This window comes from Hemiscyllium ocellatum, chromosome 19 (assembly GCF_020745735.1).
Source record: "Hemiscyllium ocellatum isolate sHemOce1 chromosome 19, sHemOce1.pat.X.cur, whole genome shotgun sequence".
Lineage (NCBI taxonomy): Eukaryota > Metazoa > Chordata > Chondrichthyes > Orectolobiformes > Hemiscylliidae > Hemiscyllium > Hemiscyllium ocellatum.
This window is the reverse complement of record NC_083419.1, coordinates 69781226-70293636: the sequence shown is the minus strand read 5'-3', so window position 1 is coordinate 70293636 and position 512411 is coordinate 69781226. Positions and strand designations below refer to the sequence as shown.

Genomic DNA, 512411 nt, shown 5'->3' with positions numbered 1-512411 from the left:
ACACTGCCAAGAATCCTGCCTTTAACCCTGTAATCTACATTCAAATTAAACCTTTCAAAGTGAAGCACTTCACACTTTACCAAGTTGAACTCCATCTGCCACTTCTCAGCCCAGCTCTGCATCCTGTCAATGTTGCATTGCAACCTACAACAGCCTTCCACACTCTCCACAACTCCACCAACCTTCATGTCATCAGCAAACTTACTAACCCACCCTTCCATTGCCTCATCCAAGTCATTTATAAAAATCACAGAGACGTCCCAGAACAGATCTCTGCAGAATACTTCAGATCAGTAAGGCTTGTGAGGCATGACCTGCTCCTCACGAAGCTATGCCGACTATCTGTAATCAAGTTGTGCTTTTCCAAATAATCATAAATCCTGTCTCTCAGAATCTTCTCCAATAATTTGCACACCACCGACATACCGACTGGTTTGTAATTCCCAGGGTTATCCTTATTCCCTTCTTGAGCAACATTTGCCACACTCCAATCATGTGGTTCTACTCCAGTGTAGATTGAGGACGCAAAAATCGCCAAAAGTGCAGTAATCTTTTCCCTTACTTCCTGTAATAACATGGTATATCCTGTCTGGCCCGGGGACTTATCTATCCTCAAATTTTTCAAAATTGCCAGCACATCCTCCTCCTCAACATCAATCTGTTTGAGCATATCAGCCTGTTTCACGCTGTCCTCAGAAACGACAAGGTCCTTTTCACGAGTGAATACTGAAACAAAGCATTCATTATGGACCTCCCCTACCTCCCCGACTCCTGGCACAAGTTCCTCCACTATTCCTGATTGGCCCTACCCTCAGTCTGGCCATTCTCTTGTACCTGACATAAGTGTAGAACACTTTGGGGTTTTCCTTAATCCTACCAACCAATGTTTTTTCATGTCCCTTCTAGCTCTCCTTAGTCCATTGTTCAATTCCTTCCTGGCTACTATGAAACCCTCTGGAGTCCTGTCTGATCCTTGCTCCCTCAACCATAAGTAAGCTTCTTCCTCTTGACTACATGTTCCACATCTCTTGTCATCCAAGGTTCCTTCACCCTCCCATCCCTTCCTTACCTGAGTGGGACAAACCTGTCCAGCACTCGCAGCAAGTGCTCCCAAAACAACCTTCACATTTCTGTCATGCATTTCCCTGAGAATATCAGTTCCCAATTTATACTCAGGAATAGAGAATTCGACGTTTCGAGCATAAGCCCTTCATCAGGAATAAGAGAGAGAGAGCCAAGCCGGCTGAGATAAAAGGTAGGGAGGAGGGACTAGGGGTTCCCTCCAAGGCCCCAAGGGATCCTTCCATATCCGCCACAAGTTCACCTGTACCTCCACACACATCATCTATTGCATCCGCTGCACCCGATGTGGCCTCCTCTATATTGGTGAGACAGGCCGCTTACTTGTGGAACGCTTCAGAGAACACCTCTGGGCCGCCCGAACCAACCAACCCAATCACCCCGTGGCTCAACACTTTAACTCCCCCTCCCACTCCACCGAGGACATGCAGGTCCTTGGACTCCTCCACCGGCAGAACACAACTACACGACGGCTGGAGGAGGAGCGCCTCATCTTGCGCCTGGGAACCCTCCAACCACAAGGTATGAATTCAGATTTCTCCAGCTTCCTCATTTCCCCTCCCCCCACCTTGTCTCAGTCGGTTCCCTCAACTCAGCACCGCCCTCCTAACCTGCAATCCTCTTCCTGACCTCTCCGCCCCCACCCCACTCCGGCCTATCACCCTCACCTTGACCTCCTTCCACCTATCCCACCTCCATCGCCCCTCCCCCTAGTCCCTCCTCCCTACCTTTTATCTCAGCCGGCTTGGCTCTCTCTCTCTTATTCCTGATGAAGGGCTTATGCTCGAAACGTCGAATTCTCTATTCCTGAGATGCTGCCTAACCTGCTGTGCTTTGACCAGCAACACATTTGCAGCTGTGATCTCCAGCATCTGCAGACCTCATTTTTTACCCCAATTTATACTCCACAGTTCCTGCCTAAAAGCATTGTAATTCCTCCTCCCTCAATTAAATACCTTCCCATACTGTCATCATTCCCTGTCCATGATTATGGTAAAGTTCAAGGAGTTGTGATCATGATCACTGAAATCCTTTCCCACTAAGAAATCTGATACTTGACCTGGTTTGTTGCCAAGCACCAAATCTAATATGGCCTCCCCTCTAGTTGACCTATCTACATGTTGAGTCAGGAATCCTTCCTGGACACACCTGACAAAATCTGCTCCATCCAAACTATTTGCACTCAGGAGGTTCCAATCAATGTTAGGGTAAATTGAAGTCACCCATGACAACACCCCTGTTCCTTCTGCACTTTTCCAAAATCTGCCTCCCAATCTGCTCCTCTCTGTCTCTGCTGCTGTTGGAGGGACCTGTAGAAAACTCCCAATAAAGTGACTGCTCCTTTCCTGTTTCTGACTTTCATCCATACTGACTCAGTGGACAAACTCTCCTCGACGATCTCCCTTTCTGTAGCTGTGATACTATCCCTGATTAGCAATGCCATTCCCCCACCTCTTTTCCCTCTCTGTTGAATATCTAAACCCTGGAACATCCAAAAACCATTCCTCCCCGTGTGATATTCAAGTCCCTATAATGGCCACAACATTGTACTTCCAAGTGCTGATACACACACACATGCATACACTTTCTCACTCTCTCTCTCCCTCATATGCACGTGTATACATATACAATGCCATGGGGTGAATTTGCATTTGCAGAATTGTATTTGCAAATGTTTTCTATTTTGTTCAAAAAGCACACAAGTTGTAGGCAGTCAATTTTTTTATAATCCATGTGACATTTTATAAATTCCAACTTTGGAAATAGAACTAATCTGACTCAAGATTGGAATACATACAGACTCTAATCTCATTGTCTCAGCTGAGATGTCACCTTTTACTATTAAACTTTAAAGTTATCACAGGAAGGTGAGTTGAAAAAAGTTCTGGTATTTACATATTAATGAATCAAAACCTGCAATCCATTATAAAAGATGAAAGACTTCTAGGTTTGTTCAATATACTGTATTAGTGTATGACACTATGATCTTTTTCTCCAACTGCTGTGTCCTATGATCCTACTCCACTAGCTACCTGACAAAGGAGCAGGGCTCCAAAAGTTTGTACTTCCAAATAAACCTGTTGGACTATAACCTGGTATTGTGTGATTTTTAACTTTGTGTCCACACCAGTCCAACACTGGCACTTCCGTATCATGCATTACATAGAAATACTTCAACCCATCACACTGACTGCAAGTTTGCCCTATCAACTATATATCCTTCCTCACAGACTCTCTGAATACTGTATCTGCCTGTTCACCAGCTACCCCATCCTCTGATCCACAGCTCCTGTTTCCATCCCCCTGCCAAACTAGTTTAAACCCTTCCAAAGAGCTTGAGCAAACCTCCTACCCAGGATATGGCACCCCTCCACGTGTAACCCATCGTCCTTGTATAGGTCTCACCTTCCCCAGAATGTGTCCCAATGATCCACATATCTGATGCCCTCCCTCCTACACCAGTTCTGTAGCCATGTGTTCAGCTGCACTCGCTCTCTGACTAGCCCATGGCACCGGCAGAAATCTTGAAATTACTACTCTCCTCGTTCTGCCTTTTACCTTCCAACCTAAGTCCCTACATTCACTTTTCAGGTCATCATCCCTTTTCCTAGCTGTGTACAATACCAATGTGTACCACAACATCTGGCTGCTCATCCTCTCCCTTAAGAATCCTGTAGACTTGATCTGAGACACCCCTGACCCTGGCACCCGGAAGTCAACATACCATCAGGGAGTTTCATCCGTGACCATAGAATCTCCTGTTTGTTCCTCTGACCATTGAACTTTGTCGAACAACTTACTCAGTCTGAGACTTTTGAGTCTTGTTTCAAGAAGCTTTATCTGTGTTATCCGTTTTTTTTTCTTTCTCTTATTTGAATAATGTAAGAGACTTAATTATAAACTCTGGTTAGTTGTAGGTTAGATTAGTGGTTAGTTGAGTTTTGTTTTTTTTCTCGGTATTTTTCTTTTGTTAAATTTTGGTTATTAATTTTAAGATTTAATTGTATATCAATGTTTGTACTTGAGAGTTTTTTTTATTTTTGTAAACTTGTAAAAATGTTAAATTTCCAATAAAAATATCTATTAAGAAAAAAAGAAGCTTTATCTTTTGTGAATTCACGGAGAGGCTGCCACAGTCTCACTGTCCCACACCACTCCTCGTCAACCGATACTTACACAATGATACAAACAACTTTCCTTACATTCTGCACTTTACAATAATTCAAGATAAAGATAAACACAATGCAGCTATCGCCTTATTGCTCAAGGACAGAGAAGCTAACGAGCTCAGGAAGCAACCCCACAACGAGCTTATGATACACACCCTATATTTCATCAAATTATAATTACTCAACCTCAGTCTTTATCTACAACAGTATTTTCCCATTAAAGCAAGAGGCTGAGAGCCAAGCTAGTTTTTGCCCTGGTCAAGTATCCCATCATGCAGCAGTATGCCAAGTTCTCACTACTTCCACAATTCCCTCCTTGTTGATTTTACAGATCAACACCTAAGTTTAGGATACCAGCGCATCCAAAAACGGGACACATATTCTTCTGTTCATCGTAGGGGTCATCATGGGGTATGGTCTGGAAGATGATAACCCGTTTTTGGAGCGAAAAATGTAGTAGGAACACACTGCACAAAATCAGCCTGTAGCCCTCCATATGATACAAACTATCAGGAATACGGTAGTAAAGGTGATGAGCCCAGTGACTAAGGAGGATCCCCACTTACCCAGGTAAAAACAATGACTGCAGATGCTGGAAACCAGATTCTAGATTGGTGGTGCTGGAAGAGCACAGCAGTTCAGGCAGCATCTGAGGAGCAGTAAAATCGACGTTTCGGGCAAAAGCCCTTAATGATTCCTGATGAAGGGCTTTTGCCCAAAACATTGATTTTACTGCTCCTTGGATGCTGCCTGAACTGCTGTTGTCTTCCAGCACCACTAATCCAGAATCCCCACTTACCCAGCCAGGCGACGTCAAAGGAATGAGAAGGGGAACTCAATTTCTTGACTTCCAAGCGAATATGAGTCACCAAATCGACATTTTTTGAGTTATCTGGTATGTAGGTACAGCATTCCTGCCCAACAACAGCACACGTGCCACCCTCCTTTTGGATAATTTAAGTGGTTCTGAAGGGCTACTGTTGTAACTACGACGAGCTCAGCATTGATCTCAGTCTGGGCCTCAGCGGTATTATTGGTGACTGTTTCCAATTTTTAATTGGCTCAATGCTTGGGAATGCAGATAGATTCCAGCAGAAGGAGAAGACATCCCAACTCAGGTAGGAGTCCGGTGAGGTATCTCTTGGGCTTCAGGGGTGAAGGTAACCCATCCAAGACTCTAATGCGAGGTACTACATATCCCGTATAACAGGACCCTCTCTAATCTGAGGGAACCGTAAGACTGCAAATAAAGTAGGTACCGTTGTAGGAGGTTAATTTGGAATCTCCGCCCTTCCACAACTTGGGAGCCAAGTCTTTCCACGGGGAATCTGACGTCTTATTAAGGACACAAGACCAATTAAACAAAAAGTGACCTTGGCTCGTAAAATTTTGGATAGGTTTAATCCAGAGGATAATAAAAGATCCCAAATAAGTGCAGTAGAGACATTCCCATGTCGTGTGAAGCAAATGATGTTGCTAACAGTGTTGTTAAGGACAAGAAAAGGGTGCATGGGGGATCTGTTAAAGTCGGGTTGGTACCAGTTTCAGAATCGGGCCAGATTATACCTTGTTGACTTCCACTTCTGCACATTCTCAGAGTTTGCGGGTTTGCCTGAAGAGTTTCGGCGAAATAGCCATTCAGCAGCTTCAGGTCAGCCAAAGGGTACGGGCCACAAAGAGGATACCTTTGAATGTCACAGAGTCACACAAATGTACAGCACGAAAACAGACCCTTCAGTCTAACTCGTCCATGCCAATGAGATATCCCAACCCATGGGCACATATCCAATAGTCAGTTTCTTTTCCAGCTAAACAGTCACTTTGATAGGCGAGATACAAAAAAGTATTGTGGTGTATGGATCGTCTTAGTCACTTTATTCTCGTAACAGAGGGAAAGCTGCATTTCTAAGCTATACTCTTCAGCACCTGAGGCTTCTCTGAAAGAGAAGCAACAGTTCAAGGGGTTTCTTTCAGGGGTACGGCACATGGAAAATTACACTCTGCCTCCCCAACCCCTGTACTGACAAACCCGGTGTGTCACACGAGAATTGTTGGTGATCTCGGTATGGGATCGAGAGTTTATCTTTTCCAGCACAGTAGCCATGGCAGTAATGGCACAGAGGCAAGCTGGCAGGACACGATCCACCAGAGGTACCTGAGAGCAGGAATAGGCCACTGGGTGCTTCAGACCCCCATGGATTTGGACAAGGACTCTGGTGGTGAAACCCTCTCATTCATTAACAGAGAAGATGAAAGGCTTATGATAATCAGGTAAGCCCAAGGGTGGGCCTATGTCAGAGTAGTCCGGAGTTTCTAATATGCTCGCAGCCACTCAGGGGTCCAATCAATAGAATGACGCTGACCCTAAAGAATAACCTGATGCAAAATCACATCCATGCACTGATATTCAGGCACCCATTAGTTCAGAGAAAAGGCAGCATCGCCTGTTGTGTGGAGGGTTGCGGAGCATTGAGAATCACAGCAACATGAACAGGACCGTTCTCCAGGATGCAGCCTAGATATTTTATCAAGGACTGACATAATTGTAGCTTGGCTGCAGAAATGCGGTGCCCACAGGAGGCTCAGTGGATCAACAAGATCATAGAGTCCTGCTGACCGTCAATGTGGGACCGTGAGGTGACAAGGAGGTCATCATATTGCAACACAGAGCTGCCATAGGCAGAGAGAGCTGAGACAAATCCTTTCACACCACCACAGCATACACTGCTGGGTTTTCCATATAGCCCTGAGGAAGACGAGTCCAGGTGAATTGTTAGCTGCAGGTGAAGACAAAGAGATCTTGGATATCCTCATGCGGGAGAATATTGAAAATTGCTGAGCAGAGGTCTATGAAATGTAACAAGCCAAATCCGGATGTAGTGAGGAAAAGATGACATTGGTATCAGGGACAACCAGTGCCATGGGTTGATGACAAAACAATCTGATTTATGACGTGCAAATCCTGAACAAACTGCCACTCATTGTTCCTGCCAGGTTTGGGAACAGGTAAAATGGGTGTATTACAGGGACTTCGAGTAGGATGCAAGCGCCCCTGAGAGAGCAGAGCATCAATAACAGGCCAAATGCCTATTCCAGGGTTGGGGACGACCAATATTGACGGACGCTAAGGAGGACCGCATCAAGACAAACAGTAACACAGTACGATGGAGCAGAAAGCACCAATCCCATGTGATTTTTATGGAGTGCCCAAAGCGAAGAGAGGACAGATGCTAGGAGCGGTGGGGCATACAGTCGTCGGGCCAGGGTGGCTGATACCAGAGAAAAATTACTGACCAATAGGCAGATGGAAGCCAGACACAACTGACCTCATCAGAGAATACAGTAAGCCAAAAGTTCCCACAACGGGTCTCCCGTAGAGATTCACCGCAGGACAAGGATTGAATCATAGGACCAATTTTCTCAGGCCGATGCAGGTACTTCACAGAGACAATGACATGGACCACAGAGGTGGGACCCTTCATGAACATTGTGATTGTACAGTATCAAGCTGGACAGAAGCACCTAGACCATTAGGACTGAAATAAACTCACCCATTGAACTGCAGTGAACCAGACCCACCTAAACAAGGGGCTGTGAGGCTTGCATCAGTGTCAAAGACTGTATGGTGGGTAAAAAGGGCCATGAAATAGGTGGTTTTCGGAGAGCGGGATGTAAGGAGTAGGTGATAGAGAAAGTTTAAGCAGGGCTCAGTGCTTCCTTTTAGATCTGCTATATGGGGACACAAGAGAAGTCCAACAGGATTGTTTTGTAGTTGCCAAGAGTACAATACAGTCTGTGTCACAGGTTCAGACCACTGCATCAGCAAATTCAGGGCCTGCGCCACACAGTAATCAGGGAGCTCCAAGAACAGGTGCACCCAAGAACTCTGTGGGAAGCTAGAGAAGTGATTGCTGGGCCCCTTGCTGAGATATTTGTATCATCAATAGTCTCAGGTGAGGTGCCGGAAGACTGGAGGTTGACTAATGTGGTGCCACTGTTTAAGATGAGTGGTAAGGACATTCCTGAAGAAGGGCTTATGTCCGAAATGTAGATTCTCCTGCTCCTTGGATGCTGCCTGGCCTGCTGTGTTTTTCCAGCACCACACTTTTCAACTCTGGTCTCCAGCATCTGCAGTCCTCAATTTCTCCTGGTAAGGACAAGCTAGGGAACTATAGACCTGATGTCGGTGGTGGGCAAGTTGGAGGGAATCCTGAGGGACAGGATGTACGTGTATTTGGAAAGCCAAGGACTGATTAGGGATAGTCAGCACGACTTTGTGCATATAAAATCATGTCTCACAAACTTGATTGAGTTTTTTGAACAAGTAACAAAAAGAATTGATGAGGCCAGAGTAGTAGATGTGATCTATATGGACTTCAATAAAGCATTCGATCAGATTCCCCATGGGAGACTGGTTAGCAAGGTTAGATTTCACGGGAAAATTAGTCATTTGGATACAGAGCTGGCTGAAAGGTAGAAGACAGAGGGTGGTGGTGGAGGATTGTTTTTCAGACTGGAGACCTGTGACCATGGAATGCCACAAGGATCCTCTATTTTTTGTCATTTACATAAATGATTTGGATGTGAGCGTAAGAGGTATAGTTAGTAAGTTTGCACATGACACCAAAATTGGAGGTGTGGTGGACAGCAAAGAAGGTTACCTCAGATTACAACAGGATCTTGGCCCTGAATGGGCTGAGAAGTGGCAGATGGAGTTTAATTCAGATAAATGTGAGGTGCTGCATTTTGGGAAAGCAAATCTTAGCAGGACATATACACTTAATTAGATTAGATTACTTACAGTGTGGAAACAGGCCCTTCGGCCCAACAAGTCCACACCGACCCACAAACCACCCATACCCCTACATTAACCCCTTACCTAACACTACGGACAATTTAGCATGGCCAATTCACCTGACCCGCACATCTTTGGACTGTGGGAGGAAACCGGAGCACCCGGAGGAAACCCATGCAGACACGGGGAGAACGTGCAAACTCCACACAGTCAGTCGCCTGAGTCGGGAATTGAACCCGGGTCTCAGGCGCTGTGAGGCAGCAGTGCTAACCACTGTGCCACCGTGCCGCCCACTAATGGTAAGGTCCTCGGGAGTGTTGCTGAACAAAGAGACCTTGAAGTGCAGGTTCATAGTTCCTTGAAAGTGGAGTTGCAGGTAAATAGGATAGTGAAGAAGACATTTGGTATGCTTTCTTTATTGGTCAGAGTATTGAGTACAGAAGTTGGGAGGTCATGTTGCTGCTGTACAGGTCATTGGTTAGGCCAATGTTGGAATATTGCGTGCAATTCTGGTCTCCTTCCTATTGGAAAGATGTTGTGAAACTTGAAAGGGTTCAGGAAAGATTTGCTAGGATGTCACCAGGGTTGGAGGATTTGACCTATAAGGAGAGGCTGAACAGGCTGGGGCTGTTTTCCTTGGAGCGATGGAGGCTGAGGGGATGACTTTATAGAGGTTTATAAAATTTTAAGGGGCATGGATAGGATAAGTAGACAATCTTTTCTCTGGTCGCGAAGTCCAGAACTGAGGGCATAGGTTTAGTGTGAGAGGGGAAAGATATAAAAGAGACCTAAAGGCAGCTTTTTCACACAGAGGATGGTACGTGTATGGAATGAGCTGCCAGAGGAGGTGGTGGAAGCTGGTACAGTTACAACATTTAAAAGGCATTTGAATGGGTATATGAATAGGAAGGATTTGGAGGGATATGGGCCAGGTGATGGTCGGTGGGACTAGATTGGTTTGGGTTATCTGATCGGTGTGGACAGGTTGGACTGAAGGGTCTGTTTCCATGCTGTACATCTCTATGACTCTATGACTCTAACAGGCCCTGATCAGAACAGTGGATCAAAGCACTGAGTTTACACAGGGCTTGGCAACCCAACAGGAAAACAGGTGAATTCTTGGCAATCACAAATTACTCCTCCATCTAGAGCTGGCCTATCTGAATAGGAACAGGTTGGGAGGGTGATTCCACTCTGGGAATTTTGGCTATACCAATGGGGGAGACAGTTTCAGTTTCAGTGCCGATTGGAAGTTCCATGGAGGGGGGTACAGATGAAATAATCGTGCCAGAGTTGACCAAAACCTTAACACGCTTCCCTTGAACATCAGTTTCCAACATTCAGTCTTCAAGGAAGAAGGAGATAGCTGGGTCAAGGCAGGCTGTATCGATAACCCCTCATGGTGCCCCTATTGTGTAGTCTGGAAGGGGTCCATGAGTGTAAAAGTTGGGCCATGCACAGAGGCCATGCAGTTGCAGGAGGAGCACCCAACTGCACCGGCCAATCTCTGGCCCCATGACCCTTCAGACCACACCGATGGCAAATGTCTCCATACTTGGACCAAACCGGTCCCTGCCCCCCACCTAACCAAGGTGTGTAATATCTTCGTTTTTTTTTAATAGATATTTTTATTGGAAATTTAACAAGTACAAATATTGATATACAATTAAATCTTAAATAAATAATAACCAAAATTTAACAAAAGAAAAATACCGAGAGAAAAAAACAAAATTCAACTAACTACTAATCTAACCTATAACTAACCAAAGTGTATAATCAAGTCTCTTACATTATTCAAATAAGAGAAAGAGAAAAAAAAACAACAGATAACACAGAAATTGGGCAGTGAGATACATGCTCGGAATGTGTCAACATCAAATGTAACAAAACCTGTATTCATGCGGGATTCCTCTCCCAAGGGGCCCCGGACCAGCAAGGTTCATAATCTCAATGAAATAAAAGCCCTTGTTAGGATAGCCGAAATATCTGTATTTATATAATTCAAGAAGGGCTGCCATATTTTATGAAATAATTTGGTCTTTTGGTGCACCATATTTATAAGGAAGTCAAGGGGAATACATTCCATAATTAATTTGTGCTGAAAATGTGTTGCTGGAAAAGCGCAGCAGGTCAGGCAGCATCCAAGGAACAGGAAATTCAATGTGCCCGAAACATTGAATTTCCTGTTCCTTGGATGCTGCCTGACCTGCTGCGCTTTTCCAGCAACATATTTTCAGCTCTGATCTCCAGCATCTGCAGACATCACTTTTTCCTCATAATTAATTTGTGCCAATTTTTTTTTACCAAAATATCTTTCCTTGCACAGAAAGAGAGAATAGAAAATATCCAGAGAGGGTAAGTTAGAAAAGTCCAAAAGGAGAGATACAGGGAACTTGCTACTTTAGTCCAGTATCCACAGATCTTATGACAGGTCCATTGGCAATGTACATGAGTGCCCACCTCTATTTTACATTTGGGACACATTGGAGTTCTCCTGCCTTAAATTTTGCCAATCGATCTGGTGCTATATGGGCCCTATGAAGTATCTTCAGCTGGATAGCCTGAATTCTGTTGCAGATGGTGATTCTTCTGTCGTTTTCCCAAATGTCATTCCACGTTTCTATAGAGATTTCTAGTCCCAAATCCTGATCCCATGTTTTAAGCAGATTGTCCATATCTCCCGATACTTCATCATGCAGTGAATGATAAATAGTACTGACGGAAGATACCCCCATTGGCCGTAACACTCTACATTCTCTATCTGATTTATAAAGACTGTCTAGTAATGTAGTCTTCTTCTGCATATAATCTCAAATTTGGAAGTATCATTAGGTAATCCAAATTTCTGACGCAGCTGTTCAAAAGACATCAGGACCCCTTCTTTAAATAGGTCCCCTAAACATGAGATACCCCTGGATCTCCAGAGTTTAAAAGTGGCATCTGTAAACCCCGGTTGAAATCCCCATGCTCCCACTATCAGAGCATAGGGGGATGTTTTATGTGAGTTGCCCTCATTTTGCCACATTATATTCCAAACTTTAATTGTGTTTAGTATTATAGGGTTTTTACAGTGATCCGTAATGATTTTCCTCTTGTCTGAAAATAAAAGGTTAATAAGTGGGCATTTTACTTGAGAAGCCTCGATGGCCAGCCAGATTGATTGTGGATCAGACAAGACCCAATCAGTTATGTAACTTAATAGGGAACTTAACTGATATTTCCTAAAATCTGGGAAACCCAATCCTCCCCTTGCCTGTGGAAGCTGTAGCTTCTTCAGCTTAATGAGGGGCCATCTATGATTCCAGATAAAGGAACCAACCAGCCATATAATTTACATAGTGCCATCCTCGGCAGCATCACCGGAAGCATTCTCATAGGGTGTAGGAGACGGGGCAGGACATTCATTTTAATTAGTGCTATTCTACCCAGCCAGGAAATTGGAAGCTCTCCCCATTGCTGGAGGTCCTGCCTTATCCTTTCCAGTAAATGCACAAAGTTAGCCTTGTATAACTAACCAAATACTGGGGTAATAATAATGCCTAAATATAAGAAACCCTCCAGGGACCACCGAAAGGGAAAGTGGGATCCATCCACTAAGTGGTGTATCATAGCAAGGCCACCCATTGGCATAGCCTTCGATTTTGAGAAATTAATGTTATAGCCTGAGAATGGGGTAATATCTTCAGGGCCTTTTGTTTTAAGATTGATGGTATTGGACAAACTGGCCCTTGGGATCCTCAGACCTCTTTCTGAATAGACATTGTTGGTCCATATTAGTCAAGGAGATAACTACAGCTCCCTAATTCTGCTGTTGCCAGGTGAGATTGGTAAGCTTGAAAGCCTGAGCTATCTGGGACTTAACACAATTTAACAGTGTCTGTACCGCCAAATGATCATTTCTTTCCAGAGGCACTTCCACGGATGATTCCTACACTTCCTTAAAAAAGACGACGAAATTAACAAGGGGTTCCTCTTTCTTTTGAAGGCACCAAGTGTCCTCTTCAAAGTCACAATGCTGCCTGGACCCATTTGAGATGGCCTGCATAGCACGGTTCTGGAACCACTCATCCCTGGGGATATTTATCTGACCCCGCTGCTCCTCTGTGGGTTCCTCTATCCAATCCACATTTTTTTCCAGCTGGAACTGAAAAGGAATCCTTAACAGCCGTTCAGGAGGTGCCAATGCAACTTTGATAAGGAGAAGAACATCCCTGGGTAAGGGGTTATAAATTTGGCAGGTTTGGACCAGCCAGTTATGGAAGGGGATTAGCTTCTTTAATAGTTTAGGAGGCGCATTGATAATGCTTCTAACCACAGAGGGGGACTAAGGCTTCAGGACAGCTATATTGCCGACCATCAGTTGGGGCAGTTGAGTGACAGGTGGCGTGGAACTAGAAGTTTTATTTGCATCAGAGACGGCGGAGATGATCCAGATGCCAGATCCGGGTGACGCATTTTAGTCTGACTGTCAGTCTGTATGGTAGTGGGTTGATAGAATCAGGTGGGGCTGTAGGCAGGCCAGTAGTATGGACTACCTCCTGGTAATGTGGAGATTGAAGAGGTCGGGGCTGCTGTTGTCGCACAGATGTTGCCGGGATGATGTTCTCCGTAACTACATCCTCCTGAGATTCAATTCAGGGATATAGCCCCATCGAGGCACTTGAAGATCTGTGCACCAGCATCTTTCTTAGGTTTAGATTTGGGAGGTTGGTTACGCTTAGCAACCACTAACCATTTAACAAAATGCCGCATCATGTAACATTTGTCCTAAGTGAGATCACTACCTCCTTCCCGAGTAATTTCTTCCATTCCTTAATTTTACTTAAGGCAAAAGAGCCTCCGCAGGGCCAACAACTCTGGGACCATCCATAAAGATCACTGGAAAAAGGAATGACATACTGGAATCTTGATGTTTCATGGAGCACTATGTCCACCGGTGTTCCCAGTGGAACCTATTGTCATGATCTTATCACTTTACAATGTCTTTGTTTTGATCACATTTCCATCTTTGGGCCATCTTCTGGGTGGCTCGCAGAGAGGCTGCTGCCTTGATATCCCATTTCCGTAATCTACAAAGAGACATCACCTACCAAGAAAGGAAAAGAGAAAAAATTGTCACCACATGCACTTATCTACTATAAGTGCTCACTGGTGTTCGCTTCTGTCCCCAAGGTCTCAAAGTCGCCTATTTCAGTTGGGTAGGTACCATCTCTTAGTCTCTCTCACTGCCCTGTTACGTTTAGTCTTCTCTGCGATCGTGCCTCAATCTTTCGGTAGTCTTCGCTCAGCTGGAGTCACTGCCTGACCCCAGACAGTCTCTACACTTTCCCTCCATGAGGGGAGCATTAGGCCCAGTCCCTCTTTTTGCTAGGATTGTCCCTTGCACTATTTCCACTATTTCCTCCTTTACTTTTTTCGGATCCCATATTAATTGGGATCCTGCCCGACGCGCCGGATTCTGTCGAGAAAGTTACTTAGTTTGAGGTTTCGAGTCTTGTTTCAAGAAGCTTTATTTTTCAAGAATTCACAGAGAGGCTACCACACAGTCTCCACTGTGCCACAGCACTCTCTCGAGCTAAACAGTCAGCTGATACTTATACAATGATACAAACAACTTTGCTTACATTCCACATGTTACAATAATTCAAGATAAGGATAAGCACAGTGCAGCTTTCACTTTGTTGCTCAAGGACAGAGAAACTAGCAAGCTCAGGAAATACCCCCATTAACAAGCCAATGATATACTCGTTGAGTACGTTGAAGTTAGGGATGTTGAGGTTAGGGATAGACATTTGATTACTCCAGGTCAAATCAGCATAAGGAGGGAAGAAGTATTGGGTATTCTAATAGGCATTAAGTTGGACAAGATCTTAGTTCCGAATGGGATCTATCACAGGTTACTGGGGGAAGAGAGAGAGAAAATAGATAGGGCCTTAACAGATATCTTTCCAGTATCCTTGAACACGGGTAAGATCCCAGAGGACTGAAGAATTGCTTATGGTGTCCCCCTTGTTTAAGAAGGGTAGCAGGGATAATCCAGGTAATTATAGACCAGTGAGCCTGACGTCAGTGGTAGGGAAGCTGCTGGAGAAGATACTGAGGGATAGGATCTATTCCCATTTGGAAGAAAATGGTCTTGTTAGTGATTGGCAACATGGTTTTGTGCAGGGAAGGTCACGTCTTACCAATTTAATAGAATTCTTTGAGGAAATGACAAAGTTGATTGATGAGGTTAAGAGCTGTAGATGTCATATACGTGGATTTCAGTAAGGTATTTGATGAGGTTCTCCATGGTAGGCTGATGGAGAAGGTGAAGTCGCATGGGGTCCAGGTGTACTAGCTAGATGGATAAAGAACTGGCTGAGCAACAGGTGACAGAGAGGAGTAGTGGAAGGAAGTTTCTCAAAATGGAGACCTGTGACCCAAGGTCCCAATTAAGAGCATCCTCATGGGTCACGAACTTGGATCACGGATCAGCCTCTGCTCGGCCACTCTGTGATGTCCACCCTGGAGGACGGTCACCTGAAGATCCAAGGCCGAATGTCCCTGAACACTGAAGTGTTCCTCGACTGGGAGGGAACATCCCCGAAGATGGCCTCAACCAGGACCTTAGGTTCATGTCACACTACAGGTGACCCTATCACACTATACACTCTCTCATACACACGCACAGTCTTACGTACTCACACACTCATGCAGCCCCTGTCTCATCCACACGCTCTCTCTCATACACACACATACACCCCTCCACACTCACATCCACGCACACATCCTCTCACTGGCTTATACACCAGGACACTCACACACACACTTTACCGAGCATGCACACACACAAATGCACACTTTCTTACATGCATTCACGCTCACATGCACGTGCACACTCTCTCTCATGCAGGCACACACTCCATGGGGTGAATTTGCATTAGCGGAATTATATTTGCAGATACAGTACATTCTACTTTGCTCAAAAAACGCACAACCTGCAGGCAGTCAGTGCAGGCAGTCAATCCATGTAATATTTTATTAATTCCACTTTGGAAATAGAACCAGTTTGACACAATAATTGGATACAGACATACTCTAACCTCACACTTTTAATGCATTGTCTGAGCTGAGATGTCACCATTTTTAATAAAACCATAAGCTATCTCGAGAATGTGACTTATAAGAAGTTCTGGGATTTACATATTAATGAAGCAAAACCTGCAACCCATTCTAAAAGATGAAAGACCAACAGCATTCTAGGTTTGTTCAATATATCACTTCAGCTGCATGACACCGTAATGTTTTCCTATAAATTCGGTGTCTTATGATCCTGTTTCACAGCTACCTGATGAAGGAGCAGCGCTTCAAAAGCTAGTGCCTCCAAATAAACGTATTGGACTATAACCTGGTGTTGTGTGATTTTTAACTGTGCCCACCCTAGTTCAACACCAGCTCCTCCACATCATGTCTACCATAATGTTGACTACTTGCCCAGTTTCATTAATTAAAATTAGGCCCAGCATTGCCCCTGTTTTGTAGGAGTTTCAATGTGGTGGGTTAAAAAGCTCTCCTGGATATATTTAACAATTCTGTCCCCTCAGTGGCTTTCCCATTTCATCTATAATTAATGGAGGAAGTGCAACAAAGGTTTACCAGACTGATTTCTGGGATTACAGGATTGATGAGAATATCAGAGGCTGGGGGTGGTGAAAGTTTGTGAAGATTGACCAAATGGTTGACAGTGAGGAGGAAGGTGTTAAATTACAGGAGGATATCTACAAATTGGCTAGGTGGACAGGTCAGTGGCAGATGGAATTTAGTTTTATTGTGTGAGGTGATGCATTTTAAAAGAAGCAACAAGACAAAGGAATACTCAATAAATGGTAGGACACCAGGAATCTCGAAGGAATAAAGAGAACTTGGAGTACAGGTCATGAAGGTGGCTGTTCAGATTAATACGGTTGTTGAGAAGGTATACAAGAAATGTTCCTTTACCAGTTGAGGTATAGATTATAAGAGCAAGGAGGTTATGTTGCAGATGAAAGAGTGAGTTTCTCTCGCTCTTTCTGACTGGCTTTCTGACTGGCTGTGATTCTCTCTCTCCCTCTCTCTCTTTCTCTGAGTTTATCTTACTCTGACTGACTTCCTCTTTCTTTGACTCACTTTCTTCCTCTGATTAAGTTTCTCTCTCTGCCTCAGTCTCTCTCTCTCTCACACTCTCTCTCTCTCTGACTGAGTTTCTCTATTTTAAATTTTTTTTCTCTCCCTGATCTTCTGAGCAGTATCCTGTCTCTGCAACTGGTTTTCTGTCTGACTGAAATTCTCTGACTCTCTTGGACTTCGATTTTCTCTCTCTCTGATTGTGCTTTTCTCTTTCTCTCTGACTGGTTTTCTCTTTCTGCTCCTCTCTCCTGACTAGGTTTATCTTTCTCTCTCCCTCTGACTGAGCTTCTTCTCTCTCTCTGTCCCTCTGAAGGGTTTCTGTATCTCCATTTTTTCATCTCTCTTCAATGCGACTATGTTTTTCTCTGTCCTCTCTGTGTTTTTCTCTCTGTTTCTGACTGAAGTTCTCCCTCTCTCTCAGACTGTTTCTGTTTCTCTTTGATTGTGATTTTCTGTGTATTTTTTTCTCTCTCTGCACATATTTTTCTGTCTCTCTGACTGAAATTCTCTCTCCCGCTCAGACTCAGTTTCTGTCTCTCTTTGACCAAGATTTTCTCTCTGATTATTTTTGTCTCTCTCTGATTGCATTTCACTCTTGAAACATTTTTTCTCTCCCTCTCCCTCTGAATGGGATTCTCTCTTTGTGACTGAGTTTTTCTCTCTCTGACTCCCTTTTTCTAACTGGGTTTCTTTCTCTGTCTCTCTCAGTACCTTTTTCTCTCTTTCTGAATGAGTTTCCTTCCCCACCCTCCCAACCACACACACTTTCTCTCTCTCTCTCTCTCTACAGAGGGTTTTCAATCTCTTTCTGCATGTGTTTTTCTCTCTCTGCATGGGTTTATTCCATGCCGTACTAGCTTTCTCTTTCTCACTCCCTCCAACTGTGTTGGATTTTTTTCTCTCTCTCTCTCTCTCTGACCAGGATTCTCTCTGGACTGGTTTTCTCTCCCTCTCCTCTGAATGGGATTCTAGCTGTGTGACACAGCTTGTCTCTCCCTCTCTTTCTGACTGGCTTTCTCTTTCGAATTGCCATTCTCTCTATCTCTGAATTTTTTTTTCTCAATCGCATTTTTTTCTCTCTCTCCCTCTGCATGGGCTTTTCTCTGTCCCCCTGCACAGGTTTATTTTTCCTCTCTCTCAAACTAATTTCCCTGTTTCTTTTTCTAAATAATTTTCTGATACTCTCCCCATCTGTGACTTGGTTTCTTTCTCTCCCTCGCTCCCTCTGACTGAGCTTTTCTCTCTCTCTGACTGCGTTTGTCTCTCTGTAAATGGGTTTCTCTCCCTCTCTCTCTGAATAGGATTCTCTTTATGTGACTGCATTTTTCCCTCTCTCTGACTGAGTACCTTTCTTTCTGTGTCCTCTCTCCATCTCTCTCTGACTAGGTTTTTCACTCTTATCCTTGCACTCTTATCTTTTCTCTGTCTCTCTCTGCTTGAGACTATTTTCCTCTGTCTCTATCTGCATGGGTTTTTTTTCCTGTCTTTCTCTCTCTCTGACTGAATTCCCTCTTTCTGTGTCAGTCTGACTGGCTTTCTCTTTCTCTTCCTCGCTGAGTATCTTTCTCTCTCTGACTCAGTTTCCCTTTCTCTTTCCATCTTGACTTTTTTCTCTCTCTCTTTGTCCAGGATTCTCTCTTGAAACATGTTTCTCTCTGTCTGAATGGGATTCTCTCTTTGTGACTGGCTTTCTCTCTCTGACTTGAGTTTTTCTTTTTCTCTGACTGTGTTGCTCTCTATCTCTGACTGGGTTTTTCACTATTTGTCCCTGCATGGGTTTCTCTATGTCTGCCTAGGTTTTCTTTTCTCTCTCCCGCTGCATGGGATTTTTCTTCTGTCTCTCTCATTGACTAAGTTTCTCTGATTGAAATTCTCCCTCTCTCTCTAGTTTTCTGTGTCTCTGATATTCTCTCTGAGTGAGGTTTTCTTCCTCTCTTGGACTGAGTTTCTTTCTGACTCTCTCGCTCTCTAATTGTGGCGCGGTCGTTTGTGTTGTTGCCTCTCAGTGCCAGGTAACTGGGTTCAATTGTACCCTCAGGTGACTGCGTGGAGTTTGCACATTCTCCCAGTATCTGCATTGGTTTCCAGCAGGTACTCTGGTTTCCTCTCACGGTCCAAATGTGTGCAGGTTAGGTGAATTGTCAATAGTCAAGATTAGAATAGTGCTAGAAAAGCACAGCGGGTCAGGCAGCATCCCAGAAGCAGGAAGATTGACGTTTCCAACGAAAGCCCTTGATCAGGGCTCCTCAGATTCTGCCCGACCTGCTAAGCTTTTCCAGCACTACTCTGATCTTGACTCTAAATCTCCAGCATCTGCAGTACCCACTTTGGCCGAATCGTCAACACTGTCCGGTTATGTGTAGGTGAGGTGGATTAGCCATGGAACTGCAGGGTTACCAGGATAGGATAGATGGGTCTGGGTGGGATACACTTCAGAGGGTCGGTGTGAACCCCATGCTCCCATTGGCCTGCTCCCACATTGCAGGGATTCTAAGTGTGTGTGTCTCTCTCTCTGATTGGACCGTCTGATATTTCATTAACCAATCGGAGGTGAGCGTGGTCGGGGCGCCGATGTCAGTTGTTGTTGTTGTTGAAGGAGACCCGGATGGACGCTGGCGGCGCGCGCAGGAGCGGGTAAGTGGCGAGTGGAATTGTCCTCCGACATAGCCGCCTTCAACCTGAGGAATACCCTTCTCCAGCACCCCCCCCCCGGAGAGTGCCCAACTCCCCCCGGATCACTCCCTGTCACAGAATCTTCCACCTCTCATCGCCGACAGCACATCTCCCTGCCCGGGAATACCCCCCGCCTTTTCTATCCCCGTGACGGCGGGGAAATTATCCCCATCCCTCAGCTCAGCTCAGATTCAATAACCCCCCAGCCCGTAACTGGGGAAAATAATAATGCCAGAGTACAAATAAGCTCCTCCTTCAGCCACTGAGGCAGAAAGCCCCTTCTTCAGCCGGGGAGTGTGGCCATGTGGTAAATACTCCCCTCAGCCTCAGACCAGGGGACAGATCTCAAAGGGATGAACACCTAACCCCGCCCCATGCTGGGACCAGCAGTCAATACCCTGGGTCACTCTGGGTCAAGGAACAAAAAAACCCTACCTCTACTCCTAAACTGTGGGTAAATATCATCTCTCCAGAGGTGGGTGTTACTCCCTTGCCAAACTTGCCCAATAAGAGTAGACATGATGCCTTCAACCTTGGGCCACAGTTTTGATCAGCTTCTATGCTGTCCTTCACCAATATGCTTTGATTGTTATTGTTATGTTGTAGGGCTGAATATCATACTGTGGCAGCACAGCATACCTTCCCTACTAACTAACTACTTTGAACTGTTGTGAGCACATTTGCAATATGGTTAGTTAGCAAGAATCATTCTGAGAAATATTTTTTTTTGCCTTATAGGTCAGCAATGGGCCGTAATTCAGCTTACACAGGAAAACGACAAGATCCTAAAGCAGATGGTTCCCCACCGATTCCGTCAGTAAATGAGCGCCTCGCTTTCCTCCGTCCTTCCCGGGAGCTGCTTGAGTATTACCGTAAAAAGATTGCAGAGTTTGATGAAGAGCATGAAACCCTCTTAAAAAGACTAGAGAGCTATAAGGCCACATATGAAGAGCAGGTGGGTGTGCAAGGAGTAGGAGCAGCATTGTATCTGTCTAACTGCAAGATTTCTTCAATGCTGCCAGACAAATACTCTATATTTGTTCATCAAACACAGTGATTGGCTCCTCAATAGACAAGATTGCAAAGCACCTTCCATGGCAAATTTAAGTACAATATGCTAGATTTCATTCCCAGTGTAGTACATCTAGTAAAGGAATAAAGTCATTTTTGCTAAGGAGGCAACCATTCTAGCAGTGTAGACAGGAGATGAACATCAGGACCATGCTGAAATTTCAATACACCTGACTACACTGGAATAATCTGTCAAGTTTAAACTACCAAAGGGCAATCAGCTGGGATCTTTCCAAAAATGTCTCCAGAGATAAGTTGGAAACTTTGAGGGGTTACCAACATGCTGATCTGAACAGTTACCCAAAATGAAAGCAGGATTAAAATCAGCTCCAACTTTACCATTAAAACTGATATTCCACCTTCCAACACCCTCCCACTCACATGTGCTCAACACTGGCTGCAACACCTCTGTGACCCAACACAACCTAACCAACTCACCCCAATTTGCTGACCTGATTCCTGCCCAATACTATCCCATCTAGATGTCACTTTAACCACTTTTGCCCCCCACCCTCAATCACTAAGGATTGTTAAATAATGTTGAATATTTAAACAGTTAGAAATATTTAAAAGAAACAAAAGATGCTGAAACATTGAAGATGGTGATACTTGAAGATGGTGCAAATGTTTAATCAAACAGGGGTTGGCAATTTAAATCTCTGTTCTCTGCTGCTGTCCTATGCGTAAGATTACATCTGTGATTAATATCAATTTATTCAAGTCAATTTAACAGATTGGAACTCTGTTAGAGCAGCATTAGGGGGTTAGGTGGTAAGAATCCTAGTAACTAGTAATGAAATTGCAGCAGAGTTGGGAACAGTTACAATGTTTAAAATACACTTAGATAAGTACATGAAAAGGAAAAGTTTGGAGACATGGGCCAGAAGCAGGCAGGTGGGACCAGTTGAAATTGGGATTATGTTCAGCATGGACTGGTTGGACCAAAGCGTCTGTTTCTGTGCTGTATGACTCTATGACTCACATGTAGAACTGACAGGTAAGGAGGGTGGATTTACTTCCCAAAAGGACATTAGTGAAGCAGATGGGTTTTTACAACAATTGGTTACATGGTCACAAGTAATTTTTTTTTATTCCAGATTTTCTTTTCAAAATTAATTAACTTGGGGTACTGGATTACTCGTTTCAACTGATTCTTGGCTCAAGTTATTTAAATCAAATTGATTATTTATGTCACATTTTATAAGTGCAGAATCACTGCAATTAGAGACTAAGTGCATTTAATCTTCAAGTAAAGATGAATGAGAAATATATATGTGCCTGTACACCAGTTTAGTGCAAGGTACGGGTGCCAGGTTTCCAGAGAGTACAGCAGGGATTAAAGACTCCAGTTCTGTGAAGAGATTAGAGAAACAGCAGTTTTTCTGCTTGGAGAATAGGAACTGGAATATACCTTTCTGCTACTTGTACCAAATCTGCCATTCAGTGAAATCATAACTGATCTGTACTTTGACTGTGTCCACCTGCTTTGCATTGGTATACCTTCTTTGCACATGACAATCAAATCTATTGATCACAGAATTAGAATTTCATCAACTGATTTTTGTGGGTGAAAACTTCACACTTCTACCATCTTTGCATGAGGACAAAATCACATGACACCAGGTTATAGTCCAATAGGTTTATTTGAAAACATAAACTTTGAGTTTCACACCTCCTACAGGTACTAGAAGGAGCAAGGCTTTGAAAGCTTGTGTTTTCAAATAAACCTGTTGGACTATAACCTAGGTGTCGAGTGAATTTTGACCTTATCCAACCCAGTCCAACACCTGGACCTCCACACCTTTTGCATGAAAATGTGTTCGTTACCTGATGTAGAACTCCTTAAAGTTGGAAACAAATGTTTAGACAGGACGTGTAGATTTAGTCTGAGATAGACAAATGATAAGTGATTCATTTTATTAGGAAGAACGTGGAGAGATATAAAGTAAAGGCTGTAACTCAAACTGGGGATAATAGCATTGATACCCAGGTATATACACATACATTATTGATGGTAGCAAACAGGTTGTATAAAGCATGACTCTTAGACAATAGGTGCAGGAGTAGGCCGTTCTGCCCTTCGAGCCTGCACCACCATTCAATATGATCATGGCTGATCATTCTTAAGGCAGGAACAGGATACTGATTATCTCCATAACCCTTGATTCCACTATCCTTGAGAGCTCTATCCAACTCTTAAATGAATCCAGAGACTGGGCCTCCACTGCCCTCTGAGGCAGAGCATTCCACACAGCCACCACTCTTTGGGTGAAGAAGTTTCTCCTCATCTCTGTCCTAAATGGTCTACCCTGTATTTTTAAGCTGTGTCCTTTGGTTCGGCACTCACCCATCAGCGGAAACATGTTTCCTGCCTTCAGAGTGTCCAATCCTTTAATAATCTTTTATGTCTCAATCAGATCCCCTCTCAGTCTTCTAAACTCAAGGGTATACAAGCCCAGTCGCTCCAGTCTTTCAGCATAAGGTAGTCCAGCCATTCCAGGAATTGACCTCGTGAACCTACGCTGCACTCCCTCAATAGCCAGAATGTCTTTCCTCAAATTTGGAGACCAGAACTGCACACAGTACTCCAGGTGTGGTCTCACCAGCGCCCTGTACAGCTGCAGAAGAACCTCTTTGCTTCTATACTCAATCCCTCTTGCTATGAAGGCCAGCATGCTATTAGCCTTCTTCACTACCTGCTGTACCTGCATGCTTACCTTCATTGACTGGTGTACAAGAACACCCAGATCTCTTTATAATGCCCCTTTACCTAAATTGATTCCATTTAGGTAGTAATCTGCCTTCCTGTTCTTGTCGCCAAAGTGGATAACCATAATTTATCCACATTAAACTGCATCTGCCATGTATCTGACCTAACCTGTCCAGATCACCCTGTAATCTCCTAACATCCTCCTCATATTTCACCCTGCCACCCAGCTTAGTATCATCAGCAAATTTGCTAATGTTATTACTAATACCATCTTCTGCATCATTAATATATATTGTAAAAAGCTGCAGTCCCAGCACTGATCCCTGCAGCACCCCACTGGTCACTGCCTGCCGTTCCGAAATGGAGCCGTTTATCACTACTCTTCTTGTTTCCTGTTAGCCAACCAACTTTCAATTCAAGTTAGTAGTTTGCCCCCAGTACCATGCGCCCTAATTTTGCTCACTAATCTCCTATGTGGGACTTTATCAAAAGCGTTCTGAAAGTCCAGGTACACTATATCTACTGGATCTCCCTTGTCCATCTTCAGAGTTACATCCTCAAAAAATTCCAGAAGATTAGTCAAGCGTGATTCCCCCTTCAAAAACCCATGCTGACTCTGACCTATTCTGTTACTACTATGCAGATGTGTCGTAATTTCATCCTTTATAATAGACTCCAGCATCTTTCCCACCACTGAGGTCAGACTAACTGGTCTATAATTTCCTGCTTTCTCTCTTCCACCTTTCTTAAAAAGTGGTACAACATTAGCCACCCTCCAATCTGCAGGAACTGAGCCCGAATCTATTGAACTCAGGAAAATAATCACCAAAGCATCCACAATTTCCCGAGCCACCTCCTTCAGTACCCTGGGATGTAGACCATCAGGCCGCGGAGACTTATCAACCTTCAGACCTAACAGTCTCTCCAACACCAATTCATAGCAAATATAAATTCCCTTCAGTTCAGATCCTTCAGCCACTGCTACCTCAGGGAGATTGCTTGTGTCTTCCCCAGTGAACACAGATCTGAAGTACCAATTCAATTCATCTGCCATTTCTTGGTTCCCTGAAATATATTCCCCTGTTTCTGTCTTTAAGGGCCCAATTTTAGTCTTAACCATTTTTTGCCTTTCACATACCTAAAAAAAGCTTTTACTATCCTCCTTTATATTTTTGGCCAGTTTACCTTCGTACCTCTTTTTTTTTCTCTGCGCATTTCCTTCTTAGTAATCCTCTGTTGTTCTTTAAAAGCTTCCCAGCCCTCCGTTTTCCCACTTACCTTTGCTATGTTATAATTTTTCTCTTTTAACTTTATATGTTTCTTAACTTTCCTCGTCAGCCACGGCCACCCATGCCTCCTCCTAGGATCTTTCTTTCTTTTTGGAATGAACTGATCCTGCATCTTCTGCATTATACACAGAAATATCTGCCATTGTTCCTCCACTGTCATCCCTGCTAAGGTATTGCACCATTGAACTTTGGACATCTCCTCCCTCATAGCTCCATAGTTCCCGTTTTTCAACTGAAATATTGTCACTTCCGATTGTACCCTCTCCCTCTCAAATTGCAGATTGAAGCTTATTGTATTATGGTCACTACTTCCCAATGGCTCCTTCACTTCGAGGTCCCTGATCAATTCTGGTTCGTTGCACAATACCAGATCCAGAATTGCCTTCTCCCTGGTAGGCTCCAGCACCAGCTGTTTTTTTTTAGATTAGACTTACAGTGTGGAAACAGGCCCTTCGGCCCAACAAGTCCACACCGACCCGCCGAAGCGAAACCCACCCATACCCCTACATTACCCCTTACCTAACACTATGGGCAATTTAGCATGGCCAATTCACCTGACCCGCACATCTTTGGACTGTGGGAGGAAACCGGAGCACCCGGAGGAAACCCACGCAGACACGGGGAGAACGTGCAAACTCCACACAGTCAGTCGCCTGAGTCGGGAATTGAACCCGGGTCTTCAGGCGCTGTGAGGCAGCAGTGCTAACCACTGTGCCACCGTGCCGCCCACCTAAGAATTCTAAGAATTCATCTCGGAGGTACTCCACAAAGTCTCTTTCTTAAGGTCCAATACCATCCCGATTCTCCCAGTCCACCTGCATGTTGAAATCCCCCATAACAACTGTGGTAACATCTTTGCGATAGACCAATTTCAGCTCCTGATTCAACTTACATCCGACATCCAGACTACTGTTTGGGGCTCTGTAGATAACTCCCAAGAGAATCTTTTTACCTTTAGAATTTCTCAGCTCTATCCATACTGACTCTACATCCCCTGATTCTAGGTTCCCCGACGCAAGGGACTGAATATCATCCCTTACCAACATGGCCACCTCACCCCCTCTGTCCATCAGTCTGTCCTTAGGATAGCACGTGTAGCCTTGAATATTCATTTCCCAGGCCCTGTCCACTTGAAGCCACGTCTCCGTTATCCCCACAATATCGTGTCTGCCAATTTCCAAAAGAGCCTCAAGCTTATCCATCTTATTTCTAATGCTTCATGCATTCATATATAGTATTTTTAATTTGTTACTGTCTTCACACTTCCTATCAACTCCTATTTCACTCAACCTTACAGCATGATCCCTTTTTGGAGTTTTCCGCTTCATTGATAGTTGTCTTTCTTGAGTTGCCTTGTTCTAACTTTCCCTTCAATTTCCTTTTAAAACATCCAGTTTGTCCCCTCCCCGCTACTTAGTTTAAACGTAGCTATGTTGCAGTAGCAAACCTGCCTGCCAGAATACTGGTCCCCAACCTATTAAGGTGCAAACCGTCTCTCTTGTAAAATTTATGCTTACCACAAAACATACCTCAGTGATCCAAGAATTTAAATCCTTGCTTCCTGCACCAGTTCCCCAGCCACACGTTCAAGTCCATTATCTCCCTGTTTCTGGCCTCACCAGCCCGAGGAACTGGAAACAAACCGGAGAAAACCACCCTGGACGTCCTGCTTTTCAGCCTTCTTCCTAGTTCTCCGAAGTCCCCTGTAGTTTGTTCCTCCTCCTCTTCCTGACATCATTTGTGCTGACATGTACCACCACCTCTAGCTCTTCGCCTTCATCCTTGAGGATTTCCTGCACTCTGTCTGTGATGTCTTTAACCCTGGCACCAGGAAGGCAACACACCCTCCTTAAGTCCTGCCTGCTGCCACAAAAACCCCGGTCAGTTCCTCTCACTATGGAGTCCCCTATAACCATGGCTCTGCGATGTCCGCCTCTTCCGCTCTGCCTCCACGCCACCTTTTGATTGACAGACCTGGCTGCCTCGCAGACTGGCAGTGTCATCTGTGTCTACTGTTTCCAAAAGATTCAATTTGTTCCTGACAGGTACTCCCCCCCCCCCCCCCCCCCCCCCCCCCCCCGGGGTCTCTTGCACCTGTCTCCTCTCTGCCTTCCTCATCGCCTGCTCTCTTCTGGTATGGTCGGTGTGATAATCTCGCTGAAGGTCTCGTTTTTTTTTTAGGATGTTGTATGAATAGGAAAATACAGTACAAGGGCAAGGAGGTTCTGCTGAACTTGTATAAAACATTAGTTTGGTCTCAGCTGGAATATAATGTTTAGTTCTGGGCACCAGAATAGAGGAAGGATGTGAGTGGAGAGTGTAAAGAAAATAGAATTATACTGTATAGAGGAGGCCCCCTTGATTTGCGAAAAGTCTACAATGGTGAAAGCTACTCTGAATCTATACTAGTCCCAGCACTAGAAATGTAGTCAGAGTCATAGAGGGATAGAGATATACAGCATGGAAACAGACCCTTCGGTCCAACCCGTCCATGCCGACCAGATATCTCAACCCAATCTAGTCCCACCTGCCAGCGCCTGGCCCATATCCTCCAAACCCTTCTTATTCATATACCCAAACAAATGCCTTTTAAATGTTGCAATTGTACCAGCCTCCACCGCTTCCTCTGGCAGCTCATTCCATAAAAGTACTTTATCTGCGTGATAAAGTTGCCCCTTAGGTCTCTTTTATATCTTTCCTCTCTCACCCAAAACCTATGCCCTCTAGTTCTGGACTCCCTGACCTCCGGGAAAAGACTTTGTCTATTTATCTTATCCATACCCCTCATAATTTTGTAAATGTCTATAAGGCCTCTGACGCTCCAGGGAAAACAGTCCCAGCCTGTTCACCCTCTCCCTATAGCTCAAATCCTCCAACCCTGGTCACATCCTTGCAAATCTTTTCTGAACCCTTTCAAGTTTCACAACATCTTTCTGATAGGAAGGAGACCAGAATTGCACGCAATATTCCAACAGTGGCCTAACTGATGTCTGGTACAGCTGCAACATGACCTCCCAACTCCTGTACTCAATACTCTGATCAATAAAGGAAAGCATACCAAATGCCACCTTCACTAAGGATCTACCTGCGACTTCACTTTCAAGGAGCTATGAACCTGCACTCCAAGGTCTCTTTGTTCAGCAACACTCTCGAAGTCCTGCTAAGATTTGATTTCCCAAAATGCAGCACCTCGCATTTATCTGAATTAAACTCCATCTGCCACTTCTCAGCCCACTGGCCCATCTGGTCCAGATCCTGTTGTAATCTGAGGTAATCCTCTTCGCTGTCCACTATGCCTCCAATTTTGGTGTCATCTGCAAACTTACTAACTGTACCTCTTATGCTCGCATCCAAATCATTTATGTAAATGACAAAAAGTAGAGGATCCAGCAGCGATCCTTGTGGCACTCCACTGGTCACAGGCCTCCCTTCACCACCACCCTCAGCCAGTTCTGTATCCAAATGGCTAGTTCTCCCTGTATTCCATGAGATCTAAGCTTGCTAATCAGTCTCCCATGGGGAACCTTGTCGAATGCCGTACTGAAGTCCATATAGATCACATCAACTGCTCTGTCCTCATCAATCCTCATTGTTACTTCTTCAAAAAACTCAATCAAGTTTGTGAGACATGATATTCCACGCATAAAGCCATATTGACTATCCCTAATCAGTCCTTCCCTTTCCAAATACACGTACATCCTGTCCCTCAGGATTCCCTCCAACAACTTGCCCACCACCGAGGTCAGGCTCATCGGTCTGTAGTTCTCTGACTTGTCTTTACCGCCCTTCTTGAACAGTGACACCACGTTTGCCAACCTCCAGTCTTCCGGCACCTCACCTGTGACTATCGATGATGCAAATATCTCAGCAAGAGGCCCAGCAATCACTTCTCGAGCTTCCCACAGAGTTCATGGGTACATCTGATCAGGTCCTGGGGATTTATCCACCTTTACCTGTTTCAAGACATCCATCACCTCCCTCGTTTGTAATCTGGACATTTTGCAAGGTATCACCATCTATTTCCCTACAGTCTGTACCTTCCATATCCTTTTCCACAGTAAATACTGATGCAAAATATTCACTTAGTATCTCCCCCATTTTCTGTGGCTCCACAGAAAGGCCGCCTTGCTGATCTTTGAGGGGCCCTATTCTCTCCCTAGTTAACCTTTTGTCCTTAATATATTTGTAAAATCCCTTTGGATTCTCCTTAATTCTATTTGCCAAAGCTATCTCATGTCGCTTTCCTGATTTCCCTCTTAAAATATACTCCTACTTTCTTTATACTCTAAGGATTCACTCGATCTATCCTGTCTGTACCTGACATATGCTTCCTTCTTTTTCTTAACCAAACCCTCAATTTCTTTAGTTATCCAGCATTCCCTGTACCTACCAGCCTTTCCTTTCACCCTGACAGGAATATACTTTCTCTGGATTGTTGTTATCTCATTACTGAAGGCTTCCCATTTTCCAGCTGTCCCTTTACCTGCGAAGATCTGCCTCCGAAAGTTCTTGCCTAATACCATCAAAATTGGCCTTTCTCCAATTTAGAACTTCAACTTTTAGATCTGGTCTATCCTTTTCCATCACTATTTTAAAATAAATAGAATTATGATCGCTGGCCCCAAAGTGCTCCCCCACTAACACCTCAGTCACCTGCACTATCTTATTTCCTAAGAGTAGGTCAAGTTTTGCACTCTCTCTTGTAGGTACATCCACATACTGAATTAGAAAATTGTCTTGTGTATACTTAACAAATTCCTCTCCGTCTAAACCTTTAACACTGGCAGTCCCAGTCGATGTTTGGAAAGTTAAAATCCCCTCCCATAACTACCCTATTATTCTTACAGATACCTGAGATCTCCTTACAAGTTTGTTTCTAAATTTCCCTCTGACTATTAGGGGGTCTATAATATAATCCCAATAAGGTGATCATCCCTTTCTTATTTCTCAATTCCATCCAAATCAATTCCCTGGATGTATTTTCGGGAATATGCTCCTTCTGCACAGCTATAATGCTATCCCTTATCAAAAATGCCACTCCCCTTCCTCTTACCCTCCTTTTTATCTTAGTCTTGAATATTATGACACTTCAAGTGCTCATCCAATTATTCTTAAAGGATTTCGGGTTTGCTGCCTCAACTACCACCCAGGCCGTGCATTCCAGACCCCCATCACCCTCTGGCTTAAAAAAAACACTTGCCTCAAATTCCCGCCTGACTTCCTGCCTTAATGTCTGTGATTTGCCATTCATTGAGTACACCCTTACTTGGTACTTGTAATCATATAGTATGGAAGCAGACCCTTCAGTCTAACACGTCTATGCTGACCAAGTTTCCCCAAATTAAACCAGTCTCACTTGACTGCATTTGGCTCATGTCCCTCTAAACCTTTCCAATTGTACCTGTCTGAATGTCTTTTAAATGTTGTAACTGTACCTGCATTTACCACTTACTATGGCAATTTATTTCACAAAAGAACCATCCTCTGTGTGAAAGAATTGCCCCTCCAGTCTCTCTCTCTACATAAAAACGTTCGCCTCTCTCCTTAAAAATCTGCCCCGTAATTTGAATTCCTCCACCCTCGGGAAAAGGCCTTTGCTCTTCATCTTGTCTATGCCTGGATGTAGGTTTGCTCACTGAGTTGGAAAGTTCATTTCCAGACATTTTGTCACCATACTAGTTAACATCTTCAGTGGACCTTCAGGCAAAGCACTGTTGATAAGTCCTGCTTTCTGTTTATATGTCTGGGTTTTTTTTTGGGTCAGTGATGTCATATCTTGCGGTGACATCATTTCCTGTGGTGATGTCATTTCCTTTTTTCTCAGGAGGTCGTTGATGGGGTCTGAGGCGATGTGTTTGTTGATAGAGTTCTGGTTGGATTGCCATGCTTCTAGGAATTCTCGTGTGTGTCTCTGTTTGATTTGTCCTAGGATGGATGTGTTGAAGTGGTGTCCTTCCTTATCTGGATGTAAGGATGCTAGTGAGAGAGGGTCATGTCGTTTTGTGGCTAGTTGATGTTCATGTATCTGGTGGCAAGTTTTCTGCATGAGAAAAAGAACAGGAAATGACATCGCCACAGGTAACTAAACATCTGGAAATGAACCTTCCAGCTCAGCGAGCAAACGTACATCCAGAACCTCAACCTGAGCTACAAATCTTCTCAAAGCTTACTTATCTGTGCCTCTCATCATTTTATAAACTTTGCATCACCCCAGAGTTGTTTATCCAGGTCCAACCTCTTCCTCAGTGACAACCATCTGACTATTCGTTGTTTCATATGCAAACTGACTGTTTATCTGATCCACATATATATACATACATACATACATACATATCGTGAACAATAAGGAATCCACTATTGATCCTCATGGTTCACCATTGGACACTGGCCTTCAGTCACAGAAATATCATTCTACCACCACTGTTTGCCTTCTTTCACTAAGCCATTTTTTTGGATCCAAGTTGCCAAGTTACCCTTGATCTCTTGTGCTTTTACCTTTGTTATCAAAGGCTTTGCTAAAAATCCATATAAACTGCATCAATTGGACGACCCTCATCCAAACACTTGGTCACCCCCTTGAAAAGTTCTACCAGATTTGTCAGAAATGACCTTCCTCTGACAGTCGTACTGACTATCCCTGATCAAATCTTACTTCTCTAAATGGAGATGAATGCACCATTGGTTTCCTCACCACTGATGAGATTCCCTGTTCTGTAATTCCCTGGTTTAACTTAATCACCTTCCTTGAAAAGTAACCAACGTTAGCTGTCTCCCAGCTCCCTGGCACTTCTCCAGTGGCTTGGAGAGAACTTAAAATTGGGTCAGCACTCCTATATTTTCATTCCTTGTCACCCACAGCAGCCTGGGATATAACTCATCTGATCATGCAAGATTTGCAAGAATGTTTCCAGAGATGATACTAAGATATGTCTGAGAAGTTAAGACTGTCTTCCTCAACAAGGGAATAGCTTAGAGATTGTACTTAAAATCAAAAGGGTTTCAATAGTACATAGGAAGACATTTGCTGTATTCATCAAGGATCACAAAAACAAATGCACAGATTGAAAATAATTTGCCAAAGTGATTTTGTTTTCCACCCAATGAGTGTTTAGGGTCTGGAATGTACTGCCTGAGTGTGTGGTGGAGACAGGATCACTCAGGCTTTCAAAAGAGTATCAGACAAGAATGTGAAAAAGGAAAATGTGGAGTGTTAGAGGAAGGTGGGTGGATGATGCTAAGTGAAATAGTATTTGGAAACCTGGTGCATACATAATGTACCAAATGGCCTATTTTTACACTATAAAGACTTATAAACTATTCTGAATTAACAGACTCTTACTTTAAAATTATGTTGTCTTCTTCATGACCTCTTCCTCACAGGAAAAACATTCTGTCTTTTTATCCTGATAATTTCAAAATCTTGAAAACTTCAACCTAATAATTGCAGAGGCTTCTATATTCACAAGAATACAAACCTGGTTTGTTATTTCTGCTAATTTTTACCAATACTTCAAGGGTTAAACATTCTGCAGCATGATAATCCCACCTTCTCATTAAAAAGGCTACTATTCCATTGAAATATTTCTGATTTTCTTTTGCATCTGACTTAGTACACTTTAATGACCTTTGTATGGACTTCTACATCTCTAATCTCTCCACAGTTCTGGCTTAAATTCAAACTGTTTACATAGTACTTGGATAAATCCTGTACTGCACCAAAATGGTTGACTTCACAATTACCTGTGTTGATGTTCACCCACTCAGAATCACAGAATTTTTACAGTTCGATTGGAGACCGTTTGGCCCATATTGTCAGTACTGGCTCTCCTAATAAGCATGACTACTTTGTGCTGTTCTCCTTTTTTGTTTTCTTAATGTAGCACATTATTTAAACATAAATAATTATTCAGTGTTGTTTTGAATGTCCGAATTGGATCTTACTGCATCACATTTCCAGCAGTGCTTTTCGTACCCTAACTGTTTGTGGGTGAACATTTCCCAGATCACGTTTGCTTCTTTTGCAAATCATCTTAAATCTCTGCCTCTTCATACTTCATTTCTGTATGAGAGGAAATGTTTCTTCCTATTTACTCAGTCCAGATTGGTTGTCATTTTTACAAACTGCTTCAAATTTGCTCTGAGCCATTTCCTCTCCAAATTTAGCTTCATAACTAAAGTTTCCTATCTCTGGAACAATTCTTATAAACCTGCCCTACACTGTCTCCAATTTATTCACATATTTCCTGAAGTGTGGCAGTCAGAATCACATGCAAAACCCCAATTGAGTTTTAATTAGTGACATACAAATTCAGCACCACCTCTCTGCTCTTGTATTGATAAAGCCTGGCATGCTTTATTTACTGCATGTCCTGCCACTTTTAATGATTTATGCACATCCATATAGAGGTGTCTCTGCTCCTCTGGAGAAGGACGTAACAGACAATGTTCTGCCTACCAAGATGCATCATCTCTCACTTCATCCCATTGAATTTTATCTGCCACCTGTCCATCCAGTCGACCAACTTGTCAGTGTCCTTTGAAATCCCTGTCTTTAATGCTATCGATATTTGCTCTCCTACTGGAATTATGTCCTCAGAATTGAATTGATTTTGTTAGATTTGAGCCACCTTTTACAATTTCAGGGGGAATCTTAGCTTGAACTTGCAACTGCACAGCCACTCTCTCCTTAATTATAGAAACCTCAAATATGAGAACATGGCAAGCTTAACTAGATTATGTGGCACGACTTGTCATGCTGACAGAAAAATTTAGTTTAACTCCATTTTCCTGTCTTTAATCTCTAGTCCTGTAGATAACAGAAATTTGCCCATTCAATATATTACAGGTATTTACATTTTGAAAAATATTTTTCAGCAAGTTACTTAATATATGAATGTAGAAACTTAGGAATGTACAGTATTTCAGCTTATAATATTTTAATTATTTGTCTGATGAGAAGGTTCCAAAGAATCCAATTATGCATCCTTTCCCAGGCATACATGATTGTTTCTTGTGGATTTTCTGAAGTCATTGATTGAGTCCACCTTTTCAGCTCACTTTGAGGAAGTTTTGGTAGTTCTGTTTATGGCTGATAGGAAGTGAAGCAGGGAGCTTTTAAATCTTCATGCTATACTATCAAAAGTCAAAATCCTTCTCTCGGGGAGAAAAAAGGGTTTTCTTTAAAGAAAAGGCAGTTCAAATTCTCTAGCCATTCCCTCTGTTTGACCAGCCTGTTCTCAGGGTCTCACCTCATTCATTGCAAAACTTCTGCTATCTGGTGAGACATGTTGCTTTCCCCAGTATTGAAGAAGCTATGGAACATTTTGATCAAGAATTAACTTTCAGGCCTTGCCTAACAAACAAAACAGTAGCTTATATGTCCTTTTTGTTTCAAATACAAGCCCAAGCTGCTGCCTACAGTCCAAAGGTCGGCTCATCATTCGCAGTTCCAAACTAAAATTGACATGAGTGAAATAAAAATAATGAAAAATCAGCAAGGGTTTTAATCAGCTCCTCACCTTACATGATACCCAGGTCTGATAGGTTTAACATGAAAGTAAAGTGGAAATATCCAGGTGGAAGATGACATTAATGCAAAATAGCAGCAAAGCAAATGCATGATTCTAATTGCGAAGCAATTTTAAAGGGAAAAAAACAGCTTTGTGTGTGTTGATACATCTGATCAGTTGAAGGTATCAGTATGCCTGTGCTGTGGAGACTGACATGAAAATGAGATGATGGAATTTGGCAAGGTGTAAAATGGACCAAATTTAGAAGAAAACTGTTTCAGAGAGCTGGGAAGCCAGTCATAGAGGGAGAGAAGGAGAAAGTTGGTTGGAGAGACAGGGAGGCAGGAAGTCAGTGGAGGAGAGAGGTAGTGAGAGAGAGATTCAGGAAGAGCTCCCATTGCTCCTTGGCCAATCTTTGATCCAAGCGGAGACCAGGGACAGTCCGGCCAAATCAACAAATAGAGTCAGAGAGAGATTGGGTAATGAATCAAATTTTACTAGCCAATTCTGTTTTGAAAGTGTCTATGTAATTGAAAGGGCTCTGGAGAAAGTCTAGGGGTGTTGAACAAATTGGACACTTTTTTTTAGTAAGAATCAATTAAAATACTGATGGCTGTTTTTGTACTGTTATGGATTCTTCAGTCAGTAATGGGGAATTTCTTAGCGAATATGATAGCTTGCAACATTAAGCTCCAGGACAAAAATCAAAGATGTCACAATGCTTATGATGCATGAAATTGTTGACTTTTCATTTTTACCAACAGTTGCTTAACTAACTCTTGATTAGCGTTGCTGACCTTTGTCTCAATCTCAGAGCTGTTTTGTGCTTAAGTATTCTGATGTTTTGTGGTGTTTTTATTTTTCTCAGCATAAACTCCAATGGGAAATGCGGCAGAGGGAAGAGGAAATTGAGGAGCTGCAGAAAGCACTTAGCGACATGCAGGTTTATCTTTTTCAGGAACGTGAGCACGCACTGAGACTCTATGCTGAAAATGACCGGCTAAAAATCAGGTGAGAACAGGCTTTGAATAAATTGCTGTAATTGGATGGAGTAAAAGATCTATTAAAAAACAATACTGTAGTTAGAGGCAGATGTGAATGGAAGCGTCTATCAGAAGTTAGCCATATCCTACTGAAAATAGAACTGAATAATCTCAAAGCTCTTTGTTGTCGTGCTGACATTTTGTCAAATTTGGTAATTGCAGGGAGTTGGAAGATCGGAAAAAGATGCAACATCTCTTGGCACTTGTGGGCCCTGAAGCTGAAACAGTCACTTACTTTCACAGGGAGCCTCCACATAAGGTATGTAGTTCATCCAAAGTCTGAGTGAAGGAACAGCTCCTCTTCGTTCTTGTATTCAAAGCATCCAGTTGCAGAGGTATTCTGGAAGTAAATTTTTTGTAATCTTGCTTAGCAAAAACAATGCATAATACCTCAAAACTATGTGGGAAAGGGATTTAACTGAGGCATGGGTCCACTGCATGGATGGTCTGTGGTTCCGCAGTGGCCTTTATCCTTGGTTTATGCCCTGTTTGTAATTCTTTCCCTCTACCCCACACCAATCATTTTTGATCTCAAAATCTGACTAGCAGTATTACATTTGCTTCCTTCCAATCCAGCCACTCATAGTTTCATAGTAATAGAAGCAGGAGTAGGCCATTTGGCCCGTCGAGCCTATTCCACCATTCATTAAGATCACGGCTGATCTATCCATCGTCTCAGCTCCTCCTACCTGCGATATTCCCATAACCCTTAATTCCCCTACCCGTCCAACTATGTCTTGAATATGTATAGAGAGAGATAAAATTTTATCTAGGAAATTTTAGAAGGTCACAATCAGAATATTGGCTTTCTCTGCCCATCTCGTTTTGAGAATTTGGGTGTTTTTGAGATATTCGGCCTTCCGCTCCTTTAAGTTTTTTGCAAACTTTACTTTGCAAATATAAATTACTTGAAGTTTCTCACTTGGTTGTTCAATTAATGTTTTACCTGTTATGATATCAAGTTAATTTAAAGAAAGAACTGCCCATTCTGGAGATCTGAAACAGAAATTGCTGGAAAAGCCCAGCACATTTGGCAGCATCTGTGGTGAGAAAGTTTCATGCTCAGTGACCATTCTTTAGTTATCTCCAGTCCTGGCTTTGATGAACCAGTACTACTGCTGATGTTCCTTTCCCTTTCTCATATTCATAGAAGACATCTGAGTATATTTTGTATTTCTTGCTGATTTACTCTCTCGTTCCATTTTCTCCCTCTGTCCTTCTTTGCTGGTTTCATACATATCCCTGATTCTCAAGCTTACAACTCTAAGCAATATTCTAAACTTCTCTTATCTTAATACTTCTCTGAGTTTCTTTTTTCAAGCAGCAGATGGATTCCTTTTCCTGTGAAGTTTGATTTCTCATTTAAATGAGTGTTTGTATGTATACGTATATACCCTGTCTGATTGGCTCTTGATCACCACTATGCTCCTTTTCACTCCAACCACTAAATGGTCTCCTGTACTCGAGTAGAGCAGTCATACAGAATAGAAATGGGTCTTTGGCTCACCAGGTTTATGCTGACCAATAAATGCAAACTACACTAATTTCATTTACCTGCCTTTGGTCCATAGCCTACTATGTCCTGGCATTTTAAGTACTCGTGCAGATGCTTCTTAAATGTTGGGAGAGGTACCTGCTTCCACCAATCTCTCAGGCAGCAGGTTCCATATTTCTACCACTCTCTCATTTTTAAAAAAAATTCCGATCTCTTCTAAACTACTTGCTGTTCACCTTAAACTCATGTGGTCTGTTCACTATTTACTTTATCTAAGCCTGTCATAATTTTGTAAACCTGAATCAGATCCCTGTTCAGCTTCCTGGTCATGGAAAATAAACCCATCTCTCCAGCCTCTCCTCAAAACTGAGACTTTTCATCCAAGGCAAATCTCCTCCTCACCTTCTCCAGTGCAGTTGCATCCTTTCGATATTGTGGCAGCCAGAACCATCACCAATGCTCTTGAAGCTTGGACTGCTGATGGTGTCTGGTAAAAGTACATCTGCCATAAGTCCCAAAGCACCATAGGGCTGCTCCCTTATTAGAGAGAGATGACTGGTGGTGGTTTAGCCTGAGGATCAGGTGAGGGAGGAGGTTGAGAAGATTCATGGTTACCTCAGCCACTACTGGAATGATGGTAGTAATCGAAATTATTTTTGGCAGATATGATCAAGGAAAACCACAAAACATTTTACAAGTATATTAAGAGCAATAGGATTACGAGAGAAAGAGTGGGGCCTTTTACATACCAAGAGGACAACCTCTGCATGGAGCAGTAGAGATGGGTGAGGTCTTAAATAAATATTTCTCACTGTATTCCAAATTTTGATGAATCATGCTCCTCAGACATTTTTCCAGTAATTTCCCTACAACTGACCTAAGACTAAACCTGGCTTATCCTTTCTGCCCCCCTTGAACCAAGGAAATGTTAGCTATCCTCCAGTCATCTCATACTTCACTTGTGGCCAGCTAAGTACTAAATATCTCCACTAAGGCCCCAGCAGTCTCTCCTTTAGCCTTGGGTACATCTCATCAGACCCTGGGGATTTATGCACCTTTGTATATCCTCTTTACTAAGCAGGTTCTGGAACATCACCTTCTTGACTGAAATCCCCAGCTACAATGTCTTTCTCCTCTATGAATACAGTGAGAAATATTTATTTAAGACCTCACCTATCTCTACTGCTCCATGCAGAGGTTGTCCTCTTGGTATGTAAAAGGCCCCACTCTTTCTCTCGTAATCCTATTGCTCTTAATATACTTGTAAAATGTTTTGTGGTTTTCCTTGATCATATCTGCCAAAAATAATTTCGATTATTATCATTATTCAGTAGTGGCTGAGGTAACCATGAATCTTCTCAACCTCCTCCCTCACCTGATCCTCAGGCTAAACCACCACCAGTCATCTCTCTCTAATGAGGGAGCAGCCCTATGGTGCTTTGGGACTTATGGCAGATGTACTTTTACCAGACACCGTCAGCAGTCCAAGCCCACTGTTAACATCTTGGAGGTTAACGGACTGCTGTGGATTTTGAAATCAAGATGACCATTCAATGAAGTCTGACTTGGACTTTTAAGGCTTGTCCAAAAGATTGAATATAAGAACAGGAATAGGACACTCAAGCCCTTCAGCCATTCAATAAATCCCGACTCATCTATTTTAACCTCAATTAGACAATCTTGCATGGTACCGATAATCTTTCATTTCTTGGTAATCAAGAATCTGTCTATCTCTGCTTTTGCATTATTTGAAGATTCTGCATCCTTTGCCTTTTGAGACAATTGTATTCCTTTATTTCTGTCTTAAGAGGGCGACCTCTGATTTTATTTCTAGATTCTCCCACAAGAGGGAACATTCTTTCCACATCCACCTGTTCAAAGCCTATCAGGATTTTATATGTTTCAATTAAGTAATCTCTGACTCTTTAGAAGTAGTCTCTTCTAAACTCTGTAGGATGTGGCCTTCTTGCCTTGCCTTCTCAGGTAATCTGCTCATTCCAGCTATTATTCTAGTAAACTTTCATTGAACTGCACTTAATGCATTACTATCATTCCCTAAGTAAACTGTGCATGGTATTCCAGAAACTGCCTCACCAAGCCCTGTAAAACTGAAGCATAACTCTCTCGCATTCAATTCTCCTCACAATAAACTATCACATTATATTAACTTACCTCATTTCTCTTAGGAGAAATGATAGGCCAGTGATAATACCTAGGCTATCAATAGAGAAACTCATAGAACATAAACCATTTAAGGTAATCTTCTAAGGGTCAGGGTTTGAATCCCACCACAGCTGGTAGAATTTGGATTTTTTTAAAATTTGGAATTAAGAGTCTAATGATAAAGCAATAGAGACCTCCAGCACAGAGACAGGCCCTTTGTCCCAAACTGGTCCATGCTGACCAAAATGTCCATCCATTTCCCTACACTTGGCCCATATCATTCTAATCCTTTCCTATCTATGTATTTGTCCAAATGCCTTTTAAATGTTGTTAATGTACCTGCCTCAACCACTTCTGCCGGCTCATTCCATATATATACTATCCAAAAACTGGTCCCTCAGATTTCCTTTTATTCTTCGCCAGCTAACCTTAAACTGATGCCCTCTAGTTCTCAATTCCCAAATCCTGGGAAAAAGACTGAGTACATTCACCCTATCCATGCCTCTCATGATCTTATAGACTTCTATAAGATCCCCTCTCCGTCTCCTATGCTCTAAAGAAAAAGTCCTAGCTTGTCCAATGCAACATCATTGTAAATTTCTCCTGCTCTCATTCCAGTTTAATAAGATCCTTCCAAGAGCAAAGTGATCAAAACTGAACACGTACTCCTAAGTGCGGCCTCACCAATGCCCTGTACAACTGCAACATAACTTCTCAACTTCTATACTCAGTACCCTGTCTGATGAAGGCCAGTATGCCAAAAGCTGCCTTCACTACCCTGTCTACCAGTGACTCCACTTTCAGAGAACTGTGAACCTGAACTCCAAGGGCCTTCTGTTCCTCTGCACTCTTTAAGGTACTACTACTCAGTAGTCTCACTTTTGAGGAGTAGGCGATAGCTTTGAACGTTACGACACTTCAAGTATTCATCCAAATACATTTGAAAGGTCCTGAGGCAAATTGCCTCAAATACCCTCCCTGACAGTGGATTCAAGATACCTACTACTTTGGGTGAAATAAGTCCCTGTAAACCTCCTGCCTTTCATCTTAAAAATGTTGTTGATGCTTGTTATTGACCCTTCAACTAAGAAGAACATTTGCTTTCTATCTACCCGCTCCATGCCCCTTGTAATCTTATACATGACCATCAGGTCACAGGCTCACAGAGATGTACAGCACGGAAACAGACACTTTCATGCCACGTCCATGCCAACCAGATATCCTAACCTGATCTATTCCCATTTGCTAGAATCTGGCCCATGATCTCCTAAACCATTCATATTCATATACCTATTTAGATGCCTTTAAAAAAACTTCTTCTGGCAGCTCATTCCATGCACACACCACCCTCTGCACAAAAAAGGTTGCCCCTTAGGTTCCTTTTATATCTTTGCCCTCTCCCTCTCAACCTATGTTCTCTAGTTCTGGACTCTTCCCATCCCAGGGAAAAAAATGCCGCCTTCACTATTGAGAATGTGGTGCTGGAAAAGCACAGCAGGTCAGGAAGCATCCTAGGAGCAGGAGAATCGATGTTTTGGGCATAAGCCTTTCATCAGGGAAGAGGCTTATGGGTTGGGGCTGAGAGATAAATGGGAGGGGTGTGGTTGAGGGGAGGTAGCTGGGAATGCGATAGGTGGATGAAAGTGAGGGAGAGGGTGATAGGTCAGAGGGGGCAGTGATGGAGGGGTCAGAGGGTGGTGTGAAGTTGGAGGCTTGGGACCCTGCAACCGCACAGGATAAATGTGGATTTCAACAGCTTTCTCATTCCCCCCCCACATTATCCCAGTCCCAAGCCTCCAACTCAGCACTGCCCTCCAGACCCGTCCATCACTGCCCCCTCTGACCTATCACTTTCTTCCTTGCCTTCATCCACCTATCGCTTTCCCAGTTACCTCCCCCCAACCTCACCCCCTATTTATCTCTCAGTCCCGACCCACAAGCCTCATCCCTGATGAAGAGCTCGTGCCCAAAACATCGATTCTCCTGCTCCTTGGATGCTGTCTGACCTGCTGTGATTTTCCAGCACTACTCTCTCGACTCTGATCTCTAGCATCTGCAGTCCTCACTTTCTCCTAGCCTTCTTTACTATCCTTATCTATGTGTGACTCTACTTACAAGGAACTATGAGCCTGCACTCCAAGGTCACCATGTTCAGCAACACTCCCCAGGACCTTACCATTAAGTATATAGGTCCTGCTGATTTGCTTTTCCAAAATGCAGCATCTCGCATTTATATAAATCAGACTCCATCTGCCACTCCTCAGCCCACTGGCCCATCTGATCAAGATCCCATTGTACACTGAAGTAACCTTCTTTGCTGTCCACTACTCCCCTAATGTTGGTGTCATCTGCAAACTTACTAACTGTACCTCCTATGTTCACATCCAAATCACTTATATAAAATGACGAAAAGTTGTGAACCCAGCACTGATCCTTGTGGCACTCCACTGGTCACAGGCCTCCTGTCTGAAAAACAATCCTTCACCACCACCCTCTTTTTTTTTATCTTCGAGTCAGTTCTGTATCCAAATGGCTAGTTCTCCCTGTATTCCATAAGATCTAACCTTGCTAACCAGTGTCCCATGAGGAACCTTGTTGAACGCTTTACTGAAGTCCTTGTAGATTTGCTGTCATCAATCCTCTTTGTACTTCTTCAAAAAGCTCAAGCAACCTTGTGAGACATGATTTTGCATGCCAAAACCATGCTGTCTGTCCCTAATCGGCTTTTGCCTTTCCAAATACATGTAACTCCTGTCCCTCAGGATTCCCTCCAACAACTTGTCCATCTCCATTGTTAGGCTCACCAGTCTTTAGTTCCCTGGCTTTTCTTCACCCTTTCTTAAATAGTGGCACCACGTTAGCCAACCTCCAGTTTTCCAGCATCTCAGCTGTGACTGTCTCAGCAAGGGTCCCAGCAACCACTTCCTCAGCTTCCCATAGAGTCTTAGCGTACACCCGATCAGGTCTGGGGATTTATCGACTTTTGTGTGTTTCAAGATGTCCAGCACTACCACTTCTGTAATATGGGCATTTTTCATGATGTCACTATCTATTTCCCCACTCTCCTATATCTTCCACATCCTTCTCCACAGTAAACACTGATGCAAAATACTCGTTTAGAGTCTCCTCCATCACCTGTGGCTCCACACAAAGGCTGCCTTGCTGATCTTTGAGGGGTACTATTCTCTCCCTCGATACCCTCTTGCCCCTCATGTATTTGTAAAAACCTTTTGGTTTTTCCTTAACCCTATTTGCCAAAGCTATCTCACGTCCTGATTTTGTCCTCCTGATTTTCCTCTTAAGTATATTCTACTGCCATTATTCTCTTCTAAGGGTTCACTCTATCTCCCCTGTCTATACCTGATGTATGCTTCATTTTTTTTCTTAACCAAAATTTCAATTTCTGTAGTCACCCAGCATTCCCTACACTTAGCAGCCTCTCCTTTCACCCTAACAGGAATATACTGTCTCTGGACTCTGGTTATCTCATTTTTGAAGGCTTCCCATTTTCCAGCAGTCCTTTTACCTGGGAACATTGGCCTCCAATCAGCTTTTAAAGATTCTTGCGTAATACCTTCAAAATCGGCCTTCCTCCAATTTAGAACTTCAACTTTTAGATCTCGTCTATCCTTTTCCATCACTATTTTAAAACTAATAGAATTATGGTCGCTGGCCCCAAAGGGCTCCCCCACTGATATCTCAGTCATTTGCCCTGCCTCATTTCCCAATTATAGGTCAAGTTTTGTACCTTCTGTAGTGGGTACATCCACATACTGGATCAGAAAATTTTCTTGTACTGACTTAACAAATTGCTGTCCCTCTAAACCCTTAACACAATGGCAGTCCCAGTCTATGTTTGGAAAGTTAAAATCCCCTACCATAACCACCGAGATAACTGAAATTGTCTTACAAATTTGTTTTTCAATTTCCCGTTGACTGTTAGGGGTCTATAATACAATCCCAATAAAGTGATAATTCCTTTCTCATTCCTCAGTTCCACCTAAATAACTTCCCTGGATGTATTTCCAGGAATATCCTCACTTATCAAAAATGTCACTCCCCCTCCTATCTAACCCCCTTTCTATCCAGGAACATTAAGCTGCAAGTTCTGTCCATCCCTGAGTCATGTTTCTGTAATTACTATGATATCCCAGTCCCATGTTCCCAGCCATGCCCTGAGTTTATCTGCCTCGCCTTGCAATCTTTTCAGCTCCAAAAAAAACAGCTTGAGCTTATGGAGTTCCTCTTTGTAGCTAAGATGCTCCATCCCAGACAACATCCTGCAACATCTCAGGTGAAATCACATTCGTCCAGTAGTGCTGAACTGCACACAGTACTCCAGCTGTGGTCTAACCAAAGTCTTTTGCAACTCCAACATAGCCTCTCTCCTCTCATAATCTATGCCACGACTGATAAGGGTAAGTGTCCTGTATGCCGCTTTAACTATTCTATTAACTTGCTCTGCCACCTTCAGGGATCTGTGGATAAGAACCCTCAGGTCTCTTTGTTTCTCTGAGCTTCCTAGTGTCCTGGTATTCAATGGGTACTCCCTTGTCTTGTTACTTCCTCCAGACTGTATCACCTCTCACTTATGAGGGTTATGTTTTATCTGTCAGTGGTCTTCTCACCTGACCAATCTGTCCATACCCTTCTGTAACCTCAGATCTTCTTCCTCACTGTCAGGCATCTGGCCAGTTGTCTTATCATTTGCAAGCTTACTTACTATCGCCTCACATTGTCATCTACATCCATTATGTCATCCCTGTTGTACGCCAAGATGGAGGAAGTGAGGACTGCAGATTCTGGAGATAAGAGCCGACAGTGTAGTACTGGAAATGCACAGCTGGTCATGCAGCATCCGAGGAGTAGGAGAATTCACGTTTCTGGCATAAGCCCTTCATCAGGAATCTTCGTACGCTGATGGACGACAACCTACAGTCAAGCAACTGATGACCACCACCACCCTTTGCCTCCTGACAAGAAGCCAGTTTCTGATCCAACTTGCCAGATTACTCTGGATTCTTTGTGGGTTTTACCTTCTTGATCAGTCCCCCATGTGGGATCTTGTCAAAGGCCTTAACTGAATTTGATTAAAGCTACATTAACTGGACGGCCCTCATTTATGTGCTTGGTCACATCCTCACAAAGCACTTAAGATTTGTTTGACATGATCTAGGTCTGACAAACTCATACTGATTACCCCGATCAAACTTTGCTTTTCAAAATTGAGATTAATTGGCCACTTCAGAAATTTTTTGTATTTTACTCAAAGATAAATAAGGAGTGAAAAATAATTTTAAAAATATTCTGTCCAACATACTGTTCCCAAAATACAATTTGAGTATCTCTCGACAAATACTTACCTTTAGATTGCGGTATCCTAGGGACAGGTACCTGGTTCAAACTGGTGCTCAATCCTCAGTGGGAGACCTTATTGAATGAGATGCGTATTTGCTTAAAAACATTCTTGGGAAAATGGGTATTTCCTTCAGCCTTTATGAAATGAGTGAACATTTCTATGGTGCTATGAAAAATGGAGTGCTCAATGATTATCAGACATCAAAATGAACCATGTACTGGGTGTGGGGAACAGTATACTGCAATGGTTAAAGCCAACAGGATAAGGATGCAAGTGCCTAAAGCATACAAATATTTGATTTGGAGCAGCAAAATGCTCCAGCCCCTTAACCCTGCTCTAATACTTAATAAAATCATGACTGATCTGATTACTCCACATTCCTGCCAATCATGATTACATTTCTCCCCTTGCTTCCCAAGAGCCTATCCAAGTCTGCCTTACAAATGCTCAGACTCTGTTCCATTTCCTTTTGAAGGACTCATGACTGACTGCAAGAAAACATTTCTCCTCTTCCCTGTGTGACAATGCTGCCACTTTAAAAAGGTTACTTTGTCCTTGGTTTTTCAACAGACGTCATAAAAACTGAAGTGTCTAGTTTAACAATAGCAGGAGAGCGGCCAGTTTGCACAGTTCAGGTTTTTTCCAGTTTGTTTTAGCTGTAGAAGTCACAAGATGCTGAAGTCTAGAAAAAGGTTTCAAGCTTCAGATGATTCCTGACTGCTTTTCTTGCTGAAACTCTTTCGATGTTCTCTCCTGCCTGTAAGAATTTGTGTTTAAAATTTCCTTTTTTCCAAGGGGGTGTGTTTCTGGAATATTCCTAGATTGGAACAGTTCCTTAGTTAAGTTGCTGTGTCAGGTCGGTTAGGTTTTCCAATAGCTAAGTTATTCTAAATTCTGTTTTCTTTTGTTGATGTTTAATGTAGTGTTTAAATAAATTCTGTTTTACGTCACACTTGGAATGTCCACTTCGCATTTGCCTTTAAACTAAGAAAAAATTAGGGTCTAGCCTACCTTAACATATTTTTGAGGAGATTTGGCCTGGTCCAGAACACCTGTCTTAAATGAGTGACCCCTTGGAATTCTACAGTCATTCTCCATTTACGAAATGCTCTGCTTTTTCATTCTTCCTGTTAAAATGAACATTTTCCAGTTTCCAGATTGTTGCCCATTCATTCAACCTATCCATTTACCTCTGTAAACTCCTTGTGTTTTCTTCACAACATATTTCCTTACCCATCTTGCTGTCATCTATGAATCTAACTTTCACTCTCCTTTTCTACGTCATCAATGTCATTTGAAAAAAAATTGAGACAGCTCTTCTGTGTGTTATTTCCTAATATATTATTCCCTTATCATAAACTTTTACTTTATGCAATAACTTTTTGCTATGGGACCCTATCAAATGCTTTCTGGAAATCTAAGTCTGTCTCCAGATTCCCCTTTATCCACAGTGCATGCTGTTCCTTTAAAGAACTCAAATAAACTGGTTAAACACAGTTGCAGCTTGCTTAAAATTTTGAAAGAGGACTTGTTATGCCTGTCAGAAAGCATTGAACATGCTTGGAGCATTTTTTTGATAGGAGAGAAAATGGAGACAACTATTAGGAGAGTTTTAAGTTATGTAAAGCGTGTAGTAGGATAAATATAGAGGATGTTTCACATGTAAGACAAAAATGGCAATAGGTAATAGGCAGTAACTAATAAATCAAAATCCAGAATGGTGTTGAGTGTGGAGCTTATGACACATGAAATGCAAGCTGGAATAAACTTAAGGGTAAAGGAATGAGAGAGCAAGGAATGGATGGATTGTTCATGGAGTTAGATGAGGGAGGGTCAGAGGAGACTTGTGCTTCTGTTCACAATAGTATGGCACTTTTAGACTGGCCTCTGCCTGTGCTGTGATTATTTCATCGAAGAAGTCACATCCAATCTGTGCTGGCCCTTCCCATTTAACATATTCTCCAATTGAGAAATAACTTCAGGCCTAGACTAGTTTACTGTAATGACCACCGATTGGCCTGTATGGTATAGCCATCTCTCCTTTTCTGAACATATGACAGTGATCATCCAGTCACTTCATTTAATTGTTTTTCAGGTCACTGTTCCACAACGTACTGTACAACATGGCCACACTGAAGTTACGTCTTCAAAGAAGGGTAAATATTCCATTTTTCCATTTCCACTATCTTTGTGTGCCACAGTTTTGGGTCATTTAAATAATGTTTTTTTCACATTCCCCTGCACTACTTGTCCAGACCTTAAATATATGCCCAATAATCATTGCATTACCAGCTACTGGTGATAGCACTTTTCTGTCCTCTTTATCCAAACCTATGATACATTTGTTTGCTTCTGCTGATTCTTCCCTTGATCTCCTTTTGCTCCAAGGATAACAAGCCTAGTTTCCATACTCTAACCTTGTGACTAAAATTCTTTATCCTTGGAGCCATTCTAGCAAATTTTAAGGTCCTCTCAAGGACCCTTAAGTGTGGTGACGATAACTAGATGCAGCACTCAAAGTTGTGACGAAACCTGTTAGGTGAGCATTTATTGCACATTCCCTAAATGCCCAAGATTGGGAGTTGTAGTCTTGAAATACCGCTGTTTGGGATAGGTTTACCTACAATGCTGTTTGGAAGGGGATACCAGGAATTTGACTCAGCAACATGAAGAAATGGCAATACATTTCCAAATCCGAATGGTATGTAGCTTCTCAGTGTCAAAAATGCAGTTCCTTTTAAAGGTAAACCAGAATTGACCCAGAGTTGTATGGGAGTAGATTATGCTCATTGGATTTTCCATTTAGGCTGCCTTTGCTGACACACACGATCATGCAATGATAGCAACAACATTTCTGAATTGAATTGAAATAAAGCATGTTAAAAGTGTAGGAAACAAACATGAAAAAAGAGAAAAACAATTGTTCAGTTAGAATTTAATTTAAAAAGCTTTGTGTTGTGCAGACAGGAAATAAAGTAGGAGGTAATCTCTAATTCTGATCAAAGCAAATCTCCTGGTGGCTTTTTAAAGTGAAATGTGAGAGTCACAAATTATGAATGTCCACTTTTGTTTTCACAATTGGAACCGTATGACCTATGGAAAAATGAGCTGGCAATGTGAACTGACTTAGAACATAGAACTGTACAGGCCCTTCGGCCCTCAGTGTTGTGCCGACCTTTTATCCTACTCGAAAATCAAACTAACCCACATACTCTTCAACTATCATCCATGTGCCTATCCAAGAGTCACTTAAATGTCCCGAATGTATCTGACTCCACCACCACTGCTGGCAGTGCATTCTACACACCCACCACTCTCTGTGTAAAGAACTTACCTCTGACATCTCCCTAAATTTTCCTCCTACCACTTTAAAATTATGCCCCCTCATGTTAGCCATTTCCACTCTGGGAAAAAGTCTCTGGCTATTCACTCTATCTGTGCCTCTCATCATCATGTGCACCTCTATTATGTCACCTCTCATCCTTCTTCACTCCAATGAGAAAAGCCCTAGCTCCCTCAAACTTTCTTCATAAGACATGCCCTCCAGTCCAGGCAGCATCTTGGTAAATCTCCTCTGCACACTCTCTCTAAAGCTTCCACATTTTTCCTAAAATGAGGCAACCTGAACTGAACACAATATTCCAAGTGTGGTCTAACCAGGATTCTACAGAACTACAGCATAACCTCGCGGCTCTTAAACTCAATCCCGAGTTCTCAAAACAAGATGAAGCCAAGTGGTATTGTCATAAAAACGCAGCTAGCTGGAGAAACTCAACAGATCTGGCAAAGTCTGTGGTGAGAAAGAGTCAATATTTCAGGTCCAAAGATTGCTTAGAGGTCACATCAACAATTCTCAATGAATAGCTCATTTGCCGGTAAAAGGCCAGAGGGAGGTATGTAGGTGAAGGGAGAGCGTTGGAGGCAGGTGAGGACTTTTATCCAAACAAGTAGACACAGAAGCAAAAGCAATGAAAGAAGTGTTCAATGTCATGTTGTGCCTGAAATTCATTGAGATGGGCACACAGAGGGATAGAACTAAGACCCTTTCTGAATACAGAACATTCAGCAGGTGAGACCAGAAGGTCAGATGGATAGGAAATACTTGACGCGGTGGGGGCAAGGAGAATGGATGGAGACAGTGGAAAGAGGAGGAGAGGAAGGTTCCAGAGGAGCCTGGGTATCCCTGAGTTGTTGTAGCTTGTGTTCCCTAACACCTAAAAAGAAGAGGATAAGTTCTTTGTTAGAATGTCGAACCATCCCAAAAGTGAGGTGGAAGTGGCGGCATGGCAACTGTGGAACAAAGTGAAATGGCACTGATGGAGAGAGAGAGATGGAGAGTATGCATGTAGTGGTGCATGGCCCTGTGATAGGATGCATCAAGAACTGATGCATCTGAGGAGCATTGCATCATGGAGATACCCGTGATCCTGGGTGGATTCGAAACACAAAGGACGAAGCTTCAGCTGGAATTCATGTGGGATAAGTCTGGGCTAGAGGAATTATTGAGGGACATAAGGTAGCTGTGGAAGCGAATTTTGGCAAATACCTTGTCAAGCATCTTGTTCTGAAGCAGGATCACTGGACCCAATACGTTTTCTCTCCGTAGATGCTGCCAGACCTGATACATTTCTCCAGATATTTCTGCTTTTTGTTCAGATTTCCAGCTTCTGCAGTTCTTTTGATTTTTGTCAAGGTGATGAGGCTTTGGTTTTATCCTTACCAGGAAGAAGATGGATTACTGGGCTAATGGTAGGCTACTTGGTAGTGTGGATGAGCAGAGGGATCTTGGTGTCTATGTACACAGATCTCTGAAAGTTGCCACCCAGGTAAATAGTGCTGTGAGGAAGGCATATGGTGTACTGGGCTTTATTGGCAGAGGAATTGAGTTCCGGAGTCCTGAGGTCATGTTGCAGTTGTATAAGACTCTGGTGAGGCCTCATCTGGAGTATTGTGTGCAGTTTTGGTCGCCATACTATAGGAAGGATGTGGAAGCTTTAGAACGAGTGCAGAGGAGGTTTACCAGGATGTTGCCTGGAATGGTAGGAAAATCTTATGAGGAAAGGCTGAGGCACTTGGGGCTGTTCTCATTGGAGAAGAGAAGGTTTAGGGGAGATCTGATAGAAGTGTATAAGATGATTAGGGGTTTAGATAGGGTAGATACTAAGAACCTTTTACCGCTAATGGAGTCAGGTGTTACTAGGGGACATAGCTTTAAATTAAGGGGTGGTAGGTATAGGACAGATGTTAGGGGTAGATTCTTCACACAGCGGGTTGTGAGTTCATGGAATGCCCTGCCCGTATCAGTGGTGAACTCTCCTTCTTTATGTTCATTTAAGCGGGCATTGGATAGGCATTTGGAAGTTATTGGGCTAGTATAGGTTAGGTAGGACTCGGTCGGCGCAACATCGAGGACCGAAGGGCCTGTACTGCGCTGTATCCTTCTATGTTCTATGTTCTAAGAGATATTGAGAGTACAGTATTTATGGAACCAGATGTAACTGACCTGGATAGTGAAGAGGGTTTGGAGATTTTAACATGATTTGTGGGCAGAGTTGACGAGAAGGATGACTTTTGGAATCCTAATAAAGAATTGCAAATATTTGATAAGGTTAAGAATTTGGATTGTCAGTCCATCAAAGAATACATCTTGGATTTGAAATTTCTTTAATCTAATCTTTAATCTAATCTAATCTTTAGTGCTGGCATGCCAGCACTAGTTGTCAATCTCTTATTTGTCATTTAACTGAGTGGCTTATTAGGCCATTTTAAAGGATATTTAAGAATCCGTGATATTACTGCAGTATGGAACTGCATCTACACAAGATCAGGAAAGGGCTGCAGATTCCTTTCCCGAAAATACATTAATGAATCTGATGCAATTTTGCAAATCAATCATACTTTCTTAGTCACCATTGCTGAACCTGAATTTGTATGCCAAATTTATTAATTGAATTTAAACTTGACTAGATGCAATGGATGGATTTGAATGCATTTCCACAAAACATTAGCTTTTCTCTGCACTACTTTTTAAGTGTCATTATTCGAGTGGCAGCACTTTTAACCTGGAATCCTCCAACTTTTACAGTGACCATCTGCAATAAGATTTAGAATTAATTCCAGTCCCCTCTCAGCCAAAATGTTTCCTGTTAGTTATAGTATTTGAATCGATATGTGGAATTCCATTGTAGTGTGAACTTTGCTGAAAAGTGAGGGAAAAGGACTGTGCCAGAATTGTCTGGTACATTCAGGAAAATTACTGGTGAAGTTGATAATTACTGAGCAGGGGAAGAATCTCGAAGAGATAAGTTTTTCTCTGCTTTGAATTTTCCTTGAATTGAACCTTCTGAATTAAACTTTTTTTTTATTGGAGAGGGATGGCAGTGACATGATGGAATCGTTTTGGAGTAGTTTGGATAGCATGGACAAACGGAAAACATTTCTGTTTGCGGATGAGTGGAAAATTCAGAGCCATAATCCACAATAATCACTCATGAATCTCATATGGACTTTGGGAAAAATCTATTTATTCAGAGAGTTGAGAATGTCTAAAGTTCACAGCCTGAAGCAGGAAGTGTTTGTATTTGGGATTTATCAAACTATACCTTAATCCTTGTTTTTTTTTGTAAACCACTAATAGAGGAGAGTGAGGGTTTTTTTAATGTTTTACTGAATGTCTCTTGATTAAATTTTTTTAACATAAAACATAGGTAATAAATTATCCGAGAGCAGTATTTTTAGATGAGTAAATCTGTGCTACTTTCTGGGTCTATAGATTAAGGTCTTCGAGGAGCAAGTGAGGACTGCAGATGCTGGAGATCAGAGCTGAAAATGTGTTGCTGGAAAAGCGCAGCAGGTCAGGCAACATCCAAGGCGCAGGAGAATCAACGTTTCGGGCATGAGCCTTCCTGAAGAAGGGCTCATGCCCAAAACGTCGATTTTCCTCTGCTCCTTGGATGCTGCCTGACCTACTGTGCTTTTCCAGCAACACATTTTCAGCTAGATTAAGGTGCAGAAATAGCCTTTAGAATGATGTGCTCTTCCTGTTGGATGTGGGAGATTAGGGAGAAATTCGGTGTTCGTGATAATTATAACTGCAGGAAGTGTGTTTGGTTATGAATCTTACCAGATCGTATGCATCATTTAGCGACAATGAGGAAATTACAGGAGCGAAGGAGTGTGCTGAATAGCAGTTTCAGGCAGGTTGCAAAACCGCAGAAAGAGTCAGCTAGATGGGTTACTGCTTGAAAACATAGGAGAGGTAAGCAAATAGTGCAGGATTCTCCTGTGCCTATCCCCTTCTCAAGAAAGTATGCGGTTTTTGGAAATGAAAGGGGTGATGACTCTCAGGGGAATGTTTCTGTGGCTGACAGCAAGATATCAGAATGATGTGTTACTTCCCTGGTGCCGGGATCAATGGTGTCTCTGAGAGGGTGTAGAATATTCTCAAAGGGAAGAGTAACCAGCAGGGGGTCATTACACACATCAGTACCAACAATATAGGAAGAGAAAGGGACGAGCTTCTGAAGTGGGAGTAGAGAAAATTTAGTAGGAGGTTAAAAAGTCAGACTTCAAGGGTTGCTATATTTAGATTACTCCTGGTTCAACATGCTAGTGAGGGTCGGAGTAGGCGGATAGAGCAGATGAATGTATGGCTGAGGAGTTGGTGCAGGAGACACAGATTTGCATTTTTGGATCACTGGAATCTCATCTGAGGTAGAAGTGACCTGTTTGTGGGAGGAAGTGGGACCCAGACAGATAATGAGAAAAGAGATAAGTTGGAGACTGGAACAGTTGAGAGGAGGAGCAAGTCAATTACTCCAGGCAGGCAAGAGCAAGGAAGCCAATGAAGTAGGACTGATAAATTAAGTTACATTTATTTCAATGCAAGAGACCGGTCAGGTAAGGCAGATGAGCTGGATGTGGTTGGGAACATGGAACTAGGCAGTCGTTGCTATTCCAGAAACATGGCTGAGGGAAGGGCAGGACTGACAGCTTGATATTCCAGGGTATTGATGTTATAGGAAGTGTAGAAAGGGGGGCAAGAGAGGAGATGGAGTGATATTTTTGGTACAGCATAGCATTACAGCTGTGCTTCATAGAATCTCAGAATCCCTACAGTATGGAAATAGGCCATTCGGCCCAACAAGTCCGCGCTGACTCTGAAGAGCATCCTACCAAGAGTGACCCTACTATCTTATCCCTGCATTTCCTATGGCCAATTCACCGAACCAACATATCCCTGAATACTACGGGAAATCTAGCATGGCCAAACCATCTAAACTGCACATAGTCTTTGGACTATGGGAAGAAACTAGAGCACACGGAGGAAACCCACACACGCTGAGAATGTTGGCCCGGGCCTGAGAATTGAACCTGGGCCCCTGGCACTGTGAAGCGGTCATGTTAACCATTGAGCCAAGTGCTGCCCCCACTTTTGGTCATTTTTTTAATGTCCGTCACCCTGTCTCAATTATCTCTACCCCAAGCCCTATTTTCACACAGGGATCCTCTGCCTGATCGCTGTACTTGGGGAGGATATTCCTGGCAATGCATCTAGTGAAGGTGTTTGTGTGGAAGTGAGCAATTGGGATTGTACCATAACAGCTCCCCCCTCAAAAAAAATCAGCAGGAAATTGAGAACCAAATTTGTAAGGTGCTTTCTGTAAGAATGGTAGGGTTGTAAATAGTAGGGGATTTTTAACTTTCCCAACAGATTAGGACTGCCGTAGTGTTAAGGGTTTGGATGGAAAGGAATTTGTTAAGTGTGTACAAGAAAAGTTTCTAATTCAATATGCAGATTTACAACTAGAAAATGAACAAAACATGACCCTTTCTTGAGAAACAAGGCACAGCAAGTGACTGAGGTGTCAGTGGGGGAGCACTTTGGAGCCAATGATCATAATTCTATTAATCTTAAAATCGTTATGGAAAATAACCTTTCTTCCTCCTTTGCTCTAATGTGAAAAGCCCTAGTTCCCTCAAACTCTCTTCATCAGACATGCCCTTCATTCCTGGCAGCATCCTGGTAAACCTCTTCTGCACCCTCTCTGAAGCTTTCACATCCTTCCTATAATGAGGCAACCAAAACTGAAGACTCTGTGAAGTTGCAGCCAGACCTCACAGCTTTTAAAACTCAATCCCCCTGCTGATGAAAGCCAACACGATATATGCTTTCTTAACGACCCTATCAACTTGGCTGACAACTTTGAGGGATCTGTGAACATGGACCCCAAGAATCCTGCATTTAACCCTGTATTCTGCATTCGAATTCGACCTTCCAAAATGAATCAGCTTTCACTTTACCAGGTTGAACTCCATCTGCCACTTCTCAGCCCAGCTCTGCATCCTGTCATTGTCCTATTGGAACCTACAATAGCCCCCTACATTATCACAATTCCACCGCTCTTCGTGTCATCGGCAAACTTACTAACCCACCCTTCCATTTCCTCATCCAAGTCATGTATAAAAATCACAAAGAGCAGCAGTCTCAGAACCGATCTCTGCGAAACATCGCTGGTCACCAAGCTCCAAGCTGAATAGCTCCAGTTCTTCTGCCATTTCTTTGTTTCCATTGTAATTTCCACAGTTTTTAAACTATAAATGAACTACCAAAATTTGTCTTTATTAATATTCTGTTTCATATATTTATCAAACTTTTATGTTTAACATTGCAAGAATCAAAGATTTACTCTCAGACTTTATTTTCCCACACTAGATCAAACTTCTTGCCCTCTTTTGCTGAATTTTGAAATGTTCGTAATACTCTGACTTGCTACTTTTTCTGGCAATTTTATTTGTCTCCTCTTTGGATCTAATACTATCCCATATTTATTTTTAAGCCACATGGGTGGGCTGCATTTCCTATTTTTATTTTTGTGCCAGACAAGAATGAATAATTATTGTAATTCATGCATGCATTCTTGAAATATTAACCTTTGGCTATCCACTGTCAATGTTTTTAGTAAAGTTCCCCAATTTATGCCTCGTACCCTCATAGTTTCCTGTATTTACATTCAGGCCCTTGTTTGGATGCTACTACTTCACTCGCCGTCTTAATGAAGAATTCTATCATAATATGGTCACCCTTCCCCCGGGAAGGGACCCACACAACCACATTTGTTAATTAGTCCTTTCTCATATCACAGTACCCAGTCTTGGAACAATCTGAATAGTGCAGTGAGTAGAATGCATGGAGACCGAAAGGAACCATGCTGGGGAAGGAGAAAGAAAAGTTGAAACTCTCAGAAGAATTCTGCATCTGAACGAGTCAACTAGTAGCTGCCAATCTGGGTCATTAGTAAATAACTACATGTTCGGTTGTGTAACTGGTATGATTGGTTTAAGAACTCATTCTCCATCTTTCCTTTTCTCCAGAAATTGATATGTGCATTAGTTGGAATAATTCTTGAAATTGTTTGAACTATAATTGCAATTCTATTTTTAAAATTTCTTATTTCAGCATTATTAATTTGAGACATTACTTTCTTAGAAGCTAAATATATTATATCAATAGTCATGTTTTATGGCTACTGTGATTTTGAAAAATTTATAATGTGTTATGCCTTCAAAAAGGTCTTAAAAAAGTACCATCAAAAATGACCAGAGCTGTTAGTCCAACTATCCCAGACAACTATCAGAGAGATAATCAAACTCTGCTACTACAGGTACGTATAGTGCTGCCATACTGGTCCAAGCTTGGCAGCTGTACGTATGCATGGTACAGTGAGACCCAGACTGTGTTTTGTAGATTACTCTTGCATTTGTATCGAGATATTGCAGTGTGAGCCTAAATTCTGTTATTGTTTTTTAAAAAAAGCATGATAAAAATAAGTTCTATGATTAGTCTAATTTTATTGCTGCTTCACATTCTGCACACAAGCTCGGGCCACATCAGTGGCCATGCTACCACTAGAATAAGGAAAATCAGTTTTCAGTAACAAAAGCATTTCCAACTCCTAGCGAGTGAAATTTCACAATTTTGAAGTATTTAAAGTTCAAAGAATATGTACTGGAAAGATGATGTGGGGTAATTGTTGGTCCTTGAGATTGATAGTTTTGTGAACTGGTGCATCTTGACCTGACCCAGCCCGCACTCAGTATACAAACAGGATACTGGAAGAACACAGCAAGCTAGACAGCATCAAGAGGTGGAGGAGTCAATGTTTGGGCCAAGACCCTTCATCAGAATGGGAGGGAAGGGCGAGGGTGCTCAGAAATAAATATAGGGAGGGAGTGGGGCTGGGGGAAAGATAGGTGTGATAGCGATAGGTGGATGCAGGTGGAGGGGTTATTGTGATAGGTCAGTGGGATGGCTGGAGCGGATAGGAAGGAAGATTGTCAGGTAAGGTCAGATGAAGGAGGTAAGATGGATAGTAAGAGATGGATGTGGAATGAGATTGGGGTGGGGAGACAGTGAACCTAGTGAGGCAGGAGGTCAAATGGAAGGGAGGAGACGGGGCTGGAAGGGGAGCTAGGGAATAGGTGGAAAGGTTATTTGAAATTGGAGAACTCAATGTTAAGTTGTCTGGGTTGTTGGCTGCTCCGATGGAAGATGACGTGTTCTGCCTCTAATTTGCCGTCTGATTCGCTGCAGCAATGTTGGGGCAGTGGGAGAGGAAATTGAACTGGGCGGTGGCAGGGAGGTCAGGCTGGCCATTTAGGGTCCAGTGACGATGCTTTGTGAAATGGTCACCTCGTCTATGTTTAGTTTCACCCATCCAGCGGAGACCACATTTGGAGTGCCAGATGCAGTAGACTAGGTTGGAGATGATGTAGGTGAGCCTCTGTCTCATCTGTTTGGGGCCCTGAATGGAAATGAGGGAGGTGGTGTATGGGCAGGTGTTGCATCTTCTCTGGTTAGAGGGGAAGGTGTTGGCGTGCGGTTCTTCTCCAATCTCAGGTTCCCACTTTCTTGCTTTGCTGCTGCTCCATTTTCTAAGATTGTATCTGGAGAAGCGGCAAAAGCATGACTGAGGAAATCTGTAATTAGAGGAGCTGGAGCAAAATGTACAAGAGAAGCAACTCTGCCTTTTCCATGTACCAGGGTAGCGTGCATTTTCTTGAATTTTTTTGGTTCATCATTGAATTTTCAAGAGCTTTTGAGAAAAAATTTGTTCAGGCCACCTATGTGTTTTGAGCCCTATGCCCAACGTTTTCCATATATCGCATTGTGTATTTTTATTGTTGATCTACAGCTTCTTGTGGTAAGGACATTTCTTCTTACTGTTTGCTTTTATTGTTCTCTTCCCAACACCCAACTCTCCAAGGTTGAAGCCTTGCAGTCTCAGTTGCAGGAACAGACACAGTTGGCGAAAGAGCAAATTGATGCATTGTTGGAGGATCGAAGGATTCGTATGGAGGAGACACACGTGCAGCATGAACGGGATAAAGACAAAATCAAATCTCTGGCAGAGAAGTCAGTTAATGTAGAGTATAACAGTCAGTAATTGCTGTGAACCAGTGCTTAATTCCTACATGTTACTTAATCTGCTGCAGCTCTGTGACCAGGATAGGGTGCACTGTAGAAGAATGTTGAGTCACAAATGGGATGTCTCAAGTGGAATTTTCCTCGACTTTGTGAGTCATACTGAAAATATCACAGGATCCATTTGCTGGTGGTAGGCTAAGGCAGCATAATAGCTCAGTGGTTAGCACTGCTGCCTCACAGCATCAGGGATCCAGATTTGACTCCATTCTGGGTGTCAGTCTATTTGGAGTTTGTATATTCTCCCTCTCTGCATGGGTTTCCTCCCACAATCCAAAGATATGCAGGTTATGTGCATTGGTAAATTACAGTGTCAAGGAATGTGCCAGCTAAGTAGATTGGCCATGGGAAATGCAGGGATAGTGTAGAGGGAAAGTGTGGGTTAAATGGGCCAAATGGCCTGCTTCACCATGATAAAGGTTCTATGATTCTGTTGAGTGATATCGACTGAGACAATAGATCCAAAAGCTTGTATTTTTATAGCCCTTTATATTGCAAAATGTTTGGAGATACCTCAAGTATTATTGAACAAAATTTGCCCCAAGAATTTAGGGAACATTTTAAAATGGGAGCAGCAAGGAGGGAACTTTTTCGCAAGAGAATTCCACAGCTAGCCCTACTGAGCTAATTAAAATTGAAGTGGACAAGAGGGCAGAACTGAGTATACTAGGCGAAAATGAATACTGCAGTTGTAGAGATTAGAGTCAAGAGTGTGGTGCTGGAAAAGCACAGCAGGTCAGGCAGCATCTGAGGAGCAGAAAGATTGACACTTCAGGTAAAATCCCTTTATCAGGAATGAGGCTGGGAGCCTCTGGGTGGAGAGATAAGTTGGTTGGGGGGGGGTGGAAATGCACAGTATACTGTCCACATGGCTTGATGAGTTTAGTCCCAAGAATGCTCAAGAGGCTTGATCCCACTCATCACAAAGGAGTCAGCATTATTATCACCTCATTCACATGATAAACTTTCACTCACTCCACCACCAACACACAGTGCTGGCAGTGTGTTCCATGTAGAAGATGCTGTTCAGCAAGTCACAAAGCTTTCTTCAACAGCACTTTTCAAGCCTGCAACTCTACCACCTAGAAGAATGTAATTAGGAGACATTTGGGTACACAATTAGGAAGTTCCCCTTCAAGTTAAACACCACCTTGATGTAGCACTATATCACCCTTCATTCACTGTCACTCAGTACAAATTCTGGAACTCACTCCTATGTGTGTACCAATACCCCAAGGAATACCATGATTCAAGTAAAAAGTGAGGTCTGCAGATGCTGGAGATCAGAGCTGAAAATGTGTTGCTGGTTAAAGCACAGCAGGTCAGGCAGCATCCAAGGAACAGGAAATTTGACGTTTCGGGCCAGAGCCCTTCATCAGGAATGAGGAAAGTGTGTCCAGCAGGCTAAGATAAAAGGTAGGGAGGAGGGACTTGGGAGAGGGGCGATGGAGATGTGATAGGTGGAAGGAGGTCAAGGTGAGGGTGATAGGCCGGAGTGGGATGGGGGCGGAGAGGTCAGGAAGAAAATTGCAGGTTAGGAGGGCGGTGCTGAGTTCGAGGGAATCGACTGAGACAAGGTGGGGGGAGGGGAAATGAGGAAACTGGAGAAATCTGAGTTCATCCCTTGTGGTTGGAGGGTTCCCAGGAGGAAGATGAGGCGCTCTTCCTCCAATCGTCGTGTTGTTATGTTCTGGCGATGGAGGAGTCCAAGGACCTGCATGTCCTTGGTGGAGTGGGAGGGACAGTTAAAGTGTTGAGCCACGGGGTGGTTGGGTTGGTTGGTCCGGGCGTCCCAGAGGTGTTCCCTGAAGCGTTCCGCAAGTAGGCGGCCCGTCTCCCCAATATAGAGGAGGCCACATCGGGTGCAGCGGATGCAATAGATGATGTGTGTCGAGGTGCAGGTGAATTTGTGGCGGACATGGAAGGATCCCTTGGGGCCTTGGAGGGAAGTAAGGGAGGAGGTGTGGGCGCAAGTTTTGTATTTCCTGCGGTTGCAGGGGAAGGTGCCGGGAGTGGAGGTTAGGTTGGTGGGGGGTGTGGACCTGACGAGGGAGTGACGAAGGGAGTGGTCTTTGCGGAACGCTGATAGAGGAGGGGAGGGAAATATATCCCTGGTGGTGGGGTCCGTTTGGAGGTGGCGGAAATGACGGCGGATGATACGCTGTATACGGACGTTGGTGGGGTGGTAGGTGAGAACCAGGGGGGTTCTGTCCTGGTGGCGGTTGGAGGGGCGGGGCTCAAGGGCGGAGGAGCGGGAAGTGGAGGAGATGCGGTGGAGGGCATCGTCGATCACGTCTGCGGGGAATCTGCGGTCCTTGAAGAAGGAGGCCATCTGGGCTGTACGGTATTGAAACTGGTCCTCCTGGGATCAGATGTGGTGGAGACGAAGGAATTGGGAATATGGGATGGCGTGGGTGGGAGGGGTGGACAGGTTGAGTCGGTTAATGTCGCGGCGGCAGTTGGCTATAAATAGATTGAGGGCGGGTAAGAGGCCAGCACGGGGTGTCCACCCCTCTCACCCACTCCAACCTCTCACCCTCAGAACGTGCAGCCCTCCACTCCCTCCGCTCCAACCCCAACCTCACCATCAAACCGGCAGACAAGAGAGGCGTGTTAGTAGTTTGGCGCACCGACCTTTATACCGCTGAGGCCAAACGCCAGCTCGCGGACGCCTCCTCCGATTGCCCCCTTGACCGTGACCCCACCTCCCACCGCCAAACCATCATCTCCCAGACCATCCATAACCTCATCACCTCAGGAGATCTCTCATCCACCGCCTCCAACCTCATAGTCCCACAACCCCGCACCGCCCGTTTCTACCTCCTGCCCAAAATTCACAAACCTGACTGCCCCGGCCGACCCATTGTCTCAGCCTGCTCCTGCCCCACCGAACTCCTCTCCGCATACCTCGACAAGGTTCTGTCCCCTTTAGTCCAAGAACTCCCCACCTACGTGCGGGACACCACCCACGCCCTCCACCTCCTCCATGATTTTCGCTTCCCCGGTCCCCAACGCCTTATCTTCACAATGGACATCCAGTCCCTGTACACCTCCATCCCCATCACGAAGGACTCCAAGCCCTCTGCTTCTTCCTTTCCCGCCGCACCAACCAGTACCCTTCCACTGACACCCTCCTTCGAATGACTGAACTGGTCCTCACCCTGAATAACTTCCTCCCACTTCCTCCAAACTAAAGGAGTTGCCATGGGCACCCGCATGGGCCCCAACTATGCCTGTCTCTTCATAGGATATGTGGAACAGTCCATATCTGCAGTGACGGGGTCTGTGGCGTGAGGTCTGGCTCTGAGAATCAGAAGGGAAAGGGGGAGAGGAGGAGAGCGCTAGTTATAGGAGACTGTCTAGTTAGCGGGACGGACAGGCGGTTCTGTGGACATGGGCGAGACTCTCGGATGGTTTGTTGCCTCCCAGGTGCCAGGGTCCGAGACGTCTCGGACCGTGTCTTCGGAATCCTTAAGGGGGAGGGTGTGCAGCCAGAAGTCGTGGTACACATTGGCACCAACGACATAGGTAGGAAGAGGGGTGGGGAGGTCATTCAAGAGCTCAGGGAGTTAGGCTGAAAGCTAGGACAGACAGAGTCGTCATCTCTGGGTTGTTGCCGGTGCCACGTGACAGTGAGGCAAGGAATAGGGAGAGAGTGCAGTTGAACACGTGGCTGCAAGGATGGTGTAGGAGGGAGTGCTTCAGGTATTCGGACAATTGGACTGCATTCTGGCGAAGGTGGGACCTGTACAAACAGGACGGGTTGCACCTGAACCAGAAGGGCACCAATATCCTGGGGGGTAAGTTTGCTAGCACTCTTCGGGGGGGGTTTAAACTAATTTGGTAAGGGGATGGGATCCGGACTTGTAGTCCAGCAAGTAAGCTAGCTGTTTGTCAGGATGTCCAAGAATGTAGGGAGGCTGTGGAGAAGGTAGCACTGACAGGGAATACTTGCGGACACAGAGATGGGCTCAAGTGCGTATACTTCAACACAAGGAGTATCAGAAATAAGGTGGGTGAACTTAAGGCGTGGATCGGTACCTGGGACTACGATGTTGTGGCCATCACGGAAACATGGATAGATGAGGGACAGGAATGGCTGTTGGAGGTTCCTGGTTACAGATGTTTCAGTAAGATTCGGGAGGGTGGTAAAAAAGGAGGGGGTGGGGTGGCATTGCTAATTAGAAATGGTATAACGGCTGCAGAAAGGAAGTTTGAGGGGGATCTGCCTTTGGAGGTAGTATGGGCTGAAGTCAGGAATAGGAAAGGTGCAGTCACCTTGTTGGGTGTTTACTATAGGCCCCCCAATACCAGCAGAGATGTGGAGAAACAGATTGGGAAACAGATTTTGGAAAGGTGCAGAAGCCACAGGGTCGTAGTCATGGGCGACTTCAACTTCCCAAATATTGATTGGAAGCTCTTTAGATCAAGTAGATTGGATGGGGCGGTGTTTGTGCAGTGTGTCCAGGAAGCTTTTCTAACTCGGTATGTAGATTGTCCAACCAGAGGGGAGGCCATATTGGATTTGGTACCCGGTAATGAACCGGGACAAGTGATGGGCTTGTTAGTGGGTGAACATTTTGGTGATGGTGACCACAATTCTGTGACTTTCACCTTGGTTATGGAGAGAGATAGGTGCGCACAACAGGGTAGATTTTACAATTGGGGGAAGGGAAATTACGATGCTGTAAGACAGGATTTGAGGAGCATAAGTTGGGAGCATAGGCTGTCAGGGAGGGATGTGGTGGAAATGTGGAACTTTTTCAAGGAACAGATACAACGTGTCCTTGATATGTATGTACCTATCAGGCAGGAAAGAAATGGTCGTGTGAGGGAGTCTTGGTTGATGAGGGAGGTTGAATGTCAGTAAAGAGGAAGAAGGAGGCTTACATAAGGTTGAGGAAACAGGGTTCAGACAGAGCAGTGGAGGGATACAGGATAGCCAGAAGGGACCTGAAGAAAGGGATTAGGAGAGCTAAGAGAGGGCATGAAAAATCCTTGGCGGATAGGATCAAGGATAACCCCAAGGCATTTTATGCGTATGTGAGAAACATGAGAATGACTAGAACGAGGGTAGGTCCGATCAAGGACAGTAGTGGGAGATTGAACGAGTACTTTTCTTCAGTATTTACAAACGAGATGGACCGTATTGTTGAAGAGGAGAGTGTGAAACGGACTGGTAAGCTAGAAGAGATACTTGTTAGGAAGGAAGATGTGTTGGACATTTTGAACAACTTGAGGATAGACAAGTCCCCCGGGCCTGACAGGATATATCCTAGGATTATGTGAGAAGCAAGAGAAGAAATTGCAGTACCGTTGGCAATGATCTTTTCGTCTTCACTGTCAACGGGGGTGGTACCAGGGAACTGGAGAGTAGCGAATGTTGTGCCCCTGTTCAAAAAAGTGAATAGGGATAACCCTGGGAATTACAGGCCAGTTAGTCTTTCTTCTGTGGTAGGCAAAGTAATGGAAAGGGTACTGAGGGATAGGATTTATGAGTATCTGGAAAGACACTGCTTGATTCGGGACAGCCAGCACGGATTTGTGAAGGGTAGGTCTTGCCTTACAAGTCTTATTGAATTCTTTGAGGAGGTGACCAAGCATGTGGATGAGGGTCGAGCGGTGGATGTAGTGTACATGGATTTTAGTAAGGCATTTGATAAGGTTCCCCATGGTAGGCTTATGCGGAAAGTCAGGAGGCATGGGATAGAGGGAAATTTGGCCAATTGGATAGAAAACTGGCTAACCGGTCAAAGTCAGAGAGTGGTGGTAGATGGTAAATATTCAGCCTGGAGCCCAGTTACAAGTGGAGTTCCGCAGGGATCAGTTCTGGGTCCTCTGCTGTTTGTAATTTTTATTAATGACTTGGATGAGGGAGTCGAAGGGTGGGTCAGTAAATTTGCAGATGATACGAAGATTGGTGGAGTTGTGGACAGTGAGGAGGGCTGTTGTCGGCTGCAAAGGGACTTAGATATGATGCAGAGCTGGGCTGAGGAGTGGCAGATGGAGTTCAACCCTGCCAAGTGTGAGGTTGTCCATTTTGGAAGAACAAATAAGAATGCGGAATACAGGGTTAACGGTCGGGTTCTTAATCAGGTGGAGGAACAGAGGGATCTTGGGGTCTATGTACATAGATCTTTGAAAGTTGCCACTCAGGTGGATAGAGCTTGTAAGAAGGCCTATGGTGTATTAGCGTTCATTAGTAGAGGGATTGAATTCAAGAGTCGTGAAGTGATGTTGCAGCTGTACAGGACTTTGGTTAGGCCACATTTGGAGTACTGTGTGCAGTTCTGGTCGCCTCACTTTAGGAAAGATGTGGAAGCTTTGGAGAGGGTGCAGAGAAGATTTACCAGGATGTTGCCTGGAATGGAGAATAGGTCGTACGAGGATAGGTTGAGAGTTCTCGGCCTTTTCTCGTTGGAACGGCGAAGGATGAGGGGTGACTTGATAGAGGTTTATAAGATGATCAGAGGAATAGATAGAGTAGACAGTCAGAAACTTTTTCCCCGGGTACAACAGAGTGTTACAAGGGGACATAAATTTAAGGTGAAGGGTGGAAGGTATAGGGGAGATGTCAGGGGTGGGTTCTTTACACAGAGAGTGGTGGGGGCATGGAATGCGCTGCCCGTGGGAGTGGTAGAGTCAGAATCATTGGTGACCTTTAAGCGGCAATTGGATAGGTACATGGATGGGTGCTTAATCTAGGATAGATGTTCGGCACAACATCGTGGGCCGAAGGGCCTGTTCTGTGCAGTATTGTTCTATGAGCCCCGCCCCTCCAGCCGCCACCAGGACAGAACCCCACTGGTTCTCACCTACCACCCCACCAGCCTCCATATACAGCGTATCATCCGCCGTCATTTCCGCCACCTCCAAACGGACCCCACCACCAGGGATATATTTCCCTCCCCTCCCCTATCAGCGTTCCGCAAAGACCTCTCCCTTCGTGACTCCCTCGTCAGGTCCACACTCCCCACCAACCTAACCTCCACTCCCGGCACCTTCCCCTGCAACCGCAGGAAATGCAAAACTTGCGCCCACACCTCCCCCCTTACTTCTCTCCAAGGCCCCAAGGGATCTTTCCATATCCGCCACAAATTCACCTGCACCTCCATACACATCATCTATTGCATCCGCTGCACCCGATGTGGCCTCCTCTATATTGGGGAGACGGGCCGCCTACTTGCGGAACGCTTCAGGGAACACCTCTGGGACGCCCGGACCAACCAACCCAACCACCCCGTGGCTCAACACTTTAACTGTCCCTCCCACTCCACCAAGGACATGCAGGTCCTTGGACTCCTCCATCGCCAGAACATAACAACACGACGTTTGGAGGAAGAGCGCCTCATCTTCCTCCTGGGAACCCTCCAACCACAAGGGATGAACTCAGATTTCTCCAGTTTCCTCATTTCCCCTCCCCCCACCTTGTCTCAGTCGATTCCCTCGAACTCAGCACCGCCCTCCTAACCTGCAATTTTCTTCCTGACCTCTCCGCCCCTACCCCACTCCGGCCTATCACCCTCACCTTGACCTCCTTCCACCTATCACATCTCCCAAGTCCCTCCTCCCTACCTTTTATCTTAGCCTGCTGGACACACTTTCCTCATTCCTGATGAAGGGCTCTGGCCCGAAATGTCAAATTTCCTGTTCCTTGGATGCTGCCTGACCTGCTGTGCTTTAACCAGCAACACATTTCCAATACCATGGTTCACGAAGGCTACTAACCACTTTCTCCAGGGCAACTCTGGACCAGCCTGGATCAATTCTGGATGATCTAACCAACACACCCATATGAATGAGGAGGTTTTTGTTGGTCGGTTGATGGGATTAGGGAGCTACAGAGGGTGATGCTGGTGATCAAGTTACCCCTTTCTGTGATCTATTTCAATTAGCCTGTTTTCGATATCTAATCAAAATTGGTCAAATATGCATAAGATGTTAAACTGGGCAGAGTGGAGATAGCAACTCAGAATTGACCAAGTGATCCAGGTACAATGTGAACTAAATGATAAATAGTGGGTGGGGTTTACTCTCGGCTGGTTGGAAGTTTGATACATGGGACAAACCAGTGGACAACCACAGAAATACCCTAAATGATGTTGAACTAGCGAGTGAAATTAAAAAAGACTGCAGAAGTAGCAGGCTTAACATGGGAAACTAATGAAGGATAGTAATGTAATAGAGTACAGAGCTTTGATCACACCATAACAAGAACTGTCTGATTTTGGTAACTGAGTTTGTAGTGAAATATGGAGTTACTGTTGACAATGCTAAGTAGAGTCTTAGATCTATCTTCAGTTATCCTCAGTTGTGACAAAAGACAGCAAACATGGGCTTGTCAGCTTTGTAAGGAAAACTTTGAAGAATAAATTTAGCAGTGGTTAGTTCAAAATTAGTCACAAGGGAACTTTGAGCTGCCTGCTATCATAAGTGCTGCAGGATTGAAAGAAGAATCAGTTATTGCAGTGCTGATGGGGATGCAAAAACCTTTCACAGCAATCTATGGAAAACCTGTGTCAACTTGACGAATTTTGTTTATTCTCCTTGTGGTGGATGGCTGTTTTGATGCTGACCTGCATTACTGCTATGTTTGGCCAGGTAAGGACTTATCCCCAGGCTCCTTCTGACTTTGCATTATCATTTGTTCTGGAGAAAAACTTGGATCTCCCTGCACAGAGATCTGCTTGTGAGCATTACTTGGGGGAAGAGTCCTTTCTTTGAGAGGCCTTAAATGTGGAACTAATTTGTGAAGGGATCTGGTGCCGATTTGGTTAGGAGATTCTTGAACTGGAAATGGGAAGTGAATATTAAATGGAACTGGATATCTGGGGAATTTCATCGTATTTCAGTGACTGTAAGTGAACCACAGCTCAAGTACCTGAATTTAGGCAATTTGTTTGGATATGTTGACAATAGAGTAGAGGTAAATGAAACTGTAAGTGTCAAATGGTTTGCATTTCCCCCAGACTGCACAAAACTCAGAATCTACTTTATGAGAGTACCAAAGACTTCCTTCAGCTAAAATTTGAGGGTCGAGATGCCGAGAAAGTCTGGATGGCTGAGAAAGATCGTCTGTTACAGGAGCTGGACAGACACAATGAGCTGAGAAACGGAGGTGGTGATTCTGAAATGCAATTTCAACGAGAGTCACCAATGGAACATGAGATACAAAGGATACAGAGTGAAGAAATAAAGGTGTGTGAGGAGTGAAGATGGTTGCAAATGTACAACTTCCATGATAATTATCTTCGAGCATTTTTTAATCTGCTTTCTCAGATACATTCAAATGATTATATGTGTTACTTTAAAAGAAATATTTACTTTGGCACTTTATAATGTATTTCAAATTACTTATTTCACAAACAGTCAATTTATTTTCAAGTTCAGGGAATAAGTACAAATTGTGATGTGGTCACCATCACTGAAAGTTGGGAAAGCGAACTATAACCAGGTTGCAAGGTTTGTGAGCAGACACTTTGTTTTATTCAAATAGCAGTGAATTAACAATCTGTTTTTGGTTGTTTTGCTAGTGAAAGTTGGCTAAGAGAATGGAAAAAATGTTTGAGTTCCACAAATAACATTGCATTTCAAGCAAGGTGATTTTGTTTCTAATCAGCAAGACTATTTCACCACCTCTGCCATTTTCCCAATCTATAGTATAGACCTTATAATTTGGTTTTAGTTTCCTTTCCCAACCATGCTGTAGCTATGTCTCAGTGATGGTAACTATATAATAATCTCCGATTTGAATATCTGCCTACAGTTCATTTAACTTTTTCTTTATGCTCTGTGCATTTATATATTGAATGCCAATCAGACCGTATACTCTAACCTGTCCCTTAGCACTGATGTTTTATTCACCTGTTTAATATTTCTCTCTTGCAGTTTAGTCAGTGCACTTATAGTTTGTCATAGCCTGAAGTAGGATTTCAAAGTTTGGGAGAAGATTTGTAGCTCGGGTGCTCGTTGTTGTGGTTCTGTTCGCCGAGCTGGGAATTTGTGTTGCAGACGTTTCCTCCCCTGTCTAGGTGACATCCTCAGTGCTTGGGATCCTCCTGTGAAGCGTTTTTGTGATGTTTTCTCCGGCATTTATAGTGATTTGTACCTGCCGCTTCCGGTTGTCAGTTCCAGCTGTCAGCTGCAGTGGCCGGTATATTGGGTCCCAGGTCGATGTGCTTATTGATTGAATCTGTGGATGAGTGCCATGCCTCTAGGAATTCCCTGGCTGTTCTCTGTTTGGCTTGTCCTATAATAGTAGGGTTGCCCTGGTAGCTGATGCTTCCTTTACACTCTTTTCTGTTACTTGATTTTCACATTGTATTAATTTCACCTGGGCTGTCGCCAGCTCTCTGTCTCTCTCTTTCTCTGTCTTCAAAGGATTGTAGGGGGGAGTTACTCAAATTTTTCACTAGATACAGACTACCCACAGAGATACAATCGATCAAGGGTCGAACTTTATGCCAAAATTATTCAAGGAAGACTTGGATATTTTGGACGACTTAGGAATAAAACGCTACATTCCATCTAGAATCGCAAGGAGGGCTGGAAAGGTGGCATCAGACATTAAAGACCATGTTGAAGGCTTCTATTCCAGACTATCCAGATGTTTGAGATAAAGGAATTGTGTTTGTACTTCTTACCACTAAAGATGCACCAAATGAATCGACCAAATTCAGCCAACGTGAATTAGTTTTTGGGCATGAAGTGAGAGGACAGCTAAAATTGATTAAGGAGAAATTAGTAAATCATAATTCAGAGACCACATATTTGGACTATGTGTAAAATTTTAGGGACCGATTAAATAGGGGAGTTGGCTAGACAGCATTTAAAAGTATCATAACATGCAATGAAACAAGCCATGCAAGAAATCATGAACTCGCAATTTTGCTATCAGAGATAAACTGTTAGTGTTACTGCCAATGATAGGTGAACCTTTAAAAGGTTTAGTGGACTTTATCAAGTCAGAGGAGATTGAGTGAGGTGAACTATTTGATAAGGACTCCAGACAGAGAGAAATCTCGTGTGGCATGAGAATATGCTTAAAAGGTATTTTGACAGGGAAGGAAAGCAAAAGGAGAAGATATTATCAGTTGCAACACAGTGAAGAACTAAGTTCAGAGGTTCTGAATTGGACATTAATCAAATTAAATTGGACAATGAGGAAGTTGTCAAAAATTGTGATAAATTATTGAGTTACCTTCCAGAGGAAAATAACTGAAAGAGTTATTGCTATCGCATGGGGAGATATGTGGAAATAAGCTGGGAAGTGCTAACCCTAATTATGCGTGATATGGATATAGGAAATGCTGTTCCAATTAAGCCACAACCTTATAGGCTTAACCCTCTAAAGTTGACACAGGTTCAAAAGGATTTTGAGCCTATGCTCCAAGATGACATAATTGAAGTGATTTACAATGACTGGAGCTCACCAATAGTAATGGTGCCAAACCAGATGTTACCCAATGGTTATGTGTGTACTATCGCTAAGTTAATTCAGTAACAAAGACTGCAAATTCAATTCCACGTTTGGAAGACTGTATTGAAAAGTTGGGACAGCAACTTATATTTTGAAGTTGGCCTTACTCGGAGGATACTGGCAGGTACTTTTGTCCAAAAGAGCAAAAACAAATTCGGCATTCGTAACGCTGAATAGACTATATTCATTTCAAGTCATGCCATTTGGTATGAAAAATGCGCCAGCCACATTTCAAAGACTAACCAGTAGGATCATTTCTTGATTACCCAATTCTGTGGTTTATATTGATGACCTGGTGATTTTTAGTCACACACTGGAGAAACATTTGCACCATTTATCGGAGTAATTTGATCAACTTCAGGAGGCAGGCTTGGTGATAAAACTAGCTAAAAATGAATTTGCAAGACCTCCAGTCACGTTCCCAGGCCATGTCATTGGACGTGGACAAATGGCCCCACAGAATGCAAAAGCAAAGGTAACTGGGGAGTTTCTAATGTCATCAACAAAACGAATAATACTATGATTCCTGGAATTGAGTGGATTTATTGGAAATTCATACCAAATTTTAGCAGAGTGGCTGCTCCACTCACTGAATTACTAAGGAAAGGCAAGAAGTTTTAGTGAACAGCGGGCTGTCAGAAGGCATTTGACAGCCTGAAAACTGTATTAACTACTACCCCAGTATCAGCCATACCTAATTACACAAAGCCATTCAACGTGGCTATCAATGTGAGTGATGTGGGCTCATGCAGAAAGAGGACAAGAAGATAGAAAGAGCTATCGCATATTTCTCCAGGAAATTGAATATTCATCAGCAGAAATATTCAACAGTTGAAAAGAAAACTTTGAGCTTGGTGTTGACATCACAACATTTCAATGTTTATGTTACCAGTAATGTATCTGGCATGGTGGCACAGTGGTTAGCACTGCTGCCTCACAGCGCCAGAGACCTGGGTTCATCTCCCGCCTCAGGTGACTGACTGTGTGGAGTTTGCACATTCTCCCCGTGTCTGCGTGGGTTTCCTCCGGGTGCTCCGGTTCCCTCCCACAGTCCAAAAATGTGCAGGTTAGGTGAATTGGCCATGCTAAATTGCCCATAGTGTTAGGTGAAGGGGTAAATTAGGGGAATGGGTCTGGGTGGTTGCGCTTCAGCAGGTCGATGTGGACTTGTTGGGCCGAAGGGCCTGTTCCCATACTGTAAGTAATCTAATCTAAATCTAAATACAATCATTTACACTGATCATAGCCCATTACAGATTTTGGAGAAATTTAAGAGCAAAAATTCCAGGCTGTTTAGATGGAGCTTGTTGTTACAGCCATTCAATTTGAAAATTGTGCATGTGGCAGGATGGTAAAATGTGATTGCCGACACATTGTCAAGACTTGGATGAGGAACAGAGCTGTTTGGTGATAGGAGTATCTGGATCAGTGGTGCTGGAAGAGCACAGCAGTTCAGGCAGCATCCAACGAGCAGTGAAATCGACGTTTCGGGCAAAAGACCTTCATCAGAAATGGTGAAGGTCTTTTGCCCGAAACGTCGATTTCGCTGCTCGTTGGATACTGCCTGAACTGCTGTGCTCTTCCAGCATCACTGATCCAGAATCTGGCTTCCAGCATCTGCAGTCATTGTTTCTACCACCTTGGTGATAGGAGTAAACAGGCTGAAATACAATGTCAATGTTATAGTCATTGTCATATATATATGTCGTAGTGTACTAACAAGGTCAGATTGAGGGGTTTTAAAATGAAGCCATCTTTGGATATTGATGGTTCTTTTCTGTAAGGTGGGGGGGGGGGGGTGACGATGCTGGTCTTTTTAACAAGGTTATTCTGTCCTTGGTTTCTTTCAGAGAGGTCGTAAAGGCAGAGATTCTGATATATGTGGAAGTATATCTACTTGAAAATGTTTTTAAGGTTTTTTTTAATCACTTGTACAATAAAAGGTGAAGTGGTCAGTTCTCCCTATTCTGGCTTTCTACTGGGTTTGGTTTGGTTTGGTTTTTAGCAAGGAGTCTGTTTGAGGCTGCTGGTTAAAGAAACAGCTCCATGCTGCTTCTCCCTCTCACTCTCATCTTTCCTGTAAGAACCTGTGTTTGATTTTACTTTTTTGCCAAAGGGATGTTTATGGCAATGTTGCAGGCATTTGGAGCAGCATCATTAAGTTGTGGTAGAGTTGATTGGGTTTTCAGATAGGTTCCATTATTCTAAATTCTGTTTTCTTTTATCAGTGTTTCATTCAGTAGTCTTGTTATATCCACTGGACACCTGCTTAAAACACCAAGAAACGTTAGGGTCTGGGCTATCTTCTTAATGTTTTGAGGGGGTTTGGGCTGGTCCTTAACACAGTTTCTTGAACAAAGTTTGCTGTCTGTCGTCTTTGTATTGAGAGAATATTAACAGGCCCGTCCACTGGCCGCATCCCGCGTAGCAAGCTCGATTACAAGTCATCCCAACCAGACAATCTAATCAGCCCTCCAGTAGAGCAAATCAGATAAGCTGAGCACCTTTTCAACATGAGTTTTTGTGCTCTGACCTCCATTACTGAGAAAGATAGTGGCAGCTGATGCACGGGCACAGCCAGATGCCATCCTTGCTTGAAACTGTATTAACTACTCCCTCAATGTCACTGGCTCAGAATCCTGAAATATTTTCCTAATAATACTGTAGGTGTCCCTACCCCACATGGGCACAGTATTTAAAAAGGCAGCTTACCACCATCTTCTGGAGAGCAATTAGGGCTGGGCAATAAATGCTAACTTGTCTGGCCTTGGGCGACTGGCTGTGTGAAGTTTGGGCGGCACGGTGGCACAGTGGTTAGCATTGCTGTCTCACAGCGCCTGAGACCCGGGTTCAATTCCCGACTCAGGCGACTGACTGTGTGGAGTTTACACGTTCTCCCCGTGTCTGCGTGGGTTTCCTCCGGGTGCTCCGGTTTCCTCCCACAGTCCAAAGATGTGCAGGTTATGTGAATTGGCCATGCTAAATTGCCCGTAGTGTTAGGTAAGGGGTAAATGTAGGGGTATGGGTGAGTTGCGCTTCGGCGGGTTGGTGTGGACCTGTTGGGCCGAAGGGCCTGTTTCCACAGTGTAAGTAATCTAATCTAATCAGTGCCCATATCACATTCAAAAATGGAAAAATGTTCTGATTCTCAGCTTCTATCCGAAATGTTATCTCTACCATTCTCCAATTCTATTGATATTTTATATTCTGAGTAAATATTCATATAAAGTACTGAGTTTTCTAGTTTTGCCTTGCTCTTCTAACCATACATTACATCCTTCATCACTAGCTGTCTCATCCTGTGTCTGGAAGATAGTTTGGTTCCTTTCTGTTAACTGCTATTCAATTCTCAAATTCTGTCGTGGCCTTTCTTATTTCCATCTTCTCTTCTCTTCTCCTCTAACTTAGTGCTTTTCATTTGAAGGATGTACATGGTCTTTGAAATACGTTTCCTGTGATTCCTCATATTGTATTGTCCTCCAAGGATTTCTGCTGTTGGTTCTCTTGTCTATTACCCTTACCTCTATACCTAGCCTGTCCCAGGAACATCTTTTCCCTGAAGGTCACCTTGGTCATTTGAGGTTCTGAAGTCTGTTTGTAGTACAGCCTCTAACTGTAATCATCTTTTCTAGTCACTCGAGGAGCAAGTAAACCAAGCACATCGACTGGCAGATATGTATAGAGAGCAGTGTGTGACACTTGAGAACGATCTGGCACGAATTCGGGAAGAAGGGGACGTTGGCCGTCAACTGTTTAAGGTAAGACTGCAAATCACCTGAAATACTTCCAACATTCTTGAAATGGTTGGATGTTGTTTCTACTTCAAAAGGTGTTGACTAAGTACCACATAATTGATTTGTAGGTGAATTGGATCCCATGGAATTAAGTGTTGTGGGATGTAGATTACAGTAGATGCTGAGTGTAGGGGTGCATGACTGTGTTTTTCTGACTGAAGAGAGGCATACAATGCCACCCTCCAGGGGTTAGTATTTGGGCCATTGGTTGACATATTTATCTCCTGTGATTATGTAAATAGGATATAATTTTGAAATTTGCAGGGTTTTCAAATGTGAATTCAGAAATGAAGAATGAGTAAGAATCTCTCAAGTTTGGAGACAGACAACGAACATGCATGTCAGGTGAAATTTGATACCAATAAGTATGAAGTGATGGAATGTGGGAAGAAGGAAAAGGTGAGACAATAACAACGAAAGGGATAAATTTTAAGGTTGCAGTAGTAAATGTAGTAAAAGTGGCAGGACAAGTTGTTGAGAAATCGCAAACTTTAAAAATAGGGGTATTGATTATAAAAGCAGGTAAACTCCACCTCATCTTTCATAAAGCAGTAGCTAGCTATAGTATTGCAGACACTATGTATTAGAGAAGATGAAAAGGTCTTGGGGCCAGTATAGAGGAGTTTGATAAGAATGATACTCTATTCCAGTGGTGGAGAAATTACATGAGACTGGATGGAATTTGGGTTTGAACAGAGACAGTGTATGGGTGGGGGCAAGGAGGTAACGAATGAGATTATACAGCTTTGAAGAGACAGGAATGTTCGCAGGATTGTCAGGGACGTCGTCTCTTTCGATTTCCCTCCACAGATTCCCATCTTGCAGTCCCCCAAACCCATACAGCCCACTTATTCCCAAAATCCATAGACAGGGTTACCACGGCAAGTCCATCATGTCCCTGTTCCACAAGCTTATTTCTTCCTGCCTTGACTCTATTTTCTTCTCATCAGTCTCTTGCCGCTTATAATTCCCTAATGCTTTGTGTCGATTTCATAATTTCCAGTTTACTGATTTCAGTTGCTGCCCCTTCACAATGGATGTGCAATACTTCCACACATTCATTCCCCCAACAAGATGGTTTGAAGGCTCTGTTTCTTCCTTGTAAAGAATCTTGGGCAGTCCCCATCCACCACCACCCTCTGCCTTGCCTAGCCTATCTTTAGTTTGAAAATTTCTGTTTTAACTCATCCCATTTTCTCTAAGTCACAGGTGTGCCTGTGAATATGCAAAATGATCTCAGTTTACCTGTCTCTTTGTAAGGTATGTGGATCAGTCCTTGTTCCAGTCCCACTCATGGCTTTCTGTAATCTCTCTCTCTCTCTCTCTCACTCTCTCACACTCTCACACTCTCTCACTCTCTCACACTCTCACACTCTCTCACTCTCTCACTCACTCACTCACTCTCTCACTCTCTCACTCACTCTCTCACTCTCTCACTCACTCTCTCACTCTCTCACTCTCTCACTCTCTCACTCTCTTTCTCTCTTTCTCTCTCTCTCTCTCACACTCTCTCTCTTACACTCTCACTCTCTCTCTCTCTCACACTCTCTCTCTCTCTCTCTCTCTCTCTCTCTCTTTCACTCTCTCTCTCTCTCTCTCTCTCTTTCACACTCTCTCTCTCTCTCTCTCTCTCTCTTTCTCTCTCTCTCTCTCTCTCTCTCTTTCACACTCACACTCTCTCTCTCTCTCTTTCACACTCTCTCTCTCTCTCTTTCACACTCTCTCTCTCTCTCTCTTTCACACTCTCTCTCTCTCTCTCTCTCTTTCACTCTCTCTCTCTCTCTCTCTCTTTCACACACTCTCTCTCTCTCTTTCACACTCTCTCTCTCTCTCTCTCTCTCTCTTTCACACTCTCTCTCTCTCTCTCTTTCACACTCTCTCTCTCTCTCTCTCTTTCACACTCTCTCTCTCTCTTTCTCTCTCTTACACACTCTCTCTCTCTCTCTCTCTCTTTCACACTCTCTCTCTCTCTCTCTCTTTCACACTCTCTCTCTCTCTCTCTCTCTCTCTCTTTCACACTCTCTCTCTCTCTCTCTCTCTCTCTCTTTCACACTCTCTCTCTCTCTCTTTCACACTCTCTCTCTCTCTCTCTCTCCAACTTGAGTGATGTCATCAGTGTTGTTTCCTGTTCTCTTCCAGAATTGGAAATATAGTATTCATGCCAATTTACATCTTTCTCCCTAATTCATCTTAATCAGACACTTTCCTTCACCTCCTTGACTTTAGACGAGGTTAGATTCCCTACAATGTGGAAACAGGGCCTTCGGCCCAACACGTCCACGCTGACCCTCCAAAGAGTAACCCACCCAGACCCATTCCCCTACCCTGTATTTACGCCTGACTAATGCACCTAACACTATGGGCAATTTATCATGGCCAATTCACCTGACCTTTGGATTGTGGGAGGAAACCGGAGAAAACCCATGCAGACCACTGGGAGAATGTGAAAACTCCACACAGACCGTCGCCCGAGGAAGGAATCGAACTGGGGTCCCTGGCGCTGAGAGGCAGCAGTGCTAACCACTGAGCACTGTGCCCATGTCTGTTTCCATTTCTGGAGATAGGTTGTCCACCATAGGCCCTGCAAATGCACTGACTCACAGTTAGCTTAACTACACTTCCTCACATCTGTGAGGATTACATTCCTTCCCCCAGTTTTTCTGACCTTGCTGCATCTCTTCTAATGAAGGCACTTGTCGTAGGGATGCCTTTGACGTGTTGTCCTTAATCCTCAACCAAGGATTCCCTCCTCCCCTGTAGTTGAGAAGGCTCTTAGCCACCTTCCCCTTCTCAAAAAAGACAGGAGGATTCTCCTTGTCTTCACTTTCCACCTAACCCCCAATCTCTGCATTCAAAGGGATGATCCTCTGCCATTTCCAGCACCTCCAGCAGGATGTGACCACTAAGACACATCTTACCCCTTCCCTCCCTTGTCAGCATTCCTCTGGGATGCCCAAGTCCACTTCTCCGTTGCTACTAACACTTCATCTCATCAATACAAGCTCAGTTAAACTAATCTCTTCTCATGGGGCATATTGATTTCCAAATTGTTTGCTGCACCTGTCTGTCTATTTTCATTGTCTTCTGTGCAAGGACAACCAGATCAGTTTGTACATCTGATTTCCATAATACATTTCCATTTAAATGATAATCTGTTTTTCACACCAAAGTTTCATAAATATTCATTTTTACTGCATCTGTCCTTTGTTTGCCCACGCATCCATCTTGTCTACATCAGTCTGACGTCTCCTTGCATACTTCTCAAACATCTCAATCTCAGCTAGTTTTGTGTCATCAGCAAACTTGGAAATGTTATATTTGGTTTCCTCATCCAGGTTATTTATATATATTGTAAGTAGCTCGGACCCTACCACTGATTGCTATGGTATGCCACTGGACACAACCTACATCCATGAAAAGATCCATTTATTCCCACTCCCTGTATCAGGCTGTCAACCAATTCTCAATCCATGCCAATATCGTAAATCCAATTTGTGTGCTTTAATTTCTTTTCCATTGACTTCTTATGTGGGACCTTCTTGAAATCCAAATACTCCACATCCATTGGTTTAGATTAGATTAGATTACTTACAGTGTGGAAACAGGCCCTACGGCCCAACAAGTCCACACCGACCCCCCGAAGCGCAATCCACCCATACCCTTACATTTACCCCTTACCTAACACTATAGGCAATTTAGCATGGCCAATTCACCTGACCCGCACATCTTTGGACTGTGGGAGGAAACCGAAGCACCCGGAGGAAACCCACGCAGACACAGGGAGAACGTGCAAACTCCACACAGTCAGTCGCCTGAGTCGGGAATTGAACCCGGGTCTCAGGCGCTGTGAGGCAGCAGTGCCGCCCACTAAAGGTTCTTCCTTTTTGACTAGTTCCTTCCTCACAAAGACTCCAGTAGAATAGTAAAGTATGATTTCCCTTTCGTAAACCCATGCCAGCTTTGTCCATTCCCATTAATGCTTATGAGTGTTCAGATATTCACATCTTTTGTAATAGATTCTGGCATTTTCCCCACTTTTAGATGTACATATGATGTTTCCACTAGTGAGTGAACTTCAAGCTAGGGCCATAGTTGCAGAATAAAGGGACAATCATTTAAAACTGAGATATGAACTGAGGTTCATATATGCCCTGGAATTCTGTATCCCAGTGTGTTGTGAAAGATAGATCAACACAAGTCATTAAAGAGGAAGAAGGCAGATTTTTGAAACATCATGGAGTTGAGGACTAAATGAAGCTGGCACAAAAAGATTCTGGAGCAGATCAGCCACAAACTTACTGAGCGACAGGGCAGGTTGGAGGGGCAGAATAGATTTTCCGCTTCTCTTATATTCTAATGCTATCTGATTTCTAACTGTAGCTATTTAGGAATGTACACCATTTCACCATAATGTTTTAAAATTGTTTTCTACAATGAAGGGATCTGAAGTACTTAATGTTGCTTTTATGTTCAGTGATTTATTTTATTTTCCAAGTTATTTCAGCTATGAAAATGCAGAGCTGCATATGTACAGTACATCTGTATAATTTGTTTTTTGAGCAACAAATGACATCAGTATGTCACAGCCATTTTTCTTGGAATCCCTACAGTCTGGAAACAGGCCATTTGGCCCAACAAGTCCACACCGACCCTCTGAAGAGTAACCTATCCAGACCCATTCCCCAACTGTATCGATCTACATTTTACCCGCATGCACCTAACCTACCCATCCTTGAAAATTATGGGCAATTTAGCATGGCCAGGTCACCTAACCTGCACATCTTTGGAATGTGGGAGGAAACCAGAACACCAGAGGAAACCCACGCAGTCACAGGGATAATGTGCAAACTTGACACAGTCAGTCACCCAAGGCTAGAATTGAATCCGGGTACCTGGCGCTGTGAGGCAGCTGTGCTAACCATTGACTCACTGTATCCCTGCCGCACCCCCCCCCCGCCCGCCCGCCCTCCTCCATTTCTCAGTATGGAGACCTTATCATATAATTGCTGAAGTGTATTTACAACTGCAGTTCATTGAATGTGTTACCTATACTCATTTCTATAAACAACACTGAAGAAGGATCACGTGCCATAACCAGCCTTTCAGCTTTAATAACTTAGTTCCATTTGTTTTATTTCTCTCTCCAGTCCAGTTTCAATTAGAATCATAGAAACCCTGCAGTGTAGAAACAGACCATTTGCCTCACTGAGTCCACTTTGACCCTGCGAAGACTATCCCACCCTGTACCTGTAATTCTGCATTTCCCATGACTAATCCACCTTGCCTGCACATTTCTGGATACTGTGGATAGCTTAGCATGGCCACTCCACCTAATCTGCGTATCTTTGGACGATGGGATGAAACTGGAGCATCCAGAAGAAACCCATGTAGAAAAGGGGAGAACGTGCAAACTCCACACACAGTTACCAGTGAGTGGCATCAAACTCCACACACAGTTACCAGTGAGTGGCATCAAACTCTTTTGCTGTGAGGCAGCAGTACTAACCACTGAGCCACCATGCAGATGTTATTTTAAACTTTTTAGTTTCCCATTTAATTACAGTGCCTGAATAACAATTCCAGACTATTAGTCTCTTCTTTTTCCCGTTTTGCTTTAGAAATCTTTCTTCTTCTATAATTTCCACTTCTGCATTCACTTACTGAGGTTTTCACTCACTAAGGTTTTGTTAACTGCCACTCTCTCGTGCTGCCTTATGTTGATTTGGTACATTTTCCAACTTAATGGTACACAAGCCAAGGTACAGAAGGTTTGGTTTAATCGGTGTTAATCCCCCACCATTGTGAAGATGATTTTAAATTAGAATATGATTAAACTGGAGTACAGTAGTCAAGTCCTTAATAAATTTAGTCATGGAGGTCTACAGCATGAAAGCAGACCCTTTGACCCAACTTGCCCATGCAGCTCAATTTTCACAATTTAAACTAGTCCAATTTGCCTGCGTTTGGTCCATATTCCTCTAAACCTATCCCATCCATGTACCTATCTAAATATTTCTTAAATGATGAAAATGTGCTCGCTTCCACCACTACCTTTGATAGCCTGTTCCAGACTCTTATCATCCTCTATGTGAAAAAGTTTTCCCTCTGGACCCTTTTGTATCTTTTCCCTGTCATCTTAACCCTATGCCCTCTAGTTTTAGATACTCCTACCATGGGGAAAAGCTGTTTGCTACCTACCTTATGATTTTATAAGACTCTACAGGTTCACCTACAAGTCTCTCTGATCTGAGGGAAAATGGTCCCAACCGATCCAACCTCTCCTTGCAACTCAAACCCTCCAGTCAGGGTAAAGGTGTTTTGTTAAAAACAAACCTGCTAATATTCCAGTACCAAAAGATTCATTTTAAGTTTTGAAATATACTTGATGTCTGCAAATGGGTACTATCAGCCGAAACGCCACAGTCATTTAGCTCAACACTATCAGGATGAAGTTGTGTACTTGACTGACACCCAATTGACAATTTTCAACATGTATTCCATTCACCACTGAAGAACAGTGTCACTAGTGTATACTGTGTACAAAATTCAACACAGCTCTTCAAAAAAACATCCAAATCCTCAATTTCTACCACGAAAAACAACAAGAGCAGCAATTGAAATGGAATCTCATTAGTAGCAACCCCTACTGCCACCGTCACCAATAATATGCTGAGTTGCTACTCTTCCATGTTGTACAGCACCTGAAGGAAGGGCTAAGGGTGGCAAAAGTGCAGAATGTACTCTAAGTCATTGGGTCATCAGCTCAAAGCTCTGCAGCTTTGTTACAACAACTCATGAATGGCGGTGGACAATTAGATAACAGTGTTCTGGGGTGTGACTGTTAGGTGCATTAGTCAGGGAGATATGTAGAGTAATGGGGGAATGGGTCAGTGTTGACTTGCTGGGCCAAAGGGCCTGTTTCCACACTAGGGATTCTAATTCTAATTCTTAAAAAAAAGTACTGGAGGAGGAGGCTGCAGAAATACCCCAATCCTCAATGATGATTGAAGGCTGAAACATTCACAACGATCTCCAGTCAGAAGTGCTGAGTAGATGATCCAACTTCGCCTCATCCAGTGTTCCCAAATATCTCTCATACCAATCTTGAGCCAATGTGATTCACTTTAAATGATATCGAGAAATGGCTGGAGGCGCTGGATATTTAAAGTCAATGGGCCCTGACTACATTCAGTAATTGTCTGAAGACTTGGGCTACAGAACCCACTGTGCCCTAGTCAAGCAGTCCCTGTACATGACTGGCTTCTTCAATGACAATGTGGAAAATGGCCCAAGCATAGCTTGTATATGAATACAGAAACAAATCAAAACCTGCACCTTGAATCATCTGTTAAACAATGGAAGCTATCAAAGAACTCACCACTTGACTCCCCAAGGCAAAATCCAAAGTGTGATGGAAGACCCCTAATGTGGCTTGATGAAAGGAGCACAAACACTCAAGAAACTTGATAGCATCCTGGGAAAAGAAATCCACTTATCTGGTCCCACATTCACAAATATTCACTCCCTCCATCACTCCATACATAGGAACATCACCACCTGCAAGATCCCCTCCAAGCCACTCAGTATCTTGACTTGGAGAAATCTTGTTGTTACTTCAGTGTTGCTGAGCCAAAGTTCTGGAGCATCATCCCCAGCAGCACAACTGGTGTTGGAGGAAGTTTGGGGGGTGGGGCGGGGTGTAGAAAGAGGAAAGGCAAGGAATGGAGGGATAAGGCCCATGGGCAGGCAGAAGAGATTAATTTAATTTAGCGCCATGTTTGGCACAATATCGTGGCCCAAAGAATCTGTTCCTGCATTGTATTTTTTAAGCTCTAAGCTTACTTTTTTTCCATTTTTGAACAAAGGCTATAATGAAATCAGGAGCTGAGTGGCCCTTGTGGAACCCAAACTGGGTGTCGCTAAACAGGTGCTGCTTGATAGCACTGCCATCACTTTACTGACAATTGAGAGTAGACAGATGGGGTGGAAATTAGACAGGTTAAATTTTTCCTGCTTTTTGTGGTTTAGGATATACCGTATATACTCATGGATAGGTCAAGTTTTGAAGACATTTTTGGGCTGAAATTAGGGAGTCAACTTGGACACGAGGTATTGTTTTCAATGGGATGAAATTCATGCTTGGCATATGTCAAAAAATGGACAAACCAGAGCCAGATCTCTCTCTAAAATAATAAACAACAAAAGGAAAAAGAATTATGGCCATTATGAAATATTGATCTACAAAGTAACTGTCTCCATTCTGCCTGCTGTAGTAGTACTGTAAAGTGCATGTAGGTCTACACATGTACAAAAGTTAATAGGCATAACAGATGGTCAGGTCGTCTACTGCAGGTATTTGTACAACACATAGAACATTGCAGCACATTACAGACCCTTTAGCCCTTGGTATTGCGCCGACCTGAGAAACCAATCTGATGCCTATCCAGGAGGAGAAAGTGAGGTCTGCAGATGCTGGAGATCAGAGCTGAAAATGTGTTGCTGGAAAAGCGCAGCAGGTCAGGCAGCATCCAAGAAACAGGAGATTCGACGTTTCGGGCATAAGCCGATTCCTGAAGAAGGGCTAATGCCCGAAACGTCGAATCTCCTATTCCTTGGATGCTGCCTGACCTGCTGCGCTTTTCCAGCAACACATTTTCAGCAGTGATGCCCATCCATCCAAAACTATTCCATCTTCTTCAATACGTTTATCCAATGACCATTTAAGTACCCTTAAAGTTGTCTTATATCTATCACCCCTCAATTTAAAGCTATGTCCCCTCATGCTGGCCATCACCATCCGAGGAAAAAGGCTCTCACTGTCCACCCAGTCTAACCCTCTAATTATCTTGTATGTATCAGTTAAGTCACATATCAGTCTTCTGCTCTCTTAACGAAAACAGCCTCAAGTCCCTCAGCCTTTCCTCATAAGACCTTCCCTCCATAACAGGCAACATCCTAGCAAGTCTCTTTTGAATCCTTTCCAAAGCTTCCACATCATTCCTATAATGTGGTGAACAGAATTGCATGTAGTACTCCATATACAGTTGCAACAGAGTTTTGTACAGCTGTAACATGACCTCTTGGCTCCGAAACCCAATCCCCTTACCTATAAAAGCCAATACACCATACACCTTCTTAACAATCCTATCAGCCTGGACAGCAATTTTCGGGATCAATGCACATCGACACAGATCTCTCTGAACAACCACACTACCTGGAATCTTACCATTAGCCCAGTACACTGTATTCCTGTTGCTCCTTCCAAAGTGAATCATTTAACACTTCAAACTCTATTTGCCAACTCTCAGCCCAGCTCTGCAGCTTATCTATGTCCCTCCGTAACCTGCAACATCCTTCAGCACTATCCACAGTTCCACTAACCTTAGTGTTATCCACAAATTTACTAACCCATCCTCCTGTGCCCTCATCTAGGTAGTTTATAAAAATGGTAAACAGCAGTGGACCCAAAACAGATCCTTACAGTGCACCACTAGTGACTGAACTCCAGGATGAACATCTCCCATCAATCACCATCCTCTGTCTTCTTTCACCTAGCCAATTTCTGATCCAAACCACCAAATCACCCTCCATCCCATACGTCTGTATTTTGTGCAATAGCCTACCGTGGGGAACCTTATCAAATGCCTTACTGAAATCCATATACACCACATCTACCGCTTTACCCTCATCCACCTGTTTGGTCACCATCTCAAAGAACTCAGTAAGGTTTGTGAGGCGCTACCTACCTTCACAAAACAGTGCTGACTCTCCCTAATCAATGTATTCCTCACTCTATGATTATAAATCCTATACCTTCAACCTTTTCCAACACTCTACCCACAATTGCACTGGCCTATAATTACCAAGGTTGTCTCTACTCCTCCTCTTCAACAAGGGGAAACATTTGCTGTCCTCCAGTCACAATTCATGAAATAAAAACAGAGGAGCAGTAAAAACAACAAAAAAGTTTGATAGTATTTTATTTTAAGAAACCACATGAAACTGTTAACAATGTATGATAAACACGAGTCATAGAGATGTACAGCATGGAAACAGACCCTTCGGTCCAATCCGCCCATGCTGACCAGATATCTCAACCCAATCTAGTCCCACCTGCCAGCACCTGGCCTATATCCCTCCAAACCCTTCTTATTCATATACCCAAACAAATGCCTTTTAAATGTTGCAATTGCATCAGCCTCCACCGCTTCCTCTGGCAGCTCATTCCATACACGTACCACCCTCTGCGTGAAAAAGTTGCCCCTTAGGTCTCTTTTATATCTTTCCCCTCTCACCCTAAACTTATGCCCTCTAATTCTGGACTCCCTGACCCTAGGGAAAAGACTTTGCCTATTTAACCTATCCATGCCCCTCATAATTTTGTAAACATCTATAAGGTCACTCCTCAGCCTCCGACACTCCAGAGAAAACAACCCCAGCCTGTTCAGCCTCTCCCTATAACTCAAATCCTCCAGCCCTGGCAACATCCTTGTAAATCTTTTCTGAACCCTCTCAAGTTTCACAACATCTTTCCAATAGGAAGGAGACAATTACACGCAATATTCCAACAGTGGTCTAACAATGTCCTGTACACCCGCAACATGACCTCCCAACTCCTGTACTCAATACTCTGACCAATAAAGGAAAGCATTCGAAATGCCGCCTTCACTATCCTATCTACCTGTGACTCCACTTTCAAGGAGCTGTGAACCTGCATTTCCAAACCTACCAGCCTTTCCTGTCATCCTGAAAGGAATATACTTTCTCTGGATTCTCGTTATCTCATTTCTGAAGGCTTCCCATTTTCCAGCTGTCCCTTTATCTGCGAACATCTGCCTCCAATCAGCTTTCGAAAGTTCTTGCCTAATACCATCAAAATTGGCCTTTCTCCAATTTAGAACTTCAACATTTAGATCTGGTCTATCCTTTTCCATCACTATTTTAAAACTTCATCAAAAAACTGATATTCACAGCAAAATACTCTTCTCTCCCTACACCACAAATATTATAGAATAGTTGCTTAAAACAAACTGGTACATGCAGAAGTCCATTACAATACTTCAAATTCACTGTTGCACCGCTGAATAATTCATTCCAGTCGTCTGGAGCAAGCACATCATTGTATGGATCATCTTTATCTGAACTCTGAAGGGGAACATTATTTGATTTGTCATCACTTCCATCTGACCGTAAATTGTCATCCTCCGAACCATATAAAGCATTAGAAATTCCACGTTTTTTTTTAAGGCTTTCACAATAATTTCAGTTTTCATCTCCTTCCAGGACTCAACAATCCACTTACATACAGTTGCAAGTAATGGAGCACATATGTGAAGCTTTTTCTCCCCCCTTCTTGCATCCAAGATCCCATTTCTTCTGTGGAGAAAGTGAGGACTGCAGATGCTGGAGATCAGAGCTGAAAATGTGTTGCTGAAAAAGCGCAGCAGATCAGGCAGCATCCAAAGAACAGGAGAATCGATGCTTCGGGCTGAAGGGCTCATGCCCGAAACGTCGATTTTCCTGCTCTTTGGATGCTGCCTGACCTACTGCGCTTTTCCAGTAACACATTTTCAACCCATTTCTTCTGTACTGTCTTTAAAAGGTTTATAGATGCTAACATCCAGTGGCTGCACCATGCCCATAAAGCCTCCAGGAATCATTGCAATGTCAGTATTGTTAGCTTTAATTTCTGTGCTAACCAGGTGTTCCGTTTTTCTTTTTTTTTCATCCAAAGATGTGCAGGTTAGGTGGATTGGCTGTGCTAAATTGTCCTGTGTTGGGAGCATTAGTCAGAGGGAAATGGCCTGGGTGGGTTACTCTTTGGAGGGTTGGTGTGGACTGGTTGGGCTGAAGGCCTGTTTCCGCACTGAAGGGAATCTAATCTAAATCTAATCTAAGCACTTCCCTCTGTGTGATCTGAACATATCCCTAACCAGCAAGGTTTTTTCCTTTCTTAGTCCATCTGGTCGTATATTCCAGATCTTCCGAAGCCAAGTCTTGCAGCCACCTTAATCACTCCACCCTTTTTCATGGACAAGGACAACAAAGTCTTTAGGAAATTTCTGTTTGGGCAGAGTTTTGCACTTAAAAATCACCATAGGCTTTAACTTTGTTCCATCTGCCATGCAACCAACATTGAATCGACTCCTTTCTGGCCAGTAGTCTTAACTAAAACAGTTTTTGCTCCAATCTTGTTCACAGTTCTGTTCCCTGGCATATCAGAGTTCATTAGGGTTTTGTCGATGTTGCTGATGCATGAGAACCTCTACCCGTTTTTCTTTTGGCTTCTGATTTCAAAGCATTGGAACTCTATTGTCATTAAGTTCTGCTGGTAGATGTTGAGCAATCTTGGTTTTCTGTTTTAACACTAAATCGTACCTTTTCATAAACCTACTGCACCATCCAGCACTGGCTTTGAAATCACTGATTCCATCATTTTTTGCTTCATTTTTGGCAAGTATCCTTCTACATTGTCGAGTCACTGTGCTTCCATTCTGACAACACTGAATTACCCAGTCAGCAATCTTTTCTTCTAGTTGTTCAACTTTGCTTAGTTGGCATACTTCTGTTTTGGCAAAGACTTTAACTTGGTGGTTTTGTTGTTGTTCTTCTCTGCAACTTCAATAATGTTTAGTTTGAACTGTGCTGTATACTTGTTTCTTTGCGGTGCCATTTTGTCAGAAAAATGTGGGAGAGTTTTACAAAAGTTCAGAACACCTATGTGACACCTATTTCTGAGAAATTGAGGCAACAGTGGGAAGGCAAGGTTGAGGGCTGCCACAAGATACTGTAGATACCAGTATTTGCATGCACAGGTCAAATATATGTAAATATTACATAATTTTATATACACTATATGTACAGTATACATACAGTTATCAACAGTTTAATTATTTGAAAATTGTGTTGCGCAAATATATACTGTTGCGTATAACATGTGATGACGCAGTTATTGAATCAAAAATGTGTGTTTGAATCAACAATGTGCAAATCATGCCCTTTACGGCTGCATATATGGTCAGGAAGAGACCCTTGAAAAACTAGAGTCAACTTAAAAAGGTATATGAAAATACCAGAATTTTTGGCCAAGAACAAGCCTATACACAAGGTTGATCTGTACACAAGTATATGCAGTAGCTGTGCAATTTTCCACATTGTCAGATAGTTGCCAATCTTGCAGCTTTAATGGAACAGCTTGGCTAGGGGCACAGCAGGTTCTGGAGCACAAAGTTTTCAGTAACTGTTGCCAGAATGTTGTCAGAGACCATAGCCTTTACAGTATCCAGCGTCTCCAGCCATTTTTTGATATCACATGGAACAAATCTAATTGGCATCCAGCATGTGGAGGACCTAAAGCCATCAGACCATAACAAAAAGGAGCAGAATTAGGTCATTTGGATGATCAAGACTGTTCCACTATTTAATCATGCTGACATGCTTCTCAACTCCATTGTGCTGCCATCTCCCCAAAACATTGATTTCCCCTATTAATCAAGAAACTAACTCTCTCTGTCCTAACAACATTCAGTGACTTGGTCTCCACAACCTTCTGTAGAAATGAGTTCCACATCTTGACCACCTTCTGGCTGAAGAAATGCCCCCTCACCTCAGTTCTAAAGGGTTGTCCTTTCACTGTAAGGCTGTTCCCTGAGGTCCTAGTTTCTCCTATTTGTGGAGGCATCTTCTCCATGTCCGTTCGATCCAGGCCTCTCAGTATTACATACGTTGCAATCAGATCCCCACCACATCCTTCTGAACTCCATTGAGTGCAGACCCAGTGTCCTCAACCGCCCCTCACATGACAAACCTTTTATCCTTGGGATCATTCTTGTAAACCTTCTTTTGACCCAAGGCCAACACATCCTTTCTTAGATGCAGGGACAAAACCGTCCACAATATTCCAAACGCAGTCTGTGAATAGTCTTATACAGCCTCAGAAGTACATTTCTGCTCCTGTTTTCTAGCCGCCTTCAAATGAATGCTTACATTTCATTTGCCTCCTTCACTAACAACCTTAAGAAAAGGCTGAACAATGACTCCTAAGTCTTTTTATGCTTTAGATTTCTGAAGCCTTTTTTCCATTTAGAAAATAGTATGGAATTATATTTTTCCTACCAAATTGCATAACCTCACACTTTGCTGCATTGTATTTCATCTGTGACTTCTTTGCCCACTCTCCTCACCTGTTCATGTCCTTCTACAACTTCCCCACCTCCTTATGTCATCTGCATACTTAGCAACAATGCCCTTAGTTGTACTAACCATATCTTTAATGTATGACATGATTAGTTGTGGTCTCAACACTGACCCCTGTAAGCCTGTAAAAGACCCCTTTATCCTCTTTGCCTTCTGCCAGTCAGCCAATCCTCAGTTTATGCGAGTACCTTGCCTTGACCACCATTGACTGTTATTTCGTAGCCTCCTGTGCAGCACCTTGTCAAAGGCCTTCTGGAAATCCAAGTGGATCACATCCACTGGCTCCCTTTGTGTGACCTGCCCATTGTGCCTTCAAAGATTTGTAACAAGTTTGTCAGCACGACAAAGCTATGCTGATTCAGCTCTACTTTACTATGCACTTCCATGCACTCCCCATTCTCACACTTGATAGTGAACTGTATAATCTTATCAATGACCAAAATCAGGCCAACAGGTTTACATATTCCTGTCTTATGCCTCCCTCCTTTTTTAAACAGGTGGTGTTATATTGGCAAAAAGAAAGAGCATTTCTCAGTCCTTTATCCAGTGAATGGCAATTGAGTGAAGTAGGACTAGTTCACGTGACACCTCCTGGCTACCTCCACAGGACAAGCCAATCTTCAGCGAGCTAGCTTGGCCTACCCATAACTCAGTCCCCTCCCACACCGTTTTCACAAAGTCTGGCAAGTGTTCTGTCTCCAGGTGCTTCCCAATACTTTCTACATGATTATCATTTGCTGCACTGATTTTTGCACATTCTGCTGTAAGTTTTTGCCAATTAGAATGAATTGGTGTATTCTGGTTCACAATTCTTCCACTGTGAACACTCACTATGTTGAGCACCTTCATCAAATCTCCATTCAACTTTCCATTCTTGAAGGAAAACAGCCCCACCTTCTCCAATCTATCCACATAACTGAAGTCTTCCATCCCTAAAAACTGTTTTTGTGGATCCTTTTTGCACTCCTTCCCATGGTTTGACTTTTTTTTCTAAAGAGTTGGACATCAAGGCTAAACCAGCATATTTTGTGCAATATTAATAACTGTGATCAACATCTTTGGGATGGTCAAATCAAATATGCGACAAAGTGAGCTTGGGTGACAGTATTTACAATATAATGAACTTTTTGAAGCTGGAATTTTCTTTTTTAAAATTGCTAACCCACCCCTGATGAAGTGACTGTCATTGCTTTCCTTGAGATGTTCAAATAATTCAAAAGTTGCACTTTTGAACCTAAAATGAACCATGGAACTTCTATCTGCTGTGAAACAAAAAAGTTGACCAAAATAAGGCCAAATAAGTGACAGATCTGAAGTCACAGCTGATACAAGTCCTTTTGATGAAAACTGCAAATGTCAATGCAATTTGAATGAACTCTAGAATCCTCTGTTAATTAAGAGCCTCTGGAGGAGGCTAAGATGGATCATCCACTTGGCACTTCTGGCTGACAATTGTTTGAATCTCAGCCATCACTGAAGACAGATATTTGTGGAACCAACTCCTCCAGTGAGTTGTTTAATTGTCCACCACCATTCACGATTGAATGTGGCAGGACTGCAGAGTCATAGAGTTAGACTGCATGGAAGCAGACCCTTTGGTCCAAGTCACCTGCACTGACCACATATCCTAACTTGATCTAGTCCCATTTGCCAGCATTTGGCCTATGTCCCTTTAAACCCTTCCTATTAGGTTAGATTCCCTACAGTGTGGAAATAGGCCATTCTGAAGAATAACCCATCCAGACCCATTCCCTACATTTATCCCTAACTAATGCACCTACCGCTAAGGGCAATTTAGCATGGGCAGTTCACCTAAACTGCATATCTTTGGATTGTGGGAGGAAACCCAGAGGAAACCAACGTAGACACAGAGAGAATGTGTAAACTCCACACAGACAGTCGCCCAAGGCCGGAACTGAACCCAGGTCCCCGGTGCTGTGAGGCAGCAGTGCTAACCACTGAGCCACCATGTCACCCTCAAAGGCATCTGGATTGGTATATTCTTATCAATATTCTTTTAATTATACCTGCCTCTACTACCCGCTCTGGTGCCCCTCAAGTCCATTTTAAATCTTGCCCCTCTTATCTTAAAACTGCACTCTTTTAGCTTTGGACTCCCCTATCCTGGAAAAAAGAAGTTGGCTATTCATCCTATCCATGTCCCACATGACCTTATAAACCTCTATAAAACTCAGCCTCCAACGTTTCAGGGGAAAACAGTCCCAACCTATTCAAACTCTTCCTATAGCTCAACCCTCCAATCCATTAAATCTAACCTGTTGGTTGTGGAAATATTTGGCTTTCTATAATTCTGTTATCATTCTAAAATACTTGCAGGCTTCGGCAGATCTTGGATCTTGTTAGACCTTGTTTCCTGATGAAGGGCTTATGCCCGAAATGCCGATTCTCCTGCTCCTTGGACATTGCCTGGCCTGCTATGTTTTTTCCAACACCACATTCTCAACTCTTGTTAGATCTTGTCAACTTCTTTCCATATTCCTTACCTCTAAATGTATAACACTTTTTATCTCTTTTAAATTGCAATAGCTTACACTATTCACTCTATTATTATACTTATGCCATGTTAAAACAGTTGACATCATGCATTCCTATGTTAACATATCCAGGGAGGTCTACTGTGATTAGTTGTCTTTTATTACAAGAGAAGCAAGGAATCAAAACGTTCAACCGTTTCCAGGTTTTCTGGCTTAGTATGTGAGGGTCTGAAATTAATTCTGAAAGTGTTTTGCTTTGACCTTAGGAGCGTTCTGATAAAACAGTGAAGCGTCTTCAACTAATGACACAACGATATGAGGCCCTAGAGAAGCGACGAGGGATGGAAGTGGAAGGTTTTAAAAATGACATCAAACTGCTGCGACAGCGGCTGAAGGATGTGGAGAGGCAGCTGTTCAAGGTGAGCTGAAGCATTAACAACCCCCTTGATTACTTTGTATCCTTCCATTTTGACTCAAGATCCAACTTGATCATGATTTGCTCTGAAGTCACTGCCCATTTCACTGCTTTTAATATTACTCAGTGGATTTACCCATTTGGTCACCAGGTGATTTTGTTGGATAAAACACAATACTCATTTCAGGTGCTCAGACAAACCATGAGTCAGTAGTAATCCAGTCAGGGACTGGTGAATAGCAAGGTGCAAGATTCAAGAAGCATTCTGTCCGCAAGTTAGAGTGTGTGAGGGTACTGCAAGTAAGGGTGTTTTGGGGTAGAGGGCATGGTGTGCAGATTGGGTATGGGGGAGTGGTGGGAGATAGGATATCACTGGGCAGTGTATAGGTGGGGAAGAGGGAGCAGTGTTTTGTGACCCTTTTACTGTTCTTTGTATTTGTCAGGACTAATGTAATTGCAATTTAGTATACTTTTTTTTTCTTTTATACTGTATTATGGCAAGTCCAGTCCTTAAGATTTTTCCCAAGTTTGAAATAAAGTACCTTCTAAATGTAGACCTACAATTCTCAGTTTCAAGCTAAGTTTCAAGGTTTGCAGAGCTCATCACATTCCTGTTTTCGCTGAACACACTGAATTTGCATTTTGCAGACAGAGGATCATGAGGCTGGGTTTTGCTGTTCAGGCAGTGCCTGTATGGAATTGCGTAACAACAAACAAGAGTTCGCTTTATGTTCTTAAAAAAAAATTGCAATTCCCAAATCGCATGTAATAAATGCGCATTTTGGTGAACTACCTGTATCAAATATTTTATGTCCATATATGTTATTGATATCTTCTGATTTATGTCATTAGGGTGCATGAAGAGACTCCAAACTATCTATAGGTGGTTTACTATATGATTTAGCACTGTGTATTGATGGAATATAAGAGATTCAGCTGTGCATCACTGGGTTACACCAAGGGGTTCTGATTTGTGTTCAGATGAGGATCAGTGTCATTTTGATAAAATATTGGCTTGAGGACAGCAAACAGTGCAACAAGGTAAATGGTTACTTTTCAGACTGGAGAAGGGTAGACAGTGGAGTTTCAGAGTGTCAGTGCTGACACTGCTACATTTTTAAGATACATGAAAGACTTAGACTAAGGAGTAAAATTTCAAAATTTGCCAAGGATGCCATAGCAAACAGTGAAGGTATAAACAGACAAGTGGAAAATGGAATTTAATGGAGACAGGTATGAAGTGATGGCTTTTAGTGGATCAGGAAGAGGCAAGGTCATACAGATTACCTGGAAGTCAATGTGCTTAAATCTTTGAAGGTGGCATGACATATTGAGAAAGTAGTTAGCAAATCATAGGGAATCATGAGCTACACAAATAGAAGCATTTAGTACAAAAACAGAGAATGTACTCTAATTTTTTATAAAGCTTTAGTAAGGCCAATTTTGTTCACCACACTTTAGGAAGGATGCAACAGTCCTTGAGAGAATGCAGAGTACGTTGACGGCAATGTATCCAGTGATGATGGATTTTAGCTCCAGGGGTAGATTAGAAAAGCTAGGGATTTTCTCCTTGGAGCAAAGGGAATTGAGGAGAGATTAAACAGAAACATACAAGATTATGATAAGTGTAAATAAAATAAACAGAGGCTGTTCCCATAATTTTTTGTTTATTTCATTCAGGACTTTGTTACTATATATTGCCCAGCTCTAGTTGTCATTGAGAAGGTGGTGAGTTGCGTTCTCAAATCACTGCAGCCTTTTTGGTTTAGGGCACTCAATGCTGTAGGGAGGGAGTTCCAGGATTTTGATTGAGTGACAGTGAGGAAACAGCAATCTGTTTCCAACTTAGGTTGATGAGTGGATGGAGGAGAACTTGCAGCTGATAATGTTCTGGTGAATCTGCTGCCATTGTCCTTCTAGATGGTGAAAGTCATGAGTTTGGAAGATGCTTTCTAATCAGTCTTGGTGAATTTCCAGTGTGTGCTTTGTTTGATCAGTCAACATTAGCAGTGTTTGATTAAGTCAATGTTAAAGGTAGGGAATGGATACCAATCAAGTGGTTTGTTTTGGCATGGATGGTTTCAAACTTCTAGAATGTTGTTGCAACTATGCTTGTCCAGGAAAATGGGGAGTATTCCATCACTCTCCTGCCTTATGCCTTGAAGATGATGGAGCGAAGAGGTGAGTTACTGAATGCAAGACTCCTAGTCTCTGACCTCTTCTTCAGCCACTGCTTTTTTTTTGGTGAGTCCAGTTCTGTACCTAGTCACATAGTCCCCAAGATGTTGATTAAAGGGGATTCGGTGATGGTAATGTCATTGAATGTCAAGGGGCACAGAATTGAGGTTTTCAACTGTGACAAGAAGTACTGCAAGTTAGAACTGATGTACCCTCTTGAACAGGGACATGATTCTTATATACTGCTCAAATAGTTTCAAATATCAAAGCCTAAAAGTTAACTTTTACTGCATGATGAAGGGAAACTAAAGCTACAGAAAATAGATTGAGAAAAGCAAAGATTTGATTATCATCCAGGAATAGAGTCATAGAGAATGAATTAAATTTTCTGCTATCTCAATACTGGTTACTTGTATGTCTTTGCCAATCATACGAAACTTCTCCCTCAACTGAGAAGTAGAAAAGCTGATTTTTGTTCTTCCCCTGTTATTTCCAAGCTTCTGTAACTTTGATAATCTAACTCTCTCTCATTTCAGTGTGCATTTCTTATTCAGATGATTGATCCACGCTCTCCTCGACTCAGCATCATTGCTTTCTTTTCAGCTGAAGTATAGTTTATATTATATTTTTGCCTTCTCTCTGCAGGTAACACTTGGAATTGGGCCTGACCAGGATCTTGCTATCCTTCATGAGGTGCGTCGAACAGTCAGTCAGTCAAGGCAGATCCAAGGAGAGCTCAAGAATCTGAAGGCGAAGATTTATGGCTTAGAAAATCAGTTGCGATTTGGCTAACATTTTCTCATCGAGGGTTCACCACATTTGTTTAAATGTGGGGTCTGGCTGTGTCAGTAGCATTAACACAGCAGTAAAGTGATCCACCATAGGGTATGATTTATTTATCACCAAATAACATAATGTGGTTTTGCCAGGGTTGCTGCGAGGCAGACAGAGGATGCCATGTTCTACTTTGTTTCTTCAGAGTGAAGGATGGCTCACATTGAATGGTTAGTCAAGCTTGTTAAACTTCACTCAGTTTCTTTTTATTTCTTTTTTTTTGTCAATTCCTGTAAGAGTAGTGGGGATGGAAGCAATTTTTCAGGAATTTAATGAAGATACTTTGGTTTTCCCTGAACTATAAGTCTCTACAGGTCTAAAACAAAGGTCTGGCAGCATTTGGAGAGAGAAAGCAAGAGAGAGAAAAATCAATGTTAGCACTTCAAGTTCAATATGACATTCTGCAGGTTCTGGCCTGAAAATGGTAATTGTTTCCCTCCTTCCACAGATGCTGCCAGACTAGTTGAGACTTTCCAGCACCACTGTTTTTATTTCTGATTGCCATTATATGTAATATTTTGCATTTTTTGGAAGCACTCTTGCGCATTCAAAAGTGATGCTTGGTGTGATGATCTGTTTCAGCTTTTGTGTTTGTTAATTTGAATTTCTTTGATTTGCTTGATGGTTTTACAAGTTTAGTTTCAAGGCAGCTGACCTTAACACAATGTGGTACAGAGGCTTCAGACTCCTGGTGTATCAGCATCCTGTTCACATTGGATTGGAGCAGCCAGCTGTCTGTGCGTTGGGTTGGGGCGGCCAGCTGTCTGTGCGTGGGGTTGGGGCGGGCAGCTGTCTGTGCGTGGGGTTGGAGCGGGCAGCTGTCTGTGCGTGGGGTTGGAGCGGGCAGCTGTCTGTGCGTGGGGTTGGAGCGGGCAGCTGTCTGTGTGGAGGGTTGGGGTGGCCAGCTGTCTGTGCGTGGGGTTGGGGCGGGCAGCTGTCTGTGCGTGGGGTTGGGGCGGCCAGCTGTCTGTGCGTGGGGTTGCGGCGGGCAGCTGTCTGTGTGGAGGGTTGGCGCAGGCCTCCAGTTTCTATGACGACTAGTATGAGTTACCAGTTCCAGAATACTGAATATAGTTCAGTCGCTAACATGTTCCCGTTCTGATGAAGTAGTTCAGTCCAGATTGGAAATTGAGGTTATTCTTCAATATGTGTGACTTAACATCACACTGGAGTAAATGCATTCATCCACTGAATGAGAACGGTAATTGTCCATTGAACAAAAAGTATCACTTAAGAACCATTCAATTGTCAGGGCAGCATCTGTTTTGTAACAGAACTTGCTGATTGATTGGTGCGCAAACCTTCCATATTATGTTAGGAGCCGCACAAAGAAAGGGCTATCTCTGCATTGGAGTTTAAACAGGAGCACAGGCTTATAAGGCCTCAAGTGGCACTCTGAAGCATAGTCCAGAATGAAATACTATTCTGTGCCTATCAAATCTCCATATCAGTAAATTTTGAAGGATGATATTTTCTGATAAAGCGCACATGCTGGAAATTTCCATTTATTTGTGCAGGAAATTAACGGTGCTAATTTAATTGAAAGCCATTTTAGTATACAGAGGAACCTCGATCATGCAGCATTCGATTAACCAAATTTTGGATTATCTGAACAAGATCGCAAGGTCCCAATGCTTGGCTAACCATATTATCCAGCATTCGATTATCAGACATTCGATTAACTGAATAAAATATTCCCCACCAGTGTCCTTTGGATAATCGAGGGTCCTCTGTATATGATGATGGAAGCCACAGTTCACCTCAGAATTGTGTTGTCAGAATTTAATTGATTTCAGTTGAAATGTATGTAATAGACTGGATGCAGCTTTGTGATTGTGTTTGTAAATTTGAGGGAGCTGAATATCTATTTGGCAAGTGAAGCCGATTTGGGGGTAAAGTTTGGTGCATGCTCCAGAGTATGGACTTGACACAATGCCTTTCTTATCCCATATTACTGCTATGTTGTGAATTATGTGAACTTATGGTGTGATGGCATGGTCATTGTGGCCTAATTGTTGCTACTTCTCTCAGGACAAAGGTTTGTTGTTTGAGCTTATAGCCCTGGCTGATATTGCATTATTGAAGTTGTCCGCAAAAATGAGACCTTGAGTATGATCCCAATGTTTTTGTTCCGGTGGATGCAAAAAACTCCAGTGACACTACTCAAAAATAAATAGTCCTCCTGCTTTGGAAGTAAAAACCAACACACCAGCAATTGAAAAATTCATTCTTCGTTTTATTGCTATTTTCACAAATCTTTGGGTGCAAGTTCTATTTTCCAAGTTAATTTCAAAAGTAATTCATTTTGTGTTTTCTTTGGTTCATTGAAAGATACTGTATATAAATGTAACTTCATTCTTTATTTTAATATATAGTTTTAGAGTTTCAAATAAAGATTTTTTAAAGCTTATTTGTGATTTTAAAACTCATTTCAGGATTTTACATCTTACACTCAAGTCCCTATATCTTATTATATTTAATGCTTTTGTTATCTCAAAAATAAACTCACGACATTTCAGTTTGATTAGAATTGCAAGCCTGACACCCTTCAGCCTCTTTTGATACATTAAGGCCTTTAAAGTCTGCATTGGTCAACTGATCATCTACCTGAAACTTGTAGTGAATGAGGGAGCCATTCAGGACACATTCTAATTGCTGCCTAACCAAAGCCTTGCACATGCCTGTATACTTGATATTATATATCTTATTGGCTTAGAATTAGAAGCTAATGCACCAAATGCAGAGTAATTAATTCGTTCACTGGAAACAACAGATGCTAGAGATCATAGCCAGTCACGCAGCATCCGTGGAGGGAGAGCAAGCTAACATTTTGAGTCTAGTTGACTCGTTGTCAGAGCTGAAGTGAAGTGTGGAGGACACAGTATTTATGCTGTAGTTTTGTGGTGGTGGGGTTGGGGAGGGGAGATGCAGGTGGGTAAAGAGTACTGTTGGAAAAAACGATGTTGATAGTTCAAATGAAGTGATTGGAATGTGAGAATAGCAGAACAATGGTGTGTCTAACTTGAAAGGACAGATGGTCCCATTCGGATGGGGGAGGAGGAGAGAGGACGTTACAACAGAATGTAACAAATTAAAAGAAAGAGAGGAAATGGGAGTTGGTTCACAATTTGAAGGTGTGGAACTCAAGTTCAGAAGACTGTAAATGAGTTGTTGTTCCTCCAGTGAATCACAGTGCAAACTGGAGCATTGCAGCATGCCAAAGCAGGCATGTTGGCGTATGAGCAGGACACAGTGTTAAAATGACCAGCTAGGAAGGTCATGATTATGCTTTCAGACAGACTAAAGGTGTTTCTCAAAGTGATCATCCAGTCTGCGTTGGGTTTCTCAAACGTAGTGTAGGCCACACTGGGTGCAGTGAACACATTCCACAAGATTGAAGGTGGTACAGGTGAAATGCTTCACCTGAAAAGACTGTTTAGGCCCATGGATGGTGAGCAGGGAGGAGGTGAAGGGGCGGGTGTTGCACCTTCTGCGGTTACATGGGAAGGTGCTGTGGGAAGCGGGGTTGGTTTTGTTGAATGTGGAATGGATTTGGGTGTCCTGGAGGGAACGATCCCTGTGAAAGGCAGGTGGGGTGAGTAAGTGGTGGCATTGTGCTGGAATTGTCTGAAATCATGTTGAATGATCCTTTGAATGCGGAGGCAGGTGGGATGAAAAGTGAGGCCAAGAGGAACCTGCTCATGCTGTTGTGGGTGATTGGAACGGGACCAGGGCAGAAGCACAGGTGAAAGATCAGCCCTGTCAACCACAGTAGGTGGGAAACCACGGTCATGGAAGAAGCAAGCCATGTGAGCAGCACTGTTTTGGAAAGTGGCATCATCTGAACAGATGTGATGAAGGATATGGAAGAATGGGATGAAATCCTTGCAGGACGTGGGGTGTGGCGAGCTGTAGTGAAGGTAGCTATGGGAGTGGGTGGCTTTGTAGTGGATGGCAGTAGACAATTTATTTCCTGAAATGGAGACAGATCAAGGAAAATTGGAAATGGACGATGCGAAAATTATATTCGGGTGGAGGCAAAAGGTTCTGGCGTGGACACGAAACAGCAGCAAAGCAGTTATGGATATAGTGAAAAAACAAAGTTGTGGGAGGGGACCACTGTAAGACTGGAACATGGATCGTTCCACGTACCCCATAAAGAGGCAGGTATAAGTAGGACCCATGCCATTCCTTTGACTTGGCAGAGGTGAGATGAATTCAAGGAGAAATTGTTCAGTGAGAACAAGTTCAGCCAGGCAGAGCTCTGATGGTGAATGGAGAACTTTCAGACTTGGTTGAGGAAGAAGCTGAGAGCTCTCAGACCATCCTGATGGGGAATAGAGGGATTGGGCATCCATGGCCAACAGGAGGCAGTTCAGGCCAGGGAACTGGGAATTGTCAATGTGGTAGAGGGCATCAGAGGAATCACGGATTTAGGTGAGCAGGGTCTGGGCAAGTGGCAAGAGGAAGGAGTCAAGGTAGGAGGAAATTAGATCAGTGGGGCAGGAACAGGCCAATACAATGGGCCTACCGAGGCAGTCTGCTTTGTGGATTTTCAGAAAGAGGTAGAAATGGGCTGTCCGGGCTTGGGAGACAACCCAGTTGGAGTTAGGGTTGTTCCTGAGAGACTGAAGTGTGGCAATTTTGGAAGGGGACGGGGTAGAGGAGCAGCGAAATTGATGTCACATCAGCAGTTTTCAATGAAGAGATCGAGGGTAGGTAAGAGACCAGGGGAAGAGGCCCAAGTGGAGGATGAATACTAGAGGTAGGGGAAGGGATCAGTTGAACGTGGTGGGGTTGACGGGGGGTGTTGGTAGTGGTTGTCATCCTGCACAGACCTGGAGGTAGCAGAAAAACAGTTCAACATAATGACAAGCCAAAAATTCATTAAGGTGAAGGTATGAAGCTGAGTCCTTTGCTGAGGTTAGTACGTTAAGTCTCAGCGGGAAAATTCAGCAGGGGTGCTGAACGTGAAGCAAGGGTTGGGTTGGGGAGAGTGACTTCAGGGGATCAGAAAGTGATGGCACCTGAGGACTAGAAAGGGGTGGGTGCTAAGGAAAGGTCATTTATTAATTCATTCACTTGCCTTAATATTCACATGCTAGTCGTAACCCAAACCTACCTGGATATTAGAACTGTCTCTGTTAAAACATAGGATGTCAGACATGAACTCATTCACCCATCACATCTAGATGTGCACTATAGTCTTTGATCTCATTCTAATTCTTGTTTGCAGGTTATGAGACAATAAGAACATCTAGCTACTTTGGTGTGTGGAGCTTAAGTATAGAGGTGCTGTTGAAGCTTTTTGTCAGAAAAGCTTTTCACAAGCAAAATTCCAAATTTTGAAAGGAAAACAATTTACACTGCATAAGAAACAGGCTGCTGATTGGTTGGCAAGAGACTTCTTGCCAAAATGTTTCCACAGGGAATGCAGGAGAAAGATTAGCCCAAAACTTTTGTTTGAAGTCAAAATGATCGATAAATCCCAATCAGCATGCTGTCAGTCTTCTCGCCACAGTTGATCTAACCTGGATTTCGTTCTGGGGCATAATCTTGGTGTTTATCATCAAACCAAGGTACATGAACATTGAACATTACAACGCAGTACAGGCCCTTCGGCCCTCAATGTTGCGCCAACCAGTGGAACCAATCTGAATTGGTTCAGATTGGTTCCACATTCCATTTTCGTCCGTATGTTTATACAATAAACAGTTAAATGCCCTTAAAGTTGGCGAGTATACTATGCAGGCAGTGGGTTCCATGTCCCTACTACTTTCTGAGTAAAGAAACTACCTCTGACATCTGTCCTATATCTTTCACTTCTCAATTTAAAGCTATGTTCCCTCATGCCATCACCATCCAAGGAAAAAGACTTTCACTGTCCACCCTGTCTAACCCTCTGATTATCTTGAATGTCTCAATTAAGTCACCTCTCAACCTTCTCTCTGACGAAAACAGCCTCAAGTTCCTCAGCCTTTCCTCATAAGACCTTCCCTCCATACCAAGCAACATCCTAGTTAAATCTCCTTCTGATCCCTTTCCAAAGCTTCCACATCCTTTCTATAATGCAGTGATCAGAACTGTACACAATACTCCCAAGCCACATCAGAGTTTTGTACAGCTGCAGCATGACTTCGTGGCTCCGAAACTCAATCCCTCTACCAATAAAAACTAACACACCGTATATCGTCTTAACCCTATTGACCTAATTGGCAACTTTCAGGGATCAATGTACATGGACACCGAGATCTCTCTGCTTATCTACACCACCAAGAATCTTAGCATTAGCCCAGCACTCTTTATTCCTGTTGCTCCTTCCAAAATGAATCTCTCATTTCTGCATTAAACTCCATTTGCCACCTCTCAGCCCAGCTCTGCAGCTTATCTATGACCTTCTGTAACCTGCAACATTTTTCAGCACTACCCACAACTCCACCAACCTTAGTCTCATCTGCAAATTTACTAACCCATTCTTCTACATCCTCATCCAGGTCATTAATAAAAATAACAAACAGCAATGCACCCAAAACAGATCCTTGTAGTCCACCACTAGTAACTAAATTCCAGGATGAACATCTCCCATCAACTACCATCCTCTCTCTTCTTTCATCTAGCCAATTTCTGATCCAAACTGCTAAATCTCCCTCAATCCCATTCCTCCGTATCTTGTGCAGTAGCCTACAAGGGGAACCTTATCAAACACCTCACTGAAATCCATATGTACCACATCAACATCTGTTTGGTCACTGTCTCAAAGAACTCAATGAAGGTTTATGAGGCACGACCTACTCTTCACAAACCATTCAGAAATGAGGTTTCAAGGTCACAAGAGTTAACTGGCAAACAGGAAGATGGTTTGAAATGTGACTACATCAACGGCAGCAGCATTCAGATTAAGGTGGGTGAACTTGCAGCATGGATTAGTACCTGGAACTTAGATGTTGTGGCCATTTTGGAGACATTGATAAAGGAACAGGAATGGCTATTGCAGGTTCCAGTTGACTATCCCTAATCAACTTATTCCTTTCTAGGTGATCATAAATCCTAACTCTTATCCGTTTACAATACTTTACCCACAACCGAAGTAAGGCTCACTGGTCTATAGTTCCCAGAGTTGCCTCTATTTTGGTGCTGAAGCTGGATGAGTTTCAGATCATTTGGGAGGCGGAGGGGATTATTTTAAGAGGAGTTACACAGAGGTAGTCACACCTCAGGCACATGAAAACGGCTGAATGGGTTACAGTCAGGGGACGGAATGGGAACTGGCGGACAGTGCAGGGATTCCTTGTGGCCGTTCCCCTCAATAACAGTATATCATTTTGGATACTGTTTGGGGTTTGACTGACCTGAGGTAAGCCATGGGATACAGGTCTCTGGCACAGTGTCTGTCACTGTTGCTCAGGAGGGAAGGGGCAAGAGGAGCAGAGCATTAGTCATTGGGGAACTCTATAGGTTTAGTTTTGGATTTACATTAGATTAGATTCCTCACAGTGTGGAAACAGGCCCTTCGGCCCAACAAGTCCACACTGACCCTCCAAAGAGTAACCCATCCAGACCCATTTTCCTTTGACTAAGGCACCTAACGCTTTGGGCAATTTAGCATAGCCAATTTACCTGACCTGCACATCATTAGAGGAAACCTATGCAGACACGGGGAGAATGTGCAAACTCCACATAGTCACCCAATGCTGGAATCGAACCTGGGACCCTGGTGCTGTGAGGCAACAGTGCTAACCACTGAGCCACCGAGCAGCCCCAGGGACAGATAGGAGGTTCTGTGGGAACAAGGGAGACTCGGGGTTGGTTTGTTGGCCCCCAGGTGCCAGGGTTCGTGATGTCTCTGATCGTGGTATTTGGGATCCTTGAGGGGGAGCAGCCCCAAGTCGTTGTTCACATCGGCACCAAGGACATAGTTAGGAAAAGGGATGGGGATTTAAGGCAGAAATTCAGGGAGCTGGGTGGAAGCTTTGTGCTAGAACAAACAGTCATAACCTCTGTTTGTTGCCTGTGCCATGTGCTAGCGAGGCAAGGAATAGGGAGAGAGAGGAGTTGAACACGTGGCTACAGAGATGGTGCAGGAGGGAGAGTTTTGGATTCCTGGATAATTAGGGCTCAGTCTGTGGTAGGTCGAACCTCTATAAACAAGATGGTCTACACCTGAACCAGCTAGTACCAATATCCTCAGGGGGTGGGGGGAATTTGCTAATGCTCTTTGGGAGGGTTTAAATTAATGCAGCAGGGGAATGGGAACATAAATTGTAGTTCCAGTATCCAGGGGTTTGAGAGTAGTGAGGTCAGAAATGAGGTTTCAAGGTCTCAAGAGTTCATCGGCAAACAGGAAGGTGGTTTGAAGTGTGTTTACTTCAACGCCAGGAGCATTCAGAATAAGGGAGCTTGCAGTATGGGTTGGTACCTGAGACTTCGATGTTGTGGCCATTTCGGAGACGTTGATAGTGCAGGGACAGGAATGGTGTTGCACGTTCCAGGATTTAGATACTTCAGTAAAAACAGGGAAGATGGTAAAAGAGGGGGAGCTGTGGCATTATTCGTCAAGGATAGTACGATGGTAATAGGAAGGACATTTGAGGACTCGTCTACTCAGGTAGTATGGGCCGAGGTTAGAAACAGGAAAGGAAAGTTCACCCTGTTGGGAGTTTTCTATAGGCCTCCGAATAGTTTCAGAGATGTAGAGGAAAGAATTGCAAAGATAATTTTGGATAAGAGCGAGAATAACAGGGTAGTGGTTATGGGGGTCTTTAAACTTTCCAAATTTTGACTGGAAATAGTATAATTCAGTTGCTTTTAGATGGGTCAGTTTTTGTCCAATGTGTGCAGGATGACAGGCCTGTATGTAGACAAACCAACAAGGGGAAAACCCACATTGGATTTGGTATTGGGTAATGAACCTGGCCGGGTGTTAGATTTAGAGGTAGGTGAGCACTTTGGTGATAATGACCATGACTCAGTCGTTTAGCGATGTAATGGAATAGATATATACATACCACAGGGTGAGAGTTATAGCTGGGGAAAGGCAATTATGATGCAATTAGGCACGATTTAGGATGCATAGGATACGGAAGGACACTGAGGGGATGGGTACAGTTGAAATATGGAGCTTATTCAAGGTACAGTTACTGCGTGTCCTTGATAAGCATGTACCTGTCAGGCAGAGAGAAAGTTGGCAGGCGAGGGAGTTGTGGTTTACTAGACTAGTCGTGGGTAAAAGCTGAATCTCTTATCAAGAGGCAGAAGGAGGCAACTTATGTTAGGATAAGACATGAAGGCTCGCTTACAGTGCTTGAGAGTTACAGTAAGCCAGGAAAGACCTAATGAGAGAGCTAAGAAGAGCCAGGAGGGGATGTGAGAAGTCAGTGGCAGATAGGACCAAGGAAAACCCTAAACCTTTCTAATATGTATATCAGGAATAAAAGAAACACTAGAAAAAGATTAGGGCTAATCAAGCATCAGAGTGGGAAGTTGTGTGTGGAGTCCGAGCAGATGGGGAAGCGTTAAAGAATATTTTTCATCAATATTCACACTGGAAAAAGACAATGTTGTCAAGGAGAATACCGAGGTACAGTTTGAGGTTCACAAGGAGAAGGTGTTACCAATTCTAGAAAGTGTGAAAATAGATAAATCTCCTGGGCTGGATGGGATTTTTCCTCAGATTCTCTGGGAAGCCAGGGAGGAAATTGCAGAGCCTTTAGCTTTGATCTTTATGTCATCATTGTCTACAAGAATAATGCCAGAAAAACTTGTCAGTATCTTAGTGCTTTCAATAATGAATTTGCTGTTGCTGATTAGAGTCATCTTTATCACCTTTTATCTTCAGTCCCTTTTAGCTCCTCAAATATTCAACTGTCTGATGGACTATAAGTCACACCTGAGGAACAAGGCCTGCAGTTTTCTGGCATTAGTATCACACCCTGCATGGAAGCAGTTCTGAGCAAGACAATATAAATCATAGCCGAGGAGTAGCACCTGGAGTTACCTCGAAGCAGTATCAATACTAGACTCTAGGTGGGAGCAACAACTGAGGAGTGAGGCCTGCACTTACAGACTGGACTCTTATCTGAGCTGAAAAATGTGTTGCTGGAAAAGCGCAGCAGGTCAGGCAGCATCCAAGGAGCAGGAGAATAGATGTTTTGGGCATAACGTCGATTCTCCTGTTCCTTGGATGCTGCTTGACCTGCTGCGCTTTTCCAGCAACACATTTTTCAGCTCTGATCTCCAGCATCTGCAGACCTCACTTTCTCCTGGACTCTTCTCTGATCTTGGAAAACAGCTGTAGGATTGGTCACAGCAAGGATTTTTGCTTGATAAATCTGTGAGAATTCTTCAAGAATGTTACTCACAGAGTTGATGAGGTGGAAGCATTTGATGCATTTTATTTGCATTTTCACAAGGCTTTCACCCCAGAGAAGGCAAAAGCCCAGTGCTATTATTGCTAGACTGTTAACCCAGAGACCCAGCCTCTGGACACTTAGGGTCATGTCCCATACTGGAAGATAGTGGAACCTGAATTCAATAAAAAGGAAAATCTGGAAACAAGAGTTTAGTAATGACCATGAATCTATTGGCAATTAATGGAGAAAACCCCACCTGGTTCACTGGTGTCCTTTTGGGCACCCTAACCTGTCTGGGCAACATGTGACTCCAGATGCATACCATTGTGGTTGATGTTTAACTGCTTTCTGGGATGGGCAATAAATGCTGGTCTGGCCAGTAGCACCCTCATCCCATAAAAGATCTTTTTTAAAAAGTCCTGCATAAGAGATTAGTTTGATAAGATTAAAGTGCATGTGATTTGCTGGTAGTGTATTGAGATGGATAGAAAACTAGTTGGCTGATAGGAAAAGGAGGAGGAATTAACAATTTTCTGAATGACAGACAATGATTCATGGAGCATTGTTAGGACCCAAACTTTTCACCATTTTTTAATAACATTAAAGTTATTAATATATAAGAGCAGGGATGTTTCCTTGCAGTTTTACAGAGCCGTGGCAAGATCACACCTGGAATATTTTGAGTAGTTTTGGTCTCCTTGTCTGAGGAAGCCTGCTGTTTCTATAGAGGGAGGACAGCAAAGGTTTACTAGGTTGACTCCTGACATATGGGGAGAAGTCGAATTGGTTATGATCATATTCATTGGAATTTAGAAGAATGGACATCATCAAATATGAGTTCCCTGATCTGATCCAATCACGGAGCCCTGGCTGACATATAAAAAGTGGAGTGTCAGAGATGCTGACATGGTGGTAGCTGACTCTTGATTGAGGCAGTACTAAAGTCAAGAACTGTGACTTGGTGATGGATATTGGCCTCTGTGTGGCTATTTGAGGAGGATCTCAATGGAATGTACAAAATTGCAACAGGACTAGATAAGGTGAAGGCTTGCTAAGTGTGAGGTGATACATTTTCAAAGGTCTAATAAGGGAAAGATTTAGACAATGGTAGATCCCGAGGGAGAATCGAGGTGTATAAGTCGATAGATCCCTGAAGTTGTCAGCACAGGCAAGACATGATGGTGAAGGTAGCATACAACATGCTTGCCTTCATTAGCCAGAGCATACACATAGGAGCAAGGAAGTCTTGTTACAGCTTGATAAAACATTGGCCACAGATGGAATACTGTGTGCAGTTCTGGTTGCCACACCATCAGAGGGTAGTGATTGTGCTGGAGTGAGTACTGGAGAGGAGATTAACCAGGATTTTGCCTGGGATGAATAGTCTCAGTTATGAGAAGAGACTAGATAGGCTGGGTTGGTTTTCCTTGGAGCAGACCAGGCTGATTGGGATACACAAAATTATGAGAAGTATAGATAGGAGATCATGAGAATTTCTTCCCCATGGTGGACATGTCTAAGACCAGAGGGTACAAGTTTAAGATGGACAGTAAGTGGTTCAGAAGGAATCTGAGGACTTTTTTGTTCATCCAGAGGATGGTCTAAAAATGGAACATGTTGCCTAAGAGCATAGTAAAGGAAGGTACTCTAGCAACTTTAAGAAGCATCTGGGGGGGTTTCAAGATGGCGGTGACCCAGTAGGTCTGAGTATGCTGAGTTCTGCCCAGGACCCAGGCAAAGTGGGATATCCGCCCTCACCTCACTTTTTAAACAAGTAAAAATAGCTTTTCCCCAGCAGTTGCAGTTTGATACGAAAGGTAAAGGACCACAAAGTTCGCAACAGGCAAGGACCCCCCAATCCCAGCAGCAACAGATGCATCCATGGCCAACCGGGGGACTTACTGCAAAGACAAGCCTGATCTTGGGAGTTTGTTAAGCTCCAAGAGAAGATCGACAGGTCAATTGAAGAGACCCGGTCCGGGTGGGAATTGATTTCAGTCATGCTTCTGCAGCATGACCATGAGATCGAGTAAGTCGGGCAGCGTGTTGGAGGAGCTGAGCAATGGACCATGGCCTCCAAGATTGCTGTTGAATCCTCTCTGGGTCAGGTCCCGGCTCTGGAATGTTGTGTCTGGGTCTTAGAACAGCATATTGACGACCTCAAAAATTGAGGTCATCGGAAAAATATTCGGTTGCTGGGCCTTCCCGAATGGGAGGAAGAAGGCCAGCTTGTTGAGTTTTTGGAGCAGTGCCTCCCACAACTGCTGAGGCTGGAGTCGGGGCTGGGCCGTGTGCAAGTTGAGCGGACCCACTGGGTTGCTGTTCACAGGCCCAGGTCAGACCAGCACCCCCACCCGGTCCTAGTGTGACTCCAGCGCAACAGGGATAAGCAAATGCTACTAAGGCCTCCAGAGCTTTGGGGAAGGATCTCCAAGCTATGGTATATAAAGGATCCAAAATAATGCTATTCCAGGACTTCTCTCAGGTTGTGGTATGCAAGAAGACGGAGTTTGATGAGGTAAAGAAGCATCTGGAGGATTTAAATATTCAGTATTCCATGCAATACACGGCAACACTGCACTTCAGTCACAGAGAGTCTGTGTATAATTTCGGATCGCCGGAAAAGAATATCTGGATACTCTCAAATAGTCCGATGGACTTGAAATATATGGTCAATGACTTTATTTTACCTGCTTTTTTGCCTGCTCCCTCGCCCTTTCTCTTTCCCATCCTTCCTTGGCAGGGGGCGGGTTTCTTACTTTTAACTTTTACCTTTTTCTCACTTGGATTATCTGGTTGTTGGGGGATATTTATGAGATTTTTCTCCTTTAATATTTGCTGTGATTGTAATTTTATATACAATAGTGCCTCGACATACGAACGACCCCGTTCATGAACAAATCAGTTTACGAACAGGATTGTACATAAAATTTTGCTTCAACATACGTACAAAACTCAAGGTACAAAGGTACAAACGCAAAAAGCCCGTGTGGAACCACATGGTTTCATTGTTCTGCTTTGCTACGCGCTTGTTGAACGCAAAAGCTCTTGCGCCCCCGCGTGGTCTTTGGCGCGTGAGCAGTGAACAGCGTCCAAGCATTCCAAACAATGTGAAAAATTGATTCAGTCCGCAAACTTTTCCGTTCACAAACCGGGTCCCGGGACAGTTTAAGTTCATTAGTCGAGGCGCTACTGTATTTTATTTTATGGTGCTGTTTTGTTAAGAGTGCCTGGGTAATGATATGGAGGGGGCAGGTTGGTTGCCCACTTCTAATTCTTGTATTCTAAGACATTGTCATTTGTCTATCTTACTTTGTAATGTCAGGGCCAAGGGCATGGCTCTAGCTGGATGGTGTTATAGAGGGATGACTGGAAGGTATGTTTGTCCCCTATGGACAAGGGGGAAAATCTCCTTTGAATTATTATTTTTTTTTAGGAGTAGTTCTTAGTTGTTTTGATTTAGTTGTTTTAAAGGTTGTATTTTTAAATTTATATGAATTGTTTATGATCTTTACTCAATGCTTTTTGAGTGGGGTTCTTCCTCCTGTGGGGTCTTGGACTTTCCTGAACGATCATGGCTCATCATTCTTTAAATGATGCACCTGGAATGTCAAAGGGAGTTACTCGCCAATTAAAAGGAAAAAGATATTATCAAGTCTGTAAAAAGAGGGTTGATGTAGCCCTTTTACAGGACACACATCTACTTGATAAGGAACATTTGAAGCTGCAGCAGGGTGGATTTGGTTATCTTTTCATCTTTTAGCTCAAAAATTAGGGGAGTGGCCATTCTTATCCAGAAGAATCTTCCCTTCCAAATGCTAAGCCAGATAAAAGAAGAGTCTGGACGATATATATTAATTAAAGTCCTAACATATGGAGAGGAGAACAGGATTTTGAATGGTATTGTCCCCCGGCACATCCTTGTAAATTTGTAACAGATGCGCTCTCCAAGTTGATGGCTCTCAGGGTGCATCACACAATTATAGGGGGAGATTTTAATTGTATTATTGACCCCGAGGTAGACACGTTACCTAGGAGCATTGCGGGTATATCTCTGAGATCTAGGCAGTTGGATGATCTGAATAGGGAGTTGGGACTAGTAGATGTGTGGAAGTGTTTTCATCCTGAGGGGAGAGATTTTACTTTTTATTCTAGCCCACACAAGTGTCACACCAGAATCAATATGTTTTCATGACTTCAATATTGTCTTGTAAAATAGGGAATATAACTATTTCTGACCATGCAGCAGTATATATGAGGTCAAGACTAGTGGTGATGAGATGGGTTCCCGACATTGGCCTATGAACCCTTTCCTTCTGAAGGATAGTCAGTTCATAGAATATTTCTCGAAAGCATTTAAAACTTTCTGGGGTATCAATTCAGGCACGGCCAGCAACCCATCAGTGATGTGGGAGACTGCTAAGGTATATGCACGAGGCTTGGTTATCTCATATTCTGCGACCAGGAAAAGACAAAAGGGAGAACAACAGCATCTGCTCAAGGCTTATCTGAAGGCAGCTAAACTACAGCGGATTACAGCCCTCAGGGCAACTTTGAATACTGCACTTACTCAAACAGCAAAGAGGAAGATACTATTTCCGAAGCAGAGACTATTTGAGCACGGCGATAAGCCGGGCAGGTATCGAGCATACCTTGCCAGAAAGAAAAAGGCTCCCCAATCCATTACATCTATTAGAGAGGATGCTGGTACCCTGACTTGTGATCCTAAAAAGATCAATGCAACCTTTACAAAGTTCTACTTCGAGTTGTATAAGTCGGAGGGCTGTGAGGATAGAGTGAGGAAGACGAGTCATTTTTAAAAAAATTTGGCCCTTTTGGGCTTAACCTTGGCGCAGGAGTCGCCTTTGAACAGCCCCCTGACAACCCAGGAAGTGCAGGAGGTGGTGAGGCAGCTCCAAAGTGGTAAAGCGCCCAGACTAGATGGATTTCAGGCTGAGTTCTATAAAGAGTTTCTAGACGAGTTGGCTGGACCAGTTATAGATATGTATAATTATCCATATAGTCAGGGTAGCCTCCCGTGCTCCCTGCGAGAAACAAATATCTCTCTCATTCTTAAGAAAGGAAAAGCCCCAGATAACTATATTTCGTACAGACCTATATCCTTATTGAATATGGATTTTAAAATTCTCGCAAAAATGTTGGCATTAAGACTGGAGAAAGTTTTACCATTTATTATAAAAGAGGATCAGACGGGGTTTATTAAGGGTCGCAGATCTATTAATAATATCAGAAGAGTGTCAAATATGGTACAAGTCTGCCAGCAAAGAGCGATACTGGGATTAGTCATCTCCCGAGATGCTGAGAAGGCATTCGATCGGGTAGAATGGCCATATCTTTTTTATACTATGGAACGGTTTGATATTGGAGAGATCTTTACCAAGTGTGTCACAGTATTATATAACAATCCACTTGGTAAAGACCTCTCCAATACCAAACTGTTAATGATGGTATAAGATTGGATAGCTTTAGTGTTGGCAGAGATTGTCATCAAGGACGCCCTCTCTTGCCATTACTATTTACACTAGTGATTAAGGCACTGGTGGAAGCTGTCTCAACTGACCCTAATATAGTGGCCCCAGAGGTAGGATCGGGTAAGCATAAAATCACTCTTTATGCGGACGATGTCCTTCTTTTCTTAAATGACCCATCGATATCTGTGCCCCGCTTAATTCAAGTGGTTAACGTATTTGGTATGTTCTCAGGTTACAAAATTAACTTTACGTAATCAGAGGCCATGCCACTAGGGAGGTCTTACCAGCATATCCAATTTTCCAAATGGGTCCCATTTCCCCTTTTCGGTGGTCACTGGGAGGTTTTCTCTATTTAGGTATTTTTATTACCCTGCTATTTGGTCAGCTATACAAAGCTAATTATATGCATTTATTAGAGAAAATAAGGCAGGACCTTCAACGCTGAGAAGATTTTTAGATTAGATGTTAGATTACTTACAGTGTGGAAACAAGCCTTTCTGCCCAACAAGTCCATACCGACCCTCCGGTACATTTACCCCTTCACCTACATTTACCCCTTCACCTAACACTACGGGCAGTTTAGCATGGCCAATTCACCTAACCTGCACAGTTTTGGACTGTGGGAGGAAACCAGAACACCTGGAGGAATCCCACGCAGACATGGGGAGAATGTGCAAACTCCACACAGACAGTTGCCTGATCTCCCAATATTCTGGCTGGGAAGAATAGCTTTGATCAAGATGAATATTCTACCTCGCCTATTATACCCCATGAGAATGCTTCCTTTGATGTTGCTGAGGCAGACACTGCATAAGCTCCATGGTTGGCTTGGCTCCTTTATTTGGAATCATAGACGGTCCCTTATTAAATTAGATAAGTTGCAGCTCCCACAAGGGGAGGTCTGGATTTTCCAGATTTCAGGAGGTACCAACTGAGTTCTCTGTTATCATATGCGGCTGATTGAGTCTCTTGTGACCCACAATCAATTTGGTTGGATATTGAGCTTCCCAAACAAAATGTCCCCTTAGCAATCTATTATTTATGGATAAGGTGAGAATTATTACAGATCACTGTAAAAACCTAATTGTATTAAATACAATCAAAGCATGGAGGATGATGCGACAGGATGAGGATAATTTACAAAGAAACCTCCCCTTCTACTCTTCTAGTGGGAACATTGGAATTTTGGCCAGGCTTGACTGACATTGGATTTAAAATTTGGGAGTCCAGAGGCATCTCCTGTTTGGGAGATCTGTTCGATGGGGAGGTCATGATGTCCTTCGAACAGTTGCATCAGAGGTTCGGATTGCCTAGTATGGATCATCTTTGATATTTTCAAGTATGAAATTTCATACAAAAAATAGACCACTTTGATGACTAAACTGTACACGTCAGATATGGAAAGGAGAGTGCTTAGGCCGATGGGTGCACATTCGGTCAGTACTCTCCATCACTTGTTAAATAATAAGGTATCGAAGGACGTGGAACGGCAATATAAAACCTGGAATCAGGAATTAGGGATGGAAATCTCTTTAGAGATGCGGGAGGATATCTGCGAAAATGCCAGGAAGTTCTCTATTTATAATACAACACAGGTTATTCAATTGAAGATACTTCATCGGGCTCATATGGTACCAGAGCAGCTTGCAAAGTTTAAGGCAGAACATCCCCAATGTGCCCTATATGTAAAATAGAAGTTGGCACTCTCACTCACTGTTTGTGGAATACCATAAGATTTGTAGATATTGGGACAGTGTAGCAAATGTCTTGGCAAAGATTTTTGGAACAGAGATTCCTTCTCTGGATGCATACGGGAAGAAATTATTCACTATCTTTTCCTTTTGAGCGAGGAAAATCATTTTAGTAAGTTGGGTTTTGGAAAGTCCCCCAGGACTTTCAAATTGGCACAGGATAGTTATGTAATATATTCCCCTGGACTTCCTTACGAATATGGTGCATCAAAAAATTGAGTTATTTTATAGAACACGGTGACCCTTTTTGAACTACACCGATGTAGATGTATTGGCCATACTGACTAGAGCTTTTGTTTAGCCGTGAGGATGGTGTTTGTTGGTTTGGGAGCCCCTGGGAGGAAGAACCCCGTTTAAGTACAGGTTTTGTTATGACTTGATGTAATTTTATTTTGAATGTATATTTATTTATTTGTTTACCTTTTTTTCTGTTTTTTCGTTGTTAGTAATGTATGAAACTGTGATCTTTTATTTATATATAATCTTCTTTCTTATGTCTTATTTTGTGTTTTGGTAGTTTGTAGAGTAGATTAGTTGTTAGTTTTCTTAATTTTATGTTGGTGCCACTATTATACTGCAAAGTGGATACACTATTTTGTATTAATTTTTTAATTTTGTAAATAAAAGCTCGAAAAGCTTAAAAAAAAGCATCTGGTTGAGCACTTAAAATGCCAAGTCATATGGATCAAATGCAGGTAAATAGGCTTAGTATATTTTGGTGTTTGTTCGTTGGCATAGACATAGTCAGCTGAAGGGCCTGTTTCTGTGCTGTGTGACTCTGAGTTCATTCATCGCTCAGGTTGTATTACCAAACTAATTATCTCATTATTTTGAGGTTCTGATTTTCAATCCAGCTGTAGATGCTCATAGTCCTTCGGCAGAATCTTTCTTAGTTTTACCTCTATTGTCACTGTGTATCATAACCAATGTCTCTTACCCTGTCCCTCCACATTCCATTCCAGCTGGAGGAGATAGAAATTAAAAGCTGCTTCAACGTGCTCCAAAATATAATCTCAAACTCTCCTGACTGAGCTAACCAGGCCTTAATCTTAGTGCCGCGTAGGAGCATGGCCTTATGGGACTCATGCCCTTGACTGCAGTGAGCTATACCTATTCCCCTAACTGGTCCCTAACATTCCTTTTAACTCCCTGAGTGTGAGTGTTTCCATATACCATTGTTCCATGGCCTGTTTGCTCAAACTCCTACAGTCCTTGTTCTCATCCATATACTGCAAAAACATCAAACCTGTCAAACCTGTAAGGGCTGAGGCTTCTCCCTTGTTACTTCTTGCGCCCCTTTATAAACCTCATTTGCCTTCGCACTTTCCTGTTCCTGACAATAAATTAATCAGAAATACCTAGCCTAAGGGACTCTCTCCTGCGGCAAAGTGTAGAGATAACTTTCCCTCGTTGATGTTTCATAGTGTATGAAATTTAAGTGGACATCTTGAGTCAAACTGTAGTTACTTTCACTGATCTGTAACTGTGGAGCATTTGCTCACCAGTGCCAATATACAATAGCTGCAACACACCCCATGCCCTGTCATTCACACCTTACTTTACTTAGCTAAATTAAGTTTCAAATTTAAACATGTTATTCATCTCTTACCTGAGTAGTTATTTGATAGGTTAAGCTATATATGTAATGTAATATTTGCATCTCTCCAATACTGACTTAAACTGACATTCTTGATGAAGGGGATAAAATGGTAAAAACTCACCAAGCTATATTGTTAATACATGTACTTTATTTTTCTCAGCAGATACTAGAGACTGCAGTGAAATCTCAAGGTAGGTTTCATAAACAAAGAGAACAAAGCATAAAGAGAAGTACCATGCAGGAACAGGCCCTTTGGCCCACCAAGAATGTACTGACACGATGCCTTTCCTAACTAAAACCTTTTGCCACTATTCTATTCCCTGCCTTCTCGGATATCTTGCAAGATGCCTGTTAAACTTTGCTATTGTACACGCCTCCACCACCTCTTCTCGCAGAGCATTTCAGGCACTTACAACCTTCTGTATAAAAAACCTTGCCTCTCACATTGCCTTTCAACATTTTCCCTTTTACTTTAAACCTGTGTCTCCAAGTAATTGATGGTTCTACCCTGGGAAAAAGACTCTGACTTATCCATTGTATCCACGTCTCTCATAATTTTGTAAACTTTTGTGAGATTTTCCCCCATTCTTCGACATTCAAGTGAAAACATATCAAATTCGTCCAATCTCTCGTCATAGCTAATACCCTCCAAACCAGGCAACACTCTGTTAACCAGTTTCTGTACTCTCTCCAAAACCTCCACATCCTTCTGACAGTGTGGCAACCAGAACTGTACACAATATTCCAAATGTGACCTGACTAAAGTTCTATACAGCTGCTACGTGACAAGTCAATTTTTAGATTCTATACCCAACCAATGAAGGCAAGCATGACAAATGCCTTCTTGACCATCTCATCCACTTATATGGCCGCTTCCAGGGAGTTGTGGACCTGTACACTGACATCCCTCTTTACGTTGATGCTATTAAGGATTCTTCCATTTAGTTTATACTTTTGTCCCACATTAGATCTACAAATATGCATCATCTTACATTTGTCCGGATTAAACTCCATCTGCCATTGTTGTCTGTAAACTTAGAAATTAGGCCACCACCATTCTCCTCACGTCATTTACATATGTACTAAAATAGCAGGGGTCCCAGTGCAGATTCATGCAGAACACCACTGGTCACAGGTCTCAATCAGAAAAACACCCACTGCTACTGTCTGTTTTCCATGACTAAACCAGTTCTGTATCCAGCTTATCAGCTCACTGAGGATCCTATGTAACTTCACCTTTTGAATTTGCCTGCCATGAAGAACGTTATCAAAAGCCTTGTTAAAGTCCGTGTGGACAACTTCTACTGCCCTGCCATCATCAATTATCTTTGTCACTTCCTCAAAAAGCTGAAGCAAGTTTGTGAGACAAATCCATGCTGCTCATTGCTAATAAGTCTGTATTTTTCCAAAAGTTAGTAAATTCTGTCCCTCAGAATTGTCTCTAATAAATTCCCTAAGTAAGGTTCGCTGGCCCATAATTTCTAGGATGATCCCTGTTGCCCTTGCTAATTCATTTTTTCAAGAACAGTCTTTCTTTCTTTTTACTTTCTCACTTCTCTTTTTTCCTTCTTTTTCTTTTCTTTTTTTATAGATATTTTTATTGAAAATTTCACGTTTTTACAAACTTACAAAATAGTACACACAAATACAAACATTAATATACAATTAAATATTAAATAAATAATAACCAAAACCTAACAGACAAAAAGAAGAGATAAAGAAAAAAAACAGAAAACAAAACTCAACTAACTACTAATCTAACCTATAACTAACCAGAGCGTATAATAAAATATCTTACATTACTCAAGAGAAATAAAAAGGATAACATAATAATTAAATAGTAAAGTACATGCTCGGAACGAATTAACATCAAGTCATAATAAAACCCGTATTCATGCGGGATTCCTCCTCCCGGGGGCCCCCGGACCACCCAGAACCACTACTACAACTAGATGAAAGCCCTTGAATAAAATGGCCGAAAATATCTGTATCTATATAATTCAAGAAGGGCTGCCATATTTTATAGAATAATTCAGTTTTTGGTGCACCATATTTGTAAGGAAGTCAAGGGAATACATTCCATGATTAACCTGTGCCAATTCGAAAGTCCTGGAGGGCCCTCAGCTACCCAGTTTACTAAGATATTTTTCATTGCACAAAAGGAGAGAATGGAAAATAATTCCCTCCCTTGCATATCCAGGCAAGTTCGAAAAGAAGAAATTACTTACAGTGTGCAAACAGGCCCTTCAGCCCAAACCGACCCTCTGAAGAGTAATCCGCCCAGAACCATTTCCTTCTGACTAATGCACCTAACACTATGGGCAATTTAGCATGGCCAATTCACCTGGCCGGCACATCTTTGGACTGTGGGAGGAAACCGGAGCACCCGGAGGAAACCCACGCAGACATGGGGAGAATGTGCAAGCTCCACACAGTCAGTCACCTGAGGCTGGAATTGAACCTGGGACCCTGGTGCTGCGAGGCAGCAGTGCTCACCACTGAGCCACCATGCCACCTGAAGAGATACTGGATCTACTCTAATTTCACTCCCAAGATTTCTGTCAAAGCATTTGCTACTCTGACCCAGTATTTGCGGATCTTATGACATGTCCATAAAAAGTGTGTGAGAGTGCCCACCTCTATTTTACATTTGGGACACATTGGAGATGCTCCTACCCTAAATTTTGCCAAAAGTTCCAGTGCTATTTGAGTCCTATGGAGTATCTTTAACTGAATGACTTGGGTTCTATTACAGGTGGAGATCTGTCTGGCATTTTCCCAGATGTCACCCCATATTTCTGAGGATATTTCCAATCCCAATTCCTGATCCCATGTTCTAAGCAATTGTTCCATGTCTTCTGAAAATTCATTATGTAATAAATGTTAGAGAGTGCTGGCTGAGGGTAAACCCATTGGCCACAACACTCTTTGATCCATATCTGATTTATAAAGGCTGTCTAATAACGTAGTCTTCTTCTGTATGAAATCTCGAATTTGGAAGTATTGAAAGAGGTCTCCATGAGGTAGTCCAAATTTCTGGGCAGCTGTTCAAAGGACGTCATGACCCCCTCACCAAACAGCTCCCTGAAACAGGAGATACTCCTGGACCTCCAGGATTTAAATGTGGCATCTGTGAGCCCCAGTTGAAAACCCTATGCCCCCACTATAGGAGTATAGGGGGAGGTTTTATGTGAATTACCCTCGTTTTGCTGCATTATCTTCCAGGCTTTAATTGTGTTTAATACTATAGGGTTGTTACAATGGTCCATAATCTTATCTAAAAATAAGAGGTTAATAAGAGGACACTTTGCTTGAGAAGCCTTGATGTCCAGCCAGATTTTCAGGTGCACCATTTAATCGAATGACTAACCATAATCGTCCAGGCAAGTCTGAGATCTCCCGGGAGGAAGAATCCCATCCAAAACACCCCGAGCATAGACTATAGAAAATTCACAAAAATAGAGGTTCTTTAATACACTCATGCCAATATAGTAAAAAACTATTTCTAAATAAAAAAAATATAAAACATACGTAAAAGGAGATTTTCCCCCTTGCTTCCAGGGGACACAGGGGGCATCACTTTCTATCTGAAAACCCATCCTATCCTCTCCTAACCAGTGCCCCACCCTCAATCCAGGCACCCCATAATAAAATAGAAAAATTAAAATATACTATAAAGCTAAAGTTACCGGTGAGTACCCTACCCCCACCCCCCTCACCCATACCAACACCTACATACACTTAGTAGTAATAATACCACGTATAAACATATAAAAGTGTAAAGTTACAGTCTCAGCAGTTAATAACTAAGTACAATAACACAAAAAAGGGGAAAAAACCCTGCTCTAAAAGAAGGAAGGTAGGACAAAACAAACGGCCCCCAAACCCCCCCCCCCCACCTGAATCAACTAAACCTCCCGGCCTATAAAAATAGGAAATCGCATAGTGGAGAACAAATAAGCCCCCCTCCCTATCCCCCGGAGATGATATTAAACAATAAAGGAAACAAGGGAAAAAACGGTGATCCGAAGTTATAGACGGATCCTTCGTGGTTAAAACGCAGCATCACTGGGTAGCGTAAGGAGTACTGGATGTTTAAGTTCCTTAGACGCTTCTTCATTTCATCAAATGCCCTCTTCTCGCAGACCAAAGCTGGGGAGAAATCCTGAAACAGCATAATCCTAGATCCCTTATATGTCATGGCCTGGGGATCTTTCCCAAGGGTTCTGGAGGCTTCCAGGAGCATTTGCTTCTCCCTGTAATACCGAAGTGGGAACAGGACCGTGCGGGGCACTGATCCAACCCGGGCCTGCATATTGCAACTCGGTGGGCCCATTCTACCCTTACCTGGCCAGATCCAGCCTCCAGCTTCAACATCTGAGGGAGCCACTGCAAGCTGGCCTTCCTCTTCCTGTTTGGGAAGGCCTAGCAAACAAACTTTTTTCGACAACCCCGATTCTCAAGGTCGTCGATGTGATCTTCTAAGGCCCGGACTTGCTGTTCGAGAGTCTGGACCTGACCCACGGCCGATTCTGCAGCAGCCTCAGAGGTCGCAGCCTTTAGCTCTGCCCTCTGACTTGATGTTTGATTTTTTTCAATATCTCGGTCGTGCTTTTGCAGCGCAACCAAGAGCGATTCCCACCTGCTTCTGGACTCCTCTATGAAGATGTCGATCTTCTCTTCCAGCTTGGTAATTTCAGCAACAAGGCTTACCACTGTAGGTAAGTCCCCCAGGCGGCTGTGGAAGCCTCTGCTGCAGCTGGGGAGGTGGTTGGGGGAGGAGTTCCTGTGTGCTGTGAGCTGAGGGCATTCTTTCCCTTAGTCATTTTAACAAAGCACCAAACTGCTCAAGTTTGATGCAAAATGACTAACTGTATTGAATAAAAGTTATTTTGAATGTTTTGGAGGTGTGGTGGAGGGAGGCAGGTAGTCCACTTTGCCTGAGTCTTGGGCAGAGCACTACAGACTCAGACTTGCTGGGTCGCCGCCATCTTGTATCTCCCCATTTTCTTTTCTTTTAAGCCTCCGCCAACAAAGGCAGCAACACCTGGACAAGCCGGACACAGCTCCATCCTAGCCTGGTAAGTGAAGGACAGGTCCCAGGCTGACCCCTCAGCCCAGATTCACAGGCTATGTTGAGGTTCCAGCTAGGCCTGGCTGTCTGAAGGAGGAGAAAGGTGATCTTGGCCCAACATGGCAGTCTCACGGCATGCAGGTCTCATCCCTGTGTGGAGGTCTTCTGTGTCTTCGGCATCCAGGTATTCCAATGCCCTGGCAGGTGCTCTTGGCCCGGAATGGTGTTCTTTGGCATTGTATCCAGCAGCCCAGTGTATCTTGTCCCAGCTGTGTCTCCCAGATATGTTCTATTGTTCCTAAATCAGCTTTCCTGAAGTATAGGAATTGTTTACTGAACTATGATGAACTTTGTCTTAATTTTACTCTTTATTATTATGTATGATTTCTGTCATTGCTATCGGTGCTGTAGTGGGGCTGACGTTTCATTGTATCTTTCATGTAAAAGTACATGACAAACTTCTACTTTATTCTAAACAAAGGAATAAGATTGACCATTCTCCAGTCCTCTGTGAAACCTCTCCTGTGACTAAGGAGATTTCCTACAAGGCACCATCAGTTTCCTCAACTTCCTCCTCCAGCATTCTGAGATAGATCCCATCAGGTCCTGGGGACTTGTCCCTTTTCAAAGGACCTAAAGCCTTTTTTTTAATATTGACATGACCCAGAATATCAGCAGACTACTCCCAAGATTCACCATCCACCATATCCTTCTCCTTTGTGAGTACTGATGTATTTATTTGTTAAGGCCTCATACACTTCCGCTGATTCCATGCATAGATTCTGTCCTGTGTACTTCAATGGACCTACCCTTTCCCAAGCTACCTCTTGTTTCTTATATATGTATAAAAAGCCTTGGGATTTTCTTTAATCCTGTTTGCCAAATATATTTCATGGCCCTTTTAGCCCTCTTAGCCCCTTGTTTGAGTACTTCCCTGATATCTTCAAGGACTCTGTTTTCAGTTTCTTTAACCTTACGTATGCTTCTTTTTTCTTTTTGACTAAGCTCTCAATTTTTCTTATCACCTAACCTTTAACACAGTCCCACATACCAAAAGTAGATTTAACCTCAAATAGCCACCCCCAATCCACATTCCCAGTTCCTGCCTAATACAAAATAACCTAGGTTATCCAAACATCAATTATCTGAATTTCAGATTATCCGAACAAGCTCTCAACGTCCCGTAAAAGTTTTATTAAATTTACAAAAAGCACAGAGAGACCGGGCAGCCTGGGCTGTTGGCAGGAACAGGAACAGGGTCACCATGGGAACTCTGTTCCTGCTCTTGCCGTCGCCATGGAATCCCTGTTCCTGCTATTGTCGTCGCCTTGGAAACCCTGCTCTCCTATTGCCATTGCCACGGGAACCCTGCTCTCCTATTGCCATCGCCACGGGAACCCCGTTCTCCTATTGCCATCGTCACGGGAATCCTGTTTCTGCTATTGCCGTCACCATAGAAACCCTGCTCTCCTATTGCCATCGCCACGGGAATCCTGTTCCTGCTATTGCAGCTGCCACGGGAAACCTGTCCCTGCTATTGCCGTCACCACGGGAACCCTGACCCTGCTTTTGTTGTCACCACGGGAACCCTGTTCCTGCTATTGTCGTCACCACGGGAACCCTGACCCTGCTTTTGTTGTCACCACGGGAACCCTGTCCCTGCTATTGTCATCACCACGGGAACCCTGTTCCTGCTATTGCCGTCGCCACGGGAACCCTGTTCCTGTTATTGTCATCGCCACGGGAACCCTGTCCCTGCTATTGTCATTGCCACGGGAACCCTGTTCCTTCTATTGTCGTTGCCACGTGAACAATGATCAGATATCTGAACAAAATCCACCCACCCATTTCGTTCAGGTAATCAAAGTTCTGTATTGCAGTAAGTAGCATTTCTCCAATTTCGTGCTTTCCCCGGAGGACCATTCTTATCCTTATCCATAAGTAACTTAAAACTTACGGAATTATGGGCAATGTTCCCAAAATGTCCCCCACTGTAACTGTGATCACCTGTCAGGGCTCATTCCTGAATATCAGGTTCAGCATGGCCCCTTCCCTGATTGGACTATTTGCGTAATGTTTCAAAAATCCATCCTGGAGGCACCTCATAAACTCCTCCCCCCCCCCCTTCCAAGCCCCTGGCACTGAGCGAGTTCCAGTCAGTATAAGGGAATTTAAAAACACCCACCACAACAGTCCTGCTGGTTTTATGTTTTTTCCAGAATCTGTTCCTTTATCACCTGCTAGCTGTTGGGCGGCCTACAGTATAATCCCATCAAAATGATTACTTCCTATTCCTAAACTCTATCCATATGGTCTCGTTGAATGAGCTCTCCATCACATGAAACATCTAAATCCCAGAATGTTAAGCTGCCAGTCTTGACCATTTCTCAACCAACTTTCTGTAATAGTTTCATCATAGTTACATGTATTAATCCAAGGTCTAACTTCATCTGCCTTACCTGTCATACGCTTTGCAATAAAACAAATACACCTCACACCACCATTTCCACCGCATTTCAGTAACCTGTCTCTATCTGTCCTTCCTCTTAGTCTATTGACCTTGGTCTCTGACTGACTGCTCCCCAGTTATTTTACTTGCTGGCCAACTGCTGTGGTTCTCACAACCCCATCACACTTGTTTAAACCCACCCAAGTGGCTGTAGCAAACTTTCCTTCCAGGATATTGTTGCCCTTAGGTGTAACCCCTCCTTGTTGTACAGGTGCCACCTGCCCGGAATACACCCCCTTGATTTAACTGTCCTATCTTCCTATTTCTAGCCTCATGTCACACCATACAAGAAGTAATGCCAAAATACAATCCGAGACGTCCTGCTTTTCAACTTGCTATGAGGGGAATTGGCAGAGGCGAGTACAATTACAATATTTAAAAGACATTTGAATGGGTACATGGACAGGAAAAGCTGAGAGGGATAACACAGGCAAATGGGACTCGTTCAATTTAGGAAACCTGGTCAGCAGGGGTTGGTCCAAAGGGCCTGTTTCCATGTTCAATTACTTTTTGACCCCCTGAACTCATCTCTCTTTCTGCCTATGGGTGGCACAGTGGCTCAGTGGCTTCATAGCACCAGGGTCCCAGATTCAATTCCAGCCTCGGGCAACTGTCTGTGTGGTGTTTGCACATTCTCCCTGTTTCTCTCTAAGTGGGTTTCTCTCTGGGTGCTCTGGTTTCCTCCCACAATTCAATGATGTGCAGGTCAGGTGAATTGGCCATGCTAAATTGCCCACAGTGTTAGGTGCATTAGTCAGAGGGAAATGGATCTGGGTGGGTTACTCTTTGGAGGGTCAGTGTGGACTGGTTGGGCCGAAGGGCCTGTTTCTACACTGTAGGGAATATAACCTATGCAGTTAGTACCAATATGAATCACAACCTCTGGATGCTTACCCTCCCCTTTCAGAATATCCTCATTCCAGACTGCATTCAGCCCTTCTCATCTCCTCAGAATGGGGTTTGGGATCTGTAGACCCATCAAATTGTCACATCTTGCCCACTATGACATTGATTTGCCTGAAATGACTTTGCCCTCATTTTAATGCTGAAGGATTTTGGTGCAAGTGTGAGTAGTTTAGATTAGATTAGATTTAGATTAGATTACTTACAGTGTGGAAACAGGCCCTTTGGCCCAACAAGTCCACACTGACCCGCCAAAGAGCAACCCACCCAGATCCATTCTTCATCTAACACTACGGGCAATTTAGCATGGCCAATTCACCTAAACTGCACATCTTTGGATTGTGGGAGGAAACTGGAGCATCCAGAGGAAACCCACGCAGACAAAGGGAGAATGTGCAAACTCCACACAGACAGTTGCCTGAGGCAGGAATTGAACCCGGGTCTCTGGCACTGTGGGGCAGCATTGTGCTATCATATTATACAGTGTGGTGCAGAGAACCTATTTATCAGGACGAAATTATATGTTACTTCAATCTGCTGTTCTCTTATGTTGTTGTCACAGCCACTTTTCCTTTGTGCTTCTCTGTGATTTTCTGATCCAGTCGAAGAGAATACTGAAAATGTGTTGCTGGTTAAAGTGCAGCAGGTCAGGCGGCATCCAAGGAGCAGGAAATTCAACGTTTTGGGCATAAACCCTTCTTCAGGAATGAGGAAAGTGTGTCCAGCAGGCTAAGATAAAAGGTAGGGAGGAGGGACTTGGGGGAGGGGCGATAGAGATGTGATAGGTGGAAGGAGGTCAAGGTGAGGGTGATAGGTCGGAGTGGGGTGGGGGCGGAGAGGTCAGGAAGAAGATTGCAGGTTAGGAGGGCGGTGCTGAGTTCGAGGGAATCCACTGAGACAAGGTGGGGGGAGGGGAAATGAGGAAGCTGGAGAAATCTGAGTTCATCCCTTGAGGTTGGAGGGTTTTCCACCGATCACATCTCCATCATTTCTCCCCCAAGTCCCTCCTCCCTACCTTTTATCTTAGCCTACTGGACACACTTTCCTCATTTCTGATGAATTTCCTGCTCCTTGGATGCTGCCTAACCTGCTGCGCTTTAACCAGCAACACATTTTCAGCTCTGATCTCCAGCATCTGCAGACCTCACTTTTTACTCGAAGAGAATGCTGATCCAAATAGCAAGTATTCCCAAAATTAGTGGACAACCATTCCAGGTTCATGTGTTGCTTCTGACAAACTCTGGAAACTGCCTCTGGTAAACAAGAACACAGGAGTTGTCAGAGAAATGGACATTAATGTAAAGCCCCTTTCCATTGTTTCTGACAGGAGCTACTGGCTGATAATCCTGGCCCAGTGTTCTGTGACTTGTCTCTGTTAGTGTGGTAGGACTACCCTGTTGGAGTTGTTAGAGTTAATGGTTGTTGTCTTTTCCTTAGGATGGGGGCTTTCAAGACAAGGGCAGATTTTTAAGGTGAGAGGAGAGCGATTTTAAAAAGGCTTTTACATAGTGGGTGGTTCATGTGAGGAATTAACTTCCTGAGGAAGTGCTAGATGTGGGTACAATTACAACATTTAAAAGACATTTGGATACGGACAAAAATAGGAGAGGCTCGGAGAAAATATGGGCCAGGAGCAGGCAGGTGGGACTAGTTTAGTTTGGGATTATATTCAGCATGAACAGATTGGATTGAAGGGTCTACTTCCATGTTGCATGACTCTGACTCTCTGACTAAGTTCATCTCCTCCCACACAGACCCATTTAGACCCATCACCACACGTACATACCTCTGGAAATTGTCTGATCTGATTAAATAATGGAGCAAGCTGCATGGCGTCTGCCTTGTTTCTGTGACAACCCCACAGTGAGCTCTCAATCCTCAGCTTCCCTTATTGTTTAAAGAAACTCAATGTGAGCCTGAGGAACAGGACCTCACCCTACATTTTATAGCCTTCCAGACATTTCAAGTGCTCATCCAAATACGTTTTGAAGGACTTGAGGTTTCCCACCTCTGTTCCCCAGCCAAGCAGTGTATTCCAGGTCTCACCATCCTCTGCCTAAAAGATATTTGAAAATCTTTAGAACTCTTTGTCACAGAGAACTGTGGAGAGAAAGCCCTTGTGGGTATTTAAGCTCCAGATAGATTCTTGATCAGTCAGGGAATCAAGGCTTATGGGGAAAAGGCAGGAAAGTGCTTGTGAGGAATGTTCAATCAGCCGTGATCCTGTTGAATGGAGGAACAGGCTCAAGGGGCCAAATGGCCTTCTCCTCTTCCTATTTCTTATGGTCTTAGAACATCACCAACCTGAAATGTTCACTCTGTTTCCCTGCACAGATCCTCCCTGATTTGTATCCCACATTCTCTGCTTTTGTTTCTAATGTCCAATACCTGCAGAGGGCAGTTGAAGTTCAACCAAATTGCTGTAGGCCTGCATGAGAAGTCAGCCAGATCAGGTAACAACAAGTTTTACTTCTTAAAGCACTTTGATAAGCCAGATTTTGTTTTACAACAATCTGGTAGTTTCATGGTCACAATTAGATTACTTTTGTTTTAGGCTACTTACAGTGTGGAAACAGGCCCTTCAGCCCAGCAAATCCACACCGACCCGCCGAAGCGCAACCCACCCAGACCCATTCCCCTACATTTACCCCTTTATCTAACACTACGGGCAATTTAACATGGCCAATTCACCTAATCTGCACATTTAGGGAGGAAACCGGAGCACCCGGAGGAAACCCACGCAGACACGGGGAGAATGTGCAAACTCCACACAGTCAGTCGCCTGAGGCGGGAATTGAACCCAGGTCTCTGGCGCTGTGAGGCAGCAGTGCTAACTGCTGTGCCACCGTGCCACCCATAAGAGACCTTTTTTTAATTGTCTATGCCCTGTTCCCAGGTACAGTAGAATGAGTATTTTGGGATGCAATCAGTATTGCGGTTAAGAGTATGTTAATAGTTTGGTTAGGTTGAATATTATGGCCTGGGAGTTGCTATTATGAAATGTAACGTTGTGTATATATTGGAATACCCAAGCATACAGCAGGATGGGAAATGTGTCGCAACCTAACAAAAACTGGAGTTCCCTATCACAAAGTCTCTGGTTCTCAGACCCTGCTACTGCTTCATTCCCTAGCACTCTCACTACCCACCTCATTTCCTGCAAGCCACCTCTTCTCCCTCCTTAAAGTCCCTCAATCTCCACTCTTGGGCCCTGAAGTCCCTGAATCTCTGCTGATCAGCCCTGACATGTACCTATCCCAACTTGTCCCCATGCTCTGGCTCTTTCTCCTGCCTGTCATTTCCTGCACACTACCACTTTCTGACTTCCCATAATCTTCTTCAGCTTTAGACCCTTTGAGCTCTCAAAGCTCCTCTTGCTTCTTCTATCCTCTTGATCATCCCTGATTGTCATCATTAAACATTGGTGAGTTTACTTTCAGCTGCCAAAGTCCTAAACTCTGCAATTCCCTCCACACACCACACTGCCTCTCTTGCCTCCTTTATGATGCTTTTCGATAAAGTTTTGGTCTTTTGTCCCACTGTCTCCTGTGGCATTGTGTGATTTGTTTGTTAATACTACAATACCAACTGCCTTATAACAATCTTTTAATTATTAACCAATGTGGTTAGTTTCAGATCTGTAACAGCTGCTTCAGCCAAGATCAGGAAATGTGAAAGTGTGAAGGGCCCATATTATTGCCAAACAATAATCAAATTTGACATTACTGAACTGAAACTACAAAGAATTGCAGTTTCTATTTATTCTTTCCTTTGATGTGGATGTGGCTGCCAAAGCCAGAATGTGTTTCTGTCCCCAATTTCCTTGAATCAAGTGGCTTTCACAGCCCTTCCAGAGGTCAATTGAGTCAACCACACTCCTGTGGCTCTGGAGTCTCATGTACACCAGACCTAGAAAGGATGGCAGATTTCCTTCCCTAACGGGCACCGTGAACCAGATTGAATTGAATTGAATTGAATTTATTGTCACGTGTACTGAGGCACAGTGAAAAACTTTGTCTTGCAAGTAATACAGGCAGATCACAGAGTTAAATAGCATAGATAAGGAAATGATAGGTAAACAGTGGCAAAATACAGGTGTAGGCGAAAGCTAGGGGTTTGTGAGCCCATTCAGTATTCTAACAATAGTAGGGAGAAACTGTTTCGAAACTGGCTGATGCGTATGTTCAGGCTGATACAGATTGTAGAAAAGAATCGCCAGGGTGGGATGGATCGTTGAGAATGCTGGTGGCCTTTCCTTGACAGCAGGCCTGGGAGATGGATTCTACAGATGGGAGGTTGACCTTTGTGATTGTCCGGGCCGAGTTCACCACTTTCTGTAATCATCTCCGATCTTGAATGGTACAGTTGCCATACCAGGTAGTGATACATCCAGACAGAATGCTCTCGATGGCACACCTATAAAATTTGGCAAAGGTATTCACCATCATGCCAAATTTTCTCAGCTGTCTGAGGAAGAAGAGACGTTGTTGGGCCTTTGTAACCAGTGCATCTACATGAAGAGTCTAAGAAAGCTTGTTGTGGATGACCACTCCCAGGAGCTTGACACTCTCACTCATTCCACCTCTGTGCAGTTAATGTGTAGGGGATGGTAGTGGGGGGGGCATGAGTAACATCCCGCTGAAAGTCAATAATGAGTTCCTTGGTTTTGCCAACATTGAGAGCTAGGTTGTTCTCAGTGCATCAATTTTCCAGGTCTTCCATCTCCTGTCTGTAGTCTGTTTCAACACCATCTGAGATTCGACCGACTATGGTGGTGTCATCAGAAAATTTGTAAATGGCATTAGTCTGATATTTGGCGACGCAGTCATGGCTACACAGTGAGTAGGAAGGCGCTGAGTACGCACCCCTGGGGGCTCCAGTGTTGAGTATTAGTGAGGATGAAATATTGTCCCTGATCTCCACTGATTGTGGCCTGTGCGTCAAGAAACTGAGGATCCAGTTGCAGCGAGTGGGGCTTAGTCTGAGATCACTAAGTTTAGTAATCAGTCTCAGGGGGACAATAGTGTTGAAGGCTGAACTGCAGTCAATGAGTAGGATTCTTATGTAGCTGTTCTTGGTGTCAAGTTGTGTTAGGGAGGAGTGAAGGGCAAGTGATATGGCATCTGACGTGGATCTGTTGGTCTAATAGACAAATTGGAGTGGGTCAAGAGTAGTGGGGAGGCTGGAGCTGATTAATGCCATGACCAGCCTTTCAAGGCACTTCATGATCACTGAAGTTAGGGCCACTGGGCGGTAGTCATTGGGACATGCTGCGTGAGCCCCCTTGAATCAGGCAGGGACAGTGGCCTGCTGCAGGGAGAGGTTGAAGATGTCCGAGAAGACCCCTGGCAGTTCATCTGCCCGTGCTCTGAGTGCACAGCCTGGTATTCCGTCTGGTCCCATCACTTTCCTTGGATTCACCTGAAGGAAAACTGATCTGACCCCTGATGCAATGACTGTTGGAATAGGTTTGTCAGGAGTTGTCAGAAAGCTGCTACCTCTCCGCCAAAGTTCTGCTCAAAGCGAGCATAGAAGGCGTTGAGATGATCTGGGAGGGATGTGTTATCGTCTGCTATCTTGCACTGTCTCTTTTTAGAAACTGTGATGTCATTCAGTCCTTGTCATTGTCGCTGGGTGTCTGCCTGGGGTCTTAATGGCTCTGTGAAGGTCATACTTGGATTCTTTATATTTGAGTGGGTCTTCTGATCTGAAGGCCTTGGATTTTAGCAGGTTCTGTATGTCCTGCCAAGGGTGGGATGGGTTTTACAGTAATTGATTATAGTTTTGTGGTCAACATGACTGATATGAAATTTACCATTGCAGATATTTTAAATTTGAATTTGAATTCCATCAGCTGCAGTGATGTCCCCCACAGTATTAGGGTGAACCTCAAAACCAGCAATCCAGAGGTCCAGGCTAACACTGTGGGAGACATCATTGCAGCTGATGGAATTCAAATTCAATTAAAAAGAAATCTGGAATGGTAAAGCTAATATCAATGGGAGGGAAGGGAGCTGGGAAGGTGGTAGGTGGATGCAGGTGGGAGGGGGGTGATTGTGATAGTTCAGTGGGGAGGGTGGAGTGGGAGGGTGGAGTGGATAGGTCCACCTATCACCTTCCCAGCTCCCTTCCCCCACAGCCCCACCCTCTTTCAGCCCCCTCCACCCCATCGCATTCCTGATGAAGGGTTTGTACCCAAAACATTGACTCTCCTGCTCCTCAGATGCTGCCTGACATGCTGTGCCACATTTTCCAGTGCTACATTTTTCGACTTTGACTCTCCAGCATCTGCAGTCCTCACTTTTTCCTATTAAGCAGTTGAACGTGGTCCACCAGTACTTGGTAATTGAGGATATACAATAAGAGTCTTGCCAACAATCAAATCTTGCTTGTAGCTCTGAGATGGCATGTTGAGTTTCACTGTTCAGCATCATCCAGATAAGGTAAGATCAAGTGGCATGATGGCTCAGTGGTTAGCACTGCTGCCTCACAGCACCAGTGACCCAGTTCAATTCCAACCTCAGGTGACTGTGTGGCGTTTGCACATTCTCCCCGTGTCTGCATGGGTTTCCTCCAGGTACTCAGATTTCCACCCACAATCCAAAGATGTGCAGATTAGATGGATTGGCCATGCCAAATTGCCGCTCATGTACAGGTATGTGCAAGGGTAGGTAGATTCACCATGGGAAATGCAGGTTTAGGCTGGTGGGTCTGGGTGGGATGGCCTTCGGAGGGATGATGTGGACTTGATGGGCCAACTGGCCAGCTTCCACACTGTAGCGATTCTATTCTATTCTAAAGTGGGGAAAATTAACTCTAGCCTTCTCTTGGTAGCTTTTCACTATCAACACAAAATAAAGCTGGCCCCACATTGGCTACAACTCAATGCAGGACAAAGGGCCTATCTGCTTGTTCACATGCCTGCTCTAGTATCTCGTATTGCAATATCTTTCACAAATCAGTCCTTTTTGGATTATGTAAGACACTTTTTCTCCATTGTTGAGCAGGTTTATTCACAAAAAAAGAGCTGCCAGTATAATGTTCCTTACACTCAGGAGCCTGAAGTATTCCCAACAAACTGGTCTTACAACCTGATAATCATTCACACAAGAGACAGAGCAGCCTTGTTGCACAGCACTGTAACATCTGGATGACAAATAAACATCCAGCTAAAAATAGAGACTGTACACACCATGCAGGTATATTTATATCAGATTGTTTTGTCTCAACACTGTGACTGTGAGCAGAACTTGTACCCCTGGAAAAATTATGGTCTCAGATCTCAACGACAAATCCCCAAAAGGAAACCAGCAATCTTCATTTGCAGGATTGGCAAAGGCAACCTGCTCGTGTGACAAGAGAGGATTTACAAGATTATGCAGTAATTGGAAAAGTCCTGAGGAAAATTGTGTATAGAGAGATCTGGGTGTTTAGGTCCATTGTTCCCTGAAGATGGCAACGCAGGTCAAGAAGGTGTACGGCATGCTTTCCTTCTTCGGACGGAGTATTGAGTGCAAGAGTTGGTAGGTCATGTTACAGTTGGTTCAGCCGCATTTGGAATACTGCATACAGTTCTGGTCGCCACATTACCAAAAGGATGTGGATGCTTTGGAGAGAGTGCAGAGGAGGATCACCAAGATGTTGCCTGGCATGGAGGGTGGGAGCTTTGAGGAGAGGTTGAGTAGATTAGGATTATTTTCATTGGAAAGAAGGCGGTTGAGGGGGTACCTGATTGAGGTCAACAAGATCATCAGAGGTGGATAACAAGAAACTTTTTCCAGAGTGGAGGACTCAAATAGTAGGGATCATGGGTTCAAAGTGAGAAGGGAAAAGTTTTGGGGAGATAAATGTGGAAAGTTCTTTACACAGAGAGTGGTGGGTGCCTGGAACGCGTTGCCAGTGGAGGTGACAAGGGTGAGAACGATAGCATCATTTAAGATGTAACTAGACAGATACACGAATGGGCAGGGAGCAGAGAGATACAGATCCTTAGAAAATAGGCAGCTGGTTTAGATAGAGGAACTGGATCGGCACAGGCTTGGAGGGCTGAAGGGCCTGTTTTTGCACTGTAATGTTCTTTGTTCTTTATCTACAGGAAGAAATTCAGCTTGTCAGTCTTTTATTGAAAAAACATTTTAATCACATACAACCATGCTGAGTGGTCTGCAAACCAGATAAGAACACAGGATAGGGCATTTCTGTAGACTGACTTGACATAATTGGATAGCTTTAAATGTTTCACTTGCATTTGGCTTAGACTCCTGAAGGTTCCAGTATTCATCTACTGTTTCCGGAAGGTCACCATTAACTTAACAGAGGATTGATGAGGGCAGAGCGATGGATGTGATCTATATGGACTTCAGTGAGGTGTTCAACAAGATTCCCCATGGTAGACTGGTTAGGAAGGTTAGATCACGTGGAATATAGGGAGAACTAACCATTTGAGTACAGAACTGGCTCGAAGATAGAAGACAGAAGGTGGTGGTGGTGGAGGGTTGCTTTTCAGACTGGAGGCTTGTGACCAGTGGAGTGCCACAAGGATCTGGATCCACTGTTTTTTGTCATTTTATATAAATGAATTGGGTGTGAACATTGGAGATGTAGTTAGTAAGTTTGCAGATGCCTGCAGTAGGCACTCTCTGTCTCCTGAACTGCTGCCTCTCATGGGGCATTGCTCACCTGACTCATTCTCACTGATATAATTTCCCCGGTCCTGAATTTTTTCCATCATTAAGACCTCCTCATATCCAAGGTCACTGCATAAATGAGACTTTCTAATCTAGTTCCAACAATTAAGTCACCGTAGAACAGAAAGAGATCACTTGCCCCAATTGAGCCTATATTTACTCTGTAAAGTAATCCAATCAGTTCAGGACCCATTCAACTTATAAATGTTATTGCCAGGCAAGTCTGTTTCCCTTGTATCTGCCCCATGACTTCTTGAAATCATTCCTATCTTTTCCATTTCTACCACCCTTGTAGGCAATGACTTCCACATCGTTACCACTTGCTGCAAGAAAAACGTTCCTCCTTGCATTCCACTGTCTCACTTATGATCCCCATTCCTTATTCCATGTGTTTATTGGGCAGTTTTTTTGTCCCCCTTATCCAATCCTGCTGTAATCTGTTGTCCTTAAACAAATCTTCCCTCAGTCTTCTTTTGGTCCAAGCAAACAGCTTCACCTTCTTGAATCAAATCTTTGTAAAAAATATCTCTCATTCCTGGAACCATTATAGCAAATCTCCTCTGCCCCCTCACAAGAAGCCTCACATCCTTTCAAACATGATCTTCTTTTGATTGATTTATTCTGGCTCTTTCTGTTCAGCTGAACTTGTCCAGCAATTTCTCGTCAAATATTAGGCTAAATGGTCCATACTTTCCTGCTTTCCCTTTGTACATTTATGTGATATTAATTTCTAATTAATAATATGTTTCAAAGGTTAATGGAACTTTGGAAAATTATAACCAGGGCACCTGCAATGTTCTCAGCTACTTCCTTTAAAATGTTAGTATGGAAACCATTCAGTCCTGACATTATATTTATTCCTGTTGTATTTGTTCTGTGTGTACTGTGATTCCAGCCTGTGGTTCAGATCGTTTGCTGCCACCATCCTCCCTCCTTTATTGGATCTAAGGGATTGGTTGGTCACTAAAAAACATCCATGAGTTTTGCCAAGACGTGGTTCCTATCTTTAACAATATGTAGTTTTTTGGCTGTATAGCTCATGGCCCTAAATGGCTAGGCTCAAAACTAGAATGGGCAACACTTGAGCGTCCAGGCCCGATGGGACATTCAGGACAGATCAAGCACAAAACATCCACATAAGACAAAGGCAGACAAGGACTTGCCTTGGAAAATGAGACTGATTGTGTATTGGAGTACAGCAAGCAGACTCACTGGCATCCTGGGTTCTTGTCATGACCATATATGAAGAGGGAAACACGCTCTTGACACATCGGAGAATGGATGCCGAGGATAGCTCCGGCGTCTTCCGTGCATGACATCGGGAATCCCTTTGGACACTGACCTTGATCTGGAAAAGATCAATTTGGCTGTGGGTCAAACATTCTGGAAGGATGCAGCAGGGAGGAGGAAGAAAGGATACTGATGGTCTTTCCCTCACCAAATACTCAAACTGGCCCAGTGGTGGAGCTCTGGCCCCCTGGACGGAGAGAGAAAATGGCCACTTGTGAGGTGAAATTTCACCAAGTGGTTAGAGACTGGTTTTGCTCTGCGCAGCCTGGCTAAGTTTAATTGCCCAGGTACTACTGTAGCCAGCAGTAATTGAGAGAAGGGTTGCAACAAAACCTAACATTGCAATTGATGGGGTATTTAAAGTAAGAATTGGGAAACAGGTAATATTTAGCCAAAGAACCCCTTTGGTGTCTTATGTGTATTTTGAGTACAATTGCGTTGAATTGCAAGTTAACGCTGATCCCTATATTATTCTCACATGTAGCGTATTCAGGTAAGGTAAGTTAATGTAGAAGCTGGTAATTATGTCCAAAACACAGACATCAGTTGATAGAATGACGGCAATCAAGTCGCATTAGTAAGTTAATTTTGAAGCAAGTTCTGGAAAAGAGTCCTACCAGACTTTAACTCTGTTTCCTTCTCCATTGATACTGCCAGACCTGCTGAATTTCTCTAGGATTTTCTTTGTTTTAGCAAGTTAAGCATTGTTACTACAAGATCATAATATATAGGAGCAGAATTGGGGTGAGTGGCCCATTGAGTCTGTTCTGCCATTCGATATCTTTCTCAAACCCATTCTCCTGCCTTTTCCACGTAAGCATTGATCCCCTGTCAAATCAAAAACCTATTTTCCTGTCTTAAGTACACTCAATGACATGGCTTCTACAGCTTCCTACAGCAATGAGTTCCACAGATTAATCACTCTCTGGCTGAAGAAATTTCTCCTCATCTCAGTTCTAAAGGATTGCCCCTTCACTCTGAGGCTTTCTCCACATCCACTCTATTCAAGCCTCTCAATTTTCTGCAGGTTTCAATGTGGTCACCCACTCTTCCTCTAAACTCCATCAAAGACAGAACCAGAGTCCTCAACCATGCATCATATGACAAGCTCTTCATCCTCGGGATTTTTCTTGTAAATATCCTTGTGATCCCCCCTCCAAAACCAGCATATTTTTCCTTAGATGCAGGGCCCAAAACTGCTCACAGTATGCTAAATGCATTCTCACCAGAGCCTTATAGAGCCTCAGTAATACATCCCTGCTTCTCTATTCCAGCCACCTTCAAAGGAATGCCAACATCACATTTGCTTTGCTAAGTGCCACCTGCATGTTAAATTGAGAGAATCCTGAACCAGGACTCCAAGTTTTTTTCTACTTCAGACTTCCAAAGAGTTGTCCCATTTAGAAAATAGTGTATGTCTCTATTCTTCCTACCAAATACCTCACGTATTGTTTTCCATTTGCTACTGATTTCCTAATTCATCAACCATGTCCAAGTTATTTTGCAGCCTCCTGATTTCCTCAACGCATAGTATCATAAAATCCTTACAGTGTGGAAACAGGCCCTTCAGCCCAACATGTTCGATTCCAGCCTCGGGCAACTGTCTATGTAGAGTTTGCACATTCTCCTCGTGTCTGTGTGGGTTTCCTCCGGGTGCTCCGGTTTCCTCCCACAGCCCAAAGATGTGGATGCCAGGTGAATTGGCCATGATGAATTGCCCATCGTGTTAGGTGCATTAGTCAGAGGGAAGTGGGTCTGGGTAAGTTACTCTTCGGAGTGTCAGTATGGACTTGTTGGGCTGAAGGGCCTGTTTCCACACTGTAGGGAATCTAATCTAATGTAGGGAATCTAATGTCCTACTATTCTACATTTACCCCTGACTAATGCACCTGACCTACACATCTTTTGGATTGTGGGAAGAAACCAGAGCAGCCAGAGGAAACCCACACAGACACGGGGAGAACATCGAAATGCCACATAGATAGTCACCTGAGGCAGGAATCGAACCCAGGTTCCTGGTGCTGTGAGGCACAGTGCTAACCACTGAGCCACACTTGTTCCCCACACTTAAGTTTGTGTGATCAGCAAACTTACTAAAACTATTGGAAGATCTGTAGATAAATGTATTTCCCCTTCAAGATTCTAAAGTGTTCTGCCTTTCCCCATGCAAGAATTTATGACATCATAAGATCAGGAGGGCCAACATTTTCCCTTTCAGAATCATCATTACCTTATAGGACATCTTCTTCCTGCCTCTTTCTTAGCCAGTTTTTATCCCATGTTTAACATTTATATATTAATGTAAATAATTTTTAAAAATCTATGAATGCCTCATTTCCCTTCCAGTCTCTGACTTTACTAGTTCATGTGGTCTGAAGGCTGTGTAATTTATCAGACTGTGGTCTGTTCAGAATCTGAAGTGAGACACTGGTTTGAAGCCTGGAGACCTTAATTGTGTGCTTGACCCTTTGCAGTCTCTAAGGTCTCTTTGCACTGGAGATCCTATTATCTCTTGGATGTCATGCCTACTAGGCCATATAATTGGACAATTACCTGAAGAACACAAATTTCCTGAATTTCTTTTGCAGAAGAACTTTGACTTTGTGCGTGGGAAATCATCTCTCACAAACTTGATTGAGTTTTTTGAAGAAGTAACAAAGAAGATTGATGAGGGCAGAGCAGTAGATGTGATCAGTAAGGCGTTTGACAAGATTCTCCATGGGAGATGATTAGCAAGGTTAGATGTCATGGAACACAGAAAGAACTAGCCATTTGCATACAGAACTGGCTCAAAGGTAGAAGGAGGGGAAAGTGAGGTCTGCAGATGCTGGAGATCAGAGCTGAACAACTCACCCTGAACAACTTCTCTTTCCAATCCTCCCACTTCCTCCAAACTAAAGGAGTTGCCATGGGCACCAGTATGGGCCCCAGCTATGCCTGTCGCTTTGAGGGATATGTGAAACAGTCCATCTTCTGCAACTACACTAACGCCACCCCCCACCTTTTCCTCCGCTACATCGATGACTGTATCGGCGCTGCCTCGTGCTCCCACGAGGAGATTGAACAGTTCGTCCACTTTACCAACACCTTCCACCCCGACCTCAAATTCACCTGGACCATCTCAGACTCCTCCCTCCCCTTCCTAGACCTTTCCATTTCTATCTCGGGCGACCGAATCAACACAGACATCTACTATAAACCAACTGACTCCCACAGCTACTAGACTACACCTCCTCCCACCCTGCCCCCTGTAAAAATGCCATCCCATATTCCCAATTCCTTCATCTCCGCCGCATCTGCTCCCAGGAGGACCAGTTCAAATACTGTACAGCCCAGATGGCCTCCTTCTTCAAGGACCGCAGATTCCCTCCTGACGTGATCGACGATGGCCTCCAGTGCATCTCCTCCACTTCCCGCTCCTCCGCCCTTGAGCCCCGCCCCTCCAACCGCCACCAGGACAGAACCCCACAAGTTCTCACCTACCACCCCACCAAACTCCGTATACAGTGTATCATCCGCCGTCATTTCCGCCACCTCCAAACGGACCCCACCACCGGGGATATATTTCCCTCCCCTCCCCTATCAGCGTTCCGCAAAGACCACTCCCTTCGTGACTCCCTCGTCAGGTCCACACCCCCACCAACCCAACCTCCACTCCCGGCACCTTCCCCTGCAACCGCAAGAAATGCAAAACTTGCGCCCACACCTCCTCCCTTACTTCTCTCCAAGGCCCGAAGGGATCCTTCCACATCCGCCACAAATTCACCTGCACCTTCACACACATCATCTATTGCATCCGCTGCACTCGATGTGGCCTCTTCTATATTGGTGAGACAGGCTGCCTACTTGCGGAACGCTTCAGAGAACATCTATGGGACACCCGGACCAACCAACCCAACCACCCCGTGGCTCAACACTTTAACTCCCCCTCCCACTCCACCGAGGACATGCAGGTCCTTGGACTCCTCCATCGCCAGAATATAACAACACGACGGTTGGAGGAAGAGCGCCTCATCTTCCACCTGGGAACCCTCCAACCACAAGGGATGAACTCAGATTTCTCCAGTTTCCTCATTTCCCCTCCCCTCACCTTGTCTCAGTCGATTGCCTCGAACTCAGCACCGCCCTCCTAACCTGCAATCTTCTTCCTGACCTCTCCGCCCCCACCCCACTCCAGCCTATCACCCTCACCTTGACCTCCTTCCACCTATCACATCTCCATCGCCCCTCCCCCAAGTCCCTCCTCCCTACCTTTTATCTTAGCCTACTGGACACACTTTCCTCATTCCTGATGAAGGGCTTATGCCCGAAACGTTGAATTTCCTGTTCCTTAGATGCTGCCTGACCTGCTGCACTTTTCCAGCAACACATTTTCAGCTCAAAGGTAGAAGACAGAGGATGGTGGTGGAGGGTTGTTTTTGAGACTGGAGGCCTGTGACCAGTGGAGTGCCACAAGGATCGGTGCTGGGTCGTCTACTTTTTGTCATTTACAGAAACGATTTGGATGCGAGCATAAGAGGTACAGTTAGTAAGTTTGCAGATGACACCAAAATTGGAAGTGTAGTGGACAGCGAAGAGGGTTACCTCAGATTACAACAGGATCTGGATCAGATGGGCCAATGGGCTGAGAGGTGACAGATGGAGTTTAATACAGATAAATGCGACCTTATATAGGTTTATAAAATTATGAGGGGTGTGGATAGGATAAATAAACAAAGTCTTTTCGCTGGGGTCAGGGAGTCCAGAACTAGAGGGCATAGGTTTAGGATGAGAGGGGAAAGATATAAAAGAGACCTAAGGGGCAACTTTTTCACGCAGAGGATGGTACGTGTATGGAATGAGCTGCCAGAGGATATGGTGGAGGCTGGTACAATTGCAGTATTTAAGAGGCATTTGGATGGGTATATGAATAGGAAGGCTTTGGAGGGATATGGGCCAGGTGCTGGCAGGTGAGACTAGATTGGGTTAGGATATCTGGTCAGCATGGATGGGTTGGACTGAAGGATCTGTTTCCATGCTGTACATCTCTGTAATTCTATGACTCTTAGAACTCTTCTAAATCATCTCATGGACTTTTAATCTCTTTTTATATATATATAAAATCTATATATATATAAATATAGTCAGTCCAACCCATCCATGCTGACCAGATATCCTAACCCAATCTAGTCTCACCCCTGCCAGCACCTGGCCCATATCCCTCCAAAGCCTTCCTATTCCCTTCCTAAACCCTTCCAATATATATATATATATGACAGCTGGCTACTCTTTTAGGACAGGTATTTCCATGTTTGCAGTATCTTGGATTTCTGGACCAGTCAGTTTCTACTTGATCATGTCCTGAATATGTGGATGTTGGGTGCCTCCCCTCAGTGTTTAATTCGACCTGCTGAATTGAAGTAAGTAAGTTGTATATTTAAACATATAGATTGGGTTGAGCATCTTAATTTGCCCTCTGTGACTGTCTTACTAGTGAACCCAACAGGTTCACATCTTCAGTTAAAATATTTGAAAATTGCTACTGACTGATAATTGGTTTTAATAATTCTACTTTAGAATTGGAAGATGAGGAATTGAAATATTCCACTTGAATTTGTGTCATTTCATCTTCCGACAGGAATACTGTGTCCAGTTTAGGTCACCATGCCATAGGATGGATATGCTTGCACTGGAGGGGATTTGGAGAAGATTCACCAAGCTGATCTCTGAGATGGAGCATTTTAGCTATTAAGAGAGTTTGGATAGGCTTTAGTTGTATTCTTTTGAGCAGAGGAGGCTTGAGATTTTGGTTGGGGGGGGGGGGGCGGCATGGAATCTACTTAAAATTAGATTATGTGCCTAATATTATGAGGGGCATGGACAAGGTAGATAGAAGCAGCTATTCCCTTAGTTGAATGGTCAATAACAAAGGGGCATAATTTTAAGAGGTTCAGAGGGAGTTTAAGAACAATTTTCATCCAGGTGAGAATCTATAATGTCAGGGAGGATAGGAGAGATGGAAAACGTCACAACTTTTAAAAAGTACTTGGATGAGCACTTGAAATGTTATAACCTTCAAGGCTATGAGCCAAGTGCTGGAAAGTGACATTAGGTATGTCAACACAGATTTGATGGGCTGAAGGGCCTCTTCTATGCTGTATGATTCTATAACTCTGTACATCAAATTTGAATGTGCGATTGCAACTGGTTCACCAGGCTGTATAGGTGCCTGAACAATTTCAGTTAAAGATTAACCAGTGAACTCAAGTGTGTTGAACTACCCATTACTTTTCTCTTTGTCTTCATCTTGTTACAAATCATAGAAACATAGAATCCCTACAGTGTGGAAACAGACTATTTAGTCCAACGGGTTCATACCAACCCTCCAAAGAGTATCCCAACCAGACCCACCCTCCTACCCTATCCCCGTAATCCTGCATTTCCTATGGCTAACCTAACCTAACCTACACATCTCTTGACACTATTAGCAATTTAGCATGGCCAATCCACCTAACCTGCACGTTTGGACTGTGGGAGGAAACTGAAGCACTTGGAGGAAAAATGTTGCTGGTTTATGCCATCTGAACTTTCTTTACTGTTGATGGAAATGTTTTCCACACCTGGCAATCCCTTGTAATCACAGATTTCACAATGAGTTATGAGATCTTCAATCCCCCTTGAGATCTCTGGCCAGCAAATCACTGAACGAGCCCCATGTATCCCCAATGTATCTTTTACAGGAGACTTTTCCAGAAGGTAGCTGGAATATTTAGTGCTCTGTCATACACTAGTAAGTCATTTGTAATTCTGAAATGCTGTCAGTACTCAAAATATATTTCTTGGCCAGTTTGTTCGACTTTTGATCTGGCTGTCGTTCAATGTAATACTAGTGAATGGTAGCATGCACTTGTCAAATTTGCCTGAGCCTATTTTCACTTGCTGCCCACTGGTTCTTTTGCTGTATTAAACATATTTCTTCTGACATCAGGCTAATCTCAAGAGATTCTTTCATGTTTTTAGGTTCCAGCATAAGTCTAGAAAGCCCACTGAAATCTTCTACAGTTACTCCTTGACTAACTGTTCACCAACTGTTTGCTTCTGAACCTGTTGTTGTCTGACTGGCTTGTCTTTTGGCATAATTTGATCCCTCTTAGCATGTTAATTTTCATTGTAACTAGTTAAACTCCTTCTGCAACTTTATGAGGATTGAGGTCAAAACCTGCAAATATTTTCAAGAGTAAGGTTTCTTGATTATGAATTAATTAAGGGTGGCATGGTGGCACAGTGGTTAGCACTGCTGCCTCACAGCGCCTGAGACCCAGGTTCAATTCCCGACTCAGGCGACTGACTGTGTGGAGTTTGCACATTCTCCCCGTGTCTGCGTGGGTTTCCTCCGGGTGCTCCGGTTTCCTCCCACAGTCCAAAGATGAATTGGCCATGCTAAATTGTCCGTAGTGTTAGGTAAGGGGTAAATGTAGGGGTATGGGTGGGTTGCGCTTCAGTGGGTCGGTGTGGACTTGTTGGGCCGAAGGGCCTGTTTCCACACTGTAAGTAATCTAATCTAATCTAAACATTACTTAGAGTTTCTCGGCTATCGCATACCCTTTGTGCTGCAGATTTGCCTATGGAGTATATTTATTCTCAAGAGCTGTTTCACCTGGACATTGTTCAATCTCTGCTGACTAATATTTGTTTCTCCACTTGAAATCACATAATAAGACAGTGACACTCCCCCGATATCAAACCTAAATTTAACCGAAAGCTGATTGACATAAACAGCTTCTGTCTAACTCAAGTTGGTTGGAATGCCAAACTTCCTGTGGAATGCACCTGGTATCTGCTTATGCTGCATCAGATTAATATCTGAGTAACCATTTGACATTTTGCTGCTCTGTATCTGTATCCTATGTTTGGACATCTTTTGGAATTACCTATAGTTTTACAGAAAAGACATTTTTTATGAATAATCCAGGCACTATTTGTTCCCGTGAGGCCTCTATGTTCTACAGCCCTGGCACTGACTCTGCTGTCTGTCCTGCGTTTTGCACCTCATACACTGAATAGGTTTTATTCCTCTTCTGCAATAAATTACAAATTGTACAGCATTGGAATATGCCCATATTTGGCGGCACGGTGGCACAGTGGTTAGCACTGCTGCCTCACAGCGCCAGGGACCTGGGTTCAATTCCCGCCTCAGGCGACTGACTGTGTGGAGTTTGCACGTTTTCCCTGTGTCTGCGTGGGTTTCCTCCGGGTGCTCCGGTTTCCACCCACAGTCCAAAGATGTGCGGGTCAGGTGAATTGGCCATGCTAAATTGCCCGTAAGGGGTAAATGTAGGGGTATGGGTGGGTTGCGCTTCGGCGGGTCGGTGTGGACTTGTTGGGCCGAAGGGCCTATTTCCACACTGTAAGTAATCTAATCTAAAGTAATCTAATCTAAATATCTGTGCCAACGATGATGCCATTCTTCTTTTTATATATTTATTTTTATTAGATAAGATTTTTAGATTTTTACAAAATTATAAAAAATACAAACAAGAAAAACAATGTAACAACCTTATAACACAAAAATATTAACAGGAAACCACCTTCTACTCTATAGAACAAACCAAAACTATCACACAAAAAAAATCTCTCCATGTTGAAATTTAATAAGTAACTGTACTTAGTGAATTAGCTTAGGCTGATCCAGATTGTACTAGACCAACCGAATCCAATTTAGAATGAGTCAGACTCGATAAAATTGTCTTGAATTAGCTTAATACAAATTAAATTAAAATTAAACTAGACTAAATTAAATTAAACTAAATTAAATTACACCACTCGCCGCACCCCCTCTGAGGCTCCCATCTAGGGAGCATCGGTTATAATACCTGTATTTATCAAGCTTCCTCCCCCCCAGGGCCCCCAGACCTCCAAACCCTGTCCCCACAGCTTTATAAAGGTCCTGCTCAGTATTGCCGACAAGTCCGTATCGCTGTAATTTTAAAAAGGCAGCCACATCCGATAGAATGGTTCTGTTTTCAGGTGCACCGCATTTGTGAGATAATCTTAGGGGATGTGCTCCATCACTAGTTTGTGCCACCCCATGAGACCCGGGAGTTTTTCTGTGATCCAATTCATTAGAATGTTCTTCCTTGCACAGTGAGAATGTTAAATAATCTCTTCCCATGTTCATCCAGCCAGAGCAAATTCGGCAATCCCAAAGAAAGGGTATTGGATCTCCCTTAACCTTAATTCCCAGAATCCCGTCCAACAGACTTGCTATGATACCCCAGTATCGTCTAATCCTGTAACATGACCATGAACAATATGTAAGGGTGCCTACACTGATTTTATATTGAGGACATGCTGGACATGCTCCTTTCTTTAACTTTGCCAACTGTTATGGGCCCTGGGAAGAATCTTCAACTGCATAGCTTGCGTTTTATTGCATATCGAAACTTTCCTCACATTCTCCCATATGTCCTCCCATGTTTCAAACCAAATTTCTTCTTTTAGTTCCTGACTGCAGGCTCTATGGAGTCTTTCCATATCCTCCAGGTCACCCCCCCTCTGTAAATGTTGTAGGGTACTGATCGAGAGAGTGTGCCCGTACACTGGAGTACTCTTCTCTCTATATCAGAATTATAGGGCCGAGTGAAGAGCGTGGTCCTTCTCTGCATGTAGTCCCTAATCTGGAAATAATGGAAGAGGTCCCTACTAAGTAGCCCATAGTTGTGGGTTAATTGGTCAAAAGACATCAGGACCTCTCCCTCAAATAAATCTCCCAAACAGGAGACACCTTTGGCCTTCCTTACCTTAAAGCCGGAGTCCATTGATCCAGCCTAAATCTTGTGGCTCCAACTAACAGGGCGAACGGCAAGGTCTTATGTAAATTTCCCTTGGCTTGCCACATTATGCTCCATGATGACGTTCTAAACTAATCTCACCTGCCTTTTGTTCTTCTCCTTTGAGGATTTCTCTGTGGTTATTCCTGATTTCTGCTTCCTGCACTATCTGAATGGCTTTCTCCAAATGCAAGTTTTCTAAGGACTGTCGTAAATCTAAGAAGGCTAAGGTAAAGTTTAGCCAAAAGTGCCAACTAGATGCTGTAGGCCTGTTTCGGTGGACCCTAGCATTACAGATACCATTTTTCAGTCAATTCAGTTCACTCCATGTGATATCCAGAAATGGTCGCAGGCATTGGATACTGCAAAGGCTATGGGGCCCTGATAACATTCCAGCAATAGTACTGAAGATTTTTTTTTAGTAATTACATTACTTACAATGTGGAAACAGGCCCTTCGGCCAAACAAGTCCACACCGACCCACTGAAGCGCACCCATCCAGACCCATTCCCCTACATTTACCCCTTCACCTAACACTACGGGCAATTTAGCATGGCCAATTCACTTAACCTGCACATTCTTGGAATGTGGGAGGAAACCGGAGCACCCAGAGGAAATCCAAGGAGACACGAGGAGAATGTGCAAACTCCACACAGACAGTCGCTTGAGGCGGGAATTGAACCTGGGTCTCTGGTGCTGTGAGGCAGCAGTGCTAACTACTGTGCCACCATGCCACCCAGAACTTGTCATACCCTTAGCCCAGCTCTTCCAATTACAACAATGGCATCTATCTGACAATATGGAAAATTGCACAAAAATCAGAACAAGTGCAACCCAGACAATTACCCCATCAATTTACTCTCAATCATCAGGAAGGTGATGGAAGATGTCATCAACAGTGCTACCAAGCAGCACCTGCTCAGGAACAACCTGCTCAGTGATGCCCAGTTTGGGTTGTGCCAGGGCCACTCAGCTCCTGAACTCATTACAACCTTCTGCAAAAGTGGACAAGATAGCTGAATTCCTGAGGTGCGGTGAGAGTGACAGCCCTCAATATCAGTGCTGCAAAACTACAGTCAATGGTGTGACAGTGCTGCTCCTTTAATAAGGTATGTTGTTCGTGGTTTTTTTCAAGAGGGATTGTAAAAGGCAGAGGTATCAATTTGTCTTGACTTGGGATCTTTGCTAATGGCTAACAAATATAAATCCCAGAACATATTAATGAACCTAAGCATGCAATCCATTCTAAAAGATGAAAGACTTGACAGCAATTGCATAGGATTAATAGACAAAGTCTCTTCCCTGGGGTGGGAGTCCAGAACTAGAGGACATAGGTTTAGGGTGAGAGGAGAAAGATATGGAAGGCACCTAAGGGGCACATTTTTCACACAGAGGTTGGTACGTGTATGGAATGAGCTGCCAGAGGAAGTGGTGGAGGATGGTACAACTGCAACATTTCAAAGGCATCTGGATGGGGATATGAATAGGAAGGGTTTGGAGGGATATGGGCTGGATACTGGCAGGAGGGACTAGATTGGGTTGGGATAACTGGTTGGCATGGACGAGTTGGATCAAACAGTCTGTTTCCATGCTGTACATCTCTATGATTCTATGACTCTATATTGTTTTAATTGCATGACACTGTGCTGTTTTGCTATAAATTCTGTGATTCATGATCCTGCCTGACTAGTTACCTGATGGAGGAGCAGCACTCTGAAAGCTAGTACTTCCAAATAAACCTGTTGGACTATAACTTGGTGTTGTGTGATTTTTAACTTTGTCCACTCCAGTCCAACACCGGCACCTCCACATCCTATCTATAAGATGTATTGCAAAAAAATCACCAAAGATCCTGAGACAGCACCTTTCAGACTCATGAGCACTTTCATCGAGAAGGACAAAGGCAGCAGATACATGGGAAAACTGCCACATGCAAGTTCCCATCCAAGCCACTCACCATCCTGACTTGGAAATATATTGCCATTCCTTCATTGTCACTGGGTCAAAATCCTGGAATTCCCTCCCCAAGGACATCGTGAGTCAACCTATAGCACGTGACTGTAACGGTTCACAAAGGTAGCTCACCATCACCTTCTCAAGTGATGGACAATAAATCCTGGCCAGCTAGCATGTCCATGTCCTATGAGATTTTTTTTTAAAATCAGTAATTCCAACCTTTCCTCTCTTTCATGAATTCTGATTTCAAAGTTCAGTTGTTCAAGTCTTTCACTAATCTATTTACAATTATTAATGAAATTATCTAAAGATACTCCTGGATGCTGAACTGTAAAAACTTGCACTTTCAAGAATTTTATTTATTCTCAAATTCAATTAATTGTCCAAATCTTATATAGAACATCACCGGAAGCAACAATGCCTTCTTTATGTCTTGACAGTCACAACATTATCAGATTTTATTGAATACCACAGTGTATTTACTTGTTAAAGTTTGTGAATTGTTATCTTGTGTGGAGTAATTTTGCATCTTAAGAACTGTTTTCTCAAGTTATCTGATCCTGAGTCCTTTTTGGCCCATCTATGATCTTAAATCTGTCAGGCAGTATTATTTCTGCTGTCATTTCTTCCTAAAGTAATTATTTATTCTTCTTACTTGAAAGCTTTTTAATTCTGGAGTATCTTAATGTTGTTTTTATTCCTGTTATGTGTTTTTGTTCTTGCCAGTATACTGATGCCACTTTAAGCTCTTTCCATAAGTAGATTCTCACTTCAATATAGCAAAGCAATTTTCTATGTCTTCAATACATTTTAACACTATCAAATAGCAATATTGTTTCCAGTTATCTGCTGCCCTTGTCCTTCTAGATGGTAGATAGGTTTGAAAGGTGCTAACTGATGCATTTCTGCAGGATATTTTGCAGATTGTATTGTAGATAGTACACATTGACTCAATAAAACAACTGTCACTCACCACAATGATGAACTTTGTTACAAACGACATAGGTAGAAAGATGATGAGGTCCTGTGGAGTGAGTACAAGGAGTTAGGAAAGAGGCTGAAAAGCAGGACCTGGAAGTGGACCAGTGCCATTAGCTAATAAGGCAAGGAATAGAAAAATAGGACAGGAGCTGAAGGAATGTGGTTAAGGGATGTGGTTAAGAAGCTGAAGCAGGGTTTCAGGTTCTTGGGTCTTTAGAACCTCTTTAGGGTGACCTGTACAAGATGGACAATTAAACTGGAGGGGAACCAATATCCTTTGCAGGTAGGTTCATTAGTGCTACTCAGGAAGGTTTAAACTAGGATGGCGGGAGGATGGGAACCAGAGCAGCAGATCAGCAAGTGGAAGGGTTCAGGGAAAGGTAGATGCTGGACCAGTAAGTCTGAAAGGAAGAACAGACAGGGACAGGTAAATGAATATGATGGAACCAATGGGCTGAAGTTGCAAGGAGTACTATAGGTAAGGCAGATGAATTTAGAGCCTGGATCAGTAGATGGGATTATAATGTTGTGACCGTTACAGAGACCTGGTTGAGAGAGGAGCAGGACTGGCTGTTCAATGTTCCAGGGTTTCGTTGTTTTAGACGAGATAGAGAGGGAGGTAAAAGAAATGGAGGAGTTGCATTGCTAATCAGGGAGAATGTTACGTTTTCACTCAAACAGGACATACTGGAGGGCTCATTCACTGAGGCAATACAGCTCAAAAATAAGATGGAATTATACAGTCCCCCAACAGCCACTGAGATATTGAGGAACAAATATGTATGATTTGGAGGAGCCGGTCTGGGGTGTGCAAAGTTAAAAATCACACAACACCAGGTTATAGTCCAACAGGTTTAACTGGAAGCACTAGCTTTCAGAGCACTGCTCCTTCATCAGGTGGTTGTGGAGTTTAAGATCGTAAGACACAGAATTTATAGCAAAAGTTTATAGTGTGATGCAACTCAAAATTATATATTGAGAAAGACCTGGATTGTTTGTTAGGTCTCTTTTAGAATAACCACAGTGGTTTCGGTCCTTTCACATGTAAATCCCAGAAAATTTTTTAAAAGTTACATTCTCAAGTGAACTTTAACAATAGGTGCCATGTCAGCTCAGATAGTGTATTAGAGGTAAAGACAATGACTGCAGATGCTCGAAACCAGATTCTGGATCAGTGGTGCTGGAAGAGCACAGCAGTTCAGGCAGCTGATCCAGAATAATGTATTAAAGGTATGAGCTGTCCTCTGTGAGGCTGTCTGAGCGCCAATGTTCAGACTGATTCTATTTCTAAAAAAGGGATTTATAGAATCTTACATGGATTCATGCAGTTTTTGAGCAAAATAAAATGGAATTCCGCAAGTACAAATTCACCCCATAAACGTATATGTGTGCGTTCATCTGGGTGTGTGTGTGGTAGGGAGTATGAGTGTTTGTGAGAGAGTGTGTGTATGTGTCAGAGTGTGAATATAAAGGGGTATAAGTCTGTGAGAGGGTACATATATGGGTGAGAGTGTGGGTGTGTATGTGTGAGCATATGAAAGAGAGCTTGTGTATGAGAGAGGGTCTGCTTGAGTGTGTGTGTGTGTGTGTGTGTGGGAGAGTGTGTATTGCAGTGGGCATAAACCAAATCATCCGCCGACATTTCCGCCACCTCCAAAAAGATCCCACCACCAGGGATATATTTCCCTCCCCACCCCTTTCCGCCTTCCGCAAAGACCGTTCCCTCCGTGACTACCTGGTCAGGTCCACGCCCCCCTACGACCCACCCTCCCATCCTGGCACTTTCCCCTGCCACCGCAGGAACTGTAAAACCTGTGCCCATACCTCCTCCCTCACCTCTATCCAAGGCCCTAAAGGAGCCTTCCATATCCATCAAAGTTTTACCTGCACATCCACCAATATCATTTATTGTATCCATTGCTCCCGATGCGGTCTCCTCTACACTGGGGAGACTGGGCGCCTCCTAGCAGAGCGCTTTAAGGAACATCTCCGGGACACCCGCACCAATCAACCACACCGCCCCGTGGCCCAATATTTTAACTCCCCTTCCCACTCTGCTGAGGACATGAAGGTTCTGGGCCTCCTTCACCGCCGCTCCCTCACCACCAGACGCCTGGGGGAAGAACGCCTCATCTTCCGCCTGGGAACACTTCAACCCCAGGGCATCAATTGGACTTCAACAGCTTCCTCATTTCCCCTTCCCCCACCTCATCCTAGTTTCAAACTTCCAGCTCAGCACTGTCACCATGACTTGTCCAGACTTGTCCAACCTGCCTAGCTCCTTTTCCACCTATCCACTCCACCCTCTCCTCCCTGACCTATTACCTTCATCTCCTCCCCCACTCACCCATTGTACTCTGTGCTACTCTCTCCCCACCCCACCCTCCCATAGCTTATCTCTCCACGCTTTCAGGCTCATTGCCTTTATTCCTGATGAAGGGCTTTTGCCCGAAACGTTGATTTCGCTGCTCATTGGATGCTGCCTGAACTTCCAGCACCACTGATCCAGAATCTGGTTTCCAGCATCTGCAATCATTGTTTTTACCTCGTGTATTGCAGTGGGGTCACCTGTAGTGTGACATGAACCCAAAGTCTCAACTGAGGCCATTCCTGGTTGAGGCCAAGTTCGGTACCCATGGGGATGCACACAGCTACAGTACACATACTCCTACAGACCCATACACTCACGCAAACCATCTCTCATACACAAGCTCCCTTTCATACTCACACATACACTCCCACACTCAGACACACACCCTCTCACAGACTTATATCTCTTTACACTCACACTCACACACACATACACATACACACACACACTCTCACAGACACTCATAGCCCCTCTGTGGGTGCACACATACACAAATACATTTGTGGGGTGAATTTGGACTTGCAGAATTACTTTTTATTTTGCTCAAAAACTGCATGAAGATTCTGTAAATCCCTTTTTTAGAAATAGAATCAGTCTGAACATTGGGGCACAGACTGCCTCACACAGGGGACCTCATACCTCCAATGCATTATCTGAACTGACATGGTACCTATTGTTAAAGTTCACTTGAGAATGTACCTTTTAAAAAAAAGTTATTGGATTTACATATGAAAGAACTAAAACCAACGTGATCATTAAAGATGAGAAGCCTAACAAACAATCCAGATCTTTTTCAATATATAATTTTGAGTTGCATCACACTGTAAACTTTTGCAATAAATTCTGTGTCTTACAATCTGATACTCCACCACCACCTGATGAAGGAGCAGCACTCCGAAAGCTAGTGCTTCCAAATAAACCTCTTGGACTACAACCTGGTGTTGTGTGATTTTAAACAAGTATACAGGTAGATTATAGAAATACAACATAGAACATTACAGTGCAGTACAGGCCCTTCGGCCCTCGATGTTGTGCCAACTTGTGGAACCGATCTGAAACCCATCAATTGTACACTATTCCATTTTTATCCATATGTTTATCCAATGACCATTTAAATGCCCTTAAAGTTGGCGAGTCAATAATAGACAATAGACAATAGGTGCAGGAGTAGGCCATTCTGCCCTTCGAGCCTGCACCACCATTCAATATGATCATGGCTGATCATCCTTAATCAGTATCCTGTTCCTGCCTTATCTCCATAACCCTTGATTCCACTATCCTTGAGAGCTCTATCCAACTCTTTCTTAAATGAATCCAGAGACTAGGCCTCCACTGCCCTTTGGGGCAGAGCATTCCACACAGCCACCACTTTCTGGGTGAAGAAGTTTCTCCTCATCTCTGTCCTAAATGGTCTACCCCGTATTTTTAAGTTGTATCCTCTGGTTCGGCACTCACCCATCAGCGGAAACATGTTTCCTGCCTCCAGAGTGTCCAATCCTTCAATAATCTTATATGTCTCAATCAATCCCCTCTCAGTCTTCTAAACTCAAGGGTATACAAGCCCAGTCGCTCCAGTCTTTCAGTGTAAGGTGGTCCCGCCATTCCAGGAATTGACCACGTGAACCTACGCTGCACTCCCTCAATAGCCAGAATGTCTTTCCTCAAATTTGGAGACCAGAACTGCACACAATACTCCAGGTGTGGTCTCACCAGGGCCCTGTACAGCTGCAGAAGAACCTCTTGGATTCCACACTCAATCCCTCTTGTTATAAAGGCCCGCATGCTATTAGCCTTCTTCACTACCTGCTGTACCTGCATGCTTATCTTCATTGACTGGTGTACAAGAACACCCAGATCTCTCTGTACTGCCCCTTTACCTAAATTGATTCCATTTAGGTAGTAATCTGCCTTCCTGTTCTTGCCACCAAAGTGGATAACCATACATTTATCCACATTAAACTGCATCCGCCATGCATCTGACCACTCCTCTAACCTGTCTAGGTCACCCTGTAATCTCCTAACATTCTCCTCACATTTCACCCTGCCACCCAGCTTAGTATCATCAGCAAATTTGCTAATGTTATTACTAATACCATCTTCTATATCATTAATATATATTGTAAAAAGCTGCGGTCCCAGCACTGATCCCTGCGGTACCCCATTCCATTCCGAAATGGAGCCGTTTATCACTACTCTTTGTTTCCGTCAGCCAACCAACCTTCAATCCAAGTTAGTACTTTGCCCCCAATACCATGCGCCCTAATTTTACTCACTAACCTCCTATGTGGGACTTTATCAAAAGCTTTCTGAAAGTCCAGGTACACTACATCTACTGGATCTTCCTTGTCCACCTACAGAGTTACATCCTCAAAACATTCTTTCCAAAAGATTAGTCGAGCACAATTTCCCCTTCAGAGTCTACTATTGTTACAGACAAGGCATTCCACCCTTTACTACTCTGAGTAAGAAACTACCTCTGACATCTTGGGCAGCATGGTGCCTCATGTTAGCAATGCTGCCTCACAGCACCAGGGACCCAGGTTCGATTCCAGCCTTGGGCACCTGAGTGTGTGGAGTTTGCACCTTCTCCCCATGCCTGCGTGGGTTTCCTCCGGGTTTCCTCCCACAGTCCAAAAATGTGCAGGTCAGGTGAATTGGCCATTCTAAATTGCCCATAGTGGGAGGAGGTGAGAGAGGGGGTGGGGTGAGAGAGAGAGGGTGGGGTGCGAGAGAGAGCAGGGGCGAGAGAGAGAGGGAGGGGGCTTCCTTAGGCAAGATGCTTAGATGATGCAGAAATTGTTAGGGCTTTCTGACAGTTTTTTGAAACATTACATGGAGAATCCAACTAGAGGAGGGGCCAGACTGGGCCTTGTATTGGCTGTTGAGCCCGACCAAGTGACTGACCTTTCAGTGGGAGAGCATTTTGGAAACAGTGATCACAACTCCTTGGGTTTTCAGATACCTATGAAAAATGATAAATCAGGACATTATGGCTAGGTGCTAAATTGGAGAAGGGCAAATTACAACAGTATTAGGCAGGAGCTAGGCAGTGTTAATTGGGAGGAGCTATTATTGGGCAAGTTTGCATTTGATATGAGGGAGTTGTTCAAAGACCTGTTGATGAGAGTTTACGACTGATATGTTCCAGTAAGGAAGAAGATCAAAAATGTGAACTTAGTCAGAAAGTAAAAGACATATGTAAGGTTTAGGAAACTAACATCAGAGAGGACCCATGAGGAATATAAAGAAAGCAGGAAGGAATTCAAGCAGCGAATTAGGACAGCAAGAAGAAGCCATGAAATTATTGTGGCAAGTAGAGTTAAAGAGAATCCCAAGGCATTCTATACATACATTAAAAACAAGAGGATAACTAGGGAGAGGGTAGGACCATTCACAGATAAAGGAGGGAACTTATGCTTGGAGACAGAGGATGTGGGCGATATCCTAAATGAGTATTTTGCTTTGGTATTCACCAGGAGAAGGACATGGAGGATAGTGAGATTAGTATGGAGCATGCTAAAATGCTGGAGCATTTTGAGAACAAGAAAGAAGTAGTGCTGGGCCTTTAAAAGAGCATTACGGTGGATAGGTCCAATGATATCTACAGGAAGTAGATTAGGTATTGAGAGAGGCAAGAGAAGAGATTGCTGGGGCCTTGACCAAGATTTTTGTATGCTACCTAACCAACCAGGAGGTCCAAGAGCACTGGCGAGTAACTAATGCTGTTCCTCCATTCAAGAAGGGAAGGAGGGAAAATCCAGGAAACATACTGCTGCTGAGTCTCACATCATTAGTTGGGAAGCTATTGGAAAGAATTCTCAGGAATAGGATTTAGATGCATTTGGAAAGGCATGGCCTAATTAGGGACAGTCAGCATGGCTTTGTGTGGGGCAGGTCACCCCTTACTAACTTGATTGAACATTTTGAGAAAGTGACAAAGATATCGATGAGATTGGAGCAGTGGATGGATGTCTACATGGATTTTAATAAGGCTATTGATAAAGTCGCTCATGATAGCCTCATCCAAAAAATAAGATGCATGGGATCCACGGTGACTTGGTCACTTGGATTCAAAATTGGCTTGCCCATAGAAGGCAGAGGGTAATGATGGAAGGGTGTTTTTCTGGCTGGACGTCTGTGATTAGTGGTGTTCTGCAGGGATACGCAATGGGACCTCTACTGTTTGTGATATATATATGTATAAATTACTTGGATGAAAACACAGATGGGTGGGTTAGTAAGTTTGTAGATGACAAAGCATGATGGAGTTGTTGATAGTGTTGAAAGTTGTCAAAGGACACAGTGGGATATAGTTGCAAAAATGGGTGGAGAAGTGGCAGATGGAGTTTAATCTGGACAAATGTGAGGTGCAGCACTTTGGGGATCAAATATGAAGGAAAATTATACAGTTATTTGCAAGAACCTGAGCAGCATTGATATACAGAGGAACCTTGGAGTTTCAGGTCCATAATTCCCTGAAAGTGACATGCAAGTAGATAGTGTGATAAAGAAGGTGAATGGCATGTTTGCCTTTGTTGATTGGGGAATGGAGTACAAGAGTCAGGATGTCATGTTGCAGCTCTATAAGACTTTGATTCGGTCACACTGAAAATATTGTGTTCAATTGTGGTTGCCACATTACCAGAAGGATATGGAGGCTTTAGAGAGGTGCAGAAGCGGTTTACCAGGATGCTGCCTGGATTAGAAAAACTTGTTTTCGCTGGAGTGGTGGAGGCTGAGGGGTGACTTGATAGAAGTCTATAAAATTATGATCTGCCTCTTTCACCATCCCTGGTAGCATGTTCCAGACTCCTACCATTCTCGGTGTAAAAAGCCCTGCCCTTCATATCTTCTTTAAACTTTGTCCCTCTCACCTTAAATACATGCCCCCAAAATGAGACCTTTAACTCTGGGAAAAAGATTCTGACTGTCAACCCTATCATAGAGTCATACAGCTGTACAGCATGGAAACAGACCCTTCAGTCAAACTCATCCATGCAAACCAGATATCCTAAATTAATCTAGTCCCATTTGGCCCATATCCCTCTAATCCCTTCCTATGCATACACCCATCCAGATGCCTTTTAAATGATATATTTATCCTGATATCATGTCAGACTCTTATTTTTAGCATTTATTAAGTTTCATGGAGTCATACATCATGGAAACAGACCCTTCAGCTGAACCAGTCCATGCCGAACATAATCCCAAACTAAACTAGTCCTAACTGCTGATCTTGGTTTATATCCATCCAAACCTTTCCTATCATGTACTTATCCAAATGTCTTTTTAATGTTGTAATTGTACCCACATCCACTACTTCCTCAGGAAATTCATTTCATATGCAAACCACCCTTTGTGTGAAACATTTGCCCATGTCTTTTTTAAATCTCTCCCCTCTCACCTTAAAAATGTAACCTCTTGTCCTTAAATCCCCCATCCTACAACTACCATTAACTCTATCTATACCTCTCATTATTTTATAAACTTCTATAAGGTCGCCTTCCAACCTCCTACGCTCCATTGAAACACGCCCCACCCTGTCCAGCCTTTCTTTATAACTCAAACCTTCCACACTCGACAACATCCTTTAAATCTCTTCTGAACCTTCTTCAGCTTAATAATATCTTTCCTATAACGGGGCGAACAGAACAGAACGCTCCAAAAGAGGCCTCACCAAAGTCCTGCGCAACCTCAGCATGATTTTCATTCCTTAAAATTCTGTGATGTCAAACCTCTTGTATTTGAAGTTCTTCTAAATCTTAGTCTCCATTTATACTCATTGTTATATTTATTACATTTGCTTTTGTTTTTTTGATTTTATATTGCAGTCTGTTAAGTGCTCATTAAACAGCTGGTGTATGTAAGAGAGAGAGACTGTTTGCGTGTGAGGGAGTGAGAGAGAAAACCTTTGAACAAGAGCTGACCTCGTTACTGTGTGCTGATTTCACCCATTGGGCCAGCCCAGTAAGCAATCAGGAAGTGTAGGCAGACAGAAGGGCTATTATGATTTGATAAGTTCTGAACTTTGGCATGCAGGACAAAAGATAAAACTTTTCAATAATTGTTTTTGTCATGCAGACCTCAGGATTGTAGATAATGAAGAGGTCATTAAGAGACATTAGGAGGCCATGGATACACTGGGAACGTTGGCCGTTTAATACAGAGAACTGTCATATGATGCATTTTGGGAGGGAGGATGCATGGAGGCATGTTTATTTGTTTAGGATGAATTTCAAGAGGTGCTGGATCAGATAAACCTGGGTGCATACACACACAAAGAGACAAGTCGATCAAAATGTAAGAAACATACTGGATCCATAGCTTCCTAAAATGAAGCAAAGGATCAGATTCTCATGCCTCTGTAAATGTTGAGATGGAGGTGGGGAGATTTAAATGTGATTGTCAGGACTGCCTTCAGTTTTGTCAGAGTTCTGAGATAATGGGATGGGCAGTGAGCCTGCACACAGCAACTCTGTCCTGGCCCATTCCATTGCAGGTGAAGGAATTTCAAACTCTTTCAAATTAATTGGGAAAATTTGGTTCAGAATCTTGGTTCATGGCACTATGAACTGGGAGGGAAATCTCATTTGGAACAGATAAGACAACTGCCCATGTTTTTTATTATATATGCTAAACATCTAAAGTTCTAAATTGGAGCAAGGCCAATTTTGATGGTATGAGGCGAGAACTTTCAAACGTTGATTGGGGGTGGAAACTCATAGGTAAAGGACAGCTGGCAAGCGGGAGGCCTTTCAAAAGGAGATAACAAGTTCAGAGGCAGTTTGTTCCTGTTTGTGTGAAAGGCAAGGCTGGTAGGTGTAAGGAAAACTAGAGAAATTGAGGCGCTGGTCAAGATGGAAGCATATGTGTGGTATATTGAGTTAATCCTGAGAGGAGTATAAAGGCAGTAGGATTATACTCAAGAGGGAAATCAGGAGGGCAAAAAGGGGACATGAGATAGCTTTGGCAAATAGGGTTAAGAGAATCCAAAGGGTTTTTGTAAATACATTAAGGACAAAAGAGTAACAAGTGGGAGAATAGGGCCCCTTAAAGATCAACAAGGCCACCTGTATGTGGAACCACAGGAGATTGGTGAGATACTAAATGAATATTTTGTGTCAGTATTTACTGTGGAGATTATACAAGTTAGAGAACTTAGAGAAATAGTGATATTTGGAAATGTCCATATCACAGAGGAGGAGGTGCTGAAAGTCTTAAAACACATAAAGATGGATAAATCCCCCAGACCTGATCAGATGTATCCCAGAACTCGGTAGGAAGCTCTTCCAAGATTTCTGGGCCCCTTGCTGAGATATTTGGATCATCAATAGGTGAGGTGCCAGAAGACTGAAGGGTGGCTAATGTGGTGTCATTGTGGAAGAAAGATGGTAAGGAAAAGCCAGTCTGATGAGCCTGATGTTAGAGGTGGGTAGTTTTCAGTGTCATGGAGTCATACAGCACGGAAAGAGACACTTTGGTCCGACCAGTTCATGCTCACCTTAATCCCAAACTAAACAAGTCCCTCCTGCCTGAGTTTGGCTTATATCCCCCTAAACATTTCTTATTCACATACTTACCTAAATGTCTTTTAAACGTTGTAACTGTACTCACCGACTTCTTCCTCTGGAGTTTCATTCCACATACAAACCAGTCTATGTGAAAAAAAATACCCCTCAAGTCCTTTTAAATCTCTTTTTATCTCACCTTAAGAACCTACCCCCCCCCCGACTTGAAATCTCCCACCCGAGAGAAAAGACACCTGCCATTCACCTTATCTATACCACTCAATATTTTATAAGGTCACCTCTCAACCTCCTACACTTCAGTGAAAAAAAAATCCTAGCTTATCCGGCACCTCCTTATAACTCAAACTCTGCATTCCTGGTAAAAGAGCAACATGGTGGCTCAGTGGTTAGCACTGCTGCCTCACAGCACCAAGGACCTGGATTCAGTTCCAGCCTTGAGTGACTGTGTAGAGTTTGCACATTCTCTCTGTGCCTACGTGGGTTTCCTCCCACAGTCCAAAGATGTGCAGGTTAGGTGCATTGGTCATGCCAAATTGTCCATCGTGTTCAGGGTTTGCTACATTAGTCAGGAGAATGTGTCTAGGTGGGTACTCTTTGGAGGGTCAGTGTGAACTTGTTGGGCCAAATGGTCTGTTTCCACACGAGGGATTCTATGATAAAATCTTTTCTGAACCTTCTCCAGCTTAATATTATCCTTATTATTATGGAGCTACATGTAAGCCAGACCAGCTAAGAACTAAAGGACATTAGTGAATCAGATTGTATTTTCTCCAACAAACATTAAACTTTTAATTCATTTTACAGTTAAATTAAAATTTTACCATTTGCCATGGTAGGACCAGAACACAGGTCCGTAGTCCTTTACTTACGTATCTGGATTAATAGTCTCTGAACAATACCTTTGCTCATGCCAGACGGTCAGCTGAAAGGAGTTGGAGAGTTGGTAGGTAGTGAGGGAATGCTGCACTGTTGGAGAATGAGCACTGAGATAACTCTACACTGTCAGTGAAGCATGGCGTGAGAGAGTGCTGCATTGTTGGAGAGTCAATGCTGTCTGAAGGCAGTGCTGAGGGAACGTCGCAATGTCGAAGGGTCAGTGCTGAGGAAATGCTTCACTGTTGGAGGGTCATTCCTAAAGGAACACCACGCTGTCAGAGGATCAATGCTGAGGGAAGTTCCATACTGTCAGAAGGTCTGTGCCTAGGGAATGCCTCACTGTCAGAGGGTCAGTGCTCAGGGAGTGCTGCAGTGTCAGAGTTGATGTACTAAGATTTGCTGTGCATGTACCTCTGAGAATCTTCCACCTTGCATTTCTGGCAGCATGGATGAGGCAAGGAAACAAACAATGGCCTCCAATCTGGAAACATGACTTTATTTGAAGTTATTCCCCCCACCCATCCCCCGATTCCTGAGTCACATTCATGTGTAGTGGAATGTGAGCTGCTTTCTTAAGACTTGCATCTTACTTTCCAGAAGCTTTTCAGTAAAACTCCGAGAAATGTCTTGGGCTTTAATCAGATGCATTGTCTTGATAAAAGATAAAACATAGCTGACCAAATGCCGAAGGAGCAACTTTACAATGTTACTGTAGCTCCAGTTTTATCTGTAATCCCAACCATCAGCCCGAGTGCTGTTGGCTGCAGTTCTGCTCCAGCGGATGAAGCCGGCCATTCTGGATACTGTAACCCTGCAGAATCCAACCTGGGCTCCCACGTGAAGTCACTGCTGCTGCTCACCGTGGGGAGCAGGAGCAGGAGCTTCTTTCACTGGGCACGGTGGTGTTCAGAGGCCGGGAATCTAAGTGCAGTGTGCTTTGAGCATTCCCACTGGACAAGTTCAGGCCGTTCCTTGCCAGCAGCTCACGGGTCATCAGCAGAAAGGCTTCATCAACATTCTGCGCGTCTTTGGCCGACGTCTCCAGTACGGCCAATAGCCCAAACTTCTCGGCCACGTTACAGGCCTCCTCGAAGGGAACTTCACGTCTTTCCTTCAGGTCAGCTTTATTTCCTAACCGGGGGGCAGAAAGGAAACCAGGCTAAGTCCCAGATGAAATACAAACACTGAATGAAGCAGTTTAATATGAGGTCACTTGGATCAGCGTACTGGCATCGGTTCAAAGAGTGTCACTTCCCTGTATTTCCCCTACAGCCAAATATAACTAATCTGTGTATTTTTCTCTTTCCATGGTTTCTTCTGGATCTGCTCCACTGCCTTTTTTCCAGACTGTGCAGTCTACAGCAGAACTGAATGTTTGAAGAATCTCAACTCCAGCTGACTATTTGCCCAATCAACTTTGATCAGATTCCTGTGAATTCTGACTCCTACCACTGGAGATTATGCCTGAAACGTCGAATCTCCTGTTCCTTGGATGCTGCCTGACCTGCTGCGCTTTTCCAGCAACACATTTTCAGCACACCTCAAATCCAGGCAATGTCCTGTAAGGGAGATCTACCAGGACATTGCCTGGGCTGGAGAGTTTAAGTTATGAAGGGAGATTGGGGACATGATTGAGAGATATAAAATTATGAGGGGCATAGATAATGTAGACAAGTTAATAGACTTTTCCCCTTGATGGAAGGATCAATGACCAGGGCTGTAGATTTAAAGTAAGCGCAGCAAGTTTAGAAGGTCATGAGGAAAAGATTTTTTCACCCAGAGGGTAGTGGGAATCTGGAACTCTTTGCCTGTAAGGGTGGGAGAGTAGGAAACCCTCAGAACATTGAAGAAGTATTTCGATGTGCACTTATGATGCAAAGGCTATGGGCCAAGTTATGGAAAATGGAATTTGGATAGACAGGTGGTTGTTTTTAATCAGCACTGACTCATTGGGCTGAAGGACCTTTTATCTCTGTGACTTTCCATAACCCAATCCAACAAGTCCCAGCCCCACTGTAACCCTTCGGGTTTATTTCCCGAGTGCCTGTCTAATTTTGTTGTGACATCAATCATTGTCTTCACTTCCACCACCTTGTAGACAGAGTTTCCTGATATTGGCACTTGCTGTGTAGGAAAGATCTTCCTCACATCCCCTTCACTCCCCCTCCTCCTGTTTGAAATCTTCATCTCTAAACCCTCCTCCTTGTAACTGATAGGACAACTGATATTACCTTTATGATTCTGTATGAACTATAGACTTGGTCACCTCACTCAAAACTCTCCTCCATCTGCTTTATCCCAAAGAAAACAATCTCAGCATCTCCAATCTGATCCTGTAGCTAAAACCCCTCATCCTGAAACCATTTTGATAAATCTCCTCTGCACCTCCTGAAGGTCCCTCACGTCCTGCCTAAAGTGGAGGGACCAGAACTGGATGCAATGCTGTAGGTGTGACCTAGCCAGAGATTTATAAAGGTTCAGCATAGATTGGTGTCTTTTGGGTGCAGTGGTGCTGTGGGTGGCAGAGAGCATTACTGCCAGGCCTTCTTGGGTAAAAATTAAATTGAAATAAAAAGATAAAATATAAAGCAAACATCTAAAGGCCCTCTTGTGGGTACAGTTGTAGTGTCCCTCTCCCTGAACAAAAGATAAAGAAATAGAGGTTCAGCATAATGCTCCTCCTTCATAATGAAACCTCTGTTTATAAAGTCAAAGATCTCATATGCTTTGCTAATCACAGTCTCAGCATGTTGTCCCTACCTCAAATATCTCTACACCTGCACACCCTATGGAACTGTGTCATTTAGTCTTTATCACCTCTCCCTTCTGATAAAATGCTTCACATCATATTTCTCTGCACTGAATTCCAGCTGTCAGTTGTCAGCCCATTCTGCCTGCCTGCCTGCCTATGTCCTGTTTGTGAATTAGAACCATACTCACTGTTTTCCACAGCCCCCAGTCTGGTATTAGAGGCAATTTTTAAAATATTACTCTGTATTCCAATATTCATGTCATTTATACATAAACTGTTGTTTGACAATTGAGTATTGCTGAAAGAAAAAGACATTGTACAAAGTTTTTCATTTTGCAGGCATCAGGACAACAAGAATTTAAAAAAAAACGCAAAAGAATTGCAGAGGCTAGAAATCAGAAACAGAAATTGCTGGAAAAAAAAAATCAGCAGGTCCAACGGTATCTGTGGACAGAAATCAGAGTTAATGTTTCAGGTCCAATGTGACCCTTCCTCAGAATTCACATGAATACCAATTTAAGGGACAACTGAAATATACTACATGACAGGAGAGTGCTGATTGGTTGGTAAGTTGACTCTAGTTGAGAGAGACATTGCCAGAGAATGCACCCATTAATGCTTATTGACAGTTAATTGCTAGGCTTTCTTTAAATTTTAAACCAGGTAGTTTGACTCGGATTGATTCATTGCCCTAGAAATGAACCACTGAATAAATCGCCTGTAACTGTTATGTTGAGTTGGAAGGGGAGGTGTGTGTACACATGTTCTTTCTGTTCATAGAGCAGGGCATATGTACGTGCAAGTTCACCATCTTGCAAGGCCAACTCACAACTGGTGTTAATGTAATTAGAATCATCGAGTCATAGAGATGTAAATCTTTGGGAGAAAGTGAGGACTGCAGATGCTGGAGATCAGAATCGAGAGTGTAGTGCTGGAAAAGTACAGCAGGTCAGGCAACATCTGAGGAGCAGGAGCATCGAAGTTTTGGGCATAGGCCTTTCATCAGGAACCTCCTGCTCCTCAGATGCTGCCTGACCTGCTGTGCTTTTCCAGCACCATATTCTTGAACATAATTCTTTGCACAGATTTTGAGGAAGATTTATCACTCAGATGGTTGAAACTCTGTTTTGGAAGAGGGTGTAGACAGGGCTACTGAATATTTCTAAGACAGGTAGCTTTATTCCCTTTTCCAACAAAGATTTTTTGGGGGTAGACAGGGATGTGAAATTCAGAAGACAAAAATTAGTCATGTCCCTGCTGAATGGTTCAGTGGGCTTGAAAGGTCAATGGCCCACATCTGCTCGCGGTTCATATTCATTTAATTGAAATGCTTAAATTATGATAAATGGCACAAAACAAACTTAATGTTAGACACTGGAGTAGGTGTAGACACAGCAAAGTAGCTAAAATCAGACTTTCTTTTGATGCAGAAGGCGTCCAACTCAAACTTATGGGACAATTGGCTCTGAGACATCAATACAAATGAAAAAAATTCACAGAAAGCTCAGCCAATCCAAAAGCTATTCAGAAACCCTGGAGAGTTTAAAACAGCTGATCATTGCAATGAAACCAAATGCCAAACCAGTTGGGCTTGTTCATCCCCAAGGAAGGTTTCACACTCACTTTTAAAGAAAGTGAAACTAGAAATTGATTCAAAGCTGCTTCAGGAATTGATGACTCACCAGTGACAAAACTAACACATTGATTTTGGTATTGGAATCATACCTGAACATCAAACAGGTTGTTGCAAATCTGTGCTGATGTTTTTTAGATTATTTTCATTATTGTCATTTCACCATGATAGCTTTGCTGCAATACATTGCCGATCCCTAGTTGCCCTTGAGAGGTGGTAGTGAACTGCCTTCTTGAACAGCTGCAGCCCTTGGGATGTAGGTGAATCCATAGTTCTTTTCGCAAGTGTCTTTTAGGAAGGGAGTTCCAGGATATTGACCCAGTGACAATGTTGGAATGGTGATATAGTTCTAGTCTGGATAGTGTGCGAGAGAAGCCTCCAAGTAATGGTTTTCCTGGACATCTGCTGCTCTTGTCTTTCTCGGTGTTAGAGGTCATGGGTTTGGAAAGTGTGTTAGATGGGCCTTGGCGAGTTGCTGCAGTGCATCTTATAGATGGTACATACTGCTGCTACTCTTAAGAGTCGTAGATGTATATAGTAGAGAAAGGCCTTTCAGACCATCAAGTCTGTCTGCTTAAAAACAAGTACCTAACTGATTAGATTAGATTTCCTACCGAGTGGAACCAGGCCCTTCAGCCCAACAAGTCCACACCAACCCTCCGAAGAGTAACCCAACCAGACCCATTTCCCTCTGACTAATGCAACTAACACTATGGGCAATTTAGCATGGCCAATTCGCCTGACTTGCACATCTTTGTGACTGTGGGGGGAAACTGGAGCACCCGGAGGAAACCCACGCAGGCACAGGGAGAACGGACAAACTCTACACAGACAGTCACCCGTGGCTGGAATTGAACCTGGCACCCTGGTGCTGTGAGGTAGCATTGCTAAGCACTGTGCCACCCCTATTTTAGTCCCATTTTCGAATACTTGAACCTGTGCCTTGTATGCCTAAGCATTGCAAGTACACATCTTTTTAAAAATATATTCACAGAATGTGAATGTTGCTAGCTGGACCAGCATTTATCACCCACTTCTAATTGCCCAGTGGGCAGCTGAGTCAGGTAGTTAAGTTGGGGGGGGGGGGGGGGGGGTGTAGTTGATTCTGAAACAGAGGATCTCGAACTTCAGTAAAGGAAATTATGATGATATGAGGCATGAGTTAGCTATGATGGATTGGGAAAAGTTACCGAAAAGGAATGAAAATAGATATGCAATGGCAACATTCAAAGGCCAAAGGGGTGAACCACAAACATTATATATTCCTGTCTGACACAAGAGTGCAAAGACAATAGTGGCCAAACCATGGCTTCGGAGGGACATTAGAGTTATTATTAGATGCATAAAAGAGGCCTTCATGTTGGAAAAAAAATTTAGAAATCAGCAAAGGATAATTAAGAGATTAATTAAGAAGGGATCGGTATTAGGATCCCAGCTATTCACAATAATAATTCAAAATAAATATATGAGGTAACTGAATGTAAAGTACCAAAATTTGTAGAAGACATAAAGCTGGGTAGGGGCAGAGATGTGAAGGGGATGCAGAGATGTTTGCAGTGTGATTTGAACAGTCTGAGTGAGTGGACAAATGCATGAAAGATAAATGTGAGTTTTTCCACTGAGTTGGCAAAAATAAAAAGGTAGATTATTCTTTGACTGGCTGTAAATTGAGAGGGAATCGTTTAACGAGACTTAGGGTATCCTTATGCACCAGTTGTTGAAAGCAAGCTCACAGATGTAGCAGGCAGGAAAGAAAATTGAACTGTATACTGGCCTTCATAGCAAGAGGACTTGAATACAGTAAAAAGGATGTCTTACTGCAATCATGCAGGGCCCTGGTGAGGCTACACCTAGGATACTGTGTACAGTTTTGGTTTCCTTATGTGAGGAAGAATGTTCTTGCTCTAGAGGGAGTGCAGAGAACATAGAACATAGAAGGATACAGCGCAGTACAGGCCCTTCGGCCCTCGATGTTGCGCCGACCGAATCCTACCTAACCTATACTAGCCCAATAACTTCCAAATGCCTATCCAATGCCCGCTTAAATGACCATAAAGAAGGAGAGTTCACCACTGATACGGGCAGGGCATTCCATGAACTCACAACCCGCTGTGTGAAGAATCTACCCCTAACATCTGTCCTATACCTACCACCCCTTAATTTAAAGCTATGTCCCCTAGTAACACCTGACTCCATTAGCGGTAAAAGGTTCTTAGTATCTACCCTATCTAAACCCCTAATCATCTTATACACTTCTATCAGATCTCCCCTAAACCTTCTCTTCTCCAATGAGAACAGCCCCAAGTGCCTCAGCCTTTCCTCATAAGATTTTCCTACCATTCCAGGCAACATCCTGGTAAACCTCCTCTGCACTCGTTCCAAAGCTTCCACATCCTTCCTATAGTATGGCGACCAAAACTGCACACAATACTCCAGATGAGGCCTCACCAGAGTCTTATACAACTGCAACATGACCTCAGGACTCCGGAACTCAATTCCTCTGCCAATAAAGTCCAGTACACCATATGCCTTCCTCACAGCACTATTTACCTGGGTGGCAACTTTCAGAGATCTGTGTACATGGACACCAAGATCCCTCTGCTCATACACACTACCAAGTAGCCTACCATTAGCCCAGTAATCCATCATCTTGTTATTCCTACCAAAGTGAACAACTTCGCACTTAGCTACATTGAATTCCATTTGCCACATTTCCGCCCAGCTCTGCAACTTATCTATATCCCGCTGTAACCTACCACTTCCTTCCTCACTATCCACAACTCCACCGACTTTTGTGTCATCCGCAAACTTGCTTACCCAGCTTTCAAGTCCTTCCTCTAGATCATTTATAAAGATAACAAAAAGCAATGGTCCCAAAACAGATCCTTGTGGTACACCGCTAGTAACTGCGCTCCAAGATAAACATAATCCATCAACTACTACCCTCTGTCTCCTTCCAGCCAGCCAATTCCTAATCCAAACCTCTAATGTATCCTCAATGCCATACCTCCGAAGTTTTAACATTAGCCTACCATGGGGAACCTTATCGAACGCCTTACTAAAATCCATATACACAACATCTACTGCTTTACCCTCATCCACTTCCTTAGTCACCTTCTCAAAGAACTCAATAAGGTTTGTGAGGCACGACCTGCCCTTCACAAAACCATGCTGGCTATCCCTGATCACATTATTCCTACCCAGATGTTCATAAATCTTATCCCTTACCATTCTCTCTAAGACTTTGCCCACCACTGAAGTCAGACTCACTGGCCTATAGTTACTAGGGCTATCCCTACTCCCTTTCTTGAACAATGGGACCACATTCGCTATCCTCCAGTCCTCTGGTACTATTCCCGTTGACAACGACGACATAAAAATCCAGGCCAATGGCTCTGCTATCTCCTCCCTAGCTTCCCATAGGATCCTGGGGTAAATGCCATCAGGCCCAGGAGACTTATCTATATTCATCCTTTCCAATATTCCCAAAACCTCTTCCCTGCATATTTCCAGGGCATCCATTCTAATTATTTGTGATTCCATATTCACATCAGCAACAGTGTCCTGTTCCTGAGTGAATACTGATGAAAAGTACTGATTTAATGTCTCTCCAATCTCCTCCGCCTCCACACACAACTTCCCACTACTATCCTTGACTGGACCGATACCTACCCTAGTCATCCTTTTATTCTTGACATACCTATAGAAAGCCTTTGGGTTTTCCCTAATCCTACCAGCTAAAGACTTTTCATGTCCCCATCTCGCTTCTCTTAGCTCCCTCTTTAGCTCCTTCCTGGCTACCTTATAACTCTCAATCGCCCCTACTGAACCTTCACGCCTCATCTTTACATATGCCGCCTTCTTCCCTTTCACAAGGGACTCCAATTCCTTACTAAACCACGGCTGCCTCACAAGGCCCTTTACACCATGCCTGACTGGTACATACCTATCGAGGACACGCAGTAGCTGCTCCTTGAACAATCCCCACATCTCATTAGTGTTCTTCTCTTGAAGCCTGTTTTTCCAATCCACACATCCTAAGTCATGCCTCACAGCATCATAATTTCCCTGCCCCCAGCTATAGCTCTTGCCCTGCGGCGCACGATTATCCCTCTCCATCACTAAAGTAAAAGTCACCGAGTTGTGGTCACTGTCCCCGAAGTGCTCACCTACCTCCAAGTCTAACACCTGGCCTGGTTCATTACCTAGAACCAAATCCAATATAGCCTCCCCTCTTGTTGGCCTGTCGACATATTGTGTCAGGAAACCCTCCTGCACACATTGTACAAACACCGACCCATCTAATGAACTCGAGCTATAGCTCTCCCAGTCAATATCTGGGAAGTTAAAGTCCCCCATAACAACCACCCTGCTACCTTCACTCTTTTCCTGAATCATCCTCGCAATATTATCCTCTACTTCTCTAGGACTATTAGGAGGCCTGTAGAAAACACCTAACAGGGTGACCTCACCTTTCCTATTTCTAACCTCAGCCCAAACTACCTCAGATGGCAAGTCCTCTTCCATCGTCCATTCCACTGCTGTGATACTGTCTTTGACAAGTAATGCCACGCCTCCCCCTTTTTTACCCCCATGTCTGATCCTACTAAAACATTTGAACCCTGGAACGTGCAACAGCCATTCTTGTCCCTGTTCTACCCACGTCTCTGTAATGGCCACAACATCGAAGTCCCAGGTACCAACCCACGCTGCAAGTTCACCTACCTTATTCCTTATACTTCTGGCATTGAAGTATACACACTTCAATCCACCCTTCTGGTTACAGGCACCCTCCTTAGAGATCGCTGCATTATTCCTAACCTCCCTACACTCAAGGTCCTGTACCCTAAAGCTACAGTCCTGGTTCCCATGCCCCCGCGGAGTTAGTTTAAACCCTCCTGGTTTACCAAATTGGGATGGCAGGATATAGGAGGAGAGTTTGTGAACCAAATGGGCTTTTCCAGACAGATAATTGGCAATACTTTCATGGTCATTATTAGATTTTTTTTCTTACTTCTAGATTTTAATTCAAGTTTCACCATCTGCTATGATGGGATTCATAGCTCCCAGAACATTACCTGGATCTCTGGATGAATAATCTAGCAATCATACCACAAGGCCATCGCCTCCTCTTAATCTTCTTCCATGCTATGAGGTTTTGTGCCTGTATCATCTTTAAAGGCAGTGAGTTGCAGATTCCCACCACCCTCTGAATGAAAAGATTTTTCCTCACAACCCTCTAAACCTTCTGCCCTAACTTTAAATCGGTGCCACCAGGTCCTTGATCTGTCCATCAAAGGGAAAATGTTTCTTCCTGTCTACCCTATCTCTGTTCCTCATGGATTTTATACATCTCTATCTCCTCTGCTGTAAGGAAAACAATCCCATTCTGTTCAATCTCTCATCACTGAAACTCTCAAGCCCAGATAACATCCTGATAAATCTCCTCTTTCCCCTTTCCAGTGCTGTAACATTCTTCCAATAATGTGGAATCCAGATATGTACATCAGTGATGCAGGGAATGAATGTTGAAGGCAGTGGATGTAGTGCCAATCAAGCAGGCTGCTCTGTCCTGGATGCTGTCAAGCTTCTTGAGTGTTGCTGGAGCTGCCCTCATCGAGGGAAGTAGGGATTTACGTCCCTGACTTGAACCGTGTAGGTGGTTGATAGGCTTTTGGAGAGCCAGGAGAGGAGTTAGTCACTGCAGTAATCTCACCCTCTGTACATGGCTGGTTGTACACACAGTTTTTCATTGTTGGTAATGGATATAAACATTCCCTTAAAAACTGGATTTTCCCACTAGTTAGTTCAACAGCTATCAAAGTTATGAACTTTCTGAAATTCTCGCATGTGAAAATAAAAGGAAGAATTATGAGGAGCACAGAGGTCATGTTGAACGAACATCAGCAATTTATATAGCGTAAACTTCTACACTCCCTTTTCTCTTAACTATTTATTATCTGCCTCCAGCTCTATAACAATATGCTGTTCCAGTGAGACATTTACAAAGACTACATCAACTTAATTTCAAAATCACACAGCTGTTGTTGTCTTCTGTGTCTCTCATTTTCCGACTGAGGATCTCCCTGGGTAATCATCTTTCCTTTTTGCTGCAAGTATGTTTCCTTTGATATGGAAAGTCACCATTGATAGAAAGGGTTTCTTTGTAGTTCGAAGTTAGAATCCCTACAATGTGGAAACGGACCATTTTAGCCCAACAAGTCCAAGTGACTCTCTGAACAATAAGCCACCCTGACCCATTCCCCTACCCTATTACTTTCCTAATTTCTTGGAGAGGAAGATGTTAGCTTTCCCTGCATCTTTGACATTTGCTCTCTCTCTCTCTCTCTCTCTCTCTTACTTTCAAAAGGGTGACATTTTGAAAATAAAGTATTAGCTCTTAGTAAGGAAGGTAAACTAACCCTCAGATAAAAGTGGTTCATCTCTTGGGCAATGCCCTGACCAATTCTGCATCAGGAGTAGTTGTTCTATAGTTATTGGCCAAGGAGGTTTAGTTAGGTGCATGGACACAGTAGAGATGACCAGCCCCCAACAAAATGTCCATCAATAGGGACTGATGGGGAGAGGGATAGTGATGAACCCTGACAAGAGAGGAAACAGCAGGAGTGCCCCATATTAGCTTGAGTGAAGAACAGTGACAGCTGTGGGTACCAAAGACCACAATTCAAATAATAAGCCCGTCTTCTCGAATGTCTTAAATACAACCACTTCACGAAGTTCAAACAAAAAAAGTTACAAACAGAAATCTTCTTCCTTCTGTGATAAAGCAGAGGACAAGATCATGGAGATTAGTGAAACTATATCATTGATGTTAGGCAGAGATGAATACAGAGTGCGAAGAGCTAATACCTAAGATGTCAGTAGTGAGCTTAGGTCATCAGTGAAGGAAGAGATCACAGCGACTGTAATATTAATTTGTATTTCCCTCAATAGTATCAGATACATCTCATTTGGACTCAGCATCTTTACTGCTGTCCATAATTAACAGATTAGTCCCAGATTAACAGATGGTTGGTGGGGTGGATTGGTGAGGAGTGTGGAGTATTGACCTATGCTTCAAATCAGTGACTCCAGGCCCTCACTGATCGCTGTCTGGTGATTAACCTATGATCGTGCCTTTTGCTGATCTGCAGTCCCTGTCTACTGATTGGTGATTTGTGAGCTCAGCTGGTAGGTGGTGTTTACAGACAAGAGATTAGCAAATCAAAGCAAAACACTGGAAATACTGAACAAATTTGGCAGCATCTGTGGGGAGTGAACAGAAAAGTTTCAGCTCAACCTTATATTGGTGATTTTCAAACTTGATTTGCTGATCACACGCAGGGTCTGAAAGCAACCACCTGAGACTTACCAATTAACATCTGGACAACGTTTGCAGCACCGTATCTCTGGATCTCGTTCACCCAGTGGGGCACTGAGTTGAAGGAAGATTGCTTAGTGATGTCATAAGCAATCATGGCTCCATGTGCACTGCGGTAGTAACTCTGTGTAATGGTCCGGAATCGCTCTTGTCCAGCTGTGTCCCAAACCTGCACCTTCACAGCACAAACACACCAGCAAAAAAATCTCATGATCCCCAGGAATTGTGTATCCCGCCAACATAAACACTGAATCACACATAACAGAAGGAAGAAAAAAGGGAGTGAGGTAGTGGGGGAGTGAGAGTGAGAGGAATAGGGGTGGATTGGATTGGAGAGAAGGGCAAGGGAGAACGGAAGGACAGAGGGTCAAGAAGGAAGGAAGAGAGGCATGAGGGAAAGAGAAGGTAGAGGTAGAGGGAATGCATAAGGGAAGCAGACTGAGAGATAAGGGAGGGAGAATGGGAGAGAAAAGGGCTAAGGGGAACACGAAGGAAAGGAGGCAGTGCAGACAGGAGTGAGAGAATGTCAGAGCAGACAGAAGGTAAACAGGGCAGTGGGGTAGGGAGGGAGAAAGACAAGGGAAAGGGAATGAGGGGAGGAATTGAGAAAAATAGGAAGAAGAGAGAGGCAGGGAACAATAGAATTGGGAGAGAGGGCCAGCAATGAGAAAGGGACAAAGGGAATTGGGGGAAGAGAGGATTGGGGGGAAATGGGGGTTGGAGGGAGGGCAAGAGGAACATTTGGTGAGCAAGAGTGAGAGAGGGGCAAAGGAGAATGGGAGAGAGATAAGAGTGTAAGGTAACTGGAGGGAGAAAAAGGCAGAAGGTCCAGAGGGAAAGGGGCATTGGGGACTGGAAATTGTGTGGTGGGGAAAGAAGAAAAGGGGTGGGGGGGGGGGGGGGGGGGAAGGGGTGACAGGAATGAGGGAGGGGCAGGGAACGGGAGTGAGAAGCATGAAAGAAGTGTGAGTGGAGGGTCTTGGGGGGAAAAAAAAAGAGGGTTGGAAGGCAATGAGAATGTGCAGGGGAGGATCAGGTGAGAGAGGTAAGTGGGTAGGGAGGGAAGGGGTCAAGAAGTATGGGATTTGGAAAGAGGCAGGGTAGACAGGATGGGGAAGGGGACTGGGAGGAAGACAGGCAGACAGGGGCAGTGTCCAGGAGGGAGAAAACAGCAGAGCAGACAGAAGGGGAGGGGGCAAGTTGATGGGAGACAGGGAGACAGAACATGCAAGAGAAGCAGGGGGAACAAGACGTGCAGAAGGGACGGGAGAGAGAAAGAGAAGCAGAGGACTAAGGAAGGGAGAGAGATACAGGAAGAAAAGGAGGGGGGTAAGAAGAGTGAGAGAGGGGCAGGGATAATAGGTTGGGCAGGGGGGGTAAGGGGGGTGGAAAGAGGGGAGCAGGAGGATTAGGAGGGACAGGGAGACAAGGAGGAATGTGAGGGAGAGATAGAGAGGTAGTATAGGAAATTGGTGAAAGAGAGACAGGGGGATAGTAATGAGTAAGGGCCAGGAGTTGGAACAGGATTTTGTGTGAGATACAAGGGAAAGGAAATGAGAGGGTGGTTGGGGTGAAAATGGGAGCATGAGAGGGGTAGTAGAGGTGAAAGAAGGTGGATTCCTGTGGGTTGTTGTCACCTTTACTCGCTTGCCCTCGATATTCAACGTTTTGACGATGAAGTCGACACCAATAGTATTCTGTTGTTTCTCAATGAATAATCCAGATTTGAAACGGTGGACTACACATGTTTTACCAATATTGGAATCTCCGATCAGTACGATCTTAAAGAGGAAGTCAAAGGCATCATCTGCACCCGTCGCTGCTGTGTTCATGCTGGAGTTAAATCATACAGAATATAAATCTCACACAATGTAATAAACTCAAGGTATTGTTAAAAAATATATTCATTGTCGGATCACAAAATGTTTACACTACAGGAGAGCATTCAGCCTGTTGTGTTTGTACTCTCTGATAAAAGTGTGAGAGAGGAAAAAAAGGGTATGACAGACCAGTTAGCCTATTTTCTGTGGTGGGAGGATTGTTGGAGTTTATAACCAAGGATGGGTTAACTAAATACTGAAAATTTTCAGTTAATCAGGGAGAACCAGCACAGGTTCCTGATGGACCTCACTGAATTATTTTGAAGAAGTCAGATAGATAGTGGACCAGGGGAATGTTATTGGAGATTGTTTATAGTCCAAGTCTATGGTTATGGACTCACAGAAGGCATTTGATAAAGTCCCATATAAGAAAACGGTTACTACGTTAGAAGCCCACAGAACCGAGGACAAACTACTAACATGGCTGGGAAATTGGTTGAGTGGAAAGTGACAGAGTAGGAATAATGTGTAAGCACTCAAATTGGCAGGATGTGACCAGTAGTGTTTTACAACAATCTGCGTTACGGCCTCAATTATTCACATTATTTATTAACAACTTGATTAATGGCATAGAAAGTCATATATCCAAAATTGTGGATGACACAAAGTTAGGTGGAATTGTAGACAATTCGATGATAGCATACAATTACAAAGTGATATTGGCAGACGAGGTGAATGGCAGACCTGTTGTAGATGGAGATCAATGCAAGTATGAGGTTATCCATAATGGATAGATCATGGTACTTTCCAGATGGTCTGAAGTTAAATACAGTTGTACAAAACACCAGTTAGACCCCACTTGGAGTACTGCGAGCAGATTTGTGCTCCACACCTGACGATAGTTTGGCCATACATTTGCAAGGATGTTACTTGGACTTCAGGGATGAGGTTATGACAAGGGATGATACAAATTTAGGCAGTTGTTTTGGAGTGGTGTGTGTAATAATGTAAACTGATTTCTGTCTGACTATACCCAGCAGAGAAATGAATGGTGTAGACGTGTTTGGCACAGGGAGTGACAATAGACAATAGATGCAGGAGTAGGCCATTCTGCCCTACGAGCCTGCACCACCATTCAATATGATCATGGCTGATCATCCTTAATCAGTATCCTGTTCCTGCCTTATCTCCATAACCCTTGATTCCACTATCCTTAAGAGCTCTATCCAACTCGTTCCTAAATGAATCCAGAGACTGGGCCTCCACTGCATTCCACACAGCCACCACTCTCTGGGCGAAGATGTTTCTCCTCATCTCTGTCCTAAATGGTCTACCCTGTATTTTTAAGCTGTGTCCTCTGGTTCGGCACTCACCCATCAGCGGAAACATGTTTCCTGCCTCCAGAGTGTCCAGTCCTTTAATAATCTTATATGTCTCAATCAATCCCCTCTCAGTCTTCAAGGGTATACAAGCCCAGTCGCTCCAGTCTTTCAGTGTAAGGTAGTCCCGCCATTCCAGGAATTGACCTCGTGAACCTACGCTGCACTCCCTCAATAGTCAGAATGTCTTTCCTCAAATTTGGAGACCAGAACTGCACACAATACTCCAGGTGTGGTCTCACCAGGGCCCTGTACAGCTGCAGAAAAACCTCTTGGCTTCCACACTCAATCCCTCTTGTTATGAAGGCCAGCATGCTATTAGCCTTCTTCACTACCTGCTGTACCTGCATGCTTGCTTTCATTGACTGGAGTAGAAGAACGAGGAGAAAGTGAGGACTGCAGGTGCTGGAGGTCAGAGCAGAAAATGTGTTGCTGGAAAAGCGCAGCAAGTCAGGCAGCATCCAAGGAACAGGAGAATCGACGTTTCGGGCATAAGCCCTTCTCAGATTCCTGAAGAATGGCTTATGCCCGAAATGTCGAATCTCCTGTTCCTTGGATGCTGCCTGACCTGCTCTGCTTTTCCAGCAACACATTTTCAGCTCTGGTGTAGAAAAACACCCAGATCTCTCTGTACTGCCTCTTTACCTAAATTGATTCCATTTAGGTAGTAATCTGCCTTCCTGTTCTTGCCACCAAAGTGGATAACCATACATTTATCCACATTAAACTGCATCTGACCACTCCCCTAACCTGTCCAGGTCACCCTGAAATCTCCTAACCTCCTCCTCACATTTCACCCTGCCACCCAGCTTAATATCATCAGCAAATTTGCCAATGTTATGTTATTACTAATACCATCTTCTATATCATTAATATATATTGTAAAAAGCTGCAGTCCCAGTACTGATCTCTGCAGTACCCCACTGGTCACTGCCTGCCGTTCCGAAATGGAGCCGTTTATCACTACTCTTTGTTTCCTGTCAGCCAACCAACTTTCAACCCAAGTTAGTACTTTGCCCCCAGTACCATGCGCCCTAATTTTGCTCACTAACCTCCTATGTGGGACTTTATCAAAAGCTTTCTGAAAGTCCAGGTACACTACATCTACTGGATCTCCCTCGTCCATCTTCAGAGTTACATCCTCAAAAATTCCAGAAGATTAGTCAAGCATGATTCCCCCTTCAAAAACCCATGCTGACTCTGACCTATCCTGTTACTACTATCCAGATGTATCGTAATTTCATCCTTTATAATAAATTCCAGCATCTTTCCCACCACTGAGGTCACTGAGTGGTGACTGCTCGACCCAGAATACCACATGGATTTTGCAATACATCCGATCTAGCATCAAACATGCCAGTCTGGCAGCTTCTGCACTGAATAAGCTATTTTAAGGTAGGTGGTTGACAAGAAGGTGGGTACAGGAAGTAGACAGCTGGAACAGATGGCTGTGCCCACAGCCAGCCAGAGGGTCCCACTACCTATTTTGTTCTTCTTGGTATCTAATGTCTGACTGCTTCTTTATTCTTGCTGTCTGCTGAAACCCAGGCTCTGTCCAGTACCCTCATAATCCCCAAAAGTTCCCTGTAACAGGTCTCCTTTCTCACACTGGAGGTTTACAAAAAGGCTTTGTGAGGTTTGAGACAATGAATTCCTCATTTCTGTTCTGAAAAGATAATCACCTGAGTTTAAATGGAATCTAAATCAGTGTCTCCCCAGTGACAGCCACTGTCCATGTTTCATTCTGGGACTTACTGGGAATGTATTATCATTGCCTTTTCTACCTGCCTCTTCGTTCAGATTCTCCACAAACGTCCTCTACACAGCCCTGAACCATATTCCAAAGTTTGCTTCCCTGATGTTTGTATGACTCTATCAAACTTCTTCATTTCAAACTATTGTTTTAAATCGCCAGAAGAGCAAACCTTCATCCCATCATAAGGAGTTCTTTTGCTCTCCAACCCGGTTCAATGCCTGTCCACAGCAATGCTCCTCCCTAATCACCGTCATCCCTGTACAAAGTGAAACCAAGCGCAGTCTTTCAACAGCGACCACAGATTTCAACTGCAGAGACAGCTCGGCCCAAGTCAGCACTTTCCCGCAAGCGGGACACAAGGACTTGCAGGTCCACATCGGAACACCTGAACTTCAAAGCATGAAGAATTACAACAGAAGCTGCACAGTCTCCAGCTCAGGGCACACCAGCCACCCATCTGTACAGACACTTACTTTCCACCATTCGTCTGTTTGTTCCGGAGAAGCAGCGACCTAGAGGTTTCATGAAAACAAACAATTTCCTTTCACCTGCTGAACACACCTGCAGCTGCCGCTTCCGGGTAGTGGGGACTGCTGGGATTTATAGGAGAAATGTTCCAGTCTGCTGGGATGTGTAGGAGAGATGTTCCATGCTGCGGGGATTTGTAGGAGAAACATTCCAGGCTGCCGGGGGTTGCAGGAGAAATGTTGGGATTTGTATAATTACAAGAATGATAGCTGGACTTCAGGGGTTAGGTTTCAAAAACAGAATATACAAATTAGGTCTATTTTCCCTAAAATTTAGATGGTTAAAGAGCGATCTGATTGAATTATTCAAGATATTGACAGGAGCAGATAAAGATAAACTATTTCCATTGATTGCAGATTCCAGAACCGGGGGGATAATCTGAGAATTAGGGGCAAGACGGTTTGGGAGAGATGTTAGGAAGTTCTTTCCAAAGATAAGTATTTGGAGTTAGGTCACAGATCAGCCATGACGTCATAGAATGGTGGAACAGGCTGGAGAGACTAAATGGCCTATTCCTGTTGCTCTGTTCCAAAACGTACAAAGCTACATGACAAGACCTGGCAAATTGGATTGGAAGAGATGGATAACTGATAACCAGCACAGACTTCATGGAATGCAAGGTCTCTTTTTAGGTGCTGATAAAACTCAATATATCCCTTTTGAATTGATTTGGTTTATTACTGTCACATGTACCAAGGTACAGTAAAAAATGTTGTCTTAAGTGTTTGATAGGCAAATCATCCTGTACAAGTACATTATGGTAACAGGGAGGAGCTGAAAAATGTGTTGCTGGAAAAGCGCAGCAGGTCAGGCAGCATCCAAGGAGCAGGAGAATCGACGTTTCGGGCATAAGCCCTCCTTCAGGAATGAGGAGGGTGTGCCAAGCAGGCTAAGATAAAAGGTAGGGAGGAGGAACTTGGGGGAGGGTCGTTGGGAATGCGATAGGTGGAAGGAGGTTAAGGTGAGGGTGATAGGCCAGAGAGGGGGTAGGGGCGGAGAGGTCGGGAAGAAGATTGCAGGTCAAGAAGGCGGTGCTGAGTACGAGGGTTGGGACTGAGATAAGGAGGGGGATGGGGAAATGAGAAAGCTGGAGAAACCTGCATTCATCCCTTGTGGTTGGAGGGTTCCTAGGCGGAAGATGAGGTGCTCTTCCTCCAGGCATCGTGTTGCCATGGTCTGGCGATGGAGGAGGCCAAGGACCTGCATGTCCTTGGCGGAGTGGGAGGGGGAGTTAAAGTGTTCAGCCACAGGGCGGTTGGGTTGGTTGGTGTTTTCTGAAATGTTCCACAAGTAGGCGGCCTGTCTCCCCCATGTAGAGGAGGCCACATCGGGTGCAGCGAATGCAGTAAATGATGTGTGTGGAGGTGCAGGTGAATTTGTGACGGATATGGAAGGATCCCTTGGGGCCTTGGAGGGAAGTGAGGGGGGAGGTGCAGGCGCAAGTTTTGCATTTCTTGCAGTTGCATGGGAAGGTGCCAGGAGTGGAGGTTGGGTTGGTGAGGGGTGTGGACCTGACAAGGGAGTCGCGGAGGGAGTGGTCTTTCCGGAACGCTGATAGGGAAATATATCCTTGGTGGTGGGGTCTGTTTGGAGGTGGCGGAAATGACGATGGATGATACGATCTATGTGGAGGTTGGTGGGGTGGCAGGTGAGAACAAGTGGGGTTCTGTCCTGGTGGCGATTGGAGGGGCGGGGCTCAAGGGCAGAGGATCGCGAAGTGGAGGAGATGCGGTGGAGAGCATCGTCAACCACGTCTGAGGGGAAATTGCGGTCTTTGAAGAAGGAGGCCATCTGGGTTGTTCGGTATTGGAATTAGTCCTCCTGGGAGCAGATGCAGCGGAGGTGAAGGAATTGGGAATATGGGATGGCGTTTTTACAGGGGGCAGGGTGGGAGGAGGTGTAATCTAGGTAATCTACGGGAGTCAGTCGGTTTATAGTAAATGTCCGTGTTGAGTTGGTCGCCCAAGATAGAAATGGTAACAGAAGAGTGCAGAATACAATCTTAAAGCTGCCAAGAAGGTCCCCATACCTCATGAAAGATGTAGTGGCCCTGCAGCAGGTCCAGAGGAGATTCATGAGAATGATTCAAGGAATGAAACGCTTGACAAATGAGGAACGTTTTGAGGATCTGGGTCTATATTTGATAGGGTTTAAAAGGATAAGGAGAAATCTAATTGAATTTACAGATGCTGGATGGCCTGGACAGAGTGCAAGTTGGGAAGATGTTTCCATTGGAAGGAGAGACTAGTCCCCAGGGGCACAGCCTTAGAGTAAAGGGAAGACCCTTTAGAATGGCGAGAAGGAGAAATTTCTTCAGCCAGACAGTGATGAATCTATGGGATTCATTGCCACAGAAAGCAGTCTAGGCCAGGTCATTGCATAGCTTTAAGATAGAGATCGAGAAGTTCTTGATTGTCAAAAGGATCAAGGGTTACTGGGAGAAAGTGAGAGAGTGGGGTTGAAAACTTACAAGCCATGATTGTATGGTGGAATAGATTCAATGGGCCGAATGGCTTAATTTCTGCTCCTATGCCTTATGGCCAAGGTTTAGAGAGTGATCAACATTAAGTATGCGGTTTGTAATTGTTTATTCCCTCGGATGAGACTTAGGAAGAGGGAACGACATTATCATATGGAAAGGAAGAACGTGCAGGGCTAGCGGCACCAGGTCACCTCCTGCCTCAGAGGGGCAGCACAGGCAGGATGGGCAGATCAGGGTCTCACCACTCTAATCTAGACGCGGATGCTGCCTGACCTGCTGTGCTTTTCCAGCATCTGCAGCCCTTGTTTTCACCATGATGGGCAGGTGAGCCTTCTGCAGACATTCCACAATCGAGAGACAGAAACGGGGCTGGCACATGATGGGCTCTACGTCATTGACTGGTTGCTGGCTGTCTGTCCCGCAATCTTAGTGGACCCTTCCGACGTCATTCCTATGACCTCACCGGGTAGCACGTGCTTTTGTTATTCCCGCCCTTCCATTACGATTGGCTAATATGCCTCCCTCAGAGCCAATCACCAAGTAGACATCCGAACAGAGGGCGTGGTCCATCGTGCAGCAGACCAGTCAGCGCTGAAAACATCCTGTTAGGTGAGAGCTGATTTGTGATTTGATGAAGTGGGCGGGATTCCGTCAAAATGCAGGCTCATCATTGGCTGGGTAACACTGTTTAGGCCTTTGTGTAAGACCCGTAATAGAAGAGAAGTCAGACCAAAGCTTCACTCCCCTCAACCGATTGGTGCAATAGCCGTCAATCTGAGTGGAGTCGCGGCGGACCTTGCTAGCGGTTGGTCGTCGTTGTTGTCAGTCATATGAGGCCCGCCCATTTCCGGCAGGGGTGGGCGGTGCCGCTGGGTTTTTGTTCTGGGCCCAGTGTGTGGCTTAAAGTTTACAAGATGGCGGCGGTGCCGGTTTATTGCCAATGTCGGCAGCCGTACGATGCCGGGCGATTCATGATCGAGTGCGATGTCTGCAAGGACTGGTTCCATGGCAGGTAAACGGCTCCAAGCGCCGTTGGGCAAGTAGTGCGGAGATTCTGTACCTCACCAACGGGCAGAATCCAAGCACAAAGGGCCTGTTGGAGTTAGCGCCTGAGGCCTACTGCCGGGAGCGGGTTGTTTGGTGGGGAGGGAAGGGTAGGGTAAATGTGGGTGTATGGTGATAGGCTGTGGGGGTGTGGGGTTCAGGGTTGGGGCTCGGGGCTCGGTTCGGGGTGCGGAGGTGGAGTCTATGGCGGGGCGGGGGAGGGGAGGAGTCTGTGGAGGGGAGGGCGGAGTCTGTGGAGGGGAGGGGGCGGAGTGAGGGGAGGGGAGGAGTCTGTGGAGGGGAGGGGGCGGAGTGAGGGGAGGGGAGGAGTCTGTGGAGGGGAGGGGGCGGAGTGAGGGGAGGGGAGGAGTCTGTGGAGGGGAGGGGGCGGAGTGAGGGGAGGGGAGGAGTCTGTGGAGGGGAGGGGGCGGAGTGAGGGGAGGGGAGGAGTCTGTGGAGGGGAGGGGGCGGAGTGAGGGGAGGGGAGGAGTCTGTGGAGGGGAGGGGGCGGAGTGAGGGGAGGGGAGGAGTCTGTGGAGGGGAGGGGGCGGAGTGAGGGGAGGGGAGGAGTCTGTGGAGGGGAGGGGGCGGAGTGAGGGGAGGGGAGGAGTCTGTGGAGGGGAGGGGGCGGAGTGAGGGGAGGGGAGGAGTCTGTGGAGGGGAGGGGGCGGAGTGAGGGGAGGGGAGGAGTCTGTGGAGGGGAGGGGGCGGAGTGAGGGGAGGGGAGGAGTCTGTGGAGGGGAGGGGGCGGAGTGAGGGGAGGGGAGGAGTCTGTGGAGGGGAGGGGGCGGAGTGAGGGGAGGGGAGGAGTCTGTGGAGGGGAGGGGGCGGAGTGAGGGGAGGGGAGGAGTCTGTGGAGGGGAGGGGGCGGAGTGAGGGGAGGGGAGGAGTCTGTGGAGGGGAGGGGGCGGAGTGAGGGGAGGGGAGGAGTCTGTGGAGGGGAGGGGGCGGAGTGAGGGGAGGGGAGGAGTCTGTGGAGGGGAGGGGGCGGAGTGAGGGGAGGGGAGGAGTCTGTGGAGGGGAGGGGGCGGAGTGAGGGGAGGGGAGGAGTCTGTGGAGGGGAGGGGGCGGAGTGAGGGGAGGGGAGGAGTCTGTGGAGGGGAGGGGGCGGAGTGAGGGGAGGGGAGGAGTCTGTGGAGGGGAGGGGGCGGAGTGAGGGGAGGGGGCGGAGTCTGTGGAGGGGAGGGGGCGGAGTGAGGGGAGGGGGCGGAGTCTGGAGGGGAGGGGAGGGGGCGGAGTCTGGCTGCGGGCTGGATGAAAGCTGGCGGGGACTGATGGAGTGTTGTTTGGGTTGTGCAGGAAAGGAGGATGTGATGGGGTTGGGGAGGTTAGAGGTGGGATTTATCTTCAGGACAATGCGCTCAGGTTTTTAAATTCCATCTGATTTACATCGCAGATAAGGTGTGAGAGACAAAGGTCTCCTACCATCCGGTTACTCACTCTCCAGAGTTAAAAATCGCACAACACCAGGTTATTTAGTCCAATACGTTTATTTACAAGCATCAGCTTTCGGAGCGCTGCTCCTTCATCGGGTGGCTGTGGAGCAGGGTCATTAGACAGAAGTTGTCGCAAGATGATACAGTGTCATGCAGCTGAAATGACCTATTGAACAAACCTAGATTGCTGTTAAGTTCTAGATTAGATTAGATTACTTACAGTGTCGAAACAGGCCCTTCGGCCCAACAAGTCCACACCGACCCGCCGAAGCGCAACCCACCCATACCCCTACATTTACCCCTTACCTAACACTACGGGCAATTTAGCATGGCCAATTCACCTGACCTGCACATCTTTGGACTGTGGGAGGAAACCGGAGCACCCGGAGGAAACCCACGCAGACACGGGGAGAACGTGCAAACTCCACACAGTCAGTCGCCTGAGGCGGGAATCGAACCCAGGTCCCTGGCGCTGTGAGGCAGCAGTGCTAGCCACCGTGCCGCCCTTTCATCTTTTAGAATGGGTTGCAGTTCTGTAATGTGTAAATCCCAGAACTTCTTTGAAGTCATATTCTCGAGTTAACTTAAGGTTTTATAACAAAAAGTGACATCCCAGCTCAGACAGTGCACTAAACGTGTGAAGTTTGAGTCTGTCCGTATCCCAATCTTGAGTCAGACTGGTTGTATTTCCAAAGTGGCATTTATAAAATATCACCTGGATTAATTACCTGCAGATTGTGTGCTGTTTGAGTAAAGTAGATTATATCAAGGACGATAACCTGGTGTTGTGTGATTTTTAACTTTGTCCACCCCAGTCCATTACCGGCTCCTCCATATCATCTCTCCAGAATGTGATACACTTTACGTAGATGTGGTTACACCGTATTCAAGCTAGGACCTGAATGTTCAAGGATACTTGAACATTTGAAAGGACTGCAAGTTAGGAATAGTTGGTGTAGTAAACTTTCTTAATTAAAGATGATGTGGAGGTACCGGTGGTGGACTGGGGCGGACAAAGTTTAAAAACGATATAAGGACGTTGTAGTCAAGCAGGTGTGTTTGAAAGTACAAACTTTTGGAGCCCTGCTCCTCCTTGGGTAGCTAGTAGGGCAGGAGCATAGACCACAGAATTTATAATAAAAGATCAAAATGTCATACAACTGATGCAATGTATTGAACAAACCTAGATCGCTGTTAAGTCTTTAATCACTAAAAATGGGTATTCAGGTTTTGATTGATTCAGATGTAGATCTCTGCATTTCTTTCAAGTCACAGTGCTGAGATAACTTTAGGTTTTATCAGTATTTTTTTAAAAAAGTGACATCTCAGCTCAGACGATGAATTAAAGGTGTGAGGTTAGAGTCTGTTTCACAACCTTGAGTCAGACTGGTTTTATTCCCAAAATAGGAATTTATAAAAGGTTACTTCCTCTGGTAGCTCACTCCATACATGTGCCATCCTCTGCCTTAAAAAAAAAAATTGCCCCTTAGGTCTCTTTTATATCTTTTCCCTCTCACCCTAAACCTATGCCTCCAGTTCTGGACTCCCTCCACCCAAGGAAAACGACTGTCTATTTATCTTATCCATGTCCCTCATGATTTTCTGAACCTCTATCAGGTCACCCCTCAGCCTGTGGCAATCCAAGGAAACCAGCCCTATCCTATTCAACCTCTCCCTATAGTTCAAATCCTCCAACTCTGGCAACATCCATGTTAGTACTAATTTGGAATTGAAACCTTATCTCAGTGGTGACGCATGAGCCTGAAAAGATCACTGTCACATTTGGTAAGGACCTTCGGAGAAGGAAATCTGCTATCTTTACTTGCTTTGGTCATCTTATGGCTCCAGACACTGAAGTTCACTCTTTGAACAGGAAAAGAGTAGCTCAAGTGAGTGAACCTTAGAGGGTAAGACTGGAGAATAGTGAATACATTGAAGGTCCAGTTAGACAAAGCAAAAACCAAATTTGCTGAAGGAATTCAGGTTGGCCAGCATTTGTGGAGAGTCGACACTTTTGAGTCCAGTGACCCTTTTTCAGAACTGGAACTAAGAAAATATACTGAAGATGTGGAGTGGGGGTCAAAAGGAGAGAGCAGATAGGTGGAGATAAATCCAAGAGGGAGAGAGAATGTCAGTTCGGCAGACAAAGGAATGGATGATAGTATGCCAGAGGGAAGGTAAAGCTCATAATGAGGACTATAATTCGGTGAAAATAGGGTGGCTGTGCTGTTGGTTGATGTAGATGGATGGCTTTTGATTGACAAGGATGTTGAAGGTTTTCGGGGACAGGCAAGAAACTGGAGTTGAGGCTGAATTGCCCATTGCAAGCTCATTTTTCTCTTTCTGCACTACCTCCCATCAACCCCTCCCCTCCCAAAAAATGTAAAAATCGAGGTAGGGTGGGATAGCTGCCAGGCTTGAGCTCTCCTGCTGCACTCTGAGAGGGAACCAGCTCATGGTATTTGTAATTTGCCTTGTATGACATTTGTGTAACCATTTTTAGGTTGGGTGCACTAGTAAGGAGTAAATGTACCGTAGTCGGGGTATGGGTCTGGGTGGGTTACTGTTCGAAGGGTCGATGTGGACTTGTTGGGCTGAGTGGCCTGATTCCACATTTTTTGCATTCTGTGAATTAATTCTATAAATTTGTGAATTTTTCTGTATACATTAGAGGGGTGATGACAGGATGTTTACCAGAGCGTTGCCAGGAGTGGAGAATCAGGAGATTTAATTGAGGTCAAATCTGAGGACTTGAGTTAGAACAAATGAGAACAATCTATTTCTCTTTGCAGAGTGTTCATCAACCAAAAGACTTAGAGTGGAAGGATTGAAATGGTTTTGAAGAGAATTCTTCACCTGGAGATCTTGGAGGATTGTGTATAAGAGAGTCTTTTATCTTTCTGTTGGGGTTTTGGGTGGAGAATGTCTAATTTTTTTTTAAAAATGCATTTAAGTTCACTGGATACCAGACCACCAGTGGCTGTTGTAACCTAGAAGGGAAAAAAAATTCAATTTGGATGTCTTTGTCTTCAACCTGTATTAAATTTTTTAAAGGGGTTGCATATACGTTATTTCTTTTGTTACATTTCAATCTCCGGTTCCTGATCTATAGGTAACTTGTACTCAGCTGGGTCGGCTGGATTGTAGGCTCTCTTGAGGGACCACCTGGGCCAAGTCAAAACAGCCATCAACAGGTTAAGGGAGAGGTTTTTATAGCACTTTGCTGCCTTTTGTCGATGGTTTTTTGTGCACCCTGGTGAGGGATCGTGCAGAGTTTGCTGGCATGCTGGAGTTTAGTCATTCTGTGATAGATGGGCTTTGCAGTTCAGGGGTGCGGTATAGCCCGTGTTAATGATATCTGATTTAATTTTGATGTATTTCTGTTGACCTCTTAATTTTATTTGTTCTATGATGGAGCCCCACCAAGTGGGTCTAAACAATGCTTCTATATTTAAGAGTAGACAGTCGTGTAGATCTGGAGCTTGCCACCTTAAAGGGTGGTAGAGACTAAACTCTTTGAACATTTAAAATAAAAACAAACTTCATTACAGCAGCATTTCTGTATGACCTCAGGGCTACAGACACCGAACTGAACAATGGATAGAGCTTGTAAGAAGGCCTATGGTGTATTAGCGTTCATGAAGAGTCATGAGGTGATGTTGCAGCTGTACAGGACCTTGTTAAGGCCACATTTGGAGTACTGTGTGCAGTTCTGGTCGCCTCACTTTAGGAAAGATGTGGAAGCTTTGGAGAGGGTGCAGAGGAGATTTACCAGGATGTTGCCTGGAATGGAGAATAGGTCGTACGAGGATAGGTTGAGAGTGCTAGGCCTTTTCTCATTGGAATGGCGAAGGATGAGGGGTGACTTGATAGAGGTTTATAAAATGATCAGGGGAATAGATAGAGTAGACAGTCAGAGACTTTTTCCCCGGGTACAACAGAGTGTTAAAAGGGGACATAAATTTAAGGTGAAGGGTGGAAGGTATAGGGGGGATGTTAGGGGTAGGTTCTTTACCCAGAGAGTGGTGGGGGCATGGAATGCGCTACCTGTGGGAGTGGCAGAGTCAGAATCATTGGTGACCTTTAGGTGGCAATTGGGTAGGTACATGGATAGGTGCTTAAGCTAGGACAAATGTTCGGCACAACATCGTGGGCTGAAGGGCCTGTTCTGTGCTGTATTGTTCTATGTTCTAATGGTTTTAGAGTTGATATTGCATTCATCTGGCACAGATATGGTGGGTGTCCTGAGACCTCTTTTTGTTTTTGCTATCTTTTCTAACCATGCCACATTGTTGATACACCTATGTGCACTTAGCAAACTGTTAGGCTGTGCTGGGAAACTACCTACTGTTTTGACATTTGTTTATAGCCAGTTTAGGTTAATGTAGCTTCACCCACTGTGGAAACACCGATTGTGTACGCAGGCATCTTGTTCAATATTGGCTTGTGGTACTCTGCTGTGAATTTGCTCAAAGTATTATTGATGGAAATACCAGATGTCTGAATCTCCTTCAGTGACCCTGTGGAGTACAGCTGTTCTTTTCATAGGTGTCAAATTCAATGTCTGAAGGCTTGGGACTTGCCTGATGGCTTTTGAAACTATCTGAAGGGTGAACAGTGAATAGATTGTTTTTGGAAATGTAGCAGACACCTTCCCTCTCCCTTTGTGGTGACACGAATGGTTGTGAACATAAGGTTTGTAACCCGAGATTCTTTGCAAAACAAGAGACTAAGGAATGTGTTGACAATTGCTGGAAGTGCACATCTGGTGGATGTGCTCCCATGTTTGTACTTGTCAATTTTTAAAAGCCTATCCCAGACTTTGAAGTGGATTTAAAAAAAAAGTCTGTGCATTCTGCTGTTGTGGGAGAGCTTGATACTAAGAGGGAAGTGCTTAAACATGGCTCTAGAAATGCCATGTAGTGCTTGGAGGCAGGAGTGTGGAATTTTGAGAACATGTAGGACATAAAACAGTGCAGTACAGGCCCTTTGGCCCTCAATGTTGCGCCGCCCTGTGAAACCAATCTGAAGCCAATCTAACCTACACTATTCCATTCTCATCCATAAGTCTATCCAATGACCATTCAAATGCCTGTAAAGTTGGCGAGTCTACAACTGTTGTTGGCTGTGATTTCCATTCCCCTACTACTCTCTGACATCTGTCCTGTATCTATCACCCCTCAATTTAAAGCTATGCTCAAAGCAGTTCAGACTCCTTCGAGCTGAAATTGAACCAGGGACTTAAGAATGACAGATTTGCGACACATTACATTGCTCCGCCCTACCAGCTGAGCCTTCGAAACAGAGCCCCTATTGGAAAAGGGTCGATTTGTTCAGCTGCCAAATCATTGTGTCTTCTGCTTAATGTTGAGTTGGAAATCTTTTTGGAGTTTCGATTATGCTGTTTGGGCATTTGAGCTGTAACGCATTGTGGATTCATGACAGCGAGTTATAAACTTTGCCACCACTGTTTGCATATAGTTTATTTTAACTTAATTCCAAAAAGGCCTGCTTTATTGTTTGTGCTTTCTCGATCTGAACTCCCAGCCAGCAGGATTTAGGTAGATAGAGTAAGCAGTGGTAATGTCACTGGACTAGTAGTCCAGAACCCCAGATCAATATGATATTAATATAACTAATGGCAGTTGGCAGACCTGGCAGATTCTGTGGGAAGAAAGAGTTAACTTGTCAGGTCTGTACTCTTTCTTCACAACTGATTAATCTGTTGTCCTTCTATGTTAAACTTTGATCAAATCACCTCATAACCATTTAAATTCTGGTCATACAAGTTTGCGTAATCTTACCTCAGAATTAACTCTTCAGTGAAGGTATTTTGGTACATCTACACTGAGCTCCTAACTTTTTCCTCAGGGTGTCGTGCCCAGGACTGCTCACTGACTCTCGGTGTGTACCTGAGCATGCTTTCCAGCCCCTTGTAATGCAGTCCTCGATGTCAAGGCCAGCAATCTGGAGCCATTTTGATTTTTTGTCCTTCTGCCCCTACTCACAGTATTTAAGTTGATCTATATGCACCATTCCCAAGTATCTTCTAAACCTTCACTGTTTCTAGCTTTAGAATTAAAAAACTCTCACTTCTCTGTGTTGAAAACCATTTGCCAACGTCCATTCACTTAATCCTTATCTTACGATTTAATGCTTCCATCTGCACAGTTTATAATACTGCTGATCTTTGCATTGTTGACAAACATTATGCAACTGATTGCAAATCATTGCGACCCCAACACTGATCCTTGTAGGGCACCACTTTTCACAGCATCAGTAAGAATATCTGTATTCTGTCTCTTAATTCTCGCCTGCTTTCCTAATTGGGTCAGATATTTGCCTTAAGTTTTGTGAGCCTTCACTGAGGTTTTTTTTTATTAAGATGCATTGTCCCTTACCTGCTGGAAGTTGATTTAGATGTCATCCATAGACGTTCCCTATTACTTCAAAGTTTGATCTGTTCATCAAAAAGAAACTTAGAAAATAGGAAGGATAGACCATTTGACCCTTTTATCCTGCTCTGCCGTGACTGATCAACCAGCTCAATACTTTTTCCCCATACCTCGTGATCCCTTTAGACCTTAGAACTATAATTATCTCCTTCTTGAAAACATTTAATAAGACCATAAGAAATGGAAACAGAAGTAGGCCATTAAGCCCTTCAAGTTTGCTTCACCATTCAATAGGACCGTGGCTGATCTGACATTCTTAACATGCACTTTTCTGCCTTTTTCCCTGGAAACCTTGGTTGCTCTACTCGTCAAGAATCTGTCTATCTCAGCATTACATTTGCACAAAGACTCTGCTCCTACAGTTCTATGAGACAAGGACCCAGAGACACTCAACACTCTGACAGAAGAAATTTCTATTATCCCAGTCTTAAATTGGCACCCTTTTATTCTGCGACCATAGTGCTAGACTGCTCCCCCGAGGAGAAACATCCTCTCAGCGTCTACCCTGTCAAGACCGTTAAAATTCTATATATTTAAATGAATTATCTTTCATTCTTCTAAACTCCAATGAGTTGAGTACCAATTTGTTTAGTTTTTGCTCATAAGACATTCTCTCCATACCAGGGATTGTCCTTGTGGTCCTTCTCTGAACTGTCTTCCAAGACACTATATCTTTCCTCTGATAAAGGGCTCACAGCACTCCAGATGTGGTCTCACCAGCACCTTCTACAGTTGCAGTAAGATTTCCCTACTCTTATACTCCAAACCAGGGGAAACATTCCTGAAGAAGGGCTTATGCCCGAAACGTCAATTCTCCTGCTCCGTGGATGCTGCCTGACCTGCTGCACTTTTCCAGCAACACATTTTCAGCTCTGGTCTCCAGTATCTGCAGTCCTCACTTTCTCCTGAAACATTCCGATAGCCTGTTTATCTGCTGCCCCATGTGCTAGCTGCTGTGTTTGATGTACAAGTACCCCCAAGTGCCTTTGTGTTGCAGCTTTTCTCCATTTAAATAATGCTGTTCTTTTGTTCTCCCTTCCAAAATAAATAACTTCACCTTTTCATACATTTTGCTCCATGTGCTGACATTAGTGGGCGGCACGGTGGCACAGTGGTTAGCACTGCCGCCTCACAGCGCCTGAGACCCGGGTTCAATTCCCGACTCAGGCGACAGACTGTGTGGAGTTTGCACGTTCTCCCCGTGTCTGCGTGGGTTTCCTCCGGGTGCTCCGGTTTTCTCCCTAAATGTGCAGATTAGATGAATTGGCCATGTTAAATTGCCCGTAGTGTTAGGTAAGGGGTAAATGTAGGGGTATGGGTGGGTTGCGCTTCGGCGGGTCGGTGTGGACTTGTTGGGCCGAAGGGCCTGTTTCCACACTGTAAGTCTAATCTAATCTAATCTAATTTTGCCTGCTTGGTTAGCCTATCTCTATGAACTGTTTGTATCCTTGTCAAAGCTTGCCTTTCCTTTTTAATATTTTGGCCTCATCTGCTTTCTGTGGTAGAAATTCCACAGATTTAGTACTCTCTGGGTAAAGAAATTTATCTTCATCTTAGCCCTAATTGGCCTACTGCAAATCCTTACATTGTAACTCCTTGTTCTGGACTCCTTGCCTTTGGGAATGCCCTTCCTGCGTTTACCCTGTCTGCTCTTGTTCAAATTTTATAGGTTTCTGAGGTTTCCCTCTCATTTTTCCAGTAACATAGTCCTAACTGATCCAGTTTATGCATTGGTCCTGGTAAATCTTTGTTGCACGCCCTCATTAGCCAGCATTAGCCTTCCACAGTTGCACCCAGTACTCCGACTGTGGTCACACTAAAGCCCTGTACAATGGAGCAAGCCACCCTGCTCCTGTGCTTGAATTCTTTTTCTACAAAAGCCAACATCCCATTTGCCTTCACCACCACCCTTAATGTCAGTGGCTGTTGTACAAGGCCACCCAGGTCCCGTTGCAGTTCCTCCTTTCCCAATATATCACCATTCGGATAATAATCTGGCTTCCCGATTTTGCTGCTGCAATGAATAACCTCTCTCTTTTATGCACATTGTTCTTCACTTGGAGTGCATTTGCCCACTTACTGAACTTGTCCAAATCACGTTGAAGCATCTCTGTATCCTTAAATATCTAGCTTTGTCATCTGCAAATTTAGAGATGTAATTAGTTTGCTCATCTAACTCATAGGTTTGTGTATTACATATAATAATACATTAGCAAACAGAATGCACAGCAGTGCTTTTCACTATCATGTGACAAGAATAATACCCACTCGTCACTAGCTGCCATCCAGGGTAAAGACCTGTTATTCTTACTCCTTGATTTCTGGCAGTCAGTTCTCTATCAGCACACTATCCCAAATCTGATGTATTTTCATTTTACATGCTAATATCTTACATAGAATGTCTTGAGGAAAATAAATGTGAAAGTCCAAGTAAACTGCATCACATATTCTTTGCAGTTCCTTGCTGGCTCTTTGTGGTTCGCTGACACTTTCAACCACGCAAGATAAATTCTCTTGACTTCTGAGAAACTGTAGTTAAGTTGATGGCTCTATAGTTTCCTGACCTGCATCTGTCACCTTTCTGAAATTGTAGAATTGTGATATTCAATCTTTGATGTCCAAATCTTAACAGTATAATCTACAGAGCCTTGAGTTAACTGTCAATCCTGTAATACCTAGTTGATCATAATATTGGGTCCACATCGTGTAATACTCATTTAGTTGCAATGCTGTTGTAATTACAGACTTGTTGTAATATTGTGTCCCAATCCTCTAATAGTACTGTGTCAAAATTCTGTACTACTAGGTTCATTATAATAATGTGCAAATCCTGTAGTTTTCTGTACTATCATGTGAATTGAAAGTAATGTTTTTGCTTTAAGTGATGAGTGGCTTATGTGTGACGCACAGTGCAGCAAGAAATTGTAAACCTCAGTTTTTATGTTTCTTGATAGTTACTACTCAATATGGAACCAAGTGTGATCTGGTCAAGATGACTGCAAAATGTGAGCTGGCTAAGACTATTGTATTTCCCATGAGGTGCCAAGATAGTGTTTCTGATTTTTTTTCTCTCCACAGTTGAATGGGTCCTGAACCATCTTCACAATCCCATCAATACCTAGCTGACACCTAATGGAAATGATGCCCAGGGGCTACCAGTTGATGACAGGAGCAGAACACTGGGGTGTAAGCAGCCCATTAGTGAAATTGATGGCCTCCCAATGCAATAATTAGAATTGATTGTTCAGGTCAATTCACTTGAAAGGGGGCTTGATGTGGGTACAGTGTTTCCTGACCCTGACATAGAATTGTGTCAAGATTTAGCATCCACTCACCCTTTATCCCCATGCCCCTTGTAATGTGTGGATTTTGTTTTGTTCTATTTTTCAGCTGTGTGAAAGTGGAGGAGCATCAAGCTGTCGACATTGACTTGTACCATTGTCCAAACTGTGCCATATTGCATGGAGCCTCCCTGAGTAAGTATAAACCTGGGAAAATTTGCAAGAAAGCATCCAAACTCCCTAGGATGTTTCCGACCGGACTGGGAACTCTTTGTCTTTTTCCACAAATGCCAGTTCTGTTAAGTTATTTTTGAGGCAAGCAAAGTTGAAATTGTTGGAGATACTCAGCAGGTCTGGCAGCATCTGTGAACCGCAGAATCCCTACAGTACAGAAACGGGCCATTTGGCTCAACAAGTCCACACTGATGTTCCAAAGGGTATCCCACCCAGACCCATCCCCCATCCTATCATCCTATATTTCCCAAGGCCGATGCACTTAACCTACATTCAGCACACTATGAAAACTTAAAACAAGACCCAAGTATAAACATGGATATGGGCAATTTAGCATGGCAAGTCCACTGAACTTGCATATCTTTGGACCGTGAGAGGAAACTGGAGCACCCGGAGGAAACCCACGCAGACATGGGGAGAATATGCAAGCTCCAGGCACAGTCGCCAGCGGCTGGAATCGAACCTGGGTCCCTGGAGCTGTGAGACAACAATGTTAACCACTGAGCCACTGTGCTGCCCTGCTCTGTGAAGAGAAAGAGAAAGCCCATTTTGAGACTTGGGCCTCTTCAGCTGAAGTTAGTCTTTAGAAACTTTTAGATTGCAGAATGCTAATTTTCATTCTTTCAAACCCACTCCGAGAATTTCTAGTTTTTTTTAGATGTTTTAACAAGTTTACAAAAGAAAACTTAAAACAAGACCCAAGTATAAACATTGATATACAGTTGAATCTTAAATAAATGATAACCAAAATCCATCAAACAAGAAAAAAAATACCAAGAGGAAAAAAAAAGACAAAAGTCAACTAACTACTCATCTAACTTGCAACTATCCAGAGTGTATCATTAAAATTCTTACATTTTTCAAGAGAAAAAAAAAATCCAACGGATAACACATAAATTGAGCAGTGATGTAAATGCTCGGAATGTGTTAACAGCAGATCACAACAAAACCCATATTTATCCAAGACATCCCGAGTATAGAGCATATAAAATTCACAAAAATAAAAGCTCTTTAGTACATTCAGATCAGTATAATAAAAAAAACTATTTCTAAATAGTAAAAAAAAAGTATAAAACGTATTTAAATGGAGATCTTCCCCCTTATTCCCAGGGGGCATCACTTCCTTTCCAAAAGACCCCATCATAACCTCTCCCAACCAGTGCCCCACCCTTGACCCAGGCACCCCACGATAGGATAAAGAAAATTCAAGTATACAACTGAACCAGAACTAACAGTGAGTACCGTTCTTCACCCCCCCCCACCCCACAACACCTGGATATATTTGGTAATGTTAACTCCATATATGAACACATATGACTATAAAATTACAGTCTCAGCAAATAATAATTAAATATATTAATACAAAATAACAGGAAAAACAACCCCGCTCCCAAGGACAAAGATAAAATAAAATAAGGTAGCCACCTCCCCCCCCCCCCCCCCCCCCCCCCCACCATCTACATTAACTAAACCCCTTGCCTATGGGGGAAGGAAATTGCTAAGTAAAGGATGAATAAATGAACCCTCCTTCTCACACACACCCCCCCCCCCCCCCCCCCAGAGATAATATTAAAGAGTAAGATAATGAAAGGAAAAGAAAAGGGGGGATAAACCGGGGTGGGGGTAGGGCAAATCAACATCAATTACCTCTTATAATTTGTCTAAGAGAGTCCAAAAGTTCCTTGGGCTTCTACGGTGATCCGAAGTTATACACAGACCCTTCATGGCTAAAGCGTAGTATAGCTGGGTAGTGCAAGGTGTATTGAATGTTTAAATCCCTTCAACGCTTCTTTGCTTCATCAAACGCCATCCTCTTTCGGACCAAAGCTGGGGAAAAGTCCTGAAATAACATCATCATGGCTTGGGGATCTTTCTCAAGATTTCTGGAGGCTTCCAAGAGCATCTGCTTCAGGACCGGGCAGGGGCGCTGGTTTGAGCCGGGCCCACGTATTGCAACCCGGTAGGTCCATTCTACCCTTACCTGGCCTGATCCAGCCTCCAGATTCAATAACTGCGGAAGTCACTGTTCAAGGAACCTTGTAAGCTGGCCACCTCCTTCCAGTTTGAGAAGGTGCAGCAAACAAATATTTTTTTGACGACCTCGATTCTCGATGTCATCAATGTGGTTCTCTAAGGTCCGGACTTGCTGCTCAAGAGTCCGGACCCGATCCACGGCCGATTCTGCAACGGCCTCGGAGGTGGTGGCCTTTAGTTCCGCCCCTCCGACTCGGCATTCAATTTCTTTGATGTCTTCGCTTTTGTAGCGCGGCCGAGAATAAATTCCACAGATTTCAGGACTCTTTGAAAGCATTGATCTTTATGTTGAGTTTGGAGATTATTTCCGCGAGGCTCGCCACCGTAGGTAAGTCCCTGGGGCAGCTGCGGACGCCTCTGCTGCAGCTGGAGAGGGTAGGGGAGGGGCTCCTGCCTGCTGAGAACTGCAGGCTCCTTTCTCCCTAGTCATTTTTACAGGAGACTGAACTCTATAAATTTAGTACTAAACCACTAATTACATTAAGTAAAAACTATTTTTAATTGATTTGGTGAGTGTGGTGGGGGAGAGTGGCCCACTTTGCCTAGGTCTTAGCAGTTTAATGTGGATAAATATATGGTTATCCACTTTGGTGGCAAGAACAGGAAGGCAGATTACTACCTAAATGGAATCAATTTAGGTAAAGGGGCAGTACAGAGAGATCTGGGTGTTCTTGTACACCAGTCAATGAAGGTAAGCATGCAGATACAGCAGGTAGTGAAGAAGGCTAATCGCATACTGGCCTTCATAACAAGAGGGATTGAGTATGGGAGCAAAGAGGTTCTTCTGCAGCTGTTCAGGGCCCTGGTGAGACCACACCTGGAGTACTGTGTGCAGTTCTGGTCTCCAAATTTGAGGAAAGACAATCTGGCTACTGAGGGAGTGCAGCGTAGGTTCACGAGGTCAATTCCTGGAATGGCGGGATTACCTTGCGCTGAAAGTCTGGAGCGACTGGGCTTGTATACCCTTGAGTTTAGAAGACTGAGAGGGGATCTGATTGAGACATATAAGATTATTAAAGGACTGGACAATATGAAGGCAGGAAACATGTTTCCACTGATGGGTGAGTGCTGAACCAGAGGACACAGCTTACAAATACAGGGTAGACCATTTAGGACAGATGAGGAGAAACTTCTTCACCCAGAGAGTGGTGGCTGTGTGGAATGCTCTGGATTCATTTAAGAAAGAGTTGGATAGAGCTGTCCAGGATAGTGGAATCAAGGGTTATGGAGATAAGGCAGGAACAGGATACTGATTAAGGATGATCAGCCATGATCATATTGAATGGTGGTGCAGGCTCGAAGGGCAGAATGGCCTACTCCTGCCCTATTGTCTATTGTCTTGGGAGGAGCACTATAGACTCAGACTTGCTGGTTCGCTGCCATCTTGGATCTCTATTTTCTAGTTTTAAAAAGATTTTGCAGAATGCACTGGCACCCTAAACAAGCCAGCACCTTACAGTGGGCCTTGTCGTTTGAGTGTTGAGCCACTACCAGTTCCTGGGTCTTGTAGATGAGCTACAGGCAAAAGTAGCATTTGGTGATAATAGCTCATTAGTAAGGCATGGGAGATTAGAAGTTTCTTGTAGCTTGGCAGCTAAAAGGGACTTTGCATAGAAAAGAACCAAAATGTGTAGATTTATACTAATATTGGTGTTCAGTCAAGAGAGCTGTGGGGCACCTTGATCTCTGGATAGTGGCAATATTATGGATTGTCTTTGAAATAGGAAATTTTATGTACCAATTGGGAAAGCATGATGATTCTTTGGAGAGTGGAAGAGGAGGTTTGGCACCAAGTCACCAAATGTGTGAATGCTCCTAGCATTTATTTGAGGATCTGGCAGTATGAAACACATTGAAGATGACTCTTTTTGAAGTATTTTCTTGGGGAGAAAGATCCATGCTCTAATTTCTCCACTGCATGCACTCATGCACCCCCAAACCTTGGAACCATTCAACTTTTGGGCCATTGACACAAGGAAGGTCCCTGAGTAATAACAGTCGTGGTGTTAAAACTCAGATGTGTATTGATGCTCTGCAATCTGCTGTGATCAATGACAGAAATCACAAATAAATGCACCCCAAATTCTCCTTCCCTCTCACACCACAACATTTGTGTTGGGCCAGAGTGATAACTAGTTGTCCATGGCTCTGGTGCTGACGACGTTTGGCAGCTGGAGGTTCTGTGCACTGCTAATTCTGCAGCTCACAATGCTGATGGATGTTGTGGTAAAAATTACTGTTCCAGAAACACATTTTGATCTTGCTTTGTATTGGTTGGAAGCTACTTCTCTGCTTCGTGTTACTTCAATCATTTGAGCTTAATTGGAGAATGAATAACTGAGGTGAGGTGTGAAATCTGGATTTTACACAGATGGCACACATGGGAATGTTTCTCATATTGTACCCTTTCAAGCACCCTTTGTGACTCATGATTATTTGAGGTGATATGTGACAGATTAAAATCGAAGGTTATTGAAAGGGAAGAATGCTTAGATTTTATTTTTGAGATTTGAGAAAACACATTCAGCTTGGGCAACAGAGTTGACCAATACCAAATGATAGAATTGACTGCGAAGCCTATAATGGAGTTCACAAAAAAAAACAAAAGAACTGTTAATGCTGAAAATCAGGAACAAAAACTGAAATGGCTGGAAAAAACTCAGCTGGCATCATGTGTGAAAAGAACATTCTGAAGAAGGTTTACTGGACCTGAAACATTAACTCTGATTTCTCTCCACAAATGCTACTAGACCTGCTGAGTTTTTCCAGCAATTTCTGTTTTTGTGATAGTGAAATTTGTCATTTAAAACCTCCTGAGACCATGTTGCAAATGAATATACCAAGATATATCTCAGAATGATTGACAGTAGTCACTGTTCATTAAATATCATAATTTAAGGGCTGCTTTTTCCCTAGGAAGAGGAGTTGGTTCGTAAGGGTAAATTGCAGACTGAAGTTTATATTGAATTATGAATTGTGAATAGTTCTGGAAGACGGAGTAACTATGGGCAAGTTTAAAAACCTGAGAAAAGGTGACCTCCTCATTGGAGGGATGTTGGAGGAGGGAATCATTGGGTGTTGTTGATTGCTAGAAGTTAATAATTGACTGAATAAAGACAAATCTAAGGGTCCGTACTCTGATGTGGTAAAGTCCAGCCATCCCAACTGGATGTTAGGCACCCTGCTGCATTTTGGGGATGGATTTATTTTAGCAATTGGGCAGATTCTTAGTACATTGTTTAGATGCCACAGAATTCTGTTTTTTTTTAAAACACCTTGCTCTAATTTTGGGAACTCAATAGCTGTAATTCCTCAATGGACTTTCATTCTGCTGATCTGAATTATTACTGACAACATTTACTGAATCCATTTATTAGACTGTTCAGCAGGGAACTGGTCACTGGGGATCAATGGGAACTGTCCCAGATAAAATGTTAATTTTGCCCTGTGTTCAAAGCATACAGTGTGACATCTGGTCTAAGTGTGTCCATTGTACAGTTCTTGAACAGCATTGTGAATGCAAATACTTGAAAGAACTAAACTGGCTAAACTCCACTCTTGTTGAGTAGATGCTGCTAAATTCTAGATTGAATATTTGTTGAGTATTTCCACCGATGGATTGTTATTCATTCTGGAATGCAAGAGTAAGTTCTGAGTTTTTGTAGTTTGTCTTGATTTGGATTCAGCTGATATGAATCTTGTTGCTGACCGGGAATGATTTCCTGTGGATATTTTGAGTTGACTTCATCTGCTGTTTTGTTTTGTTTTTTATATCACAGTGAAGAAACGAAACAACTGGCACCGACATGACTACACTGAGACTGCAGACCCTGTTAAAAAGATACAGGCAGGGACGCCGGTTTTCATCAGGGAGCTCCGAGCACGACATTTTCCAAGGTATAGGCAACTGTTTGGTGTTGTTCTAATCCCCCTTGGTCCATCCCGTATTTCCACTATCAACCTGCTCCCCTGCCCCCCATTCTTTCCACCCTTGTGATAGTGAACTATTAATGTCACTGGACTCTCAATCCAATGGATCAGGCTAGTATTCTGGCCACTATGAAACTTACATTCGGTAAAAGAAAACTGATATGTAAAAAGTTGGTCTAATGCATCTGTGGTGTTGTCTTGTCAATTGTAAACCACTGTCAATTGTTGTAAGAATTCATTTGATTCATGAATCCTCTTTTTAGGGAGGGAAATCTGCCATCCTTACCTGGTCTGGTTGACATGTGACTCCAAACCCACAGCAATGTGGCTGTCAAGTGACTAGGAAGGTTGATGGACCGGGGGGTGGCTGTAGCCTATGTGGCTTTTGGTAAGGCCTTTGATAAGGTTCCACATGTAGGCTGCTCTGGAAGGTTCAATCCCAAGGAATCCAGGGGAAGCTGGCAAATTGGATACACAGTTGGCTTGATGGTAGGAAGCAGAGGGTAAGAGTGGAAGAATGCTTGTCAGACTGGAGGCCTGTGAGTAGTTGAGTGCCTTAGGGTCGGTGCTGAGCCAATTGCTGTTTGTTATCTATATCAATGATTTGGTTGAGAATGTACAAAGCACAATTAGGAAGTTTGCAGATGACACTAAAATAGGTGATATCGTGGACAGTGAGGAAGGTTATCAGAAATTGCAGCAGAACCTTGATCAGCTGGGGTAGTGGGCTGAAAAATGGCAAATGGAGTTTAATATAGATAAGTGTGAGGTCTTGCAATTTGAAAAGTCGAATCAAGGTAGGAGTTTCATGGTGAGTGGTAGGGCCTTAAGGAGTGTAGTGCAACAGAGGGATCTTGCAGTTCAGGTTCACGGTTCGCTGAAAGGGGAGTCACAGGTAGCCAAGGCGGTGAAAAAGGCTTTTGGCACACTGGCCTTCTATACTCAACGCCCTGATTGATGAAGTTGGGAAATTGTGTTGCAGTTGGAACAGGATGTTGGTGAGGCCACACTTGGAGTATTGTTCAGTTTTGGTCACCCTGCTATAGGAAAGTTGTTGCAGAAGAAATTTATAAAAATGTAGCCAGGACTCTAGTCTGAATTATAGAGAGAGAGCTTGGAGAAGCTGGGACTTTTTTTTTTCTTCAGAACATAGGAGACTGAGGGGAGAATCTTAGAAGTCTATAAGATGACGAGAGTTATGGATGGGGTGAATGCACTCAGTCATTTTCCCAGAGTTGGGGAATCGAGGACTAGAGGGTGTCCGTTTAAGGTTAGAGGGGTAAGAATTAAAGAGAACCTGAGGGGCAACTTTTTATAGAAGGTAGTACCCATGTGGAATGAGCTGCCAGCGGAAGTGGTTGAGGCAGGTTCATTAATAACATTTAACAGGCTTTTGGACAAATAAATGGAAAGGAAAGGTTTAGAAGGATATTGGCCAAGTGCAGGGAAATGGGGTTAGCATGGATGGACATTTTGGCCGGTGTGGACCAGTTTGGGCGGAAGGGCCGGTTTCCGTGCTGTAGGACTCTGACTCTATACCCTCTGGGCAATTAGCAAGAGCAATAGATTCTGACTGAACTAGCATTGCCTACATCCCTGAACGAAAAATGTCAGAAGTAATTATCAGATGTGTTGATAATTTCTCATTCCTTGTCACGGCAAGGACGATCTTGAGCTTGGGCTTGAAACCATACCTTGTACTGGAGCTGATAGACGAGGGAGCAGGATTTTTAACAATCAAAAAGAATCCTTGTATTTGAAAGGGAGTTTTGAACATTTGTGAGGGGCAGAGAAAGAAAGACTTGTTTTTAGACGCCACTTTTAGTAGTCATTAGATTTCACAAAACATACATTTTTTAAAGTACATTTTGAAGCTTCTAGTTTCATTTTAACAATATCTAAGTTCTATGCTACCATGCATTGATTTTTATACCAGGGTTTTAATGTTTGGAAATTCTCCAGGAGGGAAGGAGTTCAAGCAAAGAAATGGTGAGGAAATTGGATGAAAATAAGAGGTGCATAAAGTAGGAATGATTGAAACAAGCACTGAAAGTACTGGAGAAACTCTGAACTGACAGCATCTGTGCAGACTGAAACAGTTAATATTTTGAGCGTAGTTTGACTCTGCTTGTTTCAGATTTCCAGCGTCTCTGATATTTTGCCTTTTGTAGAAGTAGCTGAACCTGATTTTTTTTTTCTTTTGGAGTGTGAAAGGGAGAGGTTTGAAATTTGTTTGGGGGTTCAGTAGGTTCTTAAAAGGGGGAAAGTTGTCAGGTGAGGGATGATTCAGCAGACAAGTTTTAAAATAATTGTTTAGAAATGGCAAAGGCATTGATGAGGGCTTCAGCATCCAGACTGAGGGAGATGAAGTTGACAAAATTGTGACAGTGGCCTAAGTGATTTGATTTGGTTATGAGGCTTATAACTGCAAGTTGTGACACATGGGGATCCAGAATTGGCCTGGTCTGATTTTGTATTCATTGCTAGTGGGGAGAACTTTGCTTTCAACTGGATGCAAGTATAAAAATTGGCTGTAGATGCAATTTACCAATTCCAGTCTTTGAACACTATACCATGGATCCGAAAGAAGACATTTTACCAGCTGTCAATCCTTTGCTAATAAGATTGTAACTCATCAGTGGGGTGCAGAAGTCTGCCTATCTGTATTTGTCTTTGGTCAATACCTGCACTGAAACTTTATAATGGAGACCTTGTGAAGTCACAGTTCATCATCAGAATTGCATGACTGCAGTGTCTGTATTTGTAGTGTGGTGTTTCCTGTTGTCCTACAGTAGTTGCAACATGTTCATCTACTGGTGTCAATGAGCTCCATTTATTTTCATCTGTTCGTTCCTAACAGTGCCAGTGAAATCCTCATCAAGCTGCACGGTACCCAGCTGACGCACAAATACCTAGAAAAGCATGGGTTTGAATTTCCCATCATGGTGTCTAAAATAGATGGACTTGGAATTTCTCTCCCATCAAGCACCTTTTCTGTCAGGGATGTGCAAGAGTATGTGGGTAAGTGATGACTGCACCCAGTGTTAACACACGATACAGCCACAAGCAAAGTTTGCCAGTGCTGCATGTTTGCAGTGTAGCTCCCCTGTCCTGAATATTGGAGGGTGGGGGTGGGGAATAGATGGAACGTCACAGCATGTTCTATCTAGTGCAGTGGAGACCAACCAATGCAAAGTTTTTCCCCTTCAAATGCTTGTCTAGTTCTCATTTGGAAGCTTTTACTCAAACTGCTTCCTTTTTCATTCCAGATTGTCATAGCTCACTGGGTAATGAAACAAAATTTCAATTCTCCTCTGGTTCTTTTGCCAATCACCTTAAATCTGAGTCCTCTAGTTCTAACCTTTCGCCACTGCAACCAATTTCTTCTCTTTTTAGACTATCATAACCCATCATAATATGAAATACTTCTACTGTATTAAATTGCCCCTTAACCATTCTCTTCTCCAGGCAGAACTACCCTGTTTCTCTCAGCATCTCTAGTACCGATCATATAATCCATACTGTGTGGAAACAGGCCATTTGGCTCAATAGGTCCATACTGACCCTCCAAACAGCAGCCCACCCAGACCCATTTTCATAACCATTTGCTCTACATTTACCCAGACCAATGCACCCCTGAACACTATGGGCAATTTAGCATGGCCAGTTCACCTAACCTGCGCATCTTTGGATTGTGTGAGGAATCCAGAGCACCTGGAGGAAACCCACGCAAGTATGGGGAGAATGTGCAAACTCAACACACAGTCGCCTGAGGCTGGAATCAAACTGGAATCCCTGGTACTGTGAGGCAGCGGTGCTAACCACTGAGCCCCAGGATACCGTTCCAATAAACGTACTCTGTACCCTTTGCGACATTTTTGTGTGGTTTCCAGAATTGAATGCATAGTTTCAACTGAGATCTATTCAGTGATTTGTAAGTTTCCTCATTCAGCCTGTCCTTCAGTACTGTTTATTAACCTAATGATTCCAATGTTCTTATTTTAATCAGTCTTCTCAACTTGTGCTGCAACCTCCCTTTTTTCATAGAAAAGGATTGTGAACACTCTTTTTCTGGATCCCTCGTTTCCTGCACCCTCTTTAACCTTTTATTTCCTGGTTTTTGAGATTAGTTTTCGACCTCTCCTAATTATTGTTGACCATATTTCAGTCCCTGAAATATTATCTAAGCTTGGTGTATCTAGTTCTTCTCAGTCTTCCACTACACAAATTATATATTGATCACATTCTACCCTCCAACGAGCCAGCAGGCAACTTTGTGATCCAAGACCTTCAGCTTCCAACTCCTATCCGTCATTTACCCGAATTCTCAGGGCCACGTGTTCAGCCTCTTTCCCAATTCACTGATCAGTGTTTAATCACTTCCTCCCAATTCCTGTCATCAAACCCATGAATATTTTGTTGTACTACATGTACAATGTAGGCTGTTTATTTGAGCTGTTTCACAGCTGTAGTTGGGTGAAGGGTTATCCTTGTCTAAGTAACGTGGCTTCCAGATATATCTGAATATGAATTTTTAATCTCTCAAGGTGGTGAGAAGGTGATCGATGTGATCGATGTGGCTCGGCAAGCTGATTGTAAGATGAAACTGCAGGAGTTTGTAGACTATTACACTGCTCTCCATCGAACCAAAGTATTAAATGTCATTAGCTTGGAATTTTCTGATACAAAGTAAGTTGCTTGTGGCTGGATATTTGGAAATGTAGCTGTGCACAGTGTTGGCATTTGCAATACAAAGTAGCTTTAACTGTTTGTAGCATTGGCACAGAAAACATACACATGGGTCTTTATAAAAAGAAACTTTGACATTCTTGGGCCATCCGAAAGGGCTCAAGGGTGTTCTGAAATTCAGGCAATAAGATCCTACACACAGCACTGAGATCTTAGATTCATTGAATCCTTCCAGGGTGGCACCGGCCATTTGGCCCATTTGAGTCGACACCAACCCTCAGAAGTGTGGAGGATGAGGAGGGGGTGTACATGCACAAGGAGGGGGAGAAGAGAGGGGTTGTGTGTGCGTGTGAGGTAGGGGAGAGGGCGAGGGATAGGTGTTTGCTCAAGATTGGGGAGAAGAGGTGATGTGTGTGTGTGGCTGGCGAGGGGGACAGAGGGGAAGAGGAGGGGAGTGAGTGGGTGTGCGTGGTGTGCGCGCGAGGTGGTTGTGTGCCGGTGTGCATGCGCGAGTGAGGGGGGACCGTGTGGACATTTACGCGTGGGCATTTGCGTGAGGGGGGGCGAGCACGGAGGAGGCAATGGGGCTGGCAGAAGAGAGGGCACGCGTGCACTAGGATGGTGAGGGATTGTATGGAGCGGTGGGAGGGGTAGAGGAGTGGCATGAGGTGGTTGTGAGAGGAAGGCAGGAATTTGTGCATTCGCGTGAGATGGTGGGGAGGGGTAAGGGGGAGAAAAGATGTGGAGCACCATGCATGTGAGCGTGAGGTGGGGGCGAATGTGTGAGGAGAGAGGGAGGAAGGTGTGTGTGCGCACGAGGGAGAGGAGAGCGGGAGGAAAGCGTGCATGTGTGAGGTGGGGGTAAGGATGAGAGGAGAGAGGGAGAAAGGATTAGGAAGAAGAGGCGAGGGGGTGAAGATGCATGTGCACGAGGTGAGAAATAGGTGGAGGAGTGGAGAAAGATGCACGCATGAGCTGGGTTGGGGGTTGGAGAAGTAGGAGTGGAGTGGGGAGGAAGGTGCACAAGCAAGATGGGGAAGAGGCAGAAGCGTGAAGTGGGAGGAGTGGGGAGGTGATAGGAGAGGTGGTGGGAGGGGAGGGGGTGCCAGTGTATGTGCACACAAGGTTGGGGGAGAGGGAGAGCAAGGTGAGCGTGGGAGCTGGTGGAGGACGAGGTGGGGGGGGGGGGGGAAGGGGAAGGAAGGTGCGTGCATGATCGGGAGGAGGAGAGGGGAGCAAGGTGCCTGTGTGAGGTGGGAGGGAGGAGGAAGATGTGGGCGCAAGATGATGGGGAGGGAGATGTAGAAGAGATGTGAAGGGGAGGAATGTGCAAGGTGGGGGACGGGATGTTGGAAGGCATGCATGCGCATGAGGTGTGGGAGAGGACAGGAGAGGGGGAAGAAGCTGCACGTGTGCATGAGGTGGAGTACTGGTGAGGTAGGAAGGTGCACGTGTGCCTGAGGTTGGGGAGTGGAGAGGAGAGGCGGGAGGAAGACGAGCAAATCGGCAGAGAGAATATGAGGGGGAAGCATATGCGAGGTGGGGTGGGGGGGGGAGATATGCGCTCAAGATAGAGAGAAGATGTGAAGGGGGAGGAAGGGGTGTGAGGTGGGGAAGAAGAGAGGGGAAGGGAGGAAGGAGCACATGCGTGGGAGGATGGGGGAGGAAGTGTGAGGTGGACTTGCATGCTGAGTGGGGTTGCAGGAGAGGAGAGGGGGAGGAAGTTGTATGTGCGGGGTGACAGGAGGAAGATGAGGAATGGGGAGGAAGATGCACATGTGAGGTGAGGAGAGTGGAGGAAGGTATACATGAGCTGTCGTATGAAATGATGGAGAGGGGAGAGGATGCATGGAGGTGGAGGAGGAAGACAGGAGAGGGTGAGGAAAGATGCGTGTATAAGGTGATGGTGGAGGGGAGGAAGGTGTGCATGTGAGGTGGGCAGGGAAGAGGAGGAGAGGGGACAGAAGATGTGTGTGTGAAGTGCGGGGGAAGGAAGATGTGTGTGTGTGAGATGGGGTGGAGGAGGAGATGGGTGAAATGTGCATGTGTGAGGTGGTGGGGAAGAGGAGGGAAGAGAGTAAGGGAGAGGAGGTGAGGGGAAGAAGATATGTGCACGCATGCGCTTGAGGTGGGGGTGGGAAGAGAAGAGAGCTATGGAGAAGGGTATCACATGAGGTTGGGGGACAAGAGGAGAGGGAAAAGAGATGTGCGTGTGCAATGTTGGGGGGAAGAGGAGAGGGAGAGGAGGTGCACACGTGGGGGGGGGTGAGAGAGGGAGAGGAGGTGTGCGCACAGTGTGGGGAGAGGGGGAGGAGGTGCGTGCCCAAGATGGTGGGGAGGGAGGAGGTGCATGCCCAGGGAGAGGGGAGGGAGAGGAGGTGCGTGTCCAAGGGGAGGAGGGCGAGAAGGTGCGTGCCCAAGGTGGCGGGGAGGGGGAGGAGGTGCGAGCCCAGGGGAGGAGGTGCGAGCCCAGGGGAGGGGGAGGGGGAGGGGGAGGAGGTGCGAGCCCAGGGGAGAGGGGGAGGGAGGGGGAGGAGGTGCGAGCCCAGGGGAGAGGGGGAGGGAGGGGGAGGAGGTGCGAGCCCGGGGGAGGGAGGTGCGAGCCCAGGGGAGAGGGGGAGGGAGGGGGAGGAGGTGCGAGCCCGGGGGAGGGAGGGGGAGGAGGAGGAGGTGCAAGCCCAGGGGAGAGGGGGAGGGAGGGGGAGGAGGTGCGAGCCCGGGGGAGAGGGGGAGGAGGTGCGAGCCCGGGGGAGAGGGGGAGGAGGTGCGAGCCCGGGGGAGAGGGGGAGGAGGTGCGAGCCCGGGGGAGAGGGGGAGGAGGTGCGAGCCCGGGGGAGAGGGGGAGGAGGTGCGAGCCCGGGGGAAGAGGGGGAGGAGGTGCGAGCCCAGGGTAGGGGGAGGGGGAGGAGGTGCGAGCCCAGGGGAGGGGGAGGGGGAGGAGGAGGAGGTGCGAGCCCAGGGTAGGGGGAGGGGGAGGAGGTGCGAGCCCAGGGGAGGGGGAGGGGGAGGGGGAGGAGGTGCGAGCCCAGGGGAGGGGGAGGGGGAGGAGGAGGAGGTGCGAGCCCAGGGGAGGGGGAGGAGGAGGAGGAGGAGGTGCGAGCCCAGGGGAGGGGGAGGGGGAGGAGGAGGAGGTGCGAGCCCAGGGGAGGGGGAGGGGGAGGAGGAGGAGGTGCGAGCCCAGGGGAGGGGGAGGGGGAGGAGGAGGAGGAGGAGGTGCGAGCCCAGGGGAGGGGGAGGGGGAGGGGGAGGAGGAGGAGGTGCGAGCCCAGGGGAGGGGGAGGGGGAGGAGGAGGAGGAGGAGGTGCGAGCCCAGGGGAGGGGGAGGGGGAGGAGGAGGAGGTGCGAGCCCAGGGGAGGGGGAGGAGGAGGAGGTGCGAGCCCAGGGTAGGGGGAGGGGGAGGAGGTGCGAGCCCAGGGGAGGGGGAGGGGGAGGGAGGAGGAGGAGGAGGAGGAGGTGCGAGCCCAGGGGAGGGGGAGGGGGAGGAGGAGGAGGTGCGAGCCCAGGGGAGGGGGAGGAGGAGGAGGAGGAGGAGGTGCGAGCCCAGGGGAGGGGGAGGAGGAGGAGGAGGAGGTGCGAGCCCAGGGGAGGGGGAGGGGGAGGAGGTGCGAGCCCAGGGGAGGAGGAGGGGGAGGAGGTGCGAGCCCAGGGGAGGAGGAGGAGGAGGAGGTGCGAGCCCAGGGTAGGGGGAGGGGGAGGAGGTGCGAGCCCAGGGGAGGGGGAGGGGGAGGGGGAGGGGGAGGAGGAGGAGGTGCGAGCCCAGGGGAGGGGGAGGAGGAGGAGGTGCGAGCCCAGGGGAGGGGGAGGGGGAGGAGGAGGAGGAGGAGGTGCGAGCCCAGGGGAGGGGGAGGAGGAGGAGGAGGAGGTGCGAGCCCAGGGTAGGGGGAGGGGGAGGAGGTGCGAGCCCAGGGGAGGGGGAGGGGGAGGGGGAGGGGAGGAGGAGGAGGTGCGAGCCCAGGGGAGGGGGAGGGGGAGGGGGAGGAGGAGGAGGTGCGAGCCCAGGGGGAGGGGGAGGAGGAGGAGGAGGTGCGAGCCCAGGGGAGAGGGGGAGGGAGGGGGAGGAGGTGCGAGCCCAGGGTAGGGGGAGGGGGAGGAGGTGCGAGCCCAGGGTAGGGGGAGGGGGAGGAGGTGCGAGCCCAGGGGAGGGGGAGGGGGAGGAGGAGGAGGTGCGAGCCCAGGGGAGGGGGAGGGGGAGGAGGAGGAGGTGCGAGCCCAGGGGAGGGGGAGGGGGAGGAGGAGGAGGTGCGAGCCCAGGGGAGGGGGAGGTGCGAGCCCAGGGGAGGGGGGAGGAGGGAGGAGGAGGAGGAGGTGCCAGCCCAGGGGAGAGGGGGAGGGAGGGGGAAGAGGAGGAGGTGCCAGCCCAGGGGAGAGGGGGAGGGAGGGGGAGGAGGAGGAGGTGCGAGCCCAGGGGAGAGGGGGAGGGAGGGGGAGGAGGTGCGAGCCCAGGGGAGAGGGGGAGGGAGGGGGAGGAGGTGCGAGCCCGGGGGAGGGAGGTGCGAGCCCAGGGGAGAGGGGGAGGGAGGGGGAGGAGGTGCGAGCCCGGGGGAGGGAGGGGGAGGAGGAGGAGGTGCGAGCCCAGGGGAGAGGGGGAGGGAGGGGGAGGAGGTGCGAGCCCGGGGGAGAGGGGGAGGAGGTGCGAGCCCAGGGGAGAGGGGGAGGGAGGGGGAGGAGGTGCGAGCCCAGGGTAGGGGGAGGGGGAGGAGGTGCGTGCCCAGGCAGGGGGGGGAGGGGGGGGAGGGGGAGGAGGTGCGTGCCCAGGCAGGGGGGGGGGGGGGGAGGAGGTGCGTGCCCAGGCAGGGGGGGGAGGGGGAGGAGGTGCGAGCCCGGGGGAGAGGGGGAGGAGGTGCGAGCCCGGGGGAGAGGGAGAGGGGGAGGAGGTGCGAGCCCAGGGGAGAGGGGGAGGAGGTGCGAGCCCAGGGGAGGAGGTGCGAGCCCAGGGGAGGGGGAGGAGGAGGAGGTGCGCGCTCGGGGGAGGGGGAGGGGGAGGAGGTGCGCGCTCGGGGGAGGGGGAGGAGGTGCGCGCTCGGGGAAGGGGGAGGGGGAGGAGGTGCGCGCTCGGGGGAGGGGGTGCGCGCTCGGGGGAGGGGGAGGAGGTGCGTGCCCAGGGAGTGGGGAAGAGGGGGAGGAGGTGCGTGCCCAGGAAGGGGGGAGGAGGTTTGTGCGTGAGGTGTGAGGGAGAGGACGTGCGTGCCCAATGTTCGGGGAGAGGGGGGAAGGTGGTGCATGCCTAAGGTAGGGGGAGTGTTGGTGGGTGGAGAGGACAGGGTGTGGGTGCAAGTTGGGGTGTGGAGAGGAGAGGGGGTTGTTCACGTGAGGTGTTGGATTTGGTGAGGTGATGGGGGTGATTGGAGAGGATGTGGGTGTGGCGGGTGGCAAGGGGACGGGCAAGGACAGAGAGGAGAGTGGGTGTGCAACTGGTTGGGGCACGGTATGCAGGGTGGAGGAGGAGGTGGGGAAGGAGGGGGTTTGCCTGCGTGTGAGAGTGGGTAGGGAGGGAAAGACGGGGTGCTTGTGCACGGTTTTGGGGTGGGGAGGAGAGTGGGAATAGGAGAGAGGAGGTGGCATGCATGAGGTGAGTATGTGGGCGTGGGGGGAGAAGAGCAGAGGGAACCGCACATGAGGTGGGCGAGTCCTTGGGAAGTGGTGATTTGTTGAGACAGAAATGGAGGGGAGAGGAGAGGAGGGAGACATGTTCGAGAGGTTGGCAGGGTGGGGGAAGGAGGGGAGAGGTGAGGGGTCCCGTGCACAAGAGGCAGTAGAGGAGGGGTTGTGTGTGAGATGGAGGGGTTTGAAAGGGAAGGGATGCATGAAAGGTGTGAGGGAAGAGGCAAGGAGATCTGTGTGAGGTGGGGAGAAATGTACAGGGTGTGCACGTGAGGTGGGTGAGAGAGAATGATGTGGGTCTGAGAGAGAGTCTGAGAGAGAGTCTGAGAGGGTGAGAGAGAAATGAGGGGCTGTGAGAGGGACGGGGCAAAGGTCTGAGAGGGGTTCAGAGAGCATGAGGAGAGGCTGAGGGAAAGAGTGATGCGGGGAGAGATAGTGAAGAGGTGCACAAGAGACAGCGAGGTGTGAAAGAGCTGCCATTTCTGTGGCTAACTGTCTCCTGCCTCACTTGCTCTCGCCCTCGACGATACTCTATCTCGCCCTCACTAGCTCCACCTTGCCCTCAATGTGTCATGGTCAGGTGCTCATCCAGATGGGATATTTTATCTGGATTTGTGGCAGTCTGTAAATTTTTCACTCTGCAATGTGTGCTTTGGTTCTGCACAGTTTTCCTGCCTGGAAATGAGTTGGGGTCTGGTGTGATCATAGATCCTTGGTGTCTTCCTCAGGTCTGGGGAGGTGACTGTTTCAGGATGAGAGAGGATGGCACTGGGTGATAGGGAGGGGTATTCCAGAGTGGGCATGGGAAAGAAGTCTTCAGTGTCTCTGGCCTATGAAGGCCCTTGACCTTTTCCTGAAGCTGGCCCAGCTGCACCTCAGCTCTTAGGAATGATTCATGAACTGCCTTCCTCCTGTCGTCGGATTGACTCCCTTCCCCTTGGCTTGCCTCCAGACAATCCTGATTTGATGGGTGGAGGCATTTGGAGTCCCAGTCCTCTGCTACTCCACTTTAGGTGTGACTTTACTTCTCCTGTCATTGATGTAAGGGATATAGTGTGAAAGGTAATCCTGTTAGGATTGAATCTCTAGCTGTCGAGGTTAGACACTGATTGTTAGTAACTGATGCTGATATCTTTTGCGGTAGACTGATTGATTCGATGTCTGCTCCATGCATCAAGCCGCTGTTTTGTTTTTGTTTGTGTACAGGATGTCGGAGCTGGTGGAAGTTCCTGATATTGTTCAGAAGCTCTCCTGGGTAGAGAATTACTGGCCAGAGGATTCCTTTTTTCCCAAACCGTGCGTTCAGAAGTACTGCTTGATGGGAATGGAGGATAGTTATACTGACTTCCACATTGACTTTGGGGGGACCTCTGTCTGGTATCATGTACTGTGGGTAAGTAGCTCCAGCAGCAAATTTGGCTTATGGTAGAAGGCAAAAAGAACCCCTTTCTCCACATCCCCCATTTCACTTTAAAACTATGTCGTTAGCACTTCCATGGATTGGCACACAGCAAGTCAGCCTATTTAGGGATCGGTTTCAGAGAGGGAGAGTTTCCACAAGCTCCTTTGGGGGAGGAGACAGAGACAGAGACAGCCCATTCAAATGAGAGGAGAGAGAGTCAGTGAACACCTTTGCTGGAGAGGTTGGGCAATGTTGACAAGAGTTGGGGATAGTCCCAAGAGTCAACATTTACAGATGGAGAAGGAGTGAAAAAGACAGCAAGACTTAGAGAGACGGCGGGAGAGAAGGAAAGAATTTTCAGGGAAGGGTGGATTAGAGTGTTAGCCACTTAGAATAAAGGAGGCAGAGAGAGAAAATTAGCATTTTGGGTCAAGCGTGGGTTGGTGGAGGGAGTGAAAGAAAAAGTAAGAGATTTAGGGTGGGAAGAGTCGAGAAGGTAAAGGGTAGAGAGAGTTAACACCTTCGGGAGCCAGGGAGAGAGAAAGAGATGGTCAGCGTCCTGAAGGGTAGGCAATGAGTGTAGTCAGATGGGGCGGTTCCCTTTTATGTGACGTGATGCATGTTCTGATTTGGTAATCCCAATGTATTTCAGATAATCTTACAGCATCAAGCAATGCTCAAGTTCTCCAGATGGAGGAGCTTGGCTGTCCATCTCTTGCTTCCAGCAGTCTGAGGAGGCCTGGGCTCCCTGTCACTCCAGACCTGTGGAAAAGGAAGGCTCCTAAATCTGGAGTCCTGTCTAGTTCTTGGCACATTGACTGCTGAACATTTAAAAATCTTTGATAAATTCTGAAAGTTAAAATTTATTCCAGTGCAGCGTGGTTCCCTAATTGGACACAGTTGCCTAGGTGTAGAGATGAATCATGGGAGACTGGCTGGAGAGTGAGTGTGTTTGGATAACAGCCTCAAAGGTTGACGTGGTTTCCAGGGTCCAGGTGCTATCACCTCTGCCCACATCCTGGTCCACAACAAGCCCTCCCACAGCTAACCTTCAGTACATTGCATTCTTCCAGCCAGGTACCGCTTTGCTATTGCCACCACACACTCAAGTCTCTGATTTGAAACCTAGAATATATTAAAAGCACTGGTAAAAAATGTGTTGTGAAAAATGTAAGCAAAGCCTATTTGATTTGGAGCACTGGGAACAACAATGCATTGGCACCATGCTTTGGGTGGTGGCACATAGCGGCTCAGGGCACAGTGATCTTGAAACAAAATTTGGGAGTCTGAGTGATCTTTCTTTCACCTGTTGACCCAGTGGTTGACATTAAATCAGTTCTTGTTTTTTTCTCTCTCTTGCAGGGGGAAAAGCTGTTTTACTTGATAAAGCCAACTGATGCCAATCTTGCACTATATGAAAGTTGGAGTGGTTCTGTTAACCAGAGTGAAACGTTCTTTGGAGACCAGGTGGACAAATGCTATAAGTGCATCCTACAGCAGGGACAGACACTCTTCATTCCCACAGGTATGCTGAGAAACTGATGACAGCAGGGGTATTTCATCCTCCCCATGGGTGGAACACCAAGTTCTCTCTGATCACCAGGGCAAAACCAGAAATAACATGGGCAGAAGTGCGCAATGCATCAATGTTCACATTGGATTGGTGCTACCGTTGTAACAGATGGAAAGAGGACTGGCCTTTCTTTCTATTCTCTCTGTTTTGTCTTTCCTTTTGTTTGAACTGTGCTGTCCTGACCAAGGTTTAGCTGCTTTTGCCCATGTGTCTGCACATACATGTGCCTGTGTGACCGTACACCTGTATACCTACCAGCATGGTTTTGTGTGTGTATTGACTTTTTCAGAGTAACATTACATGTTTAAGCCTTGGCTATGTGGTAAATCTACACTCCCTCAGTCAGTCCACGCTCCACTCCTGGGACTTTGTTGTCTTTCAGTTGAGATTTTAAACTGAGGTTTGATTTGTCCTCTTGGCTGACACCTTGGGAAGCGAAGCATGTTTTTTTTTGTGTCCTGATTAATACTGATTTTAAGAGACAAAATGTTTATGGCTTGTTTTATTTCTGTTTGTGGGATCTCGCTCTTTGAAAATAGGCTTCTTTGTGTAACACCAGTGTGTCATGTCTGAAGTATTTCATTAGTGTGTCATGTTTTGGGATTTTCTGAAACTCTAGAAGGTGTTAAATAGACTTTATCACCAGTTTTCAGGTTTGCTTCTGAGTACATGGCATATTACCTGATACTGCCTGGACAACAATTGGACTCTGTTTACTTAGCGCTTCTGAGTCCAGAAGTAAAAATTCTCAACTGTGCCAAACCAGATGGCCAGCAGGTATTTTAGGCTGGTAAATGAGGCTGTGGGCATATTATTGAAGACAGATTGGCCATTTGCCAGTCGAGAATGGCTGTGATGAACTTCAAAGTGACAAATGATTCACAAGCTTATCCAATTCACAGTCACTTCTTCCATTTTTTTCATTCACTTGTGGAACTTCGGGGTTGCTGGCTGGCCATCCTTTATTGCCTGCCCCTAAATTGCTCTTGAGTTGATGGTAGTTGCCGCCTTGAACTATTGCAGTCCATGTGCTTTGGGTTGACCTACAATTCCTTTTAACGAGGGAATTCCATAATTTTGACTCAGTGACCGTGAAGCTATGGCAATATATTTCTCAGTCAGGATGGTGAGAGACTTGAAGAGGAACTTGCAGGTGGTGGTGTCCCTATGTTTCTGCTGTCCCTGTCCTTCTAGATGGACATGGTTGTGGGTTTGGAGTGTGGATGTTTTGGTGAATGCCCGCTGTGTATGTTGTAATGTGGGCATTGCTGCTACTGAGTGTTGGTATGGAGGGGATGGATGTTTGTGGATGTGGATGTGCTTCTTCCTGGATGATGTAGAGCTGCTTGAGTGTTGTAGGAGCTGCACTCTCACAGGCAAATGGTGAGCATTTTATCACACCCCTGACTTGTGCCTTGTAGATGATGACCAGGCTTTGGGGAGTCAGAAGGTAAGTTACTCACCATAGTATTCCTAGCCACTGACCCGCTCTTGCAGCCACCATGTTCATGTGGCAGGATCAGTTGTGTTTCTGGTCCGTGCTAGCCCCCAAGATATTGACAGTGGGGGGATTCACCATTGAATGTCAAGGGATGGTGATTAGATTGTCTCTTATTGGAGATGCGCATTGTTGACACGCTGTGGCAAAAATGTTACATGCCACTTGTCAGCCCAAACCTGGATGTTGTTCATATTTTGTTGCATTTGAACATGGACTGCTTCAGTACTCGAGGAATTGCGAATGGTGCTCAACACTGCAATCATTGGCAAACATCCCCACTTCAGACATCATGACTTCAGGAAGGGAAGTCATGAATGAAGCAACTGAAGATGTTTGGGCCCAGTTCATTTCCATGAGGACTGTGTGGTAGTCACTCTTATCAATACTGTCACGGACAGATGCATCTGTCATTCAGGCTACACCCCGTCATCTAAAATGATTTCAACTGCCACCATCACTTTTTCAATATGACATCTTGCTGTTTGTGCTTCGACCCCAGTTTGTCCTTTGCCCTTTTGTTCAGGCTCTGTTTTAAGCCAAGCTTGAAGAATAATTCTATCCTGATTTGCCCAGTTTTTATGGAGGTTTGTCCTCTTTCCCTAGGCTGGATTCATGCTGTCCTCACCTCCAAGGATTGCATGGCTTTCGGTGGAAACTTCTTGCACAACCTCAACATTGGCACACAACTCAGGTGGGTGGCTTTCCTCTATGTTCATTCACGTGTCCTCTTACTGCATACATAGAATAGTACAGCACAGGAACAGGCCCTGTGCTGACCATGATGCCCATTCAAAACTAATCCCCATCTGCCTATACATCCCTCTATTCTCTGTCTGTTCATGTTTCTGTCTAAATACCTCTTAAACTCTGCTATTATATCTGCTTCTACAACTTCCCCTGCTAGTGCATTCTAGGTACCTCTGGTGAAAAAACTAAATTCATATATCTCCGTTAAACTTTTCCCAGTTGCTTATACTCCCTAGTGTTTGACATTTCTACCCTGGGACAAAGTCTTCGATTATATGCCTGATCCACACCCCACATAATTTTATGTACTTCTATCAGGGCACTCCTCTGCTTCTGACCCGCTCACGAAAACAATCTAAGTCTCTTTATAGCTAACATGCTCAATTCATGCAAAATCTTGGTAAATCTCTTTTGCACCCTCTCCAACACCTCTACATTCTTCCTATAGTGCAGCAACCAGAACTAGGCACAGTACTCTAAATGTGGCCCGACGAGCGTCTGTAACTTGACTCACCACCTTTTACACTCAGTACCCCTACTGATGAAAGCAAGCATGCAGTATGCCTTTCTTTTTATCAGCTTATTTGTTTGTGTTGCCACTTTCAGGGAGCTAAGATCTTGGACCCCAAGATCTCTGTGTATTAGTGCTCTTAAGGTCATGTTATTTGTTGTATTTAGCCTTCCAAAATGCATCGCATCACACTTGTCCAGATTAAACTCCATCTGCCATTCACTGGCCAACTTCCTCACTATTCACAACTCCACCAGTTTTCGTCTGCAAACTTAATAATCAGACCACATATATTTTCATCCAAATCATATATAAAGGTCTCAGCACTGATCCTTGTAGAGCCCCACTGGTCACATACCTCCACTCAGAAAATCATTCCTCCAAAACTCTTCTGTCTCTGATGACTAAGCCAGTTTTGTATCCCAGTTATCAATTTACAAAATTGATCCTGTATGATTTAATCTTCTGAACCAGCCTACCATGAGGGACCAAGGTACAAATGCTTTAGTAAAATCCATGTAGACAATGTCCACAGCCCTATCCTCATCAATCATTGTGGTCATTTTCTGAAAAGAAAAACTGCTTAGTAAGTCCTGCCCCTAAGAATCCTCCCTATCACTGATTTCTCACTGTAACAGAACCTAACAAGAAGGCAGGACTGCAGCTCCACATTTGAAATGGCCTGATCCACAAATTCCTTGCTTGGGCAAAGTACTGAATACAAAAGCTGGAACTATACAAGTCACTGGTTAAGCCAAAGCTGGAATTGTACGACCAGTTCTAGTCATCACATTTGAGTAATTATTTCCTTCCTGTGATGACAGTACAAAGAAGATTTGCAACAATGTTGCCTGGGCGTGGAAATCACAGCAATGAGGACAGACTGAATAGGCCCGTTATTTTCCTTTAGAGCAGAAGAATCTGAGGAAAAATTTAATTGAGGTATACAATATAATGAGAGGCTTAGATAGAGGTGACCCAAATCCCCTACTGGAGAAATCAATAATCAAGAGACACAGTTATAAGGTGATTAGTGAACATAGACACAAGAGAAGGCCATTTGACCCCATCAGCCGGCTCCACCAGTCTGTCTGATCATCAGCTCACTACCCAAATTCCACTTTTCCATATCCTTTTGATTCCTTTAGCCACAAGAGCGATATCTGGCTCCTCTTTTGGCAATGATTTTGCCTCAACTGCTTTCTGTGGCAGTGAATTCCATAGGCGCATCACTCTTAGGGTGAATAAATGTCTCTTCCTCTCACTCCTCAAAGGTTTACCTCTTATTCTTAAACTATGATCCCAGGTCCTGGACTTGCCCACTATTAGGTTAGATTCAGGAAGAATGGTCCTATCTAAAGAGAAAGTGAGGACCGCTGGTGCTGGAGGTCAGTGTCAAGAGTGTGGTGCTGGAAAAACACAACCGGTCAGGCAGCAAAGAAGGAGCAGGAGAATCAACGTTTTGGGCATAAGCCCTTTCTGGTGCCCGCAACGTCAGTTTTTTTTCTCCCTGCTCCTCAGATACCTTTCTAGCACCACACTCTCCACTCTAACCTGTCTAATCCTGCTAGAATTTTATATATTTCTATAAGATCCCACCCCATTCTTCTAAACTCCATTGAAGACGATCCTTACCAAATCTATCAGCTTATCTTCAGAAAGAAGGGCACAATTAAGGTCCCAAAAATATTGGGGACATGAGGTCTAGTGAGAGGGGGGAACTAAAGGAAATCAGTACTAATAGGGAAATAGCATTGGAGAAACCAATAAAGGCCAATGAACCCTAGGGCCTTTATAATATGCATCCCCAGAGAGCTAAAGAATGTGGCTTTTGAAATAATGGATGCACTAGTCGTCATCTTCCAAGATTCTATTAACTCTGGAACCATTCCTATGGATTGGAGGGTTGCTAATGTAACGCCACTACTTCAAAAGGGAGGTAGGGATGAAAACAGGAATTACAGACCGGTTACCATGAAGCCGATCATGTAGAAAATGCTAGAGTCTATTATCAAGAGATTTAGTGGCAAATTACTTGGAAAACCTTGATAGAGTTAGACAGAAACAGCATGGATTTGTGAAAAGGCAATTATTTAACAAATCTCCTGCAATTTTTTGAGGATGTAGCTAGTTGAATCGATAAGAGGAGCTACTAGATGTGGCTTTCTCGGACTTTCAGAAGACATTCAATAAGGTTCCACATAAGAATGTAAGGCATGTAAAGTTAAAGCACATTGATTGGGGTAGTGTACTGATGTGGATAGAGAACGAGTCAGGAAACAGATGGAATAAACAGGTCTTTTTCCAAGTGGCAGGTGAGTGGGGTGTTTCAGGGATCAGTCCTTGGATCCTTGTTATTCAGATTTATGTTAATAGTTTAGATGAGGAAACTAGATGCTTTAAACATGATACAAAGCTGAATGGGAGGGTGAGCTCTGAGGTGGATGCAGAGATGCTTCAGTGAGATAAGAAGGGCTTATGTCTGAAACGTCGAATTTCCTGTTCCTTGGATGCTGCCTGATCTGCTGCGCTTTTCCAGCAACACATTTTCAGCTTCAGTGAGATATAGACAAGTTGAGCGAGTGGGCAGTGCATGCACATGCAGTATAATGTGGATAAATGTGAGATTATTTACTTTGCTGAAAATAGGAAAGCAGCTTATTGTTTGGCAATTGATTTGGAAAGTTAGTGGTGTTATGAAACCTGAGTGTCCTTGTATGCCAATTCCTGGAAATAAACATGCAGGTGCAGAACATGGTGAAGAAGGCAAATGGTGTGTTGACCTTCGCAGCAAAAAGATGCAAGTACAGGAGCAGCGATGTCTTGCTGCAGTTTTCAGGACCTTGATGAGACCACCTCGGGAATACTGTGTACAGTTTTGGTCTCCTTGTCTGAGGATGTTCTGGCTGTGGAGTGAGAGCAATGAAGGTTTCCTGGGATGACAGGATAAATGGTGCATAGAGGCTGGATCAGTTAGGACTGTTTTCACTGGCGTTCAGAAGGATAAGGTGGGGAGGGGGTGTGGGTATCTCAGAAACCCACACAATCCTAATAAGATTAAACAGGATAAATGCAAGAAGTATGTTCCCAAATATCTCTGAGTCCATAACCAAAGGTAACAGTCAAAGGTTACAGGGTCGACCATTTAGGACTGTGAGGGGAAATTCTTTCACTGATCAAGTGGTGAGCCTGTGGAATTCCCTGACACAGAAGCTGTTGAAGGCAAACCATTGAATGTTTTCAAGACAGAATTAGACATGCTTATTGGGGCTAACGGGACTAAAGAGTATGGCAGAGAAAGTAGGAACTGGGTATCGCGTTGGATGATCAGCTGTGATCATAATGAACGGTAGAGTAGACTTGCAGAGCTACTGCACCTATTTTATATATTTTTTTTAAGGTTTGAGAGTAGATCTGAGGATGAGAAAGATCAACTATGAAGATAATTTGGAACTGTTTTCCTTGGAGTAGAATATGCCATGAGAGAATTTGATTCAAGTTTTCAAAATCATGAGAAGGCTGGACGTTTGGGAGAAATGTGCTCAGAAGAAGAATCACCTCAGACTGAAGCATGAACTGTTTTTCTCTCTGAACAGATGCTGCCAGACCTGATGAGTTTCTCCAACATTTTTCTGTTCTTATTAGGGAACAACTGTTGCCCCTCAAAAGGATCAAGAATAGGCGCTTTCAGGTTTAGATTGAAATTAGGTGTAGATTTTTGATCGTCAAGTACAGGAGTCCAGTGAAAAATGTATAACGTTGCTATACATGGTGCCATCTTAGGTACATGTACCTAGGTGCAGAATTGTAAGAACAAGATAGAAAGAACAAAGTTAAAAGCTAAACATTACAGTACTTCTTAATGTTAAAGAAATAAAGCTAAAAGTCAAACATTACAGTCTTTCAAAAGTGTTTAGCCACATTGGGATTGCACTACCCTTAGGGCTTGATTATCTCCTCTTTGCCATGCTTTCCCTGCATAGTCAATTCCAGGATTCATTAGATTTGAAGTCATTTGCTGATGAAGTAAATTTGATGTGAGAAAAATGTTTTGCACAGCGTGTGGTTCAGTTCTGGAATGCAATGGTCAAAAGTATGTTGGAGAAAAGTTCAGTCAAAGCATTCAGGAGACCACTGGGTAATTACTTTGTTAAAAATCTTATGTGGTGTTGCTGGGAAAGGGCAGGGATGTGGCACCAAGTCATGATACTCAATGAGGGAGCCATTGCAGACATTTCTGCACCAGAGCAATTCAGTATGGCCTTTCCTCAGAGCTGAGAACCTTGTGTTCCTTAGTAGCATAATACAAATTTTATTATTTTGTAACAGTTTCACATCATGCCCATACTGCGCTGCAGTTTCGCAAGTCATCTTATAACTTGCCGATGACCAGGATGACAGAAGCTGGCAGTGAGCATTAGGAAGGCATCTGATGGTCAAAAGTTTAGTGCAGGTTTGTTCTGTGTTGGTGTAATTGAGTGACCAGATGGGTGGGGATTGGAAGAGTGCTCGAGCCACATAAATTGGCCAGTGCTTGATGGGAACAGTTGAAATCTGTGGCCGTTAAACTCTTGTCTTGCTGATCATTTGGGTGAAGCAAAAGACAGTGTGAACCACATTCAACCTCCACCCCCAACCATTACCTTGTCACAGGGAGTAAACTCGGAATGATTTGGAACTTAGGAAAGCTTTTTAGATTAGATCCCCTACAGTGTGGAAACAGGCCCTTTGTCAAGTCCACAGCGACCCTCCGAAGAGTAACCCACCTAGACCAATTTCTCTCTGATTAATGCACCTATTGTCAATTTAGCATGGCCAATTCACCTGACCTGCACATCTTTGGACTGAGAGGAAACCAGAGCACCAGGGGAAACCCACGCAGACAAAGGGAGAGTGTGCAAACTCCACACAGTCGCCTGAGGCTGGAATCAAACCCGGGACTGTGGTGCTGTGAGGCAGCAGTGCTAACCACTGAGCCACCGTGTTGCCCCAAGCTATAAATATATCTAGGTTCCCCTTAAATGCATTAATGCTATTCATCCATAGTCTGTGGTATCTTATCAGCTTTCTTTGCAAAAAACAGTTTGTTTGGAATTTGTCATTAGATTTTTTTTGGGTGATTTATATTTAGTTTACAGGCTCTTGTACTCTTTTATTAAGATAGAACATTCTCTTTTATATTCGCTAAAACTTTTCATAATTTTAAAAATTTGTTCTTGGACACCCCCTCAGTCTTCTATTTTCCTGAAATGTATCACCACACATTTCTGGGTTTTCCTTGTCCATTTTCTTTGTACCCTCTCCGCTGCCTTTGGATCTTTTTTTCAGTAATATGGCAGCTAGAACTACTGCCATATTCATGAGTGGTTTGAGCAAGGTTCAATACAAAGCTGCTTTTTGACTTTCATTCTTTAGAAATTAAACCTGTGCATGGTTTGCCTTTCTCAATGGCCTTGCTAACGTCATTCAGTTTTTAGATTGAAGATCTTTGTACCAGGTGTTTTTGTCTTTTCATCAGAACTGCCCCTGAAACATTGATTTTGTTTCTGTCCTCAGATGCTGCCAGTTATGCTGAAAGTTTGAGCCTTTTCAGCATTTTCTTTTTCCGGTTTACAGATTTTACTTTTTGTGAATGGATCTGGAGGTCTGTTTTCTTTAAGCCCCCCCACCACTTCCCCAAACTCCGTCAGGATCACTTCAGGTTGAAATTTATTTCTCATTGTCATTCTCACTCCCAGGGTATATGAGATGGAGAAGAGGCTAAAGACTCCGGAACTTTTCAAGTTTCCATATTTTGAGGCAATTTGTTGGTATGTGGCAAACAGTCTTCGGGAAACTCTAAAAGGTAAGGGATGTAAATGAGAAGGAAAATATGCTACTTGATTATTTCCTGTGTTGCACCAAATGGTAGGAGGAAACTTTCTAATCATGAATGTGAGGAATTTTACTCTGCTACAGCTGTCTCGTAACTCACCAAACAAATGGGGTGAATTTTGGAGAGGACGAGTTTGGCAACTGCAAGATACCTCTGCTTGAAGTTGACAATGTGAACACCTTTCTTCATTTATAATGTTAATCCCTTTATTTGAAACCTTTTATAGAGTGCCCTGTTTTATTTGCAGGATGATGAAGATTTGTTTGCTTACTGTTTAAATTTAATTGTTGGGGTTGTACAGGATTTTTAGATTCAAGCTTGAGGTAGAGAAATGTGAAGTGGTATGTTTTGCTGTGTTGAAAACTGAGATAATTACACAGCAGTGATGTATTAAAAGGAGCAGAGTGACTGAGTGGCTCAGGTACAGAGATTTTTAAAGGTAAGGCGACGTCGTGAGAACGGCTCTTCATGGGATCCTAAATTCAATAAATTATGACCAGACACCACAGCATGGAGGGAGTGCTAAATCCATATAAATTGAGTATTGTTGGAAAATACATCTTGTTGAAGCTTTTAGTCTTACACTCCAGACCACCATTGTGAAGAGGAGCAATATTTTGTAACGTGCAAGAAGATGCACTGATTTGTTTACAAGGAGCCTTTGATTGGTTGAGATATTACATAGAGCATAGAACATAGAAAAGTACAGCATAGAACAGGCCCATTGGCCCACAATGTTATGCCGAGGTTTAATCCTAATGTAAAATATAGTAATTTAACCTACGCACCCCTCGACTCACTGCTATCCATGTGCATGTCTAGCAGTCGCTTAAATTTCCCCAATGACTCTGCTTCTACCACCACAGCTGGTAACGTATTCCATGCATTCACTATTCTTTACGTAAAGAACCTTCCTCTGACTTCCCTTCGATACCATTCTCCTAATATCTTCAAACTATGACTCCTCGTACCAGTCAATCCTGGGGAAAAGTCTCTGGTTATTGACTCTACCTATTCCACTCATTATCTTGTACATCTCGATCAGGTCTCCTCTCTTCTTCCTTCTCTCCAGAGAGAAAAGTCTGAGCCTATTCAACCTCTCTTCATACGGCAAGCCCTGCAGTCCACGCAGCATCCTGGTAAATCTTCTCTGCATCCTCTCCAAAGCCTCTGTATCTTTCCTATAGTAGGCGACCAGAACTGGACACAATTAGATTACTTACATTGTGGAAACGGGCCCTTCGGCCCAACAAGTCCACACCGACCTGCCGAAACGCAACCCACCCAGACCCATTCCCCTACATTTATCCTTTCACCTAACACTATGGACAATTTAACATGGCCAATTCACCTAACCCGCACATTTTTGGACTGTGGGAGGAAACCGGAGCACCCAGAGGAAACCCACGCAGACACGGGGAGAATGTGCAAACTCCACACAGTCAGTCGCCTGAGGCGGGATTTGAACCCGGGTCTCTTGCGCTGTGAGGCAGCAGTGCTAACCACTGTGCCACTGTGTTGCCCACAATATTTCAAGTGTGGTCTCACCAGGGACTTGTAGACCTGTAGCAAAACCTCGCGGCTGTCAAACTCGATCCCCCTGTTAATGAAAGCCAAAACACCATATGCTTTCTTAACAACTCTATCCACTTGGGTGGCAACTTTGAGGGATCTGTGTACTTGCATACCCAGATCCCTCTGTTCCTCCACTCTGCCAAGAATCCTGTCTTTCATCCTATATTCAGCATTCGAGTTTGACTTTCAAAATGCATCACTTCGCATTTCTCCAGGTTGCAAAGTGATGCATGACCATGGAAAATACACTACTTAGAAGCTAACTAACAATTAACTGCCAAGCTCTGTTTAAATTTAAACATGGGCTGACTCCTTCAGGCAATGCCTTGACTGATGAACCAAAAATGGTCATTGTTTTTATAGTTGAAACTGCCACAATGTGTATTCTCTGCAAAGAACAAGACCCAGTGTTTTAATATCTGTAGCTTCCAGTACGAGCCAGACTGGTGGTCTTAAATTGGTTCTCAGCATAATGCCTGGCACACTTTGTTTTATTTAACAAATACTGTTGAATCATGAAAGCAGAACTGGTGATGGTCACTGGTTTTATTTGTTAAAACATGGGCTGGTTGAATGCAGTCAGTGCCTTGTTTGGTGCAAACAGCTGAAGATATGAAGTTTTTGATGTGATGTATAGTCTTTGGAATGTGCAGCCTAAATATCTAGCATCACATCAGCACTGAACTTTATATATCTCGTTACTAATTTGTGATCAACAGAACGTCATCTCAGTTTGTTACCACTTGTCAGCATTTTCCTAGTTCAATATGCCATGTTGATTCTCCTTGACTTTGGTCTTGTGAATGTCCTGGTGAGTGCAAAATAAAAAGCTTGATACAATATTTGTTTTTCCAGTTTTATTCACGTTCTGTGCTATCAAATGACCAAATCTGTATGAAACATTGGTTAGGTCACAGTTTTGGGCATGTTGGCTTTGTAAGGATATCAGTGCCATGTTATTTGCTGAGATAATACTGGGTGGATAAGCTTTAGTCTTGACAGTTATTAAAATAATTTTTCTAATGGAATGAAGGAGGTTGAATAAGAACCTGATCAAATGAAAATGGATTATATATGGATTAATGAAGGAATGTGTTTGGTTAGTTGGCTAGTGTGTGGGTACACCAACTTTCTTTTTACATTGATGTAATAGCAATAAATAAATAGCATTCTTGATTTATGGCTAAGAAAGTAAATTTCTCTTCTTTGGTTCTGTGTTCAGAAATGCGAGAGGACAGTTGCCAACCACAGGAATACCTCATAGAAGGAGTCAAGGCACTAATCCCCACACTTAAATGCTGGATTCAGAAAGAGGTACAGTTTTGATAAAAATATCAACTAACTAGACAAATAGGGCAAAATAATTCAGATATTGGATTTCCAGAAATATAAACAACAGCTGGGAATACTCAGCAAGTCAAATAGCAGCGTCTGCGGACAGAGAAATTGAATGAATGATGAACATAGAATAGGACTGCAGAACTGGTGATAAGTTGGTAATCTTTAAGATCTATGAGAGGTACCAAAGAACTGGAAAGTGAATAAAACACTCTTTTGGTCAAGCAAGGATTCAGGGGAATGCTGAACCACAGGATATCAGTTTTACATCTTTGGTGGGTAAGGCTTGAAAGCCTTCCAAGTAGGGTCAAAAGAAAATTTGAACAATTGAGGATAGAAAATAGCAAGTCAGGTTGGATGCACTTTCTGACTGGAGGCTGGAAGGCAGTGATGTTTCCCAGCTCAGACCCAGCACCTCCTAGGGTACATATTACTGTTCAAGCGTGAAGTAAAATTTCAAAATTTGCCTATGATACAAAATTTGGAAGTGAGGCTGATGCCCACTGACTCCAATTCAAGGATAAAATAGTGAAATGTACGAGCATATTGAATTTAACAAAGAAAGTGTAAAGTCATTCACTTCAGAAGGGTTTGGGAGAACCAAAAACATTTAGTTTCATGATTCTAAAGTATGCAGGGGCAACGGGTCACGTTGACTAATAACTCTGTCTGTCCCTAGCTCCCTTTTAAAACTATGAGCCGCTGTTTAAACTGACATCAGTATTTGTAGTCTGAGAGTTTGGGAAATTATTAGCAGAGCTTCTGTTATTTCTTTTCTTGCTTCCCTTAATAGCCTTGGATGTGTTTCATCTGGGGGTGGTTCTGGTCAACATGCTCTCGGTTATTCCTGTAAGGGTGGCACATTCATTTAAGAACACTTTTAAAATCCTCCTTTTTGTGTATGTTCTGACTATAGGGCTTGATTGACCGCCCATATGAAATCCCAGATCATATCAGACCAGGGCAGCTGATCAAAGAACTCAGCAAGGAAATTCGCTTTGTGGAGGTAAAAGCAGCAACAACTTAAGTTGACCTGTTGGAGCACTAATTGTGATGGTGTGAGTTTTGTTAGGCAGGAAGGACAGAAGGCAATGGTTCTCTGCAAAATCATTTTCTTTGTACACTGATGTAACTTGCCTCTCTAAACTTCAGGTAACATTGCAATTGAATTATAAGGTCAACCTTGTAAATCATTGCAAATAGTCTCTGATTGTCCTATTTTGTAAAAGGTAGAAGCATCGCGATAGATGAGATTCAAATTTTGAATTCAAAACCAAGTTCACTGAACTTGACTGTCAGAATCGTAAGAACAGGAACAGGCCAGTCAACCTGTTGTTCTGCACTGCCATTTAACATGGTCATGACTGACAGACCATTTCATGGCCTTTTACCCATATCCCCCTAATAACCCATTACACCATTGATAATCAAACATTCATCAATTTTGACTTTAAATAAATTCAAAGACTGAGCATTTTTAAAGCGTGGTGGGGTAGATAATTCCAAATGGTCACAATGTTCTTAATAAAGTAAGTCTCTTCATCTTGGTCTTAAATGCCATCCCCCTTATTTTTAAATTATGTCCCCTTGTTCTAAACTCCCCAGTGTGGGGAAGCCTCTATCCTGCCTAATCATTAAAGGTTTTTTTAAATAAGTTTCAATGAGGTACAGCTCCTATCTTGTACTTTTTTATCTGTCACCTTATTGAATGCCTTCTTGAAATCTAAATACACCACATCTGCAAGTTTCCCCTTATCAACTCTGCTTGTTGTATCTTCAAAGAGCTGCAGCAAATTTGGCAAACATTAAGCTCCATTTTTAAAAAGCACGTTGACTGTTTGATTGCTTCAGGCTTTTTAAAATATTATGCCATTTCTTCCTTAATAATGGACTGTAGCATTTTTCAATCAACAGATGTTGGATTACCTAGTTTTATGCTTTCTGTCTTCCTCCATCTTGAATAGAACTATCATATTAGCAGTTTTCCAATCCATTGGAATTCTCCCAGAATAAGACCATAAGACATACGAGCAAAAGAAAGCCGTTCAATGTTATCATGTTTGATCTGATAACCGTCACTCTACTTTCTTGCCTTTTCCCCGTAACACTCTTTCTTGGCTGATTAAAACTCTGCCTGTCTCAGTCTTGAATGTACTTAATGACTCCGCCTCAACAGCCCTCTGCGGTAACGAATACCACGGATTCACTATCCTCTGAGAGAAGAAATTCCTGCTCATTTCTGTTTTACATGTACGACTACTTAATTAGAGATAATGCCCTCTGGCTCAAGACTTTTCCACAAGGGGAAACATTCTTTCTTCTTCTACCCTGTCATGTCCCATAAGAATCTCCTATGTTTCAATAATGTCATGTTTCATTTTTCTAAACTCCAATGAGGTACAAGCCACATCTAATCAGCCTCTCCTCACAAAATAATCCTTTCATAACTGTTATCAGCCTAGTGAACCTTCTCTCCAGGGCCAGTATATCTTTCCTTAGGTCAGAGTCCAAAGCACTTCACAGTAGCCTGACTCATGCCTTGTATAATTATAGTAAAATCAGCGTACTTTTATTCTCCATTCCCTTGAAATGAAGGCTAACATTCTGTTTGCCTTCCCCACTATCTGCTAAACTTGGATACTAGTTTTTTGTGACTCACGGACACTCACATCTCATTGATCTTTAGTTTTCTGCAATTTTTCTACATTTAAGTAAAGTTCAACTCCTCTATTCCTCCTGCCAAAGTGCAAACTCTCCCATTCCTCCTTTTATGTTCTGTCTGCCAAATGTTTGCCTATTTGCTTAACCTGTCTGTATCTCTCTACAGACTCTTGTGACATCCTGGTCACATCCTTCCAATGTATTTTTATGTTGCCAGTTATGGAACATTTTGTCCTAACAATTCCACTATCTCTGTAAAAATGTCCTTTTAAAACTCTTGAATGCAGGCCATCAGGTCTTGACAACTGCTCTTCCTCCTGAGCATTTTGAAAGTTCTGCTTAAGTGTCTGTCACTGTGCATTCACTGACTTTCCCCTGGAATTTCTCTGGAATTTTCCAGAGTATAGATGACTACCAACTGTAATCAGTGTAGAGATTTATTTGGATGATCCTTGTGCCTTCACGTTCTCTGTATCGAGATCTCTCTTTTTTTGTATAAAACTTCTGCATTTGTTTCTGCAGGAGATGAACACAGGAAATAAACCCGTAAAGTCTCAGGGAATCACTGCCACAGTGCCAGCCACACGAGTCACTCAGGACAAAAGTTCTCCCTCCACTGTAAGCCCAGGCAAGCGGAAATGCAGGAGGCTGAGAGACCCCTCAAACAGGATACACTCGGACCTGGACATTCTGGAGCTCCACACTCGAGCTGTGTTGAAGAAAATGGAGATGGCCCAGTGGGGTGAGGTGGGTGGTGTACAACTCAGCACTTCATCTTTAACATAGTGTAACAAATTTCCCTACTAATGTATCTATGAATGTGTTTCATTAATAGGACAATATGTCTAGCTCCACATTGAGAGTAAAGATCAGCAAATCCTCATCACCATCTTCAGGAGCTGAGAAAGGCCCCAGTGACAATAACTTGCAATTGGTGCTTTCAAAAGGGAGGATTATTAGGTATGTGCCAAGATGTAGAATATTATAAGTATTAAAAGATCTTGCATTGAAAATAGTTCCACTCCTTCATCCATCTTCCTAGTTTGCCACTTCCTGTGGACCTCAGCAGCATATCCACGGAACATAACTGCGGGAGCATTGGAACCAAGGCACAGCACGTTGAGAGAGCTTTGTGTGTGAGAAGCACAGACAGACAATTTGGCCTTTTGTTTTATCTGTGCCAGCTCAATTCTTGATCGCTTCACCTTAAATTCACCAACTTCTCTTATTGTAATGTTGTATTTGACTCTGCTTCAAATCTTTGTCCATAACAGACATGGTGGTCTCCTACCTCAATCACTCTTTGTTGCACATATTCCAAACTACAAAACTGTGTTTAGGAAAGTTCACTTAGCCCCTCTCCCTCGCTCCTTACTTTGTGAAAATTGAAATTCCTTGTCACTGTTAGTCAATTGGCTACAAAATGCATTGCATTAAAAAGCTGAATTAAATCTCCTCTTGGGCTGATCAGTTCTAATATGCCATATCTCATTACCTTCCTGTTTGAATATTGAAAGAGGTTTGAAACACTTTTACCTGTTGCTTGGCCGTCCTGCGTCATGCATTGCCTGGCACAGCCAAATTTAGCTGGGCACTGATTTACGTACCCATAAATCTCAAGGGGAAGCCAAAACTGAGTCCCACTTAGCAGCAGCATGTCTATGGAACATAACCGCGGGAGCAATGGATGGTCTTTTTCCATCTTATGCTATATTTAGGAAATCTTCTCCTTTGCTTCTTTTGACCCCCATAAATGCATTCTGGTGTGTGTTCCCACTCACTGTTATAACCTGTTGAATTTTTTTTAAACCTTCAGTCATAACAGGGATGAGTTAGAATTCGATCAATGCAGCACAGACAGTGAAGCTGAAGAAGAGGACCAGTCAGATGACCGGTGTAATAAGCTACATGAAGCAGATAGCTCTGATTGTGAGGACGAGAAATTAGAATCTGAAAATCCATTGAACAGTAAGTCTGTGTACACATCCACTGGACTTGATTAAAGCAGTACCTTTGATTATGGCGTTTTTAACCTGCTCATGACATAAGACCATAAGATTGGAGTGGAAGTAAGGCCATTCGGCCCATCGAGTCCACTCCACCATTCAATCATGGCTGATGGGCATTTCAACTCCACTTACCAGCGTTCTCCTCGTAGCCCTTAATTCCTCGAGACAACAAGAATCTATCAATCTTTGCCTTGAAGACATTTAGCGTCCCGGCCTCCACTGCACTCTGTGGCAATGAATTCCACAGGCCCACCACTCTCTGGCTGAAGAAATGTCTCCGCGTTTCTGTTCTGAATTGACCCCCTCTAATTCTAAGGCAGTGTCCACGGGTCCTAGTCTCCTCGCCTAACGGAAACAATTTCCTAGCGTCCACCCTTTCCAAGCCATGTATTATCTTGTACGTCTCTATTAAGTCTCCCCTCAATCTTCTAAACTCCAACGAATACAATCCCAGGATCCTCAGCCGTTCCTCATATGTTAGACCTGCCATTCCAGGGATCATCCATGTGAATCTCCACTGGACACGTTCCAGTGCCAGTATGTCCTTCCTGAGGTGTGGGGACCAAAACTGGACACAGTACTCCAAATGGGGCCTAACCAGAGCTTTATAAAGTCTCAGTGGCATATCTCTGCTTTTATATTCCAACCCTCTTGAGATAAGAGACAACATTGCATTTGCTTTACATAGAAGAACATAGAAGGATACAGCGCAGTACAGGCCCTTTGGCCCTCGATGTTGCGCCGACCGAATCCTACCTAACCTATACTAGCCCAATAACTTCCAAATGCCTATCCAATGCCCGCTTAAATGACCATAAAGAAGGAGAGTTCACCACTGATACGGGCAGGGCATTCCATGAACTCACAACCCGCTGTGTGAAGAATCTACCCCTAACATCTGTCCTTATACCTACCACCCCTTAATTTAAAGCTATGTCCCCTAGTAACACCTGACTCCATTAGCGGTAAGAGGTTCTTAGTATCTACCCTATCTAAACCCCTAATCATCTTATACACTTCTATCAGATCTCCCCTAAACCTTCTCTTCTCCAATGAGAACAGCCCCAAGTGCCTCAGCCTTTCCTCATAAGATTTTCCTACCATTCCAGGCAACATCCTGGTAAACCTCCTCTGCACTCGTTCTAAAGCTTCCACATCCTTCCTATAGTATGGCGACCAAAACTGCACACAATACTCCAGATGAGGCCTCACCAGAGTCTTATACAACTGCAACATGACCTCAGGACTCCGGAACTCAATTCCTCTGCCAATAAAGCCCAGTACACCATATGCCATATGCTTTCTTAATCACGGACTCAATCTGCATGTTTACCTTTAGAGAATCCTCGACTAGCACTCCCAGATCCCTTCGTACTTTGGCTTTACTAATTTTCTCACCATTTAGAAAGTAGTCTATGCTTTTATTCTTTTTGCCAAAGTGCAAGACCTCGCACTTGCTCACGTTAAATTCCATCAGCCATTTCCTGGACCACTCTCCCAACCTGTCTAGATCCTTCTGTAGTCTCCCCACTTCCTCAGTACTACCTGCCTGTCCACCTAACTTCGTAAAGACATGACTGGCTAGGCTATCATTTATTGTACATCCCTAATTGTCCTGAAAAGGGGGTGGTCAGCTGCCTTCTTGAACTTTACAGCACCACAGTGCTGTTGGGGAGCTCTAGGATTTTGACCCAGCAACAGTGAAGGAATAGTGATTATTGTTCCAAGTGGGAATGATGTATGGCTTGAAGTGTTACTTGCAGGTTGTTATTTCATGCATCTTCTGCCCTTCTCAGTTGAAGAGGTTGTTTGTTTGGAGCATTTTGTAGGTGGATGCTTGCTAAGTTACTGTAGTGCATCTTGTTGAGAGTGGATGTGGTGCCAATCGAGCATACTTTGTCCTGGATGGCGTCAGGTATCTTCAGTGTTGTTGAAGCTGCACTTATCCAGGCAAGTGAAGGGTATTCCATCAACTTCTGACATTTGATGTGTAGATAATGGACAGCCAAGAAGTACTCACTGCAGAATTCCCAACTTTTGACCTTCTCTAGTCTATGGCTGAAACAGTTCAATTTCAAGTCACTCATAACCATGGGGAAGTTGAAAGTGGGAAATTCAGTTATTGTAATGCCATTCAATCTCAAGGTAAGATGTTGGATTGTTTCTTTGTTGAGATGGTCTTTACCTGGCTCTTCATTTAAACATGGATTGTTTCCATATCTGAGGAGTCATAAATGGTCCTGAACACTATAATTATTAGTGAACATCCTCGCTTCTGACCTTATGATGGAGGGAAAGTCATTGATAAAGAAGATGAAGATGGTTGCACCTCAGACCACTACCGTCAGGAATATGTTGGGTATTGTTTCACATTGCTGGGTAAATTCCAGCATAGAGTTGAACTGAAACAGCTTGACTAGGGGCATTCTGCTGTCATGAGCTTAAACAGACCAATGCTAACTAGAATACTTAGCTGACACTTTGTACCAGAAGTTACAAAACAATAGGATGCTGATAATGAATTGGTAGGAGTGGAAACGGAAAAGATTGTGGGTGAATGGGGTGAAAGTTGATTGAAAAGTTGACAAATATCCAGAATTGTGCTGATGAGTGGCAAATAACACTCGTGCCACACAAATGCCAGGCAATGGCCACCTCCAACCAGAAATGACCTTGACTCTCTATCAACATCCTGGGGGTTACCATTGAACAGAAACTCAATTGGACTTGCCCCGTAAACACAGTAGTTACAAGAGCAAGTCAGAAGCTAGGAATAATGCAGCAAGCAACTCTCCCCTGACTTTCCAAAGCCTGTCCACCATCTTTCAGGCACAAGTCAGAAGTGTGTTGGAATACTTCTCTCTTGCCTGGATGGGTGCAACTCCAACAACACTTAAGAAGATTGACACCATTCAGAACTAGACAGCCTGCTTGATTGGCACCACATCTACCATCTTCAACATTCAATTACAAATGGAGGGACTGCTGGGTGTGGAGTTGGGAGGGACTGCTGAGTGATGGTGGTTCGATAGAGCAATTGCAGATAAATCATGGAGGAGTGGGAAGTTGTTCCTCTTTATTACACCACTCTGGAATAAAAATCTTTTGGTTTTATCAGTGGTCAGGGAAGAAGCTGAGACTGCGAGTGTGGTTGGAAAGGAGACTGAAGGGTAGAAGTGCAGGAGCCTCAACTTTGCAATTGTCCCAATAGTTTTGAGGTTCTTTCATTTTGTCTGGATGAGAGTGAGGTCTGCAGGTGGTTGTTCTAAATGATCATTGCACTGTGGTATAGGAAGCTATTCGAGTAAGGGCAGTAAAAGACAGTCTTTTGTGGTCCATGCAGGTACCACCAACAGGGAAGAACGAGAGAAGCATTTCTGAATAGTCAGTGTAAAGTGAATAGAAACTAAGACTAAGTCATTTGTTCCTTCAAGCTTGCTCCTAAAAAAAAATCAACTTCATGTGATCACGGTTGATCCTCCAGCTCAATACCATATTTCCACTCTCTCCCCATAACCATTGATACCTTTAAAATCGAAATAAAGTCTGTCTCTTTCTATAATATGTTCAGTGACTTGGCCTCCACAACTTTCTGTGATTAGAGAATTTCATAGATTCACTACCCTTTGATTAAAGAAATCTTTCCTCCTCTTAGTCCTAAATGGCCTACCCCTGTCATGAGACTGTCTGCCCTGGTTCTGGACTCCATTGTCAGGGAGAACTTCTTCACTGTCCAGCTGTGTTAGAATTCTGTGCATTTCAGTCAGATTCCCTAAACTGCATTTCAATCAGATTGCAGGCCCGATTGAAAGAAACTCTTCAAGAACAATCCTGCCATTCCTAGAACTAGGCTAGTGAGCCTCCGCTGCACTCCCTTCCTTAGGTAGGGGGACTAAACCTGCAACAACCAATCCTGGGGAGTATTGCTGAACAAAAAGACCTTGGAGTGGAGGTTCATAGTTCTGTCAAAGTGAAATCACATGTAGATTAGATAGTGAAGAAGGCATTTAGTATGCCTTCCTTTATCGGTCAGAGCATTGAATGTAGGTGTTGGGAGGTCATGTTGCAGAAGTACAGTACATTGGTTGGGCTACTGTTGGAATATTGTGTACAATTCTGGTCTCCCTCCTATCAGAAGGATGTTGTGAAACTTGAAAGGGTAGAAAAGATGTACAAGGATAGGCTGGAGCTCTTTTCTCTGGAGTGTTGGAGGCTGAGGGGTGATCTTTATGGAGGTTTATAAAATCTTGAGGGGCATGGATAAGGTAAATAGATAAAGTCTTTTCCCTGAGATGGAGGGGGGGGGGGGGGTGGTGCTGGTGGTGAGGGGTGTCCAGAAATAGGTGGCATATGTTTATAGTGCGAGGGGAAAAATTTATAAGGGACCAAAGGGTCCCTCTGTTTCACACAGAGGGTGGTGTGTTTTTGGAATGAGCTGCCAGAGAAAGTGGTGGAGGTTGGTACAATTAGCACATTTAAATGGCATTTGGATAGGTATATGAATATAGGGTTTATAGGGATATGGCCAAGTGCTGGAAAATGGGACTAGATTAGGTTAGGATATCTGGTTGACATGGACGAGTTGAATCTAAGGGTTTGTCTCCATGCTGTACACCTCTATGGCTCTAATGCTATAGGTACATGGTTTGGAGGAGCTGGTGTTGAACTGGGGGGGATAAAATTAAACATTTCACAACACCAGGTTATAGTCCTAGCAGGTTTATTTGGAGACACCAGCTTTTGAAATTTTGCATCTTCATCAGGTGTTTCACAACCACCTGATGGAGTGCTTCGAAAGCCAGTGCCTCCAAATAAACCTGTTGAACTATAACCTGGTGTTGTGATTTTTAGCTATAGGTGCAGTCTCATCAAGTCCTTGTATAACTGCAGTAAGGTAGTTCTGAACTCACATCCTGTTGCAGTGAAGAGTAAAATACTATTAGCCTTCTTGATTGTTTGTTACATCTGTCTGTTTACTTTGAGTCTGGCATACAAGGGCACCCAGATCCCTTTGTATGTCCACACTTCCCAACATATAACAATTTATATAATACTCTGCCTTTTTGTTTTTCTCACAGAAATGTACAGCTTCACATTTGTCCATGTGTTACTCTATCTGCCATGTGCTTGCCCAAATCGCTTAGCCTCCTAGTCGCCGCCTCCTACATCTCAATCTTGCCAAGATTTGTGTCATCAAACTAGAAAATGTTGCATTTGGTTCCCTCATCCATGTTGTTTATAAAATATTTATTTGTAAAGCAGTGATTATTGCAATATCTTAGTAGTCACTACTTGCTACCCAGAAAAAGCCCCATTTATTCTCACTATGCATTCCCTGTCTGTTGACCAATTATCAATTTATGCCAATATATTAACCGCCATCCCATGTGCTTTAACTTTGCCCACTAATGTCTTACAAGGGACCTTATTAAAAGCCTTCCGAAAATTCAACAAATACACATGATGATAAATAAATCAAATTAAAAACCCTATCGTCCTGGTTGGCAACTTTGAGGGATCTATGGATATGAATCCCAAGATCCCTCTGTTCCTCCACACTGCCAAGGATCCTGCCTTTAACCCTGTATTCTAAATTCAAATTCGACCTTCCAAAGTGAATAACTTCATACTTTTCCAAGTTGAACTCCCCCTGCCACTTATCAGTCCAGGTCTACATCCTGTCAATGTCCTGTTGCAACCAACAATGGCCCTCCACACTATCCATAACTCCACCAACCTTCCTGTCATCAGCAAACCCACTCTTCCATTTCCTTAAGTAGTTCCAATACCGTACAGCCTAGATGGCCTCCTTCAAGGACCGCAGACTCCCCCCAGACGTGATCGACGATGCCCTCCACCGCATCTCCTCCACTTCCCACTCCTCCGCCCTTGAGGCCCGCCCCTCCAGCCACCACCAGGACAGAACCGCACTGGTTCTCACCTACCACCCCACCAACCTCCGTATACAGCGTATCATCCGCCGTCATTTCCGCCAACTCCAAACGGACCCCACCACCAGGGATATATTTACCTCCCTTCCCCTATCAGCGTTCCGCAAAGACCACTCCCTTCGTGACTCCCTCGTCAGGTCCACACCCCCCACCAACCCAACCTCCACTCCCAGCACCTTCCCCTGCAACCGCAGGAAATGCAAAACTTGCGCCCACACCTCCTCCCTTACCTCTCTCCAAGGCCCCAAGGGATCCTTCCATATCCGCCACAAATTCACCTGCACCTCCACACACATCATCTATTGCATCCGCTGCACCCGATGTGGCCTCCTCTATATTGGGGAGACAGGCCGCCTACTTGCGGAACACTTCAGGGAACACCTCTGGGACACCCGGACCAACCAACCCAACCACCCCGTGGCTCAACACTTTAACCCTCCCTCCCACTCCACCGAAGACATGCAGGTCCTTGGACTCCTCCATCGGCAGAACATAACAACACGACGGTTGGAGGAAGAGCGCCTCATCTTCCGCCTGGGAACCCTCTAACCACAAGGGATGAACTCAGATTTCTCCAGTTTCCTCATTTCCCCTCCCCCCACCTTGAACTCAGCACCGCCCTCCTAACCTGCAATCTTCTTTCTGACCTCTCCGCCCCCACCCCACTCTGGCCTATCACCCTCACCTTGACCTCCTTCCACCTATCACATCTCCATCGCCCCTCCCCCAAGTCCCTCCTCCCTACCTTTTATCTTAGCCTGCCTGGCACCCTCTCCTCATTCCTGATGAAGGGCTCTGGCCCGAAACGTCGAATTTCCTGTTCCTTGGATGCTGCCTGACCTGCTGTGCTTTAACCAGCAACACATTTTCAGCTCTTCCATTTCCTTATCCAAGTAATTTACAAAACTGAGCAGAGATCCCAGAACAGATCCCTGTAGAATACCACTGGTCACCAAGCTCCAGATTGAACACTTTACATTTACCACCACACTTTGTCTTCAATGAGCCAGCCAATTCTGTACCCAGACAGCCAAATTTCCCTGTAACCCATGCCTCCTTACTTTCTGAATGAGTCCACCATGGGGAGTCTGATCAAATGCCTTGCTAAAATCCATGTACACCACATCCACTGCTCTACCTTCATCAACATGTTTTGTCACATCCTCAAATAATTCAATCAGGTTTGTGAGGCATGTTGATTATCTCTAATCAAACTATGGTTTTCCAAGTATTCATAAATCCTGTCTCTCAGAATCCTTTCTAATGCTTTTGCCCACCACTGATCTAAGACTGACTAGTCAGTAATTCCCAGTAACAGAATTATCTCTGTTCCCTTTGTTGAACAAGGGAATAACATTTGCCATCCTCCAATCATCTAGTGGACAGTGAGGATGCAAAGATCATTGCCAAAGGCACAGCAATCTCTTCCCTCACTTCTTGTAGTAACCTAGATTATATCCTATCCTGCACAGGGGATTTATCTGTCTTTCTGTTTTTCAAAATTTTCAACACATCCTCCTTCCTGACATCAACCTGTTCTTGCATATTAGTCTGTTTCACGCTGTCATCTGAAATATCAAGGTCCCTCTTCGTAGTGAATACTGAAGCAAAGTATTCATTAAGGACCTTTGCTACATCTGATTTCAGGTGCAGGTTCCCTCTAGTATCCCTAATTGGCCCAACCCTCACTCTGGCCATTCTTTTGTTCCTCATGCATGTGTAGAATGCTTTAAAGTTTTCCTTAATTCTACCTGCTAAGACTTATTCATGCCCTCATCTAGCTTTCCAAAATCCATTCTTCAGTTCCTTCCTGGGCTAGCTTGTAACCCTTAAGTCCTATCTGATCTTTGCCGCCTCAACCTTGCGTAAGCTTCCTTCTTCCTCATGACTAGATGTTCCACATCCTTTGTCACCCAAGGTTCTTTCAATCTACCTATTCCTTCCTTGCCTCAGTGGGACAAACCTGTCCAGAACTATCAACAAGTGCTTCCTAAATAACCATCACATTTCTGTCTTACATTTCCCTGAGAGCATCTGTTCCAAATTTAGGCACTCTAGATCATGCCTAATAGCATTGTAATTCCCCTTCCTCTAGTTAAATACTTTCCCATACGGTCTGTTCCTATCTGTCTCCATGATTATAGTAAAGGTCATGGAGTTGTGATCACTGTCACCGAAATGCTTTCGCACAGAGAGATCTGACAACAGGCATGGTTGGTTGCGAAGCACTAAGTCAATATGGCCTCCCCTCTAGTTAGCTTATCTACATAATCCATCAGGAACCCTTTCTGGACACACCTGACAAAAACTGCTCCATCCAAGCTATTTGAACTAAGTAGGTTCCAATCAATATTAGGGAAGTTAAACTCACCCATGACAAAAACTCTGTTACTTCTGCACCTTTCTAAAGTCTGCCTCCAGATCTGCTCCTCTGTGTCTGTTGCTGATGGGGGCCTGTAGAAAACTCCCAATAAAGTAACTGCTGCTTTATTGTTTCTGACTTCTACCCATTCTGACTCCCTGTAGAGAAACACTCCTTGATGATTTCCTTTTGTGCAGCTGTGTTACTATCCCTGATTAGCAATGCCACACCTCCACCACCTTTATCTTCCCCCCCGACCCCATTCTTTTTGAAACGTCTAAACTCTGGAACATTCAACAACAATTTTACCCTGAGATATCTACGTCCAGTACCAGTAAGCACAGGCGGGATGAAGCATAAAGGAAGAACTAATGATAATGCATGGCAGAAATCATGGGAGATTTGAATTATTACTTAGGTTGGAATAATTAGATGGGAGAGGTTAACCTAGATGAGGAATATGAAGTTTCTGAGAAGAGCATCTATTCGATTCTTCCAGAATGGAGACTATACTAAGATTGATTTAATGATCAAAAAATGAAGGCAATCCTTGTGTTATGGACCAGACCAGACCTATTTTAAGAAGGTATCCTAGACCCTAACTTTTTCTTATTGTAAAGGCAAATGTAAAGTGATGTGTTCTAGATGCAATTCGACTAGTCAAACTACTTGATATTACGCAAAATATAATTTACTCAAACATAATATTTCAAATTCAAAAGAAAGAAGAACTTAGAATAACTTACCTCTATTGGCGAAACTTAACAGGTTAATAGACACAGTTACTAATACTAATTAACTGTTCCAATATAGGAACATTCTGTAAACACATCCCTTGGCAAAATTTAGAAAGTAAATTTGTCTCTCGGGTAACTCAAACCCATGAGGAAAGACATCAAGAGAAAATTCAGAGAGAGTAGCAGCCGGGAGACCTTTACTGCAGCTTCCAACCCTTTTCAGACTCCCAACAGCAGTTGCTTAAAAGTAAACCTGAAAAACTAGAAATCCTGGTCTGCGAGAGCTCGACTAGAAATCCTGCTCTGGCTGCGTCTATTGTTCCAACTTTTCAAAACAAACTTCAAGGCCTCACAAGCTGCTTATTACCACAGACTGCTCACAACCTCTTGTTCAATCTCTTTCTTTAAAAGAAATCAGGACAAAATACACCTCTTAAATATACTGTGACACTGGGGCGGCACAATGGCTCAGTGGTTAGCACTGCTGCCTCACAATGCCAGGGACCCAATTTGAGTCCCACCTCAGGTGACTGTCTGTGTGGAGTTTGCACATGCTCCCTGTGTCTGTGTGGGTTTCCTCCCACAATCCAAAGATGTGCAGGTCAAGTGACTTGGCCACACTAAATTGCCCATAGTGTTAGGTGCATTAGACAGGGGTAAATATAGGGTAGGGGAATGGGGCTGGGTGGGTTACGCTTTGGAGGGTCACTGTGGACTTGTTGGGCCGAAGGGCCTATTTCCATACTGTAGGGAATCTAATCTAATCTAAAGGCATAGCATTGTTGCATTTGGCAGCAGCAATCATAATGAATTTTAAATTGAGTCTGAGGAAGAGAAGGGTTGGTCCAGTACTATTAATTGGAACTCGAAGCCAGTTATGAAGGCATGAAAAGATAACTAGCTAAAGTGAACCAGCAAATTAGATTAAGGAATAGATCAATAAAGATGTAGTGGTAGATATTATAGGAAGATATGTCAGAATAAGCATGATTAGATGTGTTTCAATAAGAAAGAGAAATTATAAGGGGAGAACCAATCATCCATGCTTAGTTAAAGAAATTAAAAATAGTATCAAATGTGGGTGGCAGGTCAGAAGATTAAACAGAATATAGTAAGTGGATAGTGAGATAGTTAATGCTTTGTTTTAAATCTTCCTCCATTCTCTAGGTTTGGAGAATGTTCCATTAGATTGGAAAATAGCAAATGTTTGTTCAAAAATGTATGGAAACTGGAAACTATTGACCAATTAGTTTAACATCTGTTAGGGACAATTCCAGTTGTTACTAGAAAAAATTTAGCAGAGAACTTGGATAAGTTCAAGAAAATCAGGCACAATCGTTATGATTTTGTGAAAGGGAAATAATGTTTAACCAATTAATTGGAGTTCTTTAAGGAAATATGCTTTGAATTAAGTGGAATTGGTGGATCTGTTTTATGTAAATTTCAATAAGGCATGTAATCAGATGCTGCGTCCAAGGTTACTGTAGAAAATAAAGCTCATGGTGTAGGGGATAACATTTGCATGAATAGACAATAGCTAGCTATTAGGAAACATACAAGTGGCTCATTTTTTGATTGGTAAGATTGAACAGTACAGCACAGGAATAGGCCACCATGTCTCTGCCAACCATGATGTTGTTCTAAACTAATCCCATCTGGCTGGACATGCTCTGTATTCTTTTATTTCTTGACTGTTCATGTGTCTGTCTGTCTGAGTACCTCTTAAATTTTGCCTATTGTATCTGTTTCTATCACCTCCCTGGTAGCACACTTCAGGCACTTACCACTTTCTGCAGAAAGAACTTGCCTCGCATATTACCTTTAAACATTTCCCCTCTCACTTAATCCCATGCCCCTTAGTATTTGACATTTCCACCCTAGGAAAAGGATTCTGACTACCCACCCTATGCATCCCTCTCATAATTTTATATGCTGTGTCAGGTCTCCTCTCGGCCTCCTGTACTCTAGCAGAAACAATCTAACGTTGTCCAACCTTTTTTAAATTCGTTCATTGGACATGGATATTTCTGGCTGGCTAGCCTTTTATTGCCTGTCCCGAGTTGCCCTTGAAGGTTGCTTTGCACTGCTGCAGTCCTATACTTTCTCTCATCTGTATGGCCAAATTCACACTAACTCCATTTACAAATTTGCTGATGATGCCACTGTCGTCACATCTCAAAGATTAACAACTTAGAGTACAGGAAAAAGAGAGCTTCCTGGTATGGTGTAAAGACAACAATCTCTCCCTCAATATCAGCAAAATGAAGGAGCTGGTCATCAACTTCAGGATGTGGAGTGGAAGTGCTGAGGTAGAGGTAGTTGAGACCTTCAAGTTCCTAAGATTAAATATCACCAACAATCTGTCCTGGATCAGTGGTGCTGGAAGAGCACAGCAGTTCAGACAGCATCCAATGAGCAGCGAAATCGACGTTTCAGGCAAAAGCCCTTCATCAGGAATCAATCTGTCCTTGTCCATTCACATTGCTGCTACAGTCAAGAAAGCATACCAATGCATCTACTTCCTCAGTAGGCTAAGGAAGTTCAACAGATCCACTGTGACTCTCAGTGATCTTTATAGATGACCATAGGAAGCATTCTGTCTGGATGCATCACACCTTGGTATGGCAACTGCTCTTTCCAAGACTATAAGAAATTACAGAGAGCTGTGAATGCAGCCTTGTCCTTCTTGAAAACTAGCCTTCCTTCCATTGACTCTGTCTGTACTTCCTGCTGCCTCAGGAAAGTAGCCAACATAATCAAAAACCCCTCCCACCCCAGTTATACTCTCTCCCACCCTCTTCCATCAGGCAGAAGAAACAAAAGCTTGGAAACAGATTCAAGAACAGCTTCTTCCCCACTGCTATCAGACTTATGAATGGACCTCTCATAGTAGAGTTGATTTTTTTTTCTCTATAGCTGTGTTGCATTCTGATCTGTTTCTGTGTACCTATGTAAGGTATGATTTGGCTGGATGACATGCAAAACAATATTTGTCACTATGTTTTGGTATCTGCGAGAATAATAAATAAAATCAAATTCCAGTCCACTTGCTGTAGGTTGACCCACAATGCCCTGAGGAAGGGAATTCCAGGATCTTGACCCAGCAATAGTGAAGGAATAGTGAAGATATGTTTCCAACTCAGGATAGTGAGTGGCTTGGAGGGGAACTTGCAAATTGTGGTGTTTGTATGTATCTGTTGCCTTCTTATTTCTAGATGGAAGTGGTTGTGGATTTGGAATGTCCAGAGATCTTTGGTGAATTTCTGACCTGCATCTAGTAGGTAATGCACACTGCTGCTTTTGGAGTGGTGGTAGTGGAGGGAGTGGATGCCTGTGGATGTAATGCCAATTAAGCAGGCTGCTTTTTCCTGGCATTTTGGATGTTATTGGAGCTGTACTCATTCCAGGCAAGTGGGGAGTATTCCATCATGCTGTTGACTTGTGTCTTGCATATGGTGGACAGGCTTTCAGGAGTCAAGAGGCAAGTTACTCACTGCAGTATTACTAGCCAATGACCTAATTTTATAGCCAGTGTGTTGATGTAGTGAATTCATTTGAGTTTCTGGTCAATGGTAATCCCCAGAATGGTAGGAGTGGGGGACTCAGTGATGTAAAACCATTGAATGTCAGGGGTAGTGATTAGATTGACTGACTACAATTGAAGGTAGTCATTACCTAGCAATTGTTTAGCACAAATGTTACTTGCCACTTGTCAGCCCTTGCCTGGATATTGTTCAAATCTTGTTGCATTTGAACTGCTTTCGTATCTCTAGAGTTGCGACTGGTGCTGAACATTGTGCAATCACCTGCGAACATCCCCACTTCCTCCCTTATGAGGGAGGAACTTTAATAAAGTCTTTGATGAAGAAGCTGAAGATGGTTGGGCCGAGGATACCACCCTGAGGAACCCCTGCAAAGATGTCCTTAAATCTTTTCCACTCCAATCCAGCACTGTCTTAGTGAATTTCTTTTTTGCATCCTCTCCAAAGCATCTACATCCTTCCTGTTGTGTGGGACCAGAACTGCACTCAGTACTCCAAATGTGGTCTTATACGACATGATTTGCCAACTTTTAGACCTAATGCCATGACCGATGAAGACAATTATGCTGTACACCTTTTTTACCACTTTATTTACTTGTATTCCTACATTTAGGACTTTCACCCCAAGATCCCACTGAATATCAATGCTCCGAAGGGTCCTGCCATTTACAGTACTGTATGCTTTCCTCATGCAATTGACCTCCCAACAGCTCTATCAAAGTTCCTCAATGTTTCTGTGCTCCAGATAGAACAATCCTAACTTCTCTATTCTGTCCACATACCTGTAATCACTCATCCCGAGAGCTGTTCTGGTAAATTTCTGTCGTACTGTGTCTAGAGGTCTTCACACCTTTCCTAAAATGTGGTGCCCAGAATTAGACAAAACTAGTGTTTGAAAGAGGTTTAATATAATCTCCCAGTTTTTATATTGTAGTATCTCTATTTATAAAGCTTTATAAGTTGTTTTGTTAACTTGTCCCACCACTTTCAATAGTTTATGGCTCCTGCCCCAACTTTCTTCTTTTATATGCTTTAGTCTTGGGGTTTCCTTCCTTGGAAGGAAATGGGTGCGGAATGTTTAAATATTTTTAAAGCAGAGGTAGATTTAAAATTGCAGAGGGGATGAAAGGTTATCAGGTGTATGCAGAGTAGTAGAGTTGAGGTTAAAATGGGGTCAGCCACGAACCTATTGCATGGAGGAGCAGACATGAAGAGCTGATTGGCCTACTGTTTCCTTATTCATTTGTTCATATGCTAAATGGTCGCATTCTGTTGTTGTTCTCATTCTCCCCAACAAAACCACATCTGGTTATGTTGACTTTCATCTGCAATGTGTCTAGCTGTTTAACTAGCCAGTCTTCACCCTCCTAAGTTGATTATTCTGTCCTAATTGTTTAGTATGTATCCAGATTTCCTGCCATCTGCCAGTTTGAAAGTTGTCCTGTATCTGCAAGCTGTGAAAACAATAAGAATTATAGGCCTGTGGCAGAGCTTCAGGTTGACAGCATCTTCCAAACCTGCAAACTTTACGCTGAAAGAACAAGAGCAATATGTGCAAAACACCTCAAAGCTACACAGTGTTATCTTGGAACTATAATGTCAGTTATTTCATTGTCACTGGGTCAGAAGCTGGAACTCCCTCCCCAACAGCACATTGGATGCCCATATGCAATGTGGATTGCAGCAGTTCAAGAAGGCAGCTCACTACCATCTCCTTGAGGGCAATAACTGTTTGTCTTGCCATTAACATACTAAGCTCATGAACTAAAGTTAACACTGGATGTTGCAGCATGTGTGAGAATAAGAATGAATGAATGGTGTAATGAACCAAATAGAATTCTATCAGATCATCACTGAATAATACACCCAATTCACTTTTCTGACTTCAATCCATATCTTTTGATGTTCATACCCAGTAAAAGTTAATCCTTCTCAGTTAGTCTGCTTTTCTTTGCAGGGTTTTTCGAAAGTATGAAAACTGAACTTGGAGACGGAATGTCCAAATCCTCTGACCTTTCTGACTCTGATGTCGAGATGAAATACAGCCTGCAGGTATCTGCTCTAGTCCTCTGTCTGTTCAGGCACTGCTAGATTATGATCGAGAGAGACCGTGTCACTGTGTACCTAATCCTTTGCACTGGCAGTTTAGCCACTCCGCTGAGGTTCTCTGGTTTGGGAACTTGTCATGATGACTGTTGGTATTGGGTGGTTTGGGAATAGAGCGATATGCTTTACCACTGTCTACAGTAAAACAGGACATAGAATTAGACTGAATATATGGCATACAAACAGGTCCTCGGCTCAAACAGTCCATGTTACTGTTGACTATAGTCTCCTCTAATAATCAGCAACCCACTATTCTTCTTCTCTCAAATGCTTGTCTAGCTTCACTTAAATATTATTCACCTCAACTTCCTTCTGTGAGAGCAAATTTCATGTTCCCACCTAGCCTCTGGGGAAAGAAATTTCTGCCAATTCCACATTAGATTTCTTGGTACTTAACTTGCACTGAAATGTCCAGCTGTATTCTTCACACAAGTGGAAACATTCTCTTCTTTCAAATACCTCCAGTGCTTTGAAGGCATCCTTTAAATCGCAGCTTAGCAGTTTGTTGACGAAATTAAAAAGGACGCAGCCTTGCCATCCGTCCTTGGTAATTTTAAGTTTGCAGTTTGCTATCATCAGTGTCAATCTGTTCTGTACTTCTTCCAGTGCCTCTCTTCTATAATACGGTGACTAGAATTTCTTGCAGTGTGGCTTAAAATAAATTTACATAAGTTTAGCTGCTCTAACTTCTTAACCCTGTTCCTCTTTTTTAAAAAAAGAGTTTGCTTTGTTCTTGTTATGGCCTTATTACTCTTCATTATAACTTTGTGATGAGTGTATTTGTACACTTACACACTTCCCCTCCTCAACCCCATTTAGATTCTCATTTTCTAATTTAACATGTAATTTCCTTACACTTTGGTAGGAAAAGTAAAACCTAACACTTATCAACTCTTCAATACATTTAACACATACATGCCTAATCTTTTTAAATGTATTCATATCTTGTTGTCATGTATTGCACAGTTCTTCAGTGTTGACTCTGCCTCAATATTGTATCATTTGCAATTTTGGAAATGGTAGCTGCTGGAACTCAGCATTGTATTGTGAGTTCTCTCTTTTCGTCATGGCGGGAGACTGTGTGCTTTTGTTGAGGAGGGATTGGGCATCACTTCTGAGTAGTATTAAGCTATAGGCTTACTCGGGAGTGAACGAGGAGAACCTGGAGGCAGTCACCAGCATCTAAAAGAATGAGAGCAGGGAGGACCCCATTTCTCTGAAATGTGCAGCATCAGCAGCTTAATAGAGATGAGCAGACCTATGTGAGAACGGCAGTGAGAACAAAGAGCCCCTTCAATCTGTTTACTGTCAGAAAAGTGGATCGCTGATTAGTAAGTATTTATTCCATGGCTCAGCAGTTTAAATCAGGAGATGTTATTACAACTGAAGAGTACAGTTAAGAAATTTGCTTTTGAAATATTTAATATCCCGGCTAATTAAATAAAATAGATATGGCTGGGCAGGCAATGTGTTGCAGTTGTGGAAACTGTGGACACTGGTGTGAATCCTAGATGAAATGGTCCAACCAGGCAACATCTTGGTGAACCTCCTCTGCACTCTCCTGAGTGCAGTCTAATCCTTAATGCACTGTGGCAAGTAGAGCTATACACAGTGGGTAATTAAAGTCTCATCCAGCTCCATCATAATCTCCCTACTCCTGTATTCAATGGCTTGACTAATAAAGTCAAGTAGCCATCATGTAATCTTAAACACCTTATTCAAGGATTTGTGGACATGCAAACCAAGGTACACTTGTACCACCAAGGGTCCTATCATTCGTCATGTGCTCCCTTGCCTTGTGTAGTCTAAGGCTTTCCTCCTCATTATTTACCATGCCACCAATTTTCATGACATCTGTGAGTGTACGTTCATGTCGAGATCATTAATGTACACCACACACAGCAAGGGAAGCAGCACCAAACCCTATGGCATATCATTGGACACAGGCTTCATGTCACAAAAATAACCTCTCTGTGGAGAGAGAAACAGTCAACATTTTAGGTCTAGTGATCTTTCATCAGCTCTGACAAAGGGCCGTTGGACTCTCAACCTTCATTACATCTGTCTCTACAGATACTTCCAGAACCACTGAGTTATTCCCCATTTTGTTTTTGCTTCAGATTTCTAGCATCTGCAATTTGTTTTACTTTGACTGTCATTGTCTGCCTCTTGGCACAAAGCAATTTCGAATCCAATTTGCCAAATTATCCTCGATCCCATGGGATTTTCTTGGCCAGTCTGCCATGCAAGACTTTGTCAAAAGTCTTACTGAAGCCTAGTAGACTACATCTACTGAATAACCTACATCTAGTCACCTCTTCAGAAAACTCAACCAAACCTGCTGGGATGGCATGGTGGCTCAGTGGTTACACTGCTGCTTCACAGAGCCAATCCGTGATTATCTGTGAGGAGTTTGCATGTTCTCCCCATGACTGTGTAGGTTTCCTCCAGATGTTCTGTTTTCTTCTTCTTGTCCAAAAATGTGCAGTGTATAGGTGTATTGACCAGTGGAAAAGCAGGGTTATAGAGACAGGGTAAGGGTCTGAGTCTGGGTGGAATGCTTTTTGCAGGGTTAGTGTGGATGGGCCACATGGCCTGCTTCCACACTGGAGGGGATTCTATGATTCTCACCCTGTCAGACATAATCTTCCCCTGACAAAATAACACTGAACTATTCTCTATTGATCCTTGCCTAGCCAAGTGGAGATTAATTCTGTACGTCAGAATTATTTCCAATAGTTATCTGTCCACCCGTTCCCCCATTTGTGATTTGCTCAATTCGTGGGCGGCACGGTGGCACAGTGGTTAGCACTGCTGCCTCACAGCACCTGTAGACCCGGGTTCAATTCCCGACTCAGGCGACTGACTGTGTGGAGTTTGCACGTTCTCCCCGTGTCTGCGTGGGTTTCCTCCGGGTGCTCCGGTTTCCTCCCACAGTCACAAAGATGTGCGGGTCAGGTGAATTGGTCAAGCTAAATTGCCCGGTAAGGGGTAAATGTAGGAGTATGGGTGGGTTGCGCTTCGGCGGGTCGATGTGGGCTTGTTGGGCCAAGGGCCTGTTTCCACACTGTAAGTCTAATCTAAAAAAAAAGTATATCACAGTTCTCTTCCCTGATTTTCAGTTACATTTTGCCCATTTGGTTCCAAATCAGCCCTACTCTTCCCCCTGGTCATCTCTTCCACCAAATATATTTATAAAATGCCTTTGGATATTCCTTCGTTTTATCTATCAGCATGTTTTTTATGCATCCTTGCCTCCCATGGCAACCTGAGATACCTTCTCATCATGCCCTGGTGATTTATGTGCACTAATACATCTAACATCACCTAAAATGATAGAATCCTGGAAGTGCAGGCAGAGGCCATTTGGCCCATCAAGTCCACCCTGACTCTCTGAAGAACAACCCACCAAATATCCCGTAACCCCACATTTCCCATAGCTAATCCACCTATCCTACACATGTTTGGACTGTGGGAGGAAATCAGAAACCCACACAGACATAAAGAGAATGTGCACACACACACCTGGTGCTGTGAGACAGCACTGCTAGCCACTGTCACCATGCCTCCTTAATTAATCTTAACATGATCCCTGATCCTCACCATTCCGACTGAAATCTCCAGCTGTTTGTAAGTACAGATGTGAAATATTCATTTAAAGCCTCACCCTTGTCCTCTTGCACCATGCACCGATTGCCCCTTTGGTCTATAAGGTCTTTCCCTGGTAATCCTCTTGCTCTTAATATCCATATATAATGCTTCAGGATTTTCCTTAATTCTATGTGCCAAATGTAATTTGTGCCTCTCTTTGCCTTCCTAATTTTTTAAGCACTACCCCCCCCCCCCCCCCCCCCCCCCCCCATACTCTCTATACTCCTGAAGGGCCTCCCCTGTTCTTAATGCTCTCTATTTAACATACAGTTCCTACTCTTTATCAAAATCTCCCTTGACGTCCAGGGTTCCCGGGATTGGTTGCACTTGCCCTTCATTCTTAGAGGAACATGCTGGCCCTGAACTCTCACTGTACAACTCTTAAAAGGCTCCCACTTTCAAAATATAGACTTACCTGCAAGCTGCTGCTCCCAATCTGTCTCTGTACAGCACAGAGACAGGCCCTTTGGCCTAAACTGGTCCATGCTGATCAAAATATCTGTCTGTGTTAACCCCATTTCCCTGTAATTGGCCCATATCATTCAAATCCTTTCCTATCCATGTATTTATCCAAATGCCTTTTAAATATTGCTAATGTACCTGCCTCAACCACTTCCGCTGGCAGCTTATTCCATACTCATACCACCATCTGTGTAAAAAAAAAAGTTGCCCCTCAGGTTCCCTTTTATACTTTCCCTCTAACCTTAAACTGATGCCCTCTAGTCCTTGATTCCCCTACCTTGGGGAAAAAGACTTGAGTGCATTCACCTTATCCGTGCTTCTCCTGATCTTATACTGTTCTATCAGGTAGCTCCTCAGTCTCCACTGCTCTAAAGAAAAAAGTCCTGCCTTGTCTAATCTCTCCCTATGACTCAGTCCTTTGAGCCCAGGCAACATGCTTGTAAATTTCTTCTGCACTCTTTCTAGTTTAATAACATCTTTCCTATACAATGTGACCAAAACTGAACACAATACTTCCAAGTGGGGCCTCACCAATGTCCTGTATAAGTGCAACATAACTTTCCAACTTCTATACTCAGTGTCCTGACTGATGAAGGCCAGTGCGCCAAAAGCCATCTTCACTGCCCTATCTACCTGTGACTCTATTTGATCCCATCTAATAAGATTGAAATTGGTATTCCCCAAATTTAGGTATTTAACTTCTGCACAACCTTTATCCCTTTCAATAATGACTTTAAAACTTAGAGCTATGGTCACCATGCCCAAATGCTCACCAACTGAAACTTCAACCACTTGATTGACTTCTTTCCCTAGCATTAGGTCTACCACAGTCCAGTCTCTGATAGGACTAGCCATGTATTGGCACAAAATACTTCTACTGGATGCACTTTAAAAATTCCGTCCCGTCTAATCTTTCTACAATCAGGCAATCGCAGATAACATTAGCAAAGTTGAAATCCCCTACTACTGTAACCCTATTCCTCTCACACCTCTCTGATTTGTGTACTTATCTATCCCCCCTCCCTCCAACTGTTGAGAGACTTGTCTTCTAACCCCAGTTAAATGATCACTGTTATTTCAAAGCTCTTATTGAAGAACCTTCTAGGATGTTCTCCCTCATTATTGCAGTGGTGGTCTCTTTTATCAATAATGCAATGTCCCACCTCTCTATCAACCCCCTTCATCTATACCCTAGAATGTTGAACTGTCAGTGATTGTAACAATTATCATATTCCCATGTGCTCATCAATGCTCTGAGTTTATCCACCTTACAAGGCAGCACCTTCCAAACCCACGACCACTTCCATCTTAAAGGACAAGGGCAGCAGGTTCATGGGAACACCATGACCTGTAAGTTTCAGTCCAAGCAACTCACCATCCTGACTTGGAAGTATATTGCTGGTCCTTCACTGTTCTGAGTCACAATCCTGGAATTCCCTCCTCGAAGCAGGTGGACTGCAGCAGTTCAAGAAGGCAGCTCATTGCCACCTTGTCAAGAGAAACTAGGGATTGACAGTAAACACTGGCCAGTTTGCGATGCCCGTATCTGACGGATGAATAAAAGAAGTTCAGAAAGGTATCATGTGTCGGTGCAGGCTTGGTGGGTCAAGAGACTATTTCCTGTGCTGTATTCCTGTCCTTTTATTCTAAATTGATTTATTGTTATCACATGTAACTGAGATACAGTGAAAAGTGGTGTTTTGCGTGCTAATATAGGCAGATCATACCTTACAAAGTGCATCAGGGTGTAAAGTGCAGAATGCAGTGTTAGAGTCGTAGAATTAACATCTAAGAAGTCTGTTCAAACGTCTGATAACAGCAGGGAAGAAGCTGTTCTTGAATATATTTGTATGTGTATTCGAGCACAATCTTCTGCACAATAGAGGTGGAAGAGGGTTATATCTCCTGAGGTAGTGGTAAGTATAGATGGAATCAATGGATAGAAGGCTGTTTTGCTTGACTGATTGGGCTGTGTACAGGACTCTCTGTAATTTCTTGCAGTCTTGAGAAGAGTAGTTGCCATGTTGTGCTGTGATGCAAACAGATAGGATGCCTTTTCTGGTGCTTCTACAAAAATTGCTAAGAGTCCTTGTGGACATGCTGAATTTCTTCAGCTTCCTGAGGAAGTAGAGACGTTATTGTGCTTTCTTGACCATTGTGTTGATGTAAGTAAACTAGGACAGATCTGAAAATGTGTTGCTGGAAACGCACAGCAGGTCAGGTAGCATGCAAGGAACAGGAACTTCGATGTTTCGGGCATAAGTCCTTCAGGCTTATGCCCGAAACATCGAATTTCCTGTTCCTTGGATGCTGCCTGACCTGCTGCGCTTTTCCAGCAACACATTTTCAGTTCTGATGTCCAGCATCTGCAGACCTCACTTTCTCCTCAAACTAGGAATGATCCCTGTTGATAGATCCTTCAGTCTTTAGGTCCCAATCAATGTAATCTTCCACCCAAGTCTCTTTTCATGGCCTTCAGATTGTACTAATTCTGTTTGTTTTCCCCTGATTCCCATAAATATCAGCTTTGATTGTGATTCTTAATTCCACACTAAGATGAACCCTACCTCTATATCAAGAACAACCCACTCTCACTTTAACTTTTGACTTAAACTGCTGTCCATGTTTATAATGAGTTCAGGAGCTAAGTGTCATAGAGCAGGTTATTGATGATTAAGTGCTGCTTGATCAAACTTCTGATGATCTTTTTCATCACTTTACTAACAATCACATATAACTAATAGGGTAGTAATTGGTTGGGTTAGAATTGTCCTATTTTTTGTATTCAGGACATAACTGGAAAATTTTCCACACTGTCAGGGAGACAACAACGTTGTAAGTATAGCTAGTTCTGGAGCAGCACATGTCCTCGGTGCAACTGCTGGAATGTCGTTAGGGCCCATAGCCTTTGCAGTATCTGGTGCCTCTAACCATTTCTTGATATACATGATTAAATGGGTTTCAGACTGGTACCTGTGTTACTTGGGAGTTCTGGAGGTGGCTGAGATGTATCTTCCACTTGGCACTTCTGGCGAAAGGTTGTTGCAAATGCTTGACCCTTATCCTTTGCAATGAAATGCTGGGCTCCCCAACTGTTGAGGATTGAATATTTGTGAGGCCTTCTCCTCCAATGAATTGTTTAATTGTCCAGAATCGTTCATGACAATCTGGGTAAGTATCAAGTTAAAAATCACACAACACCAGGTTATAGTCCAACAGGTTTATTTGGAAGCACTAGCTTTCGGAGTGCTGCTCCTTCATCAGGTGGTTGCTGAGATTGCTTTGCTGAGCTCTGCACTGCATTGCAGGCAGAACGGAGTCCCAAACCACCCTACCCAGGTCATCGTGGTAACCTAGGACTCTGACAACGACCTGATGAAGGAGCAGCATTCTGAAAGTTAGTGCTTCCAAATAAACCTGTTGGATTCCAAATAAACCTGGTGTTCTGTGATTTTTAACTTTATACACCCCAGTCTAACACTGGCTCCTCCAAATCATGGATAAGTGCAAGGTAGAGCTTAAACAATTAACAGTAGGGCCTTGGTAGTGTTGTAAAACTGTGGTACTTAGGGTTTCAGGTACATAATTTGTTGAAATTTGCATCATATATCGACATGGTGGTTAAAAAGGTGTTGGTGGGGGATCCAAGATGGCGATCTAGGAAGATTGCTTTGCTGAGCTCAGCACCACATCCCAGGTAGGACAGAGTCCTAACCCACCCTACACAGGTCATCGTGGTAATCTAAGACTCTGAAAAAGTTAAGAGTCCTAGAAAGTCATAAGAAATTACTTACCTGTGTTTTTGACCACCGAGGATGCCGAAGAAGCTTCACTCAGGGCTGCAGCCCAACCTACAGGCTCCTGGGACTCTTACTTACCAGGCCTTCGTTTCGGTGCTCAAGAAATCTTGCAAGGTGCTGGGTAAGTAGATCAAGTACAAGCTGGCCCCGATCTTTGTTATGCTGTAGAAGCATGAACAGTGGCTGGGAAATCCCGGCGGTCGGAGGTCGGAGGTGGGGGGGAGTTGGACGAGGTTGAACACAGGATCACTGTGATGGAAGGTGAGACTGATTCCTCCAAGGACAGGATTCAGGCCATGGAGACGCAGGTCCATAACTTGCATGCTGAAAATGTGTTGCTGGTTAAAGCACAGCAGGTCAGGCAGCATCCAAGGAACAGGAAATTCGACGTTTCGGGCCAGAGCCCTTCATCAGGAATGAGGAATTATTCCTCATTCCTGATGAAGGGCTCTGGCCCGAAACGTCGAATTTTCCTCATTCCTGATGAAGGGCTCTGGCCCGAAACGTCGAATTTCCTGTTCCTTGGCTGCTGCCTGACCTGCTGTGCTTTAACCAGCAACACATTTTCAGCTCTGATCTCCAGCATCTGCAGACCTCACTTTTTACCCATAACTTGCATGATCAAGTTGAAGATCTTGAGAACAGGGGCAGGAGGAAAAATATTCAGATGGTTTGTCTGCTGGAGGGGAAGGAAGGTGAACAACCAGTGGACTCTATTAAGGATTGACTGCTGAAATTCCTTAACTTGGAGGTTGGAATGGGAAGATTGAGAGAGCTCACTGGGTCACGGCATAGAGACCAGGTCTGGACCAATGCCCTGTCCCTACCCTGGTGCGGTTCCATAATTATAGTGACAAGCAGAGAGTCATGGAAGCTTCCAGAATCCAGGGGGAAGGATCCAAAGGCCTTAGTTTATGAAGGCTCTAGGATCGTGTTTTTCCAGGATCTTTCAGCGGTGGTGATCTGGAAAAGAAATCCTATGATGGCTTCAAGAAAAGATTTGAGGGAGCTTGGGATCCAGTACTCTCTAAAGCACATGGCAGTGCTTCGTTAAAAATCTTACAACACTAGATTTTAGTCCGACAGGTTTATTTGGAAGCACTAGCTTTTGCAGCACTGCTCCTTCGTCAGGTGGTTGACCAAGCTTGTGCTTCCAAATAAACCTATTGGACTATAACCTGGCATTGTGATTTTTAACTTTGTACTCCCCAGTCAAACACCACCATAGCCAAATCATAGCAGTGCTTTGGAGTACCTTTTAATGGATCTGTATACTTATTTTGACTCACCAGAAAAGCATAAGACTTTGTGAACAAACTAACTTAGTCTGAGCAATTTATTATGTACAGTTAATAGCATTGTTTAGGTATATCTGTATTTCTTTTTTTAAAAGAAAAGAAGTCTTGTTGGGGTTTTCTTTTCCTTTTTTTAATAATAATTTTGGGTTAAATTATGCTCGGGAACAGATAGGGTATTTACTTTTAACATGTAAGTTAGGCGATACCAGGGGATGGGTGGGGTGCTCACTATTCACTACTTTTTTTCCTATGTACGTATGATTAGATTAGACTAGATGACCTACAGTGTGGAAACAGGCCCTTCTGCCCAACAAGTCCCACACTGACCCTCCGAAGAATAACCAATCTAGACCCATTTCCCTCTGACTAATGCTTATTGCTATGGGCAATTTAGCACGGCCAATTCACCTGACCTGCCCATTTTTGGACTGTGGGAGGAAACCGGAGCACCCAGAGGAAACCCACGCAGACACAGGGAGAATGTGCAAACTCCACACACACAGTCACCTAAGGCTGGAATCGAACCTGGGACCTGTTGCTGTGAGATAGCACTGCTAACCACTGAGCCAATGTGCCGCCGGAATATTGTTATTCTTTCTTTTTTCTATTTACTTTTTTTTTGCTTGTGTTTGTGGTGCGGCTCTAGCTAGGAAGAGAGATAATGGTTGGGATGGCTAGACACCTATATATGGACAGTTTAAGCCTGGCTTAGGTATTTAAATTCCCTGGCTATTGATTGACAGTGGGGTGGGAGGTAGGGTTTTGGGGTGTGTCGGTGCCCCCTTTGAGCGGAATGTGAATTCCCCATCTTGTGTCATTGACACTTTATACGTTGTTTTGTTTTTTGGTTTTTGTTGTATATAGTTTTTGATAGGTGTGTAGGTTTGTTGACTGTAGTAGTTTTAATTTGTGTAGTGTTTATGTTCTGTGGATTTTTTTATTAGATTAGATTCCCTACAGTGTGGAAACAGGCCCTTCGGCCCAACAAGTCTACATCGACCCGCCGAAGAGTAACACACCCAGACCCATTTCCCTCTGACTAATGCACCTCACACTATGGGCAATTTAGCATGGCCAATTCATCTGACCTGCACATCTTTGGACTGTGGGAGGAAACCGGAGCACCCAGAGGAAACCCATACAGACACAGGGAGAATGTGCAAACTACTGGCATAAGCTTTAGTAGTTTCCCAGAGGATAATTCAGGTTCGACCAGTAGCCTGTTCAATGTCTAGGAAAGCCCTGAATTCATTGGAGAAATACTTAACAAACTTAAGTGTCTTGGAACCGCTACAGTGTCCCTCATCTTAATCAGGGAGACAGGCCGCGGAACGTTTCAGGGAACACCTCTGGGACACCCAGATCAACCAACCGAACCACCCCATGGCTCAACACTTCAACTCCCCCTCCCACTCCACCAAGGATATGCAGGTCCTTGGACTCCTCCATCGCCAGACCATAGCAACACAACGGCTGGAGGAAGAGCGCCTCATCTTCATCCTAGGAACCTTCCAACCACAAGGGATGAACTCAGATTTCTCCAGTTTCCCCATTTCCCCTCCCCCCACCTTGTCTCAGTCAAATCCCTCAAACTCAGCACCGCCTTCCTAACCTGCAATCTTCTTCCTGACCTCTCCGCCCCCACCCCCACTCCGGCCTATCACCCTCACCTTGACCTCCTTCCACCTATTGCATTTCCAACGCCCCTCCCCCAAGTCCCTCCTCCCTACCTTTTATCTTAGCCTGCTGGACACACTTTCCTCATTTCTGAAGAAGGGCTCAAGCCCGAAACGTCGATTTTCCTGCTCTTTGGATGCTGCCTGACCTGCTGCGCTTTTCCAGCAACAAATTTTCAGCTAGGTGTCTGTCTTGCCTGGATGATGTGTTTGAGGGTGACACAAGGATGTCTTTTGACCAGTTAGCTTGGAAATACGAGTCACCTAGCAGGCACCTCTTTCGTTTTTTCCAAATTGGGGATTTCATTCAAAAAAGGACTTCACTTTTAACTGATCCCTATAGATCTGACATAGGGCAGATGGTCCTTAGTGCTATGAACACACTTTGTCAGCACCCTTTATCACCTGTTGGGGAGTGGTCCCATAGGACAAGGCCAAACGGCCTTGTAGGGTGTGGGAGAGAGAGTTGGGTGTTGAGATCTCCTCAGATATAGGAGGATATTTGGGAGAACATGAGAAAGATTTCAATTTGCAATAGAACCCATGCTTTACAGTTGAAGATTCTCCACAGGGTTCACTTGGCTCCAGATCATTTATCAAAATTTAAAGCAGGAGTATTTTCAACGTGTCCCAAGTGCAAATTGAATGCAGGCACTCTCACTCATTGCCTCTGCCTCTGGTCCTGCCGCAGGCTCTGGGCATACTAGAGCGCTATGGTAGGTGCAACAGAGGGGGCAGGTGGAGATGGACCCTGTTTCTCCTCTTCTTGGTCTGCCCAGTGTATTCCCTTTAGATGTGCACAGGAAAAAACTTTTCAATATTCTTAATTTCTGTGCAAGAAAGAATATTCTGCTAGGTTGGGTGTCTGAAAATCCCTGGATTTGTCAGGCTGGCATAAGATAGTTATGGAGCACATGCCTTTGGCCTTCCTTACAAGTATGGTGTACCATAAAACTGAACTTCTGTAAGACCTGGCGGCCCTTTTTGGACTGACTGGGCACAGACTAATAAGGGCTTTTATATAGCTGTGACAATTGTGCTTTGAGTCTAATACCCATTTGGGGGAAAATGCGAATGCAAGAATGTCTGTAAACTAGTGCTTTCGATGGTCGAGCTGAGCTTTATTAGTATTATTATTATTTATTAGTTGGTTGTTAGTTATTTATTTAATTGGGTTTTTAAAATATAGATTTATGCATTTGTACATGAGTGTAGTTTTGTTTTTTTGCACTTTCTTTGTACTGTTTTGAATTGTATTGTTTGTGTTTGTTGTAACATTAAAAAAAATCTATTTTTCAATAAAAATATATATTTAAAAAAAGACGTTGGCATGTTTGACTTCATTGCTCAGTCCTTTGAATAGAATCATAGAGATGTACAGAGTGGAAACAGACACTTCGGTCCAACCCGTCCATGCCGACCAGATATCCCAACTCAATCTAGTTCCACTTGCCAGCACCCGGCCCATATCCCTCCAAATCCTTCCTATTCATATACCCATCCAAATGCCTCTTAAATGTTGCAATTGTACCAACCTCCACCACTTCCTCTGGCAGCTCATTCCATACATGTGCCACCCTCTGTGTGGAAAAAGTTGTCCCTTGGGTCTCTTTCATATCTTTCCCCTCTCATCTTAAACCTATGCCCTCTAGTTCTGGATTCTCTGACCCCAGGGAAAAGAATTTGCCTATTTACCCTATCCATGCCCCTCATGATTTTGTAAACCTCTATAAGGTCACCCCTCGACCTCTGCTCCAGGGAAAACAGCCCCAGCCTGTTCATCCTCTCCCTACAGCTCAAATCCTCCAACCCTGGCAACATCCTTGTAAATCTTTTCTGAATCCTTTCAAGTTTCACAACATCTTTCCGATAGGAAGGAGACTAGAATTGCACGCAATATTCCAACAATGGCCTAACCAATGTCCTGTACAGTCACAACATGACCTCCCAACTCCTGTACTCTGACCAATAAAAGAAAGTGAAGTCATGTTGAGGTTGTACAGGACATTGGTGAGGCTTCTTCTGGAATACAGTGTCCAGTTTTGGTGACCCACTTACAGAAAGGATATTATTAACTGGAGAGGGCTCAGAAGAGATTTACCAGGATGTTGCCAGATATGGAAGGTTTGAGTTATGAAGAAATGCTGGAAACTTTTTCACTGGAGTATAGGAAATTGGGAGGTGGCCTTATAGACATTTATAATTTAATGAGGGATATAGATTTAATTGTAGTTGCCTTTTTCGTAGGATGGGGGATTTTGAGACATTGGGGCACATTTTTAAGGTGAGAGGACAGAGATTTACAAAAGACATCGGGGCAAATTTTTTACACCGAGGTGGTTTGTATATGCAATGAACTTCCTGAGGAAGTAGTGGATGTGAGTACAAGTACAATGTTTAAAAGACATTTGGATAACTGTATGAGTGGAAAATAGGGATATGGGCCAGGAGCAGACAGGAGGGATTGTTCTTGTCTAATTTAATTCCTTTTATCAGACTTTACCATGGTTTGATGCAACTTTGTGGTTTGCTAGGTTATTTTTGAGAGCACTTGTTGCTGTCAATCTTGAGTTGCCTGTAGGTCAGACAAGGGTATCTAATTTTCAATTATAGTCATTGAAGAATACACATGAACCAGATGGGTCTTTGTGATAATCTGTGACAGCCACCCTCACTGATACCGTAACAACTAACTTTCATATTCAGATTTTATGAATTGTGTTTAACTCCACCAGCCACGATAGTGGGATCTTAAACTTGTGTCCTCAGAGCATTAGCTTGGACCTCTAGATTATTTGAAAGACTCCTGTGATGCAATGTTTTACTCCTGTAAAGGTGTAATATAAATACAAGCTGTTATAAGTAAAAGTTAAAAGTTTGTGAAAGGTTTGTAGCTCGGGTGCTCGTTGTTGTGGTTCTGTTTGCTGAGCTGGGAGTTTTTGTTGCAAATGTTTCGTCCCCTTTCTAGGTGACATCCTCAGTGCTAGGGAGCGTCCTGTGAAGCGCTTCTGTGCTGATTCCTCCGGCATTTATAGTGGTTTGAATCTGCCGCTTCCGGTTGTCAGTTGCTGTCCGCTGCAGTGGCCGGTATATAGGGTCTAGGTCGATGTGTCTGTTGATAGAATTTGTGGATGAGTGCCATGACAAACAACATGAATTCGATTGGGACAACACCACTATTATAGGCCAAGCCAAACAGAGAACAGCCAGGGAATTCCTAGAGGCATGGCACTCATCCACGGCGAACAGAACCACAACAATAAGTAAAAGTTAATTTGTTAACTTGGTACAGTCTAAGGACAAGCAAGGCTTTGTCACTTCTACAATTAATATTGTTTTTTTTTATTTTAGAGAGCAGATTCTGGAAGCAAGGAATCCCATCAGTCATCTGGAAGTGAGAATGGGTTGACAATCCAGTCAGAGGCTGAGGGGTCGCAGCAAGTGCTAGATAAGCCCAGGACAAGTCTGAAGCGTTGCAAGAAGGACAGCACGGTTGAGAGGTGAGGATGGGATCGCTGTTATGATGGGAGACTCTAAACTGGGACTGCTCTTTTAGCAGAAAGGTTGAGAGAATTTTTGATGTAATTTGAACATTGCTATGCAGTTTTGATAGGATAAATAGATAATTAGCAGAGGGGAGAGGAGCTCCTGACATATTGACAGAAAGGATTGAGAGACCAGATCCAAAAGAACTTTGTGAAAAGCGATTAGGTGTTGGCTTAAAAGAGCAAAATATGAAGCAGGTGGATTCACTGCAGAGCATTTGGGTGTTTGAATGTTTCTTGGATCGTGAATGTTCTTGGAGGTTGTCATCTCATAACTAACCAGAATTCAGATTAACAAGTAGATGACCCCACTACATATACACTCTGTGTGCACACGCACACATATATCCATGCTCTTTCTCTCAGGCATATACTGCATCACACTCATGCATGTGTGCACACACTCTCTCCCTACCCCACCACTCTCTCACAGACGCACACACTCTCGCGCTCTCACTCTGTTTCACTCACTCTCTTTCCTCCTCTCCCATACACACACACACACACACACACACACACATATCTGTGGGCATTTGCAGATACATTCAACTTTATTCTGAAAGCACACAATCTGTCGGCAGTCGGTGCATGTGACATTTTATAGATTCTTACTTTGGAAAAAAAATGAGTCTGACTCAATGTTGGGATACAGACAGACTCTAACATCACCCGTTTAATGCATTATCTGAGTTGAGATACCACTTTTTTAAAAATATAAAACCTTAAGTTATTTCAGGACTGTGATTTGAAAGAAGTTCTGAGATTTACATATGTATCAATTGAAACTTGCATCCCCATTCTAAGTGATTCAAGACTTAAACGTAATTAGGTTTGTACAAGACATGATGTCAGTTGTATGACACCATGATCTTTTGCTCTAAATTGCTATTCTGCTAGCTACCTGACAAAAGGGCAGCACTTCAAAAGCTTGTACTTTTAAATATACCTGTTGGACCACAACTTAGTATTGTGTGTGGTTATTAACTTCACCAACACACTTCCTAGAGGAAAGCAGTGCTGAATCTACAGGGAGTATGTGATACTCTCAAACTGTTGTTCAACATTAATTGCCAATGAAGGTGATAGAATCTCAAAGGAATGCAATCCCAAATCTTATGCTGTAGTGCAAAGAACAGCGGTAGGCTTGCAAAGTTTTATTAATGCAGTTGTAATGGAAATTTGATAGTTTAGGGGACGCCTAGGTTGGAGTTAAATTTAGCGCCGTACAAGAATGCAGTTAGGAGTGGAATTAAATCATTCAGCCCTGTAGCTTTCCTCAACATCGAGTAAGATCATAACTGACCACCATGTTAATCTAAACAACCTGTCAAACCAGATTTTGAGTAAGTTTAATGAGGCCGTATCCACTGGTCTTCTGGGAAGAGAATTTGACACAGAAATAACTCTCTGAAAAAAAAATTAATATTAGCTTTATTGTTTCTCCTCATTTTGGCCTTAAATGGAACACTCCTAAATTTTACAACATATCCCCTCACTCTTGAAGAAGAAACATCCTTGCATTTACCATGTCAATATTCTTGGATCAGATATTTCAGTACATTAACTATTATTCTTATGTTTGTTTCCTCTGAAAATAATCTCATCTTGCTCAGAATCAGTCAAGTGACCTGTTTCTAATATTATTTCATTTGTCAAAGGAGGAGAGAAAATTATGCAAATACCTCTGGTGCCATCTAAGGCCCAGTAGAACCCTGAAAGCGCTTAGCTACTTTCATACCCCTGTAATAAATGCCAAATTCCATTTGTTGTCCTGAGCACTTGCGATGCTTGCACATGAATGTTTGTGGTCAGTGCACTAAGATATCAGATATATTTGAACCATAAAAGTTCTGCAATATAGCTTGATTTAAATAATATGTTGCATTTTTATTCTTGCCAAAATAAAAGTTTACAAATTTTGCACACTTAATTAACCTAGGAATTACTATTCTGTTGGTCTTTCTTATCAGCCGATGTTACCAGTTCATGTTAGTCAACTTTTTCGTATTAAGTTGTGGAATGTGAGCATCGCTGGATGGGCCAACCTTTTTTGCCCACCTCTAGTTGCCCTTGAGAATGTGGTACTGACTTGTTTCTTTGAACCACCGCAGTCCATGTCTTGTGGGTAAACCTACAATGCTATTGGGGAGGGAATCTGAGGATTTTGACCCAGTGCTAGTGAAGGAACGATAGGACATTTCCAAGCTAGGATGGTGAGAGGCATGGACAGGAATTTGCAAGTGGTGATATTGCTGCCTTTGACCTTCTAGATGGAAGTTATGGGTTTGGAAGGTGCTGTCTCAGGTTCTTTTTGGTCTACAAGATACACTGCAAAATTCACCAATCTCTGTCCCCAAACTTTATTAAAGACAAATACAAGTATAGGGCACTGGTTTGAGGCTCATACTTTTTGCCCTCAAAGTAAATTTGAAATTCTGGCATGTCACTATGGTGTGAAGGTTATTTTGCTGATCATTAATCAGTCCTATCCTATCTCACACTGCCAGGTCTAAAAGAACCTGTTCCCTGGTTGACATGAGGTGCTGCTCAAAGTAATGATCTTAAATTATCTCTCTGAACTACCAGGCTCTTCCAGGCTACCCTTGTTAACCCATTTTGCCAGTTCTGAAGATTATTACAGTATCTTTCTTTCCAGTCTACATAATTTTCAGCTGTGTATTCTGTCCTACTATGTAGCAACTGTTATGAAGTCTAGAAATTACTCCCAAATGTGACTACTTATCTTTTCTACAGTTTCAAAAAAAAAGTAGCAAGAAAAAGGAAGATGGCTGTGTTTGGTCGAGGCCAAGTACTTCAGCCCAGTAACATTACTGCAGATGTCCTAGGGCAACTATCTTATAAATTACTTTCTCTATATTATAAGATCAGATGTGGGGATATTCAGTGTCATTTACAACTTCTTGATGTCACCTTTCACCTCACTTCCTGAGTTCAGTGTTTCTCTTTTACCATTTTAGGCCAGTCTGTATTGAGATCAGGAGCTAAGTAGATTCTGCGGATCCCAAAACGCGGGTCAGTGATTAGGATTTGACAGTATTGTCGACAGTCCCTTCTAATACTTTGATCAAGAATAGACCAGGGTTATAATATCCAGATGGATATTGTCCTTTTTTGAAGTTGGAATGCATGTGGCAATTTCCCACATTGTCCTATGTATGATGATGTTGGAACTGTACAGCTTGGCCTGAGGATTCATTGTTTTCTATCCTTGGGCCAAATTTTTTATCTCAGTTGACGCAGATCTGACCACTAATGAACCTCAATTTTGTTAATTTTGACAATGCTTTCTTGAAATCCATACAGTCAACACACCTTCATCAAATTTATGTAAAAAATTAAATTGGATCAGTTAAATACCATGCACTTTTTCCAAATGCATAATGGCTTGTTGTAACTCAAACCTTTCAAAGTTCTTGTTGCTTTATTTTCTTTTTCATTATTGTTTAGCTGTTTGGATTGTAGTTTGAAAAAAAATGCAACATTTGCTACAAAAGTAGAAATTGTTGAAGAAATTTGGCAAGTTTGATAGGATCCGTGAAAAGAAAGCAGAGTTAACATTTTGAGTCCCGTGATCTCCCTTCAGAACTTTTCAGCATCCTTAGGTCTTTTATATTATTGTAACTTTGGCTACTGTTCCCTTTCATTCTCCGCTTCTCCCCTCCCCTACCCAATCCCACCCCAACTCTGAAAGGAAAGCATCTGGGAAGATTATGCCAAGTTCTTCCAACATTTCTTCTCTGCTTCCTTTAGCAACCTTGATGAAAATTGTCCAGATTCTTCCTCTGTCCATATGCAGAGCTGACAGGGTTTTTTCCCTTGGCATAGTGAAGTCCAATTTTTGAATGACCCACAACATGATTTCTTCAGGGTTAAATCAAAAGTATGGTTTAATGTGTTGTTTGTTTGATTGTTGCAACATGTGCACTGACGCAAATATGCAATGAGGAAGGAAGAGGAAAAACAAGAGGTTACAATTAGGAAAACAAATTAAAGCTTAGAGCATAAATTCACCTGATTTTTGATTTGTGTGTGGCACGATGTTTAATCCAGAGGTTATGACCTTGAGATTCTATTTCATATTCTCTTTGCTCACTCCCTAAAACCTGCCTACAGGTTTATGTTGTTGGTGGCAATGTTCACAATAGTTGTAATCAGTAGTTGTTCACCTTCTCCAATGTTTTGTAGTCACTGATACCAGGGAGGCAATAGATTATGCTGGAATCATGTCTTTGGCCTCAGCAACAATTGCCTGCTCCCTCTTACTATTACCTTTCCAGTCTTCCTCTACCCCTTGAATAGCATGGTGTTGTCAAGTTGACTTTGAGTGCATTCTGCATCAGAATCATTACCCTCCACAAAGTTCAAAGGTGCACTCAGGGAAACTGCAACCTTCTTTCCTGCTCCTCCTTGACTATCTAGTGGTCACCCAGTCCTTCCTTTCAAGTTGCCCCGTGGTCATCTCTGGAAACATACTGTCCATGTGACCTTCAGTCTAATGAAGGTCACTGTGATGATATCAGATCTGCGCGATGAGTCTGTGTTTGAGAGTGGTGAAAGCGGAGGCTACTGAGATGTAAAAGAAAATGAGATGAATATTTAAGGAAGCCTCTTAACTGAATTAAGAGAGAAATCTAATACTTAAATGCTCACCAGTAAATCATCACTCCGTAAAACTAACATCATTTTAGTTTGTTAGCAGGTTAACTTAAATGATTTACTTAATTCTGATCTCTCTTCATCTAATCATATCCCCTCCAGTCTGATTTATTACTAACTCAAATTGTACTATGTATTAAATAATTATTCAATAAATAAGCTTTTTCAAATTTGCTTTAGTTTTGTTTTCACTATTAGTTAATTGATGTCAGTTAAATTAAATGAAAACTTGACAGGGAGAACTCTGTTGTCCTCCTCACTTTTCTCTTGTCAACTGTCAATCTTGCCCTCCCTCACTGACAAACTCATGGCCCCATATCCTGAAGCTAATATATTGTGCATGTTCATGGGTTCTGGAGCTTAATTCTAAAACAAAGCCTTGCTTGGAGGGAGCTGAATCATTTGCTTCAGCGTGGCAACCCCTCACACCCAAATCTAATCCATTATTCGATATGGGCCAGCTCTTCCACTCACATTGATTGTAGAAACAGTTGGAGAGAGGGTGACCTGCCTGACCATGAGAGAATATTACCTACAGCCAACAAATTTCTTTGATATTTCAGAGAATGGTTGCCATCTCCGAGCACAGCAGAGACCATCCAGGGCATGCTCTCAATGGCAGCCCTGCAATATTCAGACCTTCGCAACAATCGAAGAAAGAATAGTGACAGCATGGATAAAAGAAACCTTCCAAGGTCACATGACATGAAAATTAATCAGAGGGAGGAAGAAGAACAGAGCCCACAGTCCAGGGCAGCAGAGTGTGGTGGGTATTGCAATGTGTCTGCATGTGTACTCTGGAAAGTGGACGACTACAGAAGGCATTGCAAGAAAATCTAACTTTGGGAGAGCTGTGGACTTGAACTTTGCTATCCAAGTGATGAATTAGGGCTTGCTGAATATCTGGAATGGAAATATAGGCCATGGCAAGGGGATGGATATGCAGAAAAGAATTCCTGGTTAGGAAAGGCTAGTGATAGAGAGGCTGGATACTATTTAGGATTGAAAGATGATGTGGGAAGGGGAGACACTAATTAGGAGGGGGAAGGGGTTGTGAGAGGACCTACTAGAAACATGGAGAGATCAGGGAATTGTTGCTGGTTCTGCCAATAATTTAGATCATGGTTGATCTGTGTGCCTTCATTTAAGGGGAAGCAATAGCCTAGTGGAATTATCACTAGACTATTCATCCAGAAACTCAGGTAATGTTCTGGGGCCTGTGTTCAAATCCTGTCATGGCAGATGGCGAAATTTAAATTCAATAGAGAATCTGAAGTTAAAGAGTCTAATGATCATGAAACCATTGTTGATAGTTAGGAAAAACCCATTTGGTTCACTGATGTCCTTTAGGGATGATAATCTGTTACCCTTACCTGGTGTGGCCTTCATTGACTCCTGACCAACAGCAATGTGATTGATTCTTAATTAGAGGGTAATTAGAGATGAATAATAAATGTTGGCCTAGCCAGATATTCCCACATCCCATGAGTGAATTGAAAACAAATCTACCTTGACCTTTAATAATCCTGTCTAACATAGCTTTCTCAATTTTTGAAGTTTTCAATTGGACCCACCCCCCTCCCCCTGAACAAACTTCATCTGCCCTTGGGGGAAGGGGGACAGACAGAATTCCATATTTCCTCACTGTTTTCTGTGAAGAAGTGTTTACAGACATTGTCTGTGAAATACATTGCTCAGATTTTAAGACTTAACCTCATTGTTCTGGACTAACTATCCTCAGCCTGTTAATTAAATCACTCCTTTTTCTAAGATTAGAATCTACATCATCTAGGGTCCATCTATGTTTTGAAAAGGTTGGCAAAATGGAAAAGTGGCTGAACTTAATAGTAAAGAATGGCACAAGGACAGTAGTGAGAAAACAACCTTGACTTAGTGAAGCAGCAAGCACAATCATATGTGTGGAGATAAGAAATAAAATGGGCAGAAAATGCTGGTGGGAGGAATTTCATTTTCTGTAACAGTAACCACACTGGAGTACTAATTACAAGAACATATAATAAAACTAATGAAAAATTCAGTCAGGATTTCAATTTTAATAGATTAAGCAAATGCAGTTGATGACAATGAGAGTTTGAAAGACGTGATAATAGAAAGCATTTGAGACTAGCTCTGTGCTGTGGTACTCATGGAAGTCCTGGGGAAGAGAATGTTTTAGATCTTGCCAAGTATAAATGAGATCGTATCAATTAATCCATAGCCCTCTGAAGAAAAATGATGATAAAATCATGTTAGAATTTTACATAGTGTTTGAGTTTCAAAAGATTTATTCAGGTGATGTTGTTGCTGACTAGGCCAGAATTTATTGCCTATCACCAGTTGCCTTTGGTGGTGAGTCATCATCTTGAACCACTGATTATGTGGCATTGGCGTTTCTGATGGCCCCTTGAGCAATGCCAAGCAGTCCACCTGGTTTCGTTATCAGTTATTTTGCTGGTGATCAGCTACAACTAACTGGCAATTAATAGTCAATTCCATTGCTCTGTATCTTAAGCCATATGTAGGCTAGACCTGGGGTAAGGATAGCAGATTTCCTTCCTTATGAAGTACTAGTAAACCAGATGGATTTTTACAATAATGGATTTTTGGTCATAATTAGATGAGCTTTTATTTCCAGAATTATTAATTTAATATTATCATGGGATTCAAACATATGTTCCCAGAGCACTCATCTAGACTTATTTGGATAAATAGTTCAATGGCCATGCACGACATCACTGCCTCTCCCATTCTTAGTGATGTCTGTCAGACTGAAACAAGGGTGAAGTCAGAGATCAAGTCAGGAGAGATTGTATTGGGGAATTTTTAAAAAATCTGCAGAAACTTTAAACTAATGTTGAGCTTAATTAAACTCTGTACAATAAATAACAGGTATGAAGAATGAGTACTCTAAGGTGGAATCAGAGAGATTTACAGAACAAAAAAAAGGCCTTTCAGCCCATCACATCCATACCATATCAGAAACAAACACCTAATTATTCTAATCCCATTTCCCAGCATTTGGCCCATTGTTTGTATTCTTTGGCATTTCAAGTGTACATCTAAATAAACATTTTAACAGTTTTTGCCTCTACCAGCCTTCTAAATAGAGATTTCTGGATTCCCACCACACTCTGGGTGAAAAAGATTTTCATCACATTTATATACATTCTGCTCCTTTCCTTAAATCCATCCCTTGGTTGCTGATCCCTCCATCAAGAGGAAAAGTTCTTCCTGTCTACTCTATCTATACCCCTTATAATTCTATATATCTCAAGCATGACCCTTCAGACTTGAGCTGTGGTCTAACCAGTATTTTATACATTTCCTTAATTATCATTATCTCCCTTCTCCTAAAGTCTATGCCTCAACTAATAAAGGCAAGTATACCACATTCCTCCTTAACCACTTTATTCACTTGTCCAGATACCCTAAGGGACCAGTGGACATGGATAGCAAGGTTTCTCTATTTCTCGGTGCTTCCCACAGTTCTACTGTTCATCATGTAATCCCTTGCTTTGTTTGTCCTGCCCAGTCGATCACCTCGCATTTATCCGGATCGAATTCCATTTGCCTTTGATCAGCTCATTTTACCAGTTCATCCATGTCCTCTTGTAGCCTAAGGCAATGCTCCTCATTATTTAGATTAGATTGCTTAGTGTGGAAACAGGCCCTTTGGCCCAACAAGTCCACATCAACCCTCCAAAGAGCAACCCACCCAGACCTATTCTCCTACATTTACCCTTTCACCTAACACTATGGGCAATTTAGCATGGCCAATTCACCTAACCTGCACATTCTTGGATTGTGGGAGGAAACCGGAGCACCCAGAGGAAGCCAACACAGTCATGGGGAGAATGTGCAAACGACACACAGACGGTTGGCTGAGGTGGGAATTGAACCTGGGTCTCTGGTGCTGTGAGGCAGCAGTGCTAACCACTGTGCCACCATGCCGCCCAGAACTTGCCATACCCTTAGCCCAGATCACCTTTCCTACCTTCAAGTTAAAATGTTTTAATAGCAAGAGTCCCAATACTGACCCCTGCAGGATCCCACTGGACACAGACATCCAGTCAGAAAAACACCTCTCAAAACCATCACCTCTGCTTTCTGTTACTCAGCCAATTGTGGATCCAAACTGTCAAAATTTCCTTGGATCCCATGGGCTGTATCAGTTCCTACATTTGGGACGTTATCAAAAGTCTTCCTTAAGTCCAGGTAGACTACAACGATTGCATTGTCCTCTGTGTACCTGGTCACGTCTTTGAAAAATTCAATCAAGTTGGCCAGATATGAACTCCTCTTAAAAAAAAATTGTGCTGACTGTTCTTGACTGATCTGTGCTCTCCAAATGTAGATTAATTCTGGTCATCAGAATTGCTTCTAACAGTTTCCTCATCACCAATAGTTAGACCAACTAGCCTACAGTTTCCTGGTATATCCCTTGCTCTCTTCCTAAATAACAGTATCACATTGGCTGTACTCCAGCAAGTCTCTTGTGGTTAGAGAGGAATTGAAAAATTTTCAAAATGCCTTGATTTGTCCTCCCTTGCCTCACTCAGCAAATTGGGGTGCATTTCATTTGGCCCTGGAGATTTATCTACTCTTATTCACGCCACGTATTTTGACAAAGCTATCAGGATAATTTGAAAGAATACCAATTCAAGGAAAACCAAATATTGCCCAGCGAAGTGAGCCATCAAATGACTTCTACTTATTCTGTTTGAAATATAGACTGTGCATAAACATGTCCTTATGTCCATTTGTCCTACCTATGACAAATGAAAAAAATATAAATGGTGACAACAACCTCATTGAAAATGTGGGTGTTGAGCAACTGACCAGTATAATGATAGATAAAATGGTGCTGAAAAGACTGGCAGCACTCCGGATTCAGTTTCAAATCTTGTTGAATGGCAAAGTGCATATGATCGCCATAGAGCCAGGCAACGGCCCTCTCCAACAAGAGGAAATCCAGTCATCGTTCTGAATGACATTGCTATCGCTGGAAGTCAACATCAACATATCAGGGGTTAACATTGGGCAGAGACTTAACTGATCCAGTCAGTGATTACAAGAACACATCAGAGGTTGAAAATTCAACAATAGGTAACTCCCCTTCCCTAAGCCTGCCCACTATCTGTAAGGCACAAGCCAGGAATGGAATATGTACTTGAAGCTTGACAACAATCAGGAGAAAGCATATGCTTGATTGGCACCACATCCACCAACGACAACATTCACTCCCTTCATTATGCAGTGGCAGTAGTGTGTATACGATGCACAGTTCTTCAGCAAAGCTTCTTAGATGCCAACTTCCAAACCCCTGTCCTCTATTACTGAGAAGATCTATAATTGTTGAGCTCCATGTTTAGTCCAGAAGGCTCTAAAGTTTCAAGTCAAAGTTTGAGATGGTGTGGCTGGACGTTATGTTGACGTTTATTGGAACAGTGCAATAGGTCAAGGATGGCAAAGTCACAGTTGAACTTATAATTGACAGGAAGCTCCTACACATTTGCAGACTGACTGTTTTCATTTGGTTTTCAATGTAGAGGGGTGTTACCATTGGCCAGAAACTGAACTGGACCAACCGTTGACATACTGTGACTACAAGAGCAGATCAGTAGTTGGGAATTCTGTATCGAGTAACTTGCCTCCTGATAAATCTCTTGATTGCTGAAAGCCTTCCACCATTTCAAAGTCACAGATCTGGATGAACAGGACTTATGAAACTCAACACTATCACGAATGGAGTATTATTATTTTCAGTGTTCACTCTTGGACATGGAATTACCTTAAATAATCTCGCAACAGAGTGTGGCAGCATCTAAAGATGCAATGCAGCACCTTCCAAACCCAAGAAGGACAAGGAAACACATGGAACACCACTATCTGAAAGTTCCCCTTCAAGCCCCAAACCATCCTAACATAAAACAACATCACTGTCCAATCACTGATACTGAACCAAAATCATGAAATCCCATCCCCACCCCACTGCTTACTAATAGCGTTTGTGGCTTAACCCACACCAGATCAACTTCAGTGATTCAAGAAAGCAGCTCACAATGATTTTCCCAAGGACAGTTTGGGATACACAACAAATGCAAGCTTTTCCAACAATGCCCATACCCATTAAGTAATTGTAATTTTCTGAAATGTGGTCCCTACACTGCCCTCTCAGTTTTTAAACGTGATCACATTTGCATCTTCTCCTCCTCTAATTGAATTGTAGCCTTTTTGTTTTGAAAGGACCTTGACCCCCTGAATGATTGCCCTATTCAGTGACTTGTGATACTATTGTTGATCCTGTTGTGGTTCTCGGTTGATGTTCAGCGATCTATTTTTGTTTTCACAGTTGCGCCTGTGAAACAGGAAGCCGCTGAGAGCAGCAATGAATTGGTGAATCATGAAGCGAGAAGCTCGCTGAGAACAGCAGCCAAACTCTCTGAAGAGGTTAGACTCCAATGCTATGTGTAGATTGGGTTATTTGGAACTCTGTCTTGCACATGTCTCAGTCTTTTACTTACCTCATTGGAAAATGATATTTATTAGTTCAGGTCTTTTTAATAAGATATTTCTCTCCAGTGCTCCCTCTAAGCTATGCAGCTACAACCTGGGAGTTTCTGCTCAAGTTGTACACCAGTATGCACTTTATGCATGTTGCCCTCTGGACAATATTGATGAAGCCTGCATATTTTATCCCAGAAAACCAGCCAGGAAGGACAGCAATGCAGTCTAATCTTTAAGCTTTTATTCAGAGATATGCACTTTGTGAACATGCAGGACTATGTGGATATAACAGGAGGATAGAAGGGCTCATATTCACAATATTTAAAAACTGGGGATTAAATCAAAACCCTCCAAGTCCTATGCAAAGGTGATATTTTTTCTACAACACTTAACTGTTTCTTAATGCAAGCATTTATTTTTGTATAACTGGACAGTTAACGATTTGCACCACTCGTTCAATTTGATATTTCCTTTGAGGATCTTTTCCCGTCATCAACGTGCAGTTAACCTTGCCTCATTCTCACTTTTCAGAAACCGTAGATGAGCCCTCGATGAACATTCATTGTACTGTGGCTGTACTATTTATTAGTCTCTTAATGTAGAATTACACTTTGAATATTTCATGAATAGAATGCCACATATACTACTTCGCTGAGAGCCAATGTTTCAGCAGCCAAATAATTTTATTTTCTTAACTTCCCAAACAGAAATACAATACAATATCTAGTTTCATAAATTTTGGGTCATCCTGGAACTTAATATATTTCTCCAGATTTAATGTTTATAAATGACCTCAAAACATTGTACTTGCAAGTGTTTCTTTGTAGTATCTAATTTGCATCAGAACGCGACTGGTCTCCTCTTTCTGCACAGCCAGTTCAACCAACCAGTCGAGATTCACATTTGCTCTGTCTCTTCTTTCCATGTAACTAGATGTAGGAATTATTTCTGAGGGTTTTGAGTCTTTGGAACTCCTTGCAACAGAGAGCTGTCGAGGCAGAGCCCATGTGTATATTTAAGGCTGAGGTAGACAGATAGATTAATGATTAGAGAGAATCGAGGGTTATGGGGAAAGGGCAGGAAACTGCAAAAGAGGGACCAGCTTCACCATTCAATGGGCCAAATGGCCTACCCCTGTTCCTATTCTTTCGGTCTAATCAAAAAGGTTGATTTAAACATATTGTCGATCTATTCTAATTAGAGTCATAGAGATGGCATGGAAACAGACCCTTCGGTCTAAACCGTCCATGCCAACCAGATATCCCAACTCAATCTAGTCCCACCTGTCAGCACCCAGCTCAGATCCCTCCAAACCCTTCCTATTCATATACCTATCCAAATGCCTTTTAAATGATGAAATTGTACTAGCCTCCACCACTTCCTCTGACAGCTCATTCCATGCACGTACCACCCTCTGCGTGAAAAAGGTGCCCCTTAGGTCCCTTTTAATATCTTTCCCCTCTCAACCTAAACCTATGCCCTCTAGTTCTGGACTCCCTCACACCAGGGAAAAGACTTAGTCTATCTATCCTATCCATGCCCATCATGATTTTATAAACCTCTATAAGGTCACCTCTCCAGCCTCCAACGCTCCAGGGAAGACAGCCTTGTCTTCTCCCTATAGCTCCAACCCTGGCAACATCCTTGTAAATCTTTTCTGAACCATTTCAAGTTTCACAACATCTTTCCAATAGAAAGGAGACCAGAATTGCACGCAATATTCCAACAGTGGTCTAACCAATATCCTGTACAGCAGCAACATGACGTCTTATCTCCTGTACTCAATACTCTGACCAATAAAAGAAAGCATACCACACGCCTTCTTCACTATCCTATCTACCTGTGACCCCTCTTTCAAGGAGCTATGAACCTGGATTCCAAGGTCTCTTTGTTCAGCAACACTCTCTAGGACCTTACCATTAAGTGTATAAGTCCTGCTAAGATTTGCTTTCCCAAAATGCAGCTCGTATTTATCTAGCTGCCTCTCCTCAGCCCGTTGGCCCATCTGATCAAGATCACATTGTAATCTAAGATGACCTTCTTTGCTGTACACTACACCTCCAATTTTGGTGTCATCTGCAAACTTAATAACTATACTTCTTATGTTCACATCCAAATCATTAAATAAATGATGAAAAGTAGTGGATCCAGCACTGATCCTTGTGGCACTCCACTGGTCACAGGCCCCCAGTCTGAAAAACTACCCTCCACCACTACCCTCTGTCTTCTACCTTTGAACCAGTCTGTATCCAAATGGCAAGTTCTCCCTATATTCCACGAGATCTAACCTTGCTCACTAGTGTCCCTTGGGGAACCTTGTCGAACGCAGTACTGAAGTCCATATAGATCACATCTACTGCTCTGCCCTCATCAATCCTCTTTGCTGCTACTTCAAAAAACTCAATCAACTTTGTGAGACATGATTTCCCACGCACAAAGCCATGTTGACTATCCCAAATCAGTCCTTGTCTTTCCAAATACATGTACACCCTGTCCCTCAGGATTCCCTCCAACAACTTGCCCACCACTGACATCAGGCTCACTGGTCTATAGTTCCCTGGCTTGTCCTTACCCCCCTTCTTAAACAGTGGCACAACGTTAGCCAACCTCCAGTCTTCCAGCACCTCACCTGTGACTATCGATGATACAAATATCTCAGCAAGAGGCTCCGCAATCACTTCTCTGTTCAGGTACACCTGATCAGGTTCTGGGGATTTATCCACCTTTATGCGTTTCAAGACATCCAGGACTTCCCCCTCTGTAAATCGATATTTTGCAAGGTGTCACCATCTATTTCCCTACAGTCTATATCTTCCATATCCTTTTCCACAGTAAATACTGATACAAAATATTCGTTTAGTATCTCTCCCATTTTCTGTGGCTCCACACAAAGGCCGCCTTGCTGATCTTTGAGGGGCCCTATTCTCTCCCTAGTTACCCTTTTGTCCTTAATATATTTGCAAAAACCCTTTGGAATTATATGTAAATGAATGTATTTGAACATCACACAAGCCTTGCTCCTAATTTTAAATTTTATTCTTGTGCTTTTAATCATACATTTCCTAAATTCTGCTAAACAATCCCTGAAGAAATTGTCAGTGTGCATCGTGAAGCTATCCAGAAGTTTTCCTTTCCAATACCAATAAAATAGTACAGGATCTGCTTTTATTTGAATATTATCTGTTTTCAGCAGAACAGTTTTGCCTTAAAAATATCATATGCTGGAGACACCTTTCAGATCACAAAGTGAATCTTAAAAATGCCTTTGTTAGTTTATTTGGGATCCACAATTTTCCTTATGCTGCTCTTTGAACAGTTTCAGAAACCCTTCACTCTGAAAAGCATCATCCTACAGAAGTCACAGAATTGTTACAGCACAAAAAGTGATCATTCAGCCCATCATGTTTGCACTGGCTCTCCAGATGAGCATTTCACTTGGCGCTATTCTCCTGCCGCCTTCCTATAATCCTGCACAATGGTTTTTTTTTCGCTTAACAGCCTCATTCCCTTTTTGAAAGGTTTGAGTGAAACTGCCTCTTGGGCATTATTTTCCAGACCCTAACTACTCACTGCATAAAAAAAAATATTTTTTTTCATGCCATCTTTGCTGCATTTTTCGATCTCCTGAAATCTGGACCCACTCATTCTCAATTATTCCAATTCCAGTACCTTCACTTCCTTCTGAAAGTGTACACAATATAGACAAGTTCAATATCACTTCCTTGCTCTTGTACTCTATGCCATTATCAGTAAAGCTTAATTGATATTGTATACTTTATTAAAAACTCTCTCTACTTGTCTTGCTAACTTTGTTGACTGTGTACATATACTCCCAGGTTTATCTGCTCCTGCACCCCTTTGTTTTATGTTGTTTCTCTATGATCACCCATGTATCTCTCAGCATTTGACGAGAACGTCATCTGTCATGTGTATGCTCATTCTATCAATTTTTTCGTGGGCTTTGATGTTCTATGCTTCATGAATCTCCTACTGATAGCCACATACCATCCTCCTTCAACTGATAAATCGGTACTCCTCCACATAGACCAACACTTGGACGAAGCATTGAGGTGGTAACACAACAAAATACACTCCGGTTGGGGGATTTCACTGTCCACCAAGTGTGACTCAGCAACAGCAGCACTACTGTTCGAGCTCGTTGCGTCCTAAAGGACATAGCTACTAGACTGGGTCAGCAGCGGGTGGTGAGGGAAGAACATACTTGGCCTCATCCTTACCAATCTGCTGGTTGCAAATGCATCTGTCCATGACAGTCTTGGTAAGTGCACCCACCACACAGTGCTTGTAGGGACAAAGTCCCGCCTTCACATTGAGAATACTCTCCATTGTATTGTGCGGCCTGTGATAAATAGACAAACTTCAAACGATCTAGAAGTTCAAAACTGGGCACCCATGAGGCACTGTGGGTCATCAACAATATACCAACACAATCTGCAACCTCATTGCTTGGCATATCCCCCATTCAACCATTACCATTAAGCCAGGGCATCAATCCTGATTCAATGGAGAGTGTCGGAGGGGATGCTAGGATTAGCATCAAAATATCCAAAAATGAGGTGTCAACCTGATGAAGCTCCCAAACGGGACTAATTGAATGCCAAATAGCATTAGCAGCAAGTAACAGAGCTAAGCAATCCTACCAATGGATCAGATCTAAGCTCTGCAGTCATGCCATATGCAGTCTTAAGTGGTGGTGGACAATAACTTCCTGAAGTAGGAGGCTTCACAAATATCATTCTTAACAATGGAAGAGCAGAGTACATCAGTGCAAAAGATAAAGCTGAAGCATTTGCAGCAATCTTCAGCCAGTAGGAGCAAGTGGATGATCCATCTCCGTTTCCTCCAGTGATTCCCAGACTTTCAGATACCAGTCTTCAACCAATTCCATTCACTCCACTTGATATAAGGAACACCTGGACTTACTGCATAATATAAAGGCTATTCGCCCTGACAGCATTCCAGCAATAGCACTGAAGACTTGTGTTCCAGAGATTGTCACACTGCTAGCCACACTGTTCCAATACAGTTACAATACTGACAACTACCTGACAATGTGGAAAATTATCCAGGTATGACCTGTACACAACAAGCAGGACAAATCCAACCCAGCCAATTAATGTCAATTAATTAGAGGTGTACAAGATGATGAGAGGCATAGATAGAGACTTGTTCCCAGGGCAGCAATGGCTATGACAAGAGCATAATTTTAATGTGATCAGAGGAAGGTTTAGGGGAGATGTCACCGGTAGGTTCTTGTTACAGAGAGTGGTTGGTGCATGGAATGCACTGCCAGCTGTGGTAGTAGAGTCAGATATATTAGGGACATTTAAGCGACTCTTGGATAGGCACATGGATCATAGTTGAAGGGCATGTTGGATCTTAGAGTAGGATAAAAGGTCAGCACAACATTGAGAGCCAAAGGGCCTGGACTGTGCTTTACTGTTCTATGTCCTAATGCGGCCATCAGTTTAGTCTTTATTATCAGAGTAAATTGATGGAAGGTGTCATCAACAGTGTTATCCAGCAGTACCTGCTCTGCAATGTGTTCAGTGACGCCCAGCTTGTGTTCTGCCAGGGCCGCTCAGCTGCTGACCTCATGGACAAAAGAACTGAATTCCAAAAGTGAAGTGCATAAAGGTGCCCTAACAAAACTGAAATTAAGGGGAAAATTCTTAATGTGGTTGGAATTATACCTGTCACATAAGAAGATGGTTATGGTTTTTGGCAGTCAGTCGTCTCAGCTCTCGGATTTACTTATTGTCTACTGATCCAGATTTTGCTTTACGTAACTTGTCATTCTATTCTCTTATTCCTTCTTGGCCTGTGTTATTTTCCTCTTCATTTTCCCTGTCAACTTATTGTATTTCACTTGGGTTTTGCTTGAAGAATTTACTTGCCATGCATCATCCCCCTATCTGGTTAACATTATATCTACCTTCTTCATAACTCAGGATTTCTGGCTTTGATTATTTTACTTTTGATCCCCATCTTGGAGTGTACCTGGGTTGTTTCTCTAACATCACTCAGTTAAAGATCATCTGTCAGTATTTGGTCCCATTTTCACAGGCTTGATCCCCTCTCATCACAATGAACTTAGTTCTCCTCTGATGAAGAAATTCCACTTTAACTGTTCCTTGCTCTTCATTACAAATCTAAATCTTTTCGTACAATGATTACTGTTAATCAGATTTTCTCCCACAGGTATAGAGTCCACTTTATATGCCTTGTTCTTCAACACTTCCTTGTTCCGAAACATTCCTCAACACGTTATAAGAATTTCTACACCTCCTTGCCTTTTGCTCTTAAATTACCTTAATTGATCCTTGAGTAATTAAATTTGCCTAATATTGCTACTCCATAGTTCTTGTTCATCTCTGATTAACATGCAGATTAGTTCCTCTCTCCCTAACTTTTTGGAGACCTACAAAACACCCACAGAAGTGTCATTGTCCACTTTTTTTTCTCTCTGTACTAACTACATGGACCCTCTCTTTGCTTCCCCACAACATCTTCTCCTTCCAGTACTCATTTCCTAATTGATACTGCTTCCCTCCTCCTTTATTTCCTCCCTTATCTGAATTGCTCTTGCAGACTGATGCCACATACATGGTGGGGCAAATAGACTTGTCTTTGTTTAACCATTCTACAATTCTGTGACCTTTTTCTAAAGTCTTTATATACTTGAATATTAAGCACCCGGTATGCAAGATTTTTAAGCTATCTTTTCGTTACTGCAACTATATCATATTCCTAGTTCTTCTCCTTGATCTGTTCCTATCTAACATAGTACAACTTCATTCTCTGGTGCTATCCAAAGCATACAATTTAGCTTATTCCTTTTCTGTACCTCTGTATGTTGACCCTTGAAACCACCGCCCTCAATCAAACAAATGAATAAGCATTTATGCCTCAGTCCTTTTGGGAAGGAGGTATGTGTTAGAGATTAGATTACTTACAGTGTGGAAACAGGCCCTTCGGCCCAACAAGTCCACACCGACCCACCGAAGCACAACCCACCCAGACCCTTACCTAACACTACGGGCAATTTAGCATGGCCAGTTCACCTGACCCGCACGTCTTTGGACTATGGGAGGAAACTGGAGCACCCGGAGGAAACTGGAGCACCCAGAGGAAACCCACGCAGACATGGGGATAACGTGCAGACTCCACACTGTCGCCTGAGGCGGGAATTGAACCCCGGGTCTCTGGCGCTGTGAGGCAGCAGTGCTAACCACTGTGCCACCGTGCCACCCACCGTGCTGCCCACATGTTTACCCCTTGTCCTAAAAATCTGAAGTTGCATGCCTCAAACTACCTTTTGATCATAGAATCCCAACAGTGTGGAAGCAGGCCGTTTGGCCCATCAAGTCCACACGAGCCCTCTGAAGAGCAACCCTCTGAAAATCAATCCATCCTCCCTACCCTATACCTCTGCATTTCCCATGGCTAATTCTCCCAAACTAAATATCCCTGGATACTATGGGTAGTTTAGCATAGCTGATCCACCTAACCTGCATATTTTTGGACTGTGGGAGGAAACTGGAGCACCCAGAGGAAACCTACACAGACATGGGGAGAATGTGCAAACTCCATACAGAAATCACCCGAGGATGGAATCGACCCCGAGTCCCTGACACCATGATTCTCCCTTACAGACACAAGTTTTTTTTGGTTTATTTACCTCCTGGAACTTTGGATCCAGGATACTTTCATTCTCCCTGATGATTCCCAGTGACTCCAGCTACCCCTTATAGCTTGAAAATCCTAAACTTGAAACATCGAGAGACTCATACCTTGTACTGAGATATCTTGATTTTCTTTTCTCTGTAGATATGGAAGGAACGAAAACACCTTGGAAAAGAAGCCTCAGTGAGGCAAACAATTCAGGAAAAGAAGAATTTGATGGGAGAACGTGAGGACAATGAGGGTCAGATTCCTACCGATTCTCTGAGTGTAGTGTATAGGTCATCAGCTGATCACGTCTGGGGAGACTGTGAGATTCATAACAGCGAGAGCCTGGAACACATCCATTCTGTCATGCCAACATCTCCATCCATGCATCCATCCAGCAAGAGGACCCTGTCCAATCCACCCCCTGTGAGCAATCAGGCAACAAAAGGTCAGTGAATAACATCATTTTAACATCTATCCCTGGTCAAAGAGAGAAAGAGACCATCATAGCATTAATAGATAAGCTTCTCTAATTAGTAAGAAAGTTTGCCTTCCATTCGCTTTGATGTGTTTAAGATTGTCTGAATGCTGTAATGTTAAAGATTGTCATTATAAACTAATCATACTAATGTTGCAACATTTTGGCAGGTAAGCGCCCAAAGAAAGGGATGGCAACTGCAAAACAGCGACTGGGAAAGATTCTGAAGTTGAACAGAAGTGGCCGCCTCTTCCTTTAGAATAATAGTATTCCAGACCAGCAGTGGTCCAAAGAGGGTCCTGGTCCGACTGCACATATGGCCACCTTTCGGGTAAACTGTGCCTCAGGAACAATTCCCCAGAGAACACTGTTGAAGCACAGACAAGCAATAATGGTGGAGCTGGACTTTTGGAGGAGGGGCTGGGGAGAGAGAGAGAGAGAGGACTGAAATTATGGAACTTTTACCAATGTTCAGGGCTTGCAGACATTTTTTTAGAGAGTGGTATTCTGACTTACTGTTGTCATGTAATTTATTTCTTACAGATTATTTGATGCATTTTGACAGCTTTGAATGATTTTTTTAAAAAGATAACTATTTATTGAGGGATTTGTCTGAATAACTTCAACTAAATGACAAGCTAGATATAAAACATTGAACCATATATCCAGTGGAGAATTTCTTGTTTTAATTGTTTAAGTGAAGAATTGCTGTCTGTCTGTCTGTCTGTCTCTTTGCTGACTCTCTCTGTCCACTGCACACCCCCGCCCCATCTGTCTCCTTCCAAGATGTCACTTATCCACAGCAGAGTTTGTGTTCAGTTTCCAGTTGAAGTGTCTTGGATGAAGCACCATTGTGCAGTATCTGTTCACAACCCAAGGATGGGATATACTTAGAAAGCTGATAAGTGTTTGGAAAGCTGATTATTTGACTTCTGGGTGCAGTATTTGCAGACCTTATTTCAGTAATAGTTGTGATGCTAAAAGAATTGGCCTCAAAGGATCTTAGATATTGTTCGCCTCATACCAATCTGACTTTGAGTATCCTGCAGAGATCCTACTTATGGAAACTGTCCACCACTCAGGTGCCTCAGGTCTTACTGTGACAACAACTGTGGTGCAGACTTTATTCTATTATGGAGATCTATGTTGTTGATGACCTAGTTGATATTTTTGGGGTAAGCTATGCTGGATCTTCTTGTTAGTGGTGACCTTTTGAAACAGGTAACTGCTGTGATTTCTCTTAACTTCTAATAACAAAGTTGGAAGTGTAGATGCTTGTCTAGGTGAGGGCAATTTATATCACCGTGATCATGAAACTAATTCATGACTAACAATATAAGGGATGAAATCTGAATTTTAACTCCAAAGGAAGCTCTTCTATTCGAACAGGCTGTGTATCCAGATTAAGATGTATCTTCTGCATATCCATGGTGATGACTCTACGGTCAGGTGCACACCTCAACAGTCCACCCCCAATCTCTTCATCTCTGAAATATCCTTTCTGCTGAAGCTGCTGTTCACTGTAGGTTAGGATGAATCTGTCCTGGATCAGTTAGAATCAAGGATTTGTAGACAAATATGTAATCAAACAATCTAAAGAGGCAATAGTTCAGGTACAGTCAAATGGGACAAACTAATTCAGGCTCTAGGATGGTGTTGTAGTCTGAGCTGATGTTGCAACTTGACAGGTCAGTTTCCAGAATGAAATCTGACTTGATAAGTCATATTTTGCTTTGTTTTTAATTTAATTTAGTGGTCTTAAAAATTCCAGTCTGCAGATTTTGTTTCAACAGTGAAACAGAACGTTATACAAAACATTTAAAACAAACCAAGCTATCTCAGTATAACAGTTTAAAATACCTGCCAAAACAAAATTCCATCAACTGTCCCCACACCACTACTTTACAGTTTATTAAAATCCAGACATTTTCCTTTACTATTTAACTTGTAGGCTAACTTAACTGCTTCCTCCTTCTTCCTGTTCTATGAGCTGCAAAGCCTTTTCTTTGACTCTCACATCCGAGATCTTTAGACTTTCTCAACTTTGAATAACCAATGCAGATTTCTAGCCAAACATTTCTTTTCTGAAAATTTTCACAAATCAATACCTTTACCTGAACTAACTTATTCTCTTAACTGCTCTGAACAACTCCTTTTTCTTGTAGAGACGATTCTGACCTGTGACTTTGGTCAGGGCTGTTTCTAACTGAATTCAAAAGCTTTTAATTAATTACTGTAATGATGCTGTCTCTGGGCTGTGCTCAAGTTTGTTGCCAATTCTGGACTGTGCACGGACACACATTGCACCAACTCTGGATTGTGTACTCACATGCTGACTGGATGGTACCGATTCTTGGACTCTGCACACTGCACTGACTCGGATAACGCTCACCCACTTTGGTTATGCTGGACTGTGCATGCACACCGGGCCAACTCAGGATAGCACGTGCACGCACACTGTGCTGGCTTTGAATTATGCACACTGCTGACTGTGTGCGTACTGTGCCAACTCAAGACTGTACATGCAATGTACTGACTCTGAACTGTACGTGTATATACACACACACACACACACACACACACACACACACACACACACACCAGTGCTGGTCTTCACTCTCTCTGTGCCAACACTTGCCTAGATGCACAGGTATTGTACTGACTGCTCACTGGATTTGAACACTGTGCTGATAATGGATTACATTCACACACCATTTGTTCATTCGCAGTCCCACACAGATAAAAATGACTCTCTTCTACTCTCAGGGTGAGTCCATAGATGGCTGTACAGACCGATACAGCTACTACAGGCTCTGTTACACTTGGGGCAGATGATGGTCTCAGAAAAGGTTGGGTAGAGCGTTGACATGGCAGCATGCTCCTTTCACTGTTTTCACTGGCTTTTGCTTTTTCCTGACAGCACGTTCCCAGATGCTGCTCCTCCACTTTGGATGGTTTGGGCCAGCGATTCCCAGGTGTCTTTGGGAATGCAACACTTTGCCAGTGAGGCCTCGAGGGTATAACATGCACTTCCTCTGTCCACTTGGGGCTCATCTGCCATTTCAAAGCTGGGAATAGAGCACCTACTTGGGGAGTCTCGGTATACCCATGTTGGACTGAGTTCACACACCGTACCAACACTGGACTGCAGATGCACAGTACTGACTCTGTACTTGGTACATGTACTGCACCAACTGTGGTCTCTGAATACACAGTGCTGACTTAGTAACTTTTCTGTAATCCATGCAGACTTGCAACACCACCATGGACTCCAATTGTTTTGACCACATTTAATCAATTAAATGATTTGCTTGCACGTACTTAATATATTTCCACCTAAGGTTGATTATCTGGGCTTAATCGATAAGGATGTTGTTTTACCAGTACTGATTCACCATCATCCATATCCAGCTTGCCTCGCATGGTACATCTGATCTATAACTATAGATTTCCTTGAGCTTCCTATACTTCCACTACACTTACCACCTGATGTACTTTCTCTTTCTCATCATCTTCTCCGTGATATCACTTAAGCAATCATGCAACATTATCAATTTTTCTTTGTGGTCAGGAGTACCCACCAGATAAGTCACTTTACTAGCCCTCCTAATTATCTTGAATGGACTATGAATCTTACCCTCAGGCATTTATGATGTAAAGATACTTAACACTGACATCTTGTCTTCACTGATAAAATGTCAAAGGTTGAGATGTTAACACTTATAGCTTTCGTTGGTGAGCAATTTGAAATATTTTTGGCTGACTGAGAGATGTTAGTTAACTTTTCCTGTAAATAGTCTTTGAGCTTCAATTTAAATTTTGAAAAAAAATTAATTTCAGGAGTTCCTTTCATTCCCATGGCCATATTTCAGTTCAAAAGGACTGAAACGTGGGTGGACTGCTATGAGCTTGCTTCATGGCAAACAATAAATTTATCACAATCGTTTCAACATTTCTGATAATAGGCACTAATCTTGGTCTTCCAGGGTGGTACGGTGACTCAGTGGATAGCACTGCTGCCTCACAGTGCCAGGGACCCAGTTCGATTCCACCTTCGGGCCGACTGTCTATGTGGAGTTTGCACATTCTCCCTGTATCTGCATGGGTTTCCTACGGGTGCTCCAGTTTCCTCCCACAGTCCAGTGATATGCAGATTAGGTGGATTGGCCATGCTAAATTGCCCAGCGTCTGGGGATTTGCTGGCTATCTGGATTAGCCATGGAAAATGCAGGGTTACAAGGACAGGGTAGGGGTTGAATCTTAGTCAGGTGCTATTTGCAGGGTCATAGTGGACTCGATGGGAAAAATGGCCTACTTTCACACTCTAGAAATTCTTTGCTAAAATTTAAAGCCAACTGTCTAATGCACCTTATGATTGTAGATTATAAACTGAAGACTTAAGTTGTTTTATTCCCAAACTATTCATTAGTTCTTTGAACAGTTGTAACATACGATGAGGTCAAAGTTCAAATTGTATTTTCTTGGATAATCCATATCTTGTAACAAATTGAGCTGATTTTTCATTACTACTTTTCTTGCACTTTTCCAAAAAGGCACTGCCTCACAAAATCTTGTTGAAAAATCCACAATTGTCAAAAGATACTAATTTCTATTTCTGGCTTTAGATCGGGGTCCTACCCAATTTATTAAGATCCTGCTAAATGGTTCATTGACTGCTGGTATCAGAATTAAGGGATGAGGTTAAATTGATGGTTGGTGTTTCTCTAATGTTTCTGACATGTTTGGGATATCTGGTAAAAGGTAATCACAACTTTATGCAATCCTCGACTATAAAAATGTTTTACTATGTGTTTTCTTAATAGTTGAGTAAACAGTTATTTGAATTCTGTGAGCCAATCATAAAGTATCATAATGCTTCTCAGATACTGTCACTATCTGGACCACTTCATATTTTGCTGGTATTTGAGGTGGTCTTCATTTCTTTATTAACATTTCACTTTAAAAAATAATAATGCTTCTATTTTTGCTCTGATTCAATTCCTGGGAAGGCTCATTGATACAGCTCTCAAAATTCATAGCAAAGATATATCCCAATCATGAAGAAGGATTCTAGAATAGGATAAGGAAACCATATTTAATGAGGGAAGTTGCAGGTACCATCAAGTTGAAAGAAGTCTGGCAAATATCACTTGTAAAATTGGGAAATTTTAAAAACCAACCAGAAGACCCATCAAATAATAGAGGTAGAAGATAAACTTGGAGGGTAAAGTTCCAAGTAATATCAAGACAGACAGCAAGATCTCCTTTAAAAAGGAAGAGGGAAGCCAAAGTGAAGAACAAGGATAGGAAAATAATGAAGAAGCAGGAAATGGCAATGGAGTTGAATAAATACTTTGCATCAGTTTTCACTATTAAAGCTCCAAATTACTAAATAATCCAAGATCCAAAAAAGGAGAGGGAATAAACACAATAGCTATTACTCGTGAAAAGGTGCTAGGGAAAGGAGTGGAACTAAAGACTGATAAGTCTCCTGGATCTGAGATAATGGATATACTGGTGGTAATTTTATCAGAATCCTTCGATTCTGGAAACCTCACAGAGGATTGGTAAACTTCCAGTGTAACACCTTTATTTATCAAGGAGAGGAGACAAAGAACAAGTTATTGGGAAAATCTTCGAGACTGTGAAAAAGGATGCAATAGCAGAGCACTTAGAAATAAATAATTTGATCAGGCAGAATCAGCGTAACTTCATGAAGGGGAAATCATTCCTGACAAATTATCAAAATTGTGTGAGGAGGTAACAAGTAGGATAGATAAAAGAGAAGCAATAGATGTAATATATTAGGATCTTTAGAAGGTGGTTGTTAAGCTACCACATTTTAGGCTACTTTCTAAGTTGCGGTCGTATGTTAGCACGGGTAGAGCATTAGCTAATTAAAAGAAGACAAAGTTGGGATAAAGGAGACATTTTCAGGTTGGCAATTGTAACTAGTGGTGTACCACAGAGATTAGTGCTGGGACCAAATTAATTACAACATATATTAATGACTTGGGTGAGGAAAGGAAATGTACTCTTATCAAGTTTGTGAATGTCCCAAAAATAGGTGGAAACAGAGGGATACTGACCGGTTGTGAGAAAAGGCCAAAACTTGGCTGAAAGTATACAATGTGGGAAAATGTGAGATTATGCACTTTGGCAGGAAGAATGAAGGACCTTAATCTTATTTAAATACAGAAATTGTGCAAGAAACTATAGCATCGAAGGGTTTGGGAGTCCTCATTCATGAATCATAAGAAGCTGGCATACAAGTTCAGCAGGGAAGCCTATATTTCATAGGGAATGGAATATAAAAGCAGTAAGGTTTTACAAGGCAATAGTCAGACCATAAGTAGAATGGTTTTGGCCGTTACCGAAAGAAAAATATACAGGCATTGGAGGCTGGTGGAATTTTCTTAGAGGAGAGGCTGACAATATTGGGAATGTACTTATCGGAGTTTACAAGAATAAGAGGTGACCTTATTGAAACAGAAAAAAGTCTGAGGGTACTTGCCAGGATAAATGCAGAGAGATTGTTTCCCCCTTGTGGTGGAGACCATGACCACAGGTCCTCCCTCAGAACAAGAGATCACACATTTAAGACAGCCGAGAAGGAATCTTTTTCCATCAGAGGCAATGAATCTGGATTTTTTTAAACTTCAGAAGGCTGTCAATGCTGAGATTTTTATTAAGGTAAAAGAAGCAAGGGTTTTAGGAAACAGGCAGGAAACTGGAGTTGAGGGTTATCAGAACTGAAAATGTGTTGCTGGAAAAGCACAACAAGTCAGGCAGCATCCAAGGAACAGGAGATTCGACGTTTCGGGCATAAGCCCTTCTTCAGGTTATCAGAACAGCCATGATTGAGTAGAATGGCCTGTTTCTGCTTCTACAATTTATGATTTTATGGTCTTAGGGTTCATCTGTTGCATTTCTAATATAAAAGTTGGCTTAAACTGATCAGTCTCATTCTCTTTACTTTCCGCCTTTTACATTTTAGAACATAGCGTCAGATAACCGAATTTACTGATCATCTTTTTGGATGGATCCTTCCTCTTCCTTTATAATTCTATGGGCTTGAGGTCTGGTCACAACACAATCAGGAGACTACCAGGATGTTTCTGTTGTTGCATCTCAGTTTCTTTCACTTCCATTGGTTGTTCCAGTCCTGTTAGTGAAGCCAATACTCTTGAAGCTTCCATGTCATTCTTCAAGATAAAATTCATTCCTTCTCCAGGGATCTGTTTACTATTCCAATTAGAACTTCTCTACTTAACTAAGTCACTCTTTAATCAAACCCTGTATTTTGGAACCAGTGCACAACATTCATGTATACCTTTAATTAATAATTTTCCTTCATTAGCCTCTCTGGAAGACTCATTGTATCATCAGCCAGCAATAGTGATTAACTTCTTCTGATTCTCTCAATATATTTAACTGGTCTGCTTCCTTAATTTAGAATCGAGTAAAGGTAAAGTTACCACAGTCTTATCACACCGTAGGGCTATTCTCTTAACACCAACTGGTGGTAGTTTAACCTGAGGGTCACTTCATCTTAGGTAATGGAGAGAGTGAGAAGGCACATTCTCATGGTCACTTCAGGCAGTGCAGGAATTGAATCCACACTGGCACATTATACAATGCAAATGAGCTGTCCAGCCAACTGAGCTAACCATGGAGAGCAATTCTGATCTCCCACCTATTGGAAGGATGTTGTGAAACTTGGAAGGGTTCAGAAAAGATTTACAAGGATGTTAGCAGGGTTGGAGGATTTGGGATGCAGGGACAAGCTGAATAGGCTGAGGCTGTTTTCCCTGCTGCATTGGAGGCTGACCTTATAAAGATTTATAAAATCATAAGGAACATGGATAGGGTAAATAGACAAGGTATTTTCCCTGGGTGGGGGAGTCCAGAGCTAGAGAACATAGGTTTAAAGTGAAAGGGGAAAAATTTAAAAAGGACTCCTGGGACAATGTTTTCACGCAGAAGGTGGTGCCTGAATAGAATAAGTTGCCAAAGGAAGTGGTGCAGGCTGTCCAATTACAATTAAAAGGCATCTGTATGGGTATATGGGCCAAATGCTGGCAAATGGGACTAGATTCAGTTAGGATATCTGGTTGGCATGGACAAGTCGGACCAAAGGGTCTGTTTCTGTGCTGTACCTCTCTATAACTCTCTGTCTCTAAATGCGTGTTCTCTCCAATCACAACACTGAACCTTTCTGTAATTGGTTTACTTATTTCATTGGAGGAGTAAGGGACCCTCTAGTCATCTGACATTCCTTATCAATAATTAAATAATAATTCTCTTGACTATCAGGAGCCATGTCCCTTTTCTTAGTAAGTTATGAGGAAAGATATTTCATCTGTACAACTGCTATGTTTTTATACTAGGAAAGGACATAGATATTAGCCTTTACTGAGGATTCCTAAGGTAACTACTACTGCAACAGGTCTCTGTTAATTTCTGCCAATTAGACTCAGGAAGTCCACTTTTCTTAAAATGGAAGCATATTATTTTATTGACATTACTTTTACTTCTAGACTTTGTTATTTTCGTATTCTTCCGTTTTCTACTCCTCCAGTTTATGGATGGCATGGTGGCTCATTGATTAGCACTGCTGCCTCACAATGCCAGGGACCTGGGTTCGATTCCAGCCTCTGGTGATTCTGTGCGGAGTTTTCATATTCTCCCCTTGTTTGTGCAGATTTCCTCCGGGTGCTCCAGTTTCCTCCCACAAAACAAAGGTGTTCAGGTTAGCTGAATTAGCCATGCTAAATTGCCCAAAGCATTCAGGGATATGTAGGTTAGGGGCTAATGTAGGGGATTGAATTTGTGTGGGTTACTTTTCAGAGGGTCGGTGTGGACTTGTTGGGCCAAAATGGCCTATTTCCACAATGTAGGAATTCTGTGATGATTCTGTGATTCCCTTGTTGATTCTCCTATGACTATTTCCTCACCTATATCTCACATAGATAGTTACATGTATCTTCCTGAATTGCTATTTCTTGGATGTTTGATACTTGAGAGTCAGCTAAAACTTTGCCTATTTACCCTATCCAACCCTACCTGTAAGGGCACTCTGTAACATTAAGGTTCACGTACGTTCTCCTCTTCCTCAAAGTTGGACCAATATCCCCAGAGTTAGATCATCTCTCTTGAGCTGAGGACCTAACACACACACACCCTGTATCCCAGGGTCTAGCTATTTCTTCCTCCAACCACAGACCTGAAGCCCCAGTTTCTGTCTTGAACTCTGATTATATAGCCCTTGTCCCTTCGGACCCAACAAGCCCCCTCCCCAAAACCCACACTCTGCCTCCCATGACCTGCAGTCACCCTGGGCCCTACACCTCCCCAAACCAAGGCAGATATATTTCTTCCTGCCTACCCTACCTACCGTAAACACACAATCACTTAGCTCACCTTTCCACCTTCTGGTCTGGTACCCAAACCTCTCACTTAACTTGCGGTGGAGGCCATCGTCGATCACGTCCGGGGGGAAATTGCGGTCTTTGAAGAAGGAGGCCATCTGGGCTGTACGGTATTGGAACTGGTCCTCCTGGGAGCAGATGCGGCGGAGACGAAGGAATTGGGAATATGGGATGGCGTTTTTACAGGGGACAGAGTGGGAGGAGGTGTAGTCTAGGTAGCTGTGGGAGTTGATCGGTTTATAGTAAACATCCGTGTTGATTCGGTCTCCCGAGATAGAAATGGAAAGGCCTAGGAAGGGGAGGGAGGAGTCTGAGACGGTCCAGATAAATTTGAGGTCGGGGTGGAAGGTGTTGGTAAAGTGGATGAACTTTCAACCTCCTCGTGGGAGCACGAGGCAGTGCCGATACAGTCATTGATGTAGCGAAGGAAAAGGTGGGGGGTGGTGCCAGTGTAGTTGCGGAAGATGGACTGTTCCACATATTCTACAAAGAGGCAGGCATAGCTGGGGCCCATGTGGGTGCCCATGGCTACTCCTTTGGTTTGAAGGAAGTGGGAGGATTGGAAAGAGAAGTTGTTCAAGGTGAGGACCAATTCAGTCAGTCGAAGGAGGGTGTCAGTGGAAGGGTACTGGTTGATACGGCGGGAAAGGAAGAAGCGGAGGGCTTTGAGTCCTTCGTGATGGGGGATGGAGGTGTACAGGGACTGGGTGTCCATCGTGAAGATAAGGCGTTGGGGACCGGGGAAGCGAAAATCATGTAGGAGATGGAGGGCGTGGGTGGTGTCCCGAACATAGGTGGGGAGTTCTTGGACTAAAGGGGACAGAACCATGTCGAGGTACGCAGAGATGAGTTCTGTGGGGCAGGAGCAGGCTGAGACAATGGGTCGGCCGGGGCAGTCTAGTTTGTGGATTTTGGGCAGGAGGTAGAAACGGGTGGTGCGGGGTTGTGGAACTATGAGGTTGGGACAATGACTTCAATTCATAGAATACAACAACCCACGGCTGTGGAAAAATGGACATAGTTTGCCTTTCCCCAAATGCTCTGTATTACAATGGATAGTTGTAGTGAAGGTCTTCAGTGTTTTTAGAGGATTTATGATCAGAATTTCCTGCCAGAAATGCTAAGTACTGAAAACAAAACGGGAGAGCTGTCACAATGTGTCTCCTCCTTGGGAATGTGGTGCAATTACTTTACTGTCAAGTTAGAGTTGATGTGGTTCCAGCAGGCACACTCCCAGCCAGTGCCTGACCTTCTGCATTGGTCTCTCCTGCTGATAACTGTACTCTGCTGACAGGCAACTGCATGGACTGGTGAACACGGCTGAGGGTCACTGCCCTGCATTGGCTCAGAGCTGCAGTTTGGGGGGTCGGGGTGCGAGGTCAGAGGTGGGAGTTCATATCAGGAACGTGGTCGGAGGGCGCCTCGCCGTTTCTGTGACGTATGGGCAGGGCTCGAGGAAGGGGCGGTCCGATGCGTGGGCGGGGTTGGTGACGTGTGGGCGGGGTTTGTGACGTGTGGGCAGGGCTCGAGGAAGGGGCGGTCCGATGCGTGGGCGGGGTTTGATGGTCGCGCCTGCGCTCTCGCTGTCGAGGCCCGTTCCCGATGCGCGGTGTCGGGCCTGGACCCCTGGATGCGCGGAGATGCTGCGAGGGGTCAGCGGGCCCCGCGCTGGCAGCGCTCTGCCGGGCTGCCCACAGGCTGCAGTTACAGAGGGATTTCCCAGCGGCCTTGGAGGCCTGTGAGCGTGGCCTGGAGCTGGAACAGAGAGGGAGCGGGTTAGAAACCGGCTCGGGGGGCCCGGGGCCGGGGCCTGCAGGGGGAGGGATTTATCCCGGGGGCAGGAGGGGGGTTGGAGGTCCCTGGGAATGGGATTTATCCCGGGGGTGTTCCTGAGAGAAGGTGAGGTTGATGGGGGGGTCCTGAGAGTGGGTGAGGTTGCTGGGGGGGGGGTCCTGAGAGTGGGTGAGGTTGCTGGGGGGGGGGTCCTGAGAGTGGGTGAGGTTGCTGGGGGGGGGGTCCTGAGAGTGGGTGAGGTTGCTGGGGGGGGGGGGGTTCCCCGGGATGAGATGCTGTGCTGGTAGGCAGTTCTCTGAAGGTCATTGTGAGAGGTTTCCAGTACAGGAGCAGGGATGTGTTATTGCAGTTATACAGGTGAGGACACACCGTGAATATTGAGAGCAGTATTGGTCTCCTTTTCTGAGGAAGGATGCTGTTGCTCTCGAGGGAGTGCAGCGAAGGTTTACCAGGCTGATTGCAGGGATGGCGGGACTGTCATACCAGGAAAGGTTGTAGTAGTGGCAAGTTTTGAGAAGATTGGCAGCTCAGGTTGAGGTTCAGAGCGAGCAAACCAACATCCATTGTAGTAGGAAGAACACAGTAAGTCAAGCAGCATCAGAAGATGGAGAAGTCGATGTTTCGGGTGTAGAAAGAAGGATTATACACTAAATGTTGACTTCTCCACCACCTGATGCTGCCTGGCTTCCAGAAGAAGGGTTATACCTGAAACGTCATCTTCTCCATCACCTGATGCTGCCTCTGGCTTGCTGTGTTCTTCCAGCCTCCTGCTTGTCTTCTTTTGGATTCCTGCATCTGTGGTTTCTTTTTGTCTCATGCGAGGGGAAATTGACTGTTAGGATTGTTTCTGCTGAGGGAGGATCTCCTAGAGATATCTAAAATTCTAACAGGACTAGACAGGGTAGATGCAGGTAGGATATTCCCGATGAGGGGTGTGACCAGAACCAGCTGTCACAGTCTGAGGATTCGGGGTGGACCATTTAGACTGGAGATGAGACATTTCTTCACCCAACAAGTGGTGAACCTATGCAATTCATTACCACAGGAAGTAGTTGATGCCAAAATGTTGAATATATTCAAGAGGCGGCTAGATATAGCACTTTGGGCAAATGGGATCAAAGGTTATGGGGAGAAACAGGATTAATCTATTGAGTTGGATGATCAGCCGTGATCCTGATGATGGCCTTGTCCTTCTCCTATCTTCTGTGTTTCTATTAAGTGTCACTTGACATTGCTCGGAGCTACACGTGGAACTGTTCACTGGTTGTTGATGCATTGTGTGTTTATCTTATGGAGCAATCACTGAATGTTTTTTTTAATCTTCTGATGATCAGCTCTGTCCTAGCTGCAGACACAAAATCTTCCTTGTGCATTATTGGAATTCAAGCTCTGGCTGAACTCAACCAGTGGGACCAGGTGTTGGGCTGGATTCTGGAAATCTATGACATACCAGAGAAAATACCTGCCAAAATCCTACAGATGTGGTGAGTGTTTCGTGTACGTTGGAACTGCATGATGCATCAAAATTACCTTCACTTGCAATTGAGAAAGCTGGTTCATTTGGGCAGTTACTGTTTGAATTGAACTTTACTCTGTGCCAAACCCTACGCTGTACCTTGTTAGGGCATGAGACAGATAGCTGAACCAAATCAGCCTTTCTAATTCGCACACATCTAAAATTAAAAGGTTTCAAACACCCTCAAAATTGACCTCAATATATTCTAACTAGATTACTTGTATAAGCAGTTCCAGAGAGGCCTTCTTGAGAGTGAATCCACCAGCAGCCAATATCATTAAAGAACCCTCTCACCCAGCTATACACTCTTCCATCAGGCAGAAGGTACAAGAGTTAGAAAATAGGCACCAACAGTTTCGAGAACAGCTTCTTCCCTGCTGTTATCAGACTTACGGATGGACCTCTCATATATTTGTTAATCTTTCTCTGCACCTTCTTTGTAGCTGAAACACTCTATTCTGCATTCTGTTCTGTTGCCCTGGTGTACTTATGTAAGGTATAATTTGTGTGGATTTTACGCAAAACAATACCTTTCACTGTATTTCCATACATGCGACAATAACTCAAATCACAAGATTGCAAATAATCGATTTGAGACACCAGTTTTGTAAATGAAAGACTCAGCAATTTTTGAACCATACAATAATTTCAGCAGAGCAAAATTAAACAACAAAATAGTTGAATTAACATCCGTTGCTTTCAGCCCCTTTCACACAAAAGACAGACACAGACAAACAAGTTAAGCAATAAATAAAAATAATAAAACTGCCCTGTTTCCTTGAGCAGTTTCCACAATGTGTTGGTCCACAGGCATACCTAATTGGTTCTTCATGGATTTTCTGAAGATGTCGATCAGGGCCATCTTTTCGCTCCGAGGAAGTCAGTAATACATAGTTTGGTTTCTGTTCTCTGAACTTTGAATAGTCGATATTGGGAGATTAGGCAAGGAGCTTTCAAATCAATGTGCTGTAGCATCAACACCAAACTCCACCTCCCAGAAGTAACAGTCCAAAACTCAGTTCAAACTCTGGCCCCTTCCTGTCAGACAAACAGTCTGCTCCACAGGGTCTCAGTTACCATTCCACATTTGCCATCTGCTGGAGCAAAAGGTCTTTCCCAGACTTGCTGGAACAAGTTGTCACATACTGACTTTATGCAAAACACCAGCTACCTGGTTAAATGCAATGCTCTTGGCCCGGTGTTGAAGCATCTGTAGAATTTTTAAATCAAGAACTGGATGTGTGAATAACTTTCAGGCCTGGCCTCTCAAAGAAATCTCAACTTGCTGCTCTTGTTTTTAACACCAGCTGCTTTCATAGCTGAAAGGTCATTTTTAATTGACTACTCTCTGTTCACAGCTCCAAATTACACTTAAAATAATAAACTGAAAACGATGAAAAATCAGCAACGGTTCTAACATGCCTCCAATCTCAAAACATGGAATGCCATTTTAAAAAAACTCGCAGCCATTCATTTTTCCTCACTTGATGCCCATTCAACTTTCTTAGTCACATTCTTAAATTCACAACAGTTTCCATTTGGAATAACGCAGCAACAATTATGCTTGCTTTCCCCAAAAACATGTACAATTTTTTTTGCTAAATGGCTGCAAATCAAAGCTCCATCTAAACAATCTTGCAATCTTATTTTCAAAATTTTCTGCAGAAGCTAATGAATTATGACCATTTAAAACTACGGTCTCATTGTTTCCAAGTTGAACGTAAACTTTGAAGCGTTAAAGAGCTGCCAACATTGCAGTGCTTCCTTTTCTACAGTCGGTAGTTTTCCTGATGGTTCAACATTTTTTTTTAAAAGTAAGCCTTCTCCATTTCAGCCTCATCCGCCAAGGAACTGCTCCAATCCCCAAATTGCTAATTTGAAAATTGCCTTTGAAAAGCTAAAAGTTATTTGAATAAATGAACCTGTATTAACTGCACCTAATTTTAACAAACCATTTAAAAGTTGCCGGGCATTCTGTCAACCAAAGTTTTCATAATTAAATTAGTCAACGTATAGCTACTTAGTAAAATTAGGCACAATCATATGATAAAATCAGCATATCCCCAAGAACCTTTCTACCTCTTGTTTGTTTTTGGGATTGCAAAATCAATTAAAGTTTTTACTTGTCATTCAAGTAAACTATGCAAAACGTTCACAATTTTCTGTGCAAAACTATTCAGTTATGACTATCTTCATTAGTCATTGAAATGTGGCTGGGGTCTTAAATCCAAATGGCGTAACCTGATTTTTGTTTTAAAAGAATGATGGTGTGACAAATGCAGAAATTTCCCGACCCTCTCCTTGTCATCAGTATTTGTCAACATCCTTTTTAACAAATTAATTTTAGTTAAGAATGATGCATTACCAACCCAATCAATGCAATCTTGGTGTAGTTGATGGAGACAGTGTAGTGGAAACCTTACTCCGTATCTCACGCCATGCTGTGCTTGTCCTAGGAGTGTTTTTAGAGCAAGCTTTACTCTGTATCTAAAACCATGCTGTCCCTTTCCTGGGAGTCTTTGCTGGGAAGAATGTAAAGTGAGCTTTATTTTCAGTTTAACAGAGTAAAGAGAACAATGTTCAAGATATGATTTTTCCTGCACTGCTGTTATTCTTTCAGTGAACCAGGTGGTCCTCTCTCTTGTTATGGATTAGGCTAGACCACTCAAAACATTTCTTAGCAGGCAGCCCTAGACATAACTTTGCAATTTGTTGTAGTAAGTGTACAGTGAAAATTACCTGGAGTAAGATAGCTAGGTTGACTACTAAATTTTAAAACAGACAAAAAAAATTATTCACAAAATTACACAATGAAATACAAAGAGCAGAATAAAGAACTCCTACAGAACTCAGTCTATCCAATTAGACTTATTCATGCTGTTCCGAATATACACAACAGTCTCAATAAGCAAACTCCCTTTAAAACCCAGTACAAATGGAACATGCTTACAGGTTGAAGTTGAAGGGCAGAAAAGAGAGTGAGTTTCCACACAGCTCCCTGTTCAACTTCCCAGTTCAAGACTGAACTAAAAAGAGCTCAACTAAAGAGCTGACCACTCCCCTTTCATTATACAGGTCACTTCTAAAACATGACCAATATAGCCTGAAATCTCATCTGTTTGCATATAAACAAAAGGCCTCTCAAAATCCTTTTAATCTCTGTACCAAACTAGACTGATTGGAGCCCAGCCTGGTTTATTGCCTCTCTGAAAAAAAATCAAGGACAGAGTCTCCTTGAGCCAAGGAACAGCTTTTAGAAAAAACTTTGTGACAGCTTGATGAATGCGATGTTAGAGCAGGTATTCCTGGGCTATGAGAATGTGACTCCTGATATTGAGGGTATGACTGATGCTGTAAGCTCAGTATCTGAAATGAGCTTTTTTTTGTGTCTGTATCTCTGTCTGGCAGCATCATTCTATACAGTAAGGTTGGAGAGCCAGGCCAAGTGCAGAAGGCAGTGGACAGTTGGCTGAAGTGTTATACTACTCCAAGTGCCCTAGGCTGTGGCTCAGGGCTGGTATTGGAGTTATATCTGTTGCACGTGCTGCTACCACTTGGGCTGTACACAGAGGCAGAAGAACTGATCCAAAGTACAGCATTGCTGACAGAGCAGCAGAGGGGACCAGCATTACAAGTCATAAACAATAGGAGGTCTCAGCAGCTGGAGCAGGAGTCAGCGGACAGCAGGAGCCCGCTTGGAGCAGACTCCAGAAAGCAAACTCATCCAGGTAACCTGATATTTCGGGTGGTTCTTTCTGTGCCTCACTCTGTAACTCTGTGCTCACCTTCACCCAGTAGCACTGCAGCTACTGGCCCTCTGAAAGCTGTTTGTTCTCCTTTGCCCATATTGTTAAATCTGTTGTCAGCATCCCTTTGCAATGTCTTGGTCTCGATAAAGAGCTGTCAGTGAACATGAACATGAAGTGACCCAACCTCTGTGGAGGAATGTGTGCTGGAAATCAGTTTTTGAAAAAAGGTGAGGGTTGAGAGAGAGTGTGATTTCACTTGTGACAGGTTTTCACAGCTCTGTGTTCAAACTGCTTTCGTTCCTCTCTGTTCAGTGTCAAATTGCTACTTTAAATTGATCCAAAACTCATTACTGGTTGCTTCGTGTTGCTTTCCTCAAAGATTCCAGTTGACAATATAAAAATTGTCAAATGCGTCTTTTAGGAAGTAAACAACGCACAGCCATCCTTTGAAATTATCCTTCGAAAACAAAAAACTAATATGTGAACTTCTTTTCCAATTTGTATTTGCAAATGAAATAAGTAGTTGTTACAGAAGATGGTGAAAAAAAAATCTTCCTCTGAGTGAGTGACAATGTGGTGGTTCACACAACTCTATAGTCTCTGTCAGACAATAAAATCAATTAACATTGATAGTGAGTAGATCAGAGGAGTGCAGGGGCTGACTTGCCCTGCATCTGAGGAATTGTATAAATGTATCCGACTCTTAATACTAAGCAAAGGCTGATCCTTATTGTTCATGATGCTGTAGTTTTCTCACAATTCTTTGAGGACGTGTTTTATTAAGGTAAATCAGTTCACCAGATCCTCTTGCTACCTGGTTTAGTTTATGTTTTCTAAGCAACCTGATCAGAGATGTTATTACACACCTCTGGAGCAAGTGGGACTTGAGTCTAGGCCTCCTGGTTCAAGGGTAGGGACTCAAGCTCTGCACCACAAAAGGGCCTTGCCTAGTTTAATGTGAGACTTGAAAGACATTAAAATACTGCTTAGTTAACTGTGTTCGAGCAACTGGAGTAACCATTCAGTTCAGCATCTTGATGGTTTAGTTCCCACAGTGATGAACAGCGTGTGTATCTAGTGATTTCTGAAAGATCAGAGAGACACAAACTGCCAACTCATGAGCACAATCATGAGTTAATTTTTTAAAAAATCCTTAACAATTTTGCCCTGATTCTGATGTATGCTGAGTGCTTTTTATGGAGTTACTCACTAGAAGAGCTTCCAATTTGTTGATAGTGCCTCAACTATAAACCAGAGCACTGGGGTGGATCCTGGGATTAGCAATACAGTGACGGTTCCTACATCCCCACTAAGGCCACCTGGAGATGGTAATGGTGTGAAGAAACTCAGCAGGTCTGAAAGCATCCATGGAGAGAAAACAACAACAATGTTTTCAGTCTTCCAGCCCTTCCTCAGAACCTTCTGAACCTCCCTTCTCTACCACTTTCCTGCAACTCCCCGGTTCTCATTGTTACCACCTTATCCTTGACCTCTCCACCCCCAGCTCCCCAATCTGCTCTGCCAACACTCCCAGCTCTGCAAGCCCCACTTATCTCCCCTTCCCCCCCACCCCAACAGCATCCCCCTTCGCTCTGCCAGTCCCAGCCCACCCTCTGCCTCTGCTCTGAATGTTTTCCCCTCTGCATCATTGCGTGACTCTGACCCTGCCCCAACACAACAGTTACTACAACCTTTCGTCATGTCTTTGTTGCCTCCAGAGTCAAGTAATCAAACCCAGTGCTGAACAGACTATCACATCTGTAACAGCATTGAGCTGCTAGCTATAATGTCTTATGTGCCTCTCTTCACAGTACCCAACTCGCTGTTTAAAACTCTGCAGCAAGTGCTGATGTTGTCCTGGAGGTTTCTGCATTTGGTGCCTGTTCGCAAGTTGTTTTTAGCTGTCCTTTTGGCCTACTTGCTGATTGTCAGGCTGGACCCAGGTGAGTGTGTTTCTTCCGGTCTTCCCAACTTCTGTTAGAAAGGGCATGCAGGTCACTGATGTCCTTCCCTAAACCCAGAATCCCCTTTTCTCAGGCAGAGGAAGGCGGGTTAGCTGCTCATGTAGCCAGTTTCTCCAGTGTTCTGACAGTGTCACAGCTGGGATTGGTTGCTGGGAATGTGAAACAGTGGAGTATACCTGTGACTGCTCAGTTAGCTGCTTGTTTTTCTAAATGGCTTTAATAATGATTCTTTAGTTTCATAGACCTTTAAAGGTAGAGGAATTTCCAGGACTGGATGAAATGTATCCCAGGCTGGAAAGTGAAGCAAAAGAGGAAATATCAAGGACACTGGAATAATTTTCAGTCAGTCTAGTCCTAGTGGTGAGGAAACTATTGGAAGCAATTCTGAGGTACAGAAATATTCTGATTTTGGAGAGACAGAGGTTAATTAAGGACAGTGTGCATGATTTTGTCTAACCAACTTGAATGAATTTTTCAAAGAGGTGACCAGGTGTATAGATAAGGACAATGCTTTTGATATTGTCTACTTAGACTTCAGCATGGCTTTTGATAACGACCGATCTTGGAAACTGATGGGAAAGTTTGAGTCCATGTAAATTTTGCTAATTGGATACACAGTTGGCTGAGTGTAAGGAAGCAGAGGGTGATGGTTAAGGTGTGTTTTTGTGGCTGTAAGGCTGTGTCCAGTGGGGTGCCAAGTTGGGGCCTTTATTGTTTGTGGTTAATATAAATAATTCAGTTTGAATGTGGGAGGATTGATCAGTAAGTTCACAGATAATATGAAAATTGTGGGGCAATCAAATATCAAGGAAGAAAGCCTTAGATTACAGGACAATAGAGATGAGCTACTCAGTGGCAAATGGAATTCAATCTGTATAAATGTGAGATGATGCACTTGGGCAGTACAGACAAGGCAAGGGAATACATCATGAATGGTAGGACTTTGGGATGTACTGAGGATTAGAGGGGCCTTGGTATACATGTATACTGGTCCATAAAAGTATCAGGACAGGTAGGTAAAAGGCATAGCTGAGGCATAGAGTTCAAGAACAGAGATGTTATGCTGGAAATGTATAAAACATTGGTTAGGTCAGAGCTGGGAGTATTGTGTAATTATTTTGATCGGGTAGTGCAGTTGATGGGAGTTTACGTGGACTTCAGTAAGACCTTTGACAAGGTCCCACACGGAAGGCTAGTCGAAAAGGTAAGAGCCCACTGTAATTGACTTGCAAATAGGAGGCAAGGGGTGATGGTGGAGGCTTGATTTTGTAATTGGAACTCTGTGTCTAGCAGTGCAGGGTGCTTGGGACCCTTTGTGACATTAATGACATGAATGTAAATGTAGAAGGTATAATTAGTAAGTTTGTAGAATACACACAAATTGGTGATGTCAGAATAGAGGAGGGTGGCCTCAGGCTACAGTCTGATATTGATCAATTGGTAAATAGGACAGAGCATTGAAAGAATTTAATCCCAGTAAGTGTGAGGTGATGCATTTTAGGAGGCTCACAAATAAGGGAGCAGTGTACACAATGGTAGGTCCCTAGGGAGTACTGAGTAATAAAGGGACCTTGGTATATAAGTCCATAGATGGCCGAAGGTGTCAGCACAGATGGACAGGGTGATGAAGAAGGCATAGGGGATGCTTGCCTTCATTAGCCTGGGCATAGAATATTGGAGTAAGGAAGTTTTTGTCAGAACTTTAAGAGCATTAGTTAGGCAACAGGTGGAATACAGCTTGGGGTAGCTCACAGCGCCAGCGACTCAGGTTCGATTCCAGCCTCCGATGACTGTCTGTGTGGAATTTGCACATTCTCCCCGTGCCTGCTTGGGTTTCCTCCGGGTGCTCCAATTTGCTCCCAGAGTCCAAAGATATGCAGATTAGGTGAATTGGCCATGCTTAATTGTCCCATAGTGTTCAGGGATCTGTAGGTTAGGTGCATTTGTCAGGGATAAATATAGTATAGGGGCAATGGGTCTGGATGAGTTACTCCTTGGAGGGCCGATGTAGACTTGTTGGGCCCACACTGTAGGAATTCTAATACTGTGTGCAGTTCTGGTCACCATGCTCCTGGAAAGAAATGATTGCATTGGAGAACGTGCAGAAGAAATTCACCAGGATGCTGCCTGGGCTGAAAAGTCTGTTATGAGGAGAGACTTGGATAGTTGGGTTTGTTTTCCTTGGAGTAGAGGAGGTTGAATGGAGATCTGATTGAGATGTACAAAATTATGAAATTTTTGTGAGAATCTTTTTCCCATAGCAGATGTGGCCAGAGAACATAAGTTTAAGGTGAGCAATAAGTGGCCGGTAGAAAATTATTTTTCGTCGAGAGATTGATGGAAATGTGTAAAGTACTTCCTGAGAGGTGGTGGAGGCAGGTACCCTTGCAACTTTTAAAAAGCATCTGAACAAGCACTTAAAATGCCAGGACATAGTACCCTAAAGGCCAAGTCCATGGGCACATCAGTTTAGTCAGCTCGCGCCCCATTTTTTCTCAGTAGCCCTACACAGTTCTCCTCAAGAATTTATCATGGTTCTTATTTAGGAATGAGCTTTGTCCATCTCTTTACTCTCCATCTTCTCAGACGTGCCTGTCTTGAGGTTCACACCTACTCTGATCAGTACAATTGCCTGCTTATGAATCTCTCACTGGTCTTATTTTTCTTGCTTTCTCTTCCTAAAGCTTCTCCAACAGCTTTGCCATGGGTCTGTAACCTCCACAACGTCATGAAGCAGATGTGGAAGACTATGTTTGCACGCTTCAACAAGGCAAGAATTGGCAAATGAACGTGGATGTGTACTTCAGCCAAGAAGGGTGAAGTCTTGGGGTATATAGTCTTGGAATTGGAAGCTGTTGCTCCTGCAGTATTGGATAATGAGTCATTAACTTCACAGGCTCCTCCGCACTTTGTAGGAAATGCTAACATGGCACCTACTGTGGCCCTAGGAGTGTCAGCTAACTACTTCATGTTCTGAGCCTTTGTATTGTACGTGGCTTTGTCCAACTCTGGCCAGTCCTGTCCCAGACAGTGACAAGCTGTAATTTCTCACTCTAGTGCTGCTGTTAATTGTTGTCATTGAGATTTATTTTGATCACTTGAACACTTTAAATTTGGCATCCTGAGTTAGTTTATTACTGCCTGTAAATATGATGATAAATCATGCTGCACATTATCAAGTCTGCCTTTTGTAGCAACCATGTTGCTGCTTTCCTCATTTTCACAATGAAGAATCTTTCCAGTCTCTCTCCAGTGTGTAACAGGATTGATTATGCCTGCCCTTCTATTGCTGCTGTGGCCCCAAAGATAGGATATTGCTAATCAGTGTGTCGAAGGGGTGCATTGCGAGGGAATGTGCACACCAAATCAGTGCAATATAAGTTTCTGGAGGAACTGACCCGACGTTCCTGAAACGCTGCCTAGGGCACAGGCTCTTATTGCCAAGACTGAGACCGTGCCCTGAATAATCACTGTCACAGTGGGCATCGGCCATCAGCTCCTTGAATAATCACTGTCACAGTGGGCATCAGCCATCAGCTCCTTGAATAATCACTGTCACAGTGGGCATCAGCCATCAGCTCCTTGCTTTGCACGAGCGATGGAACACATTGAACATTCACAAACTGAAAAAGACAAATTGACTTGTTCTCTGGGAACCTGAGTCCCCTCTTCACCCACCAGATAGCAGAAAGATGTGACGGGGTAGTCTGATTGATTTGAGAGTTCATTTTAAGATGTGGCAATAAAGATTCCAAATAAACTTGAAAAGTGTGGTATTTTTATTTTGTTGTTGCCAGGAATTGGTTCCACGGCTCTATCTTGCTAAGCGTGGTGGATGAGATGAGGGGTTGGTGGCGGGGGGGGGGGGGGGGGGTGGTGTTGAGGGGTTGGTGAGTCGGTGAGGGGTTGGGGACTGACCGGAAGGGCTGGATGGTGATGGTGAAGTATGTGCTGAATAGTGGGAGGGGGAGTCAATTGTTTGGTGTGGGGGGGAATGTGTTAGGCGTTATCTAGAACAACTGAAGTGGTCCCAGGGTAAGTAGGTAGCCATTTAGGACTGAGATGAAGACAAAGTTCGTTACTCAGATGGCGGGGAATCTTTGGAATATTCTACCCTGGGGGCTGTAGAAAGTGGATCATTGAGGCCCCCACATCCTCCTCCTTCCTGCCATCCCCCACCCCGCCCAGATATTTCTGGGTCATTACCATATCATCTCCATATATCACCCTATATCTCCTGCCCAAGACCATAAATTTCCCTTTGTGTTTGTACCATCAGGTAGTGGGGAGACTTTTCTGTGTCTATCTCAATGCTTCTCAAAACTTTTCCCCCTATCCAATCATTTCAAGGTGTGAAAATAGTAATGATCCCTCAGGCCTCCAACATCACATGGTGCAGGCCCAATGTTGTGTTAGCACTCAGACAGCACCAGCACCCATAGCTTTTTTGGAACTTGTAACCAAAGATAGTGGGATCATGGCTCTCAGCTTGGGAAAACCTTATGTATCCTCTTTTGTTGGCTGCTTTTCCCATTAATGGCTTGACTTTGCAAAAACCGCTCAGTTTGTCTATTCTAGTGAGGCAGGTCCAGGCGTCTCTTGAAGCCAATATACCAGCTTGACCATTTCTCATCATGCTTTGACATGAGGCCCCAGTTGCAGGGTGTAGACTATAACCTGACCAGAGCTTATTCCTCACTGTCAGCTACCAGGTCAATGTTCGTGTTATCTGCAAAACTACTTATCATTCCCTTGGGGAGGGCAAGAGAACACAGGAATTAAAGAGTATGGGGCATGTTAATGGCAAAGGATAAGTAGAGTTAGGGGCAGGGTGTCAAAATAAATGGTTCAATATAACAAGATGGAAGACTATTAAACATGATTTAACACATCTGGAAAGCACTGTATAGTCCATAATAAAATCCAGACCAGAAACAGTATAGTACAGGAACAGCTTTTTCAGCCCATCAAGCCTGCACAGATACGTTATACTTTTCTAAGCTAAAATCTTTTTGCTTCTATGCAGTCCATATCCCTCTATTTCCTGCCAATTCATGTTTTTGTCAAAATGCCTCTTAAAATTTCAGTATGTAACAGAGCGCAGGCCATGCAATTGAAGATCATACACAGGATTCATATGGTGCCAGAGAGGCTACCTAAATTCATGAGAGAGGTCTCATCAGGGTGGTCCAATGTAACATTAGTATAGGCACTCTTACAACATGACCAGTAGCAGTGTGTAAGATCCAGAGATACTGGATTGCTATAATAAGGGAGCTAAAGGTGATTGAAATTAACATGGATTAACATTAATTCTTCTTTTGGGGTTGCTAAATTTGCCCTGTCTGAGAGAACACGGGAAGAGATTGTGTAACGTTCTTACTCACTCTGTGAAGAAGAACGTTCTGCTCAATTGAATGTCAGAAAAACCACCAGGTCTTATGGGTTGGTGTAGGCTGGTGATGGAGCATCTCCTCCGAGACTATCTCACAAATATGATGCACCACAAAACGGAACAGTTTTACAAGACATGGTAGCCGTTTTTAAATTATATTGACGCTGAATTATCAGCAATATTAATTAGGATCGTGGTAATCCCATATGGGTGCCTGTAGGGCCCAGGAGGAGGAGACTGAGAAAGAAAGCATACAGGTATTGTAGATGGTCCTCCCAGGAATGTGATGAGTGAGATAGAATAAAGTAGTGAGATATTATTTAAGTTATTTGAGTTTAGTTGAAGTTAGTATTTATTTAATATGTTTGTAGTTTAGTTTAAGTTAAGTAGATATGTTCTGGTAGAAAAGCAGGTCGTTCATTAATAACTTGTTGTACTGCCTTTTTTCTGTTTTGATGGTGTTTTTTTTGTATATAAATGTTTTGTAAAAGATTTTAAAAGGTTGTCAATAAAAATATTTATTTGAAAAAAAGCCTCTTAAACATTGTTATTGTATCTGCTGACACCACTTCCTCTGGCAGTGCATTCCTAGCACTTGCCATCCTCTGTGTAAAAAAACTTGTCACATATACACTTTAAACTTTTCCCCCTTTAAACTTAAACCTGTCTTGCCTAGTAATTGATATTTCTATCCTCAGAGAAAGGCTCCAACTACCCATTCTATCCAGGCCTCTCATAATTTTGTAAACTTCCTTCACGTTGCCCCTCATCCTACAAGTGAAAACAAACTGAGTTTGTCCAATCTTTCCTCATAGCTAATACCCTCTAAACCAGGCAACATTCTGGTAAACTGTTCATATTATTCTGGTAGTGTGGTGACCAGAACTGTACACAATATTTCTAATGTGGTCTAATTAAAGTTCTGTACAGCTGCAATATAAATTGCCAATTTTTAAACTCTCTATCTCAACTGATGAAGGCAAGCATGCCATACGCTTTCTTGACCACATTATCAACTTGGGAACTGTGGACCTGTATGCCTAGAACCCTCTATATATCAATGTTTTTGAGGGTTCTGCCATTTAACTGTGCACTTCTCTCCCGCATTTGACCTTCCATTATGCATTGTCTCGCATTTGTCCTGATTAAATTTCTCTGCCCAAGTCTCCAGTCTATCTATATCCTGCTGTATCATAGAGTCATAGAGATGTACAGCATGGAAACAGACCCTTCAGTCCAACTCATCCATGCTGACCAGGTATCCCAACCCAATCTAGTCCCACCTGCAGCACCCGGCCCACAACCCTCCAAACCCTTCCTATTCATATACCCACCCAGATGCTTTTTAAATGTTTCAATTGTACTAGCCTCCACCACTTCTTCTGGCAGCTCATTCCATACACACACCACCCTCTGAGTGAAAACGTTGCCTCTGAGGTCTCTTTAATATCTTTCCCCTTTCACTCTAAACCTATGCCCTCTAGTTCTGGACTCCCCCCACCCCAGGAAAAGACCTTGTCTATTTACCCTATCCATGCCCCTCATAATTTTGTAAACCTCTATAAGGTCACCCCTCAGCCTCCGACGTTCCAGTGAAAACAGCCCCAGCCTGTTCAGCCTCTCCCTATAGCTCAAATCCTCCAACCCTGGCAACATCTTTGTAAATCTTTTCTGAACACTTTCAAGTTTCACAACATCTTTCCAATAGGAAGGAGACCAGAATTGCGCACAATATTCCAAAAGTGGCCTAACCAATGTCCTGTACAGCCACAACATGACCTCCCAACTCCTGTATTCAAAACTCTGACCAATAAAGGAAACAATACCAAACGCCTTCTTCACTATCCTATCTCCCTGCGACTCCACTTCAAGGAGCTACGAACCTGCACTTCAAGGTCTCTTTGTTCAGCATCACTCCCTAGGATCTTACCATTAAGTGTTTAAGTCCTGCTAAGATTTGCTTTCTCAAAATGCAGCACATCACATTTATCTGAATTAAACTTCATCTGCCTGCTGTCCACTACACCTCCAATTTTGGTGTCATCTGCAAACTTACTAACTGTATCTCTTATGTTCATATCCAAATCATTATATAAATGATGAAAAGTAGTGGACCCAGCACCGATCCTTGTGGCACTCCACTGGTCACAGGCCTCTAGTCTGAAAAACAACCCTCCATCACTACCCTCTGTCTTCTACCTTTGAGCCAGTTCTGTATCCAAATGGCAAGTTCTCCCTGTATTCCATGAGATCTAACCTTGCTCACCAGTCTCCCATGGGGAACTTTGTTGAACGCCTTACTGAAATCCATATAGATCACATCTACCGCTCTGCACTCATCAATCCTCTTTGTTACTTCTTCAAAAAACTCAATCAAGTTTGTGAGACATGATTTCCCACAAACTTCGTTGAGTTTTTTGAAGAAGTAACAAAAAGGGGCAGAGCGGTTGATGCGATGCTTTGGCAATCTGCCTCACTATCTGCAGCTCCCCCAATCTTTGTATCATAGAGTCATAATTATAGAGATGTACATGACAAAAACAGGCCCCTCAATCCAACTTGTCCATGCTGACCAGATATCCTAACCTAATCTAGTCCCGTTTGCCAGCATCTGGCCCATATCCCTCCAAACCCTTCCTATTCATATACCCATCCAAATGACTTTTAAATGCTGTAATTGTACCAGCCTCCACCAGTTCCTCTGGCGGTTCATTCCATTCATGCACCACCCTCTGCGTGAATTTGTGGCCATTTTTTTAGCTTTCCCCTCTCACTCCAAGCTGATGATCTTTAGTTCTGACATCCCACCACCCTAGGGAAAAGACCTTGTCTATTCACCCTATCCATGCCCCTCATGATTTGAGAAATCTCTATAAGGTCACCCCTCAGCCTCTAATGCTCCAGGGAAAACAGCCCTAGCCTATTCAGCCTCTCCCTTCACCTGTGTTTGGAAAGTTAAAGTCCCCTATCATAACCACCCTATTATTCTTACAGATAACTGAGATCTCCTTACAAATTTGTTTCGTAATTTCCTGCTGACTACTGGGAGGTCTATAACATAATCCCAATAAGGTGATCATCCCTTTCTTATTCCTCAGTTGCACACAAATAACTTCCCTGAGCGTATTCCCAGGAATATCCTCCCTAAGTGTAGCCATAATGTTATCAAAAACGTCATTCTCCTTCCTCTCTCGACTCCCTTTCTGTCCTTCCTGTAGCATTTGTATTCTGGAATATTAAGCCACCAGACCTGTCCATCCCTGAGCCACATTTCTGTTATTGCTATAATTTCCCAGTCAAAAGTTTCTAACAATGCCCTGAGTTCATCTGCCTTCCCTGTTAGGCCTCTTACATTGAAATAAATGCAGTTTAATTTATCACTCCTACCTTGTTGTCTGCTTTGTTACTGCCTGCCCTGACTGTTTGATTCACTCCTTTTCCCAACTGTACCAGTCTCAGATTGATCTCTTTCCTCACTATCTCCCTGAGTCTCACCCCCCACCCCCATTTTACTAGTTTAAATTCTCCCGAGCAGTTCCAGTAAATTTCCCTGCCAGTATATTAGTTCCTTCCAATTCAAGTAAAATCCATCCCTCTCATACAGATCACTTCTACCCTAGAAGAGATTACAATAATCCAAAAATGTGAATCCTTCTCCCCGCACCAGTTCCTCAGCCATGCACTCATCTGCTCTATCCTCCTATTCCTACCCTCATTAGGTTATAGCACTGGGAGTGATCCAGATATTACTACCCTCGAGGACCTCCTTTTTAAATTCCTGCCTAACTTTCTATATTCTTCCTTCAGAATTTCATCCTTTTCCCTTCCAATGGTTCCAATGTGTGCAATGACCTCCTGCTGGTCCCTCTCCCCTTTGAGAACATTCCTCACCCTCTGAGATATCCTTGATCCTGGCACCAGGATTTCTCACTGCTGGCCGCAAAAACGTCTGTCTGTACTTCTGAGCAGAGAGTCCATTATCACAATCAGTTGCTTGGAACCTGACATACTCCTCAGTATGTTAGAGCCATTCTTGGTACCAGAAACTTGGCTGTTCAGGCTACACTCCCCTGAGAGTCCATCACCCCTACATTTTCCAAAACAGCATAGTTGTTTGAGACCCCTGTACTACCTGCCTCCCCCTCCTACTTTTCCTGGAGTTAACCCATCTACCTGGCTGTATCTGCGACTTTTCCTATAACTGCCATCCATCACACCCCCTAGCTCCTGTAAATTCCTTATAGCCTCTAATTGCTGCTTCAACAGATCCATGTGATCTGACAGGATTCACAATCAAAGACACTTCCTGCAGACATAATCATCAGTAATATGGAAACACTCCATCTAAACTCCCACATCTGACAGGAAGAGCAGATCACTCTCCTAAACGCTATCTTTGCTCTCCACAATCTACAGACCCAGAAAATAGCTCCATCTTATTGTTCTAAAAAAACTTCCCCAGGCTAACTTAGGTGATTTTTAACTTTGTCCTCCCTAGTCCAACACCAGCTCCTCAACATCATTTGGTGACCAAGCCAGTTCTGTATCCACCTTACCAGCTCACTATGGATTTCATGTGATCTCAGCCTCTGTATCACCCTGCCATCAGGGACCTTGTTAAGTCCATGCAGATGAATCTACCCACACTATCCTCATCAATCATCATTCCCTCAAAAAACCCAATCAAATTTGTGAAATACTACTTTGCCTGCACAAAGCCATGCGCTACCAATTGCTAATAAATTAATATTTTTCCAAATGTGAATAAATTCTGTCCCTCAAAATCTTCTCCAATAATTTCTCTACCATTGATGTAAGTCAGACTGGCCTATAATTTCCAAGGTTATTCCTGTTGCTTTTCTTAAACAATTATTCTCCAGTCCGCTGTGACTAAAGAGGATATAAAGATTTCCTACCAGGCCCTAGAAATTTCCTCACCTGCTGTCCTCAGCATTCTGCGATAGATACCATCAGGTCCTGGGGACTTGTCTCCCTTAATGCTTTTTGAAACACCCATGTTCATGGAGGATCTCACCTAATTCCTCTGGCTCCAAGCAGAAATTCCGTCCTTTATCTTTGAGTGGACCTATCCTTTCCCAAGCTGCCTTCTTGTTCATTAAATATATAAAGTGTTATGGGATTTTCCTTAATCCTGTTTACCAAGGTAATATCATGGTCCCTTTTAGCCCCCTGTTTCTTTGCTGCTATCTTTGTGCTCTTCAAGTGCTCTGTCTGTCTTCAGTTCCCTAAACTTTACGTATGTCTCCTTTTTCTTTTTGACCAAGCTCTCAATTTCTATCGTCATCCAAGACTCCCGAATCCTTCATCCTTGTCCTTCATTTTCACGGTAAAATGCTGGTGCTGAATTCCAATGAATTGGCCTTTGAAAGATTCCAACACACCAGATGTTGATTTACCCCAAGCAGCCTACATTCCACAGTTCCTGCCTAATATTGTGGTAAGAGCTGAAAATGTGTTGCTGGAAAAGCGCAGCAGGTCAGGCAGCATCCAAGGAGCAGGAGAATCAACGTTTCAGGCATGAACCCTTCCTCAGGAATCATGCCCGAAACATTGATTCTCCTGCTCCTTGGATGCTGCCTGACCTGCTGCGCTTTTCCAGAAACACATTTTCAGCTCTGATCTCCAGCATCTGCAGTCATCACATTCTCCTAATATTGTGGTAATTATTCTTCTCCCAATTTAGTGGAATACTCTTATCCATAGGTAACATAAACCTTACAGAATTATGGACATTGTTTCTGAAATGCTGTAACTTCGATCACCCAGTTGGGCTTATTCCCTAATTCCGGATCAGTATTATGGCCCCTTCCCTGGTTGGACTATTTACAAATTGTTTCAAAGAAACTTCCTGGATGCAACAAGCAAATTCCCTCCATCCAAGCCACTGACACTAAACAGGTCCCAGTCAATAGAGGGGAAGTTAAAATCAACCAGCACAATAACCCTGTTGCCTTCACATTGTTCTATAATCAGCAGAAGCAGTCGATATCTGTCCCTCTATCACCATCTGGCTGTTGGGAGGCCTGCAGAACAATCCCATCAAAGGGGTTCATACTTCTAATTCCTGAGCTTTATCCATATGGCCTGGTTGGATGAACTCCAAGGTGTCCTCGCTCAATTTGGCTGTGATATTTTCCTTAGTCAGTAATACGACTCTGCAATTCTTTTACATCCCTCTCTATCATGCCTGAAGCATCTAAACCACAGAACATGAAGCTGCCAGTCCAGTCCAGTCCCTCTCTCACTACACTTCACAAGTACAGGCAGTCTCTGGGTTGTGGATGGATTCTGTTCTGGAGTCTCTTCACAAATTGATTTGTACACAAGTCGGAACACAATGGGAAGCAGCCATCTGTATATACAGGAAATGTTTGTGTATTAGGTCTTTAAAATTAAACTCCTGGACAAGATTGCATTCATAAATACGAGCTTTCATAAGTCAGATGTTCCTAAATTGAGGATCACCCGTATGTAGAATTTTCAGATTTCTTCATGATGCAATTTGAGGATTTGAATCAAGGATTCAAATGCTGTGTGTGGAGTCAGAGGAGATAGGGCAAGCGCTAAATAAATATTTTTCGACAGTGTTCACTATAGAAAATAAAATGTTGGTGAGAAAAATACAGAGATACTTGCATCTAGACTAGAAGAGATTGAGGTTCACAAGGAAGAGGTATTAGAAATACTGCAGATTGTGAAAATAGACAAGTCCCCTGGGCCGGATAGGATCTATCCTAGGATCCTCTGGGAAGCAAGGGAAGAGATTGTCGAGACTTTGGCATTGATCTTCAAATCATTATCTACAGGAATAGTGCCTGAGGACTGGAGGATAGCAAATGTGGTTCCCTTGTTCAAAAAGGGTAGTAGAGACAAACCTGGTAATTACAGACCAGTGAGTCTCACCTCAGTTGTTGGTAAAGTGTTGGAAAAGGTTATAAGAGATAGGATTTATAACCATCTAGAAAAGAATAATCTGATCAGGGACAGTCAGCACGGTTTTGTAAAAGATAGGTCATGCCTAACGAATCTTATTGAGTTTTTTGACAAAGTGACCAAACAGGTAGATGAGAGTAAACCGGTTGATGTGGTGTATATGGATTTCAGCAAGGCGTTCGATAAGGTTCCCCACAATAGGCTATTATACAAAATGCAGAGGAATGGGATTGTGGGAGACATAGCAGTTTGGATCAGTCATTGGCTTGCTGAAAGAAAACAGAGGGTTGTAGTTGATGGAACATGTTCATTGTGGTGTCCAGTTACTAGCGACGTACCACAAGGGTCGGTGTTGGGTCCACTGCTGTTCGTCATTTTTATAAATGACCTGGATGAGGGCTTAGAAGGGTGGGTAAGTAAATTTGCGGACGACACTAAGGTCGGTGGAGTTGTGGATAGTGACGAAGGATGTAGTAGGTTGCAGAGGGACATAGATAGGATGCAGAACAGGGCTGAGAGGTGGCAAATGGAGTTTAATGTGGACAGTGTGAGGTGATACACTTTGGACGGAGTAATCAGAATGCAAAGTACTGGGTTAATGGTAAGATTCTTGGGAGTGCAGATGAGCAGAGAGATCTCGGTGTCCATGTGCACAGATCCCTGAAAGTTGCCACCCAGATTGATAGGGTTGTTAAGAAGGCATACAGTGTTTTGGCCTTTATTAATAGGGGGATTGAGTTCCGGAACTAGGAGGTTATTCTGCAGCTGTACAAAGCTCTGGTACGGCCACACTTGGAGTATTGTGTACAGTTCTGGTCACCGCGTTATAAGAAGGATGTGGAAGCTTTGGAAAGGGTGCAGAGGAGATTTACTAGGATGTTGCCTGGTAATGAAGGAATGTCTTACGAGGAAAGGCTGAGGGCCTTGAGGCTGTTCTCTTTAGAGAGAAGAAGGTTGAGAGGTGACTTAATAGAGACATACAAGATAATTAGAGGGTTAGATAGGGTGGACAGGGAGAGCCTTTTTCCAAGTATGGGAACGGCAAACACATAGAACATAGAACATAGAAAAATACAGCGCAGTACAGGCCCTTCGGCCCTCGATGTTGCGCCGACCAAAGTCTACCTAACCTACACTAGCCCAATAACCTCCATATGCTTATCCAATGCCTGCTTCAATGACCATAAAGAGGGAGAGTCCACCACTGCTACTGGCAGGGCATTCCATGAACTCACAACCCGCTGAGTAAAGAATCTACCCCTAACATCTGTCCTATACCTACCTCCCCTTAATTTAAAACTGTGTCCCCTAGTAACAGCTGACTCCATTAACAGAAAAAGGTTCTCACTGTCAACCCTATCTAAACCCCTAATCATCTTGTACACCCCTATCAAATCTCCCCTAAACCTTCTTTTCTCCAATGAGAACAGCCTCAAGTGCCTCAGCCTTTCCTCATACGATCTTCCTACCACGCCAGGCAACATCCTGGTAAACCTCCTCTGCACTCGTTCCAATGCCTCCACGTCCTTCCTATAGTATGGTGACCAAAACTGCACACAATACTCCAGATGAGGCCGCACCAGAGTCTTATACAACTGCAACATGACCTCAGGACTCCGGAACTCAATTCCTCTACCAATAAAGCCTAGTACACCATATGCCTTCTTCACAGCTCTATTTACCTGGGTGGCAACTTTCAGAGATCTGTGTACATGGACACCAAGATCCCTCTGCTCATCCACACTACCAAGTAGCCTACCATTAGCCCAGTAATCCATCTTCTTGTTACTCCTACCAAAGTGAATGACTTCACACTTAGCTACATTGAACTACATTTGCCACCTTTCTGCCCAGCTCTGCAACTTATCTATATCCCGCTGTAACCTGCCAATCCTTCTTCGCTGTCCACAACTCCACCGACTTTCGTGTCATCCGCAAACTTGCTCACCCAGCTTTCAAGCCCCTCCTCTAGATCATTTATAAAAATGACAAACAGCAATGGTCCCAAAACAGATCCTTGTGGAACACCGCTGGTAACTGCACTCCAAGATGAACCTATACCATCAACTACTATCCTCTGTCTCCTTCCAGCCAGCCAATTCCTAATCCAAACCTCTAATGCACCCTCAATGCCATACCTCCGTAGTTTTTGCATTAGCCTACCATGGGGGGACACAACTTTAAAGTGAGGGGAGATAGGTATAAGACAGATGTCTGATGTAGTTTCTTTACTCAGAGTAGTAAGGGTATGGAAAGCTTTGCCTGCAATGATAGTAGATTCGCCAAGTTTAAGTGCATTTAAGTCGTCATTGAACAGGCATATGGATGTACATGGAATAGTGTAGGTGGGATGGGCTTCAGATTAGTATGACAGGGCGGCACAACATCGAGGGCCGAAGGGCCTGTACTGTGCTGTAATGTTCTATGTTCTTTATGTTCTTATTGAGTGGCATTGCAGAATTTGAAAAATGTGTTAGTGGTAAGATTGGGGTGGAATAGAATTAGTAGTCAGCCTTCAGTGGTTCAGACATTAAGTCAGATGGATCTAAAACAATTCAACTTTGAGGTCTCAGAACTTAATGCACTGTATAGAGTCGTAGAGTCACACCGATGAAAACAACCCTTCCGCTCAACTCGTCCATGCTGACTAGATACACTAAATTAATCAAATCCCATTTGCCAGCATTTGGCCCTAATCCCTCTAAAGTCTTCCATCCAGATGCCTCTTAAATGTTGCAATTGTACCAGCCTCCACCACTTCCTCTGGCAGCACATTCCACACACGCACCACCCTCTGCGTGAAAATGTTGTCCTTTAGGCCCTTTTTATATCTTTCCCCTCTCACCCTAAACCTATGCCCTGTAGTTCTGGACTCCCCCACTCCAGAGAAAAGACCTTGCCTATTTACCCTATCCATGTCCCTTATGATTTTATAGACCTTTATAAGGTCACCCTCAGCCTCCAACGCTTCAGAAAAAACAGCCCCAGCCTGTTCAGCCTCTCCCTGTAGCTCAAACACTCCAACCCTGGCAACATCTTTGTAAGTCATTTCTGAACCCTTTCAAGTTTCACAACATCCTTCCTATAGGAGGGAAACTAGAATTGCACACAATATTTCAAAAGTGACGTAACTAATGTCCTGTACAGCCGCAACATGACCTCCTAACTCCTGTACTCAATACTCTGACCAATAAAGGAAAGCATACCAAACGCCTTCTTCTCTATCCTATTTACCTATGACTCCACTTTCAAGGAGCTATGCACCTGCACTCCAAGATATCTTTGTTCAGCAACACTCCCTAGGACCTTACCATGAAGTGTATAAGTCCTACCCTGATTTGCCATTTCAAAATGTAGCACCTCACATTTATCTAAATTAACCTCCATCTACCACTCCTCAGCCCATTGGCCCATCTGATCAAGATTCTGTTGTACTCTTGAGATAACCTTCTTTGCTGTCCATTACTCCTCCAATTTTGGTGTCATCTGCAAACTTACTAACTATACCTCCTATGTTCACATTTATATAAATGACAAAAACCAGTGGACCCAGCACCGATCCTTGTGGCACATCACCGGTCACAGGCTTCCAGTTCAAAAAGCCACCCTCCACCACCCTCTGTTTTCAATCTGCAAGCCAGTTCAGTATCCGAACAGCAAATTCCATGCCATGTGATGTGATGTACCATGTGATCTAATCTTGTTAATCAGTCTACAGTGAGGAACCTTGTCGAACGCCTTACTGAAATCCATATAAATAAATCCACCGCTCTACACTCATCAATCCTCTTCGTTACTTCATCAAAAAACTCAATCAAGTTAATGAGACATGTATTCCCATGCATTAAGCCATGTTGAACACAGAACACAGAACATTACAGCGCAGTACAGGCCCTTTGGCTCTCGATGTTACACCGACCCGTGGAACCAATCTGAAGCCTATCTATCCTACCCCTATTCCATTCTCGTCCATAAATCTATCCAATGACCATTTAAATGCCCTTAAGAGTTGCCGAGTCTACTACTGTTGCAGGCAGTGCATTCCACGCCCCTACTACTCTCTGAGTAAAGAAACTACCTCTGACATCTGTCCTATATCTATCACCCCTCAATTTAAAGCTATGTCCCCTCAGGCTAACCATCACCATCTGAGGAAAAAGGCTCTCACTGTCCACCCTATCTAACCCTCTGATTATCTTATACTTCTCAATTAAGTCACCTCTCAACCTTCTTCTCTCTCATGAAAACAGCCTCAAGTCTCTCAGCCTTTCCTCATAAGACCTCCCTCCATCCCAGTAGATTAGATTCCCTACAGTGTGGAAACAGGCCCTTCAACCCAACCAGTCCACACTGACCCTCAGAAGAGTAATCACCCAGACTCATTTCCCTCTGACTAATGCACCTAACACTATTGGCAATTTATGCACGGCCAATTCACCTGACCTGCACATCTTTGGACTATGGGAGGAACCTGGAGCACCCAGAGGAAACCCACACTGACACGGGGAGAATGTGCAAACTCCACACAGTCAGTCGCGTGAATTGAACTGGGTCCCTGGCGCTGTGAGGCAACAGTGCTAACCACTGAGCCACCGTGCTGCCCCAAATCACCTCTGAAACCTTTCCAGAACATCCACATCCTTCCGATAATGCAGTGACCAGAACAGTACGCAATACTCCAAGTGTACAGCTGCAACATGACCTTGTGGCTCTGAAACTCAATCCCTCTACCAGTAAAAGATCATACATTGTATGCCTTTTTAAAAACCTTATCAACCTGAGTGGCAACTTTCAGGGATCTATGTACATGGACACCAAAATCTCTCTACTCATCTACACTGAGAGAAAGGGAGGACTGCAGATGCTGGAGATCAGCATCGAGAGTGTGGTACTGGAAAAGCACAGCAGGTCAGGCAGCAGCTGAGGAGAAGGAGAATCGACGTTACAGGCATAAACCCATCATCAGCAATAGCCTATCATGGGGAACTTTACCGAATGCTTTACTGAAATCCATATACACCACATCAACCACTTTACCCTCATCCACCTGTTTGATTACCATTTCAAAGAACTCAAAAAGGATGTGAGACATGACCTACCTTTCACAAAACAGTGTTGACTATCCCTAATCAACTTATTCCTTTCTAGATGATTATAAATCCTATCTCTTATAACCTTTTCCAACACTTTATCCACAACCAAAGTAAGGCTCACTGGTCTATAATTACCAGGGTTGTCTCTACTCCCCTTCTTAAACAGGGGGCTAACATTTGCTGTCCTCCAGTTTTCTGGCACTATTCCTGTAGACAATGGTGACATAATGATCAAAGCCAAAGGCTCTACAATGTCCTCCCTGGCTTCCCAGAGAATATAGAATGTATAGAACATAGAACAATACAGCGCAGAACAGGCCCTTCAGCCCTCGATGTTGCGCCAACCTGTAAACTATTTGCAGCCCGTCCCCCTACGCTATCCCATCATCATCCATGTGCTTATTGTTTAGATCTCCCTAATGTGGCTGAGTTAACTACATTGGCAGGTAGTGCATTCCATGTCCTTACCACTCTCTGCGTAAAGAACCTGCCTCTGACATCTGTCTTAAATCCATCACCCCTCAATTTGTAGCTATGCCCCCTCGTACAAGCTGGTGTCACCATCCTAGGAAAAAGACTGTCACTGTCTACCCTATCTAATCCTCTGACCATCTTGTATGTCTCTATCAAATCCTCTCTTAGCCTTCTTCTTTCCCATGAGAACAGACCCAAGTCTCTCAGCCTTTCCTCATAAGACCTTCCCTCCAGACCAGGCAACATCCTGATAAATCTTCTCTGCACCTTTTCCAATGCTTCCACATCCTTCCCAAAATATGGTGACCAGAACTGTACACAATATTCCAAGTGTGGCTGCACCAGCGTTTTGTATAGTTGCAGCATGATATTGTGGCACTGGAACTCAATCCCTCTACCAATGAAACCTAACACACTGTATGCCTTCTTAACAGCACTATCAATCTGGGTGGCAACTTTCAGAGATCTATGTACATGGACTCCAAGATCTCTCTGCACATCCACACTACCAAGAATCTTTCCATTGACCCAGTACTCTGCCTTCCTGTTATTCTTCCCAATGTGCATCACCTCACATTTAGCTGCATTGAAATCCATTTACCACCTCTCAGCCCAATTCTGCAGTTTATCCAAGGCCCCCTGCAACCTGTAACATTCTTCCAAACTGTCCATTATCCACCGACTTTAGTGTCGGCTGGTAATCCATCCACCTACATCTACGTCTAAAGTCATTTATAAAAATGACAAACAGCAGTGGTCCCAAAACAGATCCTTGTGGCATACCATTAGTAACCGGACTCCAGACTGAATATGTTCCATCAACCATCACTCGCTGCCTTCTTCCAGAAAGCCAGCTTCTAATCCAAACTGTTTAATCACCCTCAATCCCATGCCTCTGCATTTTCTCCAACAGCCTACCATGTGGAACCTTACCAAAGGCTTTACTGAAGTCCAAGTATGCCACGTCAACTGGCCTACCCTCATCTACATGCTTGGTCACCTTCTCAAAAAGGTCAATGAGGTTTGAGAGACACGACCTGCTCTTGATGAAACCATGTTGACTATCTGAAATCAAATTGCTGCTTGTGAGATGATTATAAATCTTATCTCTTATAATCCTTTCCAAAACCTTTCCTACAACAGAGTAAGGCTCACTGGTCTAGAATTACCTGGGTCATCTCTCTGCTGTCCTTCTTGAACAAGGGCACAACGTTTGCAATCCTCCAGTCCTCGGGTACTAAACCTGTAGACAATGATGACTCAAATATCAAAGCCAACGGCTCTGCTATCTCCTCCCTAGCTTCCCAGAGAATCCTCGGATAAATCCCATCCAGCCCAGGGAACTTGTCTACTTTCACTCCTTCTAGAATTGATAACACCTGCTCATAACTAACCTCAAACCTTTCTAGTCTAATATCTCGTACCTCATTCTTCTCCTCTATAATATTCTCTTTATCCTGAGTGAAAACCAATTAGAAATGCCGGTTTAGCCGAGGAGAAATCCCTTGTAGCCCAGGGGACTTATCTATTTTCACACTTTCACAGAATTGCTAACACCTCCTCCTTGTGAGCATCAATCCCATCTAGTCTAGTACTCTGTATCTCAGTATTCTCCTCAACAACATTGTTTTTTTTCCAATGTGAATACTGAGGAAAATTATTCATGAAGTGGTTCTCCTATCTCTTTAGACTCCATGTACAACTTCCCACTACGATGTTTGATTGGCCCTAATCTTACTCTAGTCATTCTTTTATTCCTGATATACCTATAGAAAGCTTTAGGGTTTTCCTTGATCCTATCCACCAACAACTTCTCATGTCCCCTCCTGGCACTTCTTAGCTCTCTCTTTAGGTCTTTCCTGGCTAACTTGTAACTCTCAAGCAACCTAACTGAGTCTACACGTCTCATCCTATCATAAGCCTTCCTCTTCCTCCTGACAAGAGATTCAACTTCTTTAGCAAACAATGGCTCCCTCTACGACTATACAGCTCACTCTACAACTTCCTCCCTGCCTGACAGGTATCAAGGACACGCAGTAGCTGTTCCTTGAATAAGCTCCACATTTCAATTGTGCCCATTCCCTGCAGTTTCCTTCCCCATCCTATGCTTCCTAAATCTTACTTAATCACATCATAATTGTCCTTGCCTCAGCTGTAACTCTTTCCCTATAGTATTTAGCTATCCTTTTCCATCACTAAAGTAAACAGAAGCAAATTGCAGTCACTATCACCAAAGTGCTCACCTACCTCTAAATGTTACACCTGGTCTGGTTCATTACCCAGTAGCAAATCCAATGTGGCCTCACCCCTTGTTGGCCTGTCTACATATTGTGTCACGAAACCCTCCTGCACACATTGGACAAAAACTGACCCATCTAAAGTACTTGAGCTGTCGCATTTCCAGTCAATATTTGGAAAGTTACAGTCACCCATAACAACTACCCTGTCTCTCTCTCTCTCTCACTCCTATCGAGAATCATCTTTGCTGTCCTTTCCTCTACATCTCTGGAACTATTTGGAGGCCTATAGAAAACTCCCAACAGGGTGACCTCTCCTTTCCTGTTTCTAACCTCAGCTCATACTACCTCAATAGATGAGTCCTCAAATATCCTTCCTGCCACCGTAATAACAATGCCACACCGGCCCCTCTTTGACCATCTTCCCTGTTTTTACTGAAACATCTTGATACCAGGACCTGCAGCAACCATTCCTGTCCATGCACTATCAATGTCTCCAAAATGGTCATAACATCAAAGTCCCAGGTACCAACCCATGCTGCATGTTCACCCACCTTATTCCAGATGCTCCTGGCGTTGAGGTAGACAAACTTCAAACCACCTGCCAGTGAACTCTTGCAATCTTGAAACTATGGATTAGATTACCTATAGTATGGGCACAGGCTCTTCAGCCAAACAAGTCCATACTGACCCTCCGAAGAGTAACCCACGCAGACCCATTTCCCTACCCTATACTTACCCCTGACTAATGCATCGAACACTATTGGCAATTTAGCGTGGCCAATTCACTTATCTGCGCATCTTTGGTCTGCGGGAGGAAACCCACGCAGACATTGGGAGAATGTGCAAACTCCACACAGACAGTCGCCCGAGGCAGGAATCGAACCCAGGTCTCTGGTGCTGTGAAGCAGCAGTGCTAACTGCTGAGCCACTGTGCTGCACTGTATTTCTGACCTCACTAGTCTCAACCTCCTGGACTGTGGAGCTACAATTTAGGTTCCCATCCCTCTGCTGAATTAGTCTAAACCCTCCCGAAGGGCATTAGCGAATTTCCTCCTCAGGATATTGGTACTCCTCTGGTTCAGGTGTAGGCGATCCTGCTTGTAGAGGTCCCACCTGCCCCAGAATGAGCCCCAATTTTCCAGGTATCTGAAACCCTCCTTTCTGCACCATCTCTGTAGTCACATGTCCAACTCCTCTCTCTCCCTATTCCTCACCTCGCTAGCACGTGGCATGGGTAACAAACCAGAGATAACAACTCAGTTCTAGCACTAACCATCCATCCTAATTCCCTGAATTTCTGCCTTAAATCCCCATCCCTTTTCCACCCTATGTTATTGTGTCGATGTGGACCATGACTTGGGGCTGCTCCCCCTCCCCCTCAAGGATCCCAAAAACACGATCCAAAACATTATGAACCGTGGTACCTAGGAGGTAACACACCAACCGTGAGTCTCTCTCATTCCCACAGAACCTCCTGTCTGTCCTTCTGTGCCAGAAACCTGTCCCCTTGGCTTACCCCTGGTAAGTCATTCCCCTGAACAGTATCTAAAACAGCATACTTGTTGATGAGAGGAACAGCCACAGGGGATCCCTGCACTGTCTGCTGGTTCCCTTTCCGTCCCTTGACTGTAACCCATCTGCCTTTGTTGACTATCCCTAATCAGTCCTTGCCTTTCCAAATACATGTACATCCTGTCCCTCAGGATTCCCTCCAACAACTTGCCTACCACTGATGTCAGGCTCACCAGTCTATAGTTCCCTGGTTTGTCCTTACCACCTTTCTTAAATAGCAGCACTATGTTAGCCAACCTCCAGTCTTCCAGCACCTCACCAGTGAGTATGGATGATACAAATATCTCAGCAAGAGGCCCAGCAATCACTTCTCTAGCTTCCCACAGAGTTCTCAGGTACACCTGATCAGGTCCTGGGGATTTATCTACCTTTATGCATTTTAAAACATCCAACATACCCTCCTTCATAACATGAACATTTCTCAAGGTGTTACCATAAATTTCTCCACATTCTATATCTTCCTTGTCCTTTTCCACAGTAAACACTGATGCAAAATACTCGTTTAGTATCTCCCCATCTCTTTGGTTCCACACCTTGCTGATTTTTGAGGATCACTATTCTCTCTCTAGTTACCATTTTGTCCTAAATGTATTTACGAAAACCCTTTAGATTTTCCTTGACTCTATTTTCTAAAGCTATCTCATGTCCCCTTTTTGCCCTCCTGATTTCCTTATTGAGTATACTCCTACTGCCTTTATACTGGTCTCAGGGTTTATTTGATCTCTGCTGTCCAAACCTGACATATGCTTCCTTCTTTTTCTTGACCAATACTTCAATTTCTTTAGTTATCTAGCATTCCCTATATCTACCAGCCTTGCCTTTCACCTAACAGTAACACACTCTCAATATCTCATTTCTGAAGGCTTCCCATTTTCCAGCTGTCCCTTTACCTGCGAACATCTGTCCCCAATCAGCTTTCAAAAGTTCTTGTCTATTACCGTCAAGATTAGCCTTCCTCCAATTTAAAACTTCAACTTTTAGATCCAGTCTATCCTTTTCCATCACAATGTTAAAACTAATAGAATTATGGTTGCTGGCCCCAAAGTGCTCTCTCACTGACACCTCAATCACTTGCCTGGGTTTTTGATGTAATTTCTTCCAAAAATAGGCACACACTAAAACTGTCAGGTTAGTGGCAGGTACTTGTCATTTCTCCCTGCGACCCCATCCCCTGCCTCTCTCTTCCCCTGTTTACTTTCTCTCCCCCTCTTCAACCCATCCCCTCTATTCCCTCCCCCACCACCCTCCCCTTCTCTTTCCTCTCTATCACCCAACCCCTCCCTCTCTCCCCTGTTTCCCCCTCCCTCCTCAACCCCTCATGCACTCTCCTACCCTCCTCCTCTGTCTCATCCCTTTCCCCTTCCCCCCCACTCTTTCCCCTCACTCTCTCTCCTCCTCCCTCTCTGCCACACATCCCCCTCTCATCACTGCCACTCTCCTGCACTCCCTCCCAACCATTCGCCCCACTTCCTCACTTCTCCTTCCCCTCCCTCTGTCCTTCCCCTCCTCCTCTCTCTTCTCACCCACCCTCTCTCACCACTGTCTTGCTCTCCCTCCCCCTCACAATTCCCTCCCTTCCTTTTCTCCCCCTCCCCCTCTTCTCCCCTCTCTCTCTCTCTCTCCCATCCATGCCTCTGTCCCCTCCCTTTCTGCCTTTCCACCTGTGCCCCACTCTTCCAATCTCTCCTTCCTACTCTCCCCCTCCACTTTCCCACCCCTGTCTGTCACTTGCACTCCCCTCCCTGTTCCCTCTTCCCTTTCCATCTCTCCCCCTCTCCCTTTCCTTTCTCTGTCTCCTCTCTGGCCTGTCACTCCTCGTTTGCCGGTGTTAGACTGGGGTGGACATGGTTAAAAATCCCATAACACCAGGTTATAGTCTAACAGGTTTAATTGGCAGCACACTAGCTTTCAGAGCGACGCTCCTTCATCAGGTGGTTATGCAGTATCTTAACCTCCACAACCACCTATAACCTGGTGTTGTGGGATTTTTAACTTTGTCCACCTCAGTCGAACACTGGCACGTCCAAATCAACACAAAACCAGGTTATAGTCCAACAGGTTTAATTGGAAGCACTAGCTTTCAGAGCACTGCTCCTTCATCAGGTGATAGTGGGGCAGGTACATAGGACAGAATTTATAGTAAAACATCAAATTGTCACAGAACTGATGTGATGTATTAAACAAACCCCGATCGAGGTTAGGTTTTTAGTTACTTGCAATGGGAATGCAGGTTTTTATTAATATGTAAATCCCACAATGATGCCTGAGCAGATATGTCCCTTTTCTTTATAAAACTTTAAAGTTATCTCAGGACTGTGACTTGAAAGAAGTTCTGGAATTTACGTATTAATTAATTAATCAAAACTTGCATCCCCATTCTAAGTGATTAAAGCCCCAAAAGCAATCCAGATTTGTTTAACAAATCGCATCAGTTGTGTGACACTGATTTTTTTTAACTATAAATTCTGTCCTATGATCCAGACCCACTAGTTCCCTGCTGCAGGAAGACCCAGCCGAAGCCTAGTGCTTGCAAATAAACCTGGCGTCGTGGGATTTACAATTCCTCTTTTTGGCAGTTGGTAGTTTCGCACGGATTCGCTCATCTCTGGGAAATGAAAGTGAAAGTGAGGGAGAGAGAGAGAGAGCAGTGTCCGGGTGAACAGAACTGGGTTCGGAGCCGGAGCGGGGAGATACTCAGTGAGTGTCCGGGGAAGGGGGAGAGCTGGAGGGGGCACAGAGTGAGACAGAGAGTCTGTGCACGGGGCGGGTGGAGGGACGGAGCAGAGGGAGCAGTGTTCGGGTGAAATCTGGCAGTACGTTTGCTTGGGGACACTTCTCGGTTTTGCTGACGGGCTCAGACCGTCCATCCTCAGGAAGGTGTAACTGTGGTGGATCGTGCTAACCCCATGTGGATCTTTCGGCGTGTCCCTGTTGGAGGAGGTCAGTGGCTCTGAGCTGGTGAAGGAGACATTGTTTACATTTGTCCTGCCTGCTTTAGTGAAAATGTGCGGTGTCAGGGTATGTGTCCCCGCCCCCACCTCCAACCCCAATGAGTTTAAGATTTTATATTATCATAATCAGTAAAGAGACTTTATTATTAACTTCTTTGTAAGGCCTTCAGGCAGGTGTAATTAAAACCAGATAAATGTCATCCTCTGTTTACTGCTCAGTCACCCCAGCTCTCAGTAGTCAGGGGGATGAGGGCTATGAATATTCACAGCTCTGGTAGAATTGCTGCAGGGACAGTCTGTAGCTGCAGACAGCAGCAGGACAAGGACATTGCAGCTGGAATGGACATTGCTGACAAATTAATTCGCCGCGTTGTTAGCAGAGTTTAAAAAGAGTCTTTGAAGGAATCATTGGCTGCAATCATGGAAAGGAACCCTTTCCCCGACCCTCCACCTTCTGCCAGACAGCCACCCCTCTCTCCGTGCCAGCTTCCTGTCCGTTGTGAAAGGCCGGCTGGGTATCCAAATAGATCCTGTCCACCGGCTCCCCTTGGTCTAACTTGCTCGTGTCTCTGTTATTCACAACCGGTGGAAAGACTGACTACCATTCCAAGGTCTCAACACCAACCAACGGGATGTCTCACTAGCACTCCCAGCTAGTGGAGTACATGTAGGCCACACATGTACTTTCAACACATGTGAGGTCACTCCGGGGTTACAGGAGGACTGACTGTCACTCCCAGGTCACAGGAGGACTGACTGTCCCTCCCGGGTTACAGGAAAACAGACTGTCCCTCCCAGGTCACAGGAGGACAGACTGTCACTCCAGGGTTACAGGAGGACTGACTGTCCCTCCCAGGTCACAGGAGGACTGACTGTCCCTCCCGGGTCACAGAAAAACAGACTGTCCCTCCCGGGTCACAGGAGGACAGACTGTCACTCCGGGGTTACAGGAGGACTGACTGTCATTCCCGGGTCACAGGAGGACAGACTGTCCCTCCCGGGTCACAGGAGGACAGACTGTCCCTCCGGGTCACAGGAGTACAGACTGTCCCTCCCGGGTCACAAGAGGACAGACTGTCCCTCCCGGTTTACAGGAGGACAGACTGTCCCTCCCGGGTCGCAGGAGGACAGACTGTCCCTCCGGGTCACAGGAGTACAGACTGTCCCTCCCGGGTCACAAGAGGACAGACTGTCCCGGATCACAGGAAGACAGACTGTCACTCCCAGGTTACAGGAGGACTGACTGTCACTCCGGGGTCACAGGAGGGCAGACTGTCACTCCTAGGTTACAGGAGGACAGACCATCCCTCTCAGGTTACAGGAGGACTGACTGTCACTCCCAGGTTACAGGAGGACTGACTGTCACTCCCGGGTCACAGGAGGGCAGACTGTCACTCCGGGGTTACAGGAGGGCAGACCATCCCTCCCGGGTTACAGGAGGACAAACTGTCCCTCCCGAGTTACAGGAGGACAGACTGTCCCTCCCGGATCGCAAAAGGACAGACTGTCCCTCCCGGATCGCAAAAGGACAGACTGTCCCTCCCGGATCACAGGAGGACAGACTGTCCCTCCCGGTTTACAGGAGGACAGACTGTCCCTCCCGGTTTACAGGAGGACAGACTGTCACTCCCGGGTCACAGGAGGACAGACTGTCACTCCCGGGTCACAGGAGGACAGACTGTCCCTCCCGGATCACAGGAGGACAGACTGTCCCTCCCGGGTTACAGGAGGTCTGACTGTTACTCCCAGGTTACAGGAGGACAGACCGTCACTCCGGGATTACAGCAGGACAGATGGACCCTCCCGGGTTACAGGTGGTCAGACTGTCACTCCCGGGTTACAGGAGGACAGACCGTCACTCCGAGGCTACAGGAGGACAGACTGTCACTCCGGGGTTGCAGGAGGACAGACCGTCACTCCGGGATTACAGCAGGACAGACGGACCCTCCCGGGTTACAGGTTGTCAGACTGTCACTCCCGGGTTACAGGAGGACAGACTGTCCCTCCCGGGTTACAGGAGGTCTGACTGTTACTCCCAGGTTACAGGAGGACAGACCGTCACTCCGGGATTACAGCAGGACAGATGGACCCTCCCGGGTTACAGGTGGTCAGACTGTCACTCCCGGGTTACAGGAGGACAGACCGTCACTCCGAGGCTACAGGAGGACAGACTGTCACTCCGGGGTTGCAGGAGGACAGACTGTCACTCCAAGGTTGCAGGAGGACTGACTGTTATGCCCAGGTTGCAGGAAGATTGACTGTCACTCGCAGGTTACAGGAGGACAGACCGTTGCTCCCAGGTTACAGGAGGCCAGACTGTCCCTCCCGGGTTACAGGAGTACTGACTGTCACTCCCAGGTTACAGGAGGACCGTCTGTCACTCACAGGTTACAGGAGGACAGACTTTTGCTCCCAGGTTACAGTAGGACAGACTGTTGCTCCCAGGTTACAGGTGTACAGACTGTCCCTCCCGGGTCACAGGAGGACAGACTGTCACTACCAGGTTACAGGAAGACAGACTGTCACTCCCGGGTTACAGGAGGACAGACTGTCACTCCCAGGTTACAGGAGCACTGACTGTCACTCCCAGGTTACAGGAGGACAGACTGTCACTCCGGGGTCACAGGAGGACAGACTGTCACTCCCAGGTTACAGGAGGACCGTCTGTCACTCCCAGGTTACAGGAGGACAGACGTTTGGTCCCAGGTTACAGGTGGACAGTCTGTCACTTCACTCGCAGGTTACAGGAAGACAGTCTGTCACTCCCAGGTTACAGGACTGACTGTCACTCCCAATTTACTGGAGGACTGACTCACTCCCAGGTTGCAGGAGTACTGACTGTCACTCTCAGGTTACAGGAGGACAGACTGTCACTCCCGGGTTTCAGGAAGACTGACTGTCACTCCCAGGTTACAGGAGGACCGTCTGTCACTCCTAGGTTACAGGAGGACAGACTTTTGCTCCCAGGTTACAGGAGGACAGACTGTTGCTCCCAGGTTACAGGTGTACAGACTGTCCCTCCCGGGTCACAGGAGGACAGACTGTCACTACCAGGTTACAGGAAGACAGACTGTCACTCCCAGGTTACAGGAGGACAGACTGTCACTCCCGGGTTACAGGAGGACAGACTGTCACCCCGGGGTCACAGGAGGACAGACTGTCACTCCCGGGTTACAAGAGGACAGACTGTCCCTCCCGGATCACAGGAGGACAGACTGTCCCTCCCGGGTTACAGGAGGTCAGACTGTCACTCCCGGGTTACAGGAGGGCAGACTGTCACTCCTGGGTTACAGGAGGACAGACCGTCACTCCGGAGTTACAGGAGGACAGACTGTCACTCCCAGGTTACAGGAGGATAGACCGTCACTTTGAGGTTACAGGAGGACAGACCGTCACTCCAAGGTTGCAGGAGGCCAGACTGTCCCTCCCGGATTACAGGAGGACAGACTGTCACTCCCGGATTACAGGAGGACAGACTGTCCCTCCCGGATTACAGGAGGACTGACAGTCACTCCCAGGTTACAGGAGGACAGACCGTTGCTCCCAGGTTACAGGAGGACAGACTGTCCCTCCCGGATTACAGGAGGACTGACAGTCACTCCCAGGTTACAGGAGGACAGACCGTTTCTCCCAGGTTACAGGAGGACAGACTGTCGCTCCCAGGTTACAGGTGGACAGACTGTCCCTCCCGGATTACAGGAGGACTGACAGTCACTCCCAGGTTACAGGAGGACAGACCGTTGCTCCCAGGTTACAGGAGGACAGACTGTCCCTCCCGGATTACAGGAGGACTGACAGTCACTCCCAGGTTACAGGAGGACAGACCGTTGCTCCCAGGTTACAGGAGGACAGACTGTCGCTCCCAGGTTACAGGTGGACAGACTGTACTCCCAGGTTACAGGAGGACTGAATGTCACTTCCAGGTTACAGGAGGACAGACGGTCACTCCCGGGTTACAGGTGCACTGACTGTCACTCCTAGATTACAGGAGCACTGACTGTCACTCCCAGGTTACAGGAGGACAGACTGTCACTCCGGAGTTACAGGAGGACAGACCATCACTCCGGAGTTACAGGAGGACAGACCGTTACTCCGGGGTTTCTGGAGGACAGACTGACCCTCCCGGGTTACAGGAGGACAGACTGTCCCTCGCAGGTTACAGGAGGACAGTCTATCCCTCCCGGGTTACAGGAGGTCAGACTGTCACTCCCCGGTTACAGGAGGATAGACCGTCACTCCAAGGCTGCAGGAGGACTGACTGTTATGCCCAGGTTGCAGGAAGATTGACTGTCACTTGCAGGTTACAGGAGGACAGACCGTTGCTCCCAGGTTACAGGAGGCCAGACTGTCGCTCCCGGGTTACATGAGGACAGACTGTCCCTCCCGGGTTACAGGAGTACTGACTGTCACTCCCAGGTTACAGGAGGACAGACCATCACTCCGGGGTTGCAGGAGGACTGACTGTTATGCCCAGGTTGCAGAAGGCCAGACTGTCCCTCCCGGGTTACAGGAGGACACACTGTCCCTCCCGGGCAACAGGAGGCCAGACTGTCCCTCCCGGGTTACAGGAGGACACGCTGTCCCTTCTGGGTAACAGGAGGACAGACTGTCCCTTCCGGGTTACAGGAGGACTGACAGTCACTCCCAGGGTACAGGAGGACAGACTGTGGCTCCCAGGTTACAGGAGGCCAGACTGTGGCTCCCAGGTTACAGGAGGTCAGACCGACACTCCCAGGTTACAGGAGGACAGACTGTCGCTCCCAGGTTACATGAGGACAGACTGTAGCTCCCAGGTTACATGAGGACAAACTGTCACACCCAGGTACAGGTGGACAGTCTGTCACTCCCAGGTTACAGGAAGACAGTCTGTCACTCCCAGGTTACAGGACAGACTGTCACTCCCAGGTTACAGGACTGACTATCACTCCCAATTTACTGGAGGACTGACTCACTCCCAGGTTGCAGGAGTACTGACTGTCACTCCCAGGTTACAGGACTGCCTGTCACTCCCAGGTTACAGGACAGACTGTCACTCCCAGGTTACAGGACTGACTATCACTCCCAATTTACTGGAGGACTGACTCACTCCCAGGTTGCAGGAGTACTGACTGTCACTCCCAGGTTACAGGACTGCCTGTCACTCCCAGGTTACAGGAGTACTGACTGTCACTCCCAGGTTACAGGAGGACAGACTGTTGCTCCCAGGTTACAGGAGGACAGACTGTCACTCCCAAGTTACAGGAGGAGAGACTGTTGCTCCCAGGTTACTGGAGGACAGACTGTCACTCCCAGGTTACAGGTGGACAGACTGTCCCTCCCGGGTTACAGGAGGACACACTGTCCCTCCCGGGCAACAGGAGGCCAGACTGTCCCTCCCGGGTTACAGGAGGACACACTGTCCCTCCTGGGTAACAGGAGGACAGACTGTCCCTTCCGGGTTACAGGAGGACTGACGGTCACTCCCAGGGTACAGGAGGACAGACCGTTGCTCCCAGGTTACAGGAGGCCAAACTGTGGCTCCCAGGTTACAGGAGGTCAGACCGACACTCCCAGGTTACAGGAGGACAGACTGTCGCTCCCAGGTTACAGGAGGACAGACTGTCGCTCCCAGGTTACATGAGGACAGACTGTAGCTCCCAGGTTACATGAGGACAAACTGTCACACCCAGGTTACAGGTGGACAGTCTGTCACTCCCAGGTTACAGGAAGACAGTCTGTCACTCCCAGGTTAAAGGACAGACTGTCACTCCCAGGTTACAGGACAGACTGTCACTCCCAGGTTACAGGACTGACTATCACTCCCAATTTACTGGAGGACTGACTCACTCCCAGGTTGCAGGAGTACTGACTGTCACTCCCAGGTTACAGGACTGCCTGTCACTCCCAGGTTACAGGAGTACTGACTGTCACTCCCAGGTTACAGGAGGACAGACTGTTGCTCCCAGGTTCCAGGAGGACAGACTGTCACTCCCAAGTTACAGGAGGAGAGACTGTTGCTCCCAGGTTACTGGAGGACAGACTGTCCCTCCCGGGTTACAGGAGGACACACTGTCCCTCCCGGGCAACAGGAGGCCAGACTGTCCCTCCCGGGTTACAGGAGGACACACAGTCCCTCCTGGGTAACAGGAGGACAGACTGTCCCTTCCGGGTTACAGGACGACTGACAGTCACTCCCAGGGTACAGGAGGACAGACCGTTGCTCCCAGGTTACAGGAGGCCAGACTGTGGCTCCCAGGTTACAGGAGGTCAGACCGACACTCCCAGATTACAGGAGGACAGACTGTCGCTCCCAGGTTACATGAGGACAGACTGTAGCTCCCAGGTTACATGAGGACAAACTGTCACACCCAGGTTACAGGTGGACAGTCTGTCACTCCCAGGTTACAGGAAGACAGTCTGTCACTCCCAGGTTACAGGACAGACTGTCACTCCCAGGTTACAGGACTGACTATCACTCCCAATTTACTGGAGGACTGACTCACTCCCAGGTTGCAGGAGTACTGACTGTCACTCCCAGGTTACAGGACTGCCTGTCACTCCCAGGTTACAGGACAGACTGTCACTCCCAGGTTACAGGACTGACTATCACTCCCAATTTACTGGAGGACTGACTCACTCCCAGGTTGCAGGAGTACTGACTGTCACTCCCAGGTTACAGGACTGCCTGTCACTCCCAGGTTACAGGAGTACTGACTGTCACTCCCAGGTTACAGGAGGACAGACTGTTGCTCCCAGGTTACAGGAGGACAGACTGTCACTCCCAAGTTACAGGAGGAGAGACTGTTGCTCCCAGGTTACTGGAGGACAGACTGTCCCTCCCGGATTACAGGAGGACTGACAGTCACTCCCAGGTTACAGGAGGACAGACCGTTGCTCCCAGGTTACAGGAGGACAGACTGTCCCTCCCGGATTACAGGAGGACTGACAGTCACTCCCAGGTTACAGGAGGACAGACCGTTTCTCCCAGGTTACAGGAGGACAGACTGTCGCTCCCAGGTTACAGGTGGACAGACTGTCCCTCCCGGATTACAGGAGGACTGACAGTCACTCCCAGGTTACAGGAGGACAGACCGTTGCTCCCAGGTTACAGGAGGACAGACTGTCCCTCCCGGATTACAGGAGGACTGACAGTCACTCCCAGGTTACAGGAGGACAGACTGTTGCTCCCAGGTTACAGGAGGACAGACTGTCGCTCCCAGGTTACAGGTGGACAGACTGTACTCCCAGGTTACAGGAGGACTGAATGTCACTTCCAGGTTACAGGAGGACAGACGGTCACTCCCGGGTTACAGGTGCACTGACTGTCACTCCTAGATTACAGGAGTACTGACTGTCACTCCCAGGTTACAGGAGGACAGACCGTCACTCCGGAGTTACAGGAGGACAGACCATCACTCCGGAGTTACAGGAGGACAGACCGTTACTCCGGGGTTTCTGGAGGACAGACTGACCCTCCCGGGTTACAGGAGGACAGACTGACCCTCCTGGGTTACAGGAGGACAGACTGTCCCTCGCAGGTTACAGGAGTACTGACTGTCACTCCCAGGTTACAGGAGGACAGACCATCACTCCGGGGTTGCAGGAGGACTGACTGTTATGCCCAGGTTGCAGAAGGCCAGACTGTCCCTCCCGGGTTACAGGAGGACACACTGTCCCTCCCGGGCAACAGGAGGCCAGACTGTCCCTCCCGGGTTACAGGAGGACACGCTGTCCCTTCTGGGTAACAGGAGGACAGACTGTCCCTTCCGGGTTACAGGAGGACTGACAGTCACTCCCAGGGTACAGGAGGACAGACTGTGGCTCCCAGGTTACAGGAGGCCAGACTGTGGCTCCCAGGTTACAGGAGGTCAGACCGACACTCCCAGGTTACAGGAGGACAGACTGTCGCTCCCAGGTTACATGAGGACAGACTGTAGCTCCCAGGTTACATGAGGACAAACTGTCACACCCAGGTACAGGTGGACAGTCTGTCACTCCCAGGTTACAGGAAGACAGTCTGTCACTCCCAGGTTACAGGACAGACTGTCACTCCCAGGTTACAGGACTGACTATCACTCCCAATTTACTGGAGGACTGACTCACTCCCAGGTTGCAGGAGTACTGACTGTCACTCCCAGGTTACAGGAAGACAGTCTGTCACTCCCAGGTTACAGGACAGACTGTCACTCCCAGGTTACAGGACTGACTATCACTCCCAATTTACTGGAGGACTGACTCACTCCCAGGTTGCAGGAGTACTGACTGTCACTCCCAGGTTACAGGACTGCCTGTCACTCCCAGGTTACAGGAGTACTGACTGTCACTCCCAGGTTACAGGAGGACAGACTGTTGCTCCCAGGTTACAGGAGGACAGACTGTCACTCCCAAGTTACAGGAGGAGAGACTGTTGCTCCCAGGTTACTGGAGGACAGACTGTCACTCCCAGGTTACAGGTGGACAGACTGTCCCTCCCGGGTTACAGGAGGACACACTGTCCCTCCCAGGCAACAGGAGGCCAGACTGTCCCTCCCGGGTTACAGGAGGACACACTGTCCCTCCTGGGTAACAGGAGGACAGACTGTCCCTTCCGGGTTACAGGAGGACTGACAGTCACTCCCAGGGTACAGGAGGACAGACCGTTGCTCCCAGGTTACAGGAGGCCAAACTGTGGCTCCCAGGTTACAGGAGGTCAGACCGACACTCCCAGGTTACAGGAGGACAGACTGTCGCTCCCAGGTTACAGGAGGACAGACTGTCGCTCCCAGGTTACATGAGGACAGACTGTAGCTCCCAGGTTACATGAGGACAAACTGTCACACCCAGGTTACAGGTGGACAGTCTGTCACTCCCAGGTTACAGGAAGACAGTCTGTCACTCCCAGGTTAAAGGACAGACTGTCACTCCCAGGTTACAGGACAGACTGTCACTCCCAGGTTACAGGACTGACTATCACTCCCAATTTACTGGAGGACTGACTCACTCCCAGGTTGCAGGAGTACTGACTGTCACTCCCAGGTTACAGGACTGACTATCACTCCCAATTTACTGGAGGACTGACTCACTCCCAGGTTGCAGGAGTACTGACTGTCACTCCCAGGTTACAGGACTGCCTGTCACTCCCAGGTTACAGGAGTACTGACTGTCACTCCCAGGTTACAGGAGGACAGACTGTTGCTCCCAGGTTCCAGGAGGACAGACTGTCACTCCCAAGTTACAGGAGGAGAGACTGTTGCTCCCAGGTTACTGGAGGACAGACTGTCCCTCCCGGGTTACAGGAGGACACACTGTCCCTCCCGGGCAACAGGAGGCCAGACTGTCCCTCCCGGGTTACAGGAGGACACACAGTCCCTCCTGGGTAACAGGAGGACAGACTGTCCCTTCCGGGTTACAGGACGACTGACAGTCACTCCCAGGGTACAGGAGGACAGACCGTTGCTCCCAGGTTACAGGAGGCCAGACTGTGGCTCCCAGGTTACAGGAGGTCAGACCGACACTCCCAGATTACAGGAGGACAGACTGTCGCTCCCAGGTTACATGAGGACAGACTGTAGCTCCCAGGTTACATGAGGACAAACTGTCACACCCAGGTTACAGGTGGACAGTCTGTCACTCCCAGGTTACAGGAAGACAGTCTGTCACTCCCAGGTTACAGGACAGACTGTCACTCCCAGGTTACAGGACTGACTATCACTCCCAATTTACTGGAGGACTGACTCACTCCCAGGTTGCAGGAGTACTGACTGTCACTCCCAGGTTACAGGACTGCCTGTCACTCCCAGGTTACAGGACAGACTGTCACTCCCAGGTTACAGGACTGACTATCACTCCCAATTTACTGGAGGACTGACTCACTCCCAGGTTGCAGGAGTACTGACTGTCACTCCCAGGTTACAGGACTGCCTGTCACTCCCAGGTTACAGGAGTACTGACTGTCACTCCCAGGTTACAGGAGGACAGACTGTTGCTCCCAGGTTACAGGAGGACAGACTGTCACTCCCAAGTTACAGGAGGAGAGACTGTTGCTCCCAGGTTACTGGAGGACAGACTGTCCCTCCCAGGTTACAGGTGGACAGACTGTCCCTCCCGGGTTACAGGAGGACACACTGTCCCTCCCGGGCAACAGGAGGCCAGACTGTCCCTCCCGGGTTACAGGAGGACACACTGTCCCTCCTGGGTAACAGGAGGACAGACTGTCCCTTCCGGGTTACAGGAGGACTGACAGTCACTCCCAGGGTACAGGAGGACAGACCGTTGCTCCCAGGTTACAGGAGGACAGACCGTTGCTCCCAGGTTACAGGAGGCCAGACTGTGGCTCCCAGGTTACAGGAGGACAGACTGTTGCTCCCAGGTTACATGAGGACAGACTGTAGCTCCCAGGTTACATGAGGACAAACTGTCACACCCAGATTACAGGTGGACAGTCTGTCACACCCAGATTACAGGTGGACAGTCTGTCACTCCCAGGTTACAGGAAGACAGTCTGTCACTCCCAGGTTACAGGACAGACTGTCACTCCCAGGTTACAGGACTGACTATCACTCCCAATTTACTGGAGGACTGACTCACTCCCAGGTTGCAGGAGTACTGACCGTCACTCCCAGGTTACAGGACTGCCTGTCACTCCCAGGTTACAGGACAGACTGTCACTCCCAGGTTACAGGACTGACTATCACTCCCAATTTACTGGAGGACTGACTCACTCCCAGGTTGCAGGAGTACTGACTGTCACTCCCAGGTTACAGGACTGCCTGTCACTCCCAGGTTACAGGACAGACTGTCACTCCCAGGTTACAGGACTGACTATCACTCCCAATTTACTGGAGGACTGACTCACTCCCAGGTTGCAGGAGTACTGACTGTCACTCCCAGGTTACAGGACTGCCTGTCACTCCCAGGTTACAGGAGTACTGACTGTCACTCCCAGGTTACAGGAGGACAGACTGTTGCTCCCAGGTTACAGGAGGACAGACTGTCACTCCCAAGTTACAGGAGGAGAGACTGTTGCTCCCAGGTTACTGGAGGACAGACTGTCCCTCCCAGGTTACAGGAGGACAGACTGTCCCTCCCGGGTTACAGGAGGGCAGACTGTCACTCCCAGGTTACAGGAGGTCAGACTGTCACTCCCGGGTTACAGGAGGGCAGACTGTCACTCCTGGGTTACAGGAGGAGAGACTGTCACTCCCAGGTTACAGGAGGACAGAACGTCACTCCGGGGTTACAGGAGGTCAGACTGTCACTCCCAGGTTACTGGAGGATAGACCGTCACTTTGAGGTTACAGGTGGACAGACTGTCACTCCCAGGTTACAGGAGGACAGACTGTCCCTCACGGATCACAAGAGGACAGACTGTCCCTCCCGGGTTACAGGAGGGCAGACTGCCCCTCCCAGGTTACAGGAGGGCAGACCGTCACTCCCAGATTACAAGAGGCCTGACAGTCACTCCCAGGTTACAGGAGCGCTGACTGTCACTCCCAGGTTACAGGAGGGCAGACTGTCACTCCCAGGTTACAGGAGTACTGATTGGCACTCCCAGGTTACAGGAGGACAGACTGTCACTTCCAGGTTACAAGAGGACAGACTGTCACTCCCGGGTTACAGGAGCACTGACTGTCACTCCCAGGTTACAGGAGGGCAGACTGTCACTCCCAGGTTACAGGAGTACTGATTGGCACTCCCAGGTTACAGGAGGACTCACTGTCACTTCCAGGTTACAAGAGGACAGACTGTCACTCCCGGGTTACAGGAGCACTGACTGTCATTCCCAGTTTGCGGGAAAAACGCTTGTCATTCCCAGTTTACAGGAGGACAGACTGTCACTCCCAGATTACAAGAGGCCTGACAGTCACTCCCAGGTTACAGGAGCGCTGACTGTCACTCCCAGGTTACAGGAGGGCAGACTGTCACTCCCAGGTTACAGGAGTACTGATTGGCACTCCCAGGTTACAGGAGGACTGACTGTCACTTCCAGGTTACAAGAGGACAGACTGTCACTCCCAGGTTACAGGAGCACTGACTGTCACTCCCAGGTTACAGGAGGGCAGACTGTCACTCCCAGGTTACAGGAGGACTGACTGTCACTCCCAGGTTACAGGAGTACAGAATGTCGCTCCCAGATTACAGGAGGACAGACTGTTGCTCCCAGGTTACTGGAAGACAGACTGTCGCTCCCAGGTTACAGGTGGACAGACTGTCACTCCCGGGTTACAGGAGGGCAGACTGTCACTCCCGGGTTACAGGAGGACAGACTGTCACTCCTGGGTTACAGGAGGACAGACTGTCACTCCCAGGTTACAGGAGGACAGAACGTCACTCCGGGGTTACAGGAGGTCAGACTGTCACTCCCAGGTTACTGGAGGATAGACCGTCACTTTGAGGTTACAGGAGGACAGACTGTCACTCCCAGGTTACAGGAGGACAGACTGTCCCTCACGGATCACAAGAGGACAGACTGTCCCTCCCGGGTTACAGGAGTACTGACTGTCACTCCCAGGTTACAGGAGGACTGACTGTCACTCCCAGGTTACAGGAGGACAGAATGTCGCTCCCAGATTACAGGAGTACAGACTGTCACTCCCAGGTTACAGGAGTACAGACTGTCACTCCCAGGTTACAGGAGGACTGACTGTCACTCCCGGGTTACAGGAGGACAGACTGTCACTCCCGGGTTACAGGAGGACAGACTGTCACTCCCAGGTTACAGGAGCACTGACTGTCACTCCCAGGTTACAGGAGGACTGACTGTCACTCCCGGGTTGGAGAAGGACAGACTGTCACTTCCACGTTACAGGAGCACTGACTGTCATTCCCAGTTTGCAGGAAAAACGCTTGTCATTCCCAGGTTACAGGAGGACTGACTGTCACTCTGAGGTTACAAGAGGAATGACTGTCACTCCCAGGTTACAGGAGGACTGACTGTCGCTCACAGTTTACAGGAGGACAGACTGTTGCTCCAGGTTACAGGTGGACAGACTGTCACTCCCAGGTTACTGGAGGACAGTCTGTTGCTCCCAGTTTGCAAGAGGACAGACTGTCTGAAGTCTGACTGTCACTCCCAGGTTGCAGGATGACTGACTGTCACTCCCAGGCTACAGGAGGACTGACTGTCATTCCCAGGCTACAGGAGGACAGTCTGTTAATCCCAGGTTACAGGCGGACAGTCTGTCACTCCCAGGTTACTGGATAACTGACTGTCAATCCCAGGTTACTGCAGGACAGACTGTCTCTCCCAGGTTACAGTGGAACCGACTGTCACACCCAGGTTACAGGAGGGCAGACTGTCACTCCCAGGTTACAGGAGGATGGACTGTTGCTCCCAGGTTACAGGAGGACAGACGTCACTCCCAGGTTATAGGAGCACTGACTGTCACTCCCAGGTTACTGGAGGACAGTCTGTCGCTCCCAGGTTGCAAGAGGACAGACTGTCTGAGGACTGACTGTCACTCTCAGATTGCAGTAGGACTGACTGTCACACCCGGGCTACAGGAGGACTGACTGTCACTCCCAGGTTACAGGAGGATGGTCTGTCACTCCCAGGTTACTAGAGGACTGATTGTCACTCCCAAGTTACAGTAGGACTGACTGTCACTCCCAGGTTGCAGGAGGACAGACTGTCACTCCCAGGTTGCAGGAGGACAGTCTGTCACTCCCAGTTTGCAAGAGGACAGACTGTCTGAGTTCTGACTGTCACTCCCAGGTTGCAGGAGGACTGAATGTCACTCCCAGGCTACAGGAGGACAGTCTGTCACTCCCAGGTTACAGGAGGACAGTCTGTCACTCCCAGGTTACTGGAGGACTGACTGTCACTCCCAGGTTACTGGAGGACAGACTGTCACTCCCAGTTTACAGGAGAACTGACTATCACTCCCAGGTTACAGGAGGGCAGACTGTCAATCCCAGGTTGCCGGAGGATGGGCTGTCGCTCCCAGGTGACGTGAGGACAGACCGTCACCCCCACGTTACAGGAGGACTGACTGTCACTGGCAGGTTACAGGAGGACTGACTGTCACTCCCAAGTTACAGGAGGACTGACTGTCACTCCCAGATTACGGGATAACAGACTGTCACTCATAGTTTGCAGAAAGAATGCTTGTCACTCCCAGGTTACAGGAGGACTGTCTGTCGCTCCCAGGTTGCAGGAGGACAGACTGTCACTCCCAGGGTACAAGAGGACTGACTGTCACTCCCAGGTTGCTGGAGCACTGACAGTCACTTCCAGGTTACAGGAGGACAGTCTGTCATTCCCAGGTTGCAGGAGGACAGACTGTCAATCCCAGGTTACAGGAACACTGACTGTCACTCCCAGGTTACAGGAGGACAGTCTGTCACTCCCAGGTTGCCGGAGGCCAGACTGTCACTTCAAGGTTACAGGAGGGCAGACTGTTACTCCCAGGTTACAGGAGGACTAACTGTTGCTCACAGGTTACAGGAGGACCGACTGTTGCTCCCAGGTTACACTTGGACAAACTGTCACTCCCAGGTTGCAAGAGGTCACTGTCTGAGGACTGACTGTCACTCCTATGTTGCAGGAGTACTGACTGTCACTGCCAGGTTACAGGAGGACAGACTGTCACTCCCAGGTTACAGGAGGGCTAACTGTCGCTCACAGGTTACAGGAGGACCGACTGTCGATCCCAGGTTGCAAGAGGACAGACTGTCTGTGGACTCACTGTCACTCCCAGGTTGCAGGAGGAATGACTGTCCCTCCCAGGCTACAGGAGGACTGACTATCACTCCCAGGCTACAGGAGGACTGACTGTCACTCCCAGGTTACAGGATGACAGATTGTCACTCCCAGGTTACAGGAGGACTGACTGTCACTCCCAAGTTACAGGAGGACTGTCTGTCGATCCCAGGTTGCAGGAGGAATGACTGTCCCTCCCAGGCTACAGAAGGACTGACTGTCACTCCCAGGCTACAGGATGACAGACTGTCACTCCCAGGTTACAGGAGGACTGTCTGTCGATCCCAGGTTGCAAGAGGACAGACTGTCTGAGGACCGACTGTCAATCCCAGGTTGCAGGAGGACTGACTGTCCCTCCCAGGCTACAGGAGGACTGACTGTCACTCCCAGGCTACAGGAGGACTGACTGTCACTCCCAGGTTATAGGAGGACAGTCTGTCACTCCCAGGTTACTAGAGGACTGACTGTCACTCCCAAGTTACAGTAGGACTGACTGTCACACCCAGGTTGCAGGAGGATGGACTGTCCCTCCCAGATTACAGGGGGACAGACTTCACTCCCAGGTTACAGGATCACTGACTGTCACTCCCAGGTGACGTGAGGACAGACCGTCACTCCCACGTTACAGGAGGACTGACTGTCACTGGCAGGTTACAGGAGGACTGATTTTCACTCACAAGTTGCAGGAGGACTGACTGTCACTCCCAGGTTACAGGAGGACGGACTGTCACTCACAGTTTGCAGAAAGAATGCTTGTCACTCCCAGGTTACAGGAGGACTCTCTGTCACGCCCAGGATGCAGGAGGACAGACTGTCACTCCCAGGTGACAGGAGGGCAGACCGTCACTCCCAGGTTGCAGGAAGCCAGACTGTCACTCCAGGGTTACAGGAGGGCAGACTGTTACTCCCAGGTTACAGGAGGACTGACTGTTGCTCACAGTTTACAGGAGGACACGACTGTTGCTCCCAGGTTACAGGTGGACGGACTGTCACTCCCAGGTTACTGGAGGACAGTCTGTCACTCTCAGGTTGCAAGAGGTCAGACTGTCTGAGGAGTGACTGTCACTTCCATGTTGCAGGAGTACTGGCTGTCACTGCCAGGTTACAGGAGGACTAACTGTCACTCCTAAGTTACAGGAGGACAGACTGTCACTCCCAGGTTGCAGGAGGCCAGACTGTCACTCCAGGGTTACAGGAGGGCAGACTGTTACTCCCAGATTACAGGAGGACTGACAGTCGCTCACAGTTTACAGGAGGACAGACTGTTGCTGGCAGGTTACAGGTGGACAGACTATCACTCCCAGGTTACTGGAGGACAGTCTGTTGCTCCCAGGTTGCAATAGGACAGGTTGTCTGAGGACAGACTGTCACTCCAAGGTTGCAGGAGGACTGACTGTCACTCCCAGGTTACAAGAGGACTGACTGTCACTCCCAGGTTACAGGAGGACTGACTGTCACTCCCGAGTTACAAGAGGACTGACTGTCTCTCCCAGGTTACAGGAGGACAGGCTGTCACTCCCAGGTTGCAGGAGGATAGACTGTCACTCCCAGGTTGCAGGAGGACAGACTGTCACTCACAGTTTGCAGAAAGAATGCTTGTCACTCCCAGGTTACAGGAGGACTGTGTTGCACTCCCAGGTTGCAGGAGCACTGACTGTCACTCCCAGGTGACAGCAGGACAGACCGTCACTCCCAGCTTGCAGGAGGCCAGACTGTCACTCCAGGGTTACAGGAGGGCAGACTGTTACTCCCAGGTTACAGGAGGACTGACTGTCGCTCACAGTTTACAGGAGGACTGACTGTTGCTCCCAGGTTACAGGTGGACGGACTGTCACTCCCAGGTTACTGGAGGACAGTCTGTCACTCTCAGGTTGCAAGTGGTCAGACTGTCTGAGGAGTGACTGTCACTCCCATGTTGCAGGAGTACTGACTGTCACTGCCAGGTTACAGGAGGACAGACTGTCACTCCCAGGTTACAGGAGGACAGACTGTCACTCCCAGGTTACAGGAGGACTGACTGTCACTTCCAAGTTACTGGAAGACTGTCTGTCACTCCCAAGTTGCAGGAGGACAGACTGTCACTCCCAGGTTACAGGAGAACCGACTGTCACTCCCAGGTTACAGGAGGGCAGACTGTCACTCCAAGGTTGCAGGAGGATAGACTGTCACTCCCAGGTTACAGAAGGCCAGACTGTCACTCCCAGGTTGCAGGAGGACAGACTGTCACTCCCAGGTTACAGGAGGACAGACCGTCACTCCAAGGTTACTGGAGGTCTGATTGTCACTGGCAGGTTACAGGAGGACAGACTGTCACTCCCAGGTTACAGGAGGACAGACCATCACTCCAAGGTTACTGGAGGTCTGATTGTCACTGGCAGGTTACAGGAGGACTGACTGTCAATCCCAGGTTACAGTACTATCTGTCACTCCCAGGTTGCAGGAGTACTGCCGGTCACTCCCAGGTTACAGGAGGACAGACCGTCACTCCAAGGTTACTGTAGGACTGATTGTCACTGGCAGGTTACAGGAGGACTGACTGTCACTCCCAGGTTACAGGAGGGCAGACTGTCACTCCCAGGTTGCAGGAAGATGGACTGTCACTCCCAGGTTACAGGAGGACGGACTTCACTACCAGGTTACAGGAGCACTGTCTGTCACTCCCAGGTTACTGGAGGACAGACTGTCACTTCCAGGTTACTGGTGGACAGTCTGTCGCTCCCAGGTTGCAAGAGGACAGACTGTCTGAGGACTGACTGTCACTCCCAGGCTACAGGAGGAACACTTGTCACTCCCAGTTTGCAGGAGGACTGACTGTCATTCCCAGGTTACAGTACTATCTGTCACTGCCAGGTTGCAGGAGTACTGCCGGTCACTCCCAGGTTACAGAAGGAACACTTGTCACTCCCAGTTTGCAGGAGGACTGACTGTCACTCCCAGGCTACAGGAAGACTGACTGTCACTCCCAGGCTACAGAAGGACAGTCTGTCACTCCCAGGTTACAAGAGGACAGTCTGTCACTCCCAGGTTACTGGAGGACTGACTGTCACTCCCAGGTTACAGGAGGACAGACTGTCACTCCCAGGCTACAGGAGGACAGACTGTCACTCCCAGGCTACAGAAGGACAGTCTGTCACTCCCAGGTTACAAGAGGACAGTCTGTCACTCCCAGGTTACTGGAGGACTGACTGTCACTGCCAAGTTACAGGAGGACTGACTGTCACTGCCAAGTTACAGGAGGACTGACTCTCACTCCCAGGTGACAGGAGGACAGACTGTCACTCCCAGGTGACAAGAGGACAGTCCGTCACTCCCACGTTACAGGAGGACTGACTGTCACTGGCAGGTTACAAGAGGACAGACTGTCACTCACAGTTTGCAGAAAGAATGGTTGTCACTCCCAGGTTACAGGAGGACTGTCGGTCACTCCCTGGTTACAGGAGCACTGACTGTCACTCCCAGGTTACGGGAGTACTGACTGTCACTCCAGGGTTACAGGAGGGAAGACTGTTACTCCCAGGTTACAGGAGGACTGACAGTCGCTCACAGTTTACAGGTGGACCGACTTTTATTCCCAGGTTAGAGGTGGACAGACTGTCACTCCCAGGTTGCAAGAGGTCAGACTGTCTGAGGACTGACTGTCACTCCCATGTTGCAGGAGTACTGACTGTCACTGCCAGGTTACAGGAGGACAGACCATCGCTCCCAGGTTACAGGAGGACTGACTGTCACTTCTGATTTACAGGAGGACTGACTGTCACTCCCAGGTTGCAGGAGGACAGACTGTCACTCACAATTTGCTGGAAGAACGCTTGTCACTCCCACGTTACAGGAGGACAGACTGTCACTCCCAGGTTACAGGAGAACTGACTGTCACTCCCAGGTCACAGGAGGGCAGACTGTCGCTCCCAGGTTACAGGAGCACTGACTGTCACTCCCAGGTGACAGGAGGACAGACCGTCACTCCCAGGTTACAGGAGGACTGACTGTCACTGGCAGTTTACTGGAGGACTGACTGTCACTCCCAGGTTACTGTACTATCTGTCACTCCCAGGTTGCAGGAGTACTGCCGGTCACTCCCAGGTTACATGAGGAACACTTGTCACTCCCAGTTTGCAGGAGGACTGACTGTCACTCCCAGGTTACTGGAGGACAGACTGTCACTCCCAGGTTACCGGACTGACTGTCACTCCCAGGTTGCAGGAGGACAGACTATCACTCCCAGGTTACAGGAGGACAGTCTGTCACTCGCAAGTTGAATGACCACTGGCTGTCACTCTCAGGCTACAGGAGGACTGACGGTCACTCCCAGATTACAGGAGGACAGTCTGTCACTCCCAAGTTGCAGGAGTACTGACTGTCACTCCCAGGTTACAGAAGGACAGACTGTCACTCCCAGATTGCAGGAGTACTGACTGTCCCTCCCCGGTTGCAGGAGGACAGCTTGTCTCTGCCCGGTTACAGGGGGACTGACTGTCTCTCCCAGGTTACAGGAGGACTGACTGTCCCTCCCAGGTGACAGGAGGACAGACTGTCACTCCCAGGCTACAGGAGGACAGACTGTCACTCCCAGGCTACAGGAAGACTGACTGTCACTCCCAGGCTACAGAAGGACAGTCTGTCACTCCCAGGTTACAAGAGGACAGACTGGCGCTCCCAGGTTACTGGAGAACTGACTGTCACTCCCAAGTTACAGGAGGACTGACTCTCACTCCCAGGTGACAGGAGGACAGACTGTCACTCCCAGGTGACAGGAGGACAGACCGTCACTCCCACGTTACAGGAGGACTGATTGTCACTGGCAGGTTACAGAAGGACAGACTGTCACTCCCAGATTGCAGGAGTACTGACTGTCCCTCCCCGGTTGCAGGAGGACAGCTTGTCTCTGCCCGGCTACAGGGGGACTGACTGTCACTCCCAGGTTACAGGAGGACTGACTGTCCCTCCCAGGTGACAGGAGGACAGACTGTCACTCCCAGGCTACAGGAAGACAGACTGTCACTCCCAGGCTACAGAAGGACAGTCTGTCACTCCCAGGTTACAAGAGGACAGACTGGCGCTGCCAGGTTACTGGAGAACTGACTGTCACTCCCAAGTTACAGGAGGACTGACTCTCACTCCCACGTTACAGGAGGAATGACTGTCACTGGCAGGTTACAGGAGGACAGACTGTCACTCACAGTTTGCAGAAAGAATGCTTGTCACTCCCAGATTACAGGAGGACTGTCGGTCACTCCCTGGTTACAGGAGCACTGACTGTCATTCCCAGGTTACGGGGGTACTGACTGTCACTCCCAGGTTACAGGAGGACAGTCCGTCACTCCCAGGTTGCAGGAGGACCGACTGTCACTCCCAGGTTGCAGGAGGCCAGACTGTCACTCCAGGGTTACAGGAGGGTAGACTGTTACTCCCAGGTTACAGGAGGACTGACAGTCGCTCACAGTTTACAGGTGGACCGACTTTTATTCCCAGGTTACAGGTGGACAGACTGTCACTCCCAGGTTGCAAGAGGTCAGACTGTCTGAGGACTGACTGTCACTCCCATGTTGCAGGAGTACTGACTGTCACTGCCAGGTTACAGGAGGACAGACTGTCACTCCCAGGTCACAGGAGGGCAGACTGTCACTCCCAGGTTGCAGGAGGACAGACTGTCACTCACAATTTGCTGGAAGAACGCTTGTCACTCCCAGGTTACAGGAGGACTGTCTGTCACTCCCAGGTTGCAGGAGGACAGACTGTCACTCCCAGGTTACAGGAGAACTGACTGTAACTCCCAGGTCACAGGAGGGCAGTCTGTCACTCCCAGGTTGCAGGAGGATGGACTGTCGCTCCCAGGTTACAGGAGGCCAGACTGTCACTCCCAGGTTGCAGGAGGACAGACTGTCACTCTCAGGTTACAGGAGCACTGACTGTCACTCCCAGGTGACAGGAGGACTGACTGTCACTGGCAGTTTACTGGAGGACTGACTGTCACTCCCAGGTTACTGTACTATCTGTCACTCCCAGGTTGCAGGAGTACTGCCGGTCACTCCCAGATTACATGAGGAACACTTGTCACTCCCAGTTTGCAGGAGGACTGACTGTCACTCCCAGGTTACTGGAGGACAGACTGTCACTCCCAGGTTACCGGACTGACTGTCACTCCCAGGTTGCAGGAGGACAGACTATCACTCCCAGGTTACAGGAGGACAGTCTGTCACTCGCAAGTTGCATGACCACTGGCTGTCACTCCCAGGCTACAGGAGGACTGACGGTCACTCCCAGATTACAGGAGGACAGTCTGTCACTCCCAAGTTGCAGGAGTACTGACTGTCCCTCCCCGGTTGCAGGAAGACAGCTTGTCTCTGCCCGGTTACAGGGGGACAGACTGTCACTCCCAGGCTACAGGAGGACAGACTGTCACTCCCAGGCTACAGGAAGACTGACTGTCACTCCCAGGTTGCAGAAGGACAGTCTGTCACTCCCAGGTTACAAGAGGACAGACTGGCGCTCCCAGGTTACTGGAGGACTGACTGTCACTCCCAAGTTACAGGAGGACTGACTCTCACTCCCAGGTGACAGGAGGACAGACTGTCACGCCCAGGTGACAGGAGGACAGACCATCGCTCCCACGTTACAGGAGAACTGACTGTCACTGGCAGGTTACAGGAGGACAGACTGTCACTCACAGTTTGCAGAAAGAATGCTTGTCACTCCCAGGTTACAGGAGGACTGTCGGTCACTCCCAGGTTACAGGAGGACAGTCCGTCACTCCCAGGTTGCAGGAGGACAGACTGTCACTCCCAGGTTGCAGGAGGCCAGACTGTCACTCCAGGGTTACAGGAGGGAAGACTGTTACTCCCAGGTTACAGGAGGACTGACAGTCGCTCACAGTTTACAGGTGGACCGACTTTTATTCCCAGGTTACAGGTGGACAGACTGTCACTCCCAGGTTGCAAGAGGTCAGACTGTCTGAGGACTGACTGTCACTCCCATGTTGCAGGAGTACTGACTGTCACTGCCAGGTTACAGGAGGACAGACTATCACTCCCAGGTTACAGGAGGACTGACTGTCACTTCTGATTTACAGGAGGACTGACTGTCACTCCCAGGTTGCAGGAGGACAGACTGTCACTCACAATTTGCTGGGAGAACGCTTGTCACTCCCAGGTTACAGGAGGATTGTCTGTCACTCCCAGGTTGCAGGAGGACAGACTGTCACTCCCAGGTTACAGGAGAACTGACTGTCACTCCCAGGTTGCAGGAGGCCAGACTGTCACTCCCAGGTTGCAGGAGGACAGACTGTCACTCTCAGGTTACAGGAGCACTGACTGTCACTCCCAGGTGACAGGAGGACAGACCGTCACTCCCAGGTTACAGGAGGACTGACTGTCACTGGCAGTTTACTGGAGGACTGACTGTCACTCCCAGGTTACTGTACTATCTGTCACTCCCAGGTTGCAGGAGTACTGCCGGTCACTCCCAGGTTACATGAGGAACACTTGTCACTCCCAGTTTGCAGGAGGACTGACTGTCACTCCCAGGTTACTGGAGGACAGACTGTCACTCCCAGGTTACCGGACTGACTGTCACTCCCAGGTTGCAGGAGGACAGACGATCACTCCCAGGTTACAGGAGGACAGTCTGTCACTCGCAAGTTGCATGACCACTGGCTGTCACTCCCAGGCCACAGGAGGACTGACTGTCACTCCCAGATTACAGGAGGACAGTCTGTCACTCCCAAGTTGCAGGAGTACTGACTGTCACTCCCAGGTTACAGAAGGACAGACTGTCACTCCCAGATTGCACGAGTACTGACTGTCCCTCCCCGGTTGCAGGAGGACAGCTTGTCTCTGCCCGGTTACAGGGGGACTGACTGTCACTCCCAGGTTACAGGAGGACTGACTGTCCCTCCCAGGCGACAGGAGGACAGACTGTCACTCCCAGGCTACAGGAGGACAGACTGTCACTCCCAGGCTACAGGAAGACTGACTGTCACTCCCAGGCTACAGAAGGACAGTCTGTCACTCCCAGGTTACAAGAGGACAGACTAGCGCTCCCAGGTTACTGGAGGACTGACTGTCACTGCCAAGTTACAGGAGGACTGACTCTCACTCCCAGGTGACAGGAGGACAGACTGTCACTCCCAGGTGACAGGAGGACAGACTGTCACTCCCACGTTACAGGAGGACTGATTGTCACTGGCAGGTTACAGGAGGACAGACTGTCACTCACAGTTTGCAGAAAGAATGGTTGTCACTCCCAGGTTACAGGAGGACTGTCGGTCACTCCCTGGTTACAGGAGCACTGACTGTCACTCCCAGGTTACGGGAGTACTGACTGTCACTCCCAGGTTACGGGAGTACTGACTGTCACTCCCAGGTTGCAGGAGGACAGACTGTCACTCCCAGGTTGCAGGAGGCCAGACTGTCACTCCAGGGTTACAGGAGGGTAGACTGTTACTCCCAGGTTACAGGAGGACTGACAGTCGCTCACAGTTTATAGGTGGACCGACTTTTATTCCCAGGTTACAGGTGGACAGACTGTCACTCCCAGGTTGCAAGAGGTCAGACTGTCTGAGGACTGACTGTCACTCCCATGTTGCAGGAGTATTGACTGTCACTGCCAGGTTACAGGAGGACAGACTATCACTCCCAGGTTACAGGAGGACTGACTGTCACTTCCGATTTACAGGAGGACTGACTGTCACTCCCAGGTTGCAGGAGGACTGTCTGTCACTCCCAGGTTACAGGAGAACTGACTGTCACTCCCAGGTCACAGGAGGGCAGACTGTCACTCCCAGGTCACAGGAGGGCAGACTGTCACTCTCAGGTTGCAGGAGGATGGACTGTCGCTCCCAGGTTACAGGAGGCCAGACTGTCACTCCCAGGTTGCAGGAGGCCAGACTGTCACTCCAGGGTTACAGGAGGGAAGACTGTTACTCCCAGGTTACAGGAGGACTGACAGTCGATCACAGTTTACAGGTGGACCGACTTTTATTCCCAGGTTACAGGTGGACAGACTGTCACTCCCAGGTTGCAAGAGGTCAGACTGTCTGAGGACTGACTGTCACTCCCATGTTGCAGGAGTACTGACTGTCACTGCCAGGTTACAGGAGGACAGACTATCACTCCCAGGATACAGGAGGACTGACTGTCACTTCTGATTTACAGGAGGACTGACTGTCACTCCCAGGTTGCAGGAGGACAGACTGTCACTCACAATTTGCTGGGAGAACGCTTGTCACTCCCAGGTTACAGGAGGAGTGTCTGTCACTCCCAGGTTGCAGGAGGACAGACTGTCACTCCCAGGTTACAGGAGAACTGACTGTCACTCCCAGGTTGCAGGAGGCCAGACTGTCACTCCCAGGTTGCAGGAGGACAGACTGTCACTCTCAGGTTACAGGAGCACTGACTGTCACTCCCAGGTGACAGGAGGACAGACCGTCACTCCCAGGTTACAGGAGGACTGACTGTCACTGGCAGTTTACTGGAGGACTGACTGTCACTCCCAGGTTACTGTACTATCTGTCACTCCCAGGTTGCAGGAGTACTGCCGGTCACTCCCAGGTTACATGAGGAACACTTGTCACTCCCAGTTTGCAGGAGGACTGACTGTCACTCCCAGGTTACTGGAGGACAGACTGTCACTCCCAGGTTACCGGACTGACTGTCACTCCCAGGTTGCAGGAGGACAGACGATCACTCCCAGGTTACAGGAGGACAGTCTGTCACTCGCAAGTTGCATGACCACTGGCTGTCACTCCCAGGCCACAGGAGGACTGACTGTCACTCCCAGATTACAGGAGGACAGTCTGTCACTCCCAAGTTGCAGGAGTACTGACTGTCACTCCCAGGTTACAGAAGGACAGACTGTCACTCCCAGATTGCACGAGTACTGACTGTCCCTCCCCGGTTGCAGGAGGACAGCTTGTCTCTGCCCGGTTACAGGGGGACTGACTGTCACTCCCAGGTTACAGGAGGACTGACTGTCCCTCCCAGGCGACAGGAGGACAGACTGTCACTCCCAGGCTACAGGAGGACAGACTGTCACTCCCAGGCTACAGGAAGACTGACTGTCACTCCCAGGCTACAGAAGGACAGTCTGTCACTCCCAGGTTACAAGAGGACAGACTAGCGCTCCCAGGTTACTGGAGGACTGACTGTCACTGCCAAGTTACAGGAGGACTGACTCTCACTCCCAGGTGACAGGAGGACAGACTGTCACTCCCAGGTGACAGGAGGACAGACTGTCACTCCCACGTTACAGGAGGACTGATTGTCACTGGCAGGTTACAGGAGGACAGACTGTCACTCACAGTTTGCAGAAAGAATGGTTGTCACTCCCAGGTTACAGGAGGACTGTCGGTCACTCCCTGGTTACAGGAGCACTGACTGTCACTCCCAGGTTACGGGAGTACTGACTGTCACTCCCAGGTTACGGGAGTACTGACTGTCACTCCCAGGTTGCAGGAGGACAGACTGTCACTCCCAGGTTGCAGGAGGCCAGACTGTCACTCCAGGGTTACAGGAGGGTAGACTGTTACTCCCAGGTTACAGGAGGACTGACAGTCGCTCACAGTTTATAGGTGGACCGACTTTTATTCCCAGGTTACAGGTGGACAGACTGTCACTCCCAGGTTGCAAGAGGTCAGACTGTCTGAGGACTGACTGTCACTCCCATGTTGCAGGAGTATTGACTGTCACTGCCAGGTTACAGGAGGACAGACTATCACTCCCAGGTTACAGGAGGACTGACTGTCACTTCCGATTTACAGGAGGACTGACTGTCACTCCCAGGTTGCAGGAGGACAGACTGTCACTCACAATTTGCTGGAAGAACGCTTGTCACTCCCAGGTTACAGGAGGACTGTCTGTCACTCCCAGGTTGCAGGAGGACAGACTGTCACTCCCAGGTTACAGGAGAACTGACTGTCACTCCCAGGTCACAGGAGGGCAGACTGTCACTCTCAGGTTGCAGGAGGATGGACTGTCGCTCCCAGGTTACAGGAGGCCAGACTGTCACTCCCAGGTTGCAGGAGGACAGACTGTCACTCTCAGGTTACAGGAGCACTGACTGTCACTCCCAGGTGACAGGAGGACTGACTGTCACTGGCAGTTTACTGGAGGACTGACTGTCACTCCCAGGTTACTGTACTATCTGTCACTCCCAGGTTGCAGGAGTACTGCCGGTCACTCCCAGATTACATGAGGAACACTTGTCACTCCCAGTTTGCAGGAGGACTGACTGTCACTCCCAGGTTACTGGAGGACAGACTATCACTCCCAGGTTACAGGAGGACAGTCTGTCACTCGCAAGTTGCATGACCACTGGCTGTCACTCCCAGGCTACAGGAGGACTGACGGTCACTCCCAGATTACAGGAGGACAGTCTGTCACTCCCAAGTTGCAGGAGTACTGACTGTCACTCCCAGGTTACAGAAGGACAGACTGTCACTCCCAGATTACAGTACTACCTGTCACTCCCAGGTTGCAGGAGCTCTGGCTGTCACTCCCAGGTTACAGGAGGACAGACTGTCACTCCCAGGTTGCAGGAGGACTGACTGTCACTCCCAGGTTACAAGAGGCCTGACTGTCCCCCCTGGGTTACAGGAGGATTGACTGTCCCTCACAGTTTACAGGAGGACAGACTGTTGCTCCCAGGTTACAGGGGGACAGACTGTCGCTCCCAGGTAACTGGAGGACAGACTGTCCCTCCCAGGTTACAGGAGGACAGACTGTCACTGCCAGGGTACAGGAGGACAGACTGTCACTTCCAGGGTACAGGAGGACAGACTGTCCCTCCCAGGTTACAGGAGGACAGACTGTCACTGCCAGGGTACAGGAGGACTGACTGTCACTTCCAGGGTACAGGAGGACAGACTGTCCCTCCCAGGTTACAGGAGGACGGACTGTCACTGCCAGGGTACAGGAGGACAGACTGTCACTTCCAGGTTACAGGAGGACAGACTGTCACTGCCAGGTTACAGGAGATCTTATCATGTCCCACAAGGGTCTGACTATTCTTTCTGGGTACCCTGGACTACCCTTCTCCTAATAGGTCTCACCATCATTCCCAACTCCGAAGGAAGACTGCATTTTACTCTCGGAGGTCTGACTGTCACTTTAGCTGATGTCCGGCCACACTCCCACCATGAGGTCTGACTGTCAGTGCCAACTCACAGGGAGATTCGAGTTATGCTGGAAATGCACAGCAAGTCAGGCAGCATCCGAGGAGCAGGAAAATCGACATTTCGGGCAAAAGTCCGTCATCAGGAAAAGGGCTTTTGCCCGAAATGCTGATTTCCCTGCTCCTTGGATGCCGTCTGACCTGCTGTGTTGTTCCAGCACCACTCTAATCTAGACTCTGATCTCCAGCATCTGCAGTCCTCAATTTCTGCAACTTAAAGGGAGTCTGTTTGTCATTCCCCAACTTAAAGGAGGGCTGACTCTCTGTCCCAACTTACAGGAAATTTGACCATCATTCTCAAGTGTCAGGGAGTCTGGCAGTTATGCTCTACTTACAGGCAACATCTGACTGCTCCCCCCAAATCATGGGTGGTCTGATTGTTACACCCACATGATGTTTGCCTGTCACTCCCAGCTCATCAGAGGCTTATAGACCAGTTAGTTACGCTTCTATCGTGAGGAAATTGCTGGAGTCAATCATAAGGGAGGGAGAAATCTGAAGTTGTTCAATTTGGAACGGGGGATAAGAGAACAGGATGCGATATAAATGGAAAAATGCTGCAGCAAGCTGCAACCCAGAAGGACTGGCTGGTATCTGTGTGCAAAACGCAGAAAACTATCACACAGGGACAGCAGGTTAATCAGGAAGGCTCATGGAATGTTGGCCCTTATTTCAAGGAGGTTGGAGTATAAGAGTAAGGAAATCTTAGTGCAACTGTACACGGTGCTGGTGAGACCACATCTGGAGTGCTGAGAGCAACTTGGTTCCTTTATTTAAGGAAAAATATAATTTCTTTGGAGGCAGTTCAGAGAAGGTTCATAAAGATGTCCCAGATATTGGGGGGGGGGTGGGATTGTCCTTATGAGCAAAGGCTAACAGGAAGAAACTCTCCTCACTGGAGTTGAGAACAATGGGAGATGATCCCATTGAAACAGAAAGAATTCTTAAGGAACTCCACTACCACCTGATGAAGGAGCATCGCTCCGAAAGCTAGTGCTTCCAATTAAACTTGTGGGACTATAACCTGGGGTTGTGATTTTTAACTTCGTACACCCCAGTCCAACACCGACATCTCCAAATCTTAAGGAGATTGACAGCGTAAATGCTGAGAGGCTGCTTCCCCCATGGGAGAGTCCAGCACCAGAGGGTACAGTCTCGGAATAAAGGGACACCAATTTCGGATACAGATCAGGACAAGTTTCTTCTCTCAGAGGGTTATGAGTCTTTGGAATTCCTTGCCTCAGAGAGCTGTGGGGGCAGAGTCCTTGTGTATATTTAAGACTGAGATGGATAGATTTTTGATTAGTAATGGTTATAAAGAATGTTGGATCAGCTCTGATCCTAGTGGAGGGTGGAGCAGGTTTGCAGGGATGAACAGCCCACTCCTGGTCCTATTTCTAATGGTTTTCGTACGGTCTTTATCTCTTATTTTTATTTTCTGTCCAGAATGCAATGACAATGAGGAAATACCAAGGAGTAAAAGGAAGGAGTCCACAGGCAGTACGAGGCTGATGGTATGTTCAGTATTTCTCTCCATCCAGCCAAACAACTGAGCTTATGCTTCAATGACGGCGATTTGATACTTGGGGGCTGTTCATCAAAGGGACTGCTTTGGTACTCTGAGTCAATGTCTGACTGAAACTGGGAATTACTGGACTGGGATTAGAAATTGCTGGACTGGAATTAGGAATTGCTGGACTCGGATTAGGAATCACTGGACTGGGATTAGGAATCACAGGACTGGAATTAGGAATTGCTGGACTCGGATTAGGAATCACTGGACTGGGATTAGGAATTACTGGACTCGGATTAGGAATCACTGGATTGGCACCAGGAACCAGAATAACAAGCAGATTTTTCCCTGTAGCTTCCAGTTACTGTGACTAATAATGTGTCCTATGCTGCCTTTGCAACCTGATTCCCATGGTGATGAACTGTCTGATCGTCCCCCTCCCCAAAGTATCCCTAACCTCCCCCTGCCATGTCTCGGAGCCCCTTGTCTTGTGTCGTTCTTTGTCCAGGCAAGCTCATACGAATCTTATAGTTGAGAGTGTGGTGCTGGGAAAGCACAGCAGGTCAGGCAGCATCCGAGGAGCAGGAAAATTGACGTTTCGGGTAAGAGTCCTTTATCAGGAATGAGCCTCATCCTACTCCTCAGATACTGCCTGACCTGCTGTGCTTTTCTAGTACCCAACTCTTGACTCTGATCTCCAGCATCTGCAGTTCTCACTTCCTCCCCTTGGAGTCTTATAGTTGCTCTGTATCAGATCGATAGCTGTGGGGGTTGGTTTATTTCTCCTGGGATGGGGTGATAGCGTAGAGGATGTGGGTATTTGAGATTTTTAGTGATACTGGGTTGAGGGGGGATTTGTTAGTGTGTAGCAACGACCTGGGAAATTAGGAATCATTCCAGCCTTTGGTTCTCATCATGGAATCCGTATAGCGTGGAAACAGGCCATTTGGCCCAACAAGTCCACACTAACCCTCTGAAGGATAACCCACCCAGAGCCATGACTCGACATTTAACCTCCAACTAATGCACCTACCCACATATCCCTAAACAGTATGGGCGGTTTAGCATGGTCAGTGCACCAACCTGCACATCTTTTGGATTGTGGGAGGAAACCGGAGCAGACACAGGGAGAATGTGCAAGCTCGAGGCTGGAATCGAACCCGGGTCCCTAACGTTGTGAGGCAGCAGTGCTAACCACTGAGCCACTGTTTAGTAAGTAAATCGAGAGGCAAAGGTCTGCTTGTTGGTCTGTAGTCTTCGTATCTGCTGTACCAGGGGCATAAGTTAAAACTGGCGAGACTGGTGGAGAGTTACAGTCAAGCATTGAAAATTTTCACAGCAATGGAACTAAATCCACAGCCTGTTCAACTTCATTATGGCAGCGCTCTGCTAGTGTCTCATCTCTGAGTATGAGCTTGCCCCATTACAGCAGCTATATCAGCAGCATGGTGGGGAGAATAACTAAATGCTGCCCCTGTCATCTTGCTCTGTGATAAGTCCATATTCCAAATTTATCACCACCCTATCTGAGGCAGCAGTTCCCTGTTTGTCCGACAGGGAGTTCAAAGGATACTGGTGAAACACCTGGGTGTTTACAGACATTTGGGAATTTCATTGCCATTTTCCAAATTAGCAGGGTTTGTAAAACTTAGCTGTTAAAAGTGATATTAGCCTCCTGCCTCCTGCCTCCTATACCTCAGGTTGGGTCCAGTGTCTGCACAGCAAGATCCCAAATCAGGACAGTGATGCAATATTCCAGTTTACACTGACTGCAGAGCAATGAACTCTGGGAAGTCAAGGTGGTGGAGGGGTACAGGTTAGCAAGGAGGTGACAGTGAGAACGTAGACTGCTGGAATGAACAAGGTGGAAGGGGAGGTCTGCAGGATCATTCTGGAAACTAAATAGGAAAATTGAACACTTCCTGAGCATGAAGGGAAAAACACTCAGCCACAGGGACTGGTCAAAGCACTTTTTATATTAGTGACAACTATTTCTAAACAGAATCACAGGGAGTCAGATTGGGTTAATAAAGAATCAACCCAGACAATGAGTCCAGAAACCAACCTCTGCTCTATAAATCCCTCTGCTTCCATCGATTGTAGGAACAGGAGTACTTGGAACAGGAGTACTTGGAACAGGAGTACTTGGAACAGGAGTACTGCTTGGCACACCTCCTCATTCCTGAAGAAGGGCTTATGCCCAAAACATCGATTCTCCTGCTTCTTAGATGCTGCCTGACCTGCTGCGCTTTTCCAGCAACACATTTTTCAGCTCTGATCTCCAGCATCTGCAGTCCTCACTTTCTCCACAGGAGTACAGGGCAACCTGAAATTGAACAGGCTGTGGATTCAGTTCTATTGCTGTGAAAATTTTCAATGCTTGACTGTAACTCTCCATCCCTCATCTGGTCTCTCCAGTTTTAAGTTATGCCCCTGGTACAGCAGATATGAAGACTACAGACCAACAAACAGATCATTACATCTCTATCCACTTTGTAAACAGGTGGCATGGTGGCTCAGTGGTTGGCACTGCTGCCTCATCGCGCCAGGGATCCCGGGTTCAATTCCAGCCTTGGGTGTGGAATATGCACAGTGTTCCCGTGTCTGTGTGGGTTTTGCACCAGAATGGCACGTGCGGGGAGTATTTCATTTGGATCATTGAATGTTCAGATAATACAGTTTACCCAAGCATCGGGACTTTGAGATCTTGAGATGAAGTTTGAATAATCGAGGTCGCCCTGTAGACCATTCAGCCCCTCGAGCCTGTTCCACCATTCAGTGAGAACATAGCTGATCTGTGGCCTGACTCCATCTACCTGCTATTGGCCCATATCCCTCAAAAACCTTTGCTTAACAAAAAATATCCATCCCAGATTTAAAATTGACAACTGATCTAGCATTCACTGCCATCTGTGGAAGAGAGTTCCAAACATCAACCATCCTTTCTGTGTCAGAGTGCTTCCGAACATGTCTCCTAAACAGACTGGCCTTAGTTCTCAGACTATGCCCCCTATTTTTCTACAATCCTCAACCAGTCGAAATAGTTTATCTTTGCCTACTCTGCCTTTTTTTGTTAATATTTTGAAGACTTCAATCAGATCAGCCCTTAACCTTCTAAATTCTAGAGAAAACAGACCTAATTTGTGTAAATAAAATTCAGAACTGTGGATGCTAGAAATCTGAAACACAAAACAGAAATTGTTGGAGAAATTCAGTAGGTCTGGCAACATCAGCGGAGAGGGTAACAGAGTTAATACTTTACATCTAGTGACCCTTCTTCAGAATTAGTTTATAACATTACAGTATCATCTACACTGTCCACAGTGCTGCCTAAATTTGAGTCATTAGCAAATTTGGTTATAAGAAGTTTGATGCCATTATCTGAGCCATTAATAAATAACCTTGTGGGTTCCAAATCCCCACCATCTTCTGTTTATCGTCACTCTAAACCTTCTGTCCTTTGCCCAAAATCTCTACCCCAAGGTCATTGATCTTTCCATCAAGGGGAGGACTGCTTACCCTAACTATGCCCCTCATTATTTTAGATATCTCAATCATCTCCCCTATCAATCTCTGCTCTAAGGAAAGCAAGCAAACCTGGCCAATCTCTCATCATCACTGAAACTCGCCAGCCCAGGCAACATCCTGGTAAATCTCCTCTGCATCCTCTCCAGTAATGTGGATTCCCGAATTGCACATAACACTCTGGCTATGGCCTGTGAGGTGGTAGGAGTAGAAAGTCTTATAACATTTAAGAAGTACTTAAGAAGTGAAGTGGTGGATAATGTGGAGGGCTGTTGTAGTTTGCAACAGGACATTGACAGGATGCAGAGCTGGGCTGATAAGTGGCAGATGGAGTTCAACCTGGAAAAGTGTGAAGTGATTCACTTTGGGAGGTCAAATTTGAATGCAGAACACAGGATTAAAGGCAGGATTCTTGGCAGTGTGGAGGAACAGAAGGATCTTGGGATCTATGTCCATAGATCCCTCAAAGTTGCCACCCAGGTTGATAGAGTTGTTAAGGAGGCATGTGGTGTGTTAGCTTTCATTAGCAGGGAATTGTGTTTAAGAGCCGCGAGGTTATGCTGCAGCTTTATAGAGTCCCGGTTAGACCACACTTGGAATATTGTGTTCAGTTCTCATCGCCTCATTACGGGAAGGATGTAGAAGCTTTAAAGAAGATAGAGAGGATATTTACCAGAATGCTGCCTGGACTGGAGGGCATGTCTTCTGAAGAAAGGTTGAGAGAGCTAGGGCTTTTCTTATTGGAGTTGTACAAGATGATGAAAGGCATAGATAGATTGGATAGCCAGAGAATTTTCCCAGGGGGAAAATGGATATCATGTGGGGACACAATTGGAGGAAGGTTTAGGGGAGATGTCAGAGGTAGGTTCTATGCACAGAGAGTGGTAGGTGCATGGAATGCACTGCCAGCACTGGTAGTAGAGTCAGATACATTAGAACATAGAACATAGAACAGTGCAGCACAGAACAGGCTCTTAAGCCCACGATGTTGTGCCGACCATTGATCCTCATACAAGGTAAACCTAATGTATGAACCCTCAAATTTCTGTGACCATATGCATGTCCAGCAGTCTCTTAAATTTCCCCAATGACCTCGCTTCCACAACTGCTGCTGGCAACGCATTCTATGCTCTCACAACATTAGGGACATTTATGTGATTTTTGGATAGGCATTTGGAAAATAGTACAATGAGGGGTATGTAGATTAGCTTGATTTTAAATAGAACAAAAGGTTGGCACAACATTGAGGGCCGAAGGGCCTGTATTGTGCTGTACTGTTCTATGTCAGTGTTCAGTTTGGATGTGCACTTGCGATGCCAAAGTACACGATGTCAAATGGTGAAAAACTTGCTGTCGAATTACTAGATGGTTGTTATTGACTGACACACATACTTGATGGCCTGAAGGACATTTTTCTGTGCTGTAGACTTCCATGACTCAACGACCTGCTCACTGTTTTAAATTAATAAAAATGAATGAATGCAAATAAGTGAGGCACGAACACTGATCCCTGTAGGGCACCACTGGTCACATCCTGCCAACTTGAGTATCTACTCACTATCCTTACTTTATGCCCCTGTCACTGAACCAAGTTCCCAGCACTTCAGTCATGTGTCCTCAGCACTGCAGGCTTTCGACTGGGTTTTCATTGAGCTTCTTGGTCAGGGAGGACTGCAGCTGCTGTCGATCAGAGTCAAGAATGTGGTGCTGGAAAAGCACAGCAGGTCAGGCAGCAGCCGAGGAGCAGGAGAGTCACTATTTTGGACATAAGCCCTTCATCAGGATTAATGCCTTCCTTGGATGCTGCCTGACCTGCTGTGCTTTTCCAGTATTACACTCTTGACCCCATCCAGAATATAACATTATTTTGTCAGTCTGGAGTCAGATTGTAACAGTACAAATTATCCAATAGCCTGAACCTTCCCTACTTTACTCCATCAGCAACTGACCAAAAATTCCTTCAGGAAGCAAATCTCTCCTTTAAAGATACAATGAAAAACAGAAACAGAGATTCTATACTGTATACAGTGAGTACAATGACACACTGTATGCACTGTGCACAGTGATATTAATCCTGTACACACCATGTGCAGTGACATCTACCCTGTATACGCTGTTTCACCTCTCCTGAAGTTTCCGGTCCTGTGTATGGCCAGCACCTTTGTCCTCTGCCTTAACAAGAACTCATGGTTCAGCTTCCTGACCAGGAACTGATGAAGGGCTTATGGCCGAAACGTTGATTCTCCTGCTCCTTGGATGCTGCCTGACCTGCTGTGTTTTTCTAGCACCACACTCTCAACCCTGATCTCCAGCAACTGCAGTCCTCATGTTCTCCTAGTTAAATTTGAGCTGGCTCCAGTAACTTTTATTTTTAAAGTAGATAATGTGAGAAGTTCAGGGGCTTGCTGAAATAATCTAACCCAAAAATTCCATGGTTTTGAACAAACAGCAATTAACTTTCCTGGACAGTGTTTCTAAACAGAAAATCTACAATAAATGTGCAACTTACTTTAAAGACCCTGAATCAACATATGGTAAATTTGGGGAATAAACTGATTGAACATCAAACAGCAAAATGTGATCAAGACCAATCCTATCACATTGATTTCTCAATCATCTCAGATTTGATGACCTCCAGTATAATTATCATCTGGGAGAGTTACTGATAAATCTGTGGGAACTATCTTGATCATGTTTTGCTCTTTGATGTATTCCACAGGCTGTTCAATTATAGTATCATTCGTTCATCAGCGGTCTCTCACAGATGAGGATGACTCTTCCACTCTCAGGGAGGCTGGGTGGGTGGGTGGCCATAAAATTTGACGCAACTACTGCAGGCTCTATTACACTTGAGGCAGAAGGTTGTCATGGGAAGGGGTGGGTTGAGCGTTGCTATGGCAGCACACTCCTTAACGCTGTTCTCTCCTAGCTTTTGCTTCTTCCTAATGGAAGGGCCCATGGTGCTTGACGCCTTCCCTGATCCTCCTCCTTCACTTTTGACGGTCTTGGGCCAATGATTCCCAATTGTCCGTGGGAATGCTGTACTTTGTCAGTGAGGCCTTGAGGGTATCCCTGAAGCACTCCCTCTGTCCACCTTGGCCTCGCCTGCTGTTTCAAAGCAGGGAATACAGCACCTGGTTGGAGAGTCTCTGTATACTCATGCTCTCACACACACCAGCTCCCAGTCTTACTGCCCGTTGCCCTTCTTGGTCAGTAACCTTTAAACTGTTCTCACTGACTTCTTCAAAAACTCCTAATTCTGTGCAGAATGCATTTAACCGCCAACTGTTTGGAAGTGAATGTGCCCTGAATGTTATATTATCACAGAACGTTGGCATGTGCAGCACGCAGGATGCGTCTGGGAGGAAGGCAAAATCACAGCAAGCAGTGGCAAACTCTTCTGATGAGCCAATCGCTAGATGCCTGGATATGGAGGAAGGGCCAAGCCAGCTGCAGTCTCCATGGCCCTACTCCAGTGGCAAGTTCAAGAATGGTAATTCTCTGTGTGTTATTGCTCAACTGTCATTTTCTTTCGTACAATTTTCTATCCTAGCTCTAGGTCTATCATTCGTTATCTCCTGGTTGTCCCCGGATACTGGATCCCTCCTGACTCTGGGATCAACCTCTCCCCAAATCTGAGATTGGTCCTCTCTCTGATTCTGAAATCCATCACGCCCTCATTCCTGGGATTGATTGCTCCCTGACTCTGGGATCCAATGCTTCCTCATTCCTGGGATTGATTGCTCCCTGACTCTGGGATCGGATCCTCTCTCTGACTCTGGGATCCAATGCTTCCTCATTCTGGGATTGATTGTTGCCTGACCCTAGGATCTACCTCTGGGATTGGTCCTTGAGTCTTACATGAGTACTAGGCACTTCGGCCCATCATGTCTATGCTGACCAACATACACCAAGCTTCATGTTTACCTGCACTTGTCTAAAGCCTGCTAAGCCATGGCAAATGCCATTTGTCCAAATGCCCCTTAAATGTTGCAAGAGTACTTGCCTCTACCACCCTCTCAGTCAGAGCATTCCATACTACTACCACCCTCTGTGTGAAACATTTTTCCTCAGATTCCCCCTAAGCCACTTACTCCTCACTTTAAACTTATGTCCTCTGGTCTGAGACAAGTCTGCCATTGGAAGAGATTCTCACGTTCTATCCTGTCTGTGCCTCTCATAATGTTGTATATCTCAGTCAGATTCCGCCACCCCCTCCCCACCTCCCCACCTCAGCCTCCTCTGCTCCAAGGAAAACAATCCCCTACTATCCAGTCTCTCCTCGTGGATGACTTTTTAACCCAGTCAATATCCTGGTGAACCTCCTCTGCATCCTCTCTAGTTCAGTCACATCTTCTGACAATGCAGTGACCAGAACTGCCCTCACCATTCCACCTGTGGCCTAACCAATGTTTTATAAAGTTGTAACAAGGCTTCTTTGCTCCTATATTCCAGACCCCAGCTAATGAAGGTGAGCAACCTGTATGCCTTCTTCATTATCCTGTCTACCTGGGCTGACACCTTCCTCAGCACTCCTAGGGATCTACTATTCATTATGTACACCCCTCCCTTATTATACCTCCAAAAATACATCACCTCACACTTATCATGATTAAATTCTATCTGCCAGCTTTCTGCCCAATTTACCAGCTGATCAATATTAGACTGTAGCCTGAGACCATCCTCTTCACTATCAACATTACCAATTTTCGGGTCATCTGCAAACTTATTAATTAGACTTTTTACATTCACATGCAGGTCATTCAGGTCCATGACAAATAACAAGGATCCCAGCGCCAATCTCTGTGGTGCACCGCTGGTCACAGACTTCCAGTCACAAAAACAATCCTTTACCATCACCATTTGAACATAGAACATAGAACAGGACAGCACAGTACAGGCTTTTCTGCCTTTGGTGTTGTGCTGACCTTTTTCCCTAGTCTAAGATCAAACTAACCTACATACCCTTCATCTTATTATCATCCATGTGCCTATCTAAGAGTTGCTTAAACGTCCCTAATGTATCTGACTCTACCACCACTGCTGGCAGTCCATTCTACTTAACCTCTCTTCATAGTGCCCTCCATACCAGGCAGCATCCTGATGAACCTCCTCTGCACCCTCTCCAAAGCATCCACATCCTTTTGGTAATGTGGCGACCAGAACTGTACACAGTATTCCAAACTCAGCCGAACCAAAGTCCTATACAACTGTAACATGACCTGCCAACCCTTGTACTCAATACCCCATCCAATGAAGGAAAGCAAGCTGTATGCCTTCTTGACCACTCTATTGACCTACGTTTCCACCTTCAGGGAACAATGGACCTGAATACCCAGATATCTCTGTACATCAATTTTCCCCAGGGCTTTTCCATTTACCGTTTCGTTCTCTCTTGAATTGGATCTTCCAAAATGCATTACCTAGCATTTAACCAGAATGAACTCCATCTGCCATTTCTGTGCCCAACTCTCCAATCCATTTATATTTTGCTGTATTCTCTGAGAGTCCCCTTTACTATCTGCTATTCCACAATCTTAGTATAACCTGCAAACTTGCTAATCAGACCACCTATATCTTCCTCCAGATCATTTATGTTTCTCACAATCAACAGTGATCTCAGCACGGATCCTTGTGGAACACCACTGGTCACAGGTCTCCATTTTGAGAAATTCTCTTCCACTCCTACTCTCTGTCTCCTGTTGCCCAGCCAGTTCTTTATCCATCTAGCTAGTACAGTCTGGACCCCATGCAAATTCACTTATAAAACACCTTACTGAAGTTCGTGTATATGACATCTGCAGCTCTTGCCTCAAACAACTTTGTCACTTCCTCAAAGAATTCTATTAAATTGGCAAGGCATGATCTTCCCTGCACAAAACCATGTTGCCTATCACTGATAAGACCATTTTCTTTTAAATGGGAATAGATCCTATCCCTCAGTACCTTCTTCAGCAGCTTCCCTGCCACTAACGCCAGGTATTAGGTATCTCTGCCTGAGCCCCACCAATATTCTCCCTTGGCTCCCAAAGTGACCTGAGATATATCCCATCAGACCGTGGGAATTTATGCACCTTTATGCCCATTAAAACATCTCATACCTCCTCCATATTCATCTTAACATGATCTTGGACCTTACCTTTCCAAATGATATCCCCAGCTACAATGTCTTTCTCCTTTGTGAATACAGGCGAGACATACCCATCTATATCCATTGTCTCCCCTCACAGTTTTGCCCTTTTGGTCTCTAATAGGTCCCACTGTTTCCCTGATGATCCTTACTTTTAACATACTTACAAAATGCTTTGAGATTTACTTGATCACATCAGCCAAAGATATTTTCTTTTTAAGCAACATCCTGCGCTCTATGTTTTTATAGTGCCTCCTTGGTTTACATGTGCTGTACCCAACATAAGCTTCCTTCTTTTTCTTTACCAAAGTCTTGATATCCCTGACATCCAGGATTCATGATACCTGCCAATGGAGTGCATGTGAGGCTGAGTTCATCTATCATGTCATCTTACATTGACTTGCCTCTCAGTAACGTCTAACTCTCTTCCACTCTCAGCAAGTTCTTTGCTGTTTTCTTGGCTGTCCCAGTAACGACACCGCCCCTCCCCCCCTCCCCCCCCCACCCCTCCCACCCCCGCCACCCACCTCCCTTCATTTCTCTCTTTCCCTCTCTCCTCCTCCTTCTTCCCAGTTCCCTCCTGGCTCCTTATCACTCTCGCAGATGAGTGATTGTACAGCTCAACAAGTTGAATTGTCCAAGTGTTTGCTATATTCAAGGGAAGACATGGCTAACTGTGTGTGTCTTCTCTCAGGTTTAGTGGGGCTGTATAATGGTGGCCTGACCTGCTGTGTCAACGTACTGCTCCAGAGCTTCTACCTAACTCCTGAATTCACATCCACATTACAGCGGTATGTATTACACATTCACTCTCACAACAGGCAGCAATGGTGGCCATTGAAACATTCACTTCTGGTCACACCTAGTACACACACTCTGTTTATAACTGTGCTGGGAAGTTTGATGGGGACTTCACCTTCTGTTTCAGAGTAGAGGGAGGTTCACTTTCAGGTTACAAGAGTAGAGATTAAATTACAGTCTGTGTTACAACACATGAGCACATTGAGCTGAGTGTGATGGAGCTCATGCGTTGTTGCAGACAGTCTGGGTGGTTTGTGTCGATTGGAGAAGGGTGTCCTGGAGACTCAGAGATTTGACCAGCTACACTAATTCCACTTTGCAGCAGTAGACCCATAGCTTTGAATGCCACAACACTCCAAGTCTCATCCAAGTTCTTTTTGAAGGCTTTAGGTTTTGAAGGTAGTGTAGAATCATAGAATCATAGAATCCCTACAGTGTGGAAACAGGCCTTTTGGCCCACCAAGTCCACACCAACCATCCGAAGAGTAACACACCCAGACCCAATCCCCCTACTCTATTACTCTACATTCAAGTCGAAAGGTGTGGCACTGGAAACGCACAGCAGGTCAGGCAGCATCTGAGGAGCAGGAGAGTCGATGTTTCGGGCTAAGCCCTTCTTCAGGAATTCCTGATGAAGCCATTCCTGATGAAGGGCTTATACCTACCACATTGGCACTCCTGCCCCTCGGATGCTGCCTGACCTGCTGTGCGTTTCCAGTGCCACACTTTTTGACTCTGATCTCTCATTCTACATTTCCCCTGACTAATTCACCTAACCTACATGTCACTGAACACTATGGGCAATTTAGCATGGCCAATTCACCTAATCTCCACGTCCTTGGACTGTGGGAGGAAACCGGAGCACACCCATGCAGACACAGGGAGAATGTGCAAACGCCACACAGACAGTTGCTCAAGGCTGGGATCAAACCTGGATACCTGGCACTGTGAGGCAGCAGTGCTAACCATTGAGCCACCTTGCCACCCATTACCCTCTAGATGAAAATAATTTTGCCTCATATTTTAATTATTTTTTAAAAATTAACTCACGGGATGTGGCTGTCTCTGACTAGGCCAGTATTCATTGGCCACCGCTAATTGTCATGTCTATGCAGAGCAGTTGCAAAACACGAATACACTGTAGATTAACATACAACAAACTTCCACACACTTGGTGGTTTCTGGAATTAAAAATTAGTTTAAAAATCTGGTGTAATAGTGACCACTGTCGATTCTCATAACAACCCATCTGATTCACTACTGCCCTTGAGGGAACATGATGGTCTAGTGGCATTTTTGCTTGACTGTTAATCCGGAAACCCAGGTCATGTTCCGGGAACATGGATTCAAAACCTACCATGGCAGCTGGTGGAACTTAAATTCAATAAAAATCTGGAATTAAGAGTCTGGTGATGATCATTGTTGGTTATCAGAAAAACCCATCTGGTTCACTCATGTCCTTTACGGATGGAAACTGCCATCTTTTTGAGACCTACATGTGACTCCAGACCCACAGCAATGACTGTTAATTCTCTGGGTAATTAGGACAATGAATGCTGGTCTAGCCAGAGACACCCGCATCCCGTGAATGAATTAAAGAAAAGGAACCCTCCCACCCATGTGATTCCAGACTCACTGTAATGTGGCCAACTCATAAGCTGAAACAAAAAACTGTGGATCTGAATTTATAAAAATGAAAATAGAAATTGAGTGAGGGTTGACCAGAATAATGCCAAGGTTTTAAGGGAGGCATGATGAGGACAGTTTAACCCGACTAGACTTGTATGTCTTTGAGAATCAGTGGCGAAAGGGGTAACTGATCTGAGAGGTGGTCTCGGGAACTTGTGGTTATGGATGGAGAGTTCACCTATCTGGTGGGCCAGAGTGGATCAGGTCAGACTTTAGATCCGAGGGTTTGATGCTGGTTCCAGCTGCTATGGGGTTGGGAAACTGCCTCCTTGCCCTCTCCCTGGCTGGTGTCCCTCTGCGGTAAGTCAGACCTGGTCCTGGATGCAACACTCCAGCAGTAGTTCCTCATAATGCTGAGAGTTTCAGGATTTTGATCCAGTGATAGGAAAACCAAGGCAATATGGTTGTCAGGATGGAGTGTAGCTCAGAGGAGAATATGCATATCATTCACTTCTCCTATAATGGGGTAAAGACAGTGACATCTGAGGCAATAGACTGGGGTAGAAAGCTGGCCTGATAGTGGAATGTACATACAGCAGACCTGTCAGTCCCATCCTACTGTATTTCGGAATGTTATCTCTCCTGGTTTGTTCCAGGTGGGATCAGATGGAAAAGGATGTTAATGTGAGGAACATCCCTTACCACATGTGTCGATTGTTTGACCAGATGCAGACCTCAAAGTCTGGTCAAGTGAGCGCAGAGATGTTTCTTCGGTGTCTCAAGCTGAACCATGTAAAAGGTATGTCACTACTGTTTTCAAATAATAGGTAGTGCTTGGAATGGAGCCTTGTACTTACTCCCAGAGCAAATTGTTTCTGAACGATTCAGGTTGTGTAACTGAAATGCAGTCACAAAAAGGACATTTAATCAATTATAAGAGGGACTTGCATTTCTGTTGAATTTCAAAATGTTCCAGAGAACTTTACAGTCATTGATGTACCTGTTTGAATTGTACTTTTAATGTAAGGAATGTAACAATCAGTCCAATCTGACCAAGCTCAAAGAATGTTTTCATGTGATATCAGTTGATAAATATTGAGCAACGCAACGGGGTTTATTACTTGAATATTGCCATTGAATCTTTTATATTCATCTGAGAGGGTTTGCCATTCATTCAAAACCAGCCTCTACTGTCCTGGAGTAATCAGTTGGATCAGTGGCTCAGTGATGCCTCACTGCACCAGGGCTCCAGGTTCGATTCCAGCCTCATGTGGAGTTTGCACATTTTTCCCGGGTCTGCGTGGGTTTCCTCCAGGTGCTGCAGTTTCCTCCCACAATTCAAAGACCTGCAGGTCAGGTGAATTGGCCATGCTAAATTGCTCATAGTGTTAGGTGCATTAGTCAGGGGGAAATATAGGGTAGGACAATGGGTCTGGGTGGGTTACTCTTCAGAGGGTCAGTGTGGTCTTTTTGGGCCGAAGGGCCTATTTCCATGCTGTAAGGATTCTAACATCTAACTAAGAAGTGGAATGTATGACTTTATGGCACATCTTCTTCTTCTATGCCTTTTCTCTCTGATATCTTTCTTTGTCTCAGTGTCTCTCTCTATCTGTCTATCCCTATGTCTCTCTTTGCTGCTTTCTAATGCTTTTCCTCTCTCTCTCTCTGAATGTCACTCCCAACTTCGTCTGTTTTCCTGTGTCTCCCCTTTTTTAAAATCTCTATTTGTCTGTCTCTGTCTCTATATCTCCCTTTTTCTCTCTCTCTCTCTGTATGTATCTCACTTTCTTTCCATCTCTCTCAACCCCTCTCTCTGGATGTCTCTCATTCTATATATTTTGTCTCCCTCTGTCTTTTTGTGTATGTGTGTGTCTCTCTCTCTCTCTCAATGTAGCTTTCTTCCCCACCCACCCTATTGTCTATGTCACTCCATGCTCTCTCATTTTCTCTCTCCCTCTCTCTGACTGTTCTCTCTCTCCTTCAATCTTTCTCTGTTAACCTCTCTCTTTCTATCTATCTCTATCTCTCTGAATATGTCACTCTCAGTCTGTTTATGTCTCTCTATCTCTTCTGTCTTTCATGTTCTTTCTCACTTTCTCGACGTATCTCTCCTCATGCAACTCTGTGTCCCTCTCTACATTTCCCTCTCTCTTTACATCTCTACCTTAAATATTTATCTGTCTCTTTCTTGAATGTACTGTTCTGTGATAGACAAATTCTACAGTTTAGCTACTCTTTATACATGCATAGAGTCATAGAGTCATAGAGATGTACAGCATGGAAACAGACCCTTCAGTCCAACCCATCCATGCCGACCAGATATCCCAAACCAATCTAGTCCTACCTGCAAGCACCTGGCCCATATCCCTCCAAATCCTTCCTATTCATATACCCATCCAAATGCCTCTTAAATGTTGCAATTGTACCAGCCTCCATCACTTCCTCTGGCAGCTCATTCCATACACGTACCACCCTCTGTGTGAAAAAGTTGCCCCTTAGGTCTCTTTTATATCTTTTCACTCTCACCCTGAACCTGTGCTCTCTAGTTCTGGACTCCTCGACCCCAGGGAAAAGACTTTGTCTATTTATCCTATCCATGCCCCTCATGATTTTGTAAACCTCTATAAGGTCACCCCTCAGCCTCTGGGGTGACAGGGAAAACAGCCCCAGCTTGTTCAGTCTCTCCCCATAGCTCAAAACTTCCAACCCTGGCAACATCCTAAAAAATCTTTTCTGAAACCTTTCAAATTTCACAACATCTTTTGCACGCAATATTCCAACAGTGACCTAACCAATATCCTGTACAGCCACAACATGACCTCCCAACTCCTGTACTCAATACTCTGACCAATAAAGGAAAGCATACCAAACACCTTCACTATCCTAGCTTCCTGTATATATGCAGGTGAACACACGCATACATGAATACACATATGCAAACACACACACACACTCAAAGCATGACATAAGATGTGATTTTGATCACTGGAACAGATACTATGTTGGATATAGCACAGTTTGAGTTCCTGGTGATGGGTGAATGTTTTCACCTTAATCCTCGCATGTAGACAGAATTAGTAAGGCTGTGTTTGCTGTCACTCTGTCATCCTTCTGAGGATATTGGAGAGCAGACAATGTGGCACAAAAATTCCATGTAGGCTGGAGTGAGGAACCAGGGCAGATTCATTTTGTTAGAATAGTACAGAAAAGGCCCTTTGGCCCATTGAGTCCGTACTGCTAAAGCCGATGTTAATCTGTATGAATCCCATTTTCCAGCACTGGGCTCATAACCTTGAATGTTATGACTTCTTAAAGGTTGTGAGGTTTCCTGTCTCAACCACCCCCTACCGGGCAGTGCACCACCAGCGATTCCCCTCCCCCCAAAAAAACCTCCTGCCTTTCACTTTAAAATTATGCCTCCTTATTATTAATCCTTACACTAAGGGGAGCAGCTGCTTTCTATCCACCCTGTGACTGCTCCTCGTAATTTTATAGACCTCTATCAGGATGTCCTCCATCTTCTTTGCTCCAAAGAAAACAACCCAAGCTTATCAGTCTCTCTTTACAGCTAAACTGCTCCATCCCTCTGCAGAGCAGTGATTCTCCTCTGCACCCCCTCCAGTGCAATCACATCCTTCCTATTGTGTGGTGACCAGAACTACACACAGTACTCCAGCTGTGGCCTAACTAAAGTTCTGTGCATCTCCAACATAATCTTCCTGTTCTCATCATCAATACCACAACTGATAAAGGCAAGTATTCCGTTTGCCTCTTAACTACCCAATTCGCCTGTCCTGTCACCCTTCAGGGAATCTGTGGCACACGCACCCGGTGTTCCTCTGAGTTTCCTAATGTCCTGCCAGTCATTGGGTACTCCATTATCTTGTTCCTTCTTCCAAAGTGTATCACCTCACACTTATCAGATTAAATTCCATCTGCCACCAATCTGCCCATTTGACCAATCTGTTTATAGACTCCTGAAACTTAAGACCTTCTTCCTCAGTTTTAACCAACCGACCAGTCTCCATGTCATCCACAAACCTACTTATTAATTCCCTACATCACCTACATCATTATTGGCAGCCACAAACAATAAGGGGACTAGCACTGATCCCTATGTGGCGCCACTGCAAACCAGGGTCCAGACACACAAACTGCCTTCTACCACCACCCTCTGCCTTTTGTCACTCAACCAGATTTGGATACAACTTGCCAAGTTACCCTGGATTGCATGTGCTTTTACCTTCTTCATCAAAGGCCTTAACTGAAATCCATATAATTACATCAACTGCACTCTTCTCAATTACACTCCTGACCACTTCCTCAAAACATGTTCATCATGACTCTCTCTGACTATTCCTGATAAATCTCACTTCTCTAAATGGAGATTAATTCTCTCCTTCAGTATTTCCTCTAATAGTTTCCCTACCACTGATGTTAGACTCATTGCTCTATAGTTCCCTGGTCTATCTCTACCACCTTTCTTGTAAAGTGGAATCACATGAGCTGTCCTCAAGTCCTCTGCTACCTCCCCTGTGGTCAGAGAGGAATTAAAAAGGTTAGGGTCTTTGAGATTTCCTCCCTGTCATTCCTCTGCAGCCTGTGATGCAACTCATCTGGACCTGGGGATTTGTCCACATTTAAACTTGCCAAAACCTCCAATGCCTCTTCACTCTGTGTCAATCTGCTCAAGAGCGTTAGTGAATCATTCCAATTTTCTTAACAAACTGACGTAGTCACTGTTCTGATATTGATACCAAATTCCCAAATTTGTCGAAATTACTTCCACAACAAGTCTGCACTTGTAAGGGGGAGCTGAGTTGAGCACAGAGGGGGACCTGGTGATGTGAGTTGCTGCTGTCTGAATCCGTTGTGATGGTGGCTGTGATCCCATGAGAGATTCCTGCTGCTGCTGGGCCCTGCTCAGGAAAGTCCGACCTCTGCCATTGCCAGTCTGGCCCAGTTGTAGTTGGAGTGCTGGAGTTGATCCGCCTCTGAGTGAGAGAATTGGTTTCACCAGTTTATATATGTGACAGAAAGAGATGAAATAAGATTAGGTATAGATTTACTTAGCGGAGGTAGAGAATAGCTTCTTGGGTCAGGTGCAGGATTGAATTGAAAGGTTGGGAGGTTATGTTAAACATATGACAAGCCTTAGCTAGGCCACATTTGGAATGCCAGCTGTGTGAGGGCCCTGCTTGTGTATCATGGCAATGAAATCAGACATGAGCAACTCTTTGTGCCTGGATTAAAATCCTGTATAAGGTGTGCTGTTTGGTGTAAATCAAATCTGGTGATTAATCTGACACGTTTCTATTTTTTTTAAGCATACACACAGAATGATGCAGCGGAACTGTTTCTCAACATTTTTAACCTTTTACTGGATCACTTACAAATTTCAGCTATTGTAAGTATAGCAATTCTTATCTCCATTCAAATTCAACCTGTATAACAACTGAACAATTCACTTCCTCAAAACATCAACAGCCAGTCACAGTCTAGGTATTTTCCTAATCAACCTGTTCAATGATGCTATTCCACATCTCTGGAGCAGGTGGGAGTTGAAGCTGGGCCTCCTGGTCCAGAGGTTGGAATATTGGGCACTACCATAAGTCCTGAAGAAGGGCTTATGCCCGAAACGTTGATTCTCCTTCTCCTTTGATGCTGCCTGACCTGCTGCACTTTTCCAGCAACACATTTTTAAACTACCGTAAGTCTTCCCCATTTGTAATCAACGTGTTCGATGTGTTGTGATCCGCAGCAGGTGGGAGTTCAAACAAGGTAGGAATACTATCACTGAGCTCAAAACGCCCTCCCCATGACAATGTAAATACAGAATACCAGGAAATAATGGGACATAGAGTAATAATCATTCCCTACAGAGAGAGCCTCAGGTTAGTCATTCCTTACAGAGGGAGCCTAGGATTACAGTTGTTCCACATTTCACATTGTTACTCTGCCAAAATCCAGTTGTACATTTACTCTGTTGTGTGTCACTATTAAAATTTTAATCTGTACATGTTTGCACATCATTTGTCTGATGTTTACTCTGTTCATTGTTATTCTGTTTCTTGTCATGTTGTTGCTCTGTTTATGCTTCATATTGTTGTTTTTATTACTTTTCTTCTCAGTGTTAATCTGTTGTTTAATCTTCTCAATGGTGGTTAAAAGGAACAATTCCCAGCATGCCCTGCAGATGCACCATATGCATGATGTGGGACTGACTATGTGCTTGTCCCAGAGTTCTGCTTTCAATTTGTGGCAGTTGTATACAGGTGTAATGCCCTGTGGGTGGAGCAATTCTGTGAGACTTGCTGTGATACTGTATGCCAGGCTGCAAGTCGGCAGCTGAGAAATTGATCCCATTGTGAAACATGGCTGCTGTCGCAGACTGGAACTGCCAATAGGTGCAGCTCATTGCTGGAGTTAGAGTTCAAGAGGAACTCTGGGAGTCAGTTACTGCAGTAAGGAAGGTTGATGTCTTGGGACATCAAAAGAAACTTTGTGGATAGAGTTTAGAAATGAAAAGGGGGCAGTCACACTGTTAGGAGTGTATTACAGGTCCTGAAATAGTCACCAGGCTATTAGGGAAGCAGACGTGTAGACAATTCACTGCAGTGTGTAAAGTCATTAATAGGGTAATTATATTCGGGGATTTAACTTCCCCAACATTAACTGGGATAATTATAGTTTAAAGGGTTTAGATAGTTAAGAATTTTTGAGAGCCTTTTATACGAGCAGATGGTCCTATTTATCTAGCAGATGGTGCTAGACTTAATTCCGGGGAATGAACCTACACTGTGTTCAAGGTGGCAGTAGGGGAGTGCTTTAATGGCAGTGACCACAACACCATACATTTTACATTTGTAATGGAAAAAGAAAAATATAGCCTGCAAAGCATTTTGGATTGAGTGTTATGAAGGTTAAGGGGTACTGTACCTTTAAGAGAGTTAATAGCGAGCAGAACTACCTGACAGCACCAAGTGCTCTGAACAAGATATCATGTAATCTTTTGGTCCAGCAGCTAGGGTAGCTGGTTGCCTGTAGACAACAACAAATTCAAATTAGGCCAATCAGTTTAAACTATACCCCAAAAAATACCAAACAGCAATCAAGTTTGAATTTAGTATATTGATATTGTTAAAAGTCAATGACACAATCCAATGCTTTGGGATATAAGACCGGGCAAAATTGAACAGTTGTGGGAGAGAATTGCCAAAAGACCAACAGATGTAGGTTGCTAGTGAGAGCTCTGAGTGGTACCTGTGTAAATAAGGAGTTTGCACAGAGGGAAAAAAACACTGACCTGGAGAGCAAATCTACAGAGGAAGATTCGACAGCTGGCTGGTTTTGAAACTTGAAATTTCTGGTAAATCTTACTTGGGGCTTTTTTTTCAGACTAGCATTATAGGAGGGAAAGTAAAAGATAGATTAGAGGAAGGAGTTGTAAATAGTTGTTAGTTAGTTATTCTCTGTTATACTTTAAGAAATAAAGTTGTTACTTTCTACTTTAACTAGCTCTTGGCCTCTCGAATTTTCACAGATTACTGTGTTTCAAATTAACAGAGGGGGTTTACCCCCATGTCGTAATATGACAATGGCTGATTTTATTAAAATAAAGCAGTGTACTCTGGCCAAAGTACACTGTGAACAGTTACTGAAGGATAAAATCACAGCAGAACAGTGGGAGGCACTCAAAAAAGGATCTGGGAAGGGTACAGGTCCAACATGTTCCATTCAGGATGCAGTATAAGAGAAACAAGCACAGAGATGTCTCGAAATATTTAGCACTGGATAAAAACGGAAAAGAAAGGTATATAACTGGTATAAAGGAAGCAATTTAACGGAGGACTTAGAGGAGTATAGAAAGTGTAGAAGTGTAAAAAATGAAAAGAAAGAGCATGAGAAAATGTTGGTGGGCAAGGTTAGGTGGAATCTCAAGATATTCAACAAATGTATTAAGAGGGAGAGAATAACCAGGGAATGGGTCAGGGCCATTAGGGACCAAGGAGGCAATCTGTGCATGGAGCTGAAAAATATTGTTTGAGTGTTACATGAATACTTCACATCTGTCTTTACTTGGGAGAAGGAGGACTTTGGTACAGAATTTAAGAAGATGATGACAATGAGGAGGTTTATAAAGGGAGTGAGAAAGTGGTGGAAGTTTTGGTGGATTTAAAAGTGGACAAATGTTGAAGATAGTGGATGTGATGCCAATCAAGCAGGCTGCTTTGGTGGAGGTGCTGGTGTTGGACTGGGGTGTACAAAGTTAAAAATCACACAACACCAGGTCATAGTCCAACAGGTTTAATTGGAAGCACTAGCTTTCGAAGCGATGCTCCTTCATCAACCACCTGATGAAGGAGCGTCGCTCCGAAAGCTACTGCTTCCAATTAAACCCATTGGACTATAACCTGGTGTTGTGTGATTTTTGCTTTGTTCTGGATTGTAACAAGCTTCTTGTGTGTTGTTGGAGCTGCAATCATCCAGGCATGTGGGGAGTATTCCATCACACTCCTGGGTTGTGTCCCCTTAGTGTTGTTGTTGCTCCTGGCATGTGTACCCTTCAGATTGTTACTCCCTGTCAAGAACATTTGCTCCATTTTTTGAAGTAAGATTCAATTTTCTTCATATTACCTCCTGGCCAGGCTGAGGAGATGAAGAGACTGTATGAGATCAAAGTGGAACAGCTTGTGCAGTGTCCGTGTGGCGAAGTTACTGTGAAAGACAGCAGGTTTTGGAGCCTACCTGTACCAGTGAATGAGACCCAGTGCGGCAAAGATTTTTCGCTGGTAGGTAGAACTCATCCTTTTGTGTTTGATATAACGAAGAGATTCAGGCTGAACATTGGCTGGACAATGTACCAGAGTTCTCATTCAAGGTAAAGCTGGGGTCATACTCACCGAAGGTCAATTGAAAGAGGCAATAATCATGAAGAAATAATGTGAGATTAAAGAGGCCAGGACCAGTGAGAAGTGACCCAGAGACTGCATTCAGGTTTGTCAGGCTGCGCCCTGAGGAATGGAAAGTAAGAGAGATACTTTAATAGTGTAGCAGGCAGTATTAAGCATAAGCTGAAAATGTGTTGCTGGAAAAGCGCAGCAGGTCAGGCAGCATCCAAGGAACAGGAGAATCAACATTTCGGACATAAGCCCTTCTTCAGGAACACATTTTCAGCTCTGATCTCCAGCATCTGCAGTCCTCACTTTCTCCTCCAGTATTAAACATAAGCATTGAAACTGTGTGAATGGATGAGCTAGGCTCAACAAGATAGCCTCACAAAAAGCAGTTAAAGAGTGAGCTTTCAAGAAGATTACAAAATACTTTGCAGATTTGAGAAAGAACATGGAACACTATAGCACAGTACAGGCCCTTCAGCTCCTGATGTTAGATTAGATATCTTACAGTGTGGAAACAGGCCCTTCGGCCCACCAAGTCCACACCGACCCACTGAAGCGCAACCACCCAGACCCAGTCCCCTACATTTACCCCTGCCCCTAACACTCCAGGCAATTTAGCATGGCCAATTCACCTAACCCACATATTGTTGGACTGTGGGAGAAAATCCACACAGACACGGGGAGAATGTGCAAACTCCACACAGGCAGTCGCCTGAGGCGGGAATTGAACCCGGGTCTCTAGCAATGTGAGGCAGCAGTGCTAACTACTGTGCCACCGTGCCAACCTTTTATCCTACCCTAAGATCAAGCTAACCTACATAACCTTCATTTTACTATCATCCATGTCCTATCCAAGAGTCGCTTGAATGTCCCTTATGTATCTGACTCTACTACCGCTGCTGGCAGTGCATTCCATGCATCCATCACGCTGACATTTCCCCTAAATCTTCCTCCAATCACCTTAAAATTATCCCCTCTCGTGATATACATTTCCACCATGGGAAGAAAGTCTCTGGCTACCCACTCTATCTGTGCCTCTCATCATCTTGTACACCTCTATCAAGTCACCTCTCACTCTCTTCACTCCAATGAGAAAAGCCCCAGCTCCCGAACCTTTCTTCATAAGACATGCCCTCCAATCCAGGCAGCATCTTGGGAAATCTCCTCTCCACCCTCTCTAAAACTTCCACATGTTTTGTTATGGACTAGGCCAAACCTGTCAAAACATTTTTAAGCAGGTAGCCCAGATCGTAACTTTGCTATTTGTTTGGCTAGGTGTATAGTGGATATTCCCAGAGTAAATTAGCTGGGTCGACTGTCAAGTTTTAAACAAACAAAATTTATTTACAAAATTATGGAATGAAATACAAAGAACAGAAAACAGAATGCTGGATAACTTACCCTATCCAAATCCAATTTAATGATGCTTTAAGATTAGATTACTTACAGTGTGGAAACAGGCCCACCGGCCCAACAAGTCCACACTGACCCACCGAAGTGCAACCCACCCATACCCCTACATTTACCCCTTACCTAACACCATGGGCAATTTAGCATGGCCAATTCACCTGGCCCGCACATCTTTGTGACTGTGGGAGGAAACTGGAGCACCCGGAGGAAACCCAAGCAGACACGGGGAGAACGTGCAAACTCCACACAGTCAGTCGCCTGAGTCGGGAATTGAACCCAGGTCTCTAGCGCTGTGACGCTGTGGTGCTAACCACTGTGCCACCGTGCTGCCCACATGTGCCACTGTGCCGCCCGTGCTGTTCCGAAAATACGCACAGCAGTCCCAATACACACCTCCCTTAGCACAAACAGTAAACAATGACACAGGCAGTTCGAAATCAAAAAGGCAGAAGGACAGAGAAAAGGCTTCCAATTTACCCTGTGACTCTGACTCAATTCACTCCCGAGCTGAACTGAACTACACAGCTTAGAGAGCTGGTCACATCCCCTTGATGATACCAGTTTTTCAACAGACCTTTCAAGCTTTTGGCCTGAAGCACTATCTGTTCGAGTAAAAACAGAAAGGGCCCAATGAACCATTCAGACTTCAGCCATAATGGAGCCTGGTCAATTAACCCTACTCTGAAAAAACATTCAAGGGCAAAGTAACCTTGTACCAGACCAGCCTTATGACACTGTCTTATAATGAGGCAACCAGAACTGAACACAATATTCCAAGTGTGGTCTAACCGGGACTCGATAAAGCTGCAGCATAATCTTGCAGCTTTTAAACTCAATGCCCCCGCTAATGAAAGCCAACACACCATATGTCTACTTAACGACCCTATCAACTGGGGTGGCAACTTTGAGGGATCTATGGACATGGACCCCAAGATCCCTCTGCTCCTCCACACTGCCAAAAATCTTGCCTTTAACCCTATATTCTGCATTCAAATTCAACCTTCCAAAGTGAATCATTTCACACTTTTCCAGGTTGAACTCTGCCACTGATCAGCCCAGCTCTGCATCCTGTCAATGTCCAGATGCAACCTACAACATCCCTCCACACTATCCACCAAGAGTCGCTTGAATGTCCCTCATGTATCTGACTCTACTACCGCTGCTGGCAGTGCATTCCATGCATCCATCACGCCGGCCTTTCCCCTTAAATCTTCCTCCAATCACCTTAAAATTATCCCCTCTCGTGATATACATTTCCACCATGGGAAGAAAGTCTCGACAAATGTACTAACCCACTCTTCCACTTCCTCTTCCAAGTCAGTTACCAAAATCACAAAGACCAGAGGTCCCAGAACCAATCCCTACGGAACACCACTGTTCTAAGCTGCAGGCTTAGAATACTTTCCATCACATTCCTTCTATGGGCCAGCCAAATCTGTACCCAGACAGCCATGTTTCCCTGTATCCCGTGCCTTCATACTTTCTGAATGAGCCTACATGGGGAACTTTATCAAATGCCTTGCGAAAATTCATGTACATCACAACCACTGCTCAACCTTCATCATTGCGTTTTGTCATATCCTCAAAGAATTCAATAAAGTTTGTGAGGCAAGGCCTGCCCCTCTATTCAAACTATGATTTGCCAAGTAATCATAAATTCTGTCTCTCAGAATCCTCTCCAATTCTTTGCCCACCACAGACGTAAATCTGACTGATCTGTAATTCCCAGGTTTATCCCTGTTCCCTTTCTTGAATAAGGGGATAACATTTGCCACCATCCAGTCATCTGGCACCACTCCAGTGGACAGTGAGGATGCAAAGATAATTACCAAAGGTGCAGTAATCTCTTCCCTCACTTCCTAGAGAAACCTAGGGCATATCCCACCTGGTCCAGGGGACTTATCTATCTTCATGTTTTTCAAAATTTTCAGCACATCCTCCTTCCTAACATCAGCCTGTTTCAGAAATACCAAGGCCCCTTTCAGTAGTGAATACTGAAGCAAAGCATTAATTAAGGACCTCCCCTACTTCCTCCAACTCCAGGCGTAAGTTTCTTCCACTATCCCTGATCAGCCCTACCCTCACTGTGGCCATCCTCCTGCTCCTTACATAAGTGTAGAATGTCTTAGGGTTTTACTTAATTCTATCTGCTAAAGCTTTCTCATACCCCCTTCTAGCTCTCCTAAGTCCATTCTTCAGTTCCTTCCTGGCTGTCTTGTAACTCTGTAGAGCCTTGTCTGATCCTTGCCTCCTCAACTTTAAGTAAGCTTCCTTCCTCCTTGTGACTAGATGTTCCACATCTCTTTGTCACCCAAGGTTCTTTCAGCCTACCATCCCTTCCTTGCCTCAGTGGGACAACCCTATCCAGCACTACCAGCAAGTGCTCCCTAAACAAACTCCACATTTCTGTGTCCATTTTCCTGAGAACATCTGTTTCTAACCTAGGTGCCCCAGATCCTGCCTAATAGCATTGTAATTCCCCCTCCCACAACTAAATAGTTTCCCATACCATGTGCTCCTATCCCTCTCCATGACTATAGTAAAAGTCATGGAGTTATGATCACTATCATGGAAATGGTCTCCCATCGAGAGATCTGACACCTGATCTGGTTTGTTGCCAAGCACCAAATCCAATATGGCCTCCCCTCTTGTTGGCCTATCTGTACATTGCATCAGGAACCCTTCCTGGCCACGCCTGACAAAAACTGCTCTGTCCAAACTATTTGAACTAAATAGGTTCCAAAAAGTATTAGGGAAGTTAGAGTTACCCATGGCAACAACCCTGTTAACTTCTACACATTTCCAAGCTCAGCCTCCCAATCTGCTCCTCCATTTCTGTGTTGCAATACTGCATTTCCTGAACCCCAAAGGCAATAAGCTATTTATAAATTTTCTCAGCCACCCTGGTGGGCTATAGTTTTTTCTTTACAACTTGTGGCCTATAGCTTTCCCAGCTGCCCTGAAACCAATAGGTTTTCCAGCCACCATGTCAGCCTATAGATTTCCCAGCTGCCTTGTGGCCTATAGCTTCCTCAGGAGAAAGTGAGGGCTGCAGATATTGGAGACAGAGTTGGAAAGAGTGGCACTGGAAAACCACAGCAGGTCAGGAAGCATCCGAGGAGCAGGAGAGTTGACGTTTCGGGCATTAGCCTTTCATCAGGAATGTGGAGGGGGAAGGGGCTGAGGGATAAACAGGAGAATGGGGATATGGTCGGGATGAAGGTAGCTCCTTAGATACTGCCTGACCTGCTGTGCTTTTCCAACCCCACACTTTTCAACCATAGCTTTCCCAGCTGCCCTGGTGGCCTGTAGCTTTCTCGGTCACCTTGACCGCCTATGGATTTCTCAGCTGCCCTAATGACCTATAGCCTTCCCAGTTGCCCTGAAGCCTTGAATTTCGCAGCCACCCTGATAGTCCTTAGGGTTTTCAGCACTCCCCCCCCCCCCCCCCCCCCCGAAGAAATGTTGCTATCCCAGCTGCCTTGGTCAGAATGTATTCAAAGCCCTCACATTTCCACTACTTTGTAACTTGCTAACATTTATTGTGGAGCCCGGGCAAGGGAGGTGGGGGAGGGGGGTGGAGGCATCCTGAGGTGGTTACAATCTGATGTTTATCTGTAAGTTGGTGGGACGGAGTGGGTTACTCCTGGTGGAGTGGATGGTTGCAGGCTGATGTTTGTCCAAGGGAGAGGTGAGGGAATATATCTTTGAAGGAGGCACAGGCTAACAATGTACCCCAGGAGTTAGGGCAGGAGAGAGGGAGGGTATGAGGCATGATTCATGTTTGTATTTCCCTTGGTAACCGCTGTGTCTCCTTCCACAGGAAGATGGCTTGATGCAGTTTTTCTCTCCCCAGTCCGTGAGGAGCAATAGCAGATGCCCAAACCATGATTGCAAGATGAAATGCTCAAAGCAAAAGGTACACCAACAAAAACCTGCATTTATAGAGCACCCTTAACACAGTGACAAGTTCCAGGCTGCTGCTTGGGAGTGTTAAAACAGTAAATTTGTTGGAATGCCATGAACTGAGGATGTTGGATGAGGAAAATGAGGTGGAGGAACAGAGCGGGTGTAGGGAGGGAATTCCAGAGCTTGACACCCAATGGGGGAGGGAGGTTCACAAGGCCAGAGTTAGAGGGGCACTGATATAACAGGGGTAGAGGAGCTGGACAAGACTACAGAGAGGAAGAGGATGGATTAGAAAACAATGGGAAGACATTACTTGACCAGGAGCCAGTACAGGCCAGTGAGAACAGGGGAGATAACAAGATGGGAATTGAGTAGAAATAAAATACAGGGAGCAGAGTATTGGATAGACTCATTTGAATGTGGGATTTGGGTTTAGCTTGGAACAGTAGGGTCTCGAGGTAATAAAGCTGTGAGTGATGGTTTCACAGTCAATCTTCAGGGGACACGAATGGGAGCAGGAGGGGAAGGCTTTGCGGGTGATTCTCTGCCTGTGATTAGACCAATAACAATGGATTCTGGAGAGAGTAGCATAGAGTACAGTGGGTGAGTGGGGGAGGGGATGAAGGTGATAGGTCAGGGAGGAGAGGGTGGAGTGGATAGGTGGAAAAGGAACTAGGCAGGTCGGACAAGTCCGGACAAGTCATGGGGACAATGCTGAGCCGGAAGTTTGGAACTAGGGTGAGGTGGGGGAAGGGAAATGAGGAAGCTGTTGAAGTCCACATTGATGCCCTGGGGTTGTAGTGTTCCAAGGCGGAAGATGAGGCGTTCTTCCTCCAGGCGTCTGGTGGTGAGGGAGCGGCGGTGAAGGAGGCCCAGGACCTCTATGTCTTCGGCAGAGTGGGAGGGGGAGTTGAAATATTGGGCCACGGGGCAGTGTGGTTGATTGGTGCGGGTGTCCCGGAGATATTCCCTAAAGCGCTCTGCTAGGAGGTGCCCCTCTACGACCCACCCTCCCATCCTGGCACTTTCCCCTGCCACCGCAGGAACTGTAAAACCTGTGCCCACACCTCCTCCCTCACTTCTATCCAAGGCCCTAAAGGAGCCTTCCACATCCATCAAAGTTTTATCTGCACACCCGCTAATATCATTTATTGTATCCGTTGCTCCCGATACGGTCTCCACTACATTGGGGAGACTGGGCGCCTGGAACTGGAAAAGCACAGCAGTTCGGGCAGCATCCAATGAGCAGCGAAATCGACCACTGATCCAGAATCTGGTTTCCAGCATCTGCAGTCATTGTTTTTACCTCAGTAACAATGGGACCAAGTGAGAACAATAAGCCCAACACCTCCCCCCTGCCAACAACAACCTTGAGCTGGGTGGCAGTGGGGAAATAGGGCTGCTCTGTCTCAAATCAGTGTGCAGAGAATGTGCCTTACCTCAGTCTGTAATGGTTGAAGCTCAGCTGCAAGATGCTCTGTCCATCCTCGGCCCTGCCTTCTTTACTATCTTCCTTGCCCTGAAACTGCCCACACCTTGGTATACACTGTATTGGGCTGAGACTGTAGTTGGACAGGAGTTGCCAGGGGAGATGGCAGTGCCTCTCTGCAGGCCTTGTGATCATTGGTTTGGGAGCCTTGCTCACTGGGCAGTGGATCCGCTGGTGTTTCTGCACACACACTCTGAACTTTCCACATGACTCTCTGGGTTTGCCACGGTGGAGTTCCTGGAACAAAGAGAGCAGTGTACATCCCAACACCACGTTGACCCTACGGAAAACCTAGAAGTGCCAGTGATGCTAATTGGAGGAATTGGACAATTGGACTGCATTCTGGGGAAGGTGGGACCTGTACAAACAGGACGGGTTGCACCTGAACCAGAAGGGCACCAATATCCTGGGAGATAGGTTTGCTAGCACTCTTTGGGGAGGTTTAAACTAATTTGGCAGGGGGATGGGATCTGGACTTGTAGTCCAGCAAGTAGGTTAGCTGTTTTTCAGGATGTCCAAGAATGTAGGGAGGCTGTGGAGAAGGTAGCACTGACAGGAAATACTTGTGGACACAGAGATGGGCTCAAGTGCGTATACTTCATTGCAAGAAGTATCAGAAATAAGGTGGGTGAACTTAAGGTGTGGATCGTTACTTGGGACTACGATGTTGTGGCCATCACGGAAACTTGGATAGAAGAGGGACAGGAATGGTTGTTGGAGGTTCCTGGTTACAGATGTTTCAGTAAGATTAGGGGGGTGGTAAAAAAGCAGGGGGGGGGTGTGTGGCGATGCTAATTAGAAATTGTATAACAGCTGCAGAAAGGCAGTTCGAGGGGGATCTGCCTTTGGAGGTAGTATGGGCTGAAGTCAGAAATAGGAAAGGTGCAGTCACCTTGTTGGGTGTTTACTATAGGCCCCCCAATACCAGCAGAGATGTGGAGAAACAGATTGGGAAACAGATTTTGGAAAGGTGCAGAGGCCACAGGGTAGTAGTCATGGGTGATTTCGACTTCCAAAATATTGTTTAGAAGCTCTTTAGATCAAGTAGATTGGACGGGGCGGTGTTTGTACAGTGTGTCCAGGAAACTTTTCTAACTCAGTATGTAGATTGTCTGACCAGAGGGGAGGCCATATTGGATTTGGTGCTTGGTAACAAACCGGGACAAGTGATGGGCTTGTTAGTGGGTGAGCATTTTGGTGATGGTGACCACAATTCTGTGACTTTCACCTTGGTTATGGAGAGAGATAGGTGCGCACAACAGGGTAGGTTTTACAATTGGGGGAAGGGTAAATACAATGCTGCAAGACAGGATCTGAGGAGCATAAATTGGGAGCACAGGCTGTCAGGGAAAAATGTCGTTGAAATGTGGAACTTTTTCAAGGAACAGATACGACGTGTCCTTGATATGTATGTACCTGTCAGGCAGGAAAGAGATGGTCGTGTGAGGGAACCTTGGTTGACGAGGGAGGTTGAATGTCTTGTAAGGAGGAAGAAGGAGGCCTACATAAGGTTGAGGAAACAAGGTTCAGACAGAGCGTTAGAGGGATACAGGATAGCCAGGAGGGAGCTGAAGAAAGGGATTAGGAGAGCTACGAGAGGGCATTAAAAATCTTTGGTGGGTAGGATCAAGGATAACCCAAGGCCTTTTATGCGTATGTGAGAAACATGAGAATGACGAGAACGAGGGTAGGTCCAATCAAAGACAGTAGTGGGAGATTGTGTATTGAGTCGGAAGAGATAGGAGAGGTCATAAATGAGTACTTTTCTTCAGTATTTACAAATGAGAGGGACCGTATTGTTGAAGAGGAGAGTATAAAACGGACTGGTAAGCTAGAAGAGATACTTGTTAGGAAGGAAGATGTGCTGGGCATTTTGAAAAACTTGAGGATAGACAAGTCCCCCGGGCCTGACGGGATATATCCTAGGATTATGTGGGAAGCAAGGGAGGAAATTGCAGAACCATTGGCAATGATCTTTTCGTTTTCACTGTCAACGGGGGTGGTGCCAGGGGACTGGAGAGTGGCAAATATTGTGCCCTTGTTCAAAAAAGGGAATAGAGATAACCCCGGGAATTACAGGCCAGTTAGTCTTACTTCAGTGGTCGGCAAAGTAGTGGAAAGGGTACTGAGGGATAGGATTTATGAGTATCTGGAAAGACACTGCTTGATTAGGGACAGCCAGCGCAGATTTGTGAGGGGTAGGTCTTGCCTTACAAGTCTTATTGAATTCTTTGATGAGGTGACCAAGCATGTGGATGAGGGTAGAACAGTGGATGTAGTGTACATGGATTTTAGTAAGGCATTTGATAATGGTAGGCTTATGCGGAATGTCAGGAGGCATGGGATTGTGGGAAGTTTGGCCAGAGAACTGGCTAACCGGTCGAAGTCAGAGAGTGGTGGTAGATGGTAAATATTCAGCCTGGAGCCCAGTTACAAGTGGAGTTCCACAGGGATCAGTTCTGGGTCCTCTGCTGTTTGTAATTTTAATGACTTGGAAGAGGGAGTCAAAGGGTGGGTCAATAAATTTGCAAACGATACAAAGATTGGCGAAGTTGTGGATAGTGAAGAGGGCTGTTGTCGGCTGCAAAGGGACTTAGACATGATGCAGAGCTGGGCTGAGGAATGGCAGATGGAGTTCAACCCTGTCAACCCTGGTGGGCGGCACGGTGGCACAGTGGTTAGCACTGCTGCCTCACAGCGCCTGTAGACCCAGGTTCAATTCCCGACTCAGGCGACTGACTGTGTGGAGTTTGCACGTTCTCCCCGTGTCTGCGTGGGTTTCCTCCGGGTGCTCCGGTTTCCTCCCACAGTCCAAAGATGTGCGGGCCAGGTGAATTGGCTAAGCTAAATTGCCCGTAGTGTTAGGTAAGGGGTAAATGTAGGGGTATGGGTGGGTTGCGCTTCGGCGGGTCGGTGTGGACTTGTTGGGCCGAAGGGCCTGTTTCCACACTGTAAGTCTAATCTAAAAAGTGTGAGGTTGTCCATTTTGGAAGGAGAAATAAGAATGCGGAATACAGGGTTAATGGTAGGGTTCTTAGTAAGGTGGAGGAGCAGAGGGATCTTGGGGTCAATGTTCATAGATCTTTGAAAGTTGCCACTCAGGTGGATAGAGCTTGTAAGAAGGCCTATGGTGTATTAGCGTTCATTAGCAGAGGGATTGAATTCAAGAGTCGTGAGGTGATGTTGCAGCTGTATAGGACCTTGGTAAGGCCACATTTGGAGTACTGTGTGCAGTTCTGGTCGCCTCACTTTAGGAAAGATGTGGAAGCTTTGGGGAGGGTGCGGAGGAGATTTACCAGGACGTTGCCTGGAATGGAGAATAGGTCGTACGAGGATAGGTTGAGAGTGCTAGGTCTTTTCTCATTGGAACGGTGAAGGATGAGGGGTGACTTTATAGAGGTTTATAAGATGATCGGGGAATAGATAGAGTAGACAGTCAGAGACTTTTTCCCCGGGTATAACAGAGTGTTAAAAGGGGACATAAATTTAAGATGAAGGGTGGAAGGTATAGGGGGGTTGTCAGGGATAGGTTCTTTACCCAGAGAGTGGTGGGGGCATGGAATGAGCTGCCTGTGGGAGTGGCAGAGTCAGAATCATTGGTGACCTTTAAGTGGCAATTGGGTAGGTACATGGATAGGTGCTTAAGCTAGGACAAATGTTCGGCACAACACCGTGGGCTGTATTGTTCTATGTTCTATGTTTGAAGGGGGTTAGTGTTTGTGAACTGCAGGCTGTCTTGTTATTTCTAATATTTTCAGTAGATTAGATTAGATTCTCTACAGTTTGGAAACAGGCCCTTTGACTCAGCCAGTCCACATCAACCCTCCAAAGAGTAACCCACCCAGATCCAATCCCCATATTTACCCTGACTGATGCACCTAACACCATGGGCAATTTAGCATGGCCAATTCACCTGGCCTGCACAGCTTTGGACTGTGGGAGGAAACCAGAGCACCCGGAGGAAACCCACACAGACACGGGGAGAATGTGCAAACTCCACCGAGGCGAGAATTGAACCAGGCTCCCTGGTGCTGTGAGGCAGCAGTGCTAACCACTGAGCCACCGTGCCATTGTAGCTAGGTCCTTCTGCCCTACACAACTCCTAACACAGTGCTTTGGTTCCTGCTTTTAGAGTTTCAAGCTCATCTCGGTCCCTGAGGTTCTGAACCTGCACCTGAATCGATTCTGTGCTCGAGATGGTTTCACCAGGAAGATCTACAGCTCGGTGACATTTCCCCAAACCCTAGACCTCAACTCGTTACCCGTCTCAGAAAGAAGCCAGAAATGTGGAAATGGCCAGGTAAGCTGTTGGTGTATTATACGAGAAACCCATCGCGTATCTGGTCAGGTAATCTGTTAGTATAGTGCCTCAGTTCTCCTGACTACATTTTCAGCTCACTAATGTCCTTCAGGGAGGGAAATCTGCCATCCTTACCTGGTCTGGTCGACATGTGAATCCAGCTCCACATCAATGTGGTTGCACTCTGAAATGGCATAGCAAGCCACCAAGTTGTATCAATTGCCACAAAGTCCCAAAGAATGAACTGGACGGCTCACCTGGCATCGACCTCTGCACTGGAACAGGCAACAGCAGAAACAGCCCTGTCAACCCTGCAGAGTGCTCCTTACTAACACTGGGGGCTACTGCCGACATTGGGAGAGCTGTCTCACAAACTCATCAAACAACAATCTGATATAATCATACTCATCATACCTTACAGAAAACATCCCAGACACCACCACCACCATCTGCTTATGTCCTGTCCCACAGGCAGGACAGACCTAGCAGAGGTGGTGGCACAGTGGGATACAGTTGTGGGAGAGTTTCCCTGGGAGTCCATGAAGTCGTACGGCTTCAGGTTAAACATGGGCAAGGAAACCTGCTGATTACCGTATTCTGTCCTCCCTCAGCTGATGAATAGGTACTCGTCCATGTTGAACAACATTTAGAGGAAGCACTGAGGTTGGAAACAGTGCAAAACATGCACATGCTGGGGGATTTCAACATCCACCACTAAGGGTGGCTTGGCAGCAGCACCACTGTTCAGGCTGGTCAGGTCCTAAAGGACATGGCTCCTAGACTGGGCCTGCAGCAGATGGAGAGGGAAACAACAAGAGGGAAGAACATACCTGACCTCACCTGAGGGAGCACGGAATTGGTTCAGGTGCAGGTTCAGAACCTCTGGGCCGAGATGAGCTTGAAACCATCCCAGTGTCAGCAAGCGTGGCGACAGCACAGTCCTTGTGGCGATGAAGTCCCGCCTCCACACCGAGAATAAACTCTATTGTTATTACCAAGCTAAATGGGACAGACTTTGAACAGATCTAGCAACTCAAGTCTGGGCATCCATGAGGTGCTGTGGGCCATCAACAGCAGCAGAATTGTATTCCAGCACAATATGGCCTGGCATATTCCATGTTCAACCATTACCATCAAGCCAAGGAGAGGTCAATGGAGAGTGCAGGAGGTCATTCCATGAGCAGCACTAGGCATACATGAAAATGAGGTGTCAACCTGATGAAGCTAGCAAATAGGACTATTTGCATGTCAAACAGCATAAGCATCAAGTGATAGGCAGAGCTACGCATCCCACAACCAACCGATCAGATTTAAGCTCTGCAGAGCTGCCAAATCCAGTTGTGAATGATGGTGGACAATTAACAACTCAGTGAAGGAGAAGGTTTCACAAATATCCCCCTCCTCAATGATGGAAGAGCCCTGCACATCCGGGCAAAAGATAAGGCTGAAGTATTTGCAGTGGATGATCTATCTCGGCCTCCTGCAGTGGTCCCCAGCATTACACATACCAATCTTCAGCCAACTTGATTCATTCTTTTGATTTCAAGGAATAGTTGGAGACGCTGGATACTGCAAAGGGTACGGGCTCTGATAACATTCTGGCAATAGCACTGAAGACTTGTGCTCCTGAATTTGCTGCGCCCCCAACCAAGCTCTTTCTGTACAGTGACAACACTAGCAACCACCCGACAATGTGGAAAATTGCTTAGACATGTCCTATACATAAAAACAGGAGAACTCCAACTTGTCCAAATACCACCCCAGTTTGGGTTCTGCCAGTGCCCCAAAGCTCCTGGCCTCATTACAGCCTTGGTTCAAACATGGTCAAAAGAACTGAATTCCATGGGTGAGGTGAGAGTGAGGTGAGACCTTGATTCTCTGGCATACACTGGAAACCATGGGTATCGGGGGTAAACAGTCCCCTGGTTGGAGTCATACCTGGGACTTAGGAAGATGGTTTTGGTTGTGAAAGGTCAGTCATCTCAGCTCCAGGACATCTCTGTAGGAGTTCCTCAGGGGTAGTGTCCGCGGCCCAGCGCCTTCAGCTGCTTCATCAATGACATTTCCTCCATCATCAGGTCAGAATTGGGGATGTTCACCAATGATTGCACAAGTTAAGCACCATTTACAGGTCCTCAGATACTAAAGTAGTCCATGTCCAAATGCAGCAAGATCTGGACATGTGCTGAAAATGTGTTGCTGGAAAAGCGCAGCAGGTCAGGCAGCATTCAGGGAGCAGGAGAATTGACGTTTCTTCAGATCTGGACATGTGGCAAGTAACACTTCTGTCACACAAATGGCAGGCAATGATCATCTTCAACAAGAGACAATCTAACCACTGCCCCTTGACATTCAATGGTGTTATCATCACTGAGTTTTCCATATCAACATCCCAGGAGAGTTAGTACTGACCAGAAAACTCAATTAGATTCACCATACATGTACAGTGGCTCCAAGAACAGGTCAAAGGCTGGGAATACACCAGTGAGTAGCTCATCTCCTAACTCCCCAAAGTCTGTCTACTATCTACAAGGCACAAGTCAGAAGTATGATGGAATACTCCCCTCTTGCCTGGATGGGTGCAGCTCCAAAAACATTCATGCTTGACACCATCCAAGACAAAGCAGCTTGCCTGATTGGTCCTACATCCACAAACATCCACTCCCTCCAACATCAAAGCTCAGTAGCAGCATTGTGTACTATCTGCATTGCAGAAATTTACCAAAGATCCTTAGATGGCTCCTTCAAAACCCACAATCATTCCATCTAGAATGACAAGGCAACATATACATGAGAATGCAATCACCTGCAGGTGCCTCTCCAAGCCCCTCACCACCCTGACTTGGAAATATATTGCCGCTGTTTCACTGTTGCTGGGTCAAAATCCTGGAACTGCCTTTCTAAGGGTATTGTGGGTGTACCTACACCACGTGGACTGTAGTGGTTCAAGAGGGCAGCTCTCCACCACTTTCTCTTGGGCATCAAATGCTGATCTCCAGCATCTGCAGTCCTCACTTTCTCCATCAAATGCTGGCCCAGCCAATGATGCACATGAGCCAAGCGTAAATAAAGAAAAGGCATTCTGGACTCTCTTGGTTTTTACACTGATTTTATTTCAGTCAGTATAGGGATAATGGAAATCCATCCTATTTCAGTCAGTATTCGGATAATTGTTTATTGTTGTTTATTATTTGCCCCTTTGTTTATGCACTTTACAGAAATCTGCTCATGTATGTGTTTTTTCATCTCCCTCTGATGGTTGAGGGTCCAAAATTCAATTTGAACAGTGTGACTTTCCTCTTTATAATCCTCTGTTGAACTCGTTGTGTCTCATTTGGTGCTCCATTTTACACTTCATCCCACCTTAGCTGTGATTATTCCTTTAATCAATGCTTCCCTCCTTATTATCCCCAATGTATCCTGTTTGAGAATGCTGTGCCCACAGGAACACACTGCTGTCATTCCTGACCTTCCTTAAGCCACACACCATCCTCTAAAAAGCTTATCTGCTCTCTCCATTTATCTGCCTTATTCACTCGACTTGCTGGGGGTTTTTTGTTTATCACTGATCTCTGAAAAAACCCTCTGTTCTCTGTTTTGCAGCCTGTATTTCTCTGACTTTCAAACTTGTTAGCTAACTTCCAGCCTTTGCTCCTCTTCCTCCGAATCTGTGCCTGGTTTTGCATGTGTCCCGTTCCACATTACTTTCCAACAGCACAACCAGACTACTTTTGGAGAGATATTGGTTGCAGCCTTGGTGAGGTTAAACCTGCCTGGTTTCTAGAGGTCCCAACTCCCCTGAAACTGAAGACTAGTTGGAGAAGGTGATGCAGATGGGCTGCTTGGACCTTCCAGACTGGCTGATGGTCATCCATTTCCTCTCTGGCTGCATTCATTTCCAGTACTCCCTGGAGTGTGGCGTCAATGTGACTGAACCTCACAATGTCCAGCAGTCAGTCCAGCTGCTGGTCCAGCTCAGGTAGCCAGGGACTCAGCTCTTTTAGCTGAGGACATTTCTTGCTTGTCTTCCTATCCAGGAGAAGAATCCTGGAGGTCCCATGTGGAACAGAACAGTCATTCAACTGTACCCCGCAGTCCCTTTCCTCATGTAGCTCCACACTAAACTTAATAGAAATAAACCGAAGACTTTCAAACTGAAAATTCAAACATTACAAAGTTGTATTTTAAAACTGTATTCATTGTTCTCGTGAGGACTTACCTCAACATCTATCCTCAGGACTTATCTTAGTTCTCACAATTTTTTTGTTCCATCTCTGCACTCACTCTTTCCACGGTCACCTGGGTTTGAGTTGGACTCATGTCGATGTATAGCAAAGAAAAAGACCCTTCAGCACCAGTCAGAAACAGCCACCTATTCTAATCCCATTTCCCAGCACATCCCTTGGCATCGCGAGTGCACATCTAAATATTTCTTAAGTGCTGAGGGTTACCACTTCTACCACCCTTATAGATAGCGAGTTCCAGATTCCCACCACCCTCTGGGTGAAAAATCTCGACCTCTCATCTCTAAATCTCCTGCCCATTCGTTTAAATCGATGTCCCTGGTTATTGATCCCTACATAAAGGGGAAATGTTTTTTTTCTTGTCTACCTGATCTATGCCGCTCATTTTATACACCTCAACCATGTTCCCTCTCAATCTTCTCTGCTCTGAGGAAAACAACCCCAGTCTGTCAATCTCTCTTCATAACTGAAACCCTCTAGCCCAGGCAACATTCTGGTAAATCTCTTCTGCACCCTCTCCAGTATAATCGCATCCCTGAGAATTCCCGAATTGCACACAATACTCTAGCTGTGGCCTAACCAACATTTTATACAGTTCCAGTGTACCCCCTCTGTTCTTAAACTCTCTGCCTCAGCTAATAAAATATACCATATTCCTTCTTCACCACTTTATCCACTTGTCCAGATACCTTAAGGGACCGGCGGAATGGATACCAAACTTCCTCTGATTCTTGGTGCTTCCCACAGTCCTACTGTTCATCATGTATTCCCTCTCCTTTTTCATCCTGCCCAAGTGCATCACTTCACATTTATCCAGATTGAACTCCATTGGCCACTGATCAGTCCATCTGACCAGCTCGTATATACAGTATCCTCCTGTAGTTGAATGCTTTCCTTCTCACTGTTTGCTAACCCACCAATTTTATATCATCTGCAAACGTACTGATCAACTCTTTTACATTCAAATCTAAATCATTTATATAAACCACAAACAGCAAGGGCTCCAACACCGACTCCACTGGACACAGCCTTCCAGTTAGAAATACACCACTCAACCTTCACTCCCTGCTTCCTGACACTCAGCCATTTGGGGATCTAATTTGCCAAATTTTCTTGGTTCCCATGGTCCTTAGCTTTGTTATCAATTTCCCATGTAATACCTTACCAAAAGCCTTTCTGAAATCCAAGTAGACACCACCAAAAGCAATGCCCTCATCTATATGAGGCAGCAGAGTGGCTCAGCAGCTTGGATGGCTATCTCACAGCTCAAGGTACTCAGGATTCCAGCCACTGGTGACTGTGTGAAGTTTGCATGTTCTCCTCTGTCTGTTGGGTTTCCCCCAGTTGATCCAGCTATCTCCCACATTCCAAAGATGTGCAGGTTAGACGGATTGGCCATGCTAACTTGTCTGTAGTGTTTAGGGTGTGCAGGCTAGATGGGTACTCATGGAGTTCTGGGTCTGGGTTGAATTGTCTCCGGAGGGTCGGTGTGGACTTGATGGGCCAAATGGCTTCTTTCTGTACTATAGGGATTCTATGATTTTATTCTATGACACAACTGGTCATCTGTTATAAAAGTTTAGACCCTATAACAAAACTATGCTGATTGCTCTTAATTAATCCCTGCCTCTCGAAATGCAGATTAATTCGGTCTCTCAGAATTGCTTCCAATAGTTTCACTTCCACTGAGGCTAGACTAACCGGCTAATAGTTTCTGCTTTATCCATTGCTCTGTTCTTGAATAAGAGTACCACATTGACAGCACTCTCCTATGATCAGAGAAGAATTGAACATTTTTGCAAGCGCACTTATTCTCCCTTGTCTCACTCAACAATCTGGACCACGTTTAATCAGACCCTGAAGATGTATCTACTCTTAAGCCTGCCACTCAGGACCTCCTCTTTGTTTTTCAGAATATCTTTAATTATATCATAGATCTTCGCTCTGATCTCTATAATCACATTGTCTCTCTCACTAGTGAACACCAACACAAAATATTCGTTTCAAACCCTGTCTACATCCTCTGGCTCCACAGACAAATTTACCACTCGGTCCTTAAAAGGTTGTTGTGGTTCTGTTCGCCGAGCTGGGAATTTGTGTTGCAGACGTTTCGTCCCCTGTCTAGGTGACATCCTCAGTGCTTGGGAGCCTCCTGTGAAGCCCTTCTGTGATGGTTCCTCCGGCATTTACAGTGGTTTGTCTCTGCCACTTCCGGTTGTCAGTTCCAGCTGTCCGCTGCAGTGGCTGGTATATTGGGTCCAGGTCAATGTGCTTATTGATTGAATCTGTGGATGAGTGCCATGCCTCTAGGAATTCCCTGGCTGTTCTCTGTTTGGCTTGTCCTATAATCGTAGTGCTGTCCCAGTCAAACTCATGTTGCTTGTAATCTGCGTGTGTGGCTACTGAGGATAGCTGGTCGTGTCGTTTCGTGGCTAGTTGGTGTTCATGGATGCAGATCGTTAGCTGTCTTCCTGTTTGTCCTATGTAGTGTTTTGTGCAGTCCTTGCATGGGATTTTGTACACTACATTGGTTTTGCTCATGCTGGGTTTCGGGTCCTTTGTCCTGGTGAGTTGTTGTCTGAGAGTGGCTGTTGGTTTGTGTGTTGTTATGAGTCCTAGTGGTTGTAATAGTCTGGCTGTCAGTTCAGAAATGTTTTTGATGTATGGTAGTGTGGCTAGTCCTTTGGGTTGCGGCATGTCCTCGTTCCGTTGTCTTTCCCTTACGCACCTGTTGATGAAATTGCACGGGTATCCATTTTTGGCGAATACATTGTAGAGGTGTTTTTCTTCCTCTTTTTGCAGTTCTGGTGTGCTGCAGTGTGTTGTGGCCCTTTTGAACAGTGTCTTGATGCAACTTCTTTTGTGTGTGTTGCGGTGGTTGCTTTCGTAGTTTTAGGACTTGGTCTGTGTGTGTGGCATTCCTGTATACCTTTGTGGTGAATTCTCCGTTCGGTGTTCTCTGTACCATCACGTCTAGGAATGGGAGCTGGTTGTCCTTTTCTACCTCTGTAGTGAATCGGATTCCTGTGAGTGTGGCGTTGATGATCCGGTGTGTGTTCTCTATTTCTGTGTTTTTAATGATTACAAAGGTGTCATCCACATATCTGACCCAGAGTTTGGGTTGAATTTGTGGTAAGTCTGTTTGTTCTAACCTCTGAAATTACCGCTTCTGCTATGAGTCCAGAGACGGGTGAGCCCATTGGTGTGCCATTGATTTGTTCATATATTTGGTTGTTGAATGTGAAGTGTGTTGTGAGGCACAGGTCCAGTAGTTTGAGTATGCCGTCTTTGTTGATAGGTTCCCCGTCTTGTTATCTGTTCTGTGTGTCCAGCAGGTTGGCTATTGTTTCTCTAGCACATCAACCTGGACCCAAACTGACAACCGGAAGCGGCAGGTACAAATCACTATAAATTCCCGAGGAAACATCACAGGAGCACTTCACAGGAGGCTCCCAAGCACTGAGGATGTTACCTATACAGGGGACGAAACATCTGCAAAACAAATTCCCAGCTCGGCGAACAGAACCACAACAACGAGCACCCGAGCTACAAATCTTCTCCCAAACTTTGATCCTTAATAGGCTCAGCTATTTTCCCAATTATCCTTTTACCCGTAATGTACCTGTAAAACAAGTTATGATTTTCTTTCTATTTTACCTGTTATTATCCCTTCATAGTTCAAGATAGATGGGTGACAGTGAGGGGGAGTGGGAGGAAGCAGCCAGTGCAGGGACCCCCTGCGGTCATTCCCCTCAAGAACAAGTATACCGTTTTGGATACTTGTGGGGGGGATGACTTACCAGGGGTAAGCAACGAGGTTCAGGCCTCTGGCACGGAGCCTGGCCCCGTTGCTCAGAAGGGTAGGGTGGAGAAAGGTAGAGCAATAGTTCTTGGGGACTCAATAGTGAGGGGTACAGACAGACGGTTTTGTGGGGGCGACAGGGACTCACGTTTGGTATGTTGCCTCCCAGGTGCAAGGGTACGTGATGTCGCTGATCGTGTTTTCCGGGTCCTTAAGGGGGAGGGGGAGCAGCCCCAGATCGTGGTCTACGTTGGCACCAACGATATAGGTAGGAAGAGGGGTGAGGATGTCAGACAGGCTTTCAGAGAGCTAGGTTGGAAGCTCAGAGTTAGAACAAACAGAGTTGTAGTCTCTGGTTTGTTACCCGTGCCACGTGATAGAGAGTCGAGGAATAGGGAGAGAGAGCAGTTAAATGCGTGGCTACAGGGATGGTGCAGGAGGGAGGGATTCCGGTTTCTGGACAACTGGGGTCCTTTCGGGGGAAGGTGGGACCTCTATAAAAAGGATGGGCTACACCTGAACCTGAGGGGCACCAGTATCCTTGGGGGGAGGTTTGCTAGTGCTCTTTGGGAGGGTTTAAACTAACTCCGCGGGGGCATGGGAACCAGGACTGTAGCTTTAGGGTACAGGACCTTGAGTGTAGGGAGGTTAGGAATAATGCAGCGATCTCTAAGGAGGGTGCCTGTAACCAGAAGGGTGGATTGAAGTGTGTATACTTCAATGCCAGAAGTATAAGGAATAAGGTAGGTGAACTTGCAGCGTGGGTTGGTACCTGGGACTTCGATGTTGTGGCCATTACAGAGACGTGGGTAGAACAGGGACAAGAATGGCTGTTGCACGTTCCAGGGTTCAAATGTTTTAGTAGGATCAGACATGGGGGTAAAAAAGGGGGAGGCGTGGCATTACTTGTCAAAGATAGTATCACAGCAGTGGAATGGACGATGGAAGAGGACTTGCCATCTGAGGTAGTTTGGGCTGAGGTTAGAAATAGGAAAGGTGAGGTCACCCTGTTAGGTGTTTTCTACAGGCCTCCTAATAGTCCTAGAGAAGTAGAGGATAATATTGCGAGGATGATTCAGGAAAAGCGTGAAGGTAGCAGGGTGGTTGTTATGGGGGACTTTAACTTCCCAGATATTGACTGGGAGAGCTATAGCTCGAGTTCATTAGATGGGTCGGTGTTTGTACAATGTGTGCAGGAGGGTTTCCTGACACAATATGTCGACAGGCCAACAAGAGGGGAGGCTATATTGGATTTGGTTCTAGGTAATGAACCAGGCCAGGTGATAGACTTGGAGGTAGGTGAGCACTTCGGGGACAATGACCACAACTCGGTGACTTTTACTTTAGTGATGGAGAGGGATAATCGTGCGCCGCAGGGCAAGAGCTATAGCTGGGGGCAGGGAAATTATGATGCAGTGAGGCATGACTTAGGATGTGTGGATTGGAAAAACAGGCTTCAAGAGAAGAACACTAATGAGATGTGGGGATTGTTCAAGGAGCAGCTACTGCGTGTCCTCGATAGGTATGTACCAGTCAGGCATGGTGTAAAGGGCCTTGTGAGGCAGCCGTGGTTTAGTAAGGAATTGGAGTCCCTTGTGAAAGGGAAGAAGGCGGCATATGTAAAGATGAGGCGTGAAGGTTCAGTAGGGGCGATTGAGAGTTATAAGGTAGCCAGGAAGGAGCTAAAGAGGGAGCTAAGAGAAGCGAGAAGGGGACATGAAAAGTCTTTAGCTGGTAGGATTAGGGAAAACCCAAAGGCTTTCTATAGGTATGTCAAGAATAAAAGGATGACTAGGGTAGGTATCGGTCCAGTCAAGGATAGTAGTGGGAAGTTGTGTGTGGAGGCGGAGGAGATTGGAGAGACATTAAATCAGTACTTTTCATCAGTATTCACTCAGGAACAGGACACTGTTGCTGATGTGAATATGGAATCACAAATAATTAGAATGGATGCCCTGGAAATATGCAGGGAAGAGGTTTTGGGAATATTGGAAAGGATGAATATAGATAAGTCTCCTGGGCCTGATGGCATTTACCCCAGGATCCTATGGGAAGCTAGGGAGGAGATAGCAGAGCCATTGGCCAGGATTTTTATGTCGTCATTGTCAACGGGAATAGTACCAGAGGACTGGAGGATAGCGAATGTGGTCCCATTGTTCAAGAAAGGGAGTAGGGATAGCCCTAGTAACTATAGGCCAGTGAGTCTGACTTCAGTGGTGGGCAAAGTCTTAGAGAGAATGGTAAGGGATAAGATTTAAGAACATCTGGGTAGGAATAACGTGATCAGGGATAGCCAGCATGGTTTTGTGAAGGGCAGGTCGTGCCTCACAAACCTTATTGAATTCTTTGAGAAGGTGACTAAGGAAGTGGACGAGGGTAAAGCAGTAGATGTTGTGTATATGGATTTTAGTAAGGCGTTCGATAAGGTTCCCCATGGTAGGCTAATGCTAAAACTTCGGAGGTATGGCATTGAGGATACATTAGAGGTTTGGATTAGGAATTGGCTGGCTGGAAGGAGACAGAGGGTAGTAGTTGATGGATTATGTTCATCTTGGAGCGCAGTTACTAGCGGTGTACCACAAGGATCTGTTTTGGGACCATTGCTTTTTGTTATCTTTATAAATGATCTAGAGGAAGGACTTGAAAGCTGGGTAAGCAAGTTTGCGGATGACACAAAAGTCGGTGGAGTTGTGGATAGTGAGGAAGGAAGTGGTAGGTTACAGAGGGATATAGATAAGTTGCAGAGCTGGGCGGAAATGTGGCAAATGGAATTCAATGTAGCTAAGTGCGAAGTCGTTCACTTTGGTAGGAATAACAAGATGATGGATTACTGGGCTAATGGTAGGCTACTTGGTAGTGTGGATGAGCAGAGGGATCTTGGTGTCCATGTACACAGATCTCTGAAAGTTGCCACCCAGGTAAATAGTGCTGTGAGGAAGGCATATGGTGTACTGGGCTTTATTGGCAGAGGAATTGAGTTCCGGAGTCCTGAGGTCATGTTGCAGTTGTATAAGACTCTGGTGAGGCCTCATCTGGAGTATTGTGTGCAGTTTTGGTCGCCATACTATAGGAAGGATGTGGAAGCTTTAGAACGAGTGCAGAGGAGGTTTACCAGGATGTTGCCTGGAATGGTAGGAAAATCTTATGAGGAAAGGCTGAGGCACTTGGGGCTGTTCTCATTGGAGAAGAGAAGGTTTAGGGGAGATCTGATAGAAGTGTATAAGATGATTAGGGGTTTAGATAGGGTAGATACTAAGAACCTTTTACCGCTAATGGAGTCAGGTGTTACTAGGGGACATAGCTTTAAATTAAGGGGAGGTAGGTATAGGACAGATGTTAGGGGTAGATTCTTCACACAGCGGGTTGTGAGTTCATGGAATGCCCTGCCAGTAGCAGTGGTGAACTCTCCTTCTTTATGGTCATTTAAGCGGGCATTGGATAGGCATTTGGAAGTTATTGGGCTAGTATAGGTTAGGTAGGATTCGGTTGGCGCAACATCGAGGGCCGAAGGGCCTGTACTGCGCTGTATCCTTCTATGTTCTATGTTCTATATTGCCTTTTAGTTTTATCTCCCTTTTGTAAGTTCTGTTTTGGATATTCTATACACTTTCAGGGGCTCTACAGATCTGAGCCCTTGGTATCTGTCATAAGTTCACTTTTAATCTTAATGCAATGCTGAATATCCTTCAATATTCAGAGCTTGCAGGATTTCATGGACCCGTCCTTTTTCTTTATTGGATCATGTTGGTCCTGTCCTCTCCATATTCCCTTTTTCAATGCATCCCACTGCAGATTTACTGGAAAGTACCTGCTCCCAGTCCACTCTGACAAAATCATATCTGATCTGATTAAAATCAGCCTTTCCCAAGTTGAGAACTTTGAGTTCAGGTTCATTCTTGTCCTTTTCGAGAACAGTCTTGAATCTAATGAAATGTGATCACTGTCTGCAGAATGATCCCCCACTGATACTTCAACCCCTTTGCCTGCTTTGTTATAAAATTAAGCTAAGCCTCACTAGTTTTAACAAACTATCCTGGCTGCATTTTAAGAATTTGCTCCCTTTCACACTTTAATTACCCCAGTTAATGTTGTGGAAGTTGAAATCCCTGATTGTCACGACCTTATTACATTTACACTTCTCTGAAGTTTGCCTAAATGTCTGCTCTTCTATTTCGATAGAGTGCCTTTGGAACAGAGTTGAATGCTCAGTCCCGGCTCCCCCTCTTCCTCTCAGGCCCTCTCTCCTTTTACTGTTCAAACTCTTTCAAACATCTTGAAGGTTTAGCTGTGTGGCTGAAAGAATGCTGTGGGAAACAGGGAGAGGCCAGAGATGAGGAAGCACCCAAGGAAGGGGCAGATCTTGGAAAGAATGCCCTCGTCTGGAAAGGGGAGAACCAGAAGTTTGACCTTGAATAAGGGTGGGCAGTCAAGTTAGGCAGGAAGGCCTCGAGTGATGGTGGGAACTCTGGCCCACGGCAAAGCTAGACAGGCTGGCATAGGATGGGTCAACGAAGTAAGGTCTAGGATGACTGTGGAAAGAATGGCCTATGGTGAGTTTGCAGGCCTGAAGAAGGATTACACCCAAAACATCGACTTCTCCAACTCCTGATGCTGCCTGGCTTGCTGTGTTCTTCCCAGCCTCCTGCCTGTCTATCTAAGGTGAGGGTGGGCAGTATGGCCTTGGGTGAAGGTGGGCAGAATGGCCTCGGGTGAAAGTAGGAGAATGGCCTAGGGTGAGGGTGGGCAGAATGGCATCGGGTGAGGGTGGGCAGAATGGCCTTGGATGAGGGTGGGCAGAATGGCCTTGGATGAGGGTAGGAGAATGGCTTAGGGTGAGGGCGGGCAGAATGGCCTAGGTTGAGGGTGGCAGACTAGCCCAGGGTGAAGGTGGGCAGAGTGGCATAGGGTGACAGTAGGCAGAATGGGCTATGGTGAGTGTGGGCAGAATGGCCTAGCATGGGGGTGGCAGACTGGCTTCGGGTAGGGTTGGGCAGACTGGGCTGGGTGTTTTTCAAGATCAGAGAAACGCTACTTCACTCATTGAGCCTCTCCTAGCTCTCTCCCTCGAGCAATATGTCTGCAGGCTCATTCTGGATTGTTTGACCCAGAGCTAGGTAAGTTTAGATATTTTTAATCAACTGCTCCGAGATGTTAATGCACCAACTCTGAAGCAGGTAGGACTTGACACCAGCTTCCCTTGTCCAGAGGTACAGACACTACCGCTGCATCACAAGAGTGCCAAGGCCCTGTATGTTTATTTTAGGTATGTGAGTTTAATCGTGAGATTGCGGAATTAGCATGGATAGAGGATTGGTTAAAAGGCAGAGCTCAGAATTAGCACATTGTTTTCAAGTCAGTCAGCTGTACTTTGTACTGTATCAGAAGGTGAGGGCTTGGTCATTTTCTATCTATATTAATTAGGGTCAATACAAAGCTGGGAGGAAATAGTTTAAGACTGAGACTGATGGGGTTTTTGGGCTCTGATAGTTTGAGAAAGTTCACTTGATGTAGGAAAGAGGTTTTGATTTAAATGAATGTCAGAGGATCTACAAGGGGCAGGCCAAGACTTCTCTTATGTTGATGTATCTTGTTTCCACAGGAATCTTGGTGCTACCAGCTTTACACGGTGCTGGTCCACATTGGGTGTGCATTTTTTGGACATTATATTGCATATGTGAAATCCTTCAAAGACTCCATGTGGTATAAACTGGATGATACTTCTGTGTCACGGGTAAGAGTTACTCTGATCCACAGAGAGAGCAGGCATGGGGGGGAAAAGCAGACATTAAAACCAGTTTTATATAGGGACTGTGATCATGTTGTAAGTTAGTACCTAATACCTTCAAACGAAATGTTTCCATGAGCTTTCCTGGATCACTCGCTGTTTTGTGCAGGGCGTATGTTTAATTCTCATTATTTGGCTTGGAAGTAGTTTGCCAAAGTCTGAGAAGATTTAACATGAAGTGAATGTTGCCATTAATCTTGTCCAGAGTTTTAATCACTCTCTGAGCACACTGACTGTAGATGGTGTTCACCATCTCTACATCACCCATTGAGAAATAGATGGTCAAAAAAAATCCAAAAGAGCATGAAACGCTTGATCCTTGTAGGGGCAGGATTGGCAGTGCCAGAGGAACATCAATGCCAGTGATAGTTGACTGCTGCTCTTACATCTAACCCCATATTGTACCTGGCCTTGGGAGGGTTTGATGGAGAGAATATAGAGGGAGCTTGACTCTGTTCCAAACCCTGTGCTGACCCTGTCCTGGAGTGTTTGTTGGGGTCAATGCCATCAGAGCTTTATTCTGTATCTGACCCCCTGTGCGGACCCTGGCCTGGGAGAGTTTGATTGGGAAAGTGTAGAGGTAGCTTTACTAACTAACTTCATGCTGTCCTTGCCTTGAGAATGCTTGATAGGGTCAGTGCTATGGGAGCTTTACTCTGTATCTGACTCCGTGCTGTCCCTGTCCTGGGACTGTATGATGGGGACAGTACAGTTTAATAGAAGGAGCAAAGAGCTTTACTCTGTATCACCTTGAACCTATTCCCCCTGGTAATTGAAACTTCAACCCTGGGAAAAAGCCTCAAACTACCCTTCTAATCCTTGCCTCTCAAAATTATGTAGATCTCAATCAGGTCTCTTCTCAGCTACCATCCTTCCAGTGAAAACAATCCAAGCCTTTTTAACCTTTGCTCATAGCCAATGTTCTCGAGACCAGGCAACATCCTGGTAACCCTTCTTTGCACTCTCTCCAAAACTTCCTTGGCCTTCTGGGAATGTGGCGACCAAAACTGCACACAGTACTCAAAATGCGGCCTAACAAAGGTTTTATATAGCTGCAACATCGTTTTCTCACTCTTGTATTCCAAGGCCCGGCCGAGGAAGGCAAGCATATCATATGCGTTCTTAATCACCTTGGCTACCTATGTTGCCATTTTTAAGGAACTGTGGAATCTGCACACCCAGATCCATCTGTATGTTAGTGTTCCTGAGAATTCTACCATTTACAGTGTAATTCAACCTAAATTTGATCCTCTAAAATGCATCACCTCACATTTCTCTATTAAACTCCAACTGCCTATCTGCACCCAAATTGCCAATCTATCTATGTCCTATTGTACCCTTTCATATTCATCAGCACTATCAGCAACTCTACCAATCTTTGTGTCATCTGCAAATTATGTTTTCCTCTAGATCATTTATACATACTATAAAAAACAAAGAACCTAAGACTGATCCCTGTGGAACACCATAGTTACCAGCGACCATTTTGAAAACAGCCTTCTACTGCTACCCTCTGTCTTCTATGACCAAGCCAATTTTGTATTCATCTAGCTAACCCACCTCGAATCCAATGTAATTTTAGTTTTTGTACTAATCTGTTACATGGACTTTATCAGATGTCTTATTAAAGTCCACATAAACTACATCCATAGCCCTTCCCTCAACAACTATCTTAATCATCTCTTCAAAAAATTCAATCAGGTTGGTAAGACAGGACCTTCCCCATACAAAACCATGTTGTCTGTCACCAATTAGTCCATTTACTTCCATATGTGCATATATCTTGTCCCTCAGTATCTTCTCCAAGAGCTTCCCCACCATAGATATTAGGCTCACTGGCTTATAATTTCCTGGATTTCTCTGCTTCCTTTCTTAAATATTGGCTAATCCAATCCTCTAGAACCCCACCTGTGGTCAGAGAGGATGTGAAGACACCAGTTAATGCACCAGTTATTTCTTCCCTTGGCTCTCGCAGTGACCTGGGATTGATCTCATCTGGCCCTGGGGACTTGTCTACCTTAATGCAATTTCGAATACCCAAAACTTCCTCCTACAATATATTGACATTCACTAGAGTATTCACACACTCATCACTGACCTCAACATCAGTCATAGAGTCACAGGAATGTACAGCATGGAAACAGACCCTTCGATCCAACCCATCCACGCCGACCAGGTATCCCAACCCAATCTAGTCCCAATCCCTGCCAGCACCCGGCCCATATCCCTCCAAACCCTTCCTATTCATATACCCATCCAAATGCCTCTTAAATGTTGCAATTGAAGCAGCTTCCACCACATCCTCTGGCAGCTCATTCCATACACATACCACCCTCTGCGTGAAAAAGTTGTCCCTTAGGTTTCTTTTATATCTTTCCCCTCTCACCCTAAACCTATGCCCTCTAGTTCTGGACTCCCCTATACTAGGGAAAAGACTTTGTCTAATTAACCTATCTATGCCCCTCATTTTGTAAACCTCTATAAGGTTACCCCTCAGCCTCCGACACTCCAGGAAAAACAGCCCCAGCATGTTCAGCCTCTCCCTACAGCTCAAATCCTCCAACCCTGGCAACATCCTTGTAAATCTTTTCTGAGCCTTTCAAGTTTCTCAACATCTTTCCGATAGGAAGGAGACCAGAATTGCACGCAATATTCCAACAGTGGCCTAACCAATGTCCTGTATAGCCGCAACATAACCTCCCAACTCCTGTACTCAATACTCTGACCAATAAAGGAAAGCATACCAAACGCCTTCTTCACTATCCTATCCTTTCCTGCTACTCCATTTTCAAGGAGCTATGAACCTGCACTCCAAGGTCTCTTTGTTCAGCAACACTCCCAAGGACCTTACCATTAAGTGTATAAGTCCTGCTAAGATTTGCTTTCCCAAAATGCAGCACCTCACATTTATCTGAATTAAACTCCATCTGCCACTTCTCAGCCCATTGGCCCATCTGGTCCCGATCCTGTTGTAATCTGAGGTAACCCACTTCGCTGTCCACTACACCTCCAATTTTGGTGTCATCTGTAAACTTACTAACTGTACCTCTTATGTTAGCATCCAAATCATTTATGTAAATGACAAAAAGTAGAGGGCCCAGCACCAATCCTTGTGGCACTCCACTGGTCACAGGCCTCCAGTCTGGAAAACAACCCTCCACCCCTACCCTCTGTCTTCTACATTTGAGCCAGTTCTGTATCCAAATGGCTAGTTCTCCCTCATGTTCTTCTCCTTGGTGAATCCTGATACAAAGTACTCATTAAGGATCTCTCCCACTTCCTGTGGCTCCACACATCTCTTACCTCCTTTGTCTTTGAGTGGGCTATAATCTTTCTTCTAATTTATGCAATTAAAGCCTTGGGAGTCTCCTTGACCCTGTTTACTAATGACATTTCATGGCTCCTTTTAGTCTTCCTAATTCCACATTTAAGTTCCTTCCCAATTTCTCTCTTCTCCTCAAGGGCTGTCCTGGGGGTGTTTACACTGTTTCTGGGCATTTCAATGGCCAGCTGCCTCTGTGAACCATGAACAGACAAATCACCATCCAAACCCTTTACTGCCCAAGCAACAATGGAAAGTTCCCAGTTTGGGGGCTTGTCCACTGTTTTCACCATGCCAGCAAGGCCGTCCAATGTGACAACAGCCTAGTCCCAATTGTCCTGCCCAGTCTGAAACCTGAAAATGTCACTGGGTAATTCAGGGATGAGAAGTTTTGGCTCAGTCTGGTTGTGTGGTAGTGCGTCGCCCAGAGTGCTAGAACCCTTCAGTTCATGACTTGTGATATATTTGTATCCTGGATGGGTTTATGACTTGTGATATATATTACTGCCACATAGGTGCAAGGCCCTTGCTGTGCATTCCCTGAAATGCATGTGTGATTTGTGATATATGCTCCCCACTCACTAATTCCACGTTTAAGTTCCTTCTTAATTTTTCCCTACTCTATGGGATGTGATAACATTCTCCTGAGACAGGTGCAGTATAGGATGTTGTGAAACTTGAAAGGGTTCAGAAAAGATCTACAAGGATGTTGCCAGGGTTGGAGGATTTGAGCTATAGGGAGAGACTGAACAGGCTGGGACTGTTTTCCCTGGAGCGTCGGAGGCTGAGGGGTGACCTTGTAGACATTTATAAAATCATGAGGTGCACAGATAGGATAAATAAGCAAGGTCTTTTCCCCAAGGTGGGGGAGCGCAGCAGGTCAGGCAGCATCCAAGGAGCAGGAGAGTCGACGTTTCGAGCATGAGCCCTTCTTCAGGAATGCCTGAAACGTCGATTCTCCTGCTGTTTGGATGCTGCCTGACCTGCTGCGTTTTTCCAGCAACACATTTCCAGCTCTGATCTCCAGCATCTGCAATCCTCACTTTCTCCCAGGGTGAGGGAGTCCAGAACTAGAGAGCTTAGATTCAGAGTGAGAGGGGAAAGATATAAAAGAGACCTAAGGGGCAACAGTTTCACACAAAGGGGGGGTGCATGTGTGGAATGAGCTGCCAGAGGAAGTGGTGGAGGCTGGTGCAATTACAGCATTGAAAAGGCATCTGGATGGGTACATTAATAGGAAGGGTTCAGAGGGATATGGGTAAAGTGCTGGTTTATGGGACTAGATTAGGTTACGATATCTGGTTGGCATGGACAAGTTGGACCAAAGGGTTTGTTTCCATGCTGTAATCTCTATGACTCTATGACACTATGTGATACACAAGCTTGTAATGCCATTGTGGTTTGTTTCATGAATAGGTGAATTGGATGGATGTTACATCGACCTTTGGGGGCCATGGCTCCACATGGTGAGTATTTTCTTCAACTGACCTGAAACTCTTGACTCCTGATTGTTGACTGTCCTGAACAATAAACAGGCTGCAATCCAAGGGATGAATTGTTGGCTGCTCATTCTTGACCCACATACAGGTTCCACATTTGACAGGAACTTGCCCATATTACAGTCAGGATTATGAGAGACACAGAGAGAGACTGAACAAGTCACCTCTCTCCCCCATTCCCTTTCCCTTTTTTAATGTTGTTTAAGGCATGTTCCAAATCACCTATTAGTATGTGTTTAGCTTAGATCACCAGATCTAAGATCTAAATGAGAAATATTATTTATTTATCAATACTGACCCTGGCAAGCTCCAGCAGTGCATTAATCACACCCAAGAACAATACAATTAAAGATAATATTGCAGTTTTACAAATATTAAACAGATTCATGAGTAGTTCAAAAAAAACTCTGAGAGTTGAATAAAGGAGTGAGCTGCCTTCACTCTGGGACTGAAATTCAGCTGGTTGGAGTTTCATTTGAATTAGCTGCAGATTCCCTTTAAAGTAAAGACTGTTTATCAGGTCATGCTGATAGGCCTTAATGGCTGCTGTAATCAAAGGTGCAACTTCTCACAGGTACAATCAGAACTTTTGGGTAGAGGCTACAGGAGAGAAGGAAAGATGCCTCAAAACTTGAAAGTAAAAGATGACACAGCCTTTTATTGCTGTTCTTGCTGTAGATTGCCTGGTTTCTCCAGTAGTTTTTGGCTAAAAGTATTTTAAAACCTGAGGACAGTTTCAATCTTAAGATGAATGACCACTGAGACACAGGGGAAGGCAAATGATGGGTTTTCATTTGAACTACGAGTGGAATTCTTCACGAACATGTTGCTGCTGTCATGCAAAACAGATATTCCAGCGACCACACCATTGAGTGAAGTAGTGTGTGTGTTTCAGTGCTGTGTGATGGCAGGTATGTAGGTTGTACACCTCAGTGACTGGCAGATCCTATCAAACACTATGTCCTTTGAGTGGTTCCCAACATACAGAACTGACCATACACAATGGGCTTGTGCTTGGATAATGCAGAACGTCATGACCAATGTTCTGCTCCTGGACACTTGCTAATCAATCCTGAATGTGCCTGGATTTACACAAACCACCAATTTAAGAAGATCATCTGGGTTCATATACTTATTAGAAGTGACACATATTCATATACAAGGATGTGTCCTTCGTAAACAGAAAGGGAATTAGCATTGAGTCCTTTACAACAAAGGAAGTGCTGAGGAAAACAGCTATTCCCTAGTTCATTCCATTGCCTTGTCTGAACAGAATTGATTTGCCTGTTTGTGTCTAGTAAGCTAACTGGGCTGGTAACATTGCAAAATGTGGGTGACCCTTCAGTTGTCAGCTTACAATCCGTCAGGGAACATTTTAAAAGAAATACAGCCTTTAAAAATGTATCATCTATTCATGTCTTTCCCGGCATGACATCCTGTTTATTCCCCGCGGCCCTAACATTCATTTCTGAATGTAACTGTTCAGGTAAATGGGCAGGGAATGTGGTAGAGATTTTGACACAATTAGTGTCCTATGATTTTTTTTAAATTCACTGCTGGGATGTGGCCAGCTTTTATTGCCTGTCCCTAGTTGCACTTGAGAAGGTGGTGGTGAGCTGCCTCTTGAACAGCTGCAGTCCACCTGCAGTGGGTTGACCTGCCACATTAAGGAGGGAATTCCAGGATTTTGACCCAGTGACAGTGAAGGACTGGAAATATGTTTCCAAATGGATGGGGAGTGGCTTGGAGGGGAACTTGCAGATATTGGTGTTCCCATTCATTTGCTGCTCTTATCCTTTTAGATGGAAGTAGTTGTGGGTTTGGAAAGTGCTGTCTGAGGCTCTTTGGTGAATTTCTGCAGTGCATCTTGTAGATAGTGCACACTGCTGGTACTGAGCGTTGATGGTGGTGGGAGTGGATGCTTGTGGGTGTCATGCCAAAAAGCAGCTCCCTTGTCCAAGATGATGTCAAGCTTCTTGAGTGTTGCTGTAGCTGCACTCATCCAGGAAAATGGGGAGTATTCCATCACACTCCTGACATGTGCCTTGTTAATGGTGGATAGACTTTGGGGAGTCAGGAGGTGAATTACTCATAGCAGGATTCCTAACCGATGACCTGCTCTTGTAGCCACTGTGTTTACTTGTGAGTCTGTTTGGGGTTCTGATCAATGGTAATCTCCAGGATGTTGACAGTGGGGGAAGTCAGTGATAGTAACACCATTGAATGTTAAGAGGTGGTGGTCAGATTATCTCTTATTGGAGATGGTCATAGCCTGGCATTTTTGTGGCAAGAATGTTACTTATCAGTTGTCAGCCCTTGCCTGGATCTTTGTCCAGATCTTCTTGCATTTGAACATGAACTGAATGGTCCTGAATGGTGCTGAACGTCGTGCAATCGTGGCGAATAGCCCCACTTCTGAACTTTTGATGGAGGGGCAGTCATTAATGAAGCACCTGGAGATGATGGGCTCAGGGACACTGCCCTGAGGAACTCCTATAGAGATGTCCTGGGAACTGAGACGACTGACCTCCAACAACCACAACCATCTTCCTATGTGACAGGTATGATTCCAACTAAGAGAGAGTTTGCCGCCTGATACCCATTGATTCCAGTTTTGCTAGGAGTCTTTGAATCACACTCGGTCGAATGCAGCCTTGATGTCAAGGGCTGTCACTCTCACCTCCTCACTGGAATTCAGCCCTTTTGTCCATGTTTGACCCAAGGCTGTAATGAGGTCAGGTGCTGAGTGGCCCTGGGGGAACCCAAACTGGGCCTAGCTGAGCAGGTTATTGCTGAGCAGCCGCTTCTTGGTAGTGCTGTTACTGACACCTTCCATCACTTTCCTGATGATTAAGAGTAGACTGATGGGATAATTGGGTAAAAAGTGAGGTCTGCAGATGCTGGAGATCACAGTTGAAAATGTGTTGCTGGTTAAAGCACAGCAGGTTAGGCAGCATCCAAGGAACAGGAAATTCGACGTTTCGGGCATAAGCCCTTCATCAGGAATGAGGAGAGGGTGCCAGGCAGGCTAAGATAAAAGGTAGGGAGGAGGGACTTGGGGGAGGGGCGATGAGAAGTGATAGGTGGAAGGAGGTCAAGGTGAGGGTGATAGGCCGGAGTGGGGTGGGGGCGGAGAGGTTAGGAAGAAGATTGCAGGTTAGGAGGGCGGTGCTGAGTTGAGGGAACCGACTGAGACAAGGTGGGGGGAGGGGAAATGAGGAAACTGGAGAAATCTGAGTTCATCCCTTGTGGTTGGAGGGTTCCCAGGCGGAAGATGAGGCGTTCTTCCTCCAACCGTCGTGTTGTTATGTTTTGCCGGTGGAGGAGTCCAAGGACCTGCATGTCCTCGGTGGAGTGGGAGGGAGAGTTAAAGTGTTGAGCCACGGGATGGTTGGGTTGGTTGGTCCGGGCGTCCCTGAAGTGTTCTCTGAAGCATTCTGTAAGTAAGTGGCCCGACTCCAGGAAGTGAGGGAGGAGGTGTGTGCGCAAGTTACGTTCTACGTTCGGGACACCACCCACGCCCTCCACCTCCTCCAGGATTTTCGCTTCCCCGGTCCCCAACGCCTTATTTTCACGATGGACATCCAGTCCCTGTACACCTCCATCCCCCATCACGAAGGACTCAAAGCCCTCCGCTTCTTCTTTTCCCGCCGCACCGACCAGTACCCTTCCACTGACACCCTCCTTCGACTGACTGAACTGGTCCTCACCCTGAATAACTTCTCTTTTCAATCCTCCCACTTCCTCCAAACTAAAGGAGTTGCCATGGGCACCCGCATGGGCCCCAGCTATGCCTGTCTCTTCATAGGATATATGGAACAGTCCATCTTCCGCAACTACACTGGCACCACCCCCCACCTTTTCCTCCGCTACATCGATGACTGTATCGGCGCTGCCTCGTGCTCCCACGAGGAGGTTGAATAGTTCATCAACTTTACTAACACCTTCCATCCCGACCTCAAATTCACCTGGACTGTCTCAGACTCCTCCCTCCCCTTCCTAGACCTTTCCATTTCTATCTCAGGCGACCGACTCAACACAGACATCTACTATAAACCGACTGACTCCCACAGCTATCTGGACTACACCTCCTCCCACCCTGCCCCCTGTAAAAACTCCATCCCATATTCCCAATTCCTTCGTCTCCGCCGCATCTGCTCCCAGGAGGACCAGTTCCAACACCGCACAGCCCAGATGGCCTCCTTCTTCAAGGACCGCAGATTCCCCCCAAACGTGATCGACGATGCCCTCCACCGCATCTCCTCCACTTCCCGCTCCTCCGCCCTTGAGCCCTGCTCCTCCAACCGCCACCAAGACAGAACCCCACTGGTTCTCACCTACCACCCCACCAACCTCCGTATACAGCGTATCATCCGCCGTCATTTCCGCCACCTCCAAACGGACCCCACCACCAGGGATATATTTCCCTCCCCTCCCCTATCAGCGTTCTGCAAAGACCACTCCCTTCGTGACTCCCTCGTCAGGTCCACACCCCCCACCAACCCAACTTCCACTCCCGGCACCTTCCCCTGCAACCGCAGGAAATGTAAAATTTGCGCACACACCTCCTCCCTTACTTCCCTCCAAGGCCCCAAGGGATCCTTCCATATCCGCCACAAGTTCACCTGCACCTCCACACACATCATCTATTGCATCCGCTGCACCCGATGTGGCCTCCTCTACATTGGGGAGACGGGCCGCTTACTTACAGAACGCTTCAGAGAACACCTCAGGGACGCCCAGACCAACCAACCCAACCACCCTGTGGCTCAACACTTTAACTCTCCCTCCCACTCCACCGAGGACATGCAGGTCCTTGGACTCCTCCACCGGCAAAACATAACAACATGACGGTTGGAGGAGGAGCGCCTCATCTTCCGCCTGGGAACCCTCCAACCACAAGGGATGAACTCAGATTTCTCCAGTTTCCTCATTTCCCCTCCCCCCACCTTGTCTCAGTCGGTTCCCTCAACTCAGCACCGCCCTCCTAACCTGCAATCTTCTTCCTAGCCTCTCCGCCCCCACCCCACTCCGGCCTATCACCCTCACCTTGACCTCCTTCCACCTATCACATCTCCATCGCCCCTCCCCCAAGTCCCTCCTCCCTACCTTTTATCTTAGCCTGCCTGGCACCCTCTCCTTATTCCTGATGAAGGGCTTATGCCCGAAACGTCGAATTTCCTATTCCTTGGATGCTGCCTGACCTGCTGTGCTTTAACCAGCAACATATTTTAACTGATGGGATAATTGGCTGGGTTGTAATTGTACAGATTTTCTACATTGTCAGGTAGGTGCCATTGTTGTAACTGGAAGAGCTTGGCTAAGGCTGTGACAAGTTCTGGAGCACAAGTCTTCAGTACTATTTCCAGAATGTTGTCAGTGTCTCTAGCCTTTGCAGTATTAAATATCTCCAACAGTTTCTTGATATCATGTGATATGAATCTAATTGGCTGAAGACTGGTATCTGTGATACTGGGGACCATTGGAGGAGGTTGAAATGGATCACCCACTCGGTACTACTGGCTGAAGATTGCTTCAGCCTTCTCTTTTGCCCTGATGTGCTGGGCTCTTCCATCGTTGAAGATGGGGATATTTGTGGAGCCTCCTCCTCCAGTGAGTTGCTTAATTGTCAACTGCAATTCACGACTGCAGAACCTCGATCTGGTGTGTTGGTTGTGGGCTCACTTAGTTCTGTTCAGCACTTACTGCTTGTGCTGTTTGGCACACAAGTACTCCTGTTTGTTAGCTTCACCAGATTGTCAGCTCATTTTTAGGGATGGCCAGTGCTGCTCCTGGCATTCCCTCCTGCACTCATCACTGAACCAGAGTTGATCCCCTGGCTTAATGGTAATGATTGGTGGGAGATATGCCAGGCCATGAGGTTACAGATTGTGCAGGACTATAATTCTGTTGCTATTGGCCCACGGCATCACATGGATGCCCAGTTGCTACATCTGTTTGAAGTCAGTCCCATTTAGCACAGTGGTAGTGCCAAACGACACGGGTGTTATCTCAATGTAAAGGTGGGACTTCATAACCACAAGGACTGTGCGGTGGTCACTCATACCAATACTGTCATGGACAGATGCTGGCAGATTGGTGAGGATGAGGCCAAGTATGTTTTCCCCTCTTGTTGGTTCCCTCACCACCTGCTGTAGATCCAGTCTAGTAGCTATACCCTTTAGGACCTGATCAGCTCGATCAGTAATGCTGCTGCTGAGCCTCACTGAAATTCTGCACCCAGAAGGTATTTTGTGTCTTTGCAACCTTCAGTGCTTCCTCTGAGTGTTGTTCAACCTGGGGGAGTTCTGATTCATCAGCTGAGGGAGGTCAGTACTTGGTAATCAGCAGGAGGTTTCCTTGCCCATAAGACTTCATGGGGTCTGAATTCAATGTTGAGGATTCCCAGGGCAACTCCATCCCAACTGTATACCTCTGTGCCATTACAGTGGGACCAGACATGTCCAGAGATGGTGATGGTGGTGTCTGGGACATTGTCTCTAAGGTATGATTCAGACAGTATGATTATGTGAGGCTGTTGCTTGACTCATCTGTGAGACAGCTCTCAAGACGGCATTTGAGAATCAACCACATTCATTGCTGTGGGTCTGGAGTCACATGTAGGCCAGACCAGGTAAAGATGGCAGATTTCCTTCCATGAAGGACATTAGTGAGCCAGATGGGGTTTTCAACAATGGTTTCATGGTCATCAGTTGCCTCTTAATTCCATTTTTCTTAATTGAATTCAAACTCCCCCATCTGCTGTGGTGGGATTTGTACCGGTCCTCAGACTATTAGCTGAGTTTCAGGATTAATATTCTAGCAATAATACCATGAATCCATTGCCTCCCTGACATTAATTTTATATGGAATCCTATAATATTCTATAGTCTGCCATCTTGATGATGTTATTTAGCCTTTGTGGTGGTATTCGCGGTATAGGCCAGGCTCTCTATCCTGCAGGAGGATTTGCAACCATTCTCGCTTATGCAGATACGTCTAATTGAAGGCAGTTGTTCTGCTGTTCCCTCTAATGCTTTTCCTCTGGTCCTTCTAGGCCTGCTCTCACAGCTGTTCTGTGGGTAAGTGCTCCATGAAATGGGAAACAAGAGTCCCTTCTACCTATAAGCACCTAATCACGACCCTATCACATGCAGTTTAATTCTACCATCACAGTAAATGCCCACCTTCCTTTTGCCCTACCTCCCTGTATTTAATTGCTATTTCAGTTTCAGAGTCCAGGGACTGAGTGACCCACTGCTGTTGCTGTATATATGAAAGTATTCCCCTGTCCACTCTCCCACATTTTGCTCCCTCTCTCTAGTATACACCTTCTAACATCAAAACTGTCTCTGATTGGCGAAGTTACTGTCATTTTCCACTCAGTGAGTCTTGTTCCTCATGCAATAGGAGCACAGGGTTTTACTGTTGAGTCTGCCCTATGGTGAGTTTTTGATGACTACTCTGTTAATTAATGTTTATTAACGCTGTCTTCCTGCAGGAGTGAGACTGCATATGTACTACTGTACAGGAGAATGAAAACAGAGGATACAAAACCCTCTTCTGGTGCACAGACTGTTGGCTTGTGAAGAACATGGCTTGTTGGAGCAGGATCTAATCTTCTTCATTTCTGTAAAGACAGCTGTCGATAACAATTTGCATTGATTTCAATGAACTACAGCACACTGCAGAGTGTCCCAGAGATGTTTCCTAAAGCGCTCTGCTAGAAGGTGTCCAGTCTCCCCAATGTAGAGGAGACTGCGTTGGGAGCAACGGATACAATAAATGATATTGGTGGATGTGCAGATAAAACTTTGATGGATGTGGAAGGCTCCTTTAGGATGGAGGTGAGGGAGGAGGTGTGGGCGCAGGTTTTGCAATTCCTGCGGTGGAGGGGAAGGTGCCAGGACGGGAGTGTGTATTGTAGGGGGGCATGGACCTGACCAGGTAGTCACGGAGGGAACGGTCTTTGCGAAAGGCTGAAGGGGTGGGGAGGGAAATATATTCCGGATGGTGGGGTCCGTCTGGAGGTGGCAGAAATGTCAGCGGATGATTTGGTTTATGCGAACCAAAAACTCTAGCCATATTACTTTACATCAAAGACATATCAGATTACTCAGACCCTTTGGCATTATGGTAGCCCACAAACATACCAACACACTTAAAGCAGCGACTAATGAACCTAAACGATCCATTAGATACTACCAGAAAACTAACATCATTTACAAGATACCATACAAGAACTGTAAAAAAACTGCATTGGACAAACTAACAGGAAACTTGCCACCAGGATACATGAACACCAACTAGCCACCAAAAGACACGACCCACTATCACTAGTTTCCATACATACAGACAAAGCAGGACGTCACTTTGACTGGGATTACACACACATCCTCAGACAGACGAAACAAAGACACGCATGAGAATTCTTAGAGGCATGGCATTCCAACCAGAACTCCATCAATAAACACATCGACTTAGACCCCATCTACCTCTCCTTGAAAAAAAGAACTGGAAATGACCTCACCCACCTGAAGAAACCAAGACCTATAGAGAGGCAGGACATACCACCCCCACTTCACCGGAGACACTCACTGATGATGTTACCTAATCACGGTGACGAAATGTCTGAAAACAAACCTTCCAGCTCAGCAAGCTAATTTACATAATTTGCATTTATATAGCGCATTTAATCACAGAAGCATTCTCAAAAAAATTGGCCACCATGTCACATAATGCAATAAGTACAACAAACTTTTTATTAACTAGCACCTATTGGACCAAGAGTGGGACAGTTGATCAAATATTCCAGTTGATCAAAAGATCCACATAATCAGGGTAAAACATACATTAAGGAATAGAAATGTGATGCAGGAGGTATACACATCACTGTTACACTTTATTTACAGCATAAATAATTTAAAGAATAATGCAACTTTGCCATAATTAAATCTTACTGGCAGAGAGCCACCTCACTCACACCCTCAACATTGCAGAGATCACAATAATATAGTAAACATCCATTATTTCAAATAGATAACTTTTGCCGGTTTATAGAGAGTGCCAATTCCTAAGGTGCAGGTTAAAACAAAGTTTGCTGTATTAAGGTGTGCTTTAATAGCAAAGAGAGGGGCTTAGCATGGGAATTAGAAAGGAAATTTAAGAGCACCAATCCTGGTACCAATCTGAATGCAGGCTGACCAATAGGAAAGTGAAAATCAGGGATGTTTGAGAACCAATGGGACGAGTGCTGGTATTGTGAAGGATTGGAGATCTGGGGCAGATTTTTTTTAGTTGAAGCTATGTCAGATTTGAAGTGAATGTAATAATTATGGGGCTAACTGCAGCGAGCAAGTGCAGCAGACTTTGGCCTGAGTTGAGGTTTAAAGGATGTGGAGGTACCGGTTTTGCACTGGGGTGGACAAAGTCAGAAGTCACATGACACCAGGTTATAGTGGAACAGGTTTATTTGAAATCACAACGTTTTGGATCGCTATTCCTTGGTCGGGTGAAGAGGTTTAGAGGGTGGAAGGTAGGATACTCATCAGCAGTTGTTAAGAGGCCACTAAGTTACAGCTGAGGATTACTCTCCGTTACTATCTCATTATGTGGTGGTGAGGGATGCTGCTTCTTGCTATCTCTTTGTCTTTAAACTTTATGATTCACATTATGATTTGCACCTTCCTATTGGGAATGATGTATATTATCTTGATAATTGGGTGTTATTACCGGGAAATGGTCAGATGTTCAGTGGGCTGCTTTCACAGTCACACTTAGTATAGCTACAACATTCATAAAAGAGATTTGATGGTACAATGTGTCAAGAGCAGGATCTAGATTCATGAAGGTTGAATGTTGACATGAAGGATTCCTTTACCAATCAATCATTTTGGACTGACACAAGCTGCCCAGGTTGGCATCAGTTCCAGAGTACTCCTTGAAGCTGGATAAACCCACGAGCTTCTTCAGAAAGAAAAAGAGTTCCACTGCCAGGGATCCATATTTTACCATGAAAGGGAGTTTTACTCTGTATCCACCACTGTGCTGTTCCTACCCTGTTTGATGGGAATAGTAGAGAAGAAGTTTTACTTTCCATTTAAAAGAGTCAAGACAGTTTAAAAGAATACAGAGAGTTTTACTCTGAATCTAACCCTGTGCAGTTTCTGTCCTGTTTGAAGGGGACAGTGGAAAAAAATTTTACCTTCTGTTTAAAATAGTCTAGGGAGCTTTATATTCAAGTATAAAACAGTAGAGGTAGGTTTACTGCTTAATTAACCCTATGCTGGGCGTCTTTGAAGGGGACAAAGTTGAGGACTTCTTTCAGTCTCTGAGGGAGCTTTAATCTCCATAAGAAATCAACTTTTACAAATGCACCACAGAAAACATACTAACGGGGTGCACAACAGCCTGGTGTAGCAACTGGAATGTGAGAAACCACAGAAAGTTGTGTACATGCCCATACCATCCCGGGAATAACCTTCCATCCATGGACTCCATTTACACTGCTAGTTGCTGTGGGAAGGCTGCCAACATCAAAGACCCCTCCCATCAGGCAGAAGATACTGAAGCTTGAACACACACACACACACACCAACAGGTTCAAGATCTTTGTGCTGTCCCTGTCCTGGGAGTGTTTGATGGTGCGCTCTTCCTTCCTCTGCAAGGATTCCTGATGAAGGGCTTATGCCCGAAACGTCGAATTTCCTATTCCTTGGATGCTGCCTAACCTGCTGTGCTTTAACCAGCAACACATTTTCAGCAGTGCTTGATGGTAACAGTGTGGAGGGAGCTTTACTCTGCATCTAACCCTGTGCTGACCCTATCCCAGGAGTGTTTGACTGGACAGTAGAGAAAGAGTTTCCCTCTCTACCTAGCAGAGAAATACTGTGGACTGTTTATCCTCTCACTCACGATCTCCATTTTAAATTGTTCAAAAGGTTTCCAATCAGATTCTAATTTCCTCTGGTTTGTCCATAGTGTTCATTGTCACGACTTGATGTTGTATCTTTTTCTTTTCTCAATACATGTTCTCAGCAATAGGAACTTTCACAGGCGTTTGTCATTCCTTGGTCACCTGGAGACTATCATCCTTCCGTCCAGTTCCATTCCCCTCCCTGGTTGCTTTCCAGATTGTCTTTCCTGGAGTAGATGAGAATTTTTTTATCCAGATCCTCTGCACTGATTTGGTATTCAATCAGCTTTGGATATTGCTTGTACTTTCTCCTGTCTTCCATCTCCTGGCGGGAATGGGTCACGGCTAGAACAGAAACACATCAAGTCGGAGGATGAGCAGGAAGATTCAATGATAACATCAGAGTGAAGCAAAGGGCCAGCCCCAATGGTGCTGCTTCTGGATTTAGGGATGAGGTTGAATCAAGATATTGAGGAGGATTCTGAGAATAAGGTCTTCTGGAAGGGAGATAATAGGAACACATGGACACTCTGCATCAGATCATCTTCCACAAAGCAGAGGAGGAGCCAATGCTTCTGAACAGAAGGAGAGATAGAGAGAGAGAGGACAGTACCTTCAGAAAGAGAGAAAACATGTTATAGAATCATAGAGTTTACAATGCAGAAGAAGCCCTTCAGCCCATCGAGTCTGCACCAACACGTGAGAAACACTGACCTTCAACTTAATCCCATTTCCCAGCACTGGGTCAACAGCCTTGAATGTTATGAGCTTTTCTAGATTCCTCTTCCACCCTCTCAGGCATCAAATTCCAGACTGTCACCACTCTCTGGGTAAAAACATTTTCCCTCTTGTCCCTCCTTTCCCTTGCTTTATCAATATTATCAAATTACCCTGTATCCTATGTGCATTTGCTTTCTTGATAAATATCCCATGTGGACCTTGTCAAAGGTTTAAATCCACAGAAAGTACATCAACTGCCTTCATTGACATGCCTGGTCACCTCCTCAAAAACTTCAATCAAGTTTGTTCAGCATGACCTCCCTCTGACTATCCCTGATCAAGCGTTGCCTCTCCAAGTGAAGTTAGATGCTGCACTTCAGAACTTTCTCCAATAGTTTCCCTAGCTGATGTGAGACTCACTTATTTGTAGCTCTCTCTCTCATCAAAAAGAGAGAATGGGGTGGGGGTGGGGGCAGCATCTTTACAAAAACAGAGAGAGGGACAGCAGCTTTAGAAACAGGGCATCATATTTCCATGAGAACAGCAAAGAGAGATAATTCCCAGTCACAGAGAGCCCCTTAAACCTGTTCCTGTCTGATGTGACAGGAAGGTGATTAGTTGGTATTTCTTCATGTCCCTTTTAATTGTCTGATGAATTCAAGAGATGTTTATTGCAGCTGGAAAGGACATTTAAGAAACTCACTTTTGAAGTGTTAAACATTGAAATGAATGAATTAAGTAAAACAGAAATGGCTGGACACACAGCAATCTGAGGAGTTGCTTGATTCTGGTATAATTCACCATGAAACTCTGCAGCAAGTTGAGAGTGTGGAGCAGGTCAGACAGCATCCGAGGAGCAGGAGAATTGACATTTCAGGCATAAGGCCTTCATTAGAATGACTGATGAAAATGCAAAAGATAAAAATACAGATACAAAATCTTGTCTAAGGTCTGGGATTGGTGATTCAACCTGAGCAAATCAGTGTTGTACCAGACAGCATAATGTCTGAGAGCCCTACTCTCCTCAGGTAAATGATTGCCTCCTTGCTGGAAAGAGAGGTGGACACCTGCCTCATCAGCCTTAACTGGGAGAAGGCCTTTGACAGGATATTGCACATGTACATGTGGGTCGTGATCTCCACAATGGGCTTTGGAGAGGGAATCTGCAATTGGATCCTGCTGTTCTCCACCAACATCATTAGTACAGTCTCAATCAGAAAGCTTCCTGATCAGGTCTGAAGTCAGGTAGGGCTGCCCATTCTCTCCTGCCTTGATGGTGTGTTGGACAGATCCTTTTACTGAGTCCATCAGGAAGAATGCGAGTCTGAGAGAGATGACTTATTCCAGGCAGCGGAAATTTGCAGGTCAAAGTCGCCCTGTACATAGCTAATGTTGCTGGTTTCTGCTTGGATCCACTATCAGTGCACAGATTCATAAGCATCCATGATCAGTTCGAACTGGCCTCGGGAACCAAGGTAGATTGAGGCAAGAGCGAGGCCATGTTCTTTGGGAACTGGGCTGACTGACCCTCTACCCCTTTCACTGTCAGGACAGATCACCTGAAAGTGTTGGGAATATGGTTTGGAGGGGTCAGGTTGTGTGCAAAACCTTGGAAGGCATATATTGCCAAGGGGAGCACCAGTCCATTTCCATTGCAAGTAAAAAGCTGATCATCAAGTATGGTGCACTCTCTCTGTTATAGAGGTGTTGTGAAGGTCTGGCCCATTTTCTGAAACTGCTGTTTCAACCACCTGAGCCATCTTCCACTTCATCTGGAGGTCTAAGGTAGAAAGTACCACAGAGATACCATGGATAAGGAAAGTTGGAAGAACATACCCAATGCTGCTCTCATCTTGAGGTTCTGAGTTAAAAGTGTGGTGCTGGAAAAGCACAGCTGGTCAGGCAGCATTCGAAGAGCAGGAGAATTCATGTTTCGGGCATAAGCTTATCTTGAGGTTCTACCTATCCCTGGTGTTATGATGGATGGGCCTGACCTGGGTCCGTGGATTGCTCCTATCACTCATTGAAGAATTTGCAAAAGAAAACAATTTTGATCACAGGTCCATCAGGAAATGGTCAGCATGTAACTTCCTCGAGACTCCGCAGGAAAACCAGTGGGTAGATCCTGTCAGATTGCTCGCTGAGCAGACTGTTAAAGTCATTTGGCAAAAGGCCTCAACACTGGAACTTTCCAACAAGCACCAAGATGTCGCTTGGCCAGTGATGAGAAGGGCACTGCCTGTCAGATCCTTCATGTATGCCTGGTCTCTGTGCTCAGTCAACAGACTGGCAGTGGACAGGAGTGCAATATCTCCCTAGAGATGTGGACAACTTGTCAGGAGATGTCTCCACCTGCAGCAATTCAAGCTGTTAGTCCTAGAGTTTGGGCAGAAACAGTGTATTATGAGACTGAAAGGTTTGTATGTTTCAGGATGTGGTCACCCGATACCATAAGGAAATGCGTGCAGAGTGGGAAATGAGTGACCGCCAACAGAGGAGGAACCAAGAGATCCATTGAATGGATCTCAATTAAAAACATTTTCCATTCTTGGAAAACGGTGCAAGTGACAGTTCCTCATTGGAGGCCTTTGGGTGCTCCAGCAATTCTGCAACCTTTGATATAACTTCAGAAAGGTATGTTGCCTTCCCAGTGCCAGGAGGAATGTTGGAGAATGTCTGCAAAGGGCAGGGTGAACAGCCAGAGGTCATGGTCTATGTTGGGTCTTGGGACATGGGGAAAAAAGAGAAATGAGATCCTACAAGCATTTAAGACCATAAGACATAGGAGTGGAAGTAAAGCCATTCGGCTCATCGTGTCCACTCCGCCATTCAATCATGGCTGATGGGCATTTCAACTCCATTTACCCGCATTCTCCCCGTAGCCCTTAATTCCTTGTGACATCAGGAATTTATCAATCTCTGCCTTGAAGACATTTAGCGTCCCGGCCTCCACTGCACTCTGCGGCAATGAATTCCACAGGCCCACCACTCTCTGGCTGAAGAAATGTCTTCGCATTTCTGTTCTGAATTTACCCCCTCTAATTCTCAGGCTGTGTCCACAGGTCCTAGTCTCCTCACCTAACGGAAACAATTTCCCAGCATCCATCCTTTCCAAGCCATGTATTATCTTGTAAGTTTCTATTAGATTTCCCCTTAATCTTCTAAACTCCAATGAATGCAATCCCAGGATCCTCAGCCGTTCCTCGTATGTTAGACCTACCATTCCAGGGATCATCCGTGTGAATCTCCGCTGGACACGTTCCAGTGCCAGTATGTCCTTCCTGAGGTGTGGGGACCAAAACTGGACACAGTACTCCAAATGGGGCCTAACCAGAGCTTTATAAAGTCTCAGTAGCACAACGGTGCTTTTATATTCCAACCCTCTTGAGATAAATGACAACATTGCATTTGCTTTCTTAATCATGGACTCAACCTGCATGTTTACCTTTAGAGAATCCTCGACTAACACTCCCAGATCCCTTTGTACTTTGGCTTTACAAATTTTCTCACCATTTAGAAAGTAGTCCATGCTTGTTTTCTTTTTTCCAAAGTGCAAGACCTCGCATGTGCTCATGTTGAATTCCATCAGCCATTTCCTGGACCACTCTCCCAAACTGTCTAGATCCTTCTGCAGCCTCCCCAGTTCCTCAGTACTACCTGCCTGTCCACCTAACTTCGTATCATCGGCAAACTTCGCTAGAATGCCCCCAGTCCCTTCATCCAGATCATTAATATATAACATTAACAGCTGTGGCCCCAACACTGAACCCTGCGGGACACCGCTTGTCACCGGCTGCCATTCCGAAAAAGAATCTTTTATCCCAACTCTCTGCCTTCTGTCAGACAGCCAATCCTCAATCCATACCAGTAGCTCACCTCGAACACCATGGGCCCTCACCTTGCTCAGCAGCCTCCCGTGTGGCATCTTATCAAAGGCCTTTTGGAAGTCTAGATAGACCACATCCACTGGGTTTCCCTGGTCTAACCTACTTGTCACCTCTTCAAAGAATTCCAACAAGTTTGTCAGGCACGACCTCCCCTTACTAAATCCATGTTGACTTGTTCTAATCGGACTCTGCTCTTCCAAGAATTTAGAAACCTCATCCTTAATGATGGATTCTAGAATTTTACCAACAACCGAGGTTAGGCTAATTGGCCTATAATTTTCCATCTTTGTCTTGATCCTTTCTTGAACAAGGGGGTTACAACAGCGATCTTCCAATCATCCGGGACTTTCCCTGACTCCATTGACTTTTGAAAGATCTCAACCAATGCCTCCGCTATTTCCTCAGCCACCTCCCTCAGAACTCTAGGATGTATCCCATCGGGGCCAGGAGATTTTAAGACCTTTTAGCTTTTCTAGCACTTTCTCTTTTGTAATGGCAACCATACTCAACTCAGCCCCCTGACTCCCTTTAATTGTTGGGATATTACTCATGTCTTCCACTGTGAAGACTGATGCAAAGTACTTGTTAAGTTCTCCTGCTATTTCCTTATCTCCCATCACTAGGCTTCCAGCATCAGTTTGATGTGGCCCAATGTCTACTTTTGCCTGTCGTTTGTTTCTTATGTATTGAAAGAAACTTTTACTATCATTTCTAATATTACTGGCTAGCCTACCTTCATATTTGATCCTCTCCTTCCTTATTTCTCTCTTTGTTATCCTCTGTTTTTTTTTGTAGCCTTCCCAAACTTCTGATTTCCCTCTGCTCTTGGCCACTTTATAGGATCTCTCTTTTTCTTTGAGACATTTTCTGACTTCCTTTGTCAGCCATGGCTGTCTAATCCCTCCCCGGATAATCTTTCTTTTCTTGGGGATGAATCTCTGTACAGTGTCCTCAATTATACCCGCAAACTCCTGCCATTTTTGCCATTTAATGGAGTTGTGGAGGAAATTGAAAAGCAGTTCATAATCTCTGGATTACTTCTGGTGCCACACATTAGTGGCTATAGGACTAGAAGGACAGAGCAGATGAATGCTTGGCTGGAGAGATGGTGAAGAAATTAGGGCTGTAGGTTCCTGAGACACTAGGAGTGTTTCTGCAGGAGGTGAGACCTACAGATTGAATGGGATGCATCAAAAAGGAACCGGACCAGCATATTCACAGGGAAGTTTGCTAACTTTGCTAGATGTGTAAACTAGTTTGGCAGGAGGTATGGGATCCTGGCCAGTAAGTCAGAGAAGCTGAAATAGAGTAAAACATAAGTGAGTCCTGAAAGGCAGAGGAAACTTGAACTATACAAAAATGAAGTTGTGTTCAACAAGGCTAACTTGTATGTATTCTAATGCAAGGACCTGGAGGAATCAGACAGGCAAGCTAAACGCACACAGAAGGGCATGTAGGAGTATACAATCATCACTGTGACTGAAAAGATAGGCAAGATCAGCAGCTCAACATTGCTGGTTATAGATAATTCAGGCTAGATACAGACAGGAGTTGAGAAGAAAGGGTCCTAATATTAATCAGGATTATAGCAATCAGGAGGGTTGATACCTTGGAAGGATCATCAAATTCGGTCATAGGTAAAAGTAAAGCACACAAAGATGGCAACCAAACTGTTCCTCAAAACAGAATTCTGAAGGGTAGAATATATCTGCTCTTAGAGAGTCACATACTAATCAAGGATAGTCAGCATGGATGTATTGAGAGAAAATCGTGTTTGACAAATTTAATCAGAATTTTCAGAGATGACCAGGTGTCTAGTTGAAAGCAATATTTTTGATGTAGTCTACTCGGACATCAGCAAGACTTTTGATAAGGTACCACTTGGGAGACTGATGGCAAAGCTAAGAGCTATGGGATCCAAGGAAATTTGGCAAACTGGATCCACAATCAGCAGAGTTTCAGGAAGCAGAGGGTGGTGGGTTGAGGAGTGATGTTTTGACTGGAAATCTGTGTCCAATGGAGTCTCACAGAGGTCAGTGTTAGGGTCCTTGCTGTTTGTGGTTTACTAAATGATTTAGGGTTATCAGAGAATTCCTGGATGATATAAAAATTGGTGAGGTGATAAATAGTGAGGAGAAGAGCCTTTGCCTACAAGATGGCTAGTCAGATGGGTTCACCAGTGGCCAATGGAATTCAATCTGGATAAACATGAGGTGAGTCCAATGACCTGAAGAAGTTATAATAAATTCAAAATGTTAACTCTGCATCTCTCTGCATCTGCATGAAAATTGGGAGAGTGGTAGAGGATAACCAGAAACCACAAGTGGAAATCAATGATCTGGTCAGCTGTGAAAAGCAGTGGCAAATGGAATTCAACCCAGAAAAGTCTGTGTTCAGAACTTCGGTATAGCTAGCGAGAACAGGAGTTGCATTGTGAATGCCAGGACCCTGGAAATTACTGAAGATTAGATGGACCTTAATGGGCATTTTCACAGATCCCTGAAAGCAGCAGGGCAGGTAGATATAGAGATTAAGAAGACAGGGTGGCATGGTGGCTCAGTGGTTAACACTGCTGCCTCACAGCACCAGGGATTTGGGTTTGATTCCAGCCTCAGGCGGTTGTTTGTGTGGAGTTTGCACATTCTCCCCATGTCTGAGTGAGTTTACTCCATATGTTCTAGTTTTCTCCCACAGTCCAAAATGTGCGGGTTGGATAGATTGGCCATGCTAAATTGCACATAGTGACCAGGGATATGTAGGTTAGGTGGATTAGCCACAGGAAATGTTATAGGGATGGGGTGGATCTGGGTGGGATGCTGTTCAGAAGGTCAGTGTGATATGATGGGCTAAATGACCTGTTTCCACACTGTGGGGATCCCATGATATGGGATATATTCCTTTATTAGCCGAGGTACTGGATACAAGAGCAAAGGTGCTATGCTAGAACTATGCAAAGTGCTGGTTAGGTCACAACTGAGTACCATGTGCAGTTCTGGTCACAATATGATGGAAAGTAAGTGATTGCACAAGAGAGGCCGTTGTTTCAAGGATGTTGCCTGTACTGGAGGATCTGGTCTATGAGGAATGAGTGGAAAGGCTGTGCTTGTTTTCCTGCGAACAGAGAGGGCTGAGAGGGGACCTGATAGAGGTTATGAGGGGCATAGATGGCAAGACTCGTTTTTCCATTAGTAGAGGGGTCAATCCAAATAACCATTTATACATATATAAAAAGCAGGAGGGTAGCTAAATAAAGGGTTGGCTCACTCAAGGACAAAGAAGGGAATCTATGTGTGACCAGAAGAGATAGGCGAGGACTTAAACAAATACTTTGCATTGGTATTCACCAAAGAGAAGTAATTAGTGGAGGATGATCTCAGGGAAGGGAGGGTCAAATTTCTAAGCCAAGTTCCTATTAAAAAGTAAGGAGTGTTGTGCATCTTAAAACAATTTGGATAAGTCCCCAGGTCCTGATGGGATCTATCCCAGAATATTGAGGGAGGCTGGATCATTGACAGACATCTTTGTATTCTCTTTGGCCACTTGTGAGGTGCCAGAGCACTGGAGAATAGCCAATGTTGTCCCATTGTTTAGGAAGGGTAGCAGGGGCAATCCAGAAAATTACAGGCCTCTGAGCCTCAAGTCAGTGGTAGGGAAATTATTGGAAAAGATTCTCAGGGTCAAAATCTATATATGTAGAAGCAAATAGCCTTATTAGTGACAGACAGAATGGTTTTGTGTAGGGGAGATAATGTCTCATTAACTTGATTGAGTTTTTTGAGGAGGTGATAAAGATGATTGATGAGGAAAAAGCTGTTGATGTTGTCTTCAAACTTCAGTGAAGCTTTGACAAGAACTGTCATGGCAGACTGGTACAAAAGGTGAAGTCACATGGCAGCAGCCGACCTGGCAAGATGGATACAGAATTGGCTTAGTCATAGGAAACAGAGGATAGCTTTTTAGAATGGATGGTTGTGACTAGTGGTGTTTCACAGGGATCAGTGCTGGGACCTCTGCTGTTCGTGATCTACATAAATGATTTGGAGAAAAATGTAGCTGGTCTAATTAGTAAATTCACCGATGATACAAAGATTGGTGGAGCCATAGATAGTGAGGACAATTGTCAGAGGATATAGCAGGATATAGATCAGTTTGGAGGCATGGACAGAAAAATACCACACGTGTTTAATCTGGACAAGTGAGAGGGGATGCGATAGGAAGGTCAAGGACAGGTGGAAAAAAGCTACCTTCAACCACCAAAGCCGGACAGTGTTTGCCCCTGGCGCTTCAGCGCATACATGACATCCGTGGCAGTCACAGTCTTGTGTTTGGCATGCTTCGTGTGGCTGACCAAACCCTGATCACATTCTCCAGGAAGACCTTCAACACCTCATGCACCTCCTCGTTTGACATTGCTGTGGTGAGCCAGGCGCCAAATGATGGGTTTAGTGATCCCTTGAATGCTTTCCTGCAGTATTTCGCTCTACCCTTGCCCAACCCATTGTCACCTTTCTCTCCGCCCAACAGATTGCTCAGAAGCAAGTGATGCATTTTGGAAGGTCAAGAAGAAATTATGCAGTGAATGGCAGAACCCTTAGAAGTATTAAAATGCAGAGGAATCTGGGTGTGCAGGTTCACAAGTAGATAAGATAGTTAAAAAGGCCTATGGCCTGCTTGCCTTCACTGGAAGGGTCATTGAGTATAAGGATAGACATGTCGTGCCGCAGCTTTATAGAACTTTAGTTAGGCCACACTTGGAATATTGCATATAGTTCTATTCACCGCACTACAAAGGATGTGGATGCTTTGGAGTGGGTACAGAAATGGTTTAATGGAATATTGCCTGGTTTAGAGGCTTTTAGCTATGAAGACAGGTTGGATGGGCTGGGATTGTTTTCACTGGAACGCAGGAGATTGAGGAGCAACTTGGTAGAAGTTTATAAGATTGTGAATAGCATGGATAGTATGAAAGTGGAAAGTATGAGATTTTTTCACAAGATGAAGGGGTCAATTACTAGGGGACACAGGTTCAAGGTTCAGGGGCAGAAGTTTAAAAGAGATGTGCAAGGCAGATTTTTCACACAAAGGGTGGTGAGTGCCTGGAATATGCTGCCAGAGGTGGGTTTGGAAGTAGTTACAATAACAGCATTCAAGAAACACTTGGATGTATATATGAAAAGGAAGGGAATACAAAGATATGGATTGTGTAAGTGAAGACAGTTCTACTTTGGAAGGGCAAAATGTGTTGGCACAGGCTTGGAGAACCAAAGGGTGTATTCCTGTGCTGTCCTGTTCTTTGTTCTTTAATAACCAGGGGACTTAGAAACAAGGGAAGAGACAGAGGGTTAGGAGGAGATTGTCACTGAGAGGGTGGCAGTGATCTGGAATTCACTGTTGAAAAGATGTTGAGTCACAAACTCTTTTGCCATTTCATCAGAATTTAGGTATTGTATTGCTGGTGCCTCCAGGATGATGGGCAATGAGCTGGAAAATGAGATTAGTGCAGTCAGATCTTCATTGACTGGTCCAGACATGAAGGACTGAGTGGTCTCCTTCTTTGCCATTAACATCTAGAAGTTACAGCCACGCCTAACCTCCCAGTGTTCTACCACCTGATCAAACTCCTAAACCCAACTATTTTTGTTTTTCAAAATCAACACATTTACATGTGTACGTTGAACTGGGACTTTCTGGCCTGGACTAGGTCAATAATTTATCTTCCAGATCAACCTGCTCAGAGGTTTTACATATAACACATCTCTGGAGCATGTGACATAAACCCAACCCTTCTGGGCCAGAGATAGGGGCACCACAACAGCCATAGAGATGTACTGCACAGAAACAGACCCTTTGGTACAACTCATCCACGCCAACCAAATATCCTAATTAATCTAGTCTGATTTGCCAGCATTTGGGCCATATCCCTCTAAATCTTTATTATTCAAGTACCCACCCATATGCCTTTTAAATGCTGTAATTGTACCAGTCTCCACCACTTCCTTTGGCAGTTCATTCCATACATGCACCACCCACTCTGTGAAAACATTGTCCCTTAGGTCCCTTTTAAATCCTTCCCCTCTCACCTTAAATCTATGCTCTCTGGTTTAGGACTCCCCTACCCTGGGGAAATGACCTTGATTATTCACCATATCCATGCCCTTCATGATTTTGCAAACCACGGAATTCATTATTAACTTTCGATGGGATATTACTCATGCCCCCCTACACATTAATAGCACAGAGGTGAATGAGTGGAGAGTGTCAAGCTCCTGAGGGTGGTCATCCACAACAAGCTTTCTTGGACTCTTCATGTGGACACACTGGTTACAAAGGCCTAACAACATCTCTTCTTCCTCAGGCAACTGAGGAAATTTGGCACGATGGCAAATACCTTTGCCAACTTTTATAGGTGTGCCATTGAGAGCATTCAGTCTGGATGTATCACTCCCTGGTATGGCAACTATACCATTCAAGATCAGAGACAGTTACAGAGAGTAATAAACTCGGCTCGGACAATCACAAAGGCCAACCTCCCATCTATAGAATCCATCTTCCAGGCCTGCTGTCAAGGAAAGGCCACCAGCATTCTCAACGATCCATCCCACCCTGGCAATATTTATCTAGAACCTCTACCATCGGGGAGAAGGTACGGAAGCCTTAACACACGCACCAGCCCATTTTGAAACAGTTTCTACCCTACTGTTGTTAGAATACTGAATGGACTCACAAACTCTTAACATTTACCTGTATCCATGTTTTTGTTTTTGCTATTATTTATTTATCTATGCTATTTAATTCTGTGATCTGCCTGTATTGCTCGCAAGACAAAGCTTTTCACACGTGTTAATAAATTCAATTTAATTCTTTAAAGTCGCCCCTCATCCTCCAATACTCCAGAGGAAATAGCCTGAGCCTATTCAGCCTCTCCCTATAGCATAAACCCTGCAACCCTGGCAACATCCTTGTAAAACTTTTCTGAACCCTGTCAAGTTTCATAACATCCTTCCTATAGCAAGGAGGATACAGAATTGAATGCAGTATTCCAAAAGTGGCCTAACCAATGTCCTGTACTCAACGCATGGACTAATAGAGGCCCTTTTATTTCACTTCAATTTTATAAGGTTTAATTTTAGCCAGCAGTCACATATTTGAAATCTTAGTGAATGTCTTGTGGAAGTCCACTTAAACTCCATCCAAAGATTATTACTGTACTATAATTCTCTATTACTGTAGCCACTTCCTCAAATAATTCAATTACATTCGTTGGCTGTGACCTATCCATTACAAATTCACATTATGATCAGCTCAGATTTCGCCTAAGAGCTAAATCATTCTGCCTTTAATTAGAGGTTCTTCCGACTTCCTCGGAAGAGACATTCGGTAAGGGTTCACTAATTTCCTGCTTTCTCTCATTCCATTCTTAAACAATAGTGCATGTTGCAATATTTCAATTGCAGCAGGCTGGCGAGGTTAGGTTTCTTAGTATATAGACAGATTTTTAATTGGTAAGGGAATCAAAGGTTATGGGGATAGGAGTTGAGGGTTATCAGATCAGCGATGATCTCATTGAATGGTGGAGCAGACTGAACAGGTCAAATGGCCTCCAGTTCATATGTCTTACAGTGTCAACACCAATGAAGCAGAACCTGTGAGCGAGAAGACAAACTGGACAATCAGCTCCTGGTTTCCATGTGTGTGTGAGGATGATAGAAATGATTACTTCCTCCAAAATCCCGCTGAGGCATGTTATCCAGAACATTGCTCCCATGCAAATCCCAGACTATAATGAGGTTACTCAAATGCCAGGTGCATTACCATCCTCCAGGTAACCTGTGAAAAGTGGTATCAACCAAATCTGTCAGCATGCCATTGATAATATTAACTCACTTTGCTATTCAATGGGAGAATTTAGGGAAAATAAAACACATCGTTCAGTTAATACAATAATTCAATGTATTAACAGATGACAAGACTGGACTTCCAGAAGAGGATTCAGAGTAATTAACTGGAGTACCCCGAAAGGGTTTAGGGTAATTAACTGGAATACCAAGAAGGGATTTCCGGAAATTAACTGGAGGACCAGGAATGGGGGTTTCGGGAAATTAACTGGAGAACCAGGAATGGGGTTGAGGGCAATTAACTGGATAACCAGGAATGAGGTTTAGGGTAATTAACTGGAGAACCAGGAAGGTGTTTAGGGTAATTAACTGGAATACCAGGAAGGTGTTTAGAGTAATTAACTGGAGTACCAGGACGGGGTTTAGGATGATTAGCGGGAGTACCAGGAATGGGGTTTAGGGCAAGTAACTGGAGCACTAGGAAGGGGGTTCAGGGTAATTACCTGGAGTACCAGGAAGGGGGTTTCGGGGAATTGACTAGATTACCAGGAAGGGGTTTAGGGCCATTAACTGGCATAACAAGAACAGGGTTTAGGACAATTACCTGCAGTACCAGCAGGGAGGTTTAGGGTAATTAACTGGAGAACCAGGAAGGGGGGTTCGGGGAATTAACTGGGATACGAGGAGGGGGGGTTTAGGGTAATTAACGGGTGTACCAGAAAAGGGGTTTCGGGTAATTAACTGAAATAGCAGGAAGGGGGTTTCGGGCATTTAACTGGAAAAGCAGGAAGGGGGTTTAGGACAATTAACTGGAGTACCAGGCAGGGGGTTTAGGATAATTAACTGGATTACCAAGAAGGGATTTCGGGAATTAGCTGGAGTACCAGGAAGGGGGTTCAGGGTAATTAACTGGTCTACCAGGAAGGGGGGTTTCAGGTTATTAATGGGTGTACTCGGAATGGGGTTTCGGGTAATTAACTGGAAAAGCAGGAAGGGGTTTAGGGTAATTAACTGGAGTACCAGGAGGAGGTCTAGGGAGTTAACTGGAGTCCCAGGAAGGGGGTTTAGGGGAATTAACTGGGGTACGAGGGGGGAGGGGGGGTTGGGTAATTAACTGGAATATCAGGAGGGAGGTTTAGGGTAATTAACGGGTGTGCCAGGAAGGGGGTTTAGGCGAATTAATTGGAGTACCAGGAGGGGAGTTTAGAGTAATTAACTGGAGAACCAGGACGGGGGGTTCTGGGAATTAACTGGAGTACCAGGAAGGGGTTTTCAGGGTAATTACCTGGAGTACGAGGACGGGGGTACAGGGTAATTAACTGGGGTACGAGGTAGGGGGTTTAGGGAAATTAACTGGAGTACCAGGAAGTGGGGTTTAGGGTAATGAACTGGTGTACCAGGAAGGGGGATTAGGGCAATTAATAGGTGTGCCAGGAAGGGGGTTTCGGGGAATTAACTGGAGTACCAGGAAGGGGGTACAGGGTAATTAACTGGGGTACGAGGAGGCGGGGGGGTTAGGGTAATTAACTGGAATACCAGGAGGGGGGTTTGGTGTAATTAACTAGAGTACCAGGAAGGGGGGTTAGGATAATTACCTGCAAAAGCAAGAAGGGGTTTCGGGGAATTAACTGGAGTATCAGGAATGGGGTACAGGGTCATTAACTTGGGTATGAGGAGAAGGGGAGTTTAGGGTAATTAACGGGCGTGCCAGGAGGGGGGTTTGGGGTAATTAACGGGTGTACCAGGAAAGGAGTTTCGGGTAATTAACTGAAATAGCAGGAAAGGGGTATCGGGCATTTAACTGGAAAGCAGGAAGGGTAATTTAGGATAATGAACAGGAGTACCAGGAAGGGGGTTTAGAGTAATTAACGGGAGTACCAGGCAGGGGGTTTAGGATAATTAACTGGATTACCAGAAAGGGATTTCGGGAATTAGCTGGAGTACCAGGAACAGGGTTGAAGGTAATTAACTGGAGTACCAGGAATGGGGTTTAGGGCAATTAACTGGAGTACCAGGGAGGGGGGATTTGGGTAATTAACGGGTGTACTTGGAATGGGGTTTCGGGTAATTAACTGGAAAAGCAGGAAGGGGTTTAGGGTAATTAACTGGAGTACCAGGAATGGGGATTTGGGAAATTAACTGGAGTACTATGAAGGGGGTTCAGGGTAATTAACTGGGGTACGAGGAGGTGGGGGTTTTAGGGTAATTAACTGGAATATCAGGAGGGAGGTTTAGGGTAATTAACTGGAGAACCAGGAAGGGTTTCTGGGAATTAACTGAAGTACCAGGAAGGGGTTTTCAGGGTAATTAACTGGGGTACGAGGAAGGGGGTACCGGTAATTAACCTGGGTACGAGGAGGGGGGTTTAGGGTAATTCATTGGAATATCAGGAGGGGGGTTTAATGTAATTAACGGGTGCACCAGGAAGAGGGATTCGGGTAATTAACTGGAGTACCTGGAAGAGGGTTCAGGGCAACTAACTGGATTGCCAGATAGTGGGATTAGGGCAATTAATGAGAGTACCAGGCTGCGGGTTTAGGACAATTCAATGAAATACCAGGAAGGGGGTTTAGGTTAATAATGGGAGTACCAGGAAGGGGTGTAGGACCATTAACTGGCATAACAGGTACAGGGTTTAGGACATTTAAATGGTGTACCAGTAAGGGGGTTTAGGGCAATTAACAGGTGTGCCAGGAAGGGGGTTTAGGGGAATTAATTGGATTACCAGGAAGGGGGTACAGGGTAATTAACTGGGGTACGAGGAGCCGGGGGGGGCGGGGGGGTTAGGGTAATTAACTGGAATACCAGGAGGGGGGTTTGGTGTAATTAACTAGAGTACCAGGAAGGGGGGTTAGGATAATTACCTGCAAAAGCAAGAAGGGGTTTCGGGGAATTAACTGGAGTATCAGGAATGGGGTACAGGGTCATTAACTTGGGTATGAGGAGAAGGGGAGTTTAGGGTAATTAACGGGCGTGCCAGGAGGGGGGTTTGGGGTAATTAACGGGTGTACCAGGAAAGGAGTTTCGGGTAATTAACTGAAATAGCAGGAAAGGGGTATCGGGCATTTAACTGGAAAGCAGGAAGGGTAATTTAGGATAATGAACAGGAGTACCAGGAAGGGGGTTTAGAGTAATTAACGGGAGTACCAGGCAGGGGGTTTAGGATAATTAACTGGATTACCAGAAAGGGATTTCGGGAATTAGCTGGAGTACCAGGAACAGGGTTGAAGGTAATTAACTGGAGTACCAGGAATGGGGTTTAGGGCAATTAACTGGAGTACCAGGAAGGGGGGATTTGGGTAATTAACGGGTGTACTTGGAATGGGGTTTCGGGTAATTAACTGGAAAAGCAGGAAGGGGTTTAGGGTAATTAACTGGAGTACCAGGAATGGGGATTTGGGAAATTAACTGGAGTACTATGAAGGGGGTTCAGGGTAATTAACTGGGGTACGAGGAGGTGGGGGTTTTAGGGTAATTAACTGGAATATCAGGAGGGAGGTTTAGGGTAATTAACTGGAGAACCAGGAAGGGTTTCTGGGAATTAACTGAAGTACCAGGAAGGGGTTTTCAGGGTAATTAACTGGGGTACGAGGAAGGGGGTACCGGTAATTAACCTGGGTACGAGGAGGGGGGTTTAGGGTAATTCATTGGAATATCAGGAGGGGGGTTTAATGTAATTAACGGGTGCACCAGGAAGAGGGATTCGGGTAATTAACTGGAGTACCTGGAAGAGGGTTCAGGGCAACTAACTGGATTGCCAGATAGTGGGATTAGGGCAATTAATGAGAGTACCAGGCTGCGGGTTTAGGACAATTCAATGAAATACCAGGAAGGGGGTTTAGGTTAATAATGGGAGTACCAGGAAGGGGTGTAGGACCATTAACTGGCATAACAGGTACAGGGTTTAGGACATTTAAATGGTGTACCAGTAAGGGGGTTTAGGGCAATTAACAGGTGTGCCAGGAAGGGGGTTTAGGGGAATTAATTGGATTACCAGGAAGGGGGTATAGGGGAATTACCTGGAGTACCAGGAAGGGTCTCCTAGACCTGGAGTACTAGGAAGGGGGTTCATGGTAATTAACTAGAGTACCAGGATGGGGGTTTAGGGGAATTAACGGGAGTACAAGGAGGGGTTTTAAGGTAATTATCTGGAGTACCAGGAAGGGGGTTTTAGGGTAATTAACTGATGTACGAGGAAGGAGGTTTCGGGTAATTAACTGGTGTACCAGGAAGGGGTTTAGGATAATTAACTGGAGTACAAAGGAAGTGGGGTTCAGGGTAATTAACTGATGTACCAGGAAGGGGGCTTTTTGGTAATTAACGGGTGTACCAGGAAGAGGTTTAGGGTAATTAACTGGTGTACCAGGAAGTGGGGTTTCGGATAATTAACTGGAGTACCAGGATGAGGGTTTAGTGTAATTAACCGGAGTACCAGGAAGGGAGTCTCGGGAATTACCTGGAGTACTAGGAAGGGGGGTCAGAGTAATTAACTGGAGTACCAGGAAGGGTGTTTACGGCATTTAACTAGAGTACCAGGAAGTGGGGTTCAGGGTAATTAACTGGAAAAGCAGGAAGGGGTTTAGGGTAATTATCTGGAGTACCAGGAACAGGGATTCGGGTAATTAACTGGAGTACCAGGAAGTGGGGTCATGGTAATTAACTGGAATACCAGGAAGGGGGTCCAGGGAATTATCTGGAGTACTAGGAAGGGGGCTTAGGGTAATTAAGTGGAATTACCAGGAAGGGGGTTTAGGGTAATGAACTGGAGTACCAGGAAAGGGGTTGGGGATAATTACCTGGAGTACCAGGAAGGGTGTTTAGGGTAATTAATTAGAGTACCAGGGAGGGGGATTAGGGGAATTAACGGGAGTACAAGGAGGGGTTTTAGGGTAATTACCTGGAGTACCTGGAAGGGGGGTCTGGGTAATTAACTGGAGTACCACGAAGGGTGTTTCGGGCAATTAACCACAGTACCAGGAAGTGGGGTTCAGGGTACTTAACTGGAAAAACAGGAAGGGGTTTAGGTTAATTAACTGGAGTACTAGGAATGGGGATTCGGGTAATTAACTGGAGTACCAGAAAGGGGGTCCAGGGAATTACCTGGAGTACCAGGAAGGGGGTTTAGGCTAATTAACTGGAGTACCAGGAAGTGGGTTTAGGGGAACTAACGGATGTACAAGGAGGGGTTTTAGGGGAATTACCTGGAGTACCAGGAAGAGGGTTTAGAGCAATTAACTGGAATACCAGGAAGGGGGTCTAGGGAATTAACTGGAGTACCAGGAAGAGGGTTTAGAGTAATTTACTGGGAGCACCAGGAAGGCGGTAATGAACTGAAATACCAGGAAAGGTGTTGAGGATAATTACTTGAAGTACCAAGGAGCAGGTTTAGGGGAATTAACGGGAGTGCAAGGAGGGGTTTTAGAGTAATTATCTGGAGTACCAGGAAGGGGATTTTGGGTAATTAACTGGAGTACCAGGAAGGGAGTTTTGGGTAATTAACTGGATTGCCAGATAGTGGGATTAGGGCAATTAACGAGAGTACTAGGCTGGGGGTTTAGGACAATTCAATGAAATACCAGGAAGGGGGTTTAGGTTAATAACTGGAGTACCAGGAAGGGGTGTAGGACCATTAATTGGTGTAACAGGAATAGGGTTTAGGACAATTAACTGGAGTACCAGGAAGTGGGGTATAGGGTAATGAACTGGTGTACCAGGAAGGGGGTTTAGGGCAATTAATGGGAGTACAAGGAGGGGTTTAGGGTAATTACCTGGAGTACCTGGAAGGGGGGTCAGGGTAATTAACTGGAGTACCAGGAACGGGTGTTTAAGGCAATTAACTACAGTACCAGGAAGTGGGGCTCAGGGTAATTAACTGGAAAAGCAGGAAGGGGTTTAGGGTAATTAACTGGAGTACTAGGAACGGGGATTCGGGTAATTAACTGGAGTACCAGGAAGGGGGTCCAGGGAATTACCTGGAGTACCAGGAAGGGGGTTTAGTGTAATTAACTGGTGTACCAGGAAGGGGGTTTAGGGTAACTAACTGGAGTACCAATAATGGAGTATACGGTAATTAACCAGAGTATCAGGAAGGGTGTTAAGGGGAATTAACGAGAGTACAAGGAGGGGTTTTAGGGAATTACCTGGAGTACCAGGAAGGGTGTTTAGAGTAATTAATTGAAACACCAGGAAGGGTTTTTGGGTAATTAACTGGAATACCAGGAAGGGGTTTAGGGTAAATAACGGGAGTACCAGGAAGGGGGGTTAGGGTAATTAACTGGTGTACCAGGAATGGAGGTTTAGGGTAATTAACTGGCGTACCAGGAATGGAGGTTTAGGGTAATTAACTGCTGTACCAGGAAGGGGTTTTAGGGTAAGTAACGGGAGCACCAGGAACGGGGTTTAGGGTGATTAACTATAGAACCAGCAAGGGGGTTTGGGTAATTAACTGGTGTACCAGGAAGTGGGGTTCAGGGTAATTAACTGAAATTGCAGGAAGGGGTACGGGCATTTAAGTGGAAAAGCAGGAATGGGATTTGGGTAATTAACTGGAGTACCAGGAAGAGGATTTAAGGTAATTAACTGGATTGCCAGGTAATGGGATTAGGGCAATTAATAGGAGAACCAGGAAGGGGGGTTAGGGTAATTAACTGGGGTATGAGGTAGAGGGTTTAGGACAATTAACTGGTGTACTAGGAAGGGGGTTTAGGGCAATTAACTGTAGTACAAGGTGGGGTTTTAGGGTAATTACCTGGAGTACCAGGAAGGGGGTTTAGGGTAATTAACTGGATTGCCAGATAGTGGGTTTAGGGCTGTTAACAAGAGTACCAGGCTGGGGGTTCAGTACAATTCAATGAAGTACCAGGAAGGGGGTTTAGGTTAATAACCGGAGTACCAGGAAGGGGGTTTAGGGCAATTAACGGGAGTACAAGGAGGGATTTAGGGTAATTAATTGGATTGCCAGGTAGTGGGATTAGGGCAATTAACTGGAGCACTAGGAAGGGGTTTAGGATATTTAAGTGGTGTAACAGGAACAGGGTTTAGGACAATTAAATGGAGTACCAGGAAGGTGGTTGAAGGTAATGAACTTGAGTACGAGGAAGGGGGTTTAGAGGAATTAATGAGAGTACAAGGAGGGGTTTTAGGGGAATTACCTGGAGTACCAGGAAGTGGGGTTCAGGGTAATTAACCAGAGTACCAGGAAGTGGGGTTCAGGGTAATTAACTGGTCTAGGAATGGGGTTTTGGGCAATTAACTGGAAAAGAAGGAAGTGGTTTATGTTAATTAACTGGAGTACCAGGAATGGGGATTCAGGTAATTAACTGGGGTACCAGGAAGGGGTTTTGGGCAATTACCTGGAGTACCAGGATGGGGTTTTGGGGAATTAACGGGAGTACAAGGAGGGGTTTTACGGGAATTACATGGAGTACCAGGAAGAGGGTTTAGGGTAATTAGCTGGAGTACCAGGAAGGGGGTTTAGGGGAATTAATAGGTGTACAAGGAGGGGTTTTACGGGAATTATCTGCAGTACCAGGAAGGGGGTTGAGGGTAATTAACTGGAGCACCAGGAAGGGCTTTTTGGGGAATTAACGGGAGTACAAGCAGGGGTTTTACGGGAATTACATGGAGTGCCAGGAAGACGGTTTAGGGTAATTAACTGGAGTACCAGGAAGGGGGTTTCGGGTAATTAACTGGGGTACAAGATAGGGGGTTTAGGGCAATTAACTGGTGTGCCAGGAAGGGGGTTTAGGAGAATTAATTGGAGTACCAGGAAGGGGGTTTTAGGGTAATTACCTGGATTACCAGGAAGGGGGTTGAGGGTAATTAGCATGAGTACCAGGAGGTGGTTTAGGGCAATTACCTGGAGTACCAGGAAGAGGATTTAGGGTAATTAACTAGAGTACCAGGAAGGGGATTTAGGGGAATTAATGGGAGTACAAGGAGGGGCTTTAGGGTAATTATCTGGAGTACCAAGAAGGGGGTTTAGGGTAATTAACTGGATTGCCAGGTAGTGGGATTAGGGCAATTAATGGGAGTACCAGGCAGGGGGTTTAGCACAATTAAAGGGAGTACTAGGAAGGGGTTTAGGATAATTAACTGGAGTACCAGGAAGTGGGGTTCAGGGTAATTAACTGATGTACGAGGAAGGGGCTTTTAGGTAATTAACGGGTGTACCAGGAAGTGGTTTTTGGGTAATTAACTGGAGTTCCAGAAAGGGGGTTTAGGGCAATCAACTGGAGTACCCGGACAGGGTTTAGGGTAATTAACCGGAGTACCAGGAAGGGGGTCTCGGGAATTACCTGGAATACCAGGAAGTGGGGTTCAGGGTAATTACCTGGAGTACCAGGAAGGGGGTTTAGGCTAATTAAGTGGAAAAGCAGGAATGGGTTTAGGTTAATTAACTGGAGTAGCTGGAACGGGGATTTTGGTAATTAACTGGAGTACCAGGAAGGGGGGGTCAGGGTAATTAACGGGAATACCAGGAAGGGGGTCCAGGGAATTACCTGGAGTACTAGGAAGGGGGTTTAGGATAATTAAGTGGAGTACCAGGAAGGGGGTTTAGGGGAATTAATAGGTGTACAAGGAGGGGTTTTACGGGAATTACCTGCAGTACCAGGAAGAGGGTTTAGAGTAATTAACTGGAGTACCAGGAAGGGGGTCTAGGGTAATGAACTGGTGTACCAGGAAGTGGGGTTTCGGGTAATTAACTGGAGTTCCAGGAAGGCAGTTTAAGGCAATTAACTGGAGTACCAGGATGAGGGTTTAGGGTAATTAACCGGAGTACCAGGAAGGGAGTCTCAGGAATTACCTGGAGTACTAGGAAGGTGGGGTCAGGGTAATTAACTGGAGTACCAGGAAGGGTGTTTAGGGCAATTAACTACAGTACCAGGAAGTGGGGTTCAGGGTAATTAACTGGAAAAGCAGGAAGGGGTTTAGGGTAATTATCTGGAGTACCAGGAATGGGGATTCGGGTAATTAACTGGAGTACCAGGAAGGGGGGTCATGGTAATTAACTGGAATACCAGGAAGGGGGTCCAGGGAATTACCTGGAGTACTAGGAAGGGGGTTTAGGGTAATTAAGTGGAATTATCATGAAGGGGGTTCAGCATATTTACCTGGAGTACCAGGAAGGGGGTTTAGGGTAATTACCTGGAGTACCAGGAAGGGGGTTTAGGGTAATTAATCAGAGTACCAGGGAGGGGGTTTAGGGGAATTAACGGGAGTACAAGGAGGGGTTTTAGAGGAATGACCTGGAGTACCAGGACGGGAGTTTAGGATAATTAACTGGAGTAAGAGGAAGGGGGTCTAGGGAATTACCTAGAGTATTAGGAAGGGGAATCAGGGTAATTAACTGGAGTACCAGGAATGGGGTTTAGGGTAATTAATGGTAGTAGCAGGAAGAGGGTTCAGGGTAATTAACTGGAGTACCAGGAAGGGGGATTAGGGTAATTACCTGGAGTACCAGGAAGGGGGTTTAGGGTAATTAATCAGAGTACCAGGTAGGGGGTTTAGGGGAATTAACGGGAGTACAAGGAGGGGTTTTAGAGTAATTACCTGGAGTACCTGGAAGGGGGGGGGGTCAGGGTAATTAACTGGAGTGTCAGGAACGGGTGTTTAAGGCAATTAACTACAGTACCAGGAAGTGGGGCTCAGGGTAATTAACTGGAAAAGCAGGAAGGGGTTTAGGGTAATTAACTGGAGTACTAGGAACGGGGATTCGGGTAATTAACTGGAGTACCAGAAAGGGGGGGTCAGGGTAATTAAGGAGTACCAGGAAGGGGGTCCAGGGAATTACCTGGAGTACCAGGAAGGGGGTTTAGGGTAATTAACTGGAGTACCAGGAAGGGGGTGTAGGGGAATTAACGGGTGTACAAGGAGGGGTTTTAGGGGAATTACCTGGAGTACCAGGAAGAGGTTTAGAGTAATTAACTGGAATACCAGGAAGGGGGTCTAGGGAATTAACTGGAGTACCAGGAAGGGAGTTTAGAGTAATTAACTGGGAGCACCAGGAAGGCGGTATAAGGTAATTAACTGGAGTGCCAGGAAGGGGTTTTAGGGTAATGAACTGAAGTACCAGGAAAGGTGTTGAGGATAATTACTTGGAGTACCAGGAATTAACGGGAGTGCAAGGAGGGGTTTTAGAGTAATTACCTGGAGTACCAGGAAGGGGATTTTGGGTAATTAACTGGAGTACCAGGAAGGGGGTTTTGGGTAATTAACTGGATTGCCAGATAGTGGGATTAGGGCAATTAACGAGAGTACTAGGCTGGGGGTTTAGGACAATTCAATGAAATACCAGGAAGGGGGTTTAGGTTAATAACTGGAGTACCAGGAAGGGGTGTAGGACCATTAACTGGTGTAACAGGAACAGGGTTTAGGACAATTAACTGGAGTACCAGGAAGTGGGGTATAGGGTAATGAACTGGTGTACCAGGAAGGGGGTTTAGGGCAATTAATGGGAGTACAAGGAAGGGTTTAGGGTAATTACCTGGAGTACCTGGAAGGGGGGTCAGGGTAATTAACTGGAGTACCAGGAACGGGTGTTTAAGGCAATTAACTACAATACGAGGAAGTGGGGCTCAGGGTAATTAACTGGAAAAGCAGGAAGGGGTTTAGGGTAATTAACTGGAGTACTAGGAACGGGGATTCGGGTAATTAACTGGAGTACCAGGAAGGGGGTTTAGGGTAAGTAACGGGAGTACCAGGAACGGGGTTTAGGGTGATTAACTATAGAACCAGCAAGGGGGTTTCGGGTAATTAACTGGTGTTCCAGGAAGTGGGGTTAACTGAAATCGCAGGATGGGGTACAGGCATTTACGTGGAAAAGCAGGAACGGAATTTCGGTAATTAACTGGAGTACCAGGAAGAGGATTTAAGGTAATTACCTGGATTGCCAGGTAGTGGGATTAGGGCAATTAACAGGAGAACCAGGAAGGGGGGTTGGGGTAATTAACTGGTGTACGAGGTAGGGGGTTTAGGACAATTAACTGGTGTACTAGGAAGGGGGTCTAGGGCAGTTAACAGGAGTACAAGTAGGGGTTTAGGGTAATTAACTGAATTGCCTGGTAGTGTGTTTAGGGCAATTAGCGAGAGTACCAGGCTGGGGGTTTAGAACAATTCAATGAAGTACCAGGAAGGGGGTTTAGGATATTTAAGTGGTGTAAAAGGAACAGGGTTTAGGACAATTAAATGGAGTACCAGGAAGGGGTTGAAGGTAATGAACTTGAGTACCAGGAAGGGGGGTTTAGGGTAATTAACTAGAGTACCAATAATGGGGTATACGGTAATTAACCAGAGTACCAGGAAGGGGGTTTAGGGGAATTAAGGGGAGCACAAGGATGGGTTTTAGGGGAATTACCTGGAGTACCAGGAAGGGGGTTTAGAGTAACTAACTGAAACACCAGGAAGAGGTTTTGGGTAATTAACTGGAATACCAGGAAGGGATTTAGGGTAAATAACGGGAGTACCAGGAAGGGGGTTTAGGGTAATTAACTGACGTACCAGGAATGGAGGTTTAGGGTAATTAACTGGTATACCAGGAAGGGGTTTTCAGGGAATTAACTGGAGTACGAGGAAGGGGGTACAGGGTAATTAACGGGTGTACCAGGAAGGGGGTTTCAGGTAATTAATGGTAGTAGCAGGAAGAGGGTTCAGGGTAATTACCTGGAGTACCAGGAAGGGGGTTTAGGGTAATTAATCAGAGTACCAGGGAGGGGGTTTAGGGGAATTAACGGGAGTACAAGGAGGGGTTTTAGAGTAATTACCTGGAGTACCTGGAAGGGGGGGTCAGGGTAATTAACTGGAGTATCAGGAACGGGTGTTTAAGGCAATTAACTACAGTACCAGGAAGTGGGGCTCAGGGTAATTAACTGGAAAAGCAGGAAGGGGTTTAGGGTAATTAACTGGAGTACTAGGAACGGGGATTCGGGTAATTAACTGGAGTACCAGAAAGGGGGGGTCAGGGTAATTAACTGGAGTACCAGGAAGGGGGTCCAGGGAATTACCTGGATTACCAGGAAATGGGTTTAGGGTAATTAACTGGAGTACCAGGAAGGGGGTGTAGGGGAATTAACGGGTGTACAAGGAGGGGTTTTAGGGGAATTACCTGGAGTACCAGGAAGAGGGTTTAGAGTAATTAACTGGAATACCAGGAAGGGGGTCTAGGGAATTAACTGGAGTACCAGGAAGGGGGTTTTGAGTAATTAACTGGGAGCACCAGGAAGGCGGTTTAAGGTAATTAACTGGAGTGCCAGGAAGGGGTTTTAGGGTAATGAACTGAAGTACCAGGAAAGGTGTTGAGGATAATTACTTGGAGTACCAGGGAGCAGGTTTAGGGGAATTAACGGGAGTGCAAGGAGGGGTTTTAGAGTAATTATCTGGAGTACCAGGAAGGGGATTTTGGGTAATTAACTGGAGTACCAGGAAGGGGCTTTTGGGTAATTAACTGGTTTGCCAGATAGTGGGATTAGGGCAATTAACGAGAGTACTAGGCTGGGGGTTTAGGACAATTCAATGAAATACCAGGAAGGGGGTTTAGGTTAATAACTGGAGTACCAGGAAGGGGTGTAGGACCATTAACTGGTGTAACAGGAACAGGGTTTAGGACAATTAACTGGAGTACCAGGAAGTGGGGTATAGGGTAATGAACTGGTGTACCAGGAAGGGGGTTTAGGGCAATTAATGGGAGTACAAGGAGGGGTTTAGGGTAATTACCTGGAGTACCTGGAAGGGGGGTCAGGGTAATTAACTGGAGTACCAGGAACGGGTGTTTAAGGCAATTAACTACAGTACCAGGAAGTGGGGCTCAGGGTAATTAACTGGAAAAGCAGGAAGGGGTTTAGGGTAATTAACTGGAGTACGAGGAACGGGGATTCGGGTAATTAACTGGAGTACCAGGAAGGGGGGGGTCAGGGTAATTAACAGGAGTACCAGGAAGGGGGTCCAGGGAATTACCTGGAGTACCTGGAAGGGGGTTTAGTGTAATTAACTGGAGTACCAGGAAGGGGGTTTAGGGTAACTAACTGGAGTACCAATAATGGAGTATAGGGTAATTAACCAGAGTATCAGGAAGGGTGTTTAGGGGAATTAACGAGAGTACAAGGAGGGGTTTTAGGGAATTACCTGGAGTACCAGGAAGGGTGTTTAGAGTAATTAATTGAAACACCAGGAAGGGTTTTTGGGTAATTAACTGGAATACCAGGAAGGGGTTTAGGGTAAATAACGGGAGTACCAGGAATGGAGGTTTAGGGCAATTAACTGCTGTACCAGGAAGGGGTTTTAGGGTAAGTAACGGGAGTACCAGGAACGGGGTTTAGGGTGATTAACTATAGAACCAGCAAGGGGGTTTTGGGTAATTAACTGGTGTTCCAGGAAGTGGGGTTAACTGAAATCGCAGGATGAGGTACAGGCATTTAAGTGGAAAAGCAGGAACGGAATTTCGGTAATTAACTGGAGTACCAGGAAGAGGATTTAAGGTAATTAACTGGATTGCCAGGTAGTGGGATTAGGGCAATTAACAGGAGAACCAGGAAGGGGGGTTGGGGTAATTAATTGGGGTACGAGGTAGGGGGTTTAGGACAATTAACTGGTGTACCAGGAAGGGGGTTAAGGGCAATTAACAGGAGTACCAGGAAGGGGGGTTAGGGTAATTAACTGGGGTACGAGGTAGAGGGTTTAGGACAATTAACAGGTGTACTAGGAAGGGGGTCTAGGGCAGTTAACAGGAGTACAAGTAGGGGTTTAGGGTAATTAACTGAATTGCCAGGTAGTGAGTTTAGGGTAATTAGCGAGAGTACCAGGCTGGGGGTTTAGAACAATTCAATGAAGTACCAGGAAGGGGGTTTAGGATATTTAAGTGGTGTAAAAGGAACAGGGTTTAGGACAATTAAATGGAGTACCAGGAAGGGGGGTCAGGGTAATTAACGGGAGTACAAGGAGGGGTTTAGGGTAATTACCTGGAGTACCTGGAAGGGGGGTCAGGGTAATTAACTGGAGTACCAGGAACGGGTGTTTAAGGCAATTAACTACAGTACCAGGAAGTGGGGCTCAGGGTAATTAACTGGAAAAGCAGGAAGGGGTTTAGGGTAATTAACTGGAGTACTAGGAACGGGGATTCGGGTAATTAACTGGAGTACCAGGAAGAGGGGGTCAGGGTAATTAACTGGAGTACCAGGAAGGGGGTCCAGGGAATTACCTGGAGTACCAGGAAGGGGGTTTAGTGTAATTAACTGGTGTACCAGGAAGGGGGTTTAGGGCAATTAATGGGAGTACAAGGAGGAGTTTAGGGTAATTAACTGGAGCACCAGGAAGGGGGTTTAGGGTAACTAACTGGAGTACCAATAATGGAGTATACGGTAATTAACCAGAGTATCAGGAAGGGTGTTTAGGGGAATTAACGAGAGTACAAGGAGGGGTTTTAGAGAATTACCTGGAGTACCAGGAAGGGTGTTTAGAGTAATTAATTGAAACACCAGGAAGGGTTTTTGGGTAATTAACTGGAATAACAGGAAGGGGTTTAGGGTAAATAACGGGAGTACCAGGAAGGGGGGTTAGGGTAATTAACTGCTGTACCAGGAATGGAGGTTTAGGGTAATTAACTGCTGTACCAGGAAGGGGTTTTAGGGTAAGTAACGGGAGTACCAGGAACGGGGTTTAGGGTGATTAACTATAGAACCAGCAAGGGGGTTTCGGGTAATTAACTGGTGTTCCAGGAAGTGGAGTTAACTGAAATCGCAGGATGGGGTACAGGCATTTAAGTGGAAAAGCAGGAACGGAGTTTCGGTAATTAACTGGAGTACCAGGAAGAGGATTTAAGGTAATTAACTGGATTGCCAGGTAGTGGGATTAGGGCAATTAACAGGAGAACCAGGAAGGGGGGTTGGGGTAATTAACTGGGGTACGAGGTAGGGGGTTTAGGACAATTAACTGGTGTACCAGGAAGGGGGTTAAGGGCAATTAACTGGAGTACCAGGAAGGGGGGTTAGGGTAATTAACTGGGGTACAAGGTAGAGGTTTTAGGACAATTAACTGGTGTACTAGGAAGGGGGTCTAGGGCAGTTAACAGGAGTACAAGTAGGGGTTTAGGGTAATTAACTGAATTGCCAGGTAGTGTGTTTAGGGCAATTAGCGAGAGTACCAGGCTGGGGGTTTAGAATAATTCAATGAAGTACCAGGAAGGGGGGTTAGGATATTTAAGTGGTGTAAAAGGAACAGGGTTTAGGACAATTAAATGGAGTACCAGGAAGGGGGTTGAAGGTAATGAACTTGAGTACCAGGAAGGGGGGTTTAGGGTAATTACCTGGAGTACCAGGAACGGGTTTCAGGGCAATTAACTGGAGTACCAGGAAGTGGAGTTCAGGGTAATTAACTAGTGTACCAGGAAGTGGGGTTCAGGGTAATTAACCAGAGTACCAGGAAGTGGGGTTCAGGGTAATTAACTGGTCTACCCGAAGGGGGGTTTCAGATTATTAACGGGAGTACTAGGAATGGGGTTTTGGGTAATTAACTGGAAAAGCAGGAAGGGGTTTAGGGAAATTAACTGGAGTACCAGGAATGGGGATTCAGGTCATTAACTGGGGTACCAGGAAGGGGGTTTAGAGTAACTAACTGAAACACCAGGAAGAGGTTTTGGGTAATTCACTGGAATACCAGGAAGGGGTTTAGGGTAAATAACGGGAGTACCAGGAAGGGGGTTTAGGGTAATTAACTGACGTACCAGGAATGGAGGTTTAGGGTAATTAACTGGTATACCAGGAAGTGGGTTTCAGGGTAATTAACTGGTCTACAAGGAAGGGGGGTTTCAGGTTATTAACAGGTGTACTAGTAATGGGGTTTTGGGTAATTAACTGGAAAAGCAGGAAGGGGTTAACTGGAGTACCAGGAAGGGGTTTAGGATAATTAAGTGGAGTACCAGCAAGGTGGTTTAGAGTAATTAACTGGAGTACCAGGAAGGAGGTTTAGGGAAATTACCTGGAGTACCAGGAACGGGGTTCAGGGTAACTAACTGGAGTACCAGGAAGGGGGTATATGGTAACTAACCAGAGTACCAGGAAGGGGGTTTAGGGAAATTACCTGGAGTACCAGGAACAGGGTTCAGGGCAATTAACTGGAGTACCAGGAAGTGGGGTTCAGGGTAATTAACTAGTGTACCAGGAAGTGGGGTTCAGGGTAATTAACCAGAGTACCAGGAAGTGGGGTTCAGGGTAATTAACTGGTCTACCCGAAGGGGGGTTTCAGGTTATTAACGGGAGTACTAGGAATGGGGTTTTGGGTAATTAACTGGAAAAGCAGGAAGGGGTTTAGGGAAATTAACTGGAGTACCAGGAATGGGGATTCAGGTCATTAACTGGGGAACCAGGAAGGGGGTTTAGGGAATTAACTGGAGTACCAGGAAGAGGGTTGAGGATAATGAACTGGAATACCAGGAAGAGGGTTAAGGGGAATTAAATGGAGTACCAGGAACGGGGATTTGGGTAATTAACTGATGCACCAGGAAGGGATTTAGGGTAATTACCTGGAGCACCAGGAAGGGGGTTGAGGGTAATGAACTGGAGTACTAGGAAGGCAGTTTAGGGTAATTAACTGGAGTACCAGGAAGGGGGTTTAGGAGAATTAACGGGAGTACCAGGTAGGAGGTATATGGTAATTAACGGGAGTACAAGGAGGGGTTTTAGAGGAATTCCCTGCAGTACCAGGACAGGGGTTTTGGGTAATTAACTGGAATACCAGGAAGGGGTTTAGGGTAAATAACTGGCGTACCAAGAATGTAGGTTTAGGGTAATGAACTGGTGTACCAGGAAGGGGGTTTAGGGGAATTAATGGGAGTACAAGGAGGGGTTTTAGGGGAATTACATAGAGTACCAGGAAGAGGGTTTAGAGTATTTAACTGGATCACCAGGAAGGGGGTTTAGATTAATTAAATGAAACACCAGGAAGGGGTTTTGGGTAATTAACTGGAATACCGGGAAGCGAGTGCGGGCATTAACCTGGAAAAGCAGGGGGGTTTAGGGTAATTAACGGAAGTACCGCAACAGGGATTCAGGTAATTAACTGGAGTGCCAGGATGTGGGGTTTAAGGTAATTAACTGGAGAACCTGGAATGTGGATTGAGGTAATTAACTGGAATACCAGGAACGGGGTTCAGTGTAACTAACTGGAGTATCAGGAAGAGGATTTAGGGTAATTAACTGGAGTACCAGGAAGGGGGTTTTGGGTAATTAACTGAAGTACAAGGAGGAGTTTTAGGGTAATTAACTGGAGTACCAGGAAGAAGGTTCAGGGTAATTAACTGAAACACCAGGAAGGGGGTTTTAGGGTAATTAACTGGAATACCAGGAAGGGGTTTAGGGTAATTAACGGGAGTACCAAGAACGGGGATTTGGTTAATTAACTGGAGTACCAGGAAGGGGGTCTAAGGTAATTAACTGGAGAAACAGGAAGGGGGATTTAGGACAATTAAATGGAGTACCAGGAAGGGGTTTAGGGTAATTAACTGGAGTACCAGGAAGGGAGTCTAGGGAATTGCCTGGAGTACCAGGAAGTGGGATCAGGGTAATTAACTGGAGTACTAGGAAGGGGGTTTAGGATAATTAACTGGTGTACCAGGAACAGGAGTAGTAGGAAGAGGTTTTCGGGTAATTAACTGAAATAGCAGGAAGGTGGTACAGGCATTTAACTGGAATACCAGGAAGGGGTTTAGGGTAATTAAAGGGAGTACCAAGAACGGGGATTTCGTTAATTAACTGGAGTACCAGAAAGGGGGTCTAAGGTAATTAACTGGAGAAACAGGAAGGGGGATTTAGGACAATTAAATGGAGTACCAGGAAGTGGATTAGGGTAATTAACTGGAGTACTAGGAACGGGGTTTAGGATAATTACCTGGAGTACCAGGAAGGGGGTTTAGGATAATTAATCGAGTACCATCAAGGGTGTTTAGAGTATTTAACTGCATTACCAGGAAGGGGGTTCAGGATAATTAACTGGAATACCAGGAAGGGATTTAGGGAAAATAACGAGAGTACCAGGAACGGGGTTTGGGGTAATTAACTGGAGTACCAGGAAGTAGGTTTCGGGTAATTAACTGGTGTACCAGGAAGTGGGGTTCAGGGTAATTAACTGAAATTGCAGGAAGGGGTACGGGCATTTAAGTGGAAAAGCAGGAAGGGGATTCGGGTAATTAACTGGAGTACCAGGAAGAGGGTTTAAGGTAATTAACTGGAGAACCAGGCAGGGGGGTTCAGGGTAATTAACAGGGGTACCAGTAAAGGGGTTTAGGGCAATTAACTGGAGTACCAGTAAGGGGGTTTAGGGTAATTAATTGGAGTACCAGGAAAGGGGTTTAGGGAAATTACCTGGAGTACCAGGAACAGGGTTCAGGGCAATTAACTGGAGTACCAGGAAGTGGGGTTCAGGGTAATTAACTGGTCTACCAGGAAGGGGGGTTTCAGGTTATTAATGGGTGTGCTAGGAATGGGGTTTCGGGTAATTAGCTGGAAAAGAAGGAAGGGGTTTAGGGTAATTAACTGGAATACCAGGAATGGGGATTCAGGTAATTAACTGGGGTACCAGGAAGGGGGTTTACGGAATTAACTGGAGAACCAGGAAGAGGATTGAGGATAATTAACTGGAGTACCAGGAAGGGGATTTAGGGTAATTACCTGGATTGCCAGGTAGTGGGATTAGGGCAATTAACTGGAGTACTAGGAAGGGGTTTAGGAAAATTAAGTGGTGTGACAGGAACAGGGTTTAGGACAATTAAATTGAGTACCAGGAATTGGATTAGGGTAATTAAATGGTGTACCAGGAAGGGGGTTCAGGGTAATTAACTGGAGTACCAGGAAGGGGGTCTAGGGAATTACCTGGAGTACCAGGAAGTGGGATCAGGGTAATTAACTGGAGTACTAGGAAGGGGGTTTCGGATAATTAACTGGAGTACCAGGAACAGGAGTAGTAGGAAGAGGTTTTCGGGTAATTAACTGAAATGGCAGGAAGGTGGTACGGGCATTTAACTGAAAAAGCAGGAAAGGGTTTAGGGTAATTAACGGGAGTACCAGGAACGGGGATTAAGGTAATTAACTGGAGTACCAGGAAGTGGGGTTTAGGGTAATTAACTGGAGAACCTGGAATGGGGTTTGGGGTAATTAACTGGAGTACCATGAAGGGGGTTTAGGAGAATTAACGGGAGTGCAAGGAGGGGTCTTAGGGTAATTACCTGGAGTGCCAGTAAGGGTGTTTCGGGTAATTAACTGGAGTACTACGAAGGGGGTTTACGGGAATTAACTGGAGTACAAGGAGGGGTTTTAGGGGAATTACCTGGAGTACCAGGAAGTGGGTTCAGGGTAATTAATTGAAACACCAGGAAGGGATTTTGGGAAATTAACTGGAATACCAGGAAGGGGTGTTGGGTAATTAACTAGAGAAGCTGGAATGGCGTTTGGGGTAATTAACTGGAGAAACAGGAAGGTGGTCCAGCGTAATTAACTGGAGTACCAGTAAGGGTGTTTAGGGTAATTACCTGGATTGCCAGGTAATGGGATTAGGGCAATTAACAGGAGTTGAAAATGTGTTGCTGGTTAAAGCACAGCAGGTCAGGCAGCATCCAAGGAATAGGAAATTCGACGTTTCGGGCATAAGCCCTTCCTGATGAAGGGCTTATGCCCGAAACGTCGAATTTCCTATTCCTTGGTTGCTGCCTGACCTGCTGTGCTTTAACCAGCAACACATTTTCAACTGTGATCTCCACATCTGCAGACCTCATTTTTTACCCAATTAACAGGAGTACCATGAACAGGGTTTAGGACAATTAAATGGAGTACCAGGAAGGGGGGGTTTCGGGTAATTAACTGGATTATAAGGAGGGGTTTTAGGGTAATTACCTGGAGTACCAGGAAGGGGGTTTAGGGTAATTAACTGGATTGCCAGATAGTGGGATTAAGGCAATTAACGAGAGTACTAGGCTGGGGCTTTAGGACAATTCAATGAACTATCAGGAAGGGGGTTTAGGTTAATAACTGGAGTACCAGGAAGGGGTGTAGGACAATTAACTGGCGTAACAGGTACAGGGTTTAGGACAATTAAATGGAGTACCAGAAAGGGGGTTTATGTCAATTACCTGGAGTACCAGGAAGGGGGGTTAAAGGTAATGAACTGGAGTGCCAGGAAGAGAGTTTAGGGTAATTAACTGGGGTACGATGTAGGGGGTTTAGGACAATTAACTGGAGTACCAGGAAGTGGGGTTTAGGGTAATGAACTGGTGTACCAAAGGGGGTTTAGGGCAATTAACGGGAATACAAGGAGGGGTTTAGGGTAATTAACTGGATTGCCAGGTAGTAGGATTAGGGCAATTAACTGGAGTACTAGGAAGGGGTTTAGGATAATAAAGTGGAGTACCAGGAAGGGGATTTAGAGTAATTACCTGGAGTACCAGGAAGGAGGTTTAGGGAAATTACCTGGAGTACCAGGAACGGGGTTGAAGGTAATGAACTTGAGTACCAGGAAGGGGGGTTTAGGGTAATTAACTAGAGTACCAATAATGGAGTATACGGTAATTAACCAGAGTACCAGGAAGGGGGTTTAGGGGAATTAAGGGGAGTACAAGGATGGGTTTTAGGGGAATTACCTGGAGTACCAGGAAGGGGGTTTAGAGTAACTAACTGAAACACCAGGAAGAGGTTTTGGGTAATTAACTGGAATACCAGGAAGGGGTTTAGGGTAAATAACGGGAGTACCAGGAAGGGGGTTTAGGGTAATTAACTGACGTACCAGGAATGGAGGTTTAGGGTAATTAACTGGTATACCAGGAAGGGGGTTTCAGGGTAATTAACTGGTCTACAAGGAAGGGGGGTTTCAGGTTATTAACAGGTGTACTAGTAATGGGGTTTTGGGTAATTAACTGGAAAAGCAGGAAGGGGTTAACTGGAGTACCAGGAAGGGGTTTAGGATAATTAAGTGGTGTAACAGGAACAGGGTTTAGGACAATTAAATGGAGTACCAGCAAGGTGGTTTAGAGTAATTAACTGGAGTACCAGGAAGGAGGTTTAGGGAAATTACCTGGAGTACCAGGAACGGGGTTCAGGGTAACTAACTGGAGTACCAGGAAGGGGGTATATGGTAACTAACCAGAGTACCAGGAAGGGGGTTTAGGGAAATTACCTGGAGTACCAGGAACAGGGTTCAGGGCAATTAACTGGAGTACCAGGAAGTGGGGTTCAGGGTAATTAACTAGTGTACTAGGAAGTGGGGTTCAGGGTAATTAACCAGAGTACCAGGAAGTGGGGTTCAGGGTAATTAACTGGTCTACCCGAAGGGGGGTTTCAGGTTATTAACGGGAGTACTAGGAATGGGGTTTTGGGTAATTAACTGGAAAAGCAGGAAGGGGTTTAGGGAAATTAACTGGAGTACCAGGAATGGGGATTCAGGTCATTAACTGGGGTACCAGGAAGGGGGTTTAGGGAATTAACTGGAGTACCAGGAAGAGGGTTGAGGATAATGAACTGGAATACCAGGAAGAGGGTTAAGGGGAATTAAATGGAGTACCAGGAACGGGGATTTGGGTAATTAACTGATGCACCAGGAAGGGATTTAGGGTAATTACCTGGAGCACCAGGAAGGGGGTTGAGGGTAATGAACTGGAGTACTAGGAAGGCAGTTTAGGGTAATTAACTGGAGTACCAGGAAGGGGGTTTAGGAGAATTAACGGGAGTACCAGGTAGGAGGTATATGGTAATTAACGGGAGTACAAGGAGGGGTTTTAGAGGAATTCCCTGCAGTACCAGGACAGGGGTTTTGGGTAATTAACTGGAATACCAGGAAGGGGTTTAGGGTAAATAACTGGCGTACCAAGAATGTAGGTTTAGGGTAATGAACTGGTGTACCAGGAAGGGGGTTTAGGGGAATTAATGGGAGTACAAGGAGGGGTTTTAGGGGAATTACATAGAGTACCAGGAAGAGGGTTTAGAGTATTTAACTGGATCACCAGGAAGGGGGTTTAGATTAATTAAATGAAACACCAGGAAGGGGTTTTGGGTAATTAACTGGAATACCGGGAAGCGAGTGCGGGCATTAACCTGGAAAAGCAGGGGGGTTTAGGGTAATTAACGGAAGTACCGCAACAGGGATTCAGGTAATTAACTGGAGTGCCAGGATGTGGGGTTTAAGGTAATTAACTGGAGAACCTGGAATGTGGATTGAGGTAATTAACTGGAATACCAGGAACGGGGTTCAGTGTAACTAACTGGAGTATCAGGAAGAGGATTTAGGGTAATTAACTGGAGTACCAGGAAGGGGGTTTTGGGTAATTAACTGAAGTACAAGGAGGAGTTTTAGGGTAATTAACAGGAGTACCAGGAAGAAGGTTCAGGGTAATTAACTGAAACACCAGGAAGGGGGTTTTAGGGTAATTAACTGGAATACCAGGAAGGGGTTTAGGGTAATTAACGGGAGTACCAAGAACGGGGATTTGGTTAATTAACTGGAGTACCAGGAAGGGGGTCTAAGGTAATTAACTGGAGAAACAGGAAGGGGGATTTAGGACAATTAAATGGAGTACCAGGAAGGGGGTTTAGGGTAATTAACTGGAGTACCAGGAAGGGAGTCTAGGGAATTGCCTGGAGTACCAGGAAGTGGGATCAGGGTAATTAACTGGAGTACTAGGAAGGGGGTTTAGGATAATTAACTGGTGTACCAGGAACAGGAGTAGTAGGAAGAGGTTTTCGGGTAATTAACTGAAATAGCAGGAAGGTGGTACAGGCATTTAACTGGAATACCAGGAAGGGGTTTAGGGTAATTAACGGGAGTACCAAGAACGGGGATTTCGTTAATTAACTGGAGTACCAGAAAGGGGGTCTAAGGTAATTAACTGGAGAAACAGGAAGGGGGATTTAGGACAATTAAATGGAGTACCAGGAACAGGGTTTAGGACAATTAAATGGAGTATCAGGAAGTGGATTAGGGTAATTAACTGGAGTACCAGGAAGGGGGTTTAGGATAATTACCTGGAGTACCAGGAAGGGGGTTTAGGATAATTAATCGAGTACCATCAAGGGTGTTTAGAGTATTTAACTGCATTACCAGGAAGGGGGTTCAGGGTAATTAACTGGAATACCAGGAAGGGATTTAGGGAAAATAACGAGAGTACCAGGAACGGGGTTTGGGGTAATTAACTGGAGTACCAGGAAGTAGGTTTCGGGTAATTAACTGGTGTACCAGGAAGTGGGGTTCAGGGTAATTAACTGAAATTGCAGGAAGGGGTACGGGCATTTAAGTGGAAAAGCAGGAAGGGGATTCGGGTAATTAACTGGAGTACCAGGAAGAGGGTTTAAGGTAATTAACTGGAGAACCAGGCAGGGGGGTTCAGGGTAATTAACAGGGGTACCAGTAAAGGGGTTTAGGGCAATTAACTGGAGTACCAGTAAGGGGGTTTAGGGTAATTAATTGGAGTACCAGGAAAGGGGTTTAGGGAAATTACCTGGAGTACCAGGAACAGGGTTCAGGGCAATTAACTGGAGTACCAGGAAGTGGGGTTCAGGGTAATTAACTGGTCTACCAGGAAGGGGGGTTTCAGGTTATTAATGGGTGTGCTAGGAATGGGGTTTCGGGTAATTAGCTGGAAAAGAAGGAAGGGGTTTAGGGTAATTAACTGGAATACCAGGAATGGGGATTCAGGTAATTAACTGGGGTACCAGGAAGGGGGTTTACGGAATTAACTGGAGAACCAGGAAGAGGATTGAGGATAATTAATTGGAGTATCAGGAAGGGGATTTAGGGTAATTACCTGGATTGCCAGGTAGTGGGATTAGGGCAATTAACTGGAGTACTAGGAAGGGGTTTAGGAAAATTAAGTGGTGTGACAGGAACAGGGTTTAGGACAATTAAATTGAGTACCAGGAATTGGATTAGGGTAATTAACTGGTGTACCAGAAAGGGGGTTCAGGGTAATTAACTGTTGCACCAGGAAGGGGGTCTAAGGTAATTAACTGGAGAAACAGGAAGGGGGATTTAGGACAATTAAATGGAGTACCAGGAAGTGGATTAGGGTAATTAACTGCAGTACTAGGAACGGGGTTTAGGGTAATTAACTGGAGTACCAGGAAGGGGGTCTAGGGGTAGTAGGAAGAGGTTTTCGGGTAATTAACTGAAATAGCAGGAAGGTGGTACGGGCATTTAACTGAAAAAGCAGGAAAGGGTTTAGGGTAATTAACGGGAGTACCAGGAACGGGGATTAAGGTAATTAACTGGAGTACCAGGAAGTGGGGTTTAGGGTAATTAACTGGAGAACCTGGAATGGGGTTTGGGGTAATTAACTGGAGTACCATGAAGGGGGTTTAGGGGAATTAACGGGAGTGCAAGGAGGGGTCTTAGGGTAATTACCTGGAGTGCCAGTAAGGGTGTTTCGGGTAATTAACTGGAGTACTACGAAGGGGGTTTACGGGAATTAACTGGAGTACAAGGAGGGGTTTTAGGGGAATTACCTGGAGTACCAGGAAGCGGGTTCAGGGTAATTAATTGAAACACCAGGAAGGGATTTTGGGAAATTAACTGGAATACCAGGAAGGGGTGTTGGGTAATTAACTAGAGAAGCTGGAATGGCGTTTGGGGTAATTAACTGGAGAAACAGGAAGGTGGTCCAGCGTAATTAACTGGAGTACCAGTAAGGGTGTTTAGGGTAATTACCTGGATTGCCAGGTAATGGGATTAGGGCAATTAACAGGAGTTGAAAATGTGTTGCTGGTTAAAGCACAGCAGGTCAGGCAGCATCCAAGGAATAGGAAATTCGACGTTTCGGGCATAAGCCCTTCCTGATGAAGGGCTTATGCCCGAAACGTCGAATTTCCTATTCCTTGGTTGCTGCCTGACCTGCTGTGCTTTAACCAGCAACACATTTTCAACTGTGATCTCCAGCATCTGCAGACCTCATTTTTTACCCAATTAACAGGAGTACCATGAACAGGGTTTAGGACAATTAAATGGAGTACCAGGAAGGGGGGGTTTCGGGTAATTAACTGGATTATAAGGAGGGGTTTTAGGGTAATTACCTGGAGTACCAGGAAGGGGGTTTAGGGTAATTAACTGGATTGCCAGATAGTGGGATTAAGGCAATTAACGAGAGTACTAGGCTGGGGCTTTAGGACAATTCAATGAACTATCAGGAAGGGGGTTTAGGTTAATAACTGGAGTACCAGGAGGGGTGTAGGACAATTAACTGGCGTAACAGGTACAGGGTTTAGGACAATTAAATGGAGTACCAGAAAGGGGGTTTATGTCAATTACCTGGAGTACCAGGAAGGGGGGTTAAAGGTAATGAACTGGAGTGCCAGGAAGAGAGTTTAGGGTAATTAACTGGGGTACGATGTAGGGGGTTTAGGACAATTAACTGGAGTACCAGGAAGTGGGGTTTAGGGTAATGAACTGGTGTACCAAAGGGGGTTTAGGGCAATTAACGGGAATACAAGGAGGGGTTTAGGGTAATTAACTGGATTGCCAGGTAGTGGGATTAGGGCAATTAACTGGAGTACTAGGAAGGGGTTTAGGATAATAAAGTGGAGTACCAGGAAGGGGATTTAGAGTAATTACCTGGAGTACCAGGAAGGAGGTTTAGGGAAATTACCTGGAGTACCAGGAACGGGGTTTAGGGTAACTAACTGGAATACCAGGAAGGGGGTATACGGTAATAAACCAGAGTACCAGGAAGGGGGTTTAGGGTAATTAACTGGTCTACCCGGAAGGGGGGTTTCAGGTTATTAATGGGTGTACTAGGAATGGGGTTTCGGGTAATTAACTGGAAAAGCAGGAAGGGGTTTAGGGTAATTAACTGGAGTACCAGGAAGGGGTTTAGGACAATTAAGTGGAGTACCAGGAAGGGTGTTTAGAGTATTAAACTGTATTACCAGGATGGGGTTTTGGGTAATTAACTGGAATACCAGGAAGGGGCTTAGGGTAAATAACGGGCGTACCAGGAACATGGTTTGGGGTAATTAAGTGGAGTACCAGGAAGGGGATTTAGGGCAATTAACTGGCGTACCAGGAAGTGGGTTTCGGGTAATTAACTGGTGTACCAGGAAGTGGGGTTCAGAGTAATTAACTGAAATTGCAGGAAGGGGTACAGGCATTTAAGTGGAAAAGCAGAAAGGGGATTCGGGTAATTAACTGGAGTACCAGGAAGAGGGTTTAAGGTAATTAACTGGAGAACCAGGCAGGAGGTTCAGGGTAATTAACAGGCGTACCAGTAAAGGGGTTTAGGGCAATTAACTGGAGTACCAGTAAGGGGGTTTCGGGTAATTACCTGGATTGCCAGGTAATGGGATTAGGGCAATTAACAGGAGAAACAGGAACAGGGTTTAGAACAATTAAATGGAGTACCAGGAAGGGGGTTTCGGGTAATTAACTGGATTACAAGAAGGGGTTTTAGGGTAATTACCTGGAGTACCAGGAAGGGGGTTTAGGGTAATTAACGGGAGTACCTGGAACGGGGATTCAGGTAATTAACTGCAGTACCAGGAAGTGGGGTTTAAGGTAATTAACTGGAGAACCTGGAATGGGGTTTGGGGTAATTAACTGGAGTACCATGAAGGGGGTTTAGGGAAATTAACGGGAGTACAAGGAGGGGTCTTAGGGTAATTACCTGGAGTGCCAGTAAGGGAGTTTAGGGTAATTAACTGGCGTAACAGGAACAGGGTTTAGGACATTGAAATGGAGTAACAGGAAGGGAGTTTAGGGAAATTACCTGGATTGCCAGGGAGTGGGATTAGGGTAGGTAACTGGAGTACCAGGAAGCGGGTTCAGGGTATTTAACTGGAGCACCCGGAAGGGGGTTTAGGGAAATTACCCGGAGTACCAGGAACGGGGTTCAGGGTAACTAACTGAAGTGCTAGGAAGGGGGTATACGGTAATTAACTGGCATACCAGGAAGGGGACTTAGGGGAATTAACGGGAGTACAAGGAAGGGATTTAGGGTAAATACCTGGAGTACCAGGAAGGGGGTTGAAGGTAATGAACTGGAAAACCAGGAAGGGGGTTCAGGGTAATTAACTGGAGTACCAGGAAGGGAGTATACGGAAATTAACTGGAGTACCAGGAAGGGGGAATAGGGGAATTAACGGGAGTACAAGGAGGGGTTTTAGGGGAATTACCTGGAGTACCAGGAAGGGGTTCAGAGTATTTAACTGGATTACCAGGAAGGGGGTTTAGGGTAATTAACTGAAACACCAGGAACGGGGTTTGGGGTAATTAACTGGAATACCAGGAACGGGTTTAGGGTAAATAACGGGAGTACCAGGAACGGGGTTTGGGGTAATTAACGGGAGTACCAGGAAGTGGGTTTCGGGTAATTAACTGAAATCGCGGGAAGGGGTACGAGCATTTAAGTGGAAAAGCAGGAAGGGGATTCGGGTAATTAACTGGAGTACCAGGAAATGGGGTTTAAGGTAATTAACTGGAGAACCTGGAATGGGGTTTGGGGAATTAACAGGAGTACTAGGAGGGGTCTTAGGGTAATTATCTGGAGTGCCAGTAATGGGGTTTAGTATAATTAACTGGAGTACCAGAAAGAGGTTTAGGACCATTAACTGGCATAACAGGAACAGGATTTACGACAATTAAATGGAGTACCAGGAAGGGGGTTTAGTGTAATTACCTGGATTACCAGGAAGGAGATTTAGGATAATTAACCGAAGTACCAGGAAGGGTGTTTAGAGTATTTAACTGTATTACCAGGAAGGGGATTCAGGGTAATTAACTGGAATACCAGGAAGGGTTTTAGGGTAAATAATGGGAATACCAGGAACGGGGTTTGGGATAATTAACTGGAGTACCAGGAAAGGGGTTTAGGGCAATTAACTGGCATACCAGGAAGTGGGGTTCAGGGTAATTAACTGAAATTGCAGGAAGGGGTACGGGCATTTAAGTGGAATAGCAGGAATGGGATTTGGGTAATTAACTGGCGTACCAGGAAGAGGGTTTAAGGTAATTAACTAGAGAACCAGGCAGGGGGGTTCAGGGTAATTAACAGGAGTACCAGTAAAGGGGTTTAGGGAAATTACCTGGAGTACCAGGAACGGGGTTCAGGGCAATTAACTGGAGTACCAGGAAGTGGGGTTCAGGGTAATTAACCAGAGTACCAGGAAGTGGGGTTCAGGGTAATTAACTGGTCTACCAGGAAGGGGGGCTTCAGGTTATTAATGGGTGTACTAGGAATGGGGTTTCGGGTAATTAACTGGAAAAGCAGGAAGGGGTTTAGGGTAATTAACTGGAGTACCAAGAATAGGGATTCAGGTCATTAACTGGAGCACCAGGAAGGGGGTTTAGGGAAATTACCTGGAGTACCAGGAACGGGGTTCAGGGTAACTAACTGGAGTACTAGGAAGGGAGTATACAATAATTAACTGGCATACCAGGAAGGGGGTTTAGGGGAATTAACGGGAGTACAAGGGGGGGGTTTTAGGGGAATTAACTGGAGTATCAGGAACGGGGATTCGAGTAATTAACTGATGCACCAGGAAGGGGTTTAGGGTAATTAAGTGGTGTAACAGGAACAGAGTTTAGGACAATTAAATGGAGTACAAGGAAGGGGGTTTAGGGTAATTAACGGAGTACCAGGAAGGGGGTTTAGGGTAATTACCTGGATTGCCAGGTAGTGGGATTAGGGTAATTAACTGGAGTACCAGGAAGAGGGTTCAGGGTATTTAACTGGAGCACCAGGAAGGGGGTTTAGGGAAATTACCTGGAGTACCAGGAACGGGGTTGAAGGTAATGAACTGGAATACCAGGAAAGGGGTTCAGGGTAATTAACTGGAATACCAGGTAGTGAGTATACGGAAGTTAACTGGAGTACCAGGAAGGGGGTTTAGGGGAATTAACGGGTGTACAAGGAGGGGTTTTAGGGGAATTACCTGGAGTACCAGGAAGGGGTTTAGAGTATTTAACTGGATTACCAGCAAGGTGGTTTAGGGTAATTAACTGAAACACCATGAACGGGGTTTGGGGTAATTAACGGGAGTACCAGGAAGGGGGTTTAGGGTAATTAACTGGAGTACCAGGAAGGGGGTTTCAGGTAATTAACTGGTGTACCAGGAAGTGGGGTTCAGGGTAATTAACTGAAATCGCGGGAAGGGGTACGGGTATTTAAGTGGAAAAGCAGGAAGGAGATTCGGGTAATTAACTGGAGTACCAGGAAGAGGATTTAAGGTAATTAACTGGAGAACCAGGCAGGGGGGTTCAGGGTAATTAACGGGAGTACCAGGAACGGGGATTCAGGTAATTAACTGGAATACCAGGAAGTGGGGTTTAAGGTTATGAACTGGAGTACCAGGAAGGGGGTTTAGGGTAATTAACTGGAGTACCAGGCAGGGGTTTTAGGATAATTAACTGGAGTACCAGGCAGGGGGTTGAAGGTTATGAACTGGAGTACCAGGAAGGGGGTTTAGGGTAATTAAAATTTGATGAAGGGCTTATGCCCGAAACGTTGAATTTCCTATTCCTTGGATGCTGCCTGACCTGCTGTGCTTTAACCAGCAACACATTTTCAACTAATTAACAAGGGTACCAGTAAAAGTGTTTAGGGCAATTAACTGGAGTACCAGGAAGAGGGTTTAGGGTAATTACCTGGATTGCCAGGTAGTGGGATGAGGGCAATTAACAGGATTACCAGGAAGGGGGTTTAGGATAATTAACTGGAGTACCAGGAAGGGGGTTTAGGGTAATTAACTAGAGTACCAGGAAGGGGTTTTGGTGAATTAACAGGAGTACCAGGAAAGGGGTTTTAGGGTAATTAATTGGAGCACCAGGAAGTGGATTAGGGAAATAGCTGGAACAACAGGAAGAGGTTTAGGGCCATTAAGTGCAGTAACAGGAACTGGATTTAGGATAATTAAGTGGGGTACCAGGAAGGGGGTTCAGGAGTTTTGGATAATTAACAAGAATACCAGGCAGGGGTTTAGGGTAATTAACTGGAAAACCAGGAAGGGGTTTACGGGTCGACCTACGGGGTGGCTTTGGGAGGGAGGGTGTTGCTGAAAGGGTCTGTCCTCATTTCGCAAACTGCGTCTCTATTTCCCGTTCCTGTGGGTTTGTGAGCGGCCGTGGCAAATACGGGGCCAGTGTTGTATTTGTTTACCCCTTTGTGAGGGTGAAGGGAAGTGTGTGGGTGTTGAGGAGCCAGCTCCCTCTGGGTGTCCTGGCGGCCTGTTTTAAAGCAGTGCAGTGTCCCTGCTGCCCTGAAGCCTGCAGCCGCCTTTCCGGGTTGCAGTTCCCCTTTAAGAGCCTGTCTTTACCCCCCCCTCCTCCCCACCCTGCCCTTCTTTCCTCGGCTTGTTGCTGCTGGGAACCCACGTCAAAGGTCGCCTGGAGATTTGTGACCAACCATGAGCCCGAGGAGCGTTTCGCTTTCCCTTCCCGGAAGGAGGAGTCTCTGTCCGGGATGTGATTCACAGGCGGAGGGAGCCGGCAGCCGGCAGCCGCTCGGAACAGCCTTTCCCCGGGCTCGTTACTGAGCCGTCCCCCCGGAACCTCGCCCAGCTCCCAGGCTGCGGCCCCGGCCCCTTCCCCTTCCCCTCCCCCGGGACCAGGGGCGGACAGAGAGACACACACCAGGACAGAGAGGGTGAGGGTGGAGGGAGGGTGACTCTGCGGACCTTGTCAGACATGTCTGAGGCTCTCACTCAGAGACACATCAAGGTAAGCACAAAGTTTAACGCCGCACTTCCCTGTTGCCACCAGCAAAGTGTGGAGCCCCCCCCCCCCCCCCCGCTTGTTGTTGTTGTAGATTTTCACTGAAGTTGTGCCAGTCTCTCCGCGGTGTGTTTGTGAAATTCCCCACCTGGATCTGAGTTTCGGAGACCCCCCGGGCTGTGCTGTGAGAGTCATCTCCCACCCCCCCCGGGCTGTGCTGTGAGAGTCATCTCCCACCCCCCCCGGGCTGTGCTGTGAGAGTCATCTCCCACCCCCCCCGGGCTGTGCTGTGAGAGTCATCTCCCACCCCCCCCGGGCTGTGCTGTGAGAGTCATCTCCCACCCCCCCCGGGCTGTGCTGTGAGAGTCATCTCCCACCCCCCCCGGGCTGTGCTGTGAGAGTCATCTCCCACCCCCCCCGGGCTGTGCTGTGAGAGTCATCTCCCACCCCCCCCGGGCTGTGCTGTGAGAGTCATCTCCCACCCCCACCCCCCCGGGCTGTGCTGTGAGAGTCATCTCCCACCCCCACCCCCCCCGGGCTGTGCTGTGAGAGTCATCTCCCACCCCCACCCCCCCCGGGCTGTGCTGTGAGAGTCATCTCCCACCCCCCCCGGGCTGTGCTGTGAGAGTCATCTCCCACCCCCCCCGGGCTGTGCTGTGAGAGTCATCTCTCCCCCCCCCCCCCGGGCTGTGCTGTGAGAGTCATTTCTCCCCCCCCCCCCCCCCCCGGGCTGTGCTGTGAGAGTCATCTCTCCCCCCCCCCCCCCCGGGCTGTGCTGTGAGAGTCATCTCCCCCCGGGCTGTGCTGTGAGAGTCATCTTCCCCCCCCCCCCCCCCCGGGCTGTGCTGTGAGAGTCATCTCCCCCCCCCCCCCCCCCCCCGGGCTGTGCTGTGAGAGTCATCTCCCCCCCCCCCCCCCCCGGGCTGTGCTGTGAGAGTCATCTCTCCCCCCCCCCCCCCCCGGGCTGTGCTGTGAGAGTCATCTCCCCCCCCCCCCCCCCCCGGGCTGTGCTGTGAGAGTCATCTCCCCCCCCCCCCCCCCGGGCTGTGCTGTGAGAGTCATCTCCCCCCCCCCCCCCCCCGGGCTGTGCTGTGAGAGTCATCTCTCCCCCCCCCCCCCCACCCCCCGGGCTGTGCTGTGAGAGTCATCTCCCCCCCCCCCCCCCCCCCGGGCTGTGCTGTGAGAGTCATCTCCCCCCCGGGCTGTGCTGTGAGAGTCATCTCCCCCCCGGGCTGTGCTGTGAGAGTCATCTCCCCCCCCCCCCCCCCCGGGCTGTGCTGTGAGAGTCATCTCCCCCCCCCCCCCCCCCCCCGGCTGTGCTGTGAGAGTCACCCCCCGGGCTGTGGGGATGTGATGTGATCGCTCTCCGGGTGTGACCGGCACCTTGACGGTAACAATGGAGAGCCGGGAGCCCGAGTGTGCCCGGAATACAGCAACTTCCCGGCCTCGGGGGCAGAGCTGCACCCCCACTCCCCTCCCCTCCACTCCACTTCCGCGAGAGTTCGCTGATCTAATTCTGAAACACATCCCAGTCTCTGACAGGCCTCAGGCAAAGTCTCAACCGGAGGGAGAGGCTGGAAGGACAAGCTCTCTCAACTCTTTGTTTACTTGTGCTGTTACTCAGGCACTTTTTAAACAGAGAGTGTGTGTGTGTGTGTGAGAGATCGGGGCTTCCCCAGACCCGGATCCGGGCCTCTGCTGCACTCGGAGCTTCTCAACCAAGCAGCCAACGTTGTTGTTGTGCTGAGGGAGGGTTTCGCTGCATCTGGCTATAGATTTGTTTCCAGGCCAGCTCGGAGGTCAGGCAGTGTGTGCCAACCTGCTCCTCCAACTCGATGATCATCCTCAACTCCACTTTCCTGTCGGTTCACTATGATCTTTGATCTCCATTATTGATTAAAATCCCTGTACGTCCGTAATGACCCAGCTTCCACATCGCTCTGCGGCCGAGAATGTCATCGATTCACAATACTCCGTGCAGGAATTCCTCAATGGGTGACCCCTGATTCTAGGATTGTGCCTGCCCTCTGGTCCGAGACTGTTCCACCCTGACAAGGCCACTGAGAACCTTCGGTGTTCCAAAAAGGTCACCTCTCATGCCTCTACATTTGAAAGTACTGCCTCAACATCGCCTCCATACCTGGGATTAACCCCGTGAACCTCCAATACCAGTATATCCTTCCTTAGATAAGGTGCCCAAAACTGTTCACCCTATTCCCGCTGTGATCTGACTCGTGCCTTGTATAGGTTTAGTAAAACATTCCTACTGTTTTGCTCCATTCCCTTTGAAATAAAAGCCAACATTCCATTTGCCTTCACTAATGCCAGTGTGACTTGGCGCAAGAGGACAGTGGGAGTCAATGTAGGCTGAACCAATGGGGAAAAAAACCCACATTTAGCTCACAATCCCAGGTCCACAAATGAATTCAACAAGATGATTGTGCTTGACAAATCTTTGTTTACACATGAAGATATGTTGTAGACGTAGAGTTTGGGCCATTCTTTGATGGAGCGATTAAAGCACTTTGCGACATTACTTGGTGGGGGAGAGGGGTGGATTGATATGGACAATAGGAGATGAGATAGTCATTCCAAGTGGTTGGAAATTTATAGTGTCCCACTGGGCTCACCTCTCATCACCGCAGATTACTTAACATTTTTAATATTGAACCAGAAAGGGTGCAACTGAAATGTAAACTGTGTCCAGTATAAATTGGTCTCAGCAAGTGCAACGTGATGGGTTGGAGAGAAGGCCAACAGTGATTATTGGTGACACACGGAATGAGCTGCTAGAGGAAGTGGTGGAGACTGGTACAATTGCAACATTTGGATGGGTATATGAATAGGAAGGGTTTGGAGGGATATGGGCCAGGTGCTGGCAGGTGGGACTAGATTAGGTTGGGATATCTGGACGGGTTGGAGCGAAGGGTCTGTTTCCATGCTGTACATCTCTGTGACTCCATAAAGGTTCTTCCTTGCGAAGAAAGGGTTATAAATGGTTTATCGCGGGAGATGTAGAACGGAAAAGCGAAAGAAATGACCAGCCTTTATCTCCTGTAGGTTATTCCCCGGATCTGTTTAGAGGTTGTGATATTTAAAATGTGAACAAAAGCACATTTGGACATAACTCATTATTCTTACTACTGTGGATCGACTGTTTTTGAATCTGTCTTGGCTCTTTAATCATTTTCAACACTCCCAATATTATTTATATGTAATAAATGGCCAATTCTTTCCCAACTCCCTTCATGTTTATATTCTTCGCACCACTGAACTGACAATGCTGGGAATACTCACTGACTTAGAAAATAATTTACCCCCCACCCCCTTCTCTACAGAAGCTGCCTGACCTGGTGAGTATTTCCAGCATTTTCTGTTTTGACCTGTGATCTGCAGTATTTTTCTTGTTTTAAGCTGGTTTTCGGATCCGCTATGTGGGCTCACCGAGCTAACTGACACCAACCCGAGAGGTTGCTTCCTCTCACGGGACTCCAGGACCAGACGCACCATCCTCAGAATAAAGGGTGTCAATTTAAGACTGAGATAAGAAATTTTTTTCTGAGGATTGTGTGTCTTTAGGACTTCCTGCTACAGAGTTGTGGGCACAGATTTCTGAGAATTTTGATCAGCAGGGAAATGAGGGTTACAGTTGGTGGGTTAATGGTTGAAAATGTGTTGCTGGAAAAGCGCAGCAGGTCAGGCAGCATCCAAGGAGCAGAAGAATCGCTGTTTCGGATATGAGCCCTTCTTCAGCCTTTCTTCCTGAAGAAGGACTCATGCCCAAAACATCGATTCTCTTGCTCCTTGGATGCTGCCTGACCTGCTGCGCTTTTCCAGCAACACATTTTCAGCTCTGATCTCCAGCATCTGCAGTCCTCACTTTCTCCTAGGGTTAATGGTTGAATCTGAAACTGTGTCAACTTCAGAATTACATTGGAGAGATAGATCAAGGGAAAAGTGCTGTGGGAATTTGGGAGGTCTAGTTAATCAGGACTCCTGACTGGAGGGTAAATGATGATGTACTACTTGTGCGGAATAGGCAGCACTGGGGACAGTCATTGATGTGAGTTGTTGAGAGTACTGGAGAGATAGCACAAAGGCAATGAGGAGTGAACTGGCACAGTGTGAGATAGTAAAGCTGCTCTGGACTAGTTCTTGTTTCACCTTTCAGTGTATTCGGCCAGTAGGTTGAGGCGAGGGAGACATCAAACTGCCATCAATCTTCAGCCACCAACTTGCCCAGTCACCCCCATAATACAGGATGTGGTCAGTCTATATTTACTGTAAATCAGTAACGAATGATCGTTTTGGCTTGTCATTTAAGCTGCTTAATATACACATGTATTACATGGATGGCGAGAGCAGAGAGGTGACAGTGGGTTTGCTGTGAAGTGTGGGTTGATGAAGCTCTGTGAAGTGTGGGTTGATGGGAGCAGTTCATGGTTCAGACCCTGTAAAAGATAGCGCCTCTATACACCCAGCATCTGTCAGCCCAACGCTCAGCTCAATGCAAACGCATGTGACCCCCTAGTCAAAACTCAGCTCCAACATGCAAAATCTGCCACCGACAGCTGCTGTTTCCTGGACACTCAACACTGGTTGCTCCATCTCGGTTTAGCTTACAGTTCAAACAAGGGAAATTTTCTTGGGGTGTTGGAGGACTGACCTGTCCCCATCAGTACTGTACCCCGGTGTTTTACAGTGACAGACCTGTCTCCACCCCCCCCCGCCCCCAGTACTGTACCCAGTGTTATACAGTGACAGACCTGTCCCCACCAATACTGTATCCCAGTGTTATACAGGGACAGATCTGTCCCTGCTGCCACTGTACCTCAGTGTTATACAGGGACAGACCTGTCCCCACCAATACTGTATCCCAGTGTTATACAGGGACAGATCTGTCCCTGCTGCCACTGTACCTCAGTGTTATACAGGGACAGACCTGTCCCCACTAGTACTGTATCCCAGTGTTATACAGTGACAGACCTGTCCCTGCTGCCACTGTACCTCAGTGTTATACAGTGACAGACCTGTCCCCACCAATACTGTATCCCAGTGTTATACAGTGACAGACCTGTCCCTGCTGCCACTGTACCCCAGTGTTAGACAGTGACAGACCTGTCCCCACTAGTACTGTATCCCAGTGTTATACAGTGACAGACCTGTCTCCACCCCCCCGCCCCCAGTACTGTACCCAGTGTTATACAGTGACAGACCTGTCCCTGCTGCCACTGTACCCCAGTGTTAGACAGGGACAAATGGTGCCTGCACAAGTACTGCTTTTCACATGAATATTTGGGAAATGTATAACTCCGCGTGCATTCTGTGTGTGACTGGGTGATGGCATGGCTGTTGGGCCCTTCTGCAGGGTGATTAATCTATTCCTAACCTGTTTTGCCCTGGTAGTCTGGGAACTGTCGGGACTTGTTTAATTGTTTTGGATAGGTGGGGTGGCAGAAGGGAAGCTGGTGGACAGTGGGTAAGTGTGTAGGGTGGTTGATGTATAGACTGGAGTTGATGTTCTGATGGTGATGGGATTTGGAACTGGAGTGGTGTGTCATGGGTTGGTGTGAGCAATCTGGCAAATGGCAGAGAGGGAGGGCTCGATGGGCCCATTGAGTGATGCTGTCAGACAGAGAATGAGGGGCAAAGGCCCCAGTTGATTGACGGTGTCGGGTTGTGTCTGTTTCTTACAGCAGGAGAGAAACGCCTACACCCCCCCAGTCAGCCCAGTGCCAGCGTTCAGCAGCACTGTTCAAGGAAGTGTGTCTCAGGGCAGACGCATGGAGGATGGAACCTATGGCCTACCCAATCACCTCCGTAAGTAACCTTTGCTTTGGAGACAGTAATCTCTTGGTCGATCCTGACCTGGATAGTGGCGTTGAGAGACAATCCTTTTCATCTTCAAAAGATCACAAAACCACCTCGTACAGCCTGACACTACAGTCCATCAGCTTCTGCACTCCCCGGCCCCCCCCCCCCCACCGGCCCCAGAGACGGGATCATGCCAGTGCATGAAGCTTGCGTGTTCCAGGCTTAGACCAGTGATATTACAAGCAAGATGCTGGCTCTTGTCCTCTCTCACTACTCTCTGCCTTCTCAAACCCTCGCTCCTACCTGAACAGCACACCCTCTCACTCTTGTCTCCTCTCCCACCCCGGCCCTCACTGCCACCAGTGCTGAACTGCTGAACCTGTATCCTCTCCTGACCCTACCTCCACTCCGCGCTTCCCCCCCACACCACTTCTGACTGACATTCGTCCCTGCCCTCTCTGACCTGTGCACCCCCACCCCTGTCGTGACAGCTGGGGTGCCACCCCTTTGACCCATGGGGACAGCAGTCATTTGACTCATTGCCGGTATTCTGACCCTGGGCAGCACCACTTTAGGTCTCAGCTGTCATCACCATGCCCTCTCTGACCCTCAGCATCATGTTCCCCTACCCTCTGTCGGTTCAACGCGGTCTGTGTGTGTGGAATGGAGAAGAGTTTGATGGATTATGGGATGTCAGGGTCATGGCATGTTTCTGTAGGTGGGCTGTTGGGATGCCTTATGGGTAGTTAGGGTGCAGACTCTTTCTGAAGGTGAGTTATGGGATGTTGGGATTCTGGGAGTGGCTGAAGGTGGGTTATAGGATGCTGTCTCTTTCTGAAGGTAGCTTATGAGGTGTTGAGATTGTGGGTCTGGCTGAAGGCTGTCTGTGTTTTGACCAGGCCTGCAGCCCATGTTCTGGAGTCGGTTGGACGTGGCTCAGTGGCTGAAATGGGCAGAGCAGGAATATTCTCTGCGGCCAATGGAGAGTGAGATGTTTGAGATGAACGGGAAGGCTCTGTGCCTGCTGACTAAGGAGGATTTTCGATATCGGTGCCCGCACTCAGGTAACATGCTTGGGGAACACAGTTTGGGGAAATTGGAAAGCCCAGTGTGTTGTGGAAGGGGTCTAGTTCGCTCAGTGGTGAGGGATAGGGACTAACCTTTATCTGGGAGCCTGAGGTGGAGAGAGTGGGTGGGCGGACGTTTGTTAGGGTGCAGAGCCTCATGTGAAATATCTGCCCACATCTCCATCTGAAATTAGAGATCCCTACTTTTGAAAATGTACCCCTCATTCTCATCTCTCCCACAAGGGAAACCACCCTTTCAGCAGCTACTGCATCAAGTCCCCTTAGGATCTTGTATGTCTTAATAAGATCAGGTCTCCTATTTCTGAACTCCAGTGGATAAGGGCTCAGTCTATACAACCTTTCCTCATAAACTAACTTTCCCATTCCAGGTAGCAGTTCTGTGAACCTTGTCTGAACTCCTTTTAAATCAATGACTCTGTGTCCTTCCCTAAACACTGTCCAGCTGTGGTCACACCAATGCTCCGGAGTTGGTTTTTTTATTCTTCCTGCAAAAGTTGATCATTCACATTTTACCACATTCTAGTTCATCTGCCATGTATTTTGCCCATTCTTCTAATCTGTCTATATCCCGTTACAAACTCCTTATGTTCTCTCAGCAACTAGTTTCAATCCATGTCCCCTTAGCAACTTTAGTAACTATATCCTTGTTGTCTTCCTCCAAGTCACTGAAATGAACTGTAAGGCAGTGTTGCTGATATTGGCAACGTGTGCTCATCGGGGAATGCACAGTTCCAAGCATTGACATTGTCACTTTGACCTCGTGTGTGACAGTGTACCCAAATGCATTACTGCACAACAGCAAGGAAGAACCCACAATTCTGAGCTGAGTTTCGCTGATGGGGAGAGGGAATGGGAGGGGGAGTGAGAAGGAAGAGGGCCCAGAAGCTGGGGGTGTTACCTGAGAGGCTGTCTCCTCCTCTCTCTCCCTTCTGCCCTCCACCTCCTGGATGTCTCCACCTCCATTTCCTTCCACCACCATTGCCCTTAAGTCCTCATCTGGATCCTGATATGTCTGCTCATCCCAGTCATTTTTGCCCACCCCAGGCCACGTCCCCCTGGAACCTGTGTGCGTAGTTTGGAATGGTGCGTATTGTGCATGTGCCAGTGAGCACCATGATCCCTGTGCACTTCTTGCCAACCTGAAAATGCTCCCTTTGTACCTACTAGTAGTTGTCCTATAATGCCGCAGTTGCATTCCTTTGCAACGATGTGTTATAGAAAATCATGCAACAGAAATAATGGGGCCTATTGGAAAAACAGGGTTAGGAGAAACACCAAAAAATTGTAAAAATGAGTAAAAATTGAAACCAAAATAGTAGTTAGCCTAACACAAACGATACCACAGTTTAAGGAAATGTTGACCTGTTGTATGGTAACGTATTGTGCAATTCATCAGAATCTTCGACTGATTACTCTTGATTGGCGTCTATCCTTGCTGCTGTCATCCGATGGTAACACTGCGCAAGACAGATCCCAGAACGAATCTGCCTTGATAGATCAAGCAATCTTAGTTTCTTTCGCTAAGTGTTAGTTTTGTCAAATTTCTCAGAGTATCACATTGTGATGCCTGGGACATCTATCACCTTATTTTACAAACACTGCCTGATTTAAGCCCTCTCACTGCAGTGTCACCCTCTCATATTAGATCATACCAAATGCTATTTCCAAAACAACTCGCCACTTCCTGGATATCCCAGAATTGATCAACATCCATGGTGCGGCATCATCTTTAAAATTATATTGTGCACCCAGTCAGTCAGTCTGGAGGTGCCCTGCATGGTTCCTAATGTTGGCCCTGGACGTGGCAGACAATGGAAAATTGGTACCTGCCTTTGTGAGCAGTGACATGGAGATGCTGCTGATTGGGATGGGGTGAGGCAGAGGCAGGATAGAGTCATAGTCATAGAGATGTACAGCTTGGAAACAGACCCTTCGGTCCAACCCGTCCATGCTGGCCAGATATCCCAACCCAATCTAGTTCCACCTGCCAGCACCCGGCCCATATCCCTCCAAACCCTTCCTATTCATATACCCATCCAAATGCGGATGTCCTATTCTCCCAGGCCAACAGAGGACGCCATTGTACTGGAACCACACCAATCTGGAACAGGGTTACCATCCAGGCCAGTGCAATCTCAACCATCTGAAGCAATGCACAGAATGTAGGAAGAAGATCAATGACCTTCTCCACTCTGCCTGTGAAAGTGCCATCATCTTCTCATTGATACCTCACACTCACTCTATCTCTGCTGTACCCAACATCTTCCCCACTCACATTCATCCTCGCTAACATCTGAACCTGAATAACCCTGAATGTCTTCTGCACACCCTAATCACCCCTCTCAGGGCAACTCCACACTTGCACCAGAAGTAACAGTGTGACCCCTATCTTTCTCTCCTGCAGAACTCCCTGGCTCTGACCACCCTGAGCAGCTGACTGACCAAGTTCAAGCCCCTCTACTTTGCAGTTGGTTACCATAGTGATTAGTCACTGAAACAGATCCACAGGAGTCTACAGATATTCTTTAACATCGAAACATATTTTTTAAATAAAAAGATAGAAAAAAAACTTCGAACACAAACAACAAAGCCAAGTTTCAAACCGCTCCTGAACACTGTCCTTTTACTATTAGTCAATTCCAGTGAAATATCACTCTAATCTCAACTTTTTAAGTTCCTAAATTAACATATTGCTCCCTGCTTCTTGTTCGCTGGCTGTAGATACATTTTAACGATGCTTTTCCAAGTCAAATAACACAAACATTTCACAAAGCTCTTCACGAGAAAGTGCACACACTGACTGATCATGTGATACTGAGGCTGAGTCCAGTCTTCTGTGCACTCTCTCACACCAAGTGTCAGGATGAGAATTGTCACAGTGAACAAGAGTTCGCTTAATTAAAAAGAAGTTGGCAATTCACAAATCGCATTACAGACAAATTGCACTTAATAAGCATGTGTTATAGGAGAATTAGCTGTATTGTCAGTTTGCTGTGAGCCAAAGATTACTTGTGTTGACGTTTGTCTTGTACATTCTGAGCTCTCTTAAGGTGCAGTCATCTTGTCCAAAGCCAAATTCATCACATTCAACTTTCTCCTTGCTGCTTATGTCCTGAAAGGATTCTTAAATCAGTCAAGCATGATTTCCCTTTATCCCAAACATGTTGACTCCAGTATAATGTTTGAACGTTGTTATAATTTTTGAGATGTTCTGTTATTACCTCATGAAGAATGGATTGTAGTGTTTTCCCTCTGACAGAGGTGGACTGTAGTTTCCTGCCCTCTGTCTCTCTCTTTTCTTGGAATATTGGTGTCACATGAGAAAACTTCCAAGTTGCTGGGACCTTTCCAGGATTTAGGAAGTTTTGGCACATGAAAACCAGTGCATTCAGTATCTCCATTGGCCACTCCCTACTTAGGCTAAATCCAGAATTCGAGTAAAAAATGAGGTCTGCAGATGCTGGAGATCACAGCTGCAAATGTGTTGCTGGTCAAAGCACAGCAGGCCAGGCAGCATCTCAGGAATAGAGAATTCGACGTTTCGAGCATAAGCCCTTCATCAGGAATCTTATTCCTGATGAAGGGCTTATGCTCGAAACGTCGAATTCTCTATTCCTGAGATGCTGCCTGGCCTGCTGTGCTTTGACCAGCAACACATTTGCAGCTAAATCCAGAATTCAGCAGGGACTTGCTTGATGTGGGCAAGGGTTGCTGGACTCTGTCTCTCGCCTTCTCTCCCCTCCCATCCGGTCCAACTCCTCCTTGGTTTCCCAAATCACTTACCATATGGTGTCCTCTCCCTCTTCTCTGCTGTAATACCAAATGGCTCTGTGTCTTATTTTATGATGTTCTCGTGAAGCATCCTGATGATGCTATTTTAAGGCTACAAATTAAATTCAGGTTGTTTTTGTTGCTTTCTTGCTGCCTTCTCAGGAGATGTCCTCTACGAGCTACTGCACCACATTCTGAAGCAGAGGGAGTCCCCGGTCTGGTACCCCCCGTTCCTGCAGCCGGCCAGTACTACACACAACCCAGCTGACATCATAGTGCACAATCCCCTGGAAGGTGAGTGCTAGCTGCCTCCAGTCACTCAGGTTCAGGCTGAATGGCTAGCCCTAGCTGGCTGATTGGAGTCTGACAACCATTTTGAACAGGGCCCAGCCTCACTCTTAACTTTATTCTCCCAGCGACAGGGGAGCTGTCAACAATCACATACGAACCAGGAATTGGGAAGAAATGGATTTACAGCATAGGAGCTCAGTTATTATCTCCAGGATAGATTCTCAGGGACCCTCACTCGGTGGGGCAAGCAAGAGAGAGGGAATGGTTCGTTGGCCCAGCCTGGGGAGAATGTGAATGAACTGAGACAATTGTGTTTGAGGGTGAGTGACTAATGCAGGGAGCCGGTGAGGCAGAAGCAAGGAAGGATAAAAGAGGAAACAACTGCAAAGAAGTGAATAGATCAACATGAGGAGGCCAAACCTGTGCCCATACCACCTCCCTCACCTCTATCCAAGGCCCTAAAGGAGTCTTCCACATCCATCAAAGTTTTACCTGCACGTCCACTAATATCATTTATTGTATCCGTTGCTCCCGATGCAGTCTCCTCTACAGTGGGGAGACTGGGCACCTCCTAGCGGAGTGCTTTAGGGAACATCTCCGAGACACCCGAACCAATCAACCACACCGCCCCGTGGCCCAACATTTCAACTCCCCCTCCCACTCTGCCGAGGACATGGAGGTCCTGGGCCTCCTTCACCGCCGCTCCCTCACCACCAGACGCCTGGAGGAAGAACGCCTCATCTTCCGCCTTGGAACACTTCAACCCCAGGGCATCAATGTGGACTTCAACAGCTTCCTCATTTCCCCTTCCCCCACCTCATCCTAGTTTCAAACTTCCAGCTCAGCACTCTCCCCATGACTTGTCCGGACTTGTCCGACCTGCTTATCATCTTTTCCACCTATCCACTCCACCCTCTCCTCCCTGACCTATCACCTTCATCTCCTCCCCCACTCACCCATTGTACTCTGTGCTACTTTCTCCCCACCCCCACCCTCCTCTAGCGTATCTCTCCATGCTTCAGGCTCTCTGCCTTTATTCTTGATGAAGGGCTTTTGCCCGAAACGTCGATTTCGCTGCTCGTTGGATGCTGCCTGAACTGCTGTGCTCTTCCAGCACCACTGATCCAGAATCTGGTTTCCAGCATCTGCAGTCATTGTTTTTACCTAGTTGATTCTACACTGGAGCCTGCTCTGCCATTCAATATGATCACAGTTAATTATCCAACTCTGTTCTCTATTCCTGCTTTGTCCCTTTAGCCCTAAGAACTGTATCAACTGTAACACCTTGAAAATATTGAATAATTTGGTCTCAATCACTTTCTGTAGCAGGAAATTCCACAAGCTCACCACACTGTGGGCTGTAGAAATTTCTCATCACTGTCCTAAGTGGTCTATCCTATTCCTGTTGGAGAGTGACCCTTGGTTCTGGATTCTATGGTCATTGGGAACAGCCGGCATTTATTCTGTCTAGTCCTGTTAGAATTTGACAGGTTTCAGTGATATTTTTAGTAGAAGCCCAGTGTGTGATTACTCTTTTTGTAATTTAAACTTTGAGTTCCAATTATGATTACAATAATTCTGTGCTGCACGTCTTCCTGAGAGGTTTAGACTTGCTCCCAGAATATTGAATTAATAAAGCATGCCTGCATTCTTGTTGCCTAGCTATAAAGACCAGCAACCACTAACCTTTTTGATTTGTTTCAGTGTTGGTTTGTGATGTTTTAATTTTACCTGAAGCTCCAAGTGTTTTTTGAAGGTGCCCTTGTTTCTAGCTATCATTTCAAAAGTGCCCTGTTCTGTTTTAGCCCAGTGAGTGATCACACATGTGCCTGCGTTAAAATCTGTTTGCCACAGTTGTGTTCATACGCGTGATATCTTTGTCATTTGACGCTATCTTTTCCACCCTTTACAACGTCTCATCACCAAATATAAAAATCCAGCTTCCCATCCCATTTAAGTTGTTAGGAAAGGCAGTGAATAATTGAGACCCCAGCACAGGTCCTTGAGGTGCACCACTAACTGGTTAGAATAGCTGACTATCAGCTTTACTCTGCACTCTGCTGTGAAGCTAGTTTCTTAACAAGTTCATTAATTTATAAACTGCATCTTTAACATGTTCTATGGAGGGATTTTGTCAAATACCTTCTACAAATCTGAACATTGATAAATAGTCCATGGATATTCTCTTGTTCCCATTAGCCAGTCCTTTGAAAAATTCTGTTGTATTTGTCAGGCACAACCTGCTTTCCTCCATGCTGGTTCTCTCTGGCCTGCTGAACATTTTCGAGTTGCTCTGTCAAATAACATCTTTTCTGATGGGCAGTGTCAGAGGCTGACAATCCTGGTTTTCGTCTGTCACATTGCTGATATTGGTGAAGTGACGGGCAATTGTCCAAAGATGGGTTAGGTGGATTGGCCATGTGAAGTTGCTCTGTGGTGTTCAGGGATGTGTAGGCTAGGTGGGTTAACTATGGTAAGTATGGACTTATGGGAATATTCAATGGGTCAGTACAGACTGAATTGGCTGAATAGCCTGTATCAACACACTATTAATTGTCATGATCCAACTGATGGTAACATTGGACAGATTAGATCTCAGATTCTCTATCATTTATAAAGTTAATTTTTGTAATTAGATTAGATTACTTACAGTGTGGAAACAGGCCCTTCAGCCCAACAAGTCCACACCGACCCGCCGAAGAGCAACCCACCCATACCCCTACATTTACCCCTTACCTAACACTAGGGGCAATTTAGAATGGTCAATTCACCTGGCCCGCACACCCTTGGACTGTGGGAGGAAACCGGAGCACCCGGAGGAAACCCACGCAGACACGGGAAGAACGTGCAAACTCCACACAGTCAGTCGCCTGAGTCGGGAATTGAACCTGGGTCTCAGGTGCTGTGAGACAGCAGTGCTAACCACTGTGTCACCGTGCCGCCCACATGGCATGGTGGTAATCTGGTTAACATGATGGTCTGTCACTGAAAATAGTCAAATGAGGCTGCCAATATATTTTTAAATTAAAGAACATTAATTAAAAAATATGCTTCTCATGTGTATAACAACTTAACGTAAACATCCAAAAGGAAGTGTTTTCCAACAATATCATTTGAAGACATTCAACTCCAGGAGAGTACTTTCATTTTTATAACTTCTTGCTCAATTAAGTTTCTGCACATTTACCAGGTCCGTTTTCTCTGTCCACCCCAAATACTCTGCAATACAGATTTACTCTCAAACTCTTTCTGAAGGAGAAGTCCTTTTTACTGCTGAGACACCTTTCCAACTCTGACAGCCTGAAGATTTCTTTCCAACTCTGTTGCCTAAAGATTTTTACAAACTAGATTCTCCATACTGATGCTGATTTGTTGTCTTTTCTGCTGAATACAACCGGCTAGTGGCTTTGACCATGTGTCTGCACATCATAAAACTCAACTTTGTAAATATTCAGGAAGTAACTCCCCAGGTAACTTAAGATGCCCTTTTTTTCTTTAAGAAATGACTGACTTTGGTTCATTGTTCCAAATGACTTTCTGATCTTTTCTTTAAACAAAAAAGTCACTTTCACACAACTGAAAACTGAAATCAAATTTTCCTCCACTTTTAAATCCACGTTCCAAATAATAAAAATTACACGATAACCTTTCATTTCTCAGACTACAGGAATGGTTCTTGACTTTGGCAAAATAGCGCATCTAGAATGTTTCCCCCCCACTTCATTTCAACCATGGGATTTATCAGATTCTTGCTGTTTATTCCTCCCTTTACTGTAACTTTGTTTCAGTCAAATTCGGTGAGTTCTTGTCTCAGTTTAACATGCCACATTCTTTCTGTACTGTATAGAGTTCACCATGTCCACCATTTTCTGATGGGGCTTGGGCTGTACCAATTGGGCTTGCACTCACCGGAATTTAAAGACCGAGGGGAGGGGGTCTCAGAGAAAATCCTAAAGTGACTGGACAGGATAGATGTGGAAAGAATGTTCCTGATGTTGGAGAGTTCCAGAACTAGGCTAGGCAGCCTAAGAGTAAGGGGCTTCTCAAAATGGAGACCGGGTGACCAGTGGTGTTCCACGTAGATCCGTGCTGTTTGTGATGTACATAAATGATCTGGAGGAAGCTAGAAGTGGTCTGATTAGCAAGTTTGCAGATGGTACTAAGATTGGTGCAGTAGCAGCTAGTGAAGGGGACTGTCAGAGAATGCAGCAGAATATAGATAGATTGGAGAGTTTGGGCAGATCTGTGGCAGATGGGGTTCAATCTGGGCAAATGCGATTTGATGCCTTTCATAAGATCCAATTCCAGAGCAAACTTTATGGTAAATGGAAAAGCTTGGGGAAAATTGATGAGGGAGATCTGTGTGTTCAGGTCCATTGACCTGCGTTGTCACCTTCAGGGTACAATGGATTGATCAAGAAGGCATACAGCTTGCTTTCCTTCATCAGATGGGGTATTGAGTACAAGAATTGGCAGGTCATGTACTTGTATAGGACTTTGGTTCAGCTGTATTTGAAATACTGCATATACTGGTTGCCACACTATCAAAAGGATATGGATGCTTGGAGAGGGTGCAGAGGAGGTTCACCAGGATGTTGCCAGGTATGGAGGGCGCTACCTGTGAAGAGAGGTTGAATAGATCAGGATTATTTTCATTAGAACGACGGAGGTTGAGGGGGGAACTGATTGAGGTCTACAAAATCATGAGAGGTATAGACAGGGTGGATAGCAAGAAGCTTTCTCCCAGAATGGGGGACTCCATTACTAGGGGGTCACAGGTTCAAGGTGAGAGGGGAAAAGTTTCAGGGAGATATGTGTGGAAAGTTCTTCACGCAGAGGGTGGTGGGTGCCTGGATTGCATTGCCAGAGGAGGTGGTAGGGGTGAGAATAATAGTGTGATTTAAGATGTATCTAGACAGATTTGTGAACGGGCAGGGAGCAGAGGGATTTTTTTTTTAGACTACTTACAGTGTGGAAACAGGCCCTTCGGCCCAACAAGTCCACACCGACCCGCCGAAGCGCAACCCACCCATACCCCTACCCCTACATATACCCCTTACCTAACACTATGGGCAATTTAGCATGGCCAATTCACCTGACCCGCACATCTTTGGACTGTGGGAGGAAACCGGAGCACCCGGAGGAAACCCACGCAGACACGGGGAGAACGTGCAAACTCCACACAGTCAGTCGCCTGAGGTGGGAATTGAACCCAGGTCCCTGGCGCTGTGAGGCAGCAGTGCTAACCACTGTGCCACCGTGCCGCCTCTAAAGGATACAGATCCTTAGAAAATAGGCGACAGATTTAGATGGAGGATCTGGATTGGTGTAGGCTTGGAGGGCCGAAGGGCCTGTTCCTGTGCTGTAATTTTCTTTGTGCTTTGGGTAAGCCATTTAGGACTGAGATGAGGAAGAATTTCTTCACTCAGTTGTGAACTTGTGAACACAGGAAGCTGTTGGGGTTGGTTTGTTAGATATATTCAAGAGGGAGCTGAACTAGACTTTGTGGCTAAAGGGATCAAGGGGAATGGAGAGAAAGCGAAACTGGAGGTTAAATGGCCTATTCCTGCACCTACCTTCCATATTTCTGTGTTATGGGCCACAATCCTACTGTTAGATTTTAAGTGGCCCTGAGCTACTCCTCTTAACTACTTGTTAATTTAAATTCCTTATTCTGTGTGGAGTATGGGAGGAGGCCATTTAGCTCCATGCTATCTGACAACAAACAATTCCACCTAATTGTATTTTCCAGCCTCTAGTTTATAGGTTTGGATCAGCACCTGACTTACAAAACTATAAATCCTGAAGCACTTCCTCGAAGTAATGAGGGTGTCTGCCTCGAATTCAGTGAGTTCCATCCTTGTTACTGTCTGGGCTGAAAGCCTTGAACCCCTTTGAACCTTGACATCTTGCCCCCTGATTATGGGTCCTTTGGGCGAGGATAGATTCTTCCAATCCGCTCTGTTTGTATTTCTCATAATTTATTTCACTTCAACTAAATCTCTCTTCATCCTTCTCTGATCTGAGGAAAACTGCCTGAGCTTATGCAATCTTCCATCCTTCCTAAATTCTCCAGTTTCCCGAGCATCCTTGTAAAAGACCTCTTTTTAATGCAATCACATTTTTCTTCTCGAGTGGGACCAGCACAGTGTGCATTTTTCTAGTTGTGCTCTGACTGTGATCTAGCACAACTTCCCCATCCTTTTATACACTGTATTGATTAATCAAGACAATTAGCCCAGCTGCTTGCTTAACCACTTTATTCAGTTGCCCATCCACCTTCAGGGCTTTGACAACATGAAATCCAAAATCACACTTGTTCCCCTGTACCTCCCAGTACCCTCCTATTTATTCCCCATTTCCTTGCCTTGTTACCCTTCCCCCAAATGCATTTCCTCACTCTCTCTTCCAGCTTGGACTCCATGTTGCTGCTGTTCTGTCCCTCTGACAGCTTTCTCCCTCATTTGTATCACTTGAAACAACCTCAACGCTCCCCCTACATTCAAGTCCCAGTCACTGATATAAACTCTGAACTGGCAAGGGACTTTGTACTAAGGCCTGTGGCACCAATAGGAAACAAACTTGCTGTTTGTTTTAGAGGCAATCAAAAGCACCAGGGTTTGGTCAGATTAAATTGGAATGACAGGATTGAGAACCCGAGAGCACTGATTTAAAGATGAACGTAGGGATAAGCGTTCTCTCTGTGAGTACTTAGTGCCAGGAAGGTGCTGCTGAGTGAGAGCTGGAGGCAGGGTCAATCACGATGATTATGTGCAGAGAAAAGATACTGTTGGATTATGGAAACATGAGGGAGGGAGATGAGGTGCTTGAGAGTCACCAGGGACATGACTGACTATGTGACTTCCTGCTGTGCCATTGCCATCCCATTCCCAGTCTCACTCCCATCACACATCATCCTCTGCTTCCAGTGGCTGAGCCAATTTTGTCAGATTCTCTGGATCCCTTCATGTAACTTCCTGATTGCCCTCTTCCTGATCTCCCTGTCCCTGAGGTAAAATGTCAGGGATACAGAGATAAGGATATGCATTGAGGATTCTGATATATACTAGACATATTCCCACAAGGAATGCTGAAGGAGTAGAATTTATACAGAGAAATTAAACTCTGGCATGAGATGACTTGTAAAGGTAGGAGTAAGTGTATGACAGAGAGAAAAGCTTCCTCTTTCCCCAGTACTGGTGCCAGTTCTCTATTAATCAAAACACATTTCTCCATACCAAACTACTGATCTTATTTATGCAATGTTAGTTTGTTTGTGCCTCTAGTAGTAATCCAGAGATTATTACTCTATGGTTCAACTTTCTAACTTAGCCTGAAACTGCTAGTAGTCTCACAACAGAACCTCTTTCCTAGTCTTGTCGATGGTGTTGGTGTCCCACTTGGACCCTGCCTATTCCCCTCCAGTGTGGAGGAGCTGTCTTTAATCAGACAGGCAGGACAACTTCCAGGGCCTGCACTCTGCAGGAATGAACCTCAAATTTTTATTATTCCCTTCCACTAGACTTCTTTCAGCTCTCTTAGCTTGAATTGCCCCCGCACAATGGTGCTGTGATCAGTTTGCTCATCTTTCCCCTGCACTCCCCTCCTGCAAGATCGTTGAACCTTACTGGATATTGCATCGGCTTTCTGTTGTTGTCCTCTCAACCCTGATGCTTACCTCTCTTACAGTCACATCCCTGACCCTGACCATAGGCATGTGATGGAATACTCCAACAGTTCTCCTGAAGTGTGATATCATCCAGGATGAAGCAGCTCACTTGATTGGCACTACGCCCATAAGCATTAACTCCCTCCATTACTGACACTCAGTACCAGCAGTGTGTACTGTCCACAAGATGTACTACAGAGATTCACCAAAGATCCTTTGACAGCACCTTACAAATCGATGACCACTTCCATCTAGAAGGGCAAGAGTAGCAGATGCATGGGAACACCTCCAATTTTCCTCCAAGCTACTCACCATCCAGATTTGGAAATATATCGCCATTCCTTCACCGTTGCTGGGTCAAAATCCTGGAATTACCGTCCTAAGCACATCTACCTATAGCAGGTGGCCTGCAGTGGTTCAAAAGGGGGAAAACCAGGGGGAGCAGTCTGAGGGTAAGGGATAGGCCATTTCAAATGAAGATGAAGAGTACTTTCTTTATTCAAAAAGTGAGGAGTCCTTGGAATATGCAATTTTTGTATCCTAAAGTTGTGGAAACTCGATCATTGAGTAACTTCCAAATAGACATTGACAGGTTTCTGGAAATTAATGATGTGAAAAGGATTTAGAGATTTTATGGGAAAGTGGCATTGAGGAGCTGATCAGTTATGTTCCAGTTGAATGGAAGAATAGGCTCGATGGGCTGAATGGCGTACTCCGAGCATAAGGCAATTAACCAGCACCTTCAAGGCCATTTAGAGATGGGGAATGAATACAGGCCTACCAGTGACAGCCACATCCCATGAATGAATGAATAAATGTATAATACTGGAGTTCTGTGAGCGAGTTACATAGTTTGTTAGATACATTTTATATAATGCTAATATCTCCCCAGTTCCAGTTCAAGTGCTGCCCCAATTTGGAGGGGAAACCAACTGAAACTCACTGAGTCACTGCCTTTGAGGTGAAGCTGTCATACCTGCCTGTCTCTGCTTCCTTCTTCAGACAACACCTTTTTGAAAAGGCCCTCGTGGTCTTCAGCTGCTTCCTTTGTGTAAATTACTTTGTGCATCTCTGAACACTAGCTCAGTCTGGACTCTGATTTCCAGCATCTGCAGTCCTCACTTTTATCTCATCAAATTCCAGTGAGCTGAGTCCATCACTGTAACTGAGGGAATCAGGTCAAACTACCCACCCAATTAACTCTCTGCAGTTTTGTTCAGTCCTGGGCTTGTTTCGTACTGAAGCAAGGGAAAATTGCTCTATTAATATTTAAATATCATCACTGACCCCACCCCATCGCGCGCTCTCTCTCGGGCGCCCCGCGCGCGCGCTTGCACTCTCTGCTGCCCTCTCTCTGTTGCATCTCGCGCTCTCGCTCTCGCTCTCTCTCGCCTCTATGTATACCCAGGCTCTCTTCCCCCTCCCCTTTACTCTCTTGCTAGCCCCACCCCCCTCACTGCTGCCCCTCCTTCCCTTCAACACCTCCTCACCACCCCATTCCCTTGCTGCCCCCTCCCATCTGCACCTCACCGGCCCCTCCTTACCCACCAACCCTCTTGTCCTTACACCAATGTTATCCATACCCATCACCACCTCTAGGTCCCTCCCTTGTGCCCTACCCATTCATCAGCCCCTCCCTCATTCTCTCACCTACCCTTTTCCCTGAGTATCCCAAACCCTTGCCTAACCTCTCTCCTCTTGTGGGTTGTGATGCTCTCCAGGGATTGTTGGCAGAGCTGGGTTGGGTTTTTTGGGCTATAACCAGGTATGCCTCTTGCCCCGTGCCAACGTTGACCATCTCTTTCCTGCCACAGACTTACTGCACAGAAATGCCCGGCCCTCAGAGCTGGCGAGTCATCGGAATCTGCCTTCGCTGGCACCACTCCAGAGATTGGTCCGGTCTCCAGCTGGTGCCCAGCGACACTCTTCCCCGGAAGCAGAGCTAGAAATCCCGCAGAGCCTTGCTCCAGCATGTGAGAGGAACCCGAGCCCCAGCTCACAGGCAGAGAATACGCACAGCTCCTCGCCAGACATCGAGCAAAGACTGTCCATCTCACCTGTGGATGAGAACCACTGCCCATCGGGCAATGACAACATGCTGCCAGCTCCCAGGAGAAATCAATCCCCTGCTATGGACACCTCCCGAGTTATCCAGTTAATCTCCAACTCCATGATGAACCCAGCAATGGTCTCCAGCCGACAGCCCACAGATATCCCCTTGAGGATGGCCAACCGGAACTCTCACAAGGAGCGGCCTCTGAACCTATCCCGGGAAGAGCTGTTATACCGTAACCATGTGATGGTGCCCATATCAGCCTCAGAGGAGCCTGTGACCACACCCATGGGCAGAATTGCAGGTAGGATGCCACACAGCTGTACTCTAACCAGCTGAGGGTATTTCAAATTTTAAAAGAATCTGCCTGAGCATTGTGTCGATAGAAAGATTACGTACTTTGTTCTGCTGTAAATTCGTGGCTAGCTATGAATGAAGTTTTTCTTTTATAAAAAGAGGCAGGGACAGGGTTATAACACTAAAAAGTATAAATACTTTTAAAAACAGCCAGCCTCATGATTAAAATTGGATGAATACTGAAGGGAAAGAGGGAGGGAGGGAGAAGGGGGGGATGGTACTCCTGAGCTTTACCCACCAGAATTCAACCCTGGCAACAGAGTGGTGGTTTTCACCTTGCCATCCTACTGCGAACCAAAGTCAGAGAATTCAGCCCCCAAACGTGGGGCTGGGAGGGTGGGCAGTGAGTTCACCTCTCATTCCTTCCCAAAATACCGGCAGCAGAAACAATGTTTCCCGGAACTCCCTGAGGGTCTTTCTGCAGATCTTGCGGTGAAATCTTAGGCTATTCTGCTGCCAGTGACACAGAAGGAGCTGAATCCCATCAGACTGTCCTCCTGCAGAGTGGCCATGTTCCCTCTGTGTTCTGTCTCTTCCTGCTCCTCCTCCATGTTGTTGTGAAGGGTATGGCAGGGCAAATTTTGCCTTTCTCCAGTGTTGTTACTCCTCCTTGCAGTGTAATGTAGGAAACTCGGTTGCTGCTTTTCACATAGCAAGATCCCACAGTGTGAAGATTATCCCTCTCAGATGTGATCAGGTGTTGAGTAGCAGGCAGGACAGTGGGGCGCCCCTGTGTCTGTGACGCCCATTAGGGCACCCCACCCCACGGTGTCTGAGAGACCCTATGCCTGTCTGGGGGACAGACCTACAAGAGAGAGCAAGGGATTAAGTTTGGTATCCTGTCTGAGTTGGGGGATATGAAGATACCGTTCTAGTTCTGAGCAGGATATGCTAACCACTCTGCCCCAGCTCAGTCAGGAGGTGATGCCCTGAGAGATTCTGGAAGCTGATTGGTTAAATGTTACAGGTCAGTAATATTTCTCTGGCTGTCCCCTTAGACTGCCGGCTCCTCTGGGACTACGTTTACCAGTTGCTTTCAGACAGCAGGTATGAAGCTTTCATCCGATGGGAGGACCATGAGTCCAAAGTTTTCCGAATTGTGGATCCGAATGGCCTGGCCCGGTTGTGGGGTAACCACAAGGTAAGGGCGTTGCTTTGTGCTCTTTTGGGACAGATCCAGAGAGGAGTGGGCCCTTCTGTCATCAGCTCCACCCGCCTCCCCCAATGACAACCTGAGCCTGAATATACCCCAACAGTTCATGAATCAAACCAACTGGGCTCTTCAGGGAGGCTTCAGGATAAAACTGAACAACGTTTGTAACAATCTGATGGGAAGACAGGGAGGCAAGGGCAGGCACAGCGAGACGGGAGTTTGGGAGCACAGGGAGACATTGGGGAGAAACCGGGAGTCCTGGGCTGTGGGTGCAGGAGGATGGCTTGGGGGTAAAGGGGGAGGGGCTTGCAGGGAACCAGGGGAGAGGAGTGCATGGAGATGAGGCTGTAAAATAGTGTTTGGGTTGGGGGTGGGGGCGGGGGGGGGGGGGGGGGGGGGGGGGGGGGGGGGGGTGGGATCAGCAAGATGAGAGCAAGGGAACTGGGTGTGCAGACTTGGGATTACGGACCGTTGATGTTTCTGCGAAGGGGCCTGGTGAGTCCGGAGCAATAGAGGATAATTATTTTTTCCTAACCACTGTGTGTACACAAATTGCCAGTTTGTGTCCTTGAGTCTCCCATTACAGATTGACCTTGCCTTAGAGATGGCCTTGAGCAGATACACCTGCATGAGACTCTGGTCTTGAAGGGCTGTGACTGGGAACTGACAGACCGGCTCTCCAACACTACCTGTGACCTCTCCCACCATAAAACATCGAGGATTGCTTCCAAGGCAGTCACTGACCAACCTTTCTGTGGAGTTGCCCCCTCCTCCCTTTTACCTTCTCCATCACTACATGCACATTCCTAATCTGAGTAAAGTCTCTCTCTCAAACTGCAGGCGTTTCTGCCAGGGGTTAACCATTGCTGTTCTTTTGGAGGTGGTGCAGAGGGGGAGTGGGAGATATGTAGAACATTCCCAGTTCCACCCCTAATCACAGATCCTCCCTGTTCTTGTTTTCCGTACTTTTTCAGAAATGGCAAATGTCACTAGCTTTGCCTCCAATTTCCATCCTTCTCTCTTCTTTACCTTCATCTCGGGCTCATTCTTTCTTGACATCTTTGTTTCCATTTCTGGGGATAGTGTATCCATGCCAAACTGTCAGAGCCCCTGGAGTACCATTCCTCACATTCTGCTTCCTGTAAAGACTCCATTCCATTCTCCATTCTGATGATTTTCCTTTCTCCTCAAATGAAGACCGCCCTGTCGTGATTGAGAAGGCCCTTGACTGTGTGTGCTGCCTTTCATTCACTTCCTTTTTCTCCCAGAGCTATTGGCATGTTCCCCTCATTCTCGCCCTCTGGCCTAACAGCCTCTGGATCCAGTACATGTGCCTCTGTCATTGCTGTCCCCATCACATTTCTTAAGGCTTCAGCCTTTGTCATTCCTTCAGCAACAGCCTGGTTCCCCCCTCTCCCCGGCCCTTCATTGTCCATGGCACCTTCCCATGCCAGCACAGAAATAGAACTTGCCTCTCCATCTCCCCTTGTTCCTACCCAAATCCCAACCCCTCCTTCCAGTGATCGAGTTGACTGCATTCATTGTCCAAGATGTCTATATTGACTCAGTCTACATTGGGGAGGTCTGCCGCAGTCTGGGACTGCAATCCACTTGTACACTGTGGGCAGACCTACCACAGGCTGAGATTGTGATCTACTCTACACTACTCTCTCTCAGTCTGGGATGTGGTCTGCTGAACATTGGGAGTCTAAAGTGGATAGTACTGAGATCTACTTTTAACTGGGGGATCTAACACAGGCCTGAACTGTGATCTCTTCTAATTAGGGAGATCTAGCACAGGCTGAGAGACTGGGGAGATTTAACACAGGCTGTGAGACTATGAAGCCACATTAGACTTGGTACTAGGTAATGAGCCTGGCCAGGTGTTAGACTTGGACAAAGTAGGTGAGCACTTTGGTGATTGTGATCACAATTCTGTTATGTTTACTTTAGTGATAGAAAGGGATAGGTGTATACCACTGGGCAGGAGTTACAGCTGGGGGGGAAGGCAATTACGCTGCGATTAGGCAAGATTTAGGAAGCATAGGATGGGAAAGGAAACTGCAGGGGTTGGGCACATTAGAAATGTGGAACTTATTCGAGGAAAAACTCCTGTGTGCCCTAGATAAGTATGTACCTGTCAGGCAGGGAGGAAGCTGTAGAGCGTGGGAGCTGTGGTTTACGAAGGAAGTGGAATCTGTCGTCAAGAGGAAGAAGAAGGCTTATGTTACGATGAGATGTGAAGGCTCAGTTAGGGTGCTTGAGGGTTGCAAGGTAGCCAGGAAAGACCTAAAGAGAGAGCTCTGAAGAGCCAGGAGGAGACATGAGAAATTGTTGGCGGATAGGATCAGGGCAAAACCTAAGGCTTTCTATAGGTATTTAAGGAATAAAAGAATGACGAGAATAAGATTCGGGTCAATCAAGGATAGTAGTGGGAAGTTGTGTGTGGAGTCAGAGGAGATAGGGGAAGCACTAAATGAATATTTTTCAACAGTATTCGCTCTAGAAAATGACAGTGTTGTCGAGGAGAATACGGAGGTCCAGGCTACGAGACTAGGTGGGACTGAGGTTCGCAAGGAAGAGGTATTAGAAATCCTGCAGAGTGTGAAAATAGATAAGTCCCCTTAGGCCGGCTGGGATTTATCCTGGGATCCTCTGGGAAGCCAGGGAGGAGATTGCCGAGCCTTTGACATTGATCTTTAAATCACCATTGCCTATAGGAATAGTGCCAGAAGACTAGAGGATAGCAAATGTGGTTCCCCTGTTCAAGAAGGGGAGTAGAGACAATCCTGTTAATTATAGACCAGTTCAGTTGTTGGTAAAGTGTTGGAAAAGGTTATAAGAGAGAAGATGTATAATCATCTAGAAAAGAATAATTTGATTAGGGATAGTCAGCACAGTTTTGTGAAGGGTAGGTCGTGCCTCCCAAAACCACCTTGAGTTCTTTGAGAAGGTAGATAGATGAGAGTAAACCGGTTGATGTGTATATGGATTTCAGCAAGGCGTTCGATAAGGTTCCCCACAATAGGCTATTGTACAAAATACGGAGGAATGGGATTGTGGGAGACATAGCAGTTTGGATCAGTCATTGGCTTGCTGAAAGAAGATAGAGAGTGGTGGGATGGGAAATGTTCATCCTAGAGTCCAGTTACCAGTGGTGTACTGCGAGGGTTGGTGTTGGGTCCATTGCTGTTCGTCATTTTTAAAAACGACCTGGATGAGGGTGTAGAAGGATGCATTGGTAAATTTGCAGATGACACTAAGGTCGGTGGAGTTGTGGATAGTGACGAAGGATGTTGTAGGTTACAGAGAGACATAGATAAGCTGCAGAGCTGGGCTGAGAGGTGGCAAATGGAGTTTAATGCGGACAAGTGTCAGGTGATTCACTTTGTTCGGAGTACCGGAATGCAAAGTACTGGGCTAATGGTAAGATTCTCGGTAGTGTGGATGAGCAGAGAGATCTTGGTGTCCAGGTACACAGATCCTTGAAAGTTGCCACCCAGATTGACAGGGTTGTTAAGAAGGTATACAGTGTTTTAGCTTTTATTAATAGAGGGATCGAGTTCCGGAACCATGAGGTTATGCTACAGCTGTACAAAACTCTGATGCGGCCACACTTAGAGTATTGTGTACAGTTCTGGTCACTGTTATAAAAAAGATGTGGAAGCTTTGGAAAGGGTGCAGAGGAGATTTACTCGGATGTTGCCTGGTATGGAGGCAAGGCCTTACGAGGAAAGGCTGAGGGACTTGAGGCTGTTTTTGTTAGAGAGAAGAAGGTTGAGAGGTGACTTAATAGAGACCTTTAAGATAATCAGAGGGTTAGATAGGGTGGACATGGAGAGCCTTTTTCCAAGTGTGGTGACGGTGAGCACGAGGGGGCATAGCTTTAAATTGAGGGGTGATCAATATAGGACCGATGTCAGAGGTAGTTTCTTTACTCAGAGTAGTAAGGGTATGGAAAGCTTTGCCTGCAACGATAGTAGATTCACCAACTTTAAGTGCATTTAAGTCGTCATTGGACAAGCATATGGATGTACATGGAATAGTGTAAGTTAGATGGGCTTCAGATTGGCATGACAGGTCGGTGCAACATTGAGGGCTGAAGGGCCTGTACTGCGCTGTAATGTTCTATGATCCACTCTGACAGTGACCAGGATGAACCCAAGTGTCATTTTCCTTCACCTTGTTTCTGATCTGACCCCCCAGCCTTCGAATGGAAGAATAGCATTTCATCTTTGACTGTGCCCTCTATGGCCTTTGGGCCTCGATATTCATTAATTTCAAAATATAATCTCAGCTGGGTTTTTTTTGTCTGTTTATTTTTGCTGATTCGATCTGTTTTCAGTCTCTCCCCTTCTCTTGATTTCTTCACTTTGTATTTGGGCAGCTGCTATTCTGCCATTCACACATCATTGAGACTTATTTCTTTATTTCTTTACTCAATCTCATAGGATCATAGAATCCCAACAATGTGAAAGCAGACCATTCGGCACATCGACCTTCCGAAGAGCATCCCACCAATCCCTATCCTATCCCTGTAACCCTGCACTTCTCATGGCTAACCCACCTAGCCTGAACATCCCAGATCAATTTAGCATGGCCAATCCACCTGACCTGCACATCCTTTGGACTGTGGAAGAAACTAGAAGCACCCAGAGGAAACTTACGCAGAGAGAATGTGCTAACTCCACGCAGACAGTCACTGGGTGGGATTGAACCTGGGCTCCCTTTCGCTGTGAGGCAGCAGTGCTTACCACCATGCTGCTCTGTCCTTCTGTCATTTAACCTCTTCCAGCGCACAACTTCCCATTTAATTGCTCTCCGTGCTCCCTCTTTCACTTGCTTTCTTACATACCCAACTTTTTCCAGTTCTGAGGGAGGCTCTCAACTTGAAACATTAACTCTGTTTGTGTCTCTCCAGATGATGGCAGACGTGTTGAGTTTCTCCAGCATTTTCTGTTTAGATTCCGATTTCTGGCATCCCCCAGAGTTTTTCTGCTGGTTGGGATTGCGTCCTTTGCCTGTTCTAATGAAGTCAGTTCCTTGTCACGTTGTTTGAAGCGTTGTGACTTGATGAGGAAGCTCATTCGACTCTGAGACCCAGGCAGTTCCTCGAGGCTCCCATTGCTAATGAGGACATTGTCACTCAAACACCTTTTGAGTGACAATGAAAAGCTAAATCCAAACCTTCTGTTGACTTTGCACACAGGAGTCTCCATTTGTCTCATTTTTGCACTCCCTTTAATATTCAATTGGCTAGTCCAGCATTTATTGTCCATTCCAAATTCCCCTGCTTGAAAAATGGTCTTCAAACTTTCTGGTGCTCCCTTCTTGATAGCATTGATACATCCCACGGCCTACAGCGAGAAGGCATCTAGTCAGTAGCGAATGGAATTCGATCGGGTTAAATGTGAGGTGATGCACTTGGTTAGCACCAACAAGGCAAAGGAATAGATGATGAATGGTAGAATCCTGGAAATCACTTGAGGATCAGAGGGACCTTTTGTGTGCACTGGTCCCTTTAAACTATCAGGACAAGTGGAGAAGGTAGATCAAGGCTTGGAGATTCAAAGATTATGAACAGGGAGGTTATGCTGGAACTGTATAAAATGTTGGTTAAGCCACAGCTGTGTGCAGTTTAGATTAGATTACTTAGTGTGGAAACTGGCCCTTCGGCCCAACAAGTCCACACTGACCTGCCGAAGCGCAACCCACCCATACCCCTACATTTACCCCTTACCTAACACTATGGGCAATTTAGCATGGCCAATTCACCTGACCCGCACATCTTTGGACTGTGGGAGGAAACCGGAGCACCCGGAGGAAACCCACGCAGACACAGGGAGAACGTGCAAACTCCACACAGTCAGTCGCCTGAGTCGGGAATTGAACCCGGGCTGGCGCTGTGAGGCAGCAGTGCTAACCACTGTGCCACCGTGCCACCCACTGGAATCCACATTTTCAGAGGCATGTGACAGCACTGGAGAAGGTGCAGAGGAGATTTACCAGGAAGTGCTTGGGCTGGAGAGTTTCAGTTATGAAGAGAGTTTGGATAAACTGGGGTTATTTTCCTTGGAGCAGAGCAGATTGTTATGGGATGTGATTGAGATGTATACAACTGAGGGTTGTAGACTGGAAGAAATGTTTCCCTTTGTAATGACCAGAGATATAGCTTTAGATCAAGGGCAGAGGGTTTTGGGGAGCTATAAGGAAAGACCTTTCACCCAGAGGGTGGTGGAGTCTGGAGCCTACTGTCCATGAGGGTGGTCAAGGCAGAAACCTCTTTGTTTTTGATATGCACTTGTGATGCCAAAGCATATAGCATGGAGCAAGTGCAGGAAAACGGGATTAGATTAGTTAGGTGGTTTTTAACTGGCACAGACTTGGTGGGCCCTTTTCTGTGCAGTAAATCACTGGCCATTGCAGTTTAATTTCTTGACTCAACCAGAAGAATGCAGTGCCTGGTGCCTCACTGATAATGTTTGAGTGAGTGAGAAGACGGGTGAGGTGGGTTGAGGGGGAAACCATGTTGAAGGCACTGTCTCCTTCTCAAGCCAGAGAAGGTAGATGAGATAATACAAAACAAACTCCTATGTCACTGTGGAAGAGAAGTTCAAACACTAACATTCCACTGAGAGAACAAGTTCTCTTCTTCTTTGGACCCTTTATTTTTTAAATGTGACCTCTGCAAGGGGGAAACATCATTTCCAATTCACCCCATTAAGCTCTCTCAGGATCTTGTACATTTCAATAAGATTGTCTCTCATTCTTACAAACTTCAGTGAGTATCGCTAAAACGTCCTCAATGTTTCTTCAGAACGTATCTGCCTTTGCCCCAGGAATCAGCCTCATGAACCTTCTCAGAACTGCCTCCACTAAAACATGTCTCTCCCCAGGTAAGGAGGCTAAAGAAATGCACAGCACATGGTCTCACTAGTGCTCCATTCAGCTGTAGCAAGACTCCTATTGTTTAATACTCCATCTATCTTGCAATAAATTCTATTTGCTTCCCAAATACTTGCTGTATCTGACTGCTAATATTTTGTGATTTTGTCGATAAGGACACCTGGGTCTCTGTGTTTGTGGACTTGGCTTATTAAGGGCTGAACTGATTTTCCTATTCATTATACCAAAGTAGGCCACATCACATTTTCACACCAAATCAGTGATAAGAATGGGATGTAGTGCCTGGGGATTACTGTCATTAAAGGGGATGGTGAGGATGACGAAATCACAGGGTCACTGGGATATTCCTAAGCTATTGGCTGCAATGAACACCCAACACCTGAGTGGAAATGGAGTGTTCAAGGTTCCCCTGCAACAAGGGACTGCAGTGGGGTTTTCTGCTTCACATTTACACGGTACTGGTGTCAGTTACTGATCTGAGCCTCTCTGCAACAGAACCGAACAAACATGACGTATGAGAAAATGTCACGAGCTCTCCGCCATTACTACAAACTCAACATCATTAAGAAGGAGCCTGGCCAGAGACTCCTGTTCAGGTAATGAGGGGTGGAGTAGCAGCAGGAATCTGGGATGGGTCACTGGGGTGGGTGTGTTCAGAGGTGCAGTGGGGTATTGCTGGGCTTGGGCGAATGGGGATTTGGAAGAGGAGGCATATACAGGTTAGGGGTTCTGGGGGTGGGGTACACAGAGCATGGGGAGGCTGGGATTTGGGTATTGGGGGGGCAGGTAGTTGGGAGTCATGGGGAACGGGGCAGATGCAGATTGGGGTCCTGGGGAGGAGGCAGACATGGAGAGGGGAGGGACTTACAGGAGGAGGCAGAGAGATTGTGGAATAAGGGCAGATAGGGACTTGGGGGGGGTTGTGTGTGGGTTGCAGTGAGGGGCCAACTTGGGGGTGCATGAGGCTGCTACGTCCTGCCTGAACCATGCTGCTTTCCCCGTTACCATTTGTCAGGTTCATGAAAACTCCGGATGAGATTGTGAACAGTCGGTCTGATCGCCTTGAACACCTCGAGTGCCAGGAAATGGAGGAGCCTCTGTACCAGGACGAGGAATGCTGAGTGCTCTGATTATGGGACATCACCAGATGTGGAGGATGTGCCAGGCTGTAGCAGCTGTCAGGCTGGCAGTGCCAGTGTGTAAGAAGGTGCTGCAGACTGAGACCCAAACTGCTGTCCAGTGAATCACTGTATCTCCCCTCCATCTGCTGCTTCACAATGTGATCGCTCTCAGCCTTCTACTGGACAAACAATTGGGAGAGAGTGAGGGCAAGCACAGTATCAGTCTGGAACCTACTCTGTTGCTGCCACCTCATTGCAGGCCTTGAAATAATGCCAGGCTTTGTGACCACATCAACTTCCTCAAAACAGGAACGATGGCAGGTTGCCAGTGTGGAGCTGGACCTATGTTACTCTGTGTCACTCTACTCAGTGCCCTGCTGACAATCGCACTATTTACCCTTCATGATCATAAACTTGAATTTGTAGTGTTTTTTTAAAAAACTGCACAAGTTGAGTCTCTGTCTCTCTTTGAGCTCATACTGAGGATCTACGTTTCCTACTAGAAAACACACTTTGTAATGATTCTTTTTAAACAATGCTACATCTGGAATTAAAATGAGAATGATTGGATATACCTTATCGAACCTGAGTGATCTCTCTCAGCTGGCTTGGTAAATCACAGGCTTTCTGTTAATGAAAGACAACTGCTTCATCCTCTAGCAAGTAGTCATCACCATCTCGGTGTATTGGTGGTTTTGCACAGGGATTACAATTGCGAAAGAGCTTGGTTTGGTGACTCAGCGCTGTCTTTGTGTTTCTGCTTCTCTCTCGGGCAGCTGTGTTTCCCAGACCTGTTTTTTTTAGATTAGATTACTTACAGTGTGGAAACAGGCCCTTCGGCCCAACAAGTCCACACCGACCCGCCGAAGCGCAACCCACCCATACCCCTACATTTACCCCTTACCTAACACTATGGGCAATTTAGCATGGCCAATTCACCTGACCCGCATATCTTTGGAAACCGGAGCACCCGGAGGAAACCCACGCAGACTCCACACAGTTTGTTGCCTGAGTTGGGAATTGAACCCGGGTCTCCAGCGCTGTGAGGCAGCAGTGCTAACCACTGTGCTGCCCACAAAACACTGCAAATTCAAGTTTCTTCAATAACTGACCAATTCTTTAATGTTACAACTCCTCCTGTTTCAATATCTCTTCAGCTGAAAGTTTATTTTGAGGTTGCACTACAATAACATGAATCTGTGAATTTTACAGCATGAGGAAGCCATTTGGCCCTTCATAACTGTGCATGTAATTTGACTCCCACTCCCAATAATTATAACCTGTTTATGCATTGATGGAACTCCCTGTTTTGAAAGTTATTGATTAAATTGACTTCTGCAGCCAGTCCAGGAAGGACTGGTATTGTGTGATTTTTAACTTTATCCAAATTCAAAGTAGGATTTTTTTAATGCAAGTTTATCACATCAGGTTTTATTGCCTTGGTCTTGCACATTTTCCTTTGAGCTTCCTTTGCTCTGAGAAATGTGGTCTTCATTTGTTGTACTGTCTGTAAATGGGAACATTACTGAATCTAGCCTGATCTTTAAGGCACCCACTGTACACAGTTAGCAGAGGTGACCTCTGAACTCAAAGTTGTGGGATATCATGAGCCATTGCCATGCACCTTGTTAGCCAATTCTCCATCTGGTGTAATTCCTCACACTAATCTGAAAGCCCAATGTATATAATGCCTACAATAATTATCAATACCCTAATGCGTTTCCGTCATACTCTGATGTGCTTTCCTTTATGGTCAATGTTAGCTGCTACCAGTTTCTCTCTCACATCGAATCCAAGGATTAAACTTGCTCAATGCAGACTTATCAAACTTAAAACATCACAGAGTTTGAGAATCTACCTCAATCCCATTGCTCATGAAGACCTGTTGTGCTGGTGGACGTCCTGTAGATACCTGAGAGCAGATGTAGCCACAGGGAGAGGGTAAGATGTGATCCCATCCAAAGCCAGTGCTTTGACCTGATCATGGTCATCTTGGCCAGGGCCAGGAGGTCTGTGTACTCCCACTTCCTCACACACAGGACCATTGATCAGGAAACTGGGGCTGAATGGCAGCCAGAAGAATTGAAAAACGCCTTACTTTCTTGTATGTTTTAGGGTTGAGAACTAAATGCTGTCCAACATTTGATATATTTTCAATGTATGATCTCTGCATTAAAATGTTCTTTTTTTTTTATTCACCAGGACTGGTACCTGATATTGATGGCCATTAAATCAGTTTAGATTGTTGGAATCTCCTGACTCTCCAGTCCTGGGAAAATCATTGCCTGATTCCTCGCCCAGTCTCTCAAGAAATTCCTCTGACAACCAGTGTGGCTTTATGACGTATGCTGTGGGAAACTACCTCTAATGCACTCTGTGAATTTGTTGTTTCCAATTTGATCAAACCTGCCCCAACCCCACAGGCCTGGGACATCTGTCCTGGTGTAACCTGTCCAGCTTGTAATGAGGTTCACTGAAGTGTGAGCGAGACTGAGGTCCTCTGTTAGTGTGCACTGATTATATAGCATCATGCCACACTGAGTTCAATAGGTTTCCCTAGAATTCTCTGGCCAAGTCATGGGAAATGGCCCCTGCTGACCTGCATGAGCACCTGTCTGGAACAAGCGGGAAATGTTTTAAAGTAGATGCAAACATGAACTTAGCTCACAACTTGTCTTTTTGCGCAGAAACCAAGCTCACCACTTCCAGCTCCATCATGGCAAGTGGAGGAAGACAGAGGAAACCTGTCAAAAACCTTCTCAAATCCTCTCTGAGGAAATGCAACATTACCATAGCCTGATGAAGGAGGAGCATTCAGAAAGGGGACCATCTTATGTCACATTATTCAGTGGTGAAATGATATCTGAATTGTCACGATTGTCTAATAGTTTTGAGTTTTTCGCTACACATTTGAGAGTGGGAGCAGCAGGAGACTGAGCAGAGGTGACTTGGAGGCAAGGAGGGTGCTGAGAAGGTAAGGACTTTGGATAAATTTGGGCAGCAGCTAAACCTGAGATACTGCACGTGTAGTATCTCCCTCCCATCCATCCATCCTCCTGTAACCAGAAGAAAAAGGACTCTGTAAGGTACGGTTTTTGTTTTTTCGTTTTCTTTTCTTTCATATATTAAGTGCGTTGTTTGGTTTTAGTTAGTTGCTAAGGCTTACAATGGCAGGGGACCTCAGACCCGTGGCATCTGCCCCCTGCCTAATGTGGGAGCTCAGGGACGTGGGTGATGTCCCTGACTCTTACACTTGCAAGAAGTGTGTCCAGCTGCAGCTCTTGTTTGACCGTATAACGGCTCTGGAGCTGTGGATGGACTCACTGTGGAGCATCCTGAGGAGGTCATGGATAGCATGTTTAGTGAACTGGTCACACCGCAGGTGAGAGTTGCTGAGGGAGACAGTGAGTAGGTGACCAAAAGACAGGAAAAGAGTAGGAAGGCAGTGCAGGTGTCCCCTGCGGTCATCTCCCTCTAAAACAGATATACCGTTTTGGATACTGTTGGAGGGGATCGCTCACCTGGGGAGTGCAGCAGTTGCCAGGATCATGGCACCGTGGTGGGCACTGCTGTCCAGAAGGGTGGGAAAAAGACTTGGAGGGCCATAGTCGTAGGGCATTCTCTTGTAAGGGGAGTAGATAGGCAGTTTCTGTGGCCGAAAACGAGACTTCCGGATGGTACGTTGCTTCCCAGGTATTCGGGTCAGGGATGTCACCGATCGGCTGCAGACCATTCTGAAAGGGGAGGGTAAACAGCTAGTTGTCTTGGTGCATATAGGCACCAATGATAGAAGTCAAAAATGAGATGAGGTCCTGAAAGCAAAATTCATGGAGCTAGGAGAGATGTTAAAAGAGGAGGACCTCAAAGGTAGTGATCTCGGGATTACTACCAGTGCCATGTGCTCGCCAGAGTAGAAATAAAAAAATAGGCAGGATGGACATGTGGCTTGAGAGGAGGGAGGAGTTCAGATTTGTGAGACATTGGGACTGGTTCTGGGGACGGTGGAATTATTACAAATTGGATGGGCTACACCTGAACCAGACTAATGTCCTTGGGGGAGTTTTTGCTACTGCTGTTGAGGAGGTTTTAAACTGATGTGGCAGGGGGCTGGGAACCAGAAGAGAAGACTAGTAGAGGTGGAAACTGAAGACTGTAAGGATCATCAAAGGGAAGAGTAGGCAGAGTGCAGATGAATGCGAAAGAACTGGTGGCCTGAAGTGCATATACTTTTAATGCAAGGAGTACAGTAGGTAAGGCAAATGAACTTTGGGCTTGGATTGGTGCCTAGGAGTATGGCGTTATTGCAATCACAGAGACTTGGTTGAAGGAAGGGCATGATTGGCAACTAAATGCTTCAGACAGGACAGGGAGGGAAATAAAAGGGGGGAGGAGTTGCATTGCTGGTCAGGGATGATATCATGGCTGTGCTAAAGGTGGACACTTGTACTGAGGCATTATGGGTGGAGCTGAGAAATAAAAAGGGTGCAGTTACATTGTTGGGGCTGTATTACAGGCCTCCCAACAGTGAGTATGAGGTAGAAGAACAAAGAGGTAAACAGATCATGGAAAGATGTAGAGGCAACAGGGTGGTGGTGATGGGAGATTTTAATTTTTCCAACTTTGACTGGGATACACTTAGTGTATCTGGATGGGGCAGAATTTGTAAGGAGTGTCCAGAAAAAGTTTTCTAGAGCTGTATGTCAATAGTCCGACTAGGGAAGGGGCCATATTGGGGAATGATCCAGGCCAGGTGGTAGAAGTTGCACTGGGGGATTTCTTTGGGAATAGTGACCACAATTCTGTAAGTTTTAGAATACTTATAGATAAAGATGAGGGAAGAGTACTAAACTGGGCCAAGGCCAATTATAGCAAAATTAGGCAGGAGCTGGGAAATGTGGATTGAGAGCAGCTATTTGAAGGGAAGTCCACATTTGAGATATGGGAGGCTTTCAAAGATAGTGCAGGATAGGCACGTCCCTTTGAAACAAGGATAGGAAAGAAAAGATTTGTGAACCGTGGATGACGAGAGAAATCGTGAGACTGGCCAAGAGGAAAAGGGAAGCGTACATAAGGCCCTGGCAGCTAAGAACAGCATGGGCCCTGGAGGAATATTGGGAGAGTAGGACAAGTCGTAAACGAGGAATCAAGCAGGCTAAAAGAGGTCATGAAATAGCTTTGGCAAGCAGAATTAGGGAGAATCCCAAGGCCTTTTATTCTTTTATATAAGAAGCAAGAAGATAAGCAGAGAAAGGGTTGGTCCAGAGAAAGGATAAGGAAGGAACTTGACAAAATTGGTGAAATTCTCAATGATTACTTTGCATCAGTGTTTTTTTCCCTAGATTCCCTACAGTGTGGAAACAGGCCCACACCGACCCTCCGAAGAGTAACCCACCCAGAGCCATTTCCATCCAACTAACGATCCTAACGCTATGGGCAATTTAGCATGGCCAGCTCACCTGACCTGCACATTTTTGGAATGTGGGAGGAAACCCACGCAACGGGGAAAATATGCAAGCTCCACACCGACAGACGCCCAAGGCTGGAATTGAACCCAGGACCCTGCTGCTGTGAGGCAGCAGCGCTAACTAACCACTGTGCCCCCCCACTAATGAACAGGAGGTGATGAATGCTGAGATTAGAGATAGAAGTTTTTTTACTCTGGATCACATTGATATAAGTAGGGAAGATGTGTTGGGTAGGCTAAAGGATATTAAGGTGGACAAATCCCCAGGACTGGATTAGATTAGATTACTTAGTGTGGAAACAGGCCCTTCGGCCGAACAAGTCCACACCTACCCCTACATTTACCCCTTACCTAACACTACGGGCAATTTAGCAAGGCCAATTCACCTGGCCCGCACATCTTTGGACTGTGGGAGGAAACCGGAGCACCTGGAGGAAACCCACGCAGACACAGGGAGAACGTGCAAACTCCACACAGTCGGTCGCCTGAGTCGGGAATTGAACCCGGGTGTCAGGCGCTGTGAGGCAGCAGTGCTAACCACCGTGCCGCCCAGGTCTATCCCAGGTTGCTGAGGGAGGTGAGAGAGGAAATAGCTGGGGCCCTGACAGATATCTTTGTAACATCCTTAAACACAGATGAAGTGCAGGAGGACTGGAGGGTTATTCATGTTGTCCCCCTGTACAAGGAGGGCAGTAGGGCTATTTCAGGTAACTACAGAGCCTGACGTCAGTGATGGGAAAGGTACTGAGGGATAAAATCTATTTATATTTGGAAAAGAATGGGCTTATCAGTGAAAGGCAACATGGTCTTGTGCGGGGGAGATCGTGCCTTACCAACTTAATAGAGTTCTTTGAGGAAGTGACCAAGTTGACAGATGAAGGAAGGATTGTAGATGTCATATACATGGACTAGTGTAAGGCATTTGATAAAGTTCCCAATGGCAAACTAATGGAGAAAGTGAAGTCACATGGTGTGCAGGGTATTCTAGCTTGGTGGATAAAGAACTGATTTAGCAACAGGAGACAGAGTTGTAGTTGAAGAGAGTTTCTCAAAATGGAGAAAGGTGACCAGTGGTGTTCCACAGGGGTCAGTGCTGGGGCCACTGTTGTTTGTGGTATACATAAATGATCTGGATGAAGGCACCGTTGGTATGATCAGCAGATTTGCAGGTGACATGAGGATTGGTGGAGTAGCAGAAAACATAAGGGACTGTCAAAGAATACAGGAGAATATAGATAGACTGTAGAGTTGGACGGAGAAGTGACAGATGGAGTTCAATCTAGGCAAATGTGAGGTGATGCATTTTGGGAAGTCTACTTCTAGAGCAAACTATACAGTAAACAGAGGAGCCTTGGGAAAAGTTGAGCAGAGACATCTGGGAGTTCAGGTCTATTGTATCCTGAAGGTGGCTACACAGGTGGGATAGAGTGGTCAAGGAAGCATATAGGTAAACACAATGACTGCAGATGCTGGGAACCAGATTCTGGATCAGTGGTGCTGGAAGAGCACAGCAGTTCAGGCAGCATCCAACAAGCAGCGAAATCAACGTTTCGGGCAAAAGCCCTTCATCAGGAATAAAGGCAGTGAGCTGGAAGCATCGAGAGATAAGCTAGAGGAGGGTGGGGAGAGAGTAGCATAGAGTACAATGGGTGAGTGGGGGCGGAGATGAAGGTGATAGGTCAGGGAGGAGAGGGTGGAGTGGATAGGTGGAAAAGAAGATAGGCAGGTTGGACAAGTCCGGACAAGTCATGGTGACAGTGCTGAGCTGGAAGTTTGAAACTAGGATGAGGTGGGGGAAGGGGAAATGAGGAAGCTGTTGAAGTCCACATTGATACCCTGGGGTTGAAGTGTTCCGAGGCAGCAGATAAGGCGTTCTTCCTCCAGGCGTCTGGTGGTGAGGGAACGGCGGTGAAGGAGGCCCAGGACCTCCATGTTCTCGGCAGAGTGGGAGGGGGAGTTGAAATGTTGGGCCACGGGGCGGTGTGGTTGATTGGTGCGGGTATCTTGGAGATGTTCCCTAAAGCACTCTGCTAGGAGGTGCCCAGTCTCCCCACTGTAGAGGAGACCGCATCGGGAGCAACGGATACAATAAATGATATTGGTGGATGTGTAGGTAAAACTTTGATGGATGTGGAAGGCTCCTTTAGGGCCTTGGATAGAGGTGAGGGAGGAGGTATGGGCACAGGTTTTACAGTTCCTGCGGTGGCAGGGGAAAGTGCCAGGATGGGAGGGTGGGTCGTAGGGGGACGTGGACCTGACCAGGTAGTCACGGAGGGAATGTTCTTTGCAGAAGGCGGAAAGGGGTGGGGAGGGAAATATATTCCTGGTGGTGGGGTCGTCTTGGAGGTGGCGGAAATGTCGGCGGATGATTTGGTTTATGTGAAGGTTAGTAGGGTGGAAGGTGAGCACCAGGGGCGTTCTGTCCTTGTTACGGTTGGAGGGGTGTGGTCTGAGGGCGTAGATACAGGATGTGGATGAGATGCGTTGGAGGGCATCTTTAACCACGTGGGAAGGGAAATTGCGGTCTCTAAAGAAGGAGGCCATCTGGTGTGTTCTATGGTGGAACTGGTCCTCCTGGGAGCAGATACGGCTGAGGTGGAGGAATTGGGAATACAAGATGGCATTTTTGCAAGAGATAGGGTGGGAAGAGGTGTAATCCAGGTAGCTGTGGGAGTCGGTGGGTTTGTAAAAAATGTCAGTGTCAAATCGGTCGTCAGTAATGGAGATGGAGAGGTCCAGGAAGGGGAGGGAGGTGTCAGAGATGGTCCAGGTAAATTTAAGGTCAGGGTGGAATATGTTGGTGAAGTTGATGAATGGCTCAACCTCCTCGCGGGAGCACGAGGTGGCGCCAATGCAGTCATCAATGTAGCGGAGGAAAAGGTGGGGAGTGGTGCCGGTGTAGTTACGGAAGATCAATTGTTCTACGTAGCCAACAAAGAGACAGGCATAGCTGGGGCCCATACGTGTGCCCATGGCTACCTCTTTGGTCTGGAGGAAGTGGGAGGATTCAAAGGAGAAATTAAGGGTGTGGACCAGTTCGACCAAACGAATGAGTGTGTCGGTGGAAGGGTACTGTTGGGCACGTCTGGAGAGGAAAAAACGGAGGGCTTGGAGGCCCTGGTCATGGTGGATGGAGGTGTAGAGGGATTGGATATCCATGGTGAAGATGAGGCGTTGTGGGCCGGGGAAACGGAAGTCTTGGAGGAGGTGGAGGGCATGGGTGGTGTCTCGAACGTATGTTGGGAGTTCCTGGACAAGGGGGGATAGGACAGTGTTAAGGTAGGTGGAGATGAGTTCAGTGGGGCAGGAGCATGCCGAGACAATGGGTTGACCAGGGTGGTCAGGCTTGTGGATCTTGGGAAGGAGGTAGAGCCGGGCAGTGCGGGGTTCCCAGACTATGAGGTTGGAAGCTGTGGGTGGGAGATCTCCTGAGGTGATGAGGTTCTGTATGGTCTGGGAGATGATGGTTTGGTAATGGGGGGTGGGGTCATGGTCTAGGAGGCAGTAGGAAGAGGTGTCCTCGAGTTAGCGTTTAGCTTCAGCGGTGTAGAGGTCAGTGCGCCAGACTACCACTGCGCCTCCTTTATCCGTTAATGGTGAGGTTGGGATTGGAGCAGAGGGATTGGAGGGCTGCGCGTTGTGAGGGTGAGAGGTTGGAGTGGGGGAGGGGGGGTAGACAGATTGAGGCGGTTAATGTCCTGGCGGCAGTTAGAAATGAAGATGTCGAGGGCAGGTAATAGGCCAGCACGGGGTGTCCAGGTGGATGCAGTGTGTTGGAGGTGGGTGAAGAGGTCGTCGGAAGGTGGGTGGGAGTCCTGATTGTGAAAGTAAGCTCAGAGGCAGAGACGACGGAAGAATTGTTCGACGTCACGGCGTGCATTAAATTCATTGATGCGTGGACGGAGGGGGATGAAGGTGAGTCCTTTGCTGAGGACTGATCGTTCGTCCTTAGTGAGGGGGAGGTCTCCACACCCACACCAGATCCCAGCTCTGTCGAGTTTTCACCATCCCTCCAGACCTCCCCCACTCACCCATGTACTCTATGCTACTCTCTCCCCACCCCACCCTCCTCTCGATGCTTCCAGCTCACTGCCTTTATTCCTGATGAAGGGCTTTTGCCCGCAATGTCGATTTCGCTGCTTGTTGGATGCTGCCTGAACTGCTGTGCTCTTCCAGCACCACTGATCCAGAAGAAAGCGTATAGTATAAGCCTTCATCAGACTGGGTATTCAGTATAAGGCAGGCCATGTTAAAATTGTATAAGATGTTGGTTCAGCCGCATTTAGAATACTGTGTACAGTTCTGGTCGCCACATTACCAAAAGGATGTGGACACGTTGGAGAGAGTACAGAGAAGATTTACGAGGATGTTGCCTGGTATGGAAGGTGCTAGCTATGAAGAGAGGTTGAGTAGATTCGGATTGTTTTCATTAGAAAAAAAGAGATGGTGGGGGGGGACTTGATTGAGGTCTACAAAATCATGAAGGGTATAGACTGGGTAGAAATAAGCTTTTTCCCAGGGTGAGGGATTCAATAATGAAAGGTCACACATTCAAGGTGAGAAGTGAAAAGTTTAAGGGGGAGATATTTGGCAAGTACTTTACACAGAGGGCGGTAAGTGCCTGGAACGCGTTGCCAGCAGAGGTAGTAGAGGCAGGCACAGTAGAATCATTTCAGGTGCGTCTGGACACATGCATGAGGTGGGAGCAGAGGGATACAAATTCTTAGGAATTGGGCAATAGGTTTAGATTGGATTTGGATTGGCTCAGGCTTGGAGGGCCGAAGGGCCTGTTCCTGGGCAGTAAAGTTTCTTTGTTCTTTCTTTTTCTTCCCTCCCTCCCCCCCCCCCCCCCCCCCACACTACCGCCTAACTGTGGTAGTGCTTATTTTTTCCCCAGCACCCATGGTGTGTGTTTGCAGGTGAGAGACACAGTGAGAGACACAAGGTGTACGAATCTTTATTCAATTTCCACCACCAGGAAGAAAGGAAACACCTGAGTAGCCAGTGACCAGCAGTGCCCTTCACAAAATGCAATGCTGTGTGATCAAACAGTGAAGGGGAGGGAAGGGACTAAATCAAAATAGAGTTGGAGGGGAAATGATGCACTCCACTCACTGCAGCACCCACCTCTCCCTGAACAACTCCAGGGTGTTGGTGGACACTGCGTGCTCCTTCTCCAAGACACCCGGGCCCTAACATAACCGCGGAAGAGGGGCAGGCAGTTGGCCCTAACGACCCCCTCCACAGCCCGCTGCCTGGACCTGTTTATGGCCAGTTTGGCCAGGCCCAGGAGCAGACCCACGAGGAGGTCTTCAGACCTGCCCTCCCTCCTCCGTACCGGGTGCCCGAAGATCAGGAGTGTGGGACTGAAGTGCAAGCAAAAAGCAGAGGAGGAGTCTTCGTTCTTTTTTTTCTCTTTTTATTTCTTTTTTTTTCCAGGAAGAAAGAAAACACCCGAGTGGCCAGTGACAAGCAGTGCCCTTCACAAAGGGCAATGCTGTGTGATCAAACAGTGAAGGAGAGGGCAGGGATTAAATACTCTCTTCTTTATTTTTTTCACACTACCTCCTAACTGCGGTAGTGCTTATTTTTTTTCCCCCAGCACCCATGGTGTGTGTGTGCAGGTGTGAGACAGTGAGAGACACAAAGTGTACAAATCTTTATTCAATTTCCACCACCAGGAAAAATAGGAAAACACTCGAGTGGCCAGTGACCAGCAGTGCCCCTCATATTAAAGAGGGCAACGCTGTGTGATCAAACAGTGAAGGGGAGGGCAGGGACTAAATCAAAATAGAGTTGGAGGGGGATATAATGCACTCCACTCCCTGCGGCACCCACCTCTCCCTGAACAACTCCAGGGTGTTGGTGGACACCGCGTGCTCCTTCTCCAAGGACACCCGGGCTCTAATGTAACCGCGGAAGAGGGGCAGGCAGTTGGCCCTAACGACCCCCTTCATGGCACGCTGCCTGGACCTGTTTATGGCCAGTTTGGCCAGGCCCAGGAGCAGACCCACGAGGAGGTCTTCAGACCTGCCCTCCCTCCTCCGTACCGGGTGCCCGAAGATCAGGAGTGTGGGACTGAAGTGCAAGCAAAAAGCAGAGGAGGAGTCTTTGTTCTTTCTTTTTTTTCTTTTTTTTACTACCACCTAACTGCGGTAGTGCTTATTATTTTTTTCCCCCAGCACCCATAGTGTGTGTGTGTGCAGGTGTGAGACACAGTGAGACACAAAGTGCACAAATATTTATTTAATTTCCACCACCAGGAAAATAGGAAAACACCCGAGTGGCCAGTGACAAGCAGTGCCCTTCACATCAAAGGGCAATGCTGTGTGATCAAACAGTGAAGGGGAGGGCAGGGACTAAATCAAAATAGCGTTGGAGGGGGAAATGATGCACTCTACTCCCTGCGGCGCCCACCTCTCCCTGAACAACTCCAGGGTGTTGGTGGACACCGCGTGCTCCTTCTCCAAGGACACCCGGGCTCTAATGTAACCGCGGAAGAGGGGCAGGCAGTTGGCCCTAACGATCCCCTTCATGGCCCGCTGCCTGGACCTGTTTATGGCCAGTTTGGCCAGGCCCAGGAGCAGACCCACGAGGAGGTCTTGAGACCTACCCTCCCTCTTCCGTACCGGGTTCCCGAAGATCAGGAACGTGGGACTGAAGTGCAACCAAAAAGCAGAGGAGGAGTCTTTGTTCTTTCTTAGATATTTTACTGAGAATTCTCATTGGCCAGTTCTTGCTCGGCAGACTGAGACCCAAAACCCTAATGGTGCCAGGCTTCTTGCTAAGACCTCCCAGTGCAGGGGACATAATGCAGGGAGTTGTTGTCTAACCTGCAAAGCCGACTTGAGATCCAGCCTCATAGATACAGCTCTCACTCTCAATAGGTGCAAGTACTTCACCCACTTTCATGTGGTACTAGAATTAACTCTTTGTTTGACTGAATGCACAGATAAATGCACTTTCCGACATTTGATCTCATGGAACTGATGATATTGCTCCAGAGAACTTTCCTGAAGCAAGACTCCATCTGATTAGAAAATAAAATAAAACAAGACATCAAATCCCATTCAGTTTGGCTGGTAATTAAAACAGTTATTCAAGACCTAATGTTGGTCAGTGCAGAGGGAGCTTTACTCTGTCTCTGAACCTGTGTTGAATGTGCCCTTTTTAAATCATTGTCTTGCCCATCCCTAGTTGCACTTGAGAAGGTGCTGGTGAACTGTTGCTTTGAACCGCTGCAGTCCATCTTCAGTGGGTTGGCCCACAATGCTCTTGGAGGGAGGGAATTCCAGGATTTTGACCCAGTGACAGTGAAATCAGGATGTTGAGTGGTTTGAAGGGGAAACTTTACAGGTGATGTTCCCATGGATCTGCTGCCCTTTCCCTTCTAGATGGAAATGGTCATGGATTTGGAAGGTGCTGTCCAAGGATCTTTGGAGAATGCTTGAAGTGCATCTTGTAGATAGTACACACTGCTGCTACCATGCATGGGTGTTGGAGGGAGTGAATGTAGCGCCAATCAAGTTGGCTGTTTTGTCTTGAATGGTGTCAATCTTCTCAAGTGTTTTGAAGCTGAACTCATTCAGGCAAATAGGGAACATTCCATCACATTCCTGACTTGTGCCTTGTAGATGGTGGGAAGGCTTTGGGGGATCAGGAGGTGAGTTACTTGCTGCAGTTAATTGCTCGCTTCTGATCTGCTCTTGTATTTATGTAGTGAATCCAGTTCAGTATCTGGACAATGGTAACCCTCAGGATGTTGATAGTGTGGGATTCAGTGATGGTAACACCATTGAATGTCAATAAGTTGTGGTTAGATTCTTTTTTTCAATCGGTGATGGTTAATACCTGGTGTTGAGTGACATGAATGTTACTTGTCACTTGTCATCCCAAGCCTGGATATTGTTCAGAACTTATTGCATTTGAATATGGACTGCTGCAGTATCTGGTATCTTGAATCATGCTGAACATTCTGCAATCATCAGCAAACATCCTCACTTCTGACCTAATGAAGGGAATGTCATGATGAAGCAGCTGAAGATAGGTGGATCTCAGACACTACCCTGATGAATTCCTGCCAAGATATCCTGGAGCTAAGACAACTGACCTCAAACAACTACACCATCTTCCTATGTTCTGGATATGACTCTAAACAGTGAAGAATTTGACCCCGGACAACCATTGATTCCATTGTTGCTTGGGCTCATTGATGTCAAGGTCTATCAAACTCACCAATGTCTTGAATTCAGCTCCTTTGTCCATGTTTGGACCAAGGCTGTAACGAGATCAGGAGCTGAGTGGCCTTGGAGAAACCCAAACTGGGCGTCACTGAGCAGGTTATTGCTGAGCAGGTGCTGCATGATAGCTCTGTTACTGACACCTTCCATCACTTTCCTGATAATTGAGAGCAGACTGATGGGGCAATAATCGGCCGGGTTGGATTTGTCCTGCTTTATTGTGTACAGGACATAGATGGGTAATTTTCCATATTGTCGGGGAGATGCCAGTATTATAATTGTATTGGAACAGCATAGCTAGGGAAGTGGCAAATTCTGGAGCACAAGTCTTTAGTACTATTGTCAGAGATCAGTTCTTGATATCATGTGGGGCTGAAGACTGATGCTAGGGACCACTGGAGGACACCAAGAGGGATTGTCCTGGCTGAAGATTATTGCAAATGCTTCAGTCTTATCTTATGCACTTAACACATAAGTTCTTCCATCATCAAGGATGGGGATATTGGTGAGGCCTCCTCCTCCAATGAGTTGGTTAATTGTCCAGCACCATTCCTAACTGTATGTGGCAAGACTGTAGAACGTATATCTGATTTGTTGGTGTGGGTTCACTTGGGAGCTTTGTCTATCGCTTGCTGCTTATGCTGTTTGGCACATAAGTATTCCTGATTGGTACTTCACCAGGTTGACACCTCATTTTTAAATGTGCCTGATGCTGCTCCTGGCATGCCCTCCTGCACTCTCTATTGAATCAGTGTTGAGTGAGAGATATGCTGGGCCCCGCGCTTATAGATTGCATTGGAGTTTGCTGCTGCAACAGATGGCCCAAAGCAGCTCATGGATGCTGAGCTTCAAGCTGTTAGATCATTGTGCTGCAGGGTTTGCCAGTGGGTGGATACAGTAGTACTCTGCTTGATCATTACCCATGGTCACCTTGTCTCTGTGAAAGATTAGATTCAAAAGGCATGAGTAAAGTTGAGTTTTGGACCATGCCAAATCTGGCTTGTGAATTATTGGGAGCTCCTGTGGTGAAGTCACACAATGATTTAAAGGACATAGAAAGAGGCCATTTGGCCTATTCTATTTGTATTGACATCAATAGTCCCACTTAACTGTAGTTGAATTAAGGTTTTGCCCAATTTTCTTTGCAAAGAGAAACAGGGAGAGGGAAGAAAGACAGAGAGGGGACAGAGTAAGACTGAGTTACAGATCATCAGAGGCAGGCTGGAGGTCTGTGTTATGGGACAGTGCACTTGCTTTATGCTGACTGACCGGCCAGCTACAGCACTGAGAACACACAGTATGCAGGATTTTAAAAATACACAGGCCAATAATACACAGAGGAAAAGTTGGATTATTTTAATGTATAAAGTCTCATAACAAGTGTTAATAAATAACTTTAATTTCACCATCACATATTGAGGACATGGAGTTATTATCAGAGTGAGTGCAAATGATTGCACAGCTCACAACATACAGAATAATCAGTGACCTATTTACAGTTTGTGAATGAGGAACTACACAGTCATCCCTTTACTATTGCAAACTGGAGTCTTTCAGAACAAATCTGCTCAGGTACAGCATACAGCTAGAAATAAGGAATAAATCACTCCCGTCTGTTATTGCCTGTGACAGAGGCAGAGAGAATTCAGCACTGGAGAGCACCAAGAGAGTGTTTGTGAAGGAGGAAATGAGAGAGGGAGGGTGTGTGAGAGTGATAGTGCGTGAGGAAAGGAGTGTGAGAGTGCGAAAGGGTGGGATTGCGAAATGGAGAGAGAGAGAGAGAGTGAGAGAGGGAGTGAGTTGGTAAGGATATTTAAAAGTGAGGAATTGTGACAAAGAGTGTGATAAGAAAGGTTGTAAGGTAATCCCTGTGATTACAGATTGGTCAGGTTCACTTTGGTGATGGAAAACAACTTATTCGGAATTTATTTAGCAATCACATTGAAACTTTTGGCTTGATTCAGAAGAGTCGGCACAAATGTCTCAAGGGGAAATCATGCTTTATTGACCTGCTCCAACTTTTTTGAAGAGATAATAGAAAGGGTCAATGAGAGTCATGCTGTTTATAGTGTACATGGACTTCCAGATGGCATTTGATACAGTGCCACATAACAGACTTTTGAGGAAACTTTGAGGAATCCTGTTGCACAAACTTGGTTGAGTTTTTTGAGGAAATGATAAAGATGATTGATAACAGCAGTGTGGAAAATGTCTATATAGATTTTAGCAAGACCTTTGACAAGGTCCCTCATGGTAGGCTGATACAAAAATGAAGTTACATGGGATCTGCAGTGAACTGTTAAGATGGATACAGAATTGGCATAGAAGATAGACAACAATGGTGGAAGGGTTTTTTTCTGCCTGGAGACCAATGGTGTTCTGCAAGGATCAGTGTTGGCATCCCCGTCTGCAATATACATAAATGATTTGAAGGAGAACGTGGTTGGCCTGATTAGTAAGTTTGCAGATGACACAAAGATTGGTGGAGCTGCAGATAGTGTGAATTGTTAGAAAATATTGCAGGATTAGATAGATTGGAGACTTGGGTGTTGAAAAGACAGATGAAATGTAATCAGGATAAGTGTAATGTGATGCATTTTGGAACGTCTACTGTAGGAAGGAAGCAAACAGTAAATGCCAGAACTCTGTGAAACATTGACATATAAAGGGATCTAGGCATACAGGTCCACACTTCCTTGAAAATGGCAATACAAGTGGATAAGGTGGTCAAGAAGGCATATGGAATGCTTGCCTTTATTGGTGGGGCAGAGTATAAAAATCTGAGGACCATGAAAATCAATGTTTCGGGCAAAAGCCCTTCATCAGGAATGGTGAATGAAGGGCTTTTGCCCGAAACGCCGATTTTCCTGCTCCTCGGATGCTGTCTGACCTGCTGTGCTTTTCCAGCACCACTCTAATCTAGACTCTAGTTTCCTTCATCTGCAGTCCTCACTTTTGCCTAGACTATAAAACATGGCAAGTCATGTTGGAGCTGTATGAAACTTTAGTTAGGCCACATTCGGAATATTGTATCCAGTTCGGGTCACCACAAGACCAGAGAATATGGAGGCTTTGGAGGAGCCAGGAAATGGTTGTACCAGGATATTGTCTGGTTTGGAGTGTGTTAGCTATGGATTGAACAAATTTGGTTTGTTTTCACTTGAATGTCAAAGGATGAGGGACAACCTGATAGAAGTTTAAAAAAGTACGAGCATAGATAGAATGGATAATCAGAATGCTTTTTCTAGAGTAGAAACCTGTACTAGGGTACATAGGTTTAAGGTAAAGGTGGAGAAAGTGAGGACTGCAGATGCTGGAGATCAGAGTTGAAAAATGTGTTGCTGGAAAAGCGCAGCAGGTCAGGCAGCATCCAAGGAGCAGGAGAATCGATGTTTCGGGCATAAGCCCTTCTTCAGGAAAAGGTAAAGGTGGGTAAATTTAAAGGACAGATATTTTTGTTTATGATAAGTGCCTGGAATGCACTGCCAGAGATGGTGGTGGAGGCGGATACAAACGCAATGTTTAAAAGGCAGGAAACAGAGGGTTATGGACTGCATAGAGGCAAAAGGTTTTTAATTTAGAAAGGCATTGATGCAGTCTTGGATGACCAAAGGGCTTGTTCCTGCACTGTACTGTTCAGTGTTGTAGCAACATGGATACAAAATGTACTGTGTGATTGGAAACAGAGTACATGGTCAATGAACATTTCTTGAGCTGGAGTAAGGTTCCCCCAAGGGTCAGTACTGGGGTCCTGCCTTTCCTGAATGATCAAATTCTTGGTGGGCAAGGGACAATTGCAAAATTTGCGGGTGACATTAAACCCGGAAGAATTGTAAACTGTGAGGACAGTGTGAAACTTTAAAAGGACAAGTTGGTGGAGTGGGCAGATGGGTGGCAGATGAGGATCAATACAGAGAAGTGTGAAGTGATTCACTTTGTTCTAAGATTATTGGAAGACAAAACAAGGGGTACAATTAGAAAGGGAGGGCAGGAACAGAGGAACCTGGGTGGGTATGTGTGTACTGACCAATGGAGGTGAAGACAGCAGCAGGTATACATTCACCTGTTTCTTTTGTTTATTTGTGGGATGTGGACATTCCTGGCTGGCCAGTATTGATTGCATGCCCTAGTTGCCCTTGAGAAGGTGGTAGTGAGATGCCTCCTTGAACTGCTGCAGTTAATACATTAATATTGACAGAGTACAAGAGCAAGGAGGTGATGTATGACATGTATTTTGAGTAGTTGTGGGCCTACATTATAGGGCAAGGTGCGAACGTATTGGAGAGAGTGCAGAAGCGATTTATAAGAATGGTTCTAGGGATGAGAAACTTCAGTTGTGAGGATAGAGTGGGCTGAGCTGAGTAGACAGAGATATTATTCTCACCATAATAGAAACAAGAATGGAATTCAAAACAATTTACAAAAGAACAAGTGATGTGCGAAATGCCTTTTTCAGACAAGGAGCTGTTATAACCCGGAAATGTGGCAGAGGTAGGTTCAATGGAGGAAATCGAGAAGCATTGGACAGAAATACTCTGCGGGGCTGTCGGGAAAAGACAGCAGATTGGCACTAGGGAATAGAACTGGTGCAGGCAGGATGGGCTGAATGGCTTAATGCAGCGTAGTAGCAATTCTGTGAGAAAGGGAATGAGTGAACGTTAAGGAGGGAGTGTGAGAGAGAGTGAAAAAGTGTTGGAGAGTGTGAGAGCGATGGAGTGAGTGAGAGAGCAGGAGTGATGGTGAGAGAGAATGGGAGTGATAGAGTCTGGAAGTAAGAGTGTATGAGTGAGAGAGTGAAGAAGAAAGACATAGCGGGAGTGAGTGTGCAGGAATGTGAAGGAGAGAATGAGACAGTGTTTGAGAGGAAGGAAGTGTGTGAAGGAGAATGTATGAGGGAGTGCAAGAGTGTGTGAGGGAATGAGTGAGTAAATACAAGGGAGAATGTAAAAGGAAGAGGGCGTCGGAGGGAGTGTGAGGAAGAAAGAGTGTGACGGAGAGAGAATGAGAGGGTGAGAGTGTCAGGGAGGGAGAGTATGACAGAGAGAGTGCGTAAGTGAGGGAGGGGGAGTGTGTTAGAGGGAGTGAGAGGGAGGGAGTGTCTATGAGCTGAAAGCTGCCTCCTGCTTTCACAGGAACTGCTCCAGTAGTGAGTGACTGTTTCTGCTGCTGACTTTGTGTAGGCTGCTCCTGAGCATTGTTGGGGTAAAGCTGACTCTATAAGATGTTCGAGTAAAAAATGAGGTCTGCAGATGCTGGAGATCACAGCTGCAAATGTGTTGCTGGTCAAAGCACAGCAGGTTAGGCAGCATCTCAGGAATAGAGAATTCGACGTTTCGAGCATAAGCCCTTCATCAGGAATAAGAGAGAGAGAGCCAAGCCGGCTAAGATAAAAGGTAGGGAGGAGGGACTAGGGGGAGGGGCGATGGAGGTGGGATAGGTGGAAGGAGGTCAAGGTGAGGGTGATAGGCCGGAGTGGGGTGGGGGCGGAGAGGTCAGGAAGAGGATTGCAGGTTAGGAGGGCGGTGCTGAGTTGAGGGAACCGACTGAGACAAGGTGGGGGGAGGGGAAATGAGGAAGCTGGAGAAATCTGAATTCATACCTTGTGGTTGGAGGGTTCCCAGGCGGAAGATGAGGCGCTCCTCCTCCAGCCGTCGTGTAGTTGTGTTCTGCCGGTGGAGGAGTCCAAGGACCTGCATGTCCTCGGTGGAGTGGGAGGGGGAGTTAAAGTGTTGAGCCACGGGGTGATTGGGTTGGTTGGTTCGGGCGGCCCAGAGGTGTTCTCTGAAGCGTTCCGCAAGTAAGCGGCCTGTCTCACCAATATAGAGGAGGCCACATCGGGTGCAGCGGATGCAATAGATGATGTGTGTGGAGGTACAGGTGAACTTGTGGCGGATATGGAAGGATCCCTTGGGGCCTTGGAGGGAAGTGAGTGTGGAGGTGTGGGCGCAAGTTTTACATTTCCTGCGGTTGCAGGGGAAGGTGCCGGGGGTGGAGGTTGGGTTGGTGGGGGGTGTGGATCTGACAAGGGAGTCACGAAGGGAGTGGTCCTTGCGGAACGCTGATAGGGGAGGGGAGGGAAATATATCCTTGGTGGTGGGGTCCGTTTGGAGGTGGCGGAAATGGCGGCGGATAATACGTTGTATGCGCAGGTTGGTGGGGTGGTAGGTGAGAACCAGTGGGGTTCTGTCTTGGTGGCGGTTGGAGGAGCGGGGCTCAAGGGCGGAGGAGCGGGAAGTGGAGGAGATGCGGTGGAGGGCATGTCTAAGACGGTTCCAGGCCAGTAAGCTCTGTACCAGCCCTTATGTCGAGAGTCCGTACTGAAGACACTCTGTCTTTCCCTGTGGTAATCTTAATACACAATAGCCACTGTGCAAGTTGACAGCAGTGAAAAGAGCATCAGTTTAATTTAAAACATGTTATACAATCACATTTAAATAATGTTCCCACTGGGAACAAATCTGGTTCACAGACCAAGTCTGCAAATCCACTCCTGGAGAGCTGGCTATTAGAAGGGTTCTTTGCCCCAGTCTGTGGACACATCCCAGTTTTCATCTGAATTAGACTCCAGTTTGAGTGTAAATGCACCCAAACGCAGACTTCCATCCCAAATCCTCACCTGAATTCACCAACCCACTCACTAGTTTCATCAACCCACAGGATTTCATTCTTAAATACCTCTGCACTCCATGGTACAGATTCTAATGCACCCCCCAACTCACCCACACGCATAGTTTCTAACTCTACCTCACACGCACATAAACTCATACATAACACTGTCAGATTATCAGTATTCAATACTACTGTATCCAGGTGTCACAGGAAGACAGAGAAATCTGCTCACACTATACACCAAAAGGACATACTTGAACATGCAAACACACACAGGAACAGCTCTGGTGTAGACAGGACTGATCAGCAAAGTCTGAGTGGTACATATTAACATTCAGAGGAAGACAAGAGGGAGTAACAGAGAAGCAAGAATGGAGGGAAATTAGGGAAGTCTTGTGGGGCGGTGGGGGGTGTGGTCAAAGGGAAATGGAGAAATTTACCACTTAGACAGAAGTGTGAGGTGCAGTATGAAAGGATGAGAGTTGAGACAGACATTTATGGGATGTGGGCATTGCTGGATGGCCAGCATTTATTGCCTGAGGTGGTGATGGGGAGCTGCCTTCTTGAACCGCTGCAGTCCGTGTTGTGGGTAGACCCACACTAGTGTTAGAGAGGGAATTTCAGGATTTTGACCCAGTGGCAGTGAAGTAATGGTGATATTTTTCCAAGTCATGATAGTGAGTGGCTCAGAGAGGAACCATGTATCTGCTGCCTTTGCCCTTCTGGATGGAAGTGGCTGTGGGTTTGGAAGGTACTGTCTGAGGATCTTTGGTGAATTTCTGATGTGCATCTTGTAGATAGTACACACTGCTGGTACTGAGTGTTGGTGGGGAAGGTTGTGGATGTTTATGGATGTTGTGCCAATCAAGCGGGCTGTTATGTCGTGGATGGTGTCAGGTTTCTTGAGTGTTGTTGGAGCTACATCCATCCAGGCAAGTGTGGAGTACTCCATCACACTCCTGATCGGTGTCTTGTAGATGGCTTTGGGGAGTCAGGAAGTGGAGTTACTCACAGCAGTATTCCAAGCCTCTGATCTCTTGTAGCCACTGTATTTATATGGTGCGTCTAGTTCAGTTTCTGGTAATGGTAACTCCCAGGATTTTGATATGGGAGGATTCAGTGATGGCTAGATTCTCTCTTGATGGTCATTGTCTGACATTTGTGCCGCACAAATGTCAGTTGCCACTTGTCAACACAAGCTGGGATATGCTGCATTTGAGCATGGACTGCATCAGTATCTGAGGCGTTGTGAATGAACATTGGGCAATTATCGGGAACATTCCCACTGTATAAGTAGAGGGAAGGTTGTTGATAAAGCAACTGAAGATGGTTGGGCCAAGGACACTACCCTGAGGAACTCCTGCCGAGATATTCTGGAGCTGAGATGACTAACCTCCAACAGTTACAACTATCTCCCTATGTGCCAGGCATGACTCCACCAGTGGAGAGTTTCCCCGCTCGATAACCATTGGTTTCAGTTTTTCTAGGGTTCCTTGATGCCACATTTAGACAAATCCAGCCTTTATCCCAAGGATTTCCTTTTGTACCTCACCGCTGGGATTCTTGCTTTTTGTTGGTGTGTGAACCAAGGTCCTAAGCTGAGGTGGATGAATTACATTGTGTGAGGGGGCGGGAAATTGGATGGGGTTTTGTGTGTGTGTGTGTGTGTCTGCGTGCACACGTGTGCGCGAGAGAGTGGAGAGCTGGATGGGGTACTGTGTGTGTGCATGTTTGTGCGCATGCACGAGAGAGTGGGGAGTTGGATGGGGTAGTGTGTGTTTCTGTGTAACAGTAAGGGTAGGGAGTTGGAATATGGTACAATGTGTGAGAGAGTGGGGGTTTGGATGGGGTGTGTGTGTGCGTGCGCGCGAGTGGGGTGTTGGATGGGGTACTGTGTGTGTGCTTGTGTGAGGGGAATTGGATGGGGTACTCTGTGTGTATGTGTGTGCGCGCGCGTGAGAGAGAGTGGGGAATTGGATGGGGTAGTGTGTGTGTGTGTGAGAGTTAGAGTAAGGGTAGGGAATGGAAATAAGGTACAGTGTGTGAGAATGGGGGTTTGGATGGGTGTGTGTGTGTGTGTGTGTGTGTGTGTGTGTGTGTGTGTGTGTGTGTGTGTGTGTGTGTGTGTGTGTGAAAGTGGAAAGTTGCTGGAACTTTCCACATTATTTTGACTGTTGAATGTTGTACTTCCCTTCCATACTGTAGTCCCGCATTTTGAAACTTGTACAGCTTATTAAGAATTTAGCAGCTTTGTGTATCAGTTCCTGTTTGGCCAATACTGTCCACGTCCCAGAATCAAAAATCACACAACACTGGGTTACAGCCCAATACATTTATATGAAACCTCAAGCTTTTGGAGCCTCCGTTCCTTCCTCAGTCAGCTAGAGAGACAGAATACATTGGACACAGAACTTATAAGCAAAAAGATCAAAGGGTCATACAACTTATGCGAATGTCCTGAACAAACCTAAAGCTATTAAGTCTTTAATCAGCTAGAATGGAGATGCAGATTTTGATTGGTTAATATGCAAGCAGCTGGATTTCTTTCAAGTCACCGCCCCAAAATAACTTCACATTTTATCGGAATAAAAGTGATACGTTGGATCAGAACATATTTTAGGTGTGAGGCCATGTGTCGCAGCCTGGAGTCAGACACGTATTAATTCCAAAGGAGGAATTTATAAAATGCCACATGGCTGACTATATATCAGCAGACTTCAGGACATGCAACAAACCAGAGTTGCCAAACAGAGACTGATAACCTTGTTTGGTAGCCATGAGGATGGCCTTAACCAGGATCTTGGGTTCATGTCATACTACAGGTGAAAGTCACCAGACTATACTTTCTCTCTCTCTCTCTCACACACACACACACACACACACACCCTCTCTCATTCACATGCACTCACTCTCTCACAGGCACACTCCCTCACACTTGTGCACTCTCTCTCAAGCACACACATGTTCACATGCATGCTCTCACACACTTATACTCCCTCACACTCCCTCTCAAGAATAAGGCCCACATACACCTACACTCACTCAAGAGTGTGCATGCATGCACGCGCGCGCGCACACACACAAACCTTCGTGTGCTACGGCGTGAATTTGCATTTGCAGATACGTTTTATTTTGTTCTAAAACCACACATCCTGTAGATAGTCAGCCTTGTGACAGTTTATAAATTCATCCTTTGGAAATAAAACCAGTCTGACTCCAGACTGAGATACAAACAGACATGGCCTCACACCTAAAATGCATTGTCTGACCTGAGGTGTCACACTTATTCTGATTAAAAACCTGAAGTTATCTTGGAGCAGTGACTTGAAAGGAATTCTGGCATTTACATATTAGTCAATCAAAACCTGCATCTCAATTTTAACTAATTAAAGACTTAATAGGTTTGTTCAATACATTTGCATATGTTGTATGACCCTTTGATCTTTTATTTACACATTCTGTGTTTGATGTATTCTCTTTCATTAGCTGCCTGAAGAAAAAAGCTTGCCGTTTCAAATAGATTCAGTGTTGTGTGCTTTTTGACTTTGTCTGCCCCAGCATCTCCACAGCAGCGCCAGCAGGTTTGTGACACTTGGTGCTGGGACATTGGGAGCCGCTGGCTGTGTTCCAGGGTGTGCTGAAGACTCTCTGCTCAGAAAACAAGAATGAAGAGGAGGAACAAAGCCCAACTCAGACACCAGAGCAAATACATTGCCTGCTGGACCTCTAAAATACATTTCAAAGATTCCGTTTGTTCTCTCCTCCATGGATTCTGCCTAACAGAGTGCAGTAATTTCTTTTTTTCTCACTTCCACCATGACTTCAAACAGGTTACCTGTCGGAAGAATTCATTAACATCTCTGTTGTGGAGAGCCTCATGTCCTACACTCCTTTTTGCACTCCCTGGCTGAATGAGAAAATGTGACCCAATTGGTTTGAATGTTTGAGAGGAGTAGCTGGTCTCCCATTGATCACTGTTGGAGTCTGGCTGAGGCTTGTGGGTATCACATGACTCATCTGGCTGGACATTCCCCTCCTGCCTGTCCTCAGTAGTCGTTACCAACACCAGCTATTTGAATGAGGCCATTTTTGTCTGGCAGTTCATTGGCCAGGGCCACTCCATAGGCAGTTGGGTGCTACATGAGGGCTTTCCTCAGACTTTGATTGGATAGTCTCTCATCTGCCGTTCTCTGTTGTTTCTGTCAAAGTATTCTCCCCCGCCCCGTTCCCTGCACCCACCCTCTTCCCTCCCCTTGGGCAGGCGGTATTAGGACCAGTTCAGGTTGTAGCTCTTGCTCAGCATCACAGCCTCCAGGTCCTTGTCTTCCTCCTTCTCCCGGAGTCTCTGCTCCTCCAGCAGGGCCACGAGGGAATCTCGCTGCTCGACCACCTCCAGCATCTCATTCAGAATCCGTTTTTCCTCTGACAGCTCCTCACTGCTCTTCAGATTGTCTGTACATCAGACACACAAAACAAATTTCCTCGTCTCAAAACCATCGTGGTTTAAACTGCCCAAGAACAGAGAGAAATTATCCCCCAGGAAACGAGAGTAAACGCTCACCTGGGAACAGAGGGCAAATATCCTAGTGAGGAGAGATATCAGGGTATGTGGTCTGTGGGGAAGACAGGTACCCAGGAAACCACACTAAGGCTAGAGGGAAGGAGCTAAGGCTGTCACAGAGAGAGTTGGAGCAAAATGTTATGTATACATGATATGTGTATGGTGTGTATGTGTGTACGTGTGTGTGTGCTTCTGTCTATATGTGTGAGCATGCATGTGGAGTCTGTGCATGTGTGTATGTGGTGTATGCATGTGTTCTTGTGTGCAAGTGTATGGCATACATGTGTATGTGGTGTGCTGTGCATGGTGTGTGTGTTTGTGGTGTATGCTCGCACATGCATACTTGTATTTGCACATGTATGTGTGTTTTTGCATTTTTGTTTGTGTATGTTTTTGTGTATGTGGTCTGACAGTTTGAGCATACATCTTGCATGTTTCTCTCAGCAGAAACAGAGATGCCCAAAAGGTTTATGATCTTTCACCCTAGGTGGTTGCAAAAGAGCTTTGCGTCCTCTCGCCCCCTTCAGCTTGTGATCCATAATCTGTAGGTTCAAGCACCTCAAGTGTGTCTCTGAGTTTTTTTAAATGCAGCATAGATTTCTACCTTGATTACTCTTTCAAGCAGTGAGTCCCATACCTCCACTTCCCTTGGGGTGAAAACGCTTACTCACCTCCAACGACATTGATCAATGGTTATTGATCGCTCTTAGAAAGGGAATAGTGTGTTCCTGTTCACTCCTCAGAATTTTAAAGACCCTCTGTCCCAAACTAAACAAACCCATCCCCTCCTATCCCAGCTAGGAATGCTCCATTCCTGGCAACATGCTTGTAAAATTTCTTTGCACGCTGTCTGGTGTAGTCACATCTTTCCTGCAGTGTGGTGGTGGGAACTCTGAGGAGTTCTCTAATCATGTTTCATACAGCTCCGGCATAAATTCTCCAGTTCTGTTATATCATAACTAATAATGGAATGCAGCCTGTATACTCTGCTCACCATCTTATCTGAGCTGAAAATGTGTTGCTGGAAAAGCGCAGCAGGTCAGGCAGCATCCAAGGAACAGGAGATTAAGGGCTTATGCCCGAAACATCGAATCTCCTGTTCCTCAGATGCTGCCTGACCTGCTGCGCTTTTCCAGCAACACATTTTCAGCTCTGATCTCCAGCATCTGCAGACCTCACTTTCTCCTCACCATCTTATCTCTGTGTCCTGCTTCTTTTGTGAGCCTCTGTATCTCTCAATACCTCTCAATTTATTGTGCATTCCTTTGCCAGGTTAGACCATCGCAAATGTTTTCTCACACTTCTGCAGACTGAAATCTGTTGACCACTGTTCTGTCCACCTTACGAATGGAAGCACATGCTCTCATTCAAGCTGAGAGCATGCCTGCTCTTTGGAGAGCAATCCAATCAGCCTCATCCCACGGTCACCATCTAATCCAGCTGTATGCACACTGCATTTATGTGAATTTATTTCCCTCATTCAATTTCTTTTTGAAATCCTTGTGAGCAGTGGGCTCCAGCTCTTTCCCCATCACTGCATACAGATGTTCTTCCTCGCGTCCCCCTGCAGTATTGCATTGCTGTCTTCCTGCAGTTTACGGCTTTCTTCCTATCAACCACACTGCCAAAGTCTTGCATTGTCCTCAAAATTATAAATCACTGATATACCACAAACAGAAAGGTAGCCAGTTCTGAGGCCTGTGCAACTCCACAGGAAATAGCTTCCAGTTAATCATTTCCCCTTGATTATTGCCTCTGATCCATTTAGATTGGATTTGTCACTTTATCCTATGCTTTAAATTTGGAATTAATTTAATTTGGATTTAATTTAATTTGGACTTTAATTTATTGTACAGGAGATTTGATAAAATCCTTAAAGATGATATCAAACAAATGTTCGCTATCCTCCAGCGCTCTGGTGTCACACCTGTACACAGTGTGTGTTCATGGAATTAGACACCACCCCGGAATTCTTCCTCAGCCTGGAAGACTTTCTACACATATCCTCTTGGATGGGGGCTAGATTGAATCCAGTTGGCTGCTGGAAGCATTGTCTTGGCTACTCTAGGAGTAACCATTTCCCAAGAAGCTGTTGGCTTCTTTATAGAAATTGGAGGTTGCACCCAGCAACAATATCCTCCCCCCTTCCAGCTTCAGTCTGCCTTGTCTGAAGCTCCACACTGAAACACTCTGAAGCTCATCCGTCCAATCTGACTGTCAGCTAGTGAATAGAATAAGCTGGGGATTGAGTACATACCATCTATGGCCATACGTTCACGGAGTTCCTGCTGTAACCGGCTCTGCCGATCCTCCAACTCCAGCTCCCGGGCACTGTGTAAAAAAAATGATTTCACCACATTGAGTCAGTCTGGAGTCCATCATTGGGCCCTATAACCAACACAGGCCCAGAACATTCAACTAGACAATTAATCTGGTAAAGCCATGTGTACTGACGCCTGTAAATTCTTTCATAGATGAGGAGTTTTCATTGATGTCCTTGCTAAAATTTAGCCTTTAACCTACGTTAGGAAAACAGATGGCCTGGTCAGTATTTTCATTACTGTTTATAGGATCTCATTGTGTGCAGACTGACTCCTGAGTTTCATTTTGAGATACACTGACATTATGAAAGGCAATATTAATTGATTGATCGATTTATTTGTTGTTGTCACATGTACCGAGATACAGTGAAAAATTGTTGTTTTACATGCTACACAGGCAGATTGTAACAAAGAAAGTGTATCAGGGGAGTGGAACAGAGTGCAGAATACAGTGTTATAGCCACAGAGACAGTGTAAGAGATGAGGGATCAGAATTAACATTTTACAGGTCCGTTCAAAAATCTGATAACAGCAGGGAAGACGCTGTTCTTGAATCTATTCATATATGTATTCAAACTTTTTTATATCTTCTGTCGGGTGGAATAGGATAAAAGAGAGTATAACTGTATAAAACTGAGTATAAAAGTATAGTCTTTGATTATTTTGGTTGCTTTCACAAGGCAGTAGGAAGTAGAGATAGACTTAGTGGACGGAAGGCTGGTTTGTGTGATGGGCTGGGCTGCGTTCACGACTCTTTGCAGTTTCCCATGGTTTTGGGAAGAGCTGGTTATGCTGTACCATACTGTGACGTGTCCAGACAGGATGTTTTCTATGGGGCACCTATCCTTATGGACATGCCGAATTTCCTTAGCCTCCTGAGGAAGTAGAGATGTTGTTATGCTTTCTTGATCATCATGTCGTGGTGGTGGGACCAGGACAGATTATTGGCGATCATCACTCTTAGGAACTTGACGCTCTCGAGCATCTCCTCCTCAGCACCATTGACAGGGGTGTACCTTCCACTCTGCTTCCTGAAGTCAGTGACCCTGACATTGCTGACATTGATGGAGAGATTGTTGTCTTTATACCATGCCATTCATCTCTTTCCTATGCTCTGTCTTATTGTTGTTTGAGATCCAACCTACAATGGTGGTGTCATCAGCAACATGTAAATGTAAGATGTTTTTTTACTGTTTACTTTGTAAAACCTTGGTTGAATTAAACATACCCAATACATGTAGCCACCAAACTCCAGCAATATTTGAGGCTCCTGTCCCTTGGTAAGAATCCACCTCTACAAGTAAGAGGCCAATCAGAGGGCTGGCACTGTTGTACAATCGCAGTACCACTACAGAGAACACAGGAGAGTACACTATAGGAAGCAGCCTTTTGTGCTGAACATGATGCCAAGTTAAACTAATCCCTTTTATCTGCCCTTGGTGCTTATCTCTCCACTCCTTGCATACTGATGTGCTTATGTAAAAGTCCCTTAAATGCCCCAATCGCACCTGCCTCTATCAGTCCGTTCCAGAAACAAGGTGAAATGGTTACTGCTGGGTCTGTGCTGAAAAGGGACAATGCCCTGGGAACAGGCTGTCTTCTAGAACCAGGTGAATGGGGTGTGTGGGTGTCAGAGGTAATCAGCCAGGTTTTAACAAGGTGAGGAGGTGGTCCAGATTCACCTATGGCTAGAGGTAGGACGTGGTGTCGTTATGGGAAACTCCAGCACAACTCAACCAAAGGCATTATTGAATCCTATCCTTCATCTCTAACCATTGCGTTGGTCTGTTTATTGAAGAGGCTGCTGATCATTATTTTTCAGACTCACATGTCACATTACTTCACAGAATCATGGAAGGACTTAGGAATTCAAGCTAAAATGGATATTAAAAACAAAAGGTCAGAGGTCATCAAGTTCATGCCCCAAGACATCTGGATCCTCATGAAGGAGGTGCTTGGTCCCGGCACTTAGAGTCATAGAGATGTACAGCATGGAAACAGACCCTTTGGTACAACCCATCCATGACGACCAGATATCCCAACTTAATCTAGTCCCATCTAGCACCACCCAGCCCAATTCCCTCCAAACCCTTCCTATTCATATTCTGGATTCGTGGTACTGGAAGAGCATAGCAATTCAGGCAGCATCCGAGGAGCAGTAAAATCAATGTTTCAGGCAAAAGCCCTTTGCCGTCGATTTTACTGCTCCTCGGTTGCTGCCTGAACTGCTGTGCTCTTCCAGCACCACTAATCCAGAATCTGGTTTCCAGCATCTGCAGTCATTGTTTTTACCTTCCTATTTATATACCCATCCAGATGCCTCTTAAATGTTGCAATTGTACCAGCCTCCACCACATCCTCTGGCAGCTCATTCCATACATGTACCACCGTCTGCGTGAAAAAGTTGTCCCTTAGGTCTCTTTTATATAGAGTCATAAAGATGTACAGCATGGAAACAGACCCTTCAGTCCAACCTGTGCATGTTGACCAGAAATCCCAATCCAATCGAGTCCCACCTGCCAGCTCCCAGCCCATATCCCTCCAAACCCTTCCTATTCATATACCCACCCTCACCCCTCAGCCTCCGATGCTCCAGGGAAAACAGTCCCAGCCTCTCCCTACAGCTCAAATCCTCCAACCCTGGCAACATCCTTGTAAATCTTTTCTGAATCCTTTCAAGGTTCACAACACCTTTCCGATAGGAAGAAGACCAGAATTGCACGCAATGTTCCAACAGTTGCCTAACCAATGTCCTGTACAGCCGCAGCATGACCTCCCAAATCCTGTACTCAATACTCTGACCAATAAAGGAAAGCATACTAAACGCCTTCTTCACTATCCTATCTATATGCGACTCCATTTTCAAGGGACTATGAGCCTGCACTCCAAGGTCTCTTTGTTCAGCAACACTCCTTAGGGACCTTACCATTAAGTGTATAAGTCCTACTAAGATTTGCTTTCCCACAATACAGCACCTTACATTTATCTGAATTAAACTCCATCTGCCACTTCTCAGCCCATTGGCCCATCTGATCAAGATCCTTTGATAATCTGAGGTAACCTTCTTCGCTGTCCACTACACCTCCTCACGTGAGATCGAAGTTGCTCAGAGATGCGGTGGGCTCCCAGATGAATGGACTCCTGTCCGTCTGGAACTCAATGTCGGCTCTGTGCCACGAACCATCTCCCAATACCTCTGGGACACCCCAACCAACCTGGGGCTCAACACTTCAACTCCGCCTCCCACTCCACCAAGGACATGCAGGTCCTTGGACTTCTCCATCGCCAGACCATAGCAACACGACGGCTGGAGGAAGAGCGACTCATCTTCCGCCTAGAAACCCTCCAACCACAAGGAATTAACTCAGATTTCTCCAGTTTCCTCATTTCCCCTCCCCCCACCTTGTCTCAGTCAAATCCCTCGAACTCAGCACCGCCCTCCTAACCTGCAATCTTCTTCCTGACCTCTCCGCCCCCACCCCCACTCCGGCCTATCACCCTCACCCTGACCTCCTTCCGCCTATCGCATTTCCAACGCCCCTCCCCCAAGTCCCTCCTCCCTACCTTTTATCTTAGCCTGCTGGACACACTTTCCTCATTCCTGAAGAAGGGCTCATGCCCGAAATGTCGACACTTCTGCTCCTTGGATGCTGCCTGACCTGCTGCGCTCTCTCCCTCAATGGGAAACATCATTTTCATATCCACTCTATCAAGTCTCCTCAGGATCTTACACATTTTAATAAGATTGACACTTACTCTTCTAAATTATAATAGATACAAGTCCAACCAAGGTGAAATGTTTAAGGGGGATACACGCAGCAAGTACTTTACACAGAGGGTGGTAAGTTTCTGGAACGCATTGCCAGCAGAGGCAGGGACGATAGATTCATTTAAGATGTGACTGGACAGATGAGTAGGTGGGGAGCAGAGGGATACAGATGCTTAGGAATTGGGCGACTGGTTTAGACAGTAGATTTGGATGGCTCAGCCTTGGAGGGCCAAAGGGCCTGTTTCTGGGCTGTAAATTTTCTTTGTTCTTTGTTTTAACCTCTCATTAGATAATGCCTCCATTCCAGGAAGGAGCCGGGATAATGTCTGCATGTCAGGATGGTCCAAGCATATTGAGCAGTTGGACCTGATGGTTGCCCAGCCAGATTTAGCAGTGGTCGGTAGCAATGACTTGCCATATCCTTTCAAGTTAGCATCTTTTAGATTAAAGCTGTAGAAGGGAAAATGGCCAATGGTTTAAATGGGCTTTAAGGGGAGGTGTGAAGAGGAGTTTGGGTGAACAGACCATTCTGCTGAAGGGAAGGTCAGGATCTGGACAGCTGGGAATCTTTGAAAGTGAAGTTGTAAGTGAATTGCGGAGAGTGATTTCAAGAAACAGATAGAGAAAGAAAGATTTGGACTTCTTAAATAAGTTTTTGGATTTGGATTTGGATGATTGCCAGATTGGCTGGAGAGTCGAAGGGTATGAAGCTGGAAAAGCACAGTGGGTCAGGCAACATTCGAGGAGTAGGGGACTCGATGTTTCGAGCATTAGCTCTTTATCAGGATTCCAGCATCACACTCTTCGACTCTGATCTCCAGCGCACCGCAGTCCTCAATTTCTCCTGGATCGGCTGGAGAACACAGCAAGAAATGAATCAGGCTCAACCTTATCCGTGGCCAATAGGATGAGAAATTAGGAAGCATATTTACACAAGAGAAACCCAATTCCATAGGCAACAATTCATATTTGATCAATGGTTAATTATAAATCTGAGACCAACTTTCAAAGCAAAATTCGCAAAAGATATGATGGATAGGCAAATCCATGGTGTTAGCTTCAAGATCAGCTAAGGGTGGAACAAAGAAAGAAAACAAATTGGCCTCCTCCTGTTCCTACCTTATCGAGTTGACAAATGTATTTACCGACCTTGACCACTCTCGTGAGCTTCTTGCAGCCCTGTATCCAGGGCTTGGCTTTGGACATTGTTGGTCACGGGCTTCAACTCCCAATGCCTTCGGAGTGAAGGCTCCCCCGGAGATAACAATCTCACATCGTCCTCTCCATATTCACAGCCATGACCTTTACTGCCGTATCTGTTCATCACTGATCTGGCTCTACCCCAGTTGTGGGGTTAATACTACTGTTCAATTCCAGATTGGCTCCAGCAGCTGTTCCAACCACAACGTAAGCTTTCTTTCAGAGGCGCATGGCCAGTTTGAACTTTACATCATGCTAGTCACTCACAATTTTGGTTCTATGCTGAAGCAGACAGCCACACAACAGCACATTTAGTACTGGCTACCCACCAAAGTCACGTTACATCACAGAATGGCATTGGTGTGATAAAGAGGTTGCTGCTCTGTGTTAATCTCGCATGAGTTCTAATGCATGTTTCTTGGAGCTAACAACACATACTTTCCAGAGTGTCTATACAACACCTCAGTAAACCCACAGCTAGAGACCTGCCATGTTGTCGTAGGGTACAAATGTCCTGGGTGGCAGATTTGCTCGTGTGATTCGGGAGGGTTTAAACTAATGTGGCCGGGGGGAGGGGGGGGGGGTGGGTGGGAATCAGAGCCACATGTCTGAGAGGGGGTCAGTTGCAGACGTCACAGTGACAGGATATATTGAATCTTAAAGGAAAATTTCTCACGCGATGAAACATAGGGATTGGTTAAAGTGTTTCTGCTTTAATGCAAGGAATGTCCGAAATAAGAGCGATGAACTTAAGAGCATGGAGCAGTACTTGGACTACGATGTTTTGGCCATAATGGAGGCGTGGGTTTCACAGGTACAGGAATGGTTGCTTGATATTCCAGGGTTTAGAATGTTTGAAAAGAACAGGGAGGGTGGAAAAAGAAGAGGGGGTGTAACATTGATAATCAGAGAGTGCACCATAGCGACAGAAATGAAGGTTGTTGAGGAAGGCTTGTCTACTGGAGTCAGTATGGGTGGAAGTTAGAACAGCAAGGGAACAGCCATCGCATTGGGGGTTTTCTACAGACCACCTGCCGTAGAGAGATTGAAGATTTCATAGGTGAGCAGATTCTGGAAAAAGCAAAAAGTAGCAGGGTTGTTGTTATGGGTGATTTCAACTTTCCCAATATCAACTGGAACCTCCTAAGTGCAGATGGTTTGGATGGGTCAATTTAGTCAGATGTGTTCAGGAGGATTTCCTTATTCAGTATGTCGATAGACCGACGAGGGGAGAGGCCATTTTGGATTTGGTGCTCAACAACAAGCCAGGTCAGATGTCAGATCTTGTGGTGGGAGAGCCCTTTGGTGACAGTGATCACAACTGCCTCACATTTAGCATAGCCTTGGAAAGTGAAAGGAGCAATTACTGAGGGAAGATATTCAATTGGTGAAAGGAAATTATGACGTTATCAGACAGGAGTTGGGAAGTATAGACTGGGAGCAATTGTTCCACAGAAAGGGCACAGCAGATTTGTGGGGACTATTTAAGAAGCAATTGTTGCGAGTGATGCACAAATTTGTTCCTCTGAGGCAGGTAAGATTAAGGAACCTTGGAACTTCTCGTCAAAAGGAAGAAGGCAGCTTATGTAAGCTGGAGGAAGCAAGGATCTAGCACAGCTTTAGAGGATTACAAGCTTGCTAGAAAGGAGCTCAGAAAAGGATGGAGGAGAGCTGGGGGGGGGAAAGAAAAAGGCTTGGCAAGAAGGATTAGGGAGAACCCAAAGGCATTTTACTCATACGTGAGGAATAAGAGATTGATCAGGGAGAAGGCCGGGCCGATCAGGGATAGCATAGGGGACTTGAGCGTGGAGTCTGAGCAGATAGGGGAAGCCCTAAATGAGTTTTTTGCTTCGGCTTTCACCAAGGAAAGGGAACTTGTTATAAATGAAAATTTACAGGAGCTGAGATAGAGTCTTGACCAGATCAAGATTGATGAAGTTGATGTGCTGGAAATTTTGGAAAACATTAAGATTGATAAGTCCCCAGGGCCAGACCAGATTTATCCCAGGCTGCTCCGGTAAGTGAGAAAGGAGGTCGCTAAGCCGCTGGCGAGGATCTTTGCTTCCTCACTGTCCACAGGAGTCATACCGGAGGATTGGAAGGAGGCGAATGTTGTTCCTTTTTTCAAGAAGGGTAATAGGGAAATCCCTGGCAGTTACAGACCAGTCAGACTTACGTCTGTGGTCAGCAAAGTTTTGGAAAGAATTCTGAGGGATAGGATTTATGACTATTTGGCAAAGCATAGTATGATTAAAGGCAGTCAGCATGGCTTTGTGAGAGACAGGTCATGCCTCACGAATCTTATTGAGTTCTTTGAGGAGGTGTCAAGACAGGTCGATGACGGTCGAGCAGTGGATGTGGTGTATATGGACTTCAGCAAGGCATTTGATAGGGTTCCCCATTGTAGGCTCATTCATAAAATCAGGAAGTGTTGAATATAGGGAGATTTGGCAATCTGGATTCAGAATTGGCTGGCAGACAGAAGGCAGAGAGTGCTTGTAAATAGGAAATATTCTGCCTGGAGCTCAGTGTTGAGTGGGGTCCCGCAGGGCTCTGTTCTTGGATCTCTGCTCTTTGTAGTTTTTACAAATGACTTGAATGAGGAAGTTGAGGGGTGGGTTAGTAAATTTGCAGATGACACAAAGGTTGGAGGTGTCATTGATAGTATCGAGGGCTACTGCAGGCTGCAGCACGACATAGACAGGATGCAGAGCTGGGCTGAGAAATGGCAGATGGAGTTCAACCTGGATAAATGCGCAGTGATGCATTTTGGAAGGTTGAACTCGAATGCTGAATATAGGATTAAAGACAGGATTCTTGGCAGTGTGGAGGAACAGAGGGATCTGGGTGTGCAAGTATATAGATCCCTCAAAATTGCCACCCAGGTGGATAGGGTTGTTAAGAAAGCATATGGTGTTTTGGCTTTATTAACAGGGGGATCAAGTTTAAGAGCCGTGAGGTTTTGCTACAGCTCTACAATCCCCGGTGAAGCCACACTTGGAATATTGCGCCCAGTTCTAGTCGCCCTACTGTAGGAAAGATGCAGAGGCTTTGGAGAGAGTGCAAAGAAGGTTTACCAGGATGCTGCCTGGACTGGAGGGCTTGTCTTATGAAGAAAGGTTGAATAGGCTCGGAGTTTTTTCTCTGGAGAGAAGGAGGAAGAGAGGAGACCTGATTGAGGTGTACAAGGTAATGAGAGGAACAGATGGAGTCAATAGCCAGAGACTTTTCTCCAGGGCAGGATTGACTGGTACGAGAAGTCATAGTTTGAAGATATTAGGAGGAAGGTATAAAGGAGACATCAGAGGTAGGTTTTTTTACACAGAGAGTAGTGAATGCCTGGAATGCGTTGCCAGCGGTGGTGGTGGAAGCAGAGTCATTAGGGACATTTAAGCGACTGCTGGACATGCACAAGGATAGCAGTGAGTTGAGGGGTGCGTAGGTTAAGCTACTATATTTTACATTTGGATTAAACCTCGGCACAACATCGTGGGCCAAAGAGCCTGTTTTGTGCTGTACTTTTCTATTCTATATCAAGGCAAAGGTCCAGCAGATTCATCAACATACCGACTTGTCTGAAAAATTCCAAAAGTCAAAGTGATTGGAAGATATTTTAGTTTAAACTTTTGAGAACCTTTTAAAAAGTAACAAACAGTGTAACTGGATACCACTTCCCTTTTCCAATGTCTAAATGACATTGATATCAGAAGATTTCTGGGATGTGGATAATTTCTGAGGTGGAAATCCCTGGGTAAAGAGGTGTAGAAAATCTAGGAATAATTTTGGGTCAGGTGAATCCAGCGAGTTGCATTGCCTGTACTCACCAAGGGGGTTACATTGGGACAACTACAGATAGTTCTCCTTGCTCTGTGCCACCGTTGAGGCTTCAAGAACTCTTCTCAATTACCTCCTTCCAAAAAGCTTCTATCAGAGCCACAATTCAGCCCACCAATAAGCACAGTGCACATGAACTTCACAGTGAGACAATTTCAGCAACAGCAACATGGCCTTTTTAGACGTCATTGTGTCAACTGGGGGAGAGAAGGGAGCTTTCTCCTCAAATGCAGCTGCCCACAGAAATTAGTCACCATCCTCACTGGCATTCACTGACATCCCAATCCCTTGT

The 512411-nt window shown here is 45.2% G+C and overlaps 6 protein-coding genes across 14 annotated transcripts; 5 read left to right on the top strand and 1 right to left on the bottom strand.

The window, feature by feature from the left end:
- The first annotated feature begins 19792 nt into the window (after positions 1-19792).
- ccdc77 (coiled-coil domain containing 77) lies at positions 19793-93220 on the top strand. Of its 3 annotated transcripts, none has more exons than XM_060839542.1 (11): positions 19793-19827; positions 20605-20821; positions 35314-35456; positions 35651-35747; positions 46601-46661; positions 55078-55169; positions 56772-56920; positions 65959-66187; positions 72113-72226; positions 89220-89372; positions 92192-93220. In XM_060839542.1, the coding sequence occupies exons 1-11, from the start codon at positions 19799-19801 to the stop codon at positions 92336-92338; spliced, it is 1431 nt and encodes a 476-aa protein (XP_060695525.1). In that variant the 5' UTR covers positions 19793-19798; the 3' UTR covers positions 92339-93220. The 3 variants fall into 3 exon arrangements, with proteins under 3 accessions (XP_060695525.1, XP_060695524.1, XP_060695523.1); XM_060839541.1 differs by having other exon boundaries at positions 72110-72226; XM_060839540.1 differs by having other exon boundaries at positions 72101-72226.
- A 60868-nt stretch (positions 93221-154088) lies between these two features.
- On the bottom strand, positions 154089-170849 carry LOC132824794 (ras-related protein Rab-19-like). Of its 2 annotated transcripts, none has more exons than XM_060839537.1 (4): positions 170752-170849; positions 166961-167156; positions 165315-165498; positions 154089-154688 (listed from the first exon to the last, which is right to left on the bottom strand). In XM_060839537.1, the coding sequence occupies exons 2-4, from the start codon at positions 167153-167155 to the stop codon at positions 154414-154416; spliced, it is 654 nt and encodes a 217-aa protein (XP_060695520.1). In that variant the 5' UTR covers position 167156; positions 170752-170849; the 3' UTR covers positions 154089-154413. The 2 variants fall into 2 exon arrangements, with proteins under 2 accessions (XP_060695520.1, XP_060695521.1); XM_060839538.1 differs by having other exon boundaries at positions 165315-165492.
- Positions 170850-174187: 3338 nt separating this feature from the next.
- On the top strand, positions 174188-271549 carry LOC132825028 (lysine-specific demethylase 7B-like). Of its 4 annotated transcripts, none has more exons than XM_060840031.1 (20): positions 174188-174300; positions 185614-185699; positions 191552-191669; positions 194563-194723; positions 196250-196391; positions 203200-203386; positions 204758-204920; positions 207073-207160; positions 213466-213572; positions 216400-216491; positions 217432-217521; positions 219699-219923; positions 220012-220136; positions 220993-221144; positions 235735-235829; positions 250122-250270; positions 255556-255758; positions 261345-261442; positions 269351-269639; positions 269840-271549. In XM_060840031.1, the coding sequence occupies exons 1-20, from the start codon at positions 174203-174205 to the stop codon at positions 269926-269928; spliced, it is 2757 nt and encodes a 918-aa protein (XP_060696014.1). In that variant the 5' UTR covers positions 174188-174202; the 3' UTR covers positions 269929-271549. The 4 variants fall into 4 exon arrangements, 3 of the variants coding, with proteins under 3 accessions (XP_060696014.1, XP_060696016.1, XP_060696015.1); XM_060840032.1 differs by lacking the exon at positions 174188-174300 and adding an exon at positions 185362-185409 and having other exon boundaries at positions 269840-271548; XR_009645739.1 differs by lacking the exons at positions 255556-255758; positions 269840-271549 and having other exon boundaries at positions 269351-269437.
- A 9073-nt stretch (positions 271550-280622) lies between these two features.
- Positions 280623-291891, top strand: pex26 (peroxisomal biogenesis factor 26). 2 transcript variants are annotated; one of them, XM_060840029.1, is made up of 5 exons: positions 280623-280838; positions 282229-282378; positions 285819-286138; positions 287971-288102; positions 290808-291891. In XM_060840029.1, the coding sequence occupies exons 1-5, from the start codon at positions 280645-280647 to the stop codon at positions 290909-290911; spliced, it is 900 nt and encodes a 299-aa protein (XP_060696012.1). In that variant the 5' UTR covers positions 280623-280644; the 3' UTR covers positions 290912-291891. The 2 variants fall into 2 exon arrangements, with proteins under 2 accessions (XP_060696012.1, XP_060696013.1); XM_060840030.1 differs by having other exon boundaries at positions 280623-280875.
- Positions 291892-312627: 20736 nt separating this feature from the next.
- Positions 312628-399696, top strand: usp18 (ubiquitin specific peptidase 18). 2 transcript variants are annotated; one of them, XM_060839535.1, is made up of 12 exons: positions 312628-312791; positions 341073-341140; positions 347992-348157; positions 351489-351585; positions 353881-354023; positions 358552-358631; positions 361873-362016; positions 367358-367453; positions 373065-373232; positions 386878-387009; positions 391802-391851; positions 399386-399696. In XM_060839535.1, exons 1-12 carry the CDS (start codon positions 312758-312760, stop codon positions 399471-399473), a joined length of 1266 nt encoding a protein of 421 aa, XP_060695518.1. In that variant the 5' UTR covers positions 312628-312757; the 3' UTR covers positions 399474-399696. The 2 variants fall into 2 exon arrangements, with proteins under 2 accessions (XP_060695518.1, XP_060695519.1); XM_060839536.1 differs by lacking the exon at positions 386878-387009.
- Positions 399697-445438: 45742 nt separating this feature from the next.
- On the top strand, positions 445439-476676 carry LOC132824790 (transcription factor ETV6-like). The gene is made up of 8 exons (XM_060839534.1): positions 445439-445904; positions 451595-451718; positions 452612-452776; positions 456734-456865; positions 466346-466888; positions 467940-468082; positions 475496-475596; positions 476016-476676. Exons 1-8 carry the CDS (start codon positions 445872-445874, stop codon positions 476119-476121), a joined length of 1347 nt encoding a protein of 448 aa, XP_060695517.1. The 5' UTR covers positions 445439-445871; the 3' UTR covers positions 476122-476676.
- Positions 476677-512411: the final 35735 nt, after the last annotated feature.

What these genes read in the sequence shown, in the direction of transcription:
- ccdc77 (XM_060839540.1), top strand. Translation starts at nt 19,799, where the DNA reads ATGGACGCTGGCGGCGCGCGCAGGAGCGG. An exon ending in AGGCCACATATGAAGAGCAG is followed by an intron (nt 20,822 to 35,313) that starts GTGGGTGTGCAA and finishes TATTTTTCTCAG; the next exon opens with CATAAACTCCAATGGGAAAT. An exon ending in TTGGCCGTCAACTGTTTAAG is followed by an intron (nt 72,227 to 89,219) that starts GTAAGACTGCAA and finishes CTTTGACCTTAG; the next exon opens with GAGCGTTCTGATAAAACAGT.
- LOC132824794 (XM_060839537.1), bottom strand. Translation starts at nt 167,155, where the DNA reads ATGAACACAGCAGCGACGGGTGCAGATGATGCCTTTGACTTCCTCTTT. An exon ending in TCGAGGGCAAGCGAGTAAAG is followed by an intron (nt 165,499 to 166,960) that starts GTGACAACAACC and finishes TGTGCTGTGAAG; the next exon opens with GTGCAGGTTTGGGACACAGC. An exon ending in CGTTGTCCAGATGTTAATTG is followed by an intron (nt 154,689 to 165,314) that starts GTAAGTCTCAGG and finishes CCCCCCGGTTAG; the next exon opens with GAAATAAAGCTGACCTGAAG.
- LOC132825028 (XM_060840031.1), top strand. Translation starts at nt 174,203, where the DNA reads ATGGCGGCGGTGCCGGTTTATTGCCAATGTCGGCAGCCGTACGATGCC. An exon ending in GGATGTGCAAGAGTATGTGG is followed by an intron (nt 194,724 to 196,249) that starts GTAAGTGATGAC and finishes TAATCTCTCAAG; the next exon opens with GTGGTGAGAAGGTGATCGAT. An exon ending in GAGCAATCAGGCAACAAAAG is followed by an intron (nt 269,640 to 269,839) that starts GTCAGTGAATAA and finishes ACATTTTGGCAG; the next exon opens with GTAAGCGCCCAAAGAAAGGG.
- pex26 (XM_060840029.1), top strand. Translation starts at nt 280,645, where the DNA reads ATGCGTGGGCGGGGTTTGATGGTCGCGCCTGCGCTCTCGCTGTCGAGG. An exon ending in CAGAAAGCAAACTCATCCAG is followed by an intron (nt 286,139 to 287,970) that starts GTAACCTGATAT and finishes CTCTCTTCACAG; the next exon opens with TACCCAACTCGCTGTTTAAA. An exon ending in GATTGTCAGGCTGGACCCAG is followed by an intron (nt 288,103 to 290,807) that starts GTGAGTGTGTTT and finishes CTCTTCCTAAAG; the next exon opens with CTTCTCCAACAGCTTTGCCA.
- usp18 (XM_060839535.1), top strand. Translation starts at nt 312,758, where the DNA reads ATGTGGATCTTTCGGCGTGTCCCTGTTGGAGGAG. An exon ending in ACTTACAAATTTCAGCTATT is followed by an intron (nt 358,632 to 361,872) that starts GTAAGTATAGCA and finishes CCTCCTGGCCAG; the next exon opens with GCTGAGGAGATGAAGAGACT. An exon ending in GGGGGCCATGGCTCCACATG is followed by an intron (nt 391,852 to 399,385) that starts GTGAGTATTTTC and finishes GTCTTCCTGCAG; the next exon opens with GAGTGAGACTGCATATGTAC.
- LOC132824790 (XM_060839534.1), top strand. Translation starts at nt 445,872, where the DNA reads ATGTCTGAGGCTCTCACTCAGAGACACATCAAG. An exon ending in TCACTCAGAGACACATCAAG is followed by an intron (nt 445,905 to 451,594) that starts GTAAGCACAAAG and finishes TGTTTCTTACAG; the next exon opens with CAGGAGAGAAACGCCTACAC. An exon ending in ATATCGGTGCCCGCACTCAG is followed by an intron (nt 452,777 to 456,733) that starts GTAACATGCTTG and finishes CTGCCTTCTCAG; the next exon opens with GAGATGTCCTCTACGAGCTA.